This window comes from Podarcis liolepis (genome assembly GCF_965112155.1).
Source record: "Podarcis liolepis genome assembly, chromosome: 17".
NCBI lineage: Eukaryota > Metazoa > Chordata > Lepidosauria > Squamata > Lacertidae > Podarcis > Podarcis liolepis.
The window spans coordinates 5,747,701-6,283,940 of record NC_139571.1 but is presented as its reverse complement, the minus strand read 5'-3'; the positions used below and the strand labels follow the sequence as shown (position 1 = coordinate 6,283,940).

General features: G+C 47.7%; 19 protein-coding genes, 3 long non-coding RNA genes and 1 pseudogene across 54 annotated transcripts; 11 read left to right on the top strand and 12 right to left on the bottom strand.

Moving 5' to 3' along the window:
- Positions 1-6,053: 6,053 nt before the first annotated feature.
- On the top strand, positions 6,054-50,818 carry LOC310696862 (metabotropic glutamate receptor 6-like). Its single transcript, XM_083482954.1, has 11 exons — positions 6,054-6,155; positions 22,570-23,084; positions 31,438-31,654; positions 33,597-33,732; positions 34,309-34,463; positions 36,418-36,558; positions 39,397-39,597; positions 40,370-40,509; positions 41,962-42,897; positions 45,688-45,913; positions 50,738-50,818. The coding sequence occupies exons 2-11, from the start codon at positions 22,608-22,610 to the stop codon at positions 50,791-50,793; spliced, it is 2,685 nt and encodes an 894-aa protein (XP_083339080.1). The 5' UTR covers positions 6,054-6,155; positions 22,570-22,607; the 3' UTR covers positions 50,794-50,818.
- Positions 50,819-69,476: 18,658 nt separating this feature from the next.
- Positions 69,477-87,382, bottom strand: LOC310696931 (outer kinetochore KNL1 complex subunit ZWINT-like). 3 transcript variants are annotated; one of them, XM_083483126.1, is made up of 10 exons: positions 87,301-87,382; positions 79,111-79,210; positions 78,898-79,009; positions 77,704-77,870; positions 75,664-75,720; positions 75,409-75,560; positions 74,189-74,360; positions 73,971-74,110; positions 70,878-71,037; positions 69,477-69,883 (listed from the first exon to the last, which is right to left on the bottom strand). In XM_083483126.1, exons 1-10 carry the CDS (start codon positions 87,366-87,368, stop codon positions 69,803-69,805), a joined length of 1,209 nt encoding a protein of 402 aa, XP_083339252.1. In that variant the 5' UTR covers positions 87,369-87,382; the 3' UTR covers positions 69,477-69,802. The 3 variants fall into 3 exon arrangements, with proteins under 3 accessions (XP_083339252.1, XP_083339253.1, XP_083339254.1); XM_083483127.1 differs by lacking the exon at positions 87,301-87,382 and adding an exon at positions 81,816-81,922; XM_083483128.1 differs by lacking the exon at positions 87,301-87,382 and adding an exon at positions 79,345-79,538.
- WDR13 (WD repeat domain 13) lies at positions 84,984-96,490 on the top strand. Of its 3 annotated transcripts, none has more exons than XM_083483071.1 (10): positions 84,984-85,375; positions 88,283-88,369; positions 89,336-89,576; positions 90,455-90,564; positions 90,811-90,941; positions 91,510-91,817; positions 92,232-92,412; positions 92,501-92,642; positions 92,837-92,955; positions 93,184-96,490. In XM_083483071.1, exons 1-10 carry the CDS (start codon positions 85,296-85,298, stop codon positions 93,366-93,368), a joined length of 1,584 nt encoding a protein of 527 aa, XP_083339197.1. In that variant the 5' UTR covers positions 84,984-85,295; the 3' UTR covers positions 93,369-96,490. The 3 variants fall into 3 exon arrangements, with proteins under 3 accessions (XP_083339197.1, XP_083339199.1, XP_083339198.1); XM_083483073.1 differs by lacking the exon at positions 84,984-85,375 and adding an exon at positions 86,337-86,898; XM_083483072.1 differs by lacking the exon at positions 84,984-85,375 and adding an exon at positions 87,605-87,726.
- Positions 96,491-96,906: 416 nt separating this feature from the next.
- On the bottom strand, positions 96,907-106,051 carry SUV39H1 (SUV39H1 histone lysine methyltransferase). Its single transcript, XM_083483122.1, has 6 exons — positions 105,927-106,051; positions 102,116-102,261; positions 101,039-101,704; positions 98,331-98,477; positions 98,099-98,228; positions 96,907-97,735 (listed from the first exon to the last, which is right to left on the bottom strand). The coding sequence occupies exons 1-6, from the start codon at positions 105,943-105,945 to the stop codon at positions 97,599-97,601; spliced, it is 1,245 nt and encodes a 414-aa protein (XP_083339248.1). The 5' UTR covers positions 105,946-106,051; the 3' UTR covers positions 96,907-97,598.
- A 5,259-nt stretch (positions 106,052-111,310) lies between these two features.
- Positions 111,311-133,006, bottom strand: WAS (WASP actin nucleation promoting factor). 2 transcript variants are annotated; one of them, XR_014520787.1, is made up of 13 exons: positions 132,763-133,006; positions 129,884-130,024; positions 127,926-128,012; positions 126,866-126,962; positions 125,203-125,238; positions 123,732-123,782; positions 118,802-118,979; positions 117,690-117,732; positions 116,122-116,275; positions 114,434-114,819; positions 112,609-112,714; positions 111,690-111,872; positions 111,311-111,659 (listed from the first exon to the last, which is right to left on the bottom strand). XR_014520787.1 is itself a non-coding variant. In XM_083483105.1 (12 exons), the coding sequence occupies exons 1-12, from the start codon at positions 132,874-132,876 to the stop codon at positions 111,820-111,822; spliced, it is 1,446 nt and encodes a 481-aa protein (XP_083339231.1). In that variant the 5' UTR covers positions 132,877-133,006; the 3' UTR covers positions 111,311-111,819. The 2 variants fall into 2 exon arrangements, 1 of the variants encoding a protein (XP_083339231.1); XM_083483105.1 differs by having other exon boundaries at positions 111,311-111,872.
- A 3,519-nt stretch (positions 133,007-136,525) lies between these two features.
- SLC38A5 (solute carrier family 38 member 5) lies at positions 136,526-214,262 on the bottom strand. 4 transcript variants are annotated; one of them, XR_014520785.1, is made up of 17 exons: positions 190,253-190,386; positions 173,383-173,594; positions 170,239-170,323; positions 166,410-166,525; positions 165,553-165,626; positions 164,496-164,588; positions 163,799-163,880; positions 159,066-159,148; positions 156,736-156,794; positions 156,376-156,528; positions 152,353-152,432; positions 151,478-151,578; positions 149,599-149,723; positions 148,457-148,601; positions 146,896-146,999; positions 142,032-145,880; positions 136,526-141,860 (listed from the first exon to the last, which is right to left on the bottom strand). XR_014520785.1 is itself a non-coding variant. In XM_083483100.1 (16 exons), the coding sequence occupies exons 2-16, from the start codon at positions 173,472-173,474 to the stop codon at positions 145,776-145,778; spliced, it is 1,497 nt and encodes a 498-aa protein (XP_083339226.1). In that variant the 5' UTR covers positions 173,475-173,594; positions 214,123-214,262; the 3' UTR covers positions 136,526-145,775. The 4 variants fall into 4 exon arrangements, 3 of the variants coding, with proteins under 3 accessions (XP_083339226.1, XP_083339224.1, XP_083339225.1); XM_083483100.1 differs by lacking the exon at positions 190,253-190,386 and adding an exon at positions 214,123-214,262 and having other exon boundaries at positions 136,526-145,880; XM_083483098.1 differs by having other exon boundaries at positions 136,526-145,880.
- Positions 214,263-220,871: 6,609 nt separating this feature from the next.
- Positions 220,872-234,546, bottom strand: TBC1D25 (TBC1 domain family member 25). Its single transcript, XM_083483005.1, has 6 exons — positions 234,280-234,546; positions 230,693-230,802; positions 229,579-229,733; positions 228,541-228,665; positions 227,515-227,703; positions 220,872-227,275 (listed from the first exon to the last, which is right to left on the bottom strand). The coding sequence occupies exons 1-6, from the start codon at positions 234,361-234,363 to the stop codon at positions 225,911-225,913; spliced, it is 2,028 nt and encodes a 675-aa protein (XP_083339131.1). The 5' UTR covers positions 234,364-234,546; the 3' UTR covers positions 220,872-225,910.
- Positions 234,547-238,338: 3,792 nt separating this feature from the next.
- Positions 238,339-240,937, bottom strand: LOC310697049. The gene is made up of 2 exons (XR_014520905.1): positions 240,801-240,937; positions 238,339-238,828 (listed from the first exon to the last, which is right to left on the bottom strand). It is a non-coding gene; the product is annotated as an uncharacterized lncRNA (long non-coding RNA).
- A 180-nt stretch (positions 240,938-241,117) lies between these two features.
- Positions 241,118-247,390, top strand: LOC310696993 (uncharacterized protein). 7 transcript variants are annotated; one of them, XM_083483245.1, is made up of 8 exons: positions 241,118-241,575; positions 242,035-242,208; positions 244,361-244,480; positions 244,736-244,784; positions 244,880-244,935; positions 245,029-245,086; positions 245,488-246,246; positions 246,975-247,390. In XM_083483245.1, exons 1-7 carry the CDS (start codon positions 241,549-241,551, stop codon positions 245,535-245,537), a joined length of 534 nt encoding a protein of 177 aa, XP_083339371.1. In that variant the 5' UTR covers positions 241,118-241,548; the 3' UTR covers positions 245,538-246,246; positions 246,975-247,390. The 7 variants fall into 7 exon arrangements, 2 of the variants coding, with proteins under 2 accessions (XP_083339371.1, XP_083339372.1); XM_083483246.1 differs by lacking the exon at positions 244,736-244,784 and having other exon boundaries at positions 241,149-241,575; XR_014520823.1 differs by lacking the exons at positions 241,118-241,575; positions 244,736-244,784; positions 245,488-246,246; positions 246,975-247,390 and adding an exon at positions 244,103-244,266 and having other exon boundaries at positions 241,896-242,208; positions 245,029-245,477.
- Positions 247,391-252,881: 5,491 nt separating this feature from the next.
- EBP (EBP cholestenol delta-isomerase) lies at positions 252,882-260,654 on the bottom strand. The gene is made up of 5 exons (XM_083483221.1): positions 260,530-260,654; positions 257,261-257,630; positions 256,491-256,527; positions 255,355-255,485; positions 252,882-253,809 (listed from the first exon to the last, which is right to left on the bottom strand). The coding sequence occupies exons 2-5, from the start codon at positions 257,574-257,576 to the stop codon at positions 253,598-253,600; spliced, it is 696 nt and encodes a 231-aa protein (XP_083339347.1). The 5' UTR covers positions 257,577-257,630; positions 260,530-260,654; the 3' UTR covers positions 252,882-253,597.
- Positions 260,655-264,917: 4,263 nt separating this feature from the next.
- On the top strand, positions 264,918-294,263 carry PORCN (porcupine O-acyltransferase). 2 transcript variants are annotated; one of them, XM_083483109.1, is made up of 15 exons: positions 264,943-265,084; positions 267,639-267,783; positions 272,607-272,799; positions 273,450-273,493; positions 274,326-274,507; positions 275,492-275,622; positions 278,343-278,357; positions 279,852-279,866; positions 284,438-284,563; positions 285,794-285,894; positions 287,096-287,172; positions 290,226-290,289; positions 291,290-291,375; positions 292,425-292,535; positions 293,515-294,263. In XM_083483109.1, the coding sequence occupies exons 2-15, from the start codon at positions 267,648-267,650 to the stop codon at positions 293,614-293,616; spliced, it is 1,383 nt and encodes a 460-aa protein (XP_083339235.1). In that variant the 5' UTR covers positions 264,943-265,084; positions 267,639-267,647; the 3' UTR covers positions 293,617-294,263. The 2 variants fall into 2 exon arrangements, with proteins under 2 accessions (XP_083339236.1, XP_083339235.1); XM_083483110.1 differs by lacking the exons at positions 278,343-278,357; positions 279,852-279,866 and having other exon boundaries at positions 264,918-265,084.
- Positions 266,078-267,621, bottom strand: LOC310697040. The gene is made up of 3 exons (XR_014520896.1): positions 267,367-267,621; positions 266,687-266,990; positions 266,078-266,421 (listed from the first exon to the last, which is right to left on the bottom strand). It is a non-coding gene; the product is annotated as an uncharacterized lncRNA (long non-coding RNA).
- Positions 278,369-283,964, bottom strand: LOC310697025. The gene is made up of 3 exons (XR_014520878.1): positions 281,647-283,964; positions 279,483-281,311; positions 278,369-279,258 (listed from the first exon to the last, which is right to left on the bottom strand). It is a non-coding gene; the product is annotated as an uncharacterized lncRNA (long non-coding RNA).
- A 5,726-nt stretch (positions 294,264-299,989) lies between the features above and the next one.
- LOC310696927 (organic solute transporter subunit alpha-like) lies at positions 299,990-310,900 on the top strand. Its single transcript, XM_083483123.1, has 7 exons — positions 299,990-300,319; positions 300,660-300,811; positions 301,401-301,474; positions 302,771-302,926; positions 305,693-305,804; positions 308,188-308,440; positions 310,017-310,900. Exons 1-7 carry the CDS (start codon positions 300,253-300,255, stop codon positions 310,445-310,447), a joined length of 1,245 nt encoding a protein of 414 aa, XP_083339249.1. The 5' UTR covers positions 299,990-300,252; the 3' UTR covers positions 310,448-310,900.
- A 397-nt stretch (positions 310,901-311,297) lies between these two features.
- Positions 311,298-322,733, bottom strand: FTSJ1 (FtsJ RNA 2'-O-methyltransferase 1). Of its 2 annotated transcripts, none has more exons than XM_083483186.1 (11): positions 322,601-322,733; positions 320,577-320,717; positions 319,672-319,741; positions 319,473-319,575; positions 319,256-319,334; positions 319,091-319,143; positions 318,124-318,177; positions 316,734-316,836; positions 314,437-314,520; positions 313,305-313,408; positions 311,298-311,979 (listed from the first exon to the last, which is right to left on the bottom strand). In XM_083483186.1, the coding sequence occupies exons 2-11, from the start codon at positions 320,695-320,697 to the stop codon at positions 311,776-311,778; spliced, it is 975 nt and encodes a 324-aa protein (XP_083339312.1). In that variant the 5' UTR covers positions 320,698-320,717; positions 322,601-322,733; the 3' UTR covers positions 311,298-311,775. The 2 variants fall into 2 exon arrangements, with proteins under 2 accessions (XP_083339312.1, XP_083339313.1); XM_083483187.1 differs by having other exon boundaries at positions 320,577-320,759; positions 322,601-322,699.
- Positions 322,734-322,886: 153 nt separating this feature from the next.
- On the top strand, positions 322,887-337,245 carry GPKOW (G-patch domain and KOW motifs). The gene is given in 12 exon segments (XM_083483061.1): positions 322,887-322,919; positions 322,921-323,231; positions 324,666-324,811; positions 326,279-326,418; positions 326,519-326,625; positions 328,157-328,367; positions 330,044-330,176; positions 330,391-330,526; positions 332,303-332,459; positions 333,398-333,467; positions 334,074-334,159; positions 336,040-337,245. Coding segments are annotated over 12 exon segments (1,647 nt in total). The 5' UTR covers positions 322,887-322,901; the 3' UTR covers positions 336,172-337,245.
- A 1,354-nt stretch (positions 337,246-338,599) lies between these two features.
- WDR45 (WD repeat domain 45) lies at positions 338,600-347,437 on the top strand. The gene is made up of 11 exons (XM_083483165.1): positions 338,600-338,729; positions 340,245-340,356; positions 340,889-340,963; positions 341,067-341,171; positions 341,804-341,909; positions 342,752-342,846; positions 343,019-343,098; positions 344,641-344,849; positions 345,893-345,994; positions 346,075-346,220; positions 346,923-347,437. Exons 2-11 carry the CDS (start codon positions 340,308-340,310, stop codon positions 347,030-347,032), a joined length of 1,077 nt encoding a protein of 358 aa, XP_083339291.1. The 5' UTR covers positions 338,600-338,729; positions 340,245-340,307; the 3' UTR covers positions 347,033-347,437.
- A 2,118-nt stretch (positions 347,438-349,555) lies between these two features.
- Positions 349,556-358,353, top strand: PRAF2 (PRA1 domain family member 2). The gene is made up of 3 exons (XM_083483244.1): positions 349,556-349,770; positions 354,942-355,159; positions 356,810-358,353. The coding sequence occupies exons 1-3, from the start codon at positions 349,592-349,594 to the stop codon at positions 356,947-356,949; spliced, it is 537 nt and encodes a 178-aa protein (XP_083339370.1). The 5' UTR covers positions 349,556-349,591; the 3' UTR covers positions 356,950-358,353.
- LOC310696923 (uncharacterized protein) lies at positions 353,865-518,452 on the bottom strand. 2 transcript variants are annotated; one of them, XM_083483120.1, is made up of 2 exons: positions 517,069-518,452; positions 353,865-354,071 (listed from the first exon to the last, which is right to left on the bottom strand). In XM_083483120.1, the coding sequence occupies exon 1, from the start codon at positions 518,355-518,357 to the stop codon at positions 517,086-517,088; it is 1,272 nt and encodes a 423-aa protein (XP_083339246.1). In that variant the 5' UTR covers positions 518,358-518,452; the 3' UTR covers positions 353,865-354,071; positions 517,069-517,085. The 2 variants fall into 2 exon arrangements, 1 of the variants encoding a protein (XP_083339246.1); XR_014520788.1 differs by lacking the exon at positions 353,865-354,071 and adding an exon at positions 515,357-516,271 and having other exon boundaries at positions 516,603-518,452.
- On the top strand, positions 363,873-364,611 carry LOC310696983 (THO complex subunit 7 homolog; annotated as a pseudogene). Its single transcript has one exon. The product of its transcript is annotated as a THO complex subunit 7 homolog (transcript).
- On the bottom strand, positions 365,304-407,134 carry CCDC120 (coiled-coil domain containing 120). Of its 12 annotated transcripts, none has more exons than XM_083483053.1 (9): positions 406,968-407,134; positions 376,102-376,247; positions 374,576-374,709; positions 373,048-373,161; positions 372,738-372,960; positions 372,039-372,095; positions 370,285-370,528; positions 369,071-369,175; positions 365,304-368,201 (listed from the first exon to the last, which is right to left on the bottom strand). In XM_083483053.1, exons 2-9 carry the CDS (start codon positions 376,148-376,150, stop codon positions 367,472-367,474), a joined length of 1,656 nt encoding a protein of 551 aa, XP_083339179.1. In that variant the 5' UTR covers positions 376,151-376,247; positions 406,968-407,134; the 3' UTR covers positions 365,304-367,471. The 12 variants fall into 12 exon arrangements, with proteins under 12 accessions (XP_083339179.1, XP_083339175.1, XP_083339178.1 ...); XM_083483049.1 differs by having other exon boundaries at positions 370,285-370,483; positions 406,968-407,133; XM_083483052.1 differs by lacking the exon at positions 406,968-407,134 and adding an exon at positions 406,662-406,859.
- On the top strand, positions 416,808-452,831 carry TFE3 (transcription factor binding to IGHM enhancer 3). 3 transcript variants are annotated; one of them, XM_083483081.1, is made up of 10 exons: positions 416,808-417,296; positions 433,135-433,248; positions 441,604-441,817; positions 442,641-442,916; positions 443,033-443,122; positions 443,626-443,743; positions 443,872-443,931; positions 447,614-447,689; positions 450,168-450,315; positions 450,429-452,831. In XM_083483081.1, the coding sequence occupies exons 1-10, from the start codon at positions 417,187-417,189 to the stop codon at positions 450,735-450,737; spliced, it is 1,515 nt and encodes a 504-aa protein (XP_083339207.1). In that variant the 5' UTR covers positions 416,808-417,186; the 3' UTR covers positions 450,738-452,831. The 3 variants fall into 3 exon arrangements, with proteins under 3 accessions (XP_083339207.1, XP_083339208.1, XP_083339209.1); XM_083483082.1 differs by having other exon boundaries at positions 416,946-417,296; positions 443,875-443,931; XM_083483083.1 differs by lacking the exon at positions 416,808-417,296 and adding an exon at positions 422,117-422,469.
- Positions 456,800-522,946, top strand: GRIPAP1 (GRIP1 associated protein 1). 2 transcript variants are annotated; one of them, XM_083482965.1, is made up of 26 exons: positions 456,800-457,084; positions 461,578-461,644; positions 462,968-463,029; positions 463,198-463,224; positions 464,546-464,653; positions 465,595-465,748; positions 466,739-466,962; positions 468,442-468,489; positions 468,632-468,663; positions 469,174-469,221; positions 470,290-470,389; positions 471,416-471,493; positions 479,998-480,090; positions 480,560-480,694; positions 481,609-481,704; positions 483,333-483,545; positions 485,579-485,692; positions 485,849-485,926; positions 487,447-487,542; positions 488,927-488,983; positions 490,637-490,736; positions 501,005-501,132; positions 502,266-502,394; positions 503,722-503,815; positions 514,858-515,012; positions 521,842-522,946. In XM_083482965.1, exons 1-26 carry the CDS (start codon positions 457,043-457,045, stop codon positions 521,932-521,934), a joined length of 2,571 nt encoding a protein of 856 aa, XP_083339091.1. In that variant the 5' UTR covers positions 456,800-457,042; the 3' UTR covers positions 521,935-522,946. The 2 variants fall into 2 exon arrangements, with proteins under 2 accessions (XP_083339091.1, XP_083339092.1); XM_083482966.1 differs by lacking the exon at positions 479,998-480,090 and having other exon boundaries at positions 456,801-457,084.
- The last annotated feature ends 13,294 nt before the right edge of the window (positions 522,947-536,240 follow it).

Below are 536,240 nucleotides of genomic sequence, written 5' to 3'. Positions count from 1 at the left end.
AAGCAATGATCCAGGCCTCAACCGGGATCATCTTTGACTCTTTAAAGCAGGTGAGGAGAGCCTCAGGTCTGGAAGACAAATGAAGCAGTCCCAGGTGTCTCTATCCACCCCTCTGGTCTCTTCCCAAGCCATGCTCCTCACTCGCCCTGCTCTGTGCCCTCCTTGAGGGCTTTTTATCAAGCTGCAGCATCTCCTTGTTGTTGTTGTTTATTCGTTCAGTCGTGTCCAACTCTTCGTGATCCCCATGGACCAGAGCACACCAGGCACTCCTGTCTTCCACTGCCTCCCGCAGTTTGGTCAAACTCATGTTCGTAGCTTCAAGAGCACTGTCCAACATCCTCATCCTCTGTTGTCCCCTTCTCCTTGTGCCCTCCATCTTTCCCAACATCAGGGTCTTTTCCAGGGAGTCTTCTCTTCTCATGAGGTGGCCAAAGTCTTGGAGCCTCAGCTTCAGGATCTGTCCTTCCAGTGAGCCCTCAGGGCTGATTTCCTTCAGAATGGATAGGCTTGATCTTCTTGCAGTCCATGGGACTCTCAAGAGTCTCCTCCAGCACCAGAATTCAAATGTCTCCTAGAACTGCGCTAATGCCTTTTGGATGCCTGGATGAAGAGATGTGGTCATGGGGTTGGGTTTTGTCTGGCTGGAATATAACCTACCTACACACAAAGAATTGCAGCTGTGGATCCATCCACTTTGACCTCTGGCCCTGCATACCTTGGTGTGCTGCGCCAGAAAGTTGTCTAGTGAGGAAATGCAGCTTTAAAGCATCCTTTACATCAGGGGGAAAGTAATTCAGCCCAATCTTAAGAGAGCTTTCAGGTGCTGCTTGCTTGCAGTCAGCCCAGAGATAAATGTGGGTGGAGCACCAGGTGTGACTCTGACCTTTGTAAGGTAGGCTGCAGTAAAAGTGTCACCTGCTGATTTCTGGACATCGGTGGCAGAGACACAAGTCAAGCCAATTTCCCCACCTTCCTGCAAGATGAAGCAGACCAGTGCAGGACCAGTTTGACCCCTATTTATGTTTCTCCCACTCCCGTCCATACCGATGGTGGATCCCTGTCACCTTTCCTGTTTCTCCTTTCATAAAAACAGGCCAGCCTGTTGGTCTCCAACAGGCAACCTTCGTCATCTCACAGCAGAGAGCAAAACTCAAAGGCCGCGGGCCAGAGAGTGAGAAAGCGAGTGAGCCAAAGAACGGTTTCTAAAGCTATCAGCCGCATCCATCCTTAATCATCTCTCCCTTGCCCAGGGCAGCTCAAGTGAGAGCACTCAGGAGCAGAGAGAGAGAAAGGCAAGGGGAAGAGAAATGGACCAAAACAGTAATCAGAGGTTCAGAGGAACAGGGGCTGGGCAGGCACAGTCTGGGAAGCACAAGGGCCAAGGAGCAATATCTCTGTCATCCACCACTTCACACTTCAGCGTGCGTAGAGATAGGTGAAACTGCCCATTTCAGCTTTTCTCAGTTGTCTCATTTTTTAAATTTTAAGTTCAGTTCTCCCCATTTGTATATCAGTTTTTGGATTTCCTTTTCATGCCTTTGTGAAAATTCAGCAGCATTTCTCCTAAATATGCACATTATCGTTTGCATTTTTCTCCTGGAAAGCTGCATTGCAAAATTTGGAGAAGCGCATATTTGTTTTGAGAAATCTGTAAAACTGGTGGTTTTTTCTTTAAATGTGAACTCAATTGAGTCCCACCCACCCCATCCTTAATGTTTGAGTAAACAACTTATTCCTTTTACCTTTCATGCCTTCCAAGGATGTCTTGTTCTTATCTAGCAGAATTAACAAAGTATTTTCAGCTGCACCGCAGGATCCCTTGCAAATGTCACAGAAGAAGCATTGCAAGGAACACCAGGCTACACACCTCACAGGCTCTGCAATGCTTCACAAGTTCCTCCCCACGACCACCACTCCCAAATATTAGCATCCCATTTTAAGAGTTAGGCTCAAGTGTCTCCTTCTCCTGCATCTCATGTCCCCCTGTCTGAGGTCCAGGATGCGGCCCACTCTCCCTGCCATATCACAGGTGCGGCCAAGTGGTCCCAAATGTCATTTTGGGGAAGGGGCCAGAGCTGAGTGGATAGATCTTTTCATGCAGACGGTTCCAGGTTCAATCCCTGACATCATTTCAGCTCAAGAGTAGCTCAAGTAGCAGGCAGCCAATCAGAAGGCACAGAACTGACTTGGTTTATGGAAACATCAGCAGCCAAAGCGGAGGGGGATGCCCTTCCATTACCTTTCAGGCAGATGTAATGTCTGGGGTCACATCCATACCATACATTTGAAACACTCTCACACCACTTTAACAGTCATGGCTTCCTGGGAATTGTGCAAAGTTGTGTCACGTGATGAGCCCGAGCCCTGAGCCTTTAAACACGCTTGTCAATCGGAGGGAGAGCAATTGCCGTTTCTATTTATTGATTTAATGTTTATGGTGGTTTTCAGTCCTTCTCTCTTTTAAACTTCATTTTCCCACCGTCTTCCTCTGAGGAAGGCTATGGTATTCTCAGCTTAGATAGAGAAGCTGTGGCTGGCAAAACAAATGTACTTAGCCAAGGTCACTCAGGGAGTCCCAGTGGGGAAGTGATGGTCAGCAGTCCTAGATTTCTATCACCTGGAAGGGGCTGGCGCAAGACATTTTGCTGCCTGAGGCAAAGGACAAGATTGTGCCTACCCACCTCCATCCCAGGGTACAGAAGCTGACAGAACTGGCAGATGAATCTCATTTCAGCACTGGAGATGGGACAGCGTTTTCCACTGCAGTGCCCTTCAGACTTGGGTCCCCCAATGTTGTTGGACTACAGCTCCCAGTATCCCCATCCAGTATGGTCAGGATGATGGGAATTGTAGTTCAGCAACATAGAATAATAGAATTAAAGAACATCTGGGGAGCACACATTGAACAACACACCTTTCATGAACCTGAAGCCAGCATGCTAGCTGAATGTGTGATGGGCCCCGTGTCACACACAGATCTTATCTCAAAAATGGAGAACAGCTGGTGGGGGGACTCGCAAGATAGGACAGTGCCCTCCCCTCAGCATCTTCCACCTGAGAAGAATGGTTCACTCTGCCTAATGGTAGAGCCAGTCCCCCCACTGGCTCAGGCAGAGATCTCTTCAAATATTGCTGCCCCTGGGAGGATTATGGGATGAAGGCATTCCTGAAGGCATCATTTACCTGGAGCATTTGGCCGATGGAGCAAGTTCACTCCATTTCCTGCCCCGGCTTTTTGTGGTGTAACAAGGCAGCCCAGGGAATGATTTTCCAGGAGCCCAGCAGGAGACAGAATGCTATGCCTGACTTCAGTAGCGGTAAAAATAGCTTCAGAACATGGCAGAGATGAGAGAGGAAAGAGGCAAAGTAGACAAGAGGGATTCATGGGCAGATTTAGATCTTGGTTCAACCACGTCCTAGTTCTCCTGAATTTGGTATGCTGCAGAGCCAGAGCTAACATCAGGCAGAATGACCTGACAGCCTCAGGCACTTGATTTTGGGGTGTCATGAAAGCATAGCCAATTGTTATTTATTTACTTTATGACTATTGCAATTTTGCTCCGAAGGAGAGGCGCTTGTGGGATTTTCTGCCTAATGTTCCGAAACAAATTGACTGGGTCTAAGCTGGTGTTGAGAAACCAGGAAAGAGATCTTGGGGTCATGATGGAGAACTTGATGAAGATGTTGACCCAGTGCACAGCAGGTTTGGGGGGAAAAGCAAATCCCAGGGGTGATTAGGAAAGGGACTGGAAATTGGCACTGCCAATATTGCAATGCCTTCGTAACAGTTGAGGTTTCCTAGTTTCAAGAAAATGGTTTCAAAAATAGGGGGACAGGTCAGAGGTTAATAAAATAGTGCAGGGTGGATAAAGCAGATAGGGAGCTTTTTCGCCCTCCGTCATCATAATGCTAGAACTCAGAGTCATCCAATGAAGACTAATGGTGGAAGATTCAGGACAGAAATGGTGGAAGATTCAGGACTTTGCTTCCACATGATGTGGTGAAGATAGACGTCAACTTAGGACATTTCTAGACTATTGTTATTTTGGGGTGAGATTCCATGGCACCCTGGCAGATTCAGGTTCCGGGCAATTGAACGTTATTTTGGCACTGTTGTGCAACTCACCCACTTCCCTCCCCCAAAAGCAAACAAGGAAAGGGGGTGGGGAAATGTGTCAGATAATATGGGACAACGCTTACTTGATGCACCGTGGCATAACCTGGCTGCCAACAAATTGGAAGGAACGCTCAGTACACAGCTGCCACCATCTAACCTCCCCACAAACTGCATGTAACCAATCAGGATGAATGCTCAATATGCAAGTTGCCTCGAAGTGACCTTAGGTGGCTCTAAAAAGTCTACTCATGGGGTGGGGGGCAGCAGAAGAGGACTACTGCCCCCATGTCCTGCTTGCAGATTTCCTAGAGGAAGCTCTGGTTGACCACTGTCCGAAAAAATGCTCCTGCTTCGAAACTGTCATGCAAAACCTGTGTTGGCAGCTGCTGTCCAGCACACTCTTCTCTGGTTTTCACCTAGGTCCTGCCAGCCGTATTCAGTAGCTGGGTGCGCTCTGCTGTGTAAGGCTGCAAGGCACAAGGCACAAAGGACGTTGCTCTGCCTGACCTGCTGCCCACACTGAGCCTCCGAGCAAGCTACTGTCTAGATTGCAGTCAAGCATCTTGAAATTGTTGTTGTTGTTTAGTTGTTTAGTCGTGTCCGACTAAGTGACCCCATGGACCAGAGAACGCCAGGCACGCCTGTCTTCCACTGCCTCCCGCAGTTTGGTCAAACTCATGTTTGTAGCTTCAAGAACACTGTCCAACCATCTCGTCCTCTGTTGTCTCCTTCTCCTTGTGCCCTCCATCTTTCCCAGCATCAGGGTCTTTTCCAGGGAGTCTTCTCTTCTAATGAGGTGGCCAAAATTTTGGAGCCTCAGCTTCTGGATCTGTCCTTCCAGTGAGCCCTCAGGGCTAATTTCCTTAAGAATGGAGTGGTTTGATCTTCTTGCAGTCCATGGGACTCTCAAGAGTCTCCTCCAGCACCATAATTCAAAAGCATCAATTCTTCGGCGATCAGCCTTCTTTATGGTCCAGCTCTCACTTCCATACATCACTACTGGGAAAACCGTAGCTTTAACTATACGGACCTTTCACTACCCTATGGAGTCTCAAAGCGGCTAACATTCTCCTTTCCCTTCCTCCCCCACAACAAACACTCTGTGAGGTGAGTGGGGCTGAGAGACTTCAGAGAAGTGTGACTGGCCCAAGGTCACCCAGCAGCTGCATGTGGAGGAGCAGGAATCAAACCAAGTTCACCAGATTACAAGGGGTGTTGCTCTGCCTGACCTGCTGCCCACACTGAGCCTCCCAGCAAGCTACTGTCTAGATTCCAGTCAAGCATCTTGAAATTACACTTCCTTATTATGTACTGGAGGCAGTTGCTGGAGTGGGGGGCAACATTCCTCAATTAAGAACTGTTTCTTATATATTGTGTGACTTTTGATACTCATGCCCTGGCCCTTCCGGCTGGCTGGCTTGGGAGGGTGCAGAGTTAAGCTCTGCTAGACTGGAGTGATTCCCGGAAGGTGTGGGCCTGCCCCAAAGTTCTTGGGAAAGAGCAGGGGATGCGCGCTGGCGCACCTGTCTCCCGCACTCCTGCCTACCTGAGAGCATCTCTTGCGCAGCAAAAAGAAAGGCAGGAAAAGCGGGAGAGGCGATGCAGAAAGGCAGAAAGACACCAGGAAAGGGGTGTGCGATGAGAAAGAGAGGGGTGGGGACTCGGAAAGGCTAGAATGGAAGGAACGGAGCCGATCTCTCCCTCTCCCTCTCATACTTAATGCATGGGGAGCGCGGGGGGGGGGGAGGCGGAATTCGCCGTCCCGGGTTCCCCCCTCCCATTTGCACTCCAATCCTCTCCAAAGCCGGGTGCATTAAAGCGCGAGGATTTTCCGAGCGGATTTCCCTGCCCGCCGCTTCGCTGCCATCTCTAATTCCAGCGGGCGCCCAGCGGCTGGGCAGACGGGGCGTCAAGGCGCCACCCGCCGCCGCCTGGGGACGCAGGCGAGCCCGGGGGAGCCCGAGATGCCGCGCGGAGACGGCGGCGAGAGCCAGGGACCCCGAGGGCAGGCGACACCGGCGGGGGACCCCGGGGTCAGGTAGGAGGAAGAGGGCGGCGGGGGCGCAGAGGAGCGGGGGGGGCGCTTCAGCTCCGGGGATCCCCAGTGCAAAAGAGGGGGCGCGATCAATAGAAAGGCAGTGCCTCTGAGCATGGACAGAGGGCTTTCCTCTCGCCGCTGCCTTCTGCGAGCTGCATCCAATGTTAGCCCGGATCAGAAGGGACCCGTCGCGATCAAGGGACGTGACTCCCTCAGGTCCGTTGGTGTCAATGGGTCTACTCTCAGCGCAACTTAATGGTATATATACTGCCTTAATAATAATGTATAGCCGGTTCCCACCAGATGCAAAAGAGGACTCCAAGCCTGTTTAATTTCTACACGACAAAGAGGCGCGGCGGGTTCAGATGCGATTGGAATTGCTGCCCTCTCTGATCTGAAACCCCCCGTTGAATCACTTCGGGATGAAGGAAATGCACTCTGTACCTGCTCAGAGGCACTTTCGTTTGTTTTATTTTCTAAACCGGACGCTGGGCTGGGGCTGAGCCCTCGGAACAAGTCAACACCGCCTGCCTCCCTTCCTTAAACAATTGCAATGAGAGGTGAGGTTTGTTTGGTGTGAGGGGTTGTAGAAACAGCTTGCGGGGGGGGGGGGGGAGAAGAAACTGCCGTGGCTGTTGGGAGTTCCTTCTTCGACACAACTCTTGTTCTTAGTGCAAAGCAACAAATTACAAAGAAATGAAATTCCGACTAAACATCAGGGGGGGGGGGACTTTCTGACAGTAAGAGGTGCTTGACAGTCTCCCTCTGGAGGTTGTGAAGTCTCCTTCCTTGGAGATTTTTAAGCAGAGGTTGGATGGTCATCTGCCATGGATGCTTTAGCTGAGATTCCAGCATTGCAGGGGGTTGGACTAGATGACCCTTGGGGTCCCTTCCAATTCTACAATTCTGTGATTCTATACCTTCTATGAACATAGAATATATGAAACAGACCCCCCCAAAAAGTATGAACCAAAAAAACAACAACACCCCACCCTCCCTTCAACTAACCACAACCCCATTTTACAATTACCGTATTTTTTCCTCTATAAGACTCACTTTTTCCCTCCTAAAAAGTAAGGGGAAATGTGTGTGCGTCTTATGGAGCGAATGCAGGCTGCGCAGCTATCCCAGAAGCCAGAACAGCAAGAGGGATTGCTGCTTTCACTGTGCAGCGATCCCTCTTGTTCTGGCTTTTGAGATTCAGAATATATTTTTTTCTTGTTTTCCTCCTCCAAAAACTAGGTGCATCTTATGGTCTGGTGCATCTTATAGAGCGAAAAATATGGTAATTACCCTGTTAAAGAGGCACAGAGATGGCAGGAAAATGGGTCTTTGCTTTTGCTAACTTGGACAACAAAACCTGCAGGATTATTATTCTTGGGCCTTACAGGTCAGGGCAGAAGCGGCTTTCCCAAAGGACGAGGTGAGGATTGGGGGAAAGCATGAAAGACCGCAGCAGTGGCAAGCGGTGCGATTTTTCACAGGGGAACAGTTAGGGCCAGAGATGCGCGTGAGCATCGTGCTTCCCTCCCTTAAGCTGGGCAGAAGCTTCCCGGGCTTTGGGAAGGAGGCACCAGGCTGTAATACTTTAATACTCTAATTTACCAGGAACATTTAGGAGACTAGCCTAGTCCCCCTAGTCCACTGACCACACGCCGCTGGACCACAGGGTGGGAGAAGGACAGATCTGTTCCACGGGAGACAATCTACTGTACATGGTAGTGCTCTTGTGCAGCTCCTGTTCATGTCAGATAATTTTGTGCAAGAGAACTTCCCAGTGGGCTGTGCTCAAAGATAATTCCTGCAGAAGGAAGTGCCATTTTGGATATTTCCAAGTTGGGCGCAGGCTGGGCCCTGGGCCCGCATCAGCTCTGAGATCAGTGCCTCCTCTACAAAAAGACAAAGACCTCACACTGTCACTCAGCCAGCAAATTGGTTGGGAGAGTGATCATTGCTCCCATTTTGCAGGTGAACAAACCAAGAGGCAAAGAGCAGCTTCTGCAGTGGCCTCCAGGGGCCACCATGCTGAATTCTGGTGTAAAGGCTGGTGCAGGAGGTGCTGCCTGGTTCAAGGGATCTGGTGCAAGGCAGCAAAACGGAAGGGAAAAGCTCATCATTTCAAAGAGGCCAGCAGGGCACATGGAGAAGCAGCCTGTTCAGGGCAGCTAAGTGGGAAGAGCAATCCCTTTGGTAGCCAAAATCCCAGAAGCCAGGCCCAGCCCAGGAGTCCAAGTAACCCAAGGGGCTGCTTGGGGTGGTGGTGTCTTTAGCAGTGCCCATGAAGCAGCACACTCTCTCTAAGGGAAGCAACCCGCAGGGTCTCTTGCGATGACACAGAAAACACACAGAAGTTGCCTGAGTCAGACCATTGGTCCATCCAACTCAAAACTGCCCCAACAGAAGCTCTCCGGGGTTCCAGGCAGGGAAAAGTCCCAGCCTTTACCTGGAGCTGTCAGGAATCGAACCTGGGACGTTCTGCATGCCAAAACAGAATTCTACACTTGGAGGGCTACAGCCCTTCCTCTTAAAGATTTCTGATCATGTCCAAACTGTGCATGATCTCCCAGCTTTTGAAATTCTTACGGGATCCTCTGGGTCAAATCTCTGGCATCCATTGTTTCATTCTGTTCTTATAGGAAGAGTTGTGAGATACTCCTATAAACACATGATCAGTCAATCGCTGCTGCCGCTGCTGTGGTGCAGGAGAGCACACTCAGAGTGGGTGACTTTGCTAGAGTGAAGTCTACAGGCTTGCCGTTCAGGGATTAAAAACTGGGTGAGTTTTGCAGGGCAGCTGTGCACCTGGGGATCTGAGCTAGCAGCTCTATGAGGTGAAGCAAAAATGAGAAGGTAGAACGTGCTAAAAGAAGTCAAAGATTCCTCTTCGTTGCCCAACTGTGCCAGCCCTGTTGGCTGTCATGTGGAGAAGACCAAGGGAGGCTCTTTGGAAGTATAGATAGAAGGGCATGTTTGGGTAATGGTGCCATCTCCTGACCATCAGCAACATCAAATCATAGAACTGTAGAGTTGGACGGGACCCCATGGGGCATCTAGTCCAACCCTCTGCAATGCAATGCCTTTAAAGCAGGGGTGGGGACCTGTGGCCCTCCAGATAGTGTGGGGCTCCAGTTTCCATCAGGCTTAGTCAGCAGAGCCAATGGTCAGGGAGAGTGGAAGCTCTGGAGGGACACGTGCTCCCCAGCTCTGCCCTAAAGCAGCTGCTCCTTGTTCTGGGCTGGATCTCTTCCTTCCGACACCAGGGCCTAATTTTCAGGCTAGTATACTTACGTTCCGCCTTTCCTCCAAAGGGTAGCACACAGGGTTTTCCCACCTCCCATTTTATCTTCACAACAATCCTGTAAGGTAGGGTTGAGTGATTGGCCAAGGATGACCCTCTACAGCTCTAGGGTTTTAGGATAGCCTGATGAGTTTCATAGCTGGAGTGAAGATTTGAACCCAGCTCTCCCAGGCCTTAGTCTGTCACTTGAACCACCACACCGCAATGGTTCTCTGAAGCTTTAGGGTTTTGGCCTCCTTCCCAGGACCTACAGGGGAAGAAGGAAAATCTCAGGGTGACAGCTCAGAGCCAAAGGGGCCAGGTGTATCCTGTGAAGCTTGAACACTTTTGTTATTCACTCTACCTTGGTGTCCAGCAGCCCTGTCCCTTACTTGCTAGTCACAGCCAGGCTCTGTCCTCAACCTGCCAAGCGATGTTCTTTGCCCCCTACAGCTCCTGTTAGCCTCTCCTGCTGCTGCTCTGGCATCCTGCCCCTTCTTAGGAGCTGAATCTGAGGACAACTGGCAATGCCTCATGCAGGGGTGAGGAGGCCTCAGACCCAGGAAACGAATGCCTGGCTTTAGGAAGTCTCCCCAGACCTCATCCTATACCAGTCCTGATTCACATACTCCTTGAGGGTTTTTGCCTGGCTGGAAAGTGTCCAATTTTATCTTCATCTGCCTCTGCCAGACAATCATCTGACATCTTGATCATGTCAGGTGACAGACAGGTGGGCGATCCTGCCCACCTGTCAAAGTTGACCTGCAGGGGGTGGCTTGGGGGTGTCTGCTTTGGCAGCGTGCTCCCCACTGGGGAAGCAGCACCCAGCAGGATTGAACCCCAGTCCTGCAAGCCCATCAGCTGAAGCCACCCAGTGATACCAGTTGATTGATGGGCGGGTGTGGTTTGGGGGACATGGCCAAGCTGGACCCCTCTGGCAGAACCAGATTGACCAGTGAGTCAGAGGTTTCCCACCCTATGCTACAGGCTGCCTCGAAGTTCTGCCTGCACTGGCTGAACAGCAAGTCTTGCTACCCCAGCCTCAGTCCTGGACAAAATCCGTGCAATGCCATGCAAAGCGGCAGTTGGAATCAATCCAGGTGATCCAAGGAGGCCATCTCTGGACCAAACAGGGCAGGCCTTGAGCCAGTGCAAATCAGTTGCTCTGGATCAGCCCAATAGAAGGGGCCCAGAAAGGAGAGGTTCAGTGGAAGAGTCCATGCTTGGCTTGCAAACGGTTCAGCCCTTGACATCAACTGGTAGGACTCAGAAAGACTCTTGTCCAAACCCCGGGAGAGTCACTGCCAATCACTGTAGACCAGGACAGGGGAAGCTGGATCCAGCCAGATCCACAGTGGCAGCCAATCCACTGTGGGTCCACTTTGCAGCTGGGTGAGGAAAACCACCTGCCAATCACCTAACATCATATGGCGTCCAGTAACTATAACTTCAAGCTGCAGCTGCCAAGGAAGAGTTGGGAGCACACACTGTCGATGTGGACCATACAGAGCTTGATGGTCCAACTTGGATGGAGTGAGGCCTGCTTCCTGTATCCCAAAGTAGGCAAGGCTAGGCAGACAGTTGCTCTTGCCCAGGCTAGGAGTGTGGGAGGTTGGGGTTGGAAGAGACCATTGATCCAACGCAAAAAGCAAGGGGAAAGGTTTGCTGTGGTTTTTGGGGAGGTGCTTGTGCATGAGAGCAAGTCCCCAAATCCTGCTTCCCTCTTCCCATCTGCCCCCAAACGTGCTTGCCCTGGGGGAGTGGGGGGTCAAAGCCTGCTGCAGCAGCTCCCCCCACCCAACCCTTGCCTGGCCAGTCGTCCTCTTTCCTTTTTAATCCTATTTGGAAAGAAGAGACCCTCCATTTTCATCCCCTGGCCCCAGCCTGATCTCCGCAGATGCATTCCCTTCTCTCTGCCTAATGTACTGTGCTATTATCCCAGCCGTCCAGGCTTTGGCACCAATCCCCTTTCCCCGGAGAGAGGGAGGGAGAGAGAGAGAGACCACTTTCAGCTTTAATCGGCTGCATTTCAGTCACAGAGGGAAGTAAATAAATAACACACACAAACAGCGCTCAGAAATCGCAATTCCATATTGAGGGTCTTTAGCCCCGGGTGGCTACCGCTGCCTTTCCTCCAATGCAAAGCCTTCTCCACCCTCCTCAGTTCTCAGCCTCTACCAATTCCCCCGCCTCAGGGGATTCCAGTCCTTGTTCCTGGATTCAGATCTGATCTGACTTGTTCATTTGGGGGGTGTTCATAGCGGTGGTGGTGGTAGTAGTAGTAAATAATAATGCTTCTAGTGCTTAAGACTTCAGAGAAATCAGAAAATTATATAGGCAGATCCTGATGGGCGCTGGGTTCAGCCAGACTTTGGATGAGGCTCAGCACTCTGCCCAGCTTTTTGCCATCCCACCTTCCTTTCCCCTGTCCCTGCATCCCCTTCCCCAATTCCTATTTCCCCAATTCTCAGTCCTTCTCATACTATTCCCAATTCTTGGGAAACCTGACTCTTCTACACAAATCAAAAACAATGTTTTTTAAGTATGTAGTTCTGCTCAATGTGTGCACTATATTCAGAATGGTGAAATTTCTTTTGAAGCACTGGGGTCAGGGAGGAACTGAGCAGCCGGGATCCAAACCCTCTTCTATTCTATGCTCAATTGGTAAGAGCATGAAACTCTTAAAACTCAGGTTTTTGGGTATGAGATTTTGGGCAAAAAGATTCCCGCATGGGGGGGTTGGACTAGATGACCCGATGGGGCCCTTTTCAACTCCATAATCATTCTATAATTCTATTCCAGCCTTGGATTCTCTGGCACTGACTGCCTCTTCTCTCTTTGGTAAACACACAAGACGTAACCGGCTGTACGTTTGAAAAAATAATATATACTATTCATTGTATTGAATAGTAGCTCATAAAGTTCAACGAAAAAAGTAGAAGACCCAGTGGATCAGTTCATTCTCTAATCAGTTTATGCATATGTGAAAGTGTCTTTTCCACCTGTCTGTTCATAGAGTCCAACAGACCACACGAAAGGTTGTTGCAGTTCCACAGAATACTTTCACGGAGTCTAAGACAAGGATTTCTGGAATATTAGCCTTGTTTCACCGTCTTGGGCTTCATCAGTAGTACAAACTCATATATGATGTCACAGGACAGTGGATCTTATAGCATAGCAGTAGCTGCTGACTTTTGTTGAAATCTACAATTCAATACAATGAATAGTATATATTATTTTTTCAAACGTACAGCTGGTTACATCTTGTGTGTTTATTGAATATGTTTCACGTAACCAGAGGTTTGTTGTTGTTTTGCACATCTCTCTTTGGGGCAGGAGAAAGAATTCCTCACCCAGACGTCACTCAGAGCAGTTGCAAGCAGAGAGTCAGGCAGATTTCTGGGGGAGAGTCATATTGTGTCCAAGGATACCCAAGCCCCAGACATGCCTTCTGTAGGAACCACCTATGGCCAACCTCTCAGACCAAGTGGGCTGCAATAATACTTTGACACAGGGGCCACACGCTGAATTAAATTCCTGTAGCAATAATTTAAAGTGTTTGCAATAGAGTTAATACAAGACAATTTGTTGTTTGCTGTTGTTGTTTAGTCATTTAGTCGTGTCTGACTCTTCGTGACCCCCTGGACCAGAGCACACCAGGCACTCCTGTCTTCCACTGCCTCCCACAGTTTGGTCAAACTCATGTTGGTAGCTTTGAGAACACTGTCCCACCATCTCGTCCTCTGCCGTCCCCTTCTCCTTGTGCCCTCAATCTTTCCCAGCATCAGGGTCTTTTCCAGGGAGTCTTATCTTCTCATGAGGTGGCCAAAGTACTGGAGCCTCAGCTTCAGGATCTGTCCTTCCCTTGAGCACTCAGAATGGATAGGTTTGATCTTCTTGCAGTCCATGGGACTCTCAAGAGTCTCCTCCAGCACCATAATTCAAAAGCATCAATTCTTTGGCGATCAGCCTTCTTTATGGTCCAGCCCAGCCTTTCACATGATGAATTCTGCATATAAATTAAATAAGCAGGGAGACAATATACAGCCTTGTCGTACTCCTTTCCCAATTTTGAACCAATCAGTTGTTCCATATCCAGTTCTAACTGTAGCTTCTTGTCCCACATAGAGATTTCTCAGGAGACAGATGAGGTGATCAGGCACTCCCATTTCTTTAAGAACTTGCCATAGTTTGCTGTGGTCGACACAGTCAAAGGCTTTTGCATAGTCAATGAAGCAGAAGTAGATGTCTTTCTGGAACTCTCTAGCTTTCTCCATAATCCAGCAAATGTTTGCAATTTGGTCTCTGGTTCCTCTGCCCCTTCGAAATCCAGCTTGCACTTCAAGACAATATTCACAATTAGTCCATATAATCAAGCACACAAGGAATAGATTTGATATATTTATTTTTTAAACAGATCAGAGGCTGCCAAGTGTGATGGGGATTGCTGGATTCAGGCAGGACTCTGGTCAGGAAAGAAGGGGGAGGGAGAAAGTAAGGAAGTTCTTGCCAGCTCGCGGGGCGGGGCGGGGGAGGCAAAATTTATAGTCAAATTATAAGCTGTAACCAAGATGCTTACAGTGATGGCAAGGTGGAGCAGCAGGTGTACACCCCATACATGTAAAGCCCACTTAAAGCACATGGCTTCCTCCAAATATTCACAGGAACTGCAGTTTACCCATCACAGAGCCACAATTCCCAGCACCCTTAAGAAACTATAGTTCCCAGTAATCTTGGGGGAAAGTTGTGTGCTTTAAATGTTTGGTGTTTCTGCATGTTCCTAAGTGATTCTGCCCCATGTGAATGAGTGGAAATCCCCATTGGGATTTTCCATCCCAGGCAATCAAATGTCTTAGAATCATAGAATCATAGAGTTGGAAGAGACCACAAGGGCCATCGAGTCCAACCCCCTGCCAAGCAGGAAACACCATCAGAGCACTCCTGACATCTGGTTGTCAAGCCTCTGCTTAAAGAACTCCAAAGTAGGAGACTCCACCACACTCCTTGGCAGCAAATTCCACTGTTGAACAGCTCTTACTGTCAGGAAGTTCTTCCTAATGTTTAGGTGGAATCTTCTTTCTTGTAGTTTGGATCCATTGCTCCGTGTCCGCTTCTCTGGAGCAGCAGAAAACAACCTTTCTCCCTCCTCTATGTGACATCCTTTTATATATTTGAACATGGCTATCATATCACCCCTTAACCTCCTCTTAGCCTCACCCTTGGCGTGATTCTCCCATGAGTGATTTTTCAATGCCATCTGAGTGCAACATCCCATTCATGTGTAACAGATGGAGAAGGTGTTTTCATTCCCACTAGGAACAACAGCCTTCATATGGGGTACATGTAAACAATCATGTTGCTGTCAAGCACTTTGCAAAAAAATAACAGCAGCTAAATGAGTGTTCATGAGCATGGGTTTTACTGGAGAGGAATGCAGAAAGTTCAGATGATGATGATGATGATGATGATGATGGTGATGATTTATTTATACCGTGCCCATCTGGCTGGGCTTCCCCAACCTCTCTGGGTGGCTTCCAACAAAATATTAAAATACAGTAATTCATCAAACATTAAAAGCTTCCCTAAACAGGGCTGCCTGTTTAGAATAAGGCAGAAATGAAAGAATGTTGTTGATGATGATGATGTTGTTTTAAAAATGAGATTGGATGAGGGGACAGCAAGACGAAAGGATCTGATGGATGTGCCTATGAAAATAACCTGGCGCTACCCAATGCTAGTCCTACTCAGAGTAGACCCATTGGAATTAATGGACACAAGTAAGTTAGGATTATTCATTTCAGCAGGTGTACGTTGAGTAGGGCTAGCATTGGAGACAACCCCCTGGAATTGCCCTAGCAATGAATGGGCTGTTTGTGAAAGAAGTTTTGCATTTCCCCTGCAAGCAGATCAGAATGAATGCACGACAAATAGCCATCGTCGTTTAACCTCCCTGCAAGCTTTGTGCAAACAAATCAGGATGGATGCACAATAAACAGGTTCTCTGGAAGCAGCCACAGTCTACAGGGAAACCGCAGAATAAAAGCAACAGAGCCAACAGCTGAAACCTATTTAAAGGAGACAGGGTGAGCTCCCATTGCTCAGTCCCTGCTCCTGCCAACCTAGCAGTTCGAAAGCACATCAAAGCGCAAGTAGATAAATAGGTACCACTGTGGTGGGAAGGTAAACAGCGTTTTCATGCGCTGCTTTGGTTCGCCAGAAGCAGCTTAGTCATGCTGGCCACATGACCCAGAAGCTGTACGCTGGCTCCCTCGGCCAGTAAAGCGAGATGAGCGTCGCAACCCCAGAGTCGTCTGGGGTCCCTTTACCTTTTAAGTATCATTAAAAGTGTGTAATAACTTTCCACTTTCCCCAAGAGAACTTACAGTTAATTCATTACCCTTCCTACATGTCCAGCCCAAGGGATCTGCCCACCCTCCAAAGTCACTTTTCACTTCCCAAAACTTGTACCCTGAGTAACGGCATTCTTGTATTGCAAGGAACAGAAACCTGTATCCTTCCAGATGTTGCTGAACTTCCATCAGTCCCAGCCAGCATAGTCAAGGATCAGGAATACGGGAGCTGTAGCCCAACCACATCTGCAGGGCCAGAGGTTCACCCTCTGCCTCCCACTGCCTTACTGAATACTTCTCAAGCTCTCATGTAGAATCCTTGATCTGCCAAGCAATCACACTCATCCCCTGCTGGTGCACAGGCCTGTCGACAGGAACGGTGGCAGAGTCCGTGTGGCAACAAAGACCAAACACCACACTCAGAAGCAGGGCCAGCCCAAGACATTTTGGCACCTGAGGTGACCCACAAAATGGCGACACTCTCCCTGCCAGGGCAGAAGGGTCAAATGAACATTCCCTCACTGCAAGAAGTGAAGTTACAGGGAACCAGGCAGAGGGCCTTCTTGGCAGTGGCTCCATTCCCATCAGATGTCAAGGAAATGAACAACTATCTGACTTTTAGAAAACCCTGTATTGGGAAGTTTTTAATATTTGAGGTCAGGGGTACCATCTCACCATCAGGATTGTGGGTGCCCGCTACCGCAACACGGACGTGCGACGTCACACACACTACGTGCAGGTGTGTGCGTGTGACGTCGCACGTCTGTTTGCAGTGGCTCCTCTTCTCCGCAGCCAGCGAGGCACCCTTTTCCATGGCGAGGGGTTCATACTCAGAGTCTGCCTTCATGTCTGAGCCCCCCCCCCCCCGGTCGGAAAAGGGTGCTTTGCTTGCTGGCTGCAGAGGACGGAGCTGAACTGCTTCTGTCTCGGAGACAGCGCTGCTGCCGCCTGCTGGCTTTTCCCATTGGCTTTGTGGGTGCCCAGCCCCCAAAATTACAGTGGTGCCTCGGGTTACATATGCTTCAGGTTACAGAAACTTCAGGTTACAGACTCTGCTAACCCAGAAATAGTACCTCAGGTTAAGAACTTTGCTTCAGGATGAGAACAGAAATTGCGAGGCGGTGGCGCGGCGGCTAAAGTGGTACCTCTGGATACGAACGGGATCCATTCTGGAGCCCTGTTCGCATCCTGAAGTAAATGTAACATGCGACTGCGCGTCTGCATGTGTGCGGGTACCATTAGCTAAAGTGGTATCTCAGGTTAAGAACAGTTTCAGGTTAAGAACGGACCTCCAGAACAAATTAAGTTATTAACCCGAGGTACCACTGTACAGTCATACCTCGGGTTGAAGTAGCTTCAAGTTAAGTATTTTCGGGTTGCGCTTCGTGGCGACCCAGAAGTAACTGAGCGTGTTACTTCCGGGTTTGCGCATGCACAGACACTCAAAATGATGTCATGCGCATGCGCGGAAGCGGCGAAACGTGACCCGCGCACACGCAGACACGCAGTCGCATGTTACATTTACTTCAGGATGAGAACAGGGCTCCAGAACGGATCCCGTTCGTATCCAGAGGTACCACTGTATATTATTATGGGTGCCCAAGCACCCACGACCCCCTGGAGTTGGCTCCTATGTTTGAGGTTTTACTATGTTTTTATATGTACTGTAAGCCACCCAGAGTGGCTGGGGAAACCCAGCCAGATGGGTGAAATATAAATATTATTGTTATTATTGTTATTAGCAGGAACAAGGGGGAGGGATAAAGATGAACATCAGGGTCTGCTGCCCCTGTGGATCTGCTGCCTGAGGCAGTCGCCTCAGCTTGCCTCATGGGTGGGTCGGCCCTGCTCCAAAGAGTATCTTTTTCTGATTGCTCCACTGCTGCTCATGTGCACCAGAACAGAACTATGGGAAGTGCCCATAAGGAGACAATAACTGGCAGGGTTGAAGAAGGCATGTTTAGCGCTTTAGGGCTGCCTTGGTCTCCTGCGGTGCAGAAGCTTAGACTCAGTGGTGGAGCCAAAATGCAAGGGACAGTGCTGTAAGATAGACAGTAGCAGCTTTTGCCTTCTTTTAAATTCTCCTTTCAACACCAGCGCAGAATTACCCACTGCAGAATCGGAACCCTCTTTCCTTTGTTTGTTACTTGCAGTCATACAATGGGGTAACAGCTATAGCTCCATGGCAGAGCGCCTGCTCTGCATGCAGAAGGGCGCAGGTTCAATCCCTGGCATCTCCTGGGAATTGTATGACTGTAAGTAACAAGTCTGCTTTTTAAAACACAGTAAGAGAGAGATACCATATTGGCCCTAATATAAGCAGCATCTGAATATAAGCCGCACCTTTAAAATTGGAGGGACAGAAAGAAAAAATACCCAAATATAAGCCGTTCCGTTCCTCGCTGCTCTTGGCTACATACTGGAAAGTTGTGAATATAAGCTGCACTTTAACTTTTCACGGTCGGAATTTGGGGGGAAGTGAAGCTTATATTCAGGCCAATACGGTAAGTGTCTCTAATGGCCTTCTTTAAGATGGTCAAAAGCTTCCTTTTTAGGGTCATAAATGGTTCCTCCTTTTCAAAGTGGTTTTAATTGCTGCCGTTATATTATTTTTGATGGTGGTTGAGTTTTTAAATAAATATTTTTCTTGTACCTTAGTGTTTTATGACACCCTTGCTATATTTATTGCTGTGGCCAAATTGTTTTAAAAATGGTTGCATTGCTGTTTGAGGTCTTTTGTGAGCCACTGTTTGGCATAAGTGTTTCAGGCAGCAATCTTACGTGGGGCTTACTCTGCAGCAAACGACACCATCGAGTGTTCCCCCTCCAATTTCCATGGACTAAATTTAGTCCCGGCACTGGCAATGGGGTGGCTTTCCTTCAACCCTGAGGCCTCAGGTGTTGTTGGACTACAACGCCCATCTTCCTCAGCCATCTCACCCAGTGGTCATGGATGGGAGTTGTTGTCCAACAGTGCCTGTGTACACACCATACATTTAAAGCACACATAGGTAAAGGTAAAGGGACCCCTGACCATTAGGTCCAGTCGTGACCGACTCTGGGGTTGCAGTGCTCATCTCGCTTTACTGGCCGAGGGAGCCGGCGTACAGCTTCTGGGTCATGTGGCCAGCATGACTAAGTCGCTTCTGGCAAACCAGAGCAGCTTAAGCAAACGCCGTTTACCTTCCCGCTGGACCGGTACCTATTTATCTACTTGCACTTTGATGTGCTTTTGAACTGCTAGGTTGGCAGGAGCAGGGACCGAGAAACGGGAGCTCACCCCGTCGCAGGGATTCGAACCGCCGACCTTCTGATTGGCAAGCTTTAGGCTCTGTGGTTTAATTCACAGTGCCACTCGCGTCCCTACACATACCCCTGCAAAAAGAAAAAAGAAAGAATATTTTGAACTGTAGTTTAAAGGTGCTGGGAATTGTAGCTCTGTGAGAAGCAAGCTATAGTTCCCTTGATTCTTTGGGGGGAAGCTGTGTGCTTTAAATGTATGCTGTGTGTGCAGTCAATGGGGGAGGGGGGTTTCCAAGAACGCTGTGCCACCCAGCTAGAGGGCAGCAAACTAGTTTAAGGGGCACAGGCTGAGGTCAACCCCTGCAAGGTCCACGCAATGCTGTCCACTCCTCCTGCACCCCAGCACCTGTCACCTGAGGCAGCTGCCTTACTCTGCCTCAGGATAGGGCAGCCCTGCCTGTCACAGGAAGACGGGAGGAGAGATGGGTAGTCAAACAGAGGCAGATTTGTCTGGGATTGCTAGAAAACAGAGAGCCCCTCCCTCCCCAGTGGCCTCATTTCATCCCAAAGCGGAGCTGTATCTCTTGTTTCAGAGCTGAAGCAGCTGAGGAAAAGTGCCCTTGTGTGTCTTGGGTCAGGTACTAGGAAAAGCTTTTAGAGAGGCATTCCTTGCAGCTTTCCCTCTCCGCCTTTTCCTCGCTCCCTCCTTTCCCTCCCCTCCATTTTAAGCGCCTTCCTTTCTCACTGGTTTTCTTAGCTTTGGCCGCAAGTTGGGTGGGGGCAACTCTTTCAGGCTGGGGGCCACATTGCCTTCCAAGCAGCCTTCCAGGGGCCACAAAAGAGTGATGGCAGGTGGGACAAGAAGAATTATGCAGAGCAAGGAATAGAAACTTTTGCCATATGTGGTAAGGTGGTAAAACAATTTTGTAACGAGATACATGAGGAGATAAAAAAGCGCCTCAGGAGCTCTATTTCAAAAAAACCAGAGTCATACTTATTGAGTTTATTAACAAACGACATACCCAAGGACAAAAGGAATATATTTTTGTATATAACCACAGCCGCAAGAATACTTATGGCAAAATATTAGAAAACAGAAAAGGTACCACAAATGACAGAATGGCAAGTTAAGACTTGTGAGTTTGCCGAGATGGCAAAAATGACGGCATCAATCAAAAATTATATACAGAATGGGAATGCATAGGGGAATACATGAAGAAATATGGTGTTAAAGCAGAACTCTTAATAGGTGATTGCTAAGCGTGTATGGACAAAAGAAGTAATTATAATTTATCAGTTTTCATGTTATTTTATTTTGTTAAAACAACTAAAAAAACATGTTAGGAAGATCTCACACAGGTGAAGTGAAGCAGTGGGGAGGAGGGCAGGGTTAGGTTGAATTTGGGAAATAAAATAATATATGGGACAGCAAAGGATATAATAGATTCTTATAGAATAGTAGTATATTGTAACCAGAATAGAAGTTCAAAAGGGGAAGTAAATGTATTTTTAGTATTTTCATTATTGTAATAGTTATTATTATTTCTTATCAGTAGAAGGCAATGTTAACTTAGACTTCTTCGTTTCTTAGTTTTCTTAAGTCAATAAAAAAAAGAAAGGGGAAAAAAGAGAAACGTTTGCTTTAAAAAAAAAAGATATTTATTAAAAGTTTAATAGTTACAAAAAAGAGAAGAAAAAACAGTAAAAAGTTCACAATACATCAAAAGTAAGGGGGGGAGAAAAGAAAAAACAATACAATAAAACAACAAGAAAAGCAAAAACATTCAAAAAACACATCCAATATCTCTATATCTCTACCTTTCATTTACTTGTATCATCGACCTCCTCACACCTCCCTTTTTTGTATTCTTGTTCAATTAGCTATTTCAGCAAATCCTAAAAAGAGAAACATTTGCCTTTGTAATGTAGGCTAGTTTCTAAACAAACACACACAGAGAGAGACACACCAGCCTCCACCCCAAGTGCAAAAGCATTCTCAGAGTTCACACACATTATAGCGAGGCAAAAACACTCCAGGAGGCTGCAGAGTGTAGGGTTGCAATATGTCTGTAATTTACCAGACATAGCCAGGATTTGGCTGTCGGAAGCCGTGTCCTGGCGGAAATTGCAACCCATCTCATAAGAGTAGATTTATTCTCTTAAAAATACAGTGGTACCTCAGGTTCCATACGCTTCAGGTTCCAGACTCCGCTAACCCAAAAATATTGCTTCAGGTTAAGAACTTTGCTTCAGGATAAGAACAGAAATCAGGCTCCGGCGGCGTGGCAGCAGCAGGAGGCCCCATTAGCTAAAGTGGTGCTTCAGGTTAAGAACAGTTTCAGGTTAAGAACGGACCTCCGGAACGAATTAAGTCCTTAACCTGAGGTACCACTGTAGCTCTAGAACATTCTTTGGGGGCAAAGCTTAACAACTTTGGTTCAGGGGGAAAAAAGAAAAAGCTCAACAACTCTGCCCCCACCCCAAAAGCTTGTGTCAAGATTTTTTACTTTTTGAAATATATGGCAACCCTAGCAGAGTGGTGATGAATTGCCTGAGGAGAAGGACTGTGGCTGAGGAGGAGGTGAGCCTGGGAATAATCTTGAGGGTCAGAGAGAGGGAAAGACCTGGAGGGATACATTTGGCCCGGGGGGGGGGGTGAGCTTCCCCACCCCAGTGTGACTGCAGTGAAGGCGAAATGTGAACTCACCCAAGGGATTTATTTATTTTTAAATCTTTATTAATTTAAATTACACACTTATACAAAGAATTTACAAAGAAGTTACAATCTCATACTACAAAAAAAATGGAAGAAAAAACAATTAAGAAAAAAGAAAAGAAAATACAGAAAAAAGAAAAAGCAAATTTACGTACCAAAAAAAAATCTTCCTAATTAATACTTAATTAAACACTTAACTAAAAAAGACTTCTGACAAAAGGAGTCTTCCAACCATTCTCATTGTACTGTTTGTGCCCCCGCACAGTTTTATATTCTTTAATATTGTTCCCGTCTACTCCACAAACGGTATTTTTGTGTTTACAAGTATCACTCAAGTTCTGCTAATATGGTGTGATTGGTACAATACGATCTTATATTATCCTTAAATATTCTCCATTCTCCAAATATTTTCTGGCTCAATACTCCTCTAACTCTTCCCGTCAGTTTTGCTAGTTGTAATATTCTAACATGAGTATCTGCCAATCTGTAATTGTCGGTATTGTTTCGTTTTTCCATTTCCTCACCACAAAAATTCTTGCTGCTGTGGTGGCATACATGAACAGCGGTCTTTTTTATGTCTTTTTTAATTTCTAATGGTAAAATGCCTAAAAGAAAGATCTCAGGGTTGTTGTTTTTAAAGGTTAGTCTGAATAATTTCTTAAATTCATTATAGATATTATCCCAGAAATTTTTTATTGTTGGGGTAAACATTCAAATGGCACATTCCCAGTGCTGGCTTCAAGTCTGAGGGTCCCATGGTCAAAAGTGCCCTCTGATGGACTACCCTACCCTGCCCCCTCTCCTAACTCTTCTTTCTTCTGAACCCAGACCGTAATCCTCCCGGCATTCCAGCAAGACAACCCAACATGGACCCAGCCGGCTTCCTGCTGCTCTGTCTATGGTCACTGTGGACCTTGAGATGCAACCAAGCAGCTACGCAAGCAGACTCGATCAAGATAGAAGGGGACATCACGCTGGGAGGGCTGTTCCCCGTCCACTCCCGTGGCCCCGCTGGAGTGCCGTGCGGGGACGTGAAGAAAGAGAAGGGGATCCATCGGATGGAGGCCATGCTGTACGCCCTGGACCAGATCAACAGTGACCCCGACCTTCTTCCCAACATGACTCTGGGCGCTCGCATCCTGGACACCTGCTCCCGCGACACCTACGCCTTGGAGCAGTCGCTGACGTTTGTCCAGGCCCTGATCCAGAAGGACACTTCCGGCGTGCGCTGCTCCAACGGGGAGCCACCCATCATCGCCAAGCCCGAGCGTGTGGTGGCTGTCATTGGCGCCTCTGCCAGCTCTGTCTCTATCATGGTGGCCAATGTGCTTCGCCTCTTTGCCGTGAGTAGAGGGGCAGGACTTAAAAATGGCATTTCCCCAGAAAAGGCCGAACAGCTATGGGGTGGGGGGCAGGGTAGGAATGGGGGAGAATCATAGAATTGAAGAGTTGGAAGGGACCACGAGGGTCATTAGTACAAGCCCTCGCAGTATAGGAATCTTTTGCCCAACGTGGAGCCAAAGTCACGTAATTCACAGCTTCTGAAGCAATATGCGAATCAAAAGAAGAAAGCACCTAGTTGTCAACACAACCTACAACCTTTGAATGGTTGCAATAGTTCTCTGGCTTCAGTATATTGAAATGAGCTCTTCTTAGTCATTGGCTTAGATCATACCCTCCAACATTTATCCAATGAAAATAGGGACGTCCCATTCCATACTGATAATTTTACTGTTTATACCCCACACGTCTTACTGGGTTGCCCCAGCCACTCTGGGCAGCTTCCAACATATATAAGAAGGTAAAGGTAAAGGGACCCCTGACCATTAGGTCCAGTCGTGACCGACTCTGGGGTTGCGGCGCTCATCTCGCTTTATTGGCCGAGGGAGCCGGCGTACAGCTTCCGGGTCATGTGGCCAGCATGACTAAGCCGCTTCTGGTGAACCAGAGCAGCACACGGAAATGCCATTTATCTTCCTGCCGGAGTGGTACCTATTTATCTATTTGCACTTTGACGTACTTTCGAAATGCTAGGTTGGCAGGAGGTGGGACTGAGCAACGGGAGCTTACCCCGTCGTGGGGATTTGAACCGCGACCTTCTGATCGGCAAGCCCTAGGCTCTGTGGTTTAACACACAGCACCACCCACGTCCCTTCCAACATATATAAAATATAATAAAACATTAAACATAAAAAACCTTCCTTATACAGGATTGACTTCAGACGGCTCAGGGGTCGGATAACTCCATACCCTCCAGCATTTCTCTAATGAAAATAGGGACATTCTAAGGAAAAGCAGGATCAAATCAGAAACCGCGATGGCTTCTCTAAATCAGGGACGTCCCTGGAAAATAGGGACGCTTGGAGGGTCTATTAGCTGGTGTGTGTTACTGGGTGTTCAGAAACATTCCAACTGCTCAGAAGTCAGCACACTCAGGTTAGGAACCAGATGGCACTGTTCAGGTCCTAGGAAGGGAGAAATAGCTCTATCAAAGTGACAATCAACTGCTACTAGACCAGAAATGGCCAATGGTCATGGATAGCGGAAGTTGAAGTTCAACAACATCTAGAACAAGGGTGAGAGAGCTTTTCTGAATGGAAGAGAGAGAGAGAGAGAGAGAGAGAGAGAGAGAGAGAGAGAGCACGCGCTAAAAACTGATGTCTTGTGTACACATGTCTGATGCTGCCCGAAATGTGGGTGCCTGAGAATTTTGGCATTCATGTTTTTAAAAAGTTCCTAGCCCTCATGTTTGTGGAGATGTGTTTGACTAACACAGGACTGAAACTTCTAGATTTACTTGGGAACTTCTCCCTTTCTCATGTCTTCCTCCTTTATACCCTTACTGCTCCTCTCATACAGTAATATTCTGCACTTTGTAGCCACATAGTTATGGTAGCTAAAGAGGTTTAAAAGTACAGAACTTTTATATTTGCAAATACATCAGAGAGGAGAGTTTGCATAGGTTGGGGACTGAACGTTCATTTTCTCCAAAGATGGGGAGAAAAGCAATGGTACCGAGCATTTGATACCAGACCTTAAAGACTACCATCCCTTTTTAACTTGAGTCCTGTGCCTTTAACCCATGAGGCAGAAAACCAACAGGCAAAGTACTTCCTGGCATGAAATGTGATGATGGGAGAGATTCACCTGTTGAATTTCTGCCTGTCACGCTGCACTTAAAGGCACAGCAGGAGCCCTGCAAGCAGAGAGAAATTGAGGCAAGCCTCCCTGAGCACTTGATCATGGATGAGTAGCCCAGTCACACATAAACACACACCTGACCTTTTAACTATACTCAGCTGGGAGTCTCTGGGGTGGTGGTGGTGGGGGTAGCAGGGTCAGTTCGAGCTGTAGGACAGATGGCTTTTCCCTGACACGCCAGATTTGGCAGAGGTGCTTAGCAGCTGCCTAGGGAGGGAAGCTAGAACTGGCAGGGCTGGTAAAAGGGGCAAGGGAGGTGGGCTTGGGTGGAAGGGTGGGCAATAGTTGCAAGGCAGATAAGTGAGTGTGGCAGGGAGCCAGGCACCACCAGAACACCACCTTAAAACCATTACAAACTGCAGGAATTTGGGGCATCTGCACCACCACACAGCTCCACCCCACCCCCTTGTTTCCCTTAACCTCCAGCTCAATGAAGCGTTCTGCGGAACCTGGAAGCTTGCTCATTATTTTGTGACATTTTGCACAACGTCAAAGGAAGGTGCTGCCCTGTTGCGACTTCGGGATTATGGGGCTCATAGCCAGACACATGAACACAATGCAATGGACATTCATGTTTATCCATGGGGTCCCTTCCCCACACCCCACACCAGGGGTCAGCAAACTTTTTCAGCAGGGGGCCGGTCCACTGTCCCTCAGACCTTGTGGGGGGCCAGACTATATTTTGGGGGGCTTCCACATATAATGTTCAACTGCCCCCTACATAGCATAGCCAGGACTAAATTCCTGGGTCCTGCTTTACTGCGCTTGGTTGGCAGGCCTGTTGAGTCACACGCCGCACTACTTTTGCAGGATACAGATCCTTCTGTAACTCTGCAGGTGGCGAGATTCCTGAACGCGGTTATCTCACACACAAAAACCACCAAAAAACAACAACAACATCAAAAACTAATCGGACAGTTATGATGAGAGTGCATGTCGGATCTCGTCTTCAGTTTTCCTTTTTCTGCGATCCGTCCCTTGGAGCTCTCCGGGCCCCAAGCTGTTATTTGGCTCTGCTCAATGACCCACCCTTGCATCGTGGTGTTCACCTTCTGGTGTCGAATATATCGGTCTTTATGTTTGTACATATTTTATGGGCTAATAGCCGTAAAATAAATAAATAAAAATAAATATATTTTGGGGGGGAAATATGAATGAATTCCTATGCCCCACAAATAACCCAGAGATGCATTTTAAAGAAAAGCACACATTCTACTCATGTAAAAACACACTGATTCCCGGACCGTCCACAGGCTGGATTCAGAAGGCGATTGGGCCAAATCCGGCCCCCGGGCCTTAGTTTGCCTACCCATGCCCCACACCAACTACACTGGGGCTGCAGGAGGTGGGGAGAGACAGTGCAAAGCTTTCCTGTCTGCTGTGCTCTCCCGATCCTTGTACTTTTGGGTTTTTGGGGTTTTTTTAAGCATGTACATTCATTGCCTCCATGCCATTAATACCATATCTCGTTTGATCCTTCAATGGACACAGAGAAATGGAGGCAGACACAGAGAATGAACTTTCAATGGTGAATGGTTGAGCAACCTTTTTTTACTATTAGCCAACACCCCCCAAAAAAAGCACACACCCCAAGCCTTTCTAGAAACAGCTGATTCATCAGGGCCAGCCCTACCATTAGGTAGATTCCTTAAGTGGCAGATGGGAGGGAGGGGAGGTAGAGCCATACATGCCACACGGTCTACCCAGTGCCTCCAATGTCTGCTGAAATGGGTGGTGATGGGTGCCATCTTGTCATTCCCCTCAAGCAGCAAAATGCCTAGGAGTGGGGGTGGGGAACGTTTTTCAGCCTGGGGGCCACACTCCCCCAGAAGCAACCTTCTAGGGGCCGTATGCCAGGGACAGGCAGGGAAAGAGTTGGCCGGGCAACAGATAGTTAGATGGTTAGAACTAATGACTGATAACTAGTACCAATCCCAAGGAGCAACCAATTTGTATGGTTCTTGAGTTTGCAGGAGCTGAGAACCGCAAAGGAGGACCCAGGGACCTGCTGCTCCCTCAATGTGACTTCACAAGACACACCCAAAAATCATGAGCACAAGGGAGTCCTGAAGGATGCTCACAGGGGAAAGAGCCTGAGATGCAAACCTAACAATTAAACCCCTGGTGTTGCAAGCAAATATCAGTAATATCCAAAGGCAACACAATGACCAAGTACAACAATGTGATGTCAATATAAACTCTTTATATAATCTATAGAGAACATTGAACAATATGAAATATTCACTCTCTGCAAAACCAAATAAACAATGCTGCCAAAGTGGTCCTCAAACAGATGTAGTGAACAGTGATTCCAGATATACCCACTGTTTCGTGGAATTCTTCTTCAGCACAGCAGAAGGATACAGAAATGCTTCAAAAACTGCAATTGAATTATTGAAATGATGACCTTCATCAGCATTGGACGTCATAAAACAAAGCTTTACGGCTTGTTTCCTCCAGATAAGAATCTGACCCAGTGCTTCTTTCAGAGACTTGCATAGCCCACAAAGACTTTCAGAGACCTATAAGATTTATGTTTATTTGGTTCTATATTTTGAAGAGAATCCATCAAGAGTGCATATTCTGTGACTTTCAGAGATTTAGAAGAATTCTGTTTATTTGGTTTTGTAGAGAGTGCATATTTCAGATATTTCATATTGTTCAATGTTCTGTATAGATTATATAAAGAGTTTATATTGACATTGCATTGTTGTACTTGGGCACGTGTTGCCTTTGGATATTACTGAGATGCAGACCTGCCTGCCTTGTCCACATTCTTGCTATGCAGATCTAGGCAAATGTGCTGTTCTGCACATGGGTCCTGCTGAGCAGCCTCAGCCTTGCAAGCTCCCCCCCCCCTTCCCCAGCCTCAGCTGTCCCTGACTGGAGCTGCTGCTGCTCATTTTGCTAAAACCCCTCTAATCCCCATCACTAATCGCTTTAATGGGGCTTCTCACAGACCCAGCGAGGGCGGGAAGCAGAGACATGCTGTGGAAAGGGAAATGGGACAATTTGGTGCAGCTAGGAGAGGAGGACGGGGGTGGGTGGGGGGCAGGATAATGGAAGCCAGCATTCTCACTGGGAAACTGGATTTTGGTGAGGGGGAACCAGGAGTCCTGGGATCCATCTGCCTCAAAGATTGGGAGACGATCCAGGAGACGTGGGTTGGAATTGGGAAAGAGCCAGGATGATCAGCTCAGTTCTGTTGGATGCCCTCTGCCCTCAGTTTCCTCACACTGCCCCCAAAATCTGGTATAAAACACCACTCTAATCTCTGCCTTCCATTTCCCATTTAGCATTTCTGTAATAATTATCCACAGACAAGCACAGCAGTGCTATGATATATGCCAGCTGTCCCCAGCCTGGAGCTCTCCAAATGGTTTGGGTTACATCTCGCAGCATCGCTGACCATCACCCATTGAGCTTCATCATGGATCTGGGTTTTGAACTGCAGCCTCCTGCATCTTCTAAACCCAACTCTCAGGGCGGCTCCAGCAGCTATTTTTCCGCTGCCTGGCCTGGCGCACAGCCTCTCAGGTTGCTTCTGTGCTACAGGCCCTTTAACTTCTGCAATCAGCTGGAAGAGGGATTGTGCACCATGTCCACATGGCACTATGTTAAATGGCAATCTCCTTCCCCATGGTCAAAATCTTTCTCAAACGTTTACTTGCAATTGAATGGTAGCCACCAATGTCCCCTGTAATGTTAATTGGTAGCTTCTTGTTTTCAGGCTCTGCTCATTTTATTCCTTCCTGTTCTACACAGCTGGAAGTTTTGAGATGCACTGCCCCTCAATAAGTCACGTTCTTTTCACTATTATGCAGGGAGAGCTTTAATTACAGGCTTCCTTTCACTATTGTTTTTCTTTTATAGCAAAATAACTATTTTTCTTTAAAAGAAAAGAAACTGGTTTATTAACTGCACCACCACTAGGCAGGAAACAGAAGCTACCTAATTAAGGGTCTCTTAAGGAGCAATTGATCTCTAACCACCTGGCAGCTCTGAACAAGAAGTGATAAAAAGCGCAGAACCTCCAAAGAGGAAGCTTTTAATCAGAGGCACAGTAGTTAAAAGCCTCAATAGCACTTTGACTGCCTTCAGTTGGCAGGCAGGTGCTGCAATTATGCTTTATTGCAACCCCACCCCTGAAAACCCCCTCAAAGTGGGGGGGGGGTCAGAAAACACTGGATTGGAAGAGGGAGATCATGGTGTAATCTTTATTCTCTGAGAGGGGGGAAAGGCAAAATGAAAGAAAGGGGCTAATCTGGAAGCTTTCCTGATCTCATCTGCTAGCAGCTAGGGAAAGTATGTAATGCATATTAAAAAGAAATCATATTCCAGAACCTAGAACTGAGCCTCACATACCTCAATGCCCTGTTACAGCATCTTTGGGTTTGAATGGTTTCCTTCACTAGTCTGGAATTGTTTTAACAATACATATTTATAGGCTGGTACTTGGTTTCCTGTTTCAAGTGAATCATCCTTTTCAATTCTACAATAACAAAGCTTGGGTATTAAGTGCGCACACTGGGGCCAGAAAAGAAACACTGTGTTTGCCATGTGACATATAGATGCTTCAATCTGCTCTGGAATTTGGCATGGCTGTGCAATGATAGTACCCCATAGAATTGTTGTTGTTGTTGTTGTTGTTGTTGTTGTTGTTGTTGTTACTATTACTATTATATAGGTTTCTTACCCACCCTTCATAATGAGGTCCCAGGGTGAGTAGCAACCATTTTAAAATACAGTATTAAAATACTGATTGGCTAACCTTTGGTTAAAGGGATGCGGGTGGCGCTGTGGGTTAAACCACAGAGCCTAGGACTTGCTGATCAGAAGGTCGGCGATTCAAATCCCCACAACGGGGTTCCTTGGTCCCAGCTCCTGCCAACCTAGCAGTTCGAAAGCACATCAAAGTGCGAGTAGGTAAATAGGTACCGCTCCGGCAGGAAGGTAAATGGCATTTCCGTGCGCTGCTCTGGTTCTCCAGAAGCGGCTTAGTCATGCTGGCCACATGACCCGGAAGCTGTACGCCGGCTCCCTCGGCCAATAAAGCAAGATGAGCGCCGCAACCCCAGAGTTGGCCACGACATGACCTAATGGTCAGGGGTCCCTTTACCTTAACCTTAACCTTTGGTTAGCATATTTGTGAAATGCTGCATTCAGCCACTGGAAAGTACAGCAGCCTATAAAGTACAGCAGCCTATCTATAAGGGTCAATTCATATGTAATAATTTACATATTTTTATATTTTATTAGGTTTATGTTACATGCACTCAGTGCTTTTTTTAAAAAAAAATGTTTAGGGGTACTCTCATCTTCAAATATCTCAAGGGCTGTCACATGAAAGAGGGAAGAAGCTTGTTTTCTCCTGCTCTGGGCAGTGGTGTAGCGTGGGGGGTGCAGGGGGGGCCAGCCACACCGGGCGCAACACCTGGGGGTTAGGGTTAGGGGGCGCAAATCCACGGGTTAGGGGGCGCAAATTACTTGCCTTGCCCCGGGTGCTGACAACCCACGCTACGCCACTGGCTCTGGGGGGTAGGACACGAACCGATGGATTTAAGTTACAAGAAGGGAGATTCCAACTAAACATCAGGAAGAACTTTCTGACAGTAAGAGTTGTTTGACAGTGGAATATTGGGAGCTTGTGGACCCTCCTCCCTTGGAGGTTTTTAAGCAGAGGTTGGATGGCCACTTGTCCTGGGTGCTTTAGTTGAGATTCCCATATTGCAGGGGGTCAGGCTAGATGAGTCTTGGGGATCCCTTCCAACTCTAATTCTATGATTCTAATGGAGAAGGGAAGATTATTCCAGGCCTAGAGAGGCCTGGGAGCAAGTCTGCAGCATAATAGAATAGGACAATGTACCAGCAGCTAGCGATTCCCAGTGTGGTGTAGTGGTTCAGAGCAGTGGACTCGTAATCTGGTGAACCAGGTTCGCTTCCCCGCTCCTCCACATGCAGCTGCTGGGTGACTTTGGGCCAGTCACACTTCTTTGAAGTCTCTCAGCCCCACTCACCTCACAGAGTGTTGTGGGGGAGGAAGGGAAAGGAGATTGTTAGCCGCTTTGAAACTCCTTAAGGACCCCTGACCATTAGGTCCAGTCGTGGCCGACTGTGGGGTTGCGGCACCCATCTCGCTTTATTGGCTGAGGGAGCCAGTGTACAGCTTCCGGGTCATGTGGCCAGCATGACTAAGCCACTTCTGGAGAACCAGAGCAGCACACGGAAACGCCGTTTACCTTCCCGCCGGAGCGGTACCTATTTATCTACTTGTACTTTGACGTGCTTTAGAACTGCTAGGTGGGCAGGAGCAGGGACCGAGCAACGGGAGCTCACCCCATTGTGGGGATTCGAACCACCGACCTTCTGATCGGCAAGTCCTAGGCTCTGTGGTTTAACCCACAGCGCCACCCACGTCCCACTTTGAGACTCCTTAGGATATTGATAAAACAGGATATCAAATGCAAACTCTTCTTCTTCTCTCCACCCCTCCAGATACCCCAGATCAGCTACGCCTCCACGGCGCCTGAGCTCAGTGACAGCAACCGCTACGATTATTTCTCCCGCGTGGTTCCTCCGGACTCCTACCAGGCCCAGGCCATGCTGGACATTGTCAAAGCCATGGGCTGGAATTATGTCTCCACGCTGGCCTCCGAGGGCAACTACGGCGAGAGCGGTGTCGATGCCTTCATGCAAATCTCCCGCGAGGCTGGTGAGCCAGAGGATACCTGATGGGTGAGGGGGGGGGCAGAGCCAGGAGAAGAACCCAGAGAGACCTTTCCGCTTGAGCCGCCACTTTCCTCTGGGAGAAACTGCGGTTTGGCGCTGACTCAGAACAAACGACAATCGGGTTTTCTGCACAGTGGCGTAGCGTGGGTTGGCAGCACCCGGGGCAAGGCAAGTAATTTGCGTCCCCTAACCCGTGGATTTGCGCCCCCTAACCCTAACCCCCAGATGTTGCGCCCGGTGCGGCCGGCCCCCCCTGCACCCCCCACGCTACGCCACTGTTTCTGCAGCTTGCCGTCTGTTCCGATTGAGCACCAAAGAGCGGGTTTTCCAGGAAGAAGCAGTGGGGCAAAGGCAAAAGTGCTCAGAAAGCACAGGGCAAGCAGAAGGGACAAGCAGAAACAGCGCCTTCAAGGAAGGTGTTCAATGATCGTAAAACGGTCCAGGAAGTGGCCGTGGCAGAGGACAGAGCGGGGGAGGGGGGAGTTAGCAGGTAGGTGGGGAAGCTGTGGCGGCAGCAACAGGATGGTATCCCAGCATCCCAGCGTGCACCGTCACAAAAAAAGCACTGAGCAGAAGTGTTGACAGGCCCTTGGCCAAACACCCATGGGTGCAATAACTATGCCTGACATTCTGGAGTGTTTGTGGGGAGGGGGAGAAGACACATGCCAGTCATGGGCATGAAAGCAGGAGTCTACTTCCCCATACCCACCTGTCCTTATATAGTTAGAGAATATCTATCTAAGAAAAGATGTCATCATGCTGCTGTTCTTGCCCAACTGCAGCTTAGGGACGGAACAGCATGCAGCACAGGCAGGTGAGTCCGCAAATGGGGCAAGCTGTCTAGGCTAGCAGCCACAGGGGAGCGCCACCAGGATGGGCCAGGCAGGGGTATAGGAAGGGGGGTGGGGGTGGTCCACCCCAAGTTCCATCATAGAGGGAGGCATCAAAAAGGAAGAATTACTGCCCTACTAGGGCAGTTCATAAAAAACTTTTTTAAAAATCTTAATTTACTAGGGATTATACAGCTATATCTGAAATTTCACACATATCAGTTAATATCTTGACCCTCCTCCATGAAAATAACTGTTTACTTTGCCGTTTTCATACGTCGTGAAGGCTGAAATTTCAGTTCAGTGGAGCCAAAACACAATCCAACCTGTAGATTTAAGTATCTGTCCACAGTCCCCTCCTTGTTATCAGAGGCCCATAATCCACATTCTTTTGTAAGAAAATATGAAATAACGTAAAACTATTTTTGCAGGCAAAAAAAAAAAAAAATCAATTGGGGGGGGGGAGGTGACAAGAAATTTTCCGCACTGGGTACCACCTGACCTTCCTACACCTCTGGGACCAGGGCAGCTCCAGCAACCTCACACTGATGTGAAAAAAGCACTGGGGAGGGGGACATTTTAAAGAGGGAAATGTGCCGAAGAGGAAGGCTCACGAGTCCTTTCCTCCCACAGTTCCCCCTGTGGCTCTCCAGCTGCAGAGGTTTAAGTGCTGGACTAGGACCTGGAGGACCAGGGTTCAAATGCCCTCTCAGCCATGAATCCCATTAGGTGACCTTGGGCCGGTCTCTCAGCCCAACCTTCCTCACAGGATTGTTGCGAGGATAATAATGGGGGGGGGTGCATGTCCGAAACCTTGAGCTCCTTGGAGAAGAAGGTGGGGTAGAAATGAAATGAAATGAATAATAAACTCCCGTAAGGCCTAGCAAACATGGCCAGTGGTCACGGGAGCTGTAGTCCAGCGATTTCTGAAGGTCCTTGCCTGCTCTGAGCGGTGGCAGCTGCCTAGGAGTCCAAGCAAGGCTCTGTCACATCTCCTGGCACCTCGTCGTTTCTGAAATGGAGGGGCTAGAGACTTAATCTGGGATCTGTCGGGCTCCTCCCAATCGCTTCCTGAAGCTTTCTTACACCTGTCAGGTGGAGTCTGCATCGCCCAATCCATCAAGATCCCACGAGAACCCAAGCCAGGAGAGTTTGACAAAATGATCAAGAGGCTGATGGAGACCCCCAACGCTCGTGGCATCATCATCTTCGCCAACGAGGACGACATCAAGTGAGTGCGCTGTTAGCAGCAACGCAGAACGTGTCCTCCAGGGGGAGCGTTGGGTGAGGTATTACCGTACTTTTCCGTGTACAAGACTAGGCTTTTTTTACTTTAAAATTATGTGGGAAAACTGTGGGTCGTCTTATACACAGGGCAATCTCCCCCCCTATTTTCTTAAATTGGAGTCCTAAAAATAGTCTTATACATGTGGGCGTCTTATACATGGAAAAATATGGTAATAATAATGCTATAATAATTTATTATTTATACCCCGCCCATCTGGCTGGGTTTCCCCAGCCACTCTGGGCAGCTTTCAACAAAATATTAAAATACCGTAATACATCAAACAGGGCTTCCTTCAGATGTCTTCTAAAAGTCTGGTAGTTGTTGTTCTCTTTAACATCTGGTGGGAGGGCGTTCCACAGGGCAGGTGCCACTACCGAGAAGGCCCTCTGCCTGGTTCCCTGTAACTTGGCCTCTCGCAGTAAGGGAACCGCCAGAAGGCCCTCGGCGTTGGACCTCAGTGTCCGGGTAGAACGATGGGGGTGGAGACGCTCCTTCAGGTATAACTCTCGCCCCCTGCAGGCGAGTGCTGGAGGCTGCACGCCGGGCCAACCTGACCGGCCAGTTCCTTTGGGTCGGATCCGACAGCTGGGGCTCCAAGATCTCTCCTATTCTGAAGCAAGAAGAGGTGGCTGAAGGAGCCGTCACCATCCTACCCAAGCGAGCTTCTGTGGAAGGTAGGCAACAAGACAGCACTGGGGCCAATCGTAGTGGGAGAGAGTATGACAGGCAGACGTAGACCCCACACCTTTTTGGACAGGGTGTTTTGGGACATGGGACCTCAGCTGACCCTCATTCTTCCCATTGCTTTATTTGTCACCCGAAGACGCTTGCTTTCTAAATTTAATCTGCTCTTAAGCACCGCACCATAATTGCCCTGGTTGAGAGTACGAGGAGGCGCTAAAGGACATTAAGTGGTAGCTAATCCATTTTAAGGGGATCCCGGGTCTGTGACTTAAGACACTTGCAAACCAGCCATTCATAGCTATGAGGAAAGACTCTCCATTCACTTTTGCTGCCTGCTTGAGGGTTTTAATCTGCGAGTGACTTTGAATACAGGACCATGGCTGGCAGTCATTCTGAATTTATTCCTCTGGAACCAAAATAGAGGAATGGAAAAATCAGGGAGCCTGAACAAATATTTGCTTGGAGGGTAGACTGACTATTTCTGTAGAAATAGGATCTTATGACTTGGGCTGCCATTTTTATTCACTTGACAGCAGCCTGTGATGCAGGCAGAAATCAACAGGTGCAACTTTCCCCTGTCTCAGCAGCTCTAGGCTGAGCATAGAATCATAGAATCATAGAATCATAGAGTTGGAAGAGACCACAAGGGCCATCGAGTCCAACCCCCTGCCAAGCAGGAAACACCATCAGAGCACTCCTGACATCTGGTTGTCAAGCCTCTGCTTAAAGACCTCCAAAGGAGGAGACTCCACCACACTCCTTGGCAGCAAATTCCACTGTCAAACAGCTCTTACTGTCAGGAAGTTCTTCCTAATGTTTAGGTGGAATCTTCTTTCTTGTAGTTTGGATTCATTGCTCCATGTCCGCTTCTCTGGAGCAGCAGAAAACAACCTTTCTCCCTCCTCTATGTGACATCCTTTTATATATTTGAACATGGCTATCATATCACCCCTTAACCTCCTCTTCTCCAGGCTAAACATGCCCAGCTCCCTTAGCCGTTCCTCATAAGGCATCGTTTCCAGGCCTTTGACCATTTTGGTTGCCAAAGGTTGGTTGATTTCTGCCTGTTCTGGGCTGGGGAACTGTAGTCTTCCAGATGTTGTTGGACTACAACTCCCATGATCCCTGATCGTTGGCCACTATATCTAGGGCTGATTGGATCCAGAGGTCGACAATCTCAGGGACACACACACACACACAGAGAGAGAGAGAGAGAGAGAGAGAGAGAGAGAGAGAGAGAGAGAGAGATTTCCCATCCCTGCCTTAGATAAGATAGAAGCATCACACAGCATTCCCCCTACAGGATCACACAGCATTTTAAAAATAAAGTACTGTAAAGATGGGACACGGGTGGCACAGTGGGTTAAACCACAGAGCCTAGGACTTGCTGATCAGAAGGTCAGCGGTTCGAATCCCCGTGATGGGTTGAGTTCCCCTTGCTCGGTCCCTGCTCCTGCCAACCTAGCAGTTTGAAAGCACATCAAAGTGCAAGTAGATAAACAGGTACCACTCCAGCGGGAAGGTAAATAGCGTTTCCGTGCACTGCTCTGGTTCTCCAGAAGCGGCTTAGTCATGCTGGCCACATGACCCGGAAGCTGTACGCCTGCTCCCTCGGCCAATAAAGCACCACAAACCCAGAGTCAGCCACGACTGGACCTAATGGTCAGGGGTCCCTTTACCTTTACCTTTATTGTAAAGGTTGGGTTGCCAGCTGACTAGAAAAAAAGTCAGCTTGGCTGGCTCTTGGGCCTTTAATAGCAGGATGATCTGCTGAAATCAGTAGGCAAAACTTTTCTTGCATGCATGGAGAGAATATTATCAGCTGCTAATGTCTACAGAGGTCAAGCTCCTATTACAGCTGCAGCTACGGAGGCTGGTGTAAAGTTGGCAATGCAGTAGAAGGATGCCCACAAAGGCCATGACCTCCCTGTTTTCTCCCCCAAGGTTTTGACCAGTACTTCACCACACGCTCCTTGGAGAACAATCGGCGCAACATCTGGTTTGCTGAGTACTGGGAGGAAGATTTCCGATGTAAACTGACTCGTCCAGGGTTGCAGCCTGATGAAGGGGCACGGAAATGTACTGGTATGGAGGCTTTGGGAGAGAGCTTAAAACAGGGCAGGGTGGTACCAGGGATGGGGGAGGAATTCAAGTAAGTTCTCATTTGAAGATGAACCTACCATGGAATCATAGAATCATATAGTTAAGGGACCCCCACGGTCATCTAGTCCAACCCCCTGCAATGCAGGAATCTCAGCTAAAGCATCCATGACAGATGGCCATCCAGCCTCTGCTTAAAAATCTCCAATGAAGGAAAGTCCATTCCACCCTCAAACAGCTCTTCCTGTCACAAAGTTCTTCCTGATGTTTACTTGGAATCGCCCTTCTTGTATCTTGACATCACTGGTTTGAATCCTACCCTCCAGAGCAGTAAAATACAAACTTGTTCCTTCTTCCATGTGACAGTCCTTGAGATAGTTGATGTTGGCTATCACAACTTTTCTCAGTTGCCGCTTTTTCAGGCTAAACATGCCCAGCTCCTTCAACCATTCCTCATGTGGTTTGGTTTCCAAATTTGCACTTTCAGAAGCCATATGTGAACCAAAACACAGGCATCCTTCAAAATTTGCAGTGCAGCTGTTCAGCCAAGTAATATGCACAAAATGCATATGCTAGGCAACAGTGTGCATAAAAATGCATGTATTTGTGAAAACAACATACAAACATGCATTATATTAGGAAAATTTGCTTTGCAAAAATGTGCATGGTAGGCTTATTGGGAGAAGTATGCAGTTGAAATGCCAACACATTCTTATGAGGATTTTTCTTTTAAAATCATAAATTGCTGCAGAAATGTGGGGAGTTGAAGTCAGAATGCAGAAATGCGAAAAAACTTCAGGGTTAGAAAAAGGAGAAAGTGAGAGAACCAAAAGTGACAGATCCATCTGTTACTTCGAAGATACATAGAACAGCTGTTGCCAAGTGCTCCCCACTCACCTGGTTCACAACTATTTCTTCGCAGCCTGGCTGTGCACTAATCCCTATTTTTGAGAGGCAGCGGTGTTAGAAAGGGAATATTATCAGGGAGCTTCAGGGCCTGGGTTTATTTCACCGCTCTGCAGGGAATGGAGGGGATTAGAATTCCAAGTGGTGTCATCCCAACGCCATCCCCTCCACAGAACGTCAAAGTACTGGTTTTCCCTGCCTGGAGCCCCCAAATCCAGCCTCCCCTGGCTGAGATAGACTCAGGTTGAATCTGGCTTTTTTCTGAGGGTTCCGTTATTGCCATTATCACAAAGGTTCCCAATTTTTCTCACATTCTCTCCTGAGCTTCTGCCTGGACCCAAACCGCTCCATGTTGCCTGACAAAACTGTTTGGGGGTTGGTTTGTTTTCCTTCTCGGCTGACACCCAGCTGTAGCTGAAATTATCAGTATGGTGCTGAATTCTTCGATCAAAGGATGTGCATCATAAAATAATGAGATGTCTGAGTTATTACAGGAAATAAATTACTACTTGGAAATAAAACCGGCAAAAGTCTGTAGCCAACAAAAAAATTTTACTGGCCCACTTGCCCACAATATACAGTCATACCTCGGGTTGAATATGCTTCATGTTGAGCGCATTCAAGTTGCGCTCTGTGGCAACCCGGAAGTAACAGAGCGCGGTACTTCCGGGTTTTGCCGCTTGCGCATGCGCAGATGCTCAAAATGATATCACGTGCACGTGCAGAAGCAGCGAAAAGCGACGCACGCATGCGCAGACGTGCCGTCGCTATTACGTTTGCTTCTGGATGTGAACGGGGCTCCGGAACAGATCCCGTTCGCATCCCGAGGTACCACTGTACATAAGTTGGCTACCTGTGGTCTAAAATGGGGAACTTTTTCTAAAGTTTCCTTCTTTGCCCACCTGGAGGCAATTCATACCCACAAGGGGCAAACAAGAGTCTCCTGCCTCTTTCCCATCTCGTTTATTCAGCTTAATTAAAAGTTGAAAGTACATAATCCTAGTGAGCAATGACTAAAGTGGTTATCCTGGTTCGTTTCCTGACTTAAAGTTAATCTTACTATTTGTCTGTGTGGCAACTATTGTTTCACAGGAGGTGCTGATTAGATTTTACTGGTAACTAGATGTAATGGGTATGGGGTTGCTCGTGCGTAAGTTGCCGCCTCTCCTGGCTATGTTGCCTTGTTAAACCTTTCTGTCTGGACAGCCCTTCAATTCGTGGCTGCCTCAGTCGCTAGCAGAATCCGTCAGTGGGCGTTTCTTAAACCTTTTCCAACATAAAAGTTGTTTGACACCCAGTCTCCTCCTACTCTCTCTGCACGGAAGTCTTCTGCGCAGGGAGGGCGTGGGTAGCGGAGGACCCGTGCTCTCCCCGCTGGTGTCTGGTGAAGAGTCCTGGAGCCCTCTCGCCGATTCCCCCATCAGCCCCTCTATATCCCTGGTGTTGCACTGATTTGCTTCCCCATCTGCGGAGCTGCCTCTCTCCCTCCTGGGCCCTTCTCCAGCATCATTTGAGAGCCTTCCCTCCGCCTCTAGCTCCGATGTCAGTTCCCTGACACTAGATTACATGTGCTGATCTTTACACAAAGTATTAGGAGCTCAGGATAACTTCCAAGACACAGACTGCTTCCGAGGTCAAGAAAGATCATAACGGAGATCTCTGTCATATTAAGTTATGCCAGCATTTCCCCATGCCATGATCTACACTACAGCAATAGACCATGGCAAAAGTTTCAGAGTAACACACACCTATTCGCAGTTGGAGTCCAGCTCCCACCCTCTTCCTCAGCTGTTGGCTGGTTGGAGCTGATGGGAACCACAGCTTCCCTTCCCATTGTCATACTCTAAGTAGACTCATCATTGGCTCTGACCCCTCTGTGCTTGGTTCTGATCCACATTTTACCCTTCCCCGCCACAGGCGAAGAGCGGATTGGAAGAGACGCAACGTACGAACAGGAGGGGAAGGTGCAGTTTGTCATTGACGCCGTCTATGCCATGGCTCACGCCTTGCACAACATGCACCTGGACCTCTGCCCAGGCCACATCGGAGTGTGTGAAAAGATGGACCCCATCCAGGGCCAGACTCTGCTGCGCTACATCCTCGCCGTCAACTTCAATGGTGAGATGGGCAGAATCCCTTTGACCGCAGTAGCGTCAGGTTGCTTCACCTGGCCTCAGATACAAAGGGCCCTTTTAAAGATTTGCATGCATTTAAGACTGAGGGTTGTCTCTAGTGCTAGGCCAACTCAAGAGTAGGTCAACTGAAATGAAGGAACCTAAGTGAGCCAGGTGTTTCAGGTTAGGAGCATCCCAGACCCTAAGATTTCAGGGCCAAAGCTTGAGAACTGGGGACGGCCCCCAGTGATGTCACAGGAGTAGCCCAACTCAAAGACATTCCCACCCACCTGGAGACTCAAGGCCACCATCTGCCAAAAGGCAAGGAAACCTGAAGCCTTCAGGTCAGACCTGGAAGTCTGGAAACCCAAGCACTGAGCTAACAACAGAGGCTGGTTTGGCCAATTCAGTAGATCTCTTCTACAGCAAACCCCCTTCTTACAGATACTAGATACAGGCTTGGTTGGGACCTGCGGGCCTCATCCAAACCAACCCCCAATACTATAACAGTCTGAAGAGCCCTACTGGCATCCATCCCATTTAACTCAGGACCCAGTAACCCACAGTGGACAGTCAGACACCACAATGAAGTCTCTCACTGCTCTTCCCCAGCAACTGGTAATTTAGAACTGTGTTGCCATGTTGCCCTTGAAGGTATCATAAGCCATCGTGTTATAGCCCCGTCCTCCTTGAATTTGTCTAACCCCCTTGGAGAGCCATCTCATTCAAGAGAGGCAGTGAGCATCCTGCTTGCAGTAACCCTCCCCTTCCTACAGGCAGCGCTGGGACACCTGTGATGTTCAACGAGAACGGAGATGCGCCCGGCCGCTATGACATCTTCCAGTACCAGCTGACAAACACCACGACCCCCGGGTACAAGGCGATCGGGCAGTGGACAGAATACCTACGTCTGAACGTGAGTGACCCAAGCACAGCACTAGAGGTTGCTGTGGGGCCTGGAACACAGTGAGGAATTGGTCAGAAGTCTGTGTTCTCATTGGCAGCCACATCATGTTGCATTCTGACACCATCAGACCAGGATATTTGAGGTGCAGAAAAAGGCCAGAGTGCAACGCAGTCCTGCATATGCAAGGCAGGAACGCAGCATGGTCTCTAGGACAAACCACTCTGCCCTCTATATCTCTATGGTGCATAGATCTATTTGCCTATCATTGGTTGCCTCACTGGTCATTCAGTCGGTGGCCTGACTTTGCCTTCTCACCTGCCCATCCCCACCCCTCTTTTTTTGAATGAGGAGAACCCATACTCTTTTCTGCTAAGTTCCCATTCAAAGCCCAGGCCCACAACTCACAAGTCACCTTCCAGCCCAGAACCCATCACATTGTTCTCCATGGAAGTTGTCCTTCAAGCTTGTGCTTGAAGGCTGCACAAGTCCTATAGCCGCCGCCTCTTCTTCTTCTTCTTCTTCTTCTTCTTCTTCTTCTTCTTCTTCTTCTTCTTCTTCTGCACCACATTGGTTCAGCACTGTCCATGACAACCATGGTTTGCAAGACCCATATACCTGGAAAGCCCATAACCATGTTTCCAATTTGTTGTACATTTGGGCAGTGTGTTCATGGGAATTTCCTCTGTCAGCCTGGCATTCTTTGCAGATGGTGCACCTGTGTCTCATGGTCATTGAAGAAACATTTTAGTAGAAGAGGCGTTTCCACCTAAAACATAATAAAGATACAAAAAAGATACAATTTTTTTAAAAAATACAGCAACAACTCCCAGCCAACAACCCCCCCTAAGCAATACCTTTGCTGTTCAGCACCCTCATCTTTTGTAGCTGGAGTCAGTGAGGGCCCTGCCCTCTTAGGCCAGGTGGGAACAAGCCAGCCGGTTTCCCAGGACTCACAGCCACATGAATAATTCTCTGCAGAGGTGTTTTAAAAGTGTTCTGCTTTTAGGAAATACTTTCCACAATGACCTTTAGGTGCTCAGGAAGCCCTGAGAGTCTACTATGGAACCCCCTGTTTGTTACAAAGGACTCTGGGGCATGCTCTGTGATACACTCGGTTCACAGGAAGGCCTCCACAGGTTGGGCCTCTCTGGCCTGGATGACATTGCAGAAGATGGCCAGTAAACTCTGCCAGGGAAGCTTCTCCACAATTACTGGTCCTCTCACTGGTTTATCCGGGGATGGGGAACCTTTGACCGTCCAGAGAAGTTGCTGGACTTCCATAATCCCTAGTCACTGGCTGAGCTGGCTGGGGTTGATGGTAGCTGGAGTCCAACATCTGGAGAGCCAACATCTGGAGAGATTAATCCTTGATACGCTTCCTGGAAATGCTCAGGTTCCTTGGAACCGTTTGGAAACCACTGCTCTGTGGCTCCCATCTTGTTTATGTATCTCCCTCTATAGATTGATGAGATGCAGTGGTCAGGCGGCCAGAAGGAGATCCCGTCCTCCGTGTGTAGCCTTCCCTGCAATCCCGGCGAGAGGAAGAAGATGGTGAAGGGCGTGCCCTGCTGCTGGCACTGCGAACTGTGCGACGGCTACCAGTACCAGCTGGATGAGTTCAACTGCGAGATGTGCCCCTTTGACATGCGGCCCAACCTTAACCGCACAGCTTGTCGCCCGACCCCCATCGTCAAGCTGGAGTGGAGCTCCCCCTGGGCCATTCTGCCCATCTTCTTGGCCATGGTGGGCATCGTTGGCACCATCTTCATCATCATCACTTTCATCCGCTTCAATGACACGCCCATCGTCCGAGCCTCTGGCCGCGAGCTGAGCTATGTGCTGCTCACAGGGATCTTTCTGATCTACACCATCACTTTCCTGATGATTGCGGAGCCTGGCATTGGCGTCTGTGCCTTACGGCGCCTCTTCCTGGGCTTGGGCATGTCCATTAGCTACTCTGCTCTGTTGACCAAAACCAACCGCATCTACCGCATCTTTGAGCAAGGCAAGAAGTCGGTGACGCCACCCAAATTCATCAGTCCCACCTCCCAGCTGGTCATCACCTTCAGCCTCATTTCAGTCCAGATAGTTGCTGTGGTCATCTGGCTGGGGGTCGCACCTCCCCACAGCATCATTGACTATGAAGAGCAGCGCACGCCCAACCCGGAGTTTGCCCAGGGGGTGCTCAAATGTGACATGTCAGACTTGTCCATCATCTCCTGCCTCAGCTACAGTATCATCTTGATGGTCACCTGCACAGTCTATGCCATCAAGGCCCGTGGTGTGCCAGAGAACTTCAATGAGGCCAAGCCCATTGGCTTCACCATGTACACGACCTGCATCGTCTGGCTAGCCTTTGTGCCCATCTTCTTCGGCACAGCGCAGTCAGCAGAGAAGGTGGGAACCACCAGGCCAAGAAGTGGGTTGTAGAGGAAAGGAAACCGGGTAGGCGTGGCAGGGGTCGGGTTAAGCAGCGCACAAGGACCAAGCTATTTATTTACATCTAGAGGCCACCTTTATCCTCCAACAATCTCAAGGTGGTGTACATAGTTCTCCTCCCATTTGATCCTCACAACAACCCTGTGAGGTAGGTTAGCCTAGGAGATGGTGACTGGCCCATGGTCACCCAGTGAGCTTCATGGCTGAGTGGGGATTTGAACCCTGCTCTCCCACATCATAGTCCAACACTCTAACCATTACACCACCCTGGCTAGAGGAGAACATGTGAGAAGTTATTGATAACAGCAGCAGAAAGGGAAGGGATGTTTTTCCCTTCTGCCTTTTGTCCAGTCAGAATTGCCCTCTCCAGGCTGCCTTTCCCTCCTCAGGGAACCCTCTGTCTTTTCAGTTAAAAAACTGAACGCCCAATTTCAGGAGACTGTTCACACACCTGCTATATATTGTATGGTTTGGCCCTAGGAGCTCAAACAGACAGGGAGAAGCTCTCTATGAAACGTTTCTTGCTGGGCTGTACCAATTCAGATTGCAGGTGGGAAGTGGGGTGGGCACTTTCTGAAACAATATGAGAACTGAAACACAAGCACTTTTCAAAATTTGCATTTCTCCGAATTTTGCAATGCCAAAGAATGGTTACAAAAATGCATATAATTAGGGGGACGTGCACATAAAAGTGCATGTTAGTGAAGACAACTCACAGAAATGCATTCTATTAGGCAAAATTGCTTTGCAAAAAATCTGGATATTTGGGGAACTTGCATACAAAACCGTTCATATTAAGAGAAATACACACTTAAAGTGCTGGTGAATTTTCATGAGGTCTTAAAACTAAGAGAAACCAAAGTTGACAGAGTGGCCAATTTCTAGTCAAGACTTTATTACCTACATTTGCATATGTAATACCTACTGTTTTGTCCCTTGTTGAGTTAACCTGAGCTGGTCACAATTTCTCAGCCTAGCCAACCTTACAGGGTTGTTGTGAGGGAAGAGGCAGGATAACCCCACATGCGCTGCCCTGAGCTGTCTGGAGGGAGGAACACCATTGCAATAAAGCAAGCAGGACGGGAACTTAGAGCAATGACCCACCCCCAAGCCTTCCTCCAGTTCTGCGCTCCTGGGATTTAAATGTCACAACATTTCCTGAACTATCGAGTCTGTCATTCTCAGAGGGTGTGCAGCGAGAGAGCTGCTAGGGGTGCCATGATAAGTCACATTCATTCAGTAATTAACGGTTGCCTAGGAGCGCAATGTGCCTGCCTGGCGCATCTCTGCACAAGCCGGTCCCTCTCGCCTTTTTGCCTCCCACCCAGTTCGGCAACTCATGTAGTGAGTGAGGCAGACTTCTCTCCAGGTGGGTAAATCCTGACTCTGCCCCATTTCCGAAGTGAACCTTCTCTGGTACAAAGGTGAGGCATGCCTCTGATTTCAAGCCAGGGCAGAGGTGGGGGGGACAAGGTTTAGCTCTCAAAAGGTTGGGGTGTGATGGACTTCAGTAGTTCAGGCAGACTCATATGAGCTGACATGGTGCACCAGGACAGCCTGATCCAGTCCCAAGTTATATAATAATACTATAACAATTTATTATTTATACCCCGCCCATCTGGCTGGGCTTCCCCAGCCACTCTGGGTGGCTTCCAACAAAATATTAAAATACCATAATACATCAAACATTAAAAGCTTCCCTAAGCAGGGCTGCCTTCAGATGTCTTTTAAAGATAAGATAGCTGCTTATTTCCTTCACATCTGAAGGGAGGGCGTTCCACAGGGCGGGTGCCACTACCGAGAAGGCCCTCTTTCTGGTTCCCTGTAACCTCACTTCTTGCAATGAGGGAACCGCCAGAAGGCCCTCGGCGCTGGATCTCAGTGCCCGGACTGAATAATGGGGGTGGAAACGCTCCTTCAGTTGGGTGTCTCTTAGGGCCCCTTCCAGGCAAGGGTGCCAGTTCCTGGGGGCTATGGGCCCCCAATCCTTTTTAAGGAGGCCAAGGGCCCCTTCTATATTCAGAGGGCCCCATGCGCAATGTCAGGACATTGTGGCAGGCCCCTTCAATCATTTGGAGAAGCTTCCATATCAGAGATGATTTGTGCTCATGATCCTATCGGGGCAGTCAGACACAATCCTGCTTTAAATTCTGTGCCGGCCTGCAAAGGTTTTGGGATTGTTACACAGCTTCATTTCCTATTTGTGCATATCCGGTCACTTCCTGCTAAAATCCTGCAACTTTTCAAACCATTAATGTTTGAGGGTGGGGAGCTCCTGCTACAGCCCCTCCAGACAGCAATAATGTGTTAGCACTGAGAAAGCAGCTAGTTAAGCGGAACAAATCTGCCACCAAGACACTATTATTGCGTCAAGAAGGTGTTGCAGAATGGGCCCACAATAAAGCACCATTCCAGAAGGGTCTTAAGTCCACTGACATCAACAGTCTTAGGCATCAAACATTTGAAACTCCCCTAAACAGGATTGCCTTCAGATGTCTTCTATAAGTCAGATAGTTGTTTATTTCCTTGACATCTGATGGGAGGGCGTTCCACAGGGTGGGTGCCACTACCAAGAAGGCCCTCTGCCTGGTTCCCTGTACCTTCACTTCTCACAGTGAGGGAACCACCAGAAGGCCCTCGGAGCTGGACCTCAGTGTCTGAGCTGAATGAAGTGGCCCCAATCCAGTCGAGGGAGAAAAGATAGCCCTCCTGCTTTCTTGGCCAGCCTCCCGTTCTTCTCCCTGCCAGATCTACATTCAGACGACGACGCTGACCATCTCGATGAGCCTGAGCGCCTTTGTGTCGCTGGGGATGCTCTACGTGCCCAAGGTGTACGTCATCATCTTCCACCCGGAGCAGAACGTGCAGAAGCGGAAGCGCAGTTTCAAGGCAGCAGCCACAGCTGTCAATGCCTCCACAAGGCTCTCGCAGAAAGGGGCGCAGAATGGCGAGAGCAAAGACGAGAAGCCGGACAGTAAGTAGCCAGAAAGTAGGTATCGCTGTCTTATTTTCTTTTTCGATGGCCCCTTCCTGACGTGCCTCAACTGACCTCCGTCTGCCCTGTAAGTACCACCCCCTCCCTTCTGCCAACCCCAAGATGTTCCCACTCTTCCCAGTACCACCACCGCTGTGCCTTTGGGCCTGACAGAAACGGGGGCTTTCTGCCCCCCGTTGTTTGGAGGAAAGGCCAACTTTGATCTTTTTCTCTCTCTCATTCCTCATTGCAGTAACACACCAGAGCCAAAATAGCCTCGACGTGAAAGGAAGTGTGCTCTTAAACTTCAGCCCCACTGGTTAAAAAAAATTCCATCACTAAAAATGGGCCTTACCAATTAATCAACTGACATTTTCCTTGATTAATCTATCAGTTTAAGTTTTCAGACCTAACAGGAAATCCTGAAGAACTGGGGAGAGTTTCAGGGCCATCACCTAATCACCCTTTGTCTCTCCTGTTGGAAAGGCCTGGTAAAATAGTAGTTGATAGGTAGCCAGGACTACTTGCTAGTTGGGAATTTGCAGCAGAAATGCAGCAGCAAGGAAGGATGGGGGCAGGCTTTGAAAGCCCCGTGCTCTCTCTCAAGCAAGCTGAAGCTCACTGTCTTCCTGATGGTTTGTGGGGATCTCAAACCTCCTCAAGAAGTTTACAGTAAGCCTGATGAAGTCTAAACATAATGTGACTTCAACATGCTTGAGTTAACAGTGCTACCCTGGAGTCATTGCCATCGTTCTTTGCAAGCCTGGAATAGACATGCCACCTTGTCCTTTTCAAAGACCAGGGAAAACCAGGAAGTTGTGTTGCTTCAAATTTTGTTGGACTGCAGTTCCCACTACCCCTGGCCTTTGGCTGTGCTGGCTGACGCTGGCAGGAGTTGGAATCCCTTTTATTTAGAATAATTTATGCACTGCTTAATCAAAGGAACCCTATGCAGTACACATAAAATGTAAAGCAAGTATAACTTAAAACAATTATCAACATACAAATAAAATCAGCATAAATTAAAGACGAGTACAGTGGTACCTTGGTTTACGAACTTAATCCGTTCCGGAAGTCTTAAACCGAAACTGTTCTTAAACCCGAGGCGCGCTTTGAGGCCTCCCGCCAACAGTGCTCTTCCACTGTTCAGATTCCGTTGTTAGACTGAGGTAAAGTTCGCAAACCGGGACACTACTTCCGGTTTTGCGGAGTTTGTAAACCGTATCGTTCGTAAACGGGACTGTTCTTAAGCCAAGGTACTACTAAAAATAAAAAAATTCCTTCCAGTAGCACCTTAAAGACCAACTAAGTTAGTTCTTGGTATGAGCTTTCGTGTGCATGCACACTTCTTCAGATACACTGAAACAGAAGTTGCCAGATCCTTCTATATAGTTGCTGAATTGCAACTCATTACCAAACTTAAAACCATGGAGAGACCTGGTCTGAACAAAGACATTGGATTCTTATCTCACTATACATGACTAACCCATTTTTCACCTTCTCACCCCTTGCCTTTTCCTGTAAGACCTATTGCAGTCGTTAAGAGTCGTCAACAGGCTCATCTCCGCTATCTGCCAATCTCCCATTCCCACCACCCTTCTGAGTAATACTCCTCCCCACCCTCTCACTATATAGAAGGATCTGGCAACTTCTGTTTCAGTGTATCTGAAGAAGTGTGCATGCACACGAAAGCTCATACCAAGAACTAACTTAGTTGGTCTTTAAGGTGCTACTGGAAGGAATTTTTTTATTTTGACTATGGCAGACCAACACGGCTACCTATCTGTAACAAGGTACTACTGTACATACAACTTCTTTATGTGCTAGGGCAGGCCTGCTGCAACGGAATTTATTTTGAGCAGGCATCTGAAACAGCATGACAGGTGGAAACTAGTCATCTTTATTTGCTGCTCTGCCTACGTCTGCCTTTGGCTTAGCCCACCTCTGACATATGGACCCCAGAAGGGGAAACTGGCCCTTGGGCTGGGAAAGTTTCCCACCCCCACTTTAACAGGAGAAGGGCAAGGCTTGAGCCTGCCCACACATACATCCCAGCATGCATCCACCCCTCTGGGTCGCCCATTTAGACAAGCAAGAGGCATGGCCAGAGTTCAAGGGCAAATTCCAGCCAGGCAAAAGCTCCCAAGAAGAGTGTGAATCAGGAATAGTGGGTGTGTGGGCTAGGGCCAGGACCCTGGAGCCCAACAGAGAGCCTTTGAGATCTGCATTTGGCCCATGGGCTCAAGGCTTACATCCCTGTGTTCAGAAGTTCAGGCACCAAAGATGAACGGGGCCTCACAGAGGCCTCCAAAGCGCGAGCGAAGAAGACGGCAGATTTGCTCCCGTCGCGTTTTCTTCCGCTGCAAGCAGGCCTGGAGCCCCTTTGCACACTGGCCTTTGAGGGGAAAGCTGGGCGGGGGTGGCTCTGGAATATTAATAGCCACCCTCTGGGTGAGGATGTCCCAGAGCAGATGGCAAGCGCTCACAGCCAAGAGCGCACGCCTGACCAAGCAATGCGCAGAAACAAGGCGAGACGCAGGAACCTTGCCTGTTCACGCTGCCTCTGCCCTCTCACTCTGCCCCAGGAGATGCCACTTTGCCCACGTTCTCAAGATCACATCCTTTACTTAAAGCAACAACAAATCAACAAAACAATAGCTGAATGAAGATGAAAGAAAAGCCACTCCCAATTTTGCCTCTGCTCAAGCCAGTGGGGATTCAAATCCCCATTCTGTTCATCTGCATGCATTGAAAGAGGGGCAGGAATCCAACTTTCTGCCATCCCAATTTAATATTCATTGCTCTCTATATATCTGGCCCAACTGTAAGAACATGGGGATTCCCTTGCTGATTTAGACCAAGGGAAATTTAATCCAGACTCTGCTTCCAAATGCAGCCAGCCCCAAGTGCCTGGCTGCCCATGAGCAGGGCATGAGTAGACAGGACACACACCCCCAGTGTTAGTTCCCACTGCCTGCCATTCAGGGGTATACTACAGTACTGCCTTTGAACATGGAGGTTCTGTTCAGTTGTGATCTTGAGAAACGTGTAGCGATGGCGTACCTAGTGGCTTTTTTGAAAAGCAAGCCGAGCTTTCACCAATTCCACTGCCCCCTCTGCTGTATTTTAGATCAGGAGTGGGGAAGTTCTGCCCCCACACCAAGATGTGGCTAAACCACAACTCCCATCTGCCCTAGCAAGCATGGCCAAGTGCCAGGGATTATGGGAGTTGTAGTTCAGCAACATCTGGTGAGCCAAAGGGTCCCTGCACTTGTTTTGACTTATTATGGCAGCTTGAAAGTGTGGGAATGTTCAAGGTGGCAGGAGAGGATATATTGTTTGTTAATATCCTTCCCAGCTTGCGCTAGCAAGTTCCTTTATGTAGCAGAGTTACATTCCCCTTTTTATATGCACAGCAGATAGCTGGTTGCAGGCTCGTGTGAGCCTCTCACTATTACACAATTCAATCTGTCTCAGATTGAATTATACATTCCTGGTAAGTTCCCTTGAATTCCTCTTAAAAGAATAAAGACGCGACAATCTTATTCAAAGTCAATAAAAGAAGTTTACTCACATCAGTTGACAGTTGGATTCTTGAAGACAGACTTAGTTACAAATATGTACATGCGGATCTACCCCATGTTGTTGTTGTTGTTTAGTCGTTTAGTCGTGTCCGACTCTTCGTGACCCCATGGACCAGAGCATGCCAGGCATGGACCAGATACCCCATATGGGGGAATAATCCCAGTGCTTCTGCTAGCTGAGAGCTAGTAGAGCAGACCTAGCTAGAAGCTGGTCAAACGAAGAAGGAAGTCAAAAAGAGGGAGGTGTGCTGCGTGATTTATCCTTTTGTTACCTGGACAAGTTAGGTCACGCCCACCTTCTATCACATACAAAAGGAAGGATACTCCAGCCAGGAGGAACAGGAAGTATCGACTGGTTGGACCAAACATTCCCTCGTATGTCTTCTCTAGTAATTCAAGGAGTATTGTACTTGACTGCCTCTCATGGATCACATCCCACAAAAAGCATGGTGGCAGCAGAGTGTATATGTGCAAGGGCCCATTAATCTAGAGCAGGGGTCAGCAAGGCTTACCGGGCATGGGCCGGATCACTCCTGTGGAGATCCTCTGTGGGCCGGGCCAGCGCAGCATGACACCGAAATCACATCTGCGCATGTCCGTGGCACCAGAAATCGCTTCTGCGCATGCCCAGACTCTGAAAATTGCACCTGCGCAGAAGCGATTTTCATTGTCTAGGCATGCGCAGAAGCAATTTCCGGAGCCATGGAAGAGAGCCCCCACACCACACTGTGCCAGTTTAGTGCAGCACGTGGGGACTCGCCGAGTGGGCAGCTCAGTTCGGGGGCGGCTTGTGGGCCAGTTAAACGACCTCCGTGGGCCGCTTTTGGCCCATGGGCCTTAGGTTGCCTACCCCTGTCCTAGAGCCAGGTTTGACGTAGGTAGGGGAAACTATTGGCCCTTCCGATCTTGTTGGGACTCCACTTCCCATCGGCCCCAGCAAGCTCAGCCAACGGTCAGGGATGATGACAGAGGCAGTCCAACACGAGGGAGACTGAAGTGTCTCCGTCTCCGATATAAACAGCTGGGCTGCAAGTCTGTTGAGAACTTTTCACGTTCGCCCGGGCAACTGTGTGGAAGTCCCCAGATTATGAACCAGGTTCTTGGCTTAAAGTCCTTCCCCCAGAAACTGAACAGCTCCCCGCCCCCCGCAGGCAGGTTTTCCCATTCGGGGTCCCAGCGTGGCCCACCCCTCCCCGCACCCACCCCTCTCTAACAACTCTCCATTTTGTGTCCTTTGCAGGCCTCCCTAAGGTGATGTACATCAGCTACACAGAACTGACCATGGGGCCCACATGACCGAAGAAAAGGATGGGCACAACCATTGCGGGGAATGGGAGGGGGGAGGGTTTTTTGCGGGGTGAAGCTCAACAGAAGGGGCTGGGGTGGGCATGTGTTGGGGAATAAACCTGTATTTTTACAACACCACTTTGCTTTTTTTCTCCCCCGGCTTCAGCCTAAGGGCATTCAGGGGGCCCTAACTGAGGCCCGAGTGCAACAGGACACCCCCTTCCCTTCTTCTTCTTCTTGGCAGGGGTAGAGAACCCGTGGCATTGCAGATGTTTGCTGGGCCACAACTCCCATCACCCCTGCCCATTGGCCATGCCAGTTAGGGTGACTGATGGGAGTTGGAGTCCAATGACACCTGGAGGGCAACACAGGCTCTCGAACCCAGCTCTAGAATGGAACTGCCCACGTCAGAAAGGCATCGTATTTTCGGTGTGCTGCCCCTCTCCCAGTCCTATTACAACAATGAAGGCACCTGGAGGCTCATTGCCTAGTCCAGATCTGGGCTGCAGAAAGTGCCCCCCCCCCAAGCCAAACACCAAGCACTGGCGATCGAGGTGTGTTTGTTATTTACAAGGAGCAAAGGAATTCAACTGGAACAGGCAACTTGGTCATACTTCTGTAACTGGAGGGATGAGTGAATTCAACTCCAGGCAACCTCCACTCACTGGGGGTGACTGGCAGAGAATTATGCCCTCGTCAGCTCTGTGGTATCTTCTGAAGCAGCCAGTTCCCTCTCCTCCATCTCTCCCCCCGCCCCCCCGACTTGTGCTAGAGTCTACATTTTGCTACCTGATGCAGAGCCCAAGTGAGTCCCACCCCCCTGTCAGAGAGACAGCGTTTGATTGGACCGGACACTTGTCATGCTGTGTCCTCCCCCCCATACTGAATGTACACATATCTTGGCATTCAGTGAAGAAGTCCTAGCTGCTGAGAAATTTGGCTTATTTTTTAAACATTATAATAATAATATTATTATTATTATTATTAATTAATTAAATTTGTATACCGCTCTTCTTCCGAAGATCTCAGTGCGGTTCAGTGCATAAAAATACAGAATAAAATGACAAAGTACATAATAAAAACAAGAAGAGAAACAAAATGATACAAATACAGTGGTACCTCCAGTTACGAAATTAATTCGTTCTGGCGTTTCTTATCCTGAAACTGTTCTTAACATGAGGCACCATTAGCGAAAGCGCACCTCCAGCGTGCTATTTCCGCTCGCATCCCAGGGCAAAGGTCGCATCTGGGAGCAACTACTTCCAGGTTGCGCAGCTCGTAACCCGACCCATGCGCAACCAGAAGCATTCGTCTCCAGAGATACCACTGTACACTTAAAAGGACATACAGGGGTACATTGGTTCTCAAACTTAATGCATTCCGGGAGTCTGCTCAACTCCTGAAACCATTCGAAAACTAAGGCGCGGCTTCCGATTGGCTGCAGGAGCTTCCTGCACTCAAGCAGAAGCTGCGTCGAAACTTCGGCTTCCAAAAAACATTCGCAAACTGGGACACTTACTTTGGGAGCCTTTCTTTTTTCAGGAGCCAAGCTGTACCAAGGTACCACTGTAGACTGTTCATCAGCTGAAGGCTTGGCTGAAGAGCTTCAAGATGTATAATGAAGATTATATGCTAAAGTTTTTTGTTTTTGTTTTAAAGCGAAAACTCAGATTTAAGCATTTCATCTGTTAACATTTAATACCCTTCACCAGGGACAGGGAAACTGCAGCCACCCAGAAGTTGCTCGATTTCAAGTCCCATCATCCCTGACTATTGTCCTTGATGGCTGGGGATGATGAGAGCTGGAGTCCAATGACATTGGGAGGGTGTCCAGTTGGGGAAGGATGGCTTAAGGGACAGACCATCGCTCAGGGACTTAAGGGACAGACCATCTGCTTTGAGCGCAGGAGGTCCCAGGTTCAGTCCCCAGCAGTTCCTGGAAGAACTGAGAGAAAAACGCATCTGAAATCCCAGAGAGCCATTACCAGTCAAGTGTAGGCAAGACTGAACTAAATACAGTGGTGCCTCGCAAGACGAAATTAATTCGTTCCGTGAGTTTTTTCGTCTAGCGAATTTTTCGTCTTGTGAAGCACGGTGTCGGAAAAGTTTTGGAAAAGCTTCATAAATCACCAAAAACCTCAAAAAAGGCTACCACACCGCGTTCTATGAGTTGCTCCTCGAAGTCAAGTCGCAACTGTATTAACGGTGTTAAGAAAAAGGAAACAAACTTGCAAGACGTTTTCGTCTTGCGAAGCAAGCCCATAGGGAAATTCATCTTGCGAAGCAGCTCAAAAAACACAAAACCCTTTCGTCTAGCGAGTTTTTCGTCTTGCGAGGCATTCGTCTTGCGGGGCACCACTGTATACCAACAGTCTGACTCTGTATAAGTCAGCTTCCTGTGTTTTTATGTCCAGAGCCAGCCCATTTTTGCTGCTTGAGGACATTTAAAGGGTATCTAAGGAGGATATCTCGAAGGGACGTGGGTGGCACTGTGGGTTAAACCACAGAGCCTAGGACTTGCCGATCAGAAGGTCGGCAGTTCGAATCTCTGCGACGGGGTGAGCTCCTGTTCCTCGGTCCCTGCTCCTGCCAACCTAGCAGTTCGAAAGCACATCAAAGTGCAAGTAGATAAATAGGTACCACTCCGGCGGGGAGGTAAACGGCATTTCCATGCTTATGCTGGCCACATGACCCAGAAGCTGTACGCCAGCTCCCTCGTCCAATAAAGCGAGATGAGCGCCACAACCCCAGAGTCGTCCACGACTGGACCTAACAGTCAGGGGTCCCTTTACCTTAAGGAGGATATCTACACAGCTATGACATGGAGGATGGAGCAAGCTTGTTTCCTCCTGCTCCGGAGCTGAACCAATGACTTCAAGTTGCAAGAAAGGAGATTCTGACTAAACATCTGGAAGAACTTTCTGGCAGTAAGAGCTGTTCAACAGTGAAACGGACTCCCACGGGAGGTGGTGGACTCTTCTCCCTTGAAGGTTTTTAAGCAGAGGCTGGGTGGCCACCTGTCCTATGATCTAGTTGAGATTCCTGCACTGCAGAGGGTTGGACTAGACAACCCTTATGGTCCCTCTAAGATTCACTCTCTCTAAGTGCTCCACTCCAGTTTCATGTACAGTACAAGCAACCAGACTTCACTTCAGCACTGGGACAGCACCCTCCACCACAGTCGAAGACAGCAAGCTAGCTGGAGGGGGGATAGCATCCAGCTCTGTCCTAATACAGCGGATGCTCGGGTTGCGAACGTGATCCGTGCGGGATCCACATTAGCAACCCGCAGCATTCGCAACCCACAGTGGTGTGTCTGCGCATGCACGGGTTGCAATTCATCGCTTCTGCGCATGTGCGACCCCCAAAACCCAGAAGTCACCCGTTCCGGTACTTCCGGGCTTCAGCAGGTCCGTAACCCGAAAAAACGCAACCTGAAGCGTCTGTAACCCAAGGTATGACTGTACTTTGCCAATGCTCCCCGCCTATATCCACCATGATATGCTGCCTGATGGCAGGGCTGGCTCTGTGTATAACCATCCATGCTGTAGCACTGAGTAGCAGCCTCCTATGAACAACCACATCCCATCATTTCCCTCCACAAACACACTTCTTTGGCTCCTCCCTTTTGGCTCAGCACTTGCTGTTGATACAGGACAGGCATCCAGTTTGGCTGCCCACACTGCTCCCTTTGGCACCATCCCCTGGGAGGGGAAGCGAGCGCAGAAGCTGCTTTGGCAACAACCCTTCCCAGAGGCTTCCAAGTGCCGCCATGGCAGAGCTGCCAAGAGCGGCAGCGCATCCACTGCCTGGAGCTTCGTTTCCCCCCACCCACCCACCCTGACTACTTTGACAGCCACCTCTCTGCCTAGGCTGTTGGCCAGCAAGACCTGGAAGCATGCTTGGTCACCCAAAGCCCAGCGCCATCTCTCCTCTCATGTCAAATCTCTCACACACACAAAAACCACAAAAAACCACAGGGAACTGACAAAAATGGGCAGGGAAACAAGAACAGATGGCTCTGAATTGGGGCACAATTGGGGTGCCTGAATGGAACAAGAAGAGGGGTGAGAGGCAGAGGTGCATAACCCTCCATATTTTGTTGGATTCCCATCAGCCAGCATGGGAACTGTCAAGGGTGATGGAGGGTCCCAGGCTCTTCCTCAGCTCTGAACTAGATTCTACACCCTGCCCGCCGCTGACTAGCCAACTTCTTTGGGTTGCCAGATGACCAGAAAAAGACAAGCCTGTTTTGTGCCCTTTAGCAGCAGAAGCCAATAACTGGTTTCCTCTCTTCTGCCCACCACCAGCAGAAGTAAATTGCAGATCACGTCCCAATGTCTTGCAGATCACACTGCACAACTACAGTACAGTGAAAGAGCCAGTGTGGTGTAGTGGTTAAGAGTGGTAGACTCGTAATCTGGTGAACCGGGTTCGCATCTCCACTCCTCCACCTGCAGCTGCTGGGTGACCTTGGGCCAGTCACACTTCTCTGAAGTCTCTCAGCCCCACTCACCTCACAGAGTGTTTGTTGTGGGGGAGGAAGGGAAAGGAGATTGTTGGCCACTTCGAGACTCCTTTGAGTAGTGATAAAGCGGGATATCAAATCCAAACTCCTCCTCTTCCTCCTCTTCTTCTTCTTCTACAGTTGTTTGAGAAGCTGGCGAGCCTGCAACTGCCTGCTTGGTGTTTTCTCCCCGTTGACTGGGGGCGGGTGGGAAAGGGAGGAGTAAAAGGGTACACAGATGAAGTGTGGAGCTCCAATGGAGTGGTACTGTCCACTCCAGCAGCAGAGAACAAGAGCGGCAGGCAGGGTGGGGCTGTGGGGCAGAGCACCTGCTTTGCATGCAGAAGGTCCCAGGTTCTAGTCCTGACATCTCCACTTAGCGCTGGGACTGTCCTGTCCAGGAAGCCCTGGAGAGCCGCTTCCACTCAGCGTAGGCAGACGACGCAGAACACTCCATATAAGGCAGCTTCCCATAACCATTTAGATCAGCCTTCCTCAACCTGTGAGTCCCCAGATGTTGTTGAACTACAACTCCCATCACCCCTAGCTAGCAAGGCCAGAGCTCACGGATGATGGGAGCTGTAGTCCAACAACATCTGGGGACCCACAGGTTGAGAACCGCTGATTTAGACTCTACCTGAAGCAGCTGGCATGTCCTTCAGAAGTCAATAGGAACCATTGCCTTCTATGGGGGGGGGGGAGGAAAGCGTGTGGTGTGTTTTTGCAGTACAACTTGTCACCTCCTGTGCCATGCTTTTGGGTCAATCCAGATTCCACTCCTTACATCAGATAGGGAAGTTGGGTTTCCTCCAGATGTTGGGGTATTCCAACTCCCATCATCCTTGACCAATGGCGTTGCTGCTTGGCACTGATGGGAGCTGAAGTCAAATGACATATCGGGGTGCCACAAATACCCTATCTATAGGCTAATCCACGCCATCTCCCACCAACTCATCTCCCTCTTAGTCCTGTCAGCTGGAAGAACTGGAGTTGTGGCCTGCTGACAGTTTTGCATTTACTCATTTGGATACCTGTTGCCTTGCTAGTGCTGACAAACAGGTCCACCGAATCTTACATTTTGGTTCCAAAATGATCCAAGTGGTTCCAAGTGATCAGCTACAGGATGCTATTGGTCTCCAACTCCCATCTGCCCAAGCTAGCACAGCCAATGCAGGGCATCCATGTCCAGTGTTGACTACCGCTGCTCTGGGTACTTGACAAGCCTGCCATGAAGCTGATGGTCTTGCCTTGGTGGTTTCCCCCCAGCTGGTATTCAAGGTATACTACCCCCATCCATGGAGGTTAGCGTTTAATACTGCCATTAAATAAAAAATGCCCAGCAGTACAGGCTTTCCATGTTTAGGGATATGATATACAACTCCTTCAGCTGAATATATTTTTATTTTTTAAACAGTTCATATTCAAAACATGCAATGCAACAGAGCAGAAATGTAAGCTATGTTGACGGTTACGAAAGGTATTGTATACACCACCCGCCCGCCCCCTTTAAAATGTGCTAAAATTAGCTCTAAAATGGACTAGGATGTTCCAACAGAGAGCATTGCCTTGTTGAACAAGTACAAAAGAATGGTTTAAAGAACAGGATGTAGGAAGCCCAAGGACATGGCACAAGCCTAGAGAAAAGGCTCAAAAATTAATGTCCTGAGCATGTTCCAGAAGGCAGTTAACAGAGTCTTAAAGAGTTAGTATACAGAGGCTGCATTTAAGCCCCTTCTGGGCTGAAGAAAGTGTGTGTGTGTGTGTGTGTGTGTGTGTGTGTGTGTGTCACACATCAGAGTAACTATGGCAAAAAAAGTGGACTGCCTGTCCAGACAGGAATTCTTACAGCAGGTGTCACCAAGTGTCAGGGGTTTAGGAGCAGAGGCACGGGCAAGGGAGGAAACAGAGAGCGAAGGGGAGGAGGCAGAAGAAAAGATGAGTGATGACGACGACCCGAGATCTCCTAGTCTTTCCAGTGAATCAGAGGATTCACAGAAAGGAGCACCAGTGGCCAGGGCAAGGGGGGAGTCTAGGGGGGCACCCCAGGAAGATAGAGCCAGAGGGGACTCAGGGGGGAGCAGCTGGAAATCGGGACCAGCGTCACCGCCAGGAAGCAGGGAAGAGGAAAGGAGCCAGGGGGGAAGCGCTGGCAGCTTACCACAGGAGGGAGGGCATGAGTCAGGAGTGGCCACACCTCCATCGGGGAGCGAAGAAACGGTTAAGAGGAAAGTGGAAGGTTGGGCGCGCGCGCCAAGTTCAAATGCAGAGGAAGGCGGCGCAGTAAGCAGCCCCGAAAGGGAACCAGGTCCTAAAGCCCGGCGCAAGGAGGCAGGAGGGTCCGGGTCAGCGTCAGAAGAATCCCGGAAGGAAGAAGCCCCGGGGGGTAGAGGGACCCAGAGGAGGACAGTCAGGCGGAAAAGGTGGAGCAAGGCTAGGATATTAAGTTGGTGCACACGGGGCGGAGACTCAGACGGAGCTTCGCCGATCTAGCTACTAGACGTAGAGTTGCGCGCAGCAGCGTGAGAATGGAAACTGTAATTCAATAAAGACTTTTACTTAATGATCGCTGGCTAGCGTGATCCTCTGTGAGCTAGGATCTTCAAGCAGCAAGCAGTAAGCTCCGTCTCACGATTGTGGGCATCTACAGCCTCGAGGAGGGGAGAGAAACAGGTGCCTACTAGCGAGCTCACGAACGGCAGACGACATGACGGCTGAACAGCAGATAGAGGAACTCAGAAAAGCAGTGGCACAACTGAATGCCGAGGCTCTCGCATCCAGGAAGAGAGAGGAGGAAACAGCTGCCGCCTGCAGGGATCTCCAGGTCAGGTTAGACGTGCTGACAAAGCAGACACCCCGGCAGGAGGGAATTGGGTTGGCGAGACGGACAGGCGGGCTGGTCTCTCACTTCGATGGGAACCTGCAACAGTATCCCAACTTTAGAGCCGACGTACTGTGCGCACTGCAACTGCTGCATAAAGACTTTAGAGATGAGCAAGAGAGAGTGGGATTCATCATGTCCCATTTGCATGGGGATGCTAGAGCATGGCTACGCAATTTATGGAGAGATAAGGATCCGGCGCTCCAGAATGCAGATGCCTTTATTAAAGCGATGGATGGGTGTTTTTTATCAAGTATTGACGTGGATCTTGCACGGAAGGAGGTGCATGGGCTGAGACAAGGGAGGGCCAGCGTCAGGCAGTATCATGCCCGCTTTTTCGCCTTGGTCAGTGCCCTGGAATGGGACAGAGATTCGGCTCCTGTAAGAGACCTCTTTTGGGAGGGGCTGCACAACTCGATTAAAGATGAGATCGCGAGGGGGGAGAGACCCCGAACCACCCAGGAGGTCGTTCAGAGGGCACTGGCAGTGGGGGTGAGGCTGGAAGGACGTCCGTGGAGCAGGGACGAAGGGCGTGGAGGGCGCGAACCAGCCAGGGGCCCCTCCTTCCTTCCCAGAGAAGCAGCGCGGGCGCAATCCACGCCTCCGCCAGGAGGAGGAGCTGAACCTATGGAGGTTGGAGGTGCAAGGGCTCAGTCAGCAACCAGAGCCCTAGCACCGGCAGCAGTGAAAGCGAAGCCTCCTAGAGGGAACAGGAAGTGTTACGTCTGTGAGGAGCCAGGGCATATGGCAAAAGAGTGTCCCCAGAGGCTCCACAAGCTTACTGCAGCCTCGGCAATGGTGACTGCAGCAACGCAGCAAGGGGGACCACAGCAGGGAAACGACGCAGTCTGGCTGGAGGAAGAGGCCCTGGGGCCCAGCCAGACGTGTTAGTGACGCAGTCCCCAGAGGTTTTACAGCCCGTGAACCCCCTCCCGCCCAAACCAGTGGTGAGGCTCACCGCATCTCTCCAGCTGCCCAATGGAATCACCACTGACGTGCCCATCACAGTTGACTCGGGCAGCAACGCGGACTTTATAGGGCAGGACTTTGTCGACAAGCACGCTATACAGTTGCTGCCGGCCACACTGCCCCTGCAGGTTGTCACGGTGGATGGCAGGGAGTTGCTAGGGGGGCAAGTGGTGAAGCAGACGCCGCCCATGGCGATGCGACTTGGAAATCACAAAGAAATCATCAGCTTCAATGTCACTCAACTATCGGATACGCCCATTGTATTGGGAATGAGTTGGCTGGACAAGCACAGCCCAACGCTGGCTTGGTACCAGAGGCAGCTGATCTTCGGCTCTTCCTTTTGTGCTGAACACTGCATCGTGCCCCGGCAGGAAGGAGAGGAAGAGGAGTCACAGCTGCTGCTAGGCACGCTGCAAGCGATTCCCCACAAGTACGCAGAATTTTTGGAAGTTTTCTGCGAGAAGGAGGCAGACAGGCTACCCCATCACAGACCATATGACTGCAAGATTGACCTGCTGCCGGGGGTGGCGCTGCCTAAGGGGAAACTGTATTCCATGTCAGAGGACGAGCTGCAGGAACTCAAACAGTTCATAGATCATAATTTGGAGCGCGGTTTCATCCGAGAGTCCAAGGCAGCGGGGGGCAGTCCAGTATTCTTTGTTAAAAAGCGAGACACGCCCCAAAAAAGACTGGTCGTGGACTATCGCATTTTAAACAATGGGACCAAGCCGTCGGACTTCCCCATGCCCCGAATCGACGACCTCCTGGTGAAGGTGCGGAAGGGAAAAGTGTTCACCAAGTTAGACCTGCGAGGGGCGTACAACCTCATTCGTATGCGGGAGGGAGATGAGTGGAAGACGGCCATGTTCACGCCACTGGGTACCTACGAATACAGAGTTATGCCCTTTGGATTGCAAAATGGCTCCCACGTTTTTCAAGCTTTCATGCATCACGTGTTGGCGGGACTTCTCTACAAGACGTGCGTCTGTTTCTTAGATGACATCCTGATCTTTTCGGAATCGCAGCAGGAGCATGACAGACACGTCAAGGAAGTGCTGACCAGACTAAAGCAACATAGGCTCTACGCCAAGCTGGAGAAGTGCCAATTTGACGTGACGGAGGTGGATTTTCTGGGCTACAAGTTGTCTGACAAGGGGCTCGCCATGGACAGCGCCAAGGTTCGCGCGGTATTGGATTGGAAGAGTCCACGCAACCGGAAGGAGGTCCAGAGGTTTGTCGGCTTTGCGAACTTCTATCGCAAGTTTATCAAGGGCTTCGCTATGCAGACAGCGGCCATCACAGACACGCTTAGCTCCAAGAAAAAGAAGTTCGTTTGGACAGAGGAGGCGGAGCAGTCCTTTCAGGCACTCAAGCGTCTCTTCGCGTCGGAAGAGCAGCTGCTTCACGTCAACCCCAGCAGGCCGATGAGGGTGGAGACAGACGCCTCGGACAGAGCCGTGGGGGCGGTCCTGCTGCAAAAGGACCAGCAGGGGGTGTGGCGACCGGCAGCGTTTTACTCCAGGAAGCTCTGCAAGTCCGAGCAGAACTACACCATCTGGGACAGGGAGTTGCTGGCCATTCATGCAGCGTTCAAAGCGTGGAGGCACTTTCTGATCGGCGCCAAGCACACGGTGCAGGTTTGCACGGACCACAAGAATCTGGAGCACTGGCGCACGGCACAGTTCCTAAACCAGAGGCAGATACGTTGGGCTGAGTTTTTTGCGAACTTCGACTTCCGCATAGAGTATGTCCCGGGGGACACTAACATCATGGCGGACGCCCTCTCCCGTAAACCACAGTATCTGGAGGACGCAACGCCAGCGGCCGCCATGCACATCTTCGCACCAACAGTATGGGCGTGCGCCGCGGCCACCGTGGACCTGGAGGCGGTGCGACGAGCGTTGCAGGATGACTCCTTCGCGCAAGCAAAGATGGCAGAGGTGCAAAGGGGCACGGCTGCGGCCGACGGTTTCCAGCTACGAGATGGATTGCTCATCCGTAAAGGGGCCATCTACGTGCCGGGAGACGACCTTCGCGCCAAGGTGCTGCAGCAGCTGCACGACGCGCCCACGGCCGGGCACTTTGGCAAGGAGAAGACGGTGGAATTAGTAGCCAGGGATTTCTGGTGGCCTGGAATGAGAGGGGAGGTCGCAGACTACGTGGCGAGGTGTGACACCTGCCAGAGGGCCAAACCAGTGCACAAACCGCCGGCCGGACTGTTGGAACCGCTGCAAACTCCGGTCGAACCTTGGGAAAGGGTGGCCCTGGACTTTGTCACGGATCTGCCCAGCTCGAGGGGCAAGACGGCAGTGCTGGTGGTGGTGGACCTGTTTTCCAAGATGGCGCATTTCATTCCGTGTGCTAAGGTGGCCACGGCGGAGCAAACCGCCAAACTGTTCATAGACCACGTGTTCAAGGTTCACGGTCTGCCACGGTCTATTCTGTCCGACCGGGGGCGGCAGTTCATCTCGAATTTCTGGCAGAAGCTGATGGGCTTCCTGAACGTCAAGATCAACCTGGCGTCGGCGAGACACCCGCAGACCAACGGGCAAGCGGAGCGGGTCAATGCCATCATGCAGCAGTACCTGAGATGTTATGCAAATCAACAGCCTGCGACGTGGGTGGATTACCTGCCGCTTGCCGAGTTCGCCTACAACAACACGAAGCACGTGTCCACGGGGGTCACGCCGTTCTTCGCCAACAACGGGAGGCACCCCAGAACCTTCCCGGGACTGGAAAGAATGGGAGAGGGGGAGCCGCAGACAGCAGATGCGTTCGCGTCGGAGCTGCAGGAAGTCCACGATCAGCTGAGGCGCCACCTGGAGCTGGCCAAGCACGCATACAAGGTACAAGCGGACAAGCACAGAAGGGTTGGCGAAGAGCTCCACGTGGGAGACTGGGTTTGGTTAGCAGCCCACGCAGTGCCGGCCAGGTCGTTGGCCAAGAAGAAACTAGGGCATAAACAACTGGGGCCCTACCAAGTCGAAGAGCAGGTCAACCCGGTAGCGTTCAGACTGGCACTTCCGGAGGGTTCCAGAATGCATCCGGTATTCCACAGATCGGTGCTCACTCCCTACAAGGCACCGCACAGGTTCCAGGAACCCGGAACGGCGCCGAGTCCGGTCAGAGACAGAACAGGGCACGCGGGAGTGGCACAGAAGGAGCGCATCAACGAAGTCACGGAGATTTTGGACTCCAGATGGGGGGAAGAGGGGGTAGAATACTTTCTCGCCAAGGAGGGCACCCCGGCCAGTGCGAACAGCTGGGTGCCGGGCTACGCCTTGGACGAACCTCTCCTCAAAGACGAGTTTCATGCCCTCTTCCCCCATAGACCTATGCCAGCAGACTTTTTCGACGACTGGCTTTTTACGCCCACGCTTTCGGCCAGCACTTTCCGGGGGTTCGACTCGGACGAGGACCCGACACAAGACGTCCGTTCCCCGGAGGGGTCACCCTCGGGATCTGCATCAGAACCCTCGTATTGGTGGGACGATAGACCAGAGGAGCAGTTCCGCAGACGGTGGCTGGCAGGCCCAGGACGAGCAACACCGCCAGGAGGAAGTGAGGGAGAGACGGACATGGACGTTTTCGGGGACGACCCTGGTTTCGAGCACGGCGGCACAGAGATGGAAGCGGAGGTGACCGTTGTCGACGAGAGCAGGGAGGAAGACCCGCGAGACTTCAGATGGAGACCCGCCACGGGAAGCGACCGATATCCGACGTTCGTCCCTTTGCAACAGCAGCCCCCAGCTCCAGCACCGGAAGGAGGGGAGGGGGGAATGGGGGGCTTCGAGGGGGGGATGGATGTCAGGGGTTTAGGAGCAGAGGCACGGGCAAGGGAGGAAACAGAGAGCGAAGGGGAGGAGGCAGAAGAAAAGATGAGTGATGACGACGACCCGAGATCTCCTAGTCTTTCCAGTGAATCAGAGGATTCACAGAAAGGAGCACCAGTGGCCAGGGCAAGGGGGGAGTCTAGGGGGGCACCCCAGGAAGATAGAGCCAGAGGGGACTCAGGGGGGAGCAGCTGGAAATCGGGACCAGCGTCACCGCCAGGAAGCAGGGAAGAGGAAAGGAGCCAGGGGGGAAGCGCTGGCAGCTTACCACAGGAGGGAGGGCATGAGTCAGGAGTGGCCACACCTCCATCGGGGAGCGAAGAAACGGTTAAGAGGAAAGTGGAAGGTTGGGCGCGCGCGCCAAGTTCAAATGCAGAGGAAGGCGGCGCAGTAAGCAGCCCCGAAAGGGAACCAGGTCCTAAAGCCCGGCGCAAGGAGGCAGGAGGGTCCGGGTCAGCGTCAGAAGAATCCCGGAAGGAAGAAGCCCCGGGGGGTAGAGGGACCCAGAGGAGGACAGTCAGGCGGAAAAGGTGGAGCAAGGCTAGGATATTAAGTTGGTGCACACGGGGCGGAGACTCAGACGGAGCTTCGCCGATCTAGCTACTAGACGTAGAGTTGCGCGCAGCAGCGTGAGAATGGAAACTGTAATTCAATAAAGACTTTTACTTAATGATCGCTGGCTAGCGTGATCCTCTGTGAGCTAGGATCTTCAAGCAGCTCTGACACCAAGCTTGTGGGCACATTTCAAATTTTGAGAGCGCTGGGGGTGACAGTCACAAAATGGCTGCCACGGATGGGGCGTGGCATAACGCAAAATGGCTGCCACGGGGAGCATGGCTCAACACAAAATTAGAGGGACAACCACCCCCAACCAATTTATGCTTACTATATGAAGTAAGCTATGGTTTGCTGGTTCTGCTCATAGAAATCTCTCTCTCTCACACACACACACATATAAACAGCATTCCTCAATACCGGGGGAAATATACAAGGTATTGACAACACTTGTATTTCAGAGAAATCAGTTAGGAGCCCTTTACTTTCTGGGAAGACCAAAGATCTTTTTTTTAAAAAAAATTAAAAATGAAAGCTCAGAGTTTTTCTCAGGCACTTGGCCCAGAGGCACCACTAGAGGCTTTCGCAGGTGCCATGGTTCCTGTGGGCGCTGGGTTGACAATTCCCTTTATCAAGGAATGGATTTGATGAGGGACCTTACAGTCAATGGATTCAGCTGGTTATTTAAAGTCCATGAGATTTCTCACTGAGAACCAGGCCTTGAATATACCCTGCGATTAAATGAAAGATCATAAAAATGGCAACATGACACACATTCTGCATCAAGAATTTGGGGAGGGGCATGTTTCAGAATTCACTCGTGCAAATCATGCACGTTCACACCATATATTAAGTACTTTCATATCCCACCTTTCTTCCATCATAAAACTGAAAGTGACATACATGAAAGTTCGCCAGTGCCCTCCCATCCAGAAATGGACCATACTCAGACACACTTCTCTTCAGCCAGGCCAGGTTCTCCTTCTGAGCATCCTTTTCTCCATAACACCCCTCCCTTCCCACCTCTGCCTGAACTCTCTACTCACACAATATTTTATTTCCTTCGCCTTGACCCATTTTTTTGCCTTCCCCATCCCACTTTTGATTCGCTCTGTTCCTCCAAACAGTGGCATAGCATGAGATGGCAGGGGGAGCAAAATTCTGAGCGGGCACAACCATATGCCCCCATGCAGACACTGGCTTCCACAGGGATCCCTGCTCCACCTTGGCCAAGGCAGTAGAGTATTCCATCAGGGGGTTGCCAGCGCTGCCACCCAGGCCCATCTTGGTGGGCCCCAACCCCAGAGCGCAGCCTGGCCTCGCTGGCACGTCCCCAGCAGAATCCAGCAGCCATGCACAGCCCAGGCAGAGGGCTCAGAGTTAGGGTCGCCACTCAAACAAACAAAGTTTGGAAAGGAGGGTGGAGGGAGAGCAAAACACAGCATGAGAACAGGTGTCCTCTGCTCCCTGGTGTTCATGGGTATCCCTCTCTCCCATCTAGGCTGGCTCCTGTTTTGTGCCAAAGTGTTTTCATGCATCCAAGACTGTGATATCTCATTCAATGACTTCCTTCATTGCGCGTCCCATTCCAGTGGCGTAGCGTGGGGGGTGCCAGGGGTGCCGGCTGCACCGGGCGCAACATCTGGGGGGGGGGCGAGTCCAGAGGGCCCAGCCCCGTCGTGCCCTCGGCCCGCCCCTATTGCCAGAGCGGCCGGCCAGCCTCTGCCTGCTCCTACCTGTGTGGTGTAGTGGTTAAGAGCGGTAGTCACGTAATCTGGGTAACCGGGTTCGCGTCTCCGCTCCTCCACCTGCAGCTGCTGGGTGACCTTGGGCCAGTCACACTTCTTTGAAGTCTCTCAGCCCCACTCACCTCACAGAGTGTTTGTTGTGGGGGAGGAAGGGAAAGGAGATTGTTAGCCGCTTTGAGACTCCTGAAGGGGAGTGAAAGGCGGGATATCAAATCCAAACTCTTCTTCTTCTTCTTCTACCTTGCCCACCCGAGAACTGTGGCAGCGCCCGCCCCCGTGGCCACCTACCCCCGCCTCGCCCATTGGCTTGCCTCCCTCGGCCCCGCCTCTCTCCGATGGCCGCGGGGGTGTCCTGCTCGGCGCCGTCGCATTTTTTCAGGAGGTAGGAAGGCTGGACGGGGAGGTGGGGTCGGAAGCGGGCAGAGAAGGAGGGGAGCTCGTAGCCAAAAGGGCTGCACCGGCCAGCAAAGGGCCGGGGAAAGTTTGGAGAGGAGAAACGCACCGTCATGATTTCCTGATGGAAGCGGCAGGATTAGGGATGGCGAAGCGTAATTACGCACGAATTTCTCTGGGTGAGAGCTTCGGGGATCGATCGGCGGAAATGGGAATCAATTGGAATATGAGAAAGAGAGAGAGAGGCACCATCATTCATAGGCATAGATTTGTAGGGTTAGGGGGGGGCAAATCCACGGGTTAGGGGGCGCAAATTACTTGCCTTGCCCCGGGTGCTGACAACCCACGCTACGCCGCTGTCCCATTCTGCCCCATGACCCTGACACTGCCAACCTCTTCCCAGCCAACTTTATCCAAGCGCCACTTTTCTGGAACAAACTCTGCCCAGTTCTCAGGCACTGTTTAAATATTTCATGGTGCAAGACCAAGCAGAAAACGCTCACTTAAGGCTTTTCCCGACTCCCACTTCAGATGGGTAAATATTTCATGGGCAGCAGCCTCACCAACCCCAGACTGCTTTGCATCCAAGGGCAAAAAGTCGAGGTTGGTGGGCAGGCCAGATACAGGGGCAGCTTCCATCTTGAGCAACAGGTTAATGACCCAGGACCTGCCAAATCACGAGGAAGATTTACAGGTTTCAATTCTCCCCCCTTAATAAAAAGAAAGAAAATAAATGGAGAGGAAGATAGATCTCTAAAGGGGGCTCCTGTTTCTCAAGACACACTTTTCCATTCCCACCTCTGACTAGTGGAAAAGCTCCCTAAACCAAGTCCTAATCCAACCTATCCCAGGAGCTTCAGTAAAGAGCTGCAGGCTGACAAAAAAAGGATTTAAAAAAATCTCACATTATGGGGCTGCAATTCTATGCACTTACCTAGGAAAAAGTCCCATCGAGCTCAGAGGAACTTACTTCTGAGGTGATATGGATGGAATTTCACTGTAAACAAGCAAGTGGAAGTGGAAGTGGACACACACAGAATTTAAAGATCAGAGCTTAAAAATATGGCAAGGCCCAAAAGCTGCCCCCCCCTTACTTTGTCCCTAAATCACATTTCTTTGTCCCTAAATCAGCCAACCAAGAACATTGCACTGGCCCCCATTACCTCCTGGCAGTTTAGCTTTCCACCTCCCAGATCAGGGCCCTGAAACCAGCCATAGACAGCCCCTCATGGCTCCCTCTATTTACGTCATCCATTATGCCTTGATCCTCTCAGAAAGAAGCCAGGCAGCCACATTTATCCCTTATGCGGCAAGCAAAGCCCCCTCAGCCCCCTCCCCACGACTCTGGCCTCCCTGGAAACCCAGACCCTCTTAACCTAAGCCAAGCTGATCTGCAGCAACATCTCCCCCACCCCCAATATTTTAGGTAGGCAAGGAAGGGAAGGAGGAGCATTGAAGAGCTGCAACAGGAAAGGAGGCAGCGAACAAAGGCAGATGCCTCAATTCTTGATGTCATACAGTTTCACCCTCAGCAAATGTAAAAGAGCATACCTGTGTGCACATACAGCAGTACCCCTGGTTATGAACTTAATTCGTTTCAGAGGTTCGTTCTTAAGCCGAAACTGTTCTTAACCTGAGGTACCACTTTAGCTAATGGAGGGTCTCCTGCTGCCGCCCCCACACAATTTCTGTTCTCACCCTGATGTAAAGTTCTTAAATGAGGTACTACTTCCGGCTTAGCGGAGTCTGTAACTCGAAGTGTTTGTAAGCCAAGGTGTTTGTAACCCGAGGCACCACCGTATAGGGAGGGAGGGAGATATTGGTCTAAGACAGGGGTCAGCAAACTTACCACACCTTGGGCCAGTGTCTCCAGCGCAGATCGCGCGGAGGGTCGGAGGGAGGGGGAGAGCGTGCCCATATGCTATTTCTTGCACACTTCTGGGTTGGAGGAGCACCAGAAATAGCTTGTGCGCATGTGCATGGGCCTCCTCCGACCCAGATGTGCACTGAAAATAATTGTGCATGCGCACAAGTGGGCAGCAGCGCAGCACCGCTAAGAGCGGTCGGCGGCGGTTGCTGTGGGCCAGATAAACGAGTCCCTTGGGCCCTATCCGGCCTGCGGGCCTTAGTTTGGGGACCCCTGGTCTAAGAGTTCTACCCTTGCTTGTAGAACTCTAAAAAGGAAGTAGTAGCCATTAGGCTGGTACCCAATGCTCCACTTCAAATTCAGCATTCATGGTGGGAGGGTAGAAACCTTCGGTGTGACTCAGATACAATTTATTTGGGGGGGAGGACCACCTGGAGTGTATACACTGGCCTAGAATCAAAAGCAAGCAGGGGGGAAAGTAATCCTGGGTGAAGGGGGGTCCGAAAGATCACCCTCTAGAGCAGTGTTTCCCAACCGGTGTTCCACGGGACACTAGTGTGCCGCGAGACGTTGTCTGGTGTGCCGTGGGAGGGAGGCGGGCGAGTCGGGCGGCGAGAGGCGGGGCGGCGGCGGTGAGGAGAGGCCGCCCAGCGCAGGGCTCTCGCCGTCTGCCTGCCTGCGTGGCGCTGACGTCACGGGGCTGTAACGTGCCCCACATAGGCACACGCGGGGCGGCGAGCGAGCGAGCTCCCACATCCCATCGCCGCTCGCTTCGGCCGGCCTACTGGGCTGTCGCAGGCGGAAGGCCTGCACATGCGCGAGGTTTTCGCGCCTTCGGGATTCCCTTCACGCCTTCCTCCTCCCGGTCCTTGAGAGCGCGGGAAGCGGCAGTGCGAGACCGGCGTTGAGCCTGGTAGGTATTGCGCTTGCCAAGGCAGTCATTTGGGAAATGAAAACTTGCAAAGCAAGCAACCAGTTCAATCTGAAGTACGTGTATGCTTAATATCCTGTATCTGAAACCTGTTCTGCCCCCTCCCCCACACTTGGTGCCATTTTCATCTACACATGCAGCAGAGTAAGTTGACCCAGAATAGTACCAATTCAGATGGCAGATGGGAGAATGACAGTGCTGAATGCTTTCCCATGTAGAACAGTCCCTGCAAATAAAAACCTAGCATATTTGGAAGAGGGATGCTAGCCTAACCATTACCTTCTATGCTGTTACTATTTTTTTATTTTTTTTTACATAAGTAAAAAGTGACCTTTCCCCATCTGGCATGGTGGTGTGCCTCGAGATTTTTTTCATGAAACAAGTGTGCCTTTTCCCAAAAAAGGTTGGGAAACACTGCTCTAGAGTTGCATCTGTCGCTCCAGGTAAGGCTCTCTCTTCGCAAGAAGTGTGGTGAAAGAGCAGCACCAAGTGGCAAGATGCAGAACTCCGCCGGCCAACAGGTGCCTGATTTAAGCATATAGGAAGTTGCCAAATGCTGGGTCCGAGCATCGGTCCAACTGGCTTAGTGCTGTCCACACTGACTGGGAGCTGCTCTCCAGGATTTCAGGCACGATTCTCTTCCAGCCCAACCTAGAGATGCCCAGGACAGAATGCAAAGCAGCTGCTCTGCTCTTCTGTACACATTGAGTTCTCATCACCAAATTAATAGTATTTTTGGTCCACGTAATGAAATGCATGGCTACATATTTTTTTTCCCTACCTCTAATGTTCGGAGTTCTGCTTTTTTCTGTTTCAATTTACTTTATTACCTTCAGTCTGTTTGTGTTCTTGTTCTAATTCAGTTATATCTCCAATAGTGAATCCTTCCTTCTGCTTCTTTCCTTTTAAAAATGATTATTTGCACTGATTCTTGTATGACAGCCTTCCAAGTGTCTCGTAATAAGGCTTCCAAGTACTGTGATGAATCATTATGTATATAGAATTCCTCGATTTTTAATTTGATGCAGGGTTTTATTGAACAGAAAACAGTAAAGTTTCAGAATGTTTAGAAGTAAAGTCAGACACAAACACACGTAAGGATAAGAGGGGGCTTGAAATGTACAAGAGGAAGATCCACTCAAGTCAAAGAAATAAAAACTGACCAGGGGTTGAGGAGGGAGGAACTGAAATGGGCCAGCACAAGAAAGGAGAATGCAGCTGTCCCTGGTTAAGTCTCTTCTCCTTCCCCAGGATAGAGGCAAGGAGAGCAGCTCCTTAGCAAGCTTCTAGTCCCAAACCTTTCTTCACCCTCCATGGGCAGAGGGAGCAGCAGCTGCTCAGGCAAGGAAAGGAGCGTTGAAGTCCACGGCACTGAGATATTCCAGCCAGTCCCGCAGCGAAGGTCTCTCCTGAGGGGGCTGCCAGAAAGAAAGAAGATTAGTGCATCATGGCCAGGGCTCAGAAGAAGAAGAAGAAGAGGAGGAGTTTGGATTTGATATCCCGCTTTATCACTACCCAAAGGAGTCTCAAAGCAGCTAACATTCTCCTTTCCCTTCCTCCCCCACAGCAAAGACTCTGTGAGGTGAGTGGGGCTGAGAGACTTCAGAGAAGTGTGACCAGCCCAAGGTCACCAGCAGCTGCATGTGGAGGAGCGGGGAAGCGAACCCAGTTCACCAGATTACGAGTCCACCGCTCTTAACCACTACACCACACAGCCTCAGGAAACCACAAGGAGCTCCTAGGAAATGGATGCCCAGGAATCTGAGCATCTCGTCTAACTGGTGCAAGGCAGGCTACTGAGAGTTTGATGCCACTGCTTAAAACAAAGAGAAGGGCACTGCCCCTCAAATATCTTCCATAAAAGCATCTCATGCCTCTGTGACCCCACCGCAGTGTCCTTTTCAGTCACTTTTAACATGAGATGGAGGGTTACGGCCAGAAAACAGAGAAGCAAGCAAGCAAAAGCCTATAGATGAGGGACCTTTAGCCTTTCACCCAGAAAGAGGCCCCTCTCCCCCAAAAAAACGTGATTCCCCTAGGAATCCCCATTGCTTTGGGACATCAGCAGCCATTTTACAAATCCCACCCTCATTTCTATTTGCATGCCTAACAACCTAGGAAGCAAGTGCAGCTATGCTTAGTAGGGCTGGAAGCAAAGGGTCAAGAATGAGCATGGGCAGAAGCACTGACCCACAGTTCCTCTTTACAGCTGCACTTCCATGCACATCCCCAATGTTTGGTGCCCATTTTTCTACCCCAAATAGATCTCTAGCCAGAAGGCAGGAGAACAGAGAAAAGTGGGACAGTTGGGCACGAGAGGATCAAAGATTTTAACAGCCTCCTCTCCTCAGAGTCTTAACTCTTGCTGTTTCGTTTACCCCCATTCAAGATCACCACCCACCCAGCGCTAACCTTATAGGAAGTTGCGTCAACTGTGCCATGCTGCACCTTCACTGAGCAGAGGGAGATGCCACCGCTGGCTGGGTATCCTGGCTCCACATAGAGGTTACAAGTGGAGCTGGGCTTCAGGTAACTCAGAATCCTTTTCTCTTGCTGCCAATCAATAGCAAAACTGCAGGGGGAAGAGCAGAGGGAGGGTTAAGGCATCAGCAATGGCTGGCATGGAGACAGTCAATGGGGACAGAAATACAACCTCCCTCCAAAATGGGAGGGCATTCCCTTGAACGTAGCAATCCCCACTACACATAGAGGCCAGGCAGTTCTCCAAGAACAGGGCAGGCCGATGCCTAAGTGACGGCTAGCAAGCACAAGAGAGCCAGGTCTCATTGATGCCAGGGGTCGGCCCCAGCCCCAAGGCTGCCAGCTGCCAATCCCTACTAAGAGCCCACTGGCAGATACCTTGGCATGTCTCTTTTCTGTACAGTGCCTAAACAAGTATGAAAAGGGATTAAAAGGGAACAGAATCTTCTAGGTTCACAGATGTTTTGGGGGGTGGAGGGCATCTCACAGCCTCCCTTCCATTCTTTTCCAGCCTTGCTTTCATCCAAATGGCTTGAAACACGCACTCTCAGTGCTCCAAGCGTTCTCAGTTGTCTTTAGAACCAGCCAGAGGAGCAGTGAAAAGGTGAGAGTGTGGCTTGGTTAAGAAGACCACCTGAGTTTCTGACAAAGATAAGATCCCAGTTGGGGTCTGAAAACACATCAAAACAGATATCTCTAAACAGCTGCATCAGTGCAGGCGGACTAATGCTCGTGTACTGGAAGAAGCAAAGATCACCAGTGTCGAAGCAATGACTCTTCAACGTCAACTTTGTTGGACTGGTTATGTTGTGCGGGTGCCTGATTATCGTCTTCCAAAGCAACTATAGTCATACCTCAGGTTACAGCCACTTCAGGTTGCGTTTTTCGGGTTGTGGACCGCCGAAACCCGGAAGTACTGGAACGGGTTACTTCTGGGTTTCAGCGGTCGCACATGCGCCAAATCTCTAAATCACGCTTTGCGCATGCGCAGAAGCGCAATCCGTGCATGCGCGGGCGCGGGTTGCAAATGCTGCGGGTTGTGAACGTGCATCCCGCATGGATCACGCTCGCAACCCGAGCGTCCACTGTACTCTATTCCGAACTTAAATATGGAAAGCATAATGCTGGTGGTCAATAAAAGAGGTTTAAAGCCTCTCTCAAGGCAAATCTTTAAAAATGTAGTACGGTGGTACCTCGGTTACAGACGCTTCGGGTTACAGACGCTTCGGGTTACAAACTCCGCTAACCAGGAAGTGGTTGCTCCAGGTTAAGAACTTTGCCCCAGGATAAGAACGGAAATCACGCACCAATGGCGCAGTGGCAACAGGAGGCCCCCATTAGCAAAAGGACGTCTCAGGTTAAGAACCGTTTTAGGTTAAGAACAGACCTCTGGAACGAATTAAGTTCTTAACCCGAGGTACCACTGTATAAACACCAGCAACTGGGAAACACTGGCCTGCGAATGCTCTAGTTGGAGAACAGCCTTTACCAAACGTGTCATAGCCTTTTGAAGATGCTTGAACTCAGGACAAAACGGAGATGTTTAGAAAACCCTCACCCCGATCAACTCCCTCCCAGAAACCTATGTCCCCACTGTGGAAGGACGTGTGGATCCAGAATTGGCCTCCACAGTCACTTACGGACTCACTGTTAAAACCGTGTTCATGGAAGACAATCTTACTCGGCTACGAGTGATTGCCAAAGAAAGAAGCAGCTATCAAGTGATCAGGAGTGTCGATTTCACATCACTGTGAAGGGACGTATTCACAAAAAACTGGAAGCTGGCCAAGAAACAGAGCAATGTGCACTTTAGTCTTAACAATGCCAACCTTTCTCTCTGCAGCGCTCATGCTGTTAACTCCCCTCCTGGAAAAGGTTAAGCCAGCCCCCCTCTCTCTCAAGCGTCAGGCAAGCAATTAAAACCTTCCTATTTTTCCAACCTTGCCGTGTGGGTGAAAAGTTACATCTCCCTGCTTTTATATTGAATTATATTATCCTGCTATTTTGAGGGTGTCAGTTTCACTTATTTATGAACTGCTTCCTCTGAAGTATGAGTATCTCAAAGCAATTTCACAATACAGCTCAGTTGCACCCAACTAAATTTTACTCAGAGCAGAGGCGCTGAAATTAGTCATGTCCATTCCTTTCAATGGACCAACTCTGAGTAGGAACCAACATCGGACACAAGCCAGTATTATCATATATAATTTTTACACAGTTCAGTACCCCCAAAGATGTATTGCCAACAATAAAGCATACATCTCTGATTGAAAAACAATCAATTCCTCACTGCACGTTATAATATCCTCTATAAAGACATAGAAAGATAAGCATCAGTATTCCTAGTTACAGGTAGGTAGCTGTGTTGGACTGCCATAGTCAAAACAAAATAAAAAAATTCCTTCCAGTAGCACCTTAGAGGCCAACTAAGTTTGTTATTGGTATGCACACAAAAGCTCATACCAATAACAAGCTTAGTTGGTCTCTAAGGTGTTACTGGAAGGAATTTTTTTATCACTATTCCTAGTTCTCATCTTAATAGTTCTTCCTCATAAATTCAGAATCTCAGTATCAACAGCTATTTGGTTATGCTTTTGAATTCAACACACAAAATTGATTTGAGTGACGTGAGCTGCTTTTCTTGTGTTTTATATGTATTATCTATATTTTTACTGCTTTGCATTTATTCTTGACAAAAGATGAGGGCATAAATTTCTAAATTAAAAAAAAAAATTCAATTTGAGTAGATAAACTAGCAGGCTTGCCAAGGCAGTTCCGGGGCCCCTGTAATCCAACCCCACTTCACTTGGTCTGCTTCATTTGGCAACGGGTCTCTGCATCGCTCCCCTACATGCTCCAAACTGGAGACGCCAGGAAATAAATCAAAGCAAGGTCTCTGGTGCTGAGCTACACCTGCCCCTGCAACTTCCTCTCTGTGTAAAGACAGAAAAACTTCAACTCAACCGTGAACTCCAGAGGCCCAAAACGGCTCAACAAAAGCCATACAAAAGCAAGGAAGCTCACCAGCTGTGCAGCAACTCAATCTCAGCCAGAAGTTGTGCTTGCTGGAAGTAGCTATTCTGCAACTCCAGGACGATGGCTCTGATGTTGCCGCAAGTGCCTTCGGGAAGCACCAAAGAGGGAGGGAAGAAAGGGCTGTCACTCTGCACGGGAGAAGGAGATCCAGTCAGCGGTCTGAAAACTCCGATCCAGGCCAGAACCCGATTCTCGCTCTGACTCACCTGCAGCATGACACTGCCATCATCCCTCCAGTGCAAGCGCAGCTTCAGGGCGTGGGGAGTGGCAGCCCCCGGCTGGGCTGGGGAGATCAGCTCAAACTCCAGGTCACTCTTTGACTCAGAAAGCAGCCTGACCCCTTGCAAAGTCTCCAGAAGGGACCGGAAGTCAGAGATCCTGCAGACAATGAACAAGTCCAGGGCAGGGCAATAAAAAGGAGGAAACATGGAGGCATATCTCCAACAAGACTCATGGTGGAGCAGTCAGGGTGGTGGCTGGAGTAGTGAAGGGCTGGATTCCTCCCACCCCAACCTTTTAAAGGCAGCCTTAAGACTGAAGGTTTTAACCCATGCTATAAAATAAGGCAATGAGTACTCCAGACAGACAAAATCTGAACTCTGCACCAGGTAACCTGGAGTCTCTTGTGGATTATAGAAATTACTGTATTTTTCGCTCTATAAGACACACTTTTCCCCTCCTAAATAGTAAGGGGAAATGTGTGTGCGTCTTATGGAGTGAATGCAGGCGGGAGGCTCTGCTCAGCGCTCCCTTTAAAGAGTGCGCGGAGCATGTGTGCGGCTCTTGGGGGCTTTTCCCTGAGGAGGAAGAAGGGCTGCCCTTCTCCCTCCTCGGGGAAAAGCCCCCAAGAGCCGCACACACGCTCTGCGCGCTCTTTAAAGGGAGCGGGGCTCTTGGGGGAGCCTTCCTCCCCCTGCCCGGAAGAGGCTGCACACGGCTAAGGCAGAAGCCAGGACAGCAAGCGGGATCGCTGCGCAGCTTATGGCTATCCATCTTGCTGTTCTGACTTCTGGGATTCAGATTATTTTTTTTCTTGTTTTCCTCCTCCAAAAACTAGGTGCGTCTTATGGTCTGGTGTGTCTTATAGAGCGAAAAATATGGTAACATGATTCCCTTATTGTGCATAGTTTGATTCAACCACCATTAGTTACAGGGAGCTGCACACATCTACAAAGGAAACCGCAGAATTTCTCAGCCACCCCTCTGGCTGCCCAGCTGAAAAGTGGCAAGGGCCACACGCTTGCAAGCATGCATCTTTCCTCGCATGAGCAGAACCTTAAGTTTCAACGGCGGGGTAGCTGTGCATATCCTGCCCCAACTGCAGATATGGAATCGGGGGTGGCCGTTATTCCTTATTCCAAGTCCCAGGTGCAATCTTGGGCACATTTCAGATTCCATTCCCCGCAGCCGGAACCAGCACCCTCACCTCTGGACCTCTTCCTGCCAAGCGCAGGCCTGCCGCTCTTCTTCCTCCAGCTCCCTCTGCAGGTGCTGCAGCTCCTCGCGCTGCGCCTGCAGACTGCCTTGCAGCTCCACCATGCGCTCCTCCAGCCGCCGCCGCTGCTCACACAAGGCGTCCTGCCAGGGTAGAGACAACCAAGATCAAGCCAAGGGACTCAACCAGCTGCTATCCCCACTCCAGACCAGCTCAGATCTAGTTCACTTGCCCTGTTAGCCCCACCTGCTCCTTCTGCTGCCTCTTCTGAGCGCTCCTCGCCTTCTCCTCCATCTCCAGTTTCTACAAGGGAAACGCAAAATAAGTAAGTGCAGGAATCCCAAATGGCTGGGTCACAACCTACGCCTTATCAATATACACTGTTGGCTGGGCTTACAAACATGCATTATCCCTGATGGGACATATAAACAAAGGCAAGGTGTACTCCATCCCACCCTCCATTATAATACTTTGGCTACTAAGGGGCTTCTTGAATTTGAACCCAATGAACACAGCATGTGGTTAAACTACAGAATTTGCCATCAGGTACAGTGGTACCTCAGGTGGTGCTGTGGGTTAAACCACAGAGCCTAGGACTTGCCGATCAGAAGGTCAGCAGTTCGAATCCCGCTACAGGGTGAGCTTCCGTTGCTTAGTCCCTGCTCCTGCCAACCTAGCAGTTCCAAAGCACGTCAAAGTGCAAGTAGATAAGTAGGTACCGCTCTGGCGGGAAGGTAAACGGTGTTTCCGTGCGCTGCTCTGGTTCGCCAGAAGCGGCTTAGTCATGCTGGCCACATGACCTGGAAGCTGTCTGCGGACAAATGCCGCCTCCCTCGGCCAATAAAGCGAGATGAGCGCCGCAACCCCAGAGTCGTTCATGACTGAACCTAACGGTCAGGGGTCCCTTTACCTTTACCTTATAGTGGTACCTCTGGTTGCGAACGGGATCCATTCCGGAGCCCCGTTTGCAACGTGAGCAGAACACAACCCGCGTCTGCAGGTCGCAATTCACCGCTTCTGTGCATGTGTGTGACATCATTTTGAGCGTCTGCGTATGCGCAAGCAGCAAAACCCAGAAGTAACCCGTTCCGTTACTTCCGGATCACCACGGGACGTATCCTGAAAAGATTTAACCCGAAGCGTCTTTAACCCGAGGTATGACTGTATCGTCAACTTGGATGGTTTTAAAGGAGGACCAGACAAACCCATGGAGGATAAAGGCTATCAATGGGGACTAGCCATGAAGACCATGTTATTTAATTTTTCAGGTTGCAAGAAAGGAAATCCCGACTAAACATCAGGAAGAACTTTCTGACAGTAAGAGTTGTTCGACAGTGGAACCTCAGGAGGTTGTGGACTCTCCTTCCTTGGAGGTTTTTAAGGAGAGACTTGATGGCCATCTATCATGGATGCTTTAGTTGAGATTCTTGCAGTGCGGGTGGTTGGACTAGAGCAGGGGTAGGCAACCAAAGGCTCATGGGCCACAAGCAGCCCACGGGGGTCATTTAACCGGCTCACGAGCCGCCCCCGAACCAAGCAGCCTGCTCAGCGAGTCCCCACGCGCTGTGCTAAACCGGCGCAGTGCGGCGCGGGGACTCACTTCTGCAACGACAGAAATAACATCTGCGCAGATGCTGAAAATCGTCTTCTTGCTGTGTTATGCTAGAAGATTAGTGTGCATATATCATTTGATACATGTCGCTGAAGCACACTGGAGAAGAAGGGAAATGCCTTTTCCAGAGCTGCACATGCTGCAGGACGCTCAGAGTTCAGGGGCTGCAGGGGCACCCCAGGGCGTTTTCCAACAGTGGAAGGGGGGGTTATTGGTTTATTTTTGTTCTCATTTCTATTATGCACTTTTTTGGGGGGGTTATATTGTAATTTTATGTTGTGAACCACCCTGAGATCTATGGATGAAGGGTGGTATACAAATTTAATAATACTAATACTAATAATTACTTTTTAAGCTTCCCTCCTCCAAATGTGCTGCCTGAATCTTTGTAAGGGTTTTTGCCTTCCCCTCCTTCGACCTCCAAAATTCTGCTGGGCGAGATGTCTAGGCCACCCTGGCTTTAGCATCTTGTCTATGGGCAGCTTGCTTTAATCCAAGGGCAGGAAATCTCTGGGTCTCTAGGTCTGGTTGTGCTAGAGTTCCCACCATTCCTGAGCCGTGGGAGCTGACGTCTGGAAACATCTCAAGAGCCACAGGTTCACCACTCTTGCTATAATCAGAAGCCAGGGGGACAACTCCATCCCAGGCTCCCCATCACCTAATCAGCAAAGCACCTTGTCTTGGTAGCGTTGCAGAGCTTCTTCCAAGAGCTGAGCTCGGTTCCGTGCCTCCTCCAGCTTGAGCAGCAGTCGTGGCACATCCTTCTGGATGCTCTCCACTTGTTGGTGGTACTCAGCTTTGAGCTTCTTCCACTCCTGCTTCGCTTCCGCTACCTCCTGTCCTGCAAGAGAAGGGGGCGGCAGTGGGGAGCCCAAGATCAGCCTTGGAGACAGAAGAGGCGCTACAGTCGTTTCACCGAGTTTCTCAAAGTACCAGAAGTAGAAGCAGGAGTTTCCAACCTACACTATGACCAGCCACAATAAAAAAATAAACTCTCCAGGGAACAAGGCTGATGTTCATTAAACCAGCTTGCCCAATACACCCACCAATCACCAGCTGAAGAAATGTAGCTCCACAGAGCGCACTTGGACTGAAAGCACAGAATGTGTTCTGGGGAGTTTAAAAAAGTCATTTCCTGCTTTGCATTTATTTTTATTTTGTGGGAAATAAATGCAAGGCAGTTAAAAAAAATATAAAGATTAAAAAAATTAAATTAATAAATTTAAATTAATAAATGAAATAATAAAAATAAAAACCCCATTTGTTAATCCAGGGGTGGCCAACGTGGCATGCTCTGGATGCTTTGGACTACAACTCCCATCAGCACCTGCCAACATGGACTGGCGATGATGGGAGTTGTAATCCAGCAACATCTGGAGGGTCACAGGTAAGTTGCCCCCCCTATTTTGGCCCTGGAAACAGTTTAAGGTTGTATATGGCAAGGAGGAAAGCAGTAGTGCAACGCTACGGCACAATTCCATGGGAGTCGATCCAAAAACAGGTTTAACTACACTAAGCAATCCACAATGCAGGGCTATTTTTCAATATATGCAAACTAGAGATATTTTGAAATAAAAAATTCCTTCCAGTAGCACCTTAAAGACCAACTAAGTTAGTTCTTGGTATGAGCTTTCGTGTGCATGCACACTTCTTCAGATACGTATCTGAAGAAGTGTGCATGCACACGAAAGCTCATACCAAGAACTAACTTAGTTGGTCTTTAAGGTGCTACTGGAAGGAATTTTTTATTTTGACTATGGCAGACCAACACGGCTACCTATCTACTACTAGAGATATTTTGATTCACACTACACCCTCGTTAGTTTGGACACATAGAAAACCGTGACTTGTGCAGGACGCATACTCACGAACAGAAGATTTGGAGGCGTTCTCAACGCAAAGTCCAGAATCAAGGAAATCCAGGCAGAACTTCAGCACTTGCAGCTGCATCAACATAAACTTGTGGGCGTGCCTGGTGCTCTGGAAAACACGCACCAAAAGCAGGGTTCAAGTCAGCACCCTGGGAGCTCTCCGCCCGTTGAGCCAGCATCCCCTCCAAGGGAAAAAGGACTACTACTCACCACGGCATGCTCAGCCAAAACCTGAGGTGGTAGGTCAGTCTCCACCCCATATTGGGCTTGGCTCTCAAAGGCGAGTGCATCCTTCACCCGAGCAAGGAGCCTAAGGAGAACATGAAGAAACCACAACATCAAGAAACTAAAAGAGCGCTTTCAAAACTTTGTATGTCCCAGGAAGCATTTCAGCTGCCACGGCGACCCTCCATACTGGTGAAAGATTCAAGGTCATATTCTTACCTAGTCCAGGGTGGGCAACTGTGGGCCCTGCAGATGTTGTTGGATTACAAACTCCCATCGTTCCTGACCACTGGCTACACTGAGGCTAATGGGAGTTGTAGTTCAACATCTGGAGGTTACAAGATGTCCACGCCAAGGGCATACATCCAGCTCAGCTGGGATACTTGCCAGGCTAACCAGGGTTCAGAGTTGCTCTATGCAAACAGGGAGCAACACCTTGAACACACCGAACACCAATGTGGTATAATGGTTAAAGTGTTGGACTAGGATATGGGAAACAAGGATTCAAATCCCCACAATCATGAAACTCGACCCACCTCAAAGGGTTGTTATGGGGATTAAAGGGGGTGGAGAACCACATACACAGAACTGAGGTCCTTGCAGAAAAAAATGTGGGATATAAATGCAATAAAATAAATAAATATAGCTGTACAGGTGGTCAGAAATGACAGGAAAGTTGTTCTATACAGGGAAACTTGCCTGCTCTTTCACTGCCTCACTGAGGAACCAGTTAAGTCTATGCTGCTGTTTAATATGTTCTTGATTAACGATTTTGTACTGGTTTTTAAATGGTGTCTTATGTTTTACTTGTTATACGTATTGTTATAAGCTCTTTTATGAGATGGAGGCATATACTTTTATAAGCAAACAACCCCCTGATGGACTTTCAAGGAACACCCACGGGTCTGTGGAAAATTCATAGAATTGTAGAGTTGGAAAGGACCTGCAGATCACCTAGTCCAACCCCCTGAAATTAGAATGTTTTCAAGCAAATGCAGCAGAAGCAACTAGGGAAATGCAGAATTACCGTATTTTTCGTCCTATAGGGCGCACCGGCCCATAGGACGCAACTCGTTTTTTGGGGGGGAAATGAATAAAAAATAATAATTTTTCCCCCCTCCGCCCTGGCTGCCGCCCCAAGCCTTGCGCTCACCTGCCCGAAGCACGGGGCACCCTCCGGAGGGCTCCCAGTGCTTCAGGCGACAGACTGCCGCCCCAAGCCTTGCGCACCCGGCGGGACCTCCTGCCGGGCGCGCGAGGCCTGCAGAAACTCGCCCGAAACAGGGGGAGCCCTCCGAAGGGCTCTCCGTGCTTCGGGCGACAGGCTGCTGCCCCAAGCCTCGCGCGCTTGACGGGACCTCCTGCCGGGCGCGCAAGGCTTGCAGACACTCGCCCAAAGCACGGGGAGCCCTCCGGAGGGCTCCCCGTGCTTCGGGCGACAGGCTGCCGCCCCAAGCCTCGCGCACCGGGCAGGACCTCCCACCGGGCTTGCAAGGCTTGCGGATAGCTGCCTGAAGCCTGGAGAGCGAGAGGGGTCGGTGCGCACCGATGCCTCTCGCTCTCCAGGCTTCAGCGAAAGCCTGCATTCGCCCCATACAACGCAAACACATTTCCCCTTCATTTTTGGAGGGGGAAAAGTGCGTCCTATGGGGCGAAAAATACGGTATGTTTTTCGCAGGCACTGAAACGTGTACAGTGAAGGCACCTGCTTGATCTCAATAGGCAGGGAGTTTCGAAGAGTAGGCACTGCCAAACTAAAGGATCAAGTTCAAGTGCATAAAATGGGTATTATGTGGCACCTGCTGTAGTGCCAGCAGCCCCAATTAGCTCTGTGATGTGAAAATCTAATAATAAGTATAAATAATGAATTGAAGCTACCAGAATAAATAACAATAAGTAGGATTGTGTTAAAAGTTATAAAATGAAGGCAGTTCAGACAAATTGAGGGAAGTCAAAAGAATGGAATTAAGAGGTAATTAAGAAGTTCGAATGTACAACTTTGTTTTCTTTTTTGTATTTGTAAACCAATAAAATCTAAATTTAATTGTAGTGCCAGTAGCCCCAATTCAGAGCGGTTGAGTGGGCACAGGGAGGGCCAGTCGACCTCGCAAGCAAGCTGGACCAAAGATATGTACATGCGTGTGTATATATATATATATATATACAGTACTGTATATACAAATGAAAACCATTCTTCCTTCAATGCCCAACGAAATAGTTAAGTGCAAAGCGGGGGAAGTACTCCCAAACGAGTCTGCTTGATGTATAAATGGTGGTTTTAGGCGACCTCGTAGGTAAACCGGTCTCAAGCTGTTAACCTTCTCGAGATTATATGGATTTTTAAAATTTAGTGCGTTAACGAGACGGAGAAGCAAAGTCCTGTCGCTCCCAGAAGCCCTTTAACCACTGGAACCCAAATACATCCGTCGCCCGGTGAACTAGCACAAGAGTATTTCCCCCATATTGTTTTAATGCCTTTATTTACACTGCTTGGCTGTTCCAAATATAAAAAAGTCCCTGAGCTGTTCACAAAAAGGCAAGACATATAAAACCTGGAAAACATTGCCGATGTTACGCGTGCAATAAACTAAAACAAGATTTATACCAGCTGAAGAGAAAGCAGAGCACGTATATATTTTTTAAGAAAATCCCTATTTCTTGGGAATAAGTGGCAAATAAACAGCACTCACTCCGCAGCCTCCGAGGCCGCCATAGCCGCTCACTGTCGCTGCGCTCCTCGCGCCTTTTCATTTGAGTCCACATCGCTCCACTTCCGCCCGCCAAGCGCACCAATCGATGCTCGGAGACCAAGCAATGCCCCGCCCAGTGGCTTGGATCCCGCAGCGCCATTGGACAGAAGCGGCGCGGAGGAGGGAAGATGGGCGGCGACCGAAATGAACGTTCGCCTCCATTTTGAGAAAGGCGTCTGGCAGGGCGGCCGGACTGGGGATTGTGGGGAGGAGGGAAGCGGGGCTAGAGGGGTCGGGGCGCCACAACAACAAAACAACAACAGCAGACGCTCAATGCCTAAAAGAGACATACTGGCCGTTTCCGAGGCTGGGGAAGGGGTCCATCTCAAAAGAATGAGATTAAATAGAAAATGGGCATAATGTCTCAACAAATGAAACCGATTTATTTTTTTTTAAGTGTTAGGTGGAAAAAAATACGAGAGAGAGACATTGCACAAACCTTTGTAAATCAAGAAAATCTTTAATAAAAATACATTTAAATAAAAAAATAGAAAAGAGGCAGGTTTCACACACTCCCTCTTCCTCGTCTGCTTTTGAACACATTGTTGAAGTTTGTTCCCAGTTGCTTATTTGCTTGAGATTTCGAAAGTACGCAGGTCCCTCAAAATGAAAAGCAAAGTTTATATGTCCCTCAGCCCCAGAAATAAAGCTTGGGTTAACTCATGCTGTGTATCTGCGTGGTTATGGGACTCCCCTCCTCAAGCACAGCAATAAGTTTATTCATTCCGGAGTCGACTGCTTGTAAAATGTTCCTAAATGCGTGATGACCCCCATAAACATCATAAATGGGTAACGGAGAGGATCCCCATCTCAAAAACTGCTTTGGGCCAGGGCGAAGAAGAATGCCCAAGCAGATGGCAGAGCATCCTCTGTGATGTGGTGTATCCTGCTTTCCAACGGGTGAATGGAATGGTCGAGGGCATCCATGAACACCATAAATAGCCAAAATATTTAGAAATAATTGGAGTTCCCCCTCCCCACCCCACCCCCGCCAATATGTGCTTCTGGCCAGAACAAATAATACACTCAAGGAAATGGACAGTGCCCTCTACAAGATGTCGATGAATTCTGCCTGATCCAGAGCTTCATTTGGGTGCATGTCACAATTAAGGACATTAAAAAAAAATTGGTAATGTGTGTGTCTACTCCATCCCTCCATCCATTCCTTTTATTTGCATGCTTTCCCACACCCCAAAAATCATGCTCAAAGCAGCTTACAACAAAGAAAACAATAATGCATTTTAAACAAATACTACAAAAACAATTTCATGATAGCATAGCAAAACAATATGAAATATAATAACGTTCAAAAAAATGACATTTCAGTGTTATAACAAGATTACTTCAACAACATGCAGTGTCCAACAGCAAAAATAACGAGAGCTTCAGTTTCACCTTAGTCCTAGAAACACCCTACTTTCCCTGGTGTTGCTCACTGTCCCTTCCCTGGGTGTCAATGACAGCAGGATACCACCCATAGTGAGTATGCCCACTAGTAAGGCTTCCAAAAGTATGCTCTGGGCCACCATTAATCATGCACCCTCTTCTTCTTCTTCTTCTTCTTCTTCTTCTTCTTCTTCTTCTTCTTCTTCTTCTTTCAACTTATACACCACCCTATACCTGGAGGTCTCAGGGCGGTTCACAAGAGATGATGGTGTGATGTGGAATACCACTTCTCCCAGAGCAGGGGTCTGCAACCCGCGGCTCCGGAGCCGCATGTGGCTCTTTTACACCTTTGCCGCGGCTCCGGGGCAGATACTAGCGAGGGGAGGAGGCGCATTGTGCGCCCCAACACTCCCCACTGTGGCGGGCGCTGTACTGGCTGTGACGTCGCATGGGGGCGGTGCGTGCGTTAGTCACGCACCGTCCCGATGTCACCTTCCCACCCGTCCGCCCGCTACATTGTAAGGGGCATGTACGCTGGTCACTGCATTGAAAGGGGGCATGTACGCTGGTCACTGTTTTGAAGGGGAGTGAAGAACACACACACAAAAAAAAGGTAACTTGTTAATTTAACGTTTATTTCTATGAGGAGGAGTAATTCTGAGGGGTCAAACAAAGAAATAATTTTAAAAAGTGACAAAAAAGTTATTTTTATAATGACGAGTTTTGCGGCTCCCGGTTTTTTTTTCTTCGGAAATGGGTCCAAGTGGCTCTTTTTGTCTTAAAGGTTGCAGACCCCTGTCCCAGAGGGTCCTCCTGGCGCAGGCCACCATCAAGGAACATCTAAGCACACCAGCTTTAGTGAAGTGTTTGTTTGTTTTTTTAACTTAAAGTAACTTTGGGAGATGTTTTGGTGTCATTAATTGGAAAGAAATTAGACAGCAATACTGACAGGCATTTGTACAGCATGAGCCTAGCCATGTTTATTCAAAAGTAATTTCCACAGAGTTGAATAAGGTCTGTTCCCAGGCGAATGTGCATTGGATTGTCGCATTATCATAGCTGTCAACTTTTCCCTTTGCTTGCGAGGAATCCTATTCGGAATAAGGGAATTTCCCTTTAAAAAAGGGAAACGCTGACAGCAATGCGTATTATGCATATTTTTAAGTTACTCTGGATGGTATAGTCACAATGAAGCTGTAGCAAGAAACTGGAGAATTTGGCAGATTTTTTCTTCTGTGCCTCTCACCCAGTATTCCTCATTAAGAGCTTAGGATAAAATCCAGGGTTGTGGTTCATATGCGCATATGCATAATTGTGAGACATTTGTCTGTCAGCTTCTTTATGAATAAGCCTAGTTCTTTCCTGCATTTTATTCTGGTCCTACGAACTTCTGGTTTATATTCAACTTACAGCTCCCATGGATGTTTAGTCAGAAAGAAGTTCCACAGAGCTTAGGGAGTCTTACTTCCATGTAAGATTGTGTGGGTATACTGCCTTTTAAGACTGCTACTTTTTCTTCTAACTTCTCCCGTAGTTAAGCTTCTTATTCCCACTTTTCTCCATGTTAGGAAAATCATCTTGCTTTACTTCTATGAGTCCAGCTAGAGTTAAAACACCTTCTGCTCTTGCCTTACTTCTCTAGTAAATAAATTATGTTTGGGGCTATAAATACATTGTAAACTTAGCTGTAGCTTTGTATGAAGGCTGCAGTTCTTGTAAGCGCTTAGTGGAGCATCTCACTGGAAGCAGCGGGGCTGGACTTGTGAGAAAATGAACAGAAAGCTCAGGCTGTAATTGTAAAATCTCATACAGTAGTCCACTCTAGGTGGCCTATAGATGCCTCTCTGAGGCACCTAGCCTTATATCAGGCTCTCCAGGAATTTGAACTACTTACTTTTTTTTACTTACGCGCGTGCACACACACAGATAGAACTGGCCTTCCTTATCACCAGTTCCTTTCCCAAGCAGCCCCACCCTCTCTACAAAGGCCCAGATTGCAGCCTAGCAGGTGCATCTGGCTTCCTCGGGAAAGCCATGGAGTGGAATCCGGAGAGGAGGAAAAGAAGCTCTGTGAGTGGCAGCAGCTGGGGCAACTCGAGCTGGATGAGATTCCAGTAAGTTTCCTTGCTTTGTTTTTTCCTTGAGCTTCCTGGTGTGGCCTCTGGCTGGGTGGCTTGCAAAACTTTGTACAGACATTTTACAGGAAATGCTTGCTGGCATACTGTTCAACTCCTGCTTGAACTCTCCCTGCTTCTTTCCTTGATATTTAAGTAGTCCATCCTTTTTTGCTCTCCTTGCTCTGGATCGCTTTGGTACCGTAAACAAGAGATTCTGCAAGGGCGCAGAGCTCTTCATTCAGCAGAGTGGCACAAGAGCGGTTTGACGAGCGCAGAGGCAGGCAGGGTTAACAGGCGCAACTTGCTATACAAGGGTTTGGCATCGCCCAAATTCCTTCCACCCTGTTTTCTTGAATTGGAGACTGGTATTTCTCGGTTGCCTTTGCACCTCCCTCCCTCTGGTCTCTTCCTCCCCACTCACTCCCTAGCCCTAATGAAGACTGCAAGCCCTTCTAGGCACGAACCTCTTAGGGTGAGATGCAAGGGTACTCTGCAGCCTAGCAGTGCTATATAGTTAATATTATTATGCAACTTATTGTACTATGTTTTTATACGTGTTGTAAGCTGCCCAGATGGGCGGGGTATATTATTATTATTATTACTATTACTGTTACTATTATTATCATCTATATTGGAGCCTGGAGTTTAAGGGTTAATAAAGCGAGGTCTCAGACCTCCAACTACCCCATCTCCGTTCAGTTCTAGGAGTCACTTTTGTGCAACGCAGTTTCAGCAAAAGCTTCCCCCAGTGTATGCAAAACTACCAAATGCCTCCGCCCTCCAAACACATATTGGGACTTTGTGATGACTACGGGCAGGGGTGCCAAGTTGAATAAAACATTGGGGTTGTGGCACATAATCGATCACACGCACACTATCTGAATGGCAATGCCCATCCACTTGGGGGCGTCTGTCTCCCTCAAATATTTTAATGGAGGTGGGGGGAGGGACCTGGGTCCCTAGGAGTTGGCTCCTATGACAGCGGAAGTGGCTCCGACGTCGAGGCTGGACGAAGCCCCTTTTGATGAACTTTGCAAGGAGCAGTGGAGAAAGGAGAAGCGGCGCGGGGGAGGGCAGAGGAGGAGTTGTTCTGTGTTATTGTTTTACAAACGCGGACAAAGATTCTGGGGTTCACGTCCGCTTTGAAAATCTCACCAGTTGGTCGCTACCCGCCCCCGCCCCGCCTCATCCCCGATGGGGAGATTGCACTCTGCACGTGCTCTGGAGCGCGCGCACCGCAGCAGCTGAGCAGCGAGGCCGGCGAGCAACCTCTGGGCGGCTGACGGCGGCCTGCCACTCGCGTCCCCTAAGCGGCGCCCGGCCACCTCCGCCTCGGAAGGGCCGGGCGCCGCCGGGCCCGCATGCGCCGCCGCCGCCGCCGCCGCGCCTTGTGGGCTGGAGCCGCCGGTGCTCCTCCTCCTCCCGCCTTCCTCGTCGTCTCCGCCTTTTTCTTCCGCTGCTCTTGCTGCTGCCGCTGCCGGCCATCGCCGCGGCTGAGGACCCGGGAGCCGCTGCTGCAGGTACCGCCCGCGTCCCCAGCGCCCCTTCCACCCGCGGGACCCCGATCAGACCCTCCGGCCGGCTGCCCTCGCAGGATGAGGCCCCCCTCCCTCTCCCCGGGTCCGGTTGCCGTGGAAACGAGCCCGCCCCTTGCAAGGTTGGCCTCGCCTGCCTCTCCGGCGAGGTGGTCGCCATGGAGACCCCGTGGTCTCCCTGCCTTCGGGGCAGCCCGCGGACACAGGCCCTTTCTCAGCGCATCCACATCCCTCTTTCCCTTGCCTTCCTTCATCCCCCCGTCCTCTTCTCATCACCATAGTAACCAGCCCATGCCATCACCCCCCCAAACGTCGCTTCTCCCTTCGCGTCTCTCCCCACCCCCCACGTAATAGGGAATTAATTCTCCTCCCATCAAAAATGCTTACGGGATTATTCCGCTCCTCCAGCAAATCAGGCTGTCATTGCTTCTCATCCCCGTGATACCATACCGCATCGTGAGCCCGTTCTTCCCTTTTTCGTCACCCCCTCCCCCAAATCAGAAATTAGGCCCCTTTTGAGGAAAGACCCAGCAAAAATTGCCCACTGCAAAGTCCAGTTGTCGCAGATGATGCTGGTGCATATTCCCCTCTGACCTTCCTCTTTTCTGGGGAGCGTGTAGGGGGATATTAGAGACCAGATGGCACCGTGCAAAAGGCTGGATTTGGCTTAGGGTTCACTCTTTATCTATCTCGTATGGATGCTCTAATGCAGGCATGGCCAATTTCTTAAGCTATGGGGACTGGGCCCCTTTTGCAAAACCGCTGTAGGGGAGGGACGCTCCTCCCTGGGAAGAACTGCCAAGAATTATTAAGGTAATAATCTGCAGAGGGGGCAGATGAGAGTCATGCTGCAGGTCTCCTGACTGGACGGTTTGCAATCCCTGCTCTAGTACCTTTTGCAATCTTGTGGCCCATATCCATTCCCTGTATTAGTGCTGTCTGTTATGTGGAGGGAACATCAGTGTCAAATCCAAACCTTTCTTCCCTCCCAGTAAAACAAGTCAGCAGACTACACAGTGGCTCCCGTATGTGGGACGCACAATTCATGCTCTCCCTTATGCTGCAGGAAACAAAATACTACCACCACACCCATTGGTGACCGAGTCCCATCATCTGCTTCAATTGGCTCTTCCTTAGCATGTCAGAAGCACTGTCACAGAGCTGTTTTTCCTGTGGGAGGGGAGTGTGCCTTCCCTTTCAGTTGCCTATGGCCAGTTTCACAGCTAAGGCTTCTTTTGTCATAGCCATCTGTGCGCCTCTTGGCCTGGAAGTTGCATGCTAATGGATGGGCCATCACTGTTGCGCAAGCCTTTAATCCCTCTCTGCGCCCATCTCTGAAGCTGATTTCTCTGTGACTTCTCAATTGCAGACGCCCACTTACAAGCTCCCCTGAGCGGCCAGTGGTAGTGTGGGGCATGGCAGCAGTGTGGCAGCAAGTGTTGGCTGTAGACGCACGGTAAGTGTAAAGGAGTAGGGCCCGCAGGGGTCTTGGGCAGTGCTTTGTGCTGTTGGGGTCTACGTGTGCTGGCGGAAGTAGTGTCCTTCTGCATATCAATTGCTGGGAATCACAAATGAGGAGAGTGCTACTGCTCTCAGGTCCTGCTAGTGGGCTTCCCACCGCCATCTGGTTGGCCATTGTAAGAAAAGGATGCTGGGGCTTTGGTCTGATCCTGCACGGGTCCCCATGTTATTATGGGAAGAGCAAGTCCAGAGAAGGAGCTAAATCAGTCTTGTCTAATTGTTCAGGGAGATGGGTGTCTTGTGTGAGAATTCTAGATCCATGTTTGGTGGGAACATCAAATATGCTTTCACAATTACCCTTGGTAGTTTCTCCAGGTGAGTCAATCATTTTTGATGCCGTACTTTCAATTAGTGCAGGAATTACCATATTGGTCTGAATATAGGCTGCATTCCGCTCTTCCCCAAACCAGGCCTGTATAAAATCATGCTCTTACAGGGGTGCTTTTTAGGGGTGCTTCCTATATTGGGGGAGGCTTGTATCCGGACCAATAGGATCAAACCTCCACTAAAGTCATGTCCTGAGAAAGGGTCAGTGTCTTGTGTCTTTTGACAACTAAGTTTTAGAAGCAAAATATCAACATTTTAGAGGTAGATGGTGAATGGGTGGGTTCCTCAAATCTGACTTCCTACCAAAGGGATTTTATTTCCAGTTGTTGAATGTTTTTCATTTGGTGGCCTCAAATATATTGCATAATGCCATTATACTGTTATGAGCTGGAGTACTGACCACAGCGTGGCAATGCAAGATACTGTGCTGCAGGGGAATCTTGAAGGAGATTCTCTCCGTTCAGTTGGTGCCAACCCCAGCACAATGCTAAAGAGCAAAGGAGAGCAGGGTGAGCTGAATTAGAATGCGGCAGGCTCGGGCTTCCAACAGCTGATGCACCAACCCCTATTTCAGGTACAACGCATACCGCACCCCAACCTTCCCGCAATTCCGCACACAGTACATCCGCCGGCGCAGCCAGCTGCTGCGGGACAACGCCAAGGCCGGCTACGACCCCTCGCTCCGTAAGCAGTACCTGCGGCTGCGCAGCCAGCTCCTGGCCCAGCGCTACGGCCCCCTCTCAGAACAGAGCAGCTTCCGTGCCTACAGCAACAGCATTGTCCGAAGCAGTCGTACCACACTTGACCGCATGGAGGTAACCAAGGGCAGCCGGGGGGACGAAGAGAGTAACACCAGCCCTGTGCATCTGGCCTGGAACATTATGTATTTAAATGAAGCCTATTCCATTGGTGGGAAGAGGGCCGTAGGTGTTTTGCCGAGGTCAGCACTTGCTCAGAGGAGAGAATGATTCCTTGCCAACACAGGAGCATTTGAGCTCCCACTCCGTGCAGCACAGTATTCTTGTCCAGTAGGATCAGGGCTGTGTGTAATCTGTCCCCCAGGGAAGCCAAAGCTAAACTATGCATGTGCCATGGGCATAGCCGGGGGGGGGCAGGGAGGGGCAGCTCCCCCCTCCAGATCAAGTAAAACAATAGAAATACTTAATTGACCAACCACATTGGTTCTGCTCCCCCTAACAAAAAACTTGTCTATGCCCATGGCATGTGCAATAGACATACGCGGAGTAAATTTGTATAGAGCTGCCCACATAATTCCAATCCCAATAGTCAGATTTTCAGAAAATTTGGCAGATTTGGGAAAACAGACAAGAAAAATGGGAATGTAGAGAGCAGAACAAGGTACGGGCACAGTTAAAGAGGTATTCCTCCCTCCGCAAAGGTTCCAGAGTCTTCATTAAAAGCCTCCCGACACAATTTTAGTCATCAGGATTAGAAAATAGACAAACAAAACAGAGGGAACAGAAGCACAGGTTAGAAATCTGAGTCTTTTATAAAGGCACTCTGCAACTTAAGTGCTGGCGTCCGTTTCCTCATCTTCTCATTGCTTCCTCTCTGGAATCCCTGACCTTGCAGATACGCCTGTCTCTGCTTCCTTCAGTAATGCACCCAGCACAGTGTGTCATCTAGCTCCTTGCTATCTTCCAATGTAACTACTTTATGCATTGTGCCACAGGATTTTGATGACGACCCAAGGGCACTGGGTGCCCGAGGCCACCGCCGCTCTGTCAGCCGAGGGTCCTACCAGCTGCAGGCGCAAATGAACCGAGCTGTCTACGATGAGAGGTATAAGGCCGACAGATCTAATCTGGGGCTAAAAGCGAGCATGGCATTCATCTGCTCATTTGGTGCATGCCAATTCTTTGACTTCCAAGTTTTTGTCAGAACCCTGGATGCTGTTCTGACTCCAGTACAGGTGAAGCAGTCAGGACAAAAGCTCTATGCTCCCATACTGGTCTCCCCACCCCACCACCCATTCCATTGGAAATAAGGTGTGCTTATTTCATAACAATGACTTGTGTCTCCCTTTAGACCCCCTGGCAGTGTTGTCCCCACTTCGGTGGCAGAGGCCAGCCGTGCAATGGCTGGGGATACCACCCTAAGTGAGAACTACGCCTTTGCTGGCATGTACCATATATTTGACCAGCACGTGGATGAGGCTGGTGAGTAGAGCAGTCGCTAAGGTGTCATGGGTTAACTACTAACTGTCTCCATGTTGTCTTTTGATGTCACATTGGTCATATGAACCAGGGTGACAATGAAGATTGTGTTTTGGAGAGAACTATATAGAAGTGACACACCACACACCCCTGCAAAAAAACCAAAACAGACAACTCCAGGACAAGTAGTGAGATTATTATTCCTGCCTTCTTGAGGTGGAAGCGAGCAAGGGAAAGTGGAGGGTTGGAAAAGCCTTTACAGGCTGGTGTTGCTGCTTTTGCTGATAAGCATGCTTAAGTGCAGCTGTTAACTATTAAGTAGCCTAACACAAAGCCTCCCTTCCCCCACAGCCTTTCTCAAATGCTCCTTAGAGAGCTCTGTAATTGTGTTGATGCAAGAAGGGAATCGTGTTCTGAGTGGTATCTGGCAGAGAGATATTTGTAGCTGGAGTGCATGGAAATAATTAAGAATCCCTTAAAACTGTCAGCCTCTTAGAGGGCGGGTGCTGGTGCTGCTCTTGCCTTTGCTGTCAACATCCGGCTAACAACCATTTCCCCTTTTCTTCCCCAGTGCCCAAGGTTCAGTTTGCCAATGATGACAAACACCTATTAGCCTGCTGTTCTCTGGACGGTACCATTTCTGTGTGCCAGCTAGTGCCAACTCCCCCTGTGGTGCTGCGGGTGCTGAAGGGACATAGCCGTGGCGTGTCAGACTTTGCCTGGTCCCTCTCCAACGACATCATTGTTTCCACTTCCCTTGACGCCACTATGCGCATATGGGCTACAGAGGATGGCAAGTGCATCCGGGAAATTCCAGATCCAGATGCCTCTGAGCTGCTCTGCTGCACTTTCCAGCCCATGAACAATAATCTCACGGTGGTGAGTGAAGGCCTAGGATATAGTGCCCCTGCCCACTTCCACCTGAGCGAATAAACAAAGCACTGGGCCTTTCCCCTACAAGGGACATGTGCTTGCATACAGTTGAGGTTTCTTCCTTTCTCCCCACCCCCAAATGATGTAGGTACGTAATAAGTGGGCTGAATCAAAAGAAATGGGGACTGGAATCAGTACTGCTGGGGGTGAAGCAAAGGCAGTGTGGTCACAAGTCAAAGGGACTTGGCACAGATAAAAACATAAACTTTCTCCTCTAGGTGTTTCAGGTCCATAATTAACCAAGATGGTGGTGAGGGGAGAGTCTCTTGGGGGGTAAGAGAAAAGGAAGAGTGTGTGCCTGTTGCTCATTCTTCTGCTCTGTAGGATAGTATGAAACTGACATCTTTATTTGTCCATAAGGTGGGGAATGGAAAGCACAACCTCCATGTGGTGAACATCTCAACAGGGAAAAAAGTGAAGGGTGGCTCAAGCAAGCTAACTGGCCGAGTGCTGTCTCTCTCCTTTGATTCCCCTGGCCGTATCCTCTGGGCAGGAGATGACAAAGGCAGCATATTTTCTTTCCTCTTTGATATGGCAACAGGTGAGTGGAGTGGGATGGGGAGCATAGTAAGGACAAGGATTAGCACAGATTGGCTTCAAGCCTTCTGCTTCCTTCTTCCCCCCTGCAGGAAAACTGACCAAGGCAAAACGGCTGGTAGTTAACGAGGGCAGTTCTATCACCAGTATCTCGGCCCGCTCTTGGATCAGCAGAGAAGCACGGGACCCCTCCCTCCTCATCAATGCATGTATTAACAAGCTGCTGCTATATAGGTGAGGGGCTTTCCATGGCATTGCCATGCTAGAAGACAGACACTTGCTCTACTCATATGTGCAGAGTGCCAATGAGCCCCATATTAGAGGATAGAATATGTGATACATGTTTGTGTAATGCATGTGCAGAGAAGCAGTTTGCTATGATTAAGCTATTTATCCATTGTCTGTTCTTGGCTACTTTTTCCTGACAGGGTAGTGGACAACGAAGGGACACTCCAGCTTAAGAGAAGTTTCCAGATACAGCAGAGCTCGCATCCTGTCCGCAGCATCTTCTGCCCCCTCATGTCCTTCCGCCAGGGAGCTTGCATTGGTATGATGCCCATGAGAGTTCACTCTCATTGTAAAGGGGATGCTGGACAAGACATTCTCACTTGGAATTTCTTGCAGGTTGCCACTTCCTTGCCTGCAACTCTGCTCCTGCATGCAGCTAATCTGTATGACACATAATTATTGCAGAGCCTAGTCCCCTCACCCCACAAAAAACAAACAAACAGGGAAGCTTTTGTCCTCTCTAATTACTTCTCTTTGTGCATTTCAGTGACCGGCAGTGAGGATATGTGTGTCTACTTCTTTGACGTGGAGCGAGCTACCAAGGCTATAGTCAACAAACTACAAGGTCACAGTGCTGCTGTGCTGGATGTCAGCTTTAACTGTGATGAGAGCCTGTTGGCGTCCAGTGATGCCAAAGGCATGGTTATTGTCTGGAAAAGAGAACAGAAGTAGCATTTCTCCCCTGATGAGTGGAAAGAAGTACACTCACTCAACATTGTTGAAGGAGACAGCCTGGGTGAAAGTCAGGAACCCTAAACACCATTTGTCCTCCTCTTGCTGGTAGTTTTATTTATATCTTCTGCAGCTGTGAAAGTACTGAGAACATCTTTACAGTGAACCAGCATCCATTTCTTCCCAGGTTTTCAATTAGTGGGATTTTGTATAGCAGACAAAGGATGCAGGTTATCCTGTGAGAAGTTTGGCTTACTTCTGTTGTGGTTTATGTGTTAGATGTCCAGGTTGCTGTTGGCTGTAATCAACAGGACACAATGTATGCCAAAAGGGAAGGTGGTAAACAATGCTGCAAGCCTCTCTGCCAACTGGCAGCATAGGAATTGGGACTACATGGGTTCTTTGGCTCATGAGCATGAAATTTAGTGGTCCTAGCTCCCATTTAGTAGTAGCTTGCTCCTTGCTGCTGCATAACTACTTTGCTGTTGCAATGGTCCATTCCTTCCTGGAAATACCAAGGACATCAAACTCCAGAAAGCTGCATCTTCTCTTTGCCTCCTTCAAGTGCCAGACTGAGCCATCAACTTGGAAGGATCAGCCTGCTTTATAAGAGTGCCTGTTGGACATGCGAACTTCTGCAGCTACAACTTTGTGGACAGATTCCCCTCCAACATGAAAAATCTTGCAGCTCGTGTCTACATTGGGCTCTTAGTTCTGGCATGTTTTTCAGGAACAGCTACCAGTGATGAAATGTCTTCCGATTACCGGGAAGAGGAAACTGCAGGTGCTGAATAGATTTGCTTGCACACCAACACAGCTTGCTTGAAATATTACTAGGAATGTGTTTGGAATATCAAGAAACTCATCTGGAACATTCCTGACAACTGTATTCAAAAGCAGGTGGTGGAGTAGAGTCTGCTAAATTGAACTTTGCAGCTACTTAATGCAGTTGCTTTTTGCCACTTATCTTCCACAGCATGTGTGGCATTGTAACAGGGAAGGGGGTTAGTTGTATTGAAACTCTTCTGTATTGTGGCTGTGATAGTTGCTTTTTCCTCAAATTTGTTCTTTCTGTGGACTAGGAGAAAAGATTTCTAAATTCACTTTTACTTGAAAAAAGTAAGTGGTAGGATTTTCAGGCAGGCATGTGGAAGGTAAGAGCTGATGGGATGGTGCTTCAAATTTCCTCATAGGTACCACATCAGTCACCTTATGAAGAACATGAGTTCACCTAAGGGGATCCTGTACATGGGGTGGCAAGCCAGCCACATCTTTGCAGCAAACAGATTGCACAGCCTATTGCAGGGTTGAGAGAATCGTGGCACTCAGAACTGGACACAGCATTCCAGGTGTGATTTGACTAAGACAGTATAGAGCAGTAGTATAACTTCCCTTGGTCTGAACACTATACTTCTGTTGATGCAGCCTAGAATAGCATTCATTTTTTGACCTGCCAAATGCCTTTGGAAAACCCACAAGCAAGACATGAGAAGAATAGCCTTGTTGCTAAAGATCAATAATAGATTCAGAGGCATACTTCCTCCAATCTTGAGGAAATAGTGCTTTCAAAACTAGTAGCCCAATAGCCTTGTCCTCTATGAATCTGGCAAATCCCCTTTCAAAGACATTTAAGCTTGTGAACATCATTACATCTTGTGGTAGCAAACTTTTAAAGAAAAAGTGCTGTTTGAAGAACCTCCTTTTGTCATTCCAAAATATCCTGCCAAACAACTTTATTGAATGACTCTGGGTTCCAGTGTAATGAGGATGGAAAATTGTATTTCTACCCACTTTTTCCACACTACGCAATTTTATAAGTTCCTGTCATACCCTCATACTTGCTTTCCCACCCTAACTTAAAAGCCCCAAGCACCATAGCCTTTTCCTTATTATAAGAAGTATTCTAAACCTCAGTTTATTTAGTTCAGCCTTTCTGCATCCTCTCAAACTAAACAACCTTTTTGAGATGTGGCAACCAGCACTGTACAGAGCACTCCAAGTGTAGTCACTACACTACATGTTTTTAACGGCATTGGAATCTCTCGGGCACATGAATGGTGATACAAAAAATATAACACACTGGCAACCTGGACAACAGCGCAATAAACTAAACAATGGCCCAGTTTGGTCTCACTATGCTTTAGTGAGAAGGAGCAAGCTTTGCTCCTCCCCTGGCCTTGCTGTTTTCAGACTACCCAGAGCTCACCATTTGTCTTCCTCAAAGAAACTACCAGTGGCAAACCAATAACAAACGTCAGTTGTAACTCACGGTTCATTAGGAATAAATGAACAACACTATTAATCTTAAATATGTGCACAGACCTGTCTCCTTTGCCATGGGCCAATGATGGAGTGCCCTTTTCTTCTGGCAAGAATTGCATGGCACCTGAGCTTGGGTGCTACCAGCATTCTCCTGTTTGAGAGTGGTGGAAGCGGACTGCTTTTCCACACCACATTGTAATAGTTGCATGACATGCAGAAATTCAGCTCATGGAAATGAAAATGATGGGGGAAAGATCACCTATTACAAATTTGCCTGGCATGCAACTATTAAAAACAGATAACCTCAGTCAGCAAAAAAGCATAGCATCATTACCAGGCATCATACTAAGCAGCTTCTTGAGTTTATACACTGTGAAAGTCAAATATGTTGCATTTCACTAAAATGAAAGCAGGATTGATGGCGCTAAAAGCTTTTTTCAGTTTTAAGCAATGAAGAATGAACAAGTGTGTGAATAGACTTTTGATATTTCTTAGAGAGATTTACAAGGATGTAGGGCCAGGGACTATCCCCTGAAATGGACAGAGCAAAGCAGGATCAAGTTCCACCTTGCACACTGAATGAAAATGCGGAAACACTTAACTTCCTCTCCACACATGACATGCTAGTTTCTTTTTCATTTAACATGGCATCCAAACCTAGTATCCTTATTCTTCGTGAACTCTCAGTTTAGAGGGGCTGCACCTAGAGATGTCCCATTTAATTATCTACAGAAGTAGGATAGAGAGGCCTGGCCCCTAGACTCGAGGTTCCCTACCACGGATTTATACAGCTGATTACTTGTGTGAATGACAGCTACATGGAAAATGGATGCTAAATAAAATTACCTGAAATTAGTAAAGCCTCAGTTCTGTATTCCAAACCTTAGTGTATACCCCCTTTTGTAGTTCTTAGGGCTGATGCAGGTAGCACAAAACAAGTGAATGAGCTGAAGAACTGGAATGACTTTCTGGAATGTGTTAGGCTAACACTGGTTTCTAGTTCCCACTTGCCACACACACTGAAGTTATCTGAGTTTTTGCTTCAAAGAAGGAAATACAAGATGATGTGTCACAAGCAAAATAAGGAACCCAACCATCTAATTCATTTCATCAGTCATAATTAAAAAGCTTCATCACAGCTTCCAAAATACAGTGGTTTCCAGAAGCTAGATTCTTTGCCCCAACCCATTTCCTATATATATATATTTATACTGTATATTTAAAAACATATTCTCTTCAAAACAAATGCATTAATTACAAGAAGCAACATTGTGGCTTTTCACTTTGCATAGGGCTTTATGATGGTTATTAAGTGCGTCTTCAAGTACAAATTACATGGGCCTCTCCCATCCTCAATGAAAGCAAGTTCTATGGATGTGGAAAGGTGGGGAACAGTCATACGGCACACTGAGGTAATACAGAGTCTTTGTGCAGATAAATCCATTTTTTAAATGGCTTGTGTTTTACCATTTACTCATAAATGTGGCTAGAAAGCAGTTCTGCTGTAAAACCAAGACTTGTATCCCTTAGAAAACCACAATGAAGATAAGAAACTCGTCAGTGTTCTCTGCCACGTTGCACTCACAATCAAGCCTTCAAAATAATAAAAAGCTATAACAGGTTCTAATAAGACATCCAGAGACTTATGAGATACTATGCTGTTTTTCCAACCAGTACATCAACAGCAAGTTTGACAATTCGAACCAATCTGCCTGCCTGCTGAAGAATCTCTCAGCTGCTGTAAGAATATTTCAGTCTGGCAGTAAGAAGCAGCCAGTCATGGCTGGGTAGCATAAGAAATGTCAGTTATTGCTCTCTCTGCAATTCAAAGTACTGGGTGTTTTTTGTTTTAAGCAGGTAAGTTCCTGACTCTTACCCTCTGCCTTCAAACTTTCAGCAACTGCCACTTCTGTATTGAATTCAAGTCCAAGTCTATCCAGACAACTGTAAAGCAAAACTGGCAAGGAACTAGAAGAGGTATTTCCGGCAAGACTCTGTGCCACATTTACACTCAATGCGCATCCGCTTCTTTGGAGAGCCAGCCAGGCCTCCAACTAGGCCAAAATTAGAGTCCATCCTTGTGCTTTCTGCATTTACTGGGTCCACTGTGGGAGAGATAGGGAAGGTGGGAAATCAGCACTGGAACCAGAGTATCTTCCATCATAGCAGACCTGTCACTGAATTTTATCTAGCAAATGCACCCTATCCACAACAAGGCTACATACTGGCCAAAAGGCTAAACTCATAAAAGTTCCCTGTTCCTTTAAGCTCCTACCTATCACACAATTAAAAAGAAAATATATCAGAATTATTTTAGAATACTGTTGCTATGCTTTATTTGAAATTCGAGGAAATCTAACCAGAATTTTTTTAATGGTTCAAAACATGATCTTCATTCTTAATCCCTGCCTCCCAAAATGAACAGGTCTCAATGCCCACCTAAATTTCTCAAGCACTCCCCTTCTTACCTTGCATGTTGTAGTCAAAGGTGAGTTCCTCACCAACACGGATAGGTCGAGTAGCAAAGAAGGCAATGCGTGGCAGCCTCTCATCCAAATTTTCAATGAAGACATTGTAAACCTGTAGGTTAGGGTTACACTGGAAGCAGAAAACAGGAGTAAGAGGGAAGTAAGACAAGCTCTACATTAAAAGTTATGTTAAAGACATGGCTCCCTCCCCACTGTGATCTACCCCACTCACACTATGGTTGACAAAATGTGAAATGTTGCCATAGTATGCGGCATCCACTGTGTATACATCTTCTACGTAATCAAGGTCAAAGAGGTATGTGGCACCCTGTCGATCATAGATCTGACCCCGTCGTTCAGCCTCCTCTGATGTGATTATCTGGGAGAGATGCAAAAAACAGTAAGCACTGCAAAAATGGGGCTACTGCATCTTTCTTAGTAATCTATTGAAAATATTCATCCAGATCTCACTTGTTCCCTAATTTCTGCCATCTCTATGCTGGGTAACCTTCTACACATGCTTAGTCTCACTTTTGGTTATCAGTTTAAATCAAAGTTCTAAGTTCTCAGAGAAGATATGATCATGGATAGAAAACCTTCTAAAGTCATTCCCATCATGGTACATTAATTTGCCAAAATGTTTTTCTTCCGTGAATCTTTGATGTTCAAGATACTGAAAGTTGACTGCCTAATTATTTCAGTAAAGACTTAAAATCTTGACCATCCTTTATGGTGTCTTCACCCATCTAAGCCTCTCTGTGACACAAGTATCCAGTAGGTGGCTCCAAAATGCCTCATTTTCTGCAGCAAAACTCATTCTACAGTTTCTACTACCCACGTGTTTAAGAGTATCAGGTAGGAATCATACAATTATGGCCTTCTTGCTAATCAGCTGCATTCAGTGCTGTTTGTGTGCAAGTAGAATAGACTTCCACTCATGCAACAAGGCTCCCACTGGCCTCACAGTCCTCAAAATCTGCTCCTGAGAGTTCCTCAGTCCTCTGGAGCATATTTGAGGGCATGCAGGGCAGAGAAGAGAAGACCATAGAAGTCTGGTCACACAATATCAGAAATTTTATAAATAAACACTGGGCAGAATCTATTTCCCAGTTTGATCAAATAAACCTTGAGGGGACTTATATGTAATTGCAATGATATACACACATGCATATTCACAAACCCAATATAGCAGCCCATAGTCCCCTAGTTGATGAATCACTAAATCTGTGGTGTCAATATGTCATAGGATGAATTACTGAGCAAAATAATGTTGATGTTCTTAGCTTTTGGCACTATTCCCCAAAACTATTTAAATTGTATAAAAGATCTCTCACTTTAAAATGAGATACAGTGGTACCTCGGGTTAAGTACTTAATTTGTTCTGGAGGTCCGTTCTTAACCTGAAACTGTTCTTAACCTGAAGCGCCACTTAAGCTAATGGGGCCTCCTGCTGCCGCTGTGCCGCCAGAGCACGATTTCTGTTCTCATCCTGAAGCAAAGTTCTTAACCCGAGGTACTATTTCTGGGTTAGCAGAGTCTGTAACCTGAAGCGTATGTAACCCGAGGTACCACTGTACAGTTTATGACAAGGGCAGGGCTGGCAGGGACACAACTAAGATTTTAAGAAAATTTACTGGTTACATCAGATGAATGTTCAAGTTTGAGTGTCAACCATTGCACAACTTTCCCAGAGCCCAGGAAAATAGAGATCATCATACGTGGGAGGGGGGATTATTCCAGGGATCTTCCTGATTTCATGCAATGTTGCCTTTTGTGAGCGGACCTCAGGAATGTAACTCCTGTGTAAGTTTTGGGTCTACTGCATTTAAACTCCACAACTTTCATGTTTGAGAACCCCTCAGAATTCAGAGGTCAGCAAACTTTTTCATCAGGGGGCTGGTCCACTGTCCCTCAGACCTTGTGGTGGGCCAGACTATATTTGGGGGGGAATGAACGAATTCCTATGCCCCACAAACAACCCAGAGATGCATTTTAAATAAAAGGACACATTCTACTCATGTAAAAACACACTGATTCCCAAACCGTCTGCAGGCCGGATTTAGAAGGCAATTGGGCCAGATCCGGCCCCCGGGCCTTAGTTTACCTACCCATGCCTCAGATGGATCAGTCACAAAGAGCCTCACTATCCTTATAATGTAACTGATATCCCCCTGTTCCCTGATCAAAGCAAATCTTGTCAACTGACCATATAAAGATAAATTTTATCACTTTGGAAAGTAAGTGCAAATATAATCGCTCCATCTTAGACTGGAGCCCATGCAGTATAGCCGTCTATTTAATAATGCCCGGTTTGACTGGAATATTTCAAGTTCCTATCCTTGTCGTGTGTAAATATGCATAATACCTAGCCCTTTTAGAATTTTGGTGAAGAGTTGCTTCTGACTGACTGGAGCATTTCAGAAAATCAGAAAACATTACAGGCAGTTAAAATAAGTGATACCAGAGCAGAAAGAGAAAGAAAGAGAGAACGTAAGAGATATTTCCATTCTTTATAGTTTCAGGGGTTTTTTGTTTGGTGTTAGCAACAAGTGATATGGATTATATTTTGATAAAATGAAATGTTTGTTGTTTATTCCCAATATACTGTTATGTTTTATGTGTATTGTTTTTAATGTATTAACTGAATTATATTATATTATATTATTATTATTATTATTAGACACTAATAAATCTGACTAAGTTTAATGGGGTTTACTCCTAGGTAAGTGGTTATGATTGAAACCTAAGTATCTCTGCCTCTTCGATGAGTCTGAAGTAAATATTTCTACCTGAAGCTCACTGCTGGAACATGTCACGTACAAACATGGTGTTACTGCTTCACATCTTATAGAATGGAACAGGCCAACCCAGCTTCAATTTTTCTTTCCTCCTGTACCCTGGATCACAACTAAACTTCTGGTCCATGCCTGCTCATCCTACCTCTCCTACATACTCCATGACAAAGCTGTTCTTGCGGATCTTCTCCAGTGTGCGCACACCCCAGCCACGTCCATTATCTGTCCGGAAAATGCAAAGATCGTAACGAATGCCTTTCTGCACCACACGGTTAGAGCAGTCAATCCCACAGCTGCAGCGAGAATTGCACTCATAGATGGGCATACCAGCCTTGATCTTCACTTGGCCAAACTCATTATACGCAAATTTATGGTGTGAAGCACCAGGACAACAACCTCCTGCTGCTTCTGAAAAACAGTCCAAGCACTCGCAACCCACAGCCACCTGGTTGAGAGTGATGCCCTCCCCAACCTTGTACTCATTAATGTAGACAAAGTCCCGGGGAGGCCCTTCCAAGTCCACCTCATTCTCTACCACAATGCATCCCTTGTGGTTGCGCTTGGCATTGAGTTCATATTCCCAATGCTGCAAAGCCCGCCGCTGTTTGGCCTTCTGCACTAGGTAGTTGGAGATGCCTTGGTCAAGCAAGCGTGTATTCTTTCTGAGCTTGCTTCCTCGTCGAATCAATGCCTGCTCTAGGTCCCGGTGGAACTGTTTGAGTATACTGATACAGCGCAGGTTCTTTCTGGGCTCCCAAGTGTTCTGTGACTCAGGGTAGCCCCGCCACTTCACCAGGTAGTATTCCTCATCCTGAGTAAAAGGTAACCATGCACAGTGTCAGCTTAAAACATGACAATTCTCTTCCCAGAACTGAAAACAAACCCCAGAAAATAAGCTCTCCCAATAACCCCTTCTCCTCTAACCTACTAAAACCCAGAGTAAAGGACAAAACCCAGGTATCTCATGCAAAATTAAGCAACTCTGCAACATTCTCTCTTAACAGCTTCAGTCCTGTAAACTATGGGCCACCAATCAAAGGAAAGGGAGATTATCTGGATCAGTAATGCCTGGCTAAAAGTATAAAGAGCAGAAAGAGGGGTGAAGGAGTGCCAACTAACACCAAATCTCAATGTACAAACACTTAACTGAGAGCTAGGGAAAACAGACGCAAGGTTGTATAAAAGGTGTTGCTAAAGTTGCAAGAGGGCCCAAGTAACTCACCCGAGCTTTCTTGTAGTCACAGAGATATTCTACTTCAAAATCACAGAGGTTTTTTCTGGTAATACCCAAACCAGAGCAGCAAACTTTCTGCAAACGGCAGAGATCCTGGAGGTGGGACCAGGTTGATTTGCAACAAACAGTGCAGGCTATGGGAGATAAGGCAGATATACATTAGAATAACTGTATATTTTCCTTTAACAAAAAGTGGTGATATACTTTTCTGGCTAGCTCTATCATTGTTTTTATGATCATAAGGAAAAGGGAAATCTCAAAATGTTAAGTCTTACACACATTTCTGATGTTTGCTGCCACAGAGGGCAAGAACTCTAAAATTTGTGCAATGCATCCTAGAAGGTACAGATTTAATTTCCCACCTCTGTTCCCATTCCAGTACTAAACATACCACATTCCAACCATAATTCCTTGCCTGTGTTTCACTTTCACATCTGAGGTTTGCTTGTTCTTTTGCAAACCTATTTGCATATAGTGATGAATCTTAAAACAGGTCAAAGGTTATCACATCATGTGACTACTCAATGTATTTAATTCAACTAAATGCCCTGAATACCAACCCACAGCAAAACGTGGCAATGTAGCACAAGGCTTGTGCTGCAAGGCCTCATACATTTTTGTGATAGCTCTGTCATAATTCTTGCTCTCATCCCTATCTTCTAACAACCCCTGAACAGACCTGTGTCCTAGTTGCTTATCCTTAGATAGCTAAGCAACATACTTACATAAAACTATGTCAAATGTTATGTCCCAAGCAAAACATTTTCTGTTTGGCAGCATTTCTAACCAGTTCAGGTCCCAAAGAGTAGGATTACTTCCCCATTTTACACAGGGAACTAAACATACAGCTTTTCTAGGGAAATTACTAAAACACTTTACTGTTCTAAGAGTTAAAAACCTTCTTCTGGTCTCCAGCTTCTATTTGTTGATGGTCCATTTGCTGTCATTATTATTATAATTTATAAAGCATCAAAATTGCTAGGTGCTGTACAGAAATAACACAGCCCTTGCCTTCAGACTTACAATCTAAAAATAAACTTGACACACTGGGGGTGAGGGAATTATTTTTTTCTAATGAACAGTGGCATACCTGATTCTCCTCCACCTCCTCATTTAATCCCTACAACTCTGTGACGTAGGTTAGGCTGACAGACAGTGACTGGCCCAGGGTCACCCAGTGAACTTCAGGGCCAAGTGAGGATTCAAACCCTGGTCTCCCAGAGTCCTAATCTGACACTTTAGTCATTACACCACACTGACTCTGAAAGGAGAATCAAGCCAAGGTGAATAGGTATTAAAACATGCAAATGAGAGTTTTCAACCCACTTTCCCATGCAGTGTCTAGCTGATGGAAGAGTTCAAGAAGGTAGTAAAGTCAGAGAACTTTTTCCATGCAAAACAGATGCTCTACCCTTCCCTCAAGTCCTAATTGTTTCTCTCTTCTTATTAGACCCAAGGTATCTTTAAATGGTGTTTCCATGCGCTGCTCTGGTTCGCCAGAAGCGGCTTAGTCATGCTGGCCACATGACCCAGAAGCTGTACGCCGGCTCCCTTGGCCAATAAAGCAAGATGAGCGCCGCAACCCCAGAGTCGGCCACAACTGGACCTAATGGTCAGGGGTCCCTTTATCTTTACCATCTTTAACATAAATAAGCAATTCTCCCTTTTGTTCAAAATATGTTAACAAACTCCTGGAAGGCACCATAGCTCAATGGCACAGCACCAGCTTTACATGCAGAAGATTCCATATTCAGTCCTTGCCTGGCACTTCCAGGTACAGCTGAACAAGTTCTCTATGTGAGACCCTGAAGAGCTACTGTCAATCTATATATAGGTAACACTAAGTTAGTGGTTGAACTCATAAGGCATCTTTGTATGTTCACGCAATCATTTCAGTGGATTTTCTTGGGGGCATTTGAGTATAAATTCCCCATTCTGGGGCTTTGATCAACAAAATCCAATGTGGACAGAAATTAAGATGCTTTGTAAAGTCTCTAGGAAACTAGTTTGTTCAAACAGCTTGCCTTTCACCTGCAGGATCCTTGTTCTTTTCAAGCCTATAAAGCTGATAGCACTAGATGCAAGGTGAACACCAAATGGGTCAAAGATCCAGAGTTTTGTGATTAGCACACTGCCATCAGCCTCAAACCTTTGGCATCAGGCAGACTATAAAATATGATGCAACAAAAATAGATTGCAAGGACAATCACAGTTGCATTCTGAAGAATTAATTGGTAGGTGGAGGTTTTCATAAACTTGCCATAAAATCCATTTATTTATTAGATTTATATACTGCCCATCACACGATCTTAGAGTGGTTCACAGGATAAAAACATGTAAATAGCTAAAACAAAACAGCAAAACAATTACCCCCACTTCCCTATTGTATTCTGAAGGCAAGATTAACATAAGCATACTGAAGTGGAAGCAACATGAAGATCATTTCTTTCAGTAATCTCTCATTATGATGAGAATTCCCCACTCACTATTCTGAACAACTTAAAATAATGCAAGAGTGCACTGCACTAAGAACGCATGTACAGTTTTACATAAATAGGTTACAGGGATTGCCAAATCAGAATTGTACTGTCATCTTAAATTTATGAGGAAGACCTACTTAGGGAACTAAAGTTCTTGTGAGTGTTTTAAGCAAACTGGGTTTTTACTTTTCCACCAAAAAGTGGGAGTATATATATACAATCATTGCTGCAATTATTAAGAAAACCAGAGTAACCAATGGCTTTTCTCTGCCATCTGGCCCATGTAAACTCTCTGAAGTTTCTCCGCCAGGTATCAAGCTCACTGCTTCCTCCTGCTCCATGACAGGAAGGTATCGGGATTTGGGGGGGGGGGGCTTCAAAACTGCACGCCCAGGGTAATGTCCCCCCGAAACAGGGCCGGTCACTCTTAGCCCAGGGGTTTCACAGCTGCTTCCCCGTCTCCACCAGCTGCCAATCTCTTCCGCACACAAAGTTCGCCTAAGTGGCTGAGCTGGCTGTCTCTCTCTCTCAGGAGTCTGACAGGCCAAGGGTCCGAAAGCAAGGCAGCCTTTTGTCAGGAGCCCAACCTTGTGCCATTTCCTACCCCCCCCCCCAAAAAAAACCCGAGAGGCCTAAAGGAAACCTAAGCCTAAATGTTTAAAGGCGTTCAAAGGCGGCAAGAGTTTTCCAGGGGCGGCAGAAGGAAAGGAAGCACATGGCGAAAACACAAGGCGGGGAGCGGGACACCCACACCGACACCCACATATAGGGGGAGGACGGTTGGCAGAAACAAATGACGGGGGGGGACCGCAACAGGGTCAAAGCTCCTTTGCCCACGAAAGAGGAATAGGAGGGGCAGGCCGGCGTTTTGGTCCTGGGGGGCGGGAAGAGGGGCGCTTCTGCCTCTCAGCAAGCGAGACCCCCCACATTCCCCTCACGGCTCCCGTTCTTCCTCTCCCCACGCGCGCCGCCGCCTCCGCCTCCTTCCTCCTCCTTTCCCGCCCTCAGCGCGAGGCGGCCGCCCTACGGCCCCCGCGCCGCTTACGCCGCCTCTCGCGCGCTCCCCCCGCCCCCGTAACGGTCGCCCGCGGCCGCCTCAGAAGGCTGCGGGGGGGGCGGGGGTGTGTGTGCCGGGGGGGGGGTCCCGTCCTCGCGCCGCCCCCTCTCGCCCCCCCCCACCTCCGCGACCGAACGCCCGGCTGCCGAGCGCCGCTTCTGCCCGCGCGGGTCTCTCCATCGCCGCCGGCGCCGCCTCACGCGCCCAGCCCGAAGCTGCGCCTCCTCCTAGCTCGCTCGCTCGCGCCCGTTTTCCCTCTCACCTTTTAAATTTTCCGCCATCTTGCGCTTTTTTCCTTCCAACTCCGCTCCAGCCACTGAGGCCGCCGGAAACTTTTTTCGTCTCTCGCGGGGAGCGCGAGAGGGTCGGAGCGGCGGAGGCGGCGCCAGAGAGTCGCAGGCGGATCCTCGGAGCCATCCGCGCGCGGCCCAATGGCGAGCCCCGCTCAGCTCTGCGGGTCCCGCCCAGCGCCGCCCGCGACCAATGGCCGCTCGCCTCCCCGGCAGCCTCAGTCGTCCTCGGAGTTAGTAGCCGCCTTGAGCCCCGTCAGGGAAAAGGCGGCGCGTCAGTAGGGACCGTCACTTGGGAAGACAGGCGGACTGATGCCCGTGTAAGCAAAGGTCACCAGTGTCGAAGCAATAATTCTTCAACATCAACTTCGTTGGACTGGTCATGTTGCCTAATTGTCGTCTTCCAAAGCAACTCCTCTATTCCGAACTTAAAAATGGAAAGTGTAATGCTGGTGGTCAACAAAAGTAGCTTAAAGACTGTCTCAAGCATAGCTGTCAACTTTCAGATTTGAAAATAAGGGATCAGCAACCTCACCTGTCCCTGAGACAGTCTACGGGATATCTAACAATCCAGGATAGCAGCAGGAAACGGCGCTGGAATAAGGGAATTTCCCGCCAAAAAAGGGAAGGTTGACAGCTATGGTCTCAAGTCAAATGTTAAAAAATGTAGTATAAACACCAACAATTCGGAAACACTGTGAGTGCTCCAGTTGGAGAACAGCCTTTACTAAAGGTGTCATGGACATTGAAGACACTTGAACGCAGGACGCAAGGGAGAAATGTGCTAAGAGGAAGGCACGCTTGGCAAATCCACACTGTGATCAACTCCTGCCTGGAAACCAATGTCCCCACTGTGGAAGGATGTGTGGATCCAGAATTGGCCTCCACAGTCACTTAAGGACTCATTGTTAAAACCGTGTTTATGGAAGACAATCTTACTCGGCTACGAGTGATCGCCAAAGAAGAAGAAGACAGAATGACCACTTAGGAATTAGTACCATGTTCTTCCTCCTCACCTCCCTGAACAGAGCACAGCGACACACACCACACACACCTGCTCATCTAACTAAGGTCTTATTTTATGTAAATATATTTTAAAAAAGTTTCTGCAACATCCCAATCGAAATGACTTCTATGGAATTCCTGCATCTTCTCCACCATAGGTAAAATACAGAGGGTAAACTGTACCTCATTTCTGCCCTTGTCCATCAGCCAGACAAAAGGTTTTCTCTGGCTGGAGCAGAGAAAGTGGGAAAGGGTAGCATTATTTATTTCTCAGCAGCTAGCAACTTGCACATTTTAATCCACACTCCCAATACGTATATTTTTTATATATAAATAGATCTGGGTCATATGGTGCCGAGTCCAGGCAATGGCCATGCTCCTAGGTAATACAGCAATGTTCCTATTTACTTTTTGTTGGAATACTACTGCCTCTTCACAAACGAAAGATGAAGCCGTTTCCTATAGAGAACACTATTCTACCTAAAAAGAGGATTTATAGAAACCATGGTTATTGATCCCTTCGGCAGCTTTAGGTCAGGAGATGTTGGCAGGATCTCGTAGGTACATCACACCAGTCCTTGGCCATTTGGGGTATGGGAAGAAGCCACAGTTGCTCAACTATCTGTAATGCAATCCCACGCAGGTTTCCTCACATCTAAGTGCCACTGTGTTCAGTGAGTGTTTATGCCTAGTATCGCAACCACAACAGGCTTGCGAAACATTGCAGTTTGATTTCCCAATTCTTTCCCATCTCTTCGGGCATTTCTAAAAATCTGACTTCTCCCATCTTGGTCTCATGATTGCCCAGGGCCTGTATATAAATGCCTGGCAGTGAACCACCCTGCCGTTAAACATTTTGCTCTTGAAGTGCTGTCAGTACTCAGCAGGACCATACTGTCCTCTTTGCCCTAATTTCGCAGTGCCTACCTTTATCTGCTCTCTGTTCTGCCCCTACTGGCTGCTATCTGCAATATTGTGTGGCTATCTTTCGTATTTAGTCTGAGAGCTGCACATTCTCCTATCCTGAACTGCATGGGTGTGTTACTTAATGCTCACCAGGGTTTATCTAGATCAAGGGTGGCCAACTCCCAACAGACTGCAATCTACTCACAAAGTTAAAAACTGGCAGTGATCTACCCCCTTTTAGGGAGGGGGAAAGCCACATTTTTGGGGGGTGCAAGGCAAAGATGTTGAGCTTTTTTTAGGGGAGCCAAACTTGTTGAGCTTCTTTGGGGGGAGCCAGTGATCTACCAGTGATCTACCACAGATGTCCAGTGATCTACCGGTAATTCACGATAAACCTGTTGGACGTGCCTGATCTAGATTCTAGAATGGGTACACCATACCTGCCACCAGATAGACCAAAATGGAAGTCTTGTGGTAAATTAGTCTTCTATAAGATTGAGGCAAGTATCTTCAAAAGATTCTGACATAACGACCTTAAAAGATAATCATGCTTTACAATCTGAAATGCACAACCTATGTCTTCAAAAATAGTGCAAAGGAAAAACCAGTGATGGTGAAAACAAGGGCTACCTTCTGTACATTTGTCACAATATAGTAATATGTTTTGAATGCATTATAAACGTGCAACACCAGATGGCAGCAGAGAGCAAAAAGGAATTTTTATGGAATTTTACATAGGCTTCTTGTTGTTGTTATGATTTAATTCCTGACTTATTTACAGTGGTGCCCCGCAAGACGAACGCCTCGCGAGACAAAAAACTCGCAAGACGAAAGGTTTTTTCATTTTCGAGTTGCTTCGCAAGACAAATTTCCCTATGGGCTTGCTTCGCAAAACGAAGCTTGCCCCCGCACCCTGGATCTCTTTTGAAGCAAGGGGCGGCGGGGAGAAGATCGCTTCTCCCCGTTGCCAGCCCCGCAATCTCCGGGGACAGAGATTTGAACCAAGGGGCGGCAACGGGGAGAAGCGATTCTCCCCGCTGCCCCTTCCCTTGCTTTAAAACAGGTCCGGGGACAGAGGGGAAGGCCCGCGGCGCTTCCCCTCTGTCCCCGGACGGTCTCCATAGGAACGCATTGATTGATTTTCAATGCATTCCTATGGGAAACCGTGCTTCGCAAGACGAAAAACTCGCAAGAAGAAAAAACTTGCAGAACGAATTAATTTCGTCTTGTGAGGCACCACTGTATAGCGTTTTTAACCTGTGTCTAGATCCATCCCAGCCCAGAGTCAGGCAACCATTCGGCTTCTCTAACAGGCTTGTTGCTGCAGAAGATACAGTTGCGTCTTCTGCAAAAGATCTGCTTTTCCCTGCTGTGGTATAATTAGGGTATGGTTTTTTAGCCGGAACTCAGTTCCAGTATCTCTCAGGTGGGTGCCATTGCCATTATAAGAGAACAAGAGAGGTGTTCGTGGTGAGTTCTAGCACCTATTTTTCTAGAAAAATAGCACTGGGAATAATAATAATAATAATAATAATAATAATAATAATAATGGTGTCCTGCTTGCATCCAGGAAGGTGCTGCTGTTGCACCCTCAGTAATGTAGTAAGATTCAGGATGTCAAGATTCTTGGCCACATGGTGTTCAACAATTATCCCCTCTCCCTGTGCAAATAGGGTTGTGGATTCCACATACTTGGGGAATATCCTGGGTTGTATCCAGTAATCCACAAACAGAACTCCACTTGCACAGCAGGGCTTTCTCTTCCTTCCCTCCGTCTGCCCCCAAAATCTGTTCCAGACGGCTCTCCAAGTCTCTGGAGCTGATTTTGTGAATGCACAGGAGGCTGCAGGGGAGAAGAAGAGAAAGTCTAGTGGAAAATGAACAGTAGTTACTACCCCAGGGTATACAGAAGTAACTAAGTTTCTGAAATGAAATAAAATTACATTTAAAAAACTTTAATGGAAACCTTTGACTTTACTTAGTTACTCTATTCATAGCTGTTGAGCCTGTAGAAAGAAAAAAGGATCTAAAGAAACAAGAAAGACTGTGGGCCAAACTAGACATAACACAATGTGCCACTTTAAAATATGTTACAGTTTTTAAATATATATATATATTATAGGCACATAGGTGGGTGTCAGTTTTAATAGGAACTGCAGCACGGGGAGTGGAAGGAGATTTAACCCTTCTTTCCCTAGTTATAATCCTGACCAAATTTCCTCTTCATGATGCTATTAGCCCTAAAAGAATAAAGCTCACGTTGGCACCAAATTTATAATGTTCATATACTACCAGACAGCATTTTCCCACCCTGTTGCCACCACAGCACAATGTACTACTTTTATGTTTCACTAGCAACCCTCTAAATATGAGAATAATGAATCAGGAATAGAAAAAAGTGTGTTTGACCTCAGAAGATGAAAAGTACAGGAGGCTGAGGCTCAGTGCCCCTTCAGACAACCTGTTTATTGAACATTTATCTGTATTTACTTGCATAAAGCTTGATTATAGCCTATCATTATTGAGCATTCATCTGGATTCATTTACAGAAAGTTTATACGTCTGCCCATTAGTCATATGTTCATCCCACATGTTTCTATGCATTTCATTATCACTTTCTGAACCACAAAAAGACTGATTCTCCCCCCCCCCCCCGTGGATTTGTTGGACTATGGTGACAGAGCTGTTTAATCCACTTTAATTATGCAAACTCAAAGTTCTGGTATGTGCTTGAATCCGTGGCCTCCGGAAGGCACCCTCAAAGGAAAGGATCCTGTGTCTGTTCTCCAAGCTGCCCAGTTTCTTCTGCACAATGTCAAAACACCAAAGGTGAAGCTAAGATTTCCTGTGTAGAGCTACTCCCTTGAAAAGTCTCTAGTTACTACAATATTAATTCCATTCAAAGGTAAGTGGCATAAGCTATTTATCTGTGGTCTTCCAGACATTTTTTTGTTTTCGTTTTGTTCTGTCCAACAGGCACATTAAGATCCAAGCCAATTTTCCTTCCCTGGAATAGAACAGAGTTCATGGAACTGGACTTTCCCACCTCCCCTTTCTTTCACAACCTTCTGTGTCCAGTGGGGGACTACTGGGAATGGTGTAAGATATGATGTGGGGCGTTGCAGACCATTTGGCAGAAATCACGCCGCCCCCCCCTTGTGCGGAGAGAAGAGCAAATTAGGATCCAAGCCACTGAAAATACTTTAGTTTCCAGTATATATCTCTATAATACTGTAAATAAAAGAATAATTCATTGAAGTCAAATCTGGATTTACGTCCCCTCTATCACACTGCAATCAAAACAACCAAATTTGAAAGTAATTAGGTACAGTATACCTGTCTTAAAGTTTGGAGACTGCATCCCGGCCACCCCTACCCAAAGGTAAAACTAAAGGAAGGGAAAACATTCCTCCGAAAGGCGTGCAAATAATTCAGACAACTAGGATTTTTATGTGTGCTAACAATGCACTGGTTATTTTATAAGACAGAGATTTTGCTTACATTCCTGTAATCTTCATACCTGCACATTGGCCTCAAAGGGGGAACCACTTCTTAAAGACACACAAGATTATACATCGAGGAGAAAGAAAGGAGGATGAAGGGGCTGGATGAAAGATAATATGGCTCTTAGAAAGTTAGAGGAGATTAGAAGTGGTATTGTCAAGACCGAGGGTTTGAAAGAGGGAGGATTACAGCCGAACTTTCTAAGACTGTCAAAGGCTTGCAGGTGCACAGAATGGGAACTATTCTTTAGCCTAAGTGATGCTGGAGAGGAGGAATGGGAAAATAATGACCTGTCACTGCAGGGACTAAAGCGGAGCTGCCCTTGCACCTACTGGATTTCTGCACAGATTGTGAGGGGGACCATAACAGAGTAGCAGTCTGATTAAATGCCCACAGCAATTCAGACAGCAACAGATTGTCAGAAGGATCAGGCTTTGCGTCCTTCTGGACTCAGTCATCCCACTCGTCATCCTCTTCATCATCACCATTGTCTTCATCGTCATCTGTGGGTACAATAGAACAAAGCAACAATGTGAGAGGAGGCTTTCCCGAACAGCACTTCTAAAGTGAACCTACACCTCTTTTTCCATACAGGAATGAATGGTCACCCCATTCATTCACCCAAACCACCTCCCCATACTTACAAGTTATTCCAGCCTACCCTTCTCCCTTGGAGTTGTATTCAGTGCTAGCCCTACTCAGAGTAGACCCATTTTTCAAAATAATAAATGAGTGGACTAAAGTTAGCAATCTCTATTGATTTCAATGGTTCTCCTCTGAGTAACAGTGGCATTGGACAGAACCCTTTGCATTTACAGTCATACCTCATGTTGCGTTTGCTTCAGGTTGAGCGTTTTCAGGTTGTGTCCCGCAGCGATCCGGAAATACTGGAAAGGGTTACTTCCGGGTTTCGCCGCATGCGCAGATGCTCAAAATGACATCACGCAGAAGCGGCGAATTGCGGCACGCGCAGACGCGGGTTGCGTTCTGCTCATGTTGCGAACAAGGCTCCAGAACGGATCCCGTTCACAACCAAAGGTACCGCTGTACCTGTTTAACACTAGATACAATACCAGTGCAGGAATCAAGATTTCACCCCTTGCAAAATGCCACTGGCTCTGGCTCAGATCTTAGCTTTGTCCTTTCCAGTCAAGCACAAAACTTTAGACAGTTTGTTAAGTTTTTGTCTGTAAGCACGCAGTTCAAAGGATGAGATGTATCGGATGCAACAAAATTCACCTGAGGAATGAATGACCTTGCTCCTCTTCTGCATCACATGCATAAGAGCTCCTACCAGGCCTTCAGAGCTCTGTGCAGGCGATGGCGGTTCCAGCACATCAGGTGTCTGAAAGGTAAAAGGATTGCAAGTGGTGTCATTAGGGCTTCGAATGTTGACGGCCCTTAGAACCCGCACAAACCTTTCAACCACACAAAACTGTGCTTATTCACTCTGCTCCTCCTCAAAACAGAAAGAACTGTCACAATGCAGTGGACAGTGGTAAGAGGCAAATATTTAAGACTAGATTGCACAAACATGTCTGGGCTATACTGCTTTAAATTACAGGGGGGCTTATACCACTGAATGTTCTTCCAGAGATAACGCTTCCTTCCACATAAAATTCTAAGTAATAGAGAGAAGGGTTTCTCCCTGTCACACTAGTAGGAAAACTTTATTTTAGTTTTATTTGCCTTAAAATTTATATTGAGATGTTTAAAAGGGTAAAGCAAAGCAAAAACTAAAAACCAAGAGAGAGAGAGTATAATGCCATCACAATATTACATATATGTGTACATAAGCATAAAGACAATTAAGGCAAATTGTCAGTAAGTGAAAAATAGGTGCCTAGCAAAATGAAAACACATTGTCTCAGAATTTAGCACAGCAGCACTTCTTAAAAATACATATATTAGTCCATTTCTCTTTTCCTTCCTTTTAGGTGCATAAAAATATCAAAAAGTAGCAAAAAATATAATATCCAAAAGGAAACATTTGATGATGGCAGTTGGCAACCGTGTTCTACTACACTAGCAAAGTTAATTGTTTCAAAAGGGCCCTTCTATTTCTGGCCAGGGGCAACCCTAAACTTTTCTAAAGTTTTTTTTCTAAACTACTAATTTTTTCTAAAGCAGCCGTCTGCTATACTCTCTAATTGTTGTTGTTGTTGTTGTTGTTTAGTCGTTTAGTCGTGTCTGACTCTTCTTGACCCTATGGACCAGAGCACGCCAGGCACTCCTGTCTTCATACTCTCTAATACCACAGGTCAAATATCACTCCATGAAAATCCCTAGTTGCAAGCTATGATGGTCCTTGCTGCTTCCAGTAAATGACCCAGCAATCCTTTGTGTTTCAATTCTAAATCTAAACCTATATATAGGTTTAACAGTGATAACTGCAAGGCAGGTTGAGCCCGCTGTTCAATGTTGGAGTTAATTTCCTTAAACATCACCCCACCCAGAATGTTGGGGCACAAAGACATTCCCACCACATGTGTACATATGTACCAACAAGTTGGAACCCTCTCTAATATATAGATGTCCCCCCCCTCCCAATTGGGGAGTATTCCATCATGTGATTCCCCACCTGCAGTCTGAAGTGGCAGAGAACTGGAGAACTAGGCCTTAATGTAATGAGAACAGTTAAGTCTGACATCATATTTCTTTCCTCCATTATCACACATTGCCATAACTTTGCTATCCTCCTGCCACATCTGGTTCTTAAGTAATTCTCTAGCCCAGGGGTGGCCAACTCCCAAGAGACTGTGATCTACTCACAGAGTTAAAAACTGGCAGTGATCTACCTCCATTTTGGGGGTGCAGGGCAAAGATGTTGAGGGGTTTTTTTGGAAGGAAAGTCCTGTTTTGGGGGGTTCAGGTCAAAGTTGTTGAGCTTCTTTGGGGATCTACTGGTGATCTACCACAGACGTCCAGTGATCTACCAGTGGATCATGAGCTGCCTGTTGGACATGCCTGCTCTAGCCAATCCAACCAGGGAAATCATATATGAGAAATCATACTTAACACACTAAGCACGAACCACCCTTTGATGCTCTCCACCGTGTCTTACCTTATTGAGTTGTATTCCTTGTCGTATCTGATCCAGTAAAGCACCACGTCCGGTGGAGGCAACAGCAGGTGAGCTAAGCCCTCCAGAGGGGGGAGGGGGAGGGGGACATGGGGAAGAACTTGGGAATGCAGGAGGGGGTGGTGGGGGTGGCGGGGGTGGGGGTGGCGGTGGGGCTGACCCAGCTGGGGGTGGTGGGGGACGAGCTGCTCCCGGCCGAGAGGCTGGTGGAGGAGGTCCCCACTGAGGGCTGGGCTGTCCTCGAGAGGGCTGTGGAGGCGAAGGGACAGCTCCCCTGTTCGATACAGGTGGGATGGGTGGTAGAGGACCACTTCGGCTATGTCCAGGGCCAGAACGATTTGGGGGTGGGGGTGGAGGGTGACTTGGACCTGAAATGAGACAAATATCAACACTAAAATCCCAGTGGGCAGCTTTAGTAGAGAACTGTCCATGTATTCTAGAACGAGCAAAAATACTTTGATAGATGGCTTATTGTGCTGATCATGATTAGATCAGTAAGAACAATAAGGTTTATTGTCTCTCTCTGAATACCAGTTGCTGGGAGGTTACCAGAGCATAGCTCTAGTAGAGCATAGCCTACGGAAGCTAGGTTACCCCTGGCAAATAGTGGTATACTGGTAGAAAGCACTCCATGCGACTGCGGCCCTCACATGACAGAAAAAGATCCAGGAGAATCACAAAACTACAGACTTCTTCCTTCAGAGAGACTGCAGCCCCATCAAGAACATGCAGTCATCCAGTCAGAAGAGCTACCCATTAACAATAGCTCCATCTTGTCTGGATTGAGTTTCCCTTTATTGGCCTTCATTCAGTCCATAATTGCACCCAGGCTCTGATTCAGAACATGCAACACACACACCCCTTGCTGAAGATGAAAAGGAGAGATAGATGTGAAGGGCATCAGCATACCGATGAACACACAGCCCAAAATTCCACCACTCAATGGTGAAAGATAAATTTATACGCGTAGACACACCCCTGCATGCCAATGCCAATTGTGGACTACAATCCATGCATCTCGTAAGTGGACTCTAAAATGTAAAGGTGAAGGGACCCCTGACTGTTAGGTTCAGTCGCGGATGATTCTGGGGTTGCGGCGCTCATCTCGCTTTACTGGCCGAGGGAGCTGGCATACAGCTTCCGGGTCATGTGGCCAGCATGACTAAGCCACTTCTGGCAAACCAGAGCAGTGCACGGAAACGCCGTTTACCTTCCCGCTGGAGTGGTACCTATTTATCTACTTGCCCTTTGACGTGCTTTCAAACTGCTAGGTTGGCAGGAGCTGGGACCGAGCAATGGGAGCACACCCCATCGCGGGGATTCGAACCGCCAACCTTCTGATCGGCAAGCCCTAGGCTCTGTGGTTTAACCCACAGCGCCACCCACTACTAATTCACAAACATTTAAGCTGTCATAAATCGGTAACCATTTGAGGTGACACAAGGATCTTTGTTGTTCTTACTGCAACAGACTAACATGGCTACCGCTCCAGAGGTTATTACTCAGATCAGTACATCCAAGCTCAAACAAAACGTTCAGCATGGATAGGCCTTCTAATAGTCAGTGTAGTATTAGTTTGAGACCAGGATCTGGAGCCATTCACTGGTCCAGTCTCAGAGAGGCAGCCAATGATACCTGAGGTCGGAGCCCCTCCCATTCCAGCAGCTCACCCTGTCGTCTCAGCTCTTCCTTCACAGCCTCCAGCCCCCCTTGGCCTTCAATGAAGTCATAGATAATCTTTGAAGTCTCAACATCAGTCAGTTGAGCCTCACTGATTCCCGCCTGGGAGAAGAATGTCTTCAAATCGGGATCTAAATTATTCACCTGAAATAAAAACATAGACAAATGTGTGTGTGTGAGAGAGAGAGAGAGAGAGAGAGAGAGAGAGAATGTGTTGCCATGTCTGTTCAGTGCCCATCTACTTCAGCCATTGCTCAAGTCATGATGGTCATCGGGTTACAACTGATAGGACCTGGCTTCCAGCATAGAATGAGGTAGCTGGTACGGTTAAAACAATTATACAGTCCTAACCTCTGCCTAACCTAAGGTACCCCTGCCCGTACCGGCCAGTCGTGACCGACTCTAGGGTTGTGCGCTCATCTCGCTCAAGAGGCCGGGAGCCGGCGCCGTCCAAAGACACTTCCGGGTCACGTGGCCAGCGTGACGAAGCTGCAACTGGCGAGCCAGCACCAGTGCCGCACACGGAAACGCCGTTTACCTTCCTGCTATAAAGCGGTACCTATTTATCTACTTGCACTTAGGGGTGCTTTCGAACTGCTAGGTGGGCCGGAGCTGGGACCGAACGACAGGAGCTCACCCCGCCGTGGGGATTCGAACCGCCGACCTTACGATCAGCAAGTCCTAGGCACTGAGGTTTTACCCACAGCGCCATCCACGTCCCTCCATGCCTAACCTACCATCACCTTAAACCTTCTTCATAGTCAAATCAATCTTAAAACTTCAACTATCTTTAAGCATTACAGTGATACCTCTAGTTACAAACTTAATTCGTTGTGGAGGTGCGTTCTTAACCTGAAACTGTTCTTAACTAGAGGCGTTCTCAGACTGGGGCAAAGTTCTCAACTCGAGGTAACTATTCCAGATTATTGGAGTTTGTAACCTGAAGCGTTTGTAATCTGAGGCGTTTGTAACTCAAGGTACCACTGTACTTCTGACCACTGGCCCTGTGGGCTAGGGCTGAAGGGAGTTCGAGTCCAGCAACAACTGGAGGGTCCCACATCCTTCCTGTAGCTGTTTAAGCTGTGCCTTATCACCCAACTCCAGCCAAATGCAGGAAGAAGACTAGCCATACCAGCTGAGAGGCGAGAACAGGCCAGGTGATATCCCTACAGAAGCTTCTGAATCAAAGCTGTTCAATGAAAAGAGTAACTAGGAGACCACCTGCTCTTTCTAAATAACAGCATTGCTTCCTTTTGGCTCCAGTCTAAACTTTTTGGCACAGCAACTAGCTCTGACAACACCTTATAATTGGAATATACAAGCAAACCTTGAGAGAAAGGGCCTAATGTTTTCAGTCAGGTATGATGTAAATAAGCAGGTCATGCATTGCAGGGTCCCTTCCAATTCTACAATTCTATGATTCTATGTATAAACACAGAGTTTGCTGGACTTAGTAACTCCAAAGTCTCATCTCATACGCATGTGAGACCTCAGGATAATTTCCCCCCACTGAGACTCTCTCTTTCAAGTCTATTGATGAATCACCATGGCTACGTACATCAAATCCACTGTTGGGATCCCATCCAATGTGCTGGATATGCCTGGAAAGGAATCACAGAAGACATTCAATGAGTGAAGGCCTTGCATCGCAATGCGTCCACATGACGGCTTCCAGACCTCTTCGACTTCCCCTCTCCTCCTTCCATCTGCAGCATATTGTGACTTGCTTGCATCCTAGTTGTTTCCACCATATTTCCATATGAGGCAGCACCTGCGCATGTGCAAAGCACAGCATGGCAGTCCTCTGCTGTAGGTTAGGGTTACACACACTATGCTACGGAAGTACCGTATTTTTCGCCCTATAAGACGCACTTTTTCCCCTCCAAAAATGAACAGGGAAATGTGGGTGCATCTTATGGGGCGAATGCAGGCTTTCGCTGAAGCCTGGAGAGCGAGGGGGGTCGGTGCGCACCGACCCCTCTCGCTCTCCAGGCTTCAGGAAGCTATCCGCTAGCTGTGGGAGAACCATCTCTCCCAGGGCTAGCGGAGAGCTTGCCTGCACCCAGAAGCTTGGGGCGCGCTGAGCTCCGCACGCCCCAAGCTTCGGGATTAGCGCAGTGCTCCGCTAGCCCTGGGAGAGCCCCGCGGCTCTCCCAAGGCTAGCAGACTGCTTGCGCGCACCCAGAAGCTTGGGGCGCGCTGAGCTCCGCACGCCCCAAGCTTCGGGATTAGCGCAGCGGTCCGCTAGCCCTGGGAGAGGCGCCCGGCTCTCCCAGGGCTAGCGGAGACCTTGCCGGCACCCAGAAGCTGGGGGCGCGCTGAGCTCAGCACGCCCCAAGCTTCGGGATGAGCGCAGCGCACCTGGGGGGGGGGATAAAAAATTTTTCCCTTTATTTCCCCCCCAAAAAACTAGGTGCGTCTTATGGGCTGGTGTGTCTTATGGGGCAAAAAATACGGTAGTTCTCAAGCTGTGTTTCATAGAAAATTTCCATATGCAAGTAAAGAAACAAGAGTTTCAAGGGCAAAACAAAGAAAGCCTGATATGAAAACTTCAGAAAAAGAAACTGAAGTCAAGGAATCCTTTCTGTTATGTTGTTTGAAATTTGAAGGTGTCCTACTCTCCCCAGATCCCAGTCTTTGAGAGTCTGCATAACTTCTGCAAGCACTCACTTGAACCCACTTGGAGCACCAATGTCAGCCTTTGAAATCTTTTTCTTCCCCTTCTTTTTCTCCACTGCAGTAGGAACAGGAAGTCCACGGTAGCGGGAAAATGTGATGTCTGGATTCTGGATGTCAACCGTTGCCAGAGGCAGAGATGCTGGAGGAGAGTTTGGCTGCATGCCACGTCCTTTGGGGAACATAAGATGGGGTGAGGAAGCGAACACCTATCAATCAGACCTCCTCTACAACACTCCCTGTGCTACCTGCCATCTCAGACATTGTTTTCCATTCTATGTTTCATCTCTTTATTCTCTAGCATTGTTTGACTGCATGTGTGTGTTTACATATTTTACCGGATGTCAGGGAACTGACATCAGAGCAGAGGGGGGAGGCGATGCTTCCAGACTCTGCAGGAGAGGGAACAAGTAAGGGAAGAGAGAGAACGTCATCTGGGGAAGAATGTCCAGGTGACACCAGGAAGAAGGGAGAGGGAGAAAGCATCTCGGAGGAGAGGCTCCGAGACTCTGGCAGTGAAGACAGTGAGCAGGGTGGAGGAGCACCACTAGGCACGCCCACTCTGCGCAGAAGGGTTACGCGCAGAGAGGTGAGGCGTAGGTTGTCCGTCAAGGAATTCTTATGCTGGAGGAAATTTAGGAGATGCCCACTCACGGATTCGTTGAGCGACTGAGCAGCAGCACCCAAGCTGCTCAGTCAGAGAAAGACACAACCGCCCCTAAGCAGTTTGGAACAGCTAGAGGTTTACACACAAGCAACCCCAACTCCCGTGACACCTAAGTCACTGGGAACTTTTTCAGCTAAAGAGCTGGATAGATATTGCCCCACTGTGAGTGCTGAAGACTGCTCCCTGCAAGACTCTTTCCACCTGGCCCAGGGGACAGGGCCCAGACTCACCCTGCTCAGCGTAAGGGACTCCTGGGAGGCCGGCGGGACATTGCCCTGCTGTGAGTGCTGGAACCCAAACTCATGGGAACAAAGTCTGGGGTTGGGGCAACTGTTGAAAATGCTTTTAAATGTTTTTAAATAGTTTTTAATCTATGGCGTTTTAAATTTTGGTTCTTGTTGGTTTTGTTTGTTTTTTGCTCTGTTGGGAGTAGGATAAATGTTTAGTTGGGTCTGGGGATTAGTTTCATTTTAGTATAACTGCAATTTTTTATTATTAGTTTCTACTGTTTTATTGGTTTATTGTATAGTTTGTATAACACATCCCAGGACTACCTGGGAGTGGATCCCAGTCAACAGAATGGCTGTGGCAGGTTCCAAGGGCACTGGGACACCTGATCTCAGTGATCACGGGTAAGACGAGGAATTATGCTAGGACCAGACCATGTCATTACCGAGGAGGCAGGCTTAGTCATCGTTTGAATCTATCTGCCTCCGGGTTTGGTCTTGACCAGAAGGATACTGGAATCAACAAGGGAGACCCACATGACCTTAAGGTGCTGCTGTGCAATGCCAGGTCAATGATTCACAAGACCTCTGTCATCCACAATTTGATTGTGGATGGAGGACTTGACCTGGCATGTGTAGCAAAGACTCGGTTGGATGAAGCAGATGGGCCTCTTCTTGGCTCTGCTTGTCCACCAGGTTTCTCTTAAGCACAGCAACCCAAGTCATATTGGGGGGGGGGGAGTTGCAGTGATTTTTAGGAAGTCATTAGTTTGCACCAGACATCCTTTTTGGAAGACCCAGTTTTCTGAGTGCAGATTTGGAAAGAGGTAGACTCCACTACGGGAGCAGGGCTGGGGCAGAAGAGTGCTAGAGTCCTGTCTAGTTGAGTTGCATGGGATCAATTCCAATCTGTTACCTCCAAGCATGTGGACAGGCTGCTTGGATGAGTGAAACTGACCACCTGTCTCCTTGATCCTTGCCCATCCTGACTCATAAAAATGAGCCGGGAAGGGCTGGGCGATGGGCTCCACGGGGTGGTGAATGATTCCCTCTGTGGGGGAGCCTTCCCAGACCCACTGAAAGAGGTGGTTATTAAACCACTTCTTAAAAAACCATCTTTGGACCTGGCCAATATGGCCAAATGTCGCCCAGTCTCAAATCTTCCATTCTTGGGCAAGGTGATTGAGCAGGTGGTCACTGAACAACTCCAGGCACGCCTGGAGGATGCAGACCATTTGGATCTCTTCCAGTTGGGATTCAGGCCTCATCATGGGACTGAAACTGCCTTGGTATCGCTGAAGGCAACCCCGTATCGGGAAATTTTTAATGTCTAAAGTTTTACAGTTTTTCATGTGCTGTAAGCCACCCAGACTGGCTAGGGAAACTCAGCCAGATGGGTGGGGTATAAATATTATTATTATTATTATTATTATTATTATTATTATTATTATTATTATTATTATTGTCAGAGCTGCTTGAAGATCCTAGCTCACAGAGGATCACGCTAGCCAGCGATCATTTAGTAAAAGTCTTTATTGAGTTACAGTTTCCATTCTCAAGCTGCTGCGTGCCACTCTACGTCTAGTAGCTAGATCGGCGAAGCTCCGTCTGAGTCTCCGCCCCGTGTGCACCAACTTAATATCCTAGCCCGGCTCCACCTTTTCCGCCTGACTGTCCTCCTCTGGGTCCCTCTACCCCCCGGGGTCTCTTCCTTCCGGGATTCTTCTGACGCTGACCCCCCGGACCCTCCTGTCTCCTTGCGCCGGGCTTTAGGACCTGGCTCCCTTTCCGGGCTGCTTACTGCGCCGCCTTCCTCTGCATTTGAACTTGGCGCGCGCGCCCAACCTTCCACTTTCCGCTTAACCGTTTCTTCGCTCCCCGATGGAGGTGTGGCCACTCCTGACTCGTGCCCTCCCTCCTGTGGTGAGCTGCCAGCGCTTGCCCCCTGGCTCCCTTCCTCTTCCCTGCTCTCTGGCGGTGACGCTGGTCCCGATTTCCAACTGCTCTCCTCTGAGTCCCCTCTGGCTCTATCTTCCTGGGGTGCCCCCCTAGACTCCCCCCTTGCCCTGGCCACTGGTGCTCCTTTCTGTGAATCCTCTGATTCACTGGAAAGACTCGGAGATCTCGGGTCGTCGTCATCACTCATCTTTTCTTCTGCCTCCTCCCCTTCGCTCTCTGTTTCCTCCCTTGCCCTTGCCTCTGCTCCTAAACCCCTGACAATTATTATTATTATTATTATTATTATTATTATTATTATTATTTTACTTTAAACAAACAAATAGATAAGGTGGACTGCCCCTATTTTGCTTGTGCAAAAGCACACATCTTCCCCTTTAAAGAAAACTGACCAAGACCATCCTCTCCTCCCCAGACCAACATAATGACAGTATATGGAGATGCTGGTACTGGAACAAGCAGCTAAAGAAGAAAATTCTACCTTATTTTATCTTGGTCACCTAGAAAAGTATAGTGGGTGGGCTCCCATAAGCCCAGGATGTGATGGAGAGATGTACTCTTCAGCAAGTGGTACAGCACCAGGGACAGGGACGTCCAGTAAGGATTCCCTGCTTTGGCAATGATAGGTGACCTTTTAGTTTTAAATCCAATGCACTACTGCCACCTGCAACCCTACAACTGGTTAATAATAATAATAATAATAATAATACCCATAATAGTTTTATTATTTATACCCCGCCCATCTGGCTGGGTTTCCCCAGCTACTCTGGGCAGCTTACAGTATAATAAAAAATTGTAAAACATCAGACATTAAAAAACTTCCCTAAGCAGGGCTGCCTTCAGATGTCTTCTAAAAGTCAGATAGTTGTTTATTTCTTTGACATCTGATGGGAGGGCGTTCCACAGGGCGGGCGCCACCACCGAGAAGGCCCTCTGCCTGGTTCCCTGTAACTTTGCTTCTCACTTCTTCAGGTATATACAGAAGAACCCTTGCAAGGAGGGGGACCAAACACTGACACTCCCCCCACTCCGCTGTTGTCAAGAAAGAGAGGGGAATAAACAACAACAATAGCTCGAAACTCCCAGAGGAAGAGGAGAAAACACACACACACATAAACACACACACACACACACGGTCTTCAGTTCCTTCCTTCTTTCCTTCTCTTCCTCCCTCCCTCCCTTCCTGGGCATCATTACTGCTATAGGCACCATGTTGAGGACAACCAGAATTGACCCCTAAGTACTACTATAGCAATTAACACCCTTTTCCACAACCCCTAGTGTGGACATAGGGAACCTGCAGCCCTACAGATATAGTTGGACTATAATTCCCAGCATCCCTGATGCACTGGCTCTGCTGGTGGGGGCTGATGGGAGTTGGAGTCCTGGAAGGTCACCCCAGGTTCCCCGGCCCTGCCTGGACGCATCCCTCGGCTTATTCCACAGGAGGTTTTTTGTGTGTGTGATTTCAATTTACTAACAGTTGGCCAACAGATTTTTAAATTAAAATCCGTTTTCTAGCCAGTGAAAACACCCAGTAGTTTCAGCTCAGAGTCAACTTGGGGGCAGAACCCAATCACATCCATGGTTATTTTAAGGATCTGAACCCGCATTGATCTTCCCTCTGGAGCCATTGTAGGACCGCTGTGACCCGCGATGAAAGTGGATCAGGATTCTTCCCCTTCTCTCTCTCTCTCTGTCTCTCCCCCCCCCCCCAATCTTCAGAAGTCTTCTAAAAGTCAGATAGTTGTTTATTTCCTTGACATCTGATGGTTGCAGAGAGTAGTGAAACTTCACAGTGGCCCAGCACAGGATGTTGCCTATATTATAAAAGATCATTTTTGTGATCTTGTATCTCTTTTGGAATTTTTTGTTATGGCTCTTGTACCGAGAGCTCTTTTGCCATGGTTCATTTTGGATGCTTCTCTTACTGAAAGTTCCTGATTTTATTGCTGTATTCTCTGTTTTCATGCTGCATTTGTTAGCTGACCTGCAAACTTGTAGTTGTGGATATGGGTACACATTAAATAAATGAACAAATAGCACGCAAACAGAGTTTCTGCAAGCTGCTTACCATTTGAGTCAATACCAGAAGATGGCGGCTGGGGGAGAGCTGGTCTTCTGTCTAACAGATGCAAAAAAAGTAGTGATCAGGATGTAAAGAGGCAGCAATTTCCATCCTGTCCTGTGTTTGTCACAATCAACACTGTTTCTATTCTGCTGCAGTTCAGCTTGTGATAGAGTCTACATTGTTGGCCTTGCTATCGGCTATGGACAAAACTGATGGAATCATATAATTACCTGATTATTTCAATGAAAAGGAAACATCAAAACAATGCAGAAAATACTGTAATTATTTAGGCAGCATTTGAAGATTTCCTTTCCTCACCTCAGACAAGCATGTGGATTTTGGCAATTTTCACTCCTGCTTGTGTTTCCAATGGAATTCTCTGACCTCCCTAGTGATAGCTCACCATCAGCAGCTCCAGGAGAATTCCCTGTGGGAGCTGCTGAGAACCGAGGCAACTCTATCCACTGCTATCCACAGGCTCTAAAGTGGGATTGCCATACTGTATGTCCAGAATGCCATAGGTGGGATACGGCAGTCGGTAACCATGTCCAGGCAGAAATGCAAATGTCTAGATGCAAAACTTTAAAAAGCTTTTCTGTCTGGATTTTCACTTTTTGAAATATGGCAACACAACTCTAAAGCAATAATTCAGGATTCAGTTGTACTTACAGCAATACTTCCTCTCTGGCAACTAGGGTGATTATCTATCTATCTATCTATCTATCTATCTATCTATCTAATTTTTAAAACATATATGTTCCAACAATCATTTAACATAACTTCTTCTCTTATACAGTATTTTAGACTTCCATCAACAACCGTCAACAACCAATTTTCTGTTCTTTATCACTTGTTCTGCTTTTCTTAATTTCTCTATTACTTTTAATTGTCCTTAACTAATAATTCTTTTCAAAGTCTTCCTTGTAATATTTCACAAACTCCTCCTTACAGAACTTCTTGCGGTCCTACTAGCGTAATCTGTTTATCACAATTGCTTTTCAAATAATTACTCCAGTCCTCTAAGAATCTCTGATCCCGCAGGTTTCGAATCCTTCCTGACAAATTATGACTATCAAGGGCTTTCCCCCTTCACTTAATAGCTCAGCTCAGGTGAGTAACTTGTGGCCCCCAGTCTTATTTTAAAAGCTCCCTATAAGTGTTAAGTGAGGCTTCTGGTAAGAGCAATCTACCCCTCCGCTGGCAAACCTACAGGGCATGGAAAAATAGGGGGAAGAGAGAAAAGGAGGTATGATAAAGAGAGAGAGAAAAGTGTGTGGTAGAAAGAGATAAAGAATGAGAAAGGGGTGGGCGCGTCTGCTTCTGGCTCTGGTTTTGGACCCAACCCACAGCTGGCATGCACCCACTGACAGATTATTCTGAAAGGAATGTAATCCTTGGCAGAAAAAGCACCATTGCCCCTGCTTCGACCAGACACAAAAGAGTATAGGGATATGTGGGCTGCACAGATACATACCTTCATTGACTGGAGGTGGAGGTGGCGGCTGTCTATCTATAAAACAGGAAGAGATTTATGAAGAGGAGACAAGCGTTTCTGCCATGCTTCAGGGGTACCTGGAAGAATCTGGCCCCTCTTAGATGGAGTCTTGGTCAGCAGAGGGGTTCACTGTGCTGTAGGAACCACTCACTCATATCGGTATATATATATACACAGTGGTACGATGCGGGAGGCGCTGTGGGTTAAACCACAGAGCCTAGGACTTGCCGATCAGAAGGTCGGCGGTTCGAATCCCCGCAACAGAGTGAGCTCCCGTTGCTCAGTCCCTGCTCCTGCCAACCTAGCAGTCCAAAAGCACATCAAAGTACAAGTAGATAAATAGGTACCACTCTGGCGGGAAGGTAAATGGTGTTTCTGTGCGCTGCTCTGGTTCGCCAGAAGCAGCTTAGTCATGCTTGCCACATGACCCGGAAGCTGTACGCCGGCTCCCTCGGCCAGTAAAGCGAGATGAGCGCCGCAACGCCAGAGTTGGCCAGAATTGGACCTAATGGTCAGGGGTCCCTTTACCTTTACCTCGGTTTAAAAACAGTCCGGTTTAAGAACAATTTGGTTTACAAACTCTGCAAAACCGGAAATAGTGTCCCGGTTTGAGAACTTTACCTCAGTCTAAGAACGGAATCCGAACAGTGGAAGGGCACCGGTGGCAGGAGGTCTCATTAGGGAAAGCGCGCCTCGGTTTAAGAATGGTTTAAGAACAGACTTCCGGAACAGATTAAGTTTGTAAACCGAGGTACCACTGTATATATATATATAGAGAGAGAGTTGCTCACTCTTCAGCTCCACGTGGGTGAAATTTGGTACTTTGTGAAAATGTTGAATTATTGAGAAATTAATTGAGTTTCTATTCCTAGCCCTCATGGTTGGGGCAACAATTTTGCATTCCATGTCTGGACTAGAGTTCAGGGGATGAAACGCCTAAACGCTGCATGCCAGCATGTCTCTTATTCATGTCCCCCACCTGTTTAGCTCAGTCGTACACCAGCCTGAAGAAGCGTTTGGATTTGATACCCCACTTTATCACTACCCGAAGGAGTCTCAAAGTGGCTAACAATCTCCTTTCCCTTCCTCCCCCACAACAAACACTCTGTGAGGTGAGTGGGGCTGAGAGACTTCAGAGAAGTGTGACTGGCCCAAGGTCACCCAGCAGCTGCATGTGGAGGAGCAGGGAAGCGAACCCGGTTCACCAGATTACGAGACTACTGCTCTTAACCACTACACCACACTGGCTCTCACTGCATTCTCTCTTCTTCACCCATGACCCTGCTGCTCCTGCCAACAAATCCCAAAGCCTATAAAAAGTTGGCATCCCTCTTGGCACATACACACTGACACAACTTTGTAACATATTCAGAAACATTTATCTGAATGTTTATTGTTGTTTTACATTTAATTTTACGGGGATGAGGTGTCAATTTAGCATGGGGAAATGGCTGGCAGGGAAAGGGTTAAGCCACCACTTTTTTTTTTTGCTCAAAGAAGCACCCCTCCCCAAACTGCTTCGCATCAGAAAAAGCAGCCACTTTTTCTCCATTTGTTTGTAGTGTATGATTTGTCCCTGAGTTGCAAACCCTGCAGACATATTTTCTTACAGCCGCCATTTTGAAAGAGGCATGACACCTACCCATTCTCTGGTTCCTCTTCTGAATCTTCTCTTCCACCATTTGTTGAAAATTGTATGCCTCATTCTCATCGGCAAAGTTGAGCCCCACGTTGCACTCCTGAAAGCAATCCCAAGTCAAAACCTCTGGGGTATGGGACCATGGCCGTTCCCATGGGAACAACCCTATATGACTCCAGCTCCTTCAACAAAATTGTCACACAGCTCAATGCACATCCGAAAAAGGGAGCTGGAGTTTCCCCAAGTTTACATTTATTTATCTATTAAAATATAATTGAATAACTTTTATATTCTGAAGGCTTAGTTAAAAAAACAACAACAATAGATGTACATTTGAAATTATATTGTGACTTTAACAACAAAGCAGAAAATGCTTTCATCTCCACATGCTAACTTTTCTTGCATACAACACAGTAGAATGTGTGACTAAAAATGCTTGCTTTATTTTTTCTGATGTGCTTGTGCTGCTTCTCTGCAGCCTTCGGCCTTTCCCTCCAGCAGAGTCACAGGACATTTTAGGAATCCTACACACAGTGCTTTTTTACTGGGGGTACGCATACTCCTAATCATTTTGTGAATCTTTGTACTTTTGACTATTTACTGTATTTATTTTCCCCGATTTGAACTCTAAAATGGTGATTTTCTTGAGTCAAAAGGAGAGTACCCCTAAACATTTTTTTAATAAAAAAAGCACTGCCTACACATATATGCACATATTCACATACCCACATTTTCAACAATCTAAAGAGCTGTCACATGGAAGAGGCTTGCTTTCTCCTGCTCCAGAGATTAGGACCTGAGCCAATGCTTCAAATTACAAGAAAGGAGATTTTGACTAAACATCGGGAAGAACTTTCTGACAGTAAGAGCTGTTGGATGGTAGAACAGACTCACAAGAGAAGATGGTGGTCTCTCCTTCCTTGGAGGCTTTTAAACAGAGATTGGATGGTCATCTGTCTTATATGATCTAGTTGAGAATCCTGCGTTGCAGGGGGTTGGACTGGATGACCCTCAGGGTCCCTTCTGACTCTACAATTCTATGATTCTATGAGTCAATACTCACATCTCCTGAAAAGGTGTGGAAATAAGAGGTGGGAGCCAAGTAGACCAGCTGGCTGCACAATTCCTGCTCCCAGGTCATCTTCCTATCCTGAAACAAAGGAGGGACAGAGAAAGCAATTCCCCTTAATATGATGCATTTCTGTACATTATTTCCACCAATATATGCATTTTTATGCCTCCTTGACCCCAGTATGTGCATTTTGTATACATTACCGGGTTGGAGAACTGCATTGACAAATTCATGTAAGTGTGAATTTGGAAGGCAAGCTATAGTTTGTTTGGCGTCTTGTTCCAGAAGGTGTGAATTAGGGACAGTAGGTTGGCCTTTAAATAAAAAACGGAATCAAATGTGTCCCCTGGTCTTCTTTCACTCCTGTGCCAGTACAATTCAGACCAGGGCTTGTGGCTAAACCTTCTCTCCTCACTAGCATTTGTTGTGAGTCGAGGCCCCGCCCCCGCTTGGAGATAAATTAAGACACATGGACACAAGTATTTTAGGTTAATGGGTTAGAAAAGGCCATAACTTTATTGGTTACAGGATGTGAGTGGTATTGGCTTAAGCATTGGATCAAACAGGCTATACTTGACTCCTGTCCATTCTGCAAGGAGTCACACAAGGGTTAACAACCTGTGGGGGAACTTGTTGACTGGAGGGTCGTGCCATGGCCCTAGCCACCACCTGGGCATCAGACAGGAACCGTGACCGCCAGATTCCTTCAAGGGTAGGTGATGGCCACAACCTCCCCTCTGACACACAACACATTTTCCAATGCCTAACAAAGTTGTGACGATTTGCTACGAGGTAGGCGAAGAACCAAGTGGTTGGTGCCAATCTCCCAAGTGGAAAAAAAATCCTTCCCAAAATACAGACGTGCCTTCACACTGGCCAGACTGGATGTGATGCCCTCTGCCGTACTTGAAGGCAGATACGAAAAGATTCCAACTGAGAAACGACTCTGCCCCTGTGGAGATGGTAATCTGAAACAGTGGCTCATGTTCTCCTGTCCTGTCCCCTTTATAAAGATCTGAGGAATGAGATCATCACCCCACTCTTACTTACTATCCCAGGCCGCCCATCTGAGGCCATATTGTTCTTTCTTTTATCAGATCAAAATGATCAGACAACAGCAAAGGTTGCTCGGTTTATTGAGGGTGCAATGAGATTAAGGGCCACTATCTGAATGATAATCTTGGTCATCTGATTGTCCTTTTTACCCATTGTTGTCTTTTTAATTGTATATATTGCTTGTTTTATATTGCTATGGCAGTTGGCTAATGCGAATATCTACCTATCTATATCTATCTATATCATCTATCTATCTATCTATCTATCTATCTATCTATCTATCTATCATCTATCTATCTATCTATCTATCTATCTATATCTATCTATCATCTATCATCTATCATCTATCTATCTATCTATCTATCTATCTATCTATCTATCTATCATCTATCTATCTATCTATCTATCTATCTATCTATCTATCTATCATCTATCTATCTATCTATCTATCTATCTATCTATCTATCTATCATCTATCTATCCTACCAGGTCCCTTGGACAACCAAGGCGACCAACCAAAGTCCATAGCACGGTCAAGAAACGAAGCAAAAACCTAAAGGGAGGAAGGGCAGGTGATCCGAGGAAGCCAGGAACATTAACGGAGAGTCCGTGTGCCCACAGTCATTCAAATACGGCTAAACCATGCCCCCACCCAGCCATATTGGCTGGCTGGTGGGCATGATGCGGGCACAGGACTCAGTGATGCAGGGGGCTTGGTTACGCCCCCTGCGAATGCGGGCAGCAGTTCCCGCTCACAACACCTACCCTCCGGGAAGAGGAGAGGATCTGTGGACTAGACATCATTTTATTCTCATGAATGAGCTCCAGGGGCTCACACCTGGAAGGGTGACAGGATGAAGGGCAAGGTCACAAGGGAGCCAGGGAATTGGTACCTTCAAATCATAGAAGCGCATGAAATAGGAACGTCTGGGGTTATCCTTCACGAAGCACAGGACCCCGCAGCCTTGCTTGGACCAGCTTCTGCTGCCTTGAGGCAAGGCCAGGAGGAGTTGGGCCACAGTTGTGACCATGGTCTAGCGGGAAAGAGCAAACGCATGTTAATGATCTACCTGTGCCAAGGATGCCATGCCCAGCCACTGTAAGAATCTCACGCCTCCTGCAATTTCCTACAAACCACACCAAATCCCTAACCCAAAGATGGAGAACCATAGACCAGGGGGTAAAACCAGGAGCAGATTTAGGGCACTGTGAGAGGTGCAGTTACAGGGCTTTGAGAAGGAGCGGGAGAAGGAGACAACAAACTGTCATTCCGGTAACTTATTAAAATTAACTTCTCCCAGGATCCAAGTCGTGTTTTGTGGAAGTATTATATTTTGGAATCAAGGAGGCCAGGACCCCTGTTTCAATATAAGGGCAGGTCTCAGCTGGATTCAAACCACGGAGGAGCCATGAAATGGGGGCCTGTGAACAGAGGCAGAGCCAGGATTTTTTTGGGGGGGCAAACATTGTTGAGCTTTTTTTTGTGAGATCATGAGTAGAAATCCCCCCCCCCCGAGGATGTTACTGGGGCGCAGGCTTGTGGAGGGCAGCGCAGGACCTCAGTGAATTGAATATTTTTAATGCTTTTCAAAGATTTTTTAGGATTCAGGGCGAGGCAGCTGCCCCCACCTGCCCACCCCCATACCTGTGAAACTTTCCTTGGGACTCTATTTCCCATTGGCCTCATCCAGGGACGTACCTTGAAGGTTGTTCCCTGCCAAGGGTGCAGGCCAAAGGAGGAGCAAAAATCATGCCTCCCCCCCCCCCCGGCTTGGAGTGGCTAGCAGGAGTGTGTTGTATGATGCATATCTCAAATTAAGTGATATTTTATCTTGTCACTACAGGCCATGAAATATACTCGGAGTCGAGAGTGGATTTCATGCTCTTTATTCAGCCCATAATGGTGAGGAGGAATGGAAGTTCCCCCAGAGTTTCTGCTTTATATACATTATTTACACAATGGGCTTCACGTGATTGGCTAATTCTGGGATTCTCCTGTAAGCCAATCAGGTCATGGATTCACTTTCATCTGGAGCTGGATTGGGTGGCTCCTGTGGACCAATCAGAGTGCTGCATTCTGAATCCTATTTTTCTAGGACCAATCAGACTGCTGCCTTTTGGATCCTATTCAACTCAGTACATAACAGGCCACATATCTGTTTGTGGATAAGGATATTCCCCTTCATATTTTGGTCCAGAATTTTTGAACCAGGTGAAAGGGTCTATTCTGAAGGCGGGTTTGACTGCACGATGGGGCTTTCCGGATGTCATCACTGCCCAAACCACCACACTGGGCCTCTTGAGGAAGTGGTTTTCTTCCCCCATTTCCTGCAGACAAGGCAGCCTACAAACTACGACCTGCAGCATTCTCACTTTACAAATAAAGTGATTGCTTCATAGCAATACCTCCAGTCTCTTCTACACTGAAGGTGAGAGAGATTCAAGATGCCGTGAGAAATCGGGTTTTCGGTGAGCATCCCAAGCCCAGAGCATTGCCATGTGCTGGTTTCAAACCACCCCGACCGGGGCATCTTCTTCTTTCCAAAACAATGCTAGTCAGTTACCAATTTAAGTCTGCATCAAGAGGCAGGGAGTTCCGAAGTGTAGGTGCTGCCACAATAAAATATTGATTTCTTACAAATACAGTGGTGCCTCGCAAGACGAAATTAATTTGTTCCGCAAGTCTCTTCGTCTTGCGGTTTTTTCGTCTTGCGATGCACGGTTTCCCATAGGAATGCATTGAAAATCAATTAATGCGTTCCTAGGGAAACCGCCTTCAGACCAGGTCCGGGGACAGTCTGTCCCCGGACCTCTTCTGAAGGCTGGGGGGGGGGGGACAAGGGCTTTTCTTCCCACCCCCAGCATTTTAAAAAACCCCGGGACAGCGGAGGACTTCTCCGCTGTCCGGGCGATCTTAAAATGCTGGCGGGCGGCATTTTAAAATCGCCCCGGACAGCGGAGGACTTCTCCGCTGTCCGGGGCGATTTAAAAGCCCCTGGGAAGGCAGGCAGGGGGGACAAAGACTTTTGCCCCCCGCCAGCCTTCAGAAGAGGTCCTGGACCTCTTCTGAAGGCGGGCGGGGGGCGAAAGTCTTTGCTCCCCCCCGCCTGCCTTCAAAAGGTGTCCCCGCGGCGGCGGGAGGTGTCCCCTGCCCCCCCGCCCGGCTTCGGAGCACCGGGAGAAGCGATCTCCCCGCAGCCCCTTGCTTCAAAAGAGAAGACCCGCTGTTTTGCGAAGCAAGCCCATAGGGAAATTCGTCTTGCGAGGCAACTCGAAAACGAAAAAACCTTTCGTTTTGCGAGTTTTTCGTCTCGCGAGGCGTTCGTCTTGCGGGGTACCACTGTACGGAATGAGTATTGCGTGGCACCTGTAACAGAACCGGTTCCAGAGACTGAAACTCTGAAGTGGGCATTTGTGGGATGATGGGGCCTCCCTCCCCCAGGTACTACCCCTCCCCTAACTCCCCCACCACTTCCTGACTGCTCTCTTACTGTTTGTCATAATTTTCTAGCATTTTCTCATTTATCCCCAGCCAACGCAGAAAGGGAAGTCAAGCTGAGAGGGACTGGCCCCAGGCTGCCTGCTCCGAACCAAACTCAGGGGTCCTCTGCATTGTACAACTTGAATCCCCCCCCCCAAATGTGGCCATTAAATCCCAGCCCACAACCACCTGCCGTCCTTGTGGCAGCCTCCTCCCTCCCCTCGACTCTCAGGAAGTTCTGGCTTCTGCTTCCAAGGCCCTTCCGCCCCTGTGAAATGATAACAGAATTACCGTGCACTTTCTGCCCAACAGTTCAAAGACCTGCTGGTTCTCATGGTCCTCAAGGAGGGAGGAGGACACGTTCTCCTGCTGCGTCCGGGCTGCTGGCTTGGACCTCCGGCTCATCCTGGCCCTGTCAAGATGCCTCGGGGCTCTGCGCTCTCCGATCTCACCCAGAGCGAACTTCCGCGTTGCGAGGGCTTTTCAACAGGAAGCTCAGAAACCACCGGGTCACACGCATGCACACACACTGAGCTGGGTTCCCCATCTGGCTGACAAGGCCCAGCCGCAGGGCAAGTCAGAGGAGGGCCCCGGAAGCCCAGATACGTGGGCAAAATGTGACAAAACGTTTTCACCCGAGAGCTGTGCATTAGTGCATCGGCCCAGCAAAAGACTAGAGAAGCGTTTACTCAATGATAAATTTAAAAAATGAAATGATTTCCTTCTCTCTCTTTTTCGGTGCCTTGTTTTCCTGTTCCCTTCTTTATTATCATTATGGCTAGGGCAAGTCAAGTAACCTTTATTGGCATCACATAAGAACATTCAGAATATATAGGCCAGTGCGATCTTGATGCCACCCCAATGGCACAGTCACCCGCCAAAGGGCAGAAGAGGCGAGCAATCCACCTCATCTCTGAGGGTTTCCAGCAAGGGCAGGATCCAGTAGCTTACTTTGGCGACAGAAAATCAAATAGAGGAACTTAGCCACTGTCTTGGTGAGCTCCTGGTCTCGCCCCTGTAATAAGAAGCGCATGACCTGTCTCTGGTTTCCATGTTGGAATACATCGATGGTCCAGAAATTGTTGGCAGAGATCATCAGACATTTTTTATGGCTAGGGCCCTCAAGAGCTGGAGGTGGCCTGGGTCTCCCTGAACCTCTTGAGAGGGCCTCCCCAAAGCTACCCAGCAAGATTGAGGCACAAATAAAGAAGCCAAGCCCAGTCTCAAATCTTCCATTCTTGGGCAAGGTGATTGAGTGGGTGGTTGCTGAACAACTCCAAGCACACCTGGAGGATGCGGACCATTTGGATCCCTTCCAATCGGGATTCAGGCCTCAGCATGGGATTGAAACTGCCTTGGTCACACTGGTCAATGATCTCCTGTGGGCTAGGGACAAAAGTGAGAGCTGTTTCCTAGTTCTGCTGGATCACTCACTGGCTTTTGATACCATCAGCCATAACATCCTTCTGGACCATCAAGAGGGGCTGGGAGCTGGGGGCACTGTTATACAGTGGTACCTCGAGTTAAGTACTTAATTCGTTCCGGAGGTCCGTTCTTAACCTGAAGCACCACTTTAGCTAATGTGGCCTCCTGCTGCTGCTGCGCCGCCAGAGCATGATTTCTGTTCTCATCCTGAAGCAAAGTTCTTAACCCGAGGCACTATTTCAGGGTTAGTGGAGTCTGTAACCTGAAGCGTATGTAACCTGAAGCATATGTAAACCAAGGTACCACTGTACAGTGGTTCTGCTCCTTCCTCTTGGGCCGTGTCTAGAAAGTGGTGTTGGAGAATGAGTGTTCAGACCCCTGGGCTCTCACTTGTGGGGTGCCTAAGGGTTCCGTCCTCTCCCCCATGCTTTTTAATATCTATATGAAGCCACTGAGAGAGATCATCAGGGGGTTTGGCTTGGGTGTTCATCAGTACGCAGATGATACCCAGCTCTACCTCTCTTTTAAATCAGAACCAGTGAAGGCGGTGAAGGTCCTGTGTTAGTGTTTGGAGGTAGTTGGAGGATGGATGGCGGCTAACAAATTGAGGTTGAATCCTGACAAGACAGAAGTACTGTTTTGGGGGGACAGGGGGCGGGCGGGTGTGGGGGACTCCCTGGTCCTGAATGGGGTAGCTGTGCCCCTGAAGGACGAGGTGCGCAGCCTGGGAGTCATTCTGGACTCACAGCTGTCCATGGAGGCGCAGGTCAATTCTGTGTCCTGGGCGGCTGTCTACCAGCTCCATCTGGTACGCATGCTGAGACCCTACCAGCCCGCAGACCATCATGCCAGAGTGGTGCATGCTCTAGTTATCTCCCGCTTGGGCTACTGCCATGCGCTCTACGTAGGACTACCTTTAAAGGTGACCCGGAAACTGCAATTAATCCAGAATGGATAGACTGGTGACTGGGAGTAGCCGCCGGGACCATATAAGTCCTTAGATATCTGCATTGCCTCCCAGTACATTTCCAAGCACAATTCAAAGTGTTGGTGCTGACCTTTAAAGCCCTAAACAGCCTCGGCCCAGTAGAAGAAGAAGAGTTTGGATTTGATATCCCGCTTTATCGCTACCCGAAGGAGTCTCAAAGCGGCTAACATTCTCCTTTCCCTTCCTCCCCCACAACAAACACCCTGTGAGGTGAGTGGGGCTGAGAGACTTCAGAGAAGTGTGACTGGCCCAAGGTCACCCAGCAGCTGCAGGTGGAGGAGTGGAGACACGAACCCGGTTCCCCAGATTACGAGACTACCGCTCTTAACCACTACACCACACTGGCTCTCACTATACCTGAAGGAGCGTCTCCACCCCCATCGTTCAGCCCAGACACTGAGATCCAGCGCCGAGGGCCTTCTGGCGGTTCCCTCATTGCGAGAAGTGAAGTTACAGAGCACCTGCCCTGTGGAACGCCCTCCCATCAGATGTCAAGGAAATAAGCAGCTATCCTATTTTTAAAAGACATCTGAAGGCAGCCTTATTTAGGGAAATTTTTAATATTTAATGCTGTATTGTTTTTAACACTCGATTGGGAGCCACCAGAGTAGCTGGGGAAACTCAGCCAGATGGGCAGGGTATTAATAATAATAATAATAATAGTAATATAATTGGTAAAGATGAAGGCTGTGACCCAGACTGTGTTCATTTATAGCACACACACACATACCCATTCAGACAAACTTTTAGGAGTGGGAAGTGGCACTCACACCGGATCTTCATCCCGGCAACTGAGAAGCATGATCTAGAGTTCAACACCACATCTGCAGCCAGGGAGAAACACTCAAGAATCATATGAACCCGGGCTTATCAAGGATGTGGCCTGGGAAGTCTCAAGGGGCACTTTTGACCCCTGAGCACCTGAGATGCTCCACCCCTACACCGTTCTATTTACATGGCTGGTCTTAACCTCTGAAGCCCTCAATGGTTTGAGCTACTTATGTGCCCACCTGCATATTTGCACCTGTACCATGATGTCCTCTTGGGATGGCCATCCCCTTAGATCCATGAGCTGGGTGACCATGGGGGGGTCTTCTCCATGGTGGCCGCACAGACTTAGAACTCCTTCGCTGTGAAGAACTGTGGCCGAGGGCTACACATCAGGGTCAGAAGGCCTTAAAAGACTTGTTTCGGTTGGCCTTCCCCAAACTCATTTTTGTTCCGTTTACTAAATAAAGGCTGGGTAGATCTTATTCCATAAGTTTTCTGTAATGGTGGGTGTACACACTAATAATAATAATAATAATAATAATAATAATAATAATAATAATAATTGCAGTTTTGACTGAGGTAAACCACTTTGGACGGGCATTTGCCTAGAAAAGCAGTGCAGAAATATTTAAAAATAAAATAAATAAAACAAATTCCCTGATATTGAAATATGAAAGAGGGCACAAAAACAATGTACTCTTTCCCCCTGCCTCCTTTGCTGACTCGCAATGGATGTATGAGTGAATACGCTTGTTTGCATGTATAAATTACATGTGTGCACATGTACAAAAGTTTGAAAAACTATTTTGGAAGGTAGTGTACCTAAAAGGCAGTATGTGAGCATTTAAAATAAAACAAAAAACACATACATAAAAGCATTCAGACTGCCTCAATGGAAAGTCAGTCATTCTTTATTGAATTCCAAAATTATACAAATACTGTGTCCTTACATCCATTTCACATTTTGAATTTGTGTTCCCTCCTCCCTTAAATCCAAATCCCTCCCCTACCCCCAAGCAGAAACAGAGCCCTTGAGTCTACGTAAAAAACTTCCAGAGATTTTCAGACACGGGGAGAAGGGAAGGACAGAAAGTTAAGAGGTCACCTGGACGCGAGTGGGGAAGGTGCGTTTGTAGTGAGATATACGTATGAAGCTGGGAGAAAAATAAAGGCGGGGATCTGAACAGGTAAAGTGTGTGAGAGAGGCCTATCCCATCAATGGTACAAATGGATCCTCCATCCGGGTGATTGGCTCAGTAGAGGTGGATGCTCTCAGCCAGGTGCCCTATCTAGCATTCTCCTTGCTTCTGGTCCAGGTCTAACTAGATCTGGAAGAAGGTAGCAACTACTATCTAGGCCAGAGGTTTTCCACCTTTGTGTGTCTGCGGCTCCCTTGACCAACTACAGTGGTACCTCAGGTTAAGAACTTAATTCATTCTGGAGGTCTGTTCTTAACCTGAGGTACCACTTTAGCTAATGGGGCCTCCTGCTGCTGCCACACCGCAATTTCTGTTCTCATCATGAAGCAAAGTTCTTAACCCGAGGTACTATTTCTGGGTTAGTGGAGTCTGTAACCTGAAGCATCTGTAACCTGAAGTGTCTGTAACCCAAGGTACCACTGTACGTTCTTTCTGTGGCACCCCTGTGAGGCTCAGGAGCCCAGTTCTGTCACCCCTTCCCTGCAGAGCTGGCAGCCTCTCACCCTTTTTCAAATACCCTCCCTTGTGGAGGGTTCCCTCAGCCTCATCTCCTCTCCCCTTGGGAGTCCTCTGGGCAGCCATTGCCACCGCCCTTGGTCTCTGAGCTGCCCCATCTGCCCCAAAGAGAGGTGCCTTCTCACATTGCCCCACAGGGGCCTGGGAAGAGGGTGTCTCCAGCCTTAGTGGCTCAACAGAGACTGGCCAAAGGTGAACATGAGGCCAGCACCTTACCTGGGGAGGCAGCACTGGCAGCAGCGGGTGCTGCCGGGCCTGCAAGGTGGAAAGGCTCCCTTCAGCACCAGGCATTCAGCCTCCCATGCAGGCCTTTCACACAGCAAGCACAAGAAAGGCCAGCGCAGCCACTGCCTGCCAGGCCTCCCATTTCTCTGCCCATTCCCAACAGCAAGGGCTGGTGGACTGGCTGAATGGGCTCCCTTGCCCGATTGCTTACTCCGAGGCTGCCTCAGCTCCCCCAGAGGCACCATTCACCGGGGGAGCTTGCAACCAGGGCTGCTGCAACAAACAGCTGTGCAAGCCTTTGAGAGGCAGAGAAACAAGAGTAAGGTTACCAGATTTTTTCAATGAATCCAAGGACACTTTTCAACTTCAGTGGATTTTGTATGGGGACTGATTTGTAAATCCAGGGACTGTCCCTGGGAAACAGGGACGTCTGGCAACCTTAAACAAGAGGGCATCAGAAGAGGGAGGGGAGGAAAGAGGGACGGAGACTAGTGTTGCCCATGGCACCCCTGATCACCATTCAAGGCACCTCAGGGTGCCACAGCACACTGGTTGAAAACCACTGGTCTAGACAACTGTGATAGGCTTCTTCTCTCCTCTGGTGTTTCAAAATGACCATCCGGTGGACTCAGCAATGGGATGGTGAGCACCTCAAGGGCAAAATATACAGCACTCCTTGGGTGAAAAGAGACATGGGTTTCGGGAGGCCTCTAGGTCACCACTGGGCACCTAGAAGTAGCAGTGGCATGGCTTTTGAAGCGATGCAGGACATGTTCCGCAATAGATGTCAGATGAAATCAGGTAGACTATGTTGTGTGGACAAGTAGCTCCTCCTCGAGTGGGATGGACAGCAAGCAGCCATGGCTACCACTGGTTTCAGGAGAGGACACCACTTGTGTGGAAATCTTCATTTCAAAGTGTGCATTTCCAAAGCTCCCAGACGTTGTACAGTTTCAGGATTTCAAAGCTGAGTATACATACTAGCAAACATGCGTGTAGTAGATCAAGTACTGTAACAAGTTTCTGTTAAATAGGTCCACATGTTGAGGTCATCTGATAGGAACAGTACATACAACTTAACCCGGCCGAAGACATCCGTTTTACTGTGCATTCATGATTATTTGTGGTTGTACAGAATCAATACTGTGTGTGCCTGCAAAAGTTTTGGGGTGGTCACGCTGCTTCATTTCCAATCAGTGAGTATCCCGTAATTTCCTGCTGAAATCCCACAACTGTTTATACCACAACTGATGCGTTATAGGTTATTTGTGGCAAAAATGTGGTCGCGCTGGGCAAGCATCACGCAAGAAACTAAAGCAGGAAAAATCCACCGTTAATGCCTTATTGTGTCAAGAGCATGCAACAGAACACACCTGCGATAAAACGCCCAAATGGAGGGGCTCTGGGTAGACAGAGGCAACCTGTGCACAAAGGAAGCGACAACAACACAAACTGGAAAGCAAACTCAGAAGAAAACCTCTAGCCAGAACACCCATTTGCTAAAGACTGCCCCAAATAAAAGTATATTGTGGAGGTAAAATGGAACAGGACGGGTAGGGTGCCCACAAGAATCGACAATTCTTATCACTGTATGAGAAGATCCGTGATAATTATACTTCTACTTAGAAGCTCTGTCCCCAGGAACGCTTTGCAGGTGGATCACAGAGTTGTGGGCTCTTGCAGATCTGGAAAGTACCGTATTTTTTGCCCTATAGGGCACACCGGCCCATAGGGCACACCTAGTTTTTTGGGGGGGATAAAGAAAAAAATATATCCCCCCCCAGGGGCGGGGCTGGGGCAGGGGAAGCCCGAGCTTCCCCCGACCCCAGCCCCCAAAACAGGCTGCTATCCACAAGCCTTAGGAACCCGGCAGGAAGTCCCACTGGGCTCCCAAGGCTTGCGGATAGCTTCCTGAAGCCTGGAGAGCGAGAGGGTTCGGTGCACACCATCCCCTCTCGCTCTCCAGGCTTCAGCGAAAGCCTGCATTCGCTCCATAGGACGCACACACATTTCCCCTTCATATCTGGAGGGGGGAAATTGCGTCCTATAGGGCGAAAAATACGGTAGTTTATGTGCAATCCTATGCAACCATACTTAGTAGTAAGTCCCTTGGAACTAAATGAAGCTTACTTCACATGCACAGGACTACCCTGTTAACCTGGGAATGGCCAGTCTTTCATCATTAGAGTTTTTGTACAGTGGTACCTCTAGTTAAGAACGTAATTCGTTCTAGAGGTCCATTTTTAACCTGAAAGTGCTCTTAACCCAAGGTACCACTTTAGCTAATGGGGCCACACAATTTCTGTTCTCTGTTCTGTTCTCATCCTGAAGTAAATTTCTTAACCCAAGGTACTACTTCTGGGTTAGTGGAGTCTGTAACCTGAAGCATTTGTAACCTGAAGCGTTTGTAACCTGAAGCACCACTTTACTTTTAAAAAGTTGTGTAGGTATTTTGGCAGATATAGCTGTCACGGCTTTTATAACATCTGAGTATGCAAGAAACCTCTGATAAAAACCCCTCCTTCTGCAAGGTGTAGGAACCCTAATATTGCTAGCTTAATCATTTCCGATTTAATCTAAATCCTGTATTTGTAAGCTCTTTGTGGCAGGGACCTATTTTATTATTATTATTATTATTGCTTAGGTTACACCAAGTACATTGATGGTGCCATGTGAATAGTAAGTAACAACTTGGGCGTACATGTTATGCTCACAGGGATAGGACGAAGACTGAAGTCCTAAAGAACAGGACTAGATATCAGGGGCTTAAGTTACAGGAGGGTAGATTTTGGATTAACATTAGGAGAAACCTCTTGGAAGCAAAAACACTTTGACAATGAAACCAAAGGGGCAGTCTCTCTGCCTGAACGCCTTCAAGCAGAGACAGACATCTGTTGAGGAATGTTCTAGATCTCTGGATTTCCTACACTAAGCAAAAGATTAAATGAGGTTCTCTGCAACTCTTATGATTCTTAAAAAGTCCTCCCTCCCCAAATTAGGTAATATATCAGCAGGAATTACATGGCACGTCATGGTATCTGTTAAGAGAATGCACAACTCTAATGAAATTGAGTCAAGACTATTGAGAAATGATATATAATGAGATTAAAAAGATGTTCAAGTTGATCGTTTCCCAAGAAACCCGAAGCTGTTCTTTTAGGAATTATAAATAATGATGTATCAAAAGAATTGGCTAACTTATTTATGTATATAACAACAGCAGCACGAATATTGTATGCCTAAAGACCAAAGATAGAAAGGAGAGGTTCCAACAAAGGAAGATTGGCTTTTGAAAACAATGGAGTAATGCAGAACTGGCAAGATTAACAGCAAAGATTAGAGACCAAAATGATGGAAAATTCCTTGAGGACTGGAGACCTTTTATTGAGCATTTAAAGAACTATTATAGCAAGATGAAAACGCGAGCAGGACTTGAAATATGAGCGTCAGCGTTAATTATTGAGATAAATAGGTTAAAATGTATGCATTGAATAGTATATGCGAAATATGCCACATCTAAAGGTAAATATTGAAACCATGGAAAGGGAGGATGGGAAATCAATGGATAATTTATGGTCTTTTTTGTTTTGCTTTTTGTGTGTGCAAAATCAATAAATAATATTTACCAAAAAAAGTGAGTCAAGACCATTAAACTAAGCCACCAAGGATCTCAGTTCCCAATCTGTCCAATTAAAAGAAGAAGAAAAGCTAGAAAGAAATAGAAAGTAGAAATAGAAAATAGAAAATATTGAGCTCCGAAGATTGCCGTTAAGTTAATGGTGGCAGGTAAAAGAAGCAGATATAGTTTAATACATCTAAAACATTGGTTTTAGATATGTTACTGATGGCTTATTATTGATGATAGAGGAAAATTGGTCAAGGGGAGATTTATCATCATGTACTATTTTCAAATCAAGCCTGGGAACATGTGGTGGTAGGCTAGGGATGGGGGTATCTGTCCCCAACTCCCACCTACTCCAGCCAGTAAGGGGTGATGGGAGTTGCAGTCCAGCAATGTCTGGTTCGCCACCCATGAGTTATGGTGATCACCATCTCTACAGTACATAGAAGGCGATCTGCTAGCCACCTTCAAGTATTTGGAAGGCATGAATTAGTTCTATCATCCATAGAAGATGGAACTAATTTGTTGCCCATCACTCCAGAAGGTAGGATCAAAATCAGAGAGTTCAAAAACAAAAAAGAGGATTTTTTATTTCCTGACTGTACAAGCCATCCCACACTGCCTTGGAAAATAGTAAGGCACACTTGACAAATTCACACTGTGATCAACTCCCACCCAGAAACCAATGTCTCCACTGTGGAAGGACGTGTGGATCCAGAATTGGCCTCCACAGTCACTTACGGACTCATTGTTAAAATTGTGTTCATGGAAGACAAACTTACTTAGCTACGAGTGATTGCCAAAGAAGAAGGACTCCCCTTTCTTAAGAGGTTTCAAAGGAGATGTATTACAGTCACTTATCAGAGGTGCCACAGCAGTGGATTTCCTGCATCACACTGAACTAGATTATCTTTTGAGATCCCTTTCAAGTCCATGATTCTAAGTGGTTACCAGTTGCGGCTGACCAGCCTTCACAGATTGCCACCCACCAGCAATAGCAAGGCACGGCCACAACTAGTTCAACACTTTCACAACACCACTCAAAGGAACATTAATATATGGAGAAATAAAGGAAGCGTTGTCGCCATGGTAACGGCAGCATCCTTGGGTACTGGCACGAAGGCCAGGATGATTTCTGATATCTGTGTAAAAAAGGGGTGGACAAATGAGGAGGAAAAGACAAAATAACTGAAGACGGAAGAAGAGACAGGACACTGAAGGTTCCAGATCTAGAAAATTGCCCTGGCACAGTTCTTGCCAGACAGGCAAAGGGACAGAAGAGGATGGTACCCCCATTTCCATTTCACTGCTTCATTTTGCCTTCATGCTAAACGTCCAGTGTGTAAATACAGTCCACTGCATTTTGGTGCTGGGGGCAGAAAACCCAAAGGGCATGACCCCCTTTCTCCTCTGGCACAGCAGCAGAAATGAAGGCTATAGTTAATAATTTGCTGCCTTTAAAACAGCACTGCCTGAGAACAGCCATGCCACCCTGTAGGGACTGCTCTGACCCAACTGGCAAAATACATCGGGGCTCTAGCAGGCTGTAGTTCAGCTCTCTGCTGTGGTTTTGCAACAAGGTTCAAAGAGAAAATGAAGAAAGGATTCCAGGCTGGGGGAAGGGGTGCAGGAAGAGGAGGAAATGGCATGGAATGGGGAAAGATCATAAGGTACCGTATTTTTCGCCCTATAGGGCACACTGGCCCATAGGGCGCACCTTGGTGTGTTTTTTTGGGGGGGGGAATAAAAAAAATATATTCCCCCCCCAGCCGCGGGAGTTCCCGCGGGCTCGCAAGGCTTGCAGACATCTGCGCGAAGCACGGGGCGCCCTCCGGAGCACGCCCCGTGCTTCGGGCTGCAGGCTGTTGCCCGCAAGCCTTGCGAGCCCGTGGGAACTGCCGCCGGGCTCGCAAAGCTTGCGGATAGCTTCCTGAAGCCTGGAGAGCGAGAGGGTTCGGTGCGCACCGACGCCTCTCGCTCTCCAGGCTTCAGCGAAAGCCTGCATTCGCCCCATAGGACATACAAACATTTCCCCTTCATTTTTGGAGGGGGGAAAGTGTGTCCTATAGGGCGAAAAATACGGTACTTACAGGCTGGTGGCTCTCAACACTGACCAAGCACTTCTGCTTTAAGCTGAATGCAGAACTGCAATGGTCTTCCCGTGCTTTGGAGGGGGAGGAAATTGCAATTTCTGCGCATGTTCTGTTTACACCTAATACAACCATACAAAAAAGGGAGCAACAATTCACCCGAGAATAGCATCTTACAGCAAGTGCCTCCAATTGATTCTTGAATCGTTTTTGTAAAAGGTATGGGCTAAAGTGCTTTGTAAAAATTCAGTGTCGTTGCAAGATCACTTCAGTGTTATAAAGTAAGAAAAAAACTAAATTAAAAACAACACCAAAGAAATCAAACGGCACTGAATATGAAAAGGAGAATGGCAGTGTGTGGCGTCTGGTTTTGTTTTTAAAAAACCAAAAACACTAAAGTACCTTTTTCATTTAAGTGCCTTTGCGTAACTATTTTCATTTTTTAAAAAGAGCATAGGCAGAAGGAGCAAATTAGAAGATTGACAGATGGCTAAAATGTCACAGACCAGAAAGGTCACGGTGGAAAAATAGTGCTTAAGGTGATCCGCAAGTGTAAAGACTGCCCTACAATCCTGTTTAAAAAATTTTTTAAAAAAATCTGTAGTCTGAAAGAAGACAGAAGGAAGTTGCATAGGTAAAAATTGCAGAAAGAAGACAATTTGACGATGCCATCATGTAGGTTTGCCATGAAAAGCTCGTAAACAAAGGTCCATACTAAGGTCCTAATACGGAAGTACCCGTAGCGTAAACATTCCTCCTTGGTTTGCTTGAATTGTCCATCAGCCGGACCTTTTCATGCTCACTGTACATTAGTGTCAATTACAATGCATTGTGCTGCGGAAAAGCTGCCTCAGGAGCCCTGAAAAGGGCAAACGAGAGAAGCCCCAACCTAATGTAAGGATAGTCAATAGTGTAGCCCAGGGAGTTTTCCAAAGGGAATCAACCTGGCAACATTTCAGTATTAAGAAGAATTAATCTTTCCTGGGTGGCCTTAGGAGAAATCCAACATTGCTCTGCAACAGGACAGCACGAGGACCTTCTCCTAAGCAACGAGATGAGGGGACTCCACCAAGCCAATTCCCTCCTGCTACCTTCAACACCTTGTTTCCAAACCTCCTGCTGTAACACCACATCCACCTAAGAGCTGGGAAGAGGGTGCCCAGGAGTCCAGTCTGCCCACCCTCCCTCGTTTCAACACCCCAGACCTCGGCCCTATCAGAAAAAAAACAGAAACCCTGACACCAAGTATGACGACACCAGGGTGGTTATCTTTGTAATCTTTGGTCTGGTAGCCAGGTCCAAATTAGGTCCAAGTTAGGTCCAGGGACCCCTGACCATTAGGTCCAGTCGTGGCCGACTCTGGGATTGCGGCGCTCATCTCACTTTATTGGCTGAGGGAGCCGGTGTACAGCTTCCGGGTCATGTGGCCAGCATGACTAAGCCGCTTCTGGCGAACCAGAGCAGCGCACGGAAACGCCATTTACCTTCCCGCCAGAGTGGTACCTATTTATCTACTTGCACTTTGAAGTGCTTTCGAACTGCTAGGTTGGCAGGAGCAGGGACCGAGCAACGGGAGCTCACCCCGTCGTGGGGATTCGAACCGCCGACCTTCTGATCGGCAAGTCCTAGGCTCTGTGGTTTAACCCATAGCGCCACCCGCGTCCCTAGGTCCAAATTAAATATGAGCAAATAAATTAGATTGTCCACTAGGGGCACCGTTGGCTTTTGGCAGTCCAACTTGGGGCCACAACCCCCCAGGCACAGCGGGCATAGTTGGTACCAGGCAGAGGAACAAAGAAGTGAGGTGGAGGCTCTGCCCCCATGGCAGCAAAAAGAGCAGGAGCCCGTTTGCATGCTTGGCAACAAAACACAGGAGACAGCCGGGCACCACTGCTGCAACGACAAAAGAGGGACGCCCAAAGTATCCTCCCGTAATGGCAACGATGACGAAATGCTGAGACAGACAGAGAGCGTGCGAGACAGCGCTATTATCCTGGACCCACCCCCGCCCCCCACAAAAAAGTGTAAATCCAAAACTCCATGCAGTTTTGTTGTGACAAGCAATGGCTGGCCACGGCCTGACTGCCAAAGAGGAAAAGAAGACCAGGAGCTCTGTGCTCCTACCATAGGAGCTGAAAGCATGTAACGGTCACTTGTGTTGTCATAGCACCAAAACTGACCAACGAGGAGAGCTTATGCTAGCTCCGTGGCAATGGGCAGCCTCTTTCTGATCACCTGTTTCGTGGCCCCGGAGCCCAGAAGGGCCAAAGAGAAGCTCCCCGCCCATGCCGTTCCAGGTTACTTTGTCATGACCACGAAGGGTTCCTTCCGTCACTTCCCCACAGCGATGGACAGGAGGTGTCGTTCCAGGATGAGCGAGGGTGAACAGGAGGGGGCGATGGCACGTCTCTGTCAGGAAATGGTCCTCCCTGGTAAGAACCACTGTGTCTTTGGGGGGGCGGAGGGGGTTAGTGCCCCACTCCGCTGCTCTTCCCTGTCGTTACCCAGTCGACAATGATGAAACTCAGGCTCATCACCATGAAAACGAAGCCAAGGGCAGCAAAGCAGGCAGCCTGTGAAGGACAAAGAGGAAGGCATGATACCCACCGTCCAGTTCCAATTACTGTATTTTGACCATAAGACGCACCTAGTTTTTGGAGGAGGAAAACAAGAAAAATAATATTCTGAATCCTCTTGCTGTTCTGGCTTCTGGGATAGCTGCACAGCCTGCATTCACTCCGTAAGACATTTCCCCTTACTGTTTAGGAGGGGGAAAGTGTGTCTTATAGAGCAAAAAATACAGTACCTTGCAAGCTTCAGTGGGGAGAGATGGAGGGGTTGCATGGTCTAATGGGGAGGGAAAGAGGGGGCTGTCCCCCTACTTGGAAATGAGTATCCCACTTGCCATGTTAGTTCTTGGATTCAGCCTCATTCTACCTTTTATATGGTACATTCTACCTTTTATATATACCTTTTACATGCCTTACTACGGTGTCTAAGGAGTCTCAGAGAGACTTGAAAACCAGCTGTGATTTTGTTGACAATTGCTGAAATGATTTTTTATGGGCAGCTAGAAGGTGTGGCGGACCAATTGCGTGTCTTCAACAAACTAGGCTTGGAAGTTTCATGGGTGAACATGTGTCTCCCACAGCCTAGAACACCCAAACTCTTCTCTTGCCACCTATACTCAATCTTAGCTTGAATCCCCTCCCTCTCTACCTATCATAGCTATCAACGTTTTCCTTTTTTAAAGGGAAATTCCCTTATTCCGAATAGGATTCCTCGCAAGAAAAGGGGAAAGTTGACAGCTATGCTACCTATTCCCTTCCCTTGTATATCTTTGCAAACTCATCGACAGGGCTTCTCTCTCTCTCTCTCTCTTTTAATGGAGGTGAACTGTCTGAAAAGCAGGATAAAAATAAATGCATTTTCAGCCAAGAAAAGCTTGGAGCAGCTACACTTTCACCTGGCCTCCCATGGGCCCATCTCATCCTTGACTGAGCTCCCGCCCCCATTTCCTTTGGCCTACCACGTTGAACCACTTTCCCTTCCCTCTCACATTCCCACCCACCGGCCAGGATCTGGTACCTGTATTTTGGATCTGGATCTCAGGGGCTCTTTCTCGTTGGGGATAATGCGGATGTAGAAGATGCTTGGGAGGATGAAGATGAGGCTGGGGGCCGACGTGGCTCCTGAGGCGGGAAGAGTCAGAAAAGGGAACATATTCTTGGGTATCCTAGGTTAACATCTCTGCCATACATTCAAAGCAGCATCACATCCTGAGTCTGATGTTGGTGATCAAAGGATCCCTGAATCAGAGTCTGGCAGACAGTAGCCCCTGAAACCAAGTTCTGCAGCACCAGGGCTTTTAAAGGCACATTCCCCCCCACACCAAGGATCCAAAGGCTTCCCATGTCACCTTGCCAGTCCAACAGCTCAGGGAGCAGACCACACCAAGGAGCAAAGAATGAGTCCCAGTCTCCAGGTCAGAGGGTCGATCCTTTAAGAGACTCTCCAGAACAGGACACTTCCCTCCCTGGCACGATCTCAAGAAAATCGCCCACCCCACCTGCTCCAACAATCCACACACACTTATTGGCACAAAAATGGAAGCAAGAAGAATTACCGACGAAAGAAGAACGGTGGGTGAAATTAATGGACTATGCAGAATTAGATAAATTAACATGAAGGATTCGAAACCTGCGGAACCAGAGATTCTTAGAAGACTGGAGTAAATATATGAACTATTTCAGGGGTCTGCAACCTTTAAGACAAAAAGAGCCACTTGGACTCGTTTCCGAAGAAAAAAAAACTGGGAGCCCCAAAACTCGTCATTATAAAAATAACTTTTTTGTCACTTTTAAAAAAATTATTTCTTTGTTTGACCCCTCAGAATTACTCCTCCTCATAGAAATAAATGTTAAATTAACAAGTTACCTTTTTCTGTGTGTGTGTGTTCTTCACTCCCCTTCAAAACAGTGACCAGCGTACATGCCCCCTTTTAATGCAGTGACCAGCGTACATGCCCCTTACAATGTAGCGGGCGGGAAGGTGACGTCGGGACGGTGCATGACTAACGCACGCACCGCCCCCATGTGACGTCACAGCCAGGACAGTGCCTGCCACAGTGGGGAGTGTTGGGGCGCACAATGCGCCTCCTCCCCTCGCTAGTATCCACCCCGGAGCTGCGGCAAAGGTGTAAAAGAGCCACATGCGGCTCCGGAGCCGCGGGTTGCAGACCCCTGAACTATTTGAAAAGCAATTGTAACGAACAGATTACACTAATAGGACTGCAAGAAGTTCTGTAAGGAGGACTATTTGAAATATTGCAAGAAAGATTATGAGGAGAATTATTAGTTAATGATAATTAAGAGTAATAGAGAAATTAAGAAATGCAGAATAAGTAATAAAGAACGAAAAATCATCAGAGGTTGTTGACGGAAGTCTAAAATGTTGTATCATTAGACACATATGCAAGGTTCCCCAGCCACAAACTCTAAAACTCACTGCCGCATGCTAAACCCTGCTCACCTCCAGGCACCCAATATCCAGTTTTTAAAAAACTGCTTGTGAGGTTGCTGATGAATGTTAAGGTGAAGCCCAGCCCCGAGCCCCTCTGCTACGCCTTCCTAACACAGGTCATACATACCAATGACTCCAAAAATGTCCTTGATGTTTGGCACGAAGATGACAAGAAGGTTGACAATAACGAGGAGGCAGCAGGCAATGATGACATGGCGGACCCAGCTGAAATCCTTTTTGTGAAACAGCAGCTGCTGGATGGCCCTGCGGATCTGTGGTGGGAATGAGAGTGTGAGCTACACTGGGCAAAGAGGCACTAAGGGATACGCAAGAGATCTCTGTCACTCGCTGTTCAAATGCAAGTCTCCAAGGTTTTTAGCTTTATCTCTCTGCCACGGCAAAAACAACCAATAGCCTATTACGGCGCCTTATTCCAGGATCAATATTAGCCTTTACTGGGTTGTCTTTGCTCAATGGCAGGGGCTTTAATAGCTGCTCACATTTATTTTTATGTATTTGCAAAGAAATCCCTATACTGTCAATGCCTAGATACACATCATGGTAGCAAACAACAACAATTAAATTACATTGATAAAACAAATACAGTGGTGCCTCGCAAGACAAAATTAATCCGTTCCGCGAGTCTCTTCATCTTGCGGTTTTTTCGTCTTGCGAAGCACAGCTATTAGCGGCTTAGCGGCTATTAACAGCTTAGCGGCTTAGCGGCTATTAACGGCTTAGCGGCTTTAAGAAAAAGGAAACAAACTCGCAAGAACTCGCAAGACGTTTCATCTTGCAAAGCAAGCCCATAGGGAAATTCGTCTTGCAGAACGACTCAAAAAACGGAAAACTCTTTCATCTAGCGAGTTTTCCGTCTTGCGAGGCATTCGTCTTGCGGGACACCACTGTACAGAAAGCATCAATCGAGCAACAGATCAGATGAGCAGATCGACATAGCTGGATCACCTCTCAGGGAAAGCCTGGTTTAAGCCAGTGCCTAAATCTGATGTTTGAAATCTTCTGGCTCCCTGGATGTTGCTTAACGACAAGTCCCATCAGCGCTGACCAGCTGGAGTTGGTGGGACTTGTAGTTCAGCAACAGCTGGAGGGCCAAAAGTTGCCTCATTCCCGACCTCAGAATGCTTCTGACACTGAATTGGGATGGCAGAGAGAGAGGAAGGGAGGCAGACTGGAGAAACTAACTGCAGGTGCTTTGGGGAGGAAAGCCATTTGACGCTGCAACAGGGGATGAAAAAGGCAATCTCTTACCGGGAACAGAACCACAGGCACCGTGAGTGTCACAGCCATCAGCACAGCCAACCGCACAGAGAGAATGAGCTTGTCCATGGCGTCAACTTTGATATAAGTGTGCAGCATCTCTGCTTCAACACTCTCTGCCAGAAAGGAGAAGAGATATACTCATCAGTCCGAGAGGTGGCGGACGTGAAACGACAGGGTCTGGGGCCAGATGGGAGGGCTTTTGACTGGGACTTCAGAAAGGTCCTTAAAAGGGTACTTTAGGATGCCATTAGTTCTCAAGCTGGCAAAAGATCTTGAGCTGGAGACAGGAGTGACATCGGGGTGTGGATTCAGGCTTTGTGCCAGCATCAATCTTTGGCCAGGAAAGGAAGAGATGTAGCGCAACGAGAGAGAGGGTGTGTGCTTTTTATGCACAAAATCCCAGGTTCAATCCACATCAACTTTAGGTAGGGCTGGCAAAGACTTGTCTGAAACCCTGCCAAACTGTTGCCAGTAAGATTTCCAACATGGTGCCCACGGTTGCCAATGTGCCCACCAGCATCTCCCATGGAACCCACAACAGGTGTCCATAAATACCCCCTCAAAAATCCACTGTGAATGACAGTTCACTCTTCCTGCTCAGCCTCTCCAACACTGAAGCCTTTATGTCACACCCGTGGCAGCCATTTTGGGTCATGCACACCCCACAGCAGCCATTTTGTGATATATATACTATGTCCTCATGGCAGCCATTTTGTCACTGATGCTCATGACACTTTCTCGAAATTCCAAGTCTGTTCCCTGGCATAAAAAGGTTGGCCACCCTTGATGTAAACAATGCTGAACCAGATAGACCAATGGTCAGACTCAGTATGAGCCAGTCCAGCCAGGAAGCATCTTATCGGGGGGGGGGGGAGCGCATCATGTGATACTCCTAGACCAATGAAAAGTTTTCATGTCCGTCTTGTTCTGAGCCAATAAAAGACTCTACTTTTTGTGCTACCTAAAGATAGGCTTCCCATCTGCCTTGCCCCCAGCATGACAGGAGCTGAACCAAACAGGATCTGCACACATTCCCTTAGGAATTTTTTTTAAGACAGTTGCCTGCATGCTCAAAAAAAGAACGTGTACACCTTATCTTTCAACTTGGTTTGCACAAAAAAACATGCAAGTGCAGGAAGACCAACTCTTTTTTTAATTTTGTATCCGATATAACGTTCTAGAAGTGCATTTTATCATGACTGTACCGTTGAGTGGAGAAGTTATTCTGAGTACACTATACAGTGGTACCACGGTTTACAAACTTAATCCGTTCCGGAAGTTTGTTCTTCAACTGAAACCATTCTTAAACCGAGGCACACTTTCCCTGATGAGGCCTCCTGCTGTCAGTGCCCTTCCACTGTTCGGATTCCATTTTTAGACCATTTTTTAGACTGTTTTTAGACCGAGACAGGAGTGCCTGGTATGCTCTGGTCCATGGGGTCACGAAGAGTCGGACACGACTAAACAATAACAACAAAAGTTCACAAACCGGGACACTACTTCCGGTTTTGCGGAGTTCGTAAACTGAATCGTTCGTAAACAGGACTGTGCTTAAACCGAGGTACCACTGTACAGCAATAGTAAATTAAACACAGGCCCCAACCCCTTTCCGTACTCTTTCAGGTCCAAAAGGACCTGTGTATCAGCGATTACACATCAGCAATTGCACATCAATTGAATGTGCCTGAAATGGTCACCACATGCAACTAACAAAGTGTTGCTGTTTCACGACCCTTGAAGTCTGATGCTACTGCATCATTCTACCTCATAGGAGGGACGGATCTGTTCACTTCTCTGTTCCTGTGCATGAAAGATAATTAAATGGTTTGTCTCCCACTATTACCTACTGAGGGAGGTTGTTCCTTACCGTAGAAAGTGAGGTAGCCAAAAATGGCGGTCAGCAGGTACATGACAAACATGGCGAGGATGGAGACATTTGCTACATTCTGCATCCGACGTTTGGAGGCCCTAGGCAAGGCACAGAGAGTTCACGTCTACTGTTTATAACCTATATTTAGCCCCAATCCCTTTTCAGAGCGGTGTGGGGTAACAGAACCTAGGATTTCTGGCTCCCAAGCCCTTGCCAGTCAATGGAGATTTGAGGTCTATCCCATTCAAGATGGAAACCCACAGTCAGTGCTGGTCCCCAAGCACCAATCAAAACGCAGCACGCAAACACGACAGGTTCCCCCTCCAAGACCTGAGAGGGTATCCCAGAAGCCTCAGGGGCAACCCCTCATTTCCCAAAGAGAAGCGCACCTACCACTCATGTGACCTGGGGATGACGACTGGCTGGATTCCAAGTGGGTGTGGTGATGTTTTATGATGGCTGGGTGGGAATCCAACCCCCAGGCAGCATCCTGGGGCTGTCCTTGCTCCCCTGTGATGTGCTCCTCTATTCCAGCCCCCCGCTTTCCCCCAGTTAGAAGAGACCCCTGCAGTTTGGTGAAACTTATTGCAGGAAACAAGTGGGGAGAGTGCTGTTGGGCTCATGCCGTGTTTGTGGGCTTGTCCACAGTATTTGTCTGGCCACAGGATACTGGACTATCCCACTGGCATGATCCAGCAGCCAGATTATTCTTACATTTGGAGAGTTTCTGTCCAATGTTCCTTTTTCTTGGGGGGGGGAGGAATCTTTTGCACTTTCTCCTACCCTCCCTCCTTCCTTACCCCGTTTTAAAGCGTTGAAAAAGAACAGGCTTCCCCTCTTTTAACCTTCTATCATGCCTGCAGTTTACGTACCTGCGCAGCTCAGTGTAAATGGGCAGAACTTCTGGATGGCAGACAAAGGCAAATGCCAGGATGGGGATGGCGTAGGCCGTCTGTGAAAGGAGAGGGAGTATAAATCCATTCTCTGCTCCACTTGCCACATCTGAAACCCAGAACTTCCAGCATATCCTTTCCGGGTTTTTTTTTAGGGAGGGCAGAATGCGTCTTGCTCCAATAGCAGTTTCAATGCACAGTGCTTGCTGCTACCAGAGCTGCAAAGACTCTTGCACTGCAGTTTCCAAGCACCCAACAACGAGCTGGCTCTCAAGCACTTTGTTAAGCTCTGTGCATTGGACTTTGTCTCACCCATTCACACTCACCCATTTACCTCCATACAGTGCAGTGCAAATGGGGCTCCCTTTCCCAGATACAGCTCAGATACAACTACTTTGCCTGCCCAACTGGCCGTCAGGTAAGCAACACAAACCCTATCCTTGCTTTGCCATTCTGACTGACTTCTATACAGTGGTACCTCGGGCTACAAACACCTCAGGTTACAAACACTTCGGGTCACAGACTCCGCTAACCTGGAAGTAGTACCTCGGGTTAAGAACTTTACCTCAGGATGAGAACAGAAATTGTGTGGAAGCAGGAGGCCCCATTAGGTAAAGTGGTACCTCAAGTTAAGAACAGACCTCCGGAACGAATTAAGTTTGTAACCAGAGGTACTACTGTACTGGCAAGGATGTGACATGCAGAAGCGAATTGGACTGGAATCAGAGGCCTGATGAGCCGTATTTCGTCTGGGGAGTGGAGGTTTCTACCCCTGCTATTAAACTACACTAAAATGAATTGAATTATTTTTGGGATCTATTACTTCTTACTACTACTACTATTATTAATAATAATAAACATATTGGGCAATGAAAACAGGAACTACAAATTCAGAAGTAAGCTACTGGCAAAACTGAAAAGCAATGGCAAACACTGACGTCAATGCCATGTTTAAATTTCCAAAATGGAAGGTGTATACAGTGGTACCTCGCAAGACGGAAAACTCGCTAGACGAAAGGGTTTTCCGTTTTTGAGCTGCTTCGCAAGACGAATTTCCCTATGGGCTTGCTTCGCAAGACGAAAACGTCTTGCAAGTTTGTTTCCTTTTTCTTAACACTATTAATACAGTTGCGACTTGACTTCGAGGAGCAACTCATAGAACGCAGTGTACATAGTAGCCTTTTTTGAGGTTTTTAAAGACTTTGGTGATTTTTGAAGCTTTTCCAAAACTTCTTTTGCAGCCATTTGGTAAGTTAAGCTTTTAAAACTTTTTTGGGGGGTTTTGGATTTTGGGTTGGGGTGTTTGGAATTCAAGGACTTGGTGTTGGGAAGGGGTTTGCAAGAATCTGGAAGCTTGTGTGTTTTTTTCTGCATTTTTATTATTTTCTGTGACCATTGGACCACTCTGCTGTTTTTTTAAAAAAATTCTGGATTTGAATTTCTGTGTGCTGGGTGGCTGGGGGAACAGTTGGGGAGGGGTTTGCAAGAATCTGGAAGCTTGTTTTTTTCTGCATTTTTATGATTTTCTGTGACCATTGGGCCACTCTGCTGTTTTTTTTAAAAAAAATCTGGATTTGAATTTCTGTGTGCTGGGTGGCTGGGGGAACAGTTGGGGAGGGGTTTGCAAGAATCTGGAAGCTTGGTTTTTTTCCTGCATTTTTATGATTTTCTGTGACCATTGGGCCACTCTGCTGTTTTTTAAAAAAAATTCTGGATTTGAATTTTGAAATGCTCTTTACAGTGTGTGTGACTTTAAAGAGCACTTAATAAACTCTTGTTGTACCAAATTTGGCTTTGTTTGGACTTTTTTTGACCATGGGAACGCATTAATTGATTTTCAATGCATTCCTATGGGAAACCGTGCTTCGCAAGACGAAAAATTCGCTAGACGAAAAAATTCGCGGAACGAATTAATTTTGTCTTGCGAGGCACCACTGTATTTACACATTTTTCTGTGCTCTTTCCCTTCCTGTGCCTTACCATTATAGTAAGGTTTTGACACTGGGGCATCACACTAGAGTTTGGCCATCCTTTGCTTCACAACTGGTATATGAGAATTCATGGCAATCTCTGCAGATTGAATCTTTCTAAAAGTGAGAAGATAAATTACCATTCTAGCGCATCAAATGCTTCATCTGCATCCATGAACTTCACAGTGGCTTCTTCACCATTATAGCATTACGGGAATTAATTATAGCAAAGGCTGTTCTGATATTACCTGAGAAGTTCGTCCCTAAATATGAAACCTGTTCCTGAAGTTTATACAGTGGTGCCTCGCAAGACGAAATTAATTCGTTCCGCAAGTTTTTTCTTCTTGCGAGTTTTTCGTCTTGCGAAGCACGGTTTCCCATAGGAATGCATTGAAACTCAATCAATGCGTTCCTATGGAGACCGTCCAGGGACAGAGGGGAAGCGCCGCGGGCCTTCCCCTCTGTCCCCGGACCTGTTTTAAAGCCACTAGTATGCCACCCCTGAGGAGAAGTGGTCCTTCATGGAAATGTTGCCCATTCCTGGTTTAAACTACCTTGATATGTTTTATGAGTAAAAGTAATCCTAGCTTCATTCCAGAATTACAGTATCTGATGTTTACAGAAACATTTTGGAAACAGAATTGTCAGGGGTTGGCTTCGTAATTTCCTCAAACTTTTTGGAGTCCTCTGTCCATAGGAAGCCCAAGTGAGCCAGTAGTTTTTACTCAAGTTTGCTTGGCATTCTTCTTCCTCACTTACTGGAGAATTAAATGTCTTCCTTGTATTTATGAAGTAAAAGGTAAAAGGTAAAGGACCCCTGGACAGATTAAGTCCAGTCAAAGGCGACTATGGGGTTGCGGCAAAAATCTCGCTTTCAGGCTGAGGAAGCCAGCATTTGCACATAGACAGCTTTTCCAGGTCATGCAGTCAACATGACTAAACCGCTTCTGGCGCAATGGAGCACCATAACAGAAACCAGAGTGCACAGAAACACTGTTTACCTTCCTGGCGCAGTGGTACCTATTTATCTGCTTGCACTGGCATGCTTTCAAACTGCTAGGTTGGTAGGAGCTGGGACAGGGCAAAGGGAGCTCACCCCATCGCGGGGATTCAAACTGCCAACCTTCTGATCAGCAAGCCCAAGAGCAGAGGTCAGCACTCTAAGGTCTGTGGGCCGGTTCCGGCCCCAATGGGTTCTGGATCCGGCCCACAGACGGTCCAGAAATCATCACATGGTTCTGATTCATATCGTTCGGAAATTACTTCTGCGCAGGCACGGTTTTCGGCATCTGGGCATGCACAGAAGCGATTTCCAGCGCCGTGGACATGTGCAGATGTGATTTCTGGCTTCACGCTGCGCCGGCCCGGCCCACGGACAATCTCCATGGGAGTGATCCGGCCCATGCCCGGTATGCCTTGCCGACCTCTGCCCAAAAGGCTCAGTAGTTTAGACCACAGCACCATCCGCGTCCCTACTTCAGACCCATGTCTGAAGTATGCACACACACACACACACACACACACACAGGTTATCAGATCTCCCATAAAAACCTACAAGTTCACTTCTAAGCTCCTCATTTGATGCAGTTTCTCTATGCCTTGCAGCCACTTTTTAAAAATAACCTTTTTACTCAAAATCAAAACAAAACATATTATCCAGAAACATATCATCCTTATTCCGCCCCCCATTTTTACTCCCTCCCCCCACAGAACTCACTCACCCCCACCTCCCTACTTCCCTCATTTCCAGTCTTTGATTTCTCAAAAAATGCTGTTTTCTGCATGTTACAAAGTTGTATAGATCCTCAAACTATTTAGCTGATTATTATCAATAAAAAGTTTGTGAATGTTTATTCAAAACCAGCCAAGGAGTCCAATTCGCTTTGTTGCGTCTTCAAATACTTTGTAAAGGGTTCCCATTCATCTTGAAAGTCACAGTTATCCTTGTCCCGTTGCTTGCATGTCAACCTTGCAGCCACTTTTAAGCCCCTCCACGTCCCCCAGAATCCTTTTCAGGATCCTTCCTACTAACCTGGGAGTTGACAGTGAAGACCTCAGGAGCACAGACATCATCATCATCATCATTGGACCCCAAAGTGCCATTGTTCCCATTATAGTAGACGGGGGGCTTTTCAGAGTGCGTCCCATTGAGGGGGCAGGGAATCTCAAATTTCTTGTAGATCACCTTTAAGGCGGGAATGAAAACTGATGTTGAATACCAAGCTTGGAAAAGGAGCAGGGAGTGGAGGGAGAAGCTGCCACAAAATTCATTTCTGTATTAAGTACTAGGAGCCCTGGATACCCATTTCCTATTACACCTGGCAGCTTATAAAGAAAACACAATTCTCCAGGTGGGAGAAGACGGCGCTTCTGAAAATTCCCATCAACTCACCGAGATGAGGAAGAAACACATACAGGTGAGGGAGAGCCCACTGGTATAACCAAGATAACCTGTGAGGAGAAGGAGGGAAAGGGAGGGAGGGAGGGAGAGAGGGAGAGAGAGAGAGAGAGAGAGAGAGAGAGAGAGAGCACATCAAGCTTCCACATAGAGTAAATGATAACAAGGATTAGAACAGGTCCTCTGTTCAGTTCTCTTCAACCTGCTTGTAAACAATGCCATTTCTTGCTCAACATGTTATCTCCATGCCATGGGTAGGCAAACTAAGGCCCGGGGGCAGGATCCGGCCCAATCACCTTCTCAATCCGGCCTGCAGACAGTCCGGGAATCAGCGTGTTTTTACATGAGCAGAATGTGTGCTTTTATTTAAAATGCATCTCTGGGTTATTTGTGGGGCATAGGAATTCATTCATATTTTTTTTTCAAAATACAGTCCGGCCCCCCACATGGTCTGAGGGATGGTGGACCGGCCCCCTGCTGAAAAAGTTTGCTGACCCCTGCTCCATGCCAACAAAAACAGCACCTGTTGGACCTCTCTCTCTATTGTTCTGCTAAAAGGCACAAGAACCCTGATCACAAACAAACAAACAAACAAACAGGGTTAGGGCTAGGGGGAATACTTGAAATTTCTGCAGTTTTGCCGGACTAGGAAGCACATTTAGGCCACCCTATAGAGGGGAAGTTGGGGGGATAGGGTGAACATATTTATTGGGTGCTTCCAGAACACCACTATTTTGTGACGGGGTTCAATGGCGCACCAACAAATTCAGGTTGCACAACTTAAGGTGAATAGGCACTGTTGCAAAGCAAACCAGCTTCCCCTAAAAGAATCGATACTTTTTTCGCAATAAGGAAAAGTGACAGAAAAATGCACTGGATGGCGTGAGATAACGCTTGCCCGACTTCCACGCAAACAAATCAGAACCAAGTGTTACATGAAAAGCTATTGCTGTCTAACCTCTCTGCAAACTTTGTGCCAACAAACCAGAATGAATGCTCCATAAATAGGTTGGCTGGAAGGGACTGCCGTGATTCACATGGGCAAAGGTCTGCTTGCAGTGGAGACAGTGGCTTCCTTAAAAAATATTAATTACAGTGGTGCCTCGCAAGACGAAAAGAATCCGTTCCGTGATTCTCTTCGTCTAGCGGTTTTTTCGTCTTGCGAAGCAAGCCCATTGACGCATTAGAGGATTAGCGCTATTAGCGGCTTTTAGTGGCTTTTAGCGGCTTATCAGCTTATCGGATCAGCTGATAAGCGGCTTAGCGGCTTAGAAAAAGGGGGGGAAGGAAAAAAACCCCGCAGGAACTCGCAAGACATTTTCGTCTTGCGAAGCAAGCCCATAGGAGATTTGTTTTGCGAAGCACCTCCAAAACAGAAAACTCTTTCGTCTAGTGAGTTTTCCGTCTTGCGAGGCATTCGTCTTGCAGGGCACAACTGTACTTGATCAGGAAAGGGCGTGTGTGTGTTGTCTGTGAAAGGACCCTCTTAATGGTGGCCACGGACCACCCTATCTTCATTCCAGGAACATTCTGGGAGCACAGAGGTAAGTGGCAACCTACTCTAGAAGTAAACTTTGACACCTATTTATTTACTTCAAATAAATTTCTTAAGACTGGCCCAACCCCCTGCAACAGGACACATAGATTCTTCTTCACCCGCAACATTTCCCATGGGCATGCAAACATACAGTAATTCCCCAGAGGAAGTAGCAGGTTTGACCGGACAGTGTGAGAACAGGATGCTACTCATATGATGCCAAAGCCGATTCCCTCCAGCAGAGGGCAGGAGAGACACAAACAACATTGCCTTCAACTCTCAGGGAAGAAGGAAGGAAATGTTCACTGCAGTGACACACACACACACACACACACACACACACACACACACACAGGGCTGTCTTTAGCATATGCACCACCGGGGTGCAAAGATCTGCCCAGCGCCCCCAAATTAAACATTATTATGACTCACCCGCCAGAGCGCCGCTTGCAATCACACGTGCTGCCATTGCTGCCTAGCGTCTGCCCAATCAGCGGAAGCAGCCACCTGTCACTCACAATTGCCGCAGCGGCAGCCAATACACAGCGGACATTGCCGCAGTCACCAATCGCCGACCAGGTAGATAGTTTAGAGCTTAGGCAGCTTCAGTGATAGGTGCCTGCTGCCCCCCAGAATTCGGCGCCCAGGTGCCCCGCACCGCTGGGTAAAAACGGCCCTGCAGACACACACACACACACACACACACACACACACCCCGTGGCTGGGCCATTGCTTATCCAAGTGTACCCAAGCAAAACACCAGGGACAGATGCTCTCCACCACTTACCCAAATGTTTCATCATAGCCAGGGGCAGGATGACACCAACGCTGACAACGATGATCAAGACATTCCCGTTCATGTACCACTCGCTGAAAACAAACAATATCAAGGTCACAACAGCCAATGGATGCTATGTTTTCCCCCTCAGGTGAACAGAGGCAAAAGTAAGCAGGGCTCCTGTCCTTTAACCGTTGCATCCAAGAGGGAATTTGGGCAGCTTTTCTCGCCTTTGTGCAATGAGCTTGAATTCCCCCTTCTGCACAGTGGCTGGGAAGCACAGGGTCCCGGTTCTCCTTGGCACTTGCTCACTCAATCCCGTCCCCTCCGTTAAGTCTATATGGATATTAATGAGCAAGAACAACCAGCAGAATACTTCCGAGACAGGAAGCCATGTTCTTTGTGCTGTAACAAAAAGCAACAAACACACCTGGCACCCTCAAGGTCTAGCTGCTTTTATAAACTGTTGGAAAGCTGGTGTCCATGTCATCAGAAAGCTTGTGCCCATGGCAAATGCCTTTTAAAGTTATTTCTGCTGCAACAGACTCAGGTTTGCCATTCCCTGCTACTGCAATGTGCTCTGCCTGGGACTTCCCTTGGGATGGATCTAGTAGCCGCAGATAATGCAGAATTTTGCAGCCGGGCGGCTGAGAGGAGCCGCTGGGCATGCACACCTTACGCCAGTGCTGAGGATGTGCACTGGTTGTCAGTCAGCTACCGGGTCACGTTGAAGGTCTTGTTGACACACAAAGCTCTGAACAACTCAGGTCCCTGAAAGATCACCTGTCTTGTAAGCCTTTGCGGCATCACACCCTACAGAATATCATAGGGCGATGGCCCGAAACAGGCACTTTCTGTTATTGCCCCTGCACTGTGGAATGTGCTTCCCTTTGCCATACAGGGGGCTTCATATGTCTTGGGAATAATTATCTTCTGCCCAGGCTTTCTCTGACCCATGAGATCAGACCCTGTTTTCCATCCTCTGGATTTCTGTTTCATTGATTTTTTGCATGTTTTTATGTGTTTCTATATTTTGGTTTTAACCGTTTTAAGATGTATTTCTATTTTATTTTTAAATGGTATATAGTTTGTTTTTAGACTGCACTTCTTAACTAGGAAGTTTGTAAGTTATCTTGGGTACCAAATGCTAGGAAAGGCCCTCTGCCAGAAACTGGGAGATCAAGCAGCTCTCAAGACGAGATGGAACAGCGCTGGATGAACCAGACTGTATAAGGGAGCCTCAACAGAATATTGATAGCTTTAATTTTTAGTTTTCTAAAACAAACTTTCCTAACCCCAGTGACTCCAAGTGGAGGCATGAGAATAAAAAACCACAAAGCATCTTCTAGACCAGGGGAATACCCTGAGACAGCATTTTGCGGGAAGTGAATTTAACTGTACACAGTGACCACCCCCATCCCCTTTTAGTCACTCCACATAATCAGCCAAAATACAGTCATACCTCGGGTTGAAGTAGCTTCAAGTTAAGTATTTTCGGATTGCACTCCACGGCGACCCGGAAGTAATGGAGCTTGTTATTTCCGGGTTTCACCGCTCGCGCATGCGCAGATGCTCAAAATGACATCACGCGCATGCGCAGAAGTGGCGGAATACGACCCATGCAATAGTACCAGAAATAGTACCTTGGGTTAAGAACTTTGCTTCAGGATGAGAACAGAAATTGTGCTCTGGCGGCGCAGCGGCAGCAGGAGGCCCCATTAGCAAAACTGGTGCTTCAGGTTAAGAATAGTTTCAGGTTAAGAACGGACCTCCGGAACGAATTAAGTTCTTAACCCGAGATACCACTGTTTAGGTGTAGCTTTTCTTTTCCTTATGAGTGAAATGGAAGGCAAGTTTTCTTCTACCCTGCTCCGTGAAGCCCACCAAGGACCCTCCCAGCTTCCAGGGCTACATTCAGCCGGCACAATGGACACCAGAACTCTGTAACTTGGCACCATCTTTTCTATATCTATCTTTTCAATAGCCAGTGTGGCAAAACGGTTAAAGTGTTGGACTAGGAGCTGGGAGAGACCAGGGTTCGAATCCCCGCTCAGCCATGAAGTTCAATGGGTCACAATCTCGCAGCCTAACCTACCTCACAGGGTTGTTGTTAGGATAAAATTGGGGGTGGGGGTGGGGAAAAGAACCACGTACACCACCTTGAGACTGTTAGAAGAAAAAGGTGGTCTATAAATATGTAATAAGTAAATAATATTTATTCAACTAATGGGCCCACTTTCTCCAACAGTAGCAGCCCTGGGCCTCAAGGCTGACTGAGCAGGATTCTCCCTCACAGAAACATAGCATTTTGATTTACTGTTTTTAACAGCTGGGAGTGAGAGGTTCAAACAACATGTTACACAACACAGCTATGTGAAACATTAGCCAGAGGTTACTTTGCCACGAGGCAGCCTTGGGGACGGGGCGGGGGGCTGATTTTTGGTGCAAATGCGGCAGGGAACGGAGGGGCGCTTAACCTTCTTTCTGGTCACTTTCCTCTGCAAAAACTCCTTCTTTTCCAGCCACTTTTCCTCCTTCCCTTTATCTCACTCTGGACTGGATAATGTTACAAGACAGCTGTGTTTCGATGTGGTAGTTTGGCCCCAGGTTCAAAGCGAACATCAAATGCAGGTGTCAAGGGGAAGGTTGTAATTCACTTGGGGGGGGGGGATGTGCCCTACGCGTTTCTGTTTGAGGGGGATCGGGTCCTCCGATTCAGGACACTGCTGAGGAACGGCTGGGGGCAGAAGCTCTCTTGCTCAGGGCCCAGAAGCTCTCTTGCTCAGGGAAGGCATGTGAAGAGGGCAGCAAGCCCCACGCTGCCGGGAGCCATTTATAGAAGGGAAATGGAGCCAAAAAAGGCCAGCTGCTTCCCTCCATAAAACGGCCCCGAAGGCCTCACAGCAGAACTAGCTTGAAGGGAAGGGCCAAGATTGGGGGGGGGGGGAGAGAGAAGGGGAAGAATCCTGATCCACTTTCATCGCGGGTCACAGCGGTCCTACGATGGCTCCAGAGGGAAGATCAATGCAGGTTCAGATCCTTAAAATAACCACGGATGTGATTGGGTGCTGCCCCCAAGTTGACTCTGAGCTGAAACTACTGGGTGTTTTCACTGGCTAGAAAACGGATTTTAATTTAAAAATCTGTTGGCCAACTGTTAGTAAATTGAAATCACACACAAAAAAACCCTCCCGTGGAATAAGCCGAGGGATGCGTCCAGGCAGGGCCAGGGAACCCTGGGGTGACCTTCCAGGACTCCAACTCCTATCAGCCCCCACCAGCAGAGACAGTGGCCAGGGATGCTGGGAATTCTAGTCCAGCTAATATCTGTAGGGCTGCAGGTTCCCTATGTCCACACTAGGGGTTGTGGAAAAGGGTGTTAATTGCTATAGTAGTACTTAGGGGTCAATTCTGGTTGTCCTCAACATGGTGCCTATAGCAGTAATGATGCCCAGGAAGGGAGGGAGGAAGGAAGAGAAGGAAGGAACTGAAGACCGTGTGTGTGTGTGTGTGTGTGTGTGTGTGTGTGTGTGTTCTCCTCTTCCTCTGGGAGTTTGAGCTATTGTTGTTGTTTATTCCCCTCTCTTTCTTGACAACAGCGGAGTGGGGGGAGTGTTGGTGTTTGGTCCCCCTCCTTGCAAGGGTTCTTCTGTATATACCTGAAGAAGTGAGAAGTGAAGTTACAGGGAACTAGGCAGAGGGCCTTCTCGGTGGTGGCACCTGCCCCGTGGAACGCCCTCCCACCAGATGTCAAAGAAATAAACAACTATCTGACTTTTAGAAGACATCTGAAGGCAGCCCTGCTTAGGGAAGTTTTTAATGTTTGACGTTTTATTGCATTTTTAATATTTCGTTAGAAGCCGCCCAGAGTGGCTGGGAAAACCCAGCCCGATGGGTGGGGTATAAATAAATCATCATCATCATATGTTGTTGTTTTCCCCTCCACTCTGGAAGTTTGTGCAGGGGTGGACTTTGGCAATCTTTCACAAAATGGCGCCCTGAGCAAGACCAAAATTTGGCACCCTCAAATGGATCTAGTGGATCTCCTCAATTTGGTGTCCCTCAGCTTGGCACCCTGTGTGGGGCAACCACCCACACCACCCTAAACCCGGACCTGGTTTGTGTTTGTTGTTGCCCTTCCTCAGCTCTGGGGCTCTGATGCTTCCCACCCAAACACCCACGTTCTGTTTCTTGGTTTGCCATCCCATTTCCCCCTGCCAGCCATATTTCGTTCTGGGGTCTGTTTGCTTGCTTTCCAACCTCCTTCTCTCTGGGTGACAGATGTTTTTGTTGCATTCGCACCCCTCTCCACACACACACACCCTGCCTTGGAAAGATATGGACTCTGTGTATTTTCCCTTTTTCCTGCTCCCAGCCAGGCTGCCTCCCTCTCAGCATCTACAAAACACCCCCCCACACACACACACACATTGTGAGCAAGCAGGGGAGGGGCCAGCAAATCGTAGCAGAACACACTTCCACAGGCATTTTGTGGTCTGCCGTGGCAACCATTTTGTTGCGGTGCTCACAGTTCTTTTTGAAAATGCCAAAAGCGCTCAGAAAGGTTGCAGATGGTCAAGTGAGGCCCTACTAAGTCACCTTCTATTTCTTTTTGGATTAAATTTGTACACTGAGCGTGGTCACTGACCCTTCCTAATTTTTATTTAAAAAGAAAACAGAAACAACAGAGGGGGAAAGGTCAGTGCAGGACTAAGAATTGAACTGGAGGTTGTTTTGCTTACCCGTTGTCCCCTGACAGCCCTAAGAAAGTTTGGATCACGAGTGGCAGCTCAGATTTAACGATAAACAGGTAGCTGGACATTGCTGTGAAAAGAAAAAGCTGTCAGGAGGATTTCCCTTCTTGACCCGGCAGGAGGAGAGCAATCAGCAGGGCCGCAGGACAAAATTTTTCCACCATTTCGCATACAACCCAATCAGGTAGCAGGTATGATGCGGAATTCATGAGAAAATGACCAGAGTTTCGGCACCCTATACAGTTCTTTGCCCACACATTCTCTCCTGCTAGCATAATACAGGATAAATTTGGCACAGACAAATGGACTAAATGTTCAGGGCAGTATCCCGGTAACATGCCCTGTAAGCGCAAGGATTTCCACTTGCACAAGGAGACTTTCTCCTCCTCTAATCACCCTGTGCAAGCCCCACACCCTCCCAAATCTTCTACGAAGGGTTGGGGGAACCCCTGGAGCTGTTTGGGGGGGGGTTGCATGGAGGGGGGGAGAGCGGGAGGAAGTTCTACTGCACAAACAGAAATGAATGGATGGGATGCTTCTTGCCATTATGTTGGGAGACAATCAATAATGCCTACAGGTTGTGGAGCACCAGACTTTGGGGGGGGGTGTCGGGTGGGCTTTGTGTTACCGTGACAGATTGTTTCTTAGCCTCACAGAACATCTATGGGTCAGAGCAAGCCCTTACCTCCTATGTTGTGTATTGAGATTATCACAGCTGCAACCACTTTGCCCCCGTGGCCAAAAGCCCGGAGTCCCAGCTGTTCGTAGGCTCTAATTCCTAGATGAAAAAGAGAGATGCAGATTGTTGTTGTTATTGTTTTTTTTTACAAATGGCTAGGAAATCACCTTACTTGTAACCCATGGCTCCCGGTTAGTGTCACTGGTCCTCCAGTTCAGCCACCTCCCCTCTATTTACCAGTGAAGCTTCTCCCATCATGAACATCGCCACTCCCCACCCCAGCACTCACGGGACAGTCCCTATCCTGCCTAGTCAGGAAAGTGTGCGATTCTACGTTAAGGCAGTGAAAGGAGGCCCAAACATGCTCTTGAGGCATAGCTTGCCTGGTCCCAGCTGACACAAAACACTACAGAGATCCAACTCAATTGCAAATGCCAACTCACCTCATGCCTCAATCATTTTAAAAACCAGGAATCTGGGCACTTTGGAAGCTGCAGGTGGCAGAAGTTGTGCAAGAGAGGCTGAGGAGAACGTTTAAAGCATGGGTTTCTCTGCCATGGCTTGTCAGATTTGGCAAGTGTTGGTACTGTTCTAAAAGCCTTCAAAGCCTCTTCAGCCAGAGGCAGAACTGAGCCTTGGTGAAGACTTGACTTTTTATCCCCAAAAAAGTTTTTGGTTGAGTTTTCACTGAAATGAGGTTGCATTTTAATGTTTTAATGTTGTATTTTAATCTTGTTTTTTAAGCTTTATTTCAATCAATTGTTTTTATTTGGTGTTAGCTGCCCTGAGGGAGGGCGGGGTATAAATAAAAATTATTATTATTATTATTATTAGTAGTAGTAGTATTAAAAATAAAGATCTGTGCACTCACACATACAGCGTGTCAGCGAAACCCTTCTTGAACCAATTCCAATTCTCCTCTAAAGACACTGTCTGACTCTAGACAGAGGAATGAAGTTTCCTACTCCCCACGGCCAGAACACCTTTGATTTGTGCCTCTTGGGGCGAGTACAGATGACATCCGAGGAGCAGCAAAGGGCTTCTACCGCTGCCCACAACTTACCCACAACGCCAGCGCATTTCAGCAGCAGGTGGATGGAGTAGGAGGACAGCAAAGCAATGCAGATCAGAAGCACCCTAGTGAAGAGATGGACAAAAGCAAGCATCAGCCACACACTGTAGTCACAGGGGCAAGTTTCAAATCCAAACCTAACTCCCTCCCTTCCCGCAGCCAGGCACAGAAATCCCAGAGGCCACAGAGTCCTATCAAACCTCAGACCAGGGCAGTCCAACGTTTCATACCAAGTGGGCTACAAGTGTACTTTGATGTGGAACTTCTGTGCTGCACGCTTGTCTTGTTGGGAAGATGGGGAGCAAGGCCGACATTTGTCCTAGAGCCCTTCCACCTTTTCCCCAAAGCTGGGAAAGCTCTAAGTAGGCTTTAGGGAGGAGGCTCTAGGACCCTGGCAAAGCCTCATGCCTCCTTCCCAACATCTCACTTACCCAGATGTGGGAAGCCAGGGCGAGGGCTGGGCAAGGGCGAGAATCAAATGTTGGCAAGGGCAGCCAAAAAAGGCATTGAGGGCCGAATGTGGCCCGAGGGCCATGTGGTGGAGCGCCCTGCTCCAGGCAGCACATCTGCTTCACATGCCGAAGGTCCTGGGTTCCATCACTGGCATCTCAGGTGCCTGAAAGCCTGGACAGCCGCTGCCAGTCCCTGCAAATGCTACCGAGCTAGACGATCTGGCTCTGTGTTGGGAGTTTGCTGCTCTGCTGTACTCCCCAAAGGCAGCTCTGTGCGTGCTGCCCTGCCAATGGCCTGTGCCCTTGGGTGGGATGAGTGGGGCGCGTTCCCACCCGCTTCCTTCTCCCCAGGGCTTTGAAGCCTCCCTGGCCGGTGTGCCAGGCAGGGGCACTCACACAAAAAGGACGATCCCCGTGTTCCTCATGGCGTAGGCCAGGCCCAGGATGCCGCTGCCCATGATGGCGTTGCTCAGGTTGAAGACCGACATTCCGAAGGACGTCTTTCCCTCAAACTGCAAGTCAGAGGGGAGGGAAGAGTCAAAAATCAGGTCAGAGAAAAATGGTGGGGCACACGCAACACAAGCAAAGGGTTTCGCTTCTGTGGAGGGGGAGAGTCCGTGTTGTGGAAAATGCATTGTTAACAACAACAACAACAACAACAACAACAACAACAACAACAACAACAAAGCACAGCAGGGAAAGGGAGCCATACGACTTCCTGGACTACAGCTCCCATCATCCTTGACTGTTGGTTATGGTGGCTGGGGCTGATGGGAGTTGGGAGTCCAGCAATATCTGCAGGGCCACAGGTTCCCCACTCCTGACGTAAAGGGACTGGCGCCTATGACAGAGTCTAGGAGCCAGGAAGAAACTTGGAGAACATGATGTTCATGCTGGTAGTTGGGCCAGGGGTGGGGGTCTTGGCTGGTAGGAGCCATGTGGGAGGCAAGGCATAGTGCAAACATTTAGACCAGCCTTCCTCAACCTGATGCCTTCCTGCTGTTGAAGGACTACAGAGCCCATCATCCTTAATCGCTGGCCAGAATAACGGGCTGATGGGGGTTGCAGACTAGGGGGAAACCTGGACGGTTGCCGACTGGGGAAGCTCCTCAGTTCAGACTGAGGACCTGGGAGATGCAGGGGCTTCTCTGCTCAGGCCTCAGAGGAGCTGGGGCAGATTGGACTAGTGAAAGCCTCTTGAAAGGCAGAATATGGGAGGGGGGCAGGAGGGGGCTTTAAACTGGCGGTACGGTTTTGACGCGCAAAGTATGAGGAGGAGAGACAACAGCAGGACTGGCAGTCAGCTTCTAGGAGAAGAATGGCCAGAGTTCAGAACAGACAGGTCTAACTCTTTGACATGGAAACGCAACTTTAGCATCCAACAGATACTGAACCAACCACTGAAGTCGGATTCAGAGGGACTGGCATCCTTCAGTGAAAAATTATGGCTGTGGGGTCTGGTTATCTGCTGGGTGCGTAGTTTGGCCCTCTGGGTTTGATGCCTCTTCTCTTAAAGAAATAATAATTTTAATAATACTCTAAAGAGACTTTTTAAAAGGGGACAATATGGCACAGACATCACCGGGGCCTGCCCACCCATGAGGCAAGCTGAGGGGACTGCCTCAGGCAGCAGCATCCATAGGAGCAGCATTTCCGACCTCCAAGAAAGGCATGGTGGCATCAATGGCTGAAGTAAAGATGTTGGAGAGCGGATCCGCTGCCTCCTTGGCAGCCCTCCCCCCAATGTGGCCTCTTGGCACCGCTGGTCTCCTCCCACTCCTAGGGAGGAAAGTGGGGGGGCTGCCCTCTGGAGTCTCCTGGGTTCTGTACTCACCCAGTGTGATTCAGAGCAGGCCCCTTCCCACACACACACCACTGCCTTTGATTCCCACTTCAACCACCAGGGAAGGTTGGCTTGACACCCCCCCCCTTTTGTGTCCAATGTAAATCTTCACTCCCCCTTTGCTCCCGGGTTGGGGGTGCGCCATTTTGTGGCCTCAGGTGTCAAACCGTCTTGGGCCGGCCCTGCGCATTACAGCAGGGACCAGTGTGCTGCTATTTACACCACAGATGAAATTCAACAGGAGCCCCCCAACACTGCTGCCTGCCACCCCCTACTATGCCTACAGTAGATGCTCTGTGCTACTGGAGTGGGGGCACAGAGGCAGAATGGCATTTCCCCATGTGCAAAATAAAGTTGACTCTGCATGGGAAACGGTACAATCCTGCTCCAGAGGCACAAGCTGCACGGTATTTGTCTGCTGCTTGAAATTTTTTTTTTTTGGCGTGTGAAAAAAAATGATAGAGATGTACAGGACTTGATGGACTGTTTGAGCGAAAGGCTCTGTTCCGATATGCGAGACTGGATGCCAGGCCAAGACCAAGCAGCCCCTATGGAAGGAAAACGCTTCAGCCAAAGAAGATCAAGAAGAAGACTGGCAAAATAAATTACTGAACTATGCAGGACTATTTATTACAAAAAATGACAATTGTTCAATGCATATTTTTTAAGCTTTGTGTACAGATTTTTACATTAGTATAACTTTTAAAAGTCACTTGTAATAAGATGAAGAAGGTTTTAAAATTGGATGGTTAAGTATATAAGGTTCTATGGATGTGCATAAACAAGTACCGTATTTTTTGCTCTATAAGACTCACTTTTTCCTCCTAAAATGTAAGGGGAAATGTGTGTGCGTCTTATGGAGCGAATGCAGGCTGCGCAGCTATCCCAGAAGCCAGAACAGCAAGAGGGATTGCTGCTTTCACTGCGCAGCGACCCCTCTTGCTGTTCTGGCTTCTGAGATTCAGAATATTTTTTTTCTAGTTTTCCTCCTCCAAAAACTAGGTGCGTCTTGTGGTCTGGTGTGTCTTGTAGAGCGAAAAATATGGTACATTATAATGGAACCAAGAGGGGGAGTGGAGGGAAGTCGACTAAAAATTTATGGTTTAATTTGGTTATGTATTTTTTTCTTCTCTGTTTTTGTTTTGTTTTGTTACTTTTGAAAAACCAATAAATTGTTATTAAAAAAAAAATAAATTATTTTTGAAGAGGTTCCTGTTGGTTGTGAGCCTGGAATCCAATGCAATGGATATAAATATGCTTATGTGCCCACAGTAAGCATCATTAATAGGAAATGGGCCACACAGAATCAGCAGAAATTAAAAAGAAAAGGGGCAAGCAAGTGAATGAAGGGAGAAACTGTGGACAATGCGGCAGAATCCGAAACCAGGGAAGAGAGACGGCGGAAGAAGATTGGAAGAAATTTAAGGACTATCTCGGGAAATACTACAAAATTAGCGAATGTTAAATTGATGTTGGATAGAATTTAAGTGCTTATCAGCTGTAATGATTAAGATAATTGGGGGGGGAATAAAGAAAGGTATAAAATTAAGTAAAAATTAAGGGTGAGGATTTGCTGACTGAATAATTTGAATTGGAATACAAAAAGGGGAGGTATGAGGAGGTCCGAGAAATAAGTTAAAAGAAAATAAGTGAATGAAATTATACGTGTTGTTAATTTTTTTTGTATTTTTTGTTTTTGTCTTTGTTGTATAATTTTTGAAAATTTAATAAATATATTTTTTAAAAAAAAAAGAAACTGTGGACAATGATAAAGACGAAATCTCAAAAAAGGAACTGGTTGCCTTGTTTGGGTGCAGCTCTTGCTACTTGGCTGTGCCACTGGAGATTGACTGGAGGGGTGCAATCACAATGCTTGAATGCTTCCCTAATATAATAAAATCCTTCCACATATAACAGTAGCATGTTGGGGAGAACAGCTCTTGTGGCTAGCCTCCTCTATGCCATGCTGGTTTTCTGTTGGCATGAACTGGTTTAAATGGGAGATCCTTCAATGCAGCCTCCCCACCTGCCATCTGAACGGAATAGCACCATCCAGGAAAAGCGATGGCATGCGATTCTCCTGGTGGCTTCAGCTCTGAAGTGGCCAAAAGGTGCATCCGGCAGAAATGAGGGCAGGAGGAAAGATGAGGAAAGCAAAGGTTGCAACATCCGTTGGCCATGCACAGAGCCCCTTGCCAACCCCATAAATTCTGAGTACGGAGGATCGTCCTATATATGGTTAGGGAGAGGGCATGTGGACTGTTAACTGGAGTTCAAAGAAAGCAGATATCCTGTACATTGGGACCTCTTAAGAATGGATGTCAAGAGTCTCAGTTTCTACCCAGGGTGAGATGAGAATATCTGGGCTCTACGGCCACCTACGTCAGTGAACTGGTTGAGTTTCTTGCTAGCAATGTGGGGCAGGAACTCCTCTTCCTCAGTCAAAGCACGCTCTTCTTCCTCATAGCTGGAAGGGAAAGAAACACAGAATCAGGGAAATGGACGCAGCCCCAGAGTTCGGCATCAGCAAGAACCCCAGGCTCCAAGCCTGCAAAATGGCTCTGTCTGAAACAAATGCATGCACATTTTGTATCCGTCCCCCGCACCGGGTGCTCTGTTCTGACAGCTCAGCAAGCCAGTCAATTCCCCCCATCAAATATTGTCGCTAGTTGATTTCCTGATATTTGGCTGCAGTGAAGGAGAATCTAACATCCCAGCGAGGAGCGGTCGTAGTTCAGCAGTAGAGCAGCTGCTCCACAGGCAGAAGGGTCCGGGTTCAATCCCAGGCACCGCCAGGTAGGGCTGAGAAAGAGACCCCTTCCTCAACCTCTGCCAGTCAGTGTAGACCATACTGGGCTATATGAGGCAATCTCACTGGCTGGATCATCACCTTGTCGTGCTAAGTGGGCTTGCATGTTCCTAAGACCCTTGTGAGCGAAGCCATCGGGAGTCACGTACTCCCAGCAGGGTCACCCAAGGCGGTAAGGTCAAAGGGAATGAGCTAGACAAAGAATGATCCAAGAAGTCCTCAACCTCAGAACAGGCGGGTGATAACAAGCGGTATGTTACAACGGCTGTGAAGGCGGATGAAGGCTGCAGCAGATAAGAATCTACCGGTCATTGTGATACTCATGCCATTGGAATAGAGAATGGATAGGCAAACTAAGGCCCGGGGGCTGGATCCAGCCCAATCTCCTTCTCAATCCGGCCCACGGATGGTCCGGGAATCAGCGTGTTTTTACATGAGTAGAATGTGTGCTTTCATTTAAAATGCATCTCTGGGTTATTTGTGGGGCATAGGAATTCGTTCATCCCCCCAAAAAAAATATAGTCTCCCCCCAACAACATCTGAGGGACAGTGGACCGGCCTCCTGCTGAAAAAGTTTGCTGACCCCTGGAATAGAGCCTTACTGCAAAGACTTTGTGTTGGTCAGCATGCACTGATCTACACACATAAAACAAATTCACGCACAGGCGTCTTCCAAAAACCCATTTTATGGAAGACAATCTTACTCAGCTACGAGCGATCACCAAAGAAGAAGATATGAGGCAATGGTCTGGCTCAGAGTAAGGCTGTTTCCTGTGTTCCTATTCTGCTTGAAGAACCAATCTGCTGCCTACGGAGCACACCTTGCCTTTAAAAACTGGCCTTTGTTTCTTAATAGTCTCAGTTTCTTTGCTTCGTTTTGTTTCTTTTCTTTAATTGTATAACTGCAGACCAGCCCTGGTGCTCCAGGATAAAAGCTGAAGAGAAAAATTGTTGAGTGAATCATCCACGTTCACACAAACCTCACCTGGCGTAATTAAAATGTGTCCGTTTTTCTTTAATGTGATTAATTACTACAAAAGCTATTTTCATTCTTTCACAACAACAGTTAATTAACTGCACAGTGTCAACTCAGAAGCAAGAACCAACCATTTCAGTGGGGCTTACTCTCAGGTTAAGCAAAGGATGGCAGCTTAATTTATTGCTGTCATCAGCCTAATTATCAAACCTGTTAATGATTAGGCTATCTTGCTTGTTATTGTTGCTCCAGCAGTGAAGGCTTTAAAAATGTGTGACCACCATTTGACAGCCTTGACACACCTGCAGAATTTTGACACATCAGTATGGAGGCTCTGAAAGAACGCATTAGTGACTAATGCATTATTTGCACAGCCCAAGTTTACATGAAGGGCAAATAATAGCTGGGATCTGAAGCTGCTCATGAAAGAGGGGAAAATCTGTCACTTCCCAATCTGCAGTGCCCCCCTCTTGGTGTCTTGTTGCTTAAATTAAAGGATAAGATGTGTTTCCCCCCTCATTCCATGCACAGAAGTCCAGGAGTTATATCTTACTTCAGAGGTGGTGATGGGACAACATTTTCCACCACACCAGAGGGCTAATTGAGCTCAGGAGACACAGGGCAGGCCTTAAGGGACTCTCCAGAATCTGCCGTCTGAGGCAGACCCCTTCACTCGGTCTAGTGGTAGGGCTGGCCTTGCCCCCTGCCCCATCACCCACACAAAGGGAACTCCAACCCCCAGAACCACTTTTTTCAGGAAGCAGGAGGAACAAAAGCCCCATTCTGTGCAACACTGTTCCATCCACAGAGGGAAGCCAAGAGCCAAGTCTTGGAAACTGCCACAATCCACACAAAATCAGGATATGATCCCAGTGCATCGATGGGACTTGAAGCCTAAACCATCTGCTTCCCACTATCCAACCCAAGAGTGTAAGAACAGCAATCACATGAAAGGTATGGACAATCCAGTCCCCTACCAGTGATCTCCAGGTATTTTGGACATAATTGGGTGGGGCTGCTGGGACTTGTAGTCCAAAACAACTAGAGGGCACCATATTAGGGAAGGCTGTGGTGCTCTTTCTCCAACCAGCCAGATGCTTTTGGAAAGCTTAAACAGGACAAGAAAGCAACTGCCCTCCCTTATCATTCATCCCCAACATCTTGTCTTGAGACGCATAAACCTCTCAATGCAGCAGCTCTCCCTATCCACCCCAATCCCTCCTCTTATTTACTCTGATGTATTATAGTACACAGGGCTGCACCCAGCACTGCTGTCCTGCTCACCCAACACATTTCTTCTTGTGCAACAGGTTTTCCCCCTCCACTCCTTGGCGCTGCAGCCAGAGTTCAAAATTTGCCCCGGACATCTCCACCATCTGGAGGTGCATGCCTGGGCATCCCTGGGTCGGGACTGTTTTCACGCACAATACCCCACCCCGTAGAATTTCATCCGTTCTATTTTATCTGCACAATCGGAACGAACTTCAGGAACCAAAAGTTGTATTGAAAAATGTGACTTTCCAGCTGCCTGGCCCCAAAATGGCAAACAGACATTCTGTTTTGGCAACTGTAACCCTGGTTTAAGGAGGCGTTTGGCTCCTAGCTTATATATCTGAGTTTCTAACACTGCCTGCAGCCCCTCCACAAGCACCCCCCCCCAAATCTGTTCTCCAAACAGTTGGAGGACCCTCTGGAGCCAATTTGAGGAGGGGAAGCGCATAACACCCCCCTCAAGACTCACCCATCTTCCAGGACAGCAGCCTTGTCACTATCAGGCAAGGTCCCATTGAGCTTTTCAGTGCTTGCATCCTCTCCCATATTCTGTAGCTCCATCGTGGTGATCCTATGTCAGGTGTGTGTGTCTATGTGTGTGTGAAACTATCTGGGGTAAATCGCCAAGTAGGGCAGCAGCAGGGGCAGCAGCAGCAGAGCACACCTTGATCAGCAGCACACCTGGGGACATGGAGAAGTAAAGAATTCATCAAGCAATGCACTGTAAGGTTTACGAAGGGCCGCAGGGGTTGGAAGAGGGTGGCTCCTGGAATCAAGATACCTAAATTCTCTTCTTCCCAGCTGCAAAGTAGGTGTGGAGGGAAGAGTTGTGAGGCGTTGCCAGGAGAGGCATTGCCCCTGCCTTTTCATGGGGTTTACTGAATGCCAAAGAACAGGCAGTGATTCCAACCCCTTGCCTAGAGGGGAGTCTGTCCCGACAGGAGGTGGGTGAGGAGGAAGGATGTTACCCAGTTCCCCTCCCTCCCTCCCTTCCTCCCTCCCCTTCAGGCGCAAGCTGGCAGGCTGCCCTGTCTGGCATTTCCACACATCCTCTTGCCACCCTGGGAAGGACAGCATTCCCCAGGCATAAACCCCACAGAAGCTCCCCTCTCCTAATATCACACTGAGGAGAGGCAAATACTGCACTCAGAAGACACTGTGCAAAAATAAATCACGCTCGCTTTTCATACCCCATTCTGCTTCCAAAAAGCTATGGCTTTTTTTCAGCCGGAACTCACAGGGACTCTGTTCCAGCACCTCTCAGGTGGGCGCCTTTGCTATTATAAGAGGACAAGGAAGGCCTTCAGGGTGAGTTCCATCACCTCTTTTTCTAGAAAAACAGCACGGGCTGTCACAAAAATTATTGTTCTCATTTACTCTTATTATTTCAATGCATCAGATATTAAATGTGTAACAACATTCTAGCTGCCTGTGAAATACATACAATAAATCTGTATTTCACTGGCTTTAAGAGGATAGGTTTTGTAGCTGCTGCTTTGTGCAAGGACCCGGATGACACAAGGGGCAAAAAGGGATGGGATGGAAAAGAAGGGCAGAGATTTCCCTAATAGTGCAACGCCAGACGTGTGCCTGTGTCGTGAACAAGCCAGATGTCATGCCTGGGAAAAGCAAGTGGCCTTTTTTATGGCACAGAAAGTGCTGAGTCCTTGGATTTGCGGGAGCTGCCGCCATCCTGCAGGCGCTTCCATCCTGAGTGCTGCTATTTTGGGGTGGGATTCGGTTCCATATTGGCAAATTCAGACGCCATGGTTAAAATTTATTGGGAGGTCTTGTGCAACAAACCCACACGCCCCACAAAAAAAGAGATAAGGAAAGTCAGGGGGAAACACAGTGTGCTCATTAAATAGCTAATGCCCTTTAATCTTCTTTCATGAAGGGTGGCAAACAAATTTAGTTAATAACAACAATCAGGATGAACGCTGAATATTAACAGGTCATTTGGAAGTGCCCTCAGTCAGGAGTAATGCAGGAAACAAAACAAAGACACCCCCCCCCGACCCCTGTAAGACCCATTTAGTTTCAGTGAAGTAATACACTTTCCCATTTAAGGAGCCCCCACCCATTACGTCCAGACTCTAAAAGTTACAATACTGCACCACTGAGTCTCATGTCCAGCTTTGGGGGGAAAGTTAACCCACAGCACAACGTGGCCCGTCATGTCTACTCAGAAATCTTACTGAATTTGGTGTGGTCAGGACTGCAGCCACAGTCTGTTAGGGCAAAAAAAGAGGAAAAGGGAACTAGGAATCCTGTCCAGGGATGGCAGTATTAGTTAGCTGGGAGAAGGGAGCTGCCTGGATCTCTTTAAGACTGGATCTCCTTGGCCTCTTCTGATTTATGGCGTTGCTTGCTTCTCTGATACGCTTCGGATGACCGAAGTGCAAAAAAGGCCTGGACTTGGCAGCGTCAGCGGCAAGGAGTGGCATTCTGTTTAACTCCTGGAATGAGATCTGCAGGCCCTGTCCAGGCTAGCAGACTTTCTAGACTCGGAATGACCTCATTCCTGGGGAGCTCAAAACATTTAACTCTGGTGGTGGGGATTGTGAACTGACATGGGGTAAGAGAGGACAGGCTGCGTATGTACATCAGACTTTGCTAAAGGGCCCTGCCAGCCTAGGGTTTTTGTCTGTCTGTCTGTCTGTTTGTTTTGAGGCATTGATGCAGCAATAGTGCATAAATGGTGAATTTATCCTGGGCTGTCCACACAGCCATTCTGCTTATTTATTTCCCAACCTTCATCCCCAAAGCAGCCTAGCAGTTCTGTGATGCTCAAAGCAATGATTCTTCAACATCAACTTCGTTGGACTGGTCATGTTGTTCGGATACCTGATTATCGTCTTCCAAAGCAACTCCTCTATTCCGAACTTAAAAATGGAAAGCGTTGTGCTGGTGGTCAACAAAAGAGCTTTAAAGACTGTCTCAAGGCAAATCTAAAAAAAAATGTAGTATAAACACTGACAACTGGGAAACACTGGCCTGCAAGCGCTCCAGTTGGAGAACAGCCTTTACCAAAGGTGTCATGGGCTTTGAAGACACTTGAACCCAGGACGCAAGGGAGAAACGTGCTAAGAGGAAGGCAGGCTTGGCAAACCACACCGTGATCAACTCCCACCCGGAAACCAATGTCCCCACTGTGGAAGGATGTGTGGATCCAGAATTGGCCTCCACAGTCACCTACGGACTCATTGTTAAAACCGTGTTTATGGAAGACAATCTTACTCGGCTACGAGTGATCGCCAAAAAAGAAGAAGAAGAAGAAGAAGAAGAAGAAGAAGAAGAAGAAGAAGAAGAAGAAAGCTTTCTCTACGTCACCACATTCATCGTTACCTGGAGGGGCATTTTTGCTCTATAGCACAACAAAAGTGAGATCGCACGCATGCACACGCACAATCCAAAACATTTGTGGTGTGAAATGTTACAAGATTTCAGCAGGAAGCTATGGGACATGCAGAGATTGGGAATGAAGCTGTATGTCTGATCTTGACACCTCAGAAGGCAGGAACAGTATTGAAAGAGGGATCATGTATATACACCATCGTAAGCGCAGGTCATCGTGAATGCACAATACAACAGGGCATCTGGAAGGCACCTGAGGCTGCCAACAGGGATGGGAGATAAATCAGTTCCATTCACATTTTAATGGAAGCAGGCCCTAACAAACAAACAAACAAAAACTGCACACAAGAATAAATGTATTAGGGAAAAGTGCATGCAAAAATGCATATGGTAGTGGAAATAACATACAAAAATGTGTTATATTAGGGGATACAGCTTTCAAATGAGCAAACGCATGGTGGGCAAGACTGCAGACAAAACCTATTAAGGAAAACATGAATTGATGTCAAGCCTTCCAAAAAAATAATAATCACCAACTTACTGCGGAAACAGGGCCAAACTAAATTTAAGATTAGAAAAATGTGAAACTGAGGGAAGTAGAAAAGGACAGGTTCATCCATCCCTAGCTGCCGGCCTTTCAGTTGGCTACTGAAGCTGTTTCTTTCCCAGGAAATAACCATCACCGCCACACAGTAACGGCTGCCATCCTAACCACTGCACCTGGGAGTAAGGCCCACTGGACTTGGCAGGACTTGCTTTTGAGTAGACACAGTGGAAAATGTTTTCCATTCGTTAATTCCTTTTAGTGGTTCTCAACCTGCGGGTCCCCAGATGTTGTTGGACTACAGCTCCCATCATCCCGGAGCTCTGGCCTTGCTAGCTAGGGGTGATAGGAGTTGTAGTCCAACAACATCTGGGGACCCACAGGTTGAGAAAGGCTGCTGTAGATCAAGCTGCTATGAAAGGCACCAAAGCAGGTGGTAGGGTTGGTCTTTACCCCGGTCAGCTGGCAAAACCGTATCTGAGGCCCTCTGTAACTGAGGCCACTGTCTCAGGCAGCGCAAAAGGGCAGGCGAAGCCAGGCATGCTTCCTGCTCTTAGGCTTCCCCCCATTTCCCCCAAACCAACCACACCCTACAGAATATTGCATTAATGCTGACAAGTCACACCACTCCCTCATATTGGCACCAGTTCCCCGATGCTGGTGGTACGGGGGCGAGACACAAGATGGATGCATGTTTTGGCAGAACAGATGGGGATCAAAGGCAGTGTCATCCCAAAGCGAAGCCGTTAGGGCCTTGGCGCCACCTCCCACCTTCGCAAATTCACCTTGAGGCCGCCCCCGCCCCGCTGGTGGGAATGTTGCCCTGGTGGGAATGTGGCACCCCAGGCTGGAAAAAGCTCCTTGCCCCTGCGAGAAAATTATAACTTGTCTTTTTCTTTTTTATTCTGTTTTGTTATCAGTAGGAAAAGTGGGGAATTCGTGGAAGGGAATTTGGGTTGGCCCGCTGGTGGGAATATTGCCCTGGTGGGAATGTGGCACCCCAGGCTGGAAAAAGCTCCTTGCCCCTGCGAGAAAATACAATCACCTTTCTGCACAGCCGGAGTCTCCGGAACCAAGAAAGGGAAGGGTTAACGCTGTTGTCTGCACCTGGGAAAGTGCTCTGGAGGCTGGGTGGGGCAGAAGCGGCAATGGAGATGTCTGGCTGCTGCCTTGATCTCCAACCGCATCCTTAGCTCAACGCTATGTTCCCACAGAAAGATGCAGAACACCTGGATTTTTACCCTGGCTCAGGTAAGGGAATGAGGCCCAATAGGCATGGGGAAGGTGGCCGGGAGCCAAGTTGGGTGCTGAGTACCCACAGGTCTTTAAATGCAGGGAAATTAGAAAGCCATAACTTCTAGAGTCCTGGGGGAGAAAACTGATTCAGTCCACATTTGAAGGTGAATCTTATCAAATCTGCACTTTTTGAAACCATCCGAGGACTGGAACGCAGCTAGCTACCCACAGAAACAACCTGAATTTTGCAATGCAGCTCTTTGGCCAAGTAATGCGCACAGAAATATATTGGTTTAAAAGAGCTAATAAAAATAAATGTATTAGTGGAAATAACACACAAAAGGCATTGCATTAGGAGAAATCGCTTGCAAAAATGTGCTGCGCACAAACATGTTTAGTAGGGAAAATCTGCACTCAAATACTGAAGGATTTAGAAATGTGGAAAACTGGATTTATGACTGTAAATAGTGTATGAGAAACTGGGAGAACCCTGAGGCACAGATCCTTTCATCCCCCGTCCTGGGTTATTTTCCCTCCAAAACAAAGGGCTGCTGCTGCCCCTTTTTCCTGGCATGTCATATTATTATTATTATTATTGTTGTTGTTGTTGTTGTTGTTGTTGTTGTTGTTGTTGTTGTTGTTATTATTATTATTATTATTATTATTATTATTATTATTATTATTACTACTACTACTACTACAGTGGTACCTCGGGTTAAGAACTTAATTCGTTCCGGAGGTCCGTTCTTAACCTGAAACTGTTCTTAACCTGAAGCACCACTTTAGCTAATGGGGCCTCCCGCTGCCAACGCTGCATGATTTCTGTTCTCATCCTGAAGCAAAGTTCTTAACCCGAGGTAATATTTCTGGGTTAGCGGAGTCTGTAACCTGAAGCGTATGTAACCCGAGGTACCACTGTACACCTCCACATAAGCCCGCATTTCCATTCGACATTTGAAGCCTCTCAGTAGGCTAAAAAACCTGTCCAGAAATCTGATGCAAGTAGGGTTGCCACCTTTGGTCGGGCAAAATACAGCGGTACCTCGGGTTAAGTACTTAATTCGTTCCGGAGGTCCGTTCTTAACCTGAAACTGTTCTTAACCTGAAGCACCACTTTAAGCTAATGGGGCCTCCTGCTGCTGCTGCGCCGCCAGAGCACAATTTCTGTTCTCATCCTGAAGCAAAGTTCTTAACCCGAGGTACTATTTCTGGGTTAGCGGAGTCTGTAACCTGAAGCGTCTATAACCTGAAGTGCCTGTAACCCGAGATACCAATGTATTATTATTATTATTATTATTATTATTATTATTATTATTATTACCATTAGCATGCTCTTCCATTTTGGCTGCTCTTCCAGAAACACACCTGGATGGGCGTTCTCCTCCCCAGGGTGTGTAACCAGAAGCCGCAGTCTGGGGGAAAGGTGAGCTGGCCTGCTGCTGTGGCTGGCCTGGGAAGCAGCACCCAGCCCACAAGAAGCCTGTTCCCAGGGCACTCCTCAAGTACAATGGCTGGGAAGAAGCTTGAACTGCTGGCTGCCCTCACTTCCCCAGCAGTTATGCAGCCCTGGCCCTGCAATAGCGCCTCCTTTCCACAAGGAGAGGCTGTCGCAGGATCACACAGGCCTGGGAACTTCTGCAGTTGTCACATTCCCGATGCCATAACCCCACGGCATGGGATCCCCATGCAAAGTCCTGAAGGTCTGTGCTGGAACGCACGGCCACGTCACACTGCCGTGCCTGAATATTTGCTTTGCGTGTTTGCACAACCTTGCCGGGCAGGTCTACTAACTTCACGCCTCTCCAGTCCAAGCAACCTGCACTGGAGATGGCGATCAAAGCCAGGAAGGGGTGGGAAAGGAACAATTCCTGTGTTTGAGGCCCTTAGCCAGGCACCACCAGTGTCCCCCGGAACCAGAAGTCACAAGGGCACGGCCAACAGGCTCGCAGTGATGTGGCCAAGTTGTCTTGGTTTTCTCCACCTCCTCCTCCCTTGCAATGATGCTGTGGACACTGCAGTTTTACAAAGGCTTAAAAAAAAAAAAAAGGTAAAGGAACCCCGACAGTTAAGTCCAGTCGCGAACGACTCTGGGGTTGCGGCACTCATCTTGCTCTATAGGCCAAGGGAGCAGACGTTTGTCCGCAGTTTTTACTGGGTCATGTTGCCAGCATGACTAAGCCGCTTCTGGCGAAACCAGAGCAGCACACGGAAACCCCGTTTACCTTCCCGCTGGAGCGGTACCTATTTATCTACTTGCACTTTTTGGTGTGCTTTCGAACTTCTAGGTTGGCAGGAGCAGGGACCGAGCAACGGGAGCTCAACCCGTTGTGGGGATTCGAACCACCGCCCTTCCGATCGGCAAGCCCTAGGCTCAATGGTTTAGACCACAGCGCCACCTGCGTCCCTACAAAGGCTTAGCACCTCACTAAACTCAAAAGTGCCTCACCTTTGCTCACCTGGGGTCTTGCTGTCACAACTGCTTCTCTACCTCTCCCGATTCTCTCCCTATCCTCTTTCCTTTGCAAAGAAACAGTGGATACCAAAACCCTGCAACTTTATTAATACGGTACTCAGCACTTAAGTGTCTTGTCTTAGTTCAGTAGGGGGTCTCTGCTGTCACCATTTCTAGCGTGGCTTCACATCACAGAATGGAATAAAATGAAGAAATATAAAGTAGACTAGGGCCTAGGAGACCAGGGTTAAAATCACCACTCAGCCATGAAGCTCACCGCCTGACTGTGGGCCTGTTACTATCCCTCAACCTACGGAATCATGAATGCCGCCTCCAGTTCCTTGGAGGCAAAATGGCATGGGTGGAAGCATCATCCTGAAAAAATACAGTGGTACTTAATTCATTCCAGAGGTCCGTTCTTAACCTGAAACTGTTCTTAACCTGAGGTACCACTTTAGCTAATGGGGCCTCCTGCTGCCGCCGCACGATTTCTGTTCTCATCCTGAAGCATAGTTCTTAACCTGAGGTACTATTTCTGGGTTAGCGGAGTCTGTAACCTGAAGCATATGTAACCCGAGGTACCACTGTAATAGCAAAATAAAAAAGCCTCTCTCCAGTATGCCTGTCCCAGATTTTGAATTAGGGAAAAGGGGCAGGTCTCGAATCGTGATTTTTAAAAAACCTACCTAAAAATTAAAAGAAAAATCTTGAACACAACCAGGATATTCAGGCATACCAAGATTGGACTTTTACATGAGGGTCCTGGTCAAATCCAGTGTGGGGCTGTTTGCTGAGACAAGCTTGCCTGGGTGGGGCTGTGGAGGCAGTGTGCAATCCATGCTCCCAGAGTACATATAGTCTCCACACACCGAGTTTTGCACACACATACACAATCCTACACCTCAGCTAACCTATGCAGTTCAGCTCAGGAGGGGAGGTTATTCCCCCCCCCAACTCAATAAATGATCAATTTGATAACTGGAATAGAGGGGATCTCCACCCCCTTCAAGACACTAGGTTTCACCCCATCCCATCATGTATCTACTTTTAAAGAAATGGTTTTTGTCACCACTGCCAAAATTGGCAGTGACGTGGGGAGTGAGAAAAAGCCTGCCAACTGTGGGGTTAGCCACCTCGAGACAAGATGTAGTTTGTTGTTGCTGATAGCATTGCAAGACACCACTGCACCCTATAAACTATCTCCTACATGTTTTGAATTGTCCCCTTCCCCACCAAAAAGCAAACATGAGAACTAGAAACTTGCGTTGCTTTAAAGCGGAAGACAACACTGTCAAAAACCAGCTCCCTGTTTCAAAAGCCAGATTTTAACTGACATGCTGCATTCCTGTTTGCAAATACATTCTGCATCCAGGCATAGTGCTGTATAGGTGAACTGTCAGGTGTGCTGAATGTGAGGCCCGCAGCATCAGGAGGAGAAACAGAGCAGCTGTGCAGAAATGCATCCAGACTCCCAGGAATAGAGACTGAAGCGTGAGACAACCTTTGCGTTGAACATGCAGTCAATGGAAATTCTTCAAGGCACTTAAGCTTTTAGCATATAGATGGAAAAATAACACACTTCATTTTTTAAGCATGTTACAGAACACTTAATTGATGCCTGGTTTATCTAAGGCGAAACAAAACCAGAAAAGTCCTACTTTTTCCAATGCCAAAAATAGGGTAATTTTGTGCGTGTGCTGCACAAAAACTAATGCACAAAAACAAGCAAGGTGAGCCCTGTATTTAAGCCACTCAACCCGACTCCCCCTTTCACTACGAGGAATGGTCCAGGTCTTTCAAAACAGAACAGCACTTCCTACTTCCTAAGATCTTTCCATTTGGAGTCACTAACCAACATTTGCATTTTGCTAAAAACTACATAGGTGCTTTTGGGGTGACATTAAGGGAAGCGTTAAAATCACTTGCAGCCTAATGAGGAAAAGTTATTGACAGTCTTTGTCAGAAGGCACCGAGGGACCACCTTTGAAATAAAAAAGTATTGCTCAACCAGAAGCTAAAGGGGGGGAAAAAGGAACACACAGTTTAAGTTATGCAATCTTATGAAGTAAGCCACACTGTGTTTGAGGGGGCTTACTTCCAGGAAAAGCGTGCACAGATTTGCAGTCTTAAAGCTTTCATTTAGTAGGTTAATCTACCCAGGAATGTGTGCAGCCCAACTCCAAAACTGTGTCATATTGAAATCAACAACACAAACCAAAAACCCCGGCCAGAGAGGCAAGTGCGTATCAGCCTTAAGGGAACAGGAGCCAATTTACACCAAGTCACCCCAGGGGCCTGCTAGCATCCAAACTCCTCTCTGGACGGACCCTCCCATGCTAAGGGGTGGGTGGGTGGACCGGGGACATCAAGTCTGGGACAGGGACCCATGTGGCTGCGAAGAAATAACTGGGACCAGCTGCTCCTTTGCTGGAGCAAGGTGCCCTCCCATCCCCCTTGCAATAGCATGAAGTGATTTTCATTTAAATTGCTGCTAAAAAGGAAGGAATTATGGTGGATTTGAATTCTGGTGCTGGAGGAGACTCTTGAGAGTCCCATGGACTGCAAGAAGATCAAACCTCTCCATTCTTATGGAAATCAGCCCTGAGTGCTCACTGGAAGGACAGATCCTGAAGCTCCAATACTTTGGCCACCTCATGAGAAGACTCCCTGGAAAAGACCCTGATGTTGGGAAAGATGGAGGGCAGAAGGAGAAGGGGACGACAGGGGACGAGATGGTTGGACAGTGTTCTCGAAGCTACCAGCATGAGTTTGACCAAATTGCGGGAGGCAGTGGAAGACAGGAGTGCCTGGTGTGCTCTGGTCCAGGGGGTCACAAAGAGTCGGACACGACTAAATGACTAAACAACAACAACAACAACAAAAGGGAAGGAAGGAAGCTCTATTTCAATTAAAGTTCTGGCAGGTGGGTGGGACAACCCACCTGTCAATCACCTGACATCATGATGGCATCACTTACCGTAATGTCCTCCCTTATCAAAGGTGGCCCAGATAACGATCCGGCCCCTGGGCCAAAAGGTTTCCTCACCTCTGGAGTAGCAAAACAAAACAGATTCCCAGAAACCTGAAGTCTGCCTGCCGGCGGATACAATGACTGTCACTGGAATTAAGTTGTTCTCTCCTCAGATATGGTTGTTTTACCGGGTTTGCGTACTGTTATTTGATTGTATTCAGTGCTTTTTTTAAAAAACAATGTTCCAGTACTCACCATGAAGTTGATACAGTAAGTGCCACACTTTTAACACTGGGGGGTGCCGGTACTGCGAACCCTTGAGCACCCCCAGGAAAAAAAGCACTGATTGTCTTGTATTGTTTTGAAACTGTTTTAACTGTCTTGTATTGTTTTAAAACTGGTCACCTCGCTAACTTAGACCAGCCTGCCCCCAACCTGCTGCCCCCGAAGGGCTGATGGGCAGTGCGGTCAAAACACCTAGAGGCAACTAATGAATATAATGAGCAAACAGGCAAGCAACTTTTTTTTTTTACTTTTTAAAAAATATATATATGCAGATTTGCACAACACAGTTCTGCATCCAGAACATGATTTCCTTGGTGTGGAACTTAGGGTATGTTATTAGTATTATTATTGGTTAAACTTGCATACTGCCCTTAATCCAAAGATCACAACATAAAAATACAAAAGTACGTAATACGAACAAGAACAAGAGCAAAAACAACCACACAACCACCACCACCACCCCAACACATTTAAAAGGCCATAGAATGTTTCATCAGCCAAAGGCCTGGCTGAAGAGGAACTTTTTTTGCAGGGCATAAAGATATGTAAGGAAGGTGCCAGGCAAGCCTCCGTGGGGAGTCCATGCCACAAGTGGGGGGCCACCACAGAAAAGGCCCGTTCTTGTGTTGCCACCCTACGGACATCTCGTAGAGGAGGCATGTTTTGTGTACAGTCATACCTTGGGTTACAGACGCTTCAGGTTGCGTTTTCTTTGGGTTACAGACCTGCCAAAACCCGGAAGTACCGGAATGGGTTACTTCTGGGTTTCGGGGGTTGCGCATGTGCAGAAGCGCTAAATCACGCCTTGCACATGCGCAAAGCGCCGAATCACAACCCGCACATGCGCAGACACGCCACTGCGGGTTGTGAACGTGCATCCCGCACGGATCATATTCGCAACCCGAGCGTTCACTGTATTAATGTGCATAGTCCAATTAATAGAGAGACACACATGACACATACAGCCATCCTCCCCCCTCCTCACCCCAGATCAACACATGGCAAAGCACCATGGGGTGGGAGCGAGGGGTAATGGAGGAGGAAGAGGAAGCCAAAAGCTGTCTGTGGCAGCAGCAAAGTGAAGTTCAAGAGGGGAGGACATGTTTAAAAAGCACCTCTGCCAAACCAAGCACAAGCCCTGAAACATGCCCTCCCACATCCATATGCTATCTTATGCACAGAGCACTCAACAACGGGCGGCAGCTGTCTGGGGCCCAATACCAGCATCTATGCCAGCCCTGCTGCTGCCTGAACCAGTTCCCACATGCCTTGTTTCCCAGCCAAGCCCTTCACAAAGGAAGCCACAGCTATTCTGGTCACCATCCGGATGGGGGTGTTGGGAAATGCCGAAATTGCTTCCAGCTGCCTCCGGCCCCCTTCCTCCTTCCTTTTCCCCCATGCAATTGTGGGCACATGCACTCGGCCAGAAGGACTTGCGCCACTCAGGGCCGAACCCGGGAGAAGATGACATGCGCTCTCCTTCTCTGAAGCAGCGGGGAACAGGAGACATTAAGACCAGCTGTGCGGAAAAGCTCCCCTTCCCTTGGCACCCTCCCTAGTAGAGACTGCAGGCCCAGTTCTCTGTCCCAGGAGAAGACACGCAAAACCTTCGTGCCTAGAGATAAAAACAGGGTGATCTGCGTGGGCTCCAAGCCTGGGGAAAGATTGCAAACGGGAAAAGGGCACGGACTTGTGGGCACTGATATATGAGCAATCCTGCCAGGATTCAGGGGTGGGAGAGATGGGACTGAGACACACAGAGTTTGGTCCCTTTCCAGGTGCTTCCAAAATGATCCTGGCTGGCTCAGGAGGCAGGGAACGGTATCCATGGCCTCTAGGGGCGAATGGTCCTAATCCACAAGGCTGTTTTCCACTGAGCCCAGGCTGCGACTTGCAGGAATCGGGAAAGAATGCTACTCCGAGGCACGTCACAGCTGTTCTACCCATTACGTGCTCATCGTTTGACGACAGCACCAGTGCCGTGTAGGCGAAAAAGGGCTGCCAAAGATCTGACACCAGAGTTACAATGCCCACATCACCTCACGCCCAACACTTTTCAGTGGAGTCTGCTCTGTCAAAGCACTCAGGTGCCAGCCAAGGGCTGGTTCACACATGCACTCAGGGCTGCACAATCTAGGGTTGTCTTGCACCGAGCGCATGAGCCGTCACACTGGAAGCCACAGGCAGAACTCTTAGCTTCCCCTCGCATCTTTTCAGACACAAGAATGTCTCCGATGGGAGTCAGTTCACACATTCAGTAGCCAGTCACCAAGGGTGGAGATGTGTGCAGATATATTACAGGTGCATGTGTGAACCAGCAGTCCCTCCAGGCAATACTTGAACTGCGGCGGTTCCCATTTCAGAATGAGGAAAGGGGCTGATAAGCATCCAGGTTTAAAAATAAATATCATCCTAAATCAGAGATGCAGGATGATCAGATGGAAGCAGAGCAGGAGAGAAAGAGAAGGAAGTCTGCATTAGCCCAAAATATTTGGTACTTGCTGCAGAAAATACAAAATATAATCAAAAAACCGACATTTTGCTGCCTTTTCATCCTACCCAGAAGTCTGCCATTTTAGCCTGCCTAAGAGACTGGGCAAATGTCACCCTCTACCCATAATTATGCTCTGAAAAGCGGCAGAAACAACCCCTTTTACTGATCACATGACAAAATGCTTGAAGGATATTAAGGGTTAATTAATCCATGCCAAGTAGAGCAATCCGTTTAAGAGGCCGAACACCTGCCCTCTCAATCTTCACTCAACTTGGTAGCTTAAAGGGGGGGGGGTGGACTGGGTGGATCCAAGGAATGTTTCACTGGAGTAATGGGAGCCGCCACCCAGTGGCAAATATCCTCTTTTTGGGGCAAGGTATTCAAAGCAGTAAGGGACGTGAGTGGCACTGTGGGTTAAACCACAGAGCCTAGGACTTGCTTATCAGAAGGTCGGCGGTTCGAATCCCCGCGATGGGGTGAGCTCCTGTTGCTCGGTCCCTGCTCCTGCCAACATAGCAGTTCGAAAGCACGTCAAAGTGCAAGTAGATAAATAGGTACCGCTCCGGCGGGAAGGTAAACAGCGTTTCCGTGCACTGCTCTGGTTGGTTCGCCAGAAGCGGCTTAGTCATGCTGGCCACATGACCCGGAAGCTGTACGCCAGCTCCCTTGGCCAGTAAAGCGAGATGAGCGCCGCAATCCCAGAGTCGGCCACGACTGGACCTAATGGTCAGGGGTCCTTAAGGAGTCTCAAAGCGGCTAAGAATCTCCTTTCCCTTCCTCCCCCACAACAAACACTCTGTGAGGTGAGTGGGGCTGAGAGACTTCAGAGAAGTGTGACTAGCCCAAGGTCACCCAGCAGCTGCATGTGGAGGAGCGGGGACGCGAACCCGGTTCACCAGATTACGAGTCCACCGCTCTGTACGCCGGCTCCCTTGGCCAATAAAGCAAGATGAGCGCCACAACCCCAGAGTCGGTCATGACTGGACCTAATGGTCAGGGGTCCCTTTACCTTTACCTTACCACATAAAAAGTAAATGAGGCTGAATCCAAGAACTAACATGGCATACTCTTGTTTACCTTTACCTTATTCAAAGCAGTGGTTGCAGCCCAGCTTCAGGTATGCTCAGTCCCATTTCGGACCAGTTTCGCTGAAAATATCTTGTTCATTCTGCTTGATGGCATTTGCAGAGAGAGATGGGGAAGTGTGACCATGAGATCCTACTAGAAAGTGGGTGCTGTGGGTGCTACACTGCGGTTCCACTCCTACCTTCAAAGCCCTTTTCAGAAAACAATTATGGGGGCGGAAAGGAGGCAAGGTGTTCTGCACCTTGGGAACCGCCCTATGGCACCCCAAAGGCTCCATCTCGTCCCCCATGCTATTTAACATCTGCCCAAAGCCACTGGGACCTGTCATCAGATTTGGGATGAGGTGCCATCAGTAGGCAGTTGGCACCCAGCTCCATCCCTCTGTTCCATCTGAATGGGAAGTGGTTCAGTGCTTGGAGGAGGTGACCAGATGGATTTGGGCCATGTGCTGCAAGTTCCTGTGTCCAAGAGTTAAGGAAATGGCACACACACACCCAGAAATAGCAGGTCTAAACCACAGAGCCTAGGGCTTGCCAATCGGAAGGTCAGCGGTTAGAATCCCTGCAACGGGGTGAGCTCCCGTTGCTCGGTCCCTGCTCCTGCCAACCTAGCAGTTCGAAAGCACGTCAAAGTGCAAGTAGATAAATAGGTCCCGCTGTGGTGGGAAGGTAAACGGCGTTTCCGTGCGCTGCTCTGGTTCGCCAGAAGCGGCTTAGTCATGCTGGCCACATGACCCGGAAGCTGTACGCCGGCTCCCTCGGCCAATAAAGCGAGATGAGCGCTGCAACCCCAGAGCCGTCCGCAGGGACTGAGTAGCGCCCCCTAAACTGTGAGATTCACTTCTCACAGAGATGCGTCTCTCACCTTCATGGTATAGCAGGCATGTTCAAAGTCTGTTTTGGAGACCTAATCCAGCCCGCTGGTCGATTTAATCCAGCCCCTGTGGCAGTATATGTCCTGGGGTGAAATTGTAAAAGAAAGCTCAACATGCATGTTCACTTCATCAAACATGGCCCTCTTTGAAAAAAGTTTGGGCACCCCTGTGGTATAGTATTCGACATTTATTGAAGATGAATCTCTTTGCCCTGGCCTTTCACAGATGAGTTTTATTTTTTAGGCCCCATCCTATTCTTCAGCTGCAAATTGTTTCAACTGTTTACTAATCTGTTGCAAATTGATTTTAATATTGTATTATTATACAGTGGTACCTCAGGTTAAGTATTTAATTCGTTCCGGAGGTCTGTTCTTAACCTGAAACTGTTCTTAACCTGAAGCACCACTTCAGCTAATGGGGCCTCCTGCTGCTGCCTCGCTGCCAGAGCACGATTTCTGTTCTCACCCTGAAGCAAAGTTCTTAACCTGAAGCACTATTTCTGGATTAGCGGAGTGTATAACCTGAAGCGTATGTAACCTGAGGTACCACTGCATTGTCGCAACTCATTTCTGAGACCTCATAGTGGAGGGCGGGTAAGGAATCCGATCTGTAAATAAATCAGACACCCCTTGAACTGGTGAAAGGCTTCCCCTGATCCTTTGGAATTGCTCTTCTCAGCTTCCACAACAAGATCCCACCCTCCAGTGAGGGAGATCCCAAACAGGGCCACTTCATGAGGACTAGCTACCCTTACAGCAAAATCCCAACAAAGCAGGACTACTCAGAAGCAAAAACAGCTCAAACTCCCTAAAAAGAGTGTTGGGTTGCAGTTTAGGATCTTTAAAGATGGGGCCACACTGTACGGTAGTAATGATTACGGGGCGTGATCCAGCAAAAAAAATTAGCCACTTTTGCATTGCAACAGGACTTTATTAATGTTGGTTGATTGTACCCCAATTTTTTAGCCTTTCAGATCCATACGTAAAGGAGGAATTCTAATCCATTTTGCAGGAGGATGTACAACCAGGAGTTTGCAATTGAGGACAGTAAGTGCGATGTTGTGGTTTTAGAACCACATTGACGTTTGGTTTTTTACACTCAAGAGAAGTGAATAATAAACAGATATATGTGCTGCTGCCCAGGAACAGTCGTTCTTGCCCGCTGACCCCCCACACTACTCCTAGTCGCCTACATGCCCCTTTCTTCAAACTGTGCAGGATTTGAATCCAGGACACTTGGCATTTTAACACACACAAATGGCTACTCTGCGTTACTTTTTTTCTGCTGCTGCCACCGCCTCGTTTCTGCATGGATTATTATTATTATTCACACCCCCCCTTTTTTAACTCTGATGTGATCCGATCGCAGGCCCGGAGACACCTCCCGGGGCCCCGTCCGCCTGCACCTCCTTTGGGAGCCCACGTGGCAACGGCAGCGCCTCTGGGCACCACCACAAGCCCCTTTCACACGGGTCTGGAGCGACACGCGAGCAGAGCCTGACGAGCTGGTCTGCCCCCTCCTCCTTGCAAGCCGCCGCTTCCCAGCAGAGGCCTCCAAAAGGGGGGGGGGTCCTCTCGGTTTAACCCCTGCGCTGCCAGCCGAGCCCACCGACGAGGACCCGGCCTGCCCACGATGCGCGGCGCCACCCACCACGATTCGCCTCCTCCCAACTAACCCCTCTTCTGGCTACATCTTGATCCTCGCCCGCCGACCCACCCAAAACTTGGGAGTTTTGTTCCAAGGACGATTTCCTTCCCTCCCGTCGCAACTCCGGCAATGCCCGACGGCTCGGGCTCTTGCGCCCATCGGGGCCTCTCCAAGGAGGCGCCACGGGATCGGGGGATCGGAGGGGGGGGGAACGGAGCGAGGGTCTCGGCCTGGCCCGCTTTCCTCGCAGCATGCTGGCGTCCCGCTCGGCGCGTCTGATGCAACAGTCTGCTGGAGTTGCAGGAGGGCGAGACGCGCGCCGGGCTCCCCGGCGGCCCTTTCCCGCTCTCCAGACCCAAGACTTCCCCGCCAAGGCGCTGTTTCCGCACTCACCGCCGGTGGATCTCGAGCGCGAGCCCAAGTTGCGCGGGATCCGCAGCCCCAGCGGCGCAACGTCGGCAGCAGAAGCGCGCAGTTCGGCAGCGGGGCTCTGCTCGCGGCGCGCTGGACGCCCAGGGAGGCGCACTCGCGCGCACTCGCACATAGACGCACACCCTGGCGCGCCCCGCTCAGCCAATCACACCGGCGCAAGTTCAGGCTCGCGGGGTGGGGGGAAAATTTGCAAAACTTTGGAAAGAAGACGGGTCAACCCTCCAAAGCCCGCGCGCACCGGGCTGGGAGCAGGTGGATCCCAGAACCAGGTTGCTGGGGGTTTTCCCTTTCTTCTCCTTCTAGTCCGCAGTGGCTTTGCGTTGCTCTCTCCCCAGAAACGCCAGCTCGGAAAATCCACGTGTGCAGGTTCAGTCCGTTGTTTTCTTTTTGCAAAGCGTCGTTCACACGTGGGCTGTGCAGCTGGACCAGGTTGGAAGCAGAAGGACGGCGCTTGAGAACGGCTCAGACGCGCGTGGCTGGTGGTGATGTGGAGGACCTAGCTGCGAAGTTTGAGATGGGCAAGTCGCCACCTGACGTTGCACAGGTGGTGGGCATGCACGTGTGAACCAGCATGTGGTGTTTTCTCTTTCATCGCGTGCGAAGATCATGGGAGAAAGCTGCGCTCGTGTGGTTTCAAATGGAAGGGAGTCCACGTGTTAAGATTCCTGCATTGCAGACGGTTGGGCTAGTTGATCCTCAGAGAGCCCTTCTAGCACTACGGTTCTGTGGTTTTATGATTCTATTTGCTGCATACATGCAACATGCATTAGAAAGAGGTCGTTGGCAAAAGGTTTCACAGGCACATGGAGTAGCAGGCATGGTCAAATAATGTGTGCGCACAACAGCATGTTCACAAGTGATTAAAAAGACAAAACAGGAAGTTGTTGCTCAAAGAACTGAAACCACAGAAGACAAAAAAAACCCTACAAAGGTGCTGGTGGGATTTAAGTATTCAAATAAGATACACAAATATCTAAAATATGTATAAAACAGTATACAAGGACCTAATGCGCAGGCTTGTTATGAATAGCAAGTGGGAACTGTAACAAAATGCTGCAGTTCAGACCTCAACGCAACCACTCCATTCTGTTCACTCTTCCTAATTTTCCGCTTGCGCAACACTCCGCCAGCACTCCATGGCCACTAAGCATGCTCAGTGTTCATGTGGCTGTTTCGAAGATCTACCAGTTAGGGCCCACCTCACAGCATTTGCCTCCTTTTAATTTCTGCAAAGGGACACGGGTGGCACTGTAGGTTAAACCACAGAGCCTAGGACTTGCCAATCGGAAGGTCAGTGGTTCGAATCCCTGCAACAGGGTGAGCTCCCGTTGCTCGGTCCCTCCAACCTAGCAGTTCTAAAGCACGTCAAAGTGCAAGTAGATAAATAGGTACCGCCCCGGCGGGAAGGTAAACGGCGTTTCCGTGCGCTGCTCTGGTTCGCCAGAAGCGGCTTCATCATGCTGGCCACATGACCCAGAAGCTGTACGCCAGCTCCCTCGGCCAATAAAGCGAGATGAACGCTGCAACCCCAAAGTCGGTCACGACTGGACCTAATGGTCAGGGGTCCCTTTACCTTTACTAATTTCTGCAAACCTTGAGTTTTCCCCAGCCTGATGCTGGTTCATTCTTCTGACACATAGCTGGCGGCATTTTGGCTACATAATCAACAGCACTTGCCACCTGAACATCAGATATAGAGGAAATTATTGTAGCGCAAAGTCACAAGATGTCTGTATGGCGGAAAAACCTTCTTACTTTAATGCCTGCCAAATAACTGACCTGGAATTTATCTGCTGAATTCGGTGAAGCTGAATGATGGCTGGTGGGTAGCCCATCACCGAACGCATTTGCAGCTTTCCACAAAATCTCAGCCAAGTTATGAGTGAACCTCCACATTTTTAAAAAGCCCAAATTCATTAACAATTGTGCTAACAAGCCTCGTTTCTCAGTGCAGATAATGGTATCGAGCTTCCATTTCAAGGTAGCCAATATCTAACATTCAAGGACTCCTATAAACAGCAGCCCAAAATGTAAGGCTTCTGTGTGGAGTATTTGTTGTGGGAAAGTTTCTCACACAGCTGTGAATGCCAGCGGACAAAGTTCTTCGAGATAGCGAGGTTTTTTGTGCGTTACTGAAGGGACGGTACAGTGATCTTCAGTTTGTGAAAAGTTTTTATACTACGGACTGTGGGTTCTTCTGAACTATTTGTGTCTTCTGATTTTATTTATTGAAATGGTTTTTCAATCCTGCTCCTCAGGAAAACAGCAACAACTCTCTACAGAGCAGCTTACAAATCAGTAAAGAGAGAGAAAACAGACCGTGCCCTCAGACTTACGATCACAACGACATTACCCAAAAGGAAAATGGATTGGCGAGGAGGAGGAAATAAGTAAATTCGGATTCAAGCTTTTAGTAATGTGTTGTTCTACTGGCCAGCTGGGTGGAGATAAAGTTGCTGGTCTCCTTGTTGCGTCTGTTAAGTTGCCCTTCTCTTCCCTCCTCCTCTGATGGAGCCTGATATGGTGGCTGTTGCCGAGTGACAGCTGATCGAGGGGGCATCCTATATATATTATTTGCATATCTCAGTCAATAAAACCTATAAATGGAACACAACGGGAATCTTATCTAGGAACCTGCTTATGCTCCACCTCCTCCATACAACCCTGCCCAGCAACTGTACTCCTCAAATGGGACATGGCTGAGTATACTGTGCTCCAGAAACTGGGCTTTTAGTGTTGCAGCTGCAGCCCTCTGGAATAGAGCATCAGAAGGTACCCACCGCCATGATGCCTCCTGATGACATTTTTGTTTAATAAGGCTCCCCGTGAGGCATCACCCAGTCATTTGTTAAATATTAATCGTACAATTGTTGGAACAGTTTTAGTGCTTTTAGAGATTGTAGAAAGGCTTTCGGTTTCTTTTAGAATTTGCAATCTATGCATTTTATTTTTATTGTATTGTATACCTCTTGGGAGGCCCTAGGCTACGGAGCAGTTTATAAATTTGTAAAATAAATACAAGTAAAAATGGCTCTGTCTCAGGAGAGGACCAGCTTCCCCATATATTCTCTCACTGGGCCCTAATATAAGCAAACGTTCCAAATGACCCAGTCCAAAAATATTGCATCAAACTTGGATGAGTTCCCAAAGGCATTCTCAATAGGTAACTTTCCTGGAGCTAAATATGGAAAACAGGAGCTCTCTCTCTCCCTATAAACATTTCTGGAGAATCTCCACAGTCGTCCGGATTTGTGGGAGGCACAGATACAGAGAACAGCTGTATGATTGGAGGCATTCATATCAACTGCCATGGTGAATTAATTGCTCCTTGCATATTAGGCAGAGTGAGTCCATGTTGGTGACTCCCAGCCTGCTGGAACAAAAGACCTCCAAGCAGTATACATGTCTAAAATGTCCATTCAAAATACCAATTAAAAACAAATGTTAAAAACAAGTTACATAAAAATGTGTTTGGATACACGTACACACCAGTCATATTTATGCACTCTCTAGCTAGCTAACTAAATAAATAGGCAGCAGTGACACTTCTTGGAAAAACAGGGCTGCTGTTTTTGCCCTATGGATTTCAGTGCCAACTAAACTCTTCTTTGTTCCAGCAAGGCTATCCAGCCATGAAATTTTGTTAAGCGAGTTCAGCAGGCATAAGTGTTTTACCTACTAAAATCATGTGTCAAAATAAAATGCCTGGGTAGGCTTGTTGGAACAAAAAAAGCGTTTTAAACAGGCACTGAAAATACCGTATTTTTCGCTCTATAACACGCACCCGACCATAACACGCACGTAGTTTTTAGAGGAGGAAAATCCGTAGGCATGCCACCCGTAGGCATTCCCTCCATAACACGCACAGACATTTCCCCTTACTTTTTAGGAGGAAAAAAGTGAGTGTTATGGTGCAAAAAATACGGTAATATAGCAAAGGAGCCTGCTCAGTATCAATGGGCAGGGAGTTCCAATGTCTAAGTGCTGCCAGTTTAGATGGAGAGAGAGAGAGTAAATGCATGGCAATTTACAGAGCATAAGAAAAGGATTGGGCCCGGTCCTGAGTTTACAATCTAACTTTAGACTGGAGTAGCAATGTGAGGCAAGGGGGGTAAGAGAGAAGGAAGACACAGTAGGAGGGAAAAAGACAGTCAAAACTAGGATAATGAACATGAGCAAAGACAGTTACATATCCGATTTTGTTTCAGCGAGACACTAAGGGGTTAAGCCAAATGGAGGAGGATATTTTTGCGCTGAGCTTTTAGCAGGGGAGGGAGGAGCAGGGAGAGAGAAATGGAGGTAGCTCCTTATGGATATTCTGGGAGCGGTTTATTTACTTACTATATTTATATAAAGCTGTCCAATGGCATTGTTCTCCAGAGTTATGGCATAAAGTGATAAATTGCAATTAAAAACACAACAAACTGAAATAACAACCTGGGGCACCAAACAGATGAATAAAAACAGGTAAAAAAGATATAGCACATGAACAACAAATACTAAATGAAAAGGTATATTTACGTCATAGGCTTGAAGTTTTATTTGTTGCTGTTCAGTTCCAAAAATCACCAGCAAGGCTATATCAGTTCAGAATTCGGGGGGTGTTTGTGCACACACGTGCGCCTGTGCACAGACAAAACGGCCCTGTCTGTTTGCTCCTAACCAGTGTGCCCTCAGCCTCATCATCCCTATGAGGAGGCAGTGTTGGAGAGTGGTTAGACAGTGTTGGAGTAATAATAACAATAATAATAATCTATTATTTATACCCCACCCATCTGGCTGGGCCTCCCCAGCCACTCTGGGCGGCTTCCAAAAAAATATTAAAATACCGTAATACATCAAACATTACAAGCTTCCCTAAACAGGGCTGCCTTCAGATGTCTTCTAAAAGTCTGGTAGTAGTTTTTCTCTTTGACATCTGGTGGGAGGGCGTTCCACAGGGCGGGTGCCACTACTGAGAAGGCCCTCTGCCTGGTTCCCTGTAACTTGGCTTCTCATAGCAAGGGAACCGCCAGAAGGCCCTCAGTGCTGGACCTCAGTGTCCGGGCAGAACGATGGGGTGGAGACGCTCCTTCAGGACCTGGGGGACCAGGGTTCAAGTCCTCGCTCAGGCATGAAGTTCATTGGTCGATCCTGAGCCGGTCTCTCAGCCCAGCCTACCTCGCAGGGCTGTTGTGAGGGTGAAATGGAGAGGGGGAGAACCTAGCGTGCTGCCTTGAGCTCCTTGGACAGAAGAGGGGATGACGACGACAACGAAAGCAACACACGGGGGAAACCCATCCCATGGAGCCTCACAGAAGCAGTGGCTGATTTTCTAAGTTCTTTTCTAAGTTCCTGAATGGTCCAGATTTGGGAAAGAGGCAGGGCTGGGCTTAGGTTTGACAAGGCCCTAAGCCACTGTAGGTAATGGGGCCCTTTATATAGAATCATAGAATCATAGAGTTGGAAGAGACCACAAGGGCCATTGAGTCCAACCCCCTGCCAAGCAGGAAACACCATCAGAGCACTCCTGACATATGGTTGTCAAGCCTCTGCTTAAAGACCTCCAAAGTAGGAGACTCCACCACACTCCTTGGCAGCAAATTCCACTGTCGAACAGCTCTTACTGTCAGGAAGTTCTTCCTAATGTTTAGGTGGAATCTTCTTTCTTGTAGTTTGGATCCATTGCTCCGTGTCCGCTTCTCTGGAGCAGCAGAAAACAACCTTCCTCCCTCCTCTATGTGACATCCTTTTATATATTTGAACATGGCTATCATATCACCCCTTAACCTCCTCTTCTCCAGGCTAAACATGCCCAGCTCCCTTAGCCGTTCCTCATAAGGCATCGTTTCCAGGCCTTTGACCATTTTGGTTGCCCTCCTCTGGACACGTTCCAGTTTGTCAGTGTCCTTCTTGAACTGTGGTGCCCAGAACTGGACACAGTACTCCAGGTGAGGTCTGACCAGAGTAGAATACAGTGGCACTATTACTTCCCTTGATCTAGATGCTATACTCCTATTGATGCAGCCCAGAATTGCATTGCCTTTTTTAGCTGCCGCGTCACACTGTTGTGATAATAACAACAACAACAACAAAAACTTTTTATTTATACCCTGCACTTCCTGGTTCAGGAAACTGGGCTCAGGGTGGCTAACAACAAATTTTAAACACTTAATTGATGCTACAATAAAAAAAGCATAAAATACGGTATAAAGCATAAATAACAACAAAATCAAAAATCAATTTAGGAGGGAAATCCATCCAATAAACGTTAGATGATCACCAGGGCTAGCCAGCTAAATTAGCCCCACTTGGGCATATGTCCAGCTGTCCTTTGTCAACAACAAATTGTGGCTGTTTTTTGTGTTGAATATATGCTATATGGTAATTTATGGACCTAATAGGTATCTAAAGCCATTCGCATATGTTGCCATGCAACCAGTCCATGCAGAATGAAGGCGCCCTATATATAGAAATGATCAAACCACTGATATTTTAAGGAGCAGGCTAGCAGGTGGGGCCCATTACTTAAATCGTTGGAGCCTATACAACACAAAACACTGTATGTAGGTTTTATTTTATTTGTTTTTTATCTTATGTTTTTGAAATGTACATCCAGGTTGTTTTTTGAATTTTTTGGGGGGGCCCAAGAGAATGGGGCCCTAAGCTGTAGCTTGTTTAAAGGTAAAGGTACCCCTGACCGTAAGGTCCAGTCGTGGCCGACTCGGGTTGTGGCGCTCATCTCGCTTTATTGGCCGAGGGAGCCGGCGTACAGCTTCCGGGTCATGTGGCCAGCATGACTAAGCCGCTTCTGGCAAACCGGAGCAGCGTATGGAAACGCTGTTTACCTTCCCGCCGGAGTGGTACCTATTTATCTACATGCACTTGGACGTACTTTTGAACTGCTAGGTTGGCAGAAGCAGGGACCGAGCAACGGGAGCTCACCCCGTCGTGGGGATTTGAACCGCCGACCTTCTGATGAGCAAGTCCTAAGCTCTGTGGTTTAACCCAAAGCGCCACCCGCGTCCCAAGGTTGTTTAGCTTATACTTATGGCACTGAAAAGAGGCTAGCTATGAGGGAACACTGCTACCTAAGTGCTCAGGGGGGTTGGTAGACAGGGAAACTTCAGTTCAGCTGTTCTCTGTCCTGTTTACTATATTTGTGTGTGTACCCAGAACTTCCGGGTCTATATAAGGGCCTGTTTCCCAGCTCAGCTGCAGCCAAGTGTCCTTCTTGAACTGGTGGGATAAGTCCCACGATTGGAATGTACGGTAATAATGGGGGGATACAATCTATTTCAGAGAAACAGACCAGACAAGAAAGGAGGAGGAGTGGCGTTATATGTCAGGGATGTGTATACCTGTGAAGAGATCCAAGATTTAGAACCTCAAAGCCAAAGTGAGAGCATTTGGGTCAAAATTAAGGGAGAGAAGAATAACAGAGACCTCATTGTGGGAGTTTACTATAGATCCCCAAGCCAAACGAGGACATAGATGATGCCTTCCTGGAACAGATGGCCAAGCATGCAAAAGGAAGGGAGATAGTAGTAATGGGGGACTTCAATTACCCGGATATTTGTTGGACGTCAAACTCAGCCAAGAGCATAAGGTCAAACAGATTCCTCACTGGCCTTGCAGACAACTTCATTGTCCAGAAAGTGGGAGAAGCAACAAGAGGAACAGCCATTTTAGATCTGGTCCTAACCAATGTTGATGACCTGGTTAGTGGGGTAGAAGTGGAAGGATCATTAGGCACAAGTGATCATGCTCTTCTGAAGTTTACTATACAGCGGAAAGGAGCAGCCAAGCATACTAGGACTCAATTTCTTGACTTTAAGAAAGCCGACTTCATAAAACTTAGGGAAGTGCTGGGTGAGATCCCATGGACAGCAATACTAAAAGGAAAGGGAGTTCATGATGGCTGGGAGTTTGTTAAGAGGGAGATAGTAAAAGCACAACGTCAGGCAATACCAATGAGACAGAAACATGGAAGGTGCCTAAAGAAGCCAGGGTGGCTATCTAAAGAACTTTTAACTGAATTAAGATTAAAACAGGATGTGTACAAAAAATGGAAAAGGGGGGAAACCACCAAAGAGGAATTCAAACAAATAGCCAGCAAGTGTAGACACAAAGTCAGAAAAGCTAAAGCACAGAATGAACTCAGGCTTGCTAGAGAGGTTAAAAGCAACAAAAAAGGCTTTTATGGGTATGTTTGTAGCAAAAGGAAGAACAAAGAAACAGTGGGGTCACTCAGAGGAGAAGATGGTGAAATGCAAACAGGGGACACAGAAAGGGCTGAACTCCTCAATGCCTTCTTTGCCTCAGTCTTCTCCAATAAAGAAAACAATGCCCGACCTGAAGAATTTGGAGCAAATGATTCGGCAAAGGAAACACAGCCCAGAATAACTAAGGAGATAGTACAAGAATATTTGGCTAGTTTGGAGCAATGGATCCAAACTACAAGAAAGAAGATTCCACCTAAACATTAGGAAGAACTTCCTGACAGTAAGAGCTGTTCGACATTGGAATTTGCTGCCAAGGAGTGTGGTGGAGTCTCCTACTCTGGAGGTCTTTAAGCAGAGGCTTGACAGCCATATGTCAGGAGTGCTCTGATGGTGTTTCCTGCTTGGCAGGGGGTTGGACTCGATGGCCCTTGTGGTCTCTTCCAACTCTATGATTCTATGATTCTATGATTCTAAGTCTCCAAGCAGTCCTTCCCTTCCATTTCCATATTCCTCCCAGCGCTTGCCTTTAAACAGGCTTGTGCCTGACAATGGCTATAATTATGCCCCCTTGCTAATTAGGTGTAATTATAAACTGTTCCTCTAAAGCAGCTTGGGATTCCAAAGGCCTGGGGATTGTTAGCGTAACGCGTGGAGCAAGCCAACGGTAACTGGGGGATGCCAGGGAATCCGTGGGGCCAGCTCTGACCATTGGACACTGCTGCCTCTCTGGGCCACAAAGTTTAATGTGAAGCAGCTCTGGCATATTCCTTCAAGTGCTAGGAGCTCGGGGAAGGGGAGGCGTGATAATGGCAGGCTTTTTCAGCTACCATTCCGTCTAGTTATAGCCAAAACTGTGCAAAGAGTGACCTTCCAAAGACAAAATTCTGTTCCGCCTGGCCTTTGGTTTGGACTCAGTCTGACCTTTATGTTTTCCTTTCCCTTCTGGTTTTGATCTATGGGCTACTTTTAAAATGGGGCTGCATTTTAAATTGCATTTTAACCTGTATTTTAAATTGGTTTTTTCCCCATTATGATTTTACTGTAATTTTACTGGTGTTAGCCACCCTGTGCCTGGCTCTGGCTGGGGAGAGCGGGGTATAAATAAATTATTATTATTATTATTATTATTATTATTATTATTATTAAGTCACTCAGAGCTGCGTGCAAAATTTCTGCCCTCGGGTGTGATGGAGGATGCTATCCTGTTGGTGGCATGGAAATCAGATTAAATTGTCCGTCTAGTTGGAATGGCAGAGCAGGCAAGGGGCATCTTGTCCTTTGCCTCAAGCAGCAAAATTAGGCTTACCATACATCAGGAAAGTTCTAAGTCCTGGTTTTGGGGCATAAAAATGGCATCAGGGGGATTTTGCCGGAAAACCCGGATGTATGGCAACGTGATGAAAAAAGCAGCGGGAACAGCATAAAATCACTATTACTGGTGTTGGGAATTTTTGAAACATGGTAACCCTAAGCAAAATGTCTTTTACTTTTGACTCATGCAAAGAATGGAAATTTCTGCTCAAAGCTGTTAGCAAGGAGTTGTCCCTGCACCTCCCATCTCATCTCTCAAGCCTCCATCATTGCCTGGCAAGGGATGGCTACCTAGGACAGGGTTTTTGCAGGACCAGTTGCTACAGGCTGCTGGCAGTGAAAAGAGAACACACTGGTCCTCTGCACAATGGAAAAGGGGGCACACAAAAGCCAAAGCCCCCCCAAGCCCAATGGAGCCATAACAATAATATCAAAACATGCTCCAGCTCAACTCCCACTCCAGCTTTGCAGAACCACTTTACAACCAACTGCCCCGGGGGAAAAGTCCTGGTGTTTATTGCAAACATGCATTTTTTAAACATACAAGTGGTACCTTGGTTCTCAAACGCCTTGTTACTTGAACAACTTGGGACCCAAACACTGCAAACCCAGAAGTAAGTGTTCCGGTTTGCGAACTTTTTTTGGAAGCCAAACGTGCTCCGGTTTGAGTGTTACGCTTCTGTTTTGAGTGTTACACTGAGGTCTGTTTTTGCTATTTATTTTGCATTTTTGTTTTTGCAGCTCATTTTTTGTTTTGTTTTTGTGACTGCGTGGAACCCGGTTCAGCTACTGAATGATTGATTGATTGTGTGACATTGTTTATCGCCATCATTTAATGGATCAATGGTCTCATTAGATAGTAAAATTCATGTTAAATTTAACAATTCATGTTAAATTGTTTTAGGGTTTGTTTTTAAAAGTCTGGAATGGATTAATCCATTTTGCATTACTTTCTACGGGAAAGCGCACCTTGGTTTTGGAACGCTTTGGTTTTGGAATGGACTTCTGGAACGGATTAAGTTTGAGAACCAAGGTACCACCACACTGTAGTTTAATGTTTCTTGTGAGCTGCCTTGCAACGATCTGTATCCTGAAATCATTGTAATAAACAAGCAACAGCAATACCATGCAATTCATTCGGGTGAGGTCCTTTCCCAAGTTCTATCTGTAGGAAAGTTGTGTCGTGCACTGAGAAAGACAGGACCTTCTCAATGCTGGTGCCCATCTTTGGAATGCTTTCCCAATTGAGGTAAGACTGGTGCTGCTATTGTACACTTTTTTGGAGGCAGGTTAAGACAGGTTTCTTTTTGCCCAGACTCTTAAAATGTTGTATTGTTTCATCTGATTGAATCGTTTTTGGTTTATTACGTTTCAGGTTTTTATTAGGTTGCTTTGATTTTTATACAAGGTGTGACCGGAAAGTAGGGTGAATAATGAGAAATGATGGATTCGTGAAGACACATGGGAGGCGTTTGTCCGTATCTCAGCTAATATATGCGCACATGTCTCGGCATTTGTTGACAGGCCTACGTTCATGCGGTAGCTTTTAGTAGCTGTTAACAGTGCAGTGGTTTTCGCAGTAGTGATGTATGGAAGTGAGAGCTGGACCATAAAGAAGGCTGATCGCCGAAGAATTGATGCTTTTGAATTATGGTGCTGGAGGAGACTCTTGAGAGTCCCATGGACTGCAAGAAGATCAAACCTCTCCATTCTTATGGAAATCAGCCCTGAGTGCTCACTGGAAGGACAGATCCTGAAGCTGAGGCTCTAGTACTTTGGCCACCTCATGGGAAGAGAAGACTCCCTGGAAAAGACCCTGATGTTGGGAAAGATGGAGGGCACAAGGAGAAGGGGACGACAGAGGACGAGATGGTTGGACAGTGTTCTCGAAGCTGCTAAAATGTGTTTAACCAAACTACGGGAGGCGGTGGAAGACAGGAGGGACTGGCGTGCTCTGATCCATGGGGTCACGAAGAGTCGGACAAGACTAATTGACTAAACAACAACAAACAGTGCAGTGTGTCGTGATTGAAAATGGAGCAGAGTGTCAGTATTAAATTCTGTTTCAAAATTGGGTAAATAGGCACCAGAAATCCACGAAATGCTCACAATTGTGTACGGAGATGAAGCTGTAACTCGAAAGACAGCGTATGAGTGGTTTAAGCATTTCTGTGAAGGGCAGCAAACCATCGAAGATGACCCTTGGTCTGGCTGGCCATCGACAAGCAGAACGGCGGCAAATGTTGACAGAGTTCGTGAGTTATTACTGCGGGATTGGCGTTTGTCCGTCCGAATGATGGCGGAATGTTATGACTATCGGCTTGGTTACTTGAGAGCGAACAGGCAAGATCCCCACTGGTCTTTTCAAAGGCTTTATTATTGGTGCAAAAACATTTACAGTGCAGAACGCCTCAATTCCATGTCTTGCTCAGTCACTAGCAGAATCTGAGAGTGGGCGGTCCTTAAACTTTCCCCAGCAGAGTAGTCTCTTGACCCCCAGCCGACGCCTCCCCTCTCTGCACGAAAACCTACTGCACAGGGAGGGCGTGGGTAAAGGGGGACCTGCCTCCCCCCCCCCGCTTTGCTAATGCACGGTGTCTTGGCTCTTTCTTGCATCCTCCGAGCCCTGCAACTCTTCCCCACTAGAGGCGGGGCTTCCCTCCTCCGCTGAGGAAGTGCTGCTTCCCACGATCTATGGAGGCTCCCTTGTAATCCAGCTGCCCTTCCACCCCTCGTGTCTGAGCTGATGGCAGTTCCCTGACACGGAATAATTGCATATTCCACGTGAAATTGTTGCTGAGATTACCGAGTTGTCCCACCCTCCATATTCTCCCGATCTGGCCTCACCAGATTTCTTTCTTTTTCCAAACCTGAAATCTGCACTGCAAGGGCACAGATTTTCCAACATTTCACACATCCAAGCTGCTGTGACGAGGGAATTGAAAGCAGTACAAAAAGGACTTCTCCAGAAGTTTCCAACAGTTCTATGAACATTGTCAACGGTGCGTTGTATCAGAGGGGGCCTACTTTGAAGGCCTGTAAGGTACGCATGTTCAAATATTTCTTGCTGTCCAATTTCTGTGACCATTCACCGAACTTTCCAGTCGCACCTTGTAGTTTGTTTTAAGATTGCATTGCCATATGGATTTTTAGGTACACTGCCCTGGAATCCATGTTGGGATTAAGACATGGTTTGTAAAAAGTCAAAATAAATGATATGCATAGACTATTGAGAGTCCTGAATCCTTGTGTTACCTTTTAACCAGCACTGGAACACATCCGTCCATTTGTCTGTGCTTTAAAAAGCACAAACAATTTCTCCATTTGTTCCAACAGAAAACTCAAATGAGTTGCCTCCCTGTTTTTTTTGTTTTCTAACAGGGCAATCCAGTATATCTGCACTCAGAAATGAGGCCCACTGAGTTCAATGGGGGTTACTCTCCGAAATGTAGGGACACACTTGCATACCTGAAAATGTTCTTCCTGCTGGCCCCTATCCCACTCACAAACCCCTCTTTTCTTCTGGAAACCCCAAATAAACCAGCTCCTCCCACTTTCACCCTGAAGTTTACCCTGGAATCCTTTCCTGGATTAAGCCTGAAATTGTGAACTCTCCTCCTCTGACGTGCTTCTGGCAGAGCAGAAAGGAAGGATAGGTAGGTTGCCATAGGTCCTCTTTTTCCAGGACATGCCCTCTTTTTCATGGGTAGAGTCATCGTAGCGATCCATAGTGTTAAAAGCTGGCAAATGTGTCCTCTTTTTTGCTCTTCAAAATATGGCAAACCTACATCTGGACAAGCAGAGACCTGCATCAGTTCCCAGCAGGTCTCTAGTTTTGCATTTCATTCTGTCCATTCCCTCTTTCTTCTCTCTCACACACCCCCCCCCCCGCCTCTACACTGTGGTTATAATCTTTTTGATATGGTACAACAGACTATATTCTGTCTGATGCTGATATGTCGTTTTAGGTTATACAACAAATTTGGTCTCATCTTGTTCTCTTCCACGCTAATATATGCCCACAACCTCATCTTATCTTTCTGACCCTCCATGCTCGGGGGGGGGGGGGGATATGTTTTTGTCTTTACCGTAACTCCTTGAGAGTGGTTAAGCTTCAAGGCTAAAGGAGGACTGAATCTAGATCTCCCAAAGTCCAACACCAGATCGACTGCACCACCAGGGCTCTTATACCTTTTAAACACAGGGGACGCAATGCCTTTTTGCTGATAAGCAGATCTCACCGAGTATTTGTCTTATTTCCAAGTGTGCGAGAGACGAGGGTTGACAGCTGGCCAGCACTTGGTTACCTGCTCCCATTTCGGCCACACCTCTTCCAAGCAACAGCACAAAGCCCCATCTGTCCCTGGTGCAGCTGACATTTCCTTCAAAACCTTCTGAGCTGTTGCAATATTTATAAATATTCCATTGCACCTCAGCAGAAAAGCCAATGGCTAGGAAGGCCTCCTTCCAAATAACTAAATCCAGCAGAGCTCTCGCCGTCAATCACAGCAGACACGGAACAGCACCCCATGTAGCAAAAGGGGCTGCTGTCCAAATGATTGTCAGAGCCTCCCACTTCCCGCTTCCAACCCACTCACGTGTGGGAGAAAAGGAGGTGAATCTTACCCAGTGCTTGAATTTATCTTTCTGCTCCACAACATTACCCAACCCTGCATGAAAGATACACAAAAGGTAAAGGTAAAGGGACCCCTGACCATTAGGTCCAGTCGTGGCCGACTCTGGGGTTGCAGCGCTCATCTCGCTTTACCGGTCGAGGGAGCAGGCATACAGCTTCCAGGTCATGTGGCCAGCATGACTAGGCCGCTTCCGGCGAACCAGAGCAGCGCATGGAAACGCCGTTTACCTTCCTGCCAGAGCGGTACCTATTTATCTACTTGCACTTTGACCTGCTTTCGAACTGCTAGGTTGGCAGGAGCAGGGACCAAGCAACGGGAGCTCACCCCGTCACGGGGATTCAAACCGCCGGCCTTCTGATTGGCAAGTCCTAGGCTCTGTGGTTTAACCCACAGCACCCCCCGCGTCCCTGAAAGATACATAGGAGATGGGAAAATGTCATTATAGCTATCCTCAGGTGCATGGTGGGTGAGCATGGCAAGGCTGTGGCAAGAGGGTAAGAAGATTGGTGGTCTTGTGAGGTGGTACAAGCTTTCTGGGAAATGATATATAATGAGTTAAAGAAAACACTCAAGAAAACTTTTGTTAAAAACCAGAGGCTTTTTTTGTTTTGTTAGGTATGATAGGTGAGGAACTACCAAAATCAAATAAAAGACTTTTTGTGTGCGCAACGACGGCAGCAAGAATGCTTCTGGCCCAGAGAGATGGAAAGAAGGCGAAGTACCTACCAGAGGAGAATGTCAGACCAAGCTGATGGAGTACGCAGAAATGGCAAGACTGACGGGAAAGATCAGAAACCAGGAAGACCCAGTATTTTTAAAAGACTGGAATAACTTTTTAATATATCTGAAAGACCACTGTAGACAGCTGAAATTGGCAGGAAAACAATGACACTACAAGTTGAATGAACTTTGGTTACTATGATTATATAATAGATGGATTACAGTAAAAAATGCAGGGGGGGAATTCAGAAATGGAACCCACTGAGGGAGGGAAGGAGGTCTGAAAGTTCAAAAGAACCTCTTCTTATTTATTTTTTTGGAATGGTTATGTTTATTGTGTACAACCTAATAAAACTAATAAAATAAACTAATAAAATTTATTTTTTTATTAATAAACGAGGGTCAGAAGAACGCCGTGCAGAGTCTGGGACGCTCCCGTCTCTCCTGTTCACACATTTCTCGGCCTCGGCCTCATTATAAGTCACATTCTGGGACTGAACCCTGGTAAACCCAAACTCCAATTAAGCCCTGCCTGTAAGGCAGTTAATATTTGGCAAGCCAAGGCTCCTTTCCCTTTGCAGCTGCTGCCCAGGGGGCCTTTCCCAAGAAGCAGAGCAAGGAGATAACAAAATCAGCCAACCACAGGCATGTCCCAACCCTGCAGGGAGCTGCACTCCCACTTCCTCTGCTGCACACAGAACAATCTCCTCCTTCAAAATTCCAGGTTCCCTCCAAATTGTCAAGCCCAGGGCAGCCGCTTCCTCATTGATTAGTTTGCAATGAACAGCGGGGCGTCTGAAGGTGTAATGCTACTGCCTCCACCTCTGCAATGGCCTGGTGTGACCTTGCATAGACCCAAAAGAAACATTACTGGAAACCCTTGCTCTGTCAGACACCGGAGAAGATAGTCGCTCAGGGCAATTATCCCCACAAACAGATCTGAGTGCTCTCGCCCCAAAGCAGTATACAGTGGTACCTCGGGTTACATACGCTTCAGGATACAGATGCTTCAGGTTACAGACTCCACTAACCCAGAAATACAGTGGTACCTCGGGTTAAGTACTTAATTCATTTCGGAGGCCCGTTCTTAACCTGAAACTGTTCTTAACCTGAAGCACCACTTTAGCTAATGGGGCCTCCTGCTGCTGCCGCGCCACCGGAGCACGATTTCTGTTCTCATCCTGAAGCAAAGTTCTTAACCCGAGGTACTATTTCAGGGTTAGCAGAGTCTGTAACCTGAAGTGTATGTAACCTGAAGTGTATGTATTTTATTTTTTTAAAATGATATTTATTGAAAGTTTTATAGAATTACAAAAAAAGAAAACAAAAAAGAGAAAGAAAAAACAAACCACATCAAACAATACAAATTCAAAAAACAAAAATACACCACAAACACTCAAAAACAAATCCATCATTCTCAAATCCTCAACTGTCATTACCTTCTTTCTTTGACCTCCTCCTCCTCCCTTTTTTTGTATCCTAGTTGTTAATTGCCGCAGCAAATCCTTTCCATATTTCATAATATTCTGTCATTACATTACCTTAATCTATTTTAATCTTATCTTACTATAAAAAACCTTAAATCTTAAAACTTAGATCTTATTTTTCCAATTTCTCATAACCATAATATTCTTACATAATTCTTTAAACATTTTTGCTAAAGCCAAGTAATTTCACTCCAACATTTTTCTAACATTCATCAATTTTATAAAACAATCCTAGTAGTAAAAAAAAAGAAATAAAAACAATCCAATCTTCATCCAGCGTCCCTTCCTCCTGGTCCCAGGTTTTGTCAGTCCTTATTATCCCATCGATCTAGCGCATTAACCTGGTAACCTTGTATCCGAGGCCCTTAAATCTCTTCCATGTCCCTTCCGCGGCTCTTCTTCATATTTATAACTATATTTTCCTTTGTCTCCTGCTCCTTTCACTCGTGGGAACTCCAGCTTAACAATGCTTTTAACCCTTCTCAACAAATCAGCCTCTTTTCCATAGTCCACACTAAACTCCATGTGGTATTTAAGAACATATTTCAAAAACCCTCCAAAATTAAGAGCCCCCACAACCCCAACCATCTCACGGCCCATTGCCAGACTTGAAAAGACTAAACATCCCTGCATAGGGGGGTCTATCCAACCCCTCATTTCCAAACCAAACCAAACTTTATCTTTCCAAATCTGGCTTTTTCCAAGTTCATTTGTCAAGTCCAAAAGCTCATGTTCCTGCTGGGCCACAGCTCCCTCCCTCTCTGGCGCCCAAGATTCAACAGCATCCTCTTCCCTCATCTGTTCCGTCAGGGCACACTCCTGATTTAATTCCTGGATGGGCTCCGTATAATTTCCCACTGCCTGTTCAAAATTTCTGATCGCATCAGTCATCAAATCTGTCTTCTCATGTAGCTCTTCCAGTAGGGCATTTGTTTTAGAGAAAGCACACAACAGAGCTTCCAAATACATTGTCCTGCAAGGTCAGAAGTCTATTCCCACGATTGTAACAGCTGCAAGCTCCCCGGAGTTGGTTACAGTTTCACAGTCTCCCTCTAGGGGGTAAACTTCTATTTGTTCTTTCTTTTAAAAACAAGTCTAACAACAAAGTTTCCTTTTTCAGATATTTTGTCAATATTTGTTCCTTTAAAAAGCAAAGGGGAACAATGGAATCAATGTTTCTCTTCTTATAGCTATCTGTCAAAAACGTTTGTCTCTGGTCAATGAGCTTCAAAAAAAAAGAACGTCAGTCCTGACACCCCACTCCAGGATCAGGATGGTGGAAAGTTACTTTACTTTAGACTCACTTCTGCAGATTTAAACAGTCCGAAAAAATCTGCCCTCTTCCCCTGCTTCCGAAGGGGGTTCAACAATTTTAAATGATGGAAGTTAATCTTTTACGAGCGATTTTCTGGGCTCTAGTTTGCCATGTCTTTGCTTTGATCTATCTACAAAGAAACGGAAGGCTGACTTCCTGTTTAGACCTTCCCATTTCAGTGCCAAATTGAGGTAAACTTTTAAGTCTAATTTTCCTTTCTGATCACAAGTCCTTATTTAAAGTCCAATTGTCCGAGTTTAAGTACTCACGGGTGATTATTTTAGAAGCCAAATTGTCCCAGGAAAAAGGCAGCGCTCTCCGGCAACGGCTGTGCGGCTTCGCTCCACGGAAGAAGCAGTTGACTCTCAGCACCGCGCCACTTCCCCCTCTTTGCTCCGGAGCCCGTTAGTGGGCTCTTTTGCGGGTTGGGGGCGCTAAAGGTGCCCGCCGAGTCCCATGGTCACAGGCTTCATCCGCCTGTGATTTTTGAAAGGGTCCCCGCTTCGCCGTAGCGGAAAAGACCCGTTTCACGTGGAGCTAGTCCCTCCAGATCAGAGGGAGTCCGCCATTGCCGATGGCGCCACCCTGGAAGTCTGTAACCTGAAGTGTATGTAACACGAGGTACCACTGTAGTACCTCGGGTTAAGAACTTTGCTTCAAGATGAGAACAGAAATCGTGCTCCGGCAGCACGGCGGCAGCAGGAGGCCCCATTAGCTAAAGTGGTGCTTCAGGTTAATAATAGTTTCAGGTTAAGAACGGACCTCCAGAACAAACTGAGTACTTAACCCGAAGTACCACTGTATACAGAATCAAAGACAATGTGAGCCTGGACTTACAGGGACTGAGCTCTGGGATACACTGAGAAAGGGATTGTCTCTGAGCATGTGAAGAGTGCTTTTTATTCTACTGAGTAACTACAGACCACTGTTGCATGTAGAATCAAAGCTCCTGGGCTTTGCACTTTTGCACTGCCTGATTAACCACTGGGAGTCGATGCAACAGATCTGGCTTCTGTGGTTCCAGGGGGGTGGGCTGAAATCAACCTGTTCAAGTTACAAGGAAGGGGATTTCGAGCAGCCCTTACCAAGACCTTTCTGCCTGTCTGAGCTGTTCGGCAGTGGAGCAGACTGGGTGGGAAGGGCTCTGCTTCACTGGAAGTTTTCAAGCAGAGGCTAGATGTCCCATCAGGGATGTCATAGCAGCAGACTTACTGCATGAGCAAGAAACAAGACCAGATGAGGTCCTTTCCAACTCAATGATTTAGTAATGAGCATTGTATGGAGAGGGATGCGGGTGGCGCTGTGGGTTAAACCACAGAGCCTAGGACTTGCCGAAAAGAAGGTTGGCAGTTCGAATCCCCGCGATGGGGTGAGCTCTCGTAGCTCAGTCCCTGCTCCTGCCAACCTAGCAGTTCGAAAGCACGTCCAAGTGCAAGTAGATAAATAGGTACTGCTCCGGCGGGAAGGTAAACGGCGTTTCCGTGCGCTGCTCTGGCTCGCCAGAAGCGGCTTAGTCATGCTGGCCACATGACCTGGAAGCTGTAAGCTGGCTCCTTCGGCCAATAAACCGAGATGAATGCTGCAACCCCAGAGTCGGCCGCGACTGGACCTAATGGTCAGGGGTCCCTTTGCCTTTATCGTATGGAGAAAGGGGAGAGAGAAGTGTTGTTCGCCCTCTCTCCTAACACCAGAGCTTGTGGACATTCAACAAAGGTTGTCCAAAGATTCAGGACAGAGAAAATAAATCACTGCACATCACACAGCACATAGATGAACTAGGGAATTCCATAAGAGACAGTGGTGGCTACCATCATGGATGGCTTTAAAAGAGAATTTGACAGATTCATGGAAGATAAGGCCACCAATGGCTACTAACCCCCATGGATATTTTCTGCCTCCACCATTGGAAGCAGGATAGCTCTGATTACCAGCTGCTGGGAATTGCAGGTGAGGAAGATGCTGTTGTGCTCAGGTCTTGCTTGTGGGCTTCCTATAGGAATCTGTGAGAACAGGATGCTGGAATAGACGGTGCACTGGCTGATCTGGCTGTTTGTTCTTACGTTCCTATTCATATAGTGCCTTATTTACTCTGGTTTAATGGGTACTTCCAAGAAAAGATGCACACGACAAAGTTTTCTGGGTCTCTAGCATTAAATGGTCAAGCAGAGACATCACCTTGCCAACAAAGGTCCGTATAGTTAAAGCTATGGTTTTCCCAGTAGTGATGTATGGAAGTGAGAGCTGGACCATAAAGAAGGCTGAGCACCGAAGAATTGATGCTTTTGAATTATGGTGCTGGAGGAGACTCTTGAGAGTCCCATGGACTGCAAGAAGATTAAACCTCTCCATTCTTATGGAAATCAGCCCTGAGTGCTCACTGGAAGGACAGATCCAGAAGCTGAGGCTCCAAAATTTTGGCCACCTCATGAGAAGAGAAGACTCCCTGGAAAAGACCCTGATGTTGGGAAAGATGGAGGGCACAAGGAGAAGGGGACAACAGAGGCTGAGATGGTTGGACAGTGTTCTCGAAGCTACCAGCATGAGTTTGACCAAACTGCGGGAGGCAGTGGAAGACAGGAGTGCCTGGTGTGCTCTGGTCCAGGGGGTCACGAAGAGGCGGACACGACTAAACGACTAAACAACAACACAACAACAATTTGGGGAGTAAGATGCTTCTCTCTCTAAATAGCCACATAAAAAATATTCGGGTTGGTGTTGGTTAATTGTTTAGTTGGGGTTGCTAGTTATTTTAATTTGGGTTTAACTGTCTGTTGTTGTTTATTTCTGTTGATTTATTGGTTTGTTTGTTGCTTGTATAGGATTTTTAAAAAAATGTTTGATGTTTTGTTGTGTTTTTATATATGTTGTCAGCCACCCAGAGTGGCTGGGAGGGATAATAATAATAATAATAATAATAATAATAATAATAATACTATTTCCTTACAATATCTGTGTCATAAACACCATGTTATGACTGTCTGGGCATAAGCACTATGAACATTCCTAAAGTTTCGACCACTGATCCCTAGGAAAGAATTGCGCCATACAACACATTTCTACAATTCATGCTTATGAAAGAGGCGCTTATACTGGAGATGAGGAGACCTCGCAGCCACATGCCAGGAGTAGAAATATAATTGAAATGGGGGTTGGGGGAATTCACATACATTCCTCAAATTGCCATATTGAGAATGTTCTCTCCCAGGATTCATTTCAGCACAAGTATAAGTGACATTCCCAGAGCATAGATTCTTGCAAGTCATCCCAAACCTAGGCCTTTTTGTTGTTGTTAGAGCAGAGTTTTAAAAACTACAAGCTGTGTGTGCACACTCTGAACGGCATGCCTTCCTCTGACAGTCATCACAACACAAATATATTCATGCGTCTGACAAAGTGCACTCTGGTCCACAAAACCTTATGCCATAATAACTTGTTTCACCCTTTAGAGTGCTGCCAGACTCTCTTTGGGTATCACAAAGGCTGGAATCCAAAAGAGGTTTGTGGATTGTGCCCAACAGAGCTCTTTTACTTAAGCTGCCTTTGTTTGTAAAAATGTCCATACAGTGGTGCCTCGCAAGACGAAAAGAATCCATTCTGTGATTCTCTTCGTCTAGCGTTTTTTTTCGTCTTGCGAAGCAAGCCCATTGACGGATTAGCGGATTAGCGCCATTAGCGGCTTTTAGTGGCTTATCTGCTGATCCAATCAGCTGATAAGCGGCTTAGCGGCTTAGGAAAAGGGGGGGAGGGGGAAAAACCAGCAGGAACTCGCAAGACATTGTCGTCTTGCGAAGCAAGCCCATAGGAAATTCGTTTTGCGAAGCACCTCCAAAACGGAAAACCCTTTCATCTAGCGAGTTTTCCGTCTTGCGAGGCATTCGTCTTGCGGGGCACCACTGTATTTGCATCTAATCAAACGGTGCATCCAAAGATGCCTATATTAGGGGAAATTGCTTGCAAAAGTCTGTTAGGCCATAATTGCATTAAAATATGTATTTTATGAGAAATTTCCACAAAATTGCTGGCAAATTCTCATAACCAGCAGGGGATTTTGTGTGGAAGGAGTTCCAGTCCAGCTCTTTGTTTTTGTACATTAACTCCTTTTCTTGTTATAAAAGAATAAAAATCCTATTAGAAAACAACTATATTGTGGGGGTTGTTTAAATTCCAACGAATATTAAACATTAAAAAAGAAACAATTATTTAATTCTAAGTGTATGTTTTTTGCATATGGCTCCAGTTGGTGGGTGTTGGCTTCTAGTAAAGAAACAAAGATTCTACATGCCTAAGGTTTGCACATTCCTGTACTTGAATACAAGGAATAATCAGTAAGTTGTGTGGTGGCACCTTAAAAAACTAATAAATGTATTATGGTAGTGGTTCTCAGCTGGTCATCTGAGGACCTCAGAGGGTCTGTGGCACCATTCAGATAACAAAAAATACCATAGAGATTACAAAATGTTCAAGTCCATGACTTGGCTTTTGAAAAACAGGGGCTCTGCAGTACTTAGTTTATTGGAAACCACTGTATTATGGCATAATCATCTTGTCAGTCTTTCAAATGCCACAAGACTTTTTTCCTGAAATAAGCTGAAAATGTCTATCCCTCTAGAAATAGGAAGGCAAGAACTGTGCCTGGGAAGCAGGGATTGTTTAGAACATACAGCCCCCTTAAGACCACCGCAAGCCACTTAGGGACCCAGTGCTGATCTTCATTCGCCCAAATGGTGGATCATGTTGTGAGATGCTGGCCCAACTGTTCTCTCTGCATTTGCATTCCTTGCCATGAACACTGACAACTCTCTCACCAAGAGTCAGCAGCATCATTGCTGCTCGCAGTTCCTCTGGCAGGAGGGGCAGTTCTGCTATTCCTCTGCAGGAAAGTCAAGCTTCGCTGTGAATTGGAAAGTCCCAAGGGAAAGTATTTTGACAGCTTGCACACATTTGATCGTAAGCATCTGTGCAAGCTTTTGAAGCCAGAAAAGGCATTGGCAGGAGGATTCCTGAGCTGCTCTGTCCTCAGATCTGAGCAGGGTGTAGGTTCAGATCTCAGGGGACAGAGAAAGAGAGAATCAAGGGGACAATTTCCCCTAGATTCTCTCTTGGAACAGGTGTGCTATTAGGAGGGAGGGGAAGTTGAAAGGGGCGAATGTGGACTCTGTTTGCATCTCCAGCAAAGCATTTAAAACAGCAGCCAATTTCCAGAAAGTGAAATCCTAAAGTCTGCTCAGAAGCTGATTTCTGGGCCTGGGAGAATAGGGTTCAAATCCTCTCTCAGCTGTGAAGTTAACTGGGTGACTGTGGTGCCCAGTTATGAACTCTCAGACCAACCTACCTTACAGTGTTGTTATGAGGATAAAACGAGAAGGGGTAGAGCTCTTGGTTTGGAGCTCTCGGACAGGAGGAGGAGTGTCCTAGACGGGGCTGGAGACATTGTGGGGAGTGCATGCCTTGGAAAATTCAAGGGAGGAGCCTAGAATATTACTGTATCCCAGTTCTTGGGAGGCAAATAGGATCTCGTCAGGGCTTGTTCTCTGTGGTGAGAAGAGACAGGGATTCAGGCAGAAAGTAAACTGGCCTTCCTAGATTCCTTCTCTCAGAGTCAGGCCTCTTGTTCCAGAACAAATAAGCCTCAGGAACAAACTGAGATTCCATGCTTCTCGCCCACCAATCCTGTGTGAAATTCTTTCGTAGAGATTCGCAACTGGGACGAATGCAGCTCTGCCACAAGTACGGACTGGCTCCTCAGGTGTGAATTCGGAGGTTTGCAGAGGGAGCTGTTGCTGTAACCTTGGCTTTCTCAGAGACCACTCAGGGGCAGCTAGGGGGCTGGGCCTGGCCCACCTCCTTCCCTTTCTGCCTCCTCAAGAAGAATTCCCCCCACCAGAAAAAGCTGCCAGTCATTTTGTATTCCATGTAGCTGGGCAAACACATTTAAGCAAAAATGGCCTCCTTCGTCAACAAAAATGGCTCCATTTAAGCAAGGCTTCTATTTTGCTCCAAAACGAAAGCAGTGGAACTTTCCACTGCAGATGTGCATGGCAGGGTATAATTCGAACATTTAATCCCTTTTGCACCGATAGAGAAGTGGAGGCGCTAAAGGGGGGAAAGTGTGTATGACCATTACCCTGAGCCCGTTAATAGAATCAATTCCACTCACCTTGCTGGGTCTAGAACCCAAGAGTCCTGGTTCCCAGGGATTCCCCAGAGTTATGGTTTAACAGCAGAGCTGAGCACACCAGTAAATGGAAGCAATAGGCAGCCTTGTCTCATGCATGTCATGAGGTCTGACCCAGCTGGGAAAAGAAACATCACACCCATGCCATTAGAACTAATTCCCTGCCTACTGACAGTCATGTCGTTCCACTTAGAACTGCTACCCAGACCCTTGACATGAAGACAGTAAATATTATCATCAGTGCTGGCTCCAGGACTGTGGTAGTCTTGAGGCAAGGCACCTCCCACAGGACTTAATATTTTGGATGACATATAAAGTATGCACCAAGATCTCTCTCTCTCCCTGCCTCTGAGCTTCTGTGCCAAGTGAGGAGAGCAGTGATCATGGTGCCGTGGGTCTCTTGCCAGTCTTGGCAAACACCCAGCCCTCCAGTTCTCAGAGACCCCCCTCCTCCCCCAGTAATGGAAGTGTGTCATAAAAGGAAAAGAGAAACACGAGAAACGACTCTGAGGAACTCATAGATGGTAAATAATGGAGGGAAACTTCACCTGTTGCATTTCTGCATGTTTTCCTCTCTGGGGATCTGAGATGGGGTGCTTGTTTGCTTTCACTGTTCCGCCTGCATAGCTGTAAACAAAGCCCTATACGGCTTCGGGCCCTCGGACCTATGGGACCGCCTCTCTTGGTATGTCCCACGGAGGTCCTTACGGTCTTCAAATAAAAACATCTTGGAGATCCCGGGCCACAGGGAGGTTAGGCTGGCCTCAGCCAGAGCCAGGGCTTTTTTGGCCGTGGCCCCGATCTGGTGGAACGCTCTGTCACAAGAGACTAGGGCCCTGCGGGACTTGACATCTTTCCGCAGGGCCTGCAAGACGGAGCTGTTCCACCAGGCCTTTGGCCAAGGCACAGTCTGACCCCCTCCTTCGGTAATCCTCATAGAACTCTAGCCCAATGGTTGCCATTAATTTGACTCTGAATTGATTTTAGAATGAATTGATTTTAGAATGTATTACAATTAATTGTGATTTTATGTAAACCGTGTTTACTGTGGTTAGCCGCTCTGATCCCAGCTTCGGTTGGGGAGGGCGGGATATAAATAAATAATCATCATAATCATCATCATAAATGTTGCAAATTGCCAATGCTTTCCAACCCAAAGGAACTCCAGTAAGTGCCACCCGTGGCGGCTTCTCAACACTTGGGTAAAAGGGGAGCATGTAGCAATACCAGATTTTGAGCAGTCCGAGGTGGACACAGGATCCTACCCCAGACAACTGGGCTGAAATGGTAACCTATGATATCCATGAGAGCCTTGCCTTCCTGGGTACAATTTTGTGACATCCTAGAGACCCGTTTACTCTGGCATGAGATTTTATGCAGGTTCCAGCATTTGGTGGAATCCCCTCACTTCACACAGGTTACTCAGAGATGAGAAGAGTTATGTGGCAGGTGCCTCATGCAAACCTAAACTGTGGTTTCTTCAGAGGCTTTCCTCCTGGGCATAGTTGACCAATCGGTGTTAAAGAAGGATAGAACTTTCTTTATGTACGCTACAGCAGCAGCAAGAATTCTTATAGCAAAACATTGGAAGACAGAAGATCTACCCACCGTGGAAGACTGGCAGATGCAACTAATAGACTACATGGAGACGGCGGAGATGACTGGCAGAATTCGAGACCAGGGAGAAGAGCAAGTGGAAGAAGATTGGGGGAAATTTAAAATCTATTTGCAGAAACATTGTAAAATTTTTGAATGTTGAAGACATTGAAATGAACTGTGGGGGTTCTAGCAACAAGATAAAATTTAAGATTAAACTAACTATAGATAAACTAAGGGTTATGAATTTGCTGAACCAACTTTTAAAAGGGATACAAGAATGGGGGATGTGAGGAAGTCAGGAAAATATGTGAATTTAAGATATAAAATCAAGAAAGAGGGAATTTTTGTGTTTTTTCTATATGTGCTTTTTCTTTTTTATTATTAGTTTTTTAATGTATGCATTTTTGTAACTTTGTGATTAATGTTTGTGTTGTTGTATTTTGTAGTATGTATGTGGTGTTTTTATATTTCTCTTGTCTTTGTCTTTGCATTTTCCTTTTATATTGTGCATTGTTAAAACTTAATAAAAAATTTCATTAAAAAAAAAACCTAAACTGTGGCACTCTCAGTTCAATTGTCCTTACAGCCACTGAGGCCTTGGCAAGTGCCCCTGCCCCACATTTACTAGCACTATCCACAGTGGCAACACAAGCCTGGCCCTAAATTAGGCCAAAATAAGGCAGTCACCTCAGGTGGCCAAAGAGAGGGAAGCAGTAACTGTTTCTGCTCTGGCGTTTCCTTCTAAGCCCTCCCCTCAGCTGCTTCCCAGCCTGCCATACCTTCCCTAAACTAGCCTGCTCTCAGGTCCAATGGAGGACAAGGTCCCATTGCCTGGGCTGACGTAATATTTTACTGCCAGAATTAGAGACGGGGCTGTTTTTGGCGGCAAAAAGCCGCATCCAGCTCCGCCTTCAAGGTGTGGGTATGCATAGAGACAGGCAAGTTGACAGGGCGATACCTAAAAATAGAAGGAATGAAGCCGGGGGGGGGCATCCTGACAGCTGATATGATATACATGTATGCAATATGTAATTAATCCCACATGCGCACCATGCATTGAAAGAACACCTCCTCAAAAAAAAAAAAAAGTAATGCTGGGATCTCTAGTTTGTTAAGGGTACAGTAGTGGTACCTCAGGTTACAGACGCTTCAGGTTACAGACTCCGCTAACCCAGAAATAGTACCTTGGGTTAAGAACTATGCTTCAGGATGAGAACAGAAATTGTGTGGCGGCAGCAGGAGGCCCCATTAGCTAAAGTGGTACTTCAGGTTAAGAACAGTTTCAGATTAAGAACAGACCTCCAGAACAAATTCTTAACCTGAGGTGCCACTGTACTGGGAAGTGTAGCTCTGTGTGGTGTAAACTACAATCCCAGCATTCCTTGCAGGGGCGGATGTGCTTTAAATGTATGTTGTATATATGGAATTATTTACATATTGCATACATGTATATCACCTTGGCTGTTTCTTTTAAATAAGGTGTGCACATGGCCCTGAGGAGCAGGTGGGGCTTGTCAACCTGGGAAGGGGGAAAGAAAACTCTGATCCTAACCCTCCGCTGCCTTGCAGGGTATCTTCAGGAGAAGAAAAAGCTACACAAATCCGGAGTGGAGTCCCTAAGGTGGTTGGATGGCGCCTTGTATGCCTCCTTCCTGCAACTCCTGCAGCCAAGCTGGTGCCAGACATATTGCTCTGCTTTCTTCTGGACCACATCAGCAAGGCTGAGGGAGGGGTCCTGTCGTCTGGGCAGCCCAGGACCTCCATGAACACTGCCCAGGCTTGTGCCCCAAGGACATCGCTTCAGTACTGCTCATGCAGTGGCTTGACTTTACCCCTGGAGGAGCACTCCATTGTCTCTCGAGACGGACGGATGCCAACAATATAGTCCTAATCATTTGCTGCAACAGCAAATGACAAATCCTGGACAATTCCTACTCCGTTGAGTTGTGATTAGAGACCTACCACAGGTCCTTACACAAACCCTGAGAAACTGTCATTGGGATTTGGCTGTGCCAACTACTCTGTTTCTAAAGTGTTTTGTGTGTTATTGTGTACAAAGCTATGATGAATACAAAACGATAAGACAAGAAAAAAAGAGCTGTCATCCAGTTTGATTACGGAAATTTCAGTTCTGCAGCTTCTCATAACAACCGATCATTGAAGGCTTTGTTTGCTTTAGTATATCACCAACCTTAAGCTCCGATGTGGAAGAGGTTCATGCCCTTTACTATTTGCCAACTCTTCCTATTATCAACAACCAGTTACAGAGAGGGATGTGCCAGGCCAGGGCTGAAATCTTCCTGGAAGTGACACCCTCTTTGGCTGCCAAAGCTCTGCCTGGAGCTTCAGTTTGTAGCCAATTACCTGTTTCTCAGGAGTAGCAGAAAGGCAGCTTTTCACAGACACTGCTTCGCATGGTGTTCTAGGACTGACCCTGTAGTTCATAAAAGGGGTGAACCCCAGTTCACAATACAGCTTGCTCTTTATATTTGAGGTTTTATTATTTATTATTATTTATTTCTATACTGCCTTTCATCCGAGGATCACAGGGCAGTTTTACAGTATAAAAACACAAAAATACATAACATAGTAAGAGACAAAAACTATTGCCCCACCCCACGTTTAAAAGCCACGGATTGTTTAATTAGCCAAAGGCCTGGTAAAAGAGAACCGTTTCTGCCTGGTGCCTGAAGATGTATAATGAAGGCACCGGCCAACCTCCCTGGGGAGGGCATTCCACAAATGTGGAGCCACTGCAGAAAAGGCCTGTTCTCATGTTGCCACCCTCTAGACCTCTCATGGAATAGACACACAAAGAAGGGTCTCAGATGATGAACTGTTAATGTGGGGAGAGGTGGTCCTTGAGATATTGTGGTCCAGAGCAGTGCAGGGCTTTATAAGTCAAAACCAGGACTTTGAATTGGGCCCAGAAACTAGTTGGCAGCCAGTGCAGTTGAGCCAGGATTGATGTAATATGCTCAAACCATCTTACTCCAGTGAGCAACCTGGCTGCCAAATTCTGCACCAGCTGAACTTTCTGTACTGTCTTCAGAGGCAATCCCACATATAACGTGTTGTAGTCTGACCTAGTGAGGTTAGTGAATTGGGACAAATGCTAGAGCTGGAAATTGGGTGTCCAGACTTCATTAGGACCACTGTCAGAGAAGCCAATATCACCATGATGGAAGCAACTCTGGGACTTGCAGCCTGTCTTATCCTCACAATTTTACATAATGCCTACCTTCTGCCCAACTGGCTCCATCTTGCAGTCAGCATGGAAGTAGCTACAGTCAAATCTTACTTGTTGAACATAATCCATTCCGGAAGACCATTTGACTTCCAAAATGTTTGACAACTGAGGCATGGCTTCTAATTGGTTCTGAGAGCTTCTTGCACTCAAGCAGAAGCCGCGTCAGATGTTCAGGTTCCGAAAAATATTCGAAAACCAGAGCATTTACTTCCAGTTTTTGTGGCATTTGGGAGCCAAAACATTAGAAAACGGAGCCGTTCGAGAACCGAGATTTGATTGTATTGGAAAATTTGGTTCCATCAAACAGCTGTGGCCCAGGCGAAATGAGCCAAGGTCCCCTAGAAGCACAATCTTCTGAACTCAAGGGAAGGGACCCTAGAGATCATCTACCCCAACCCCCTGCAATACGGAAAGATGTAGCTGTCCTATATGGAGATTGAACATGTAACCTTGGCATTATCAGCACCGTGCTGTAACCAACTGTCCTTTACTCTTCCCATAAATAAATCAAAGATGTAGCTATGACAAGATATGGGCTCTTGCTTGCACTTTCTTTCCGCTCTGTAAATGATGGGTTGGAGTTTAGACGTGACACATTTTGTAATCACAGCTCCATAGAGAAACAGTGTGACCTGGGAATGACTCAAGATTTGAGGCAATATTCTAGCTATGCATTATATGCACTACATCGTGTTGACATATAAGCACACAAGGCATTCCTTAGTGTTTGGTGCCAAGTTCTATCCTAATCCCATTCTGAGAACTAGAAGCATTTACACCAAGGGTAGGAAACCTGTGCTCCTTTCAGGTATTGTTAAGACTCCAACTCCCAGGAGCACCAGACAACATGGCCAGGAAGGATGGGAGTTGTAGTTCAACACCAGGAGGGTACCACACTGGCCACCCCTGGGTCACATGCTCCCCACCCTTGATTTACACCATCACTGCTATGGAATGAAGGCATCCTGAATCAGATTTGACACAGTTCTTGGTGGCTTACCACCAGAAGTTCATTTAAGAACTGCACAATGACCTTTTTGATGTTAAGTGTCCTTGTTCCACTGTTCCAAGTAAAACCCATGTCTTTTGCAGATACATAGCCTGTGTTTCCCAGTGCCTAACGTTTCCTCCTAAAACTGTCTCATCCCCACAGCAATCTCTATTTAGCTACCCTTCCATGCTTACTCTCTTTGCAGTTGGCACTCTAAGCAGGTTTTTCCTAGTAATGCATGGAGTACTATTGTTTCCCTAAGCAAATTCACCAATAAACTGTAGGTGTTCAGTTAACTATGATTCTATGCAAGTTTAACAACACTGGCCTTTTGTTCCTTATGGTTGCAATCCAGTCCAGTATCAACCACAGTCAAATTATTCTCTGCAACCCACAGAATCTAGCAAAGTATTTACCATCTACAAAATATAGTTTCACTGCTGGCAGCTCAACTCTCCAGTTACCAAGCTTGTATGGATATACATCAAATACTGAATCCTTCCTGGATAGGGTTGCCATGTTTGTCACTGCCGAAAGATCTGTAGCTTCAGTGTTGCCTATGGCATTTCTGCTGCCTGAAGCAGGCGGCCGAATGGTGCCCTCCAACACACCACGGCCAATATTTTAAAGTCTGGTTGCACTATTCAGACACCAATTCCTGCCTTCATCCATCCATCCGACAGATAGATTCTTTCCACTTCCTCTACCACTTCAGGCAGGTCACTTCACCCTGTTGGAAGGAAAAGCTGGCTCTGGTACTTTTAAACAACTGCACGACAGGAAGAAATCCAACAAGTAACCTAAAGTGCAATTATATAAATTACTTGGAAGAAGTTTATTCCATGTAAACAGATTCAGCTTTTCTTGGTACAGATTCTTATTTTAAAAAAGAATTTCCCCGTTTTGACTTTTAACACAGGTCCACATTTTTTATCTGTGCTGTTTTAGTGTGTATCAACTTATAATATGTTGTCTACCAACTGTTCACTCCTTCGTCTCATCACATCTCTGCCTGTGAGCCTCTAGGGCTGGAAACCTGCTGATTTCTGTCCAACACCATTATTTCTGTCTGGGCAGACCAGGCACACCAAAGCAGCTCTGAATGAAATCAGCAAGCAGCACTGCTTTATTTAGATTTCCATTCCTTTATCACATCAGCTTTAAAACAAGGAGAGACAAAAGTGCCTGAGGCCTCGAAGAAAAAGGGCCATTTGAGTTGAATGATTACACATTAAGAGGGGATCAAAAGTGGAAGGAAGTTGCATACATATATGAGACAGAAATGTTTTAAATAAGATGGACCCGTTCAAGCACATAGCACTATGAATGCCACATTTCATGAGAGGGAGGGAGATTGTGGGATGGGGGGAGAGACTGAACTCCAAAGGCGACGGCCTCGCTTCTTGCCACCCAATCTACTTGCTGTTCCTTTTCAGTTCATTTGTAAATTGGGTTGGCTGGAGGCGACTCCCTGACCCCACTGGACCCCATTTGGAGTCAGCAAAGCTATGAAGAAGAATGAAGCAAACTTGTCCCAGAGGCATAAACATAGGCTGGACTCTGAACGTAGGCTGGACATTGTTAAAGGCTTCAAGATCTACAAAAGAGGGGCTGGGTTAACAAGAAAGCCGCTCGTATGCTTCCATTCTCTCAGCAGGTGAACACAAATATAAGCTTCCAATTTAAGCTTTGAAAATATACAGGATAAACAAAACATTTTGGTGTTGCTGGGAGAAAATCAAAATGGCACTCTACCTCCTATTTGTTGAAAGGGGAACACAATCCACTGAGATTTTTTCTCATGAAAGCCACACAGAAGTCCAATTCAATACCCCATCTCTTGTAATCCCAAATCTTCTGCCTATGAACATTATTGGACACCCTTATATCTTGAATTTTCACTCAAATAATTTTGAACAAGGCGTTTCTTCGGCTGAAGCTCTTTGAATAACTTTGTTCAGGGCTGGTGGGAAGCCTATATAAATTATCCCACAAAAAATAAAAACCAGGCCAAACATGTGTAGTGGGATTCTGGCACAAACAGTCCTCAAAGCCAGACAGCCCTCCCTCAACACCTTTGCGTTTGTGCACACATCCCAGCCCAAAACTAAAATAACCCCCGCCAAAAAGCTTGCAAAATAAATAAGCAGCACACAACTAATATGAAGGCAGAGTAAAAGCACACACTTATAAATATAACACAGAGCAACAAGTTTGGATAAGGTAGAAGTCTTGTTCCCGTGGAATCTGACCATCAGCACCAAGTGCAGCAAGAAGGCTCCAAAGGTGGAATAACAGAAAACGGAGTTTACGTCACAGCCTGTGAAACTTCTGCTTGGCTTCCAATGCCAGGAAGAGGCAAGGTACAATGAAAGCAGAAATTAGGGGAGTGAGAGATGGAGCTTAGTAACGTACCGTACCCCTGTGATAAGCAAGACTGCCCCCTAGTGGATTCTCAGAAGCAGAGATACAGCCATACATGCTGTATATCATCACTACCCTTTATTAATGAACATCCACCAGGAACTTCTCATATGCAGACTTCATGGACGCTAACAGGAGCTGCACAAAAAAAAGATCCTGGTTATTTTAGTTAGGAAAGCTTCCCAGTGGACTACAACCCATGGGTCAGGTCTTTCTTCCATGGGGCAGCTGCCTCATGGCAAGATTCTTTTGCTAGAGGCACACAGAGGGAACAGGAGGGGGTGCGTGGTGGTGGCAAAAGTAGGGGAGGAGGGAGAGAAGAGCGAGGAGGAACAGGGGCTCAGACAAGTGTGGCAAGGGGTCATCTCCCAATTCCCAAAGCAAGTAATATCCAAGCACACCTTAAAGCTACAAGTAATGCTAATTAAGCAACTCTTCTTTCCCCACCAACCCCCTTGTTAATAAACCAATCACGTTTCCAATGTCAGTTAAAACCGTTATATTATTCAGATAGTTGATTCAGTTCCTCCTGGTGCAGTATTTGGGGGGGGGGGGAGTGAGGCAGGCAGAGGAAGACAATCATCCTAAAACCACCAGACTTTGAGGACTGCAATCCTGAAAGGAAGTTTTCTGAGTATGGCCAAAAGGTTGGGAGCTGATGTGCATCCTGTCCTCAGTGTAAAGGGGAATCATGTATCTTGATTATAATGTAGGGACATCCTGGAAGTTAAATAACCAAGGAGACCTGGTTCAGACACAGTGACTCCAACAGCATTCTGTAGGAAGCAAGCCACCATATTGGGGTATGTGTCTATGAAGCACCTTTTGCAAGCCAAGTTAGACACTCTGCATTCATCCAGAATCAACTTCTTTTAAAAAATAGGACAATATGGGACCTATGTAATGGATGTAGCTCCAAAACAGGTTATTCTACCTTTCCTTGACCTCTGTTCTCAAAAGGACTTATGCCTTCTGATTAATTGTTCTTCACCTCTACTGCTGTCGGCCATCAGTGTCAATATGGAAGGAGTTGGTGAAAGGGTGTAGAGAGCTGTACAGACCTCCTCCAATGTAGCTTCATTGTTTTAAACTAAGCTACAGCTCCTTCTAGTGGACATTTCATTAAAAGAATGAGCTCATGCCTTTTAAAAAATACAGATAGATAGGACTTGCAGTTCTGCATCCCACCCCCCAAATGAAGTACAGATGCCTCTGTGACACTAAGTTATCTGAAGTCCCTTTTAAGTAGCCCTGCTTTGATTCTCTCTTATTGACTTTGATGGTTCTCAGGTTGTTAAAATTCACCTAACTCCAACCAATCAAGAAAGGAAGCTGCTTAAGACCTCACTGCTAATGGCAAGCCTCCTTTGTGGCCCCTGCCGATTTCTGCTCTTGGTCTGCAGAGATTTAAAAGCCCATGTTAGTGCAAAGGCTGCTCTGGCTAGAAAAGGTGTGATGGCCTGGGACACTTCACCTCATTCCCACCTTCCAGTATATCCTTTTTCTAAGCCAAAAATTTTCTAGTCTGGAGAAGGAATTTAATGTAGTGTTATGGCAATCATTCAGTTTGTCGGACAGAATGACCCTTCTCTTCTACCCTCCTGCATGCTGTTCTGGGGATTCTCCTGACCCCTCAGAGCAAATTGAAGGGGGTGTGGAGGAGGGAATGGGAAGCCCTGTTGTGCAGGCAGGTGTCCTTACGCAGGTTTCCACAGAACTAGTTAGTTGAAACCCACCCTGGGGATTTAAGCCACAGCTAGCTGTGAATTAAGGCAAGCAAATGAACACATGGAGGAATGGGGGGGCAGAACAGGGCACACTGTGGCACCCCCAACATTAAGAGAGAGGGGGGAGTCTCAAAATAATTTGCCACTGAATCTAGGAATTGCACATCTAAAATGGAAACTGAACCCTAACACTGGAGTTAAAATGTTTCCAATGGCCTTTAGGGACATGGTTGAGCCCATTTTGCTCATCTGAAGCAGAGTGAGCCCACAACAATGTACCTTTTGGCCAGAAAAGTGGTGCTACTGACTGAACAGTATTCAACACAGTCTACTTTTTGTACCACCTACGGCATCTCCCACCCAGTCTGTTCCAAGGGAGAAAGGTAGCAGCACAGCCTATTCAGGCATCAACTCTCAATAATCAAACAGTTTTAAGACAGGGTCACAAGTGATTTGGTTTCCAGTTTAACCTAGAAACAGAAAGAATGGAGATTCAAGAATCAAAACACTTTTTCTCTATCAAGAGGCAAACACTACTACCATTTGCTACTATTTGACTTCAGATTAATGCATTAAGATTAGAAGCAGCTTGAGTTCTCTCTGTCTAATGATACAGAATCTGTTGCTACATGTTCCAGCGCAATCCTGCCCTGCAAGCTAAAGATGCATAAACAATTGTTAAGAATTTGGCAACCTGCGTTTAAATAAGAAAGCCAGTTAGAGAGACTGGAAACAAAACCCACCTGACCAGGCAATGGCTGTTTTTACAGCAAGCAAATCTTGGATGATACATCAGCTGAGGAGAACGCTAGTTAAGAGACGAGCCAGACACAAGGTATTACTTACCCAAGAGCAAGATCTATAAGGGCACTGTGGCATCAAGACTCCATTCAACTCTCCCAATCCACTCTTTTACTAGACTCTTGACTCCCCGTGAGTATTTAATTCACAAAAGACCACTGAGATGGCCCAATTTAAAAAAAGGACAACCTGTTCGGATTAAAAATCGGCCAGTAAGGGCAATGGGGTGTTACAAGTCCACTTTTAAACACACCAAGCATATTTTTTCCAAGGCTGCGAGTTCAGTTCTTAAAAAGCGCTTTCAAGCTAAAACAAAAAGGCAATACTAGAGGAATGAACAAAATTATAGAGAAAATAAAGTGCTTTTAAAAAACCCAAATGGGCAAAAACATTTGAATAACTCAGCATAAAAGGCAAGTTTTTGCAGAGAGGCATATGTGCAGGGAAATTAAGGTCACATCAAGATTCAGCATTTAAAAATGCCTTTGGCAAACCTGCCCAGAACGGAAGAGACCAGGTTACAGAAGGGTCAGAAATCAATCTTGATTGCTTAGTGACCAACATTCTAAGGAGGACATTAGTAAGTGGGTAGATAAGAGAGGGAAATGCATGTCAAGTATTGACTAGGAGGAGGGAAAGGGGCTAACAGAGTGTAAAACCTGGCTGCTCCAGGGTAGATCTTCCTAGGAAGATAATTAGCACTTTGAAGGGTAGGAGGCACAGGAGATAGATGGAACATCTCTGCCAAGACATTTGCACAAAGAGATAGATAAAAACAGAGTACATTTGACACAGAAGGTGTATTGAGTGGGACAATCCAACTTAGCCGCTCCAGGCCACCTCCCATGAAGATTACTGTAGAGCTGAGACCAAGCCGGATTACTCATTGTTCACCCTTCCACATCAGTGCTTGCACCATAATGGCAGCAGGGAACCAGTCCCCACATGTCAAGAGAAGAAAAGGGGTGGGGTGTGGGGTCACAACGCGGCCGGAGATTCAGCCGCTGCCTCATCACCCTCTTCAGAGTCCCAGACTTCTGACTGCAGGTAGTTGGCAAAGAGGGCCTTGGCGCGATGAAGGATCTTGTTCAGGTTGTGACGACGGACCAAGCGGTCAAAATGCATGGCCAGCTCATTGTAGTCCATGTTGTTCTTGATGATATGGTCTCGGTGCTCCAGGAGGATGGCGAGGCACAGAAAGAGCACAAAGGGGTTGCCTCTGCCAAACTCCTGCGGGGGTGGCAGGCTGACTGCAGCAACAGGAGAAGGAGCAGCAGTTCCACGGGAGGGAGAGGAAGGGGTGTGAACCATGGAGTCCCCCTTCTCCTCATCCGACTGGCTTTCCTCATTGCCGTTGGTTGAGGAGGAGGCTGAGTCTCGAGAGGGTGGAGTCAAGGCCCGAAGGGATGGAGCAGAAAAGGACTTGGCCACGTTAGTTGTCTGGATCAATGGATCCTGCTCATTGCTGCAGTCCTCGTCCTCTTCTACTGAGCGCTGAAATCTGGGCGATGGGTCATCCTCTGAGCTGTCCTCATTATGAGTGCTGTAATACTTGAACTCCCCAAAGCTAGACTGTTTCACTAGGGTCTTCTCATCAGAAACTGCCCCTTGGCAGGGTTGGTCCCCAGCTGCCTCAAAACTGCAAGCTGGACGCAACATGTGTCTCCTTCGAACAGGCTGGCTGCTGTCTCCGGGCCTGGCCGGCGGGCCCACCAACTCCACTTCCTTCTCAGGAGGGTCGGGAGGGAAGGAGCTCCAGGTGACCTCCAGCATGCGCAAGGCATCCTCAAAGGCAAACTCACGCTTGAGTTCCAGCAGCAGCCAGCGATAGCAGAAGAAGAGGTCATCGGCGCCCCGGGAGAGGAGGTAGGAGTAGAACTCTGGGTCTGAATGGCGGAGGAGAAGCTTGAGGTGGGAGAACTTCACCGACATGACTTCACCATCCACCTGGAAATTGCCCTCCAGGCGTTTCATGATGCCACAGAAGCAGATGAAGGCGTGAGCTTCGTTGTCCATGACAGCCAGAATGGGGGAGGCGATGTCACTCATGCCCTGGCAATAGGAGATTTGTGGGTGGGTGACGGCATAGGTGGTCAAGAGGTCGTGCAGGGCTGTAAGGTGGGGGTTGTCATCTGAGCCTGCGTAGTAGGGATGGGTGCGATCTGTTCGCAGAACGTCCTTCAGCACGTTGCTGCGAATGAAGTCCAGGTCCTCGGGGCTGGCGCGAGCTTCCCACTCCCCCTTCAGCTGCTCGTACTCCCGAGTCTTCCGCTTCATGTAATCCATGCGCTCCTGACCCGTCAAACCATCAGGATAGACATTTAGCAAGTATCGCCAAACCACCTGTGGGAAACAGGGAGGATGACTCAACACCGGAACAGCTTTTCCCATCAATGGCAACAAGCTGAAGGATCAGTTACAGGAAGACACCCGCCCTCAAAGCAGCGGACACGCACCCATGCCAAGGTCAAGACAAATGGCCTCAGAGTGGGAGCAAAGGGAAAGAAGCCTTGCTCTGGCCCCCTTAACCACATGCCTGTCTCTCAAGGCAGAAAACTGACCTCCAGAATCCCCATCCCCACCTTGCGTAGAGAGGGCTCAACTCCACCGTGGAAAATTCGGAGACGCAGCTCTGCAGGTCTTGTCAACTGTCCTTCATGGTTCAGGTACGTGTGGAACTCGGAGTCGCTCAGCGGGGGCTTGAAAGGTTTGACGTCCTCGCCATAGGACCAGCTGAGTGCTTGTTGGACCTTAGACAGTGTCCTGCCCACCTGTCAGTTGACAAAAGTAAAGCTGAGGTCAGAAGGTAACCTGTACACAACCATGCTCAAAAGAAAGAACTTGTAAGTTCTACAACATGAGCTCAGTAACTTAAAACACAAAGGTAAGAGTGTTGGGATACTGCTAGCGAGATGGGGGCATCAGACAGGCCCCCAGCTGGCTCCAGCCACCGGCCGGCAGCCAGGCAATCACCGGTCTCCCTTGGAACAGCATCAAACAGAGACACGAGACTCAGAAACGTTTAGAGACTCGGCACGCTCTATCAGCAGAGGGAATAAATCTTCTCACAATGGAAGAGGCGGACAGAGCCATGTGGAAGCATTATCTACAACATTTTATTCAGCATAGTTCAGGAACAAAGGAAAAAACATATCTGCTTCCCTTCATGTCCAGCAAAACAGCAATACAAAAGCAATATACAAAACGGAAGTGCCCAGCAGAATTGTGCTGGAAGTAAACAGGCATGTGACACACAACAGTCATGCCTGATCCTTTTAAGGTGGAATGGAACTATATCCTAATGAAGAGAACGGGCAACCTGCCTCAGACATTGTATATATATGTGTAGCAATATCTTGGCTTTAGGGTCACCTCTGTAGCTTAGGACAGGGAGTTAATCTTCTGAGCCAAAAAAGCTGGTATGGAGACAAACTGGATCTTTTGTGCTTCATGAATAGAGCTAGGCTGGAAGATAATGGAAGTTAGAACTGGTTTCTCTCCTCTGTCTCTTTCCATCCAAGGAGTTAAGAAGCACCTCCTGGATATTTGTTTGTGTAACATCACATCATCAAAGTCTAAGTCAAAAGAATCATCCTCTTATGGCTTACCTGGGAGATGATGGACTGAGTGAAGGGCAGGGCTGCTGCTGCCAGAGACCGCTTCTCCACCAGCAGCAGGTCGGTACTGATCACATCCTTGGGGCTGATGATGTCCCAGTCTTCTAGCAGGGGGCCTAAGAGAATATGGCAATGACATGAGCCAACTCCCCAAGCCCAGTATCTGCCATTCCCTCACTACCACCCAGCATAATTTCACAGGATCAAATCTCACTGAATGTTGAGAAGTGCTACAGAAAGGACACAAACAAAATAATCATGCTGTGCATACCTCACTTTAAAAAGAAAAAAGAGCATAAAGCAAAGTAGATTTCCATGATCTGTATAAATGATGAAAACAAAGTATTAACATTTACACATTCTTGCTTATTTTACATAATTCTGCTTCTGCCGTGAAGGGTCAGTTCTTCTGCTGGATAATAATAAAGCATAATCACATGCTTGAAAACAATAATATGTATCAAAAAGCCCTAGAAATTTGCTTTGAAAAGAAGGATGGGTTACAGGGGACTGGATTCTACAGTCAGTACCAAATTCTGCACTCATGTGTTGCAAACACAGAATCCACAAAGTCTGAAAAAAGGTTTGGGCTGCTTTGCATGCCACCCATAAACGGGAGTGATCAAACTGCACTCTATAAAAAGGCAACAGGGAGTTCTAAAGTAAACTGAGCAATATACAGTAGCCAGAGTTGGAAAGGTATGGGGGGGCATAGTCAATCCCCCCTCTTCAGCCTAAGATTTTTTCCCCTTAGAGTCTCCAGTATATTTGATGCTTCACTTTGTACCTAAATCAACATCAAGTGATTCAAATCATTCCTTTCTTTACAGCAGCAATCAGGTAACAGTTCTACAAGAGTAAACAACACTAGCAGAGAAGACAAAAGAACTGAATTCCTTGGACATGTCCATAGCATAAGGAGCCAAGTGAGGACTTGAGATGGGACCAAGGGGTGCAAGGACTGGAACCAGGGCTCCCAGCTCTCTTGTTCAGTGTGTGTGTGTGTGTGTGTGTGTGTGTGTTACTTACTATCCTCTGAGGGCTTGATGTCTATCTTGAGCTGCAAGTAAGGCTTGGAGGCTCCAGCAAAGGCCATGCCCAGATCCCAATCTGATATCAATGGCAAGTATGATTCTTGGCCTTGCTTATCTCGGCCCAGATAGCTGATGGCAAAATTCTTCTTCCTAAGGTGAGTAAAGACAGACATGTTCATATTCTTTCCCCGCATTTAAAACAGGACACCTCTTTTGTTTAATGGAACCTACATGGCTGTTCTTATGATGTTGTTTAAAAAACAACAATACGCAGTCACAGTTGCTGAATATGTTTAATTCACTGCTGGTAGACATGGTACATACATGCAGTGGAGCAAATATATGTGCCTTCATCATTCACAACTGTACAAGAAGCATGCATGCTGCGTCCCACACCAAAACAAGATCTATTACATGTAAAGTGGCTCTCAGGACAAAGTTTCCTACTGTCTGTGTAGCAGACAGGCTGTCAAGCTTTATATACATGTGATGAAATCAGGTCTGGCTTACTCAGGACGTAACAGCTAAATCCCATCCAGACTTAGCACCTTGTTGTGCTAACATCTGGGGGTTTTCTGCAAGGGAACCTATCTCACTCTCTGCATGAGGTAATTGTTTAGTTCTCACAGGCAAAGAGGATGGTAGCAAAATGATTTGTTGGATATTACCATGTGCTTTTTTAATTATGATTTTACTGTAAATTTCAGTCACTACTGAAAACAGAAACTGTTAATAATAATGAAGGCAAAGATTGTTCATGTTTATTTGAAATGACAGAAGACTGGTGATCCAAAGTTTAACCACTCTCCCTCTCCTTACTTATGAGGAGATCCCTTGGTATGAGAGGCTCTCCTTTGAACATGGGATCAAATCTGTAGCTTTCAGAAGATTTGATGTCAGAACCGGGAAAGGAATGCAAGACTTCCTGTTCTCGTGTCACTTTTACTCATGTCCCTTCAAACCTCATTCCCCTCCTAGATACGAAAACAGAAGCTCCATCTCTCAGCTCCACCTTCACTGACCCCATTTTCATTTAGTGGGAAAGTAGCAAGGGAGCTAAAAGTCGGGACTACCCAGTTCCATATTTTCTATCCTCTTCCCAGACTCACCCATTTAGGTCAAATGCCCTGATGAGGATGTGCTGCAATACATCCAGTGAGGTGATCTGTGGATCCACGGCGAAGGTACGGAACTCAGGCTGCAAGAAGCCTTCACATTTCTGAAAGGATTGCAAAAAGTAAGCAGGAGCAAAGAACCAACCCTATAACTTGGAGGAAGCAGAGATCCAGTGAATGAGAGGTTGGGGAAAACAAGTTCAGAATGCCACCCAACTATAATCTCTTAATTTCCCTATTGACAAAAATAAAAAGTTTGTCTCCAAATCTCCACACCACCAGCAACACACTCTGCTTTTCTACCACAATGATACTAAGTTCTAAGGGGTTGTTCTACCCACAGTGAAAACAGCCCTTTAAATGCTATCTATATATACCAAACACATAAGCCTGATACTTTACAGACCAAAGAACAGATCCTTCCCCTAGGATAACCCTAACGAGAGAGGAACAACGAATGGTTCTATTGTTAGTGTATTAATACACAAAGGGGACAGCTCACTGACCATGAACTGATGCAATTCCATTTACATCAATGGAGTTACACCAAGCTAAGTGCTTGGCGATCTCTCTCACAAAAGTAGGCCTTCTGAAGTATATCGGTCGGTGCAACTTGCTTCTTATCAACCTAGACTTTATCAAGGGGCAAATTCAGCTCTTTTACATCAGATTTACTACTGGAAAGATTACTAGTGGGAAAGGTAGATCTCATACACAGGTGTGTTTCTCAATATTTTGTAACCAGGGATACTGGGGGCCAAACATGGGAGCTGAAACTTACAAAATATTTGAGCTATCACTCAGCTATTGCAGTATCTACATAGCTACAAGGTTGGCAATAATCCTTCAACGTCGCACAAAAGAAAAAGGGTCCAAAATGGCTTTTGGCTACTTCCATATACAATGTCATCTCTTCACACTAACAGAAACAATGGAGTGAGCAGATCTTAACAAAGTCTGGAGTATGGTCCAGATTATATCATTTACAGAAGGTTTACAGCCACAGAGACATAGTCCTACCTATGTCTGATGGGTGCTGTACAAATAATAAATTTATTAGTATTATTAGCAAAGCAGTGGCTTCCAATTAAAAAACTAACTGCACAACCCTAAGTATATTACTTTGATAATCCCACTGAATCAATCAACATACTTCCAAGGTGAGTAAACAAGCTTTACCAGGAAACAAGCCAGTGAACTCAGTTGAACCTATCCCCAAGCATGCTTACAGCAGTCTGCCAAAATAACACTTTTGACTAGTATAAAACCAAATACAGCGATACTTCAGTTCTCAAATGAAATCTGTTCCAAAAGCCCATTCATCTTAAGAGAGGCGCGGCTCCCCATTGGTTGCAAGAGTTTCTTGCACTCAGAAGCCGCGTCACACGTTCGGGTTCTGAAAAACGTTCAAAAACGGAAACATTTATTTCCGGGTTTTTGACATTTGAGAACCAAAACATATGATGACGGAGGCGTTCGGGAACCGAGGTTCCACTGCACTAATTACATTACTAACAGAAAAATTGGAGAGGAGAAATATTTGCCCAAAATGTAATCTAAATATCTATATACTGTCAAAGTAACAGGTGCTAGAAACCTGACAAGAGAAGCAGGTGCAGCTACTGCAAACCAGACAATCTGAGTACAAAACATGTGTTTTATAGATCAGTGTGTTATAGATTATCTGTATCTGAAGAAGAGTGCATCACACGAAAGCTCATACCTAAAACTGCTCAGTTGGTCTCTAAGGTGCTACATTATAATTTTTAAACCCTTTTGGAAGGATTCTTTTAAAGACTTTCTTAGATCATATAACTTTTTTGAAGACATGATTCTTTTAAGGGAGTTTTTAGGTTTTTAAGAAGAGTCTTAACTATCTTCTAAAAGAACTGTTTTAATTTATTTCAACTACGGCAGACCATCACGGCTGCCTACTTGAATATAGATTAGTACAACCATTAGGGACAAAGTCATAGAATTGTAGAGTCGGGAGAAACCCAAGAGTTATCGAGTTGTCCTTATTTTGGAAAGCGTGTAACTGAAGGCATTCTTCTTGTGAAGAAGAAATCAGCTCCAAACCTGTAAGCGGCTGTGTATAGTGAATCAACAATTGTGAACTCATTCTCTTTCTTCTTCTACGAAATGAAATACAGTTCCTTTACAACATTATTTTACACTCATAGATTGTCTGCAGCTACTATTAAATTTAGTAAAGTTTCTTAAGAGTAATAAAGCACTAAGAAGTGCGAATTCCCATTGCCCGCTGAGAGCTAGTTAATCTCTCTCTCCACATCTAAGTTCCTAAACTGTCACTAATAACTGTGTAAAAGAGTCAACACACTACTTGTTATTTGTATCCACCAAGGAGGGCACTCACAATTTGAAAGCAATGAGCAGTACATCAAATTGAAAGAAAGCGGCTCTAACCCTTTGAGAATTAGAAGTATGGCTACTATAAACAACTGTTTGGTGTGATGTCTGCATTGAAACAACTTGTGCAAGGCAGTAAGTTCAAAGGCTGAGCAGGAATTTGCCCCTGCTCCGCTCTAGCCCAGGAGTGGGAAACGTGTGGCCCTTTAGCAATGCCATGGTCCAGCATGGCCAGTGGCCATGGGTGATGGGGGTCGTAGTTCAGCAGCACACCTGAAAGACCGCTTTCTTCCCTTAGAGATCCTCCTAGGCATTAAGATCGGCAGAGGGAAGTCTTTGGGTAGTTCCACTGCATAGTTGTCAACCTTTCCTTTTTTTGCAGGAAATTCCCTTATTCCAGCGCTGTTTCCCACTGCTATCCCAGATTGTTAGATATCCCGTAGACTGTCCCCGGGACAGGTGAGGCTGCTGATCCCTTACAGTGGTACCTCGGGTTACATATGCTTCAGGTTACAGACTCCTCTAACTCATAAATAATACCTTGGGTTAAGAACTTTGCTTAGGATGAGAACAGAAATCGTGTTCCGGCGGCGCGGCGGCAGCAGGAAGCCCCATTAGCTAAAGTGGTGCTTCAGGTTAAGAACAGTTTCAGGTTAAGAACGGACCTCCAGAACGAATTAAGTGCTTAACCCGAGGTACCACTGTATTTTCAAATCTGAAAGTTGACAGCTATGTTCCACTGCCCTCAGAGGTTCAGCAGGTAGGTGGCCCAGGAGTTTTTTCTCTGCGGCAGCCCCGAAGTGGTGCAATTCTCTCCCCGCAGAGGTGCACCTGGCACCTTTATTTTGGAGCTTTCGTGAAGTGCTGAAGGCACACACCTATGTTTAGGAACCTCATTATGCTCCGTCTTACACTCTGCTTTTGCCATTCCATCTTTAAATCCCCGCAGCCCACCCTAGGACCAGGGGGCTGAAAGGGCAAGCGAGGAACCTAATTGCAAACCAAAACCCAGCCGTCGGAGGGCCGTAGGCTTCCCACGCTGCTCTAACCGCTACGTGGCACTGCCTGCCGTATCCCTCCTGAAACAAAGGGCGGCTCCTCTCGGGTCTCCGTCCCACAACCCGCCTCAATACGAAACACGGTTCCCTCCGCCGCCCCCTGTGACGTCAGCCGCCCTTCCCCCCGCCCCCGAGTCCCCTCAGGCCGCTCACCTTGACCCGCACGCGGACCACCTCGTGCTCCTCCTCCTCCGGCGCCCCCGCCCCGCCCCCTCCCGGCGCCCCCGCCGCCGCCATCCCGGCGGCCCCTCCACCTTCTGGCGTGTGAGGGCGGGGGGAGGAGGCGCCGCGCGCCGGGGCCGTTGCAGCCCCCTCCCCCTCCACGTCACGCGCCCGGCGGGGGGGGGAGGAGGGGGAAGAGGGCCCCGCGCCGTCAGCCGCCTCGCTCCGCCGGGACTCCCGCGTCAGGCAGGCGGGGGGCAGGCGGGCGGAGAGGCGCCGCTTCCATCACGTGACCTCCCCCCTCCGCGCGCCGGCTACTTCCGCCCCGTGCGGCGCTGACGTCACCGCCCCGGCCTTAAAGGCGCAGAGCGCGAAGCTTGCTCAGGTGTTTTATTTAGGCGCGTGTCCGCGAGGAAGGAGGAGGCGGCGGCTGAATTGCTTCGCCTCTGCGGGTTTTTTGGCGCGAGTTTCCCGCTCTTTCTGTGCTTTAACCGCCCGAGGAACTGAAATGCGCAAGGGTGGCGAGGGAAGGGTTAAGAGGAAGCGGCTCCCGCGAACAAAACAAAAGGGGGAGGAAGTCAGAGGACCAACCAATCAGGGAAGGGGCCGTGAAGAGCAACATCCGGGTCAAACGGAAACTAGTGCACGGCAATAGCCTTGTGTTAAAGGGCAACAACATCCGGGTCACCCGGAGTCCACGTTCCGTTGGAGTCACCGGCTGCATCCGGGTCGAACAGGGACGCGCGTCCGATACAAAAAAAGGAAAGAGGCGCCTACGTAGGGCCCTCACTCCGACTTCTGTGTTGCGGAAGCATCTTGCGCCACGGGGCTGGCCAAACACGTAGGGGGGGCGTGCCGTTTGTTCATTGAAGCCAATGGGAAAGGGGGCCGTACCGGTGACGTCACAATAGCGCGCTTGGGATAACGGACGGGCCTTTATTGTACCAGGATTGGTCTGTGATCATAGAATCTTAAAGAGTTGGAAGGGACCCCGAGGGTCATTTAGTCCAACCCCCTCTAAGGAATCTCAGCTAAAGCATCCATGACAGGTGGCCATCCACACTCTGCTTAAAAACTTCCAAGGAAGGAGAGTCTACAACCTTCGGAGGATGTAACAACTCAATTGTTGATATATTTATTTAGGGAAATATGTATATACTACCGTATCCTAAAGATACATCGCATCGATTTACAACGACGTAAAAACAAGCAATGAATGAATAAAAAATTAGGATATATTAAAAGCAAGCCAGTAGGGTTGTGTGGGTTGTAATCTTAATTGCCTACAGAGGCCTGGCAGAACAGAAAGGTTTTTAGCAGGCGTTTAAAAGGTGGCACAGAAAAATGTTTTTTACCCCACCTTTGGTGAGGGACGCAAGGCAGCTTACAAATAAAATAAGAGCATGAATAGAATTGAATCTCTCTATTCTAATCTGTTATGCAAGATAACATCATGACAAACAAGTGACCATGATTGCATCTGCTTTCCACTGGGAGGCTTTCAGCAGCTGGGACTCAGAGATGGCTCTTATCATGAGCTACTGGGGCAGCTGCAGGTCACGTGCCAACACTCCTGAGCCTCGCAAAGGGAGTAGGCAGACAAATGATAAATGTTCTTGGCAAGCATAGCTACTACCGTATGTCACTTGAAAACAAGTGATACTTCACTCTGTCTTTTTAATACCCCTACCAGGGTTCACCAGGACGCGGGTGGCGCTGTGGTCTAAACCACAGAGCCTAGGGCTTTCCGACTGGAAGGTCAGCAGTTTGAATCCCCATAACGGGGTGAGCTCCCGTTGCTCGGTCCTACTCCTGCCAACCTAGCAGTTCGAAAGCATGTCAAAGTGCAAGTAATTAAAAAGGTACCTCTCCGATAGGAAGGTATACGGTGTTTCTGTGCGCTGCTCTGGCTCGCCAGAAGCAGCTTAGTCATGTTGACTATCTGTGGACAAACACCGGCTCCCTCGGCCTATGGAGCGAGATGAACGCGCAACCCTAGAGTCGTCTGCGACTAGACCTAATGGTCAGGGGTACCTTTACCAGGGTTCACCAAGGTTCACCTACTGCACAAGTGTGCACGTGCTATTTACATCAGCCTATCTCCACCTCACGCCTTCCACAATGCCAATCTTCTTTCATCGCTGGCCATGCTGGCTTTTAAAGCAGGGTGTGTTAGCATACTGACTACAGCAGGTTTGCTTTTTGAAAACTCAAAGAAGTTTAATGAACTGCTTTATTTCGCAAAAGATCTGGATGTACAGTGGTGCCTCGCAAGACGAAAAGAATCCGTTCTGTGATTCTCTTCGTCTAGCGGTTTTTTCGTCTTGCGAAGCAAGCCCATTGAAGGATTAGCGGATTAGCGCTATTAGCGGCTTATCTGCTGATCGGATCAGCTGAGAAGCGGCTTAGCGGCTTAGAAAAAGGGGGGGAGGGGGGGAAAACCAGCAGGAACTCGCAATACATTGTCGTCTTGCAAAGCAAGCCCATAGGAAATTCGTTTTGCGAAGCACCTCCAAAACAGAAAACTCTTTCGTCTAGCGAGTTTTCCGTCTTGCGAGGCATTCGTCTTGCGGGGCACCACTGTACTTATTATAGAAACGCTCCAACTCAAACCATATTCATTAGCATTAATACTCTGGATAGGGAGTTAAGAGGGGAAGGAGGAACAGCATGTAAACACATGCACATACTAACTACTTATCAAAGGCATCCCAAAAGAGAAACAGAAAGAGTGTTGCACCAGAGACTGTTATAAAATATAGATGGAACATAGGCGGTAAAATGCAGCTCTAAGATATGCAGGTAACTGCCTCTCTGCCAAAACTATTTCACAAAGTTACTGTGAGGATAATATCAATTAAACCTGCACTCATAACTCTTCCTCTACCTTTAAAGTAAGTGGAGAAAAGTTACAAGTTAACCCTCAGATCAAAGCAAGAATTTAAGTAACACAACTAAAAAAAGAGCTTCATTACATTTTTCAGTTGGTTTCACCACCTAACCATTTAAGGCAGTGATGGCGAACCTTTTAGAGACCACGTGCCCAAACTGCAACCCAAAACCCACTTATTTATTGTTAAGTGCCAACACGACAATTTAACATGTATATCTCATTTTTTCTGTGTTTCACGTTTCCTCTTTATGACTGCTGTTGGAATAAATAATCCTTCATAAAAGTTATTGCATTACATTCTTCATTAAATTATCTTTCCACTGATATATAATCTTATGGTATAACTCAGTGTTTTTTCCGAAAAAAATGTTTAGGGGTACTTTCATTTTGACTCAAGAAAATCACCACCGGGGGTGTGTGTGTGCGGAATAAATACAGTTCAAATTGGGAAAAAGAAATACAGTTCAAATTGGGGAACCTGAACACCTAAACCCAGAAATGAGTGTTCCGGTTTTGGAACTTTTTTCGGAAGCTGAGGAGGGCCTGGCCGCCTTCAGGTGGTGCAGGGGGTCTCAGATGCAGCTCCGGGCTGCTTGCACCTTCCCCAACCCCAGCAACTATTCAGCCTGGCTGCCTTCACGGGGTTGGAGGGATCTGATTTGGAGGGGGGGGCTCCTTTAAACTTCTTCCTTGATGGGAGTGCAGCCGCGAACTCCTCAACAGAAATTGTGACGGAGCCTGCACGTCCCCAGCTGAGCAGCCCTGATCCTGTTCCCGTGCAAGCGGCAACGCTGCCTAGCGGAGCAGCCTGATTCCACTCCTACTTGCCTGACTCTAACCCTTACTCTAATCCTTACCCTAACCCTAACCCAGCCCTCCTTTCCTCCACACACTTCCTCTACTCCCGGCACAGAAGCAATTGCCCTGCTGGGGCGACAGCATGTGTGCCCTCAGAGAGGGCTCTGAGTGTCCTCTCTGGCATGTGTGCCATAGGTCCACCACCACTGGCCTAGACTGTAAGTCCAAGCACATTCTGGAAATGTCAGAAAACACAACTTCATTTTTTATATATGTGTTTGCATTTCCCACAAGAAATGCAGGCCTGTATATGTGCATTTCTCAGGAGAGTTCTTAAAACGGAGGTACAGCAGCTAACATCTTGCACACAGGCCATGTTTCACATTCATTGCAACACAACGGCTACTGAAGAAAAAGTGTCCACACAGTGCACCGTTCTCATAGCCTGGAGGGCTGAAATTCTTCTTCAAGGAGCTCCTCTACTGTCACATTCTCATAAGCCAGAGGAGGTGTGAGGGGTTCCAGGCATTCCGCCCGCTCTTCAACACCTTTGACCTCATGGGTACCCGACACAAATCACTGCAGTTTGGGCAGTATGAGCAACCTGAGGCAGAACCTGGACTGTAGATCTGCCTCTGAGGCAGCTGTGTGCCTGGTGCCACCGAAACACTGAACGCCTCAACCACAGTCTCTCCGTGGGCAGCAGGCTCAGTGACCACGCTGCACAGAGGGGACTCCGCTGGGGTTGTTCCTGGACTGGATGTGATGGTCCAGGTGGTGGGTCCCAATAAGTAGCCGGTAGTCACCACCTCCTCATATGCTGGCACCTCATAGGCCTCATTGTTTATGCTGGTAAAAGAGAGGGGAAGTAGTTAAAAACACTAATCCTCATAACAGCTCCATACTTCCACAAAGGAGGATTATCTGTGCTATCAACAAACAAGGCATAATAACTACTATATTCAAGCGCATCAAGTGCATTCTGCTATCTGGCCCCCACAACCGCAGGCCTCATCTGCACCATGCATTTAAAACACTATGATACCAGATGTGTATGGTGTAAATAATAACATTAGTATGATTATTAAGCAGTGAAGGTGTCCTCACAGTGAGGGCCTCCCCCAAAAGAATTCTGGGAACTGTAACTTGCCAAAAAAGCTCTTAGGGGACTCCTACTCCTTTCACCAGGACACACGTAGGTTAAACCACAGAGCCTAGGACTTGCCAATCAGAAGGTCGCGGTTCGAAACCCCGCGACGGGGTGAGCTCCCGTTTTTGTGCAACAACCTTCTCCAAAAGATTGGACTTTCGGCTATAAGTGAAGCGATGGGATAATGCAGTGCTTTTTTCCTTAAAAAAAATGTTTAGGGGTACTCTCATTTTGACTCAAGAAAATCTCCATTCCATAGTTCAAATCAGGAAAAATAAATACAGTAAATGGAGAAAAGTACAAAGATTGACAAAAGATTAAGAGGTATTAGTACCCCTGCTATTAAGTAGTGGGTTGACAAAGCAGATGACACAGAGATTTCTGGAACTGAACTGAACAGCATAGCACAGCACACAGCTCAGCCGGCCTGCTTTTATAGGCAGCTGGCTGTCAACATTGTAACAACAACAACCCAGGGTTTCCCGCCTGAAGTAACTGACGTGGACCTGAGTGAAAACTATATACACAATACTCTTGGTGGCCAGGTGAGAACTTCAATACATAACACCTGCGTCCCCCCAGAAAAAAAGCACTGGGATAACGCATTGGAAAGTGTGGTACAAATGCCATCTAATCTCTCTGCAAATATTGTCAGTATCTTTTAACTCAGTTGATGGGGATCCCTTTGCTCTTCTCCCTGGCTTTCTTGAAGTTGGTTCAGATGCAATGCCAACCCATGGTTTACATTGCTTTTAACAACCAGCCACAAGCAGTTTTGTTAATATGGTCCTGCAGTCCTCTACTGGGAATATTTCACATAATGCATGATTTGATTCGCTGACCCAGGAGGAGGTGGTAACTGAGTCAATGGAGAATGGACCAATTACAAGCTATTTGCCACTACAGTTAAACAGAATCTCCAGCCTTGTAGCTAAACAGTTGAGAGGTAACATGGTGTGTGCATATAAATAATAATAATAATAATAATAATAATAATAATAATAATAATTGAATAGGATGTCCCTATTTTCATCAGAGAAATGTTGGGTGGTATATTATTATGATAGTGTATACGATAAGAAGTGATCCTCTTTCAAACTGCTTCCAGCTCTCCAAAAAAAAAGGCTTGTTATTTCTCTCTGATATTATGTCAGTGGTTATTTACACTTTTTGGAAATTCTTCAAAAACCACAAGACTGGAAGTGGGCAGATGTTGGAGCAATACTACTCAAACGATTGACCAGGACTGCTGTGAACATTTTTGGATATTGATTCAGAAGATTAAGAAGGCAAAAGGAATTAATATTATTATTATTATTAAATCTGTGTATGGGGATTAATCTAATACATGCTGCCACTTTCAATGACAACTGGGTAGAAATTATTGGAGGAACAAGAACATCTTATTATAGGGAAAGGGAAGAGCATAGATCCCCCCAAGCCCCCCCAAAACTGGCTATGGGAGGATCAGGAGAACCTCCAGAAAAGCACACTGTGGAGGAGAGTTTCCTGGCTCCCACTCAGTGAAGAATTCGAACTCAGGCTGCAGTGTCAACCAAAATCTTTAATGCTCAGATCAGTGTGGTACATGGGCAAAATGCCATTCAAAGGCACAGCAAGTGCTACACATAGCCAAGCAAGCAAAGACATCAATCCAGGAATGACACATACCCTGGCTTAGGAGCTAACTCTTCTTAAGGCCCCCCCCAAAAAATATTTGAGGGGGCCAGGCACCCCCCAAGTAGATTGGCATTGTCATTTAAATGCTGTGTGCTGTGTCATGTGACTATGTGGGGCAGGGCTTACTGCCCCCCCCATATTTTATTCAAGTTGGCACCCCAGCAACCCTATTATTAGGAAGTAGGGCCAGCACTAATTTCTCACGCATGCGCAATGATCCCATGATGAAAACAAACACATTTGTATCCACTGTATTACTGCGCCGAGGGACTTTTTTCTGTGTCCTTATGACTGACAAGTGGTGGAAGGAGCGAGCCAGAGTCTAGTGAGTGAGACTGTCCCTGGCTATAATACTGGTTTTAGCCCTCTCACTGGTCAGAGCTGAAGTTGTCATTTACAACTTTAAAAAGAGATACAACAAATGTTCACTTGTGATCTCCCTAGTTGGCAAGTTTAAATATTGCTTATAGATAGATAGATAGATAGATAGATAGATAGATAGATAGATAGATATCTTAATTCAGTAACTCCCTAAAATTGTTAGGAGACGCAATACACTTTAAATCAAAGGGAAACTGAAAGTAAATAGAAGACCAACAAAGAATTAATCCTAATAAAACAGGGAGAGTAAATTGTGGACAGATGATGGACTTTGAGAAAGCCCTCAAGCAAAACTGAAAACTCATAGAAATACCAAAATGAAGATTTTAAAGAGAATCAAGAAAAGCAGATACACCTGATGACTAGAAAAGACAAACGAAAGAATGTGAGGGGCGAAATCAAGTTTATTTACCTTTCGACCAACTAGCCTTTGGATGTACAAAGGAACAAAGGAAAGGGTGGGTGGATATGAAGTCTGCTTCAAGCAGAGTGAAGAATAATTGCAGAAAATAGAAGGCTTTTCTTTTAAAGGGCAACTGGAGAAGCCATTTCATAAAAAGAAGGCTGGTGTTTCTGTTGCCGAAGTTGTTATTATTATTATCATCATCATCATTGTTTTTTTTTTTTTATATAGCGCCCTATACCTGAAGTTCTGAGGGCAGTTCACGTAATATATACAATACACAAAATCAAAACAAAAACAACAACCCAATAACGGGTTCCCAGAGCATAGACAACAGGAGTCAGGCTATCCCTGGTCCAGATAGGGGCATAGCTGGGTCACCAGCCGAAGCTGATGGAAGGCACTGGGGGTCACTGAGCGCCTTCCCTTGTCTCTCGACAGAGGTGCAGGGCGACCAAGGCAGTTTCTGTGCCAAAAGCAGGCCTAAACCCTGATGGAAAAGAATCCAGAAAATCAGCAGTTTCTTCCAAGAGCACCTGTATCTGGTCTGCGACAACTCGCTCCAGCCTCACTCCAGAAGTAAGAAAAACCAAGATTGGGAAGATTTTAACACAGGTAAGACTTAGAAGTGAGAAGGGTAGGGGGATCCGGGGGGGGGAAAGAAAGCTGTGCATGTGAGAAAGAGCAAAGCAGAGGGGCAGAAGACAACATAGCTCCTTTTAATTTCAGGTTAGCTCAGGTTGCCTTGTTGACAAAAATACATTGCATTGCATTTGTGATAGCTTATTGGGGGCTATAGAAAAGCTCCCGTGCTAATGGGCAGAACTTCATTTATTCATAATGTGTCTTCCAAGGAGTAGAATAACAAACCCTCTTGAGCAGCTGGCTTAAAAGTGGTGGCATTTGACATATAAAGCTAAGAGGAGGCGTTATTATGATTATGATTGTAATTGTGATTATTATTGTATTTTAATAATACCCCACCCTTCCTGATTGGAATCAAGGCAACAGAAAAGCATTCAGGGAGCCACTTCAGAGTGGTGAATTTAAAAAATAATGAAAGCGAAGTAACTATTGATCAAGGAAAGGTATGGAAGCCATTAGGATCAAGAATTGTTTCTGGGAGGAGAAAAAAGGGGGGAAATAACTGAGAAAGCCACAAGGAGAAGCATAGCTGTCAGCTTTTCCCTTTTCTTGCGAGGAATCCTATTCGGAATAAGGGAATTTCCCTTTAAAAAAGGGAAACATTGACAGCTATGAGGTGAAGCAGTGAAAAGCAAGCAACCAAGGGTGAGAGTATTGTACCTAATTGTAGTTACTGGTTACAGATAGGTAGCCGTGTTGGTCTGCCATAGTCAAAATAAAAAAATTCCTTCCAGTAGCACCTTAAAGACCAACTAAGTTAGTTCTTGGTATGAGCTTTTGTGTGCATGCACACTTCTTCAGAATGCACACGAAAGCTCATACCAAGAACTAACTTAGTTGGTCTTTAAGGTGCTACTGGAAGGAATTTTTTTATTGTAGTTACTGGGCAACTGCAGAAGAGGGTCACCAAAATATTGTTCAGTTTTTGTTCCTTCAGATGTGTATAAATCCATAAATCCATACTACTGTTCCTAATGTAGAATTTAGAACACCCATTTTAAGATCTTATGCATCAAACTGCTTCCTTTGTCTGTAACAGTTGCCTGGCTGTTTTAAGTGTGAAAAAAGCAAATAAGGCATTTTAAGGGTGAATCTACTGGTGGGAATGGTAGAGACGGCCTGGTAGAGGCGTTGGAGTGAGTAAAGGTTTTCACCATTTGGTCGGCCATTTCTAAGCAAAGAAAGTCCAGCAAACGTTTAAGAACATCCATATTACTAAACGGAAGGTTGAGCCTTGACCATTTTTTCCTGTACATAAAGGGCAGAAGATTTTGTCTGCTAATGGTAAGGCTGAAATGACTGAGAAAATATTGGAAATCTTATGAATCCTGACTCTCTGGCCATTTTGACTTGTAGATAAGGGGGTGGCTGATTGTTCCACTAATGACCAGAGTGTGGCCATACAAAATCATAATAACAACCCACATTTGTGAAACATTTTTGGAGAGAGGTCTGTACCCCTCAATCCTGTAGATAAAGGAGGCATGTAGCTCCCCATTTTCTTTGCCTGGGGTACCGGTATTTCTCTTGAATGCAGGAAAGATTATCCATATATGCTGAGACTTGATTCAAAATTTATTTTGACTCAAATTCTATGACAGGCTTTTTGGTGAAAACCTGCTGGGTTTCCGACAAATACTAAAATTTGGGTCCTCACCAGTACTTCTGTTCCTAAGGTAATTGATTTAAAAACCTGGTGTAGGAAACTGCTTCCTTTGCCTGTAACCTCTCACTTGTTTACCTTCAACTACAATCTAACCTTCTAGTAAAAAAACTTTTGAATTATCAGAGGTGGTGAGAGGCACTAATAACTAACAATCTCTAAATGCTCTATCTAATTGGATCTAATTGCATCTAATTGTAGCAGCAGTACGGTTGTGTGTCTTCTGGCTGAAAGTCAAGTAGGTATCTTGTGCTTGGCTGAGGAGAAAACCCCTGTTGTGTTCTGCCTTCAACTCTTTGTACAAAGATTCTTTCAGCTCACAGTGAGGGGGACCATTCAAGCACCCTGAGCCTGATGGAGAAAAGGTAGGCTCTAAATGGAATCATACATCAAATATGCAAACTAAATATTCCAAAGAGCTTGTATTGAGCAATGTTGATTATTCAATCAGTTTTTCAGAAGAGCTGCGAACTCGAAAGCCTAATGCGGTCGCTCTCCGTGCTTCTACCTGGAGGGACTTCTCTTGTCGGGACACCACTGCAGGGAAGGCCCTTTCCTGTGCCATCACCACACAATAAGGTACATCTTTTGGTGGGACGGCCATCCTTGTTTTGTTCCAGCTCTTTTTTTTACAGACCTCACAGAGCCACCTGTGCCGGAAGCAGATCTGCTCCATTGACAAAAGGCAGTGTCAGAGCTCTTGATCCATCAAGTGAACATCTGCAGTGCAGGATTGAGAGACACCTGCGTCTTGACTGCGCTGCTTTAGGTAACCGGCTGTTTTTGCTCCTGTGTCTGGAGGGGAGGGCTGCTGAAAACCCTAGTCTCTTCCAGGTGCATCTCAGTGACACAAGAATTTTGCAAGCCTTCAGGAAACTTAACGGCAAGTGAACTTCACACTCCACAATTCAGTGATCTTTTTCAGTACAATCCTTTTGTGCTGGCTTCTCCATTTCCCCCTGCTTGATCTCTTCACAGTTCTGTCCAAGAGCCCACCACACTCAGGGGAAGCCAGCTCTTCCTGCAGAAGTCAGGTCAGTAAGAAGAGCTGTGTTCCAAAAACATTTCTCTGGAATTGGCGGGAAAGGGCCGGGGATAAACTAATGAGTCCAGATTGCTTTTCACAGACCAGCAGAAGGAACTTCCAGGCCCATGAATTCACGCTTCAGAGGAACAGACAAAAAGGTGAGCATAAAGGCAGAGTTTGAAGACTGGAACTAGTCTCTCTGTTCTGCCCTGCAAATTAATGGCAGTCAACATGGCACTCTGTGACTTAAACACATCTAGGTGAATATCGCTTGCTAATGGTAAGGGATAAAACCTCGATTGTGTTCTGTCTGCAACTTCATAACTCTTAAGGGTTTTCTTTTTTCCTGAGAGAACATTCTGTATTCAGAGTGTTCTCTCAGGTTTTGCTTTTCACCTTGTTGCATTGGCCAAAAAAAAGCAAAAGACGCTGGTGGTTGGTGCTCCTGGTTTCCAGGACGGGGTTCAAGCCCCTGCGGTGTCCCTGCTTACTTCCAATGCAACCTCTCTCTCTCTCTCTCTCTCTCTCTCTCTCTCTCTCTCTCCCCCCCCCCCTTAAGAACTAAATGAAGCAAGATGCATTTCTAGAGCTGCTGGGAAATCAAGGTGATGGGTTGCTAGGGTTTCACCCGCAAAGTATTATGGGCACTTTGTAGCTTTGTGAGGGGTAAGCTACAGTGCTCAGGATTCTTTGTGAGGAGAGAAATGGGGATAAGTTTTCCTTTAATGCTTTTTGACCACCAACAACTGCAAATACAACAGAATGGTGACTGAGTGGGGTGAAGGGAAAGAGGTAGGAAGGCCTTGAATGAAATCCACATGCCCTGGGCCCCCTCCTCTTCTAGTTATAACATATCTTCCCCTGCTTCCCTGATGCAAAACCCCTCTAAAAATAGTAGGCGAAAGAGGTCGGCACAAAAATAGCCCCCCTCAGCCCTCCACCCTGCAATTTGAACATTGGTCTTGAGTTTTCTCCATCCACAGTCATGGATAAGCAGGGATTCTAATCCATGTCAGAGCCCCTCAGTCAAAAACCAGGGACTAGAAGCTCTCCCAGAAATATTAAACACAGAATACAATGGTGACCTTGAATAGAGTGAGTGTCTCTTGTTGGAAAGGTAGGCAGTGTGCACGCGTGTGTGTAATTTTCTTGTACGTTTTATGCTCCTTATCGCTACCCCCAACACCTGTGAGCTGAGGATCCCTTTCCCATCATCATCATTGGCCCAGATTGCACTGGGCTCCCTGGACCCGAAACCTGAGCCCCGCAAAGAAGGAATCAGCAAGGAACTGGATGTGACGGAGGACATCTTGCATGTGTGAGTATTGGCCAGGCGCCCCCTTCTACAGGAGGCAAGGTGTGTTGGCTGTCAGGGCAGATGGTGGGCTCTGAGTCCTGGGTGCAGCCTGCTGGAAGGTCTCCTGCACAAGCTGCAGGAGGATGAGAGACAAGGTGGCGCCGTACTGGATGGCATGTTGGACTTGAACCAGGGTTTAAACAACAACAACAATTTTGTTATTTGTACCTCCTCAACCTCTAGACGTCTTCTGTTCCCCGAAACATCTTTGCCTTTTCCTCCCTGGTGCCCCATATGCCTGGTACCCCCTCTCAGTGCATCCTCCTCGCTTATTTCCTTCAAGCCTTCCCGCTCACCTTCCCATGAAGCCCTTGGAGCAGGGACACCACAGCAGCCAGGCCTCTAACTAAACCAGAGCAGTTGTCAGTCAAATCATCGCCTCCTTCGCTGCCCCCACGTCCCTCTCCTTCCTCTGTTGTGCCAAATTTTAGCTGTAAGCCTGTCAGGGCAGAGATCTATCCCCTCGTATTTTCTGTAAAGTGCTATACAAGCTGATGATACTATATAGAGGAGAATAATAATTCCTACCTTCCTCTCTGTTGAGTCCTTTGCCTTCAGGTGCTGCCATGATAAGAATAAATTGGAATAGAATGAGGGACTGGAATAGAATGAGGATATTGGACTGTTAAGTGTAGTGCAAGTGTTGACTACAAGTTTCGGTCTACACAAAGTGTATATATATATTGCAGTTGATGGAGAGCAGATGAAGCCCGGATTCTGCATGTGTCCACCAGCTCCTTCCTGAAGCATCTCTCCTTGGTGGTGGAAACTATGGACCTGTTTGGGCCTCCTGTGGCTTGATAGATGGGTGCAACAGGAAGCTTCCCCATAGTCTTGGCTGGACTCTGGACTTGCCCATGGGCTACTGATGTCAGAAGAGGCCCTGAACATGCCATCCTTAGAGCCAATATGTTGCTTTGTGTTCTGGAACCAGCGGAGAACTCTTTGGTCTTGGATACTCTTGGACATTGATAGATTTTGGGTGCTGAGAAAGCAAGCAAGCCTGGGACTGCCTTGATATAAGACAAAGTGCATAGAATCTGGTGCTCTAATAAATTATCCAGTGTACTTTACTTTATAGTCTGCATGTGTTAACTGATTAAATATATTTCATAGAATCATAGAGTTGGAAGAGACCACAAGGGCCATCGAGTCCAACCCCCTGCCAAGCAGGAAACAGCATCAGAGCACTCCTGACATATGGTTGTCAAGCCTCTGCTTAAAGACCTCCAAAGGAGGAGACTCCACCACACTCCTTGGCAGCAAATTCCACTGTCGAACAGCTCTTACTGTCAGGAAGTTCTTCCTAATGTTTAGGTGGAATCTTCTTTCTTGTAGTTTGGATCCATTGTTCCGTGTCCGCTTCTCTGGAGCAGCAGAAAACAACCTTTCTCCCTCCTCTATGTGACATCCTTTTATATATTTGAACATGGCTATCATATCACCCCTTAACCTCCTCTTCTCCAGGCTAAACATGCCCAGCTCCCTTAGCCGTTCCTCATAAGGCATCATTTCCAGGCCTTTGACCATTTTGGTTGTCCTCCTCTGGACACGTTCCAGTTTGTCAGTGTCCTTCTTGAACTGTGGTGCCCAGAACTGGACACAGTACTCCAGGTGAGGTCTGACCAGAGCAGAATACATTGGCACTATTACTTCCCTTGATCTAGATGGTATACTCCTATTGATGCAGCCCAGAATTGCATTGGCTTTGAGCCGGCTCACCATATTGATTAATCAATTACGGTATACAGTGCATGGCCGAGGGTTAGGGCTAGTGGGAGTTGTAGTCCTTGCAGCTCTGGGAGAGACCCAGGTTCCGCATCCCCATTGCTGCATCTCTCTGTCTCTCTTGCCACCAGGGAGAAAGCAGCTAGTAGATGGCAGTAGGAAGAGGAGGGGGGCCAAGCGACAGAGGAGCCAAAACGGATGGCATGTCCTATTCATATAGGAAAATTTGCCTTTTTTATTTCTTTCTGGCAGGGCTCCTACTTTTAAACAGCAAGCAAAACTTTCCCACCTCTGTTGCCACCTTGGCATTCTAGTGAAAGCTTCACCTGTTGAATTTCTATTTGACATTTGTCGTTAGTTGTACTTGCAGCTCCCTCTTGAAGGCACGCATGCTGAAACCTGGATTTGTGCTTGTGTAAAAAGACACAAGAGCGCTTCTCGCCAGCCATTGCTGTTCCTGAACTAGGATAGTCTTGCCCCTATTATCCATGCTCTCGTAACCTCCAGAGTGGGATTACTGCCTTGCACTGTAAGTGGGGCAATGCTTGAAGAAATTATTAGTGCAGAAACAAGTATTTAGTTTTGTAGTTTGCTTTCAGGGCTGGTAGAGACCAAGTGCCCAAACTGCATCCCAAAACCCACTTATTTATTGTAAAGTGCCAACACGGCAATTTAACCTGTGTATCTCATTTTCTCTGTGTTTCACGTTTCTTCTTTATGACTGCTGTTGTAATAAATAATCCTTCATAAAGGTTATTGCATTGATATATAATTTTATGGTATAACTCAGTGCTTTTTTCCGGAAAAAAAAAGTTTATGGGTACTCTCATTGTGACACAAGAAAATCACCCCCGGGGGGAAAATAAACACAGTTCAAATTGGGGAAAATAAATACAGTGGTACCTTAGTTTTTGAACAGCTTTGTTCAGTTTTGGAACTTTTTTCAGAAGCTGAGGAGGGCCTGGCTGCCTTCAGGTGGTGCAGGGGGTCTCAGATGCAGCTTCCGGGCTGCTTCCACCTTCCCCAACCCCAGCAGCTATTCAGCCTGGCTGCCTTCACGGGGTTGGAGAGATCTGATTTGGAGGGGGGGCTCCTTTAAACTTCTTCCTTGAGGGGAGTGCAGCCGCGAACCCCTCAACAGAAAGTGTGAAGGAGCCTGCACCTCCCCAGCTGAGCAGCCCCGATCCAGCTCCTGTTCCCGTGCAAGCAGGAACGCTGCCTAGCGGAGCAGCCCGATCCCACTCCTACTTGCTTGCAAGCAGGAGTGGAGGCAGGGATCTCTCAGAAGTGGAGCCCTGGCCCAGCTTTCCCTCACTTAGTGCCGGGGCTGCAGGGCTGCATTCAAAGTAAAAACTGAAACTTTCCAGAAAACCACAAAGCCAACAAACTTGCAAGCTGTGAAAAAGCAGCAGCACAACTAATTAAAAAAAGCAAACCAACCGCAAATCAATCAAAAATCACAAGAAAACATAAAAGAACACTAACACTGACCCTAACCCCTAATTCTAATCCTTTAAGGTAAAGGTAAAAGTAAAGGTGCCCCTGACCGTTAGGTCCAGTTGCGGACGACTCTGGGGTTGAATGCTCATCTCGCTCTATAGACTGAGGGAGCCAGTGTTTGTCTGCAGACAAATTCCGAGTCATGCGGCCAGCATGACTAAGCCACTTCTGGTGAACCAGAGCAGCGCATGGAAACGCCGTTTACCTTCTCTCCAGAGCAGTACCTATTTATCTACTTGCACTTGACGTGTTTTTGAACTGCTAGGTGGGCAGGAACTGAGACCGAGCAACGGGAGCTCACCCCCGTTGTGGGGATTCGAACTGCTGACCTTCCAATCGGCAAGCCCTAGGCTCTGTAGTTTAGACCACAGCGCCACCCGTGTCCCAATTTTAATCCTTACCCTAACCCAGCCCTCCTCTCCTCCTCACTCCTTCCCTGCCCCCAGCATGGAAGCTATGGTACCAGGGCTGCAGGCTGTGGGTGCTCGTGCGCCTAGCATGGAAGCTGGGGCGACGGTGTGCATGGCCACAGAGAAGGATGTGAGTGCCCTCTCTGGCACGCGTGCCATAGGTTCGCCACCACTGATTTAAGGCAACTCTTAAACATACCGTATTTTTTGCACCATAACACTCACTTTTTTCCTCCTAGAAAGTAAGGGGAAATGTTTGTGCGTGTTATGGAGCCAGTGCCTACGGGTGGCGGGGGGATCTGCTGCAGTTGTGAGCAGAGGATCCATGGTTCCCCTTCCTTCCTTCCTTCCTTCCTCCGTGGCTCGCTTTAAAACAGTAAAGCGGGAGAAGAGCTGCTGAGTGGGGAGGAGAGAGGGACAGAGAGCCTGCTTGCTTTAAAGGAGCAAAGTGGGAGGGGAGGGGAGCCGCTTACATGAGTGTAAGCGGCTCCTGTCCGGTTGGCTCCTTTAAAGCAAGCAGGCTCTCTGTCCCTCTCTCCTCCCCACTCAGCTCGCTAAATAGCATTATTAGCAGCATCCTTCTCCACAAACCCCATGCGTGCTCCTTGTCCCTTGAGTGCTTTTCCTTCCCTTCCCACTTAAAACGTGGTTACAAAGCACGGATCCACATGGATCCTCAGGATTTTTGCACTGGGTCACCCCAAATTCACCATCAGATCACATAGCATGTCCATGGCTACATCTTGCACCAAAAAAATCACGCACCCACTGTTGCCTGGGGTTGCAGTGGTGCAAAAACGTGGTTACAAAGCATGGATCCACATGGATCCCCAGGATTTTTGCATTGGGCTACTCCAAGCTCACTGTCAGATCACATGTCTGTGGCCACAGCATGAACCACAAAAATCATACATCCACTGTTTCATTTAGAATATTTTTTTTCATGTTTTCCTCCTCTAAAAACTACGTGCGTGTTATGGTCTGGTGCGTGTTATAGAGCGAAAAATACGGTAAGTAGAAGCACTTTGTATAGAATTTTGCATGAAGATTTCTACCAAGCAGAGCTTCTTCTTGGCCTCCTTACATACTTCCCCACCTGCCATGCACACAGTTTCAACAGACAAGGAAACAGGTGGATCATCATTTATTAAAAAAACAATTGTATCTCATTTTACAAAACCAGTGAGTTCAGCAGCATATGCGAGGTACTAAAGGTGTTCCTTTGAAAATGTACTAAAATGCTTAGGAGCATAGTTTACAGAAAAGAAACTTGTTTCAAAAGCAGGAGAAAGGTCCCCTCTTAAGAAGAGATCTAGATGTGAAATCAGCGTACAGTGGTGCCTCGCAAGACGAAATTAATTCGTTCCGCAAGTCTCTTCGTCTTGCGGTTTTTTCGTCTTGCGATGCACGGTTTCCCATAGGAATGCATTGAAAATCAATTAATGCGTTCCTAGGGAAACCGCCTTCAGACCAGGTCCGGGGACAGTCTGTCCCCGGACCTCTTCTGAAGGCTGGGGGGGGGGGGGACAAGGACTTTTCTTCCCACCCCCAGCATTTTAAAAAACCCTGGGACAGCAGAGGACTTCTCCGCTGTCCGGGGCGATCTTAAAATGCTGGCGGGCGGCATTTTAAAATCGCCCCGGACAGCGGAGGACTTCTCCGCTGTCCGGGGCGATTTAAAAGCCCCTGGGAAGGCAGGCAGGGGGGACAAAGACTTTCGCCCCCTGCCCGCCTTCAGAAGGTGTTCCTGCCCCGCTTCGGAACAGCGTTCCGAAGTGGGGCCGCTGGGGCAGGTCTTCCCGCCCCCCTCCCCGCTTCGGAACAGCGGGCTAAGCGGGACCTCCCGCCGGGCATGCGAGGCTTGCCGGCATCTCCCCCAAGCAGGGGGCGGGCTCCGCAGCTCACCCCCTGCTTGGGGATGCAGGCTGCCACCCCAAGCCTTGCACGCAAGGCTTGCCAACATCTCCCCCAGGCAGGGGGCGGGCTCCGCAGCTCACCCCCTGCTTGGGGATGCAGGCTGCCACCCCAAGCCTTGCGCGCAAGGCTTGCCGACATCTCCCCCAAGCAGGGGGCGGGCTCCGCAGCTCACCCCCTGCTTGGGGATGCAGGCTGCCGCCCCAAGCCTTGCACGCAAGGCTTGCCAACATCTCCCCCAGGCAGGGGGCGGGCTCCGCAGCTCACCCCCTGCTTCGGGATGCAGGCTGCCGCCCCAAGCCTTGCACGCAAGGCTTGCCAACATCTCCCCCAGGCAGGGGGCGGGCTCCGCAGCTCACCCCCTGCTTGGGGATGCAGGCTGCCGCCCCAAGCCTTGCGCACAAGGCTTGCCGGCATGGGTCGGGAGCGAAGCGCTGCCGACCCCCAGCATTTTAAAACTTTCCCGGACACGGGGAGATTTTAAAATGCTGGGGGTCGGCAGCGCTTCGCTCCCGACCCCCAGCATTTTAAAACCTTCCCGAGACACGGGGAGATTTAAAAATGCTGGGGGTCGGCAGCGCTTCGCTCCCGACCCCCAGCATTTTAAAACCTTCCCGGGACACGGGGAGATTTAAAAATGCTGGGGGTCGGCAGCGCTTCGCTCCCGACCCCCAGCATTTTAAAACCTCCCCGGGACACGGGGAGATTTAAAAATGCTGGGGGTCGGCAGCGCTTCGCTCCCGACCCCCAGCATTTTAAAACCTTCCCGGGACACGGGGAGATTTAAAAATGCTGGGGGTCGACAGCGAACGCTTCGCTCCCGCCCGCCAGCATTTTAAAACCTCCCCGGGACACGGGGAGATTTTAAAATGCTGGGGGTCGGCAGCGAACGCTTCGCTCCCGCCCGCCAGCATTTTAAGATCGCCCGGGGCAGGCGGGGGGAAGGCAGGCGGGGGGAGCAAAGAGTTTTGCCCCCCGCCGGCCTTCAGAAGAGGTCCTCTTCTGAAGGCCGGCTGTGGGTGAAAGTCTTTGCTCCCGACCGCCAGCATTTCCCTATGGGCTTTCGTCTTGCGATGCAAGCCCATAGGGAAATTCGTCTTGCGAAGCGCCTCCAAAACAGAAAACCCTTTCGTCTTGCGGGTTTTCCGTCTTGCGAGGCATTCGTCTTGCGGGGTACCACTGTAATATTATTAATGGTGGATTTTGTGCTACCTTCACAACTAGACACACAAGCATCGCAAACAGAAATTAAAACTGGATGCTTCTATTCTGCAGCCTCATTTAGCTTGAGATATAACCCTAACCCCAGGGTCTAGCAGTCACACAGAGCCCTATATGAAGTCTTCATAGCACTGCTCTGCTTAGTCTAATACAGAATTGCATGATGGAGGCTATCCATAATGGGACCTGCAACCCATTTGCTCAGAAGTAAAACCTACCAAATTCAATAGGGCTTCCCCTCAATACACTCTCCCTGCCTTGCCCCAGCTCTCAGTTCCAGGGGTCTTTGATAGAAGTCTCTTCTGGAAGGAGCTGCAGGACAGAGCATATTCCAGCAGCTGTAAAATAGATACAGAAGGCCATTCCACTAAATCCCGAGGAGGAGTAATTGGTGGATACTTGGAGAATGTCCCTAGTTGATGGGGGCAGTGGACGAAATAAACCTAGACAAGGCACCAGAAAGTAGCCAACCAATCCCTGAATTATTCCAGTGCTTCTCCAATGGCATATGTGTTCATGATGATCCACTATGCAAGAGGTCAGTGCTTCTTGAATTTGCCAGCATCCGTTATCTTCTGGCAAGCGCTGAGGTGCTTCCAAGCATCCAGGATGAGGATGGAAGGAATGATGATCCACAAAGCGTTCATGAAGACAAAATAAAACCAGAAGTATATCGGGTGCCCTATCTCACTGTGACTGAAGCCCTCGAGATACTCAGTAGAAAAGTACAGAACGTCTCCATAGAGTTGGCCTGCAGTGAATGGTAGAGACAAGACAACCAATTAGAACAGGGGGGTAAGGAACCCTTTTCAGCCCAAGGGGCCACATCCCTTCATGGGCAACCATCTGGGGGCCACTTACCAGCAATGGGTGTGGCTAGAGTGGAGGAACAACTTCAACTCCTAATTTTATCCCATAGCCTACATTCAAGTCATGAACACTTCAGAGGTTTCCACACACATCTCTCCAGCCAGGTAAGTGAAAAGCATGACGACAGTTCCAGAGACACAAAAGCACACAAGGAAGCGAGTTGAGCAGGGCCAGTGAAGGGTCTGGCACAGGAGTGGGCAGGGCCTGGGAGAGAACCCTGAGGGCCAGACGCAAGAGATCTGGACAGCCACATTTGGCCGCTGGGCCCAAGGTTCCCCACGTCTGGATTAGAACCAGACAAAAAGAGATACACAGCCCGAATTTCCTAGTTCCATGAGTTTCCTAGTTTTCCAGTGGTTGCAATTGAGTGTGTGAGAGATAACTGGGATTTTTTTTAATTGTTTGGGGAGAGGGAGAAGACAAGGGTGAGGGGTTATGGATGCCAGGAACACAGGGAACATGCAGCAACCTTTTCAGGACAGGATCACACTTCAAAACGACCTTGACAGATTAGAGAACTGGGCCAAAACAAACAAGATGAACTTTAACAGGGAGAAATGTAAAGTATTGCACTTGGGCAAAAAAAATGAGAGGCACAAATACAAGATGGGGGACACCTGGCTTGAGAGCAGTACATGTGAAAAGGATCTAGGAGTCTTGGTTGACCACAAACTTGACATGAGCCAACAGTGTGACGCAGCAGCTAAAAAAGCCAATGCAATTCTGGGCTGCATCAATAGGAGTATAGCATCTAGATCAAGGGAAGTAATAGTGCCACTGTATTCTGCTCTGGTCAGACCTCACCTGGAGTACTGTGTCCAGTTCTGGGCACCACAGTTCAAGAAGGACACTGACAAACTGGAACGTGTCCAGAGGAGGGCAACCAAAATGGTGAAAGGCCTGGAAACGATGCCTTATGAGGAACGGCTAAGGGAGCTGGGCATGTTTAGCCTGGAGAAGAGGAGGTTAAGGGGTGATATGATAGCCATGTTCAAATATATAAAAGGATGTCACATAGAGGAGGGAGAAAGGTTGTTTTCTGCTGCTCCAGAGAAGCGGACACGGAGCAATGGATCCAAACTACAAGAAAGAAGATTCCACCTAAACATTAGGAAGAACTTCCTGACAGTAAGAGCTGTTCGACAGTGGAATTTGCTGCCAAGGAGTGTGGTGGAGTCTCCTCCTTTGGAGGTCTTTAAGCAGAGGCTTGACAACCATATGTCAGGAGTGCTCTGATGGTGTTTCCTGCTTGGCAGGGGGTTGGACTCGATGGCCCTTGTGGTCTCTTCCAACTCTATGATTCTATGATTCAGGCATTCTTCCAGTGCAGAACATGTGGTGAAAAGGAACAGGGGATTGGGATGCAGTTGAGCTCGGCCGTCATTATATTTAGAAATCTGTCCTTGTGTGAGCCTCATATACCTACCCAGCGACACAATCAGTTGCAGCACAAACCGATGGGGCTGGTCTGAAAGAAATGCTAACACAGTCCAGATGGAGAGGGGCCCCCAGGCGAAGGCTGTGATGGTCTCCACACAAACTGTGAAATTGTCTGATCTGTAGGGACAAAAGTGAAATAGAAATCACTTGGGGGTCAAGAAGTATCCAAATTGTTTTTTGCACTGCATTTCTCTCTGGTCTCACTCTTCACATTTCCTCCTCCCCAGCTCCAATATCAGATGCATTGAAGCATTATTAAGAAACAGACTTGAGTCCACAAATGCTTATGCTGGGGGGGGGGGAAAGCTTTTTCGGCCCAAGGGTTGCACTACCCTGTAGAAAGCTTTCTGGGGGCCACATTCCACTGGTGGGCGGGGCCAGAAAGAAAAGCAAGCAGAGCTTTTCTGGATGTGACTTTGTACAACAGGCTGCATTGCAACTGCACAGAAGTCAGAGATTCCCCTTCATCTAGGCACGCAAGAGTCCAGGAGGGACACATTCCAGCCAGGGAGAACAACTCAAGGGGTGTGTTGTGTGTTCTGGGGAGCAGAGGGGTTGCCTGGGGAAGAGTCCTGAGAACCAGGCAGAGAGGCCTCGAGGGCTGCATTTGATACCCCAGCCCCAAGTTTCTCCAAGCCTAGCTTAGGCTACAACAAATGTCTTCTTCTTTAAGGCACAAGGAGGCAGATTTTCTTGTTTTTTGCTGCAATGGATTAACATGGCTACCCCAGAAGCTTTTAGCACACGCCCAACAGTTGCTAACTAACAACTAGCCTTCACCCTGCAGGCGGTAAGCAAAATGTTAACCATCTAATGCCAACAACAGTGGCTTCTCAGGTAAAGTATTATTCGCCCCGAATGCAAGCTCTGCTGAGGAAACGCAAGAGAAATGAGTCGGGGTAATCCCATGCAAGGCTGTCCCACTTTACCTCCTTATGGGCCGCCATGTTATAAGATGTAGCTTAAAATATGCATCTATAGCCTTTTAAAGCTGTTAGTGCTCCCCCACACCAATCTTTCTGTTTCTAATGATTCAGTGCTGGATCTCTGTATGACTGAATCCTTTTCCTCCATTACGATATAGACAGACAGCTATCCCACCACCTCAAAGCAGACACTCACATGACGTATCTGCTGTCACCTTTGGCGTATTCCTTCCCTACAGCATAGTGAGGAGAGAAAATAAGGCACAACATTGGTTATAATAAGCTGAGAAGCACAAAATTTCACATGAATTGAAAAGCTTGCGTATTTCACTAACTAGCAATTAGGTAAAGAGAACTGTTCAGACTTTCGAATTCAGCACCAATTTCCAAGTGGAAACAAAGCCAATTTAAGCATATTACATCTCTGCAAAAAATAATAATAATGCTACTTTGTTCTATTTGCTAGTTTGGGGAGAAAGGGTGGGATAGATACTGAATAAATAAAATAAAATGTTAATGATACAGTGGTGCCCCGCAAGACGAATGCCTCGCAAGACGGAAAACTCGCTAGACGAAAGAGTTTTCCGTTTTGGAGGTGCTTCGCAAAACGAATTTCCTATGGGCTTGCTTCGCAAGACGACAATGTCTTGCGAGTTCCTGCTGGTTTTTATTCCCTTCCCCCCTTTTTCTAAGCCGCTAAGCCGCTTATCAGCAGATAAGCCGCTAAAAGCCGCTAAAAGCCGCTAATCCGCTAATCCGTCAATGGGCTTGCTTCGCAAGACGAAAAAACCGCTAGACGAAGAGAATCACAGAACGGATTCTTTTTGTCTTGCGAGGCACCACTGTAGAGTCTATATAATGCTCCCCTTATTTAACTGCTACGACATACTTTCCCCAGAACTGGTAGAAGAACTCTGGTGTTTTGCATACATGCCCTTCCTCCCCCCACCATCAAGTCAGTCTTACAGAGCTGTGACAGAAAAGACTGGTCCCCTGCGATTTCCTTGTGGTATAGGCTGAACCAGCCTTCAATGACACCATGAATAAAGCCACAGACAGCAAACCAGCAGATAGCCAAGGAGCGCCATGTTCCAAACGGTGTAGCTGTCCTGTTCTGCCATCTTGCTATGAGCCAAGTTACTACCAGCAGGAGCCCAGAGACAGAGAAGAGGAAAGTCAATATCTGCCACATGGGGCGGTCATTGGGGACGTAGTGCTGGAGCTCCAAGTTTCGAGGCCAGTAAGGGTGGGGAACAGCAAGGTGCTTCGCTTCTAACCCCATGGCGCTCGAGGAGAACTAAACCAAGTTGCTGAAACCGGTGAATGCTCTTTCGCTCTGCAATAAAGAAACAGAGTTGGTAATGTTAATTCACTAGAAAGCACATGTGAAATGAATACGGATTCTGGGCTAATGAGTTACCATTGTCACAACTATGGGAAATGTTTGAACTATTACTTAGAAGTACACAGAACAATGTAATTTGAGGTCATGGGGTGTCCAGAAAACTAGAACTGTAGCCCATATCAAAAGGGGTGGAAAGACTACATATACAAATAAATCAATGTGTTATCTAGCCAACAGATTTACATATAGGTCTCCATTGTTTAGTAATCCATAATATATTTCCTTTAAGAATCTTTTGTTTCCAAACCTCCATTAGATAAGGTGACTCCAGAAGTAGTAGATAGAGGAAGCAGGAAAGCACCTCCAGATGAAGATTTCTCTATGCTGTCTTCCTAACACGCAGCAGCCTGGTCATCACAATATTTTTACACCTTCCACATAAAACTATGTAGAGCATGGATGGGGAACCTCTGGTCAAACTGGGCCCACCAGAGGCCCCAATTGGGCCCATGAGACTGTTTTCCCCAAACCACACTGCACCTGCTGTGCAGCAGGTACTTCTTTCTTCTTTGGCGATCACTTGTAGGCAAGTTAGATTGTCTTCCATGAATATGGTCTTAACAGTGTGTCCATAAGTGACTGTGGAGGTCAACTCTGGATCTGTGCAGCCTTCCACAGTGGGTACATAGGTGTAATGGGTATGAGTTACTCGTGCGTAAACTGGTGCCTTTCTCGGCTAATTTGCCTTGTTAAAACTTTCTGACTGCACAGCCCCTTCTCATCGTGGCTGCCTCAGTCACTGGCAGAATCAGTCAGTGGGCGTTTCTTGAACCTCTTCCAACATAAAAGTTGTTTGACACCCAGTCTCCTCCTCCTCTCACTGCGCGGGAGTCTTCTGCGTAGGGAAGGCGTGGGTAGCGGAGGACCTGGGCTCTCCTCACTGATGTCCAGTGAAGAGTCCTGGAGCCCTCTCTCCAATTCCCCCGTCTGCCCCCCTTTATCCCTGGTGTTGCGCTGATTGGCTTCCCCCTCTACTGAGCTGTTTCTCCCCCTGCTGCTGGGTCCTTCGCCAGCATCATCTGGGAGCCTCCCCTTTGCCTCTCCCTCCGATGTCAGTTCCCTGACAGGAAGTTTTTAATGTTTGACGTTTTATTGCATTTTTAATATATTTAATATTTTTAATAAATGTTGGGAATGTAAAGAAACTGAAGGTACATTCTTTCACCTTTGGTGGACGTGCCCAAGGATTAAGGCTTTCTGGGAGATGATTTATAATGAAATGAAAAGGGTATTTAAATATACCTTTCTTAAGAAACCAGAGGCCTTTCTCCTGGGCATGGTCGGCCAAATGGTGCCAAAGAAGGACAAAACTTTATTTATGTATGCCACAACAGCAGCAAGAATACTTATTGCAAAGTATTGGAAGACACAAGATCTACCCACTCTGGAAGAATGGCAGATGAGGGTGGTGGACTACATGGAATTGGCGGAAATGACTGGCAGAATCCGAGACCAGGGAGAAGAGTCGGTGGAAGAAGATTGGAAGAAATTTAAAGACTATTTACAGAAATACTGTAAAATTGATGAATGTTAGAATGATGTCAGAATGAAGTTAAGTGGTTTTAGCAGCAATGTTATAAAGGTGTATGTAAAAATGGATTGTTAACAGGTGAGAACCTAAAGCTATAATATATTAAGTTAAAGGATTAAGATAAAAACAAAGAGAGAAAGGAATTGCTGAATTAATTAACTGAACTGGAATACAAAAAAGGGAGGCGTGAGGAGGTCAGGGAAACAAGTAAATGAAATGTAAGGCATGGAAAGATTGATTTGTTTTTTAAGTCTCTTTTATTTTTTCTCTATTTTGTATTTTTTCTATTTTTCTTTTTCTTATATATGTAACTTTTTTTTGGAAACCTTAATAAATATCATTTTTTTAAAAAAGGAAAGATTCCATCAATGGTGTCTCTGGGGAAAAAAATACATATCCCTTGGGAAGACAGGCGAACTAATGCCAGTGTACTGGAAGAAGCAAAGGTCACCAGTGTCGCCATGATTCTTCAACATCAACTTCGTTGGACTGGTCATGTTGTTCAGATGCCTGATTATCATCTTCCAAAGCAACTACTCTATTCCAAACTTAAAAATGGAAAGCATTGTGCTGGTGGTCAACAAAAGACGTTCAAAAACTTTCTCAAGGCAAATCTAAAAAAATTTAGTATAAACACCGACAACTGGGAATCTGGTCTGCGAGCGCTCCAGTTGGAGAACAGCCTTTACCAAAGGTGTCATGGGCTTTGAAGATGCTCGAACTCAGGTGCGCAAGGGAGAAATGTGCTAAGAGGAAGGCACGCTTGGCAAACCCTCATTGTGATCAACACCCTCCCAGAAACCTATGTCCCCACTGTGGAAGGACACGTGGATCCAGAACTGGCCTCCACAGTCACTTACAGACTCACTGGAAGACAATCTTACTCCGCTAAGAGTAAAAAAATTCCTTCCAGTAGCACCTTAAAGACCAACTAAGTTAGTTCTTGGTATGAGCTTTCGTGTGCATGTGTATCTGAAGAAGTGTGCATGCACACGAAAGCTCATACCAAGAACTAACTTAGTTGGTCTTTAAGGTGCTACTGGAAGGAATTTTTTTATTTTGACTATGGCAGACCAACACGGCTACCTATCTGTCCGCTAAGAGTGATCGCCATAAAAGAATACAGTTCTCCCGATTCGCATTCATCAGAGACGAACTCGCATTGCCCCTGGACATGCACAGAGTGCTTTCCCCACCACCACCCACAGCCCGAGGTTAGGAAGAGAGATGAGAATGCATTGCACCGCTGCACGCCTTCCCCACCAACAGCAATAGAGGCACTTCCGAGCCCTTACTTACCAGCGCTGCCCTCCGTCCACAAAGGCGCCTGCAGAATAAATGAGCTACCTGCAGCTCAGCAGCTGCTTCCCTCGCCGATATCGCCCTATTACCTCCACAGCCAATAGGGTTTCCCTTCGGTGTTGATTGGCGAGCACTTCACCCAATCATCCTGCAGCGAGTCGGAGGCGGGCGACCACCTAGGCTTCCAACGGGAGCGTAAATATCGACGTCACGGGCAGCTCCGCATAATGATTGGTTGCGGAGCGGCTGAGGCGATGTGAGTTCATGTTGTCGGTTGTTCCTTCCGTAGACCGAGTTTGCCTACCTGAGACCCGAGGGTTTTGCCTGGCCCGCAGCTCTTGCGCCACTTTCGCCGCTTCACTTCCAGGGTGGCTGGGAAATGCTGAATAGGAGAGTGCTGAAAAGTAGACCCCTGTCCTCTGCCCCCTTAATTTGCCCAGAGGCACTCTGGCAAATTAAAAGTGCAGGTGGATAGCAGATTTTCAGTTACAGATAGGTAGCCGTGTTGGTCTGCCATAGTCAAAATAAAAAAATTCCTTCCAGTAGCACCTTAAAGACCAACTAAGTTAGTTCTTGGTATGAGCTTTCGTGTGCATGCACACTTCTTCAGATATCTTCAGGTATCTGAAGAAGTGTGCATGCACACGAAAGCTCATACCAAAGAACTAACTTAGTTGGTCTTTAAGGTGCTACTGGAAGGATTTTTTTTATTTTAAGCAGATTTTCAGCCACTCTGGGCAACTTCCAGCACTTCATCTTTTATAAATTTTTATTAGATTTTCCACAATGATAACAAAAACCACAAAGCAGAATGATACACAAAAACAGAAAAAAGGGAACAATAAACAGATGGAACAATAACAACAAACTTAATTCTTCACAAATCCAACCTTTTAAACATCTTGGTTGACTTCCTCAAGTCCCTCCCTTCTGAGTTTCCTTGTAGTTAAAAGTAACAGCTTTCCAATATCATTATTAAACTAAAACAATTTCCAATCATAGTACATCTTATTCACTTTTCTTAACATTCTAAATCCCATTTATTTAATTATAACTTAGTTTAATCCTAGGCCTATTTGTTTCTTTCAAGTAATTTCTAATTTTTTATATTACTCCCAGCACTTCATAGTATTGTTGTGAGGAGGATAAAATGGGCACAGGAGGACATATACGGTAAATGCTGCCCTGAACTCCTTGAGCAGAGGCAGGCAACCTAAGGCCCGGGGGCCAGATCCGGCCCAATCACCTTCTCAATCCGGCCTGCGGACGGTCCAGGAATCAGCGTGTTTTTACATGAGCAGAATGTGTCCTTTGATTTAAAATGCATCTCTGGGTTATTTGGGGGGCATAGGAATTTGTTCATTATTATTTCCCCCCAAAATATATTCTGGCCCACCACAAGGTGTGAGGGACGGTGGACCGTCCCACGGCTGAAAAAGGTTGCTGACCCCTGTCCTTGCGGAATGGGCAGGATGAAAATGGCAGTGTGCGCACATTTAAGTTTAAGGGTGCTTGGAATTGTAGTTTTTTTAGAGGTAAACAACAGTTCCCAAGGGGACGCGGGTGGCGCTGCGGGTTAAACCACAGAGCCTAGGACTTCCCCATCAGAAGGTCGGCGGTTCGAATCCCCGCGATGGGGTGAGCTCCCATTGCTCAGTCCCTTCTTCTACCCACCTAGCAGTTCAAAAACACGTCAAGTGCAAGTAGATAAATAGGTACCACTCCGGCGGGAAGGTAAACGGCGTTTCCGTGCGCTGCTCTGGTTCTCCAGAAGCGGCTTAGTCATACTGGCCATATGACCCGGAAGCTGTACGCCTGTTCCCTCGACCAATAAAGCAAGATGAGCACCACAACCCCAGAGTCGGCCACGACTGGACCTAATGGTCAGGGGTCCCTTTACCTTTACAGTTCCCAAGATTCTTGGTGTGTGTATGTGCTTAAAATGTGTTTTAAATATATGATATGCAGGTATATGGGAAGTATACAAGCATTTTCCTGTTACTGGTATTGACTACACAGAGAAGTCTGTGTTACATCCTGTGTACATGCTACTGGCTTAAAATACAGCAAGGTCATTCTTTTTCTCAATTCAGATTGAAGCTGTTTGGTGGGGGAGCACATCAAAATACATTATTTAATAAGAAACAACAGGATTGAGATGGACTGTATCTGATGCTGTTTGTTGGTGACTAAACCTCTGCATCCTTGGGAAAGCACATCATGCACAGTAAACGGGTCTGCAAACATAGCCATAATCTAACAGGTGGGGGCAGAGGAATTATACCTCTCAAATGTAGTACTATCTTTCCATCTCTAAAATTGGCAGATGTTTTCTGGGAAGTCTAATTTCTTGATGCTATAATGTATATCATGTGCTTGGAGATTTCTTGGAATATACAGTTTAGAAATAAAATAAAATCAATAAATCAATAAACTGTGCTTGGTTTATCTGCACTGCACACAGCATATTTTCCTGCTTTCCAGTTGTGGCACAGATTATGCTGTACTGATGTGGTTGGATACTATGGGTGGGATTCAGCTAATGAACTCTTGTCAGCAAAAGCCCTGCCGTAAGTGTTTTGTCTACAGTAGAGATTGCCATGTCACACCTGCAAGGAGCTTGATTGACAAAAGATTACGAGAGGATTCTATAAAACTCACTCCCTTAGGAAACGCAGAGTTGAAGGTAAATTGCAAAAGGAACACTGATGGTTTGTAAAATTAATAGTTGTACTAATTAGCCCAAATAGCTTCAGCTTTCTCTTGTCCTTTTATTGTTCTTGTTGGAGGAATTAAATTTCCATACATTGTGTGCTTAATATCCAGGTCCTGTGAAATATTTTCCATGTCGTAAGTACCGTATTTTTCGCTCTATAACATGCACCCGACCATAACACGCACATAGTTTTTAGAGGAGGAAAACAAGGAAAAAAATATTCTAAACGAAAGAGTGGATGTATGGTTTTTGTGGTTCATGCTGTGGCCACAGACATGTGATCTGACGGTGAGTTTGAGGTAGCCCAATGCAAAAATCCTGAGGATCCATGTGGATCCATGCTTTGTAACCACGTTTTAAGTGGGGAGGGAAGGAAAAGCACTCAAGGGCCAAGGAGCACGTGTGGGGTGGGTGGAGAAGGATGCTGTTAATAATGCAGAAGAGGGGTATAAGAGGAGAAGCAAGCAGGCTCGCTGAAAAACTTTGCTGCTATTTAGCCAGCTGAGTGGGGAGGAGAGAGGGACAGAGAGCCTGCTTGCTTTAAAGGAGCCAACCGGACAGGAACCGCTTACACTCGTGTAAGCGGCTCCTCTCCTCTCCCACTTTGCTCCTTTAAAGCAAGCAGACTCTCTGTCCCTCTCTCCTCCCCACTCAGCGGCTCTTCTCGCGCTTTGCTGTTTCAAAGTGAGCCACGGAGGAGGGAAGGAAGGGGAACCATGGATCCTCTGCTCACGACTGCAGCAGATCCCCCCCGCCACCCGTAGGCATTCGCTCCATAACACGCACAGACATTTCCCCTTACTTTCTAGGAGGAAAAAAGTGAGTGTTATGGTGCAAAAAATACGGTACTTGGAAACGGTTGAGGCAGTTGGCTGCGTTTAGCCTGGTAAAGAGGAGACCGAGGAGATATGATAGCCATCTTCCCATATTAAAAGGGCTGTTGCATGGAAGAGGGAGCGAGCTTGTTTTATCCTACTCCAGAGGCTAGGACTGGAACCAATGGATTCAAGTTACAAGAATAGAAATTCTGACTAAATATCAGGAATAACTTTCTGGCAGTCAAAGCAGTTTGTCAATGGAAAGGTCCCCCTCAAAAGGTGATGGACTGGAAATTTTTAGGCAGAGGTTGGATGGCCATCTGGCATGGACGCTTTAGTTGAGATTCCTGCATTGCAGGGGGTTGGACTAGATGACCCCGTGGGGTGCCTCCCAACTCTACAATTCTATGATTCTATCATTCTACTCCAAATGTTACCATCTAGTTCCCCCCAGGCTCCTCCTATTCACTCCTGTCCATATCTGCACCGCAAACTTCCATAAATTCTGTGCTGGTTGTAACTGCCGAGGCTTCCCTAAAATATTCACGGGTGTGTAGCTTGGTGAGAATGCTGCCGGGCAGTTTTGCCCCCTGTCCCACCGAGTGCGTGTGGACGCGGATGCGCGCTCGCACCGCGGATTCCTCCCCAATCGTTTGAAGGATTCGCAGGAGCGCAAACACGAGTCGAACCCGGGAATACGAAGCTATTTTATTGCATTTTTTATTTTAGTTTCCCTGCACCTCTTCCGCATTGGCTGCCCACCTGCACCCTCCTCCATCCCTTCCCTCGGATTGGCCACTCCGGAGATCCAACTGTTCCTTTCCGGCATTCCCATTGGCCTCCCGGCTCGATCCGCCTCCAATTTTAAAAGGGATTATTGCTCCTCTTTCCCAGCGCCGACCTCCCCTTCCTTTCCCAGTTTCCAGCTGGGGGGGTGGGGGTGGGGGTAAGGGAGAAAACCCGACTCGCATCGTCCCCGGAGAGCTGGAAAAGGAGGGTGGTGGAAGGAGGCGCCTCGGTGAGTTCTGCCTCTTTAAGAAGCGCAGCTGGAGCTGCAGGGAACATCTGGCCGGAAAGGAGAGAGCGGGCGCACGCTGGGGGAGGGGGGCCAGGGCCTCTTCCCGGGTCTCCCGCATTGCAGCTAGGGAAAGGGCATCTGAATCCGCCTAGGATTTGCCCCCTCCTAGATGCGAATCCCTCGAGGGCACGTCGAGATCCACGGAGTCAGGGCATCTTTTAAGGGGATTCTCCCCCCCCCTTCCTAGATAGAATCTGTCTCCCCCAGGGAAACGGGCCGGTGTGTCCTGGGGAGAGCGAGGAAGGGGAAAGGGCTTCCCCCAGAGTTGCATGCCGGAAGGGGGAAAGGACAGCGGTTTCCGCGCAGGAGGATCCCGATCTGATTTTCTCTCGAATCCCGACGACCAGTTTTCCTTTGTCTATGGGCCATGCGCTTCCACAGGCAGCGTTTCCTTCCTGCACCTAGGAAATCCCCGGCCTGCAAAACCGCTCCCTGGATCTTCCAGCAGGCGGGCTACCGAATAGGCCGCAGCCGCCCTTTATGTACCCGTGATCCCTCCATATGCAACTTTTCAGCCGTTCAACTCATTTATTCATCCATCACATATTTCTCATCGGCCATCTCTTCTGCACCATAGATTACTATTCCTCTGGCTATTCCCTTCCTTCTTTTCCCCCCTTTCTTGTCCATCATCCGTGGTCACAGGAGCCCCCAATATTTTATTCAAATTGGCACCCCTGGCCTTGGTCCATATTTTGGTGGAGCTGGAGATGCTGTTCAGTAAAGAGCTTCCTAGGACGCAGTTGGCACCGTGGTCTAAACCACAGGGCCTAGGGCTTACCGATCCGAAGGTCGGCAGTTTGAATCCTGGGAACAGGGTGAACTCCTGTTGCTCGGTCCCTGCTCCTGCCCACCTAGCAGTTCAAAAGCACATCAAAGTGCAAGTAGATAAATAGGTACCACTCTGGCAGAAAGGTAAACGGCGTTTCTGTGCGCTGCTCTGGTTCGCCAGAAGTGGCTTAGTCATGCTGGCCACATGACCCGGAAGCTGTATGCTGGCTCCCTCGGCCAATAAAGCGAGATGAGCGCCACAACCCCAGAGTCGGTCACGACTGGACCTAATGGCCAGGGGTCCCTTTACCTTAAAGAGCTTCCTGCCTCCCTTTCCCTGCCCTTAAAGGAAGCTTTTTGGAGCTTTGGGAATAACATATGCTGGCAGTCTTACTCTTATTTTTACCAGGCCTGCATACAACCACTCGGCTATCTGCCCTGTGACCCGTGAAGAATTGCTTCCAGGTGATCAAGCAGAGGAAGCTTGATCTTAAATCACAAGCAACCTTAGTACAGTGGTACCTCGCAAGACAAATGCCTCCCAAGACGAAAGGGTTTTCCGTTTTTTGAGTCGTTCCGCAAGACGAATTTCCCTATGGGCTTGCTTCACAAGACGAAACGTCTTGCGAGTTCTTGCGCGTTTGTTTCCTTTTCCTTAAAGCTGCTAAGCCGTTAACAGCCGCTAAGCCGCTAATAGCGGTGCTTTGCAAGACGAAAAAACCGCAAGATGAAGAGACTCGCGGAATGGATTAATTTCGTCTTGCGAGGCACCACTGTAGCTTTTGTATTTGCCCTTTTCAAGCAAGTAACAGGTTTTAGTGAAACTTACCACCATTGCAAGCATGTTAAGGGCTGCTACCAAGAGAAGGCCTAAACAGGGAGCTTCCCCTGCTCCTTTAATGCTAATGCAGAACAGAGGACTTGCAAAAAATGTAGTACAGTGCGGCTTTGTGGGTGGTTTGTGCACCATTGCTACATGTGCAATGTGCCCATCACTGCTGTGCCTGTTGCTTGGCTTAAGAAGGATCACCATGATAAGATGATTCCAGGATCTAGGCAGATTCAGCATGCCTACCTGAGCTTTAGGGACGCAGGTGGTGCTGTGGGTAAAACCTCAGTGCCTAGGACTTGCTGATCGTAAGTTCGGCGGTTTGAATCCCCGCAACGGGGTGAGCTCCCGTCGTTCGGTCCCTGCTCCTGCCCACCTAGCAGTTCGAAAGCACGTTAAAGTGCAAGTAGATAAATAGGTACCGCTTTACAGCGGGAAGGTAAACGGCGTTTCCTTGTGCTGCGCTGGTGCTGGCTCGCCAGCTGCAGCTTCGTCACGCTGGCCACGTAACCTGGAAGTGTCTTCGGACGGCGGCGCCTCACGGCCTCTTGAGCGAGATGAGCATGCAACCCTAGAGTCGGACACGACTGGCCCATACAGGCAGGGGTACCTTTACCTTTACCTGCACTTTTGTGGAAGTAAGCATGTGCTGAAACTAATCCTTAGCTTGCTCTGTGTTCAGAGGGAGTAGTGGAGGCTTAAAAGTAAAATGCAGGTGTGCATGTTCTGCAACTCTATACCACCTGAGTACCCAAATCAGCGCATGGTGGCATGGATCCTGGAAATCCCACCTGGCCTTGCCTCTGGAGACGGGCACATGTGCTAGAGCTAGCTATGGGGAGGGGATTTCTCAGCTACCCGTCTTGACATCCCTTTGTCTCCTGCTTCTTCCAGGCTGCGGCCATGGCCACATTCACCCGGGAAGAGTTCTACCAGCAGCTCCTGAGCGGCTGCGTGTTGCCTACTGCTCAGCAAGGCTTTGAGCAGGTCTGGACCCTTCTGCTCTTGTGCCTCGTGTGCCGTCTCCTCTGGAGATTGGGTAAGTGCAGACAATCTTATGCACGCAGTCCTCTAGGGCATTCATCAGACCCTGCGTTACAACCCCATATTGCTTTCACTCATGATCTGCATCTAAATCCACCTTCCCACAGCTCTCTTGCTTTGCGCAATTGCATCACAGCTGCGGCCCAGTGGAAAGAAGACTGTTCAGAAGTAATGGTGTTATGAGAATGAGTCTTGGGATTCCATATGGGCCCCCCCACTAGATTTGACAGTAATTGGGGGACATGTGGCCCTGCATATGCTGTTGGACTACAACTCCCATCGTTCCTGGCCATGCTAGCTGAGGCTGATGGGAGTTGGGGAGATCCTAGTTCCCTACTCCTGTTCGCAGCCAAAGCATTCTTACACCAAAATGCTCAGGACGAAGTGCTCCATCATTTAAGATATTGTTATGATGAACTAAGAAATGCTGTTGCTATCATTTAATTTTGCTTGAACCATACATGCCTAAACCAGGGTTGACCAAGGTCATGCTTTCCAGACTTCAGTTCCCATCAATATCAGTTGCCTAGGACCCTTGTACTTATGGGATCGCCTCTCCCGGTATGCCCCGCGGAGGACATTAAGGTCCATAAATAGCAACACCCTAGTGGACCCAGGCCCTAAGGAAGTCAGATTAGCCTCAACCAGGGCCAGGGCCTTTACAACTCTGCCTGGTGGAAAGCTCTGTCTCATGAGACCAGGGCCCTGCAGGATCTGATTTCTTTCCGCAGGGCCTGTAAGACAGAGTTGTTCCGCCTGGCCTTTGGTTTGGAATCAACTTGATCCCCTCCCCCTCTTTTCTTTTTCCTTTCTCCTTCTGTGATGGAACTCCTATTTGGGGACTTCCCTGGCTTTTTTCTGACCCACGTAGGACCAGTCTGGAGAGTTGGCCTTGGTGAAGATTTGACGTTTTCATCCCCCAAAAGTTTTTGATTTGAGTTTCTACTGAAATGAGGCTGCATTTTAATGTACTTAATCTTGTTTTTAAGTTGTATTTTAATCAATTGTTTTTACCTGGTGTTAGCCGCCTGGAGCCCGGTCTTGGCTGGGGAGGGCGGGGTATAAATAAAATTATTATTATTATTATTATTATTATTATTATTATTATTATTATTAATGTCAACAGTCGAGGGTGATAAGACTTGTAGCCCAAAACATCTGGAGGGCACCCCATTGGTCACCTGCTGGGAATTTAGGCACACACACGGTGCCTGCTTTTCCTCCTGCTTCAACAACCACGGCTCTCTCTCAGTCTGAATGTCATTACTGAGCTACATCCCTGGACAGAAAGCAACGCCAGAGATGAGATGGAAGGCAGAGTTCCAGGCAGACTGGAGCGATGCTCAGGGAGTGGAGGAGACGCAGCATCATTCCCTCCACTCAAAGCTCAAGCGTTTCCCTTTATTTGTAGTGGACCTGCTGTTTTCAGTGTCCCCCTTTCAAAGTGGCTTTTGCCTACCAGGTCCTAATGCAAGCCCCAGCTTTCTTTCACCCTCTAGTTACAGCTCCTACCCTTCTTACAACTGCTGTTTCATATGTAGCGTAAAATGACCCAGGAGGGGACTCTTGAGTGTCTTCTTTCTCTTCCAAGGTAAATACACAGCTGGGGAGTCTGGAGGAGGGATCCTGAGGGAGAGAGCGTAGCTCAGTGATGGGGCACCTGATTTGCACGCAGAAGGTTCCAAGTTCAAATCCCCACTTAAAAGGAGCAGGGATTGGTGATGTGGAAGGCCTGAGACTGTGGAGAGCTGCTGTCCATGTCAGTGGGCAATACTGGGCCAGATAGACAAAACAGTCCATGCCCCTTCCAAACCATCCGTTTCAAACCACTTTAAACAGTCATGGCTTCCCTCAAAGCATCCTGAGAGCAGTAGTTTGTTAAGGGTGCTGTTGTTAGGAGGCGCCTATTCCCCTCACGGAGCTACAGTTCCCAGCGTTCCCAGGGAATAGGGATTGACTGTTGAGACCACTCTGGAATTCATTATATATCATTTCCCAGTAGGCTTTTACCTTTTTATAATGAATTGAAGAAAACGTTGAAAATAACTTTTGTGGAAAAAACCCCAGAAGCTTTCTTACTAGGTATTTTAGGCCAAGACATACCGAAAGAAAAGAAGACTTTATTTATGGATGCCACTACAGCAGCAAGAATGTTGATTGCACAAAATTGCAGGACTGGAGAAACACCATCTAAAGAACAATGGCAAGAGAAGTTGGTGCACTATGCAGAACTGGCAAAAATGACAGACAGACTAAGAGAAAAAGACAACAGCGACTTTGAAAAAGAATGGGAACCATTTATATCATACTTGCAGAAACAAAGAAAGTTGATAGACTTACCGTATTTTTCGCCCCATAAGACGCACTTTTTCCTCTCCAAAAATGAAGAGGAAATCGGGGGTGCGTCTTATGGGGCGAATGCCTGCAAGCCTCGCGCCCTCGGCAGGAGGTCCCACCGGGTGCGCGAGGCTTGGGGCGGCAGCCTGTCGCCCGAAGCACGGGGAGCCCTCGGGAGGGCTCCCCCTGCTTCGGGCGAGTGTCTGCAAGCCTCGCGCACCCGGCAGGAGGTCCCACCGGGTGCGCGAGGCTTGGGGCGGCAGCGGACTTCTAGCTTCTAGGTGCGCGCAAGCAGTCCGCTGCCGCCCCAAGCCTGGCGCACCCGGCAGGGGGTGCGCGAGGCTTGGGGCGGCAGCGGACTGCTTGCGCGCACCTAGAAGCTAGCAGTCCGCTGCCGCCCCAAGCCTGGCGCACCCGCAGGAGGTCCCACCGGGTGCGCCAGGCTTGGGGCGGCAGCGGAATGCTAGCTTCTAGGTGAGCGCAAGCAGTCCGCTGCCGCCCCAAGCCTGGCGCACCCGGCAGGGGGTGCGCGAGGCTTGGGGCGGCAGCGGACTGCTTGCGCGCACCTAGAAGCTAGCAGTCCGCTGCCGCCCCAAGCCTGGCGCACCCGCAGGAGGTCCCACCGGGTGCGCCAGGCTTGGGGCGGCAGCGGACTGCTAGCTTCTAGGTGCGCGCAAGCAGTCCGCTGCCGCCCCAAGCCTGGCGCACCCGGCAGGGGGTGCGCGAGGCTTGGGGCGGCAGCGGACTGCTTGCGCGCACCTAGAAGCTAGCAGTCCGCTGCCGCCCCAAGCCTGGCGCACCCGCAGGAGGTCCCACCGGGTGCGCCAGGCTTGGGGCGGCAGCGGACTGCTAGCTTCTAGGTGCGCGCAAGCAGTCCGCTGCCGCCCCAAGCCTGGCGCACCCGGCAGGGGGTGCGCGAGGCTTGGGGCGGCAGCGGACTGCTTGCGCGCACCTAGAAGCTAGCAGTCCGCTGCCGCCCCAAGCCTGGCGCACCCGCAGGAGGTCCCACCGGGTGCGCCAGGCTTGGGGCGGCAGTGGACTGCTAGCTTCTAGGTGCGCGCAAGCAGTCCGCTGCCGCCCCAAGCCTGGCGCACCCGGTGGGACCTCCTGCCGGGTGCGCCAGGCTTGGGGCGGCAGCGGACTGCTTGCGCGCACCTAGAAGCTAGCAGTCCGCTGCTGCCCCAAGCCTGGCGAACCCGGCAGGAGGTCCCACCGGGTGCGCCAGGCTTGGGGCGGCAGCGGACTGCTAGCTTCTAGGTGCGCGCAAGCTCTCCGCTGCCGCCCCAAGCCTGGCGCAACCGGTGGGACCTCCTGCCGGGTGCGCCAGGCTTGGGGCGGCAGCGGACTGCTTGCGCGCACCTAGAAGCTAGCAGTCCGCTGCTGCCCCAAGCCTGGCGCACCCGGCAGGAGGTCCCACCGGGTGCGCCAGGCTTGGGGCGGCAGCGGACTGCTAGCTTCTAGGTGCGCGCAAGCTCTCCGCTGCCGCCCCAAGCCTCGCGCAACCGGTGGGACCTCCTGCCGGGTGCGCCAGGCTTGGGGCGGCAGCGGACTGCTTGCGCGCACCTAGAAGCTTGGGGCGCACTGAGCTCAGCACGCCCCAAGCTCCTGGTATAGCGCAGCGATCCGCTAGCCCTGGGAGAGCCCCGCGGCTCTCCCAGGGCTAGCGGACTGCTTGCCGGCACGCAGAAGCTTGGGGCGCGCTGACCTCAGCTTGCCCCAAGCTTCTGGATTAGCGCAGGAGTCCGCTAGCCCTGGGAGAGGCGCCCGGCTCTCCCACGCTAGCGGAGACCTTGCCTGCACGCAGAAGCTTGGGGCGCGCTGAGCTCCGCACGCCCCAAGCTCCTGGTGTAGCGCAGCGCACCTGGGGGGGAAATAAATTTTTTTTCCTTTATTTCCCCCCCAAAAATCTAGGTGCGTCTTATGGGCCGGTGCGTCTTATGGGGCGAAAAATACGGTAATGGCAGGATTTAAATAAACATTCACACTATTAATATTAGAAAATGTCTAGAGAAATATTATGGTGTATTTACTTTTATTTTTAGGTTTTTAGGTTTGACGTTATGTTGTTAATAACATTTTCTGTTAGGAGGTAGCAAAGTGGGTGAAAAGAGAAACAAACCAGAAGCGGAAGTTGGGTGAAGCCTAGGAGGGGAGGAAGGAAGGAATACATAGTAACTGTTAAGCCTTTGAGATGTATGTAATGAATGAAAAAGAAAAATGAATAATATATATATAGAGAGAGAGAGAGAGAGACCACTCTGCAAATTGTAGCTCTAGGAGGGTAATTGGGGCCTCCTGACAACATTCTGCACCTCGTAACAAGCTGCATTTCCCACAATGCTTTGGAGGAAGCCATGACTGTTGAAGTGCTATGATACTGCTTTAAATGTATAGTGCAGATGGGGCCATGGGCAGCTTCCTATGTTCCCTGACCTTCTCTCCACCTGACCTCCATTTTCCTCTCTGGCCTTCTCCTCGCAGCTCTGCCATCCTACGTCAAGCACCTGAGCACAGTCGCCAGCGGCTTCTATGCCCTCTACCACTTCTTCCAGCTACAGATGGTCTGGGTCGTTCTCCTCAGCCTCCTGTGCTACCTGGTGCTGTTCCTGTGTCGCCACTCAACCCAGCGCGGCGTCCTCCTCTCCATCACCATCCTCATCTACTTGCTCATGGGGTGAGTGCGGGCGAGGAGCAGGGAGGGAGGGCTGCTCACAGGTTGCTATAGTCATAAGCGGTTGGCTGGATGAAGAGAGTAGTTAATGGGAAGCAAAGTGCAACAGAAGTTAAGAAGATCTGGACAACTGTGGAGCAAAGGTGGCAGCTTAGCAATAGGAGAAACCACTACTTAATATATATATTAAAAGAATTGGAAGGGACACCTCAGGGTCATCTAGTCCATGGGTAGGCAAACTAAGGCCCGTGGGCCGGATCCAGCCCAATCGCCTTCTAAATCCAGCCTGCAGACGGTCCGGGAATCAGCGTGTTTTTACACGAGTAGAATCTCTCCTTTTATTTAAAATGCATCTCTGGGTTATTTGTGGGGCATAGGAATTGGTTCATATTTTTTTCCAAAATATAGTCCGCCCCCCCCCCAAGTCTGAGGGACAGTGGACCGGCCCCCTGCTGAAAAGGTTTGCTGACCACTGATCTAGTCCAACCCCCTAAAATGCAGGAATCCAGCCCACAGCCGTCCCTGGGTGGGCTCGAACCACCAACCTTCTGGTTCACAGCCAGACATACTGACCCATTGCGCCACCTGAGGGATCATAACCATTTCCCATCTTTGACCTTCTCCCCTTCTTCCCCCGCCCTTCCTTTTTGCAGGGAGATGCACATGGTGGACACCGTGAGCTGGCATAAGATGAGAGGTGAGTGTTTTGTGGGTCTTCTCTTTCTAGGCCCTGATCAAGCCTTGGAGTATCGTGGGATAAGACGTTGGAGCTTGCTGGGGCTAGTCAATGTGTGTGTGTGTGTGTGTGTGTGTGTGGAATGTGCTTCCTTTCCAAAAACTTAAAGGTTGCTCCAAGTGCAGCGTTCGTACTTATCACTCTGCAAGGAACAGATAATAGGGAGCTCTGAGCAAGGAGGAGACCCAGATTCTGTGCCTGGTTTTGGGAAGTGGGAATGGAACCGATGGGACTGTGAGGCAGCCAGGGCTTTTGGGATTTGGCCCTGACTGGGTCTCAAAGGGAAGCCGGTTCTTTTTCGTAGGTTAGATTGGGGGGGGGGGAATAACCCAGGTGTTTCCTCCAGGCAGAGCATCTCATCTCCCCATGTGTTCCATTTATCTTTTCTACCTGTCACTACATTTTGCGGCTAACACAACATGCTTGGTTCTCATTGGTTTGGGGTTTTTTTGTAGGGAGGTGGGTTCTCTTTAGGGTTTTGAAATATATAGTACTTCTTCGACTCTTGAGTTTGGCTGCCAATAGCTCCTCCTTGTTTCTCAGTGGCTCTGTTTTGTCTACAATCCTATTGGCACTCAGCACTTGAGTTTTCCATTAAAAGGAATTACATTCCCCTCTTATTTGGCGGTCCCATTCAGCCACCATGGACTATTACCTTGGGGATATCTTTTCTCCATTTGCCTGATACTTTTTCAAAAGTCATGTCACATCTTGGGCAGTGAGGTCCATAGGTTACCGGCAAGCACTGAAGCACTGAATCTCTATTGCGCGTCTGTCTGCTCCCTCCCACCAGGTGCCCAGATGATTGTGGCAATGAAGGCCGTGTCTCTGGGCTTTGATCTGGACCGGGGTGAGGTGCCAGCCATCCCCTCCCCAGTAGAGTTTATGGGATATATCTACTTCATTGGGACTGTCATCTTTGGACCCTGGTTCCGCTTCCGCACCTACCAGCAGGCCGTGGAAAGCAGGAGAATGGTGAGCTCCCTATCGTGTGTTTACTCCCGGCACAGTATGGGGAACAGGGCCTGATTAGTTGGGGGTTCAGTAAAAGGGCGCCATCTTTGAATATTGGAAACCCACATCCATCCTACCCAAGCGTTCTATTACGTTATTATTCCATTATTATTATTATTATTATTATTATTATTATTATTATTATTCCCTGCCCATCTGACTGGGTTGCCCCAGCTGCTCTAGGCGGCTTCCAACATAAATAAAAACATTAAAAAAATAAACATTAAAAAGACTTCCCTATACAGTGGACGCTCGGGTTGCGAACTTGATCCGTGCAGGAGGCACGTTTGCAACCCGCAGCGTTCACAACCCGCAGCGCCGCATCTGTGCATCCACGGGTCGTGATTTGGCACATCTGCGCATGCGCAAAGCATGATTTAGCGCTGAAACCGGGAAGTAATCCATTCCGGTACTTCAGCGTGGTGCGCAACCCGAAAATGTGCAACCTGAAGTGTCTGTAACCCGAGGTATGACTGTACAGGGCTGCCTCCAGATGGCTTGGGGGTTGGATAACTCCATACCCTCCAACATTTCTCTGGTGAAAATAAGGATGTACTAAAGAAAATCAGGACATTCTAGAATCAAATCAGAATCTGGGGTGGCTTTTGTAAATCTGAGACTGTTCCTGGGAAATAGGAACACTTGGAGGGTCTGTATCCCTTGTTCAAACACGTTTTGATTTTGTTCTGTGACCGCCTTGAGTTCTCTGGGTATAGGGCAGTATATCAACAACCACCACTACCACCACCACAACAACACCAGCCTTATAACAACCACAACAACAACAACCACAACAACCACAACACCAGCCTTATATCTGATGAGTTGACATGAAAAGGGTCTTTCATTTCTATTCATACTAAGATAATGAGCTAAAAACAGTGTGAAAGACACAGGCCTGTGATGGTATTTTCTTTGTCTTTCTCTCTCTTTCCTCTCCTGCAGAGCTTCTCCTGGCTCCAGAAGGTCTGCCTGAGCTTCTTCCTCTGCCTTGTGTGCCTCATCATGTCCACTTGTGTGGCCCCCTATCTCTTCTCTTACTTGATACCCCTCTACAGCTACAAGCTACTCAGGAAGTAAGTTGGTTGCTCCAAAGAGATGCTCTGACCTCGGCCCCAGGCCCCCTACAGCTGGCCTACTGGGTTTGTTAGGGAATCCAGCCAGTAAGCTAATGGAGATTTTGGTCTCCTCACAGGCTAGATTAACCCTGATGGGAAGTGTGCTGTAGAGCAGGGCTCCCATAAAATGGTGGGCCCTAGTATATTTTTAATTCCTGGATGTTTTCAAAGGCAAGTGCACTTTATTGCCTGAGTTCCTCTCTTCCTCTAGGCCTCTGAATCATTCAGAGAGCTGTATTCCACTTACCGTATTTTTCGCTCTATAACACACACCAGACCATAACACACAAGTAGTTTTTAGAGGAGGAAAACAAGAAAAAAAATATTCTAAACGAAACAGTGGATGTATGATTTTTGTGGTTCATGCTGTGGCCACAGACATGTGATCTGACAGTGAGTTTGGAGTAGCCCAATGCAAAAATCTTGAGGATCCATGTGGATCCATGCTTTGTAACCACGGAGGAGGGAAGGAAGGGGAACCATGGATCCTCTGCTCACGACTGCAGCAGATCCCCCCCGCCACCCGCAGGCATTCGCTCCATAACACGCACAGACATTTTCCCTTACTTTCTAGGAGGAAAAAGTGAGTGTTATGGTGCAAAAAATACGGTACTTTATGCTCTTACAAAAACCAAAAAGCTCTCTTGCGAATACTGGAGGGGGGAGGAGGAAGGTGAAATAGGGTATATGGGATATGGTCCTTGACCATATATATCAGGTCATTTAATGCAGGTTAGCTGCCCCTTGACTGGAATCAGAGTGGCTAAACATAAGGAACAGGCTGAATGTTCTCCCCGTTTCTGTGAGTGTTTGTGGGTGAAGCTATTCCGGATTCATTGACCCAGGGTTAGGTTAATTAACATGGGGACTAATTAATATGTTTCCTGCTGTGGAAGCTTCTGAAAATACAATTCTGGGCAAAGTTCTCATGATGTAACAGTATTGCATCCCCTGTTCTAAAACTTCAGCTTCTAGCTCAGGCCTGCCCAACGTTATGATCTTTGGGCCTGGTGGGCCAAAATATGGCATTTGTCTTCCATCTGTGATGCTGTTTAGCACCTAGGGGACAGAGGGGATATGTTTTGTACAGGGTGAGCTACTCTAAACTCCGACCAGCAGCCATTCTGCTGCTGGCTATACAGTTCAGAAGGGCTTCCAGCCTCTTCCTTTAAAGCCCTGAGAGAATTGCTTTCACATCCACAAGCCATTTGGCAACTAGGACAGAAGTAATGAACCTGTGGCCCTCCAGTTGAGAGCTTTCCAAACTGTGAGTCGCGACACATTAGTGTGTCGGCTGAAGTGTGTAGGTGTGTCACACGAACACTCCCCACGCTCCTCCCAGGGTTGGAAAATGGTTAGTTTAACCTCCGGTTTGCTAGTAAAACCAAATGACTGTGTCGCAAAATGATGCATGTCTCAAAAGTGTGTCACCAACATGAAAAGTTTGGGAAGCTCTGGTCTAGTTGTTGGATGGCATCAGCTCCCAGGAGGCCAGTGGTTGAGGATGATAGGAGCTGTGTTTCACAACCTCTGGAGAGCCACACAGATTCCCCATGCTGGGGCTCTGATATGTGCCTGGTATCTTCACCTTGGGATAGTTATTGGGCCTTGGAATAACTGTAACAGATAAGGGTGCTGTGGCCCTTGGCTGTGGGTGTGAGAAACCTGTGGCCCTCCCGATGTTGCTGCAGGATCCCGTTTTAAGACTGACCCTGCAGAAACAGTACCGTACTTTTCCAAGTATAAGAGTATGTTTTTTCTCTTTTAAAATCATGCTAAAAAGTGGGGGTCATCATAGGGTGGATGTTTGATTGGTTGCTGCTGCAGCTGTCAGCAGCTATTGTGCATGTTATTGGTTGCTGTGTCAATGGGTGGTGTTGATTGGCTGATGCTCTGGCAGTTGGGTGAGCGATTGGCAGCTTCTGCCAGTGATGGGACAGACGGGAGGCAGATTTGGTGACGTGTGCGGGTGAGCGATTTTCGGCAATCCCCGCTTAAAAAGCTCAACAACCCTGGGTAATCCTTTGCAAAAAAAAAACCCTCAACAACTCTGTGCCATCTCCCCTCATATTCTTAAATCTGAGTCCCTCAAAATAGGGGGCGTCTTATAACGGAAAAGTACGGTACTTCTTCACACAAGGCACAATCAACTATGGAGTTTCTCTGCCATGGAATGCGGTGGGCCAAAAGTGGTTTGAACAAATCTGTGAATGAAGAGCCCATCAAAAGTGGCTGCCAGTTAGTTACTGGGCTAAGTGGTTGGTTTTTGGTGTGTGGGGTTTTTGTCAGTGAAGCTCTGTTGTGCAGCCTCTCGTCCCAGTTGCCCCTTCCAGTTCTTCTGTGTTAAAATTTTGCATTGGTACAGTGAACGAAGAGAGGACCCCAGGAATATTGAGGCATTTAACAAGTGCACTTCCTTGAATTCAGTGGGTGCTAGGCCAGGGAGAAGGATTTCAGCAGTTGTGGCCTTTTCCATCCATACTGGGAGAAGCAGACCTTTATCAAACGTTAAATCGTGTAAGAGCATTCAAGGGCAGGTATTTTAAATATTATTTGGAATGTCCTAAAGCCTGATGAGCTCCTTTTCTTTCTCTTTCTCTTCTGCGTTCTTTTGCTTCATTTCCTCTGCCCTCTCCCTCCCGGTTCTCTCTCTGTTGGGATCGTGCTACTTGCCACAGGAAGCGCAGAAGCAGGTAACACACCCCCCCAGCGCATCTCTCTGGCTGCCGGGCTGCATCATCTCACTCATTGCACAGCTGCATTCTTAACCTTCACGTGTCTTTTGTGGCTTCCATCAGTGGCAACCCATTTGTTCTGTCTCTTGACGGGAGGCACTGTGGGGTCATGGCTCCCTCAGTCTGTTCGCCATGTTCCAGACACGGTTTGTTTTTTTCTCTGTGAGGCCCAGCAACCGACGTATCCTCATTGACTCGCTTTGATTGTGCTCACTGTGTCTTGGCCTGTGTCCGGTGTGTCTGCTGTCCTTCTCTAGTCAGTGCCACTTGTGGCTGCTTTGCTTGACATTTCTGTGGTCTTCACCAATTCGCCCTGCTTAGGTCTGTGTCACCTAGTGGCTTTGAAGTAAGGCTTGGCTTTCTTTCCCCAAGTCTTGTGTAGTGTGGCTTATTCCATGCCTTGAGCACTCCGCTTCTTTCTGTGCAGTGAGGCCTAGTCTGCACTCGTGCCAGAACCTTAATCACAACCTACAAAGGCACTTAGCTCAATGGAAGACCCTCCGTCTGTAAAGGTGCCTGCCTTTAAAGTACCAAATGCTGGCATCAAACAACAGCGTGTGGCTACCAGATTTATGCAGCAGCGTTGTGTGACTTCATGGTGCCCGGGGCAGGCATGAACCCAGTGCCCCCCATGCCAGTGCCCCCAGTGAGGCCCAGCCCAGTGCTCCTCTCCCTGAGGGTTGGTTCCTCTGCCACAGAGAGAAGAGCGCCCCGCTGCACTGGGGGCACCTGCTTCCTGTGCCCCCAAAAATCCACGCCCAGGGCTATAGCCCCTCTGGCACACCCCTGCCTTTATGCTGTTCTTTGTGAGCTCCTAAGAAGTGTCTAGGAGGCCACAATGAGAAATAGGAAGCTTATTCTGATCCAGTACAGTGGTACCTCTGGTTATGTACTTAATTCGTTCCGGAGGTCCGTTCTTAACCTGAAACTGTTCTTAACCTGAAGCACCACGTTAGCTAATGGGGCCTCCTGCTGCTGCCGCGCGATTTCTGTTCTCATCCTGAAGCAAAGTTCTCAACCCGAGGTACTATTTCTGGGTTAGCGGAATCTGTAACCTGAAGCGTATGTAACCCGAGGTACCACTGTATTATGTTTTCAAGCCAGGGCTCCTGCCTTTTCCTGGCACAGAGGAAGAAAGCACCTTCTGTTTGACAAGTTTGTCATGCAGATCTTAATGAAAGAGCTGTTATTGAAATTTCTGCACTTGCACACTATCATACAATACAATACCCACAGGTCTGGCTTTGTTCAATGCAAACCAAAGCTGTCCAAATTACAACTGAAATCTTCAGCATATTGGCACTGCCAGCCATGGCTCTCTGTGGCTTTTTTTATAGTTCTGTGGTTCAGTCTATATGGAACACCTCAATGCCCCAATATCTACTGATATCTTTATTCTTTCCTCTCTGTTTCTCGCTCCTGCCATGTTCTTCCCCTCCTTGCTTCTGCCAGGAGCACCATGGTGAGGTGAGTCTTCATGGGGGCATCTGTTTCTTCTCTGACCCATTGTGTGGGTTTTGCAGAGGTTCACTGGCCTCTAAGGCAGGCAAGCAAAATAATCAAGGGGTTGGAGCAGCTCCTGTAGGGAAGGGAGGTTACAACATTTGGGGTTATTTTGTTTAGAGAAAAGGCAAGTAAGTCAGCAGGACAGTGTAGAGGTGGAGAACTTCAGGCACAGTGGGGAGAAAGTGGACTGGGAGAAGTTTTGCTTCCTCTCCCATAATATGGGAGCTCCGAGCCAGAGAAGCTGAATGTTGGAAGTTTCAGGATTGATGTGGCGTGGCTTCATACCAAGCAAGATGGTTGTCTAGCTCTTTTACGCTCTGCCCTTGAGAGCTCCTTTAACGCATCAAGTAGCAGTTATTCCAAACTAGTATTATTCCAGGATGGTTGGCTCATAGAGGGAATGCAATTGGCATTGAGCCGACAAAGGCTTCAAATCCCCATTTTGCAGAGTTAACACCATCGGAGGGATCTAAGAGTTACTGCTGATGCTAAGAGTTATCTGCTGACCTGCATGTAGCTCTTATCTCTACTAACCAGAAATTCTCCGTGAATCAAGAATGATTGTTTGGGATTACTAAAACTGCTAGGGAGATTTTTGGCATGAACACCTGTCACCTAAGAAAAATGGAGAAACGAAAAATTGTGACTTGAGATTTGCAGTTACGTCTGGAGGAGCAGTAGTACATGGGGTACAGATCCCAGGATCAGATCCCAGAATCTTCTCGGGGGCAGGGGTGGACCTGTGTCTTTGGCTCACTGACTTGAAATTACCAGTCGAAGTGACTTCTCTAGACATTGAACAGGTTTATCAGGCTGGGGGGCTCACAGGGCAGCCAAACACAGGACTTAGTGCTATGATTCTAAAGTTAAAGGAGCGGTACTTGAAGGTGTGCATAAATGTTCACATGATGAAATATGGGGAGAGCACAATTCTGATTTTTCAAGATTAAAGTTAAGGGGGTAACCGGGTTTTAGACCCATTACTGCTGCAAAAGGGGGTGAGTATTAAGTGGGAGGGGGCTTCCCTTTCAAACTGGCTTCCCGGCATAAAGATAAGTTCTATACTGCACCAACTCTAAGAGATGCAGGTGTGCTACTATCCAAAGTACACCTGGAAGTCCCAGAAGGGCTGCAAGGATCCTATCCCAGCTGACAACAGCTAGGATAAAGAACACAATAAAACATTATGTTTGTGCATGTCTGTTTTCCTTGCCCTGGGAACAGCAGAAGGAGCGCTCTGAAAGCAAGAACCTTTGGACTGCAACAGCCCGCCCCCCAGGAGCTAAGAAAGAGAGCAGAGCCACCGAGTGATATCCATCAAGGCCCTCTCTTTATATTCTTGTAATGTCCTGGTTTATCTTTACCCTGGTGGGGGATTTTTGTTTTCGTTTTGTATACAGTGGTGCCTCGCAAGACGAAAAGAATCCGTTCTGTGATTCTCTTCATCTAGCGGTTTTTTCGTCTTGCAAAGCAAGCCCATTGACGGATTAGCGCTATTAGCGCTATTAGCGGCTTTTAGTGGCTTATCTGCTGATCGGATCAGCTGATAAGCGGCTTAGTGGCTTAGAAAAAGGGGGGAGGGAAAAAACCAGCAGGAACTCGCAAGACATTGTCGTCTTCCGAAGCAAGCCCATAGGAAATTCGTTTTGCGAAGCACCTCCAAAACGGAAAACTCTTTCGTCTAGCGAGTTTTCCGTCTTGCGAGGCATTCGTCTTGCGGGGCACCACTGTATAGTTTAACTGTCCCCATTTTTTACTGCCACCTCACACTGCATTATTGCCCTTTATTATGAAACATTTCTTATGATCTGGCCCTTGGGGGGGGCATCTATACCGCCAATCTTATGTCGTCAACCCCCATTGCTCGCCCTCGATTATATAAGGAGTGGATATACACCTGATCTTCAAGGGTGGCATAGCTGATCCCTCAGCTCCCTTTCTGAAGCTCACCCTGGAGTTGATAGAAAATCTATTTTACAGAACAACACTCAAAATCTGGAGGGGCTCCGTCAAAGTCTTGGCTCCAACACCCTCTCTTTTTACTCCATTTGGAGAACACCCTCGTTTTCAACCTACTTTTGAGAGTGGTCACTTTGGTCATTGGGCAGTCAAGAGTTTCTTCCGTGTTTTGGATCGGTTAGAGGGCAACGAATGGGCAGCCGTGCCTGAAGCTCATTGGCACTCCGGTGAACGGTTTTCAAATGGTGCAAATTAAATCTTTTAGTGCACTTGTCCTTAGAACGCAAGGCCCGCTCAGAATGCTTTTATGAGCACATTTGTATGGGCTTGTCTGGAAACTTGAAAGGGGCGGTTTCTATTGGTAAAACTTATTGGTGTTTCGCAACTTTCAGACTAGTTGCAGGACCTTAGCCAGACCTGGCAGAGTACACGCAGAATCCACGGAAGCAATTGGCGACCTGGCTGCAGACAGGATAGATGAAGCAGGAACCAGGAACTTGTAGTTAGGTGTTTATTATATACAGTGGACTATTTACAGGAACAGAACACGGATCTTTTGCTAGCTCTCTCTGACACGACTCACAACTCCTACACTGACACAAAACTCTGAACACTGAACTCCTGAACTAACACATTCCAGTTAGCAGGCCATTAATTATCACTCCCTTGAGAGAGCTTGACCAATCAGGGAGCTACCTCCATGTCTCTGTTATCACCAGGCAGGCTTACTCCTTCACATGACCTTCTGGCTGTCTGCCAAACCTTAATTGACTCTGTGTGAGTAGCTGTACGTACACAGATTCCCAACAGTTTCTTTATTGTAAAGTACAAGGGATTTCTGTCGGAAGAGGGAGGGACAGCATCTAGTCTGAGAGAGGGAGGCTGATCTGGGCAGAAATATTGATGAAGGAAAGTTGAGAGTCCAGTGAGGCAAACTCCGCTCAGTTTCAGCCAGAGTTAAAGAACTGGTGCATCAGGTGGGTCTCTGATGATACAGTGCACCTGTTACAATGGGAAGAGTAAACCGAAATCTGCCCATGCAATGCTAGTGGGGTTGCTGCATATTGGGCATGGACTACCACAGATGGTAGTTGTGCCTAGTAGTGGCAGCTTTTCAGACCTGCGTTTTTCAGGAAATCTTGGTGATTGTTTCTGCAGCTTATTCTCTCAGACCCAGCTCTGACTCTGTTGTCTGCCTTTTCATCAAGTATGAAACAGGTGATCTATGAAGAACTTAGCCTTTTTTCTTTTTTAAAGTGGCTATTAAGCTAGAAATCCTTGGAGTTCTCATTCTCCCTTTGCTTTGGAGGGTTGCTGGGCAAAGTGTGTCAGATTTGCTGGTGTAAGAGTCTTGCTAAGGCTTCTTGAGTCAAAGGTACCTGGTGGCCTCTTCTGGTGTTTATTGGTTGTATGGATAGCTAAGTCGGACCTCCTCTCTCAAAACCCAGCTTTGAGAGGCATTTTATTTGGGACTGTGACCACCTACAAAGACAAGTACAGTCAAACCTTGGTTGTTGAATGGAATCCGTTCCAGAAGCCCAGTCAGCTTCCGAAATGTTTGACAACCGAAGCACGGCTTCCAATTGGTTGCAAGAGTTTCCTGCACTCAGCAGAAGCCACATCAGACGTTCAGCTTCCAAAAAACTTTTGAAACCGGAGCATTTACTTCCACGTTTTCAGCGTTTGGGAGCCAAAACGTTCCAAAGCAGAGCCGTTCGGGAATTGAGGTTTGACTGTATATCCTATACATACTGTATTTATCGCTCCATAAGACACACTTTTTTCCTCCTAAAAAGTAAGGGGAAATGTCTGTGCGTCTTATGGAGCGAATGTGTGGTCGATTGCTGGCTCCCTTTCCAGCCCCACTACCTTGCCCAGGCCTCCATTGTTGAATGTTCTGCAGACGGAGGCTGTTTGTTTCCCCAGCGACAAGTGACTGGCTGATTAGATTATCTGTCTGGAAACTGTAGAAATGGCTCCCTTTCCTTTCCTAAAGAAGCTGCAGAACTGTGAGTTGAACCCCATAAAAACAGGATTTTTTTCCCTTTGCAAAGTAAGCTCAACAACTGTGAGCTGATCCTCAAAAAAGGGGCTTTTCCCTTTTGCTGATCCTTAAAAAACCGGGGCTTTCCTCCTCTAAAAACTAGGTGAGTCTTATGGAGCGAAAAATACGGTGATGTGTTCTTTGCAGCCCTGCAGTGCTGTTCCATAGTATCCAGGATACTAATTGTAGTTCCAATGTGGTTTCCCCCCCCCTTCATTTCTTGTATTATTACCTGGTTTTTACTTCCTGGCGTTTTAATTGTTCCCCCTATCTAAATAAAATAAAGAGAGCACTTCATACGGCACCATGGAATTAGATGGCTTTAGAAAAGGATTAAACCAATTCATGGTCGGGAATAAGGCTGTGTTCCGCTGTCAGAGGCAGTATTCCTGTGAACACCTGTTTCTGGGAATCACCTGCTTGTAGGCTTCTCATAGGCATCTGGTTGGCCACTGTGAGGACAGAGAGGCCTTTGTCCTGATCCTGCGGGACTGTTCTTACATCCCTGTGTCTTGCTGTTGCAACGCAGCTGGCTTCGGGCTTACGAGAGCGCTAGCTCCTTCCACTTCAGCAACTATTTTGTGGGCTTCCTGTCCGAAACAACGGCCACGTTGGCAGGGTCTGGCTTCACGGAGGAGAAAGACAACCTGAAATGGTGAGTGTTGTTGCAAGGGGGGGGGGAGAGGGGGGGTGCCTAGGATACTGTACTAAAAATGTAACCTCCTTAAATCCCACAAATAGGTAAATCAGAAAACAGGTCTTAAAGTAACTTTTTATGCATAGCTCGGTCTGCTGGAATAGTTTTTGCAAATGTGTTAAATGTGGGCAGGTTCCCCCCTCCCTGGTTTGTTTTTTGGTGGGTAGCTATTAATAATAATGGCTTTGATTCAGACTCAGTTGAATTTAGTCTGCAATCTGAACTGTACTTACCTGGGAGTTAAGCTCCGTTGAATTCAGTGGGACTTACTGCTGGCTAGACATGATTCGGATTATCGCCTCCTGTTGCCAGGTCAGTGGAGGCTTTCCATGAGTCCAAAGATTCCCCCCTTCCTGATTTCTTTTTCTTTTTAAATAAAATATTTTTTATTTTTAAAAAAAATTTATTGAAGAATTTCAACATAACAAATTGTCAAGCCATTTAAGCAATTACATTATTTCCCCCCCCCATTCCTCCCTGTCGCTCCCACCGAAGACTTCCCTCAGCTCCCCTCTCTGATTTCTTTGCACATATCGCTCTCTGCATATTATAAAATTGTACATACATTGGTACCTCTAGATATGAACAGGATCCGTTCCGGAGCCCCGTTCGCTTCTAGAGGTAAACGTATCTATCAACGGCGCGTCTGCGCACGCGCGCATCGCTTTTCACCGCTTCTGCGCATGATGTCATTTTGAACATCTGTGCATGTGCAAGTGGCAAAACCCGGAAGTAACGCGCTCCGTTACTTCCGGGTTGCCACGGAGCGTAACTCAAATGCGCTCAACTCGAAGCATATTTAACCTGAGATATGACTGTATCTTTATTATGTCTATCATATGTTCACCTAATAAATTTGCAGATGTTTATTCAAAACCTGCCAAGGAGTCCAGTTCATTTTGTTGTCTTTTTAGATAATTTGTGAAAAGCTCCCATTCTTCCTTAAAGTCAGTTGTCGTTGTCCCACAGTTTGTATGTCAATTTAGCCAGCTCTGCATAGTTCGTCAGTTTTTCTTGCCATTGTTCTTTCGTTGGGATTTCCTCATTCTTCCATCCTTGTGCAATCAAGACTCTTGCCGCTGTTGTAGCATACATAAATAAATTCTTTGTTTTTCTTGGCAAATCCCTATCAAAAAATGCTTCCTGATTTCTGGCCTGCATAATGATTTTATTCCCTCCTCCTTCCAGGGATCTGACAGTGTCTCGCCCATTGAATGTGGAGCTGCCCCGTTCCATGGTGGAGGTTGTCACCAGCTGGAACCTGCCCATGTCCCGTTGGCTGAACTCCTGTAAGGATGTGTACACCTGCTGTGTTAGTTATGTGGAGCCTTAGAAACAGGCTGCACGAGGACCCTCAGCCGTGGGCATCTGTGTCTGACTCGCCCCTGACAATGGCTCCCTGAGGAAGGGAGGTCAGTGACCCCTTATGGCAGGGATGGGGAACCTGTGGCCCCCCCAGAAGATGCTTCCCAGCATAGTTAGGTTCTTGGGTCTCCCATTGTCTTCACCCCCCTCTTACTACTGGGAAGGGGGATGTAGAATACCCAGAACTCCTCTCTATTGCTCTAAGTATTTACAAATCCTGGGGGTAGACTTGAGATAATATAGTAGGGTTGATCCACACGTGCAGATTGGGGAGTGGGGAAAATATTTCAGATCTGTGAGCCCTGAAATGGACTAAGTTATCTTCTCATCCAATGCTGGGCATTTCGACAGATCCAAATCTCTTTGCCTCTCACTAGTCAAGAGGTAAAGGAGCCCCTTTTAAGTAGGTTCTGGGCTGGCAAAAAAGGAAGTACTTCTTCACACAAGGTGTGATTTACCTGTGGAGTTTCTCTACCATGAAATGTGATGGATTTAAAATAGTCTGAACCGATTTGTGGAGGATGAGCCCGTCCAAAGCTGCTTGGCAGGATGGCTAAATGGAGCTTCCTTGTTAGGAGGCAGTCTACCTATGATTTCCATATGATATGGTTAAATGACAAAGGTAAGGCTACTGCAAGCTTCCCAGAAGTGTCCAGGTGGCCAGTATTGGGAACAGAATGCTGAACAAGATACATAGCGAACGTGCACTCTCCAGATATTGTTGGACTCCAAATGCCATCAGCCTCGGCCAGCATGACTAGTGATCAGGGGTGATAGGAGTTGTAGTCCAGCAAGATCGGGAAGAGCCACATTTTCCTTTCCCTCAAAATTAATCTCAAACAGCAAGGCTGTTCAGATTCTTAAGTTTGTGGAAGCGTCATGCCCTAGAACTGGCCAGGTATGAGAGATTCTCAGCAATCCAGTGCTATGTGGGAAGAAGAGGAGTGACAGCTTCCAGAAAATACTTTGAAACTCAGTGGCCGAGTGCCTGGAACAGATAAATGTAGTAGCTTGAAGTAAGTGCCTTCTACTGCATCTCAGTTGAGGTGGGGAAAAGCTGGCCAGGGCATCCAGTAGGAAGCAGAACGTTTTGTCCCATCACTAACTTTCTCCGCCTGTTTCCAGATGTCTTCAAGAACTCCCTGAAACTGGGCACCTTTTCAGCAATCATTGTAACCTATGCAGCTAGTGCCCTCCTACATGTGAGTATCCCTTTACAGAAGCCGCTATTTCCCGTTCCTTGGTCGCACCCTGTCATGATGAAACATGTACTGATTTGTTTATCACAAACATTTGTGCCCCATCTTTCTACCTGTAAGAGGCGCCAAGGCAGGTCACAATCACATGGATAGTCCCCAGGCATTTTGGCAGTATTTCACCCCGCCTCTGGGTGCTGCCTAAAGTACAGTGGTGCCTCGCAAGACGAAAAGAATCCGTTCTGTGATTCTCTTCGTCTAGCGGTTTTTTCGTCTTATGAAGCAAGCCCATTGAAGGATTAGCGGATTAGCGCTATTAGCGGCTTTTAGCGGCTTATCTGCTGATCGGATCAGCTGATAAGCGGCTTAGCGGCTTAGAAAAAGGGGGGAGAAAGGGAAAAAAACCAGCAGGAACTCACAAGACATTGTCGTCTTGCGAAGCAAGCCCATAGGAAATTCGTTTTGCGAAGCACCTCCAAAACGGAAAACTCTTTCGTCTAGCGAGTTTTCCGTCTTGCGAGGCATTTGTCTTGCGGGGCACCACTGTAGGTTGCTTTGCCCTGCTGCAAGGCAGGACTGGCCTGACCATCCCTCCCTTTCACTAATGGCTACTCAGGACAAACCTGTTGACCTTCATCAGTTTCCTTCCCAATATGCACCAAATGGCTGCCAGGCAGAGGTGGAAATGGCAGCAGGTGACAGCTCCAGGGTGCTCTAAGTGCTATATATGCGGTCTTGACTATGCTACCACTCAGTGGATTTGTAACTGGCTGGCTGACTGACCGAACCCAAAGGGTGCTCATCAATGGTTCCTCTTCATCCTGGAGAAGAGTGACTAGTGGGGTGCCACAGGGTTCTGTCTTGGGCCTGGTCTTATTCAACATCTTTATCAACGACTTGGATGATGGACTCAAGGGCATCCTGATCAAATTTGCAGATGACACCAAACTGGGAGGGGTGGCTCACACCCCAGAGGAAAGGATCACACTTCAAAACGACCTTGACAGATTAGAGAACTGGGCCAAAACAAACAAGATGAATTTTAACAGGGAGAAATGTAAAGTATTGCACTTGGGCAAAAAAAATGAGAGACACAAATGCAAGATGGGTGACACCTGGCTTGAGAGCAGTACATGTGAAAAGGTTCTAGGAGTCTTGGTTGACCACAAACTTGACATGAGCCAACAGTGTAACGCGGCAGCTAAAAAAGGCAATGCAATTCTGGGCTGCATCAATAGGAGTATAGCATCTAGATCAAGGGAAGTAATAGTGCCACTGTTTTCTGCTCTGGTCAGACCTCACCTGGAGTACTGTGTCCAGTTCTGGGCACCACAGTTCAAGAAGGACACTGACAAACTGGAACGTGTCCAGAGGAGGGCAACCAAAATGGTCAAAGGCCTGGAAACGATGCCTCATGAGGAACGGCTAAGGGAGCTGGGCATGTTTAGCCTGGAAGTTAAGGGGTGATATGATAGCCATGTTCAAATATATAAAAGGATGTCATATAGAGGAGGGAGAAAGGTTGTTTTCTGCTGCTCCAGAGAAGCGGACACGGAGCAATGGATCCAAACTACAAGAAAGAAGATTCCACCTAAACATTAGGAATAACTTCCTGACAGTAAGAGCTGTTTGACAGTGGAATTTGCTGCCAAGGAGTGTGGTGGACTCCTTCTTTGGAGGTCTTTAAGCAGAGGCTTGACAACCATATGTCAGGAGTGCTCTGATGGTGTTTCCTGCTTGGCAGGGGGTTGGACTCGATGGACCTTGTGGTCTATTCCAATTCTATGATTCTATATGGAAAAGAGGCACTGTGATCCCCTGCCAAGCCCGGAGGAAGAGGCAGATGTCTATGAGATACAGGCTGATCCACTCAGAGAGGAACCTGTAAGGACAGGGCCTGTTTACCTTCCTTGAGCTCAGAGGATGAATCCCCGGTCATCTCCAGCCCCATGTAGAAGCCAGCGGTTGTAGAAGCAGAAAAAGTCATTTTCTAGAGCTCAGACAGCTCCTTCAAGAAGTCAAGGATAACTGCAGTACAGTGGTACCTCAGGTTAAGAACTTAATTCGTTCCGGAGGTCCGTTCTTAACCTGAAACTGTTCCTAACCTGAAGCACCACTTTAGCTAATGGGGCCTTCTGCTGCTGCCGTGCGATTTCTGTTCTCATCCTGAAGCAAAGTTCTCAACCCGAGGTACTATTTCTGGGTTAGTGGAGTCTGTAACCTGAAGCGTCTGTAACCTGAAGCGTCTGTAACCCAAGGTACCACTGTATAGGTCTTGCCAGCTGCCTTAAGGCTTCAGCTCTTTGCTGAAACAACATCACTCTGTAGCTGCAACAGGAGAGAGAGCTGCAGATGGGAGGGCCCACTGGCAGCTGCCCATGGTCCTGAATTCCCTGATCTCTGCTGAAAGAGACTCCGCATGACTTTGCCAGCCCAGAAGAGATTCTGCTCTTCCCTTGTAAAGGTAAAGGTAAAGGAACACCTGACCATTAGGTCCAGTTGTGGCCGACTCTGGGGTTGTGGTGCTCATCTCGCTTTATTGGCCGAGGGAGCCGGTGTACAGCTTCCGGGTCATGTGGACAGCATGACTAAGCCGCTTCTGGCGAACCAGAGCAGCGCATGGAAACGCCGTTTACCTTCCCTCTGGAGCGGTACCTATTTATCTACTTGCATTTTTGGAGTGCTTTTGAACTGGTAGGTGGGCAGGAGCAGGGACCGAACAGTGGGAGTTCACCCCGTCGCAGGGATTCGAACTGCCGAGCTTCTGATCAGCAAGTCCTAGGCTCTGTTGTTTAACCCACAGCGCCACCTGCGTCCCACCCTCCCTTCTGAGACCCCCCAAAAAGAGCTTCTTGCAATCAGCAAGACTTCAGGGGAGTGGGCACTATTGCATCGGGGTCCAGAACTGCCATTTGTCTTTGCTTCATTAAGCCTCTTCTTGGGAGGGGAACACCCTTAAAAAGCAGTTAGTTTTCTTCAAGAATGCAAGCAAGACACAACCCCTGTCCTGAGATTGCTGCTCCAACTGAGGAACTGTCTCTCTTCCTCTTCCTTCCTAGGGGCTGAGCTTCCATCTGGCGGCTGTGCTGCTCTCCCTGGGGTTTATCACTTACATTGAACACGGTGAGTTCCCTCTTTCCTTTGGTTGGGGACCAAATCTGGGTGGTTCTTTACCTCCATCTAGCCTTGGCCCAGAAATTGGCCCAGTTCAGACATAAAGACAGGTCATGGTTTGTTACATGCATGCCCCCTCCTCCCCTTGCTCCCTCCCTTGCGCTCGGGGGGATGGCATTCAAAGCTTTCTTTTGCCGTATGTAACAAACCACAGTGATCGGTTTAATCCAAATACAGGAAACTGTGCTTTGAATAAACCGCAATCAGTTAACAAACCATGATCCTAAAACCAGTATTTAGGCTTTAAGCAGCAAATACAGCTCTTGAGCACAGCCTCTCACATGCAACCACTTCTTTTCTTTCTTTCTTTCAATAATTTTTATTGGTTTTACAAAATAAATCACGATTAACATTTTTCAATAAGATCTAAAATAAAGCAAGATTCTTCCAAATCTTAGGACTTCCCTCCTCGCCTCCGTGGGTCCTTTAAGTATCTTAATCAACTGCATATTATAGTTCATCCGAATTACAGTTCTCCAATATATCCAAAGTTGATGTGACATTGCAAGTCATTCAAAGCCTGCCAAAGAGTTCAAGTGTTTACACTGTTCTTTTAAGTACAATCTATATTTGTCCTATTGTCTATTGAAGTTTTGATCTTCCTGATTTCTGTTTTTCTTGCAGTCAGTCTTGCAGTCTCTGCATAGTCAAGTAATTTCATCCTCCATTCCGACTTTGTCAGTATCTTGTCTTCTTTCCATCACTGGGCAATCAACATCCTTGCAGCTGTAGTCACGTACATGAACATGTACCTAAAATTCCTGGTCTTTCAAAAAAAGTTATTTTTTAAAAATTCATTATATATCATTTCCCATAATTCCTTTGTCTTTTTACAATTCCACCATGTATGTTAAAAGGTGCCCTCTTTCCTTACATTTCCAACAGAGATTTGAGTTAGTTCTATACATTTTCGCTAACTTTCTGGGACCACCGCTTTCTTTTTGCCTAGTTCTCCGGAAGAGGCTCGCCGTCATCTTTGATGCCTGCATACTCTCCAAGAGGTGCCCGCCAGGGTGTTCACATCGCCACAACACGGTGAGATGGGCCTTGGGTTCTGAGGATCTACAGGCACCCCTTTATGCCGCCACACCAATGGTCTGGCAGCTCAATATATACAGTGATGATACGATACGATACGATACGATAATCTTTATTGTCATTGTCCCATACAGAACAACGAAATTGAAAAATCTACACAAGACATTAAAAAACCAACAAGCCTGCTATCCCAACCTGGTTAGCCCCCTAAAAACTCTGATACCCCATTTTTAAATACAATATACTCCATAGAGACTCCTTATACTGCTTTTAAAACCAAAATCGCATTTGGATAGAAACTGTTTCTCAGGTATAACCCTATACCTTCTTCCAGAAGTCAGAAGCTGAAAGAGATCATTTCCAGGGTGCGCACTATCCTGCGCTATCTCTGCAGCTTTCTTATGGCACCAGGAAGCATAGATTTGATCCAAGGTGGAAAGCGTGCACCCAGTTATTCTCTCTGCTTTACAACCCTGGACAGCATTGTTTCCCCCCTGACCGTGCAGCTCTGAAACCACACACAGAGACCATAAGTTAATACACTCTCCACAGTACAATGGTAAAATGCCATCAACAGGTCCTTTGAGAGATTGTTTTTCCGAGTGGACACTCGGGTTGCGAACGTGATCCATGCGGGAAGCACTTTTGCAGCGCTGCATCTGCCCACGCGCAGGTTGCGATTCAGCGCTTCTGCACATGCGCAAAGCACAATTTAGTGCTTCTGGACATGCGCAAGTGCCAAAACCCGGAAGTAACCCATTTTGGTACTTCCGGGTTTGGAGCAGTACGCAATCCAAAATTGCGCAACCCGAAGTGTCTGTAGCCTGAGGTATGACTGTATAGTCTTCCTGGTGCCTCAGGTCTCAGGCGGACGTCTTTTCTGCTCTGTCTCCTGCATTCCCTTTTTAGGATGGGGGTGGGTGCAGCTGAACATGCCAAGTGTGCTCCTTACTCCTCGCTTGGTTCCATCCCTGCCGGTTATAGCAGAGTGATTCCTGGTTGGGTGCACCTGGACTGAGCCTCCACTTCTTCTTCTTCTCCTGCAGAGTCTTTGGGTTTACCTCCTCAACCTGCTCTTTGGAGCGCTCGCCATTTTCCACTTGTCCTACCTCGGCTCGTTATTTGACATGGATGCAGACGACTCCGTGGAAGAGCAGGTAAAAGGGGCAAAGCCCAGACTCAGTGGGCAGTTGTGGTGGCCGTACTTTAGGACAACAACAACAAACCTATGGTTACATGAAACATGCTCAATAAACACACAAGACGTAACCGGCTGTACTTTTGAATAAATAAGGGATACTATTCATTATATCAAATTGTAGATTCCAACGGAAGTCTCATAAAGTTCAACGAAAAATGCAGAAGACCCTGTGGATCAGTTCATTCTCTAGTCAGTTCATGAACTTTACGAGACTTCTATTGGAATCTACAATTGGATATAATGAATAGTATACCTTATTTATTCAAAAGTACAGATGGTTACGTCTTGTGTGTCTATTGAGCATACTTTAGGACAGGCACATCCAGCTCCCAAGAGACAGCGGTCTACTCACAGTATAAAAAGACCGGCTGTGATCTACCCATTATCATTGCCAGGAGCTGTGGAGCTCTTTTTAGGAGAAGATAGACCAAAGTTGTTGAGCTTTTTTAAAGGAAAAAGTGGACCAAAGTTGTTGAGCTTTTTGGGGGGATCAAAAAGGAACACTAAGGCGATAGTAGAAACATTGAAGAAGCAGGACAAGTCAAAGTTCCACGCCACCCTATGCAAGCTCAAAATCCAGAGCCCTATGCCTTTTGTCATCTGTTCTACTCAATTTACTTTATTATATTTGCGGCACCCTGTAGCGCCCCCTAGGCTCAGCGCTCAGCATGGCAAAACTGTTTGCGCTGCACTAAAGCCCAGAAGAGTTTTTTTCTGGTAAGGAGGGATTACTTACAAATTATGCTATTTTTGGAAAAAGAAATTAAATGCCGTTCTGTGGCATAGGCTGGGCCCACTGATTGCTGCAGAAATATTGTGATGCATTGGGGGGGGCAGCTAAACTTGCCTGCCTGGAGTCTCCCTCCCTTTCAGCACCTCCTTCTTTGTCTGTGTTAAGCTTACATTTGTAAGAACTTTCTCTCCTTACCCTGCAGGGCTACGGGATGTCCTACACCATGCACAAATGGTCTGAGCTGAGCTGGGCCAGCCACTGGGCAACCTTCGCCTCCTGGGTCTTCTACCGCCTCATCAGCTGAGCTGCGACCTCGGTGCCGACGGGGCAGAAGTCCAGGAAGGAGAGGCAGAACCTGCAGACCTCGTCTCCTTCAAGGAAGTCGGATGCCGTCCCGGGCTTGTGCACCCCTGGACATGCTGGCTGGCCCCTTTCCCCCCTCTCGGGACACTTACGGAGGGAAGGGGCCTCTGGGCAGGGCATACTGTGTTCTGCCATGCGCTGGCAGGCCCTGACCCTATGCCCTCACAAAAGGAAGAAAATCAGGTCCCATGTGGAAAGGGGCTGCTGAGAAAGGTGGCCCAGACACACAGAGCTGGTCTTGCTTTTGGTTTTAGACTTCCTTCCCTCCTTCTGCCCCCATTTCATGATGGTTTGGGGACACAACATCCCCCGCCCCCCTGGGAAATTGTCTGCCCATCTTGGGGCTCCCTTTAATGACCAGTTGTGGAAGTTGCAGCACCGTTTCTCCTCCTTGTATGATTTAAAATGTGATTGTTTTATGTTAGAGCTGTTGCCCCACATTCTCCCCATGCATGCTCTCTTATTAGCTCCTTTTGCTCCCTTGCGGCTGACTGTCAGAACTGCACCGGCTGCTGTCATGGCATCCCTGGTTTTTGTTGGGATTATGGGCACTTTCTTCAGTAAAGTCTGATGATTGGTTGATTGTAATCACCGTCTCTTTTAAACTGTATATGGGTTTCTGTCGTCTCCCCTTCGCTGTCTCTGAGGGAAGGGCAGGGGATGCAGATTAAGGAGGTTATGGTACCTGCGTTTCCAAGTAGGGCCGGCCCACCCATGAGGCAAGGTGAGGCAGCTGCCTCAGGTGGCAGGATCCACAGGGACAACAGAACCAACCTCCAAGGAATACAGTCATACCTCATGTTACGTTTGCTTCAGGTTGAGCATCTTCAGGTTGCGTCCCGCAGCGGCCTGGAAGTATTAGAAAGGGTTACTTTCGGGTTTCACCGCTTGCGCATGAGCAGACGTGCAAAATGACGTCGCGTGCATGCACAGATGTGGCGAATTGCAACCCGCAGACGTGTGTTGTGTTCTGCTCACGTTGCAAACGGGCCGCCGGAACGGATCCTGTTCGCAACCAGAGGTACCACTGTACATCGCCTGCTGTTGCTGCCACTGCACTCCCTCCTTGTTCCCAAAGTGGATCTTGAATCCTTCCTTGTTCCTGATGTAGATCTTCACTCGCCTGTTCTTCCCTGGCAGGTGGGGGGCACACAATTTTGTGGTTTGCGTCAGGTGGCAAAATGTCTTGGGCTGGCCCTGTTTCCAAGACCTCGCTTTTCAAAGGCTTAGGGATTTTTGCAGAAAGAATAAAAAGACAGGGAGCAGAGGGCTGGATGGCCAAGGGGCAGGAAACTATAGACATGCAGAGTGATCAATGGGAGCCGTGCAATGAACTGAAGCTTTGCCTATTCAAGACCAGTGGAATTCCTGTTTATTCCAGTTCTCTTCCTCTGCAATTATACGGACTACAAGCTTCTTCCATTGCCTCACCCCCCGAAAACTCAGATGCTCAAGTTACTTACTCCATGCCAGATTATATGTAGATGCTCAGAATACATACCATAAAAGCTATATTTCAGAATTTTATAAAATGGAATAATTATACTCCCGGGTTCCATGCATGTTACTGTTGGTTAGAGTCACGGCTACACCTAAAAATTTGCATTAAAGGCAAGGGGAGAGAAGGAACATTGCACCTTCCCTTGATTGTGAATAGATCAAAAGGCCCCTTGAGTAGGTTAAGGGTAAAGGGACCCCTGACAGTTAAGTCCAGTCACGGATGACTCTGGGGTTGCGGCGCTCATCTCACTTTATTGGCCAAGGGACCCGGCGTTTGTCCGCAGACAGTTTTTCCGGGTCATGTGGCCAGCACAACTAAGCCGCTTCTGGCGAAACCAGAGCAGCACACGGAAATGCTGTTTACCTTCCCACTGGAGCGGTACCTATTTATCTACAGTGGTACCTCAGGTTACATACGCTTCGGGTTACAGACTCTGCTAACCCAGAAATAGTACCTCGGGTTAAGAACTTTGCTTCAGGATGAGAACAGAAATTGTGCTCCGGCAGCAGCGGGAGGCCCCATTAGCTAAAGTGGTGCTTCAGGTTAAGAACATTTTCAGGTAGGAACAGACCTCTGGAACAAATTAAGTTCTTAACCTGAGGTACCACTGTACTTGCACTTTGACTTGCTTTTGAACTGCTAGGTTGGCAGGAGCAGGGACTGAGCAACGGGAGCTCACCCCATCGCAGGGATTCGAACCACCAACCTTCTGATTGGCAAGCCCTAGGCTCTGTGGTTTAACCCACAGCGCCACCCGTTACAGGGCACCAAATCTTAAACATGGATTCCTTTGCTTCATCTTTACGTTATCATCTTGCAAAAGTCCCAGTACTATTTGGCAGGTTCCATCCTACAACTTGCAGCTGTTTAAGTGGTGTAGTTAACTACCACTGATGTAATCCCTTCTATTGCAGCAAAGGTTTGTGAGTTTGATACCTGTACCTGCAAAAGGAATGGGTGGCCAAAATTAAGAAGAGGCAGAAGCAGACAGTAGTCACCCTTGGAATAATCCTGCAGCTCAGAACATAACTGCACCTGGAAGAAAAAGCTAAATATGGATACACCCTAGAAGCTGTTCCATGAGCAGAAAAGATGAGGCAAAGAGTGACAGAATTGATTCTACTTTTTCAGATCACTAGGGTAGTGTGGGGTTGAAGCTCCCCTTGTTTTTTGGTTTTCAAAACTCCCTACAAGTACAAAATACCACAGTATTGAGCAGCCTGACCTTTTAAGTGGGGGAGCAAATCACAAATGCAACTCAAAGCCCTGCAGTCTGAAGTGGGGTGAAGCCTGGTCTACCACCTCAGCGTTCTGCTACATCTGTGAAGGCAGACCTACAAAGCAGTATAGGAAAGCTAGTGGTCGAAAGAGTTCTCTTGCGCTTTACCTATTTCGGACTATTTGGAGCATGGGGGCTATAGGCAGAGGACAGGAGCTGCAGGCTGAAAAAGGCCCAACTCCATTTGCCTGGGAGTAAACCCCACTGAATTCTTTTTTTCTTTTTGAGTTGAAATTGAACTTTATTGAACAATCAACGTCAACCTACATGACAATACATAATACAATATTTACAAACAAGATACACAACCTACACATATTTTACAGAAAAGAAAAGGAAAAGAAAGAAAAAAGATGAAGTATATAAAATAAACCTCCGATTATTCTCATTGTACTGTTTCTTATTTTGTCGTTTTACCCACAATGCCTTCTTGTTATTTTTGTTTTCCTAGAACTTTTCATACTATTCTATTAGCCAGTATGTTACAAGAATCATTCAAGGTCTGCCAGGAGAATTTTGTTATCACAGTAATTTTTCGAATACTCTTTAAATAAATATCCATTCTTTATTCACCTTCTGCATCAAATATACTCGTAACTCTAACTCTGACAGGGAGAGTTAGAGTTAAAAGCCAGTGGATTCAGTTGGCATCACCTCTGAGTAGACAGGGTTAGAATTAATTGCACTGTAAGCAGCGAAACACTTTCTACATGAGGCTTTGCAGAGCGCCCGCCAGCCAGTATGGAAGGACTGGGCGAGTTAGTTTTGATTCATTGGCCTGGCTTGCATGTAACATTAAGCCATTATTTGTTTAGCCAAAGTCTGGTTGAACACATGAACCTAGCCTCCTAAGCCATGGCTTGTTTTCTGGTAACAAAATACCAAGTGAAACCATGGTTTGATATCTGTAAGATTCTTAACTCTGTCATATCATAACTCATCATCATCATCATAAACTTTATTGCACTAGCCAAAAGCCATGGCATCATTCACAAAGGAAACAAAAGGGGGGGGGGGAAACAATAACCATAAAAACCATAAATACATCAGGCACTGCAAATACAATAAACAACAGTCTCATCTTCTAGAAATTATTTGTTGCATATGATAGAATAGCAGGAACTTCTCAGATAGAATGTGCCAGCTCAAATGTCCGGATCACCTTTGCAATTGACCGCTATTTTATCTAGTTCTTTTTCCTGATCTTCTTAGCTGCCAAGGCATATAGTGCTACTTTATAAGTTATGAAGTCATCAGTATCACTCAGCAGCCATTTCACCCTTTCCGCCCTGTTCAAGTGGCAGAACCCATTCGTAAGCAGGGGTTTTATAAATCGGTCTCTTGGTTCTATATATAGCGGGCATTGCAATAAATAGGGGTACAGGTCCTCTACGCAAGGTTGACCACACAAAGTCTCTCCTTGTGCTGTACTTTGCCGTACCGACCATCCACCACCGCCAAGGGCATCGACTGGAATTGTAATTCTGTAAAAATGATTGTTAGTACTGCAAATGGGAGCTTTGTCAGACAACTAGCTCAGATGTGCTCCGTTTTGATAAGTGGGAACCATGGTGAACCTTTGGTAGAGGCAATCATGGTTAAATCCCTTTCTGCATCGGACCTGAAGAGACAATCTCTTTAGTGCCTCTGCTCCATCTTCATGATCACCTGAAGATCTTGTAATTGATATTGGGTCAAGGGGTTGTCACGTCCGCTTCCACGCAGAGGAGCAGCTGGGATCCCATTGGGGAGCAAGAGCACTTTCCTGAGGAATTTGTTCTGCACTATTTCTAGGGCTTTGTTAGCATTTGGATACATGCCCCATATCACTACGCCATAGAGCATCTGGGAGACCACTTTACTGGCAAAGATTTTCAACACAGGTTCTAGTAACTGGCCACCCACCGTAAAATAGAATTGAATTAATGCCCCACAAGCTTTCTGCACTTTGAGTTTCATAACTGATTTGGCATTATGTCTGAAAACCCAACAGCCTTCATAGAATCATAGAATCATAGAGTTGGAAGAGACCCCAAGGGCCATCGAGTCCAACCCCCTGCCAAGCAGGAAACACCATCCTCTGGCAGGAAGGTAAATAGCGTTTCTGTACGCTGCTCTGGTTTCGGTGTTCCATTATGCCAGAAGCGACTTAGTCATGCTAGCCACATGACCCAGAAAAACTGTGGACAAACGCTGGCTCCCTCGGCCTGTAAAGCGAGATGAGCGCCGCAACCCCAGAGTCATTCACGACTAGAGTTAATTGTTAGGGGTCCTTTACCTTTTTATTATTGGACTGTAATTTAAAACTAATAAAAATTTATGATTAAAAAGAGAATTTCGGAAATCTGACAACACACGCATCACTTCTGTTTATATTACAATAGTTTTTTCCCTCACTCTGCGTGATGTCTGGAACTAGTGGCAATGAGGAACAAAAGTGAAGCCACAGGTATACCTCCCCTGCTGCCCCAATATGCACCAGATGTGGAAGTGAAGGGAACCTTTCAAAGTGGGGATTCTGGCTGACAATGTGGCTGTGAAGGTGCCTGAAAAGCGGCACGTGCTGGGCTTCACTTTTCTCTGCTGCTATTAAAGACACAGGAACTCTGTGCCATTTTGCATCTGGTCACCCCTCCGAGTCCTATGAAATGGGTAGAACAAGGCACAATTCCTTACTTCTCAGTGGGCCAAAATATGTTTATGTTAAACTGGTGTTTCCTGCTGCTCCAGTAAAACAATGAGGTTCAGAAAAAGGATGAGAGGTAGGAAGGCTATTTTGCTTTTGTCAGTTGCATTTGATTTGCTACCTGTAAAATAAACATTAGGGGGGAAATACTGCAGTGATTTACTGCTTACTGTTTAATACAATACCCACATTTAAAAGGGAAGAAGGTTTGTACATGTGTGGACTGTTAATAGAATGGTGATTGGAAGTCCAGTGAAATTGACTTCCATAGTTATAAACAGCATACAGTCATTGGGGTTCTGTGGGCAGAGCACACTGGGCAGCAAGGCAGCAGGATTTCAGGGAATAGAACCCTCCCTGTGTTCAGAGCAGCACTGGATAAGAGACAGTAAAAAATAACAGGAGTCTTGCGGCACATTAAAAGAGTAACCAATTTATTATGGTGTTAAGGTTGCTGGGAAGGGAGGCAGGTGGCGTTGTGGGTTAAACCACAGAGCCTAGGACTTGCCGATCAAAAGGTCGGCGGTTCGAATCCCTGTGATGGGGTGAGGTCCCTGCTCCTGCCAACCTAGCAGTTCCAAAGCACGTCAAAGTGCAAGTAGATAAATAGGTACCGCTCCGGTGGGAAGGTAAACGGCGTTTCCGTGCGCTGCTCTGGTTCGCCAGAAGCGGATTCGTCATGCTGGCCACATGACCCAGAAGCTGTACGCCAGCTCCCTCGGCCAATACAGTGAGATGAGCACTGCAACCCCAGAGTCATCTGCAACTGAACCTAATGGTCAGGGGTCCCTTTACCTTTACCTTTAAGGTTGCTGGAAATAAGCTCCATGAAGGGAAAAATACAGTTCCCGCGATTCTTTGGGAGAAGTCATGAGCTTCAAATGTGTGTTGAATGTGCTTTAAATATATAGCGTGGGTCTGCCCTCATGGCACAATAATGCCCTGGTTCAGGATTCCCTGGCAGGTGAGGAGAGGTGGACTTGGCCCTGTTGTCAAGACACCTGTGCCTGGCTTGTGTCAATGATTAATGTGGTGACTAATGATGGGAAAGGAAGCGATTATTGATTGAGGGTGGGGAGATCCTGGAGGCACCTGTCCAGGAGAGAGGGAAATGGCGCGCGCCTCAAATTGTTCTCTCTCTGGGGGTCAGTTCCCTTTGTCATCGGAGATCTTTCAAGGTGAGGTTGGGGAAGCTGTTGTGGGGTGGAGAATCATGACCAGGATGCGGCTGTGGTTGGAAGCAAGGAGGGCCGGCCAGAGGGTACGGAAAGGCAGAGGAAAGGGCTTCAGAACTTACTCTGTTTTTGACTCAGCCATGGGACATGGTGCAGTAAGAACAGAGTGCCTTTGACCATGTGCAGAGTGCCTTCTCCTCACACATGAAAAAGCCCAGCCAGCCCTTGTATATCTGGGGTCAGGAAGAAAGGCTTCTGGGTCAGATAAGGTGCTCTGTAGTATTCCTGCGTGAGGGATCTCTGCGCTTTTATTCCCTGACTCGCCACTGTCCCTTTTGCACAGTCATCAAGGCTCAGATCTGGATCTTCTTAGTCCCCGTTTTCCTGGGCTTGGTGCAAGTCGGCCTCTTCCTGGAGCAGATGGGCTTCTTCCTGCGCCATGGCAACAGCTCCCGCCGAACCAGCCTCTCCCTCTGGATCCTGGGGGTCTATCCGGTAAGAATGGGCAAAGGAGGCGGGCAGCCTTCCCTTGCGTCTCAGCCTCTTAAGACTGCAACCCTGTGTTCACTTCCTAGGAAATCCAGCTGAGAAACCACAGTGAAGCTGATTTAGGATCCTGGCTAACACTTGGGTCCATTCCTTTCAACAAGTTTACCCTGAGTAAAAGTTAATTGCCTGCAACCCAATGTTTCCATGCTTGCAGCTCTCCCTAGGTACTTGTCACACATAACTGCGTCACACAAATGTGTAATTAGCTGGCTTCGTATGCAGTCTCATGTTGTGGTAGCATCTAGTGGCTTAAATGGAAGGCTGCATACACACGACACTTCTGAAGCACATTCACAGTATCTTCTGCTCCCCCCTGCAAATAATTCTGAGCACAGTAGTTTGTGAAGGGCTACTGAGAACCGTAACTCAGTGAGGGGTGAACTATAGCACCCCAAAGTCTTTGTGGGGGGAAATGTGCGCTGAATGTGCTTTGCATAAAATGGATTGTGTAAAGGGATGTGCTGCTTAGGGACAAATTGCAATTCAAACCAGGTGCAAATCTTTTAATATCATATCCCATCTCCTTATCCAACAGGTGTTCAGTCTCACTTCCCTCATCGGTTTGTTCATCCCTCGCACTTCCTTCGTCTGTAACTTTGTGGCCTCCATGTGAGTTTCTTTTGATGGGAGTGGGAACAGGCGGTGGAAGGAGCAGGATTAAATGTAATTTATCCTAAGGGACGCGGGTGGCGCTGTGGGTTAAACCACAGAGCTTAGGACTTGCCGATCAGAAGGTCGGCGGTTCGAATCCCGGGGTGAGCTCCTGTTGCTCGGTCCCTGCTCCTGCCAACCTAGGAGCTCAAAAGTACGCCAAAGTGCAAGTAGATAAATAGGTACCACTCTGGCGGAAAGGTAAACGGCGTTTCCGTGCGCTGCGCAGTTTCGCCAGAAGCTGCTTAGTCAAGCTGGCCACATGACCTGGAAGCTGTACGCCGGCTTCCTCGGCCAATAAAGCGAGATGAGCGCCGCAACCCCAGAGTCGGCCACGGCTGGGCCTAATGGTCAGGGGTCCCTTTACCTTTATCCTGAGGGAATTACTGCCAAGAAGACCTGAAGTTATCTACTTCAGGATTGTTTTTCCTCGAAAAATCTACAGCAAGGCTGGGGAACCTTTGGCACTGCAGATGTTGCGGGATCACAACTCCCATCATCCCTGGCCATTGCCATGTTTGCTGGGGCTTATGGGAGATGTAGTTTAGCATCGTTTAGAGGGCCCCAGGTTCCCCACAGCTGGTCTACAGGATGCAACTAAAGTTGCCACTGTGTTTGCTTTTTTTGACAAACGACTCTATGGTGAATGAAGTTTGCCATCACCTTTGGGAAGGAGTCTGTGAACCTTTAATGACTGCATGGCGGTCTCCTTCATGAAGACGGTGGGCAAACTCAAGTTGCAACAGATTCTCCTCCAGAATCCCAATGCCACATTATGGAACGTTTACTGCAGGTAAGGCTCTAGATTCCCTCAATGCACTGACTCCATTTACTGGCTGGCTGGTCCACTGGATCATTTCCCACCACCCAAATGTAGCTGCATTTGGACCCAGGTCTATTAAACTGATAACTACTAGAGCACAAGGACCTCTTCACTGGGACCATAGAATAGCGTCATTCTGGCTGTTCATCCCACCTTCCATTTCCCCATGTCCACCTTCACAACAAATATTATGCAGAAACACCTTTCCTCCTTCAAAATGGATGTGGCCTTGTAGCCTTGTGTCTTGAACGTGTGCACCACATTTCAGCCTGAGAACCCAAGGAAGGATATTGTGTATATCATACAAACAAAAGGTGACTTAAGCCTAAGGTCTGAACTTGCTCCACCAACTAGTCCTCTCCAGCTCCACAAAATTGCCTCTTCGATCCAGCAGATGCATAGCATAGTCTGTAACTCTCCTGTTCCTACAGCTACCACTCCATCACCCTCTGGAAATTCCTTGCATTGATCAGAGATTTCTTTGGCGGATCAGACCGAATGCTCCAGCAACTGGAGAGCCAGCGCGTTTCTCCAAACCCTTTCCCCTGTTGCTGCTGTTGCTGCCTTCCTGAAATTGCTGCCAACAGGTAAGCAGAGCCTGCCTTTGTGCCGTGTCAGAGTTGGTCCTGCACATTATAGCTTCCTTATTGTACCCTATAATCTGCAACTGATCCAGAACAGCTCAACTAAATGCATTCCGCCCCCTTCTTACATCAGGCTCTGCAAAATTTCCTCATTCCCCACATCTCCTTGTTCCTTTTGCCTACATTTTTAGATTATGAAAAGCGCAGGCAAGGACTTGTGGTTTTGTTTTTATTTCTCAGTGGTGCCTAGCACATGACAGATGGTGATAAGCCTTTTCCTTAAGGTCCTACAATGACACAAACACACACATTCATGTTGTACAACAACTTGAAGCTTCCAGACCTTCACATTAGAGCTGTCCTCCTAATATGCCTTCTACCGTATTTATTCTCCTATCTCCATGGCTGCGCAAACCCTGTGCTTTTAAATACATATAAAATGTTGAGCCAGGCTGAATTAGTTGACCTCTAAAAATTCTGCAAATCACATTTCCTTTTTTTTTTTTTGTATAAAATTTTTTATTGGTTTTACAAAAAATTTTTATAGACAATACAAACAAATAAAGAAACAAACAAACATGTATAATTTCATGTGCTTTTTTTCATAAACCTTACTTCGTCGACTCCCCCAAACCTCCCCTTTCTACATCCCAATTCCCAAAATTATTTCAGCAAATCCTAACACTTAATTTTATCAACATTATCCCTTATTCTTTTCTTTTACTTAATCTTTTACAGCTGTAAACCCCTTTTCCCCCCTAAAAACCTCAACATTTTAGCTTTCATTCATTTTACAATATTTCTTAAGATAAATTTTAAATTTCTTCCAATCTTCATCCGCCGTCTCTTTCCCCTGGTCACGGATTCTGCCAGTCATTTCAGCCAGTCCCATGTAGTCTATCACCTTCATCTGCCATTCTTCCAGAGTGGGTAGATCTTGTGTCTTCCAATACTTAGCGATGAGTATTCTTGCTGCTGTTGTAGCATACATAAAAAATGTTCTATCTTTCTTTGGCACCAATTGGCCGACAATGCCCAAGAGAAAGGCCTCTGGTTTCTTAGGGAAAGTACATTTAAGTACCTTTTTCATTTCATTATATATCATTTCCCAGAAAGCCTTAATCTTCGGGCAAGTCCACCAAAGGTGATAAAAGGTACCTTCAATTTCTTTGCATTTCCAACATTTATTATCAGGCAAATGGTATATTTTTGCTAGCTTGACTGGGGTCATGTACCACCTGTAAATCATTTTCATAATATTCTCTCTTAAGGCATTACATGCCGTAAATTTTATACCGGTGGTCCACAACTGTTCCCAGTCTGCAAACATAATGTTATGACCAATGTCCTGTGCCCACTTAATCATAGCTGACTTAACTGTTTCATCTTGTGTATTCCATTTCAGCAACAAGTTATACATTCTGGACAAATTCTTAGCATTGGGTTCTAGCAATTCTGTTTCTAATTTTGATTTCTCCACCTGGAAGCCAATTTTCCTGTCTTGTTTATACACCTCCATTATTTGGTAATAATGGAGCCAATCTCGTACTTTGGTCTTCAATTTCTCATGACTCTGTAGTTTCAATTTAGCAAATCACATTTCCTTATTCTGGTTTTCCCGTTCAATGTCTCATTTTCTTAGTTCTTGTTTTATGCTGCTTTTAGTTTTAGATTTTTAATGTACAGTGGTGCCCCGCAAGACGAATGCCTCGCAGGACGAAAAACTCGCTAGACGAAAGGGTTTTGCGGTTTTTGAGCTGCTTCGCAAGACGAATTTCCCTATGGGCTTGCTTCGCAAGACGAAAACGTCTTGCGTTTTTTGCAAGTTTGTTTCCTTTTTCTTAACGCTGTTAATACAGTTGCGACTTGACTTCGAGGAGCAACTCATAGAACGCGGTGTGGTAGCCTTTTTTGAGGTTTTTGGTGATTTTTGAAGCTTTTCCAAAACTTTTCCGACACCGTGCTTCGCAAGATGAAAAAACTCGCGGAACGAATTAATTTCGTCTTGCTAGGCACCACTGTATCTAATTTATGTGTAAGGGTGTAAGGGTGGCACTGTGGTCTAAACCACATAGCCTAGGGCTTGCCGATCATAAGGTCAGTGGTTCGAATCCCCGCAACAGGGTGAGCTCCCGTTGCTGCTCTGGTTTCACCAGAAGCGGCTTAGTCATGCTGGCCACATGACCCAGAAAAACTGTCTGCGGACAAATGCGGGCTCCCTCGGCCAGTAAAGCGAGATGAGCGCTGCAACCCCAGAGTCATCCATGACTGGACCTAACGGTCAGGGGTCCCTTTACCTTTACCTTTATGTGTGGCCAGAACCAGAGGCACCATTCACCTGGGGAGCTTATAGTCAGGGCTGCTGCAACAAATAGCTGTGCCAGCCTTTGGGAGGCAGAGACATGAGAGGGCATCAGAGCAGGAAGGGAAGGGAAGAGGCACAGAGGCCAGTGTTTCTTGCAGCACCCTGACTGGTTGTATATAGGAAGTGCAGTGTAAGCGGTGGAAGTCAGTCAATGACATTTTATTATTGAGATATTTGTAGAATAAATTTGGAAGAAATTCTTCCAACTTTTCTTCTTCTTCTCTTTATTTTTTCTTTTTCTTTCTTTTATTTCTTTTGTTCTTTTTTACATATGTGTGCTTATCTGAAATATATATGTATGTATATATTTGCAATATTTTGCTTATATTTTGTAATAATTATGTTAAATAATTTTTAAAAAAAAAGAAAAGAAAGAAAACCACTGGCTTCTTCTTCTTCTACAGAACAAACTTGCGATGTATGACGCTGGCTGTGTATCAGCTCTCTGTCATCAGGACCATCCTCTTTTTCGTCACCCTTATCCTCTGGACGGATGAGAAATATGACTATGGCGATGTAAGTAATTCTGGCTGTGAAATTCATGGCTAACAGGCAGAGAGGAAGGGAATTAAGTCACACCTTGGGCATGTCTATTAAGCACAGAATGGTTACTTGGTATTCCCAGTGATGCTGCAGGTTGGATATTTTCCTGAGGAAAGTGACAGGTGCCCATTCTTTGGTCTGTTGATAGATGCTTCCATTGGACTGAGCTGACTTGAATCTGGGCATTGTTATGAGTAACAAAGCTGGTCTTAATTATAGCCAAAGCATATCAAACTGATGTGGCAAGGCAGCTCAAATTCTGTATGCATAATGATAGGAAGCTTTGGCTGAACCTTAGCAGTAGTTTCTTTGGATGACAACCATAGAACAAGGTTGGTATCGCCGCTGGATCTTACCATGAAAATGCTGTTACGTTCCTGAGCACCAGGCTGGGACCACCCAGGGCAAACCTGGCAATTAGGGAATGGGGCAACTGTGGATTGGTATCAATTAAAAGTTGCTCATCGGGATTTTAAAAGCACAGTAAAATTCCACAGCCCTGGGAATGAAAGCTTGCAAGCAGCCTCCAGTTCAAGTAAGTGCAGGACATAAATTGAAAGGTGGGAAGGAAATGAATGTGAGAAGCAAGTTCAAAGAATTGTGTTGCCTTGGTTAACAGGCAAAGAGGGAACAGCAAGGGCCACTCCTGGGTGATATAAGCAGAACCACCACCAGTTCTGGCCCCCAGACCACCTCCGGACTTCCATAGATAGAACTATGTTATGTTAGAGATGTATATGAAGTGGTCCCCTTCAGGTCTTCCGCTGGCGCTCACAAAATATTTATCTCAACACACACACACCCATCACCCCACCATGAAGCATGGAGGGTGGTTAAGGTAACATTTTCTCCCTTGAGATGTCCATAGACCTGAAAGGGGAAGTTAGAAAAGCAATGTTCTTTCCCACTTCTTCTTTTAGCTCTATGCACTTTTCAAGGCTCAGATTGTTTTGGATCCAGCTTTTACCCAGATCCCTTGGAAATGGTGTGTGAGTTCTCTCTCTCTCTCTCTCTCTCTCTGTGAGATACTTGCTCAAGTGTGGGGCCCACAGCACTCATTCAAAAATTCAGATCTTCCTATGTGCCTTAAAAAACATTGATGATCCCTGCTGACAAAGAGCGCAACAGCATTTCCCATCTTCTCTGTTAATTTAAAGCCAGATAAATTGATCCAGTGATTTCATGATTAGGCTATGGATCAGGATGGGATTAGCTACAGTAGAAATTTGAGCTTTTCTATAGTTATTGTATCCTGCTATTTATATGCAGTTTGGCAAGCTGTTCACATTTCTGATTATACCAAAGTACTAGTGCTGAAGCTTAGCCTTTTCCATGATTTATTTTCATACATTTTTATACCCCTGCTTAATATTTCAAAAAACCCTGTGGTATTAATTTGTAGGAAGAAACTTAAGAAAGGTGTCCTAAAAACAACAACCTAAATATACTCTCGAGAGCTAATGTTTCAGGACCTTGAACTGTGTTTTTCGTTTTCTCAAATGTGCTGATCTTCACTGCACCATTCAGCAGTAGAGTTAGGGAATTTTAGATTCTGCGCTTAACAGTCTTACTGCGTCCATGGGTAAGTGTCTGTGGCTCTTTAGGAGCTAATGTGCATTACTCAAAATGGCATAAGCCACTTTGGGTGGGCCCACTCTCTCCTGCTGCTGAGGGGGGCCCTGGACTTCTACTCAAAAGTCTTGCTCTGAAAGTGCCATTCGTGACAGATAATTTTGCCCAAATACGTGTTGCTGGGGAGAGTCAAAGCATCTGACATCTCATTTGCCCATCCCTCTCTCCCAGGTGAGCTACACCAACCCCAACTCTTACATCTACACCATCATTCCCATCTCCACATTCCTTTCTTAATATATTTTTAATTTATATTTAACATACTATTTCCAACAATCACTGAACATAATTTCATACCTTATACAATTCTTTGACTTCCATCAATCACATCTGAAAAGTTTCCAATCTTTTTCACTTAATTTACATTTCTTAATTTCACTATTGCTTTTAATTTTCTTAACTAATAGCTCTCTTCATAACCTTCCTTACAATATTTCATATGTTCCTCCTTACAAAGCTTCTTGCAACCCTACTAGCGTAATCTGTTGACTACAACTGCTTTTCAAATAGTTCACATATTTATTCCAGTCCTCTGAGAATCTCTGGTCCTGCAGGTTTCAAATCCTACCTGTCATCTTACCTAATTTTGCATAGTCCATTAATTTCGTCTGCCATTCTTCTTCCGTCGGTAATTTTTCTCGTTTCCATTTCTGGGCCCAAACACATGTTGCTGGGGGGAGTCCCAGAATCTGACATCTCACCTTTGCCCATCCCTCTCTCCCAGGTGGGCTACACCAACCCAAACTCTTACATCTACGCCATCATTGCCATCTCCACATTCCTATCCTTCTATGGCTACTTGCTCTTCTACAAAGCCACAAAGCCAGCGCTCAACGGCTACAGCTTGCGCTCCAAGTTTGTCTGCATCATCTTGGTTCTCGTCCTCTGCGGCCTGCAGAGTGGGATCCTGGAGACCATGGGGGCAGTGGGGGCCATCCCTTGCAGCCCACCCCTCTCCCCGGTGACACGCTCCCAAGGTAAGTTGCTTCGTGGAGGCCAGGAGCCTGCAGCAGGCGCCATTGAGGGTGGCTGGCTGATGGGCAAGCCAACCTCCCTCTCTGACTTGCCGTTTAGGGGCAATTGCCTTCCTTGCTGTCTCACGCCAGAGAGGTTCCCTGCCCCCTTGCGGGGTCTCTCAGGGGGCAGAGGAGGGCGCGGGGAAAATAGTTCCTTTAAAAAGCTGGCTCTTGGGCAAGGGGCAGGGCGTCATCTGGGCTAGCCTTCACTAACCTAGTGCACCCCAAGAGTTGTATTCACAGTAGAGCTAAGGAGATTGTTCCATCAGCGTAAACATTTCTGCATGCTTGACAGTGCCCCTCTCCCGCCCATGCAGTTCTCGGGGTTCCCTCAACCCCCTGGAGCAGATTTGGGGAGGCTGTGGAGGTGTGCAGGGGAAGTCCAATTCAAAATGTTGGTGCTGACCTTTAACACCCTAAATGACCTTGGTCCAGTATACCTGAAGGAGCGTCTCCACTCCCATTGTTCTGCCCGGACACTGAGGTCCAGCACCGAGGGCCTTCTAGTGGTTCCCTCGCTGAGAGAAACCAAGTTACAGGGAACCAGGCAGAGGGCCTTCTCGGTAGTGGCACCCGCCCTGTGGAACGCCCTCCCACTAGATGTCAAAGAGAAAAACAACTACCAGACTTTTAGAAGACATCTGAAGGCAGCCCTGTTTAGGGAAGCTTTTAATGCTTAATAGACTATTGTACAGTGGTACCTCGGGTTATAGATGCTTCAGGTTACAGACTCTGCTAACCCAGAAATAGGACCTTGGGTTAAAAACTTTGCTTCAGGATGAGAACAGAAATCGTGCTTTGGTGGCATGGCAGCAGCAGGAGGCCATTAGCTAAAGTGGTGCTTCAGGTTAAGAACAGTTTCAGGTTAAGAACGGACCTCCGGAACGAGTACTTAACCCAAGGTACCACTGTATTTTAATATTTTGTTGGAAGCCGCCCAGAGTGGCTGGGGAAACCCAGCCAGATGGGCGGGGTATAAATAATAAATTATTATTGTTGTTGTTGTTGTTATTATGTGACTCGGAATCATTGTGCTGGCTTCTGCTAGTGCAACTACGGCACCTGCCAAGCTAGCTGAGGCTGATGGAAGTTGTAGTCCAAAACCTACAGAGGTCATCATCAGGTTGGCGAAGGCTGGTCTGGCCCAAGCATCAAAGGAAGGTGCAAGGCACGCTTCCTTAAACTCGGCCCTCCAGATGTTTTGAGACTACAATTCCCATCATCCCTGACCACTGGTCCTGCTAGCTAGGGATCATGGGAGTTGTAGGCCAAAAACATATGGAGGGCCGAGTTTGAGGAAGCCTGGTGTAAGGAAACTGCTTTCCCTTGCCGATGCACAACTGGGAGAGCACTGGTAGTCAAGTCTCTTTCTACCCACCTGACACCTGAAATTGCATACGATGTTGGATGTGGGGAGAGTGGGCAAGGTCTGGGGGAAAACCACCTCCTGGGCCAAACTTGAATCCCTAGCAGGCCGAAGTTCCCCACCTCTGCTGCGGAGCGTACCATATTCTTAATTCTCTCTTCACCCCTCCAGTGATCTACTACTATTCCCTGGCTGTCGAGATGTTCTTCATCGGCATCTTTGCCCATTACTCTTTCCGAAGAGCCGAGCCGCAGCTGGACACTCAACAGGTCACCCGCCATCGAGCCTCCCAGACCGAGGGTCCCCAGTCTGGACGCTGCAGCCCGGGAGACGACGCATCCATGGAGGGAGCCAACCCGGGCTATCTGGGTGAGGAGTCTCTGTGTACCATAGAGCACACTCCGCTGGACCGGTTTGATTTCATTGTGGGGGGGCCTGTGGATGGCTGGGGGCCAGGCATCCTGAGAACAGGGCCTCCACGGGCTGAGGGCCTGAAAGCCAGCTCCTCGCGCCAAAGTACTGGCGCAGAATCACCGCCAGCTGGAATCCAAATCCATGCCCAGGTGGCCCAACTGAATGGTGAAGGGGTCACTGTTGTGTAGCCCTCAATCTCCAGAGAACGGTCCTCCCTTTGTGGCAACACCTGGATTCTGAGGAAACAAGGACGACTGACCTGAGGAAAACAGGATGATGGAGGAGGATGACAGCAACAACCATGAACTCCATGCTTAGCCAAGGAGTGGGGCAGAGGGAGAAAGGACGAGTTTACCATGAGGAATAAATAGCATTGTGAGGGAATTTCAGTCCATCTATAGCAACTCCTGACTGTCAGATTAAAGAAGATAAAGTAATAAGCAATATGCCTAAGGCCAGAATAATCAAAAAGCTGGAAGGACATCCAGTACTGGGAAACAATATGCCTTTGTTAAATTATTATCAACAATTTCTGCAGCACTCAGAACACAGTCTGACTTTGAGAGAAGGGAGGCCAAGAGAATCCTGTCTGCCCTGGATGAATGAACAGGAATCTGAACCTCTCTCTGTGTGTCTTCCCAATACAGTGGTGCCCCGCAAGACGAATGCCTCGCAAGACGGAAAACTCGCTAGACGAAAGAGTTTTCCGTTTTGGAGGTGCTTCGCAAAACGAATCTCCTATGGGCTTGCTTTGCAAGACGACAATGCCTTGCGAGTTCCTGCGGGTTTTTCCCCCCTCCCCCCCCTTTTTCTAAGCCGCTAAGCCGCTTATCAGCTGATCCGATCAGCAGATAAGCCGCTAAAAGCCGCTAAAAGCCGGTAAAAGCCGCTAATAGCGCTAATCCGCTAATCCGTCAATGGGCTTGCTTCGCAAGACAAAAAAACCGTTTGACGAAGAGAATCACAGAACGGATTCTTTTCGTCTTGCGAGGCACCACTGTAAAGCATTCCAGCTACTTATCACAGCAAAAGAAAAGCTTTGAGCAAGTGACAAAGCTTTATTAAAAACAACACGGTTTTGGTTGGTCAGGCAGAAAGGGACTTTGTATTGATAAAACAGGAAATTCTGTAAAATAGTGGTTCCCAATTGGTGGTCTGTGGACGTCAGTGGGTCTGTGTAAACCACCCCGGGGGGGGGGTCTGTGTTTTTAATGTTTGAGGTTTTATTGTGTTTTTAATATTTTGTTGGCAGCCGCCCAGAGTGGCTGGGACAACCCAGTCTGATGGGCGGCCTGTAAATATTATTGTTGTTCTTATTCACCTAACAAAAACTACCATAGAAATAACAAATTTTCAAAAGTAAGGGGTCCATGGCCTGGCTTTTGAAAAACAGGGGGTCTGCAGTACTTAGCTAATGGGGAACCACTGCTGTAAAAGGTAAACCAAGAAGAATGAAAAGTCTTTCGAACCAGCAGGGGGCGGTATGCATCTCTTGCCCCCCATTTCTGTGATAATGTCACGTTGACAGTTTTCCCAGGGCGTCTGTGACCTCGGCCTCTAGGGGCTCTTGCTGCTCCTGGAGTGCATTTTCCTGCTGAGGCTGGGGCACTTGCGCCTTGGTCAGCAGATTGTGTTTCTTCAAGAAGCAGGCCTCTTCGTAGGGAGGGCAGATGGGAGGCTGAGTCGGGGGCACGTAAGTGTATTTCTTCTTGGGATCCAGCTGATCAAATGGGAAAGAGAGCAAGAGAGCCTTAAAGCAGGTGGTCCAAGTCCCTTTCCGGAGCCTAAGCACCATCAACCAGCATTATCCATTTTGTGAATCTCCAATGCTAATCAATGGGCACCTCCGTTCTCTACGTCTTTGGGTTGTAGCCAATGCTAGTTCTACTTAAGACTTGTAGGCACCCGTCTGTCTTGAGAGACAATGGAGTGCCACTCCAGGGGTGGAGTCATACCACTTTAGTAGCAGCACCAGAGAGACCTTCCCAGGTTGCAAGCCTGGCCATGTGTCTGGAGATCCTGGGCTGCCCAGATGACAAGACCCCCCTCTCGGCTTTGCTGAAGTAGTACAAAGGAAAGCAGAGCAATACGCTCGGCACCGGATTGGTTGCAGGAGTTGCTGGAAGGAGGCGTACAAGGCGCCATCTAACCATCTTAGGGACTCCACTCAGGATTTGTGCAGCCTTTTCTTCTCCCAAAGATATCCCACAAGGCAGCACAGGTTTTCCTTCGCCTAGATAAGTGATGGCCCTCCAGCTGTTTTGGGACTACAAATCCCATCATCCCTAGCTAACAGAACCAGTGGTCAGAGATGATGGGAATTGAAGTCTCAAAACAGCTGGAGGGCCAAGTTTGGCCATCACTGACCCAGATGGACCCCCTTCCCTGGTGGATGAGCCCCATCTGCCCCTCACTTCCTTCTACAGCACATGCAGAAACCGCCTTCTTGACCGTTGGACCCGTTATTGGTCTCATCCAGAGTAGACCCATTGAAATTAATAGCTGGGACTGAGGTGTAATAATTTCATTGAGGCTGCTCCAAGTAGGACTAGGATTGGATGCTACGCTGCCTGTTTCAGGTTCTCCTGCTGATAACTGCAAGGCACCAGGGACTTTGGACTGGGAATCCCTAATAGAGGGACCCATGTACTCTAATCTTTGCACTGAAGACAGTATGCCTCTGAATACCAGTTGATGGAAATTGCAGGTGGGGAGGGAGACTCCTATTGCCCTCGGGTCCTGCTGGTGGGCTTCCCATTGGCATCTGGTGGGCCACTAAGGATGCTGGCCAGGACGCTGGACTAAGATTGGGCCTTTGGTCTAATCCAGCAGGCCTCGTCTGTTCTTAGCACCACCACTGCCAACGACCAGAGGGTGGTTTTGCAGCTACCGATTCAGGAAGGACCACGTGACGGAAGAGGGCCCATAGGACTCCCCCTGGTTCTAAAAAGCCTGCTTCCTCAATCGGAGCAAAGACAGATGGAGCCACGCTTGAATCGCCCATTCCCACTGGCCTCCAGGCGCACCACCCAAGACCAGCCTTACCTGCAGAGGGTATGTCCGGTCGGAATCATAAGCACTCAGGTCTCCACAAGCCAGGAAGGGGACAATCACCCGATTGGGACCCTCCAGCTGGTTAAAATCCACATCTGTATTGGGAGAGGTTTGGTAAGTGCTGCTTGCAAACAGGTGGACCCTTCAGGGTTGAACACAGCCTGCCCCGCCCCACTATTCACCTTTGTAATTCTTTACAATTCCTAAACCTATTCCCCTCATTTGCAAATATCCTTACAACATCTTTTTAAAAAATTCTCTTTGGCTAAGAAGCTTTCAGACTCCTCAGTCCTGGGGAACATATTTTTAAAGGGAACCTGGCTTAGGGCAGAGGTGCCTTTTCCTCCTGCTAAAACACTGCTTCAGCAAAAAGGGCTTCCAATACTTGGGCTGATCACAGTGATAATGATGGTAACAGCAACAAGGGAGTCTTCATTAGGCGCTATAACTAGGCATCATGCAGAAGGTAATAGAATATAACACAACTGCTGAAACATAAGACTCCAATAAGATTTAAAAGTAGGGAGAGAAAAAAATACCAGAAATTGGACAAGGAGAAATACGGGGGAATCTTTTTGGTGCAGCGAACCGTATCTTCATCTTCCCATACCATACGGGGCCAACTTGTGACAGCCACCTGTCAATCATCTGATATCATGATGACAGGTAGCTTATCCCAGCCCCCTCTTGAAGTTGCCCCTCCGGGGGGGAGGGGGAGGGAGATAACAAACAAGCACTGGATTAAAACTGAGGTTTTCCCTAGGCAAATTCATTCTTTTCATATCCAGAACTTATGGAAAACTTTGATTTCATTGCGTATATACTATGGGGCCTGCCTGGCTTCTCAAGACATTGACTCTGTGGACAGGAAACATATGACAGCTTCAGCCTCTAGAGTCCCTGCTCAATACTGCCAAAAAACAGAAAGAGAAGCAATCCGACAATGGATCACTTCCTGGGACCGAAGACTCACAATCCCCCAGTAGGCAACTTGCACCTACCCTCCTCCATCCACACTTTCTTGCCTCTGCCCTCCCACTTTCCCTTGCGTTTCCCTGCCCTGCATCCCACAGCACAACGGGAAGCCGCAGAAACATCTCTTCCCCCTTCAAGGTTACCTTACCGTAACAGTGATCTAGCAAAGGATTGGACATGTTTGGCACGTAGCCTTCGGGGGGGCTGTAGTTTCGGCAAACAACAAATGCCTCTAGAAGGATGAAAAGGCAGTTAAAAGCTTTGGTGACCACCGCTCTGGCATTCCGATAAGATACGATAATTTTTATTGTCATTGTCCCATACAGAACAACGAAATTGAAAAAAAATTAAAATCTACATAAGACATTCAAAACCAACAAGCCTGCTATCCCAGCCTGGTTAGCTCCCTAAAAACTCTGATACCCCATTTTTAAAATACAATACACTCCCATAGAGACTCCTTACACTGCATTTAAAACCAAAATCGCATTTGGATAGAAACTGTTTCTCAGTCCTAGTCTTTGTAACCCTGTACCTTCTTCCAGAAGGCAGAAGCTGAAAGAGATTTTTTCTGGGGTGTGCACTAAATCATACACTAAATTATACACAAACACACACAACCCCCTGCTGTTCCCCCAATACAGTTGGTTATCAAGCCCCGTGAGGAGTATGCTGTGCCTAACCTCAACCTGCATTGGGAAAAGGCATGTTCTGCACTAAAACCATCAGGCTGGAGGTGGGGGGGGGGGACACACAGCAAAGAGGACAGAGCATCTGCTTTGTAAACAGAAGGTTCCAGGTTCAATCCCTGGGATCTCCTGGCAGGGCTAGGAGATACCTTTGCCTGCAGCCCCTGAGGCCCACTGCCGGTCAGGGCTGACAACTCCAAGCTGGATGGATCCAGTAGCCTCACTGATGCAATCCAGCTTCCTATCTTCCTATTACCGGGCCATTTCCAAGCTTCCATCACATACGAGCATGACCAAGAACCAGCATGGAGCTATTCAGACACAGACTCTGTTCTAAATTGTTTCCACTGAGTTCTATGTGACAGAATAAAACAGTCTGACTCCTGGGATGCAGAAGATGAGGGACGTATGACTCATGCAATAGACGGAAGGCTCTTCAATGGCAAGAGCCCATTTGCCAGCGGTGCCCTTGAGAGAATGACCTGCAAAGATGAATGGCTGCCGCTCACATCTATAGGAAGCGAGGAAACACAGCCTTTGGGGATTAGCTTTGCAGAAGGAGCAAACAACTGCCCACTACCTCCGACACTGGGTAGACCGAGCCTTCAACAACAGTACAGTGGTACCTCAGGTTACATATGCTTCAAGTTACAGACTCCCTTAACCCAGAAATATTACTTGGGTTAAGAACTTTGCTTCAGAATGAGAACAGAAATTGTGCTCCGGTGGCGCGGCAGCAGCAGGAGGCCCCATTAGCTAAAGTGGTGCTTCAGGTTAAGAACAGTTTCAGGTTAAGAACAGACCTCCAGAACGAATTAAGTTCTTAACCTGAGGTACTACTGTACACAGAAGATGTGTTGTACACATGTCCTAATTTTGCAAATGCATGGCAACCCATTGAACGCAATGTAATGGGATTCTTGTCCCTAGCTGAACTAGGAGACTAAGGAAACGTGTTTGCATAAACTTAAAAAGTTAGCCTAAACTGCAAGTGCAGCTGCTGCAATGCAAACATGACTTTTGTTTTTTAAAAATGGCACTGAAGCAGAAAAGGCCTCCACCAAAGAGATCAAAGCAAATCAAAAGCCTTAAGAGAGCATTACGCCACGTGCAGATTCTGTTGTGTGCTTCTCTGACCTGCCTTCACTTTTGTCTTTTTGGAGAACTGCTCATTTGCTTTCTTTTAATCGTAGGAGGTTGCTGCAAGGATCAGGGTGGAGACAGGAGGAAACAGTTGGCAAAGCAATGGGTGATAGGGCGATGAGAAAGACGCTGGAAGTCACGAGGGGACGTGCATATCACGCAGGGCGCAAAAGCACCATCTTTCCCCCTCTGCCTGCATGCTTCCAGACATTCACCTGCAACAATGACAACTAGAAACATGGGACCAGCAGATACAACTAAAGAGCTGCGCTAGCAAGAGCCAGGACAAGTCCCACCAGCACAACATGGCTTCCCCTTGCCTCTCCTCCCCATCCATGCCCCCCAGATAGGCTCTGGGGGTGTCGGGAGGGGCCCCAGAACAGCCTACAGGGAAAGAAGAGGGGGAAGATCGTTTCATTGGGCAAGCAGAAATACTCGCGCAGACAGAGCAATCTCCTTAGTGCCACTTAAAATTCCACTCATTATTATAATTTTTTGAGATTCCAGTGATTCTGAACAAGCTGTCAGATCCTGTAACGCTTTGTAGAGTTTCCCCCATGAGTGGCAAAGCTGCAAGTTAACCAAGCTTGCAAGAAGCTGTTTGGTCGCTCACCGATGCTGGAGTTGCGGCTACTTCGGGGTTTGGCGCACGTCACATCAGGAAAGAAAATTCGCAACTGGGAATAGAGGAGGGTGATGTCCTTCCCTCGGAATATCTAAGGAAGGGAAGCAAAATGCCATCATCTCGCCTGGATAAACTGCATTCTTACGCCACATTACCCAGGCTGTGGATAGCGACACAGATGCAGAGGAATCCTCTGCCAATGAGAGATGGGGAAGGAGCGTAATTCAGATGTCCTGGAGACACTGAGCTCAGCGGCATCAGGTGCCGAGAGGGAACAAGCCCAGGGTGCTCCCAAAACAGACTCAACACGCAGCCAGCACCCAAGTGCAGTGACTCTTGATAACACTGGAAATGAACCCAAGTTCCCTGCTGTGGGATCTCACGAAGTCACAAGATCCTGCCTCAGCATGTCAGAAGACACATCAGGAGGATTCCCAATGCCACTAACTGCCACCTTTGCCTTAAGGCAGGCATGGCCAAACTTGGCCCTCCAGATGTTTTGGGACTACAACTCCCATCATCCCTAGCTAACAGGACCAATGATCAGGAATGATGGGAACTGTAGTCCCAAAACATCTGGAGAGCCAAGTTTGGCCATGCCTGCCTTAAGGTTTCAAGTCAAGCTCTCACGAATTTGGGTCCTTGCATTCACAATCCCTGGGAAGCGTAACGGGCTATTTTGCTTTGTTTGAAAGTATCAGGTTGTTATCCTCTGGGTCTTGCAATATTCTTGTTTGAAGGTGAAGAGTTATTAAGAATTCCAAATAGCGGCTTATTTCACCAGAGGTGTTTAAACACTGTTGTTATCATTTTCATACAAAATAGATTTTTTCCATGTGGTTGAAAAACACATCACCTTTGGTCTGTCTTCTACTATACCTTACTTTTTGAGTTAATTTTTCAGCACTAGCTATGGGCCAGATTTGACTCTGCCATAAATCCTAATCTGTACTCCTTTTTGCCAAATTTAATTTTAACTCCTACTCAGTTGTGTTTTTCTTTTTTTTATTTCCTTATTCCTTACACATTACTGAATTATATTTTAAATTAAATAAATAAAAAGAAATAGAAGTTGAGCTTAAAAATTTTCAGTATTCCTTCTCAAGTTCCCTTGTTCCTGTTTTGAAAAACCTCCTGGCCCACTGCTAACGCTCAATGGGCTGATGAACTGAACAGGCCACCAAGTCCCCATCCTATTTGCTGTGGTGCCTTAGGTGAGCTCAGGTGAACAGCAATAAGCAGCTGCTGAAGCATCACTGCAGGGTGATGACTTTGGTGCGGTGCCCACAGCAGCCCTGTTTGGCTATACCTGTTTGGCCACACCTAAAGCAGAACTGCAGTGCCTATTAACTCTTCCCTGATCACCTGCAGGGCTCACCTTTGCTACAAATGTCCCTCCCTTCTTTAGCACGTGCGTAGTGATGTTCAGAGCCTGGAAGAAACAGAAGGAAACAATCAGCACCAAAAGAGAAAAGCCTTTTTTGGCACAAAGATGCAGCAGGTGGGGAACAGAGCCACCAGCATCCCACGACAGTTTGGGCCAGAAAAGAAACCTAGATAAAAGGTGAAAGGGTTTGCTATGGTCCTGCTCTTTTCCTCTCTGTCAGCAAAGGCCCAGTACTTGAAAGACAGGGTGGGAAAGTGGACTGGATCCTGGGCTTTCCCACCCTCAGTGGCTCATGACACGTGAGCAGGGTCCACCTTGAAGTCAGCATTGATCAGCTGATGAGTGGGAACTGAACGTCTCCCCGGCCAATGCATCATCTCGAACAGTCTTTACAGCTCCCGACTGCGAACTGGCAGCCATGTCAACCCTTCCTTGAGTTTCTGAGAATTCACAAGAATCTGTTTTTAAAGCTGTTAATCTGTTTTTAAAGCTGTAGCATACCTTTTTTAAAAAGCCAAGATTCAGAGCCAAATGCTAAATACTGTACTGAAAATCTATTTTTTAAATTGCATATTGAGATTGTGGGGCAGCCCTAACCACAGAAGACTCCACTTAGGAGCAATCTATAGATCTTCCAGGTCTGGGGATTATCATGACACCAGATAGGTCCTTTGGAGGGCATCCCATTAACCTGTTTGATATCAGGCCTTATGTCAGGACCCAGAACAGTGTGGCATTTTCTGGGGCCTGTGGATCCCAGGAAGACTCACAGGGGCTGATGTCAATCCATCACTTGCTGGCACTCCTTCTATCGAGCTTCCCGATGCACTCAGTCAGCCTGGGCAACTTTCTGCTGAAGGCTGCCAACCGGCTCTTCCAGCAGTGCAAAGCCCCCACAGCACCCATTGTGGTTGAGTTTGCTCATTACACATAGCGGCAAACACCAGGATATACTCACAGCAAGCAACAGCTGGGCCTGAATGTACTCATCTATGTCATGGAGTCCGGTCACTGCAGAGTAAAGGATTTACATATCAGAGCTAATACAGGCAGCTTTTCCATCTAAAGCCCAGCAGAGCTCCCTGATTCCCCTGACAAGGCTGGGGGCTTGGTTGCCACCTACCATCAGGGGCTCCATCGCACACCACCAGGTCAGCGGGCTGCCCTTCAAAATGGCAAATGATCTCCTGAGCTGTAGAGACCTGGAAACAGAGAGGTAGGTGGGTATGTGAGCAAAGAGACTGTTCTCTGGGTAGGCCCCTTTTTCTTCTGCTGCTTAGATGGGGTAGAGGCCAAGCTCAAGGCTGACATCACCCCAAGATGCACTAGGTTGCACCTACCTTGGTAATGTCCCCCTGAATTTGGATGACACCCGGCAACGGAGCCATGGCTTGCAAATCTACAGCTACTATCTTGACATCAGAGTTTTTCATGTCTTCTCCTCTGTGGGGTGGAATATAAGTAGATGCCATGAGAGTCTAGCCCATCTCTAAGGGGATGGAACCCACTAGATATGTTTGAGCTGAATCATTTGCTTACTTGATCTTTCGGCTTAAAACCTGGCTCCAGCTCCCAGGAGCTGCGCAGAGGTCCACAGCTCTAGAGACACCTAGGAAGGAGAAGAGAAGATAAGAATAAGAATAGAATATCTTTATTGTCATTGCCCCCTTCGGGGACAACGAAATTACTTGACTGCTCCATAAAAACACTAATTAAACAATACAATATAATACAGCAAGGGAGATTCGATGACTTTCAAAGTCCGGGCTTCCCATTCAGGGCCGAGATCGCTCTGGAGAAGAAGCTGTTCTTAAGACGACTCATTCTTGTCTTCATCGACCTGTATCTCTGTCCCGACGGCAATAGCTCGAAGAGACAGTGACCAGGATGCGATGGATCTTTTACTATGTCCAGTGCCTTCCTATGGCACCTTGTGGCATAAATCTGCTCTAAGGTGTAATATCCCTCTTTATAACTGGAGTCCGTTTCCTCAGTGGAATATATTCAGGAGTCAGGAGCAGGGACACATGATCAGATTGACCTAGATGAGCCAATGGTTCGGCCTTATAGGCCTGTTTGACATTTGTATACAGCCTGTCCAGAGTCTTTTCTGTTAGCACGTCTGCAAAGGGGCTGAAAAAAAGACTAGGAAGCAGAAATCCTGAGATGATTCTCTGGGGGAATACATGATTGTTTAAAGTGGTAAGATGGGGCTTTTGTTGCAAAAGATGGGGCTTTTGTTGCAAAAACAGGACTCTGGTCATCTGAGAAAAGCTATCTGCTAGAAGGAGGTACCAAAGCAAAAGTATTAATATTCCACTTCACAGGTTCTGGGTCTAAGCCCTGGCATTAAAAATAGGTTTGAGTGTTCAACACTTGTTCATGCCCTTCAGTGATGCAAGAAAAAGTGGTAATATAAGGGGGAAGCATGTTTTTTGGCCCACCTTGAAACAAATGGTATTCCTCGTCCAGTTGCAGAAGTTTGAACGCACTACGGGCTCGCCACCCCTCTTCTTTGGCCAGGCGGTAGTAAATGTCACGCTTGTCTTTGGAGGAACGTCCCATCCTCACTTATCTGACAGGTACTAGAATGCAAGAGAAGAACGTGTCTGTTACCTGCTTTGCCACTGTGTGGGGAAGAACATCAACTGTGGGCCAAAGCAGTAGCACTGGCTTGCTATAATGAATGAACTGGAGGCATAACAGGCCAGCCCTAGAGGAAGTAGGTAGCTATTAGCTAATCCAGTATCAATATCAAAATGGCTGCAACAGAGAACCTCAGAGAGTAATTTTAAAGCCCTGGAGAGTTGATACATCTCAAACGCCTTTTTCTGAAAAGTAAAAGAAACTCTTGGGAGGCTGTTCCAAAGCTGCAGCCCCACCACTGAAAGAGCTCTTGTAGATTTTACCTTTTACGTGGATGTTATTCAGGGCAGAGCTCAGTCAGATGGGTGGGGTACAAATTATATATTTTCGGTAGTGGCACCCGCCCTGTGGAACACCCTCCCACCAGATGTCAAAGAGAAAAATAACTAACAAACTTTTAGAAGACATCTAAAGGCAGCCCTGTTTAGGGAAGCTTTTAATGTTTAATAAGTTATTGTATTTTAGTGTTTTGTTGGAAGCCGCCCAGAGTGGCTGGGGAAACCCAGCCAGATGGGTGGGGTATAAATAAATTATTATTATTATTACTGTATTATTATTATTATTATTACTACTACTACTATTTATAATTCCCTGAGGTACTATGAGTTCAGACCATTTAGGGGGTTAGCAGAGAATAAGCATCACCTTGAAATTTATCTCTCAAAACTGGATAGCTAAGTTGTTCCAAGTGTGGTGTAGATAATACCAAGTTTGTTGGTTTGATCCCCATACAAACAGCCGCTTAAATTCCTGCATCTGACTAGATGATCCTCAGGATGCCTTCCAACTCTACAATTTTATGAAAATAAATGCGTTCTGTACTTTTTTATTGCACTTGTGAAACCCTGGAGAGCTGCTGCCATTCAGAGTAGATGGTTCAAGGGTCTGACTCAATACATGGCAGCTTCCTAAGCCCCTGTTATTATTTCCTAATTCTTCTTGTATTCCAGGACTGAGTGCTACCACTGTGAGAGGGTTCCCGGATGGAGACTTACCGTATTTTTTGCACCATAACACTCACTTTTTTCCTCCTAGAAAGTAAGGGGAAATGTCTGTGCGTGTTATGGAGGGAATGCCTACGGGTGGCATGCCTACGGATTTTCCTTCTCTAAAAACTACGTGCGTGTTATGGTCGGGTGCGTGTTATAGAGCGAAAAATACGGTAGCTTATCCTCAGCTTCTTGTTGCCAAGTGACCACAAACGGAAAATGAAGCTGTAAACCTGTTTTGAATCCGCAGCACTTCATAATGAAAGGTGGAGACAGGCTTGTGAATGATTTGCTACTCCATACCAAAATAATTAAATTTTTCTAAGGGAAAAAAAATCCCCTTGGAAAGAGAAACGTGGTGCGGTGCGTCAAGGTGTGTGTGTGGAAGACTCCATCCCAGTGTTCTCCTTGACATTCCACATTTCTGTGTGCAGGGTGAGCCCATCATGCGAGTCCCCACATGCAGCGTGGAAATGGTGCAATCCAGAAACAAGGCCCCACTCCACCCTACTATAAATCTTAGATCTGAGAGACGCTGTTGGTATGGAAAGCCAACCACCAGGCAGACAGGCAGGATTCATATTAACGTAACCTAAATCAAATAAACAAATAAACAAGCTCTCTGCAGATGCTTAGCGTCGTAACAGGGAGAAACCAACAGGTGAAGAAGCCTCTTCCCTCTACAGAAACGCAACCGATGGAACAGAGCTTCATCTGTTGAATGTCTGCCTGCCCCACCAACTTCAGAGAGCACAGAGTCCCAAAGGAGGCCTAGACTGGCTACCCCAAAACGCGCCGTCCTTTCCCCATGGAGATATAAATCCCATATATACCGGAAGCGTCGCCCGCTGAAAACGGCCCGCGGTGGTTGTTTTTCACATGCCGGAAATGGATGGCCAATGCAAGGATCTGTAACTATGCCCCGCACCACGCATGCGCAAATGGTATTACAGCAAACGAGGCGCCGCTTGCTCTTCTGCGTCGGTGTGGCGCATGCGCAGTTTGAAGGCCGTGCGCGCCTCCCGGATCACTGCGCTTGCGCCGGCTGTCGCAAGGAAGCACGGGAGTTGTAGTGTTTTGCTTTATTCTTGCGCAGATTTGAGGGAGTCGAGACGCCCTCTGCCGCGCTGCACCATGGGAGTTATAGTTATTTCCCCCCTCTAGCCCGCTTGCTCTCCCACGGAGACGGGAGGGGCCCGGGAACTCCGTCTCCCATGATGCCCAGCGGGCGACGCAAGTGACGCCAAAGGCACGCGAGGAAGGGAAGGAGCGACGAGGAAGCGAAGGGAAAATGGCGGACGGGGCCGAGAAGCCAGCGGGGGCGCAAGCTGCCCCGGTGTCGTTCGGCTTCACGCGGACAACCGGGCGGAGGCGGTTTCTTTTCGTGACGGGGCAAGATGGCGGCGGCGAAGCGAAGCAGGAGCCTGACTTCCTCTCCGCCATTGAGGGGCGCGAGTTGCAAAGGTAGTTGGAGGAGGAGGCGGCGGGCAGCGGGGGTCGTCTGCGCGGCGCCTCAGTCGCTCGCTTGAGCGGCTGGTTTGGGCTGCGCCTGGCCAAGCCGAGCCTGTCCCGGGCGGGCTCGGTGGTGCCGCTTCTGGCGTGGCTGAGGAGAGAGGGAGACGGGGAGGGAGAAATATCTCCGCGTGCAGAAAGCTAGCGTGCTAGGCTCTGCCTTCGCTTTCACTCCGAGATGGCAGAGGGGATGTCACAGGGCTTTGGATTATTTATTTATTTTAGAGTGTTGGTTCGCAGGTCCCCGTCCCCCCCCCGGGTCACACTTTCAGATGAAAAATTTGCTTGCAGCACACCGATTTTTTTATTGCTAATACACTGGGAAACAAAAAAAAACCCAACCACCTCCCAGTCCTGGATCAGGGGTGAGAAATCTGCCTGTCTCTTCCCTGTCCATACTCATGTTACTTAACCATCCCTGATCCTTGGCCATGATGGCTGAGGCCGACAGGAAGCCCACAAACATCTGGAGAGCCACAGGTTGCCAATCTGTTGCAGTTGCTGCACAAAACACTTGCATCCCAATGTGTGATCTGGACTTTCCACCACAATACAGATACAGAGATGGGTTCTCCCAATGAACTTAAATTCTTCACCTTGGCAGTGGAGGAAAGGGAGAGGAAGGGTGACATGGGGTCGTGAAAGGTATACAGTATTTTTTGTCGTAAGACACAAGTATTTCTTAGCAAAGGACAACCATTAATCTTCAACAATGTAGTGTTAGTTGCTGGTCATATCAGCAAGTGACAGTAGATGCAATTCTTACCTGTATTACTGTTTTTGTCAGTCATTTGCAGGCTCAGTAACCTTTATCCCCCCCCTTAAGTTCCTCTGCAGTGCATGTGAAGGCGTTTGAAAAAGTTTGTGTCCTTCTGCAGTTGTTGTTGTGGTCCAGAATTGCGCTGTGTGTGTGTGTGTGTTTGTAAGACAACAAATTACCTGAATGTGTTGGTCAGTGGTGGGGGAACCTCTGGCTGGTGGGCCTTATTAAGTCCACCAGACCTCCCCGTTTGTTTTGGCCAGGCCATGCTCATCTGTCAGTCATCTGATAGCACAGGACAGTTAGAGCCACTACTGCAAACAGTGGCAGATTCAAAAGAAAGAATCAGGAGTTCACTCTAAATCATATAATGCCAGGTGATTGACAGGTGACCCCTTTTGACCTGTCAAGGTGTCCTGCAGTGGGTTGGCCATATCCTGCTCCCCACCCCAAGGGAAACTACCAATCAGTAGTCCTGGCTCTACCAATATGTTTTGTTCAAAGCAGTTTCTGTTTCTCCCACCAAGTTTGAGGGTACCAGTTGGGTGATGGAAGCTTGTCAGAATTTCACCCCATTGTACTTTGCTATCCCTCTGTGGTCTTAATTGGTGTATGCTCCTCTGCAGTGTTCGGCCAGCCCCACAACCGAAAGAGCTTGTCATTCCCCTGATCCAGAAGAACAAATGGAAGAAGCCAGAGGACCCTGCACCACCCCAGGAACAGGATGGGAACAGCTGCGTAGAGGCTCAAGCAGTCAGGGAGCTCATTGAAGGTGAGCACTCCTTACTCCACCTTCTTAGAATTGCAGCCTTCTCCCATCCTTGAGAACTGGAGCAGAAAACATCAGGTTGGATTTTTTTACCCCATTGGTCATCACAGTAACCAGACAGGCTAGTCACCTCACTCTTAGGCTGTGGAGGCATAAGTGACTCTGAATTGGTAGAAAATGGTCCTTGTCAGTGGAGTTGACAAAAAGCGTTTCTGGTCACTATTGCAACATCAAGGTTCAGGAGGCACTCCCAAGGCTGTGAAGCTGAGGTCAGGGTTGTTGATCACCATCAGGCTTGCTTACTCCACCTTAGGTGACTGTTGACACTCCTTAAAAATGAAGACTGTAGTACAAATATCCAGATCTTTTGGTTTTTGCAAACAGCTGTACTCTATGCTGGACCTTTGTCCTCTCCCACCCCACACCCGGCCTAGGAAGGACTGCTTGACTGAGGTTTCTTGCCTTAGCTCTGCAGTATGTTGCTTATGCTTCAGCTAATTGTTTCGCCATGCCCAGTAAGGACATTAAATCATGAAATAGAACCTAATTGTTTTTATCATGGTTTGATGATTATCAGTTTGTGGTAACACAGACATTTTCCATTTTTTGTTGGAGGCACCAGTGTTGTGGAATGCCCTCCCTGCTGAAATATGCAAGGCTGCTTGGTTTTGTCATTCTGCTAGCTCTTCAAGACGCACCTGTTTAGACCAGTGTTTCCCAACCGGTGTTCCGCGGCACACTAGTGTGCCGTGAGACACCGGCTGGTGTGCTGTGGGAGGGAGGCGGGTGAGTCGGGCGGCGAGAGGCGGCGGCGGCGAGGATCCGCGTCGAGCCGGGGGCGGCTCCGCGGTGCTGGTGCCGAGCGGCGGGGCAGTGCGCGCAAAAGGGAGGAGTGCGAGACAGCTGAGGAGGAGGAGGCCGGCATGTCCGGGCAGCAGCAGCAACTCCCGGCGACGGCTCCTCCTCCGCCCGCTATCGCCGCCACCACCACAACAGCCGCCGCCGCCTCAGCTGCCGCCGTCCCTCAATCCCTCGCTCTGCTGCCTCCTCCCACCCCGGCAAGGGGAAGGGGAAAAACTTTCACTTTTGTGCGTCCCTCCCGGCGTGACGCTGCGCGCTGACGTCACGGGGCGGGGCTTTAATGGTGGTGTGCCACGAGACTTTTTCCCGGTAAACAGGTGTGCCGTTGCCCAAAAACGTTTGGGAAACACTGGTTTAGACAATCATTTCCCTGAACATGAACCTGTTGATCTAACTGTTTTAATTGATCCTTTTAACTGCTCTAATTGTTAAGCTTTTAAACCTTCTTGTTGTATTTTATTTTTTGATAGAATTGTTTTGTGGCACGTTTTTATTACGTGTGGATAGTTCATAATGGGCTTTCAACTTGTAAAATGCTTAGAAGCCATTTTGGTGTGTGAGCAGTATATAAATTAACAAATAATAACAACTTGATCTCTTTGCATTCAGAATCTAGGAAGTCGCGGGAGCAATGGGAGAGTGGCACCAAGATAGACCCTACACTTTCCATTCCCCTCCTCATGCAGAATCGTGTCCCTGATGGCTACGAAGATGGAGATAAAGTGGATGTCAGCCTCCGACCAGAATCGGTAATAGTGGTGGTGGGTCTCTGTGGACAACCTTCTGAGCTCCTATTCAGGAGAGTTTAATACGTGTCCTCTTTTTCTTTTCCTCCCCTCACATTGTTAGTCAACTGAGGCAGATTATGAAGAGGTACCAGTAGAAGCCTATGGTCTTGCCATGCTGAAGGGCATGGGCTGGAAAGCAGGCGAGGGCATTGGGAACACCTTCAAGCAGTGAGTCCTTGCTGAGCTATTTGGGGAGTTCCCTCCCTTAAGTCCCCCCTTTTTGGTTTTTTTGTTTGTTACTGTGTTATTTATTTTCATCTTTTTATATTGTAAACAACCCTGTGATCCTTGGATGAAGGGTGGTATAGAAATTTAATTAATAATAAATAAACAGAAAAATCTCAAGGAGCTAATGGTCCATATTCTGGCAGTTCACAAATAACTGATGGGAAGGGAGAGGAAGGGTATTGGATGTGCTGAGGTTCAGATAATAATTTAATCTACTCTAGATTTGGACTCCATCCTATTTCTGCATGCTTGTGTGGGCTGCACTGCTGGGACAGTGATAACTGAACATGGTGGACTCCACAAGGACATAAAGCAGGGTGTTTGGAGCGGCCTGCTTTGCAACTGTGAAACTCTCTTCACTTTGCTGGAATGCTCCACAGCATTAATCCTTGCTGAAGCTACTTTTATAATGGCCACAATTAAGCAGGTGGGGAGTAATTTTTAACCCATTTCTAGTATTTTAATAAAAGTTCTACGCATAGGTTGTATTGAACTAGGGGTTTAGTATGATCTTTAGCATTAAGCCTCTGGTGTGGGCCAGCAACAGCTTGAACCAAGGGTGTAGCCGAAAGATTATAGTTGAAAATACAGATATGTAAGGGAGCATGCCTTATCTCAGTCCAAGGTCAGTTACCAATATATATTCTAAGCAAGTTACGAGCTAATAGTTCCGGTTCTGCACCCAAAAAAGTTCCAGGGCTTGAGGTTAGGGAATGTGTTCCTATGGGAGGCCTGTCACATGTCACAGACATCATAAAGCACTTTTTTTTTTAGAAAAAAGCTTCTGCAGGTTAAAGTAACTCAGAGCCGAAGTGAATTTAGCTGCAGTCCTAGGAAGGTTGTTGGAGAGAGGCAGTCAGAAGGGAAGAAAAGGTGGAGCTGGAGCAGTGTTGCTAGAGAAAGAGAGAGAGAGAGTGTGTGTACCCCAGGAATGGGGAACCTTTGGTCCTCCAGATGTTGTTGGACCTCAACTCCCATTTATCCTTGACCATTGGCCAAGCTGGTTGAGGCTGATGGGAGTTGGGAGTCCCTAAAGACTGGGAGGGTCATGGGTTCTCCACCCCTCCTGTAGCCAATCGCTTGGTAGAATTGGCATCGTTCTGAATGCAAAAGTAAAGAATGGTTTTCCCAGCTTAGTGGGTGATGGGCTGTGGTAAACCCTTTGTAAATGCCTCTGGCTTGGCATGCCTAGCCCTCACTGGTAGATGCAGTTCTGTAGCATTGCAACCTTTGTTCCCATGGATGCTGAAATCTCTCTTTTGAGACACCCCAAATTTGCTTGGCGGAAACTTTCCCCGGTGAGTTGTGGCTGTGCAACGATTCAAGTCCACTGCTTCCATGCCCACTTCTGTCCATTATGCAACAGTACAGGGTTGTCTTCTTGTGGGTAGAAATGCTGCCCCAAATTGGACGGGGTCAGTGATGTGTTTCTTTCTCATCCCATCCTGCTCCTCTTCTTGCTCACATAAAGAGACGTGAAGCCTCCGGAGCACCGTCTTCGACCCAAGGGTCTGGGCCTTGGAGCAGACCGCTCAGCAGCCCAGGATTTGCAATCCTCAGCACCCCGGCGACCCCCCAAACCTGGCGAGGAGCCTTCCAAGAGCACGGATGAGCCATTGGGATTGGTTCCAGGAGGTGCCGTCTACATTGAGGCTGGACCTCACAAGGAGCTGTATGGGAAGGTGAGCTGTTTCTTTCTGCGAACTCCTGCTATTTGTCACTTTGTGCTCAGGTCTGTGTTGACCTGGGGTTTAGTATTCTTCGAGCAAGCAGGAGGGGCTCCTGAGAGAGGCATAAACATTCACTAGGAAAGGCATATACAGTGGTGCCCCGCAAGACGAATGCCTCGCAAGACGGAAAACTCGCTAGACGAAATAGTTTTCCGTTTTGGAGGTGCTTCGCAAAACGAATCTCCTATGGGCTTGCTTCGCAAGACGAAAATGTCTTGCAAGTTCCTGCAGGTTTCCCCCCCTTTTTTCTAAGCTGTTTATCAGCTGATCCGATAAGCCGCTAATATCGCTAATCCGTCAATGGGCTTGCTTTGCAAGATGAAAAAACCGCTAGACGAAGAGAATCACAGAACGGATTCTTTTCGTCTTGCGAGGCACCATTGTAGCCTCTACCCTGACTCTTTCCACCCAACTTAATGCTTATACAGCTCAGAAACAGGATACTTGAAAGAGTGTCTCTTTATATTCCCAGTCAATCTTACCCACTTTGCACAATATGATTTTTTTTTTTTGATTAATATCTTTATTGTCATTGCCCCCTCTCGGGGACAACGAAATTACTTGGGCTATTAGTGAATTGGGCTATTAGTGCTGTGGCACCCATCCTTTGGAAAATTATCCCCTGTTAAATATTAGCCAAGGACCATCTGTAATTTTTTTTTTCAATTACTGAAGACATTTCTTTTCCAGCGAGACTTTTAGGTAGAGATCTTTCCTAGTCTGCTATGTTGCAATTGTTTTTAAAATGTTGTAAATAGGGTTTTGTTTTGTTTTGCTTGTTGTTTGCCACCCTGTGCTGCTTTGGGAGGAAGGGTGGAATATAAATAAAATAAATATGTGCATCATAATTGAATCAGAAGGCGGAGAATGGACCCACCCACAGGGCACCTGTGACATAAAACTGACTGGATCCTGCCACCTTTTTCATCAGGGCTGTGGTCTGATACAGCTGGTTTTCCAGGTTTTAATTGCTTCCTTGGGATGTCTTTCTTGGTACCTATTTGTAGGTGGTTGTGGTGGGGACTTCTCGGCTGCCTCAAAGTCTTTGTACTAGTTTGGTGGGGTCAGCCTATTTTGGGTCTTTGAGTTGAGGTTTGCTTTGTAAGTTTTGCAGAAAGTATAGGTTCTATTCTTTGTTCCTGCTCTACAGGCTACTCAGTGGAAAGAGATAGATAGATAGATAGATAGATAGATAGATAGATAGATAGATAGATAGCTGAGCTTGGTCCAGTATATGAGCAAGGATTATAACAAAACTATGCTCTGTTTTCCATATTTGCCTGTCTTTTTCCTACTTTGGGAAGAGTACTATTTGTGGGTTGAATCCAACTCCATCTGTGCATGAGCAGAAAGGACTTCCACTTGCACAACACAACTGCCCCTTTATTTCTCTCCACCCACCTCCGTAGCCCTCTGTGTGCCCCCCAGATCTGTTCCAGATGATCTGCCAATCCTCCAGAGCAGATTTTGAGGGTCATGTAGGGGAGGGAGGAGCGGAAGGGGGAAACCTGTTATGTAAGTAGAAGTCAACTTTAGCACCCACCCTGTAAATTCTGCATTTTTGTTACACCCAAGGCATTCTGGGCATTGTAGTTTTCTGAATGACCTTTTGCTTTCCTCTTCCATAGATTGAAGGCGTAGATGGAGATAATGCTCGTGTCATGGTGAAATTGGCCATTGGTGGGAAAACAGTAACTGTGAGCCAGCATGGAGTCCGACCTGTGACCCAGAAGGAATACGATAAACTGGCCAAAGACCTGAGTAAGTTTTGGCTCCCTTCCCTAATGAGGTCACCTAATGTTGCCTTCAGTTCTTCCTTTGTGATCTATTCTGGGGTTTCCGGTACAGATTTGTGACATTTGCCTGTGTCTTGCTTTGGGGGATTGGGTTGCAAATGAGCAGACAGCTTATGCAGCCTCCCCCTTTCAGTCTGAGCATCCCCTCAAGTTTGCTGTTTTTGCCCCTCCCACTGCAGGCCGCCTCAGTAAGGCCCACAAAGAGAAGGAGGCAGAAGAGAGGAATGGGACCAAGTATGAATCAGAACACAGAACTTCAGAGGACAAAAAGGAGGAGAAGGAGAGGAAGAGGAAGCACCCACCTGGGGCCGAGAGGTAATGGCATCAGTAGAGGGTGGGGCAACTGTGCTGCCAGTTCTGGAGAAGCAACTGTACTAGCAGCCTCTTTGCTGGTGGCTTAGTCAAGGCTAGATTCTCACAGAATGTCTCTAGCCATCAAGAGGAGCCTCTTCCAGAGCCACTGTGCATCTTTTGACTTTGCTGCAAAGATCCCTCAGCTGTTGAAGCTGACAGTGGACTAGTTTGCAAGTTATGCTAAGGCACAGTAAGAATAAACGCTGGTTTAACCATGAACAAGCTGCATGCTGGCACTTGCAGAGAAACAAACTGCAAATCTTGACTTAGTGTTATGTGTGAACCAGAGCGTGTGAGAGAGTTCACCCAGCACCTGGTGAGCTTCTTTAGGTAGTGGAAATTATTCCTTTATTCCAACCCCCGGGCTGTGTTTTACTTGATAACAAAGCTTTTCATCTCAATACAACCTGGTACAGTTTAAACCATGGATCTGGAACCTGGGGCTCTCCGGATATTGTTGGACTCCAAAACTCATCTGTGTGGGTCAGAGGTGATTGGAACTATCGTTCTAACAGCTGCTAGAACAGGCATCCCCAACCTGCGGCCCTCCAGATGATTTGGCCTACAACTCCCTGTTGGAAAAACGCCCGGGAAGGCCGCCACCTTCCCAAGACACCGAGGGCTGTAAATCTTCCTCAGTCGAGAGACCGGTAATAAGCGACCCCTCCCTCCTGAGCAGAGCACACTCGTCTTCTGGCATCTCATTGCAGAAGAAAGAGACAATCAGTAGCTATAAACTACTTTATTCATCAGTCTATATACAGAGAATCCACCAGCCTGTCTGCTCTCTCTGAGCAGCAGTACAGAAGAGCACACTTCACACAGAAGCGAAAGTAACTTTTTACAGTACTGAGACTGTGCTGAGACTTCCTGTCTCACGCTCTCAGACACTCACATGATATAAACAACCATTGTGCTGCTTGCTGAGCAGCTGGTGAGATAAAAATCCTAACACTCCCATGATCTCTAGCTAACAGGACCAGTGGTCAGGAATGATGGGAATTGTAGTCCAAAACATCTGGAGGGCTGAAGGTTGGGGATGTGAAGAGATTCAGAACTTACAGGGTTAACAGTTCTGAGTGACGTCTCACATCATGAGGCGTGGTTATGTTTCGCATACGGGAATCTTACTGTGTGTGTTAGTTCTCCTTCTGTTCTGTTCGAGAGAGGAGAGATGTGCGCGTTGTCGCCGGGTGTTTGAAGCTGAATTTACGATGTTACGCTACACGATTAAAGACTGTTGGAGATAAGAGTACAGCTTGCGTGCGTTCTGATTTATTACCCCCACAGCGCAGCAGCTTCTACCGCTGTGTGTACTCTGCTAAAAGGGCCAAAGAGGCTGGAGGATTTTTCGACCGGCACAGACAGTTCAGTGGCGCAGCTAAGAAGCCTGCCGGGCGCCATCTTGGCCGCATAGGGGATACCTGTTCTAGAATATAAGGAAAGCCCTGCAGGATCAGACAGGTGGCCCATCTAGTGTCTCATCCTGTTCTCACAGTGGCCAGGCGGGTGCCCCAAAGGACATGCGCAAGCAGGACCTAAGGACAGGAGCACTCTGCCCAGCTGCAGTTTTCAGTGACTGATCTTCAGAAACATACTGAGCATGGAGGCAGAACATATCCATCGTGGCCAGCAGCCACTGATTTGGAGGGCCGCGGGTTACTTGCCCCTGGTTTTAGCTGCGATCCCTCATGAGTGGCATTAATACTTGACTGCTTCTGTGCCTTTTGCTCGTAGAGATGACCGTGCTGTGAAGCAGAATAAGGGTGGCGGTGGCAGCAGCAGCAGCAGCAATAGCAATTCCTCTTCCAGATCTTCTCACTGGTTGCGGCGAGACCTGCGAGTCCGCTTTGTGGATAAGCTCTTCAAGGGAGGCAAATACTACAATACCAAGGTATTTCATGGAAGTTCCCTTTTTAACATGGGCCAGTTTTATAGGAGGCCTCACTCAGCTGTCCCTTGAAACAGATGCCAGTGCTGCAGCAGAGCACGTGTGCCAAGTCTGCACCCATGCCGTCTGTCATTTGGGCCATAGGATGGATTTCCAAAGTTAATTGTCTTGAGGGGGTGGGGACCCTTCATCCAGTGTTGGGCTACAACAGGGCTGTTTTTTTGGAGAGTTGCTTATTTGAAAACAACTCCTATATAAAAATGCAGCAATTGCATCAAGAGTCCCATATGACCAGAGATTATGCCACTGTGCATTGGGCGAGGTAGAATCCACAGAGCACATTTTACTGAGCTGTCCCATCTACAACGATTTAAGACAGTATCTTATAACTCCATACTTACCCCAGCTCAGTTCCCGACAAAGAGGAAAGCAGACAGCATATCTGCTAAATAAGTCTTCTGGGAAAACAACCTTGTCAGTGGCTAAATTTCTTTTCCTGGCACTCAAGTGTCGGAAACGTATAACTGAATGCTTTGACGTGGGTTATCTGTGAGAGGTCTAGTACTGTGGCCCTACCTTATTTATGTACCCCCTATGATGTTATAGTTTATAATTATTGTGTAATGTTTTATTTCTGACTATCAGTCGAATAAAGGAAATTGCTTGCTTGCAATTGCATCAAACCCTCTTCACCAAGGAAGGGTGGAGGCCATGCCTTAAAGGAACTCCCCCATTAAAAACTGTGGTGATGCAGTCCTGAGAGATGCCCGTGCCACTTCAGAATGTAAATGCTTTCTACTGTATTGAGGTTAAACTCCCTTTTGATCAGAGTTCCCCACGCACCCAAGACCAAGCCTTTACCTGAGCTCTAATCTTACGAGGCAAAATGGCATGAAATCTTCTGCTGGCTTCTCCCCCCACCCTACCCCCCTCCCCTCCAGATGGTAATCGAAGATGTCCTCAAGCCAGACTCGTGTGTCTGCCGAACAGAAGAGGGTCGCGTTCTGGATGGTGAGTGTGTTCCTATCCCTGGCCTTCCCTTGGAACCTGAGGCTGTCTTTGTGTAGTTAAACTGCCCTCGTATAGTTAAGGTAGAAGAACATTTTCCTGTTCTTAAGCAGTAAATAATAAGGACCAGAGTGCTTAAAAGGCTGGGTGCTTCACCCCTCGCCATTAGAACCCCAGTTTGTTTTTGGAGCCCCTCCCAAGTGGATCCAGTTTGTCATCTGCAGCTTGGAGGGGGAAGGGTAGAAAATACAGGTGGACCCTGCTGCAAAGGGGCCTTCCTATAGGAAAGCGAGAGATCTCTCTCTATGGCAGCCAAAGCCCTAGCTTCAGCCAAGGGTAGCAGGAGGGTTTAGAATTTGACTTGTAATTAGATGGAGAAACTGCGTGACCAGGCTAGTGGCCCACCAAATTGTTGCTACTTCATCTGACCTCTTCAATGGCTGAAGTAGTAGCCTCTGGGATAGCTCAGTTGGTAGAGCATGAGACTCTTAATCTCAGAGTCATAAGTTCCAGTCTCACGTTGGGCAAAAGGACTCCTGCACTGCAAGGGGTTGGACTAGATGGCCCTGTGGTCCCTTCCTTCCAACTCTCTGATTCCTCCTTCCACAGGAATTCACGAGTCCATGCTGGAGACAGTTATCCCTCGAAGCGATTCGGACTTGGTCATGGTGGTGCTGGGGGAACAGGCTGGCCGGGTGAGTCACAGATCACGATGGGTGGGGCCTGAGACGGGTTGGGCCTCTCGTGAAATTGATGGCAGAGGAGCACTTCTTCCGGGTGCAAGAGAATCCTGAGAGTTGCTGGGGAGGTCTCTGAGCTTCTCTTTATATAGGAATATGAGCTGCGCAATTCTACTACTCTAAAAAAACACACACATGCAAATTATGCAAATGAAGTGAGAGAGATTCAAGAAAACACTGGACAGAGAACGACACCGGTGGGAGTGGAGGGTGGGGCTTCTTTGTTGTCCTGGCTTAAGAAACATGTAGCCTACATTCCTGATTCAACTTTGTGGGTGTAGCTTTTAAGCTAAGGCTTTGCTCAAATGGTCTTCAGTGTCAAGACTCGGCCCACAAATTCCTAACTATAATGTTCCAATGTTAGTCCTACTTGGAGTGAACTCACTGAAATCAATGGACTTGACTAACAGATCCAGCCATTTCTCTGAGCATGTGTAGTGTGCTTTTTCCTCTCTTACCACAGCCACCACTTGCATGTAAAAATATCATTCCCCTCTCACTCTATATCCCATGGGTTCAAAGTGGCAAGCAATACTTTAAATTTATTTATTTAAAATGATCTGGGCTTATGTCTTACAGTTATTGCAATAAAGATAACGAATAAGCTACATAAGTGGGTGCTAGATGTGATTGTTGGAAAGCAATAGCAGTATTTTGAATTTCATCTGCCGACATCTTGGAGAACAGTTGAATGCTTAGGGTTTGTTCATTTTTAATCTAGGGTGGGGAATAGGGGAGGGTGAATTTTCTTCTTTCCTTCCCCACACATTATCCCATAAGATAGCTAACATTTGTGTCAGTATGCCTTTAAAATATTTATAAAGCTCTGATACTAAAAACAAAACATTCAGAGTGGTTCCAAACAAGAAAACCTAATCCTCAATAAAACTAATACAGTAATTCATAAACTTGGATTAAAAATGCAGTACACACAGCAGATGGTATGTGCCAGGCTAATATTACTGAGTAGGGAAGGTCTGGGTGATCAGAAGAGGTAATTTATAGTCATATTTTCATTAAAATCAATCCCAGAATGGGGTGCAATATACAAGTATATGATACATGATAAAATAAAACAATATGAAACAATATGAAAAACCAAACAGCAATGATAAACCAAATTGGCATCTGAACACTGTAAGAGTGACAATATTTGTCAATTAACCAAATCCCTGTGTAAATAAAAATGTGCCTACAAAATGCCTACAGCCCACCAGGGTTAGTGTCAGCCAAATCAGCAAAGGCAGGGTTGCCACTATAGAAAATTCCTTCTCACACGTTACCACACCTTGCACAGTCAGCAGGTGTGACCCTGGTAAGAGCGTGTCTGTAAGCTCTCCAAAGACTGGCCTGGTGCATAGGGCTTTATGGACACATAGGCACCTTGAATGTGGCTTGGTAGCTAATTGGCAGCCAGGGCAGCTCCTGTACACCTGGTGTTGCATGTTCACAGTTAACCACTGTTCTCTCCAACCTTGCTGCCATGTTGCTGCTTCTGAACCAAGTCTAAAAGCAGCCCTGCACTGCAGCAATCCAGTTGCGAAGATACAAATGCATTCACTGCCGTGGCTAAGCTATCACTGTCCAAGTGACTCCCATAACCAGAGCTGCAAACAGCAAGCAATGTTTGCTGATAAAGCTCATGCCAATGTTGAAATCTTAACTTGAAAAGTCAAGGGCAGAAGGGAAAATGGAGCTAAGAACACATAGACGCATGGTGTGTGATGATATGCAGTGTGCATGGAGAGAGCAGTGCATGCTTGCATCTGTTAAAAAACACCAAAACCCTCTGCAGTCTCAGGCAATGAGTTACTCTCTGCTCTCTCTCCACCTAGGTGGGCCGCATTCTTCGTCGAGACAAGACGCAGAGCCGCGCACTGGTGCAGCTGCAGCGGGAAGATGAGAAGGTCTTGACGCTAGAGTATGATGCTGTCTGTCACTATGTTGGTGGATCAGAGGACGACTGAGCTCCCTCCAGAATACATAACATCTGCAGGACAGAGGAACTCCTAGACTGAAGGGGCAGCCTTGTTTCTTCAGGGTGGGGAGTGGAATGTTGAGCACATTAGAGGACAATGAACAAGACTGCCTCCATGTTTGAGGCAGGTGCTCAAATCACCCCCACAATTTTCTAGAGTGTTTTTTTTAATATATATATATGTGAGCTCTAGGTGTGAGGCTGCTTGCAATGTGCACAGACTTGTATCTAAACCAATGACAGCACTCTAGAACCTGAGTGTCAAAGATTGCCAAAGGCAAGAACATCCACAGAGAATGAAATCTAGAGCACAGCCAAATAAGTTGCGGGTCAACTCTTGTTCTAGAGCAACAAGCAATTGGGATCAAAGCAGTCTAGATCTGTCTGATACAGATCCAGGATTCTCGGGGGGCTGCTTAATCAGTAATACCTTTCGGTATCTCTTTTTGAACTCTAGGCTGTGCTCTAGAGATGGACTACTGCAATTTGTATGATCTACATAGGAGGGAGACTGGTATTGTGTGTGTCTGTAGGTGAGACAGCTTGCTCTTAATCTAAAAATGCTTTGAGCATTCAGGGATGGAATCTAAAATTATGTGTGTCTGTCCTGGGTTTTCCAGAATGGTGCCTATTGTTGCTGATTGACCTATGCTTACAGTGTCTGTGGGAAAATATCTTCAAGCAATTCATGGGCAGAAGAGAATCTACATTGTACTAAACTGATGGTCTTTCATGAGGACAAGAGATGAGGCATTTACCAGGGTATGCCCAAAAGAAGGAAGTACACTTATCTTAAAGTCATTCTATAGCAATAGCTTCAGAATGCTGACCTGCACAAACTTGGTCATCTTAACTGGGTGTCTGTGCATTCTAAAGAGTTGTGTAAGTGGTTACCTAAAAGTGGCATGTGGAAAATACATGTCTTCCTAACTTGCTTTCATCTGCTGTGGAAATGAACATGGGAGGACCCAGCTTTCAAATAAACCAACTTCCATGAATTGAGTTACTTTCTTTTTAGTTAAATTGTGCTGTAAGCTGTAAATAAACCTCATATTTTTCCTTCTCTTTGTGTGGTTGGTAGTATGATTCTGAGGACAGGTGCAACTGTCTCTGCCATTGTGACCCCTTGGTTCCTTAGGCAGATTGCCTTGATGATGTTGTTGTTTAATCGTTTAGTCGTGTCCGACTCTTCGTGACCCCCTGGACCAGAGCACGCCAGGCACTCCTGTCTTCCATTGCCTCCTGCAGTTTGGTCAAACTCATGTTGGTAGCTTCGAGAACACTGTCCAGCCAGCTCGTCCTCTGTCGTCCCCTTCTCCTTGTATCCTCCATCTTTCCCAACATCAGGGTCTTTTCCAGGAAGTCTTCCCTTCTCATGAGGTGGCCAAAGCAAAAGCATCCATTCTTCGGCGATCAGCCTTCTTTATGGTCTAGCTCTCACTTCCATACATCACAACTGGGAAAACCATAGCTTTAACTATACGGACCTTTGTTGGCAAGGTGATGTTTCTGCTTTTTAAGATGCTGTCTAGGTTTGTCATTGCTTTTCTCCCAAGAAGCAGGCATCTTTTAATTTCGTGACTGTGGTCACCATCTGCAGTAATCATGGAGCCCGATAAAGTAAAATCTCTCACTGCCTCCATTTCTTCCCCTTCTATTTGCCAGGAGGTGATTGCCTTGATAGCACCCTGTAATTTGACAGTAGGTTTTAGCCCTCTTGGGCTTTTCCAGACCAGATTTTAATCTGTGGTATCTCTTTACTAGATAATCAGTGTGGTGCTGAGAGAGAACGGGGCCACCACAATGCCCTTAAAGCCTTCATCAGTGCTACGCCATGTCTGTGGGGAAAAAAATATCTCGCCTGCAGGTGCAATTCCTCCCCACCCCTTCCTCTGCCAGGTTTAATTCTACATGAAGCTAGCTGGGATCATATCCACTCCACTGCACAGTGCAATGGGGCTTTCTCCTCATTACATTGTCCTGGGATAGCTCAAGTCAAGTACAGCATGAGAAGCTTAATCTCAGGGTCGTGGGTTCGAGCCCCACATTGGGCATTGCAGGGGGTTGGACTAGATGACCCTCGTGGGACCTTCCAACCCTATGATTCTAAAATACTGAGTCTGCTTTAGGAATCATCCAGCTACTAGCAGACTACGTACCCGCTGCCAGAGCAGCAGTGCTGAAAGGGAGGTTATACATCTCCTCTCTTGCCTCTTAAGCTTCAAACTCGACAACGCCGAAAAGCTCGGAGTTGCCAGTTTTAAAAATGGCCGCCCCGAAGTCTCCCCGCTCCCGCTCGCCTTCCTTCCAGTTTCAAAAATGGCCGCCCTATGGCGTTACGGCTCCGAAGGTTCCCTCCCTCCCCGCGGCCTTTCTTCCAGTTACCAATATGACTGCTGAGGCTTCAGAGGCCCCTCTGTGTCACGTGATACAGAGCCGCTCTGCGCCTCCTCTCGGTGGCCTGGGCAAAGCTAGCCTGGCTGGTGTTGACTGCGCGGGGAGCGCGACGTCCATGTAAACAAGGCAGGGGAAGAAGGGGCGCCTCAGGTGAGGAGGGGGCGCCCGGAGGGAAGGAGGGCAGGACACTCCGGGCCCCTTGGGGCTCAGGAAGAGGGCGAAGGGACGTGCCTGAGACCCCAGGGGTTGCGCGATAGGATTGGGGGAGGCAGGAAAAGAGGTTGGGGGCCCCGGCTGTGCCCCGTAAGGTGGGGCGGGGGGCGGGAAGAGAAGGCACTTTATTATTACCAATTGTATATATACGTGTGTGTGTGTGTGTGTGTGTGTGTGTGTGTGTGTACACACCCCTATACTGTATATTTTCCCTGACAGGGACTCAAGGCGGCTTACAGATAAAATAAGAACAGCTAAAAACATAGGGGGGTGGACATCATTAAAGACAATTAAATATATAATTGTCTAGATATTCCATTTTCAATGTATATTCATTTATTTATTTAGAGCATTTGTACCTTGACTCATCAGCCAAAACAGCTCCCAGAGCAGCTTACATGAAATCAAAGCAAGACTACCCACAGGCTTACATTCTAATTAAGAAATAAAAATGCCACACACAAGGGAAAAGGGACAAGGAGGGAAGAGGAAAAGGGAAAACTCAAAACTCAGGCATCAATTTCTAGACCATTGTTTTTCTGTTGAGCAACTGACACAGTTCAGAGGCAGGAGGAAGCCTGCTTCCCATATCTCTTCCTCTCCCTCTGAGGCAGCTTGACGAAATGGCTGCCCCCAGATGACAGTTGAGAGGAGAGGAGGCCTGAAGAAGCTGGCCTCTTGCAGCAGGGAAAAACTTACAGATAATTACAATAAAAATTGCATGGCACCAGCCCTGGTGTTCCAAAGTTGGAGGGTATTCCAAACTCTGGGAGCAGCCACCATCGCGAAGGCCCTCTCCTGGGCCTCAGTTGCAGGGGCATTTACAGAGAATTACCTCCCAAGTGGGGAAACGGATTGGAGGAAGCCACAGGTGCAGGTTATGGTACAATAAGACTTGGGGAAAGTGGAAGAATCTGGTAAGGATCCCATTTCAGAGCTGGTTAGCTGGAGGTGGTGAGAGGCAGTACTGGGGATCTGGGGCCAAGGGAGGGTGTCATGGGGGTTGTTATGGGCGGTAGAGAGAATCTGAACAGGAAGAGAAAAACATATTATATAAGAAGGGACAAGACTGGCAGTAACCAGAATCAGATATTGGGGTGTCCCAGGATAATCATCATCATCATCATCATCATCCCATCTGGCTGGGTTTCTTCAGCCACTCTAGGCGGCTTCCAACAAAAGATTAAAAATACATTAAAACAGCAGTCATTAAAAACTTCCCTAAACAGGGCTGCCTTCAGATGTCTTCTAAATGTCAGATGGTTGTTTATTTCTTTGACGTCTTGATGACAAGATTTGTAAGCTGGAGGGGCAGGGAAACAATGAGAATAACAAATGTAACAGGGAAGTATTGGAGCTGCTTTTCATGTCCTTGACACTGCTCCTCTGTGTTGATTTCTGTTTCTGACTTCCTCTTCTCCCTGTCATGGCAACCGTCATGTTGGGAAACAGTGTGTGGGAGCAGGCACCCCCTGTGTTCCTGACCCCATTGAGGGGTGTGCCCACAGGCTCATCATGGCACAGCAACGTGGGGTCAACAGCCTCCGCTTCAACCAAGATCAGAGTAAGTGATCTCCTACTGGATCTCCAGCTTGGATCCTCCACTGCACTTTTACTAGGAGTCATGAGCTCCCCCAAAACTGAGCCTTTCTTTTTGGAAAACTGAAGGATCTTGGGCCCTGAGGAGACACTGTCAGCCTAACATCTGAGGGCAGTGTGTGCCTCTGACTAAAGCTTTCCCTTGTGGTTAACTTCTAAATTGTGAGGTGCTGGGGCTCAAGCCTACCTCAAAGCTCTTCCCACAATCCCAAGTGATTGGAAAGTATGCAGTGGTTTTTATGGGTGAAAGAAAAGCCATTTGTTGCTGCTTGGAGGCTTATAGCATTGACTGCAGGGCTTCATCCTGATTCAGACTAAACTTTCAAATGCTACATTTTCAGTGTGTGTTTATTTCCTTTCATTTATTTTATATGCTGCTCCTCCCTCCAGCCCTTGCAAAATCATAAATTAAAAAACCCTAAAAGTGGTTTGTGACAATAAAAAATATACATACGAAATAGCCAGGCATGTTTGATCCGTTCCTTCTTCCACTGTAGGCTGCTTCTGCTGTGCTATGGAGACTGGGGTTCGGATCTATAATGTGGAGCCTCTCATGGAGAAAGGCCACCTTGGTAAGAAATGGAGGGGCCTGAAAATGGAATTGTGGGGCACCTGTTTCTTCTACACGCAGGTGTGTGTGCTAAAAGTACCCCTCTCTCTTTTTCCTTCTGCCAGATCATGAACAGGTGGGCAGCGTGGGATTGGTTGAAATGTTACACCGATCCAATCTCCTTGCTATTGTCGGTGGAGGTGGCAACCCCAAATTCTCTGAGATCTCAGGTATATATCAAGGGAAAGAAGGGAGGGAGGCTGTCAGAACATACCGTATTTTTCACTCTGTAAGACACACTTTTTCCCTCCTAAAAAGTAAGAGGAAATGTGTGTGCGTCTTATGGAGTGAATGCAGGCTGCGCAGCTATCCCAGAAGCCAGAACAGCGAGAGGGAGTCCTGCGCAGCACTCCCTCTCGCTGTTCTAGCTTCTGGCTTAGCCGTGCGCAGCCTCTTCAGGGCAGCGGGGAACCTTATTCCCACTGCCCTGAAGAGGCTGCACAGCTATCCCAGAAGCCAGCTATCCCTGCGCACCGATCCCTCTTGCTCTTCTGGCTTCGGGAATAGCCAACCAAAGCCTCTTGAGCGCAGCGGGAGCACGCCTGCCTCTTTGCTCAAAAGGCTTCGCGTTGCTTTCTTGTTTCTTGTTTTCCTCCTCTAAAAACTAGGTGCGTCTTATCGTGTGGTGTGTGTTATAGAGCAAAAAATACATTAGCGATCTGGCATAGTTGTGATTTCTGGAGACATATAATTGCTTCACTTCCATCACTGAATACTTATAGCCTCCAAAGCGAGGGGATGTTATCTCCTTGTTGGTTTTCTATGATTTTCTTCTCTCACACCTACAATTTTTCCTTTGCAGTCTTGATCTGGGATGATGCCCGTGAAGGGAAGGAGGGCAAAGAGAAGCTGGTGCTAGAATTCACCTTCACCAAGCCAGCCCTGGCTGTTCGCATGAGGCATGACAAGTATGTTGAAAAATCATCCTGTTTCACCAGGTTCTGGAGCTGAAGTGGGGTGGGGTATATGGAGTTGTGTTCACAGCAGAGGAAAAATTAGGATATAAATGAAGGCACACTGTCGTCATTTCTAGTACTCTTGTGTATGGCATTTCCAAATCCAGGAATGTGCTTAAACCCCAGCTGTCCATATCAACACAACACAACTAATCGTGTACCGATTGACTGTTGCTTGAAGTGAGTGGACGTAACAATTTAACAGCCTTGATGACGATGACAATAAAACAAAAGCATCAGCAAAAAAACAGAAGGATCCAACATAAGTCTTGCAATAAAAAACCAGGACTACAGTAGAATGAACACATGAATGTGTACAGGTTTTTTTAATGCTGTAAATGTCGCAATGAGAGGATGGTGTCTGTACAGCCATGCACTATCTGTGCCTCATATTTTCACCACCATCAGGTCTTGGCAACTTTATATGTTTGTGTATTTTTTTTCCCAATGGACCTTTTTCTGCCTGTGTTAGGAACAGAAGCATATTTTATTCAGCATGTGCCAAATTTGAGAAAGGCATTTAGATTTTTTTGAACATATATCTGCCGGAATGTAAGCTTGGATTATGGGTTCTCATCTGAGTCCTCCCTGGTGATAAAGAACTGAAGTTTTCCTTTTTCAAAAATGTGCTCTATAGCCAATGGAGCAGCTCTGCCATTAATGCAAAGTCAGCCACATCCTTTGCAGAACATTTCTCAGATATATATGCATGTATAGATGCACACGTGCAGGGAGAGAATTTAAATTACAATCTGTTTAGTTCTATACTTTTATTTTGCTCTTTCCAATTTCAGGATCATCATTGTGTTGCGGAATCGAATCTACGTCTATTCCTTCCCAGATAACCCCACCAAGCTCTTTGAGTTTGACACTCGGGAAAACCCCAAAGGTATGAGCCCCATACAGTCTCTCTCTCTCTCTCTCTCTCTCTCTCTCTCTCTCTCTCTCTCCTGCTAACTTCATCTGAACAGCCCCTTCTTATGTCAGCAGACCCCATCGCAGTCCTATTCATGTATGAGAATCTAGCTCTGATTATTGTCTGCTTTTCCCTTCCACCTCAGGACTCTGTGATCTCTGCCCCAGCTTGGAGAAGCAGCTTCTGGTTTTCCCTGGGCATAAATGTGGCAGTTTGCAGCTAGTGGTAAGTGGAGAGGGCAGGAAAGTTGGGCATAGGATAACCATCAACAAACCCATCCTTAGTCAGTGCTAGCTTATTATCACTGTCATTTAACAATTTGGAACTGCCTCTGTTGAGCAGGACCAAGGATCTTTCTAATCACAAAAAACCCCAACCCTGGTCATCCAGAACCAAAGGCGCTTTATCCCATACCCATGTAGTACAGGAAAGGTCAAGGGCATTATCGTTACTCATCAAGGATTGTATCCAAAGCTGCCAGTGTAATTCTTCTGGTGCAGTACCCTGCATGTACCCCAAAATCTACCCAGGGGACCCCCCAACCCTCTGGCGCTGGTTTTGAGGGCTTGCAGGGGGTTAGAGAGAGCAGGAGAGGAAGAGCACAAGGAAGTCCCTTGCCGTTGCAGAGACATGTTGTAGGATGTACGCTGGCAGGTGGAACTTCAGTTTCCTGGCTCGGTTATTGGAAGTTTTTGCTCATTTGCAGATTCTAGTTTTTTTATTGATAGATTGTTTATTTTGCTTGGTTAAGCAGCCATGTTCACAGATGGATTATCAAGCAGTCACAGGCAGGGTGTGAACATGGTTACACATCCCTAGTATTGAAACAATTCAGAATTCTGTGTCCTACATCATGAAAAGCTGTGTGTGTGTGTGTGTGCGTGCGTGCGTGCGTGCGTGTGCGTCAAGGTAAACAATTTGCATATGTATTATATGGGATGAATTGAACAAAGTCATTGCACAGCTTCCACACATGCCTCAGAACTTCCACTGCACTTTAAAAAAAAAAGGCAAAGGACCCCTGGATGGTTAAGTCCAGTCAAATGCGACTATGGGGTGCAGTGCTCATCTTGCTTTCAGGCTGAGGGAGCCGGCGTTTGTTCGTAGACAGCTTTCCAGGTCATGCAGGCAGCATGACTAAACCGCTTCTGGAGCAACGGAATACCGTGACAGAAGCCAGAGCGCACAGAAAAGCCGTTTACCTTCCCACTGCAGCAGTACCTATTTATCTACTTGCGCTGGTGTGCTTTCAAACTGCTAAGTTGGTAGAAGCTGGGACAGAGCAATGGGAGCTCAATGGGATTCGAACCGCTGACCTTCTGATCTGCAAGTCCAAGAGGCTCAGTGGTTTAGACCACAGCACCACCTGCTCCCCTACTGCTCCCCTCTACCTTACTGCACTAGCAGAAGTTGCATAGTGGCTTCCATTGTATTCAGCTTTATTTTACGGGGATGAGTAAGATCTATGCAGGGCACTGATTGCCCCACTCCCTGGTCAAGGGGGGAAGGGAGAATGCAAGCATGATGTGGCACATGATCAGGCCTTACAAACCATAGGGTTTAGGAGGGGTGTTCTGTCTGGACCAGCCTCCCATGTCTGTGGCTGTGCTGAAACTTGATATTTCCAGTCAAGTGCTAGTATGTGAATCACTAGTTCATTTAGAATCCCACCTTCCAGCTGCTCAGTCACGTGACTTGGAGCAAGCAAGGCTGCGTATTGGATCATTCTTCTTCTTTTGACCAAAACCTATTTTGTCCCCAACTTAGGATCTTTCCAGCACCAAGCCTGGGACCTCCTCTGCCCCCTTCACGATCAACGCCCACCAGAGCGAGATTGCCTGCATCTCTCTCAACCAGCAGGGAACTGTGGTGGCCTCTGCCTCTAAGAAAGGGACCCTCATCCGCCTCTTTGACACCCAGACCAAGGAGAAGCTGGTGGAGCTCAGGAGGGGAACAGATCCAGCTACCTTGTACTGGTGAGAAACGACACACTCCCAGCCACGCATGTTAGGAATACATTCTTCACGAAATAGGTTAATAGTTCCTCGAAACTTAAAAAAAGCGTTCCAGAAGTTTCTTCAATGTGTGGGAGTGGCACTCCAAGCTTAATTGATGTCAGCTGGAGATGCAATTAAAAGGAGGAAGTTGAGTTTGCAATGTGAGGCACGAGGAGAGCACACATACGCTGTTAGTACGCTTGCTTACAGCTATCTGAAGAAGTGTGCATGCACACGAAAGCTCATACCAATAACAAACTTAGTTGGTCTCTAAGGTGCTACTGGAAGGAGTTTTTTTATTTTGCTTCGACCACGGCAGACCAACACGGCTACCTACCTGCTTACAGCTAGTTTGGATATATGGTGAAGTGTGCTGCTGAAACTCTGAGTTTGCGGTATCAGGACTGTTTATTACTAGACTGAAAGTATAGCGTGCCAAAGAGAGGAAGAAGGACTGTAAATAGTTTGTAGATGGTAGTAACTAAAATGCTTGTATAACCAAATAATAATAATAATAATTTATTATTTATACCCCGCCCATCTGGCTGAGTTTCCCCAGCCATTCTGGGTGGCTCCCAATCAAGTGTTAAAAACAGTGCAGTGTTAAATATTAAAAACTTCCCTAAACAGGGCTGCCTTCAGATGTCTTTTAAAGATGGGATAGCTGCTTATTTACTTCACATCTGAAGGGAGGGCGTTCCACAGGGCGGGCGCCACTACCGAGAAGGTGCTCTGCCTGGTTCCCTGTAACCTCACTTCTTGCAATGAGGAAACCGCCAGAAGGCCCTCGGCGCTGGATCTCATTATTAGTGGCCAGGTGGCCATGGCAGTCCAGCGACATCGAGGAGTATTGGGCAGATAGTTTTGTGGGGCTTTGGGGAGACGCTCTGCAGTGGCGACTCTACTTTTACCTCTCCTGCTCTTTTCGCAGGGAATTTGTCATTGCGTGGGTGCAGTGGTGGGGAAGAGATTTTTAATCAGGGATCCTCCCTGATCACTTTAACCTTCTCTTCTCTCCACAGCATTAACTTCAGCCACGACTCTTCATTTCTCTGTGCCTCCAGTGACAAAGGGACCGTCCACATCTTTGCCCTGAAGGATACCCGCCTAAATCGGCGCTCAGCGTAGGTAGTTGGACGACGCGCTTGAGGGAAAGCGTTGCCGCCTGTACTGTTCTGACCCTCTTCCTTCCCCCCTCTTTCAGGTTGGCCCGTGTGGGAAAGGTCGGGCCCATGATAGGCCAGTACGTGGATTCTCAGTGGAGTCTGGCCAGCTTCACGGTGCCAGCGGAGTCTGCCTGCATCTGCGCCTTTGGCAGGAATACCTCCAAGAACGTCAACTCGGTCATTGGTGAGTGGCACTGATGGATGGCTGTGGGTGACTCTGTTGCCCTGTATCGGCTGCTTGACAGCTCGCTGCAGAACAGCTGTGGCTGTGCCCCATGGCCGGCCCTAACGTTAGACATGAGGACACAGCCTGCCTCAGGTGGTGGTTTGGCTGCCACTGAACAGCAACCAATTGCCCGTTGTGAAGTTTATTGTTATAATCCCTTCCCACACTCCCACAGCTCGGCCACAGACATAGGTAAGGGAAAGGTAAAGGGACCCCTGACCATTAGGTCCAGTCAAGGACGACTCTGGGGTTGCGGCGCTCATCTTGCTTTATTGGCCGAGGGAGCTGGCGTACAGCTTCTGGGTCATGTGGCCAGCATGACTAAGCCGCTTCTGGCGAACCAGAGCACCACACGGAAGCGCCGTTTACCTTCTCACCAGAGCGGTACCTATTTATCTACTTGTACTTTGACGTGCTTTCGAACTGCTAGGTCAGCAGGAGCAGGGACCGAGCAACGGGAGCTCACCCCGTTGCGGGGATTCGAACTGCCGCCCTTCTGATTGGCAAGTCCTAGGCTCTGTGGTTTAACCCACAGCGCTACCCGCGTCCCACGGACATAGGAGGGAGGCCCAATTTTGAACTTCCTTCCTCGTAAGCTCTCTTTGGATTAATCGTTCCTGCTGTGTCCAGAGTGTCTCAGTTCTGTTTCTCCTCTTACAGCTATTTGCGTCGATGGCACTTTCCACAAATATGTCTTTACCCCGGACGGCAATTGCAACCGCGAGGCCTTTGACGTCTACCTGGATATATGTGACGATGATGACTTTTGAGCCCAGCTGAGCCCCTGCCATGGGCAGGCAGAAGAAGCTTGCTGGGCAACTGGGGGAGCATTTGCTTTGGGGCATGTTAAGGACCCAGGCTGGGAAAGAACAAGGTTCTGGTGGGAATCCCACTGGACTTTTATGACAAGGTGGGATAGATCCTCAGAGAACTCTCCTCTCGATGCTGTCGCCTCGGGTATCCTGTTCCTACGCTCCCTTTGCCTGGCTACCCATCCCATGTGGACCAGTGAGAAGGCTCAGTGGGGTGGAGTGTTTGGAAAGAGAACTTTTCAGAGTCTGTTCAGCCTGGATTTTGGAAGCTGGGGAGGCAGGTTCCCAGCTCTTGGCAGACATTTGGAGGGGGCAGGGTGGAGAAGGGGTAGAACTATCATTAAAGTTCAAGTGCAAATGCTTCTCATTTGCTTTATTGTCATTCTGTAAGGGGTGGAAGACAGAGGCTGAAGAATCCAGACCTAGCCTAGGACTGATAGTCCTCTTGGGGGTCATTCATTTGCATCAGTCGGGAGGGAATCATTTTGTGTGGAGGAGTGGCAGGGATGAGGGGGAAGTATTGTTTGAAAAATGGTAGGCCACACATCATGAGCCAATGCTATTAGGTGCACCTCCCTGCCCCCTCAACACCCTTTTTCTTCACATGGATTTCTGTTTTGTGCATTTTGGCTCCAGTAAGTGCAATTTAGCAAGCTCCCATGATGCATCTGATGCAACAGTAAAAGTTCAGAGGAACTTGCTTTATATTCTCTCTCATTCATAGCCAGAAGGCTGGTTAGATCCCTTATCAACAAACTACTACTGCATGGGCAGGGAGTTCTTGCTTAAATGTTTGCATCAATGATCACCTCTTGTACTTCTGAAATGGTACAATCCAAACACATATCCAGTCATTATGTTGCTCTTCACACTCTCTACTGGTTATTTTTGGTGCAGTTTTGCATCCAGCTGTTCAAATCCACACAACGGGATGAGCTCCTGTTGCTCTGTCCTAGTTCCTGCCAACCTAGCAGTTTGAAAGTATACCAGTGAAAGTAGATAAATAGGTACCGCTGCGGCAGGTAGGTAAATGGTATTTCCGTGTGCTCTGGCTTCTGTCGTGGTGTTCTGTGCACCAGAAGCGATTTACTCATGCTGGCTACATGACCCGGAAAGCTATCTGCGGACAAATGCTGGTTCCCTCGACCTGAAAGCGGAGATGAGTGCCACACCCCATAGTCGCCTTTGCCTGGACTCAACCATCCAGGGGTCCTTTACCTTTGAAATATTTTAATAAACAAAAGAAGATAATTGATCTTCAGCCAACAATAATTATATATTACACACCCAGACTGAGGTGGAGCCACTTGGGAAAACATGGGAGGGAAAGGGAATAAAATGAATGTTGCAAACTGTAAACATCAACAATGTAGAAAAATAAAGGGAAATTTCCACATATGGATCGCAACATTACAGAACAGAGGAATCTTGTATTTTGAGAAAGAACCCAAAATATAAAATTCCTGGAAGGCAATTAAAGAGTGGCCATAGAGCTGGATGTCCGGTTTGATTGATGGGTACTGGAGTCTATGCAGTAAGTCAGAGGAAGCTGGGCTGATCTCAGTGGCACATGCTGTGCAAAGCGCCCTGATCACAGTGGGCTGCTTATTATTCCCACCCAAAACTGCAGCCGCTTTTGCACTGATCTTAAAATAAAGCTTTAAAATAATAAGAATCTAAACTTGTGCATGTTTTAAAATATGGTTGGGTTTTTCTTGATGTTATTGTAGGGTTGCTATAGTTAAGTTTCATAGCTTTGTTGACCTTTTTTTTCCTTTTTCTTTTTTTTGAAAATCGCCCCCAAAGCCACTGCCAACCTAGGTCCCCATATGTCCGGATTGTCACAGACACATAAGTGTTTGGCACTGTTTTTGACTACCATGTTCGACTACCATGTTCCGGCTATGTCCGGACGTATGGCAACCCTATTTATTGTTTTATCTTTTTGTAAACTGGCTTTGAAGATGGTAGGGGGGGTTGTGGGGGGGGTTGGTGTTTTCCTTTTTAAAACCAAGCTGTGTATTACAAATCTTACGAAACGACAAACTGCCTGGAAGCCAAGCGATGTGAGCAGGGCTGGATGTAGGTTTGATGAGGCCCTGAGCTACTGAGGGTAACGGGGCCCTTTGTATGTCCAGCTGTCCTTTGTCCACAAGAAATTGTCCCTGTTTTTTGCGTTGAATATATACTATATGGTAATTTATGGACCTAATAGGTATCTCGAGCCATTTGCCACTGTTGCTGTATGTAGCTTTTATTTTATTTGTTTTTTATCTTATATTTTGGAAATGTACATCCAGGTGTGTTTTTCCCCCTTTATTTTTTTTTGGGGGGGGCCCCAAGAGAGTAGGTTCCCTCAGCTATAGCTTGTTCACCTTATACGTAAACCCGTCACTGGATGCGAGCCCCGTTCCCACCCCCGGGACTACAATTCCCATCTCTCCCCGCGGCGAGGCCCGTGCTCGCCGCGGAGCATCCTGGGGCTGGTAGTCCCGTCCCCGCCGCCCGCCAGCGAAGATGTCCGAGGTGCGGCTGCCGCCGGTGCGGGCGCTGGAGGATTTCTTGCTGGGCTCCAGCCGCCTGTCTCCGCCGGACGTGCGAGACCTGCAGCGCTGGCACAACCGCGTCGTCAACAACCTGCTGTACTACCAGAGCAACTACCTGCTGGTGCTGGGCGCGGGGCTGCTGCTCGGAGGGTCAGTCCGGCGCCGGGGCCGCGCAAGCTGCGCTCGCTCCTGCGCTCTCCGGGGCGCGCGCCCGAAAGATGCGCGCAGCATCCTCGGGGGCCAGACGGGTGGGGGGTGGTCAAAGGAGGAGCGGGGTGGAAGCGGGTTAAATCCGGGGTGAAGCCCCAAATGCCTTGAGTTGGGGGCCGGATTGAGGTTGGATGAGGCCCTAAGCTGCTGGAGGCAGTGGGGCCCTTGATATGTTCGGCTGTCCTTTGTCAACAACAAATTGTGCCTTTTTTGGTGTTGATTTATATGGTAATTTTAAAGCGAGATGAGTGCCAAAACCCCAGAGTCGGTCATGACTGGACCTAATGGTCAGGGGTCCCCTTTACCCTTTATATGGTAATTTATGGACCTAATAGGTATCTAAAGCCATTTGCACATAACAAAATATGTATTTTATGAGGGCCGGATTTCGGTTTGATGAGGCCCTCAGCTACTGCAGGTAATGGGGCCCTTGATATGTCCAGCTGTTCTTTGTTAAAAACAAATTGTCGCTGTTTTTTGTGCTGAATATGTACGCTATATGGTAATTTATGGACCTAAAGCCATTTGCACATAACAAAATATGTATTTGTTGAGCTGAAATACAATTAAGAAGAACTATATTAATAGTAAAATACAATTAAGAAGAAGTATATTTTGGGGGGGGGGGTGGCCAAGAGAGTGGGGCCCTAAACTATAGTTTTAACTTATACGTAAATCCCGGCACTGGATTTAATGCATGTTCTGGCTTTGTCCATGGGCGTAGCTGGGATTTTTGTTGTGGGGGGGAGCAGTCCTTTTGTTGGAGCAGAACCTCAGTTTGCTATGCATTTTTATTGATTGGGGGGATAGCTGCCCCTCCCTGCCCCCCCCCACTCCCATGGGTTTGGCTCTCCTTTGTGTACCCACGCCCAGTGGCTTACACGGGTTGCAGATGCTGTAAATTGGTGATGCAGGAGTCCCCGCGGCTGGATGCTGTTGGACTCCATCAGGAACAGCCAGCGTGGCCGGAGATGAAGGGAACTGTATTCTAGCGTGACAGGGCAGGGCTGCAGGCTGCTTCTCTATTAAAGAAATCCCTATGGGTCGGAGGGGGAAAGAGATGTGCAAGGTGGAATCGCCTCTTTCCTAACCTCCCCTCCTCACTTCCTTTCATTTTATTGCTCTTGTGGTGCCTGCAACGGTAAGATGACAGATTGCAAGCTTAAGCTTTTGGCCACGACTGGGAAAAGGGTTGCATGTATAGGGGACTCTGGTTAAACGCATAGGGGTGGCCAAGCAGGCCCAGTAATACAGGCAGTAGGACTTCTCTTAAACTGAGCCCAGAGCTCGTTCATAGAATTGTAGAATTGGGAGGGTCACATTTAGTCCAACCCCAGGAAGCTGTTGTCAGTGCAAGAGCCTAAGATCCTGTGTTTCTTAGCAGTCAAATTGTTGGGGGGGGGGAGAGGGCTGTTCAGGATTCCAAACATGCTCCCCCACCCCCAATCCTTTATTCCCTCTCCTATACACAGTTACATGAGAGTAGGTCTCGTGGAATTTATTGGAACTTACTTCCCACTAGGGATGCGGGTGGCGCTGTGGGTTAAACCACTGAGCCTAGGACTTGCCGATCAGAAGGTCAGTGGTTTGAATCCCCGCAACGGGGTGATCTCCCGTTGCTCCGTCCCTGCTCCTGCCAACGTAGCAGTTCTAAAGCATGTCAAAGTGCAAGTAGATAAATAGGTACCGCTCCGGTGGGAAGGTGCATTTCCGTGCGCTGCTCTGGTTCGCCAGAAGCGGCTTAGGCATGCTGGCCACATGACATGGAAGCTGTACGCCGGCTACCTCGGCTAATAAAGCGAGATGAGCGCCGCAACCCCAGAGTCGTCCTTGACTGGACCTAATGGTCAGGGGTCCCTTTATCTTTACCTTTTTACTTCCCAGTAGACATACATAGTGTTTTACGAAAAACTGCTCCCTTTCCCTTATGGGGTACTCCGGAGCCCATATAGAGTCCTTAAGTGGGTTCCCTATCGGTAGGAGAAAACAACAGAGGCCACCCAGAGTATTTTGAGAAGCTAAGCGGCCTGATCTTTATTCAAGGAACTGTTTCAACAGGGTCCCCACTCACCGCACGCAGGAGGGAGGGGAACCCGGAACAATGGTGCGCAAGCCCTTACACAGTGGTACCTCAGGTTACATACGCTTCAGGTTACAGACTCCGCTAACCCAGAAATAGTACCTCAGGTTAAGAACTTTGCTTCAGGATGAGAACAGAAATCGTGCTCCGGCGGCGTGGCGGCTGCAGGAGGCCCCATTAGCTAAAGTGGTGCTTCAGGTTAAGAACAGTTTCAGGTTAAGAACGGACCTCCGGAATGAATTAAGTACTTAACCTGTGGTACCACTGTATAGACTTTTGAAATTGCCCACACTGTAGCCACACTGTAGCCCAAGACCCACCTCCCCCCCCCCCCCAAAAAAAAAAACCCCTCCACCATACATGCATCACAGAAGCAGAAATTCTGTTTGCCAGGATACCTGATGATGGTCACTGATTGCATTACCTGGGCAGTCTGGCCATTTTTTTCTGATGGTTAAGACTTTAGTTCCTGGATCCAGGTCACAGGCTCACCCTATTCACAAACAAATACGCCCTTAAGACAGGATTTGTAAGCAAAAAGACAATGGGAAAGCTTTCCCCATTTGCCTCCCTTACTGCAGAGGAATATCTGAGGTCATTGGGAGAGTCAAAATGGCTTCAGGATTGCTCTCTGATACTATTTCAGACACATGGGTCATATATTTAGATATGTGCGCATTTATGATTATTCTATATTTGAGTCCTTAAAATTGTTATAACAATGGTATTGGCCTGGAAACATGGCTTCTGAGAAGAAGAATTTTCTTCCAGGATTGATGTTCATCTAGGTCATCCCTTCCAAGTGAACGGTGAGGTTGTGGGTGATACCAAATGGTTCAGGATGGTGAAATGCAGAATGGATTATTACAAGGACCGAAAGGATGTCCTTGCAGGATAGGTGAATGGCAGGCACTCCGACAGAACAGAGATTAGATTAGGGTTGCCATATTTCAAAAAGTGAAAATCTGGACACAGAAGTTGTTGAGCTCCCCCCCCCCCTTTTTTTTTTCTCCTTTTTGCCCAAAGTTGTTGAACTTGTTTTGGAACTATTTTTTAATGAAATTTGCTAAAATCTACACCACCGACATTGACTGCCATACAGCCGGATTTTCCCAGACATTTCAGCAATTTCCACCCGGAAATCTGTTTACAAGAACTGAACACCGGCTATGTCTAGGAAATTCTGGACGTATGGCAACCCTAGATTAGATGCGACTGTAAAGCTACATATACCAGCAATGAAACTGCAATGTTCCATTTAGCCCTGAGAGGAGCGAGAAATAGCAGAATCAGTGTTGCAAAATCATTTCTGCCAAGGTTCTCTGATATCTGCATTATTTTTAGCAGGACTCCTGGTGATCTATTGTAAACAAAGCTTATTGATATGTCTTCTATGCATTTGTTCATCATCCTGTGCAAAAAGGGTTTTAAGGCAAATTTCGGCAAAAAATGTAGTGCACATAACAAAATACAAAATCCCACAAAAATAAGCAGCAATAAACAACCATTATAAGTGATCATACACTAAATCCCAGCAATTAAAACTCTCCAACCATCCAGTAATATCAGCACAATCACCAGAAGATGACAAACGAACAGTCAGTGATCAGGAAAGAGTCTGGGAGAAAAGAAAAATATTGACGTGGTGCCGGAAATATGTTAAAGTCAGTGGCAGACAAGCTTCTTTAGGGAGAATATTCCACAGGGTGATAGGGGGTGGGGATGAGAGCAAGAAAAGCCCTTGCTCATTTTACCACCATTCAGAGTCCCACCCCATTACAAGTTCTCTGGCCAAATAATAAAGGCCGCTACTTAAAATGGGTGTTAAAAGTAAGGACCAGCCCACAAGACCACCTCATGCTAACAGGATATACAGTCATACCTCAGGTTACAGACACTTCAGGTTGTGTTTTTTTGGGTTACGGACCGCCGAAACCCAGAAGTACCGGAACAGGTTAGAATCATAGAATCATAGAATCATAGAGTTGGAAGAGACCACAAGGGCCATCGAGTCCAACCCCCTGCCAAGCAGGAAACACCATCAGAGCACTCCTGACATATGGTTGTCAAGCCTCTGCTTAAAGACCTCCAAAGAAGGAGACTCCACCACACTCCTTGGCAGCAAATTCCACTGTCAAACAGCTCTTACTGTCAGGAAGTTCTTCCTAATGTTTAGGTGGAATCTTCTTTCTTGTAGTTTGGATCCATTGCTCCGTGTCCGCTTCTCTGGAGCAGCAGAAAACAACCTTTCTCCCTCCTCTATGTGACATCCTTTTATATATTTGAACATGGCTATCATATCACCCCTTAACCTCCTCTTCTCCAGGCTAAACATGCCCAGCTCCCTTAACCGTTCCTCATAAGGCATCGTTTCCAGGCCTTTGACCATTTTGGTTGCCCTCCTCTGGACACGTTCCAGTTTGTCAGTGTCCTTCTTGAACTGTGGTGCCCAGAACTGGACACAGTACTCCAGGTGAGGTCTGACCAGAGCAGAATACAGTGGCACTATTACTTCCCTTGATCTAGATGCTATACTCCTATTGATGAGGCCCAGAATTGCATTTGGCTTTTTTAGCTGCCGCGTCACACTGGTTACTTCTGGGTTTCGGCGGTCGCGCATGCACAGAAGTGCTAAATAACATTTTGAGCATATGCAGAAGTGCCAAATTGCAACCTGTGCGTGCACAGAAGCACGGCTGCGGGTTGCGGACACTACAGGTTGCGGACTTGCATCCTGCACAGATCACGTTCACAACCTGAGCGTCCACTGTATTGTCTTTAAATGGAATCATAGGAGCCAACTCCTAGAGGCCTGTGGCGGCTTCGGCCCCCACAATAAAATATTTGAGCAGGCTGCCCCGCCCCCAAGTTGATGGGCATTGCCATTCAGATGGAGTTTGTGCACTGTATCATGTGATCGGTGGTGCGAGGTGGGGCTGACCTGGGTCCCCACAATATTTTATTCAAGTGGGCACCCCTGAATGGAATTGACATTGCATTCCTAGTTCCCACCTTGCCCATTTCCTTGCAGGTACTTTCGCCCCTTGTTGACTCTGCTGAGCGCTGCTCTCGTGACGCTGATCTTTGTGGGCTTCATCTGGGCGGCTGAAAACAAGGCTCCCGTGCGACGCTTCCGGCGGAATTACCCCGGCACCTGCCTGCTTAGCATCCTCGGCTCGGCGTACTTTCTGGTGTCTCTTCTCGATGGCTCTGCCACCTTCTTGTTTTTCATCGCTCTGCCCATAACGTGTAAGTCCCCAAAGGGAAATGGGGTAGACATGGCAGGGGTGCATCCAGGTTAATGTGATTGTTGTGTCTCGTTGCTGAGATCTTGCAAATCTAGTGCGCTGTTAATGTTTGCATGGAACTTTAGCTTCAATATAGAATAATTCAGTAGTGCAATAAGCAGAACAATTTGCATTCTCTGACCATTCCTGAGTAGAATCTATTCTGGCATGGAAACCACAGTATTTATTTATTTTTTGAATAATTTATTATTATTAAAACAATTCAACATTAATACATACATGTTACGAATATACAAACATACATTTCATACAATCCTTAAAAGTATTCATACATACCTCAATCTGTGGGATTGAATGTGGGTATGTAGGAAACCACAATATCTTAGCTTTCTCTTAAAATAAAAAAAACCTCTAGTACTCATAGAGGTTCAGATGAATCTGAAAACACACAGCCTCTGCAAAAAGCCCCGGTGCTCAGGGGTCTACCTCCCAAATGTGCTGGACCCCACATTCTGCACAAATCTCCACGTAGGTAGATTGAAGACAAACCTTCCTACATGCAACTGGGTAAGTTGCCTGAACATCAAAACAAGTTGCATTACTGCATGGCTATTAAATTTGTTCATTGAACAGCTGTAATGGTTGATTGAAGGCTGGGGTTAATCTGTGTTCCAGTCTGACTTTTGTTAGTTCTACAAAGACCAAGTCTAGGTTGATGCTCAGACACTTCCTTCTGTAATATGTGTGTAAGACAAAATGTCCTATATCAGTTCTCCCCTGCGGTGTTTCCATGATCCAGTTAGGGCTCAGCGCATGCTGCAATGCTGCTGGAGCCCAGAAAACCTACATCATGTTGTATTAAGTCCAGAGTCTCTCAGCTTTCACTTTTTTAAAAAAGTAAGGTTCTAGTGCTGGTGGTTGAGAAGTTAAGCTCAGAAGTGTTTGGCGCAACAGCTGAAATCTTTTGATGAGTAGGAGCCAGTCGTGGGGCTTCTGTGATCTGCATGGCTCCTTCCTTTATAATTAAAAATGCAGAAAGAGCCATCCAATTTAAGAGAAATCATGCAAATTTGCTCTTTTCACCTAGTTTATTTTGGTTTCAGCATTTTATTTTACAGTATTTTTTATTAGGCAAGGGTACCAACAGCCCAGGGATGCGGGTGGCGCTGTGGGTTACCTCGGCCAATAAAGCGAGATGAGCGCCGCAACCCCAGAGTCGGTCATGACTGGACCCAATGGTCAGGGGTCCCTTTACCTTTACCGACAGCCCAGGCTGTGTTTGCCTGTCTTTCTCCTTCTCACGCTCATTGAGTTGAATGATGGAAAATCTCCCTACAGCTCCCAGGAAAGCTTGTGGTAGAGAGGAAAGGGCTACTCCAGCCTTGCCCTTTTTGCCCTGGATGAATGAACTTACTTTCTTCTTTGGCGATCCCTCGTAGCCGAGTAAGATTGTCTTCCATAAACACGGTTTTAACAATGAGTCCGTAAGTAACTGTGAAGGCCAATTCTGGACCCACACATCCTTCAGACATGTGGCCTATATATCTATGTACGTGTTTGCCTGGTACATTTATGAACCTTTATTATATACGTAAGACCTTTATTTATTTATTTCACCCTTCTGCCTCCCCCAACCCTTTCTCCACTGCAGTGACCCTCATCCATGCCTCCCTGCGTCTTCGGAACCTCAAAAACAAGATTGAGAACAAGATAGAGAGCATCGGACTCAAGCGCACTCCCATGGGTCTGCTCCTGGAAGCCCTAGGACAGGAACAGGAAGCCGGATCCTAGACGATTCCCTTTTAATTCTCCCTTTTCCCTTTGGAAATATGCTACCTTCCTTCCATTGACTGTTCACTTTCCCCCTCTCTGATCCCTAGCCTGTGTGCTATCTGTTCACTTAACCCAACCTAGCGGCCCAGCTATGAGCTCATGCAAAAGGCGGCCTGTTTCCTGTGGAGCAGAGCAGATGGCCATTGGGACTCCCTGTCCCCATTGAATGAGGCTTGATAGCAGAGTAGAAGGGGAACAGCAAATAGAGCGGAAATCAAGGTAGTATTTCTTACTGGCCGTTCAGTATTAAGTACTGGGACTCTTTACCTGTTTAAGTTTAAAAGGGTTCCAGTGCATGAGAAAGGGAGAAGAAGCTGAAAATAAGATTTATGGAAGGCAAGGCTGTATTATCTTTTTTATAAAAAAACAACAACTGGTGTAAAATGTTAGACTGTAGTATGCCTAGACACATTTAAAAAAACAAACGACCCAAGGATCAGGACTTGATCCTAGAGCAAAAAACAGTAGCCAGCCAACCAATTAAAAGGGAGCTTCGTTCTAATTATTCCAAGCACGGGCAAACTTTAGTATTTACTAGTATAGCATTACTTAGCATTTCTATAGCAGCTCCAAACACTTCCAAGTGCTCCACCTACAGCATGTAATCCTTTCAACAGCCATGTTGTGCAGCTCAGTATTTGATCCCCACGTTGCAGCTAGAGGGAGGTGGGGCCAGCAGAAAGCTGCTTGCCTTAGCCTATAATGGCGGAGGTGGTCTTCTGTAGAACACCTGGCCTCTTGTTTTCAGAAAAGGGAGATTAGGCAAGAGTTCGGATTGGATGGAGGAAAGGGGGAAAGTAATTTTGAAGAAGCTCTAGCTAAGTCAGAAATGGAACTACAGCTCACATGTCTCTGGCCATTGGGCTAGTAATTCATTAACCCTGTGGGCTTCCCTTATCTTATGCATTGTGTGGAAAGGACACTCCGAAGTTCAGAAGCTGTGTAGCAACCTATACATTCCGCTCCGCGGAGGGAACCCCCAGCCCAGGCAAAGGGCGAGAGGTTCTTAAGAGGAGCAGAAGAGGCTTGTCTAGCCATTTCCAGAGACCAGTCAGGCAGAGTTTGACTCCTTGTCTTTTGCGGAGTCCTTACAGTATTCAAAACTTCAGAGAATGGACCAAACCCTGGTATAGTGTGTCTTTAAGAGATGTAGCTGGAGGGTAGGGTGTTTTAATAAAATGAAGGAGCTTGGAGATTCTACAAGCATTGCCAAAAATAACAACTGTCCAAGGGGTTCAGATATTGTACCTCTCCAGTTCTTCTGTATGCCGTTTGCATTTATTGGGTAATGGGAGGAAATCAGTTTCAAAACCCTCTGTATGGCACTTTTTTTTGCTAAAAAAATGTTATTGATTGACAAAATGACTTAATCACTAAGTCTCTCTCTCTCTCTCTCTGTGTGTGTGTGTGTGTGTGTGTGTGTGTGTGTGTGTGAAGGGGAGGTGGCCGCCTCTGTACCCCTCAATTTTGTGTGTATGAGGAAGGAAAAAGCAAGCGCAACCATTGCAACCTCCATGAATCGTGCCTCCTTTTACTCTCGCTTGCCTTTCAGAAGCCCTACGCCCAGCAGTGGATTCCTTCAATCTCTCTCGCCCGATTCATGACCCTTCTGCCAATGTGCCCCTCGATTAAACTGTGTGCTAATTTGATCGCTCTGTGACAGCAAACATTTCTGCTTGCTGGATGGGACAATCTTCCCTCTCCTCCCCCTGCCCGTTCTTCTAGGGGTTCTCTAACAGTCCCCTGAACCAATTTGGGAGGACAAGGCCTGTTATGCTAGCAGAACTCTTTGTGCTGGTTCTTGCTAGTGCATCTGTTTCACTGAATCCAGTCCTGTATGTATAAGACCAGGAATCCATAGCTGAAGGAGTCCTTTCTTGGCTCTCTCCATAGGTTGTGCTTTGGTTTCAGCCATCTGTGTGCTCGGCAGCAGTGCCAACTAAGTATTTCTACAACACTTGCCAGTGCTCAAAGGCCTTCTCTTACGTCACAGCTGGGGAACCTGTAGGATTCCAGAAGTTGGCCACTCTTGAGGTCAGGGTCAGCTCTTGGCCTGATCCCTCGGGGTTCTTCTTGTGTTCAGAACTGGTCCAAGATGTTTTGCTGCCCATGGCAGATTAGCAAATGCCCCCCCCCCCCCCCGAGTCCAGCCGCATAGCTCCCAGTGCCAGCCAAGTTATTTTGGCACCCAGAGTCAGAAAATCCCACAACGTAATTCCATAACAAGTTGCTTTCACCCAAAACCTGCTCACCTCACCCTGCCTAATGGTGAAGTCAGTCTTGTACCCTCCTTCCTGGGAGTGTGGTTGGGTACCCATTCTTCCTATTTCTTGGGCCAGCTTGCTAAAGATGAGGTCAGTTGGACTGAGTAGAATAATAATAATAATATTTATATGCTGCCCCAGCCACTTTGGGCAGCTTCCCACAAAATATTAAAAATCTCAGACATTAAAAACTTCCCTATACGGGGCTGACTTCAGATGTCTTAGGAAAGTCAGATGGTTGTTTATTTCCTTGACATCTGATGGAAGTGTATTCCATAGTGTGGGTGCCACTACCGAGAAGGCCCTGTGCCTGGTTCCCTGTAACTTCACTTCTCATAGTGAGGGAACCGCCAGAAGGCACTCGGTGCTGAATCTCCCTGTCTGGGCTGAATGATGGGGGTGGAGATGCTCCTTCGGGTATACAGGGCCAAAGCCGTTTAGAGCTTTAAAAGTCATTTTGAACTTAACAGCAGAGGCTTTCTTCATTCACCTTTTTATACCCCAGGCAGCGAACAGTATTTTCAGGACCTGCTTTCCAACACTAAACCCCACCCCACTCCTCAAATTTGTTTTACAGAGGAGAAGAAAACACATGGCACTAACCAACAAGTTGTCACAGGTTGACTATGAATGACAATGTGGGCTTAAAAACAAAAGTAGACAAATCGGAAACTGCGTCCCATCTGATGAAATTCAGTCAGCAGCTCTCCCAGGTCTGCAGGGAGTTTGTGTCAACCCTGCAGTTTCTTCGGGTCCTGCCAATTATTTCATTAGGGGCCTCCTGTCCAAAGCATGCAGTCTCTCATTTGTGGCCCTGCATCCTTGAGTTAATGGGATACAGCATTTGATAACCACAACTAAGAGCTGTTTTCCTATATTATAATTACAAACTTCCCTGCAGTATTTTCTGAGGAACTGCAATTTGTGAAAAGGTTAATTTTCTCCCAGTTGGAGCACACTTTAGGAACACTGCAGTAGAAGTTGGGTCAGGATGCATCTCTCAGCCTTGATGGCTAAATGCCTGTATGAGTGGGAACCCAATTTAACATCACAGTGCTTGAGGAGATATGAAAGGTCTGTCGCAGATGCCTTTGATGCAGCCCAGCCATCAACTGAGGAAGCAAAACGGACTTTTCTAAAGCTTAAGGCAGTTGCTACCTTAAGCATACTTATCAACATCTCTAGGACTTCCAACAAAATACAGTGGTACCTCGAATTACAAACGCTTTGGGCTACAAACTCCGCTAACATGGAAGTAGTTGCTCCGGTTTGCAAACTTTGCCCCAGGTTGAGAATGGAAATTGTGTGGCGGCAGCGGGAGGCCCCATTAGCAAAAGCGTGCCTCGGGTTAAAAATGGAGCTCCGGAACGAATTAAGTTTGTAACCTGAGGTACCACTGTAGGGCTAGTTGTGGGCATTGTGAAGTGCTCATAACTGCTGCTTTTTAATAATAATAATAATATATATTTTTTATTTATACCCCGCCCTCCCCAGCCAAGACTGGGCTCAGGGCGGCTAACAACCAATAATAAAAAAACAAGTTGATTAAAATACAATTTAAAAGAATTATTATTATTATTCTCTTTTTAACATCTACATGAAGCCGCTGGGAGAAATCATCAGGGGATTTGGTCCGGGTGTCCATCAATATGCAGATGATACCCAGCTCTACCTCTCTTTCAAATCAGAACCAGTGAAGGTCCTGTGTGAGTGCCTGGAGGCGGTTGGAGGATGGATGGCAGCTAATGGATTGAGGTTGAATCCTGATAAAACAGAAGTACAGTGGTACCTCAGGTTACATACGCTTCAGGTTACAGACTCCGCTAACCCAGAAATAGTACCTCGGGTTAAGAACTTTGCTTCAGGATGAGAACAGAAATCGTGCTCTGGCGGTGCGGCGGCAGCAGGAGGCCCCATTAGCTAAAGTGGTGCTTCAGGTTAAGAACAGTTTCAGGTTAAGAATGGACCTCCAGAACGAATTAAGTACTTAACCCGAGGTACCACTGTACTGTTCTTGGGGGGACAGGGCGGGCTGGTGTGGAGGACTCTCTGGTCTTGAATGGGGTAACTGTGTCCCTGCAGGACCAGGTATGTAGCCTGGGAGTCATTTTGGACTCACAGCTGTCCATAGAGGTGCAGGTTAATTCTGTATCCAGGGCAGCTGTTTACCAGCTCCATCTGGTACACAGGCTGAGACCCTACCTGCCCGCAGACTGTCTCGCCAGAGTGGTGCATGCTCTGGTTATCTCTTGCTTGGACTAGTGCAATGTGCTCTAAGTGGGGCTACCTTTGAAGGTGACCCGGAAACTACAACTAATCCAGAATGTGGCAGCTAGACTGGTGACTGGGAGCGGCCGCTGAGACCGCATAACACTGGTCCTGAAAGTCCTACATTGGCTCCCAGTACGTTTCCGAGCACAATTCAAAGTGTTGGTGCTGACCTTGAAAGCCCTAAATGGCCTCGGTCCTGTATACCTGAAGGAGCGTCTCCACCCCCATTGTTCTGCCCGGACACTGAGGCCCAGCTCCGAGGGCCTTCTGGCGGTTCCCTCACTGCGAGAAGCGAGGTTACAGGGAACCAGGCAGAGGGCCTTCTTGGCGCCTGCCCTGTGGAACGCCCTCCCATCAGACGTCAAAGAGATAAACAACTACCTCACATTCAGAAGACATCTGAAAGCAGCCCTGTTTAGGGAAGTTTTTAATGTGTGACATTTTAATGTATTTTTAATCTTTGTTGGAAGCCGCCCAGAGTGGCTGGGAAAACCCAGTCAGATGGCCGGGGTACAAATAATAAATTAATATTATTATTATTAAACTAATTCAGTCAAGTTTAAATTGTTATTACTCTGGCTCTTCCTAGAATTCGATATGGTATTTAAATGCAGATTTGCTATTGCAAATTGACGGCTTTGGAAACTGATCCACACATGGAACTTGATGCACAAAACAAGAAGAAAGAGAAAGGAATTGGTTTGTGTGCAGTGGCGTTTTGCTTCTACTGGAGGGAGTGGCAATTCCTCCTAATCACTGCAGCCGCCTAAAAAGTTGCTTCAGAATGCTTATGAGAAACAGCATGGGAGGCAGTGCTGGTGGGGAGGAATCGGCTGAAATTCTGTCCTGATCCCTTTCTCAAGCGAGGCGGCTCCATGGACCCCAGGCCCCTCCACAAACAAGGGAGTCCTTCTGTTGGCAGAGGAGAAACTCTAGATCCAGCCCATTCACTCAATTTCACCCAGCGCTTGGGTTTGCTAGAGTTCATCCAGTGCACATGTTCAGACAGGATGCAGCCATGAAAAAAGAAGTGTGAGTTATATTTGCATTTTTTAAAACAAGCAGCTATATACTGCAACCTATTCTGTCTAGTTTTTTTTACATTTCTGCATACTCTTGAAAATAAAGGGACGGTGCTTACCACGACACTATTTTGGATATACACTTGAATTAGTGAGTTGCTTTACTTAAAACAGTTGTTTTCGCATCTCAATCAACAGCAGTTTGCTCCAATAGTGATATTGGATGGTGAGTGCTGCCAAAGATCGGACACAAAATGTGGGCCCAGGAGGGAGGAATCGGCAAACTCTGAGGTTTGCTGAAACGCAGAAAAAGAGAGGAAAACCTTGAGGAGGTAATCCCAACAAAAAAAAGTGCAACGAGCATGCGGAATGTTTAATCAGCTGAAAAATTAATACAGAAAAGCTTGCCAGGTGGATGAGAAAGCCCTAAGGAACATTGGGACCAGCCTTGTACAAGAGCGAGTCTTGGCTCATGTAGTCTCCCATTGTCTACACTGCCTGGTCACAGCTCTCTAAGATTTGAGACCAGGAGTGATTTGCAGCCCTACCTGGAGATGCTGGGGATCAAAATCGGCAGCCTTCTGCATGCAAAACAGTTGTACCACCACTGAGCTATGGTCAGGACTGTATCTTGGTGGCCCCCCGCCAAGGGTGCAGGTGAGGAGGGGGAGCAAAATCGGCTTTAAAATATGTCCATAAATATGTCTGCAAACAAAAATATCAATTATTGCCTCTTAAGAAAAGGTTTTGAATAAAGGGTGAATTGAATGGGTGGAGGGGGTGGGGTTTGGAGGAGAGGCGGTAAAAAGACCTAATTTGTCCATGGCTAGGAGTTGCGATCTGGATGGTTCTGTCAGGGGCGCAAGATCACCTAGCTATCGTTCTGGCTATGGTCATTCCACTAGTAGAATGGCCCATTGCTGAAATGGGAGCGCTCTTGCCAAGAAGTGAGAGCACACTACAACATTTTGTTGCAGGGCCCCCTTGCAATGTGTTGAGGAAGGGCTGGAAGTGTGTGCGGCAATTTTGGCGCAGTTTTTCCTCTGCCCACTGAGTAATTACGGAGTTTTCACCACGCGTAGCAATTACAAGCGAAGGATTTACAGACTAGAGAATACTTTTGGTGTTGGTGCCGCAACCAACCTACTTTTGAGGACATCAAGAACAAGATAAGTGTGTGTGGCAGGGAGGGTAAACTAATCACACAGTCCACTGTGTGTGTGTGTGTGTGTGTGTGTGGATACATCTTATACCCCACAACATGTCCCAGAGGAAACCACAATCTCACACGAGAGCATGGCTCAAAGAAAATGGGATATTGGCTCGCTTGCTCGCCGCCATGGGCGCCATCACCGATGATGAAGTTATTTGCAAACGACTATTGATTGATGGAGATGGTGCTGGCGATGACAGACAAATTTGTTGGTGAAGAGTTTCATCAAGTGCAACTCCGGATCCCATGAAGGCGGCTACACCCAGTATCAATGCTTGCTGAGGACTCTGTCACAATGTGAATTTTCAATGGGGAAAACCTTGCTTGTATATGACATGAACCTCAGAGAAACGGAGAACTACGAAAAAATCTACAGTGATACAGAAATAGCTGCAGCACATGAGAAAATTGCAGAGTGCAAAAAGCAGATTCTTCAGGCAAAAAGAATACGAAAAAATTGCCAAGAATATGATGCTTTGGCTTAAGTACAAATCATCCGGATAGGCATGAAACACTCAAGCAGTTAGAAGCTCTGGGAAAAGAACTTCAGCATCTCTCCCATATCAAAGAAAATGTAGAAGACAAACTGGAGTCGAGGCGAAAGCAGTTCCATGTACTTCTGAGCACCGTCCATGAACTTCAGCAAACACTGGAAAATGATGAGAAGCTTTCAGAAGCAGAAGATGCCTCAGACACACCAATGCTATCTGCAGATAAACAATAGACAGACCCTGGATATAGCTCCATAGCTTGGCAGTCAGTGGATACTTTTTTCTTTTCTTTTGGTCTCCTGAGAAACTAGATTGTATTTCCATTGGAATGCATTTGACTTAATGTGTGAAATGTCTTTTTAATACAATAAATACAGTGGTGCCTCGCAAGACAAAAATAATCCGTTCCGTGAGTCTCTTCGTCTAGCTTTTTTTCGTCTTGCGAAGCAACTCTATTAGCGGCTTAGCGGCTATTAAAGGCTTAGCGGCTAAAAGGCTATTAGCGGCTTAGAAAAGGGGGGGGGACGGGGAAAAATCGGAACACTCGCAAGACGTTTTTGTCTTGCGAAGCAAGCCCATAGGGAAATTCGTCTTGCGAAGCAGCTCAAAAACGGAAAACCCTTTCGTCTAGCGGGTTTTCCGTCTTGCGAGGCATTCGTCTTGCGGGGCACCACTGTAGTTGGTATTACATTAAAAAAAAAAAAAGGGATATTGAGGGGTATGATACCTACGAACTAAAAACTTTCAAAATTCTTACATTGGTCAAGTCACTGGGGGCTAGTTGCTCCTCTTAAGCCTGTTCCCAGTCAAGGTGGATGCCTCCCTTTGCCTCTTGGCGCACAGGGGGGAAATTCTGATTGCTCTCTTAGTGACTTCATGTATAGAACCAGGAAAGAGTAGCCAATCCCGATTAATGCAGAGCAAAACAGAATCCAGAGGGCCAGGACTGGATTCCCATCTCTGCTCTCGCCTCCCGGGGCATGCTGTTTGCACCAAGAACACAAGACACTTCGACTCGGTACCTGAAGCCACCACACAACACAGCCTCGCCCGCCTTTACAATCTTTATTATAGAAACCCTTTCTCATTTCATATGCACAGTGCTCAGTTTTACATTCAGGCCCCCAATATACAATCTGTACAGCAGTGAATATGAAAAAGACACGCAAGACAAGTGACTCTGCTGCTGTGAACCTTGGTCCGTCACAGAGGGAAGTGGCGAGAGGGGTGGGGGTGGGGAGAAGAGCCCTCCTTTCTCCCTCCTTCACCCCACCCCCTCCCTTACGCCGCCCCTGTCCCCAAATATGATCTGGATTCAATGGGCAAAAACAGAGATTATTAAACAACGTGACCACTTGTTGTGCAGCTGTGAAGAGGAAAAACCATCACATTTTTAAAAAAGCTTTTAAATGAAAGCAAGGGTGTTTTTTTTCCTTCGTAACATTGCGGGGGGTGTGTGGCATGGTTGAATGGGGTTCGCGAAGGGGTCTCTGTGCCTGTGCTTTTTAGACATGGGACAGGCAGCACTGCGCATTGGGGCTGCTGTGTGGCAAACGCCCATGTTTACAGAGATCTTCCCACATGTGAAAAGTCTGCCTGCCTGTTTTCCCGTGGGAGCCACACTCGCCCGCGGACCGAGTCAAATTTCGCACTCGCAGCTGTAACCCCCGCGGTTCCCACAGCCACCATAACGGGCAGCCGTTTCAGCCGGTAGCTTCTGACACCACCCCACTTTCTACATAATTTTTTAAATTATTATGGGGCACTAAGCCTGTGGCTCTCAAAGGTCTTGTTGGGTTCCCTACTCCCTTAAGTCCCAGGCAGCAAAGCCATGGGTGATGGGCACTGTTATGCAACCACCTCTGGACAATGACGGGGGGTGGGGGGTGGAGAGAGACATGTTCCTCACCTTCGATTTGAGATGAACTGAAAGCAAGAACTCTCATTCTATAGCACCCACCCCAGTTTCACCTGCCAGGAAGCAGCTAGAGTTTTCTTTTTTAAAAAAGGAGCTTGCATTTCCCTTACCTGAAGTCCCTTTTCTGCAGAAGTCTCCCCCAAAACACCCCTTGTCAGAAGTGGGCAGGGGGGTGAACAGAAATTGCTCATGTGGTGTGGGGGGTGGGTGTAGATTATTTCCCCCTTTTCCGGACATTTTTAAAGAGAACTGAAATTCCACAGTCTGCGCTATGCAGCCTTTTGCCCACAAGAAACATCTGCACACCCCTCCACGATACATTCCAGGGTCTCGGGTTGGAAACGCCACACCCTGACCCACAGCACCAGGGCGGAAATGTTGCACCACTCCCGAGAGAACACAAGAGGATGCAACCTGCAGCAGTAAACCCTTGGGGAGGGGAGTGAGTGGCAGTGGGGTACAGTAAATACATATCCCCCCCCCAAAAAAAATCTCAAATCGGAAAAGTTTAATAATGTGTAGGAAGAACTGGAGAGACATCCCTGGTCTCCCCCCAGTTGTGTGTCCAGTGTGACATGCAACAACCCCCCTTCACACTCTCAATTTCTCTCTCTCTCACACACACACATACACACACAGATATATAGATATAGTATATAAACCCTGCCAGCAGGGAATTCCCGCCCCCCCAACATGGTGTAACACACGCACACACGAGGCACCAGCGAAGAAAAGAAAAAGAGACCAAGCTCAATTTCCCCTTGGGGGAAAAAAGCAGGGGGGTCAGACCAATGTCCCCGGGGGTGGCTGCTCTGTGGAGTCCAAGCTGTAGAGGCCAGCAGAGTCATCCATGTAAAGCAGTTCCCCAAAGGGTCTTGAGAGGGCATAGCAGGGCATCAAAAGGCGGAAGGGAGGGAGAGAGAGAAAAAGAAGAAGAAAAAAAGAATTAGGCAAGGAGGAACACAGCAAGAAGTATAGATATCTTCCTTTCATCCCATGACAGTCCACCCCAAACTCCAGCCCCCTGGCCGCTCAAAATCCTCCAGAAATGGACCAAGAGGCAGCAACAAAAGGGTGCTCCTCCACCCCCCAAACCCCCCCCCAGTAATGCACTTTTAGTGGGTGGGGAGAAACAACAACAGAAAACACAGCACAAGAATTCCCAAGCAGCTGGGGAGAAGTGCAGCATGGTGGAAGTGCCCGAAAAAAAAGAGAGAGCAGAAAGAATGACAGACAGACTCTGCGGAATTGGTGTTAGGGGGTGTGGCGTAAGGCAAGCAGGATGAACGGGGCGGATGCAGTTACCGGGGCAAATAGTGCAGTCGTGCCCCATACCTGCCATATAGCGGCTGCCCGGCATAGCTCACTGAGTGGGGCAGCCCCCCTGGCGCCCCATAGTAGCCCGTCTCGGGGTTGGCAGCAGCTGGCTCGTAGTAGCCGCGGAGCGGCTGATGGCTGGGGTGCGAGGGTCCCCGTCTCTCCAGCGCCCCCCGCTGGCTGACTCCGGCGTTGCGCAGGTACCAGTCCCGGAGTCCCTCCAGGGCCAGGGCTTTGTGGAAGTTGCGCTGAGGGGGCAGCGGGGGCCCGTAACCGACCTCCCGGGACTGGGGGGGCAACAGCGGGCCGCAGGATTTGGTGCGGGCAGCCGGGCGGGCTCGGCGCTGCAGCGGGCTCTCGGGAAAGGCCCCCCACTCCAGCTGGGGGGGCCCGTCCCGGCGTGAAAGGTGGTCGCCGCCGCCCCAGCACCTGCGTTCCAGGTAGTAGTCCAGAAGGAGGTCGTTGTAAGGGGGCCGAGGGTTGCGGCCAGAGATGGAAGGGGTCAGGGCCTCTGCACTTTTAAAAGGGGGCGCAGCGGGGAACAGGGGGTCATCCGAAGGGGCCCGCTCAATCAGGGCTTCTGAGCTGTTGCTGCGACGGGTCCGAGCGGCGAAGAGGGAGGCCCGGTCAGCGCTGGTGTCGCGGCTAGGGGGTCCGAGCTGGGAGTCGTGGCTGCCTGACCATTGCCGGGGGTGTAGAGCTGGGGCCTCGGACCTGAGACAGAGAAAGAGAGAGAGGTGTCAAGAGAAGCCATTCCAGATGTTTGTGGAACCTGTTGCAGATGTGAGGAGAAAGTCACGGGTTTGGCAGTCATGCAATAATTATTTGGGGGGAAACAGGTGTATCGCATACTCTCTGATAATTCTTCTAGGGTATCTTAAAGGAAGATGTCAGATCAGAACATTCTAATTTAGATGGGGCTTTGTTAACAGCTGCCAAAATATTGAAATGGCATACTCCAATAGTTCCAACACAACAAGAACGGCTTGATAAAATTTGTTGCCACTATGACTAAATTAACAGAAGCGGTCTGTTTAAGGCAAACATAAAGGTAGAGAAAGATCCCCCTTTATTAAATATCTGAAACGAGAACATCAACTAGAATTATTTAAAGCCTTTTCAGTGCTGCAGTTATAATAATTTACAATACAGAAACTTAAAACAATATTTAACATAACATTTTAGAATGTATTTATAGCTGTATCACATGAGGTTAAAGTTTATTTTAACGTAGAATGATTTAGATGTCAATTTGGTGACTGTTAGAATGTAGTAGGGTCTATAATTATAAAAACATCTATAAAAATGTGACTTTCTTATCTTATAATAATAATTATGATCAGTGCTTTTTTTTCTTTCTAAAAAATGTTTAGGGGTACTCTCATTTTCCTACTCATGTTGAAATACTGCCCCTCGGTGAGGCCAAACTTAAATTCACAAAATGTTTAGGGGTATGCGTATCCTTGCGCCCCCCCCGAAAAAAGCACTGATTATAATCAGCTACACTTCTCACAAATTCCACACACACCCCCACCCCACTCTGCCTCCAGCCCCTGGGGGTGGAAACCCAGCATTTTGCCTACCTGAACTGGTGGCCGCCTGTGCAAGCGCTTCTTGCCAGCACTGGGGTTGCAGGCACACTCCGGCCCTCAAAGCTGGAAGCACTCCTGGGGAGCGTGCGGCTTGGGCTGAAAACAAGCGAAGACAAAATCATTCCTAAAAGAGCCAGTCCCATTCAGCCCCTACGTACACCACTCTGTACATGTTCATGTACAATTAGCTGCAATTAGCCTCTCGCCCTGCAGCATTATTTGAGCTTTTCTGTGCATTTTGTTATTCTTGAGAAACGTAGAAAATAGGCGGAAATGACTGGCAGAATCCAAGACCAGGGAGAAGAGTCGGTGGAAGAAGATTGGAAGAAATTTAAATACTATCTACAGAAATATTGAAAAATTAAGGAATGTTAGAATGATGTTGGATAGAAATTAAGTGGTTTTCAGCTGTAATATTATAAGGGAATATGAAAAATGGATTATTATTAATAGGTAAAAATTTAATATTACAATAGCTTAAGATTAAAAATTAGGATAAACAAAGAGGGTAAGGATTTGCTGAACCAACAAACTGAACTGGAATACAAAAAAGGGAGGTGTGAGGAGGTCCGGGAAATAAGCTAATGAAAAATAAGTAATGGAAAGAATGAGTTTTTTAACCATTTTTATTTTGTATTTTCTTACTTTTTTTTGTAATACTTTGGAAATCTTAATAAATATCTTATTTTTTTAAAAAAAGAGAGAAACGTAGAAAATAACAAGATATATTTATCCAAAAGTCTTCAAACTTACACGGCCCTTTGAAAATTAGCTGATGAAGGTGAATACAACGAAACAGGGCCCTGTCCTGGTTTCTAATGCATAATTTAAGATTGCTAGGCAGGCATCATTTTTTTTTTTGTTTGTTTCTCTGTTGAAGAAACCAACCCAAACACCCTGCCATAGAAGGCCAGCACTTGGGTTACAGTCTAGCTCACTCCCTTTCCCCGTCATAGGCCAGCTTTCCATTGGCGGGGAGCTGTGTGTTTTGCACTTTTATGTGGGGCAGCATTCAAAAATGGCACCCTGCCTCTTCAGCCTGACGTTCTACAATCCCACCTCCTTTTGTTGCTCGTGTCCTTGCAATGGGCCCTTAAGGGGGGTCCCTGGGCATCAATCAGTTCAGCAGCAAACTCCCTCCTCCCTCTGGTTCACTTTGTTACTGGAGAGACACATGCAAAAGGCCCAAGGCATCTGCTAGTCACCTGGCAGGGCTGGCAACAGAGTTCCTGCGGTCCTTGCCCTCGTTGTACAGGTCCGGCTGCAAAAGCCGCCATCCTGGTCGGCGGTCGGGGCTACTGGAGATGGCACGCAGGTGATCTCGGGCCTTAGGTGGCGAAGGACGGTCAAAAAAAGTCCCCTGGTGGTTGGAGACTTTGGAGGGGTGGAAGCTGTGGGGGTCGTCTGAGGACAGAGCACAGGGCACAGAGTAGAAGCATCCACACACTCCTACCTCGGCAAAAAACAACAATAAAAAAATATGGTAGTCCAACAGTTTATGCTTTCTGAACATAAATGTGATCATCCTCAGCCTGGATATTTCAGATGCTGATGACGCCACGGTTGCAGGATTGATCCCCATAAGGGACAGCTGCATATTCCTGCATTGCAGGCGGCTGGACACAATGCAAGGGAGAAAGTTAGAAGTCCTAGCAGAAAGGGGCAGAAAGCATGCCGTTATGCAGCTGCTGCCTGCAGTCTGGAATGACACAGCCCAGGAGCAGTTTTACCATAGGATGAGGGCCCTTCAGAGGAGGACCAGGGGGTTCCTAGAGGAGGTACCAGCTCATCCGACTCAGTTCCCCCGTATGCAGCATCAACTGGGTTCTGTGCTCTCACTCAGCTGGGCGAATCGACAGCACTGCTCAATGCTGGGGCCACAACCTGCTCCTCTGTTCTCCTGGTGCCCCAACACTGTGGGGACAGTAAACAATGCTACAGGCCAATGAGTCACCCTCCTTAGATGTGCCCATTTTCAGGGCAGAAAATAAGTAACACCAACAAAGCTGTTTTGGCCACGTTACATTTGAGGGTTTCTTCGCCACCTTTGATTTGGTCTGGCAAATGTGCTATGAGAAGGATCTCTTCCCCCACCCTGACCCCTTCCACATTAGAACATGCTTCTTCCAAGAAGCTGACTCCAAAGTAGGGTTTGTTTTCAATTCATTCATTCATTAAGACGCCACCCACAAACACACCCCTTTATACTAGCAGACAGGCAGGTAAGACTTTGAGCACACTTATGAAGAGTCTCTTTGCTTCATCATCTCCGGGGCAAAAGATGAGGAACCAAGTGAGCCTGAGCCTTCAGCAGCTCTCATTTACGGTAATAATAATAATAATAATAATAATAATAATAATAATAATAATAATTTATTTATATCCCGCCCTCCCCAGGCAAAGCCAGGCTCAGAGCGGCTAACAACAGTAAAAATAGCACAATTTACATAAAATCAGTCAATTAATTGAAATACATTCTAAAATCAGTTCAGAATCAAATTAATGGCAACCATTGGGCTAGAGTTCTGTGAGGATTACCGAAGGGGGGGGGGTCAGACTGTGCCCTGGCCAAAGGCCTGGTGGAACAGCTCTGTCTTGCAGGCCCTGCGGAAAGATGTCAAGTCCCGCAGGGCCCTAGTCTCTTGTGACAGAGCGTTCCACCAGATCGGGGCCACAGCCAGAAAAGCCCTGCCTCTGGTTGAGGCAAGCCTAACCTCCCTGTGGCCAGGGACCTCCAAGATGTTTTTATTTGAAGACCGTAAGGTGCTCCGTGGAACATACCAGGAGAGGCGGTCCCGTAGGTACAAGGGTCCTAGGCCGTATAGGGCTTTAAAGGTTAAAACCAGCACCTTAAGCCTGACAAAGGCACCCCTTTAACCTCTTGTCATTTACCCAGAACCACCAACCACTCCCTCCTTAATCTAGGAAAGAAACGCAGGGGGCCGCAGACCACACTTACCATTTTCATGGCTGGCCGATTCGGAGAGGGAGCTGCTCTCTGAATGGAAAGCCTCTTCTTTTTTGTTTTGTTTTGATGAAAGAGAGATAAATCAGGGATCAATCAGAAAACAGGGTGTGATGACTAAGATACCAGAAGGATAGGGTGGGCACTGAGGAGCTTGGGTAGGAGAACGGCTACCTTCACACAAGTTCACTTCCAACACAAGAGGAGGAATCATGGTAGGAAACCCTCACATTGCCAGGAAGTGCACTCAATCTATTTGGCTACCAGGGGAAGGGACACCTTTTGGACCAAGAGTCCTTATCCCAGTGGAAAGCTGTCAAAGGGCTGCATTCCAGTAATGGTTAAGGCCACCCACAAAATATGCCCTGGAAGGTCTCCCTGCTCCCATGAAGCAGATTTTGAAGGCGTGCTTCAGATTCTGAAGGTGGAATGGAGAGGAAGGGGAAGAGGTTCCATGGCACAAACCATAGGTGGGGAACATGTGGCCCTCCCAGCGTTGCTGGACTCCCACTCCCTTCGGCTCCAGGCTGCACAGTCAGTGTTGGGAGCTGGAGTCTGGCAACACGTGAAGGACCTCTCTGGCTCCCCCACCCTGGGCACAAGCAGAAATGTTCTGCACAAGCGGTACAGCAGGGTGGAATGCACCCACAGATGGCAGGGGGACAGGGTTTAAAGGGTGGGCGAGCAACGCACCATGGCTGCCCCTCTGGGAGGGCCCTTTGCCTAGTCGCACCCGGAACTCTGCCACCTGAGCCTCCAGCTCCCGCAGGCGCTGGGCGGCGTCTGCCTGGACCTGCCTCCGGCGGCGGCGCTGCTCAGCCGTCAGATCTGGAGCCACGGTGAGGCGCCGGGCGGCCTCCGCCACTTGCTGTTGCAAAGCCAGCTCCTGAGTCAGCTCCTCCAGGGAAGGCGCTTCCTGCAAGGCAACGGGAGGATTGTCAGAGCCGCCCCTGAAACCCCCCTCTCTCCCCACCACTCGCTCTCCCCCGCCCCCTCCGCTCACCTCATTCTTGAGGGCAGTGGGAATTCGGTAGGCAACTGCCGTCCTCCGGCGCACAGGCTGGGGTCTTTCCCCTGGCTCCAGGGGGTATTCGGGAGGCAACTGTCCTGTCAGTTCCTGGCAATGGGAAGGGATGCAAGCGGCATTGTCAATACTGCCCAGGTGAGGCATCCTGGGCCAGGCTGAGACACCTGTGCATCTTCTGTGCTCAAGATTATAATTCTGCACCAAGACCAGCTGGATTTTGGTAGCTCACACAAAACCAGCCAGATCTGCATGCATTTATTTGTTCTGCAGCACACTTCCAAAAATGACCAGTTTGCAACCTCTAAAAGCTTTACTTCAATAATTTTTATTTGATTTCACAAGTGTGAAGTTATAACAATACCAAATACATTTTCATATTTTAGAGATTTCTCCAAAACTCCAGACTTCCCGCCATCCCCTCCCTGGGTCCTATATTGTCAACGTTTTCAACTGCGTAATATTTCACCGTCCGTATTTTGCATTTCTCCATATCACCCATGGTATTTGCTACATTTTGAGTGTTATTAGGATCCTGCTAGCGTTTTCATTCACTTACGGTGGTTCTCCTAAATAAACCTTCCCCGTTCTTTCTTGAAAATAAAAATAAAATAAAAGCTTTACTTCAGGGATGATGAATCTATGCCCCCCCCCTCCAACTCCTATTGCCCTTGAACACTGGACATGCTGATGAGAGTGGCTGAAGGGAGCTGGACTCCCAACAGCAACTGAAAGGCCACAGGCTCCCCATCCCCGTCCTAGATGATATGAATCCAACTTATCTAGAATAACGAAAGGTTGGATGGAATCTTGATGGTCAACTAGCCTTCTCACCCTTGCTCAACGCAGGACCTGCTTCAGAGGTCCAGACTATGGGGAGCCCGGAAAAATTAATAATTACAATTTGGATTACAATTTGGTCTTTCATTAATTTTAGTTTCTTGTTTTTAATTGGATTATGATGTGGATATGTTGATTGGTTGTTTTTATTGGAAAACCAATAAAATTGTTTTTAAAAAAGAAAAAGGAGTCCGCTTGGCAGAATTTTTTTCAAACACCCTTCACTTTATTTGGGTGGGTGGGTGGGTGGGTGGGTGTTGGTCACACAACCCGCCCCCTTTTTAGGGAAAAAAGAAAGAAACTGTGCTCCTGCCACTGCTAAGGGTGACCTCCTTCCCCAAGACACCACTGGATCGCTGTTCATCTCCTGGGTTCCTCTGCCCCAATTTCTCTACCCACAAATAGGGAGGAAAATGTCAAGAGGTCTCTACTTTTTACATCTCCTCGGATTTCACCCTTTGCTCCCCAGCAAACACAGACCAGGAATTTGCCCTCTTGAAATGGAGATTCTCGAGAATTTACCGTCTTGACGGGACACAGGCTGCTTTCTACACCCAGGGACGGTTTCAACTTTCCACGCTGCCGGAACTGTCTTGGCTAGTCCTAGAGGCAGCGCCAGCCCCTCGCCCGCCCACATCAAGCCGTGCTCCGGCCAACGGGTACTCACAGCCTCCTGAAGGCAAATGCGGCGTAGCTCCTTAAGGCGCAGGCTGAGAACTTGCTGGAGCGACCGCTGCTTCTCCAGCAGCTCTTGCACCCGCTCCAGCCGGATCCGCGGACAGAGGTCCCGCTGCAAAGCCTCTGCGGAGGAAAGAGCGGAGCAGATGATTAAAGCGGGGGGTGGATCCTTTTCTAGCCTGAGGGCCACAGTCCCTTGTGGGCAATGTTCTGAGGGCCACATGCCAGGGGTGGGTGGGGCCAGAGGCAGAAGCTAGCAGAGAAGCAAACTCAAATTTCATCTTTTTTTCCAAGATAATCTTTATTGATTTTATAACTACATACTATGCATACACAGGGATGTGGGTGGCGATGTGGGTTAAACCACAGAGCCTAGGGCTTGCCGATCAGAAGGTCAGCAGTTCGAATCCCCATGACAGGGTGAGCTCCCGTTGCTCAGTCCCTGCTCCTGCCAACCTAGCAGTTCGAAAGCACGTCAAAGTGCAAGTAGATAAATACTTCGGCGGGAAGGTAAACGGCGTTTCCGTGCGCTGCTCTGGTTCGCCAGAAGCGGCTTAGTCATGCTGGCCACATGACCTGGAAACTGTACACTGGCTCCCTTGGCCAATAAAGCGAGATGAGCGCCGCAACCCCAGAGTTGTCCAAGACTGGACCTAATGGTCAGGGGTCCCTTTACCTTTTTACTATGCATATACACATTACTTTACATTTACATTTACTCCTAAGAGTTGACTTCCCTCCTTCCTTCTTCTGGCTTTTTAATCTCTACGTTTTTCACATTTCCATTCTACTGATTTCACTATTTCACCTTATCCTATATATAACATAAATTTTCTCCATTCTTTTTGAAATGTTCCATCGCCCTGTTGTCGAATTTCCCCCGTTAATTTGGCTATTTCCGCATATTCCATGACCTTGTACTGCCACTCTTCTGGAATATGCAGAAATAGCCAAATTAATGGGGGAAATTCGACAACAGGGCGATGGAACATTTCAAATTTCATCTTTGTATGGTAGGCGAGTTTCTACACCCACACACGTACACAAAACACACCCTCCCTGTTTGTCAAGAGGCAGGGTCAGAGTTCAAGGGACACACTTGGGGTGCAAAGCAGCGTGAGAGGTGAGGCCTGGGGAGAGGGGATGTGGCGGAGAGAGAGTTTCAAGGGCCCCATAAAGGGGTCTGCAGGGCAACATTGAGCCCCCAGGTCCGTGTTTCCCCACACCTGAATAAAAGGGTCAGTGAAGGTTTGAAATCCATGGCAAGTCCCAGATTTAACTCTCACAGAAACATACATTTCATACAATCTTTGTATATTTGTAATACGTATGTATTAATGTTGAATTATTTTAATAATAAAATACTTAAATAAAAATTTTTTTTAAAAAAAGATTTAACTCTCACAGGGTGCAGAAATGGGAGGACAAGGTGATCAGCCAGGGAGGAAGGAGAAAAATTGTGGGGTGTTTTTTTTTTGGGGGGGGGGGTCATCAGATGTATCAGTAGGAAGGTACCTGAAGAGCTGTAGCTGGATGAGTTGATGAGTTGCCCCTTCACCTCCATGTCTGGAAGATTGGTTTGTCTCCTGCTTCCGAGGGACGGGAATCACTTTGATCCAAGACCCATCTGGAACTCCCGGATGGGGGGCCTCAGCTGGTTACTGCCATAGGGAGACAAGAAGAGAGTAAGGAGCGGGTGTGACTCTGCAGATGCAAGCAGCTGAGTCATCTATGGAGGGCAGGATGCTACAGGAGAGGGATGGGAAAAAAGAGAGATAGGATCTGCCTGAATAGGCAATATCACAAGGAGAAGGCAAGATGGTAGAGAAGCATCTCAGACTACGGAGAGCTGAGGAGCACAGGCAGAGTGCACATCTATTCAGGGTTAGGAAAGCTGGGCACAGAGGAGGTTCCGGAAAGCCACTCTCCTTCCCTCAGCTGCCACTCCACAGGTAGCCCTTGAACGAGGCTGGCATTTCCAGGTTCTTCCATGGCACACAGCCAATGGTCAGAGCAGGGCTGGGTAAGTTCTTTACCCCCCATCTCCGACATGGGGCACAGCGGGGCTTATATGGTATTGGAAAGGGAGGCAGAGCAACGTGGGATGAAGTGTCCCAAGAATGGCATTTTGCCCAAGCATCGCTAGCCCCACAAGTGTGCTGGAATCAAGGCTGCACTAAAGAAGGAAAGAGGAAATGTTTCCTTATTATCTGAAGGAGCGTCTCCATCCCCATCGTTCTGCCTGGACACTGAGGTCCAGCGCCGAGGGCCTTCTGGTGGTTCCCTCATTGCGAGAAGCCAAGTTACAGGGAACCAGGCAGAGGGCCTTCTCGGTGGTGGCGCCTGCCCTGTGGAACGCCCTCCCACCAGATGTCAAAGAGAACAACAACTACCAGACTTTTAGAAGACATCTGAAGGCAGCTCTGTTTAGGGAAGCTTTTAATGTTTGATGTATTATGGTATTTTAATATTTTGTTGGAAGCCGCCCAGAGTGGCTGGGGAAGCCCAGCCAGATGGGCGGCGGTATAAATAAATTATTATTATTATTAATCTCTCCAGGTCTTTCTTCAGGAACTCTTCCATGTACCTGAAGTGCAAGCCATGACAGCCATTGCAGATCCACCCGATGGGCAGGTCTCAGAAGGGAGACTACGATTGGCTGTGGGATCCCAGCCTTTCTCTTACATCAGGGCTGTGTTTACCTGTGGTGCTCCAGATGTTTTTGGACTACAACTCCCATCACCCCTGACTACTGGTTTTTGGACTACAACTCCCATCACCCCTGACTACTGGTCATGCTGGCATTCTCGCCATGAGGAGTGGGAGGGCTTCTTGCAGAAGAGACTCCTGTCTCAGAGGATGCTCAGCTTCAACAGGTCACTCAACCTACTTCATGGTGACTAGGGGCTCCAGCGAGTACAGACTGAACCACCTCAACCTGGCCGTTCCTGGACCACATTCTGGGGCTTGTTGGAACCATAGCCCAGCAGCCAGGGATGATGGGAGTTGTAGTACAACAGCATTTGGATGGCCAAAGGCTCCCTTCCCATCCCTGTTCAGGGGCAGTATTTTGGCCAATTTTGAGTTGCTGAGGTTAAGTCAGTAATTGTGGGGGTTATCATGGATTAGGAACAAACATTAGGATCTGCTAGGGTCAGACCACCTAGTCCAGCAGTCTGCGGCCAGATAAATGGTCCAGGAAACCATGTGAAGATAAACACCACCACCGCCATCTTGCTTGCCCCTCGGCATCTAATAATCACAGGCATATTGCCTCTTGAATATGGACACTGCATTTAGCAATTACATTTCCCTGCTGTAGCTTCACTCTAATTGGCTAGACAAGCTTTTAAAAGCTATGGTTTGCCTGTCTCATGCCCCCGCAATAGTGCTCTCCACTGAAAGAAGCGTTTTACGTGTATTACGTTGATTGGTATAATTCAGGGTTTCCTTGACAGAGAACGAGACCCAGTTATTAGAGAGGGAGAGAAACCCGAACCTCTCCCTCGTACCTGAGGCTGGCTCAAAGCCAGAGCTCTGGGTGGGGGTAGAAGCTGAAGTGCCCCCACCCCCAGCTCCCCTCCCCTCTGCCCTGCTCGCCACTCAACTCATATGTCCACAGACATCCACGGTGGGAAGTCTGGGGGCAGCGAGACAGCTGGCCAGCTCTCCACATTTCTGGGCCCGGGCCAAAGCCCACAGCTGCTTCCCTGCGAGACCAGATCAAGGCCGAGCCCAGCTGAGTGTCCAGAGAACAGCCAGGAAGCCTCCCCGAGTTACGTAACTAATCCCAGTCGCAGCAGAGACCAGAACTGCTCTCGGCATGAATCACACCGAGAACGACATTCGCATCAGGTACAAGGGCCGCAGAAAGCGTTCTCCGCATGCCCTGTGGAGCGTAGACGCACCTTGCGCCAAAGATTCTTCTTCCTTGTGCCACAACACTTAATGCATTCATCACTCCCCCCCACCCCCAATTCTCTTTCTCACAGCATTGCCAAATGTGAATCCACAGAGCCGAAATTCACACGCACGTCTATGCCTCAATGAGAAGATGGGTCGCATTGCACGCCAGCGTGACGAACGTGGGAAAGGGAAGGGTATGGGGTGGCACAGAGCAGACGCTCTGCCAGTCTCTCCTCTCCCCCTTCCCTGCCCCAGGCTCTACCGCAGTCAATTCCTTTGCTATGACTGTTTAGTGTCAACACCTTTCTCCCTACCCCTCCCAGCCACTGCTGGCGGCTCCCTGTTCCCAGGGAGTGGATGAGGGAGGGATCTGCTATGAGACAGGGCGGAAGAAGGCAGAGCTGTTGCATGTACCCTGTGGTAAAAACGACAGCAACAAGCAAAGCTGAGCCAAGGAAACCCAAATTGAGTGCTGACAGCACATCAGCTCCCCACATATTCTATTGCTTTGAAGAACTTTTTCTCCTGAAATAAAATGTCCAGGGGGAGGGGTGTTGCTGAGGGTTCAAGGTGACAGCCTGGTGTAGATCCAGAGCAGAGGTCAGCAACCTTTTTCAGCCATGGGTCTGTCCACTGGCCCTCAGACCATGTGGTGGGCCAAACTATTTTTTTGGGGGGGTGGGCAATTCCTATGCCCCACAAATAACCCAGAGATGCATTCTAAATAAAAGCACACATTCTAGTCATGTAAAAACACACTGATTCCCGGACCATCCACGGGCCGGATTTAGAAGGCGGTTGGGCTGGATCTGCCCCCCCCCGGGTCTTAGTTTGCCTACCCATGGACTAGATCAGGGGTCAGCAAGGTTTTTCAGCGGGGGGGGGGGGGCGGTCCACTGTCCCTCAGACCTTGTGGAGGGCCAGACTTTTTTTTGGGGGGGGGGGAATGAACAAATTCCTATGCCCCACAAATAACGCTGATGCATTTTAGATAAAAGAACACATTCTACTCATGTAAAAACAGGCTGATTCCCGGACCATCCACGGGCTGGATTGAGAAGGCGATTGGGCCACATCCGGCCCATGGGCCTTAGGTTGCCTACCCCTGATCCAGAGCTTTGTGGTGCTTTGAGAAAGAGCACATTAGTGGACCCCTCCCCTTACCTTACCTGAGATTCCCTCCAGCTGCAAAGTCCTCTATCCTGCAGCAGAGGGCGCATTAGCTCAGGGGCAGAGCAGGCACACTTGGCGTGCAAATGATCCCGGTTCAAACCCTGGCATCTCTGGGTAGGGCTGAGAAAGATTCAAATCGCTAGAGAGTCGCTACCCATCAGTATCAAGAATACTGAGTCACATGGACCGATCAATGTGACTCAGATATGAGGCAGCTTCCAATGACCCTATGAAAACACGCTTTTTCGCTCTGCTCAAGACTCTGACTTTCTCATGTGCAGCTGGAATGGGGGCATTTGGGGCTTGCCGATCAGAACGTCGGCGGTTCAAATCCCCGCGACGGGGTGAGCTCCCGTTGCTCGGTCCCTGCTCCTGCCAACCTAGCAGTTCAAAAGCATGCCAAAAAGTGCAAGTAGATAAATAGGTACCACTCCAGTGGGAAGGTAAACAGCGTTTCCATGCGCTGCTCTGGTTCGCCAGAAGCGGCTTAGTCATGCTGGCCACATGACCCGGAAGCTGTACGCCGGCTCCCTCGGCCAATAAAGCGAGATGAGCGCCGCAACCTCAGAGTCGGTCATGACTGGACCTAACGGTCAGGAGTCCCTTTACCTTTACCAACCTGTGGTTGAAGCACCAGGCCATCTGCACACATGATGCAGGGGCATAGAATATAACCAGCCTTGAACTATGCTGTGCTAAAGGGGGCACAGTAACAACAATAATAATAGTTTATACCCTACCCATCTGGCTGGGTTTCCCCAGCCACTCTGGGTGGCTCCCACCAAATATTAAAACATTAAACACTGTCTATTTAATGTCTATTAAAGATTAGAAGCTTCCCTAAATAGGGCTTCCTTCAGATGTCTTCTAAAAGTCTGGTAGTTGTTTTTCTCTTTGACATCTGGTGGGAGGGCGTTCCACAGGGCGGGTGCCACTACCGAGAAGGCCCTCTGCCTGGTTCCCTGTAACCTCACTTCTCGCAGCGAGGGAACCACCAGAAGGCCCTCAGCCTGGACCTCAGTGTCCGGGCAAATGATTCCAGTTACAGATAGGTAGCCGTGTTGGTCTGCCATAGTCAAAATAAAAAAATTCCTTCCAGTAGCACCTTAAAATTGGATTCTTATCTCATTATACATGACTACGCCATTTCTCACCTTCTCACCCCTTGCCTTTTCCTGTAAGACCTATTGCAGTCGTTAAGAGTCGTCAACAGGCTCATCTCAGCTATCTGCCAATCTCCCATTCCCACCACCCTTCTGAGTAATACCCCTCCCCACCTTCTCACTATATAGAAGGGTCTGGCAACTTCTGTTTCAGTGTATCTGAAGAAGTGCGCATGCACACGAAAGCTCATACCAAGAACTAACTTAGTTGGTCTTTAAGGTGCTACTGGAAGGAATTTTTTTATTCGGGCAAATGATGGGATTGGAGATGCTTCCACAGGGTTGCAATTTACCGGTATGTATTTTCTCACTTGGGTGACTGTATGGCTTTCCCCCATCCAATTCATCCTTGTTTACGGTCCCGTAAAAGCTGCTATCATTCCTGTTTTACATAAGGCAGAAATGGAGAAAGCCAAAGGGAGGGGGCTGAACACAGGCCTGCAGGGTTCTGAAACTCTTACCACTGCCTTATTCTCAAAACAAAAGAGCAAATCAAGGTTGAGACCAGGAGAACAGTAGCTGGAGGGTAAATTCAGGTAGGTTTGAGGAGGAGGACAGGAAAAATAAAAAGAAAGAGGGGGGAAGGGAGAGAACCCAGCCTTTTATGAGCTGGGATTGTGATGCAGGGGCAGAGTTCAGCAGGTGGAGCCCTTCCCCGGAAATCCTTGCAACACCTGGTCACGTCATCTTGGCTGGCTGCCTGAGGCAAAGGTTCACCTAATCCCCAGACAAGAGTCAAAATGGGCAGGCCAAAACCTATCTTCCAGAGTCAGCAAGGTAGCAATTTCCTGCAATCCCTGCCCCCTAGATCTTGCCTCGAAAAGCACTAATTTCCACCATGGAATCATCTCCGAGAGCAAAATATACCATCCAGGAATCCTGGCTTCCAGTCACAGCTGTTTTTGAGCCAGGACTCAGCCCCAGGACTCTTTTTCAATACCTGGGCTCACCCCTGAACACACAAAGCAGACAGCGCGCCTCTGAGCATGGGTGCCACAATCGGAGCCACAATCAGGCTCCGCCACACATTACAGAGAAAGAGGATTTCAAGATAAAGAAGGAGATTTCTACGCAGTCTTAGGTCCCAGTAATGCCAGAAATGAAGAACCATTTCACATTTTTCCTCTATATTCCACAGCCCTCCTTACTCTAGCCAGCTCAATTGTTCGCTCAAGGCTTCATGGCTGAGGGAGAACTTGAACTGGGTCTCCCCAATCTTAGCCTGACACTCTAACCACCTACACCAGAGTGTTTCTCATGTGGCAAGAAGACCAAATCATGCAAGACATCATGTACAGTCCTTTGTCTCTCTTCACTGGGTCATACTGGGTTGGCAATGAACCTGGGGTTCAAGTCCCTGTTTAAGCCAATAACTCATTCAGTGGGTCTGGAACAAGCCGGGATCTCTCTTACCCTCAGTTTACCTCACCTGTGCAATGGGATGGCTAGTGTCCGGCCTCAGAATTGTACAGAAGCACAGTAGTTATCCCAGGCATTTATGTAGTGTTTTTGCATGCTCAAAATATTTACAGCAACTTTGTAAAGCAGGTGAGCGGCATTATTACTCACAGATAGCTCAGTTGGTAGAGCATGAGACTTAATCTCAGGGTCGTTTTGTGTTGGGCGAAAGATTCCCGCATTGCAGGGGGTTGGACTAAATGATCTTCGTGGTCCCTTCCAACTTTACAATTCTATGATTCTCTCTCTATACTGCAGAAGACGAGTGGGGGCTGAATCTGGGAGAGAGCTGCTTGCCACCTGGTGAGTTGATGGCAAAGGCATGCATGATTCAAACCCAGGACTTTTGATTCATAGTTAGTCTCTTACAGCCACAAAGCTGTGCCAAGTCTATACATAAAATTAATGTACAACAAAGTAATTAGTGTTTGGAAGAGAAGCAGTGCCTTCATTACATTTCAAATGCCTCGGTGATCAGGCATCGGGGATATTTCCAGCCTTGTTTTAAATAATAATCCCATCTGCCTGCGTTTCTCTCCCACACCCATTCTGAGAAACCCTGCTGAAAAGACACGCGTCTACTCGGAACTCTGATCCACTGCTGCAAAAGACACGCGTCTACTCGGAACTCTGATCCACTGCTGTAAAAGACACGCGTCTACTCGGAACTCTGATCCACTGAGTTCAGTGGGACTTCACTGGGGGGAATAATGTACACAGGACTGAAGCATCCCCTTCCCCCAAGTCTTCCTGCTGTGTTTTCTAAGGACAGAAAGGTGCGGCCAATTCCTTCCAAAGCCAAATACTCATACGGTTCAAGGCAGGACCCTCGTCCCGTGCTCAGCTCGGAGCAAATCCGAGCGCGCTCCTTCTCCTCCGGCGCCGACCCCTCTCTCTCCGCTCTCCCACCTGGAAGCGGCACCTTCGTGGGAAAAACCCGAAACTTCTCCAAAGTTCAAAAGGCGCGCCCCCCACCTCGTGCCCCTTCGCCTGGGCGGGGGGGGGGTCAGCTTAGATCAGGCTCCGGGGGCCAGCCTCGTGAGAGGACCCCCCCCCCAACTCAGGCTCCCCCTGCGCCGCCACCCCCGCCTGGCGGCTTGCAGATCAGGAAACAAAGCAGAAAAAGGAAACGTGGGGCTTTAACCAGGAGCTTCCATCCCGAGGGATGTCTTGGGGGGGGGTTAGGATCCCTGCCCCCCCCGGAAGCGGCTGGGATCGCCCTCCTGCCCCGTCGCTTCCCACCCCACCCCCCAAAAAACTTTTGCAAACTTGCCCGAACTTTGGGCGACTCTAAGCGGCCGCCTCCCCCGCGACGCGCGCCCCCGCCTTGCCGAAGCGCGCCCTCACCTCGCTCCTTCCTTGGCTGGTCGGGGGCGAGCTGGGGAGGAGACCCAGAACGAGCCAACGGCGGCAGCGCTGGCCGAACCCGAACTGCCTGCGGAGAAGAAGAAGGCGCCGCCAAAGGCAGCCGGGGAGGGGGAGGGGCCACACCTGTTAACCCTCGCCTGGCCGCGGGCTGGCCAAGCGCAGAGGCTGGCAGGCGAGTGGGGGAGGGGATAGGGGGAAAGGTGGGTAGGCAGATCCTTTGGGAGGGGGAGCCCTTCTTCTTTCGCCCCAGATGGGCATGGGTGTGCGGGTGGCCAGCAAATCACCTAGTGGGCAAAAAGGACGCTCTTCACGTGCTCAGAAGCACCCTTGAAGGACAATTGTTGTTGTTTAGTCATTTAGTCGTGTCCGACTCTTTGTGACCCCATGGACCAGAGGACGCCAGGCACTTCTGTCTTCTGATGACTATGAAGGCCACTCCATTTCTTTTACGGGATTCTTGCCCACAGTAGTAGATATGATAGTCATCCGAACTGAATTCGCCCATTCCCATCCATTTTAGTTCACTGATGCCCAAGATGTCAATATTTATTCTTGCCATCTCATTTTTGACCACATCCAACTTACCCAGGTTCATGATTCTTACATTCCAGGTTACTATGCAATATTTTTCTTTACAGCACTGGACTTTCCTTTCGCTTCCATGCATATCCACAACTGAGCGACCTTTCGGCTTTGGCCCAGCCGCTTCATCAGCTCTGAATCTATTTGTACTTGTCCTCCGCTCTTCCTCAATAGCATGTTGGACGCCTTCCGACCTGAGGGGCTCATCTTCCAGCGTCATGACTTTTATATGCCTGTTGTCTTTGTCCATGGCGTTTTCTTGGCAGGGATACTGGAGTGGCTTGCCGGTTCCTGCTCCAGGTGGATCACGTTTGGTCAAAACTCTCCACTATGACCTGTCCATCTTGGGTGGCCCTGCACAGCATAGCTCATAGCTTCTCTGAGTTCTTCAAGTCCCTTCGCCACGGCATCCATGAAGGGGTGAAGGACAACTAGCCAACCACAACTAAGGTGCCTCCCCCCGCCAGGAGGGGGCAGCAGAGGGCCCATCACCTCCACAGGGGATGGGGACCGGGGACGGGACACACACTCCATGCTCAATAATCTGGTTGGAGGGGAGGGGTAGTGGACATGGTGTCTGCCAGATGTTGATGGACTACAATTCCCATCATCCCTGACCACTGCCCTTACTGGCATTTGAGGAGAGTTGTAGTCCAACAGCTGAAAGGAACTAGTTGCCACCTCTGCATAGTAAACACAACCGAAGGCAGTTCATCCTTTCCAACAGGACGGAGGCACACAACACATATGGGCAAACAGGCAGCGGATATACAGTGGTACCTCGGGTTACATACACTTCAGGTTACAGACGCTTCAGGTTATGGACTCCACTAACCCAGAAATAGTACCTCAGGTTAAGAACTTTGCTTCAGGATGAGAACAGAAATTGTGCAACGGCAGCGAGAGGCCCCATTAACTAAAGTGGTGCTTCAGGTTAAGAACAGTTTCAGGTTAAGAACGGACCTCTGGAACGAATTAAGTACGTAACCAGAGGTACCACTGTACAGTGAAGTAACACACAGTGTTATAACACACACATTTGCCTTTCTCTTTACTGCCCCGCGGGGCAGATTTATTTAAGCCTGGTGTAGAGGATGGTGGAAGCAGGTTGTAAAGTTTCTGCCATTGTTTTTTGTGGGCTTGATGGGTTATCTTCGATTTCCTTGATATTTTGGCTTTTCTTTTTCTTTGCTTCTGGTTTAGTAATGAATGTAAAAGCCAAGTAAAAACACTCTTCCCAAAACCCTTAAACACACACACACACACACACACACACACACACACACAGCACCCCCACTGCCCAACCCTAGCCATTGTGTAAAGTCCGAGTTCACAGATCAATTCTGAGGACTGATTTAATGTTGCTCCTGCAACAATTGCACTGAGGAATAATTCCTGGAGGGGAAAAAGTTCCTGATTTCATCAGCTTAAACCTCCAAATGAGGTTGTTGTAGCTTTGCCTGGTTTGTAGCTTCCTGCATGCTGTTGTGCTAACCATTTGGATTCAAGGAGGAAACTTGGGGAGGTGAGAGCCCTTTAACATATTTTGCAGGATGAACCAACAGGTAGAATTCTGGACTGGACCATTTCAGACCAGAGGTGTGGGGTGTGTGCATTCTTCACTGTTCTCCCAGGTGAAGAAGAAGCTTTAAAGCTGCCAACAAAACAAGGAAATACTGAGGTCTGCTGTATGTATGGAGTTGTGTCTTGCTGTTTTTAACACGGGAAAGCGCTGAAAAACAGGGGGGCACACCCACACCCCACACTGCAGTCTGAAGAACTCCAGTCCAGAATTCTACCACTTGGTTCTGGACATTGCAGCCTGGTCTACTTGTGGGCAAGAACGGAGGTGGCAATGGAATGGGCTGCACCATTCCTGGAGGCCAGAAGGTTGTGTTTGAATGCTGCTGTTGCATTTCTTTGAAACCCTGCAGAAATAAATGGCATCAAATAAGGGTAGAGGTTGCAGAAGCCTAGCTTTCTCCCTGTTGTGCTACTTGCTTTCAGGGTAGATTCATTTGTATACCCAGAGAATTGTGCTTAAAATGCCGCCCTCACGGTGATGCAATCCATTATACCTATTGATCAACTTCGCATCCTTCCAAGCAGTTCATAAATCCTGCCCTCCCCTCCCCCCTCCGGCTTCCTTTTTATCCTCACAACACCCCTGTAAGGTAGGTTAGCCTGCTTGGGACTCTACCACTTCTTTCTGCTGCATGTAGGGACCTGGCCATGTACACAGGTTTTAAAATGATACCATAAACGTGGCATCAGCGTATAGCAAAGGAATGTGGGAACCTGCCTTATACCAAATCAGTCCATTGGCAACAGCCCCCCCCCCCGTGATTTCCGAGAGAGGGGTCTTTCCCAGCCATATATGGCAATGGTGGGATTTGAACTCGATGCCTTGAGATAAAAGCCCTCCCTTCACCTTAGGCCAAGCACCAATCAACCATAAATCAGTGGGTAAAGGTAAAGGGACCCCTGACCATTAGGTCCAGTTGTGACCAACTCTGGGGTTGCGGCGCTTATCTCGCTTTATTGGCCGAGGGAGCCGGCGTACAGCTTCTGGGTCATGTGCCCAGCATGACTAAGCCACTTCTGGCGAACCAGAGCAGCGCACGGAAACGCCGTTTCTCTTCCCGCCAGAACGGTACCGATTTATCTACTTGCACTTGGACGTGCTTTTGAACTGCTGGGTTGGCAGGAGCAGGGACCAAGCAACGGGGGCTCACCCCGTCGCGGGGATTCAAACCGCTGACCTTCTGATTGGCAAGTCCTAGGCTCTGTGGTTTAACCCACAGCGCCACCTGCGCCAGACCATTGGCAACAGCGCCCCCCGCCTGCGATTTCTGAGACAGGGGTCTTTCCCAGCCATATAGGGCAACGGTGGCATTTGAACTCGGTGCCTTGAGATAAAAGCCCTCCCTTCACCTTAGGCTAAGCACCAATAGACCATAAATCAGTGGGTAACGTAACAATAATTAAGAATAATTTTATTATTTATACCCCGCCCATCTGGCTGGGTTTCCCCAGCTACTCAAGCGTGTTGACAGGATTGTGAGATTTGCGCATAATCTGCACCACCTGGAACATTCTCTTGTGAATCCAGACACCTTTTCATTCCTCAAACTCCTGAGCACCCCCTCTTCTAGCTCAGTCCTGGCTCCCTGCCCCCTCCCACCCCTCTGTCCCAGGGGGTGGTACAGCCCAGCTCTGTACTGCTGCCCTGTGTTTGTCTTAGCCTGGGATGAGATCAGATTCCGCACATTCCTGGCTCCCTGCCCTGCAGGTAGAAGCAGAGAGCGTGAGCCAAAGGGCCCCACAGCGTCCCCAGAGTGACCGCCCTGAGCCTCTCGCTCCATCTAGTGGTTGTCTGACCCCTTTCACAAAGACCTGCCATTTATTTCAAAAGAACTGGTATAACAAGAGCCATATGGTTGCTGTTCCTAACACATTCTTACAACAGCAGATTGTTGCACAGTAAAGTGTGTTGCCGAGAGAGGGAGGGAGGGAGGGAGAGAGTTTCGGCTATCACTACATCTCGGTCTAACCAAAACCACAGAGCTGCCGAGAAGAAAGAACCATCTCTCGGCCCATTTCCATCTTGCCACCTTCCTAGGGAAAAAGCAAGCTTTCAAGCTGACTCGAATTAACAACACCATGGGCATACAGTTATTTTTTTAATTTAAAAAATATCATCGCTAACCATTCATACAACGCAGCTCAAGGATTCAAATAACTTCTTGTGCCTGGTAATTCTTACTAGGGCTGCGATGCAATTTTAAGAAGACGTATTGATCAGTTAATCAGATAAATTCCAGGGCAAGCCTATCCTTTGGCTCAGCTACCAGATATGGCTGTGAATGCATTAAAGCATGTTATGAATGGTGCTGTTTTTAGCTCGGAAGCAACAGCTTGGGGAAAAACTGCATTTCCAAGGCAGAACATCTGCCTTGCATGCAGAAATTCCCAAGCTCAGATGACAGGTAGGGCTGCATACAGTACGTACACCTGTAAGACAGAAAACACGCCACACTTTTTAAGGCAGTTACCCCGCAGGAGGGAGTTCAATCTATCGTTTAATTTCAATTCAGCATCATGATCCCTTTCTCAGTTTTGATCCATTAGAAGCCTGCGCCCCCCCCCCAAAATGGCCCACAGGATGCCCTGCCAAACTCGCTGCAATATTTTGCAACTCGCTGCCGCTACTGAGCTATCCTACCTTGCAATGTCCACTGAAACGTAGTCTGCAGACTCTTAATTACCTGCCAGCTTCAGTCTGTTGCTCATGGTTCAAAAAATGCATCGTCTCCAGTAACTACCTTGATCTCTCCAGGACCTGCAACAAAACCCCTACTCTCCATGGCTGAAGCTCCTGGGATGAGGAGGGGAGAAGAACTGGGAAATGAAAACCTTTGTGTGTGGCTGGGTAACATGCTCAGAGGAAAAAAAGGGGCTGGCTGGTCTCTGAAAAGCTAACAGAATTGAGCAGAAAGTAAGTCGGGAAATTATTTGGGGGTTTTATGAAATCCTTTTCTTGAAACGTGCATGGATATATAGCTTTTAAGGTAAAGGGACCCCTGACCATTAGGTCCAGTCGTGGCCGACTTCGGGGTTGTGGCGCTCATCTGGCTTTATTGGCCAAGGGAGCCAGTGTACAGCTTCCGGGTCATGTGGCCAGCATGACTAAGCCGCTTCTGGCGACCAGAAAACCTGTTTACCTTCCCGCCAGAGCGGTACCTATTTATCTACTTGCACTTTGACGTGCTTTGGAACTGCTAGGTTGGCAGGAGCAGGGGCCGAGCAATGGGAGCTCACCCTGTCGCGGGGATTCGAACCACTGACCTTCTGCTCAGCAAGTCCTAGGCTCTGTGGTTTAACCCACGGTGCCACCCGTGTCCCTATATAGCTTTTATTTCCTTTCAAAATAATGAATCTTTTGGAGTTGTAAAAATCTAAGACTTTTCTGAAGTATTGAATATTATACAAACAAGTACAGGCTAGGATCTTAAGCAACTTCAACTTGACAAGCAAGCTTGTATAATGATTTTGGCTTCTAAAAAGTGTAATAATAGAATATTAATTATTTTTTTAAAAAAAGCATCCTTAGGTTCTTCTGGATATGGAACACCCGGGGAGAAGTTAGATAGAAAACCTCTGTGGTTCCTGCTGCACTGCACATTTCACATGGCGGCACATTGCTATTGTGAAAGAATGCAGGAGAACAGAGAATCAGAAACCATGTACTCCCACAGGTCACTCCCCAATCCCAAAGAGCAGAACATTGCTTCCAGTCTGATGCCAATATTTTTACAGCCAAGAACAGCACAGGACAGGCAGGTCTGCTAATGTCTGATTCTGGAACTCAGATCTTTGATATCTTCTTCTTTAGCGCGGGCTGCAAATAATGCCTTTCTTAGGTACAACCAAAGTTTTTGACAGAGCAAGCAAGCTTTTGACTTACACTGAACACCTCTTCAGGCTGGATGCTATACAGAACATTTCTGTCAGGGGTGAGAGAGAGATATGCCACTGCTTCGTTCTGAAGACATGTGCTCTGGAGGGGAGAGGAAAGTGCACACAACACGGGAAATCCCAAGACAGAGTAAAGATCGCAGTGTCTCCAGAATCACCGCTGTACCACACTACAGTGGTACCTTGGTTCTCAAACTTAATCCATTCTGGAAGACCGTTCCAAAACCAAAGCGTTCCAAAACCAAGGTGCGCTTTCCCATAGAAAGTAATGCAAAATGGATTAATCCATTCCAGACTTTCAAAAACAACACTAAGCAGGCATTTAACATGAATTTTACTATCTAATGAGACCATTGATCCATAAAATGAAAGCAGCAAACAATGTACAGTGGAACCTCAGGTTACGGCAGGGATCTGCTGCAACCAGAAAACGATGCAACCCAAAGTCTGTGCATGTGCACGGTGTGATTTAGTGCTTCTGCACGTGCACGAATGGTGCGAACCCAGAAGTAAAACCCGTTCCAGTACTTCCGGGTTTCCGATGGTCGCAAGCCGAGGGTGACGTAAACCGGAGGCAATGTAACCCGAGGCTCCACTGTACTGCAGTCACTCACTCACTCACTCACTCACTCACTCAATCAATCAATCAGTAGCTGAACTGGGTTACACACAGTCACAAAAAGAAGAAAAAAGAGCCTCAAAAACAAAAACGCAAGATAAATAGCAAAAACAGACAGACCTCAGCATAACACTCAAAACAGAAACATGGCACTCAAAACGGAAGTGTGGCACTCAAAATAGAGCACGTTCAGCTTCCAAAAATGGTTCGCAAACTGGAACACTTACTTCCTGGTTTGCGGTGTTTGGGTTCCAAGTTGTTTGAGTACCAAGGCGTTTGAGAACCAAGGTACCACTGTAGTCAGGGGTCGTGCTGAAGCTCATATGCCACTTGCACGTGGAAAGACAGAGCAATTGAATTCACAAAGGGGACATGGCCTTTACACACACACTGTTCCCAAAACATCACCCGCAGCCTGCAATGAACCCATTACTCAAAGTTCTGCAGGCAAGGGTTCAAATCCTGCTCTGCTCCTGACAGTCACCGCTCTGGAGCACAGCACACATAGGGGAAAGAAGGAGGAGCCCACGCAACGCCCTGCCCACGTAGCCCCCTGGGCAGGAGGTCTGCAGAGAGCCCTCCTGGCAGAAGGGTTCAAGACCCACCAAGGAAGAAAAAGATTCTATTGACAAGCAGCCAGGACATAAAACAAGGACAGGCACACCTCAACAGCTGCCTCCTACTGTGCCTTGTTACATAGAGCACAGGGTTGAAGAACAGGAGATAAATAATTTTTATTTATTTATTTATACTCCCCAGCCAAGACCAGGCTCAGGATGGCTAACACCGAATATAAATACAGTAAAAACATTAAAAACCAAACCAAACAAACAATTGGTTAAAATATAAGTTTGAATACAGTTTAAAATGCAGCCTCATTTTAGTGGTAGCCCATAGATCAAAGCCATAAGGGGAGAAAACGTCCAATATTCACAAATATTCACCCAACTATCCATGCTAGTCCTACATGAGCCAGCAAAAGAGCCGAGGGAAAATTTATATACAAAATCCCATATAAGGGGTTCCATTAAAAAAATAAAAAATGAGAGCGGGGGTTAGACTGAGTCCAGCCCAAAGGCCAGGCGGAACAGCTCTGTCTTGCAGGCCCTGCAGAAAGAGGTCAAATCCCACAGGGGGCCTGATCTCTTGTGACAGAGCATTCCACCAAGTCGGGGCCAGAGCTGAAAAGGCCCTGGCCCTGGCTGAGGCCAATCTAACCTCCTGGGAGTCTGATGGGAGTCTGAGCCCCATAGAGGAAAGGGAGGAAGCAGACCCACTCGCCGTGGGGTGTCAATTGTAATAGGGACATAGGAAATGGGTTTCTACTGAGGTTATGTGCACATTCGCGGCAGAAGGGGCATTTTTCTCCTCCCTCCCACATTTAAAGTAGCTTTTTTACGCTGCTGTTCACATCAAAGAGGCGGTGGAGGGGCCTTCGCCCAATGCCCATTACCTGATGCGTTTCCCTGTGCCAAATTCACTGAAATAATAATAATAATAATAATAATAATAGAGCCAGTGTGGTGTAGTGGTTAAGAGCGGTGGACTCGTAATCTGGGGAACCGGGTTCGCGTCTCCGCTCCTCCACATGCAGCTGCTGGGTGACCTTGGGCCAGTCACACTTCTGTGAAGTCTCTCAGCCCCACTCACCTCACAGAGTGTTTGTTGTGGGGGAGGAAGGGGAAAAGGAGATTGTTAGCCGCTTTGAGACTCCTTAAAGGGAGTGAAAGGCGGGATATCAAATCCAAACTCTTCTTCTTCTTCTTCTAATAATAATACAGTGGTACCCCGCAAGACGAATGCCTCGCTAAACGAAAAACCCGCAAGACGAAAGGGTTTTCCGATTTTTAGAGGCTTCGCAAGACGAATTTCCCTATGGGCTTGCTTCGCAAGACGAAAGCCCATAGGGAAATCTCCTGGGACAGCGGGGAAACGCAGCGCACCTTCTCCTCTGTTCCCAGACCTGTCCTGAAGGCTTGTGGTGGGAGGTCCGGGAACAGAGGAGAAGGCGCGCAGCGGCTCTCCAAGCTGCGGATAGCAGCCTGCTGCCCCGCACCAGGGGCGCTCTTAAGCAGAGCGCCTCTCGCGCGGGGCAGACATTCACAGCTTGGGGAGCCCTGCAGGACTTCCCCGCAGGGCTCTCCAAGCTGCGGATAGCAGCCTGCTGCCCCGCACGAGGGGCGCTCTTTAGCAGAGCGCCTCTCGCGCGCAGACATTCACAGCTTGGGGAGCCCTGCAGGACTTCCCCGCAGGGCTCTCCAAGCTGCGAATAGCAGCCTGCTGCCCCGCACGAGGGGCGCTCTTTAGCAGAGCGCCTCTCGCGCGGGGCAGACATTCGCAGCTTGGGGAGCCCTGCAGGACTTCCCCGCAGGGCTCTCCAAGCTGCGGATAGCAGCCTGCTGCCCCGCACGAGGGACGCTGTTAAGCAGAGCGCCTCTCGCGCGGGGCAGACATTCGCAGCTTGGGGAGCCCTGCAGGACTTCCCCGCAGGGCTCTCCAAGCTGCGGATAGCAGCCTGCTGCCCCGCACGAGGGGCGCTCTTTAGCAGAGCGCCTCTCGCGCGGGGCAGACATTCACAGCTTGGGGAGCCCTGCAGGACTTCCCCGCAGGGCTCTCCAAGCTGCGGATAGCAGCCTGCTGCCCCGCACGAGGGGCGCTCTTTAGCAGAGCGCCCCTCGCGCGGGGCAGACATTCGCAGCTTGGGGAGCCCTGCAGGACTTCCCCGCAGGGCTCTCCAAGCTGCGGATAGCAGCCTGCTGCCCCACACGAGGGGCGCTGTTAAGCAGAGCGCCTCTCGCGCGGGGCAGACATTCACAGCTTGGGGAACCCTGCAGGACTTCCCCGCAGGGCTCTCCAAGCTGCAGATAGCAGCCTGCTGCGCCTATCCGCAGCTTGCAGCCTGCTGCCCCGCACGAGGGGCGCTGTTAAGCAGAGCGCCTCTCGCGCGGGGCAGACATTCACAGCTTGGGGAACCCTGCAGGACTTCCCCGCAGGGCTCTCCAAGCTGCGGATAGCAGCCTGCTGCCCCACACGAGGGGCGCTGTTAAGCAGAGCGCCTCTCGCACGGGGCAGACATTCACAGCTTGGGGAGCCCTGCAGGACTTCCCCGCAGGGCTCTGCAAGCTGCGGATAGGCGCAGCAGGCTGCTATCTGCAGCTTGGAGAGCCCTGCGGGGAAGTCCTGCAGGGCTCCCCAAGCTGTGAATGTCTGCGCGCGAGAGGCGCTCTGCTAAAGAGCGCCCCTCGTGCGGGGCAGCAGGCTGCTATCCGCAGCTTGGAGAGCCCTGCGGGGAAGTCCTGCAGGGCTCCCCAAGCTGTGAATGTCTGCCCCGCGCGAGAGGCGCTCTGCTTAACAGCGCCCCTCCTGCGGGGCAGCAGGCTGCTATCCGCAGCTTGGAGAGCCCTGCGGGGAAGTCCTGCAGGGCTCCCCAAGCTGCGAATGTCTGCCCCGCGCGAGAGGCGCTCTGCTAAAGAGCGCCCCTCGTGCGGGGCAGCAGGCTGCTATCCGCAGCTTGGAGAGCCCTGCGGGGAAGTCCTGCAGGGCTCCCCAAGCTGTGAATGTCTGCCCCGCGCGAGAGGCGCTCTGCTTAACAGCGCCCCTCGTGCGGGGCAGCAGGCTGCTATCCGCAGCTTGGAGAGCCCTGCGGGGAAGTCCTGCAGGGCTCCCCAAGCTGCGAATGTCTGCCCCGTGCGAGAGGCGCTCTGCTAAAGAGCGCCCCTCGTGCGGGGCAGCAGGCTGCTATCCGCAGCTTGGAGAGCCCTGCGGGGAAGTCCTGCAGGGCTCCCCAAGCTGCGAATGTCTGCCCCGCGCGAGAGGCGCTCTGCTTAACAGCGCCCCTCGTGCGGGGCAGCAGGCTGCTATCCGCAGCTTGGAGAGCCCTGCGGGGAACTCCTTCTTCCCCCGCCAGCCTTCAGAAAAGGTCTGGGGACAGACTGTCCCCGGACCTGGTCTGAAGGCGGTTTCCCTAGGAACGCATTAATTGATTTTCAATGCATTCCTATGGGAAACCGTGCTTCGCAAGACGAAAAACTCGCAAGAAGAAAAAACTTGCGGAACGAATTAATTTCGTCTTGCGAGGCACCACTGTAATAATAATAAAATACCCCGCCCATCTGGCCAGGTTTCCCCAGCCACTCTGGGCTGCTTCCAATCCAGAGGTATTTTGAGGCAGAGAACCAAGCGAAGAATCTTTTTTTGGAAATACAAAACCAGCAATTATTCCCCGGAAGCCTGGGCTGTTTTTCTCCGTACCTGCAGTGCTTTCTTTCACCACCAAAAACAGACCCTCTGCAAGTGAGTGTTTTTTGGGGGGCGGGGGGGGGATGTTGAAAGAGGAAACCGTCCTTATGACACAGCAATGCCCCCTAGTGATTGTCTTATTTCTTGCAGCAGAAAAGTGCCTATTGATCAGGTCTTTTGGGCCTTGATCTATAACGTGGCCCACCCTGCTAAACTCTTCCTTGTGCTCATCTCCAGCCTATCAGAAATATTCCCAGCAGAAGACAGAACACCAAGTCCAGAACCTATTTAGCTTTCCCACACAGACAAGTCTCTACCGATAACAGAAATAGCCAAGCCTCAATATGCAGGATATAATGGTCATTTTGTCGTATTTGTGGCTTGTTATTGTTGACTCTCCTCCCCCCCACACTTTCTGCCCGTTCCCTCCTTCCTTCCTTCCTTCCTTCCTTCCTTCCTTTCTTTCTTTCTTTCCCTTATGTCCTGGTTTTCAGGTGTAAAAATGGCTACAAAAGCTCAAAATCACAATTTTTGGGGGTGGTCTCACCCAAAAAGCTCAAAAATTTTCGTGGTTTCCTAAAAAAAAATGAATTTTACTTTTTGAAATATGGCAACCCTGCCCTGACCGCCTCTTCTGCCGTCAAACTGTTAGGTTTCTGGAATCAGACTTTTTTCGTGTGTATGGAAACTCCATGAATCACTGTGTACATTGATGGGACTATATTAAAAGGAGAATCTTAATATTTATAATATACAGCTGCGCACCCTCCCTGCTTTCGACATAACACTGGTTCCTTTATCCAGAGATAAATAATTTAAAAAGGCCAACTTGCCTGTTTTGTATTTTCCTTTTAACATGGAATCACAATGGCATGGATCACTCCCACCCTTCTCTTTCTTACTTTGCGTGACAGGCGGAAAAGAAACAAATGAAATCAGTTCAGCTCTGGGGTTATTTAGGTTCTTTTCTTTCTTTCTTTCCCCAAGCCGGAAAAGGAATCATGTGAAATAAACCTTTCCTGGCTAATTCTCTTCCCAGTGCACTTGCAGAGCTTGGGGTTTCCTGCCACAGGAAACTTGCTTTGCTGGCTGCAGGCAAGTGAACAAAGCTCTCCCGGATCCTCCCACGCCAGCCCCCCCCTCCTTTGGTCAATAACGGGAACCAACAGCATCTTGCAACCCTTCCCTAACTCTCCAACTGGAGAGGCGCCACGGCAGGCGGTGAGGGATCGCCGTCATAAATCGCCAGCTCCTACCCTCAGAGGAGGCTGCATCAAAGATAAGCAGTTTCCAGAACCCGCCATCTCTCTCCACCTTCTCTGGAAAACGCAGTCTTCTATGTCTGCCGGTGCCATCGTGAATGCAGCCCCCCCCAACCCCCACCAGCCCGATCAGGGATGATGACAGCCGGAGTCCAGCAGCAAGGGGAGGGCCTTCTGGCGGTTCCCTCACTGCGAGAAGCGAAGTTACAGGGAACCAGGCAGAGGGCCTTCTTGGTAGTGGCACCCTCCCTGTGGAACACCAGATGTCAAAAAGTTAAACCTGACATTTAGAAGACATCTGAAGGCAGCCCTGCTTAGGGAAGTTTTTAATGATTGGTGTTTTAATGTACAGTCATACCTCGAGTTACAGATGCTTCAGGTTGCGTTTTTTCGGGTTGCGGACCGCCGAAACCCAGAAGTACCGGAACGGGTTACTTCCGGGTTTTGGCGGTCGCGCATGCACAGAAGCGCTAAATCGTGCATGCGCAGACGCGCCGAATCACAACCTGAGTGTCTACTGTATTTTTAATCTTTTGTTGGAAGCCGCCCAGAGTGGCTGGGGAAACCCAGCCAGATGGGCGGGGTGTAAAGAAATTATTATTATTATTACTACTATTACTATTATTATTTCCGATCATTGGTGGGCTACAGTGTTGGGGCTCCTGAGAAGGCCCAGGTTAAAGATTCAAATCAATTCTTCATCTGGGAATCCTTCCAGGCTGGTGCTGATTCCATTCCATATTGTTTGTGCTGTGTTTGCAGCACCCAAGCGACCTCTCTGGGGTGCAAGCCTCGGTAGTGTGTATGGAGGTCCTGGGATGCCCAGACAAGACCCTCCTCTTGGCCTCTCTGATGCGGTCCAAAGGAAAGCAGAGCAAGACGTTTGGCGCCAGCTTGATTGCCGGAATGAGGGGCACAAGGCACCATCCAACCGCCTTAGGGACTCCACTCCAGATTTGTGTAGACTTTACTCCTTAGACTTTTTTTCTCCCGAAGATGTCACACAAAGCAGTGGGTACTGACTGTCCCTCGGAGTTTACTCCCAAAGTGTGCTGAGCCCAGGGGTAACTCATGAAAACACGGTCCAGGTCCAGTCCAGAATCTGAAGGTTCTGCTAGGAATCAGTCTGACAGGGCCAAGGCAGGACACGAGGGAGGAAACTAGGCAAGGACAGGTGCAGGATCTAGCAATTAGCAATGCTGCTCCTGCAACTTGGGGCAGGGTCTGACAGCCTTTTATCTTTGTCAGGGTAGCGGTCGGTCCTGATTCCCCGGTGACTCACCTTCCTGTTTCACCTGAAGGCGAGCACTCCTCCTGTGAGTACTCAGGTCTCTCCTTCTCTCAGACCTTAGTCTCTGCAGCTTGGGAGACGTCGGTGGGTTACTAGACCCAGGGGCCACCCCAACCTCTCTTGACCCAGCCAGTAGTGGAGCAGCTGTAAGTGATGGCCCAGCTGAAGGCAACGAGGTCATCCCCACATCTGGAGCCAGGGCAGGCTCAGGCCCCTGACTCGGCCCAGCTGGTGCTTGTTCATAGCTGTCAACGTTTCCCTTTTTTAAAGGGAAATTCCCTTATTCCGAATAGGATTCAAAGGGAAAAGTTGACAGCTATGGTGTTTGTTGCAGGGGAACCTGTGCAGACTGGGGCTCTTCAGGATCAGGCCCCAGACTTGGTTCAGATGATGCGTGAGGCAACGGATCCGGTGCAGACTGAGACTCCTCTGGTTCCGAGTCCGAGCCCCGTCAGGCCATCACACAAAACTTTTCTCACGAATGAGAACAGCTACAAGGCAGCGAAGGCTTTCCTTCTCCTAGACGGGCTATCTTCCCAGGTTGACGAGCCCCATCTGCCCCTCATTTCCCTACAGCACATTCAGTAACTGCCTTCTTGACTGTTGAACCCGCTATCGGTCTCGTCCACTCAATCTGCCGCAGCCTGCCCTCCATCACATGCCAGCAAATTCAGGCTCGGCAATTCTCTCCGACTGGAAAATCTTTCACAATGAACCATCCCCCAAAGGCCCAGCTTTTCGCAATAAGGAAAGTAACTGGGGAAAGGCACCGAAAAGTGTGCGGCAATACATGCTTTGATGCAGCAGCGTCTAACCTCCCCGCAAACGAATCAGGATGAACACTCAATAAACAGGCCGCCCAGAAGCGGGCCAGGTAACATCAGAATAGTTACCATCTCTCAGCCCGACTCGCCTAACAAGGATGTTGTGAAAATAAAATGGAGAGGTGGGTAGTGAGTTCATTGGGGGGGGGGGGATACAAATCAATATATTTCATCTGTAAGCAGCTGCCTCATTAGGCAAGGAATTACTGTATAAACAACGACCTCCATCCCCAAAGCAGCTGCCACACACACTCGCTAAATGCATCTTAAAGGCAGGCTTCAAGGCTGCCCATCCACAAACATATTCACTGTAATATTGGGGTAGAAGAAGAAGCAGCAGCTGCCTGCTGGCAGCCACCAGACTTGGGTACCACCAAAGCTCAGCAAAAGTTCCTGATTCAGCAACTACACTTAACAACCGTTATTCAAAATACTGCCACAAAAAGGTTAACGGAATTTGCCACCTGGTTTGCTGTACACCGGCTCCCTCGGCCAATAAAGCGAGATGAGCGCCGCAACCCCAGAGTCAGCCACGACTGGACCTAATTGTCAGGGGTCCCTCTACCTTTACCTTTGACTCTGAGTGCAAACAGGCAAAGGGACACCTACAGAGAGCTTACCATATATATAGGACCTCTAGGTCGCCTCTCTTATTTACTACATACATTTATTTTAGATGGAAGTACAAACAACTAATTAAATGGAAAAGACAGAGAGCTGCAAGAAACGCCTGGTACAGCCTAAGAAAGGCCTCGCACAACTGTAATGGTTTACGGTTGTTATGGCCATTGGCTAATGCGAATAAAGTTTTATCTATCTATCCTGATTCAGCAGTTGTGGTAACACAAGGGGCCACAGTGATTTTAAAGACACAGGGACGCAGGTGGTGCTGTGGGTTAAACCACAGAGCTTAGGACTTGCCGATCAGAAGGTTGGCAGTTCGAATCCCCGCGACGGGGTGAGCTCCCGTTTTTCGGTCCCTGCTCCTGCCAACCTAGCAGTTCGAAAGCACAAAGTGCAAGTAGATAAATAGGTACCGCTCCGGCGGGAAGGTAAACGGCGTTTCTGTGCGCTGCTCTGGTTCTCCAGAAGCGGCTTAGTCATGCTGGCCACATGACCCGGAAGCTGTACGCCGGCTCCCTCGGCCAATAAAGCAAGATGAGCGCCGCAACCCCAGAGTCAGCCACGACTGGACCTAATGGTCAGTGGTCCCTTTACCTTTTAAGGGTGGGGTGGCTAACCTGTGGTTAACATCTGGAGGTCCACAGTTAACCACACCTTGTTCCTCAGTGTGGAAAATCTGAGGAAACATGAAACTGCAATTGCGTAGCTTGCAACTTGCTCTCCGGTCTGCCTTGGCCTCAGACAGTGACAACCAGATTACTACCTGCCTGACTCAAATGTGGTTGTGCCTCTGGACTGCCAGGAATCACATCCATCTCTACACATGGTACCACTCAGAGGATTTTTCTCCTGGGAGAAATTCTTCCCAACGGCTGATGGCAAGGATGAAATCTGCTCCCCATTCTGAGCTAATCCCAGTAGCAACCGACCATTGGAAGCTGGGATCCTTCATGCCTCCCTTTTGCTATTCTAGCCCATGTCAACAAATGTAATCAGGAGGTCTTTTGTCTAAATGCAAATGGACTCTGGGAAAGTGTGTGGATAATTAATTAGAAGGTCTGCAAGGTTATACCTCCTTGTAGCTCCACCAACTATGTGCTATGGATGTAGTTAACCCCTCTGAACCAATTGTTGTGTCATTATACTTCATTATACGCTTTAAATAAAGTGCTCCGGCCATCAGACATTCTGGTCTGCCACCAGTAACAGTTACAATCTACACGCCCACTTATCATTGTTAGTATTGCTGTTATTATTAATCACCATGATAAGCTTATTTAATATGCATACACATTATAATTCAGGTGACTTTTCCACGCACACAAAATGCCCAGTGTGGTGTAGACACATCACCAAATGTATCGTCATCTCCCAGTTAACAATGTTCATTATCTGGCCTTGTATTTATGGGCCAAAGAGAAGAAAACTGTTCTCTTTCAATATTTTAAAACAACTAGCTGTTCAAAAGGTATTGCTGTTCTGAGAGAAAAGTAAAAACTCACTTGCCGCTTTCCCCAGTATTCTGATCCCAGCAACAACCAGCCCAACACAACTGGATGCTTCTTGCAAGAATATCATCGTTCTTTGGCTCCAGAATCTGGTACTTTCAACATGAAGACATGTTCTGCTGAAACAAACATTATATTTTGCTGCCTATGTTTATGCCTGTTTGTAAATGCCTGTTTGATTATGCCTGTTTGTTAATAAGAGAAGCCTGATCTGAGCAACTGTATTTGTAGTGGAATGCAACAGCCATTAGTGCAGGCTCTCCTTTAGGTGCCCCCAGTGGTTTTTTAAAAAAATGTTTAGGGGTACTGTCATTTTGAGGGACGCGGGTGACGCTGTGGGTTAAACCACAGAGCCTAGGACATGCCGATCAGAAGGTTGGCGGTTCGAATCCCCGCGACAGGGTGAGCGCCCGTTGCTCGGTCCCTGCTCCTGCCAACGTAGCAGTTCGAAATCACGTCAAAGTGCAAGTAGATAAATAGGTACCGCTCCAGCGGGAAGGTAAACGGCATTTCTATGCGCTGCTCTGGTTTGCCAGAAGTGGCTTAGTCCTGCTGGCCACATGACCTGGAAGCTGTACGCTGGCTCCCTCGGCCAATAAAGCGAGATGAGCAGCGCAACCCCAGAGTCGGTCACGACTGGACCTAATGGTCAGTGGTCCCTTTACCTTTACTCTCATTTTGACTCAAGAAAATCACCATTTTATATTTCAAGTAGGGAAAAAAATAAATACTGTAAATGGACAAAACTACAAAGATTCACAAAATGTTTAGGGGTATGCGTACCCCTGCAACCCCCCAGGAAAAAAAATACTGGGTGCCTGAGCTAAGCTGGGCTGGGTGATGACAGGGCAGAGGGCCTTCTCAGAAATGACGCCCCATTTCTATAATTCCCTGCCCAACCAGGATATATTTTCAGTGCCAAGCAAATATATTTTTGTTCTCCGAGGCCTTTAAGGTGTGTGTTTTAAACTGTTTTGATCAGCTGCTTTTAATTTCTGGGTCTTGGTGGTGATTATTTGTGTTCAACTTGGTATCGATTTTATTGCTATTTTGTTTTGCTAGAAACCAGCCTGGGAACACTTTGCTGAAGGGCAATAAACGTACAAAACAAAGAAACCATAAAGAAAATAACGTCATGGTTATTGGATCCAACCTCCGTCCCACAGAGGGCATATCAGGGAACACTGAAAAATAATACTTGCAGTTCAGTTTTACTAAAATAAAACATACCTGCACATGGATATTGATCCAATAATTGCACTTTAATTGATGACGAAGCGTTTTTGGGTGCCAGCACAAGGTTCACTGGCTCTCACATTCAGCCAGGAGCAGGCGAAATAACTTCCAAAAGTGTCTAGAGGTCAAGGCTTCATGACAAGAAATGTGTTTTGGGGGCAGGAGGTTGGGGGGAGGACTGTGGAAATGAAACGAGGGTTGCCTAGGGTTGCCAGCAGATCTCCCGAGGCTTAGATCGGCTGCATATGCACCATATACTTCTCCCCTCAAATAATTCTGAGAACTGTAGTTTATGCCTTGCAGTGCTGCAATGCTCAGCACCCATAACAAACTACAGTTTTCTTTGGGGAGAAAAATGTGTTTTAAATGCATAGTGTGTACACAGCCCCTGAGACTCAGTTGTGGCGGCTCATGAGGGTAGGTTCATTTTTATTTTTTGAAAAATACCACCAGCCACTCCTTTCTAACTGATCTCCCCTTCGAGAATCCATTTTATTATGCCTGTATTGGTATTTGCCTGTTAGTAAAGCCCTCCCACGGAAAGAGAATTGCTGAGCCAGAATGAAGGTGGGAGAGAGAGGGTTTCGCTCTAACTTCAGACTTGACGGAAAAGGCTGGCTATGTGGGCCTGGTGGAAAATTAGGCCCCCATCACACCAGACCCTCTGAGTGTCCCTATTTCCCAGGGACAGTCCCTGATTTACAGAAGCCACCCCGGTTTCTGATTTGATTCTGGATGGTCCCACTTTTCCTTAGGACATCCCTATTTGCATTGGAGAAATGTTGGAGGGTATGGAGTTATGCAACCCCCAAGCCAAGGAGCTAAGTAACTATACAACCTTTAGAAGACATCTGAAGGAAGTTTTTTAATGTTTTGTCACGTTTTTATATATGACGGAAGCTGCCCAGAGTGGCTGGGAAAACCCAGGGGTATAATTAATAATAATTATAATAATTATAATAATTATAATAATAATAAATTTATTTATGCCCCGCCCTCCCCGCCACGGCCAGGCTCAGGGCGGCTAACACCAAATATGAATTGCAATAAAATGTAATAGAACAACAACAAACAGTTAATTAAAATACAGCTTAAAATACAGCCTCATTTTAGTAGTAGCCCATAAATCAAGACCATATAGGGCGGAAACATCAGGTATTCACCCGAGCCAGCTATCCATGCTGGTCCTACATGGGCCAGCAAAAAAGGCAAGGGGAAATTTATATACCAAATCCCATATAAGGGGACAGAGTGAGTCTAAGTGATAAAATTATTATCAGTGGGGTTTTTTTCTGGGATTTCGCATGGGTATACAGCGCTGGCACCTTTTTTTCTAGAAGCAAAGCACTGGTGATGGGCGTCCCTATTTTCATCGGAGAAATGTTGGAGGCCACCCTCCTGTCATAAAGATGAGGCCCCATGGAGCTACCTTCCTACCCCGTGAACTGATTTCATCATTTTCCCATCAAGCACTTCCAACAGGAGAGGGAGGAGACCCAGGAGAAGAAAGAATCTGGACCTCTATAAAGACCTAAGCTGAGAACATCTGGTCCCACATTCTGCTCTCAAAAGTGCCCAGCAAGATGCCCGCAGGCTTTGTCCCTCCTTTAGTGAGTCTAGGTGATTTTGGCCAAGAGAGTGGAAGTCAGGATTTGGGGTCTGTTGGGGTGGGGGGGGGGCGTGAGGATTAGACCACTAAGTACTTTCTCTGGTTCCCACTTATCCGTCTGCCTCCCACTCCTTCCTCTTCCATTGAAGTTGGGATTAGAAAGTTTGCAGGGGAAGAAGCTGTCACCTGACTTTAAATCGGCTTAGAAAGGGGAAAAAAGGGGGAGACCAGGGAAGGACTCCGGATGAATAATTCTCCCTGCTCCTTCCCTCTAATGCCCCTTCCCATCAGGAGACAAGGGGGCCCCTCAAAGCTCCCTGCCATTGCATTAGGAGGGCTTAACTCTCTAAATCCTTTCACCCACCATCCGCACACAACACAGCAGAAGTCTAGGGCGCTCTCTTCTTCCTGTTCTAAGCCTCTACAACAGGTCTCCTTTCCCTTCCCTGGGCCCAGATTCCTTTCTCCTGGACCCGCCCTGAGGAGGGGAATGAAGGAATGTGGATCGTGAACATAAAAAGTCCAGCTTAAAAGGAAAGCACTCAGGGCGTGGAATGCACCACACACAGCGGAGACCTGGACTGCACCTTGCATTAGGACTTGTGAAAACTATTAGCCTCTGAGCTTCAAAGACACACAGACACACAAACACACGGTTTTTACCCCACATTCCAGCCAAAAAGGCTCCCACGGGTGCGTGCGTACAGTCAACTAAAACAAAACCATTGTTTCCTTCTCAGTCTTGGCTGCATACACACCACACATTAAAGACACATAACTTCTCCCCAACAATACTGTGAACTGTAGTTTGGAAATTGTAGCGGGGGGGGGGATAAACTCCTCTGAAATATGTTCTCCTCTCTCCTCTCATTGCCCCCGCCAAAGCTTTCTTCACTGTATAATCAGTTTTTCCTGTTCCTGCACTTCCTGTTCCAGTAGGTTTTAGATGCTTCAGGCCAGTCTCTCTACAATTTCCACCAAGTGGACCCAGCTCACAAACTTGCAATCCTTCCCTCCCAATGGTAACAACATCAGATAAAGGTAAAGGTACCCCTGACCGTTAGGTCCCAGCTCATCTCGCTCTATAGGCCGAGGGAGCCAGCGTTTGTCCACAGACAGCTTCTGGGTCTTGTGGCCAGCATGACTAAGCCGCTTCTGGCGAAACCAGACCAGCGCATGGAAACGCCGTTTACCTTCCCACTGGAGCAGTACCTATTTATCTACTTGCACTGCTGTGCTTTCGAACTGCTAGGTTGGCAGGAGCTGGGGCCGAGCAACAGGAGCTCACCCCGTTGCAGAGATTCGAACCGCCGACCTTCTGATCGGCAAGCCCTAGGTTCAGCGGTTTAGACCACAGCGCCACCCACATCCCTGCAACCCTTCCCTCCCAATGGTAACAACGTTAGATAGTTGCTAGGCAATTCACCAAGTGCTTCCTTCCTCCCTGGCTTCCCTGGAGGAATGGAACAGCTCAGGAAGCAACACAGAAGCAGCTGATCTGCCTTGGACCAAATCTGTGTTCTCCCCACCCCACCCTGGCACAAGTCCTTACTAATAACCTTCGGAGGTGGAAATCCTGGACTGGCTTGTGGGTCCTGATCCAAATTTGATCAAGGGTGCACACCTGGCACACACATTCAAATCCAGGAGTTCTAGCTTGTTTCTCCTTTGATCCGGCCCTCTCTCAGTTCCCAGGCCTGGCCCCCAGCCGCTGGTTAAGTTATTAGATGATGTCTGCACCTGACAAAAGTGGGATCAAGTGATGCCCCAATAAATCTGTACCACTTTGAGCTTCATGCGTCCTTGTTATCTTTGATGGAGTAGATTAGCACGTCTACCCCTCTGGTGTCTGCTTTCTAGTTACAGAAAAATCCCATTGATTCTTCCACCGGTTTTAGTGGGGGTGGGGGAGAGGAGACGATGGGATTCACCACCAGCCCAGTAAATTAAACTAGGTCAGCCTGCCGCAGAGCTGCTCCCAGTCTCCCTGCACTAGGCCAGCAATTGCTTTGCAGTTGGGAACAGGACCCAGAAGTTGCAGCTTCCACCATGTACAGCCTTGGTCTTCCTAGACTTCATTTACTCCTGCTGTTTGGGTCGCTTCCAAACACAGGGGTCCCAATTCTCAGGCACCCCTCCACACACTGCTGAGCTGTTGACCCGCTGTCTCCCGCAGGCTTTGCCCCTGATCAGGCTGGGTCTCCTTTCATTCTGCTTTCTGCCCTGTTTCACTCATTCAATATTTAACCGGTCCCTGTGGCTAATTCGCAGTGTGATATGAGATGGGTGGGTGTGTTCCTGCCACGATCGGTGTCAGCCCTGGTTACTACAGAGGGTGGTTTTGGTCTCGGCGTCAGGTTAATTCACAAGGGGATTGTATCTTCCCAAACAGAACCAAAGACCCAAACAAATGGGAAGTGCAAGTTTGTCTTGCCAGAGCGATGCAGCCGCCTCTCTGGCTAAGGCTGAGCAACTGTGTATTCAAGAGGTTTATTTCTCCAAGACGGAAAGGCTTCTATTTCTGGGGTGGCTGCGGAGAGGAGCTGTTTATGCAGCGATCCTTCACCCAAACACTCAAGGTTCAGACACTTCTCCTGCACAGGGAGGGGTTATTATGCCAGGAATGCACTAGCCCACACCAAATCACAGCCGCTTCCTGACTAGAGGAGGGGAAAAGGTCACAGTGTCCACATCCAGGTATCACTCAAATGTCATTTGTCCATCTCATGAGGTTTCTGCCCTCTGTTGACTCTCCAGAGGTGGGGAGAAAGGCTCCCTTCCGCTGCATGCCCCCTACCAACATTACCATATATAGCAGCTGATACTTAATCATACCCACCAACTCACACAGATTCTCCTGCAGAGGAGTGGGAAGTGGTCTAGACAGGCCTGCCAGGGTGTCCTATAATGAGAGATTGGGGGTTTTGCTCTGCCACAACTCTGGGGGGACTTGCTTAAAGGCAAAGCGATGTGCTTTACCAGATCTTCTGTCTGCTGTCCTTACCCATCCCCACAGTTCCTACACCCGGGGCTGCATTAGAGCCATTGAACAGAGCTGTGACCACGGATCCCAGCCCTGCCACAGATCTTGGTACTGGTGCTGGGCAAGCCCCTGTCTCTCCTTGCTAATTTACGATCTGTAAAATGGGAGCAATGCTAGCAATTACGCCGCCTTGCAGGATAGCCGAGAGAAACATGCATGCGTTTATCTGCCTTGAAACATAGGAAAGGGGCGGACTTTAAATCTAAATAAAGATGTGGTTTCCGATCCCTTGTCCCCCGACGCCCCTACAGAACATGCACAACACACAAAACCCTTGGATCAGAGCTAAGGAATTCCTATGGAGCACAAAGTCTTCCCGTCCCAATTCTGCCCTTTTGTGTTGTTTTCATCTCTTCCTCCTCCTCTTCCCAGCCCCAGCACACTGTTGGAGGGTTGGCCCACCGCCAAGGCTGTTTCCCCCTCCCCACAATATTCCACCTCGTACCCTGAAATAGATGGGTGAGCGGTTTTGCCCCCCACCCCCTGGAAACTTTTAAGGTGGGTGGATAGGGAACTACAATAGAGACTCCAGATACACCCCAACTTTTACACGGGAAGACACCCGAGGACACCAAAACCTGCATTCCTGTACCCGTGAAAATCTACGAAAACAAATATATTTTCACATATACACACACATATATATAGATGAGAGGCCCCCTCCTCAATTGCCCATCTCCCTGAATGCTTACCATTTCCTACCCGACAATGTGGATTCCCTCTTGATCCGGGTTGGGCTTTTCCTTTTCGCCGTGTAAACAAGCCAGGTGTGTGTATGTGTGGCCGGGGTCTTCACTCCCGGCGCCGACCCCATCTCCAGCCGGCCGAGCCAGCTTTCTTCCGCCCCATCGACAAGGGGGTCTGGGGGAATCTCCGTCCAGGGGGGGGGATTCACCCTTCCTGGGGTTCCGAGCAGGAGGGCGAGATGGGGCGGGGGAGGCGGAGACACGGCGGGCGGGAATGCGGGGGGGGGGGAGGTGGTCTTATTGTTTGTTTACCTCCTCGCGTCCGGCCCCTGGCGGGTCATCCTTCTTTCCCGGTGGCGCGTGCGCGCGTCTCCCACTTTCACACAAACACAGACACGCAGAGGCCGGCTGTCGTGCAGGATGGCTGTTGGCTGCACACCCCGACGGACGGGGTGTGTGTGTGTGTGTGTGTGTGTGTGTGTGTGTGTGTGTGTGTGTCGGGGTGTGTGTGTGTGTGCATGTGCGCGCGTGTGCGCGCCTTATTCTCCTGCTCTCTGCTTTAACCCTTCGGGCGCTGGAGACACAGATCTGAACATCCCTGCTGCGTGTATATGTATGTGTGAGGGGGCGGGGGTCTCTCCTCCTCGGAAGCCCCTCCACGCCCTTTTAATCCTGGAAGACCCTGCCGTTTATAATCTCAGGTGTGTGTTTGGGGGGCTGAGAGAAGACGTAGGTTGCGATTACCAGGTGAGGAGGGGAAAGAAAGGGGTCTCTGCATATGCATATGTTTTGACTTCGCTGGCCACTGGCATTTAAAACAAAGGACCAGATCCAGCCGATATCAAGTACTCCTTCATCCCGATCCTACACAATTTTTTTAGCTGCAAGGAAATCATTGATTTACTGATTGTTCCGTAGATCTGGGAGACCACCCGCTTTCCAAACCTCTCTCAGTGGATTGATGTCACTCAATCCCGCCTTTCTCCATTCGAAAAAATGGGAACGGAATAAGAAGCTATACTAAACAGTGTAGTTCAATTTGACCCCCAGAAGCTGCTTTGAATACTGGACGGGGGAGAGAAGAGGTTAAAATGACAATCGTGCATCTGAACACGTGCAGAATGCTTAGGGATCCGTTGATAAATCGGGGCTTCTGAATCGAAAGTTATTTGCTTGCAGGCAGGGTTGAAGAAGCTCGTCTTTTTAAAAAGAAAAGAAATGAAAATGAAACCACCACTGTTTGTTGTGAGAATGAAAGTGACCTTGCACTTTCAATGTGATAATGAGGAACAGTCAGGCAAGGGTGAATGACAAAGACACATTTGCACACAGCACAAAGATTAAGTCAAATATACAGCCGCACGACTGTGACAACTGAGAACTACTGGCTTATTGGTACAATTATGCACACACTACGGAAATGAATTTTGGCCTGGTTTACAAACATGCAGGCTCATCACTCGATGTACGAAATCCAAAGACTATCTGCATGTGTGAATGGTCCGTCACAAATATAACACCAGAGACAGTTTCATGTTATCTCACTACACATGCAATAGTGTTAGTTATGTCAGTTCATGCACTCAGTTGCCAGTCACCAAAGTCTGATTCCCACATGTGTGTGCACATCATTAAAGGTAAAGGTAAAGGGACCCCTGACTATTAGGTCCAGTCGTGACTGACTCTGGGGTTGCGGCGCTCATCTCGCTTTATTAGCCGAGGGAGCCAGCGTACAGCTTCCGGGTCATGTGGCCAGCATGACTAAGCTGCTTCTGGCAAACCAGAGCAGCGCATGGAAACGCCGTTTACCTTCCCACCAGAGTGGTACCTATTTATCTACTTGCACTTTGACGTGCTTTCGAACTGCTAGGTTGGCAGGAGCAGGGACCGAGCAACTGGAGCTCACCCCGTCGCGGGGATTCGAACCGTCAACCTTCTGATCGGCAAGTCCTAGGCTTTGTGGTTTAACCCACAGCGCCACCCATGTCCCATGCACATCATTAGATCTACTTTAATGCTGTAGAAACCTGTTAATGCTGTCCTGACTCCACAGAACTGTATGTGAAGCGCTCGAAGCACACAGTATGCCTAGGCATACTGCTCAGAAGTAAGTGTTATTTAGTTTACTGAAATTCGTGTGGGTATGAGACTGATGCTAAAGTAGTAGAATGACAGGTATTATAGGTTCAAATGAGAAAGATGCAGGTGTGCCTTCTACCTGATCCACCAAACGCTCACTCTGCACCATAATAAAGGCAGAATTGATCTCAGTGTGGGAAGAATAAGGCAGGGAAGGGTGCAAGGGCATGACTGAGAGCTGGAACATGATGCGAAGTGGGCATGGCAGACTGGAAGAGGTGTGGCAGTCCCTCTAGAAAGCCCTGGGAGGCAGGATGAGGCCTGGGCACCAGATGTTCCACCCTGCTACTATAGAAACCGAGAGGAATGGGTAGATAGTAGGAAGACAGAAGGATAACTGACAGGTGGAATCCATAGTTGCAAAGCAGAAGTAGAGAAGAGAGTAATGAAGAGATAGTGAGTATATGCATATACTATATGTATATCCTTAAGTGGATATGATCTCATTTTATTTTCACAGCAGCCTTGTAAGGTAGACTTGGGCTGCATTACACTATACCATGCATAGGCAAACTAAGGCCCAGGGCTTGGATCTGGCCCAATCGCCTTTTAAATCCAGCCAATGGATTGTCCAGGAATCAGTGTGTTTTTACATGAGTAGAATGTGTCCTTTTATTTAAAATGCATCTCTGGGTTATTTGTGGGGCCTGCCTGGTGTTTTTACATGAGTAGAATGTGCGCTTTTATTTAAAATGCATCTCTGGGTTACAGTGGCGTAGCGTGGGGGGTGCAGGGGGGGCCGGCCGCACCGGGCGCAACATCTGGGGGTTAGGGTTAGGGGGCGCAAATCCACGGGTTAGGGGGTGCAAATCCACGGGTTAGGGGGCGCAAATCCAGGGGTTAGGGGGTGCAAATTACTTGCCTTGCCCCGGGTGCTGACAACCCACGCTAAGCCACTGCTGGGTTATTTGTGGGGCATAGGAATTCGTTCATTTTTTTCTTCTTCAAAATATAGTCTGGCCCTGCACAAGTTCTGAGGGACAGTGGACCACCCCCTGCTGAAAAAGTTTGCTGACTCCTGCCTATACCTTTAAAGCACATTCTTTTTCCTCAAAGAATTCTGGGCGTTGTAGTTTGTTAAAGGTTGCTGGGAATTGTAACTCTGTGAGGGGTAAACTGCTGGGTTGTGGGTGGGGTGGGGAATATGCGTCTAACACCTGCTTTAAAGTGACAGTGTGTTCATATCCTTGCCTATTCATTTTACATCGGGGATTCGAAGCCAGGTCTGTTCTTTGCACCACCCTGCATGCAGAAACGTAGGCATGCAAGACTCCAGAACAGTGCAGGCAGCGAGAGAGAGGAGGGAAGCATCGAGAGAGTGTGTTAATCCCTGCAAAGCCTGGCATTGAGCAGCCAGCAGTTCGCACAGCTTTGTATACCAGGCATATGCGCGCCCCAAACAGACACAGTCTGTTCCTCGCCAGCTCCGTCAGTTCCCGGGAAGACACCGCTCCTCTGCTGGAGGGAGGAAAGAGAGCTTTGCAGACCCAGCCCAGGAGTCCTGGAATGACACCGGCGGCTGCTGGGGATGGTGGTGTTAGCAATGCAGGAAGGGGTACCATTTGCCCATCCGCGAGCATCGCCAAGGGGTCGCCGCGCAGCGCTGCTGGCTCCATCAGCTGAGCTGCAAATCGCCCCATCATTTCCTCGCCTGCATCTTAGGTGGGCTGGAGAGAGCAGGAATCCGGCAGCTTGGAAACCGCAGGTCGTGGCGACAGCGCCCCCTTCTGACTCTGCTTGCAGCCGCAGGCGCGTTCCCTGCGCCCACTTTCAGCGGGGGGGAGCTTTTGATGAAATTTGACTGATGAAACTTAGAGGCAACCAGCCGCAGAGCTTGCCTTGGGGACCGCGGTCATTGGGAGAGTGGGAAAATATTTTGCTAATTTTTCATTGTGCCGCCTTTACTTTTAAAAAGTTGTATTTTTTTTCCATGTTGGCAGCTTTGAGCAGCTATAGAGGAAAGATGGGGATGGTGGCATATGAAGGGTTAAATAAATCAAATAAATCAACTAGAAAGAGGCTGGATGTGAACTTCAGTGGTCTTGATTTTGATGTTCACTCCATATATGCCTGGGGCATTTATTCAAACAGCACTTTTTAAATATTAAAAGTGATCCGTTTGTATTCCTCTCGCAAAAGGCCGCTAGTCCCATGAGTCTGTTACATTAAAAGAAATGAGAGTGGAAATAAGTGAAGGGGGATCTTGTGGCACGACAAAGACCCACAAATTTGTTATGGTATAAACGTTCTTCAACCATTGCCTGCTTTTTCAGCTGTAAAGCTTCAGCATTAACCTTAATGCAATGTTAGATAGTTCAGTGCTATTATCATACCCATACTGCAGATGAGGGAGACTGAGGTTGAAGGAGAATGCAGTGTTTATAGATTAATTTTAGACTCTAGGCAATAGTCATATGGAAATCCTCTCTTTAGATAGTAATGTGCATTTGCTTCGACATATGGCAAGCCATTTGGGAGCCTTCCTGCTCATGGGGTTGTGTTTTGTTTTTTACCAGCTGCGCAAATTCGCCACCAGATACCCCACACTAAAAGAAAAAGCCTAATAAACACAAAGCATGCTTTGTTCCTTGCCTGCACTGCGTATCGCTGGCAGTTTCTCCAAAGGAGCCCGTGGCTCTTATGTACCATACAGTGACAATTCATTTGTGCATCTGCCTCAGCTCATTAACAGGCACAAAGAGAGAGAACTTTTCTTAAAGCTCAGATTCATGACTTTGTGGGACACAGATCACAGAATTGTAACTTTTGCCCAACATGGGACTCAAACCCATTAATAGCCCCATGCTCTCCCATCTGAGCTACCCAGGAGTGTCACATAGCTCAGACATCCTAGTGCTTTTATTATATTTACAAGGGTGCAAGGAAGCATTACCTGCCTTGAGATGAAGGCGCGGAAGAGGAGGTTCCGGCCCCAAAGAAGGTGTTTTAAATTGCTTTGGGCAGTTTCAGTTTTCAGCACATTCTATCCTTTTGTAATTTGTGTACGTGCTGTTCCTGACATGCTGCTTAATAAAGACATATGCCTAACGTGTCTAATTGCCGTTCCTTTTTGAAAAATTGTGCATTATCAGCTTTCCACCAGCACTACTTCCTGCCCCCACTTTGTGGCTTCCCTAAAGCCATCAAGTGAGTTTGTGGTAGAGAGAGAGGAGATCTGAACCAGGGATTCTCTGCTTCACAGCTCATACAGTGGTACCTTGGGTTAAGAACTTAATTCGTTCTGGAGGTCCGTTCTTAACCTGAAACTGTTCTTAACCTGAGGTACCACTTTAGCTAATGGGGCCTCCTGCTGCCACTGTGAGATTTCTGTTCTCGTCCTGAAGCAAAGTTCTTAACCCGAGGTACTATTTCTGGGTTAGCGGAGTCTGTAACCTGAAGCGTCTGTAACCCAAGATACCACTGTACACTGGTACCTCGGGATGCGAACGGGATCCGTTCCAGAGCCCTGTTCGCATCCTAAACAAAACATAAGATGTGATAGTGCATCTGCACATGCGCGGGTCATGTTTCGTCGCTTCCGCGCATGCTCGTGACGTCATTTTGACCATCTGCACATGCATGAGCAGCGAAACCTGGAAGCAAAGGGCTCTATTACTTTGGGGTCGCCGTGGAGCGCAACCCGAAAATACTTAGCCTGAAGCGTATTTGTCCTGAAGTATGACTGTACTTGTAACTGCTGTTCTCCCACCTCTCGATGCTACTTCTACAGCCTATAGGAGTGACAGGACTCTTTCACATAAAAAGGTAAAGGTAAAGGACCCCTGACAGTTAAGTCCAGTCACAAACGGCTCTCGGGTTGCGGCGCTCATCTCGCTTTACTGGCCGAGGGAGCCGGCATTTGTCCGCAGAGTTTTTCCCGGGTCATGTGGCCAGCATGACTAAGCCGCTTCTGGCGAACCAGAGCAGCGCACGGAAATGCTGTTTACCTTCCCGCCGGAGCGGTACCTATTTATCTACTTGCACTTTGACGTGCTTTTGAACTGCTAGGTTGGCAGGAGCTGGGACCGAGCAACGGGAGCTCACCCCATAGCGGGGATTCAAACCACCAACCTTCTGATGGCAAGCCCTAGGCTCTGTTGTTTAGACCACAGCGTACAGCGACATTAAAAAGAAAGAAAAGCATCCCCCGACTCCAGTTCTGAAGTGGTACACCCCACTAGGGCACCTCAGGATCCAGCCCTTTATTCTATTGCAGGTGTAGGCAATGCTTATGAGTGCGCGCGCTAGTCTAGCACTGGTTTGCCAGTTCTTTTGCAAATGCAATTTGAGGTGCTCACATTAGTGCTTAAAGCCCTACAGCAGAGCTTTCCAAACTTTCCTTGCTGGTGACACACTTTGTAGACATGCATCATTTCACGACACAATACAGTGGTACTTCGGGTTACACACGCTTCAGGTTACATATGCTTCAGGTTACAGACTCCGCTAACCCAGAAATAGTACCTTGGGTTAAGAACTTTGCTTCAGGATGAGAACAGAAATCGTGCTTTGGCGGCGCAGCAGCAGCAGGAGGCCCCATTAGCTAAAGTGGTGCTTCAGGTTAAGAACAGTTTCAGGTTAAGAACGGACTTCTGGAACGAATTAAGTTCTTAACCCGAGGTACCACTGTAATTCAGTTTTACTAGCAAACTGGAGGTTAAACTAAGCCCTTTCCATTACCCTTCCCCGTCAATGCTCTTTACTGGTTTCATTCGATATTACATCTATTCCATTCATCATCAAAAATATCATAGAGTACAAAAAAGAAAAAATCATGAAAAAACACCCAAAATTAATTTAAAAAGTCAATATCTCCATAACTTTCAATCGTTAATAAATAATCTTCTACTTTTCCAGTGTGACTTCCATCTGCCTCACTGCGGGTCCTTTCTTCCTTTTTTAACTGCGTCCTTTTTCACCTTATCAATTATCAGCATTATATACACTATATTATCCATCGGTCATGCAATTTGTGAAAATTAATCAAAGCACACTAAAGATTTTATTTGGGAGCAATGTTTTTTTAAGTACCCTCCATAGCATCCCCACTCTTTTATAAAATTTTTGGCTTGTTTGATTCCTGCTTATTTCTGTCATTTTTGCAAGTTCCAGATATTCAGAAAGTTTTATCTGCCATTCTTCTCTCGTTGGAATTTTCTCTCCCTTCCAATTCTTAGCAATCAACATTCTCACTACTGTTGTTGCGTATAGGAATCCCCTTCTTTTAGCACTTGGGATATCTGTTGTCAAAATGCCTAGAAGAAAGGCTTCCGGGTTTTGGGGGGCAAATGTTTTTTTAAACTTTTTTTAAATTCCTCATAAATGATATTCCTTTTTCATTTTATTTTTGTACACCCCCACCACCAATCCCTTTCCAACCCTGGGAGCGTTCGCACAACACACCTACAGACTCCAGTCGACACACTAACGTGTCGTGACACACAGTTTGGAGAGCTCTGCCCTACAACAACTTAGACCCCAAATATCCAAGGAATGTCTCCATCCCTACTGACCAAGCTTCTTGTGTGTAAGATGTTGGTTGGTGAGACTCCCTCGAGGTCAGGTGAAGCCTTCTTCCCCATCTTCCTTTGCAGGGAAGCGGCAGCATTTGGTGGTTCGCCTCAGTTGCCCAAATGTCTTGGACCAGCCCTGCTGCCACCCTCAGAACTGCGGGTGACGGCGGCTCAGGAAAGGGCTTCCTTTGCAGCACTGAACTATGGCCTCCCTCTCTGGTTCATCTAACATAGTTGTAATGAGTGTGGGGTTGCTCGTGCGTAAGTTACCGCCACTCCTGGCTGTGTTGCCTTGTTAAACCTTTCTGTCTGGACAGCCCTTCACTTCGTGGCTGCCTCAGTCGCTAGCAGAATCCGTCAGTGGGCGTTTCTTAAATCTTTTCCAACATAAAAGTTGTTTGACACCCAGTCTCCTCCTACTCTCTCTGCGTGGAAGTCTTCTGCGCAGGGAGGGCGTGGGTAGCGGAGGACCCGTACTCTCCCCGCTGGTGTCCGGTGAAGAGTCCTGGAGCCCTCTCGCCGATTCCCCCATCAGCCCCTCTATATCCCTGGTGTTGCGCTGATTTGCTTCCCCATCTGCGGAGCTGCCTCTCTCCCTGCTGGGCCCTTCTCCAGCATCATTTGAGAGCCTTCCCTCCGCCTCCAGCTCCGATGTCAGTTCCCTGACAATAGTGAAGGCATAGTTCCACTTGGAATGGCTTTACATGTTTTTACAATTGCAACCATTTTATCTGCTTTTATAATTCTATATTCTACTGTTGTAAACTGCCCTGCCCAGAGACCATATGGCAGGCATGTCCAAAGTCCGTTTCAGGGGCCTAATCCGGTTTAACCCTGTGGCAGTTTGTTTTCTGGGGTAAAATCCTAAAAAAAAAACCTCAACAACTTATTTTTTAAAAAAATCATTTTTATTGATTTTCCAATAAAAAAATCCAATTAATATATCCAATCATAATACTTTATTATTTCAATTGAAGTATTAAATCTTCAACAACTTCAATCCTAAAAAAAGAAAAAGGTCAACAATTTTGGTTGGCCCTTTTGTCGGCCCTTCACTACATCAAATCTGGCCCTCTTTGAAAAATGTTTGGACACCACTGCCATAAGGTGAAAGACTGCTAAGAAATCTTACGAGGGAAAAGAAGTAAGTCTATAATATGCCCCACAATTCCTGATGGTAGAAAATGTGACATCCAGTAGCTCATGGTGATATGCCTAAAAGTGATAAAACAATCATTTAGTGCAATCATACTGGTGGAATTATAAGATGGTAGTAAGGTTGTGCCTGAATCCATTATATTCCATGTTCCATGTCTCTCATATACAAGAATACGAGTAGGCACGGCTGACGAAGCCCGGATGGGCGAAACAAGGAATTATCCTGGAATCCTTGTCTTATTTTCTGCATGTGCCATTCTTCCAAGTTCTTTGTCTGAAACCTGCATACAAGGAACGCTAGAATTCTTGAAAGCATCTTCACGTGGAATACTACAAGATTGATATTAGAATTCCACACCGTGGATATTGCTAATATAAGAACTGAATAGATTGTATTTCCTGATCAATCTGCTGGACTTTAATTTCTCATAATATGTTTTGTTTATATGATAAGTTGGTCTATACAACCATATATCTTGATATGATATGTTGAATCACATTTGATTTTTTTTTTTATACAGTTACATACAGCCTGTTACGTTTGTGTTGTTGGTAGTTAAGGTACTAGCAACTTGTTTGGAAATCAGGAGGTGGGAAGGAATCGGGTATGATTCACCACTAAACTCACATGTGATTATTGTGGGAAAAGCCAATTAACGTGTCTTGGACTGCAGTATAAGGAAGATTTGGAAGATAATGACAACAAATAATATCTATTTTGCTGGTATTTATGAGATTCCGTAGATTCTTTCCTTATATGTATGGCAGCTTTATATTGTTTGCTGGTGAAGGGACAAGACAGAAGAGAATGTGAAACAGCAACTGTTACCTGTGGTAATGAAACCCACTGATTTATAGAATCATAGACTCTTAAGAGTTGGAAGGGAGCCAAAGGTCATCTAGTCCAACCCACTGCAATGCGGGAATCGATGGCTCGATTCTCTGATGGCAATATTGCCATATTTGTCTGTATAACAAATCTCTTCAATAATTTAGGTGCTCTTGCGAAGGAATGAATAAAATATGATAACCGTGAGTAACACAAGCAAGGTTGGAACAGGGTCTTAGCTGATAGTCGAATTAATACAGGATGGGAAGAGTATTGCAAGTTCCTTTGGGAGAGCACCAGATCAGATCCGGACCCTGGAATCTATTTAGCTCGATGCTTCTCTCACAGATCCCAGCTACTGGTTGCCTTAGGGAGACCTAACCTTCCCCCCCAGTTGGCAACGTCATGAAGGTGGCCCATCCGTCTGAAAATGTGAGGTTCAAGGGCGCAAGCTGACATCCTAACTCGGACCTGCAATCTCAGTCATCCGCGGCGGCGATCATTCTGCACATGCTCAGAGGCACGCTTGCTAGCGATCCCAGCTGAGCGCCGACCAATTTTAAGACCCCGTCGCTTCGCCTCGGCGAAGAGATCGCCTCCGATCCCAGCTCCACCCGGGGGAGGATCCCAGTCTGATGTCATTTCCCGTGGAGATCTCCCCCCGCTTGCTCCCTCTCCAGCCGGAAAATGAAGCAACACTCCGGCTGGATGTTTTTCTCCCGCGCTGGGAGGAGACGGGTCTCTTGAACCCGCCGCCCACCCGCAGCTCTTGCGCCTGACTCGCTTCTGCGCCATTCTCCCCAACTTGGATCCGGAGTGCCTCTCCCCGCATTAATCGCCGGGAGCCCCAGATTATCTACCGGGGGGGGCTCCAGTCGGGGGGGGCGGGGGAATGATGTCCCATGACACGAGCGAGAGGCCCCCCAACCCGGAGCCGCCCCCCGCCACGGTCTACGTCCTCGTGGAAGACCCGCGATCCACGGACGCGCTCCAGCTGCTCAGGTGAGAAGGCGCCCCCTGCGCACTTAGGATCGGGATGAGGATCGGGCGGGGCATCTTCGGCAGACGCCCCTGGGGAGTCCGAGTCGCCTCCCGGATCACTTATCCGTGCAACGGCACTTGTGAATCCCCGTGCAAGAAAGGCCGGCTGCGTTTCCCGCTAGGCTAGCGTTCCAAGGCGCGCGGACGGGACGACTCGTGGGGAGAGGCCCGACGCGTGTTCGCTGTCGCGGTCCAATTGGTCCCCGACGTGTGAACGGAGCGGCGGGGAAAAAAGAGAACTCTGCTCTTGTGCACAGGGTCAGAAGTGACTCCTAGAGCACTGGCGTTATTGGGTCTGTGATTTTTTTCTTCTCTCTTTCCCCCCACTATAGAAGAGGAAGTGTTGTTTATCGGTTAGGGCTTTTGAAAGTGTCTTGGAGGCAGTGTTAGAAACTGAGATATGAAAGCAAGGAGCTAAATGGCACGTTAAACTTTCTAGGTTGTGGGCGCAACAACAGAATGTCTAGGTGCACTTTTTTATAACGAGAATACCAAGCTGAAAATGAATGAACTGCAGCTAAAATATTATGTTCATTTTTCATATGATCTAGTCCTTCCCCTGCCTGCCCACCCCTATATATTCTTAAGAGGGTCTCGTTTCCAGTCTTCAGAGAGTAGCTGGAAGTGGGGAGGCAGAAAAAGGTACAGTGGTACCTCGGGTTGCAGACGCTTCAGGTTACAGACTCCGCTAACCCAGAAATAGTCCCTCGGGTTAAGAACTTTGCTTCAGGATGAGAACAGAAATTGTGCTCCGGCGGCACGGCGGCAGCGGGAGGCCCCATTAGCTAAAGTGGTGCTTCAGGTTAAGAACAGTTTCGGGTTAAGTAAGGACCTCTGGAACGAATTAAGTACTTAACCCGAGGTACCTCTGTACTCCTTTCCTTCCACTATGCAGTTTTAATCTGAAATCTTAGGCGCAGTACTGTGGCCAGAGCTCAGAAACTGCTTGCGCTAATGAAATTCCCTGTCGCAAAATGCGCCTAGAAAAATGGGAGTTTCGAACCCTGCTTGGAGACCTATATGCAGTCGATAATACTTTCTTGCTTTCAGTTTAAGACACTTTAGCTGTAGACCTGCTGGGTTTAGGAACTGTGCTACCCTTATTTTATTTCCCTCCTTGCGGTGCACGGCATGTAAAACTGCTTTTCATCCGAATGTGGGCTCACCTGGGTTAAGCACAGAGAGCTGGTTCTAATGTCAGAAGCCTGGCCCTTAGGAAGAAGAGCGGAAAGGTGTCTCTGAGCATGTGCCAAAAGCATGTCTCTTACCACCTCTCACCCAGTTGAGGCTGGACTTCCATGACCTAGGGTTAACTATATAACCCCAATTAAAATGAAAACAGAAGACCTAGACCAAACCCCTTAAGGGAATAGGAATTCCCCTGCAAAATCCAGGCCTCTCGGGTTTGGAACAGGGACACAAAAGCTCTGTGTCCTGCCGGCTCCTGGTGTTTTCCCAGCCCCGTGGTTTGAATTTGCAGAAAACCACAAAATTATCTGTGTGTTCGTGGTGTGTGTCTGGGGGGCGGGAGGAGAGAGAAGTAGCTCAGTCAGTGACTCATTTTCCTCCTGTTTTGCTGACAGCAGTGCCTCTCTGGGTGCAGTTAGCTCCCAATTCTTCCCTTTTCTGCAAAAACTTTCTGCTGATCTCAACTTTTACCTGCAAACCGATCAGTGCCAGCCTTGGGCTCTCTTGTTGACTGTCGTTCAAATTCCCATTTCTGCTCCGTTCTCCCTGCCCCCAACCCCCAGGCCACCTGCCTCAGACTCAAGAGCTGGACTTTTGCTGAGATGTGCACTCTTGGCTCACTGGGCTTTGGAAAAACAACAAATGTAGATGATGGACCTTTGAGACGCAAGTCTGACAATGATGTGAGAACGGGATAGTGGTCTCTGTTGATCAGGGCACGGATGGGGAACCTGCGGTCCTCAAGAACACAAGAATGCCAAAGCCCTGCTGGATCAGGCGAAGGTCCAATCTAGGCCAGCAGCACTTACAATGCCCAGCCTGGGGAATAAGCTCAGAAACAGGATTTGAGTGCAACTGCATTTTCCCTCCCTCCAGTAGAGCTAGAATCACAGCTGTCAACTTTTCCTTTTTTGCGGGAAATTCCCTTATTCCAGCTCCGTTTCCCGCTGCTATCCCGGATTGTTAGATATCCCATAGACTGTCCCCGGGACAGGTGAGGCTGCTGATCCCTTATTTTTGAGGCTGCTGGTCCCTTATTTTCAAATCTGAAAGTTGACAGCTATGGCTAGAATATAGCCATCAGGGTTAAAAGACACTTGTATTGCTCGACTACAGCTTCCATTGACTACATCCCAGACCATTGGCCAGGTGGGAAGACAAATTCTGGGGCTACCTTTGGATAAACCTAAGTAGTTTACCCACATTATGTCTGAAATATGTCTGGGGAGGTGATTGGGGAAACTGTGGACTTAAGAGTAGATACATTTGTGGCTTGTAAGGTATGGGCAGTTGGATGTTGACTTGTGAGACTTGGGTTCAGGTCTTACCTTTCTCATAGACTTTGGTTGCAATCCTAACTAACTCCATTCATTTGGAATAAAGCCCCATTTGATTCAGTAGGATTTGCTTCTGAGTAGACAAGGATGCGGGTGGTGCTGTGGATTAAACCACAGAGCCTAGGACTTGCCGATCAGAAGGTCAGCGGTTCAAATCCCTGCGACGGGGTGAGCTCCCGTTGCTCGGTCCCTGCTCCTGCCAACCTAGCAGTTCGAAAGCATGTCAAAGTGCAAGTAGATAAATAGGTACCGTTCTGGAGGGAAGGTAAACAGCATTTCCGTGCGCTGCTCTGGTTCGCCAGAAGCGGCTTAGTCATGCTGGCCACATGACCCAGAAGCTGTACACCGGCTCCCTTGGCCAGTAAAGCGAGATGAGCGCCACAACCCCAGAGCCAGTCACGACTGGACCTAATGGTCAGGAGTCCCTTTACCTTTACCTAGACATGGTTAGGGTTGGGCAGGGGTGAAACTAGGCTTTATTTCACCCGGGTCAAAGACCCAGATTGGCATCTGTGTATGCACACACATAGGCTGGGAGCCTCAACAGTGCCCCTCTGGACAAAGAAAGCCCCCCCCCCATAGATACAGCTCTGGAATGGGCTTAGTGAGTCATTCTCTCTGATCCAGTTTGTCCCATCTGCAAAACAGGGATAATACTATATTATTTTAATGTATTGGCATGCCTTCTAATAGGCACTCAGCCACTAAGTTCACTATCAACTGGAAGTGAAACAGAACAACACAAAAGAAGCTAGTAGCTTCTAAGTACTCCCTAGGTGAGATGTGGGGAACTTTTGCCCCTTCAGATGTTGCTGAACTACAACTCTCATCAGCCCCAACCAGTATGGCTGATGACCAGGGATGTTGGGAGTTGTAGTTCAGCAATATCTAGTGGCTCAGAGGTTCCCTACACCTGCCCTAGGTATACAAAAGTATATAAATTTGTAAATTTAAACAATAACATCCCTCAAAATGGCCTGACAAGGACTTGTGAGTTTGCAGGATGAAATGTTGAGGTACCGGTTGTGGAGATGAGGGAAAGATTGGATCTTGGGACGGGAGACAAAAAGGGGAATTAACTCACATCCCTTAAAGTAAGCTTCAGAAGTGGGAATCAGGGTTGTGGGGTGATGTGAAATTTAAACTCCTTGCCTGTATTATAGAGTGATATTACAGGAGGAAGGATTGGGTGGGAGAGAGGGAATTCTTTCCCACTCCCCAAAACATCTCCCCTATATAACTACAAAATGCTGAGGTTGGAACTATGGGAAGCTTCCTTAAGCTGAGTCAGACCATTGATCTATCTGTCCCAGTCTTGAGGGTTTCAGACAGGGGTCTTTTCCATCCATACCTGGAGATGCTGGCAAAAGCACCTGGGGTCTTCCGCTGAGGGTAGCTATGTAGCACAGCAGGAGAAGGCTTGTGGGGTGGTCAAGCAAAGGTATCTGCTTCCCCCCTCCCCATGGGGCTTCTGTACCTTCCAGGCTGGCTGGAGTCCTCCCCTTAGTAGAGGAAGACACACTGCAACATTTTGTTGCAGGCCCCCCTTGTCTTATTTCAGCCACATGGTGCACTTTCTCAAATGCAAAAGAAAATGTTTCAGCACACAAATCATTTTGAAGAATCCTGCGAATTGTGATGTTAAAAATTAAGTGTCTTAAAAGTTTCAATTTCAGGCGCATCAAAACCTCACTTTTTGTGCCTTCTGCTTTGCAAGTTCTGTCGCTGATTCCTTCTGGTCCAGCGCTGGTGCCTGGAAATGTTGAGCTGATATAGTTGCCAAGCCAACTAGCCTCTTTTGCAACATCGTTGAGCGAATGCGTTTGTTTTTTTATCAGTTTGAGCTTTGAGAAACCGTGTTCAAAATACAAAAGTAAAATATTATGATAAATTTACAAGACATAACAGAGACTAATCTGTTTAAAATCTTGCCTCCGGTACCTTCCTTCCCATGCCTGCAACTCGTTTCTCTGCTCAGGGCGCGGCGACAGCGCAGCAAACGAAGAAGACCTATAGTAACCATATTGAAGAATCCAGGCGCGGCCCCTTTAAGCAGTCCCCCCCCCCCCGCTGGAGGAAAGGGCGGGGGCCCCTTGGGGGATTGGAATGAAGCCTCCCTGCCGCCCCCTGGCGGCCAGCGGGGCGCACTGCCGAGCCGCTTGCGCTCCCGGGCTCGCTATTAATAGCTTCCAAACAAGGGCGCGTTTGCGGATGCGCAACACGGATTGCGTTTGCTCGTGTGGATTGGGGGAGGAGGTGGAGAGATAAAGGGAGATCGCGGGTGGGAAAGTGGCCCACTTCGCGGGAAAGCAGCTGGGGCTCCTGGTGGAGAAGGCGCTGCGCGTGGGCGTGCAAGACACACACACACACACCCAGGGCGGGCTCTGCTTTTGCGCTCCCCTCCTCCCCACGCAGCCAGGGATGCCGGGTTAAAATGCTTCTCCAAAATGGCCCGCACCAGGAAATGCAGCCGCCGCCGCCAGCCCTGGGCAGAGGCCTAAAGTGGGACAGGGAAGCGAAGGATCGCGGCGCCGGCGGGGAGCTGGTGGAGGAGCAGCCCGCGGCCAGCTGGGGAAAAGACGCCGGCAAGGGAGGAGGAGGAGGAGGAGGTGAGCGAGATCCGGGCCCGATCCTAGTTCTCACGGGCTTAGGAAACTCCCAGCAACGCCCCTCTCCTTCCCAACATCGTCTGACCTGGTTGGGGGGTGTTTTTTTGGGGGGGGGGAGAGAGAAGAGGTGGAGTTGTGGGCTGGGGTTTCTTTTCCAGAAAAGCGCTTTTACGCAAAGCCAGCCAGCAGAACGATCTCCTCTCGCAGCTTCTTATAACACAGCCCCCTCGCGCATCAATGGACACAAATAACGACAGGTCGAAGCAAAGCAAAAGACATAACGTGACATTTGAGATCCAGATATATATATTTTTTAATGTGCGCCCCCAACAATCCCAAGTTCGAAATGAATCCCATCTCGTTCAGCGAGCTTGGCACCCAGCCAAGGATTGCAGGAAGTTTTTGCCACTCCCCGTCCCTGCCCCGGTTTGTGTCAAGAGAGTGAGAGAGTTGGCTTTTTTGTCGGAAGTTACTAGTCCACTTGAGGGAGGTTGGTGGGGAGGTTTCGTAACTCCTCTGCACAGAGCTGCGCTGCGCAGTTTCTGGGAAGAGGAGCTGCTGGGACGTCCACACTTCAAATCTCATCTTTGCTCCTGAGAAGTCATTCAGTGCAGAGATGAGGAACCTTGTGACCCACCGTGGTAGCAGGAGTCCCATCAGCCATGGCCCAAAACTTCCGCAGGGCCACCGGTTCTCAATCCCTTCACTAAGTGGCCTTCTGGTGCAATCCTATGGCTTTTACTGAGAAGTAATGTCCGCTATGGTTAGTGGGGCTTATTTACACGTTAGCTCTCAAACTTAATCTCAAACTAATCAAGTTACAGGGAAGCATGCAGAGGGCCTTCTCGGTAGTGGCACCCTCCCACCAGATGTCAAAGAGAACAACTACTACCAGACATTTAGAAGACATCTGAAGGCAGCCCTGTTTAGGGAAGCTTTTAATGTTTGATGCATTATTGTATTTTAATATTTTGTTGGAAGCCGCCCCGAGTGGCTGGGGAAGCCCAGGCAGATGGGCGGGGTATAAATAATAATACATTATTATTAATCCGTTCCGGGAGTCCGTTCGACTCCCGAAACCGTTCGAAAACGAAGGCGAGGCTTCCGATTGGCTGCAGGAGCTTCCTGCACTCAAGCGGAAGCAGAATCGGACATTCAGCTTCCGAAAAACGTTCACAAACTGGAACACTTCTGGGTTTGTGGCTTTCAGGGGCTGATCTGTTCGACAACTAAGCCGTTTGAGAACAAAGGTACCACTGTATAGGATTGCAGCTTTGCAGCACCTAACACAATCTGAAAGTGCCATTGAACTCACTGGGACTTACCTCTGAGTAGATATTTATAGAATTGGTGTGTTTGTCTCCCGTCTGCCATATGGCGCTAATAATACTGACCTTTGCAGGAGTGCACAGAAATAATGTTGATCAGTGTTTCGCAAACTTAGGTCGCCAGCGGTTTTTGGACTACAGTTCCCATCATCCCTGACCACTGGTCTTGCTAGCAAGGGATGATGGAAGTTGTCCAAAAACAGCTGGAGTTTGGAGTTTCCAAGTTTGGGAAACACAGATTTAGATGAATTGTTTAGGCTGCTGAAACGTGCTATATAAATGCTGTCAGCTGATTAAAGAATTTTAGTTGATTAATTACTGGCTTTTTAACAAGTTGTTTGGTTGGTAGGTTTGATGTACATCAGACATAGGCAAACTCTAGCCCTCCAGAGGTTTGGGACTACAATTCCCATCATCCCTAGCTAACAGGACCAGTGGTCAGGGATGATGGGAATTGTAGTCCCAAACATCTGGAGGGCCGGAATTTGCCTATGTCTGATGTACATATTACCAACCTCATTATAGATGGTGTTTTTTGTGGCAGTGGTGGGAATATATATTGGAGGAAGTCTGAAGTGGACATACAATAGCCTTTCTCAGCCTAATGATTGCCAGATGTTGTAGGCTTACAACTCCCATATTCCTTGACTATTGGCTGTGCTGACTGGGGCTGATGGGAGTTGGAGTCCAACATCTGTAGGGCATCAGCTTCAGGAGGGCTGCTCTTGTTACGACTTTAGCTGAAAAAAACAACCACCACCATTCATTGTGAGCACAAGCTGCCTTCTATTCTATTTACCCCCCATTCTTTGGTAACAGCAGTGTTTATTGCTGTGAAAATAAACACTGCAACAGCTGTAGTTGATGAATCTTCTACTGACAGCTTGCATCCCTAATTGCTGATATTGGCTAAAGCCAGTCGTGAATATCTTTGCCCAAAAGCTGCATGACTGATCCATCCACACACTTAATCAAAAGTAAAGTTCTAAATGGAGGGAGTAATCCCAGGTTGCAGGTTTTAAAATCAGGTTAAGTGTTTTGTTGCTGTTGGATTGTCTAGTGTGCTCATAAATTGATTACAGCCCAATATTTGCGGTGCGGATAACCCTGAGGATTTCCTTTATGTTGCTGTTCAAATGCTTTCGCACCTGCCCCACAGATCTAGAACAGTGTTTCCCAACCACTGTTCCGCGGCACACTAGTGTGCCGCGAGATGTTGCCTGGTGTGCCGCGGGAAAAATTAAAAAATTCGAAATATTTTTTTTAAAAAAAGTCAAATTTTCGATTGGGGCGCCGTCACTAGATGACCCCTGGGGTTCCCTCCCTCCCTCCCGCTCTGCACCTCCCTCCTCCTCCTCCGGGGAGGCCCTTCCTGGCTCTCGGCCAAGGCTTGGCGGCTGCCACTCACTCACTCGCTCACCCACCCGTCCCTCCATCCCTGCACCCGGCCTCTCCCCCTCCGTCCCCGGCGCGGGGGCTGCCGGGATCCATAGTCCCCTCGCCCTTGGGCTCCGCGCCCGCGCGGGGTGCGCGAACTACGTTTCCCAGCGTGGCCTGGCGGGCCGGGCGTTTTGTTTGAAGCACTCTTCTCCCGGCCATGGAATGAGCGCAGCGGTGGCAGCCGGGCGGGCAGGGGCTCTTCCGCGCAGACCCCGCGCAGCCTGCCTGCGCCCCCGCGGAGATCGGGCGGCAGGATGGAGCCCGGGGATCCCCGCGGAGGCGGAGCGGCGGAGGCGGAGGCTGCCCCCCAGGTAGGGCTGCGTGGCTGCGTCGGGGGGGGTTGTTTATTTTTGCAATGCTGCATCCGCGCCGGAGGGGACGCATCGGACCGCGGGGAGACCCCTTGGCGGGCGTGCAAGGCAATGCATGCGTGCAGGCATTGCATGGAGTGCAGTGCAATGCAATGGCAAAGCGGCGCCCTGCATGCATGCATGCAACTTCCACCGGCGCTCCGGACTTGGCAGGTGAGGGGGGTCCCCAGTGGGCGGCAGAGAGAGCCGGGAGGGCGAAGGGGAGCCGGGGGGGAGCAGCGCTGCTCCCCGAGCCGAGCCCAGGGGGAAACTTCGGCGTCGTTGCGCCGGGTGTTGGAAGCGGAGGCTGGCGGGGGCCCCTCACCTGCAAAACCTGGTCGCCTCTCATATATTTCGTGCATTGCATTCATCGCCCGCTTTCTCCTCCAAGGAGCTCCCGGGGGCGCGCGTGGTTCTCCCCGTGTTATCCTCGCAACAACAGCCCTGCGAGGTGGGTCAGGCGAGTGGCCCAAGGGAGCACCCAGGGATTGTCCTGGCCAGGTGGGGCGATTTGAACTCTGCTCTCTGCCTGGTCTTCGTCCTCATTTAGCCCCCACATGTGCATGACTGTGCATGACTGAGGTTTTCCCCCCTCGTCTTGGCTATGGTGTGAGTCTGTGCTGTTAATTAATGGGGTTCTGCCTTTGGAGAAGATGAGCCAGCCCTCAAGGAGGTGATTATGTAATTTGCTAGCAATTCATGTCCCTCCCAGCGTGACGCTGCGCGCTGACGTCACGGGGCTGTAATGGTGGTGTGCCTCGAGATTTTTTTCATGAAACAAGTGTGCCTTTGCCCAAAAAAGGTTGGGAAACACTGATCTAGAATGTATGTCATAGATAGAAGAGCAGCAACTTGAGCTATGTCTTGTGTGAATGGTGCGCAAGGGGAATTGTGGAAAGGTGGTTTTGGAAGGCCATGGTAGTGACTGTGGATAGATAATAATATTAATAATAATAATAAAAATTATTTATACCCCGCCCTCCCCAGCCAAGGCCGGGCTCAGGGCAGCTAACAAGCAATAATAAAAACAAGTTGAATGAATACAATTTAAAAACAAGATTAAAATACAGCTTTAAAACATTGAAACATTAAAATGCAGCCTCATCACAGGAGGAGATAAGACTAGGGAGACAGAAATAGTGTGTTGTCTGGAGTTATGGCTTCTATGTTGGTTTGGAATGTGGTATCAGTGCTTCAGGGGTGCAATCCTATAGGCACTTTCTGGGGAGTAAATCCCCCAGCTGCAGTGGGACATTCTTCCATGTAAACATTTATACGATGATGCCGCTAAGTCTAGAATTTTAAATAGAAAATCAATTCCCTTTAAAAAAAATTTAAAACCCTGCTCTTCTTTAGGGGCCATGTTTTTTAATCAGAGTACTTCTAACTGATTGATCAAGCTGATTAGCTAATTAAGCATTTCAGCTCTAATAATAGCTGATATTTATTTACTCTGAACAGCAATTTCAGGTGCAGAGAGTGCTTCACATACTCAGTGCTCTGATGGTGCTGTATATATTGAAAAATCAAAGGCCTGGAAACGATGCCTTATGAGGAACGGCTAAGGGAGCTGGGCATGTTTAGCCTGGAGAAGAGGAGGTTAAGGGGTGATATGATAGCCATGTTCAAATATATAAAAGGATGTCACATAGAGGAGGGAGAAAAGTTGTTTTCTGCTGCTCCAGAGAAGCGGACACGGAGCAATGGATCCAAACTACAAGAAAGAAGATTCCACCTAAACATTAGGAAGAACTTCCTGACAGTAAGAGCTGTTTGACAGTGGAATTTGCTGCCAAGGAGTGTGGTGGAGTCTCCTCCTTTGGAGGTCTTTAAGCAGAGTCTTGACAACCATATGTCAGGAGTGCTCTGATGGTGTTTCCTGCTTGTCAGGGGGTTGGACTCGATGGCCCTTGTGGTCTATTCCAACTCTATGATTCTATGATTCTATGATCTTTATTGCTGTAAGCAACAATCCTATGGGATGAGACAGTGTTATTCCTTCAGTACTGCAGACAGGGACCTGTGGTTGAAAGTACTGATTAGCTGAAGGCCTGGTGCTTTCATGGCTGAGCTCAGATCTTGAGCTGTAGAAGCCCATCTCCCAGTTCATGTGCTTCTCAACCACTACACTAGGAAGGGCCAGTCTGTGGCCCTTGAGATGGTGTTGGACTACACCCCCCACTGTCTCTGACCATTGGCCATGTTGGCTGGGTCTAAAGAGAGAACAGCATTGTTTTTGAAAACCCCCAGGCACATTTTGTGACTGGTGCAGGTCCAATGGTGACTGACATCTCCATCTGGCTTCCCCCTCCAACTTTCTTAAGCAGAAGAGCTTATCTATTGCATATATACCCCACCTTTTTCTCCATGGAGTACATGGTTCACTCCCCTCCTCAGTTAATCCCCAAAACAACACTGTGAGGTAGGTTGAGAGACTGACTGGCCCACGGTCATCTAGTGAGCTTCATGTCTGAGTGGGGATTTGAACCCTGATCTCCCAGGTCCTAGTCCGACACACTAACCCAGCCTTTCTCAACCTGTGGGTTCCCAGATGTTGTTGGACTACAACTCCCATCACCCCTAGCTAGCAAGGCCAGAGCTCAGGGATGATGGGAGTTGTAGTCCAACAACATCTGGGGGCCACCCTGGCTTCCTAGAGTACTTCTGCTTTGGGACAGTGCTATAAAATAAAGTAGGTAAATAAATATGGGGAAAGCCAAACATCCCTTAGAGAAGGATCTGAAATGTTTTCCTTGAAGCTTGAATTTGTTTTATTCTGTATTGTTTTATTTGATATTTTAACGTCACTTTGATATTTTTTCTTAAATATACAACAAAATAGAAATTAAAAGAATAATAATAATAATAAATCTCACCCCCCCTCAAAAGCACCTAGATATTCTGTTATGGCGACTGTAACCTAGGTTTAAAATGCCATTTGGTGATTAGTTTATATATCTGAGTTTCTAACACTGGTACAACAGCACCTGAAGGTTCCTCTTCCCCAGATTTTATCCTATACTGTACCAGTTCTCTCTCCTCCGCCAATCCAAGTGGGATGAACTTTTGAGGTTACTTACACAGACCAGGTACAGATCGTTTTATTCCAGGAGTGCAGACACTTTTGACATTGTGCTGGAGGTGCATATATGTTGATGGGAGGTGTGAAAAGAAAAAGTGTTCTTGTCACAAGTAGGTAAGATGAAACGTGGGAAGGAGATAATGCTGTGGGTCATTTGCCTATTGGTCCAGAAGGTTGACAGGGTGTGTTCATAGGAACCGCTGCATGGCCTGTGGTTCTCTGTGTTGATGCAGGTTGCATGTGTTGAAATTATTTGTGTAGTTGAGGCAGTTTATTCCTTGTATGTGGTCTGTGACTAGCAATTTTACAAGTAGTACATGACTAATAAGAATACTTCAATGTTTATATAGTGCTTTCAGGAGTGACATTATAGACCAAACAAGCCAGACTTTTAATCTACTGCTGCAGTTTGTTGTTTTATTGTATTTGGCAGTCTACATTGCGTGCAGCTCTGAGAGCAAGGCTGAAGGCCAGCTAATAAATGTTAAAAAGACTGATACATGCATTGCATTAGAGCATCAGAACCTGCCTTATATAGAGTTGGAACATGGATCCATTCAGCTCAGTATTGTCTGTGCTGGCACCAGATCTTCAAGGTATCAGGCAGCGGGGATTGAATTAGGCACTTTGCAAACCGAGGCGCTGCAAGGCAGATCAACACCATACATTGAAAGCCCATCCAATGCACCTTCAAAGCCCTTGGCTTATCCCACAGAGTCCCGGGAACTGTAGTTTTCCACACAAGCTACAATTCCCAGCACCCTTAACAAACTACAGTGTTTGATGTGCTTTATGGGTCTGCTCACAGTCCCTGTGCTATCAGATGCATGTTGGACAACAATGGTAGTGTTGGAATAGGAATGTATACACTGAGGGGGAACCTAGGAAGCAAGCCAACTCCATATCTGTGCCAAGCTTGGTGGAGTTACCAAACTCCTCTAGTTTACTCTTTTGAAGTACAGTGGTACCTTGGGTTACAAACACCTTGGGTTGCAAACACTTTTGGTTACAGACTCCGGTAACCCAGAAATAGTACCTCAGGTTAAGAACTTGACCTCAGGGTGAGAACAGAAATTGTGCGGCAGTGGCGCAGCAGGAGGCCCCATTAGCTAAAGTGGTATTTCAGGTTAAGAACTGTTTCAGGTTAAGAACAGACCTCCGGAACGAATTAAGTTCTTAACCAGAGGTACCACTGTAAATATGAACAGGTTGAGATTTCGTTGGTAGGCTTATGGCCTCTGAGGCAATTTCAATATGTAGGTACCATCATGTGGGAACAGGTGGTCATTCAGGTACCCTTGTCCCAAGCTCTTTGGGCCTTTTGTAGGTGGGAACCAGCACTTCTGATTGAACCGAGAAGCTGACCGGTAGCCCAGAGTAACTGTTTCAAAACTGGCATGATATATTATACTCCATACTGCTGGCCCCAGTCAAGCAACGGGCTGCTACATTTTGCACTACCTGTGAATTTGTCAGTCTTAAAAGGTGACATAGGATTCCTGTTGTTACCACTATAGGTGTAACGGTCTGCCACACATCTTGGTTACTGCGGTGTTCAGCCGTGTACATTCATCCCACAAGGAGTAGGAACCTAGAGGCCGAGGGATGATAAGGCAGAACCAAGAAGTCCCTGGTTGAAATCTTACCCTTTGCCAGAAACTCCAAAGCTTTAAGCTAGAAGCTTTACAGTTCTGTAACTGTAAAGTTACTCTACTGAACAGAACTCTACAGTTCTGTGGTTCTATGAAGGAGAATGCTATCAATGGCTATTAGCCATGAATAATGGCTATGTTCCGTCCTCACTGTTGAAGGCAGTCTGTCTCTGAATACCAGCTGCCAGGAATCACAAATGTTGTTGAGCTCAGGTCCTGCTTACAGCCTTCTCAGGGGCGTCTGGGTGACATTTGTGAGAACAAGATGCTGGCTTGAGGCAGACAGCTCCACCTCCAGGTCACCACTCAAATGTAGGGATGGTTGTTGTTGTTGTTTAGTCGTGTCCGCCTCTTCGTGACCCCCTGGACCAGAGCACGCCAGGCACTCCTGTCTTCCACTGCCTCCCGCAGTTTCGTCAAACTCATCCTGGTAGCTTCGAGAACACTGTCCCACCATCTCGTCCTCTGTCGTCCCCTTCTCCTTGTGCCCTCCATCTTTCCCAGCATCAGGGTCTTTTCCAGGGAGTCTTCTCTTCTCATGAGGTGGCCAAAGTATTGGAGCCTCAGCTTCAGGATCTGTCCTTCCAGTGAGCACTCAGGGCTGATTTCCTTAAGAATGGAGAGGTTTGATCTTCTTGCAGTCCATGGGACTTTCCAGAGTCTCCTCCAGCACCAGAATTCAAAAGCATAAATTCTTTGTCGATCAGCCTTCTTTATGGTCTTTACTACTGACCAACACTGTAGGGTTGTTGCGAGGATTCAGGTACTGTACATGGATGTTCTTTTGAACACCTGAAATGTCCTTTATTAAAAGGCCAGAGGTTATTGCTGCAAACACTGTGGATAATTTTTAATGTTAAAATACACCACTGGTATTTTTTAGGGGAGCTGTTACCCTGCTAGAGTAGAAGAAAAGCAGACCTGTTAGGAAGATGGGACAAGGTGGCTGGGAGAGGCCAGGTCTAACCCTATATCTGGGTTTGCAAACACAACAACCCCATGTTTCTTAGTTCTGTGGGTGGGATTCTCACTCCTTTCCCCCAAGTTCAGCCCCAATACTGCTACTTTCTTTTTATTATGACATTCTGTGCAGTCCGTAGTTGTGAAATTCTCTTTCGCTTCCTGATACTTGGCACACCAAAGCCTTTCTGTTTTGGTGAGCTTCACAGCCGAGTGTGAATTTGAACCTGGGCCTCCCAAGTCCTCATTCAGCATTCTAATCCCCACAGCACCGGGAGAGGCCTGGGTGGTGGGGCAAAGCTTGTGGAGATACCTTCCCAACGCCAACGTCACTGGGCAGGGCAGGTAGCCGTGGGGCTGTGGCCGTATGAACACACTGACGCAGCCATTCCACTCTTTCTGTTATGCCCACACAGCCCTGGCATCGCTGCTCCCCCGTCTGCTCCGGCCTCATCTTGATAAATTGCAACGAAGTCGGTTTTGGGAGGTGATCTCTGTGCCAGTGTCCCATTGTGGCTGCTGTCGTATGCCACACAGACTTAGGTGTGGGCATTCCACATTCCCATTGGTTCAGCCTTGCTGTGTGAAACAGGACTAAGCTTACTCTACAGAGATTTAAGGAAGGAAAAGGAGGAACCTGAGCTTACGCTGCCGACTGTGGTGGGCGACATGCAGTAAAAGATGGCATCAAGGAAGTTGAGAGAAACTGCAAGTCTTGGTATACTTACAATAGCCTTTTCCCCAACCCCCGGTGCATTCCATTTGTTTTGGACTACAACTCCCATCAGACCCAGCAGGCAAGGCCAAGGATCAGGGATGATGGGAGTGGTAGTCCAGAACGTCTTTGGTGCACCAGTTTGGGAGAACACCCGTCTGCTACATGAACAGTTGTTGCTACAAGAATTCTGGCTTTCTTCCTCAGAAGATCTACGTTTGCTCCCAAGACTGAAGATGAACAATTTGAACAACAGTTCTCAAAACAAACAGCGAGAGTGCAGCAAATCAAAAGGCACAATCCATCAAAATAATAAATGCAGCAGGCAGACATAGGTCCATTGCAGCAGCAGTAGAGAGGTCTTTAAAAAGCCATGTTTGCCAGGGCATCTAAAAACACTCTCTGTCTGAAGCCACAACTGAAAAGACCCTGCATTGCTGGGGGTTGGACTAGATGACCCCTGGTCCCTTCCAACTCTGTAATTCTATGATACTATGACTCTGCGCCCCTGCTCTTTCTGGGTATCTTCTGTACTTCCATCAGTGAGAAACACAGAGAACAGAGAAACACAGGGCGGTCTACAACAGAAATCTGAGTGCGTTGTTTACCTCCTGTCTGGCAGGTTACCTGTTAATGCTTACTTGATTGGATACTCTGGGGAGCCTGACACAAGGTGGGTGTGAGTGGGATGAGCATATTAAGAGAAGTCCGTCCCTAATGTACTTTTAAGATGCAGCTTTCCAGATACAAACAGTGTCCTAACTTAAACCTGGAAATGAATAGTCAGTCAGTGCAAGATTGGACAAGACTGGAATAATATGCTCTGACTGACCTGGTCCAGTGGTGGCATTTCTGCACCTGTTGAATGTTAGGAAGGTTTCTTCACATCAGTCCCGTGTAGAGCATGTTTCAGGAGTCCACTGTGAAGATTGTGAACGGCCCTGGACAAGTCAGATGTCTCCAGAAAAGGGCACAGCTTGCCTCCTCAACAAAGCTGGTTAAATGCATGTTTTCTGCTCCTATGGAGAGAGGCTGAGTTGGGTCTGTGTCTCAGCCTGTTGTCTGAGATAACGGCCCTTGCAGTTCAAAGAGAACTCGCCTTTCTGACCCCGTGTCCTTTGTATTTTTCTTCCAACAGCTTCAACTCCCTCCTTCCAGAGTCTGGGATTGTGGCTGACATTGACCTGGAGAATATCCTCTCGCTGAGCAGTGACAACTTCTACGAACTGAAGAGCCAGCCCATTGGAGTCAGGTAAGGAGCCAGAGGGCAGCCATCTTTGAACCGCCTTGTAAGCTTGAGGGTAGGCCCTCTGGGCTGTGGCGGGGAGAGAAGGGGAAGGCTTTCCGAATACCCCAAGATCACCTTGAGGTCAGTGGATGATTTGCTTGATTTGCTGCTGTTGCGCAACTGAATAAGGGAAACAAAGACGGACCACCCTTTCCCAGGTTTTCTCACGTTTGGATCCTTGCGGTGCTTCTGCTACCCCTCCCTGGGGCAAAAGGATGTGTAGGTGCCTCCATTATTTTTGCATTGATGATCCTTAGAGCAGCATGGTGCCTCGTATAACGACTTCAGCCTCCTAGGGAGAGGAAAAGAGGCAAGATGACGTCAGGTCAGGCTAAGCTATGGTTTCTTGCCCACGTCTCCGGACAGAATTGCTGCCCTTGTTGAAGATTCTAATATGGTGGTGCCTTGGTTCTCAAACTTAATCCGTTCCAAAACCAAAGCGTTCCAGAACCAAGGCGCGCTTTCCCAGAGAAAGCAATGCAAAACAGATTAATCCGCTCCAGACTTTAAAAACAACAATCCCTAAAAACAGCAATTTAACTTGAATTTTACTATCTAACGAGACCATTGATCCATAAAATGAAAGCAGTAATCAATGTACTGTACTATAAAATAAATAAGGTGGTATTGTAGATGATAAAAAATAATTTTTTCCCCCTTACCTGCACTGATGATAGTCATTGTTTGGATAGGGGGCTTTTATCCATTTCCACAGCCACAAAATCAATCCATCAGTAGCTGGACTGGGTTCCACACAGTCACAAAAACAAATTAACCAAAAAAGCCACAAAAGCTCAAATTAAATATCAAAAACAAAAACTCCAAGCTTAATCCGTTCTGGAAGTCTGTTTGACTTCCAAAATGTTCGAAAACCAAGGCGCAGCTTCTGATTGGTGCAGGTGCCCTGGAAACAATAGCTGACAGCCGCATTTGGCTTCCGAAAAATGGTCGAAAACTGGAACACTTACTTCCAGGTTTTTGGTGTTTGAGAACCAAGGTGTTTGAGAACCAAGGCGTTTGAGAACCAAGGTGCCACTGTATAGGGGCATGCACATGTTTAGGAAATGGCCGAGACTTCTGCCGACACAGCTATATTTTTTTGGTCCTTGCTCAGGAGACCTAGAAGGAAGCTTCCTTATTTGAAACAGAAGTTAAATTCAGACTGCTTGGGCATTTTCTCCAGTGTAGCGTGGTAAACACTGGATTTTCATAAAGGACCCAAATGGTTCTTGGGAACAGTTGTGAGGGATTTGTAACCCGGATGTTTCCTTGCACACATGAGGGAACCCTTTTCTCTTGGTGGCCTGGCATTATGGACTTATACTTTGTCCCTGAGGTTCCTATCCTGCCCCCATGTCCTCTGTTCCTTTATGAGTCTCTCTGTACAAACGTCTCACTGAGCATGGTGTACAGGCAGCGACCATTCTATTATTATTATTATTATTATTATTATTATTATTATTATTATTATTATTAATTATTACTACTACTACTACGGTATTATTATTTATTTTCTTTTTTATACATTTCAATAATTTTACAGTCATTTTACCATTTCAAAACTCGACTTCCTTTCCCCTCTCCCTCAGTTCTTTAAATTTATTTTTTATATTTTCTGCATATTCCAAATTAACTTAATTTACTCATTTAGTCATCTCCTTGAAATATATACTCTTATAAAACTGCAGGTTGTTGCAACAATCCTGCCAATGTTCTTATCTGTTTACAGTTTATTTGTAAATATAAATATTTCCATTCTTTTATAAAAAGTTTGTTATCTTGATTTCTTATTTTTCCGGTAAGTTTTGCCATTTCTGCGTATTCCATAAGTTTTTGTATCCATTCTTCTTGCACTAGGACTTCTTCTTTCCATTTTTTGGGCAAGTAGCATTCTTGCCGCTGTAGTCGCATACATGAATATATTTCTGTACAGTTTGGGTAGTTCTGTCCCTATAATTCCCAAAGGAAGGCTTCTGGGGTTTTTTAAAGGTGGTGACCATTTTGCATGGAGTTTCCCATGTGTGCATCAGCAAAAGTCGGGGATTGCCTGTCAATTGGACTGGGTTTGGTAGGCACTGACTGTAGAAGCTGGCTGTTGTTCTCTGACCCATGTTCACCTTTGGACTTGGTGAGGCAGGCAGCCGTCTGATGCAATGCAAACAGTGGGGAGGGAAGCAAACAAGACGGGGGAAATTCCCCTTCTCTGCCAACCCTTTGCTGTCTCCTGCAGCCAATTCCTCAGAGCACAAGATCTGCAGCTGGCTCAGAGGTAGAGCATCAGTTTTGCATGCGCAATTTCCCACATCAGTCCCTGGCATCTCCAGGTGGAGCTAGGAGTAGGTAAAGTCATGTCTGAAACCCTTGAAAGCTGTTTGCAGTCAGTGCAGACAACAGTGAGCTAGGTGGACCAACAGTCTAGCTTCCTAGTGTAATAAACGAAAATCTGCCCTTATTCCCTTATGGGGGACACAAGAGCCCTTATAGAGTCCTTTGCAGGTTCTCTATCAGTCGGAGAAAAGAACAGAGACCAACCAGAGAATATTGAGAAGCAAAGCAGCTAGTAAGCCTGATCTTTATTAAAGCTGTTGCAACAGGGGGCTCCCCTCACACGCAGGAGAAGGAGGAGGACCCTGAACCAAGGTGTGCCCGCCCTTATATAGACATTTTAAATTGCCAGCCCTGGAGTCCAAGACCACCCCCAGAAACATCATACGTACATCACAGAAGAGGTGTAGCTCAAGACCACCCCGCAGACACATCATACCTACATCACAGAAAGGGTGGTCTACAACAGAAAACTGAGTGCGTTGTTTACCTCCTGTCTGGCAGGTTACCTGGTAATGCTTACTTGATTGGATACTCTGGGGAGCCTGGCCAGTCTTTTGTAATGATAAATACTTAGTTCCTGAGCCAGGTCACAGGCTCACCCTATTCATACACAAACATACCCTTAAGACAGGGTTTGTGAATGAAAAGACAGTGGGGAGGCTTTTCTGTTTTCCTTGACCTTGCAAGAGAAATCTTCAGGATGAGAACAGAAATTGTGCGGTGGCGGTGCGGCGGCCCCATTAGCTAAAGTGGTGCGTCATGTTAAGAACAGTTTCAGGTTAAGAACAGAAGTTCTTTACCCATATTAAATGTTCATAAATGTACCAAGCAAACACGTACATAAAATAAATATAAACCACATATCTGAAGCAGCACAGGAAGACAGTCCTGAAACCATTTTGACTCCCAAGCTGACCAAATGTTTCTCTGCAAGGAGGGAGGAGGTAAAAAAAAACCTTCCTTGTTACAGGAATTTAGTAATCACCATTTCAAAGGGTGACAGACTACCAGGAAAATACTTCCAGGAAAGGCAATCAGGTAAGGCATTATCAGATAACCAGGGAGACAAGAAAAATAGCAACATTCAAATTTCTGTTGTAGACCACCTTTTCTGTGTTGTAGGTATGATGTTTGTGGGGGGTGGTCTCGGGTTACAGCCCTTCTGTGATGTATGTATGATGTATGGAGGGGTGGTCTTGAGCTCCAGGAAAAGGAATTTAAAATGTCTATATAAGGGCGGACACACCTTGGTTCTGGGTCCTCCTCCTTTCCTGCGTGTGAGGGGAGCACCCTGTTGCAACAGATCAGTAAAGATCAGGCTTACTAGCTGCTTTGCTTCTCAATATTCTCTGGTTGGCCTCTGTTATTTTCTCCTACCAATAGGGAACCCATGTAAGGACTCTATACAGGCTCTTGGATTCCCCATAAGGGGAAAAGGGCATATTTTGTTTACAACAAGGGTGAGCGTATGCCGCAGTTTTTCAACTGGCATAGTGGTTTGTGTGTGTGTGTGTGTGTGTGTGTGTTTTTACCAGTAGACCATTTTTTTACAACCTCTTCCTTGCAGGATGTAGGCAAGGGCTGCTTAAAGAGAGAGAGAGATTCGGAGTTATTGGTTGCAGAGCAGGGAAGGAGAACAATGCAGGGAGATTAGGTGTGTTGGAGGAGAAGGGTTGGGGGCTGCAGTTAAAGGACTATGACCGGTGAGTGGAGATAGGCCCTTAATCACAGGGATCTGCCGTTCTTGTGGCTAATTATTAAGCAGAAATTGACCACATATCTTTGAATTTCTTCCTCTCATCCAAGGGGGCCTGAAAATGTTCCTCCCTCTCTCCCCCAGCCCCTTTTCCTCTTTCTTGAAGCTCTGATTTTAAGGATCCCACGGCAGCAACCTCATCCTGCATTTCTGGATGTTTTAGTCGGATGATCTGCAGATCAGCTGCAGTTATGTTGTACTTTGCTCATGTTACGGATTAGAACATACTCCCAGCACAATGATCAAAGCAGCCAAGCTTGTTCATTTATTTTGTTACTGTATGGATAGTTAATGGAATGTCCTATCCTTTAATGGCACCCACAATTACTTGTTTAATTTACATATGCAAAGGTGGCCTGCTTATTCATAATAATATACAGTCATACCTCAGGTTACAACCGCTTCAGGTTGCGTTTTTTCGGGTTGCGGACTGCCGAAACCCGGAAGTACCAGAATGGGTTACTTCCGGTTTTCAGCAGTCACACATGCGCAGAAGCGCTGAATTGCGCTTTGCGCATGCGCAGACGCGGGTTGCAAATGCTGCAGGTTGCGAATGTGCATCCTGCACGGATCACGTTCATAACCCGAGCGTCCACTGTAATAATAATTCAGAGTAATTTATTTATATCCTGCCCACCTGGCTGGGTTCCCCCAGCCACTCTGGGTGGCTCCTAACCGAATATTAAAATACAACGTTAAACATTTAAAACTTCCCTAAGCAGGGCTGCCTTCAGGTGTCTTCTAAAAGTCAGGTAGTTGTTTATTCCCTTGACATCTGCTGGGAGGTTGTTCCACAGGGCAGGCGCCACCACCGAGAAGGCCCTCTGCCTGGTTCCCTATAACCTCACTTCTCGCAGTGAGGGAACTGCCAGAAGGCCCTCGGAGCTGGACCTCAGTGTCTGGGCTGAACAGACCTCATCAACCTCTGTGCTCAGGGCCGTCTCTGTTGCAGCACTCTGGATGTGGAACTCTCTCCCACTGGACGTATGGTGGTCCCCCATGTCAGTAGGTCACCATCAAGTCAAGATGTACTTTTTCGTTCGGGTCTGTGGAGGTGACTGATTTATAGAACTGATTTATAGTCCCTTCTGCTGGGTTGTGGGTTCATGACAGGTTTTACAAGTTTCTATGTTTTATTTGATTTGTTGCTTTTGTAATGAAAATGTTGTCAGCTGCCTCGGGAACTTCTGGGTTCAAGGGCAGGTAATAAGTCCAATAAATAAATAAAATCAATAACACAAAGCCCATTCTTATAAATTGTCTGTGTAGTTTTTAAAGCTAGAATGAAACTCCTGGCACTTGTTCAGTCTCCACTCACATAACTTACTTACCACCTCCTCTTTTTAAAAAACAAAAATGAAGACAGGCCTTGGTATTTTGTAGGCTGGAAAGAAATTAGACTTTGTGATCTTTATTTTATTTTATTTTATTTTTTTGTAAAGTGTTTTATTATTTCATTTTATAATGTGTATGATAGAGAACATTTATAACAACAGGCATATTAAAAGATGAAAAACAAAAGTATAAAATAGGCATTTAGAATGAGTAGTTGTACACGAGTTAAAATAACGAAGTTCAAGTAAAGATTATCAACTTTATCAGATCATCAAGTCTTGTTCCAAATCTAGCACGCTTGTGACGAGGGTTGTCTTCAAATGATGGTTTTGATACACAGGTCATAAAGGAATGCCAGAGCATATAAAAAGTATCTGGAGGTTCTAGCCTTTGTTGAAATCTGAAATTATAATAATAAAAAATAATAATTTTATTGTTTATGTGCCACCCATCTGATTTGGGTTGCCCCAGCCATTCTGGGCGGCTCCCAACAAAATATTAAAAACACAATAAATGTCGAACAGTGAAACCTTCCCAATACAGGTCTCTGGAAAGTCAAATAGTTGTGTATTTCCTTGACGTTTACTGGAAGAGTAGCTCTACAGGAGCAAGCCATAAGAAACAGAGCAGAGTTGGAATCAGCCTTTCTTATTTTTTTAAAAAATGGTTTTACAAATTCATTCACACAAATAATATTCTTGCAAATATTACAATTTTACATAAGATTCTTTATCTAAAGAATTTTATGTAATTATTTAAAACCTGCCAAAGAGTGGAATCAGTGTTGATTGATAATGTGGAATTCAACACTGCCCTCCTCCAGTCCTTCCTTCTGTGCAAGCGGAAGAAGGGGAGAGCCCAGTTAAACTGAGAGCTGAGTTCTGCCCATGACATCAGTGCTAGAGGACAGGTTTCAAGGCTACCTGCAAGCAATTAACAAGGACACAGAGAGAGAGAGGATTTGCAAGGTGTGACAGATGGTTGGGAGAACGATTTCCATGGTGACGCTGTAGGGAACAATCTTTGGGAAACAGCACTGCCCAGGTCAGAGAAGCAATGCTTCACATGGTTTTTAAATGGCATTGCACACTGGAGAAATGGGACGTGGGTGGCGCTCTGGGTTAAACCACTGTGCCGCTTGGGCTTGCCGATTGGAAGGTCGGCGGTTCAAATCCCCGCGACGTTGTTTGGTCCCAGCTCCTGCCAACCTAGCAGTTCAAAAGCACACAGTACAAGTAGATAAATAGGTACCACTCCGGCGGGAAGGTAAACGGTGTTTCCGTGCGCTGCTCTGGTTTCGCCAGAAGCGGCTTAGTCATGCTGGCAACATGACCTGGAAAAACTGTCTGTGGAAGCAGACAAACGCCAGCTCCCTGGGCCTGTAAAGCGAGATGAGCGCTGCAACCCAGAGTCGTTCGCGACTGGACTTAATTGTCAGGGGTCCCTTTACCCTTTACCTTTACACACTGGAGAAACTCTCCTCCATATCCAAAACAGTCTCCCGCTCCTGCTGGAAGAGTAGGTCCAGCAAAGGAACATATTGCCAGCTATGGTGGGAATGTTCTGCAGTGGCATGCTTTGGGGATAATGTTTTTGAAGAACCTGATACTTTATTACAGGCCTGAATCTCTTGCTTATACCCTCCGTGTTCCTCGTGAAAAAGATCATGAGCAGATGTGGGGAACTTGTGACCCTCCAAAAGTTGCTGGACTACAACTCCCATCAACCCTGGCCATTTGCCATGATTTCTAGAGCTGATGGGAGTTGCAGTTCAGCCAAATCTGGTGGGCTACAGGTTCCCCATGCCTGAACTTGAAGGGAAAATGTATTTTTGTTCCATATTAAAAAAAAGGAAAGCTTGCATAATTTAACGTTTATCCAAATGAAATTCAGTAACATCAGCTTCCCCCTACCTGTGGCCTCCATTTATGTTTTTCAACTTCTTAGAGACACAGGATGGCGATAGGGACAAATATTTAACCTTTAACCGAACCCAGTGCAGAACTCCGAATGTAGAAAACAATTTTTTCTTTTAAAAGAACTTTACCAACTCATGGAACTGTTGTCTGACAAAGATGTACGCTCAAATGGATTAGAATCTCAGCATTAAGTATTCTATTGACATTCAACATTAAATTCTCCTGTTCGGTAGGTTTTTATTTCTATTCCATCTCTGAGGCTGACTTCCCAGTTTTATATATTTTTTAAAATAGTAGTAACATAGCTTTTGACTGCCTGTTGTGTTCTGTATCCAGGTTGTGTCTAGGGCAGGGAATCTTGTCACTACAGTGGTACCTCTGGTTGCGAACAGGATCCGTTCCGGAGGCCCAGTTGCAACATGAAAAGAGTGCAACCCGCAGTGGAGCGTTCGCGCATGCGTGGGTTGCGATTTGCCGCTTCTGCCCATGCGCATGATGTCATTTTGTTCTTCTGCACATGCGTGAGCGGCAGAAACCCGGAAGTAACCCTTTCCGGTACTTCCGGGTCGCTGCGGGATGTAACCTGAAAGAACGTAACATGAAGCAAACGTAGCGTGCGCTCTGACTGTAGTTTCATTATAGGAGTGTGCAGAACCCTGGTACAGTGGTACCTCGGGATGCGAACGGGATCCGTTCTGGAGCCCCGTTCTCATCCAGAAGCAAACACAACTAGCGGCGGCATGTCTGTGTACACACACGTCGCTTTTTGCCGCTTCTGCGCATGCCCGTGACGTCATTTTGAGTGTCTGCGCATGCTCAAGCGGCGAAACCCGGAAGTAATGCGCTCCGTTACTTCCGGGTTGCCGCGGAGCACAATTCGAACGTGCTCAACACGAAGCATATTCACCCTGAGGTATGACTGTAGTGAGATTTCCTTGATGGCTGCTGAATCTTCTCTCTCTCCTTCCTCTGTTCCGGCAGCCCTCCGAGTGCCCCAGCTCAGGGTCCCGCCATGTCGTCCCGCGTGCTTCTCCGGCAGCAGCTGATGCGGGCGCAGACGCAAGAACAGGAGCGCCGGGAGCAGCAGCAGGCGGCACAGTTCACTCCGGCGCCCCCGGCACCTTCCACGCCCGCCATTTCCATGAGCCCCCTCGCCCGCCCTGCCCCTGCCCAGGTTCCTGTGGAGGTACTGAAGGTGAGTCAGAAGGAGAGAGGAAGTCCAGGAGGGGTGGCAGTCGGCTCTGATCTTGCCCGGAGGGACTGTGTGGCAGGAGGAGGGCTGGGTGGCCTAGTGGTGGGGGCATTTCCTTCTTTGGGGGGTGGGATGCTACAGCACTGTAACAGGGAAAAGTGCAAGATGGCCATGAAATGGTTGATGGCTCTAAACACAGCTTGAGCTGGCTGGCATAAGTCACCATTGAAACGTCTTTCTGCTGCGTGCTTGTGGTACCATTGGGGTTAGCGCTCCCAGCTCCTGCCAACGTAGCAGTTCGAAAGCACATCAAAGTACAAGTAGATAAATAGGTACCACTCCAGCGGGAAGGTAAATGGCGTTTCCGTGCACTGCTCTGCTTCACCAGAAGCGGCTTAGTCATGCTGGCCACATGACCCGGAAGCTGTACGCCGGCTCCCTCGGCCAATAAAGTGAGATACGCGCCGCAACCCCAGAGTTGGTCACAACTGGACCTAAGGGTCCCTTTACCCTTTACCTTTACATTATCAACATGGTGCACCTTGCAATGCTTTGGGCTATAACTCTCCTCATCGCTTTGAGCTCAGCCTGGCTCAAGGGATGGGCAGAAGGGTCCCATGGAAGAGTCAGCAGCATGCTCTAAGGCAGGGATAGTCCAAAACATCTGGCAAGCACATAGGCTGCCCCTGCAGTTGCTCCTTATTCTTTGAAATGAACCCTTCTCCCTCGTAAGTGCAGAGGTTGGGCTTCAGTCGCTTGAGTTCTGGCTGGCTGGCGTTCTTTTTCCTGTGGCTAATGGCCCTTCTCTTCTCACCTCTGAGCTCAGGTCCAGACCCACCTGGAGAACCCCACCAAGTATCACATCCAACAGGCACAGAGGCAACAGGTGAAGCAGTATCTCTCCACTGCCATGGGCAGCAAGATAGCAACGCAGGCTGTAGCTGGGACCAGTCCGGGGGCCTCCACCTGCTCCCCACAGGCTGCCTCTGCTCCTGAGCCCCAACATGGTTTGGCCAAGCAGCCGGGAGTGGCAGGGGGCCCTGGTAGTGCCCCTAATAGCCCCATGGCTATGCTGAACATTGGCTCCAGCTCTGAGAAAGAGGTGAGTAAAACTCTATCTCAATTATCTTTCGTTTGTCCCTCCCTCCTTGCTTTTTTTAAAGACTTCTGATTAAGGTCTCTTATCTCAGGGTTATCTGCTTCCCTTTTAAAAATTAGATTGATGATGTAATTGATGAGATCATCAGCCTGGAATCCAGCTACAATGATGAAATCCTTAACTACGGAGGCCTACAGATGCCCAGCACTGTGAGTAGTCTTTTTGGTGGGTTCTCGGCAGAGGCGTGATTGTGGGGGGAAGTGGGATTTAAAATGGATCAGAACTTCCAGCCATAGCTAGCACAACTTACAGGGCTGTCAACTGATTATTATTACTATTTAAAAAAAACAGTTCATTGATTTAATCTCCTCTGTTGCATTAATGGGTGGAAGTTAATAAATCTTACTTATGCAGAGAAACTTTTCAGCTTCTGCTTTCGTCAGCAGCTCTGATAAAAACAAGGGGATGCTGTTGCTGAATAAATTTCTCTTTTGTTAATCGCAGTAGCATATATCTTGTTTTAACCAAATCCCCAAAGGGACCTGGAGCCAGCTTGTGTGCAGTGCTGTTGGGTGAATTGTAATACACTGAAGAGCAGAGAGCTGGCAAGGTGGTGTCAGAGCCCTGTGTCCTGGAGACCTTGACCACTTCTCACTTGGGCCAGTCTTATCCATGTGAAAGTAAGTTGAACTCTTCCTATGATTATGTGCAGCTGCCAGTCTCTGGAAACCTCCTGGATGTGTACAACAACCCAGGAATGATGGAGCCAGCTGTGACAGTTAGCAACTCCTGCCCGGCTGACCTGCCCAATATCAAGAGAGAGATGTCAGGTACTGGGGGTTCTTGCATTCCAAACCATCAGGTCTCAGCAGAAGTAAGAGGCTGCACAGCTGGGAAGGGGTAGCGACTTCAGAGTCATCCCTGACCATCATTTTTGTGGCTTGTGTGTCTTCCTTAGCAGAAAATGAAGCCAAAGCGTTCCTGAAGGAAAGGCAGAAGAAAGACAACCACAATCTGAGTGAGTACCCTTTACTGGTGAAAACACCATCTTAAAAATGTTTAAAGTGATATTGCGTTGTGTCCCACTTAAGTGCTGCTGAAATCAATGGACCCAAAGTTATTCATGTCTGCAAATTTCAGTGGGCCTGCTCTGAGGATAAGGAATGCTGGATACCTTGATGACGGCAGGAGAGTATTTAGTTATCTATTTGTTATTTCGAAACCTAAGCATTGCATAGGGATGCAGGGGTGGTGCTGTGGGTTAAACCACAGACCCTAGGACCCTAGGACTTGCTGATCAGAAGGTCGGCAGTTCGAATTCCCGCGACGGGGTGAGCTCCTGTTGCTCGGTCCCTGCTCCTGCCAACCTAGCAGTTCGAAAGCACATCAAAGTGCAAGTAGATAAATAGATACCACTCTGGCGGGAGGGTAAACGGCGTTTCCGTGCGCTGCTCTGGTTCGCCAGAAGCGGCTTAGTCTTGCTGGCCACATGACCCGGAAGCTGTACGCCGGCTCCCTCGGCCAATAAAGCGAGATGAGCGCCGCAACCCCAGAGTCGGCCATGACTGGACCTAATGGTCAGGGGTCCCTTTACATTTAAGCATTGCATACATGGGTGGAGAAGCTTGTAGGTACATAGAAAGGGGCCTTATACTGACTCAGGACAGTTTCCATTGTCTGCTTTGATTGACAGCAGCTCCCCCAGGGTCCCTGAAAGAGGATCAGTCTCATCACCAGCCAGCATGGCCAATGTTCAGGGATGAGGGGAGTTGCCATAGAATCATAGAACTGTAGAGTTGGAAGGGACCAAAAGGTACATTAGCTCAACCCCCTGCAATGCAGGAATCTTTTGGGGTTTTTTTATAATGATATTTATTAATGTTTCACAAACAATAAAAACAAATTCCAACATTTAAACTACAAAAACAAAACAAATAAAAAATACACAGTAGAAAAACAGCTAATAAAAGAAAGAAGAAAAAAATAGAGAATAAAGAATAAGAACAAAGAGAAAAGCCAAAAATCAAAACTAAAAATAGATTAATATTTTCAAATCTTATATTTTCTTCACTAGTTTCTTGACCTCCTCACACCTCCCATTTTGTATTCCAGTTCAAATATTAAATTCAGCAAATCCTTACCCTCTAACGTTCATCCTTACCCCATATATTAACCTATTATTATAGATATCAATTTCCAGTTATCAATCCCTATTTACATTTTCTTAAGCATCTCTTAACGAGTACCACTTATTTTCAATCAAACGTCATTTCAACATTCCTTAATTTTACAGTGCTTCTGCAGGTAATCTTTAAACTTCTTCCAATCTTCCTGAGATTAAGAGACTCCTGCTCTATCAGCTGAGCTATCCTAGGAGTGTAGAATTTTGGGGCTAAGCTAGAGTTGATACAGTACACCATGGGTAGCCAAACTAAGGCCCGGGGGCCGGATCTGGCCCAATCGCCTTCTCAATCCGGCCCACGGATGGTGTGGGAATCAGCGTGGTTTTTCACGAGTAGAATGTGCCCTTTTATTTAAAATGCATCTCTGGGTTATTTGTGGGGCACAGGAATTTGTTCATTTTTTTTTTCAAAATATAGTCCGGCCCCCTACAAGGTCTGAGGGACAGTGGACCGGCCCCCTGCTGAAAAAGTTTGCTGACCCCTGCAGTACTCTTTACTGTTTGGGGGTGTTAGTTACACCAATGCCTTTGGTCCACTGATGCATTTTAACCTACCAAACTTGAATGCATATTTTTAAATTTGGTGTTCCCTATTATTGTTTTAAAGCAAAGGGCAAGAGGAAATTGGTGGTGGTGTTAACCAAGGTGTATGTTTGGAGGTTTCGATGCTAAACTGGTTGGTCCTGTTGGATTGATCCAAAAGAGGGGCGGGGAATGAGGGATGGTTGGTTGACACCACTCAAACCAGTGTTGGGAGAGGAAGTAAAAGTGCAAGGCTGCTAGGCTTGTGGACCTGATCAGGTAGGAGTGTGCAAACTGGCTGAGTCAGTTAACAGAGTATGCCCTGGGCTAATCTGATGGGTTAAGAACAAGATTGGCTGACTCAACTTGTTTGGTAGCAGCCAATGTAACTTTGCTATCTCGCCCCCACCGCATTTCCCCAAACATTTTGTGTGATGTACCAACACAGCAGAGACGCGGGTGGCGCTGTGAGTTAAACCACAGAGCCTAGGACTTGCCGATCAGAAGGGGATCAGAAGGTTGGCGGTTCGAATCCCTGCGACGGGGTGAGCTCCCGTTGCTCAGTCTGTGCTCCTGCCCACCTAGCAGTTCGAAAGCAAGAAGTGCAAGTAGATAAATAGGTACCGCTCCAGTGGGAAGGTAAACGGTGTTTCCGTGTGCTGCTCTGGTTCGCCAGAAGCAGCTTAGTCATGCTGGCCACATGACCGGAAGCTGTACGCTGGCTCCCTCAGCCAATAAAGCGAGATGAGCGCCGCAACCCCAGAGTCAGTCACGACTGGACCTAATGGTTAGGGGTCCCTTTACCTTTACCAACACACCATTTGGGGCCTGTATCTGAGCTGCATTTGTGACCATGTATAAGCCTAGATTTTGCACAAGCACTGAGAAAAAAAGCACCCTGTGTGGTACTGGAACAGGCTGTGGCACAACAATAGGAGCAAATGCTGCACCAAGATGCCCCAGCTTCTGTCGCAAAAAGGCGCTGGATTCTTGCAGCCTTTATAAATTATGGAAGTTAAGCCTGTTCGGGCAGCTTCTCCTTCACATGTTGATGGTAGTGGGGAGGAACAAGGAGCTACTCAGGTCACTGAATTCCTGACTACTGGAAATATTATTGAGCAGTCTGCCTGGCACCTGAGACTTCACCAGCGGTGCTGCCTACATGCCAGGGCCAGATTTAGGTTTGATGAGGCCCTAAGCTACTGAAGGTAATGGGGCCCTTTATATGTCCAGCTGTCCTTCGTCAACAACAAATTCTGGCTGTTTTTTGTGTTGAATATATACTGTATGGTAATTTATGGACCTAACAGGTATCTGAAGCCATTTGCACAGAACAAAAGCAGTGATATTTTAGGGAGCAGGCGGGGCCCATTACCTACACCATAGGAGCCTACACAACACAAAACGCTGTTGCTGCATGTAGGTTTTATTTTATTTGTTTTTTATCTTATATTTTGGAAATGTACATCCAGGTTTTTTTCCTTTAAATTTTTTGGGGGCCCCAAGAGAGTGGGGCCCTAAGCTATAGCTTCTTTAGCTTATACGTAAATCCAGCACTGCTACATGTTTACAAGCCTATCTTTACAACCATAAGGGCTGGAAGCCTGGGTTCTCTCTCTAAAGAAAGCCGAGATCCTTGGGAAGGTGAATCTGGTGCCCAGTTCCACTTGGTTCTCTGCTTGTGTGGCATTTCATCATACCCCCCAGCCCTCAATCCAGGGCTCATGCCAGTAAGGTATAGTTTGAGGTTTGGAGGTGTACCAGGCAGAGAGAAATACCTGGCTGACTTTGGACAAGGCACCGCATTCTCTGCCTAGTCTACCTTATAGGGCTGTTGTGGGGTTAAATGAGTTGATCGAATGGCAAAATGCTTTGCTTTCTGGAAAGTGCTGTGGAAATGAGGTTTTTTGTTATTTTCTTAAACTAATAAAGTTAAGACGAGTAGCTGTGCTTTAATGATATCTAGTGCCACTTACGTTTCTCTCCCTCTTGGCAGTTGAGCGGCGGCGGCGGTTCAATATCAACGACCGTATCAAAGAGCTGGGGACTCTCATCCCCAAATCGAATGATCCGTAAGTATAGTAGATGAATGACAACTGCTCAGCACCATGAGATAAAGGCCTGTTGGGTGGGTGGGTACGATGCATGGAGGAAGGCTGTGAGTTCCCCTCCCTTGAGAAGCCTGCAAGTGTAGGCCACCCTCTGTCAACATGGCACCCTCTGGAAGTATTGGGCTACAGCTATAATAATAATAATAATAATAATAATAATAATAATAATAATAATAATAAATTATTTATACCCTGTCCTTCTCGGTTCAAAAACTGGGCTCAGGGCAGCTAACAACAAATTTAAAACTCTTTAATTGTAAAATCAGCATAAAATACAGTATAAAAACATGAATAACAATAAAATTCAAAATTCAGAAATCAATTTAGGGGAAATAAGCATTAGATAATCCCCAGGGCTAGCTGGCTGAATTGGTCCTACTTGGGCCAGCAAGGAGGCCGGGGGAGAATTAGCTGTGGGGTCTCAAGAGTGGGTAATCTTCATAAAAGGGGAGGGGGAATTAATTTGAATTCAAATTAAAGGCCAGGCAGAATAGCTCTGTCTTACAGGCCCGACGGAAGGAGGTTAAATCCTGAAGGGCCCTAGTCTCATGGGACAGAGCATTCCACCAGGTTGGAGTCATCACTGAAAAGTCCCTGGCCCTGGTGGAGGGTAGTCTGACTTCCTTAGGGCCCGGGACCTCTAAGCTATAGTTATTCATGGACCTTAAGGTCCTCTGTGGGGCAGACCAGGAGAGGCAGTCCCGTAAATACGAGGGCCCTAAGCCACCATTAGCTGTGTTCACTGGGGCAGATGGGAATTGTAATCCAAAATATTGGGGAGGGGGGCATCAGGCTGGTGGCAGTGCATTCATCCACCTTCTAACCGCTGTTGTATTCTAAATGTGTCTTCAGTAGTGATAGTTTGGGTGGCAAGATTTTTTTGTCCTTTGAGCTATATCTTACCAGTGTATACAGTACTGAGTAGAATATATTGTATATATGTCTGTATACTCATGAAGGATTCATTCTCTGAATTCCTCTCCATATGTAGCCAGAGTGATACCGTCTGCGTAGAAGTGGGGAGGTGTCAGCAGACTTGGTGCAACCCCAAAGTTGGAGGAGCTCCAAAATCTTTAGGATAAAATCCCTTGGGCGGCAGGGAAAGGAAAAACTCAGAAAACAATGCGATGAGGACTTGGCATGCCCAGTGGTCATGGAAACTGACTGACTGGCAGGAGGAGAGAAGGAAGGAAAGAATGGAGTATCCTGGCAGCGGGTAGGGAGCCTGCCAGCCAGCCATGTACACACAGCAACATTTTGTGGGAGGTCCTACATTGCTTAGTCCACTAGCCATGATAACTAGGGCTGCAGATTCTAGGGCTGGCATCCTTTTGGTGCCCTGCTTGCGAGTGCCATGGGGTATCTGGCTGTCCTGCTGTTGGAAACAGGATGCTGGACTCAACCGGACCTTGCTCCAGTAATTCTTCTTAGTGTGTGTGTATGTATGTATTGGAATGCACGGACCTTAATTTATGACGAGTTAAAAAAAAGTTTGGAAACATTTCTAAAAAGACCAGAGGCATTTCTGTTAAGTATTGTTGGCAGGGGCATCCCAAATGCCTTTAGGGAGGTATTTTTATATGCAACGGCTGCAGCTCGGACTTTGGTAGCAAAGGGGTGGAAGGAAGAAGAAGCCCCAACAATAACAGATTGGCATAACAAGCTACAAGAATTTGCTGAAATGACGCAGTTGACAAATAGCCTGAGAGACAATTCAAAACAAAAATTTATGGAAAAGTGGGATAGATATAAGATATATGTTCAAAAATACAGTAATGGTTCGCTATCTGTGCTAGCGTTCGGTTGACATTGGAGAGGGACTGGGTTGAGAAATAAGACCAAGGGTACATATTGATATAGGAATGTATTAGATAAAATGTAACGAAATATACAATAATAAGAGTACATTCATTTGTAAAAAAGGGATATGTAACAGGATAGACAGGAAGTCCAAAGTGTTGGTGTATATATGATTTTGGAATAGTTTTTTGCCCTTGTTTTTTCTTTCTTCCCCCCCTTTTAATATATAAACTTTGTAGAGTCATACCTCGGGTTGAAGTAGCTTCAAGTTAAGTATTTTCGGGTTGTTCTCCATGGCGACCTGGAAGTAATGGAGCGCATTACTTCCGGGTTTCGCCGCTCGCGCATGCGCACTCAAAAATGACATCATGCGCAGAAGCGGCAAAATGCGACCCACGCACACACAGACGCGCAGTCGCGTCTTACGTTTATTTCAGGATGCGAACGGGGCTCCAGAACGGATCCCGTTCGTATTCAGAGGTACCACTGTATACATGTTGGAAATTATAGTATAATCAGCCTTGCGATGTAATACGATAATGTTTACCGATGTAACGTAAGAACTTTAATAAATAAATAAAAGGAATGCGCGGACCTTGCTTGCCCAGGTGACGAGCTCCTCTTCCCCCTCCTCCCTAGGGAGATGCGCTGGAACAAAGGAACCATCCTCAAAGCCTCGGTGGATTACATCCGGAAGCTGCAGAAAGAGCAGCAGCACTCGAAAGAGATGGAACTCCGGCAGCGCAAGTTGGAACAGGCCAACCGCAGCCTGCAGCTCCGAGTGCAGGTAGAAGAAGCGGGTGCCGTGCTCAGGAGGGGGTAGGGGTGGGGCGGGATGCAGAAGGTGTAGTTCAGGCATGCTGCTGGGTCTCACTCTCCCGTCTCTGGTCTCTTCCCCAGGAGCTGGAACTGCAGGTGCAGATGCACGGTCTGCCCTTGACTTCGGCACAGGGGCTTCTGACTCAGCCCTTGGGAGGAGACCCGCTTCCTTCCTTTGCAGAGTCCCTGGACCTGCCCTTCACAGCAGAGGAACTGGGGCTGGGCCTTGCTCTGGGCTCTGACGGGGGAGCCCTGCAGGATGTTCTCATGGACGATGGGACCGCTCTGTCCCCGCTGGGTGCCTCTGATCCGCTCCTCTCCTCCGTCTCGCCTGGCGCCTCTAAGGGCAGCAGCCGCCGCTCCAGTTTCAGCATGGAAGATGATTCGTGATGGCAGCGCTTGGGACTTTTCGGCAGTGGAAGAGGAGCCGGAGAAGGCTCCCACCCTTACTCACCGTGCCCTGCTCCTGCTCTTGACTGTTCCTCTCCCTCAAATCTTGGAGGCTTCTTCCCCTCTGCTGCTATAGGCTGTGCCCCTTCCTTTCCCCGACATTCCATATTTTGGGAGAGCTTGAGCTACTGCCTCTTTAGCAAGAGGGCCACGGGAAAGAGGGCTTGCAGAGCCATATAGTACCAGTCCTCCCCTGGAGCAAGAGAAATAGGGTGTCCCATCACAAAGTGAGGGGCCCTAAGCCTTCTGGACCCAAGCTTCAGAAACTCTGGGAATAATGGATTTTTGCGTTTCCCTAAACCTGCCATTTTAAACGTTAGTAGGGCGTTTCTTTAACACTGTGTGAGGAGCGTATAGCCAGAAACCTCAGTTCATTCACTCCAACCCTCAGTTTGCATTCTTGCGCCTTTGCTGTATATAATTTGGGGAAATTAAGGTGGGAGAGGAGGAGAAAGTGGCCTCCTTGCTTTTGCGTAATTTAGAGGCACTCTCCCCTTTAAAAGAAGTTAGGTTTATTTTATATAGTTATCGGACGTTTTTTATTCGTAACTCTCACCCTTTCTTGTTTAAGTCGGCAAATTCAACGTTTTATCGAAACTACCGCTTTTAATTTTTAATTTTTTCTTCTTCGTCTCTTTCCTTTAGTTCTGACCTGACCGCAGAAAAACTTTATTTTTGTCCCTTGTGACTTCTTTGTGGGCAAAGAAAGGGAGTGGGGTGCAGAGGCAGAAAAATTCGTGAAATAATGTTCTTGCTCATGTGGGTTGCATTTAAGGGTACATTACTGCCACACAGCATTTAATTGTCACCCCTGTTTGTTTTAATATAAATGAAGCTATAATCAAGTTTTTTTTATATACTCAAAAACTTTTTGCATACCAAATGGACATTAGGAGAAACAGAGAGCAAATGAGACTGTACTGTTTATTGAATCCACTAGTTTTTTAAAAAACTGGAAGCGGGCTTCTGTATGACCCAGCTCTTTGTTGGGTGTAAATGTGTGGCCGCAATTGCTGCAGAGACAATCATTTGGGCTCCAGTATTAGCCTCACCACTGTGTGAATGTGTGTGAACAACCCTCGAAACAGAAGTGGTCACCCAGGAGTAGCTGTCTCAAAATACTATCTAAAAGCACTAAGCTTTTATGGCTTTTTAGGGTAACTTGTGCCCCTCTAAGAAGTTATGAGATTCTACCTGCCGTCATCCCCTGATCATTGGCCATCCTGGCTGCGGCTGATGGCAGTTTAAATCCAACAGCTTCTAGAGGGCCTTGCGTCTCTCCCGCACTTTAGAATCACAGCATAGTCTGAAGTCTGTGCTGGAAAATGGAATACCAGACGTCTGTCCTTCAGAAAGTGTAATTTTGGGTGGGATTCAACTAATGAGGCCTGTCCACAGAAACCCAGTGCCCGACCCTCCATTTCTAGTGTGGGCCTTCTCTTCATCTCATCCACACGTCCCATGAAATTGGCTCTGGGGAGGTTGGGAGAACTTCTGGAACAGCGGGCGGGGGATTGCTCCATCTGGCAAGCCAAAAAGGAACAATCACCTTAGCATGATGTTGAATTTCACCCTTTGAAACCGAGAAGAGCTGCCTTACTGGAGGTTGTCACGGGGTAGGAGGAAATATGGGTGGTTTCTAGGCTGGGACCTTTTTGAGCTGGAAATGAGGGTAACAGGAGTGAGTGTTCAATGTAAACCAGACGCTGTAGTGGTATTCCAGTGTGTGTTGTTTGTAAGAAGCAAGAGGACCGAGAGCAGAGGAAGTTGCAAAAATAAGATTAGGGCAAGTGGTCATAGATCTTAAAAGGAGTAGAACTGGGTTCCATTAACAAAAGGTTGAGTCTGATTAAGGGGATGAAAGGGATAGAATTTCGGGCTGAGGGAAGGGGCTGGTTTTCCTGTTGTGGATTCTACACCCTCAGTGATGACCCAGATTGCGCCTTCTGTCCTTTTACTTTGTATGTTTAAACATTCCCACTACCAGTACTAGAGGCTTCTAAACAAATAAACCAGCAATGATCATTTTCTATAGCTACTGTAGTACCTGTTTCCTCATTGTGTCGTGTGGAGAATTCAGTCATGAGTGTATATAAAGAGTTTTTCTCTCTGTTTTTAAAGCCACACTAAGCTGGATGTCATAAGATGGTGGGACTTTGGTGTTGCGATTCACCTAACCAGACCCTGTCAGCGGAAGTGTTGTGCTAAGACTTCTGCTTGCTCTATAGGGCTTTCCTCCCTTCTCTTCCTCCACCCCCGCTGGCCTCCATGGAAGAGGAGCCCCCTTTGGCTCAGGGTGCTGGTCAGAATATCCTCCAGAGCAGAGCATGGGGGAAGGGTTTTTTTTTTTGGGAGAGGTCTTTCTGTCCTGCAAACTGAAATGCTTGCACAGATGAAATAAGAGGAAGAGAGTGATGCTGAATTCCACCCCTGGTGCTGAATAAGAAGACTGCTACTCAGTTCAAACGATGCTGTTAAGGCTGGCAGAAACCAGCAGCCATGAAGTTTGTACATATACCTTATTTTAGGCCAGGGATGGTCAGTTTTTGAATTTGCAGGAGTCATTTGGTTACTCAGGACAGCATTTCCCCACACCTTGATTAAAATTTTGGTATAGCTGAGGGTGGGGTGGGGGGCCTTCCAATTTACTATCTGGGTGCTGAACATTCTGGGAGTCATATACTAAACCTAGACACAACAAAATTAGGGTCACTAATCCACAGTACACTTTTGCACTCGAGAGTCCAATTTTAAGACCATACTGCTAAATAGACATGAAAGGTGTGCATCAGTACAACTTGTCACTACTTCTTTCACTTGTCACTCTCAGACAGGGATGTTGTAATTCCTCTTGCCACTTGTGAATATTTTATGAGGGAATGCTGCCAATCATACAGGTGTCTACCCTTCGTAAGTGGCAGATAACTGTGGTACAAGAACCTGAGGGCAAGTACTTTAAATCTCTTGTTGAGGCTGAATGAAAGAACTGTATATTCTACACCACAGTCAGCTTGAAGCCATGTCTGTACTCTAGGAGACTTCAAGAGGCTTAGCTTTTTTTGTATATGGCAGCCATACTGTGAAGTACTGCAGCTAATGCCAAACCATAGATACATGCACACGTTTGTACACGTGTATTTTTATTGGCATAAATCTTTCCTGAGAGACAAAAGAGCGCACCTCTACAGGTGACGTCAAACTACTGCATTTGCAGCACCAAAGTGACCTCCCTGGGGCACAAGCTTGTATGGAAGTCCAGGGCTGCCCAGATGACACCACCCTCCTCTGCCTCGCTGATGTGGACCAAACGAAAGCAGAGTAATATGTTAGGCATCAGCTTGGCTGCAAGAGTTTCTGGAAGGAGGTGTACGAAGCACCATCCAACCACCTTTGTGTAGGGCTTACTCCTTAACCTTTTCTTCTCCCGAATATATCCTGCAAGGCAGCAGAGGTTTAGGATCAGTTTTCCAGGTTGGAAAGCCCCATTTGCTCCCCACTTCCCTCTACAGCATGTGCAGAAACCCCCCTCTTGACCGTTGGACCCATGATGGTTCTCGTCCATCTGCCGGAGCCTGTCTTCACATGTAGGGGAAGCCCCAAGGGTTTGAGATTCATTGGCTCGCTTCACCTGGTTTAGCCAGCCAGTCAAAGCTGCTTCCTGGGATGTAGCTGCCGGTGCATGCTGACAGCTTCTAGGAGCCACAGGTAAGAGCCAAGTGCAGGGCGGAGACCAAAGGTGGACAAAATGACCCAGAAGGAGCAGGAAGTGTCACCCACCAGAGGTACTACCCCTCCCCTAACACCCCTCCCAACCCGTTTATGTATGTGTATATATTATATATTATATACATATATATATATATATATATATATATATATATATATATGCTTTCGTATACATATATTTGCTTTCGTAGATTTTCACGGGTACAGGAATGCAGGTTTTGGTGTCTTCGGGTGTCTTCCCGTGTAAGAGTTGGGGTGTCTAGGCGACGTTTCGACGAGGTCTCACTCGTCATCTTCAGGCTGGTGCTTTCGGCTTCTTGTTACTGGAACAGAGCAGGATCTCAGTGTTTGAGTTCCTATAAATACTGTTGAGGGGGTGTGGTGTATAGCCTCCAACGTTCTGGGCAGAGAGGAAGTTCCCAGGTTGGTGTGCCTTTTCTTTGGTTTCTTTTGGTTGTGCACACCAACCTGGGAACTTCCTCTCTGCCCAGAACGTTGGAGGCTATACACCACACCCCCTCAACAGTATTTATAGGAACTCAAACACTGAGATCCTGCTCTGTTCCAGTAACAAGAAGCCGAAAGCACCAGCCTGAAGATGACGAGTGAGACCTCGTCGAAACGTCGCCTAGACACCCCAACTCTTACACGGGAAGACACCCGAAGACACCAAAACCTGCATATACATATATATATATATACATATATATATATACACACATACCCACCCCCACCCCAATGGCCTCACTCTGCTGCAAGGCAGCTTCTAGTGCTTCTGCAAGAATAACCCGGCAACGGCAGCTATAATCATATCTTAAACCAGGCTTCCTCAAACTCAGCCATCCAGATGTTTTTGACCTACAATTCCCATGATCCCTAGCCAGCAGGACTAGTGGTCAGGGATGATGGGAACTGTAGTCTCAAAACATCTGGAGGGCTGAGTTTGAGGAAGCCTGTCTTAAACTCTCCCGTCCAAGGGCAACCAACTTCCACTGACTGAAAGCCGCTCTAGGAGGGAAATGTGCCTGATCTCCATGGAGCCCACTTCCGCTTTGTGGGAACGTAACTTTCTCTCCCTGACTACACTGTAAATGGTTGCTGTTTTCCTTAATTATTTGAGGGGGGGAGGAAAGCGGAAACAAGGAGGACATCTAAATCTCCCCCTCCTGCAGTAAGAGTCCAGTAGTTTTCCTAATCTCCGAGAATTCTTCTTGCAATAGTTCTACGGCGCTCGCTTCCTAAAAACTGTCCGCTAAGAGAAAGAAAAAGAAATTGGGAGAAAAGCAATGACAAACCTAGACAGCATCTTAAAAAGCAGAGACATCACCTTGCCGACCAAGGCCCATATAGTTAAAGCTATGGTTTTCCCACTAGTGATCTATGGAAGTGAGAGCTGGACCATAAAGAAGGCTGATCGCCGAAGAATTGAGGCTTTTGAATGATGGTGCTGGAGGAGACTCGAGTCCCATGGACTGCAAGAAGATCAAACCTCTCCATTATTATGGAAATCAGCCCTGAGTGCTCACGGGAAGGACAGATCCTGAAGCTGAGGCTCCAAGACTTTGGCCACCTCACGAGAAGAGAAGACTCCCTGGAAAAGATCCTGATATTGGGAAAGATGGAGGGCACAATGAGAAGGGGACGACAGAGGGCGAGATGGTGGGACAGTGTTCTCGAAGCTACGAACATGAACTGCGGGAGGCAGTGGAAGACGGGAGTGCCTGGCGTGCTCTGGTCCAGGGGGTCACGAAGAGTCGGACACGACTAAACAAGAGAGAGAGAGAGATTAAAAGGATGGAGCTTGACGACCCTCGCCTGCTTCCAGCCAGGCCAGGAGGGATGCGGTGCCCCCTCCGCCGAAAGAAGGGCTGTGGAAAGCGCCGAAATCTATCCAAGAGCGCGGGCCTCTGTGGGCTCCGCTGCGGCCTCTTTCCACCTCCGCCCCGCGTCTTAAGGCGCAGGGAAAGGAGCGCGCAGCTTCCCCGCTGAGCCAGCGGCCTCCGCACTTTCTACTTTCCCCAGTTCCATCCCATAATACTGGCGAGGAAGGGAAGAGGAGAAGCGCGAAGAGTTAAGCTGCCTCCTGGCCTCTTGGTCATCTTCGCTCGTCGCGCTTCTCCTCCTCCTCCTCCGCGCTTCCGGTCTTCGGCACTTCTATGCTCCCTTACGTCCGGTCTTCGGCACCTCTATGCTCCCTTACTTCCGGTCTCCGGCCCGTCTACCCTTCCCACTTCCGGCCTCCAGGCGCCTTTCCCTCTTCCCCCCGCCTTCGCTCATGCCGCTCTGCTTCCGGTGGGAGTGGGGAGGGAGGAGAGAGCGAGAGCGAGAGAGCCTGAAACCCCCCATTCAGCTGGTTCCTCTTCCCGGCTTCCTCTCTATGATCTCCTCTTAAAGCCATCCCGGGCCGGGCGGGGGCGGGGCTTCTCCTCCCCCTCCTCCTCCTCCTCCCCCGCCTTCCCTCCTCCTCTCGTGGGTCGAACCAAGCAGGATCCGAACCGGGGGCCGGAGGGGGAGGGAAGATGGCGCAGGCCTTGTCTGAGGAGGAGTTCGAGCGCATGCAGGTGCGTATGGCCGGGCGGCCCGGTGGGTGGGTGGGGAGAGGAGTGGGGCGGGGCGTTGGGAGGAACAGCACCCAGTGGGTGTCATGAGCGCGGGGTGGGGGTGGGTGCTGTTGAAAGTATTCAGGGCTGGTGGGGGTCAGGTTGCCATTATGATTTTGGGGAGAGCAGGGTAGAGATGCAGAGAGTGGTGATTCCTGAAGATTTGAGGCTGGGGGCCAGAACTGGGTGGGTGCTGTTATTATTTGTTTATTAAATCTGTATAGCGCCTTTCACCCCAAGATCACCCATAAAGAGAACCTAAGTACATAATGATAAAACCCCAATAACAAACCAACAACGCCGCCCCCCCACCCAAAATACATATTTAAAAGGCTGTAGATTGTTTAATTAGTTGTGTGATATATGTGTGTGTGTTTGCTGCATTTGTTCTTTCAGGTTCATGGTTAAAAACGCATTAGGTCAGGGCTGAGTAGCCTGTGGCCCTCTAGATGAGCCTTTCCCAAGTCCCCAGGTGTTGTTCGACTACAACTCTCATCATCCCTAGCCAGCAGGAAGAGTGGTCAGGGATGATGGGAGTTGTGGTCCAACAACATCTGGGAACTGTCCGCATCCTGCCCTTCAGGTTGAGAATGGCTGCTCTAGATGTTTCTGGGTTGCAGCTCCCATCCCCCCAGTGTTCCAGCTGGGGCTGGAATTCAACAAGATCTGGAGGGCCACAGGTTCCCTGCTTGTGCCTTAATCCCCACGACGGGATGAGCTCCCGTTGCTCGGTCCCTGCTCCTGCCAACCTAGCAGTTCGAAAGCACATCAAAGTGCAAGTAGATAAATAGGTACCGCTCTGGCAGGAAGGTAAACGGCATTTCCGTGTCCTGCTCTGGTTCGCCAGAAGTGGCTTAGTCATGCTGGCCACGTGACACTGAAGCTGTACACCGGCTCCCTCGGCCAATAAAGCGAGATGAGTGCCGCAACCCCAGAGTCGGCCACGACTGGACCTAATGGTCAGGGGTCCCTTTACCTTTAAGCCAGCCCTTTGCCTGTGGGAATTATCAAGCACAGTACTTTTGAATTGGCAGCCCCTGCTGATGTTTGCTTTAAACTTTTCGGTCTGCTTTCTGTTGCCTCCCCCAAAATTATCATTGGCAAATTCTCAAATGAACTGAAAATAAATTTATTTATTTTAATTTATATACTGTCCTTCATCAAAAGATCTCAGGATGGTTCACAGATTTTTAAAATAAAAAAACCCCATCCTTTTCGTGGCCTCCTGTCTGTGGAATTGTCACCTCATCTAAACTAAGCTGAGCACCAACACTGATGTCGCTAAAAACCCTTGTTCAAAACCCACTTATTTTCTCTGGCCTTCGCTGGTCATTACTGCCAGCATTGTGCATTCTTTTTTATGATCTTGTCATTTCAGATGAAAGGCAGTATCTAAATATATTAAAGAAATAAAGTAGAATAAACATGCTTCCCCCAACCCACCCTACCATGCTCTAACTCTACTTTTGCCTCCCCACTTCTTGCAGGACTTGCTGGCCTTCTGTATACTAAGAGACAAAGAGAATGAAGAATGGAGTTCCTTTGCCCTTTAAATCGTATGGGCAATCTTTGTTCCTCCAGATGGTGCTGAATTACAACTGCATCAACCTCAGCAAGCATGGCCAGGGATAATGGAAGTTGTAGTCCAGCAACACCTGGAGGGTCAAACCTTCTTCACATGTGTTTTAAATAGTTGTAGAAGAGGGGATTCTAGCAGATGTAGCTTTCCTCTCCTGCCACCATTCGCTCTTCTATTTAACTATTCATGGAGCCCTGTTCTCATTTGCTATTTGGTCCTCCTAGCATACATAAATATATGCCAAGGCATCTTTGCTGATTTCCATCATCTTGCACCTTGCTGTGCCCCAGAATCTTTGGGGCCTCAGTTCATCCCTGCAGGGGAAGCAGTGTCACGTCCTCCTTTGCTTTCTTCTCTTGCTGCTGCTTTCCTCAGTTGTTTTCCCTCTGGCTGCCCTGGAAGATCAGGCCAAAGGCCAATCTAGTCCAGCACCCTGTTTTCAGAGTGGCCAAGCAGATGTCAGTGGGAAGTCTGCAAGCAGGACCTGAGAACTGCCCCCTTGTGATTCCTAGCAACTGCTATTCAGAGACGTAATACTTGCAACCTTGGAGGTAGAACATAGTCAGTAGCCCTTCCTGATTCACTGCTGAGAGTTTCAGTCACGCTGCTTTACTTTTGAAGCATGAAAAATGGTGAATGAAGTTCCCATTCTCCAGTTGCTTTTATAAAAGAAGAGATCAAACAATACAGTGGTGCCCCGCAAGACAAAAGCCTCGCAAGACAAAAAACCCGCTAGATGAAAGGGTTTTCCATTTTTCGATGCACTTCGCAAGACGAATTTCCCTATGGGCTTGCTTCGCAAAACGAAAAAGTCTTGCGAGTCTTGCGATTTCCCCCCCTTCCCCCCTTTTTCTAAGCCGCTAAGCCGCTAATAGCCTTTTAGCCGCTAAGCCGCTAAGCCTTTAATAGCCGCTAAGCCGCTAATAGCGCTAAGCCGCTAACAGGGTTGCTTCGCAAGACGAAAAAACCGCTAGACGAAGAGACTCGTGGAACGGATTAATTTCATCTTGCGAGGCACCACTGTAAAACTGTTAGCACATTTGGAATCCTAAGCAGGGTCTGGCATGGCTTCAAATTGGATGAGATTCCTGCATTGTAGGGCATTGAACTAGAAGATCCTTGGGGTCCTTTCCCACTCTACAATTCTACGATGATATATCCCATTCCTTGATCTCTTACTCCCACTCCCCAGCCGCCTTTGGTCCAATAACCAGATCACAGGTTGCTTTTCCAGAGTGCATAAGGGCCCATTGGTCCTTGATTAATCACATGCACAGTGGGGAATTTTACCTGTGAAGGGGCATGTTAATTTCACTGTAAGGGTGCTGCCTGTTTTCGCAAGTAGGTTTTTGATGTATACGAGGGAACCTGTAGCCCTACAGATGATCTTGCACTCCAACTCCAATCAGCCCCAGCCACCAGAGCCAGTGGTCAGGGATGATGGGAACTGTAGTCCAACAGCAAGGTTCCCCGTTCTGGATGAATATAACACAGTAAGAAACTTGGTCCACTTCATTTTGTTTTAGGACCTTGAGGGAGTCAGTTCAGTGTCAGGAGAAACCAGCTAGCAATGAAAGGAGCCATGGAGGGGGTTTGTCATGTGATAAACACAAGGACTCTTTCTGCCCTTTTCCAGACTTGGTTATGTTGACTTTCTGATACCTGCAGCAACTCTTTCCAGCACTCAAACAATGTATGCTTTTTGCTTTGCTGCTGAAACACAACTATCTCTTGTGGGGAAGAAGGCAGCTGATACAATGATTTCTTTCACAGATCAAAAACATATGCAAGTTGTGGAGTGTGCTGTTGTGAGGGAACAGAGTTAAGACTATAAAGCAGGAGTGGGAAAACCTGTGACCATCCAGTGTTCCTGGGCTACAACTCCCATTAGCCCTGACCATTGGCTCTGCTGGCTGGGCTTGATGGGTGTTGTTTGAATATAACCTCTGGAGTTCCCCAGAAAGTCCCCGGCTCTGAACTCCTGAGTGAAATATGGCTGACCGCGTGGTGTTTGGCACCTCGTCCCACAATCCCAGAGTCACTTATTGGTGGCCAGAAAAACTAGTTGCTATCAAGGCTTTTGATGCCAAAACACCCTTCTTCAAGCTGGTGCCCTCCCCTCCGGGTGTTTTGGAGTGTCGGTCTTAATGTGGGGAAGGGGTTGTCTGTCTCTTTGGTAGTAAGTCACTTTGGGTTGCCCTGGGCAAGATAAAGCGACGTAACAAATTTAATAATAATAGCTCCCATCAGCCCTAGCCGAGGGGTTAGGGACGATGGGAGCTTTGGCCACAAGTTGGGAAAGGCTGCATTCAAAAATAACAAATGGGGGAAACTGATGCAGACATATGGAAGGCTGATGGCAGTCTTTCCATTTCTTCCAGATTGCTGCTTCCATATCCCCCATATCAAACTCCAGGGTAGACATATATATTATATTATCAGTTGAAAGACAATATAAGGAATACAACTAAAATAATAGAATATCTGGAGGTGAGAAATGAAAAGTAAGGGGCATTGATGTTTATAGATTCATAGAAGGCCTTTGATAATATTTCATGGACCTTTATGAATAAGTCTATAGAGATGATGAACTTTGGAGAGTCATTTCTTAAATGGGTGGTTACTAAGATCGGGTCAAGTCCTATCTCTGATCACCTTGAACTGTTAATACTACTACATTATTATTATTATTATTATTATTATTATTATTATGAGACTCTTCTTCAAAAAGTGTCCCACGCATTGTTTCCCAAGGAACTCATGTTCCCGGCTTGATCAGTGGAAAAAGCCCTGGGCTCTTGGCCACAAACCTGGCCAGAGTTCTGCACTGACTGGCCCTGCCAGCTTCTTCATTCTTTACTGTTTCTCTTGCTAGGCTCAGCTACTGGAACTTCGGACTCAGAATTACCAGCTTTCTGATGAACTCCGCAAAAATACTGCTGGTAAGAAGCAGACCTTTCTCTGCCAGCCCCCTTGAGACTGCCAGTATCTCTGGTTACTGGGTACAGCATGTTGTTCACAGGCTTCTGTGTTCTGCAACTGAGATTAAAGCAGCGGTTCTCAACCTGTGGGTCCCCAGATGTTGTTGGACCACAACTCCCATCATCCCTGAGCTCTGGCCTTGCTAGCTAGGGGTGATGGGAGTTGTAGTTCAACAACATCTGGGGACCCACAGGTTGAGAAAGGCTGGATTAAAGTATCACAATCACCTTGACTCCTATTTATTTATGTTAATAGCTGCACACATGTAACATGTGCTCTGTTCTGTGTTTCACAACGGAACTGTTGTAGAGTCTGGAATTTTAAGGAAAATAATGGTTGCAGGAGGAAAACATTAGGTAGGAGTGGTATTTTCTGTACACACCAGGCTACCTGTGTGCTGTGGTTTTGTTGGAGTGCAAAACAACAACAACAACAACAACAACAACAACAACAACAACAACAAGGGAGGGGGGATGGGACCTGGTGTTGATCACAGAATTCAGCTTTCATTAAAAACCACCAGTAGTCCATATGATTGCAAAGGCATGCTTCGAAGTGTACAGGCAATGCCTGGTGAAATTGTAAAATTGAAGCAAATTGCCACATCACCTTTCCTGTGGTTAGAGGGTTGGGTGTTGGTGCCCTAACCACAGCCTCTTACCTTCCTATAAGTAGCAGAAGCAGAATAAACTATGTTGAAGTTCCAGGGGCTTGCCAGTCCCTCCGCATCCTTGGACAAGGGATGAAGAGGTTGCCAAACAGACAACTTCCCTCTCCAGATTGAAGCTCTCTAGCCTTGCCATCAGATAGGAAGTGGGGTTCCACCTCAGCCAATCGCTACTGGCATCCTCTTTCGTCCTTTGTCCTTCTTTTGGCTGCTTTTGCCTTCCTTAAGATGACTGGCTGACTGCTCTCTGTGCACTGTTGGAAGGCCTAACATCTTTCTATGCCTTCTTACCTCTTGTGAAACTCCCCTGATACTCCCATTTGGCTGTGCTGCTGCCGTTCTCCCTGAGCCTGTGGTCTCTCTGTCATTTCCAAAGACCAGGAAAAACATCTCCCTGCAGCAGAAACATACACACACTCTGCTTCTGAAATGCAGTTGCAAGAGAGGACACGAAATTTGCTCTTTTATACGCATGTATTTAAAATGTTGAGATTCGAGTTCTGTGTCAGATACCAGAGTTCATGTCGTGTTCTACAAGTACAGAATCATAGAAGACCAGCGGCCCTCTCTCTAAAGTACTTCTTCAATTCTGATCTCTTTCCTTTGATATTTTTAGAATTAAATGGTCTTCGGCAACGGGTGACCTATTTGGATAAGGAATTTACCAAAGCTCAGAAGGTAAAGTTCTTCACTGCAGTGGATGTGTGGGAGGGAATGGGGGAACCACATGGGAACAAGTGGGAACACCCTGCCATAGAAATAATTGACTCTGACTCTGGGGTGTAATGATAACTGTTTTCCCACCTTCCTGTTGATGTATTATTAACCAATTTCTCTCTTTCCCAGGCTCTGAATAAGAGCAAGAAGGCTCAGGTAAGGCTTCTTGCATGTGTTGCTTGCTGTGGGTGCTCCCAGGTATCATCCTGCCAAGGTCAACTCCATCTCTCCCACCAACATCTGTCATCATTTGATCATCCATCTATCAATGGTTTGGGGAGCACCTCCAGCTTGTGGGCCTATCTGAGCCCACCAGGTCCCCCCATTTAGTCCACCTGTTTTCGCCAGACCACACACCTACCTGCCACACTAGCAGGCATCTGGGTAGGGTGACTGACCCTTTCTACCTGTCAAACTTGGCCTAGAGGTGAGGTGGCAGGAGATCCAGTTCATGTGCCCCTGCTCTGCAAGGCCTCCTTTCCCCTGATGAAGGTCCGCCTCCCCATTCGTTGGGAGTATCCATAACCTAAGCTGAGGTGGAAGCAGCCCTACCCCCCAGAAAAAAACTGATTTCCCTACCCAGCCCTTCTCCACCCCAGATCTTGAAAAAGTTCTAGCATTCTGGGAAGATGGGTCATTTGAAGATTCAGGATATAGTGACACAGCAACTTTTTGTGTGATTATATCTGGCTCCAAGTGTCAAGTAGGGACGTAGGTGGTGCTGTGGGTTGAACCACAGAGCCTAGGACTTACCGACCAGAAGGTCGGCGGTTCGAATACCCGCGATGGGGTGAGCTCCCGTTGCTTGGTCCCTGCTCCTGCCAACCTAGCAGTTCGAAAGCACGCCAAAAAGTGCAAGTTAGATGAATAGGTACCTCTCTGGCGGGAAGGTAAACGGCGTTTCCATGCGCTGCTCTGGCTTGCCAGAAGCGGCTTAGTCATTCTAGCCACATGACCTGGAAGCTGTACTCAGGCTCCCTCGGCCAATAAAGCGGGATGAGCGCCGCAACCCCAGAGTCGGCCACGACTGGTCAGGGGTCCCTTTACCTTTACCTTTAAGTGTCAAGTAGGGAGAAGATCTGGGAACTGGCAGTGGACATTTGAGTAGGAATAATGCCTTCCAAATACCTTCCACTAAAATGTAGAAGGGGGGTCGTGTTTTCCTCCCCCTTCCCTCCCTTCCAGTTTCACCCTTGTCCAATCAAGTACCTCTGCTACCCATCCTATAGGTTGTGGCACTTTGCCTATGGGTAAGTACCACTTGCCTAGAGCTGAGCGGCTCTGTATGTTACTGGGAGAAAGGCAGGAAGCTAACAGGAAGATAGTAAGTAGGGGCATTTCCTCTTGTGGTTGGGAAACAAGCAAACAAATCTTCTGCTTGTGGATGAGGTGCCGGCCCCTAGTGGAGGGAGGATGAGCACCGCAGGGCTTGCGTCTGTCTTTGAGTTATCATTGAATTCTCTCTTTCCCCCCACAGGAGGTGGATGCCTTGCTTAGTGAAAATGAAATGCTTCAGGGAAAACTGCACAGCCAGGAGGACGACTTCAGGCTGCAAAACAGCACTCTCATGCAGGAGCTGTCCAAGGTACTTGACTGCTGAAGTTGCTTCTGCAGTAGCGCTAGGGGCCTGCCAGAGGGCGCTGCTGTGAGGCACAACATGGCATTGAGAGTCGCTGATGAGCCACCCAGAATTCTGGCACGGACATTCACAGGAGCACAAGAATCACACTGTTGTCAGAACACAGTAGGCTAACTGTGTATATGATGCGGTATTTTTAGTCTTCCATCCACAGCTGTGGTCACAAGGAGATACTTCCTCCTCCAAGATCTGGTGTCCCCCTACACTGGGGGAGAGTATAAATAAAATTTATTATTATTATTATTACACTCTTTCTCATGGGTACCACAGCTTAACAAAATAGCGTACCAGACAGAGAGCATGGTAGATGTGCCAAAGGACCAGCTGTCAAGAGCTGTCTCCCTGATTGCTTGGCTTCCTTTGGGTTTATGAAATAAAATATTTTACTCCTGTGCCCCAGCTGGGCAGTCAGACTGGTAGGTGGCACCAGTACAGGGTTTCACCTCCCCTCCTCCCTCCCCATAGCGTGTTGCTTGAGTCATAGAGACCGAGTTACTGAATGCTTTCCTGTGTGGGCAGCACCTTGTTAGCTGCAGCGTTACTGTAATTTGGATAGTGTGGGTTAATTAATGTGGGCAGGAGTTTTTGATACAATCATGGGTTTATTTCCAGACCTGTGAAGCTGGAGCTGTTGCAGCCCTTACCTGCACCTTTCCAAAGAACAGTCAGAGGAGCAAAAGAGCTGTGCAGTCGTCATGCTGGAACAGGGCTGGCTCCAACGACTGTTCTTTGGAAGGGTGCAGGTAGCTGTTGCTTCCTCTGGGAAAGAAGATCCTGGTGTAGCAATGTTCCTGTTTCTGCCCAGATGGATCAGCTGCAAATGCCTCCCCGTTTCCCTGAAGACTGTGCTGTTGCCCACAGTTAACCCTCTGGTCTCTCTAACCCAGCTGTGCGCCCAGATCGAGCAGTTGGAGAAGGAGAACAAGAGTCTCCGGGAAGGGGGGCCAGCAGCCCCTGAAGGGGCCCCCCCGGCCAGCCCTGCGGATGGGGAGCTGCTGAGGCTCCAGGCAGAGAATGCTGCACTGCAGAAGAACATGGCAGGTACCGCTCTGCATTGGGCTGGGCTTGCTCAGGATCAACACAAGAAAGTCCGGGAAATGGGGTTGGTTGGATGCAGCGGAAGACCAACAAAGTGGAGCACCAAGAGCCAGGAGTGAACATCTGGTGGCCTCTCGATACTGTTGGGTTGTAACTTCCATCACCCTCAGCCAGTGAGTGGTCAGGGGAGATGGGAGTTGGAGTCCAGCAACATCCTGAAGGGCTGTAGCTTCTCCAGCCCTGACCATGTATCTGTTGTATAACCCATGTGCATGCTGAACTATCCTCCCAGTCCTGTATTTGTCAAGATCAGGGGTCAACAACCTAAGGCCCATGGACCACAAGCGACCCATGGGGGTGGTTTAACTAGCCCAAGAGCCACTCACGAACTGAGCCACCTGCTTGGCGAGTCCCCGCACTAAACCGGCACGGTGTGGTGCGGCAACTCGCTTCTGCGGTGCCAGAAATCGTGTCTGCGCAGACGCAGATGTTGGAAATCGCAGGCGTGCGCGCGATCCAGCCCACAAAGGGATATCTGCTGTAGTGAACCAGCCCAGGCGAGGTAAACCTTGCCAACCCCTGATCTAGAGAGAGTTCCTTGCCTGCAGCAGAACACACAAACCTGTGGTCCTCCAGATATTGTTGGACTATAACTCCCGTCATCCCTGATCATAGGCCGTGCTTTCTGGGGCTGCTTGGAGCTGGAGCCCAGCAACCCTTGGAGGCCATAGGTTCCCTAGCATCCTCCTGGGAGGTTGGAGCCTCCAGAGTTCAGATCCTGTCTCAGATCTGAAATTGGGTGGTCTTGACTCTTGCCAGTCTTTCTCAGGCCCATGACTGTAGCGATGGCAAAGCGATTGGCACCATTCTCAAAAGGCTGGTTTCCAATAATAATTTTGCAGGGCAAAGGGGCACTGGTTGAGATGGGGATGGGGCTTTGGAGGCAATCTGGGTTGAATCTGGGGACCCACAGCGGTGGCTCTTGTTCCTCAGCTTTGCAGGAGCGCTATGAGAAGGAAGTGGCCCGGCAGGGAGAAGACCGAGGTGGCGGGGAGGGCGACGCCTCCGTGGAGTCTCCCCCTGCTGGCCAGGCGGGTTCGGAGCCACAGGCAGCTGACAGCAGCACCTCCCAGCAGCTCCTGTCCGAGGTGGAACTGAAGTGGCAGACAGAGCGGGAGGAGAAACGGCTCCTGAAGGAGCAGCTGCAGAGCCTCGAGGTGCGTGGCCGTGTGGAGGAGGCACCATTGGGTGCTGCTGCCATCCTCCTGCCAGCCTTTGGCTTCTAGCCAGGAGCGGCAGCTTGAGCTGGTCAAAAGCAGCCTGCAAGGAGAGCTGCTTCTTTTGCACCCCTTTCTGGAATTCAGATGCTCAGCAAATTAAACCTAGTTCTGGTCTCCCCTCCAAAAACCCTTGCTGGAGAGCCCAGCAAGACATGGCAGGGAGCTTGGGTTTCTGGGCCGAGGGCTACTGTTCAAGCCTTGTGCTGACCAAGGGAAAAGATGAAGCATTCTCCAGTTTTCTGTCATCTACTCCCTGGCTAAGCATCCCTGTGCCAACTGGGCTCCAGGGGAACTGACCCTGATCTGGGTGCTGCAAGTCATTCAGTGTTTCTTCCTGGCTGTTGCGCACTTCCTCCTGCGCCCTGTTCTCACAGGGGCCAACCAGAGGTCTATGGGAAGTGGGACTTTTCTCTCTGCTTGTGATTCCCAGCAGCTGGTGTTCAGAGACCTACTGCTGCTATCACTGGAGGCAGAGCTTAGCCATCGTGGCTAGAAGCCACTGATAATCCTCTCTTCTATGAATTTGTCTATATTGGGGGCTGAGTCAGCCCTAGTTTCTTTTTTTTTTCCTTCAAAATTTTTTATTCATTTTATAACACAACTTAACAACACAAACAGAAAAACAGACAATACAAACTAATTCTTGTATTATCCTTATTTTTCCTAAACATTGTTAGGTGAGCTTCCCCACGTCCCCCCTATCTGATTTTCATTTTACCTCATCTTTAGCAGTTTACATATATCATAATTTTTAACCATTTTTTTAATCACACTTACTTTTACCATGAAAATCGTAACATTTTATTCCTTACAAGTAATACTATTTTAAAATACACTGTGTTCTACTTCTAATCCTACAGCCTATATCCACTTCCAAAACTATTCTATATTTTCAAATATTCTTTAAATTTCTTCCAATCTTCTTCCACTGTCTCTTCTCTCTGGTCTCGGAGTCTCCCAGTCAGTTTGGCAAGTTCCATATAGTCCATCATCTTCATCTGCCATTCTTCGATAGTCGGTAAATCCTGTTTCTTCCAGTTCTTCGCTAATAAAATTCTCGCAGCTGTTGTGGCATACAGAAAAAAAGTAACACCCTTTTTGGGGATTTCACCCCCGAGTCAGCCCTAGTTTTTTGGTGGTGGAAATGAAGAGCGAAAGTCTTGCCCCTCTCTTGCTGCTGCGCTAAGCCAGCTGTTCCCTTATGCACCAGGCTTTGCCCAACCAGGTGTGCTCCGAATGTTGTGGATTACAGCTTCCCTTAGCCCCAGCCAGTACAGCTTGATTGTGAAGGCTGCTGCAGACTTGGCAGGGGTGCTGGAATGGTTTTCTGAGAGAGAGAGAGAGAGAGAGAGAGAGAGAGGGAGGAGAAGCACTCTGAACCCTGGAGAAATGTGTGCTTTTCTTTGCCTCCTGTAGGCATGCAAGACGACAGAGATGTCTCGGTTGCAGCAAGAACTCAGCAAGGTAAGGAGAAGATGTAAACACCTGTGTGTGCTTTCCACTTCTTGAGGGCAGGGAAAGTGGAATGGGTGGGCGGCATGGATGTTTTTGAGGGGCGGTCATGGTTGCCATTGGGAACTCACAGCCCATTCTCTCCCCTGTGCAGCTGGCTGAGAAGCTCAAGAAGAAACAGGAGAGGTAAGTTTCTTTCTTATTAGCAGTCAGGACTTTCTGCCACACCCAGCTAATAAGCATATTTCCTGTCATTGGGCATTGACACGCAGGAGTGTTACAGGCAGGGCTGAGTCTGTTTTGCATCTTTGTAGAATCTGGAATCTGACATTCTGATTTGGGTTTATATATATGCATATTTTTATTGTATATTCTCATATAACACTTCAACAGCATAAAATACAGTGGTACCTCGGGTTACAGATGCTTCAGGTTACAGACTCCGCTAACCCAGAAATAGTACCTCAGGTTAAGAACTGTGCTTCAGGATGAAGCCCCATTAGCTAAAGTGGTGCTTCAGGTTAAGAACAGTTTCAGGTTAAGAACGGACCTCCAGAACGAATTAAGTTCTTAATCCGAGGTACCACTGTACTGCGGGGGGAGTTCTTGCTGTGTTTAGGACAGCGTGTCCTTTTGGGAAACCTACCCTGATGCATGTGTTTAACATTTCCCTCTGTTTTGCCTCCCCCTTCTTAGCTTTCTGCGGCTTCAGACCGAAAAGGAAGCTCTCTACAATGACAGCAGGTATGGAGCGAGTTTCCTAGAGCAGGGTTTTCCAAACATAGGTCTCTGGCTGTTTTTGGACCCTAGCTAGTGGTTCCCACATACACACAGTGATTGGAAACCCAGTCAGATGGGCGGGGAATAAATAATAAATTATTATTATTGGTTCACAGTTTGGACAAGACCATAGGAGAAAGTCCCCTGGGTGGAGCAAAGACTCCTGGAGGGGCAAAGTGAGCAGTAGGCAATGGTGGAAGTCACTGCTGGTGGCTGCAGCCTTGATCAGCAGAAGACCACAAAAGGCTGGTGGCATTACTTGTAGCCTGGCAGGCTGGGACCAGGAAGATGAGCTTGCAAGGGCCAGTCAATGGGTGGAATGAGCTGCGTCGCATGCCTGGTTGCCTGGAGCAAAGGCACATGGGCACATACCCAGGAAGCCCAGGAACATTCCTGCATTGCACTGTGCCAGGAAATGTTGTGTTCTTCCCAGCCTCCACCCATTTTATTGTGCTTTATTTACCCATTTTAGACCTTGACTTCCACTCTGAGAAGAGTGCTTAAGGCAGTTTCACGACATGTTGCAAGCAATGCAAAGAGCACAGGACACTCGTAGTGATGCAGCACGATATCGAACCGCAACCGGGCAACATGCTGTAGTCAGAGAGGTTAAGGTTACAACGCTAACCTCGCTGAATTTGGGAGTAAGCCCTAGCGAGTTCAGTGGGACAACTTCTGAATAGACATAGTTAGGATTGTGCAGGATTGGGCAGAAGGCAAGCTGAAGGCTCACCTGAACAAGGAAGGTTTTCAAAGTGAGATGGGGCGTGAGGCAAGGGGTTTGTGCAGTCTGGGTGGCTGCTGCGGAGAACTCCTGTTCTCTTGTAGCTGAAGGTGGCTTGACCAGTTTGTGGTAGGCTAACTAGCGCCTGCTGGTTGCTGGCATAAGAGGTCCTGGATCCTGGTCCAGCAAAATGTCCCCATAAAAATGAGATTGAAATGGCTGTGAGAATTACCAGTAAGAGGGGAAATGGGTGCATTTTGGTGAAGCCCCTTCCCTCTGTTAAGTAAGCCCTCTTGCCCGCTTTTTAGGACTAAAATTGAGGAGATCCAACAGAGGAAGGAGGATGAACTCAAATCCCTGCAGGTTCGCAACCAGAAGCTACAGCAGGAGCTCCAGACAGCAAACCAGGTAACCAATAGTTGCCTTCCCCTTCCTTTGGAAAGGATGAGCTCCAGATTTAGCTCTGCTCAGGGCACAAGTTCATTGGTTGCCCCTCATGGTTCAGAAATAGAGTTCAGGGCCTTTATTTCTTCAGCTGGAAAACCTGTTGATAGAAGTGTTTCAAAGCTCTGGGTTCAAAGCTCAGCCTAGCTCTTCACCTCTGTATCTGTTTCTCTTCATCCACCCACCCCACCCTCAGTTCTGAAATCTACATTTGGCATAATTGTGGCCTAGCATGGATAAAGGTGTATCTTTATTGCTATGACGAACTGCCGCAGGAATCCTAGAAATTGTTGTTCAATGAGGGAGCTGAGGATCTCCACCAGAACATTCCTAGCATCTCACTAAATTACAGTTCACAAATTCCTTGGTTTGGGGAGAGCTATGACTGACGTAGGGGATGCAGGTGGCGCTGTGGTCTAAACCACTGAGCCTAGGGTTTGCCGATCGGAAGGTTGGCGGTTCGAATCCCTGCAATGGGGTGAGCGCCTGTTGCTCAGTCCTTGCTCCTGCCAACCTAGCAGATCGAAGGATGTCAAAGTGCAAGTAGATAAATAGGTACCGCTGCGGCGGGAACGTAAACAGCATTTCCGTGCACTGCTCTGGTTTCGCCAGAAGCGGCTTAGTCATGCTGACCACACGACCCGGAAGCTGTTTGTGGACAAACGATGGCTCCCTTGGCCAGTAAAGTGAGGTGAGCGCCGCAACCCCAGAGTCGTTCGCGACTGGACTTAACTGTCAGGGGTCCTTTACCTTTTTTTATGACTGACGTACCATAAATAAGCCCAGATAGAACAGTCTTAAAAACATCATCATTAAAATGGGAAAGGCTAGAATATATCATCTCTATCTCTTGTCTGTTTTGCTGTGAGCCAGATTCCTACTTATCTACATAGTCCTTATGGGTGAACCACCTGTATATCGGTGACTGGTATGTTGGTGAAATCTTCCCCTGAATCTCACTGCCTGATCAGATTGTTCCTCCCTTCACAGGGCTGCTCAGATTTAAAGGACCAACTGCAGAGCCGTCGGAAAGAGCATGAGGTGGCCCTGCAGGCTCTCCAGGACCAAGTGAGTTCCCTCTGCCACACACTCTCTTTGTTGAGAAACTCTGGTCTGTATCAAACTTTACTGGCAAGGCATAAATCCCTTTTATTGTGGGTCTGTGCCAGGGGTCAGCAAACTTTTACAGCAGGGCGCTAGTCCACTGTCCCTCAGACCTTGTGGGGGGCTGGACTATATTTTTTTGGGGGAAATGAATGAATTCCTATGCCCCACAAATAACCCAGAGATGCCTTTTAAATAAAAGGACACAATCAGTTGTAAAAAAAACAACTGATTCCCGAACCGTCCGTGGGCCAGATTTAGAAGGCGATTGGGGCGCATAGTTTGCCTACATTAAAGATGAGCAATGGAAGATGGCGTCGTTAGTGGAAGCACTGGCTTGAGCTCCGCAGCAGTTGTGCGGTTTTTTATTAGTTTTTATTAGTTTTATCAGTTTTTAGCCAGCTCTTATCAGCCTCAGTATTTTATCTACAATATTTGGTGGCTGCTCTTCAACTAATATACTCACAAGGCTTGAGTTGAAAGCTCAAGTTAAAAGTCCTAGGAAAAGGAAGAGGGGGAGGAAAACGCCGAGAAACAACACCCGACGGAGCTAATGAACCGAGGTGAGATTTTCACCAACTTGACCCTACAAGATAAATAATGGTGACGACCAGGAGTGGCTGCAGAACATCAGGCTTTTATCAGAGTGATCTAAGACCTCTCTCTAAAAGAGCTACCCCAAAGGGAACTCAAACAAAAAGCACTCGGCCCTTTAAGAATAGGGGTAAAGTTAAACCGAGTGAGAATCAGCAGGAAACTGAAACTTCTCCCTCCTGCGCTGAAGAATGCCATAACAAAGGGCAAATAAAACCCAAAGTAAATCCAAACACAATTGGTACAGTCACCGAAGTACTCCCAAAACATAGATTTAAATCCCAAGCTTCTCCTGAACCATCCCAAGTCCAAGAAGTGGAAGAACTAATGTTGAAACAAATTGCAGAGATCTCTTTGGGAAACCCTAAAACATCAAGAGACTCCTGCTTCCAACCCGAGACAAATGAGGATGAGGATTTATCAGTTGTCAAATGGCTTGTGCTTTTAACTGAGGATATCGAAAATATAAAATCTTATCTGACCACCTGTACAAAAATCCTCACTATAATGATGGACACTTGCAAAACCCTCTGTAGGGAGTCCAGCGGGATGACTGCAGAATTGGAAAGTAATAACAACTTCCTTCCTACCACCTGCAAAAACAGACCACCAAGGAAGGCCAAGAAATCTTGTAGGCCTACTGCCTTGAAAAGGAGGCCCATAAGGGTTAAAAAGAGCAGAAATGTTAAAAATTTTAAAGCAGTGCGTTACAAAAAAATGGATTTTAAAAAGCCCTTTAATCTTCTCAAGAGTATCCCAATAACCGAGACCAGTGGGAACACTGAGAAACTTTTAACCAGGAAATCTTCTAAGCAAGAATGTTTTATAAACCCTTGCCCTGATGCTGCGATGGATTGCTTGGAACCCTTAACACCTATCCCAACACCTAACTCCAAGCAAGACATTTTGATCCAAGATCCATGGTCTTACATTCTATCTGTAGATGAAACCAATCCCTCTAAGAAGAGAAATCAGACAAATCTAACAAACAAAAACTGGAATCTGGTGCTGTACCGAAACAAACTCGTTTTATCAAATTATCCTAAACCCCCAGGACTCCTGTCACAAGAAGAGCGTAAAGCCCATCTATTGAACCTTTTAAAGATCTATATGCCGGGCATCCTTAATAACCCTACTGATTTGGCCCAAGTGGAATATCTATACTTCAATGGATTCCTCGCCAGAGCGGTGGTCTCATTCTATGAGGGGAGACTGGCAAAACAAGTGTACAAATGTAGAGAACAACTGGAGACGAGTGGTATAAGAATCTCAAGGTACTTTAAAAATGAAGCACCTCCAATTCCACTCATCCCCCATATCGTAAACTTGCCAAAAACTCAACATGAGATTGACCAACACGTATTAATTGATATAAACTCTGTGGAGGACATCTCCGAACACCCTACTGGCCTGGTTGCCAAGGACTCTCAAAGGTTGGAATCCCTTGGGCCCAGATATGCGGAGAATCAGGGAATCGATCTTGATAACTTTGATAATAACTTACTCTACTCTTATAGCGTTCTCCCGCAAGAAGCTCAGAAAGAAATACTTCATAAAATTGATACCCTTTACTTCTGCCTGACAAAAGTGACGGAGGAACAGCTGAGATTACCTAAACAAAATATACTTGATAGAGATTGTGGTTCAGATTCTGTTCCACGTTTATACCACCAAGAACTGGACCTGTGGGTTGGGAAGGCACCCACCCCTACCAGCCAACTGGTTGTTGCGGAAATGAATCCACTCTTCCATATTCTGGAGGCGGAAACCTTACCACCAGACCCAACTACCATGCACCCCATCTCTGAGGCAAATATGACTACAACATCTGCCTGGGACAAAATGAGGGAACTTAACGAATCTGAATTAGGCTCTCCATGTAAAGTGCCCCATATGGGTCCACTTACCTGTAACTTTATTAACCCACTCTCTTCCAACGTGTGCAAGTTGAATAAATCCATAGATACCATCGAACCGATAACAGAACCAGCTGAACCAGACCAACAAATGAGAGACGACTCCATTTTACTTTTAGTCCCGAAGAATGATCTGGCTGAAGCCCTGACAGGTCCTTTCAACAAAGCTATCCAAACAATTAATGATCCCTCAACTAGTGGCAAGATACCTGTTGACTTAAATTCACTCTCTTTAAGTAATACCCCACTAATTCTACCATCTGGCTCTGAAAAGTCGACTATCTTAGGCCTAACATCTGCCTTTAATGAGACAAGTGGCACGACTTTACAGCCAAACCACCCCAATAAATCTAAACAGTTGGGATGTATAGCACGACTGTCACGTTCTCAAAGGAAAATTACTGATTTTTTCGAAGCTGAAACTCCCCCAAATTTAGAATCCCACATGATTTGACTACCTAACGACCAACCCAGCCACTCCTCGATGTCTTTTTTATGCTGGAATATTGCGGGATGGAGGGGGAAGAAATCTGACCCAGACTTCTTAAAATTTGTTAATTTATTCCAAGTAATTCTCCTGCAAGAAACTTGGGAAGAGGAGGTGATTGACATAAATGGATACGATACCATTTTGCTTCCAGCTAGCCCCTCTCTTAAAGGTGGACGCCCTAGGGGAGGTTTGGTAATAGCCATTTCCCTCAAATTACAAGCAAAACTTACACTTGTTAAATCTTCCTCGCCTTACGCGATCACAGGATTGATTTCAGGAGGGAAATTTGAACTACTGGTAACAAATGTTTATTTCCCCCCTGGGGGGCAGGTAGTGGACCTCCATTCCAAATGGGAAACACTTGAAGAACATCTAGTTTTCTGTTACACTAAGTTCCCAAATATTTCAGCAGTCATGGGAGGTGATTTTAATGCTCGTACAGCTGCAAACTGGGAAGCGCTAGGCAAGGCCAAATGGTGGGTCATACCTGATCACCAGAACTCGGATCTCTCCCCCCATATACAAAGAAAATCGAAAGATAATAGGGTTAACGAAGCGGGAACCCTCCTTTATCAACTGATTTTACGTTTGAATTTGATAATTTTAAACGGAAATTGCCCCCCGGATATTCCGGGTGAGTTTACTCATTTGAGCACACTTACAAATAGTGTTCTCGATTATTTTATTGTTTCCAGAGATTTATTCTCAAACTTTTCTTATTTTAAAATAGAAAACGTCCAAATGAGTGACCATCTCCCCTTGAGTGCCAAGCTTTCCCTAGACTGGCAGTCTATCGAGGCCAGACACCCCATATATATGGGAATAAATACTGCAGAACAAGTGAGAGGAATAAAATGGTCAGTAACTCAAGCCCAAAAATATATGGATTTTTTCCAACAAGAGATAATTCAAACTCATGTTGTTTTAGATTTAGATCTGTATGGGCATGAGCAAATCATTAATTCATTTTCTCTGCTTATAGAAGATCTTACGTCCTTTTTTACAGTACCAGCCACCCAAGTAAATCGGGCCCATTTTAAGACCGGTGCCCCTTGGTTTAACTTAAAATGCAAACAAGCTAGACGACATCTTTGTGCCATTTACAATGAATATAAATTTTCTGGTGCTTCAGTATTACCTAGAAGTTACCAACAAGCAAAAACAGCATATAAGCAAGCCCAGAGAATGGCTAAGCAAGAGTGGCAACAAAATTGCTGGCAGGCGCTTATAGTCGCCTCTAGTCCAAGTAGCTCACGGCAATTTTGGCAATTGGTTAATAGAAGCTCAAGGAGATATCCCTTAACAATAATTCCTGCCCCGGTCTGGGAATCCTTTTTAAGGAAATATTTTGCGTCACCAGATTCCAATACCAACGCCTTGGATGATGTATTTGGCCATCTGCCCATCTGGCCCCCTATTGACCCCGATGAAATCTTGAATTTAATTTCTAAACTTAAAATCGGCAAAGCCCCTGGGCCAGATTTGGTTCCGGCGGAAGCCATAAAACTACATCCCGACTGGTGGGCAAAAATCCTGGCTGTTACTTTCGATGCTATTAATGCAACTGGAAGGGTGCCAAAAATATGGAAGGACGCTATTATAATTCCAATATATAAAAAAGGCTCCCCAGACGATCCGGAGAATTATAGGAATATTAGTTTACTATCAATAGTTGGAAAGATATATGCACGTTTTCTGCTGAATAGGCTTACCCAATGGGCTGAAGAAAAGAAACTGATAGGCCCCGAGCAAGCAGGATTCAGACCGAACCAGTCAACTACGGACCATGTTTTAGTCTTGCACCATCTAGCCCGGAAATATTCCTCTTCAAATCGAGGCCAACTCTGTGCGGCTTTTATCGATCTTAAGGCTGCATTTGACAGCATCCCAAGAAGGTTACTCTGGGAAAAGTTGGCCCGATGGGGAATTGATAGAAGACTTTTATGGTTAATAATCCAGCTGCATGAGGGGTCAGCTGCTAGGGTGAGAATAACCCCAGCTGGCGATCTCACAAATTCTGTGCCCATCAACAGAGGAGTCCGGCAAGGATGTATCCTAGCTCCTTTTCTTTTCAATTTATTCATTAGTGACATGAGGATACCATTGGCTGAATCTCAGGAAATCACCCATGCCCCCCGTCTCGCAAACTATCGATGCCCATTATTACTCTATGCTGATGATGCTGTGATTTTATCTTTCTCAAGAATTGGCCTCAGGAGAGCACTAAAATTATTTGTTTCATATTGTAAAACAAATTCCCTCACCATAAATCAATCTAAATCAAAAGTACTAATTTTCTCAAAAAGTCGGAAATCCTATAAGTGGCAATTAGATGGAAAACCTATTGAACAGGTCTATAAATTTCAATATCTGGGAGTTTTTCTCCAATATAATCTGGGTTGGAAGGCACATATTGCACATATTTTAAACAAGGCCAAGGCCCTATCCTTTGCGCTTTTGCGCTTTTTCTTTTCGGACGGAGCTCTTCATGTTCCATCTGCCTTGAAAGTATTTAAAGCTAAAGTAATTGCAACATTGGCATATGCTGTTCCTTTATGGGGGACCGCAGTAAACTTGATGCCCTTGGAGGTAATTCAAAACCAATTTCTAAGACGACTGCTAAAACTTCCTCAGTGCGTTAGTAACGCAGCTATTCGCTTAGAATTAAAAACTACATCTTTAGAAAATACTCTTTGGAGGCGCAGCCTTTGTTACTGGTTGTCCTTAAGGCATAGGCTCCCGAATCTGTATTTGATTCAATGCCTCTGGAGAGATAATTTTCCCGTCCTAGGGGCAAAAGAGATCCATTGCAAAGCAGTGACCTATGGATTGTCTCCATCAGAATTATTGGAATTGGACCTAGCCACAGCAAAAAAAACCCTCACTCAAAAACTTGAGGAGATTGACCTACAACAAAACACCATTTCGGGTAGTGGCACTTGCTCACCATTAAATCTTGGCATAGTGCCCTCACAGCAAATACCATCTTATTTGACTTCTTTGTCTGTAGCGGCCCATAGATATGCCTTTATTAAGGCAAGATTTAACGCCTTTCCTTCCAATGTTTTGAACAATAGATTTTCCAATGGTCGGATCTCAGCGGTGTGTGTAGGTGATAATAGATCTATAGAATCTTTACAACATATACTATTCTGCTGTTCACTACATTCAGTTTCTCGGAGCAGATTTTTGTCCCCTTTATTATTGGAAATCTCAGGTGACTCTTTGGAAACACAGCTAATACATTTATTGCAAGATTCTGATCCGAGTAGGTCCCTTTCTGTTGCCAGATTTCTGATAACAGTATTAGCCTATAAAAAGAAAAATGGATTACTCTATGATTATTGATTTTGCCTAAATAATATTGATTTATATTGATAATTTTGATACTTTAAGCGCTATATTGTTCTTATTTTAATGGAATTTAGAAACTTACGGATTGAGATGTACTTGACTTAAACGTAATTTAATTTATTAATTTTATCTTGTTACACCTGTTCTGCTGTATGATGTATTGAATGTGGGCCTATGGCCGTAATAAACTATCTAACCCAGAGATGCCTTTTAAATAAAAGGACACAATCAGTTGTAAAAAAAACAACTGATTCCCGAACCGTCCGTGGGCCAGATTTAGAAGGCGATTGGGGCGCATAGTTTGCCTACAGAGCACAGAGTTCATGGTCAGGGTGGATTTGATTTAAATCAAATCGATTTCAATCACGATTTCAATCACTAGTCAGTAAGACTTGAGTTAAATCATTCTTTTACAGAAAGACTCATTCTTGCTGGTATAATCTTAATATTTACAAGCAGATGAAGGTTTCATTTTTGGAATAATAAATTTTCAGAGTAGTTTTTACAGTTATATCCAAAATTACTGATTTGGTTATGCTATTAGAAACACATAGACAGATAATTATGAAATTATTGTGAGGTTAACTGTTTATATTTGGACAACTTTTCTGCTGTACTTTATTGGAAGGAGAAAAATAATCATTTCCGTAATAACAATTTAAACAATATATTTAACCAGCAATAACGTTATATGTATCCATGTTTGTTAACTGATGTGGTTAAACAATTTTAAAAAAACAAACTTAGACTTGAGGTTTAGCACACATGAAAAACTTAAAACAAATCCTTATTTCCTGATGAATAGCCTTTGGACTATAATGTAACTTAAATAGAAAACTATCTTTAGAAAGATGTTTCCTACAAAAGCATTTTATTTTGAAAATCCAATTTAAATTTAAAAAAATCCGATTTAAATCAAAACAATTTAAATAAAAAAAAAAAAGATTTTTATCCAGCCTGTTCATAGTTCAGTGTCCCGGCCCTCTGTCTTCTAACTCCACCCGAGTTTAATTGTGCCCAAGGCACTGTGGGTGAACATAGGAAGCTAAAGGTAAAGGGACCCCTGACCATTAGGTCCAGTCGTGGCCGACTGGGGTTGCGGCACTCATCTCGCTTTATTGCCCGAGGGCGTACAGCTTCCAGGTCATGTGGCCAGCATGACTAAGCCGCTTCTGGTGAACCAGAGCAGTGCACGGAAACGCCGTTTACCTTCCCGCTGGAGCAGTACCTATTTATCTACTTGCACTTTGACGTGCTTTCGAACTGCTAGGTTGGCAGGAGCAGGGACCGAGCAACGGGAGCTCACCCCATTGCGGGGATTCGACCCACCGACCTTCTGATCGGCAAGTCATAGGCTCTGTGGTTTAACCCATAGTGCCACCTGCATCCCTACATAGGAAGGTACCTTATACCAAGTCACACCTTTGGTCCACGTCACTTGGTCTTGTCTGCAGTGATTGGCAATGGCTCTCCGGGGCTTCAGACAGGGGATTTTCCAGCCCTAACTTGAGAGGTCAGGGATTGCAGGCAAGCAGATGCCCTGGCCCTGAGCCATAATGTGGAGGGCCTGCCTCGCGCTTGCCAGCTCCCCTCCATAACCTCCTTCTCGACCCCTCCCATCTTACCATCCAGTGATATTTTCCCCTTCGTGTTTTGCTTTCACGTTTCTTTTCCTAGGCCTCTTCTCTTCCTAAGAGGTTTCCCCTCCCCCTCTTCATTTGCATTTATCAGCACTCCTCCTTTTTCTAAATATGTCTTGTGCTTATTTTGAGTCTTTAATAACAGTGCCTTGTCTCAATAACCATGTGTACGAAACATGTTTTGTTTTGTTGGTCTCTTTGAAATTTGCAGTTCGTGTTGATTTCCCCTCCTCATTTGGTTTTAAAGCAAAGGAAACCTGCTTTTTTCTATTAAAAGCAACAACAGCCCCCTATTGCAATACTGCTGCCTCCGTGTTCTGCTTTGTATTTTTAATCCCTTCTCTCCTTTTTCTCCTGCTTTGGTCTTTCTTTCTTTCTTTCTTTCTTTCTTTCTTTCTTTCTTTCTTTCTTTCTCCCTCCCTGTCTCCCTCTGGTCCCTATCCTTTGCCCATCCTGTGCTTCGTTGGGCATCAGGTTGCTTGCCAAAGTGCGGAGAGCCAGGAACAGGTTGAGACCATTCTGTCTGAGAACGATGCTCTGAGAACCAATCTGGCAGCGTTAGAACAGGTACCAGGGCCTTTGTGGATGCAAGCGCTCAAGAGGGTGGTATAGGGTGGCAGTGGAAGCTGGGATGGGAAAGACCAAGGCTGGCAATTTTTAACAGGTGTGTGCATGCGCGCGCACACATACATGTGCACGCACCCTATTTCCAACTCCAGAGCTCTGAGGCCCCATCTGTACTATACAGTTAAAGCAGCATCATGCCGCTTTAAACAGTCACCGCTTCCCAAAGAATCCTGGGAATTGTAGTTTCTTAAGGGTGCTGAATGTTGTTAGGAGACCCCTGTTCCCCTCACAATTCCCAGATTGGTTTAACAGCTGGTCCCTCTTGGCAAGGAACTCTTGGGGAACCTGTGGCCCTCCAGATCCCAGAAGTCCAAGCGTGACTTGGGTGGGTGTACAGTCTACAAGGCATCCTGTGGTTTCCTCAAAAAGCCTTCCCTCTCCCCTGCTCCCCCTCTCTCTCACCATGTAGATACAGACCTCCAAGACCCAAGAGATGAATCTGATGCGAGACCAGGTGGCGGCACTGGGGGCCGAGCTGCAGCAGCGGCAGAGCGAGAAGGAGGTGCTGGCGGCCCAGCGGGAGGACCTCAACACTCAGCTGCAGGTAGGCCCAAGGCGCTGTTCACCCTCCCAGGCCTTTCCAGAGGCCCCCAGGGGCGTCTGCTGCATCATACAGGGGTCACTTTGCATATTCAGGAGGGGAGGGAAGAAGCACTTCTCAGCACACTGCGTTTCCTTCCTCCCACCACCCTTGGGGCACACTATGCAAAATGGCCAGTTTTAGAACGTTTGCCGTTCAGATTGCAACGACAGAAAGAAGGTAGAAAGAAGGCTTGGGTCCTGCTTCGCTGCCCAAAAGTTTGTTTCCATGACTTATTAATTTTCTCCTCTGCTTTCATTTTATCTCTTTATAGTACCCCTTCCTGCTTCTAGTCCCCCCCCCCCAACCGCCATGACTTTTCCTTTCTTTCAACTATTCCTTTGGGTGCTTAGTCAATTTTCTCTCCCCCTCCCCTTCACCACCCTTCCTTCTGTTTCCAGATGAAACATTTCACCTATGTTTCGGTGCTGGACTTTGTCTCTAATTTGTTTTTAAGTGGTGGGTGCAAAATGGTGGTTCAAGTATATTGAGGGATCACTTAACAAAAATGACTTGGTTAAGTTGAATTTGCCCATGTTGGAAAAAGTTCTGCCCTTTTTTCACTCTTGGATGGTGAGCACAAAAGGGTATTTAAAGTTCTTAGCATGTACATGAAGTGCTGGTGGCAGCGGGGCGGGGGGGGGCAGATGTGTGTTCAGAGTGCACCATGTATCTGATCTCAGTAATCCTTTGAACAGCCTTGTAAGGTGGGCCAAAATGTGTTATGGGAAATCTGTTCTTAGTGATGTGCTCTTGGATGTTTGTAGTCCCTCTGTCAGAGGCCTAAGAGGGTCTGTGACAGAATTGGGGTGCTGAGCAAAGAACTTGGGGGATGGGGAAGGGCCTTGTTCTACAGCCATCTTAATTTTCTCCCTTAGGAGTCTCTCCGGGCCAACACTCGTCTCCTGGAGCAGCTACAAGAAATAGGACAGGAGAAGGAGAGATTGCTACAAGACCTTGATGAAACCAGAAAGGTGAGGAGTTTGGGGGCAGGAAGGAGGGAGGGGCAGGCAGTGGATTTAATTCTGTTTGGCACCCAGTTTAGCTGAAGAAACTCGCCACTTCACTTTGGACTCTGGCCACATTCAGATGTAGCTTCAAACCATGGTTTAGAACACAGAGTCTGAGGCTCGTGTGTGACTTCTTCCTCCCCCCTTTGCACCAGGGTTTCTGAACTGACACCCACCCCAATCATCAGCAAAACCTGGCTTGTTGTTGTGTCTGAATATGACATGCTATGGCTTCCTCAAACCATAAAGGTAAAGGGACCCCTGACCATTAGGTCCAGTCGTGGCCGACTCTGGGGTTGTGGTGCTCATCTTGCTTTATTGGCTGAGGGAGCAGGCGTACAGCTTCCGGGTCACGTGGCCAGCATGACTAAGCCACTTCTGGCAAACCAGAGCAGTGCACGGAAACACCGTTTACCTTCCTGCCAGAGTGGTACCTATTTATCTACTTGCACTTTGACGTGCTTTCGAACTGCTAGGTTGGCAGGAGCAGGGACCGAGCAATGGGAGCTCACCCCGTCACGGGGATTCAAACCACCGACCTTCTGATCGGCAAGTCATAGGCTCTGTGGTTTAACCCACAGCGCCACCCGCATCACTTTCCTCAAACCATATTTTGCCCTGAATTCTGATTTTCAAAAGGCAAGTAAGAGATCAGTTCTAGAAATCCCCAGGTCTGTGATGGGAGGAGTGAGTCTGTGGGTTTGAGGCTCAGCTCTGCTTATGCATGGAACACCGAACAATAGTTTGCTCTGTCTCTTGATATGGCCAGCCTGTTACCTGCCTTAAACAAGACACAGATTGGATTCCATCCGATCCCAAGCATTTTGGAAACCCACAGCTGATGGGACTGGAGGAAAGTGAAAGACAAGGGAGAAGGGGAATTTGGGTAAGGAATGGTAGCTTTGAGAACTTTCGGTGAACTGAAGTGGTTCCTGCTGACTCATGAAAGCCTACTCAGTTTTGCCTGGTTTCCAGGCTTTCTTGAGAAACTGGCTTATAACTATAAAACCAAATTTACTAGAAGTAATAGCTAGAATAGAGGTAGACTTGTAACCATTCAAGCAATAAACATACTAAGGTGCCACGTGCAAAACAAGGCCTGGAGTTACTGTAAACACGGAGTGGATAAATGTACAACTCTATCTTAACAAGTTACATGTGCAATAAACATTATACAGACTGGATAAATGAACCGTTCAACAAGTAGCGTAAGTCCAGTCACAGAATGGCAACCCCGTGCCGCCACAGTGGCAAGGGTAGCACACTGGAGAATATGAAGAAATTTTTCAAAGCTGTTTTTCAAAGATTGAACTGGGTGAGATGTTCTTCAATGGGTCTTGAGTTGGAAACACAAAGCCGTATGCATGGATCAATCACAGGAGGGCAAATCAAAGCCACCACCCTGGTGAGAACTGCGCAAATGGGCAAAAGGAGACCTGTTCTCCGGATATATTACAGGTTTCGCTACACGCTTCATCAGTCTGAAAAGCTGCGTGATACAAAATAGTACTCCAATTACAATGTGTGTTAAATCATAACAATTAGAAAATATCAGTCTCATAAGAGTGCTCTGACTTGTGCCTGCTTTCTAGACGGCAGAGAAGCGCAAGGCCATGCTAGACGAGATGGCCATTGAGACCCTGCAGGAGAAGGGGCGCCACAAGGAAGAGCTGGGCAACCTCCGCCTGCAGCACGAGAAAGAGGTGCTCGCTGTGCGGGCGCGATATGAGCGGGAGCTGAGGGAGCTGCATGAGCACAAGAAACGGCAGGAGGATGAGCTGCGTGGCCAGCTGAAGGAGGAGAAGGTACTGGTCAAAGGAGCTTGGGGGCCTGGCCCTGGTCTTCCCATCAATATGGGCATGTTCAGGTCTTAACCTTAGTATACAGTGGTGCCTCGCAAGACGAAAAGAATCCGTTCTGTGATTCTCTTCGTCTAGCGGTTTTTTCGTCTTGCGAAGCAAGCCCATTGACGGATTAGCGGATTAGCGCTATTAGCGGCTTTTAGCGGCTTATCTGCTGATTGGATCAGCTGATAAGCGGCTTAGCGGCTTAGAAAAAGGGGGGAAAGGAAAAAAAAACAGTAGGAACTCGCAAGACATTGTCGTCTTGCGAAGCAAGCCCATAGGAGATTCGTTTTGCGAAGCACCTCCTCGCTAGACAGAGTTTTCCGTCTTGCGAGGCATTTGTCTTGCGGGGCACCACTGTATCTTCTTTCAACGAGAGCCTAGGTTTTAAGGAGGCTGAATTTCTGTGCCTTCCATCTGTAGGTACGAGGGTCCTATACGGCCTAGGACCCTCGTACCTACGGGACCGCCTCTCCTGGTATGTCCCATGGAGGACCTTACGGTCTTCAAATAAAAACATCTTGGAGGTCCCGGGCCACAGGGAGGTTAGGATGGCCTCAACCAGAGCCAGGGCATTTTTGGCTGTGGCCCCAATATGGTGGAACGCTCTGTCACAGGAGACTAGGGCCCTGCGGGACTTGACATCTTTCCACAGGGCCTTTGGCCAAGGCACAGTCTCACCCCCTCCTTTGGTAATCCTCACAGAACTCCAGCCCAATGGTTGCCATTAATTTGATTTTGAATTGATTTTAGAATGAATTGATTTTAGAATGTATTTCAATTAATAGATTGTGATTTTATGTAAACTGTGTTACTTTTACTGTTGTTAGCCGCTCAGAGCCCGGCTTCGGCTGGGTAGGGCGGGATATAAATAATAGTAATAATAGTAATAATAATAATAATAATAATAATAATAATAATAAAAATTTGAAAAGCATTGACTCGCCTCACAATGCCGTTGCGGTGAGAGAATACACACAGCTAAGGCCACAAAGTTCTTTGCAATGCTGTAAGTTTTTACAATAACCAGGAAATGGAACTTGGGGGCAGACCTTGGGGGGCCTGGGGGGGGGCTAGATTTAGCTCCTGCCCCATCAGTGTCCCTTGGTACAACCTTCTCTTACCCCCTCAGTGCAAGTGAATGACTGCCATTTTGTCCCAAAGTTCAAAGTAAAGTTTCTTCCTGTTGCAACAGGAGCAAAACTTGCCAGCTGCTCACCACAGGAGGCATAATCTTGTACATAAAATGTGCAGAGCCATCTTGCCTACCTCCTCCCCCTCCAGTATACCTGAAGGAGCGTCTCCACCCCCATCATTCTGCCTGGACACTGAGGTCCAGCACCGAGGGCCTTCTGGTGGTTCCCTCGCTGCGAGAAGTGAGGTTACAGGGAACCAGGTAGAGGGCCTTCTCGGTAGTGGCACCTGCCCTGTGGAACGCCCTCCCAGCAGATGTCAAGGCAATAAGCAACTATTTTACTTTTAAAAGACAACTGAAGGTGGCCCTGTTTAGGGAAGTTTTTAATGTCTGATGTTGTATTGTTTTTAATATTCAGTTGGAAGCCACCCAGAGTGGCTGGGGAAACCCAGCCAGATGGGTGGGGTATAAATAAATAAATAAATTTATTATTATTATTATTATTATTATTATTATTATTATTATTAAACATACAGCCTTTCTTTCACCCCTTCCCTTGCTTACCTGTGATAGAGATGGCCATTTTGTTAGCAAATGGTAGTGTGTTCACTTCCTCTACACTGCCCTTAAAGGCCCAGTGCCTGTTTTCTGTGCTGATCTTTAGTTTGTGCTGATTCCCCTGGGATTACTACCTGCATCTGGGATAGCTCAGTTAGTAGAGCATGAGACTCTTAATCTCTGGGTCGTGGGTTCGATCCCCACGCTGGGCAAAAGATTCCTGCATTGCAGAGTTGATAACTCTCGGAGTCCCTTCCAAGTCTCTAATTCTATGACTGTATTCCTTTCTCTTGCCCTTCAGGTGCGCAGCCAGGAACTGGAGTCCATGCAGCAAACCGTGGAAGAGCTGCGCCTCCAAATACAGTCCATGGATGGCACAAAGGGCTGGTTTGAACGGCGGCTGAAAGAGGCGGAGGTGACTGGACCCCCCCCTTCCCCTTAGTGACATGTCACAGGGCAGAACTGGCGTACCCTACCAGAGGGCCAGTACGACCCAAACGCTTGGTTTCCCCCCCCCCCAAGTCTTCCTGTCCTGCTCCAGGGATCTGATTGTTCCCATCCTCTTTCCCAGGAGCTGATAGAGAAGCATCAGCAAGAGCATGCAGAGGCCATGCGAGTCTGTAAGGAGCAGCATGTGGCTGACTTGCAGGTACAGGAAATATTTTGGGCTTTCCCAATTCGGAGAAATGGAGTGGTCCACTCTGGGCATTGAGCTGCTTCCACAGTCTTGTAAGAAGCTAGTGAACCCAGATGACGCCGTTGGCGGATGCTCCTTTGTCTTCTACTCTCCAGCAGCTGCCTCGATGCAGACCGTGTGGGTTACCCAATTCCAATTAAACTTTTTACTGCACTAGCCATAGGCCGTGGCATCATTCAGAAGGAGAACAACAAGAAAAACAACAATAACCATAAAAATCACGGGGCGCCACACATCCAATAAAACCATGGTCATGGCTGCTAAAATTATTTGTTGCATTAAATAGAATAGAGTAGCAGAAGATTCTCAGGTAAGATGTGCCAAATTAAATATCCGAATCCCCTTTGCAGTTTACCGCTATTTTATCTAGTTCTTTCTTCCTGATCTTCTTAGCTGCCAGAGCATAGAGTGCTACTTTATAAGTAACAAAGTCGTCAGTGTCGCTCAGCAGCCATTTCGCCCTTTCCACCCTATTCTATATGCAATAAATAATGGCACAGGTATGTGTGGGTTACCCTGTGGCAGGAGGTTGATGGGAGAAGTGTCTCTGGTGTGGACCAGCCATTCGATGCAATGGATTTCTCACCAATTAGCAGGGGTCAGCAAACTTTTTCAGCAGGGGGCCGGTCCACTGTCCCTCAGACTTTGTGAGGGGCCGGACTATATTTTGGAGGGGGGAAAAAGAACGAATTCCTATGCCCCACAAATAACCCAGAGGGGCATTTTAAATAAAAGCACACATTCCACTCATGTAAAAACACCAGGCAGGCCCCACAAATAACCCAGAGATGCATTTTAAATAAAAGGACACATTCTACTCATGTAAAAACATGCTGATTCCCGGACCGTCCGCGGGCCGGATTGAGAAGGCGATTGGGGCACATCTGGCCCCCGGGCCTTAATTTGCCTACTCTTGAATTACAGCAACTGGATGGTGAAGCTCAGTTATTCAGATAACCAGCAGCATGCCTCTTTCACCCTCTTATTTATTTAGCTATTGCTGCAGTCATTCAAAAATGTTTTTATACTGCCCTTCATCAAAATGGATCTCAGGGCAATTTGCTATAATAGAAACAGGGTGGGGACCCAAATTTAAAATGCAACCACCTGAAACAGAACAACACATAAAAGATCAGAAAACATACTTTAAAACACATGGATGAATCCCCAAAGCTAAAAGAGAACAACATTGGCATTCGGCAGAGGGGAGGAAAGTGGTGGTGGGTGGGTTCTCTTTTGATATCTTTTTGCTTCTTTGCTTTGGAGTTTTTGATGATTTGGAGATGTCTGCTGGTCAAATGGGCAGGGGGAAATGACTGGGGGTGCAGGTGGTAGGTTTAAGCGTGTTTTCTTCTCCCCTGCAAGTGCCTCCTTCTCAGCCACTGGCATTTTTTAAACCAGCAACAATTGCAGGGTTGGGGAAATCGCGTATCTGCTCCCCAATGCCTGCTCTTGGGTTTTCTCCTCTGCAGCTAAAGGACCGCGAGGTGGAAGCAACCAAGGAGAAGCTGCGAGAGATTGAAAGAGCGAAGGATGAACACTTGGACACAATCAGCCGACTGAAACAGGTGTGTGTGTGCTGCTGCCTGCCAGCTTCCCCCAGGAGCAGGTGCTTGGCAGCATGAGGTTCCTGGGTCCACCTGTTCCCTTCCCTCCTGATGGGTTTGCCCATCTGCTGGATTGTGCCTCTTTTCTTTCCAGCACGCTTGCAGTGTCTGGCACGGATAGGCAGGTGGTGCTGTCCCACCCCAAGTCACATATCCAGACTGGACTTCTGCAGATCCTTCTCAATGAGTCCTGATTCCCCGTCTGGTGCACTAGGTGGAAAGTGCCCCGTGCTACGTTTGAGTGTAGCAGAGATCCTTGGGTCTGGGTCCCTTGGATCTCTCTTCAGATGCCTCACCAGTCTTTTTATCCCATTTATCCTAGTTTAGACCAAAGGTTGGACGCGGGTGGCGCTGTGGGTTAAACCACAGAGCCTAGGACTTGCCGATCAGAAGGTCGGCGGTTCGAATCACCGCGACAGGGTGAGCTCCCGTTGCTTGGACCCTGCTCCTACCAACCTAGCAGTTCGAAAGCACGTCAAAGTGCAAGTAGATAAATAGGTACCGCTCCGACGGGAAGGTAAACGGCGTTTCCGTGCGCTGCTCTGGTTCGCCAGAAGCGGCTTAGTCATGCTGGCCACATGACCCAGAAGCTGTATGCTGGCTCCCTCTGCCAATAAAGCGAGATGAGCGCCGCAACTCCAGAGTCAGCCGCGACTGGACCTAATGGTCAGGAGTCCCTTTACTTAGACCAAAGGTTGGGAGGTAAAAATGAAAAATGGCAGAGTGACAGGAGGAATGTTTCCCTAGTGGTGGGTTGAAGGGGGCTAGAGGATTTGGAAGGGAGATCTGTGAGTAGAGACAGCAAAGTGTGAAGATTCTAAGTGTGAATAGTGCTCACTAACGGTTCCTCGTCATCCTGCAAAGAAGTGACAAGTGGGGTGACACAGGGCTCTGTCCTGGGCCTGTTGTTGTTCAATGTCTTTATAAACGACTTGGACAAAGGAATTGAGGGGATCCTAATCATATTTGTAGAGGACACCAAACTGGGAGGAGTAGCCTGTGCTGCTGAAGACAAAATCAGAATTCAAAATGACCTTAACAGATTAGAGACGTGGGCCAAAATTGAATGTCCAGTCCACCATGAGGACTAGAAATGTCTCCTTTTAAAAAAAAGAGGTGTTAGTATTTTTCGGGAAACGGAAGGTGGGACCTGGATTCCACCGCTTTCAGCACAGCCGTGATCCACACAACCATTGTCCCCTGCATGATAACTGTTCTGCCTCTTAGAGGATGAGACGGAGCAGAGAGGAAATTGCCCAGCATTTTCACCCCCCGAAAGTGTGATAGAAACATCATTTGGCACTTCTGGTCCCAGTGGTTTGTGACAGCCTTGTCTCCCTGGCAGGAAGTGAAGGACACGGTTGACGGGCAGCGGATCCTGGAGAAGAAAGGCAGCGCAGCGGTGAGATGGGATTTCCCCAAGGGAAGTGGGGGGGGGGCAAGGCAAGAGACCCTGCTGATCTTTCTCTTTGAACCCAGGTTGCCATTCCTTGTTGACTCAGCCATTAACTGCCCTTCTCACTCTGGGCTCATTTCATCTTGAGAGCAGGGCACTCTCTCTCCAAGAAAGCATGTAGCTGGAGGCTGCTGGAGGTCTTAAAGACCCCCCTCTCTGAGCTACATTCCCCACCCCTGCTAAAGAGAGAACAGCAGGAGCAGCAGGCCGATAGTTGTCCACTGCAATGTATCACTTGCGGTGGGGTGGGGTACTATGGTTGAAGTCCCAGAAAGAAGGAGCTGCTGTGAACTGTGAAGGCACAACAGCCACTGTGCTCCCCTGGTTGCCCCCCTGCCTGAGTCTTAAGTGCATCAGACTCTGAGCTGCTGCTGCTGCTGCTCCTGCTGCTTTGGGCCTCCTCGCTCTGTGCTGAGCTGCATCTCACGCATGCCTTCTTGCCTGTCTGCCTCATTCCCAGCTGGTTATCCGAGCGACCAGACGCAAAGAAGCTGGGATGCAGAGGACAGAATTGCAGCTGCTCTCTTGTTTTTATGGACAGCATCCCTATGCTCCCAGTACGTTTCCAAGCACAATTCAAAGTGTGGGTGTTGACCTTTAAAGCCCCAAATGGCCTCGGCCCAGTATACCTGAAGGAGCGTCTCCACCTCCATCGTTCTACCTGGATGCTGAGGTCCAGCTCCGAGGGCCTTCTGGTGGTTCCCTCACTGCGAGAAGCAAAGCTACAGGGAACCAGGCGGAGGGCCTTCTCGGTAGTGGCCCTCGCCCTGTGGAATGCCCTCCCATCAGATATTAAAGAGATAAACAACTACCTGACATTTAGAAGAAATCTGAAGGCAGCCCTGTTTAGGGAAGTTTTTAATGTGTAACATTTGAATGTATTTTTAATCTTTGTTGGAACCACCCAGAGTGGCTGGGGAAACCCAGCCAGATGAGCGGGGTACAAATAAACTATTATTATTATTATTATTATTATTATTATTATTATTATTATTATTATTATTATTAATTTATTATTCTGTGATGCCTCTTCCCCTCCCACCCTTCACCACGCTAAGAAATTGCCCCCTTCCCCTGCTAAGCTCTCCCAAGGCTCTACCCACCACTGTGGCCTCCAACTGATGCCCAATTTTGAAGGGTCCCAAGATCCCTGGAAGTGTGTGTCTTCTGACCTTTAACTGCAGAAGTGCATTAGGGTTAGGGGTCTCCATGGAGTTAGTTAGACTGGTGTTTCCTGTTTCCACTGGATAGCAGCTATTTGGGTGGCAGCCTTCGAAGCTGGATGGGGAGAGAACCTCGTTCTTCCCACATCATGGTCCCGGCACTCAGAGCAGCAGTTTTCGAACCGGAGCTTAGAAACTGTGATCTGTATGCAACTCTGATCTTTCCTTCTGGGTTGGATGGTTGTGGGCTCGCACTGGTGAGAGAGAGGGGGGAGTATTAACTCTGCCCATGCTCAGTGGCACCCTTTTTTATGCTGTTGCATTGGCCTGTTCGGGGCTGGGTTCTGGCACAGAAGATGGGTTGTGGGGCTGAGCCTTGCTGAAGGCTGCCTCCAGCCCTGATTTCCCTTGCGCCTCCCTCCCTCTCCCCCAACAGTTGAAGGACCTCAAGAGGCAGCTCCACCTGGAACGGAAGCGAGCGGACAAACTCCAGGAGCGGCTCCAGGAGATCTTGACCAATAGCAAGAGCCGGACAGGTGAGAGGGGGCTCCTGGGAAGAGGAAGGAACTTCCCCTCCCCTCTAGAGAACGTTGTGCTCAGAAATGGGAAGATTGTCCTGTGTTTCTGTACCTGGAACATATATGCACCTGGTGGATCAGCTGTGAAGGGTACAGGTGTTTTCAAAATAGCTATGTTTTCCTTGAGAAGTGCTGGGTAGGAAAGGGGTCAGTCAACTGCTGCCCCACCACTGCCTGTGTCTGTCTACAAGAAGGGTGGAGGTATTCCCTGCTGAGGGCCACATGTTGGTGGCAGGTGGTGCCAGAGGCAAAAGTAGGAGGGGCAACAAATGGAAATGTTGCCTTTGTACAGCGGGCTGCTTTCTGCATGTGCTTAGCACACCCCTCTCTTTCCTTCCTCTAGGCAAGCAAAAGGCATTATCAGCATTCTTTCTGTGGGGAAACAGGATACAAAGCAAGGGGGCAGTGAGGGGTGTGGCTTGGGGAGACTGCCGAGGGCCAGATAGTAAAGTCTGGAGGGCCACATTCGAGCCTCAGACTTCCCACCCTGATTTACAAGCTTGCGTTCTTTTCAATCGGCAGGCTGCAAGCTGTTCTAAACAGCTTTTAATGCTGTGTTTTATACTGCTGTAACCTGCTGTGGGACTTTCTGGTGAAATAATAATATGTAGTGATTGGTGGCTTGTACCCAAGTAGAAAACAGTGTGACAAGTTGCCCCGTGGGCGAGCTGATAGGGATCTTGGAAGTAGCTTTTCCTATTCAACTGTCCTTCTCTAGGGGCTCCTTCACACAAAACTCTTCTAACAGGCCCATATTTCATACCCACTAAGATGATATTTGGAGCTGGGTGCACTTTCCCTTAAAAAGAATAAGGAGAATTCTGCTCCAATGAAACCTAACTTCGTCTCTTAAGAGAAAGCTGTTTTTTTCAGGCTATATAAATCATGCACTTTAAGTTGATCTGCACAGTTGATTTCCCAGGGTTTGCTATTTTGCATAATTCTGGTTTCATTACATGTAGAGTGGAGCAGAGAGCTGTGCGCAGGGCCACTCAGGGTTGCCTGCTGACCACTAGAAATTTTATTATTCTGCCACCCCTCTCTCGCTTTTCAGCTTGACCAGCTGTTGCTCACACTTCCTTTGAGTCTGCATGTGGAACTATAAGGACTAGAAACCTGCTTTAAAGCAAAAACAAAGCAAAAACTGATATTCTCACAGACAAGCTGAATTTTGCACCTTATACTGAATAGGATTTCCTTCCCCCACCCCACAGTTCCTCTAGAATCATAGCATATATATTTAGCCCCAACTATAATGTTAGCAGCATATAACATGTCTGTGTCCTCAACCTCATGTTAGATGCACCCCAGGGAGGAGAGGCAGTGATGACTCATTGTTGTGAGATAATGGAAGGTTTAAAAATGGTGAATGGTAGGCATTTAAAATATTACAGTTTTTAGCAGGTAAAGCGTTTGCGTCTTCAGCTTTTAGATACTGGAGAACTTTCCAGACTTGACTCTTGAGACTCAACTCAAGATATGGACTGGGGTGGCTTAGAGCCACCTCTGAATGGGAGAGCCATGATAGATGGAGGTACTGGATACTTACCAGGCCTGTTTGAGACGTCACCTCTCCCCCCGCAGTGCTGAACGAAGTCTGCTTGAATTCTGTGTTTGGAATAAATGAAGCATTCGGAGGAAATGCATTTCCAGAAAATTTATTAAGAACTTGCTCAGGCAGCAGCTTTCAAAGCTCCTGGCTCAGCGTTGCTGTGAACACGGGTAGCATTCCTAATGGGAAAAACAGCCCCTTCTTCCATCCCCGGAAACCGCTGCAGTAGGAAACCAGCTGCCCAGCTGGTGCTGTGGTCAGTCCGACACCTGGCTGTGTCAGCTGCGTGGCCCAGGGAGGGTAGAAGGAACTGTGCCACAGTAGAGTTGACCTGCAGGTGGGTAAGCATGAAAACAGATGATCTCTTAAATGAGCCATCTGGTTGAGGCTTCAGAGAGAGAGAGAGGATAATGGGGAAGAGAGAATGTGGGTGTCAGATTTGTGTCTGGCAGCCCTGCCCCACGATTGCATATGTTTGTGTGTGTAGGAGTGTTGCTGCTGGGGCAGAGCTGGGTTGTGTGAGGTCACAGTCAGAGCAAGCTGCTCTCCGTGGAGGAAACAGGTGACATCTATGAGGACTGCAAGCGAAAAGGAAGGTAACGGAGGTGGGGAGAGGAAGTCGAAAGGCTGATTCTTTAGAGTATCAACAGGAAACTGGAAGACATTGTCAGGACACAGTAGGAAGGCGAGAACTGTTTGAAAAATGTTCCCTTTTCTATGGGAAGAACTTCCCCTTGCTGCAGATGAAACGCATCAGAGTTTTTATTCGGCGAAGTGAAAGTACAGGGAACCTTGGGAGGAAATGATCATGTCCTCTTGGGTTTCATTATACACAGGCAAGGGGAAGCTGAGCGTCTTCTTCTTCTTTGACGATCATTTGTAGCCGAGTAAGATTGTCTTCCATGAACACGATTTTAACAATAAGTCCGTAAGGGACTGTGGAGGCCAATTCTGGATCCACACGTCCTTCCACAATTGGGACATAGGTTTCCGGATGGGAGTTGATCATGATGAGGGTTTGCCAAACATGCCTTCCTCTTAGCATGTTTCTCCCTTTTGTCCTAAGTTTGAGAGTCTTCAGAGTCCATGACACCCTTGGTAAAGGCTGTCCTCCAATTAGAGCACTTGCAGACCAGTCTTTCCCAGTTGTCAGTGTTTGTGCTACATTTTTAAGGGCTTGGACTCAGGGGACCTTCCCACTCTACAGTTCTATGATTCTATGCAAGTAAGACTTTCTCAGTGTCTTCTGCCTTGGTTTATGTTAAGGGCTTATTGAGAAGGCCTGTGGCTCAGTCGTAGAGCATCTGCTTTGCATGCAAAAGGTCCCAGATTCAGTCCCTTGCATCTCCAGGTAGGGCTGGGAGAGAACCCCGTCTGAAGACCTGGATTGCACTTGCCTGTCAGTGTAGACCAGTGGGTCTGACCCAATATAAAGCAGCTTCCTCCGTTTCTGTATTTCAAGGACCAGATGAGTACCTCTGGTTGACCCAAGCTTTTAGGGCTGCTGAATTTCTGCCATCTTCCAGTGCACAAAAGAGTTCCATGTAGGAATTTAATCACGTGAAAGTGAAAGTGCCCCATGGCCTTAATTTGGAGACTAGAACTCCTAGCCTTGCCGTGCAGACACCATCTCGCAAGCGAAGGCTGTCTCTTTCACAAGTTCAGTCATTGCCCATCAGTACGGCAGGGGGTGATCCTGGCTTCACCTGGTCTGCAGTTATAAAATAAATAACATAATCTGCACAAAGTGTTTTCAAGCACTCAGAAAGGTGTCCCATCAACTGCTACAGTCAAGTTCTAGAAACCAGATCTCTTGACCTCCCTTTGCATGTTCTAAGCCACTAAACGCTGCTCACTTACTAAAGGACAAAAGCACAGTAAACTTCCAACCTGCCCAGTCTCCTCCTGGGACCATCCACTAGGATCCATTCCTCTCCCAGGAGACCACCTTATCCCTTGATGCTGCACCATTTTGCGTTTCTTGGGCCACAAGCACAAGATTTCACCCTTGCACCCGGTAATCATTTGCATGCGCTTAGAAAATCTTTCCTCCAACCATAGGCATGCGTTCGATGGGTCGCAAGTGCAGCCCTTTCTCTGCTCCCTGGCTTTGAGGACAGCAGAGCAGTCAAAAGGTATTTAAAGGAGCAGTTCCTCCATGTTTGAAAGCGATTTTCCTGATTGTGTCCTGCTTCTCTGCCTCCAAGTATGGTTGAGAAAAGGGATTGTCAGCTGTTGCTGCTAGTGCAACCTGCAGAGAACTCTCTCTCTCTCTCTTTCTCTCTCTCTGTTCCTCTCCCTCTCTCTCTTTAAAGGAGGCCTTGAAGTGAGCGCCATTCCTTCCTTGCTCCCCAAGAGGCACTGTCATTTGGCCCCTGGCAAATTGCTTGGGAGGGATGCCTTTTATCTCCCTGCTTTGATCTAATGCACCCTGGAGTGTGAAGGGACTTTCATTGCCTTCTGAATTCCTCCGTTTTGTTCCTCCACTAGCGTCTGTTTTTTCCAGAGCAGCCTGCACAAAAGAGTCCTTCTCCCTCCACAGGGCTTTCTCCCAGCATGGAGTTCTGTTGAAAAGCCATCGTCTGCGTAATCCCCTCTTCTCTCTCCCTCTTAACAAAGAGCCAGTGACCTCCAACTCAGCTTGCTCCTTTAAAAGAAAGAAAGCTGAGCTAAAGAGGAAGAGAGTCACAGGCGGGAGATTGAAAGGCATCAGTTGGTCCCAGGGGAGGTTAGCGCTTGAGTTAACAGGTGGGCTTGAAAGGCGCTGGAGGCCACTTGCAGCAGGGAGTTTAGGAGGTGCGTATAGTCAGCAGTTCCCATCATTGAATGGGTCTCTTGTTTTCACCACCGGATTAAAAATTAACCAGCCGGGCTGGGCAGCTGCAGCACTTGCTTGTAGGATTTCTCACTTCCTACACACCCAGCACTCTCCCTCTGCAAAGCTCTCCGGCAGGCAGGCAGCACAAATGGCTAGAAATGCCATTTCTGGGCTTGTGGAACAGTCTGGGAACACCAGGTGCTCGGAGTTTAGTGGAGCAAAGTGGAGAAAGGACCTGATAGATCATTTGGATAGGAGTTCCTCATGAGGCCCCATGCAAGAGCATACCTATTACAAGCTTATGTGTGTGTGTTTCAAAAAAAAAAAATGCCTCTTTTTGCTCTTTCTTTGATTGAGGCATGGCAGATAAATGGTGACTGTCTGCTTGCCATGTTGCTTCCAGGTTCCGACTCTGTTCCTGCCTTCTATTTCCCTACGCCCCCACTTTTTATAACTAACCACAGTTTTTGAGAATTTTTATTTAGGGAGATGTGGCACTCTAGCCTGACCCAAGAAACGGAATCCAGGCTGGAACTGGGCAGGGGTTGGGATTGTGCATATGTCAACAGTTCTTGGTTCTCAGTGGCTGGGATCAAGAAGGGGTGAGGGAGCAGGGTCCACATTTAGCCTTTGGGTGTCCTGGAATACAAAATGTTACTTCCGCCCATAAAAATGAACAGTGGCCATATTACCCCTGTTTGGGGAATGGCCTCTGCTCGATTGCAGAGTGTACACCTTGCAAGCAGCCAGTAGCCCAGGTTCAGTCCCTATCACACAAACAGCCCATCCATCGTCACAATGGGCATTTTGCTAATAAAAGGCTTGGAAAGGCTTAAAGTGCTTCACTTAGGTTATCTCAGCGATGCTTACAGCTGCGCTATACGGGGGCATTCTGATCCCTTGTGTTTCCCATGGCTAGTGGGGGGCTGAAGCTGCAGCAGATGTGGCTCTCCTTTAACTACCAAACTCGTGGCAGAGGTGGGAGTTGTATTAGTGTCTTCACATCTCCACGCAGTGGAGGGGAAATTGGGTCTGCTGCTCAGCTTCTCTCTACATTTCATCTGCTGTCTTTCTAGAGTAGGAATTTGTGCTCTTTTAGTTCTTTTTGGTTTCTTCCAAAGGATACTGTCCATTTTAGCTGTCCCATGGTGTGGGGATGTGGGAGTGCCTGATATCCTAACTTTTTAATCTATAGGTTTATGGCAAAACAACCACAATAACATAAAACACAGTTGGTTAAGACACATTTGTTGTATAGTCGTTTAATTGTGTCCGACTCTTTGTGACCCATGGACCACAGCACGCCAGGCACTCCTGTCTTCCACTGCCTCCCTTTGGTCAAACTCATGTTTGTAGCTTCGACAACACTGTCCCACCATCTCGTCCTCTGTCATCCCCTTCTCCTTGTGCCCTCCATCTTTCCCAACATCAGGGTCTTTTCCAGGGAGTCTTCGCTTCTCATGAGGTGGCCAAAGTCTTGGAGCCTCAGCTTCAGGTCTGTCCTTCCAGTCAGCACTCAGGGCTGATTTCCTTAAGAATGGATAGGTTTGATCTTCTTGCAGTCCATGGCACTCTCAAGAGTCTCCTCCAGCACCATAATTCGAAATCATCCATTCTCTGGCGATCAGCCTTCTTCATGGTCCAGCCACATAAAGACACATAAGACGTTGCAAACCTCAAAACAAAAACAAAATCCAGCAACATTATGTATCATAACAAACCCAATTTTTCCCTGTAAAAGCTACATTTCTGCTTGTCGATTAAAGCCTTGTGAACGCCCTCTGGACAGGAGTTTCATAACCTCCGCACACTGTTCAGAAGGCTGTGCTTTGTGTAGTTACCCATCCCACTTCAGATGGCAAAGCCAAGCCTCTGAGGGTGACTCAAGGGCCCAGATAGTGTCTTATGCAAGACTCCTAGAGCTGGAAAGTGCCTGGCAGGTCTTCTCGTGCAACTCCCTGCTCAGTGTGGGATCTGCAACTGCAGCATCCCTGACAGATGTCTGTCCGGCCTCTGCTGAAGCACCTGCAAGGAAGGAGAGCTCTCAAGGCAGACTGCCCCACTGTCAAACAGCAGCCCTCAAGGTACCAGTGGTCTTCAGCCTTGTAGTCCAGCACATTCTGCTATTTTTATTAAATACAAAAATAAGGTAATACACCATGTATATTGTTTCAAGTAATATAATCTGGATGTTAGCAAGACATTATTGACAGTGGCCAGATTCTTTTTAACTTTATAATTTGTGGGGTTTTTTTAAATAAAAAAATCACTATTCATTAATTCACCACAGTCTTTAATTCATAGCAGTCTTGCAGTTGTTTCATTGACAAGCTCCTGCTTTCGCTCCCCTCTTTGAAAATCGTATCAAATGATTTGCCAAAGGGGGTCATCCCACATTACGATAAATTCGTATTCACTGTCAAATGATGCAATGCTGGTAGATGAGACCCTTGTGATACCAGCCAAGCCCAGGTAGGAGGACTGAGACAGGAGAGCTAGGAAGAAAGGAAAAACGGCCCCTGGATCCCCATTGAGCAGATGGTTTGGGAACCCCTCTGGTCTTGGATACTGGTTCCCCTTCCAGAGGCTTCTCTGCAGTCAGCTTTGCTGAAACGCATTTAAAAAAACAAAACAAAAGAAGCCAGCTCCGTTGTTTAGGGGGTCTGGTGAATGCACCAGATGGTCTGTACTGGAAGCTGCATTCTGCAATCTGCTGTGTAAAAAGTGTCCCTCGTCTTTCGTGTGTGTGTTGGGGGGGGGGTGTACTCAAGCAGATTTATATCCTGCCCTTTCTCTAATGAATTCAGGGTGGAGTACACAGTTCCCCACCCCCATTTTTATATAATCACAACAGCCATGTGAGGTAGGTGAGACTGAGAAATAATAACCTACGGTAATCCAGCGAGTTTTGTGCCCAAGCAAGAATGGTAATAGCAAAGTTTTGTTTATTAGACCAAGGGTGGACTAAATCTTGACCCACTAATGGATTAGTGGGCATTTTTTGCTGGGATTCTGAGAGAATGCTTGACTAGCTAGAGCTTGATCTGATCCATTAAGGTACTACTTTATGCTCTTCAGCAGCAAGAATACAGACTCAGGATCACTTCATACGTGCAATTTACATTTTAGCTGTGTTAGAGTATGCACTCTTGCTGTGTACATTATAAAATACACTGGTAGACTGTGGGCAGTGTGTTTCAGCACTTTGGACAGCTCCTTGGTCCCATCCCTTAGAATAGAGATGGGGAACTTGGAGCAGTCCAGGTGTTGTTGGATCCCACCTCCCATCACCCCCAACCAGCATGACCAATGCTCAACATCTGGAGGGCCAACATCTTCCTGGTCTTAAGAGAAGAAAATGCAACAATAATATCAATGCTAGTAAGGCCATTAGGTCCTGTCGCGGATGACTCTGGCATTGTGCGCTCATCTCGCTCTATAGGCTGAGGGAGCCGGCGTACAGCTTCCGGGTCATGTGGCCAGCATGACTAAGCCACTTCTGGCGAACCAGAGCAGCGCACGGAAACGCCGTTTACCTTCCCGTCGGAGCGGTACCTATTTATCTACTTGCACTTTGACATGCTTTTGAACTGCTAGGTTGGCAGGAGCAGGGACCGAGCAATGGGAGCTCACCCCGTCGCGGGGATTCAAACCACCGACCTTCTGATCGGCAAGCCCTAGGCTCTGTCGTTTAGACCACAGCACCACCCGCATCCCAGCTAGTAGTAGTAGTAACTGTTGTGATGTACAAGAGCCCTACAGGAAGCGTTCAGGAATCAAGCTGGATTTTCAGTATGGGTTTATTCAGTTGCAGTCTTTCAGCATCGTAAAACAAGCAGTGTGGGTACATTCAACATACACAGCACACAGGTGGAATTATATTCAGGGAAAAGCCTTCACCTCTTCATACTCCTACCAACTAACTGAAGTGGGAAGTCAACCATGCCTCTTTATACTAGCTGGATCAGTTAGGCAACGCCCTGTGTCTCGTGATGCTTAGTCATCACATGCTGCTGAGTCAGCATTCCCAGTTAGCACAGTGTGTTTAACTCCTTGATCCCCACAACACTTCAACAGTAACAATATCTTGGACTTTTGCTATCTGTATCCTGAGCAGAAATAAAATATAGGGTACCTTTGGCAGGAAGGATTCCAAATGAGGTTGGCTGGTACATTGAGCATAATCTTTCATGAACGTGAGCAGACATAGCACAGAAGCTTAAAGCTGGGAATTCAACATGAGCAAACCACTTCAGACTGCCAGGAAACTCCCATGTGACAAACACCTTGGGCTTGTGTGCGAACACCATGCTCCCAATACATTAACCATGGTTGGGGAAGTGGGCTTTTGGGGTGGGTCAAATCCCCCTGCTGGCCTTTTGCATGATTCAGAGTTACAGTGGTGCCCCGCAAGACGAACGCCTCGCGAGACGAAAAACTCGCAAGACGAAAGGTTTTTTCGTTTTCGAGTTGCTTCGCAAGACAAATTTCCCTATGGGCTTGCTTCGCAAAACGAAGTTTGCCCCCGCACCCCGGACCTCTTTTGAAGCAAGGGGCGGCGGGGAGAAGATCGCTTCTCCCCGTTGCCAGCCCCGCAATCTCCGGGGACAGAGGGGAAGGCACGCGTGCGCCTTCCCCTCTGTCCCCGGACCCCTTTTGAACCAAGGGGCAGCAACGGGGAGAAGCGATTCTCCCCGCTGCCCCTTCCCTTGCTTTAAAACAGGTCCGGGGACAGAGGGGAAGGCCCGCGGCGCTTCCCCTCTGTCCCCGGACGGTCTCCATAGGAACGCATTGATTGATTTTCAATGCATTCCTATGGAAAACCGTGCTTCGCAAGACAAAAAACTCGCAAGAAGAAAAAAATTGCGGAACGAATTAATTTCGTCTTGCGAGGCACCACTGTACATTGACACCAACCTTTACAATGGCCAGTGTTTCGTTTTAACCAGCTTATGGGTCCTGGTTAAGATGCATAGCATTAACCATTCTATAAGAAGTATTAGCTGAGAGTAAAAGCCAGTAGAGGGAAGTCGAATTTGTACGGGGGTGGTGGAGGCATGGTTCTATGCGACTCTGGGATCCAGCAGCCTGCTCCTGATCCCTAATCTGTGGTTAATGGATTCTGAATGCTTGCCTCCACTGGGAACCTTGTGTGTTCCTGATTATGTAAACAAGATTGGTTCTGTCTAGCTCCTAGGGGCCACTTGGGAGTTCTGCAAAAGCAGAGGGGTGGTTTCTCCTAAGGAAAGAAGTTGGTGTTGTTTTGCGGGGAGATGTGAGAACAGTGAGATCAGTTTAGGACAAGATTCAGCCGCAGAGCAGTGCGGGGGTTGGAACTTGCATCCAAACACTCAGGTAAATCCTGCTTTGGGTGGACAGTCTCTGACACCATCTTTTTTCAAAATACTCCTTGGGATATGCTAGGAAATAGCACCTTCCGGGAAATCAGATCCCCCAGGGAGCTAAGCTAACCACTCAGCTGGTTATTTGCAGCCAGGTACTTTCAGAGATTTGAGGGTGGGGAGGGAGAGAGAGAAGAGCCTGAATCTGTGTTTAATATGAACTGGATCTTGTTCATGCCAGCCCCGTGTGAGGAGCAGATACCAGCCCGTGATGTGCAACGGACATTACCTAGGCTATGGTATATGCGTGTGTGTACTTTCTGACTGTTGAAAGTATTGTCTCTGAGCATGTAGAGAGTGTTCTTCCTGTGTCAAGGAGCTGCCCCCAGCTAGCACCTACACACCTGAGGGTTACAGGGCAGAGCAATGGGGAGCGGCTGTGGCTTTCTGCCCGCTTTGGGCCCCAGAACTGCCACCCTTATTTGCATTTCTAACCTTGTGCTCTGCCCTCCAGGAATCGAGGATCTTGTCTTGGCGGATATCAGCTCGCCAAGCAGGGCACAGACGGGAGACAGCAGCAGCATCTCGTCCTTCAGCTACCGTGAAATCATGAAAGAGGGATCTGGGGCCGGCAGCAACAAGGTGAGGCATGATAGGTGTCAGGAGGTTTGGCTGTAGGTGCCAAGGACGCCAGAGCTCTTGAAGGGGTGAGGTCTGTAATTTCTCTTCCTGCACCTGTAGATGGGAGCAGATACCTGGAGCTTGCCTTTCAAAAGCAGTGCCTTTCCTCAGATTTGAGGAAGGGCCATAGCTCAGTGGTAGATCCTTTGCTTTATAAGCGGAAGGTCCCAGGTTCAGTCCCTGGCATTTCTAGGTAGGGTTTGGAAAGATCCCTGCCTGAAATCCTGGAGAGCTGCTGCCAGTCTGTGTAGACAGTACTGAGCTAGATGGACCCAAAGCAGCTTCCTGTGTTCCATCCAAAGCATCACTTCTGGGTTGTTGGTAGTTTTCCTATGGTGCCATTTTAGGGATGGTGATGCGGGAGTCCCGTTCCCATGCAACTGGTCTTGCAGACAGCACAAAGACTCCTCAGGATCACCTCTATTTCTGGCCAGCTCATTGATTCTACCCAGGGGGTGATTGTTCATAACTGATCAACTTGATCTATGTATTAGCTGCACGAGCCAAAGGAATCCTTTTGTTGTTGTTTTTAAAGGTTGCCTCTGTGTGTGTGTGTGTGTGTGTGTGTGTGTGTGTGTGTGTGTGTGGTTGTTTGACCTGCCTTTGAAGTTGCCACAACAAAGACTCTTAAAATAAACTGGGTTTGTTATTCCCCACCCCTGCAATATAATCTTGAACATATCCAAGGGAAACTCTCACCCACCCACTGGCTTCTTTTCTCTCAAAGTCTCATCTGAAGATTGGAGAAAATGGGCTTCTTTAAGAAGAAGAAAAAGAAACAGCCAATTAGTTCTTTACTGGAAAATTGGCCAGGGTGTCAGGCATGAGGTTACTCGTCTTATGCTATAGGACGATGGATATTCTGTGGGTGGCTAGCAGCTAGATTGGTAGCTTGGGGCCTGCATCCCTATAATGGTTACTTAATTTTTTACATGCAGTTTTGATGTTAAAGTTAATTAGTGAGACACCTTTGAGCACTTTGCAAAATGAGAGAGAAATGTTTAAAAATTACTTTGGGGTGGAGGATGATGGATGCAGTGAAAGACTCTGCTTGGGCTGCCAGCCTGCCTGCCAACCCCCTTCTCTGCTTGCAGTCCACCACAGGCAGCCCGCAGTCACAGTCGCAACCCCCTCGGCCAGCTGACCTCTCGGATGAGGAGATCTCCGAGCTCTTCCAGCGCCTGGCAGAAGTTCAGCAGGAGAAATGGCTGCTGGAGGAGAAGGTATGGAAACCTCTGCAGGCCCGCTTTTGGAATGGCAGAATAGGCTCTTGCGTGGCACCTTACGACAGGTCCATACTGGCTCTCCCGCAGTATGGCTGGCCCAGCCGGATGTCTGTACACAGTGATACACTCCCAGCTCCTGCCAGTGACTGAGAATGTTAACTCTCCGGAGTTTTGCCTGTGCTTGACTCTGTGGTAGGGGTGCAGAACTTTTATCAGCCTGAGGGCGGTATTTCCCCTGGATAACTTTTTTTTGGGGGGGGGGGCATGCAAGGGATGGTGGTAAGATCAGGGGCAAAAAGTAGGTGGGTTGGTGGATGTGACTATTAACCTTTGTATAAAGGTAAAAGTACCCCTGACCGTTAGGTCCAGTCATGGATGACTCTGGGGTTGCGGCGCTCATCTTGTTCTATAGGCCGAGGGGACCGGCCGGCATTTGTCCGCAGACAGCATGTTGTCAGCATGACTAAGCCGCTTCTGGCAAACCAGAGCAGTGCACGGAAACGCCGTGTACCTTCCCGCTGGAGTGGTACCTATTTATCTACTTGCACTTTGATTTGCTTTCGAACTGCTAGGTTGGCAGAAGGAGGGACCGAGCAACGGGAGCTCACCCCGTCGCTGGGATTCGAACTGCCGACCTTCTGATCGGCAAGTCCTAGGCTCTGTGGTTTAGACCACAGCGCCACCCACATCCCCTATGAACCTTTGTACAATAGGCTGTTTCGAGCCACACAAAGCCAGAGGTTCCTACATAGACCCCTGTCTCTATCAACCATTCAGAAAAGCAAGAGGCGCTGCAGTTCAGGGTTACATTCCAGCCATACAAAACACACTTCCAAGAGGGTGTGGAGCAGTACCAGCAAGTAGAATGTGGCAGGGCCCAGGCCCTGGCCTAGTGAGAGTCCTGAGGGCCGCGTCTGGCCCCCAAGGCCTCTAAAGTCCCCAGAGGAACCACCATGTGGCAGCACATTCTGATCTTCTGGAGATTATTTCCAGAGCCCAGACTGGTGAGATGACTTCCAAGAGGAAAGTCAGCGATGTTAGGGTTAGATGAAGGAATATGTTTAGCCAGGAGCTCCGTCTGTAAAAGCATGAGACTCTTAATCTCATGGTCATGGGTTCAAACCCCACCGGGGGTGGGGAACAACTGCATTACAGAGGGCTGGATTAGATGACCCTCATGGTCCCTTGCAACTCCGCAACTCTATGATCCTATGATCTAAGAGGCACAGGCTGGCCTGCCATTGGTGGAGGTTCTGGATTCCAGGGTTTTGGGGGCAGGTAAGCAGCACTGACTGTGAGGAATGATGCCATCTCCCTTTGCTAGGTGAAACACCTGGAGGTCAGCAGTGCTTCCATGGCTGAGGACCTGTGTCGGAAGAGTGCCATCATCGAGACGTACGTCATGGACAGCCGCATCGGTGAGGACTCCTGGCAGTCAGGAGGGAATAAGCTTGAGCAAACCAGGGGCTAGTGGCCTTGACCTCAGCTTGGTGGAAGGGGATGGATCGAAGCAAAGATTGTGTGTCCAGGAATTTCAGATCTACTATGGACACCTGAGGATTCTCTCCGCTTCCATTAGGTAGTGGTCCTAGGGAACCCTGAGGCTGCTGAATAGGCTTGCAGCTGAGGTGAGCTCTGAATTGGGGCCTCACACTTGACACAGTTCTCTGGTGTAATTCCCAATGGGTAGTGCCTGGTCAGGCCAGGAGGCAAAGTGAGGCGGCTGCCTCAGGCAGCAGGAACCACCAGGGCAGCAGATCTCAATGTTGATCTTTCTCCTCACCCCCACTTTATTCTTGGTGTAGATCTTCTCTCATCCCTTCTTCTGTGGTGAGGGAGGGGCACCATTTTGGGGTCTGCAGGGAATAAGAGGTGATGTTAAGTCAGGAAGGAAGTTTGAATGGAATGTCCGCATCCCTCAGGAGTACTGGCAACAAATGAGGGGCAGAACTGGGCAGGCATAGGTGCACTCTCTCTCTTGGTCACACTGGAGCATAGCCATGAGTCTTCATATATATTCATAGATCTTAGGAGAAACTGAAGGTGCTTTGGAAATACTTTATAATTAGGGATATACATCCATAAAAGAAATAACATGAATCATAAACAAAAATAGTGTTATAGTTAGAGTCTCCTCCCCGCGCTAGCTTGCAAGTCCAGAATCTGACAACTTCATTTTAAAGAAAGACCAACATCATGGCTGCTAGGGGAAAGAATGTCAAGGGTGTGTGGATAACATTGGCTAAAACTGGGGAAGAAGATGGATCTCAGAGGGGTCTCCTGAGACTTTGACGCCTCACCTCCTTTTTTGGCTAACCTCTCTCTTCCACCATGGGGCCATCCCTCTTGTACACGAGGGAAGAGAGAGGATGGTAAAAATTGCACACTTCACACTCTAGAATGGAAAGGAGGTGCCCTTTAAATGTTACACTGGTGCCCTGGGAAACGTCTTTCTGTAGGTTCATCCCATGGCACACCTGTGACATTTCATTAAAGGCCTGAAGCCATGGTCCAGCCACGCAGAACTTTCCCACTGAATCAGCACCTGCCTGCCCATTCCATGGGAGCGATGCTTTGCCTTCAGCCTGTCCCCCACTTCTTAAGAAAGCCTTGTCCCTGCCTGAAGTGTGGGGCACAGAGTAAATCGGAAGAAGCTAAATCATTTCAAACCAGCCGTATTTGCAGAACTCAAGCTTGTGGGGAACGGGCAGGTGTACGCATATATAGTGGTACCTCGGGTTAAGTACTTAATTCGTTCCGGAGGTCCGTTCTTAACCTGAAACTGTTCTTAACCTGAAGCACCACTTTAGCTAATGGGGCCTCCTGCTGCTGCCTCACCACTGCTGCGCAATTTCTGTTCTCATCCTGAAGCAAAGTTCTTCACCCGAGGTACTATTTCTGGGTTAGTGGAGTCTGTAACCTGAAGTGTCTGTAACCCGAGGTACCACTGTATTAGCAGCTCCCCCTTTTTGCATATTTGACTGCTGACGGGCATAGAGTGAATTTGGGCAGCAGGCATGAACCGTGGCCTGTACTTTAGCAGCCTTGCACACATTTGGGGATAGAGCGCAGGTATCCTCTTTTAAGCGCTGGGAAGGTTTTTCGGCCTGTGAAGCTAGGCCACGAAGAGGGGTGGAGCTGGAAAGAGCCCTTTGAAGCGTCCCCTGCTTGCATGTGGCTGTTCCTCCTTCCCCGTGTCCCTGTCCCTCCCACCTCTGCGTTCCTTCCGTGACAGGCCGGGCCTGCGGAAGGGACCTTTTTGTGCCATCGGTGAAGCCCTGCAGCAGCCGAATGACAGCCTCCGTGGGGACCTGCTGTCAAACCCTGTTAGCGCCACTTCTCATCACCAGGCACAGACAAAGGCAGGAGGAAAGGGCTGTTCCCACTCGGCTTCACTGCGGTACAAAGGGAACCATGTGCAGCGCAGCTTATCCCAGGTCCCTCTATCTGGCTGCGCCATCTCCTCCTTTGCTCTGCCCTTTCGGCTCTCTGCAGCTCCTCTTGCAGGCCTTGCAAAGCCTGCAGGATCTGCTGGAGGGCTTGCTTTTAACACCTCTCCTCGACGTTCTGTAGATTAAAGTCCTGGCTTTTCAGTGTTGGTGCTGACCTTTAAAGCCCTGAACGGCCTCGGTCCTGTATACCTGAAGGAGCGTCTCCACCCCCCTCGTCCAGCCCGGACACTGAGATCCAGCTCCGAGGGCCTTCTGGCGGTTCCCTCCCTGCGAGAAGTGAGGTTACAGGGAACCAGACAGAGGGCCTTCTCGGTAGTGGCGCCCGCCCTGTGGAACGCCCTTCCTTCAGATATGAAGGAAATAAGTAGCTATCTTATCTTTAAAAGACATCTGAAGGCAGCCCTGTTTAGGGAAGTTTTTAATATTTAATGCTGTAGTGTTTTTAACACTCGATTGGGAGCCGCCCAGAGTGGCTGGGGAAACTCAGCCAGATGGGCGGGGTATAATTAAAAAATTATTATTTTTATTATTATTATTATTAATTAATTTTGTTTTCCTTACAAGTTTCTAGCCCATGTGGTTGCAGAAATAAGCTTGAAAGAGTTGTGGTTCTGGCTAGAGGCCCTCTGGGAGGTGACTCCACTCGACAGCTCAGTCCCAGGCCAGCCGTCGTCAGTCCCACAAGGTGGTCCGATGGTACAGGGTGAAGCAGGTCCAGACAGTGGCCTGTGTGCGGAGGCTGCCTGGGAACTCCCATCTTTGCAGCCGTGCCTTGGTCTGTTGTGGAGGGAAGGCAGGGTAAAAATGAAATAAGTACAAATAAAAATAGATCTGCCCGTTCCCCCCCCTGCTGCCCACCCATGTCTCACTCCTTCTCCTCTACTGTATAATTTTGCCGCGAGGATGAGAGGACTGAACCCTGTGTGGGTGTGAACATGAGTTCAGTATTAAGCTTCAGATAGGATCCTGAGCTCCACGAACTGTGGGGTCTTCGTTTGCTACATCCACACACGCAAACTGTGGGGAGAAGTAAGGTCTGGGCATCCCTGCTGCCTTGAATAAGCTGCTTCTGTGCTCAGTGCTGGATGGAACTGGTGTCTTAGCATGTTAACTCCGGCATTTCCGAGATCAAATAATCCTTGTGACAGAATTCCTGCTTAATGTTGCTTTTCAGAGAGCAGATCATTGCTAATGCGGCTTTCACAGCTTCTGGGTTGCTGCCATTTGCCCTCTGGACGGTGGTGGTGGGATCTCTCAATGGCCGCTTGTTACCTGCATGGCTAATATGTAAGAGAGAGAGTACAGGAGAGGCTCTGGTTATGCAATGTGCATCGTGGCCAATGTAGGTTTTGAATTCACATCAGAAACCTGACTGAGGCATCAAGCCCTGTGTGGTGTGAAATTACCCTTGATGTGAGAGGGGACTGACATGAGGGCTGGTGCCACGGCCCTCAGCCAGGATTCTTTGATATAAGAGAGCCTTCAGATCCTTTGCAAGTTTGATTCCACTGATCTTTTAAAAATTCCTCTCTCATACTTCCGGCACCCTTGCCAGCATTCCACCTGGAACGTTCCCAAAGCTTGTTGAAGCTTTCGGAGCTCCCATTTTGGTTTTTGGGGATCATGATCCCTTGGCTTATTCAATTAGTCTTAACCAAGATGCTTTGTTGGGGATGGGGCTGAAAATTGTGCCTCGACGGAAGAACATTTCCACAACCTGCATAAATTATCCCAAAAAAGGATTTGCATCTGTTTGCATGATGCCTTTTTCTACTCCAAGTGAGATAATAATAATAATAATAATAATAATAATAATAATAATAATAATAATAATAATTTTTATAGAGTCAATATGCTTTGCATTGCAATGAAGCCCCATTTCCTGACCAATGGAGATCCTCCTCCGTGCTCCTCCTTCCCTCTATCTTGTGCCTCCCAAAATTCCACTCCAGCAGCCTTAAGGACTAGAAGCTTTTTTCCCTTAAAAATAAAATAAAATCAAAGCTGCAAATCTCATGCTACTGAAATTTGTATCTGCCACCAGATTCCATGGCTCTGCTGTGTGATTGCAGAACCATAGCCTATACAGAACTTTAGTCCCAACCAACTTGGGGGAAAGGGGGCTGGGCCCCAGATAAGGATCTGACCACAGCCTACAGTTGCTCTGGTTTTATTCCGGCTACCAGTGAAGTGGAAATTCCACAAGTTTGGGGGGAGTTTGAAGTAGGGAGACAACTGCTCGGGACTTCAGCTTCACTTTAGGGCGGGTGGAGAGAGCAGAAGCCCCCCGTATCTCTTAAGGAAGTGGCTTTTCTGTGCTTTGTGGGCTTCCTCCTTGGCAAGAGGGAAAGAGATGGAGGAGAAGCAGGGCTCTTAAGGCTTGGATGATTTGGAGATTGGATGTTCCGTTATAGGTGGAAGGAGAGTCCAGGGAGAGCTCTCTTGGTTTTTTGTCCCGCTTTCTGCGCACCAAGGTGGAAAGCACAGGTGGCCCTCGAGTCTCTGCTCTTGGCACGAGAATGTGCGGGCTCAGCAGATTCATTTGGCAAGCCAGTTGGAGCGAGAAGCCAGGTCTCCAGGCCATGAGATTCTCATTCCCGATTCTCATTCCCAGAGCCCCTCTCCGACAGACTCTGCAATCCGTCCCCCAGTCCCACAAACCCACATAGCATTCACACAGGGATTGTCTCCTCCGTTCTGCTTTGTTTTCCCTGGCTTTGGCCCCCCTCTCTCCCCCCCTTCTATAAGAATCCCCACCCTACTCTCACCCCGTTGGTGATCCCGCTGCCATTCCTTTGGCCCACCTGAACTTGCCAAAGAGCAGTGGTGTTGGGCTCAGCCACAGTGCCGAGGGCGAGAGAGAGAGGGTCCTGCGATGTTGAGGGGCCTCTCCTGTGCTTGGAGGTAAAAATCCGGCAGCCGGGGTGGTGGGTCCTCTTGAGCGGCTGTGGATAAGTTTTCCATACTTCCACGCAGAACTGCGCCGCGGGCAGGGAACAGGAGCCGGTTATAAATAGCTTGCGCAGGGTCGCCTTCGCCTCAGCTTGGCAACACACAGCCCAGCCAGTGAATATTTCATGAACGCTAAAAATACAAACCTCCTCCTCCTCCTCTTGCATCTTGTGCCACTTCCTTCTGCCTTTGCCTGTCATTCTCAGGCAGATTTGTCCTCCAAATCTTTGTAACTGAACCCAGAAGTCACTGCTGGCCCTTCTGCTCCAACCACTTGACCCCGCTGCCCCAGGAGTCCTCAGGGTGTGTGTGTGTGTGTGTGTGTGTTTCTCCAATTAACTCCTGTTTTATTTCTACCTCTCCTACAATATAAACTAGATGGATTTAGCCTCAGGCAATTACCTTAGGTTTTGATAATTGAACTGAGGTTCCCTCTCCCTCTATCTCTGGGAGGGGAGCGGGCTCAATGGATTTGGGCTTTGCAGATAGGAGGCTGAGAGGAGAGCGAGACGTTTCAGGTGGGAGGCTTGGTCCAGGGAAAGGATGGTAAGCCTGGTGAATTGTGCGGGGGCAGACAGTGGCTCATACTCTAGGCCAATGTTTCTCAACCGTGGGTCTCCAGCTATTGTTGGACTACAACTCCCATCATCCCTAGCTAGCCGGACCAGTGGTCAGGGATGCTGGGAGTTGAAGTCCAATGACAGCTAGAGACCCAGGGACGCTAAACACTGCTCTAGGCATTATTCCTAAAGCTTGTGAGAGCAGGCCAGGCTTGTGAACTCTGGGACCAGCCAGAGAAAAGTGGGCCTGATGTCAATGTACTCATCAGCTAGGAGGATGGAGAGGAGAGAGAAGCAGGAACACTAAGGGTGCCACAAACAAAATATCGGTGGTTTTCCATTCCCATTGTAAAAAAAAAGGGGGGGGAAGCATTGACAATTAAATGTTTCCAACTTAGGTTAAAAAATGCTATTGAGAGATCCATGGAACAAACTAAACCAAAAGAAAAACGATTTGAGATTGAACAAGTGATGCAGTTTGGCAATGAGGCATACGATATATCGGGAATAGATAGATATATCGGACCTGAATTATTCTGTTTCTGTGACGCCTCTGCTTTAGTACAGCATGATGTCAGCCAAAATGCACATGCAGGCCCTTTAAAGATTTCATATTTCCATTGCAAAAAATAAAAAACAAAACAAATTGGGGTGGGGTGGGGTGGGGGGGAGATGCTAACATCAGTGGGAAGAAAGGGGTTTTGCACTCGGAAGCCCCACACTGACCGACTTGAGCAGGAGGACTCAGAGGTTGCGACCTCTACTGGATGGTGGGGGTGATTTTGAATGTGGAGAAGCTGCGTGGGCTGTTGGAGGCGATGCAGGGATTTCACTCAGTGCTTTTAAGACACGCCTAGTCATTTGGATGCTGCTGCCGGTCTGCTCTCTTTATCAACAGCAGTTAAGCACAGCACAGAGGGACGTTTTGGCAGGCAAGCGGCCCAAATGCGAATGCACCTGTTATCCTGCCCTAAAGAGCAGCTTCCTAGCTGTGGCAGACTTCATGCTCAGGTTGGCAGAACCTTCTGTTAGTTTAGACTGTTTTCAGGGTGGGCAAAAGGCTGAGTTTCCTCCCGCCTTTCAGTGAATGCTAGCAGGCAGAGGTGGGCCCGTGTGGGGTTGCGGTACATGACTTTTGCAGGCCGCAGAATTGGGCTTTTTGTTGTTGTTGTTAAAAAGTGGAGAATTTTAATTTTTAAACTTGCGTATACTCAGTCCTGGGGAAGGGCGCCACAGAGATCATAACTCACGTTGACAATTGTGCGCAAGGGACACCGGAGTGGTTGTGGTAGTCACCCAGGGTGAACCGAAGGGTGTCAGAGGCGATTCTGCGTATGAGCTGGGTTTGGTGGCGGGAGGAGCGGAGGCCGGGAATCAGGATTCCTGGCTCCTTCCTGTCCTGTGTAAGGTAGGGGCGTTGCGGGGGTGAGCGTCGCATGACGGCGCAGCCAAGGGATGGAAGGATTTCTGTCTTGAGAGACAGGCCGGCTGATGAGTGCTGAAGCTACAGAGCAGGGAGAGCAGGTGGGATCGATCTAGTTGTCAGGGTTACTTTAGCTCGGCATCAGTCTGGGGAATCAAGGGAGCAAACTGCAATGGACAGCTACTGGGGCAGTGGGGGGAGATGCCTGCAGAAAGAGCGCAGGAATCCTGGTGCTCAGCCGTAGCCTTTTCTCTGCAAGTCTTTCAAGTACTTATTACAAAGCACAGAGGGTGCTACCATCTAAGCTTCGTCCTCGCAGCTGCTTGGAATTGAGCTGTGTGCATAGAACCAGGGCTAACATGGGAGTTGGTTGGAACTTTTGCATTCTAAAATTACTGGCCCCATAGGAAGGAGTAGAAGTGGGGTCAAACCCAGCGGTGATGGGCCAAGACGTGGAACCTAGAGGAATCTGGTGGACCAAGACAGAACCAGAATGGAACCCGGCAGGTTGTTGGGTGGAGATGGGCAGTAAATTCCAGGTTCTGGTTTCTTGAAACTCAGTACAGTGGTACCTCAGGTTAAGTACTTAATTCGTTCCGGAGGTCTGTTCTTAACCTGAAACTGTTCTTAACCTGAAGCACCACTTTAGCTAATGGGGCCTCCTGCTGCTGCCGTGCCGCCAGAGCACGATTTCTGTTCTCATCCTGAAACAAAGTTCTTAACCCGAGGTAATATTTCTGGGTTAGCGGAGTCTGTAACCTGAAGCGTATGTAACCCGAGGTACCACTGTACTGGTTAACTCACAGATCACGGTTTTACCACGCAGCCTGGTTGATCACTTGGCATCCCTGGTCTCGACTCGATGATGTTGCATCTAGCCTGTGGACATTCATTCCCTGAAATCCCCAGACATGTGCTCCCCAAGTGTGGTTACTCAGTGGTGAAGAGGGAGCACTCTGCACAAGCTCAGAGGAAGCTCTTGCTAGTTCATCCAGAGCTCATCTCTGTTTTTTGAAAACAGGCTCCAAAGTGACGTGTGTGTGTTTTATGATGCCCTTGTACCTGGTCATAGCCTGTGCCCTGCTTGCAACTTGCTTGTTTGCCTAACCCCACCAGTCGAGGCAGTGGCTGTGATGTTAATGGGGGCCATGTCATCGTCATCCGTCTGGTGAGCCTGCCTTCCCACTCACAGAAGTTGCAAAACAGCAGGAAGGCCTCTTGGCTGTTCCTTCTAGCATACGAGTTAGGAATCTCATTCAGTTCCTCTTCCGCAGCCCCCCCCCCCCTGTTTGAAGCCAGTTTCTCAGGGTGGGGGCAGAGAGGATGGGTGGCTGCTGTTATCTGTTCCCCTGCTGTTTTGCTAATTTCGTGGCTGAGCAGGTTTCAGGGAAAGACCCCAAATTTATGTCAGCTCCCTAAGGAGATCAGAGCAGGCCCAGGCTCTGGAGAAGAGAGCAGTGAGCAATGGTTAGAGAGCAAGGGAGGAGATGGTTGTGGAGAGAGACGTCTCAGCTGCAGGCTGCCAGTTCTGAAAGGAGGAGCGGGTGATGGGAGGAAAGAGCTGGGTGTCACTGTTGTTGCTTTTAGTATACAGTGGTACCTCTGGTTGCGAACGGGATCCATTCTGGAGCCCCGTTCGCAACCTGAACAGAATGCAACCCGCGTCTGCACACGCGCGGGTCGCGATTCACGGCTTCTCTGCATGCACGTGATGTCATTTTACGTGTCTGCACATATGCGAGTGGCGAAACCCGGAAGTAACCCTTTCCGTTACCTCCGGGTCACCGCAGGACGCAACCTGAAAAGACGTAACCTGAACCGAACATAACAAGAGGTATGACTGTACAGTGGTGCCTCGCAAGACGAAAAGAATCCGTTCTGTGATTCTCTTCATCTAGCGGTTTTTTCGTCTTGCAAAGCAAGCCCATTGACAGATTAGCGGATTAGCGCTATTAGCGGCTATTAGCGGTTTATCTGCTGATCAGATCAGCTGATAAGCGGCTTAGCGGCTTAGAAAAAAGGGGGGGGGAGGGAAAAAAACCCGCAGGAACTCGCAAGACATTGTCATCTTGCGAAGCAAGCCCATAGGAAATTCGTTTTGTGAAGCACCTCCAAAACGGAAAACTCTTTCGTCTAGCGAGTTTTCCGTCTTGCGAGGCATTCGTCTTGCAGTTCACCACTGTACTTAATGTACCTCCCACTAGCGGGAGAGGAGTGTGTGTTTGTGTTGCCCCTGGGGGGAAACGCTCATTGTTTTAGTGGTTTTTCTAGGCATGGGGGCCTTCAAACAAAGGTGAGATTGTTTCAGCACAGCTCCCTCCCAATGCTCATTCAGAGCGAGGGATAGCATGGCCTGCTTACACTCTGAATTGGCTTTTTAACATTGTCACATAAGCAAATCTGATGCTGCAGTTGCTTCATGTCTCCTGCATGATCCCTGGGATTGCTCAGAGAAGGAAGGGCCTAAGAAGAGAAAGGGGAAATTATTTTCCTCAAGGGTATCTCATGGTATTTGTTACCCCCCTTGGAGAAATGGCCAAGAAGCCCTCAAGGTAACTTGCAGTAAGCAGACAGTCATATGGAAAGCATGACAATAAAATAACTGTAAAATCAGCTCAGCAGCTTGGGGGAGAAGGCCAGCCAGTATCGACCTGAAACCGTGTTTGTTAATGCACTTCCTAGGAGTCTCCAGGGGAAAGAGCCCTGCAGAACGGCCTGGGAGATGTGGCTCCAGCGGGAGGTGAAATAGCTTGTCTTCTGTTTAGGAAGGGATCTGGAGCAAGACTGCTGTCTGAAAGTCCTGGACACGAAGTTCGTTGCGTTTTACAAGTTATAGTGCTGGTGCTTCTGTCCCATTTTCCAGCATTTCCCTTTTTGCACTGCGCTACCGGTTGTGTTACGGAACTTTGGCTTTTCGGCAGTCCAGATTTCAAATGGTGGGAAAGAACTGCAGGCTGGGACACCGTGCCACCTTTCATCACATGACATCACATGGCGGAATTCTCTTGAGTTGCAAGTGGAAATGGGGTTGCAAATGGATTTTTTTCCCTGGGAACAATTAAAAATTAGCCCTGAACTTCTGCTGGATTCCACCAGATTTCCTGATGTGGCTTTTTGCAGCCTCTTTCTCCCTCTCTGAGGTGCTAGACCTGTGTCCGATGCTGCTACTTCAGACTGATGTCGGAGAGAAGTACGTCTTCTACACAAGTCCCCTCCGTATCATACGTTTAATATCCAATCACTTTCAACAGTCATGGCTTCTGCCATAGAATCCTGGGAACTGTAGTTTCTCAAATGAGCTGAAAGTCGTTAGGAGAGACCTCTCTTTCCCTCACAGAGCTACAATTCCCAGTGCTGTGTAACAATCAGTCCTCCTTCTGAATGGGAATAAGTGTCTCCTAACAACTCAGCACCCTTAAGGAACTACAGTTCCCAGGATGCTTTGTGGGGAAGCCATGACTGTTTGCAGTTTTATGATACAGTGGTGCCCCGCAAGATGAATGCCTCGCAAGACGGAAAACTCGCTAGACAAAAGAGTTTTCCGTTTTGGAGGTGCTTCGCAAAACGAATCTCCTATGGGCTTGCTTCGCAAGACGAAAATGTCTTGCGAGTTCCTGCGGGGTTTTTTCCCCTTCCCCCCCTTTTTCTAAGCCGCTAAGCCACTTATCAGCTGATCCGATCAGCAGATAAGCCGCTAATAGCGCTAAAAGCGCTAATCCGTCAATGGGCTTGCTTCGCAAGACGAAAAAACCGCTAGACGAAGAGAATCACAGAACGGATTCTTTTCGTCTTGCGAGGCACCACTGTACTGCTTTAAATGTATGGTGCAGATGGGGCTATAGAAAGCTAGTTGTCAAGGAGCAGCATTCTAGCAGAGTCCTGACATGCTAGCTTTCTGTGTACAGAGAATTGTTTTCAGGTTAAGGAGTGTGAGGGCCCCTTTTGCTCTCCCAAATGGTGCAGCCCTGACAGAGGTTTGTCCCCCTAAGTTTGAGGTGCTCATCAAACCACAACACACCCACTTTCTCTTCCTCTCTCTCTTGACTCTCTTCCCCTCTGCCCAATTCTGACAGATGTGTCAGGGGCCCACGGGCAAGTCGACCGCAGCAGCCTGAGCAGCGTCTTGCGGGACCTGGTGAAGCCGGGAGATGAGAATGTGCGGGAGATGAACAAGAAGCTTCAGAACATGCTGGAGGAGCAGCTGACCAAAAACATGCACTTGCAGAAGGTTTGTGGGTGCAGCCTTGGGGATCACGGGTGAGGTGTGTGCCTGGGGAGGGCATTATCCAAGGATGCTAGAGATGGGAGTCGGTTCCAGGAGAACGGCAGAGCCGAGAGCCAGTGTGGTGTAGTGGTTAAGACTGGTGGACTCGTAATCTGGTGAACCAGGTTCGCTTCCCTGCTCCTCCGCATGCAGCTGCTGGGTGACCTTGGGCTAGTCACGCATTTCTGAAGTCTCTCAGCCCCACTCACCTCACAGAGTGTTTGTTGTGGGGGAGGAAAGGAAAGGAGAATGTTAGCCGCTTTGAGACTCCTTCGGGATAAAGTGGGATATCAAATCCAAACTCTTCTTCAAGAAAAGACAGCAGAGCAACAGCCAGCCCTGAACGCCACTCCCCAGTCCAAATTGAAAGTCGCCATTAACATAGTGCAGCTAGATCTCATCTTTCATGGGGGTTACATTCCAGGCTATCGTGCAAAGCCAGAAAAAACAAAACAAAAACCCCGACAACCGAGCAAATCCCTCAAACCCTCCTCTGATGACTCTCCAACCTCCTCTACAACTTTCTCCTTGCAGCTCCAAAATTCTCTGCAGCTTCCTCTGCTCCCTTTCCACACTCCACCGACTCTCCAGCCACACCCAAATGTTCTCCCAGTGGCTGACGGGTTTGCCAGTCGTCTCCCCTTCCTCTTCCCCTTCACGTTTATGTATTTATTTTTCACCAATCCACGTAAAGTTGCAGTCACATCAAGGAAACCAGCGATCTGCCTGTATATGATTATGGGCACGTTTCTGAACACACATCAGCCTGGATGGATAAAGAGTGTGGTGCTGATAACACCAAGGTTGCAGGTTCAATCCCTGTATGGGACAGCTGCCTGTTCCTGCGTTGCAGGGGGTTGGACTAGATAACCCTCAGGGTCCCAGCTCTACAATTCTATGATTCTATGTGGTTAAAGTGTTCCTAGTTCATGCATGTAACACATGCACACAACAATGCAAGGGAGAAAGTTAGAAGTCCTAGCTAACTTTTTGGAGGGGCAGAAAGCAGGCCATTATGCAGCTGCTGCCTGCAGTCTGGAATGGCACAGCCCAGGAGCAGTTTTACCATAGGACGAGGGTCCTTCCGAGGAGGACCAGGGAGTTCCTCGAGGAGGTACCAGCTCATCTGACTCAGTTACAGCATCAGCTGGGTTCTGTGCTCTCACCCGGCTGGGTGAATCGACAGCACTGCTCAACACTGGGGCCACACTTGCTCCTGCAGGCTCTTCTTCTGTTCTTAGAGAGACTTTGCCCCTAGATCTGTTGTTATTGTTTTGTTGAGAGCCAGTGTGGTGTAGTGGTTAAGAGTGGTAGTCTCGTAATCTGGGGAACCGGGTTCGCGTCCCCGCTCCTCCACATGCAGCTGCTGGGTGACCTTGGGCCAGTCACACTTCTCTGAAGTCTCTCAGCCCCACTCACCTCTCAGAGTGTTTGTTGTGGGGGAGGAAGGGAAAGGAGAATGTTAGCCACCTTGAGACTCCTTTGGGTATTGATAAAGCGGGATATCAAATCCAAACTCTTCTTCTTCTTCTTGTTTTTGTTTTAACTATTTACTTGTGTTTTTATCTTGTATTTTATCCTGTGAAGCACCCTGGGGTCTTGTGATGAAGGGCAGTATATTATTATCAATTTTTATCATCATTTTTAATTTGTATACCGTCTTTCTATCTTACAATGCTCAAGGCGGTTTAGAAGCTGAAGAAACAAAAAACGTACATCTTATAACAATCTAATGCAATAGAAAAATGTGATAATAAAACATAACTTTAAAATAGGTAACCTATATCAAAAAAGTAATGTTCAGCAATCATTAGAATAGTATTAAATAATAATAACAACATATAAAAGTTAAACAGAAATCCACTCAGCAGTTGCAATAAATAATTTCTAAACTATAATCAATAAAACAACGGCAAACCACAGTACATAAAATAATACAATACAAATTGAGAGGCAGAGACTAGAGGGTGGGGCAAGGCAGGTGGAAGGAGGCCTTGCCTGATGGAATCTCTCCCCTCACAGTTCTACTTCTTATTATTAGACTCTTCCTTGTGTGGAAAAGGAACTCTGCACATGCTCAGAAGCACACAACCTGAGGGAGTAGGGTTTTTCGGGTATTTCCCCCCAAAAAACAGTTGGCACATGTGAATTGCATGGGGTCAAGAGAGGAAGCCATATTGGAGCACCTAGCCCCCCAGGGACTAACAGTGGCAGAAATGGATTGGGTGGGGCAAATTCTTGAGGAAGAGACCCCAGCAAATAGCAGCAGAAGGTGGGGTCAGCGGGAGGAGAGTCCTGCTGCATCTTAACAGGGACATGCAACTGCAAAATGGAGGCCAGTAAGGACCTGGGGTGGTTCCAGACCAGGCGTCGGCAAGGTTTACCTCTCCTGGGCTGCTTCACTCCTGCGGAGATCGCTCTGTGGGCCAGCAGCGCGGAAGCGAGTCCCTGCTCCACGCTGTGCCGGTTTAGTGCAGCGCGCGGGGACTCGCTGAGTGGGCAGCTCAGTTCAGGGGCTGTGTAGACGACCCCCGTGGACTGCTTTTGGGCCGCAGATTGCCGACCCCTGTTCCAGAGAGATTGCAAGCAGGGTGGCAAAGGGGCCAGCTTGGAGGTTGCCATCACAGTGAAACAGCAGCAGGGGCCCAGGGGCCTTCCCCACAAGCCCGCTTTCGTCTCGCCCCTGATTCCACATGCATGGGGCTGGTACATGTACCCAGCCGCTAAGGAACAACTGAGAGCTGAAAGCAAGCAGCGGAAGGGGGAGCAGCTCCACAGCTGCGGGAGATGGGGAGATATTTCCCCCTGGCGAATAAGGGCAGTTGGCAGCTCCTGGGACGTTAGCATCTTTTCTGGGTGCTCCTGCCTTGAGCCCACGGGGGCCGGCTCTCGCAGCTGCCCTCCCGCTGCCTCTCTCCATCCTCCTGGTCTCGGGAAGCAGGTCAAGGTGACTGCGAGGGGAACCGAGGAGGCCAGCGGGAGCCTGGCTCCTGGCACCGAGCGGCAGCTGAGGGAGTAGCAGGTTTCCCTCCCCATTACGAGCCGTGGTGACCTTGAGCTGCAGAGGAGCAGCCGCCGCTGCCGCCGCTGCCGCCACTTCCTTGTGCCAGAGATCTGCTGGGGCTGGAGCCGCCTCTCTCCCCTTGTCACAAATGGGTGACCACCCAAAGCCAGAGAGGAAGGCTGCTCCCTGGGCTGCGGCGAGGCTGCCTCTGGGGCTGAGCAGTCAAACAGAACAGGACAGGGTGCGCAAGGCAGAAATTGTCCCTGCAGCCTTGAATGGGGGCGGGGGGGGTCTGTTCTGGCCATCAGAGGGGCATGGCAGCAGGGGTGCTGTGTCCTGGGTCTTGCCCCCCTTGGCCCCTCCTCATCCCGGGAAGATACAGAGGTGTGGGGGACAGAAGAAGAGGGAGGGGATTTTGGGGTGTTGATAAGGAATATGGAATTAAGTAAATGCTCAGATCCTGCTCAAGCGTTCCTTGAGAAGGGGCAGTGGGAGACTGGGTACAAGACCTGGCCACTCAGAACCCCACTTAAGGATGAGGAGCATCAGATACAGTGGTACCTTGGGTTACATACGCTTCAGGTTACAGACTCCGCTAACCCAGAAATAGTACCTTGGGTTAAGAACTTTGCTTCAGGATGAGAACAGAAATCGTGCTCCGGCGGTGTGGCGGCAGCAGGAGGCCCCATTAGCTAAAGTAGCGCTTCAGGTTAAGAACAGTTTCAGGTTAAGAACAGACCTCAGGAACGAATTAAGTACTTAACCCGAGGTACCACTGTATTTAAAATGCATCTCTGGGTTATTTGTGGGGCAAAGGAATTCGTTCACCCCCCCAAAAAAAATATATAGTCCAGCCCCCCACAAGGTCTGAGGGACAGTGGACCGGCCCCCTGCTGGAAAAGTTTGCTGACCCCCTGGCTAGCCTTTCTCCCTAGCATGTTATTTTTCGATGAGCAGGCAGGCGATTTTGGGGTGTTGATAAGGAATATGGAATTAAGTACTTAACCTGAGTTACCACTGTATAGGATATTCTGAGCATATGCAAAGGGTTTTCTCCCCACCCCACTGTATTCTTGCCTTTGGAAAACTTGCAGCAGCTTATTGGGTGGGGGGGAATTCATGGGAAATATCTCTTCCAATGCACCCCTATCAGCCACGAGAGCTAAGCGAACCCTCCGTGTTCAGAGGCAATGTACCTCCAAATACCAGCTGATGGGGACATAGCAGCAGCGGGCGGACGTCAGTCTCCCTGCCCTGCTCTTACAAGTTTGTCACAAGCATCTGGCTGAAGGCTGCTTAGCAATCAGGGCTGGGTAGATCTTAAGTCTGATCCTGCAAGGCTGTTCATGTGCTCACCTGTTTTAATCACCAGCGCTCACCAACACAGGCGAGAGGGAGAGGCGAGAGGGAGCCCGCCCCAGCAAAAGACTTTGCAGCATATTGGCCTTTTTTCTCCCCCTTTCCTTTTTCAATATTAACTTGATGTAGAATCTGATCCTTCCAACGTCCTAATGGAGCAAGGGGACGAAAGAGTGATGTCAGCGGAAAGAGGCAGCTATTTATAGCTGCATCTGAGTGGGGAGGGATGGGGGGGAGCGGAGCTGCTTCAGAGGACGGACTGTCAAGGTTGGGGCTGCAAAGGAGCGGTCAGTGCAGCGGGGGGGGCAGAGGGAGGATGCTGTCTTGGAGACAGGGTGAGCGTGTTGCAGGGGGTGCAAATCCACAGATAATGTGGTGGTGGAGAGGAGGGGTTTGGGGTTTGGGGCAGGTTAAGGTGTGTGGGCGACCTGCGTGGGGGCCTCTAGGGGGCGCTGTGCAGCTGGGAAAGAGGCTGCCAGCCAGAAATACTTCAGGTGGTGTGGTTGGAAGGAGGCACTGGTCAGAAGGAGCCTGGGGGGGGGCATGCTGTAGCCGAGGGAGTGTGGTCTGAGAGACAGCACGTGGCTTGCATCCAAGAGGACCCTTTTGCTCTCGAAATCCACACTTGGTTCCTTCTCTCTCTGCCTCTTTCATTGATTGTGATTGGTTCCTTATCTCATGATTTTAAGGAACAGTTTCCCTCTGAACTCAAGCCCAGTGGTGATCAATAAGCAATTTTTAACTGCATAATCCCATAATGAATTTATATATTTATAAGGTTTTAATCCTGGCTCTGGTCACAAGTCATCTCATTGATGTGTGTCAATAGGCGCAGCCTGAGAAGGGTGTCCTGTTCAGATCTCGTGTTCCTTCTTGGCTGCATCTTTTCCCAAGATGAGGCAGGGGACTGAAGCATTGCATTCCCTTCCTTTCCCAAACTCAGATTTGTGCCTGTGGCTTCTGCCTATGCCTCTGTTGTCGGGGTTGACAACTTGCTGTTTTGAAAAAAGACTCTCTCCCCACCCCACCCCACCCCCGGGCCATCCCTGAAGAGGACAAAAAGAGCTAAGGCAGTAGTGTCTCAGAGGCAAGCCAGAACTTGATGGACCAGAAGCAGGACTTGAAGAAAACTGGCCAGCCAGAACCGTAGAATTGGAAGGGGCTGTGGGGGTCATCTGGTCCAGCCCCTGCAGTGCAGGAACCTTTTACCCAACACAGGGCTTGAATCCATGATCTCGAGCAGAGGCAGGCAGAGGCCCAGGCCAGGTAGATAATGTGCCCCCCCCTTTTTTTACTCTGGGGATAGTTGAAGTCTTATAAATAAGTATATAAATAATTTTCACAAAAGTTATGCTGACAAATAATTTTATTTCAAGGCTTGAACCATATCTGCCTATAAAGACAAAATGGAAAATATAGATATACAATAGTGCTTTTTTAAAATACATAGGGAAAAGGATTGTTTTAAGTATTTACATTTAAAAATGCTTTCCTAGCTTTCTTTTCTGCGAATTCTTGAATTATGCAGGAAAAATCAAGCAACTTCGCCTTATCGTGGTTTATGTTTATCAACGCTAAACCATTTGGGCGTTCTTGAGCCATTGCTGAGCCAAAGAAAGACTTAATTTGTTTTAATATACAGTGGTGCCCCGCAAGACGAAATTAATTCGTTCCGCAAGTTTTGTCGTCTAGCGAATTTTTCGTCTTGCGAATCACGAAATCCCATAGGAATGCATGAAAATCAATCAATGCGTTCCTATGGTCAAAAAAAGTCCAAACAAAGCCAAATTTGGTACAACAACAGTTTATTAACTGCTCTTTAAAGTCACACATACTGTAAAGAGCAGTTCAAAAATTGAAGGGAAAATAAATTAACTTTATAAACAAAACATGTCTTTATTTTTAGACAAAGGAAACAAAGTCGCGAGACGTTTTCGTCTTGCGAAGCAAGCCCATAGGTGAAATTCATCTTGCGAGGCAAATCGAAAACGGAAAAACCTTTCGTCTAGCGAGTTTTTTGTCTTGCGAGGCATTCGTCTTGCGAGGTACCACTGTATCGAAACGTCTCTCATTGGAGGCCACTGTAGCTGGTAATGATAAGAAAATGTGCCATGCAGTTAGAAGATTTGGAAAAACGTTTTCCAAATTCAAGTTTAGTATTTGATCAGCAATTTCTTCCATTTCTTTCGGTGACTGAGGCCCCCTTTGGAATCGGAGGCCCAGGCCAAGTGGCCCATATGGCCCCCCCTCTGTCTGGGCCTGATCCTGAGATTAAGAGTTTTACCAGGTAGCTGCAAATGTCAACCATTAACCTGAGTAGGGGCAGAGTGTGAATAGGGGCAGGGTTTGTCCTGTGGGAGATGATGGCACCGTCTTCCCGTGGGCTCAGCTGACCTGCTTCTCCCCCTTCCTTTCTTTCCCCCTCACCAGGATTTGGAAGTGCTCTCCCAGGAGATTGTCCGCCTCAGCAAGGAGTGTGTTCCGTCCCCTGACGCTGAGCCTGCCCTGGATGACGCCGTCTGAGCTCAGTCCCGTCCTGTGATGCCCATCCTTCACTTTGCCCTCGACTGCACTGCTGGCATGGGAGAGGGGGGGTGGTATTGGCGCCTTCTGCCCCCCTCCCGATGGGTCAATTCTCTTAACCTTGTTTTGTTTTAGGGAGGTGTTCAGTCCTCTCCAGCTAGCTGTCCTTCCCTTTCTTGGCACCAACAAACAAGTTTGCCCTTTGACCGCCTCCCAACTCAGGCCTCCCCACTCCCTGCCCTGAAACGGATTTGTTTCTCCTAAGTAACACACACACTGACTATCCTCCATCTGCTTCCCTTTAAGGCTGTAGATGCTGGCCCTTTAAGAAGCACTGGTTGAGGTGGCCTTCCTGCAGCAGCACTCCTTGTGGGCTGGAGGGCAAACTGCAGCTTGGTTTTCAAAATTGACCCAGGGTGGGGTGGGATGCTGTGAACAGAGGGGGATAACAGAGGAGCTGCAAAGCAGAATGGGAGGCATTCCTGCCACGGTAAAGAGCCATTTAAAGCACCACTCTTGAAATACTATTGCTCTGGGGATGTTTAACTTTCTCCCAAGCCTCTCTGTCTGCTTCTGACTCTTCAAGCTATGTCTCTGAATCCTACAGCTTCACCTTCCTGATTCATTCACAACACCCCCTTCTTCCCCTGTTCTCCCATCACCTTGCATGCTCAGTCAGTCGTGAATCTTATTCTGCCCCAGCTCTGTCCAGCTGTTGCTGCTGTTAATAAAAAAGGTAAAATATTATAGATAAATAAATATATATATAGATATATATATATATATATTTGTGCTGATTCCCTCCCTCTGGGTGGGACTTGACCCAAGCGGAGCAAAACCCTTATGTCTCCAGGAGGGGGGACTTGGGGCTCATTCAAGGTTCCAGCTGCACTTTCCCCCCCCCCGTTGGGTGAGGGTAGCGTGTGTGTTTTATTTAACGTATCAATGACTTGTACAAGGCTGTAATTGTTGAGCAACTGATAATGCAAACAATGATTTTTGACTGGCTTCAGCTCTGTGTGTTGTTCTTGTTTTGAGGAGGTAGGGGGTGAAATAGGGGCTGAGCCTCCCTCTTTCTATGCCTGAGTAAGTTGGTTTCAGCACCCTGGATTCATGGTAAGGGGTGGGGGCTGCTGGGGGGGGGGCTGTTTCAATGGCGCTTGACATTCTGTGTTTGCTGGTGTGGCATCAACACCTGAGCTAAGTTCACCCTGCTCTTTCTTTTAAGAGGTTAGACCAGAGTCAGATCCCCTCTCCACTCGTCCCCTGCAAATCTTCACTTGCTGGCCCTGCAGCGGATGGGGACTTAAGGCACATCAAAGTAAAGTGACCCTGGTTCTTCCCCATCCCGGTGTTATAAGAAAAACTGCTCCTTTATCGCTTATGGGGTATCCAAGAGCCCGTATAGAGTCCTTGTGTAGGTTTTCTGTCGGTAGGAGAAAATAACAGAGGCCAGCCAGAGAATATTGAGAAGCAAAGCAGCTAGTAAGCCTGACCTTTATTAAACTGTTGCAACAGGGTACCCCGCTCACCCCACGCAGGGAGGGAGGAGAGGAACCCTGAACATTGGTGTGCAAGCTCTTCTATAGACTTTTGAAATTGCCTACCCTGTAGCTCAAAACCACCCCCCAAAACATCATACAGTACATACATCACAGAAAGAGGTAGTGCCCAGCAGAAATTTGAGTGTGTTGCTTCTCTCCTGTACTGCCAGGATACCTGATCATGCCTTATCTGATTGCCTTTTCTGGGCAGCCTGGCCATTCCTTTGAGATGGTAAATACTTAGTTCCTGAATCTCTTACGCCAGGCATGGTCGGCCCTCACACATGTTCACTTCATCAAATCTGGCCCTCTTTGAAAAAGGTTTGGGCACCCCTGTCTTACGCATATTGATAGTGTGCTCAGCCTAACTGATACTTGCCAGACTGTATTTACAGAGAGGTGTAAGCCCCTACAGTCCAAAGACAATTGGAAAGCTTTTCCCATTTCCTTCCTCCTTGCAGAGAAATATTTGAGGTCAATTTGGGAGAGTCAAAATGGCTTCAGGATTGTTCTCCTGTACTATTTCAGACACGTGGTTTATATACTTATGTATGTGTTTGCCTTGTACATTCATGAACGTTTATTTTATCTATATAAGACCTTAGAATTCCTATAACATCGTGTTCTTTTGACACCCACCAACATTTTGGGTGCTTCCATTGAGGAAAGGACTTTTGCATCACAAAGCAGGAATGATCCACAAGCTCAGCCTTTCCTAGACAAAACCAAAATAATGTTTTTATGTGGGTCTTCCACTGAGACGTCAGGGATTGCAACAGACTTTTATTGCCTCCAAAATTTGTGTGTGTAGTCTGCTGGTCGTCTGTCAGAGCAGTTCCATAAAAACGCAGACTCTTGCTTGACCCTGGCGAAAGAAAAGGGGAGCTTTGAACCTTCCACCCCAGCAAGACAACCTGATGGAAGCTTCTGCAGCTCAACTGTTCTGTCCCATAAAAATAGTTAATTTTGCTTCTAAGAGTCAGGTGTACAAATAACCTGCCTCCCCTCCCTCTTTGAAAAATGCTGTGAGGAAAATGGAGGGAGGCTCTGGTAACTGAAATAAGGCGAACAGGTGTCTCTCAGCTTCTTTCAGAGAAGGTGTCAAATATTGCTTCCAGAGCCCAGATCACCTCCCATCAGGTGCAAAATTATTTCCATTACCTCATCTCAAGACTTCTGGGTTTGTGATGTTTCTGTGCAGCCTTGAGCACTGCCCTCCCTTGTCAAATGAGAAACCAATGTCTGGCTCTAGAAAATGCAGTGGTACCTCGGGTTAAGTACTTAATTCGTTCTGGAGGTCCGTTCTTAACCTGAAACTGTTCTTAACCTGAAGCACCACTTTAGCTAATGGGGCCTCCTGCTGCTGCTGCTGCACCGCCGGAGCACGGTTTTGTGTTCTCATCCTGAAGCAAAGTTCTTAACCTGAGGTACTATTTCTGGGTTAGTGGAATATGTATCCTGGAGTATATGTAACCTGAAGCATATGTAACCCGAGGTACCACTGTAACCATCTTGGGAAGAAGGCATGGAGCAATGCTGGACCCCTGCTTTTGAGCTCACTCACAAAACTTTCTCTGCAACCACGAGGGCCAGGATCCTGCTTTCTTTGCGAGGGGAAGAGAGTGGATGAGAAGAGAGACCTCTCGCACTGTGCAGGTGTCAGCAATAGGATTTCCCAGCTGCGCAGCAACTTGATTGGTGCCCGGATTCAAGCGATGCCTTTGAGGGCAACTCTGTTTCAGGCTCTCTTCACCCGCATAGTCTTGCTTTGAGATGCTGAAACCAAAGTGCCTAGATTTCTCTTGTTCCTCCCCCTCCCCTCCCTTTCTTCTACTGCTTAAGACGCCTCCGAGAATCTAAATAAAACTGGGCCTTTGATCTGGGGAAACAATAACAATGAAATATTTATCCGTGCATCAGGGACTTAGCAACATTCCAACATGCAGGTGTTGCCAGTCGAGGAGGAGATGCAAATTGTATCCATCAGACTAGTTTCCTACCCCTCCATCAATTCCCCCCCATACTGATTCCCTATATTTGTGGTAGGATACACCTAGGGACGCGGGTGGTGCAGTGGGTTAAACCACAGAGCCTAGGGCTTGCCGATCAGAAGGTCAGTGGTTCAAATCCCTGCGACGGGGTAAGTTCCTGTTGCTTGGTCCCTGCTCCTGCCAACCTAGCAGTTCGAAAGCACGTCAAAGTGCAAGTAGATAAATAGGTACCGCTCCGGCGGGAAGGTAAACGGTGTTTTTGTGCACTGCTCTGGTTTCACCAGAAGCAGCTTAGTCATGCTGGCCACATGACCCGGAAGCTGTACGCTGGCTCCCTCGGCCAATGAAGCGAGATGAGCTCCGCAACCCCAGAGTTGGTCACGACTGGACCTAATGGTCAGGAGTCCCTTTACCTTTACTTTACATGCACCTACCTATAATAAAAACCCAGTATTCCCATTATACCAAGTAACAAACCATTCCAAATGACTCCCTCTTTCCTCCTATTAGGAAAAGGAAATCGGCTGCAAACCAGGATACAGTTGAGAGGGATAAAACCTTCCTTTTAGACCAGTTACACCAGGACTTCTTATGCTGTTGAATTGACCTTAATTCTGCTAGCATTTTCACCTGTTTACAATTATTTCCCAAATACTCCAGAAAGTTTTCCCACTCCACAGCTTCTTGGTCTTAGGTGCTTACATCTGATAATGATAATAGCAACTGATCTGCCTCACAGGGTGTATTTATATATCTATTGCATTTCTATTCCTCTCTTTCTACAAGGAGCTGAAGGTAATATACTGTACATGGTTCCCCCCACCCAATTTAATCCCCACAACAACCCTATGAGGTTGGTTAGGCTGAGGGGCAGTGAATAGCCCCCAAAGTCAGCCAGGGAGCCTCATGGCTGAGTGGGGATTTGAACCCGGGTCCCTGAGGCCCTAGCCCAGGGATCGGCAAGGTTTACCTCACCTGGGCTGGTTCACTCCAGCGGAGATCCCTCTGCAGGCCGGATTGCGCACACGCATGAGTGTGTGTGCCCGCGATTTCCAGTGTCCATCTGCACAGACGCGATTTCCGGCATCTGCGCACGCACAGACGAGATTTTTGGTGCCGCGGAAGCGAGTCCCCGCACCGCGCCGGTTTAGCGTGGCATGCAAGGACTCACTGAGCACATGGCTTGGTTCGGGAGCAGCTCATGGGCTGGTTAAATGACCCCTGTGGGCCGCTTGTAGCCCATGGGCCTTAGGTTGCTGACCCCTGCCCTAGCCTGACACTCTAAGCATGACACCACACTGGTGGCGTAGTGGTTAAGAGCGGTAGTCTCGTAATCTGGAGAACCGGGTTCGTGTCTCTGCTCCTCCACATGCAGCTGCTGGGTGACCTTGGGCCAGTCACACTTCTCTGAAGTCTCTCAGCCCCACTCACCTCACAGAGTGTTTGTTGTGGGGGAGGAAGGGAAAGGAGAATGTGAGCCGCTTTGAGACTCCTTTGGGTAGTGATAAAGCGGGATATCAAATCCAAAGTTCTTCTCTCTAAACAATGCAAAATGTTACTCTGATAACGTTTGTCAAGTGGTTTGAACACTGAAAGTGTTACATAAACATCCAGGATTATTATTTTTGCATAATTTGGCGCATGTTTAATACACAAAGCTACTTTTAGAATCTGGGTTCTTGTCACTACAGCCCCTGTGAGTGAAGATGCAGCATGTAACGTGAGTGGCGTTAACTGTATAGATGCGCAACTGGTTCTTGTGCTCTACAATAAGGAATCCAGAGTAACTACCGCTTGCTCATGCGACGCTCACCACAGTTCCTTGCCATCTCTTAAGTTGGGGACAGGTGCTGCAGAGCAGGTGAAGAGGGCAGGCAGCTCAGATGTGAAGGAAGGCAACAGAGTCGCACCTGGAGATTCAAAGCTATGCCTGGCATTTTCTTGGTAAGAGGCAGCAAACCCAGCTCACGACTGCTAAGACCTAACACACACATTCAGAAAGAGTCACATTAATTTTAGTTAACAAAAATATATAGTGCCCACTCAGTAGGAGACCACTCATCAATTTACTAAAAAATAAAAAATGGTAATGCTGAAGAAATAGAGCACAGCTGTAAAGTACCGTAACACAGAGACTGAGACTGTGCCACTTGAGGTGGGGAACTGTATATATGAATGCTCCCCTGTGTACATTTGGGTGTTGTTTTTTTAAGCCCAACAATAAACACCCTGCAATTAAAAAGCTTGTGCGTGATTAAGATGTCACTATAAATAGATAGATGTATAAATACTATATTTATTTTATAAATAGATGAAATGGGACGGCCAACCTTTTGCAACATTAAGCCTGGATGTTGTAATTATGGCGCATCCGTGGACCAGTTGGGGAGGGGGGCAAGGATACAGAGAGGCTGCTGTTTAGCGCTAAGCCCCCTGTTCCCATCTACCAAATGGGCTTGCTAATTCACCAGGAAAAACAGCAACCACCTCCCCTGCGCGTTTGCCTTTAACAATGGCTTTGTTTGCAGCTAGCAGCAGGGAAACTTTTCCATGCTGGTGGTAAAATACACTGGAATGGGAGCTTGCTTTAAAAAAGGGTAGCTGGCAATCCTATCTACCAACTTCAGGCGTCTTGCCACCTTTTCCTTCTATCAGGGTCTTTTTGCTTGATGCTGAAATTCAGCCAGTGAAGTTTTTGTTCCTTTATGCGTGTGCAAGGCTGATGTCCCTAAAAGTGGCAAGCCCTAGGACAGAGGGATGGGCAGGACCGGATGAGGGGAGAGACAGAGATTGCTGTGTATGTTACATCACAACCAGCCAGGATTCCAGGGGGGAATTGGATAACAAGAGATCCGAGGAAAAGAGGACAGTGAGCTGCAGTGAGCAAGACTTCCTGAGAGGTTCCGACTCCATTTGCAGAGCCATTGCAAATGGAGACATCTTTGTCCTCCAGGGCCACTCTAAAGCTAACTGCACAGCAGAAAAGAATTGAACAGCCAAAGCAATAAGGCTACAATCAGTGTGTGTGTGTGTGTGTGTGTGTGTGTGTGTGTTGGTTGGGTTGTGAATGCTGCTGTTGTGATTTCCCTGCTCCTAAATATGCTGAGTGGAGGGACGCAAGTGGCGCTATGGGTTAAACCACAGAGCCTAAGGCTTGCTGATCAGAAGGTTGGCGGTTCGACTCCCTGTGATGGGGTGAGCTCCCGTTGCTCGGTCCCTGCTCCTGCCAACCTAGCAGTTCAAAAGCACATCAAAGTGCAAGTAGACAAATACCTTCTGACAGGAAGGTAAACGGCGTTTCCGTGCGCTGCTCTGGTTCGCCAGAAGCGGCTTAGTCATGCTGACCACATGACCCAGAAGCTGTACGCCAGCTCCCTCGGCCAATAAAGCGAGATGAGCACTGCAACCCCAGAGTCATCACGACTGGACCTAATGGCCAGGGGTCCCTTTACCTTTACCTTACCATATAAAAAGTAAATGAAGCGGCTTAGTCATGCTGGCCACATGACCCGGAAGCTGTACGCCAGCTCCCTCGGCCAATAAAGCGAGATGAGCACTGCAACCCCAGAGTCGGCCATGACTGGACCTAATGGTCAGGGGTCCCTTTACCTTTACCTTTAAATATGCTGAGTATCTGCAGAAACAGTCACAGTTCCTGGTCTTCTGGGACCGGTAGATTGCCTCTGTAGTGAGTGTGCCAGGTTGTCGATCAACCTGTCAGGAAAGGTGGGGTGAAAGTGACTTTAAAAAGCGAACCTGGCCATTGGAGGGAGACTTTGGTCTGGACCAGTGAAAGTGTCAAGCCCAGGAACTGCCATGACCATGAGGAAAGGTGAGAAGGGCTGCTCCCAGCTGCTGATTCAAAGAAGGCTCAGGCCTATGGAGTCCAGTGAATCGTGTGCACACCTCACTGAAGTGAGCATGAGCTATGCAAGAACAGTTTCCCCCCTCTCAACAGCCCTATAAGGTAGCTTAGTCTGAGAGATAGCAGCTGGCCCAAGGTCATGCACAGAGCTTCCTAGCTGAGCAGAGATTTGAATCCATATTTTTCTGGCCAAACTCAACACTTTGCTGACTGTTGCACCACAGTCAAGTAGAGTCGATTTTTCAACATGCCTCTGTACCCATGCTTTGAACACCAGCTTCATTGGCTGGAATTAGCAGGTGCTAACAGCTCCTCATGCTGTGAAAAACATCATCTGGCTTGTATCTGTGGATCAAGCTGCTGTTGCAAGAGCCCCCTATGCCAGTGAATTTTCCCTGTCAGTTGGCAACTACTCCAGGGTTCTATAATGCCCACCTCCCGCTGGAACGCAAGTCCAGAAGGAAAAGTGCTCTATGCGCTAGAACTCTTCTGAGCCCCCTCCATTTCAATAAGAACTTCCCGATGGAATGTGCTCTTAGTTCAGGACTGCCAACTAGCCAGAAAAAGCCTGCAGACCTGCTCTTGCGCCCCCAACAGCAACTCGATTTGCAGGAATTAGCAGCCTATATTAAGGATTCCAAGGCTAGCAGTGCAGAAGGGGAGAGATGTTATTACTTTCCGATGGCTGCAAATTACACGGTTGTTAAAGGGCCAGTTCAAAAGTTGGCAATCCTTCGTTATTCGGTATGTATTATGCATATTTAGGTTTTCTGCCGAGGGCATCTAAGCATCTTGAGCCAGCCTTTGCTGAAGCATCCGGAGAGTTTGGGACAATGATTAATTTCTTTAAAGTGAGGTTGTCAGGCTGCTTTTAAAAGCACAGGAGCAGGTGTGCTGTTAAAAGAAAAGAAGAAAAGTGTGTGGGGGGGACAGACCTTAATAACTCTCCAGGGAGCCTTTTTTGCCTTCCAGCATTTTACAAATATCCTTCTCCAGTTCTATCAGGAAAAGAGGTTCTGGAGCCGAGTCCTTGCTTGCATTAAGCCCTGGCCTTATACCTAGTTGCCATTGTGGTGCAGTTGATGCAGGACACGGAGAAAATATTGTCCCTTTGCAACCTGACTGTCCAGTAAACTAACTAAAACTACACCAAGAACCCTGGGAACTGTAGTTTCTTAAGAGTAGTTGGGAAATTGTAGCACCGTGAGAAGTAAACTGTATTTCCCATGATTCTTTGCCAAGGGGTGTGTTCTTTAAATGTGTGATGTGTATGCAGCTGCCCAAACATAATGTAAGCTTTGGTTTGTGTAAGCAAATTAAGGAGAGCCATTTATGATTAGCCTGACACACGTACCCTGCAGGGAATTTGCAGGATTTTTTCTTGATTCCCCATAATGGCTTCATCTCTGTCCTTCACTTGCATTTTAAATTTTCTATACAAAAACGGATCCAGATTCCTGATTGGCAAACACTTTCGGCTAGGATCAGGCAGTATGCAAAGTTCATCCCCAATGAATCTTCTTTCTTGGCAAGGAGAAAAACTTTTCTTGATAAAATTGTAAGAATTCCAATTTTCAAAGAAATAACAGAAGAGCAATGTCCAGCCACTTTTGATTGATGGGGTCTGTGTGGAGAGGGTAACAACGTTCAGATTTTTGGGCATTGAATTACAAGAGGATCTGTCCTGGAGTGTCAACACAAGGGGGCTTGTGAAGAAGGCGCAGCAGAGACTGTACTTTTTGAGAATTCTAAGGAAAAACCATCTTCCGCAGAAACTGCTGCTTGCCTTCTATCACTGTGCCATTGAGAGCGTGCTCACTTATGGCTTATGTGTGTGGTACGGAAGCTGTACTACCCGGGACAGGTTGGGGTTGTGCAGAGTTGTTAAGGCAGCAGAGAGCATTGTTGGCTGCCCACTCTCCACCTTAGAGCAGATTTATGCCACAAGGTGCCATAAGAAGGCACTGGACATAGTAAAAGATCCATCGCATCCTGGTCACTGTCTCTTCGAGCTCCTGCTGTCGGGACGGAGATACAGGACAATGAAGACAAGAACAAGCCGTCTTAAGAACAGCTTCTTCCCCAGAGTGATCTCGGCCCTGAATGGGAAGCCTGGACTTTGAAAGTCATCTAATCTTCCTTGCTGTTTTATACTGTATTGTTTTAATTAGTGTTTTTATAGTTGATTTGATTTTGTGTGGAGTGCCCTACCTGGGTGGATGGAGCAGCCAAGTAATTTCGTTGTCCCCGAGAGGGGGCAATGACAATAAAGATATTATTATTATTATTATTATTATTATTATTATTATTATTATTAGAGCTTGGGGTGTGTTTTTTTGGCTGTCCCCATCTAATACAAGGCAGGACTATCTAGCAACTTAAATTAGGCAGCAGTAGCAGCAGCACCTCTGTGCCTGTTCTGCTCCCTTCCTGCCTTGTCAGTAGAGGGCTTGCCATTGATCAGTTTTCAAAGCACTCGGGTAGAATAGATCAATGACCATAATATATATTTTTAATGACCATAATATTAATAATCCTTAATTTAGTTTGGTGGAAAGGAATTGATAATTGGAGAAAGGATTCTCAGCGACAAAGGCATGATAGCAAGTATTGATACTTGCTCTCTGTGGGAGGGCTGCCAACTTCTTAGCCAGGCTCCATAGTTGTGCCTTAGCATCAGTTTCAAATTAGCAGTAGCTACAGTTTATGCCCCTACTATGGAAAGCTTCAGCTGCTGCTGCTAAAGCCACAGAAGCAAGTCAAGCAGAGAGGTGTCTGACTGTGCCAAGGAGCACAGTCCCCAAATACCTTTCTAGGTGTCTTGAGAGCCAGCGTGATGTAGTGGTTAAGAGCGGTAGACTTGTAATCTGGTGAAGCAGGTTCGCTTCCCTGCTCCTCCACATGCAGCTGCTGGGTGACCCTGGGCCAGTCACACTTCTCTGAAGTCTCTCAGCCTCACTCACCTCACAGAGTGTTTGTTGTGAGGGAGGAAGGGAAAGGAGATTGTGAGCTGCTTTGAGACTCCTTAAGGGGAGTGAAAGGCAGGATATCAAGTCCAAACTCCTCCTCCTCCTCCTCCTCTTCTTCTTCTTCTTCTTCTTCCTCTTCCTCTTCCTCTTCTTGAGTAAGTAATGATTCTGGGTGGGGAGGCCTGATCTGGGTTACTGAGTAGGATATGAATGTGGGTAAATCAATTTGATTTTATCTAGGGGTGATTTGGCAGATAATGCCTGGGGTTAGTGGAAAGACAATTGAATTGATCTTGTGTGGGTATAGGATCTGTTGGAAATAAACTGGCAGTGCCTGAATTGAAGAGAAGCTGAGCTGGGGGTTAGGTGCAAATTAACTGAAGATTTTATCTGGGGTGATCTGGATGAGAAATCAGCTGGCTTCTCTTCTGTGCTATATACAGTGGTACCTCGGGTTACATATGCTTCAGGTTACAGACACTTCAGGTTACAGACTCCGCTAACCCAGAAATGGTGCTTCAGGTTAAGAACTTTGCTTCAGGATGAGAACAGAAATTGTGCTCCGGCGGTGTGGCGGCTGCAGGAGGCCCCATTAGCTAAAGTGGTGCTTCAGGTTAAGAACAGTTTCAGGTTAAGAACGGACCTCCGGAACGAATTAAGTACTTAACCCGAGGTACCACTGTACATCCTAAATGTTTGTCTGTGTTTTTCACAATGGAATGCCCTCCAAATATTGCTGGACTCCAACTCCCATCATTCCCCACCATTGGCCAAGCTTGCTGGGAGTTGGAGTCCAACACTGTCTGGAAGACCACAGTTATCCCATCCTTGCCAGTCAGTTGACAATCTTAGCATGGAACCTGTAGCACTAGATGCCTAAAGTTGCCACCATATCTGTGGATAGATTCTCTTGGTGTTTCCAGGTGGACTGTTTATTGAGCTTCCATCTTGATTTGTTTGCAGGGAAATGAGGCAACACTGGCTATGGAATGAGTATTAAATTACGTTGGTTAGACGGAACGTTGTGTTATAGCAATTGTAACCCCACACTTTCCAAGGCATTTTCCTATCACTTTCCTTACTGCAAAAAACCTGACCTTTGGGGAAGTGGGTTTGTTGCGCAAGATCTCTCATTCAGCTGCAATGAGCCAGTATGGGATTGAAACTCACCTGAAAACATCGGCCATGTGGAATTGTCTCTATGTCTTTAGCAGTTGCAAAATAGGCAGAAATCCACAGGTGAAGTTTCCGTCGTTACGCAGCTCCTAAAAGCAAAAGTCTGCAATTGTAAAATTGGAACTATCATTGTTGATGACAAGGATAAAGATTGTAAGCTTTCTTTCAAAATCTATAAATGGAGCCGTTAGTCTGATTCAATGTGGGGATGACAGGTAGATGGATATTCAGGGATGGGAAGGAGCCAGTGTGGGACACGAAATTGAATTTGCAGGAAAAGCAGTCTGTTACATCCTCCCTTGCAAAATTGTATTCCTAAGAGCCTCAAAGCTGGATTCAAGGAAGACCTAGATCCTTCCAGTGAGGGTCCCAAAACAGTGAACTGTCACCCTCCAGATGTTGCTAAACTCCAAACTCCACTGTCCTTGACCAGTGGAAATGCTGGCTGGATCTAAAGGGAGCTGGAGTCCAGTGAAACATGGAGGAACACGGGTTCCCCAGCCTCACATGAAAAATATTGCTTCCCAGCTGATCAGAGAGGAGAAATTCTGGCCTGTTTCTTTGCTTTTATCAGCAACTTAAAAATGATGCTTGTTCGTTTTTCTGTTATGGTTATCTGTGAGCTCCCCAAATTCTCTTTTAAGTTTGGTGCTTTTGTTTTGCTATTTATTTTGCATTTTTGTTTTTGAGACTTTTTTGGTTAATTTGTTTTTGTGACTGTGTGGAACCCAGTTCAGCTACTGAATGATTGATGGTGTGACTGCAGAAATGGATAAAAGCCTCCCATCCAAACAATAACTATCATCAGTGCAGGTAAGAATTTTTTTGAATTTTTTTTATCATCTACAATACTGTCTTATTTATTTTATAGTACGGTACATTGATTATTCCTTTCATATTATGGATCAATGGTCTCATTAGGTAGTAACGTTCATGTTAAATTGCTGTTTTAGGGGTTGTTTTTAAAAGTCTGGAATGGATTAATTTCTTTTGCATTACTTTTTATGGGAAAGCGTGCCTTGCTTTTGGAACGCTTTGGTTTTGGAACGGACTTCGGGACTTATTAAGTTTGAGAACCAAGGTACCACTGCACCACTCATGTTTGGCGATCAAGCTGCTAATCAATGCACACAAATGGGGGCAAGGGTGCCAACTTGAATAAAATATTGGGGGGCAGGTAACACCCCATACACATAATTGATCACAGGATGCAGTGCACACACAGCAATGTCCATCAACTTTGGGGGGTCCCAGCTCCCTCTAATATTTTATTTGGGGGGGGGCAAAGGGACTTCAGCCCCTAGGAGTCGGCTCCTATGAACGGGGGCCAGAATAGAACCCCTCACTTTGCATGAGGCCTGTTGGCCACTGCTTCCCTTGCAGGGAAATAAGCTAACTTTTGGTCATGTTACTTGGCTTCCCAGCATTTAAGTGCTCAGTTTCCCCTAACGTTTTAAGGGTGGGCTTTCTAGAGCTAGTGTTTCCTTCGAATTAGGCTTGACTGAGGCTGCAAAATGAGCTTAGGGTCTCCAGGCGAAAAAAAAGGATCAGACTCTTGCACCTTCAGTAATTGCACAGAAGAGCAGGAATTTCAGCAGGTGCCGCTTGCCTTTCTTTAAACATTGATTTTTCTGAATCATTGTCACTTGGCAATGGAAGTGTGAACCAACAATTAAGAGAGCCTCTGAGCATGTATAGGCTATAATTCCCCCCTATCTGATTGGATTTTATTCTGATCCTGATCTGATTTGAGGATGTATTTTAATTGATTGTCTGATTTTATGTTAATGTGTTATACATTTGATGTTAGCCGCTCTGAGCCCGGCTTCAGCTGGGGAGGGCGGGATATAAATAAAATTTATTATTATTATTTATTATTATTATTATTATCTGGGAATGCAGGAAGAGCTTCTACAATGGCACAGAGCTCTGGAAGCACTCACTTTGGAAATCAACAGTAGGTTGCAATGGATTGGGGTAGTTTGAAAATAGGGAAAGTTGGAACCCTTTTTCTCAGCGCTGGAATACAGAACAATTCTGTGATGCCATTGAGGAAGAGTTTTGAGAGCGGTCACAATGCTTTGTGTTGGAGGAGGGGAGGTTGTTGTACCACAATGTGTTATATACCTCAAGGGCACATGTATTATGGACCAGTTCATGCTGGGCCTATGCATCTAGTGATTATTATGACCAGTGTCAATGAGCGTATGCACAATTCATATTAAAGGACACAACTCCCTTTGCTTTAAAATATAGAGGGGAGAGAGGTTGTTGATGTGTGTTGATAACTTTGCAATAGTTTCCAGAAGATTAGCCCTGTCACCATCCTGCCTAGATCATCGGTCACTGCAACCATTTCACCTTAGGTAATTGCCACTCTGTCCTTGTTTCATTTATTTCCCCTCCCACTTCACTCATCTCTCTACATGCACAAAAAAACTCCCATGTATGTGCTTATGTTTGCCAATTCAGGATGGAGCTTCATGCAGCTCGCGACGCGGACTGTGGCCCACAAATGCTTCGACCACAAAAAAATTGTATGTTCCCTGTTTGCGCTTCTTAGCCATCCTCACCCAGCCAGGTGGCCCCCAGATGTGTTGGGGAGCAGAACTCCCTTCATCGGCAGCCAACACAAATATCTGAAGAGTACGGAGTTGAGGAAGACTGCCCCTAGTCTTTAAGGTGCCACAAAAAGTCCTTGCTACAGTTATTTTGTGACAGTATTAAAAACCCAAAAAGGTGATGACGCTGCAGCTTTTTT

Bases quoted from the DNA above. Each gene is read 5' to 3' on its own strand.
- WDR45 (XM_083483165.1), top strand. From the start codon at position 340,308: ATGGCACAGCAACGTGGGGTCAACAGCCTCCGCTTCAACCAAGATCAG. The intron at 341,910-342,751 runs GTATGTTGAAAA...TTCCAATTTCAG, and splicing joins GTTCGCATGAGGCATGACAA to GATCATCATTGTGTTGCGGA. The intron at 344,850-345,892 runs GTGAGAAACGAC...TTCTCTCCACAG, and splicing joins GATCCAGCTACCTTGTACTG to CATTAACTTCAGCCACGACT.
- PRAF2 (XM_083483244.1), top strand. From the start codon at position 349,592: ATGTCCGAGGTGCGGCTGCCGCCGGTGCGGGCGCTGGAGGATTTCTTG. The intron at 349,771-354,941 runs GTCAGTCCGGCG...ATTTCCTTGCAG, and splicing joins GCGGGGCTGCTGCTCGGAGG to GTACTTTCGCCCCTTGTTGA. The intron at 355,160-356,809 runs GTAAGTCCCCAA...TCTCCACTGCAG, and splicing joins CATCGCTCTGCCCATAACGT to TGACCCTCATCCATGCCTCC.
- LOC310696862 (XM_083482954.1), top strand. From the start codon at position 22,608: ATGGACCCAGCCGGCTTCCTGCTGCTCTGTCTATGGTCACTGTGGACC. The intron at 39,598-40,369 runs GTGAGATGGGCA...CCCTTCCTACAG, and splicing joins CCTCGCCGTCAACTTCAATG to GCAGCGCTGGGACACCTGTG. The intron at 42,898-45,687 runs GTGGGAACCACC...TCTCCCTGCCAG, and splicing joins CAGCGCAGTCAGCAGAGAAG to ATCTACATTCAGACGACGAC.
- TFE3 (XM_083483081.1), top strand. From the start codon at position 417,187: ATGATGTCCCATGACACGAGCGAGAGGCCCCCCAACCCGGAGCCGCCC. The intron at 417,297-433,134 runs GTGAGAAGGCGC...TTCTTCCAACAG, and splicing joins GACGCGCTCCAGCTGCTCAG to CTTCAACTCCCTCCTTCCAG. The intron at 443,932-447,613 runs GTGAGTACCCTT...CCCTCTTGGCAG, and splicing joins GAAAGACAACCACAATCTGA to TTGAGCGGCGGCGGCGGTTC.
- GRIPAP1 (XM_083482965.1), top strand. From the start codon at position 457,043: ATGGCGCAGGCCTTGTCTGAGGAGGAGTTCGAGCGCATGCAG. The intron at 480,091-480,559 runs GTACCAGGGCCT...CTCACCATGTAG, and splicing joins ATCTGGCAGCGTTAGAACAG to ATACAGACCTCCAAGACCCA. The intron at 503,816-514,857 runs GTGAGGACTCCT...CAATTCTGACAG, and splicing joins CGTCATGGACAGCCGCATCG to ATGTGTCAGGGGCCCACGGG.
- SLC38A5 (XM_083483100.1), bottom strand. From the start codon at position 173,474: ATGGAGCTACAGAATATGGGAGAGGATGCAAGCACTGAAAAGCTCAAT. The intron at 165,627-166,409 runs GTGAGTGCCCCT...TCTCTTCACTAG, and splicing joins ACGGGGATCGTCCTTTTTGT to GGTGCTTCTGATCTGCATTG. The intron at 152,433-156,375 runs GTTAGTAGGAAG...CTCCTTTCACAG, and splicing joins TCTTCACTGTCAACTCCCAG to ACGGCCTACGCCATCCCCAT.
- EBP (XM_083483221.1), bottom strand. From the start codon at position 257,576: ATGGGGTTAGAAGCGAAGCACCTTGCTGTTCCCCACCCTTACTGGCCT. The intron at 256,528-257,260 runs GTAAGACTGACT...ACTATGCTGTAG, and splicing joins GTCTTTTCTGTCACAGCTCT to GGAAGGAATACGCCAAAGGT. The intron at 255,486-256,490 runs GTGAGTGTCTGC...TTGTCCCTACAG, and splicing joins GGTGACAGCAGATACGTCAT to ATCAGACAATTTCACAGTTT.
- WDR13 (XM_083483071.1), top strand. From the start codon at position 85,296: ATGGAGTGGAATCCGGAGAGGAGGAAAAGAAGCTCTGTGAGTGGCAGC. The intron at 85,376-88,282 runs GTAAGTTTCCTT...TCTCAATTGCAG, and splicing joins TCGAGCTGGATGAGATTCCA to ACGCCCACTTACAAGCTCCC. The intron at 90,565-90,810 runs GTATAAGGCCGA...GTCTCCCTTTAG, and splicing joins CGAGCTGTCTACGATGAGAG to ACCCCCTGGCAGTGTTGTCC.
- WAS (XM_083483105.1), bottom strand. From the start codon at position 132,876: ATGAGCCGGAGGTCCAAGCCAGCAGCCCGGACGCAGCAGGAGAACGTG. The intron at 118,980-123,731 runs GTAAGCAGCTTG...TGTTCCCCAAAG, and splicing joins TTCTGGTATTGACTCAAATG to GACGTGGCATGCAGCCAAAC. The intron at 114,820-116,121 runs GTGAGCTGCTGG...GTCTCATTTCAG, and splicing joins GGAAGAGCTGAGACGACAGG to GTCCAAGTCACCCTCCACCC.
- LOC310696993 (XM_083483245.1), top strand. From the start codon at position 241,549: ATGACTAGAAAAGACAAACGAAAGAAT. The intron at 242,209-244,360 runs GTAAGACTTAGA...TCAGTTTTTCAG, and splicing joins TTGGGAAGATTTTAACACAG to AAGAGCTGCGAACTCGAAAG. The intron at 244,785-244,879 runs GCAAGTGAACTT...ATCTCTTCACAG, and splicing joins AGCCTTCAGGAAACTTAACG to TTCTGTCCAAGAGCCCACCA.
- SUV39H1 (XM_083483122.1), bottom strand. The intron at 98,478-101,038 runs GTAGGATGAGCA...CATCTCTCCCAG, and splicing joins TCATGGAGTATGTAGGAGAG to ATAATCACATCAGAGGAGGC. The intron at 98,229-98,330 runs GTGAGTGGGGTA...TTCTGCTTCCAG, and splicing joins CACATTTTGTCAACCATAGT to TGTAACCCTAACCTACAGGT.
- LOC310696927 (XM_083483123.1), top strand. From the start codon at position 300,253: ATGGCGCGCGCCTCAAATTGTTCTCTCTCTGGGGGTCAGTTCCCTTTG. The intron at 302,927-305,692 runs GTAAGCAGAGCC...CTTCTTCTACAG, and splicing joins CCTGAAATTGCTGCCAACAG to AACAAACTTGCGATGTATGA. The intron at 305,805-308,187 runs GTAAGTAATTCT...CCTCTCTCCCAG, and splicing joins AGAAATATGACTATGGCGAT to GTGGGCTACACCAACCCAAA.
- LOC310696931 (XM_083483126.1), bottom strand. From the start codon at position 87,368: ATGCGGTATGGTATCACGGGGATGAGAAGCAATGACAGCCTGATTTGC. The intron at 79,211-87,300 runs GTAAGCATTTTT...TGTTCTCCTTAG, and splicing joins TGGAGGAGCGGAATAATCCC to GCTCCTTGCTCGGGTGAAGG. The intron at 79,010-79,110 runs GTGAGTAGTAGT...CGTGTTTTCCAG, and splicing joins TTTTGGCTGAGCATGCCGTG to AGCACCAGGCACGCCCACAA.
- LOC310696923 (XM_083483120.1), bottom strand. From the start codon at position 518,357: ATGGCCAGAACAGACCCCCCCCGCCCCCATTCAAGGCTGCAGGGACAA.
- CCDC120 (XM_083483053.1), bottom strand. From the start codon at position 376,150: ATGGAGGTGAAGGGGCAACTCATCAACTCATCCAGCTACAGCTCTTCA. The intron at 372,096-372,737 runs GTGCGTTGCTCG...AAAACAAAAAAG, and splicing joins CTCCCAGAGGGGCAGCCATG to AAGAGGCTTTCCATTCAGAG. The intron at 370,529-372,038 runs GTAAGTGTGGTC...TTGCCGAGGTAG, and splicing joins ATCGGCCAGCCATGAAAATG to GAGTGTGTGGATGCTTCTAC.
- TBC1D25 (XM_083483005.1), bottom strand. From the start codon at position 234,363: ATGGCGGCGGCGGGGGCGCCGGGAGGGGGCGGGGCGGGGGCGCCGGAG. The intron at 230,803-234,279 runs GTGAGCGGCCTG...CAATCCTTTCAG, and splicing joins TGGTCCGCGTGCGGGTCAAG to AAATGTGAAGGCTTCTTGCA. The intron at 227,704-228,540 runs GTAAGCCATAAG...GTCAACTGACAG, and splicing joins CTCAGTCCATCATCTCCCAG to GTGGGCAGGACACTGTCTAA.
- FTSJ1 (XM_083483186.1), bottom strand. From the start codon at position 320,697: ATGGGACGTTCCTCCAAAGACAAGCGTGACATTTACTACCGCCTGGCC. The intron at 319,144-319,255 runs GTAGGTGGCAAC...TTTACTCTGCAG, and splicing joins GTGCGATGGAGCCCCTGATG to TGACCGGACTCCATGACATA. The intron at 316,837-318,123 runs GTGAGCCCTGCA...TCCCTTCCTTAG, and splicing joins GAGGGACATTTGTAGCAAAG to ATATTCCGAGGGAAGGACAT.
- PORCN (XM_083483109.1), top strand. From the start codon at position 267,648: ATGGCCACATTCACCCGGGAAGAGTTCTACCAGCAGCTCCTGAGCGGC. The intron at 291,376-292,424 runs GTGAGATGGGCC...CTTCTCCTGCAG, and splicing joins GTTCACATCGCCACAACACG to AGTCTTTGGGTTTACCTCCT. The intron at 292,536-293,514 runs GTAAAAGGGGCA...CTTACCCTGCAG, and splicing joins ACGACTCCGTGGAAGAGCAG to GGCTACGGGATGTCCTACAC.